A 535,000-nucleotide genomic window follows, 5' to 3' on the forward strand; every position below is an offset into this window, starting at 1 on the left:
CTTTGTATACTGCTCAGCAATGTACTTGAGTAGTGATTTGAGTCCGATTTATTTGGCAAAGCAGTTGGCTGCTCTTGTCCACAAGCTTTCTCTTGTATTTTATATATGACTACGATGGGTTTGTGACAGGAACCCGTCTCTTCCACTTGGTGTCACTTCAGAATTACATACTTTTATCAAAAGGGGTCAAGAGCATGAGGTATTGTAGCCCTAGAGTTATTTACAAACAAATAAACAAGGACCCAAAGCAAAGACATGGTAGAAAAGGTAACTTACATTAATCTTTGCATCATACTGCTGGTTGCAGAAGGACCCCGAGCACCAAGTTCGCGACCTCTTGGTTAGTGGTAGACAAGGAAAAGGTTAATCAAGAACAAAACAATACTGTACACAATACTTCATCGATTTTAAATGTATGATACCAACCCAAAAATGTGATTCCAGTTTCAAGCAGATTCATAGTATAGCTTTAATTTACTTTACATACAGGACAGACGATTCTCAGGTCTTACACGTATTAAAATAATTATACATATAACTATATATGTATATACAGTAATTGTCTGTATACACTTTATAATCTTTACAACCAAACCACACCTTTTGAAGACAGGAGAACCCTAAGATTAGAGATGACATTTGCAAACAGAACAATTTGCTACACACAGTAAGTACTTTAGCCAAACAAGTGTTTGTGCGTACAATTTTGTGTTAGTACAGCACATGGATAAACTTGTAGACTACTTCAAATGACAAATACCCAAGACGTCAAAAATGTCAATTATCCACTACTTTTTAAGCAAGGACTTCATTATTTGATACAATGATTATTTTTTTTACATATTAATTTAATGTCAAATACAACCTAGGAGGCTAAATTAGCAGTGAATACTGTTACAATCAAGTGATGTGTTAGTTAAGTAGTACTGCTTTCTGTGTTCTTCTGCTTTGTTGAGATTTATAACACAAGCATTTGCTCTGCTCAGTATTGGACAGATACAGTTTAAGACTTTTACCCAAGTCAGCATGTGAAATTCATTGTTGTAATTGGTGCATTTCACAGAGCCCCCTAAATTGCAGCTGATTACCATGCCTGCTTGACAGTGACTAAAACAGACATCAGCTGTTAATATAGTTGAAACAGCTATGCTTTTTCCACTATGGTAAGCACACATCTGGAAAGAAAAAAAAAGCTATAAAGACATTTTGACAATTTGGTAAATGATTTAAAAAAAAAAAAAAAAAAAAAAATCAAAAGGCATCCATTTGGCTTATCACCAAGCCAAAGCAGGCCTGCCTGGTAAAATTGAGAAATACAGTGACTCTTTGATTGCATGTGCTCCAATATGTTTTATACTTGTGTGAAAAATATTATTTTTGTCTAACTTGAACATATTCATCCACTTTGATGTTTGAGCTATTAGAAATCGTAAGAAAATATGAGTACGGCATTTGAAAAGATAAGGAAAAGAAAAAAAAAATAACACCACTGCTGTATAAAATACAATTTGAAATGGCAGGTGGTTATTTTTTTTTTTAAGAAGTAAACAACAGTTACAGTAATGTGGACTGCCAATTGAAAACAGTGCAATGAGGTGATCTCTTGCTCAGTTTATTCAAACATGTGAAACCCACAGATTATGTAAAAATGCACAAATAATTTTTTACATTTATAGACTATTTATCTTGCCTGCACTCTAATTCTTTAATGCATAAGTTTCCACTGCATTCAAATTACTTACTGCACAATTCAGCAACTCTTAGTTGCCATTAGACATTCAATACTAGCCAAATTCCGGTTGTTGTCATCCCCTGCTATCATTTCACACGGCTAATAAAGTTGCAAGATCACGCTAGAAGGGTTCGAACAATGTTTGTACACCTGCCTTATCCTCAAGTATGTGGAATGAAGTTTTAAATCAAGTTTTAAATCAGTGGCATTCCTTTATAAGGAAATAAACAACTGTCTCATAGTTGAGGTGAAAAGTGGAAATTAAAATTTTATTCTACATATGACTTATGTTTTTACATTTATAAGCAGGTTCACATAAAAAACATTAGGCAGCAGTACCACCCGTTCAATAAATGTGAGCGCTACTTTTCCACATCATTGTTCCCTTAAACTGTATATATAGATTGCAGTTATTCAGAGTTCGTATTTAATTGTACAATCTTGTGGATACTTGCACACTCCACACATGTCTTATGAAAATAAATAATTTGTGTGCATCAGTATTGATAAAAAAGGATCCCTTTGGGCACTCGTGATCTAAAAAAGGATGCCTCTAACTTCACATTAGTTTACCTGAGCAACTACACCAACTTTGTTCGCTGTACTGTACGTCCTCAAAACGTCCGCAAACATGTTCCATGCTTGGATGCAAAACTATGGCCTAACGAACGTAAACTGCAACTGAAGGTCACGCCTAACCAAGTTTCCAATTCACCTATGTTGATACTACTGAATAAATTAACTTAAAAGTATTGTTAGAATCATGACATGACGCAATGGCAGCCATACGCCAAGCCAAGAGCATTCAGACTGTAAAAGAATAGATCCGCACTCAAACTTTAACACGTTTCATCAGAAAAATCATTCAAAAACGTCATTTCATGTTGGCAAAATCATGCCAACATCCACAAAAAGAAGGGGCGTAAGGGAATAAAAGAACCACCTTCTGAATAAAATAACTGCTTTCTGAACACAAACCATTTCAAAATTTGAGAGCAAAAAGGCATTGAGACGCTCCCACAAAAAGCCCAACAACAGCACAATGCTGGAAGTAGTCCAGGCGCAGATGAGACAGGTTGAAGACCAGGCCTGATGCCATGTCTGTCTAACGATTCAATATTCCAAGGAGTGTGATATTGGGACAGCAGTCATTCAGTGACATCCCAGATTTCAGAGAGCAGCGGGGGAAGCTTCTTGTCTTGAAGGCGAAGGGCAAAAACCTGCTCAGAGTGCACGCTGCTCAGTGTACGAAGACTCACCAGCTTCATCAGCATGCGTGGAAACATCAAGTGATCCTGAAAAAATAAATCAAAAGATACATTTTTTTTTTTAAAAGTTAAAAAAGTCGTGACAACAAATGTTATGCATAGCCAAGAAGTCAGCTATTAATTACTTACCTCACCTGAACTTTTACACATGGTCATTAACAGCATACCTCAAAAACTATCAACATTTGTGGATGAGGTGTGTCTCAGGCCAATTAACAAACCATTCCAATTTGGTGTAGCTCCAAAGTGGATACAGAATTTTCAGACGTACCAATGAGTCATTCAATTGTCAAAAACATTAAGGCACTTTACCGCAATATAAAAGGCAAGGGTGGAAAAATAACCACTTTCTACTCTTGAAATGTCACAGCAGTGTGGGTTTTTCAGCTTATTTTGTTTTTGTCTGTTGTCTTGCATCACATGCAAACCGCATTTTTTGCATGGAGTAAACACACTTTTTAGAAACCATTCACCAACTTGAAAAGTTCTCAAAATGATATTCTTGGCAAAATATAGTTTCTGCTGACAAATAATGATCAGGTGGTATTGAGTGGAAAATCGTCAAATTATGTTTTTAAAAAACATGTGGGTGTAACAACTGTTACATTATGTTGCTGTCTAAGAGGAGGTTTTATAGATGAATCCGATGCATCAAAAAGTGACCCCAGTCATGACCCAATGTGCTTGTTGTGATGACAACAACAAGGTCATGTTGACACTGGGTAACAAGAGAAGAGGTTACATAAACTAGTAAGCACTTACATTTGGTCTTTTTATTGTGATGTAAGCGCGCAGAGCGTCAACATAAGGTTGTTGCAGCCTCTCCACAAGATCATGATCTTGTACATTTGGCCGATCTAAAAAACAAACATCTCTTTCAACAGGAAACAACATATCAGCTATTCTTGCAATGATTTAAGGTTCAAAATGTCTGCCAGATAGAACACATCAACTATTAGCATTGAATTAAAAATAAATTTTGCTTTGGCACTTCCCTGGATAGTTACAATCTTCAGTCAGGATGAAATCTGACCTGCGGAAAATATGTTGATGGCAATAAGTAGAGCGTATTCAGCCTCATCCAGCTGTAGGTCATTCATTCCTTTTGAAAATTCAAAGATGGGATTAATGAACTCAAACTGAAGACCTGGTGAGAACAGAGAGATATAAAGTAAAGAATTGAAGTAAGATTTCTGTTAAACTTTTTAACAGTTGCTTGTAAATAATCTTACACATGCATGTTAATATTTCTGTAGGAAAGTAACTTTCTAACTGAAAAGACGGTCTACTCATTTTGGATACTTTGCATTTAAGAGAGTAACAACCTAATTTACACAAGAATCAAATGCTATTTGAACTCTTCTTACATTTCGAACTGTATATGAGGGGTGAAAAAATTCCTAAGACAAGTAATAGAAAATCACATTGTCCATAGTCCACCACCAGCCATTAAAACGTACCTGCTTTTGCAAAATCTTCCTTGTTATAGCTAAAATCCTTCAGAAATGTAATGCTGTCGATGGCAGGGTTGTATCGACGTGAAGTCTCCAGGAGCATAATCTGATGAATACAAAACGTATTGTACTTTCATTTTGTAGATGAAACAAACACACAAAGTTGAGACATTTGTGAAAAACAATTTTGCAGCAACATTAAGATTGACAACTTTCCTATAAAAGGCTACAGATGTTATAAATTGTAATGTTTCTTTGTAACCCCTTATTTATGTTTGCCAAAGAAGCAAATGATTGTAATTTGGCATGAGACAAAAAAGATGATTAAAATGCTGCCTTGTAGCCAGAACAAAAGACACAATTCATATCGACAACAACATTTAAAAGAAAAACATGACGAACCTCTATGGTTGACGTCTTCAATAGAGCAATCTGGTCTTCTCTTGTTAGCTCTAAAAATCCGGGAAGCTGCTTGGCAAAATCCACGATCTCCTGTACTGACATAATCGCCAGCTCAGTGAAGTGGGCGAAACGTTGCTGACGCACTTCTCGATTTTGTAGATCCTGATTCTGCGGCCATGGCTGGTTTTTTTTCAAAACACACAAACACAGTCACCATGCTTAGTCATGTGCACACACATCACGCTTATACAGTGGATCCCTTATTCTAGTAGTTCGGGATCTATGGATGCTGTGACGACCTAATTAGTTTCCAGTTTCAGTGCTTTGAGCTACGCCACTACAGTGCAGTCTCAGCAAGACCTATGTCACAAATATATTGTAATACAGTCATCTGAAGCTATGTTAAGTATGTCGCAGAATTATTACCGCAAGCATGCAGAAATAATGCATTCTTTTGCAAGTCCCGTTTCCATGAATTTCCATGAGCAGGGATTTTCCACAGCCGATCTGCAACTTGTTACATCAACGCAAACAATTGTCGCACAAGTATCAACTATTGGTTTGCTCGAGTTTCCACCATAGATTACAAGTAGAAACGTGTACAGTGAGATTTAAGTGAAGCTTAAGGACACAGAGGACTTTAAAAAAAAAGTTACTTTACTTTTGTAAATGTTGAGATCTCAACTTACTGTCACTTTTGGTCGATCAAGAAAGGATCTTTTGTTGCATTGTTTCTGCATGGCCACCAGCTTCTCAATCATTTCCTGCTGTTGTGGATCCAGTGACGCTACTTCCTGTAAAGGAGTGGGCGTGACAACTGTGGATGAGCGGGCCGTTTCCTCATCCTGCTGCTTCTTCATCTTCTTCAGACGGATTTGCTCTTCAGAAAGCACACCTATGTAACAAAAGGGACAGAGTTCGCAACTAACGCACAGTAAATAAATTGATTAATGCTAGAGTGCTATTATACACAATGAAGTAAAATTTCAGATTGCTTTGGAATGCAAAAACTCACACTGCTCTAGCATGCCTGCCTCACGACACTTGCGTAGGCGGCATTGCTGACACTTGCGTCGCATGTACATATCCATTTCACATCGTCCGTTGTTCTTGCAGGAGTATTGAGCACTTTTAATGACACTGCGTCGAAAAAAGCCCTTGCAGCCCTCACAGCTTAGTACATTGTAGTGGAATCCAGAAGCCTTGTCGCCGCATACGCTGCACACCTCATTTCCTAGCATCTTCGGGGCAGGACCCTTCTTTCGCTTCACTGGCTGACCATCTATACAATATGTACATAAAAATATATGTAAAGAACTAAACTGTCATTTTAACTAACACAGCATCTAATTTGGGTGAAATTCAGCTGAAATTGAAAATGGACATATGGTAGAGTCAATAGTGTCTACATGGGCCAGATTAAAGTGGGTGTGAATGTGAAGGTTTGTCATTCAAAACCTGAATGCGTATTAGTATTTTCCTGAGTTGAGTGGACGCGAAGCACCATGAAGCGAGCGCACATTTGAATGAGACACAATTATACATCACTCAAAAATCCGTCTGCCTTTTTTTGGTTTTGCACCCAATCTGCCCAATGCGTATATGTCACATTTAAAACAGGTCATAACCTTATTTTAATATGTTATGTGTAAAACAGTGGTGATGGGGGTGTATAATATAAGAGCACCTTTAAAGAATCCCTATGGAACAAAGATAGGTCTTCTATTAATAAAGCAGAATGAATTCTACAGTGAGATGCAACTCCATTCCCATCTTACATTACTAATAACTGTGAGCTACTCCAGTTTAAAGTATACGATATAGTCTTTGAATTGATATCAATAGAAAATAATAAAACTTGACTGAACATCGACTAAACGAATAAAACCCATATAATGGAACGATTTGTCAAGAGTCATCTTTCACCTGTGCCAGTGGATGCGTCGCCCACATCGGGCTTGGTGTCACTCAGCTCAACCGGCAAAGGGCTGCTCATCCCAGTGGAAGCAGGCCCATTATGGGATGGGGCGGGGATATCATCTGACTGGGGGAGGCCACCAAGAGATAGCAAGCCTTCATGCTTCATTGTGGTGCTGCCATTGCTCTCCTCCACCATGCAATCAAGTTGCAGCTCTACAGCCCCGTCAAAACCTTTACTCTCATCTGAAGTAAAAACAAAAGTCTCAGTAAAAAACACGGAACTCGCTCTCTGACAAGGATGCCTACTTGCATTCATTTTACATTGTCTTTTAACCAACGCAACTGCGATTGTCACATGACCAAACACAGAAAAGAGGTGAGCCGTGATAGTTGTCACTTTACCACTGGTTAATCTTAATGTCATAACAGCAAGTGGCAAAATGGTCAACTCCTGAGATGGATAAAAATGAGTGCAAATATTTTGAAGCTTAATTCATTTTCCACAAAAACATTTATCACAATGCTGTATTAGAACTAATAGGAGTGCATGGAACATATTACAATAATCTAAATTTTTGGGTTAACTTCACTTTAATCAAATTCTTTCTTGAGATAGCTGGGATTAAGAAGAAAATGACATTAGTTCCTTGAAAGAGATGTGATACTATTGGTCAGTCCACACACACCAGATATTTTTTTGATATTCTATTGTATTTTTTTGTGTGTGTGTGTTTGTTTTTCCAAATTTTTGCCCAGTCTAAAGTGTTGAAAATAGCTTGTTCTCTTTGAAAACACAGTTAATGACTAAATAAACATAGTGAAAGTGGTCTTCTGAAAAGTGATTATTTTGGAGGTACAAAAACTTTGCCTGATGCCAGCAATAGGTAGTGTATAATGCAGTTGAATTATGTTTATTAATCTTCATAAAAGATCATTATGTTATTTTTAATCTTCGACAAATTAACGTCAAACATCTTACAGTACTTACCATGACCAACATCTGGGATATCAGTCACAGGCAGCGTTGACATCTTCTGTACAGCTGGTTGTCATAACGAAATCTATGTGCCTATGTGAAAACAAACATAGAAAAAGGGTGCACAATCAAGACTGACTGATGAGCTGAATGATGCCATGAATTATCATATTAAAAGATTTTGTCAATGATATGAAATTTCTTCAGTTTAAAAATTCTAATAGTGTTGTTAAGTTGTGTCGACCAACACTGGGTGACTTCCAGAATGAAACAAGATACTTTATTATTGACATTCCTTTTAAATATTATGTATTTCCTTTTATATATTATAGGACTCCAGGCTGATTTTAAATTATAGTATTTAGATCTTACAATTTGATACAGTGAAAGTAACTTTTTCATTTACTTGGACACATGATGTACCCAATGATCTGTGTTATCAAGTTGTTGGCAATAATGCACAAAATAAGTAAGTCAATTGATATTGACATACATAAAAAGAAAGGAAACAAACATAAGGTCAATTGAATCATCTTAAATCTCTTCATTGCAATATTCCTAGCCCCTCAGTCCTCAAAACACTGAAAGTAACTGAAGTTATTTTGCTACAACAAAAATACATTTTGAAAAAATATATATCAATAATCTACACATCTGAGCAGTCTATGGGTTCATGGTACTGGTGGTTGGGGACCACAGCCTTGGACCACAACCCAAATTGAAATACTCTTTGACCACAATCACAAAAAAAAAGGCATGTAGAAAAGCAGAAATGAAAGTTTGTCATGTGTCACAAATAGAAGCATTCAGCAAACCATCAGTAGACCCAGACATGATCTTTGCCTATCTCAACCAAGCGTAAAAGAAAAATGGTTAAATGTATTAAAAAAAATTGTGTTTCCTGGTAAATATTGCAGAAGAAACAAAGTATAAACTGTAGCTAACTCAGGTAGAAAACGAGATGGGAAAGCCCCATGAGAGCTTATATTATTTTCATTTCTGTCACTAATAATGATTACACTAACAAATCTCAAAATATTACAATATTAATGAAGTAGAATTAACAGCACAATAGGGAGCATTTAGAAAATATTAGTTGAAGGAATTAAAAACTTTTGATGAATGAAAATCTATATATAAAAGTGATCCCCACTCATTCATGGGCCTATCGTCTCCAATGTCAAAAAATAATTAGCCAAAAACAATAACAGTCTAAAATTACTACTGCAGGATTTCTCTTAAAAGACTTTACAAAGGTCCAAGACAAAAAACATTGAAGCACTAGACAAACTAGACAAACTTATAAAACTGTAAGACAAACTAGACAAACTTATAAAACTGTAGGTCATGTTTGAATTTGGGACAGGTCATTTCCGGGAGTAAAAACCTGACTTTGTTTTATTGTTTTTATATTTTTAAATTACATCCGCATTAATCGTGGCAATGCATTTGATGAGCAACACCAGCAGGCAATACTTCCAACTAACGATATACACTGCGCTGTGAAAGTCTCTGTTTATAAGGCTTTCAAGTGTTACCATTTGGACTAAACCGCTACACTATCAAGTCAAGACCTTGGCGAAACAACAAACGGCATGTGCATTATTTCATTTTGACAAATTGAGACACCTTTAACTGCCACAATGACTCTTACCTCTGATGCTGATGTCTTATTTACCGCCTCATGCACGCAAGTCCATTATGGTCTCAGTCTGTCGATATCATTGTGCCAGCGGAGGACTTGCTTGACTGATGACGCTTGAATCTGTGACTTAATAGGCCCAAGTTTGCTGACTTGATAAGAGAAGGGGAGAGGATGAGTTCCTTCCTACAAAGCTCTGTGGGAGACAAGAGGGAAAACAGGGTAAAAGAAGGGGGAGGGAACACAAGAGGTCACTATTGGTCACGCAAAAGGCTCTTCAATCCAAGCAGTGCTCCAGTCCTTTCCTGAATATATACCTTATTTTACAAAGACATACAACGTAGCAAACAACAAATGATGTGTGAACCCTCTCATCTCCAAATGTATTCCACCAATGCATCAAAACAAAGCTCACATGGCTGAAACCTGGTTTACTCATAAAATATCCGAAAATGGTAACTCTAATTACAGACCTCATTTGGATGTGATATATTTTAAAATGTATTAGTTTGCAAGCTAACCAACACAATAGGTTTATTGAGAAAAAAATAATAGTTTTAACTTATAAAACGTTTCTACTGCCTGTGACCTGATGTCATCCCCACCCTGATTTTCTGTTCAAGTCCAATGTCCGCTACAGCTTATCGGTCAGTCACCTTTTGTTTTCATAGAGTGCTGGGGATTAAAACATGGAAAACAAAAGAATTAGACAAAAGGCTGCATCAAATTTTGCAAAAAATAAATATTGCTCATTGTGAACTCGTTACTATCTGCTGGAGTGCTAGTCACTACAGCTATTAATAATTGAGTGTGTTTCAAACATTGGAGCAATTTTCGCAAATACAAGCATATACAAGCATTCATCAGAAGTTGGGTGCTAATTTGTTATGTAATTTAAGTAATTCCTTGTATCAACTGGAAATATTTGGAATCAACAGTTAAAATGCAGTAATATCAGCAATTTCTAAGATTATTCAAAGAATTATCGACATTGTTTGAACCCCAAAATAAACCATGTCAAAATATCAGAGCTATTTCCAACTGGTTGTTGTTTCAACTAGCTAATGTTTGCAAAAACACCATAGGCATTCAGTCCTTCAGAATTGCTAACTACAGCAGCTTTAAAATAACATACTTTTGAATCTCAAAAGTTAAAAGCCTGAAATATCGGTGAAATCAAAGTTTGACACCATAAGGGCCCAACACCAATTGGAAAGCAAACTGTCATAATCATGAAGAAATAGTCCATGAAGACCTAATTTTAGTTGTCATCAATGCTTTGCATGCATGCATTTGTCACTTTGCAACATTTTTTAGTTCTGAAATCTGGAAAAAAAAATAAAAACAAATGACATCAACCAGCAACAAAGATCAACCATTGTTATTATAATCCATCCATTTTCTATAGCCACTTATTGTCCAGTTTGATTCGAATTTCATGCATAGTCCAGAACTGCCAATGATTTTTTTTTATTTTTGTATGGTTTCATGTGTCACACCCTTCGTCGAAGCAAAAATGGACAATCATACTCAGCAACATCTTGGTGTGAAAAGAGAAAGTCAGGACTTTCACAAGGTAGGGTTATCTACAAAAAAAAATCCAAGTTCCCACAAGCATGCCTAGAAGAAGAAGTACATCATTACACACACCCTTCCACACACTCCTAAATGTTTTTTCACTTCTCTGACCAGGAGCCATGGCTTGAGTAACAAACAAAATAATTTCAAACATTGTTGGTTGATGACTCAGTATCTAAATGAATAAATATAGCAGTTTTAGGGAATCGTGACATTATGCCTCTTGATGACAAACTATTACAGCACACACATGGGTACAGTAAAGAATTTGGGACAATTAGAAGGACTGGAACCTGGCCGACAAACGAACGTTTTGATTTGTCGTAATAGTTTGCAGGAATTAATGCCTTATTCAGTTTTTTTTTTCCAAATTCCACAGAATCTGGTGTTTTGTTGTTGCCAAAATCTATCAACATATTACATTTCATTTTTGCGTGAGAAATAATAAGTTTTAGCAATAAAATAGTCGAGAAAATCTTTGCAGGGACTGGGAGATCCAGTATTGTGTACTTGCTGCCGAATCGTTCAACTCAGCAGGTGCATTTTTTAAAGGACCAAACGCATTCGAACTTTCAAACCAAAGCATTGTCGTTATAGCTGGACTGCTACCGGATTATAATGTAATTGTAAGTTCGACTTGTTTTAACAGATATAATGTAGCCTTTTATCCCTGCTTTGGTCGGAACATTGGCGTCATTTCGCAATAGCGCATAGGTAACCGTGCTGACTGACCGTATAGGCCTTGGTAAACATCAATAAGACTTCTAGTCAATTTTACGTATCGTTGGTGTTAGACAGTTCTCTAACTTGATTGTAGAACGTGTACATCTCAGTAGAACCACTTGTTGACAACTTTAACGAAGTTAGCTAGAAGTTAAGCATCATAACAAACAAATAAAACACAGCTAGGCGTTAGCTTTAAATTAGAGCTAATGGTTGCTGGCACATACAATGTTTGTCAAAGTAAACGCTCACGCGAATTTTGACAATGGTGCGAAATTGCTCATCATTGTGTCTGATTAGGATACAACGCGAGCGAGACTAGTTTGATGGGTAATCTGAACAAAGCCAGTATCTATCTGTACGACCCCAATTCGAAAATAACTCTCTTGTAACATCTTTAACTTGGCCAATACAGTGCGACATAGGTCGACGATTAGAGCGGAGATTTTTAAACTTGCCTGATAATTTGCGAGTCTGTTGCCTTTTTTTCTGAGGTTACACCGGGCGTTTGTGTCTACTGACAGCAGTTTTGACAACCCTCGCTAAGTAGTTAGCATGCTAGCTTACGTCGTACTTGCATCACATGATGCAAAGGCCCCGATTCGACACAGGAAGTACTGAAGACCATTCATATAAATGCATAGAACAAACAGCGCAGCGCTTGGCTGCATATTACTCAAAAGCTGTTCGTATGAAAATAAAAAATAAAATAGTTGTAATCTGACAACATATACTTATCGTGGAAATTGTAATACAAATACTGTAGTTCAATTCAACCACATAGATGAACTTCACACTGAGAAATAAATACAAATTTTGAATCTAACGTAAACCTTGCTCTAAAACGAAAATCCGCTGCCTTGACGAGTTATCATTTTAGGAAATTAGAATATCACATAAACAATCAAATTCGCTGTTCATTTGCAAATAACATTGTTTTTGTTTTGTTTTTACTTGACCGCAGTAAATTTCGCCGCAAGATGCCTGAAGTCGCTGCATAGGACTTTTTTTGCGGACAAACTATAGAACAGTACCTAACATACAGTAATTCATTTAATTATTTGTTTATGTTCACTGTCCTTTGTTATGGATTTTTCTAAAAATGAACGCAAACCAGCAGATAAACATTCTTAAAAGAAAAAGCAATACTTTGCTGTTGTTGTTGTTGTTTGCATGCTTGTAGGTTTGACTTAAAAATCACAGCTATCAAAATTTTCCTCTCAGTCTAGGGATGGCTACAGAGTGACAAAGCGTGGTGGCCCACACTAAGTGTGGGATAATGTGCACGTATATGAGTGGTTCTCAAAGCCTTAGTGTCATTTGTTGTTATTTTGTAGTTTGTTTTGGACCCTTCGTTGGCGGGTAAGGATAATTGATCTATTATACATACTTTGAGAAATGGACTATGAAACAGAAAATATTTTAAAAGCTTGTACAACATATTCATACGTTCACCAAATTCAAAAGTGCATTTCGCTGTGGTTAAAAACACGGTTCTCTGTGCGCCTCCACTTTCTAGTTTCACTGTTGAAAAATAGTGGCCCCCACTAGAGGCCACTGTTGCATAGGTGGCAAACGCTTCTTCGCAGGTGGAAAGCGGAAAAAGCCAACGTTGATTCATAGCTACGACTTCCGGAAACTCCATAAACACAAGTCTGCACATTGCACACGTATTTAGGGTGATTCCTGTGCACAGGCACAAAATACAGTCTCCTATACATCGTTTTAGGAACAACAAGACCATGCCAGTGACTTGTGCTTCATTGGGATGCAACAATAAGTTTGTGAAGGGGTCCGACATACGATTTTATCGGTAAGTTTTAACGAAACAACAACAAACGCACATGCTCTTTTTCTTTAGTGTGAATGCAATATAAAAACAAATACAGTGTCTGTCCAGTGTCTTCACATACTCACTATAGTCATACTTGTTTTGCCTAAGACGATACAGCTTACTCAGCCACACAGAACCTACATAGGTACATGTCATAACAACACCGTTCCATCATCACCTTATTATCACGACTACGGCACACACATGCATACGCACGCATAATACATGCAGCAGTACGTGTATGTGTGTGTTACTATAGATAACACTGAATACTACTGTATGTCTTGTTGGAGTTTGGTGATCATTTTCACTTCTCTTGAACTTTTTTGTACAAGTATAGTGGTCTATGATATATTTTCCCCGTGAAATTTCTTGGTGGAGTTGGATTTAATTTCATTGGAGTTTTAATTTTCCAAGTATCCTTGACGTATGAACAAGTAATATATGCCATAAGTTTTCTGATTCGAAAAAAAGAAGCAGCATTAAAAGCTTTAAAACAAATTCATGATGGCTCACTAAGATAAATCACTGCTTTATCAGTACAATAATGACTTGTGAAGTTGTGAAATTAAATTGTTAGACAACTGTTTCGTTTATACAGTCACCAAATAATCATATTTTCCCAAGATGACAGCTCTGCACATCTTGGTCTTGTGTTAATCAATTTTATTATGTGGAAGATACTTAATGACTTGGAATGTGTTTCAGTCCACAGCTGTGCATTTTCCACAGTTAATAGCTTGACCTTTTAACATGTATTAGTGCATGTGGAGCTTTATTTGTTTTCACACTTTTGACTGTTGTTTTGCAAATACAGTATATGTTTTGCATGAGAATGACCTTCCATTAAATGTCAGGCAAGCCCCATGCCTGTCCATCTTTAAAACTCACCTGGTCACATTTCTACTCTTTGGCAAATGACTCAATATGAGACTTGGCATGGTTGTATTGCACAATGTTTTGTTTTGTTTTTACTTTATATTAACTGTAATTTTTTCTTTTTTGTTTGTTGGTTTAATTTGTGTTAGCTTACTGTTTTTACAGTCTGTTATCGCATGACCTATTACACCACACGCACCACCCTTTATGTTGGGCACTATATGCTACAGCAAATAAATCAGGTTGATTTGAGAATTAAGTGAAATAGTTTTGAATTAAATTGGATTGATTGCACAATCCCAAGATGATGAAAAAACAGCTTTTCATTTCTTGAAAAAGAGTATTACTTAAAGATTTTGATTGAATATATTGAACATAAAAACACAGTTTTTATATACAGTGCGATCCTCACTTTAGATGTCTGTATGATCACAATCTCTGGTGTAATATTAAAATGACATAATAAATGTCCTTCTTTTCAGGTTCCCGCTGAGCAAACCTTCACTTTCCGCCAGATGGGTTCAGAGTCTGGGGTTGAGAAACTTCATCCCAACTGCCAACACCTGCCTGTGTTCAGAGCATTTTTCACCTGACTGCTTCAGGGATTACAATGGGAAACAGTTTCTGAGGGAGGATGCTGTGCCATCCTTGTTCCCTCACGGGCAAGACTCTTCAAAGGTTTTAGTCCAATGTTCTAACTCTAACAAGTTGTTTTTGCCATTACAGAGAAATAAACAACCCCTTTAAAATGTTTGATAGATTGAACTACGAAAACGAGCAGCGATGCCACTACCTAAAGATACCAGCGTCACAAATAACATGGGACCACAGGCAGAGAGGGACAAAATAAGAGAAATTGCCAATCTACGAAGAGAAAAAAGAGGCGGCGGAAGAGTAAGTATTTTGTTGGCTGATGCCTTCTTGTTTACTGTAATGGTGAGTTCCCTATCTGCTGGATTGTTGCCAGGGTCAGGATCAGAAATGTATCCTCTACAGACCCAGGCCTATAGCCAGAGTAGAGGATGGATTTTGAATCCACCCGGAACTCTTATGCTGCTGTCAATCCCCCCAAATAATAATAATAAATTTCTTGTCCAAAAGTCTTCGCTTGACATCAAGTCATCCTATTGAAATGTTGAAAACCTTTTTTTTTTTTTTTTTTTTTTTTGATAATGTAATTTTCTACTGTTTTTCGATTAGTACATGTGTAAATTAATCCAAAGCGTCTGTCTTGCTCAATAAATAATGTTCACAGTCTGTAATAATAAATTCTACGAATATCAGTATGTAGTATTTGCTGCCCGGGCAAAATTTAAATCTGCTATGTATTTTTTTTTTTTTTAAACAACTTTGGTGCATTTTCATTTATTACAATGCACTCCTTGGTGCAGCAGGAAGCTTTTGTAGAGGTTGGCTCACTTAAGCCTCCCCAGAAAATAAAGCCATTGTCACGTCGTGGCATGGCGGCGTGAGGCGGTGGAGGGAAAAGGACTCAAAAACGCAGGAGGACGGAGAGGGTGTGCTCAAACAAAAATGCTCTTTTAATAATAAAACAAGGCAGGAAAAGCAGTAGAGATTAACTGGACAAAGTAGCAAAATAAATGTGGAACGGAATATAACTCACGAGACTTAATTCGGATGACGGGGAAGAATGGAGGGTAGGAGTAGGAGGGGAAAAACACAGCGGCACAGGGAACACGAATTGAAGATATCGGTGGGATGAGAGGAGCAATAATCCGACGAAGGCAACAGCGGGACGGTGGTTTAAATACATGAAAACTAATTACAGAAAACACACTACAGCTGGACGGGGATGAGAGGCAGGGGAACCGGATTGGCTAACACGTGAGGAGCGGGGACACACGGACAACAGGTGGACGAGATAAAACTTACGAGATTGAGAAAAAGGCAGACGCAGGGAAACCAACACGAATTAGTCAGACCAAATGAACCAAAAACTACCTTAAACTAAATCCAAAAACCCGAAAAACCCAGACAGAACGTGACAGCCATGTTGTTGTGATTTATGAGCAGGAATGTTTGTGGCCAAATTCTCAAGTCTCATTCAAAACAACATTTTGTTGTTGTTGTTTTTATTGACATAAACTTGTTAGACTGTGTGTTGTGTCAAGCTCATCTGCTAGGGCCAAATGCCTGGCCTTTCTTGCATTTATATAATGATGCTTCTTCTACCAGGGTGGACGAGGTGGCCGAGGTGCAAAACATCTATCTGACAGGTGAGTCCCCTTAGATGTAAAGTGCATAATATTACTATTGCCCATACAGTTTTTTTTTTTTATGTGTTTCATTGTTTGTTTGTTTTAAACAAAATTACATTGAAAATTTAAATGTTGAGCAGAAGTCTTCTGTGATGCAATTTTTTTTCTCCCCACTGAAAGTAATTAAAATAAAACTAGTCTGGCCCATTGTTAAACCATCATAAAACAAGCGTTAACATTGTGTAACATTTCAAGTAACGTGTTAACCATTCCGTAACGGTCATGAAAATAAGTATAATAATCGTAAATAACTGTGAATGATTTCCTGTTTTCACATTAAAGGTAAACAATGATGCCATCGGCAATATCATGTTTTTTAAAATTGTATGCATCCTTTACTGCTCCCATAGCAAATGCTCATTACGTAGCTAAAGAAACAATAAAATGGAGCGCAGTGAGCGTAATCCTAATTAAAACAGTAGCATTTCAATTCAAAGTAGCAATGAATCAAGCATATCACAGTCCATTCCAGTTAGTATTGTGTCTTCTTCTGTTTTTCTCACACAGGCAGCTCTTTGGAGGCAAAAGCAGAGTTTACGACAGCAGGGGCCGACTGTTGTCCAATGGCAAAGACATGTGCGACTGTTTGGATGTGGACTGCATGGGTTGCTTTTATCCCTGCTCCGACTGTAGCTCACGCAAGTGTGGATTCGAGTGCCGCTGTGACAGGAAGTGGCTTTACGAGCAGATGGAGGTGGAGGGTGGAGAGATCATCCGAAACAAGTTTGCTTTTTAATATACCAAGATAAACTGTACAGGATATACACTAATTGGCCACAATCTAATGAGATCCAACGGAGCTTCATGAAGTATTATACATGTATTAAAGTCACCGTTTTTAAAACAATTTTCTAAGACCTGGAATGGACTTTGCAGTGCATTGCTGTCAGATTCTGTCATGTCATGACTCACACACGCACACCTTTCTTTCACAATTTCCATATCAATATTATCAGCAACCTCTAAGAGGTTAAACCTCTCTTTGATTAGCAGGTAGTTGGAAGTTTGCCTGTGAGCTAATCGCTCCCCTTAGTGACAATGCCAATGCGCATTGTCACAATGGTGAGTGGTTAGATTCCCACTGTCCATAGTGGGGTTTTGCAACAAGACAAGGCATGTGATGTGTCTTTCTTCCCTCTGCTGCATGTACAACCACAATGCAAGTGTGCATGCAGCCACGAGGCTTACACAATTCACAATTGATTGGCTCTGGCTTGGCACCAATCCGTAATTGGTAATCAATCAAATAGGGCCGTGGGTAGGACGATACAGGTGAGAGCTCCCAGTGCAGACTAGAGAGATTTGCTCACCTGATTCAGTGCCAACATCGGAGAGTTTTAAATTGATCGCTCATTGGCTGTCAGTTTAAAAAAAAAAAAAAAAACTGATGCAGATGAACACCGAAATGCAGAATATCATCCCTGACAGTCAGCTCGCCCATTGTCAATCAATCTATCATTATACAAAAGTAGTGCTTGCTTTTGATCTCATTAGATAGTGTGCAGTGTACTTAACATTGTTGTGTTTAAGTGATTCTGAAAGGCTACTTCAAAGGATGGTTGGAAACAAAATTTGTTCATTCAACTATCAAGTTGAGGGTATGACGGATTTTTTAAAATGTTCATAAAAGTTGACAACATGATTGCTCATGACAGAAGAGTGTTCAGTATAATGGGCCTCATTGACTAACCTTGCATACAAACAATTTGGCACCACATGAGATTCGTCAGTCGCTTTGTCCTGCGAGCAAATTTAGACTTGCCTCAGACCATGCATATACACAAATGTTGGACCATTTTCTAAAAAATAAGTCATAAGCCATCTTTTTTCCAAGATATGCAATATATTGATCAATAAAAGCACTAAAAATTTGAATTCTGTAAAGTAATAACAAAAATGGAAAATGTACTACCTGTTGAATAATGATCTAAATAAACATGAAAAGTATAGTCACTCTTACCCTGGTTTAGTTCAAATGCTTATGTGCTCCTTTACAGTATCTTGAGTGTATCCGCATCATCTGTCTGTTGGCGGGTATCACGCAAAAAGACCGCATATGCTTGACCCGGAAATCCATCGAGTCGCTCCCATGACTTCGGAGTAGTATCCATCTGTCAGTCTGTCAACTTCTGATAGCCTCATATTATTTTTATATTTTTATTTTTTCTACATGTGTTTTATGTAAAGCGTTCTTTAAGTCTGGGATTAATTAAAAGGACTGACATTATTATCATATCTTGTCTGGTTTTGTGTTTCAACAAGCTTTCTGATCATACAATTTTTTTTCATCCCAAAATTTTGAAAGGATAAAAGATTGAAGACAGGAGTGAGACAGTTATGTCTCGCAGCTATTTTTGGTTTATGTTCCATTGGCCGATACCAAACATTTGCCTTTTGGTCGGCAAATGGGAATCAGACGGTTGATGCAAATTGGTGTGACACTGTCATTTAGGATTTATTCTGATTCATCAACAAACATACTGTTGTGCCAACTGTTGGGCTGGTAAATCACATTGTAATCACATTGTAAATCCGACTGTGATTTTTGCATATGTGCTCAATGCTCTGAATGTGTTTTTTTAATTTTTTGCTGAGCAGTTGTGTGAATTATTGTCTATCAGCAATTATTGAAATTTGTGGAGATGTTTGTTGTTGTTGTTGTTGCAGGCTAATAAAGGGACATAAAGCAACTTTTTTAATCAAACAATAATATGATGACTTATTAATTTTATGAATATTATTATAGTTGTAGTCAGCGATCAATAATGATTCTTAAATGGTGACTTGTTGCTGTTGGTAGTGACTTGGTGTGACTGTAATCATTTGGTATAAATGAGTTGCAAAGATGAGTGCAGCCAATCAGAATGCAAGCACCTTTATGAGGAAACACTCCAAAATAAAAGCTTGCTGAGGCTACTGCTTTGCCCTTATGTAATATTTGGTATATTTATTTTGGATTTGATGAAGCGTGTTGACTGCGTGTTAGGTTATATCGTTGTTATAGCAGTGTAAATCAAATAAATAAACATAGGAATAAAAAAAAAAAGTGGGGGGGGGGCATCCTCGGATACTTTTTTAAGTACCCGCATTAATCAGGATTCATTTCACCCCATGTTGGCGAAATCTTCCCATAGATGCAACTTGAATGATCGCTTGACATTGATTAACTTCTCTTCTGACAGCAATTGTTCAACGTCAGTTGATCCTGCAGCATTCATGAGAATGCTCAAATTTTTTTCACTGAGCAATCCACAAACCATGTGCTGCCCGATCTATGGTGATTGTTACGTATGGGTCATGGAAACCTCCCACTCTTGAACGCAAACGAACTGTCCTTCAAAAACCATTTAGGAAAGTCTGCTCGCACCGATTCTCAGTCTATCAATTCAACATGAGGAATTCAGTCCCAATACATTATGACACTGACGGCAATGTGAAACCACTTATTCCAAGCTTTAATGCTCTACCTGTGCGCAAATACATTGCTAAACAGTTTTTAGTAAATGAGGCCCAGTATGGGAATTTTAATTTAAGGTTTCCACTTCCTTTTCTATTTAGCCAGTCACAATGTGGTTTTGTAGGATTCAGAAGCAATTTCCGGCAAGTAGTTTTTTTTTTTTTTTTTTTTTTAAATCAACAAAAACAAAACAGAATTTGAGCGCTAACATCCTAAACAGTCATGTCTAGGAATGTGCTTGTTTTAATCTGACAATAATCTTACAGAAGGATTTCAAGTTGTATACTAGACAAAATAAAGGGGTTCTTGACAAATTCTGACATGCCTTCCTTAAAAGCAAATACTGAGATCTGCGCGCTTTGTAACAAAGCCTGTTTTGTTATATGAAAACCTTGATTGTTGTACCATTTCATGTTAATAAACTTTATTTCTACTTTTTTAATTGGTTGGAAGTTCCACTGCCAGTTCTCTTTAGGTGTTAACGTGTTTTCTCAAACTTAAATTGATGAGGATTCTTTTTTTCCAAGTCCAATCTACATCCAAGCATCCTTGGCTTCCTTGAAAGGCATCATACAGTATATATATATATATATATATATATATATATATATATATATATATATATATATATATATATATATATATATATATATATATATATATATATATATATATATATAGTTAATAATATTGACGATAATGATCAGAGCTGAGTGAAATATTTCGAATGTTCATCTTTTAGTCGTTAGTGACCTTGACTTGAACACCTGCTTTTCTCAGTGCTTCGCCTGGATATAATAATCGTCTTTCACAGTGGATGAATGTGCATTTTAAAGTGGCATCAGTTTTTGATCATTGAGGCTTAAAATACTGTTTTTTGATCAACAATTACAAGATACTGACATTGAGCATTTACACAATACAGCAATCAAGAAATAGTTTTATTTTGGTGGCGTTTGAAAGCAGAAACTCACGCTGTTTTCATGGTTAAGATTAAATTGGCTTTAAAAACAGCTAGGCATGATCCTAGGAACACGTCCACAGTCTGTGTAGTCTTCATCACATGAAGTACACTGACAGCTTTTGGCTACAGGGTAGGAAACAGCCACTGAACAACCTCTGATGTGTTTCACTTCATAGGTCCAGTTTCCATTACAGATGGTCTGTTTGGCCCGGTGCACAGGTGACAGGTAGACTGGACTCTGCAAACATAACAGTGGCCAGGACTTTGTGATACAGTAAACCCCATACAAGACATGATATAAAGTTGAAATTACTGTAGAAGAAAGATAAATAATTCAACTGTCCGCCAATCCATTTCCTCTACCGCTTATCTACATCAGGACTCGTGGGGGAGCTGGAGCCTAAACCAACTAACTGGGCAAGCATTGGATGTAAATAATTAGACTGTAAAGTAAGCTGTAAATGTTAAATATGAATTGTAAACTGTATCTCTCATCTGAATCACTTGAACTACACAAAGGTTCTTATCAAGCATTGTCTTTAAATTGACAGTAATACATAAAAGATCCAATGGGCTGTAACACATTAAGACAGTCCATCTCAATTGTATTTGGTACAGTAAAGAAAGAACATGGAAAATTTTGACTCCAAACTTTTGACTAGTACTGTAGCTCACCTCTAATGGCCTGAGGAAATAAAAAAAAAAAAAATTGAATAAACACAATAAACTATTTAAGTAGATGGATAGCAATGTTGGCTCTTTCAAGGAAAGAGAAATGCACAGAGCACAAGTTCACACAAGCACAATGTGTCTGTTAGAATGGTGACCCTAAATAGCAGTGGCTACTTACTTTCTGGCAGCAGACTCCAAATTTGAAAATAATAATTGAGCAGTGAGCTCATACAAATATCATGTCCGGTACAGAGGCTTTTGCAAGGGTGCCTTCTAACCACCGGGCAATTGTTATGTTAAAAATCATTAAAAGGTCTGTAGTTAAGCGGCAATGCTCCAAAATGAACACTCGAGCTCAAGCTTAACAGTCAAGAACATTCAGAATTTTGCAGTACCTCATGGTAGCAATGTCCTTCACATATGGTAGTGTCGACGCATTCCATTTTGCCACAGCTCTCCACACGGATGCTCACGTTTCGCGGGGAGCAGCCCAAACTGCAACTCTTACTCGCACTTGCCAGCGCCAGTACTGTTGCCATGACAACTAGCTGCATCCTTTAATGAGTGCAGCACGGGCGTCTGCCACAAGAAGGGATTAGGCATAACATTAAATCGTGTCAGAGAATCCCGAGTACTGGCAAATGCATTGAAACAATGGAAACATATCGTATGGTTCTGTAAATACCTAGTCACATGATGTTGTCACTTTTGAAATCATTAAGCCAAAAAAAAAAAATAACAGTCCAAAAAAAAAAAATAACAGTGAATTGCATGGTCTTATTCACTGTAAATACAAAATCCCCTCGTTGATGGTTTCCTGACTTGTGAGCTCAACCACAATTCATGGGCGCAAATTGACTCACTACTGGTCCTTAGTTTCATAATTAACAAACAATAGATCTGAGATGATTTGAAGAAAACACGGCAGGCATGTAAAGAAGAAACGTTGACCCAATTTAAACTCAAACAAATTTTAAATGGCTGGATGCATAAAGTATTACAAACTCAAGATGTCCAAAAGCACAGTCAAATATTAGTGTTGTTAAAAAAAAAAAAAAGGACAATATCCATGTAGTATTAAGAGACTAGTTATCGCTCAATAAAATGTTTATGTGATAAATAAATTTCACCATTAGTTTCACATTTCCCCAAAGTCATACCTGTTTGAAGTAGCTTTTATTGCTTTGGATGTCCTGCTGATCTCAACAAAACACCTATGGTCCTTTGCCTCTCCCCACACACTTAAATAAGGCTGCTCCTGCATTAAATTCAGTTAATCTTGTCAGCTTTAGCTCTTTGTTGTTTTTCCACTTGTTTAGTCCAAGCATTGACACAGTAAATCCTCCTCTTTTTCCCTCACCGGATCAGGTAAGGCCTGTCCTCCCACGTGTACGTAGGAGGAATGGATCATATCTCTTAGAAGGTTTGGGCTAACCGCAGAAAAATAAACTGTCATATATTTCCATAGAAGACGGAAAAGCCTAAGGGACCCGCCATTGTTTTGGTAACGTCATCAATTTCGCAGGTGTAACGGCCACTAACTCCCTCATCCATTAGCCATCTTTCCTCATCTGAAATCAAACTTTAAATAAACACACTTTTCCACTACAAGTTGCTACAGGCTTCAGTTTTCATATTTTATTTTACAACAATGGGTTTTGGTGGATTTTGATTGGTAAACTTGGTTGCCTCATCGTGGTTCTGAGTTTCTGGATGCTCATATTCTTTCTGTGCTCGTGTGGGCGTTCCTTGTGCCAATACATGCATGTTATCCTAATTCAATAATCAGAATTGCCTATAAATGTAAACAGGTGTCTATTTGTGTCCTCTGATTGGTGGGGCATAGGTCACTCAAAAGATAGGTTTCAGCCCAATCAAAACCCACATGAGAATAAGTGTTAAAGAACATAGTTGTGTTTGGCTAGGTTTGTTTCTTTTCAGGGAGAAGTTAAGAAGCTTATGGTCATTTGTAGGGAGTAACATGGTTCTTTTTAAACACTTTGATTAAAGAGACAGACTTTAATAAAGCCATTTTAACTGCCCCAAAACCCTTTTCACATCTCATGTGAGAACACTGCCTATAAAAATAGTTAAAACATATATTTGAGAAATTAAAGCCCAACTTTAAATGAACCACTTACAGTCAGTCAAAAATGAAAACAAAAATGGCATCTTCAGTTATCTTTTTGCCACATGAGGATCGTGCAGTCAGCTGTCCCATTCAATTACGAACTATGTCACCTAATTTAAAATATACAGTACCTGGATACTTGAAAAATAACAACCATATAAAATCATGACAGTACCCTTCAAAACACCTTAAAAGCACAAAACATTCCTGAAAATGCAGGGCTGTAAGCTTGTAAACTGGATCATAAAGCCAACTCCACATCCAAAATTGACTGAGAAAATACCAAGATATGCAAAGCTTCATTCTTAGCAAAAGGTTATCCTACTTTAAACAATCAATATCAAAATTCATCAATATCTAAAACATATTTTGGTTGAATAAGGGTTTTTTTTTTTTTTTTTAATGTATGATTCCTTGCATGTTTATGCATTCCTTGCATGCATATTCTGGGTGGCTTCAGTATGAATGTACAATGTAGAGCAAAAACAACATTAAGTTTGAAGGTTTTTGCAAACTTTTACTCATACTAACATCTGAAAAATGTTTTTAATAATACAAGAGCACCGTGTTTGTATTTACAAATACATTTGGAAAAGCAAAGCTACTCAAAAACTGGAGTGATGGTGGACACTAATTGAGTGTCCAACAGAAATTGATGCTAAGATTATCGAGAAGAGTCATGCAAAACTCATCGCTACAGGAGCTGTCGCTAATAATGAAAGAAGCTGATACTCGAAATGAAAGTAAAAAATATAACGTACCAATTTAAGTATTTTAGAATTGGGGGTTACTTTTCTATCACACTGTATGCGCTTTATCAAAAAAAATTGCATCTAAACATATACATTTTGTTTTGATGGGTGTATTAAAGCAAAACACCTTTAAAAAATTATTTGTCAGCATGCACAGTTATGCTTGCTAGCAGCAGGTGGAGACGTGGACACGGCAGCATTGACAGTCGTCCACATTTCCATCTGACTCCGTCCCATTCAATGTGTCATTTTCTTCCTTGCATTGTGAAGAATCTGCGTCACCATTTTCCAGTGTCAATACTGACAGTATGTCCTTCAATCCACCTGATTTGACTTTAGAAGACTATGCGATTTACTCAGATTTGTCACAATCTCACCAAGAAGATGATACACATTGAACGAGACGTGAATGGAAGGAAAGACGGCTGTCAACGAAGCTGTGGCATGTCTTCACCCCATTCTGGCTAGAATAGCTGTTGCACATCTTGTGTTGACTAAAGAATATCTTGTTTTAAGATTGCTTTAATACAACCAACCAAACAAGACACTTTAACATGCAGTTTTTAATTGGTAAACCACACACACGCACATTGATATCACTGTAAAGCAGCGACATTTTAAAATATGCACACAAAAAAAGGCTAAAAGATGTGTAACAGTGAAAACATGATCTTTAGATAATCATACTTCTTCCTACTACTGCAATGACATTGTCTTTGACTAATGCTGGAAATGTGTAGTAAGCCTACCTGTTTTTGGACAAAGTTTGTATTTGTGTGCATTTGCTGAGAGAAAATACAATGAGCACAAACTGGCAAGTCTGCAGGTGCTGTAAAATATACAGGTGACATTATACAAGGGCTGTAGGCTTGGGATTGGCTCTGTCTACCCTTGCAGCCTCCAGGGACTTCATGCCTTGTGTTGAAATACCACCTAAACTACAAGGACCTTTATGAAGTGTCACCTCTGTCCCCCAAAGAACCGCTACCTTAAAAGACTCAAGCAGAATACGCCACTGCTTGAAAGCACTGGTGACAATTTGTGAGCATCTTATGCAAGAGATGGTAATAGTCCTTGAATTCAGTATTCTGTAAGTACAGTACTGTAGGGATGCACTCACAACAAAGCGTGTGTTATTTATTCACAATTTTATTTACTAATTGTGGAGTGATTGATGTTCTATCTTTTGTAGAAAGTATTGTGCACTGTCAAATATTCTTACCCGTTGGCTTGTGCAACTATAAGCTTGTTGACTAGCAAAGAACAATAACAATAAACTTATTGCACAATGATACAGCACTTCAGAACACAATGATATATATTTTTGAGCTGTGTTTCCTTTTATGGAATGGAGCAAAAGTACCTGCTGGGGGAAGAAAAAAAATGTATGCATGGAATATGCATGGAAAGAATACGCACTTCACACAGAAATGTTTGATCCAATAGGTCAGATTTAGTAACATTGCCCCACCCTGCTGCGCTTCAAAATCTCACTCCACGTTTAAATGTATTAGGTTATTTTTGCACTGCTTTGTCAATGTTACTAAACATCAACAATGTTAGATTCAAACCAGAAATGGAAAGAGTTATTATGGCTTTACAGTCATTCTATTTTATCATTTATGCCAATGGAATTGTGGCTGAAGCACAGCTGTCAATTTACCTGTAATTAAACTGCAATTGTCACATGCTAATTACACAGAAAAATGTGAGTACATTTAATGCTTTTGGCATCACATATGACAAATAATGGCTCCCCTAACAAAGGTCACATAACCAAACCCAGAAACCAGATGAGCTGTGATCGATCATCTGAGCCTTGAGCACATGTGATGTCATTTGTACAGTAGTTAAGTTGGGAAATGTGTTTTTCAAGCTATTAATTGTTCATGAAAAAAAGGTCACCAAATGAATGATAGACAAAACGTTAACTTTAACTAACTTTAAGTGACTAAGTCTACTGTCTGTTTAGCACACAAAAAACATCACTGCCGTTGGGCCAAAACCTCACACTGTAAATTGTAATTTGGTAAATTTAATATTTTACTCAAAATCTATATTATTGGTTTGTATGCAGACTCCACACAAGTGGATGCTATTGTTTACAAACCTTTGACTAATCTTAAGTGTTGAAAATGGTTGACTCACTTTAGTAACGCAACGATAATGATTGAACAAACGTGTGGTTTTCTAAAATGTGATTATTTCGGAGGTACATGGTTTTGGCCCAACACCAAATATATTGTATGGTAATAAACCTTTGATTTGGGTCTTGGGTCTGATATACAAATAGTTTCCATTAGATAATTCATCAGACATTGAACTATAAAGAATTAATACTTGCAAAAGATGTGTGGTTCCGCAGGAATTCAAATGATGAAAGACTAACATCTACAGGAAATCATTAAGAGGTGGTGTACAAAGAGGCTCCAGTCATCCAAATGATTTACTGGTTCATAATTTGTGAGTATAACTATCTCACACAAGGCTTGGTTGTGTGTAGTATTACACATGTTTAGGAAATTAATACTTTGAGGAAGAGGGTTGAATTTTTGAGAAATGCAAAGGACGACATAAAAGATATTGAGCGCGATTGCAACTCAGAGGAAAACACAGTAATTCCTGTCCTTGGTCACAGTTATTGTTTACAATACGATATGACGATCCTCCTCTTAGTATATTGATCTGACGTATGGTTATTCATTCTTACTAAGCCTTGACTAATATTTTTGCAGAGCAAAGATGAGGCCACAAATAATAAAAATGTACAGTCTATAAATACTCAATGAAAACTAAACTGCTAAAATCTAGGAAATCTTCATTAGTAATTCCCTCCCAATGCCAGATGTTCCTGCTAATCGCTTACCTACCATTTGAGTTGTGGTGTGCCCTATGCATTATGCAGACAAATTGTGTGAGCAGTTGCACCTGTTCAAGTGCACTCAAACACTCTCGGCACCTGTGCCATACTCACTTGGTTCCCTTCTATCACTAGTGGCCTTACATCCCCCCCTTGTGCTTAATCAGATGCATGATCAATGTGTGGTAGGTGGAGTACTGCAGATTAGAAAAGAACTCACTCCAAGCCTTTTTATCAGTCTGTGTTCCAATACCCTGGCCCCTGTTCGAAAAATCTCCCAACACACCACCAAACATATATGAGGCAAAATCAATGACTCCTGAAATGATGATGACCTTGTGTCAAATAACTCACACTTGTATAAAATCTGAGTACAAGTGTGATTGCTTGCAACAAGTCATGACATTTTGTCTTATATGAATGGCAACAAGCGGAAGCTTTTTGTGACCTCTGCCATTTAATGGATGAGGCATTTGATTAGTCGGCCTCTCCCTGTGCGTCATTGGTTTGGATAAAGGAACAAAGATATATTTGTAGTTTAAAAAAAAATCTGACAACCGGTAATTAAGTGGAATTGGATCATTTGTACCCCTGATGATCTCTCACAGCACAATATTGTGCCACAACTGTTTAGGAATCACCATGTCTGATAAACAATGACATATGATGCGAGAGACAGTGTTTGAACTCTGAAGTAGATTTGACATACTTTTGCATTTCAATATACTGTATCTGATACACAGTAATGAATACACCATGGAACGAGTTGAAGAGCGTACAGGAAACTAGATTATCACTTCAGGAAGATTACACCCAGATGTTCCCCTTGAGAATGGCTCCTTAGGGGAACAAAAGAATTTTCCGGTGACTTTACAGTCTGCATTGACAAGCTGTTCTCCTTCCAATTAGTGTTTCAGGCAGATTAATTGTACAATTCACAGGTAATAGGCATCATGGGCAACATACTGATTAAATATCACAGTGCTGCCTACACTCACAGATTATCCACACAACTGCATTCAACCTAAGAAAGTGCAATAATTTAAGGAATTTGCTGTCACAGTGCATTTGAGGAGATGTTTTTGTGGTAGTGTTGTAAAGAGATGGCTGTGCAAACTTCTGTTTACTTTGGTTTTGATTTCCTGACAGTATATTAATATACATTAATTGGGATTTTTATGGCACAGACCTTCAATGAGATTTACTGCTCATTGCCATGCTATTACCTCAAAGCAATAATCGTTTTGTTGTATGTTTTTTCATGGTTGCAGGGCAAGCATAAAGATAAACCATTACTCGAGCCATTACAATGACTCAACTCATCTATCTAAGTAGATAATGAATTCTTAGCTTGTTTTTGGCCATTTTCCCTACTAATGGACTAATATAATTCCATCTAGGATGTTATATTTTAATACTTAATTGAAGTTGCTTGTGCTACAAAGGTTTCTGCCTGAGCCAATATGTTTTATCAGTCAGCTCAAATTAAAAAAATACGTGTCAGTGAAATTGAACAGGTTTTGATGTCACTGTTTACTTTTAGAAATAGTCATGGGAACAACTAAATGCGCAGCTTGTTACTGTACAATACAATACAAATAATGACTTGTATATTTTCTATAAAGCTTGTCTTGTTTTAGGTGAGCTGGAACCTATCCCTGTTGATGAGAGCCGGGGTACACCCGGCCAATGTCGGAGCATATATAGTGTATAGCCTGAGGTCACCAAACATTTATTTTTTGAAGAGGGCCAGAATCTGTGGGGTAAAAATGTGTGGACTTTAGACATGCTTGGTATAGGACACATTCAAATCTATGAGCAATTTAGAGTCTTCATTAAATTAAACTGATATGTGTTGTATATGAAATTGTGTATGACCAGTATTGTCTACATTTCATCATTTCTTGGCGGCACTACTTTCAGTACACATATGTTGGAGTTAGCAATTGGGCTATTTTATATATATATATATATATATATATATATATATATATATATATATATATATATATATATATATATATATATATATATATATATATATATATATATATATATATATATATATAATTTTTTTTTTACAGCTTATTAATTCATTGCGAGCATGGTAGTAATTGTGCCAACATAACAAGGTAAAACGGAAATAGATGACATTTTTATGTTGTAGTGATATGATTAGAAAATCTTTAAAAATTTGCATAGGATTATGGTGGCATTACCAGGCAGTCGCAAAAGGATCAATGACTTCCCTGGCCCACCATTGACTAAACATCATATAATTCCTCAACTCATTTCTTTGGTGTTTCAGATTAGTGACATCATTATTAGATGGACAGACAAATAGATTGATAGATAGATACCAAGGGAAATTGAGCAATCGGTAGTTCGACTGCTACGCAGACTACACACTTGGGATCAAACATCATAACGTGACATATAAGGCTGACCTCTCGACTGTCCCCCTCCCAGCCACTTATCATCCCTAATGAAGTCGTACACGACTAATTGATGGATTTGTTAGGAAGCACAGAAGGTGCTCGAGGTGTGAGACAGCGGCAGTAACCGAGAGCATCCACTGGGGGAGGACCGAGCACCGCCCGCACGATCTGCAATAAGAGCGTCCCTACATCGCACTGAGAGAAGAGGCTCTCCACCACACACGCGCACTCGCGTGCACGCGGGAAGGATACAGGAGGATAGGTAGGGGTACAGCTGCAGACAAACAGATGTGCGGTGCTCACACTCCGCCATGCAGGGCCCGTTTGCATTCACCGGGGTGAAGGTAAACTTTTGCCCATCCTCGCATGCATTCGCTTCAGTCTCGCTGGGCTGTCATCGGTGTCATATCGGCGCTCGCACACCTTTTTAAACCTTTACCACCGCCTGCATTGAGGAGGGGTTGTGACGATGGAGCCGAGACAGCGGGCTGAAGTCGCAACAGATCCTGTTGAATTGAGACGTCGACGCGCAACCAAAAAGTGCCCTTCTCACGGTGCGTCACAGCTCGCATGGATGTAGTGGATGAGGTGGTCGCTGCCTGGATACGACAAGGGATTAGTCATTTTACATCCAAAATTGACACACGGATTCGGGAGTGCATTCTCACCTATAGCACACCCCATCGCCCTCGCCCGCCGGCTCAAACGTCTGGGAAGCGTTTGGTCCATTTTAACATGTAAGTAAATGTTATAGAGCTATAAATAAGCAGCGCGGAGAGTGAGAATACGCGTAGCATTGATTTATTAATATCCGAAACCCGATAATAATGCAATGAAGTTTGTGCACTGCACAATAGAGGGTTTTCACGGCGCGTCATCAGCCGCGTCATAAACAGACCCGATAATAATGCAATGAAGTTTCTGCACTGCATAATATGCGTAGTAAGCTCAACTGCTTTACTGACGATTCGTTTTGTGTTATTTTCCTGCAGCTCCAGACAACATCAGAGAATGCCAGTCACCAGAGCCATAATATAACAGCAAGGATCCCATGTTTTTGATGTCTCTCGTAAAATGGCAACCGGCAGTGACCAAAACAGGGAGGATCAAAAGACGCGATGGAACTAACCACCTGATGGAGACCACCAAAGAAACTGCGCGTGACTCACAATGTTGACCACATCAAGGCTGCTTCTTCTGCAAGTGTGTGCGTAACAGGCCGGCCCCCCACGGCCCTCACCTTAGCTGGGAAAATGATGTCATAAAATACGGGGGGCCTGTCTCAAAATTGGTTATCATTAGTGAGTGCGCGCACTCAAAATGATCCTGATTGTGTGGGCTCTTGTTTTGATCGGCAGGTGAGTGGTCCTTTCCATCTACAACTTCTATACTCTGGCCAGCTTCCATTTTTTTAAGCTCGCGGAGCAAACCTTCTGACTTAAAATGGAGTTTGCAATGGTGGGTGCGGACGGCGGGTGCAACAGCCACCTGCCTTACGGGTACGCCCAAGCCCGCGCCCGAGAAAGGGAGCGAGAGAGGGAGCGCCAGGCGGCCCAGTCCAGAGCGGCTGCAGCGGCGGCAGCCGAGAGTGGATCCGGAGCGGATGGAGGAGGCGTCGGCTCTGGAGGAGCCACCGCTTCGTCCACTGCCACCGGCACCTCCGCCTCGTCGGGCGCGCATCTCCTTAACAACCGCCAGCATCCGTCTCGCGCCGCCTCCTCCAGCGCCAGCAGTAGCGGCAGCGGTACCGCCTCGCGCCCCTCCTCCTCCTCCACCTCCTCCTCCTCTCAGGATCCCGAGAAGCAGAGACTCCTCAGAGAGCGCAAAAAGCAACGCGGCGTTGGACGGTGGAGACGCAGCCGGACCACTCTCGGCGGGGAACTGCGCCACTCCGAACTGGCGCTGCTCGGATCCGAGGAGGACATCATGATCGAGGAGGACGAGGCCGCCGAGGAAGAGGAGGACGATGAGGAGGAGGAGGAGCGGGGGACCAAGAGGTCCAGTTTTCTGTGCAACATGGATAATGCTAATGATGATGACGATGACGACGATGATGATGATGACGAAACAGTTTCAATTACTGACAGACGTCCTCAGCCCGGATATGCGAATGTTTACAGCGAGTTGGGCTGCTGCGAGAGAGTTGTTATCAACGTGTCGGGCCTCAAGTTTGAAACTCAGCTCAAAACTCTCACTCAGTTCCCGGACACTCTCCTTGGGGACCCCGACAAGCGCATCCGGTACTTTGACCCGCTAAGGAACGAGTACTTCTTCGATCGGAACCGACCGAGTTTTGACGCTATTCTCTACTATTACCAGTCCGGGGGCCGCTTGAAAAGACCCGCTAACGTCCCGTTTGACATCTTCTCGGAGGAAGTAAAGTTTTATGAACTTGGAGAGGAGGCGATCTTGAAGTTTCGCGAGGATGAGGGTTTTGTTAAAGAGGAGGAGAAACCGCTCCCGGAGGACGAGTTCAAGCGCCAAATTTGGTTGCTTTTCGAATATCCGGAGAGCTCCACTCCGGCCAGAGGCATCGCTGTGGTGTCCGTGCTGGTTATTGTCATCTCCATCGTCATTTTTTGCCTGGAGACGCTGCCCGAGTTCAGGGATGACAAAGAGTACTTGCAGCCCAGACACAACTCCACGCAGCCGGACCACGGCTTTACCCCCTTCAATGACCCCTTTTTCATCGTGGAGACAGTGTGCATTATTTGGTTTTCTTTTGAAATCATAGTCCGCTTTTTTGCGAGTCCCAGCAAAACGGCGTTCTTTAAAAACATCATGAACTCCATTGACATTGTTTCCATTTTGCCTTATTTCATCACCCTGGGCACGGACTTGGCGCAGCACCAAGGCAACGGGCAGCAAGCCATGAGCTTCGCCATCCTGAGAATAATCCGCTTGGTCAGGGTCTTCCGCATCTTCAAGCTGTCTAGACACTCCAAGGGGCTCCAGATCCTGGGCCACACTCTGCGCGCCAGCATGAGGGAGCTGGCCCTGCTAATCTTCTTCCTGGTTATCGGCGTCATCCTTTTCTCGAGCGCCGTTTACTTCGCCGAGGCGGACGAGCCCACCTCGCAGTTCACCAGCATCCCGGACGCCTTCTGGTGGGCCGTGGTGACTATGACCACGGTGGGTTACGGGGACATGAAGCCCATCACCGTGGGTGGCAAGATCGTGGGCTCTCTGTGCGCCATAGCGGGCGTGTTAACCATCGCGCTCCCGGTGCCGGTCATCGTGTCCAACTTCAACTATTTTTACCACCGGGAGACCGACAACAACGAAGACCAAGCGCAACCGGCGGTGGAGAGCATGCCGCCCGGATGCCCCTACTTCCCGGACTTTTTACGCAAATTTAAAGGCTCGCCGTCCGGCTCCTCGCTCGGGGACAAAGCGGAGTACATGGAGATGGAAGAAGGGGTGACGGAGTCTCTGTGCGGCCTGGACAAAAGCCCCAGTAAAGGGAACGGCACAGACATAAGCAGAAGGAACAGTACTAACTCCAAATCCATCCAGACTGACGTGTGATTACGACTATTTTGGTTTTGTTTTTCTTTTCCCGGAGAAATTGATTCGCCTAAACTTTAGCTGTATTTTGAGTCGCCCAAGCGAGATATAACCCCCACCCCCCCCTCTCTCTCCCTTACAAGCGTTTCGGGGTCGCCGTGGTTACCATGCAGGTCACACGATAGCGCACCTTCCCCACAACAATTAGAATCAACCGATCTAACTCTTGCTGGCTTCCAAATTGGACATATAATGACATTACAGAAAACAGGCTCTGCACTAGCACTTTATGAGTTTCATCTGTCAATGGCAGGGTAAGGTGGAGATGGTCAATTTGCTCTTAAGGCCGTCTTTTATTTGCACTCAATTATAAATTTAGTATAAATAATCCGTGCTCTAAATGACATATTTTTAGGAACAAAACATGTTTAATATGATAGGACATTCAGCTTTAAAATCGTACAAAATATTCCTAACACCTGCCAAAAAAATGAACCTGCATCCCAGTTGAAAGGTCATTAAAGTTCAACATGAAAGTTGAGAGCACCAATTTGTTTCAAGTGAAGCTCATTGAAAGGGCAGTGCATTTAGCAGCCATCACATAAACCAGGGCTAGAAATAATCATATTGTACTGTACATGTGCACCCATTAAGAGAGCTAAGCACAGGAATCCCCTCCATTTTTTGATAAACACATGACGTCAGTGTCCTCAAATACATTTAATGCAAGTCACCTTCAAATGATAATATCCCTTTACACGGACGCAAATGGAACATTGAAGCAAAAAAAGACTCCATTTAGGAAACTCCTTGTGAGGATGTTGTGAGCAACTTCCCCATGTCAGCTAGACTTGGTGCACATTTTTTTTTTTTTTTTTTTTTAACCAAGAGGACTATTACTACTGCATCTGGATGTGGACGTCTTCCAAGGTATGTAGCCTGATGTTTCCCCTAATCAACTGTTTTTCAAAGTTGTGTCATTTGCAACACACACACCACATACATTGTAAAATATTAAATAATTCAATAACATTTGAAACAAGTTACGTCCACCCCCCAAAAAAAAAAAAACCCAAAACAAAACAAAAAAAAACACCGATTCTTAATGTATCAACTTGGCAAATGATTCAAGGTGTTTTATTAGGCAGTTGGAACAGCTAATGTTTTTTCTTCTGCCGTCTGACTTGTCTTAAAAACATGATGGATCAGCAGTGGCCAATGTTTCCTGTCGGAAGCAGTAGAAAGTTGTTAAATTTGTTATTTACAGCACAAAATGTGACAAGTAAGCACATATCCATTATATTTCAGCCATCCATTTCATCCAGTGTTTTTAATACACAAATTGATGTTGCCCTCTGAATGATGCCTCACTTACAATTAAAAAGTTCAGGTGAAGAAAGTTCATGCTTGATTATCAAAACAACGATGCAAAAAGTGATGAAAAGCAAGTAATACAAAATTATCATTCATTAAAAAAATCGTGCTGTATAGTATTTAGTACGCTTACAAACTTAAAAATGAGTCTTATAAAAATGTATTCATTGTTTTAAAATGTGAGACTATGGAGAGGCTCTGTTAGATCAGTAACCCAGCCAATTAAATGTGAAGATGAGCAATGTGTAAAGCTACACCAGGCAAGGGTGGGGGCTTACACCTCATTAAAAATGTGAAGCTTTGGTTGACTGCCCTAAGGTGTTTCTTAAACTGCACGTTTGAGTGATGTTTCACTGTGAGCAACTCAAAACACCAATGAGCAATAATGAAGATTATTTTTCAACATTTTATGTCCCAGAAAGATACTTGGATGTTTTTTTATTACTTCAACTAGCTTTATATCTCAAGCTCATTTCAAATAACAGTGGGACATACAGAAATAGACACCAAATGGAAACATGTGTTTTCCAGTTTGAGAGTGCTTTTTATTTAAATGAATGGACAATGGGAGCAATAACAAAACTTTTGTATTTCTATTTTGTGTATTGGACAAGAAAGAGACCAGCCGTATGAATCTTAGTAGTAGTATTAATTTACATACAAAGGAAGAATAAGGAAGGGCTAGCCACTCTTGGGTAATATGTTGATGATGTTTCTTTGAACCAACATTTTAGAAAATATACCGTACTTCTCCATGCAGATGTCAACCTAGCGTACGAACCCCCTTTTTAACTTCAATTTAGTTGAATTTTAGAAAAACACGATTATAAGTCTACCCCTGACTTTAGTGGTTAAATAGATCATGGCTGTCCAATTCTAACACATGGTGTGTGTTATTAAAATGACAAAATGACGGTACTTTTTTAGACACATTTCTTCATTGTATGTCGAATAACGTACTGTTGCAGTTATTGGGGGGGTTGGAAACAAAACAAGTGTGAGGCAATGTACGTGTGCGTATACAGTAGAAGCAACAGCTGAACTTAATGTTGCAACAATAAAATGTTTTGAAGTTTCAATGCTTTATTTTTTTGACACAGCTGAATATTAATCAGTCAAAAAGCCCTAAAAGTCATCATCATTATCTCACATGCCAGATAGTGCCTCTCATTTCAGTCTTCTAGTGCCAAGCAAAACTTCTAGCGGGCCAGTATATTTAGCATTTTCAGTCATCTTTCAAGGCTAACTGATTATTGTGGGCTATGTCTATGTAAATATGAGTGGTATAAAATGAAAGATTGACTTCCATTTCTTACTTTGAATTGCTTGTGTGGAAACAATGCCATCCAATGGTCACATGTATCACTACAGTGCTCAACTGGCTTATATTAGGTCCATTAAAAAAACAAACACAAAAAAAAGAAAAAACAAAACTTATTTGACAAGAATTGTATTATTTACTATTGTTATTACTATTTTAAAAGTTGAGAATTCTAGTCCATGGCACTGAAAGAGTTAACGCACGGACTCTTTTCTGCTCGTCATTTGCTCAAACATCCTCGTTAGTCTTCCACGGGTAGCCATCTTCGGACCCATCCAGTTTGTTTGAAATGGAGGTCTTCGGAGATGATTTGCTGATCATCTTACTTGGGATGTTCTTTACCCAATGACGACTGTTGTGAGGTCAGAGCGTGGTAGGTTGCTCTTTGCTGTCTACCCCCCCCCCCCCCCCCCCCACATGTCAAGCACATATTCAAAGGCTGAAGGAGATAACTCAATCTGCCTTTTCCTTTTCATAATGCGTCAAAGTCCACTGGAAAAATTATCCACGCAGCCTAGTTTTTGACTACAAAGAGACAATCAGGCGGCGCTTGACGAAAGTGCATTTGAAAGCCCAAACACGCTATAATGGATGCATACTATATCGGGTTAGAGATATACTGTATATATATAATCATTTTAAGCCTTGTATATGATATGATCTTACCTATTTCACATTTGAATTAATGTTATCCAAAAACACATATGTTTGGAAAAAAAAATGTCTGGTTTGAAGTTATGCGGATATAAGTGGATCCCTCAATATGTGGGTTGAAAAGACGGAAAAAGAACCTTGACTTGTCCGCGGAGAAATACAGTAGTTTTTGAAGTAGCATGCACCCCATTCCAGCAGTCTTCATATTAGGTGGAAGGCTCCTTACAAATGAAGACACAAGCCAATACTATTTTTCAAAGTCACTTATGGTACTTTTGCATTGCAATGTTTGGAAGAAGCAAAAAAAAGGAGTTCAAATTAAAAAACCAAAGCAAAACCCAACGTGTGTCTTGACAGTTCCTTGCAGCACACTAGCATTTATAGCCGTAAAAGATTACGAGTTCAACTCAAGCACCCAAACAGTGCAACTTGTCACTCACTCTGCCAGCTCTTATCAACACATAATCACTGCGGCAGCATGTAATTACTTTTTGTACTGTGTGTTTATATTCTCACAGGAACTATTCATACACGATATGTTCGCTCAGAACCAAACGCAGGGACAGCCACAGCCTGGCACATGGCCATCTTCACTTTGCGCCTCACACTTAGTTCTTACATAATGTGGCTTATGGCAAGAGGCACAATCCAAAACATTTTTCAAGCAAAGTGTGTGGGTCAGGCATATTCTTAGTGCTGCGCTGCCGAGCCGAGTGAGAAAACAGCCTGTATCATCTCGAGCCACACAACAAAGCTGAACGGTTTTGATAGTGTCACATGCACGGACAGTGTTTATAGCGCAGATTCAGACCATATGCCACGGCCATGTGACAAACTGAGTTATTTATGCCTATTTCTCAGACATTTTCCCATGCCTGTGGAAACACATCAATGGTTGCCAAGGAGGTTTATGTCGTGCCATCCGAGGCAATGTTAAAAAGTGGGATGATCGTCACTGTCTCTGTTTATCATTTTTCCCATTCAAAATTATCGGTGATAAATGCTCTGCTTGTTCTTCACATGTTAAATGGTAAATAGGCTCATGGATATATTACATTATGTAGACGTAATACAACAAATGATGCCATTACAGCCAATTTTGCTTAAATTGACAAGTATCGTCCAATTACGATCAAGCGGATAAGATCGGTGTAAAGTCTAATATTTAATTGCGTCAGATCAGAAATGCAACATCTCACACTACCTCACACAACTGTTTTACCTTGTCAAACTGAAAAAGACCAGAACCCTCTCAGTTATACATTTGACAAAATTAGGGTCCTGATTTTCCCAAATCTGTTCGATAAACAAAAGTAAATCTTTAAGTGAGTTACAAACAAAGTATGTATGTTAATGAAAATAAAGCTTTTTTTTTATTCCACGAGAAGGCTGCTGTGCACATACAATATTTTGTGTTGTGGGCGGGGAAAATCTCTGCAAAGGTAACATCAACAAGTCAACAAGTTCTATTTGATCAAAAATGTAGAAACAGCTCCTTTATTTCACAGAAAAGTGTAAGGGAAATGTAGCAACTGATAAAGAGCTTCAGTCTAGAACAAAGTAAAAATGATTGGTGCTGTGGTTGGATCGTATTGAATCATAGTTATTGTGGATCATGAGCGTTTGTGGTGGTTTATTGTCCTGTAACCGTTAAATGTCATATCTGTGCCTCCTTAAAAATAACTCAGTTTCTCAGGTCTTCATTGACTTGAAAAACCTCAATGAAAGCGGTTTTCTTGACTGCATGATCATAAGCCGTTCAGTTGAAAAGCTCCTTTTCCAGAGCCATCAAAATAGTTTAATAACATTGTTAAACGTACACCAAAGGCACACTTTCAAATAAGAACCAGAAAAGAAAGAGGTTGATTTATGCCACTGCCAGCCACAGTCAGTTGATTGGATACGGGGCCCTTTTCATGTTCATGCCCCATGTGATGAAGTGGAATCAATAATTTTAACACGTCACTTTCTTTGTAGATAGTGCATCTGCACAGCTGTATCAATGATGAAACTGTGGTGTATCCTGATTTAAGTATTGGCTCAAGGCTCGCTCACATTTTCTGGGTTTGGTCACATGACATTCCACATGTAACAAATTTTAGAACAATATGTCACACTTGAAATCCTTTAATTGGAAAAAAATGCAAAAAACAAAAATGCACATCTGGTAATCTGCTGCACTCTATGTACCAGCCTTTGTTATCCTTAATTAATTAATTAATTAATTAATTAAAAATTACTATTTAATTGCAGGTATCAAATTGCTAGCAGGCGTACATGTTTTCCATGTAATTTCATATTCATTATATTAAGTGAATATCATTCTGTAAGAAATGCATACTAGTAAATATCAAACACTTTTTTTTTCAACATATTTACTGCAAACAGTCAATATCTATGAAAACAGTAAAGTATGTGAGCTCATTTAGTGTGTTGACTGTTTTGGTTCATGTTAGCATTTAATGAGCACATGATGTACCGTCACTACATGATTTATTTAGCAAGCTGACACTGTACTGTTAAAAAAATATTAGTGTTGTATTTCACTTTGACAGGGTGGACATGTGAGGCTTGACAAAATCCACGGACAGTACAAAAACCCAATTACAAAACTTAAATGTAAATATTTCTTCTGTGACCATCCTTATTCACCCTCCAATCTCTAATCAATTACTTCATTTGAGGAGCAACTTTGTAATTTGGAGGAGCATTTTGTTTACAGGTTGATTTCGGAGGCCTGAAGCACGTTTTTTTATGGAATAGTCAAATATATGTGACGCAATGTTAATTGTGACTCACAATTTTTCATGTGAACTCTCCTATTTGATATTGACCCCTATTGTATATTCTTCTACGAGTTGGGCTTTTTAGAGGAATTATACACAAAGTTTGTGGATTTTGAAGGTGTGTGCGGCTGTGCTCAAAATTGCCAGAACGCAGTGCTTACAACATTAGCATGCAAGTCACAGTTGTGCCATCCTTCACCTGCACAAATGTGACTTTTAATCGGATAACATGGCTGTATCGAGAGAACGGAGGAGGCTATTGGCCATGAGGGGAGTTGGGAGAAAATGAAGCAGGATGTAAATACACCTTCTGAGACTTGTTTGGAGAGACAGTTGTTCGATTCCCATTTTCTCTCGTTATCAGGGAAGTTACATTGGGAATCAAAAATCCATGTTTGTTGTTAATTGGTGACGATGTTGCTCAGATGTTTGTGCTGTTGTCGTATTAAGATTACTGATAGGTCCACTCAAAGTGAAATTATCGTTGGCGTTGAATCCTCATATGAACCTAATGTTAAAGGACCAGTATGTGAATAAAGCTATCACATTCTTCTTCATCAATTAATCAGGAATTGGACTGGAAGAGCGTTTCTCTTGAATTTCAATTTAGTGAAAGAGTTTAGACACAAACCTTTATTCTTCAAACATCCCCAAGTGCACAAAGCACATTGCAAACTTGACCCCTATTTGATCAAGCATTCCTATGGGATGAAGGGAAACTGTGATGGTGAGCAGATCATTGGCTTATACACACTTTTGGAAAAACAACAGAAAACTTGAACTGACAAGTGAAGGGGACTTGAAGTTAGTATATTTGGAACATTCTTGGCCTCTAAACATATTTGGATGTCATTCCTATAATCTTTTTTTTTCCATAGTGGTGTGCCTTCAATAATTCATAACATCACTGATTTTAATGGATTTTTACTTTTGGAGCAATGACAATGTTTTTAAAAAATACAATGCCTAGGGACCATAAATGTTTCCCATTAGGAACGTGTTTAAATAATTAATGGAATAATATATGTTGTTGCTTTCAACACATCTAATCCTTTCAATAATATCTACAATAGATATAACGTTATTTTTCTTATTTAGTCATAACAAGCACAGGAACCAAGCACAAAATATGCACCCCCGTTTCGAGTTTTAAATTGGAATAATTGGAATAATTGAGATAATTCTAGGGCATTTGGTAAGCCAATAATTCATAGCATCAAAGATTTTAATGTAATTTTACTTTTGGAGGAATGTAAGATTTAGTTTTTTTAAGGCACACTTTAATGGCACAATTTAATTTGCTCAAACTCACCTAAACATCCTGCAAGAGATTAATTGGGTTATTTTTGAGTTAGTATAATGTGGTTGTGGCAAACACTGACTGGTTTGTCATGTTGTGAATGTGGGGGACTTATTTTGCATGGTGATATATGTACTGTAAATGATACATACTAAATACCATACCATCAATACTACGTCCATATTTTTAAAGTGTCCATATTTTTTAGTCAAAAGTGCACAGCTAGAAACAAGATCATAGCATGAAATGTAAAGGGGAATCTGAAAGCTAGACACATGTACACACCCAAACACATACACCACAAAATAATCTCAGAAACAGCAAAAGATGCTGAGAATCTTTTAGGAACACTACTTCTGCAACTAAATATCTTTTTTTTTTGTTCCGACAACAATTTCATTTGTTGAATGTGCTGTCACTTTCTCATTTGTCCTAAATAGTCACCGAGGCTGAGAGCAAACAATAATCTCAGAAAACGATTGCTTTGGAGATGCATTTTCATTGCTTATGATTGAGACCATGTTAATAGGTGAGCATATCTCTCGTGAAAAAGACTCACTGACCCTCATATTTAGATTTTTTTTTTCCATTGCTACTTAGACTTAAAAATATGGTCATGATTTTATGGAAACATCTAATCAAACAATCAGGCATAGTCCTGAAAGCATCACAATGCCTCAGAAGATTGTATAATATTTTGCATAATTACTCATGAATGAGCTGTCATGCCTCACTGATCAAATCTTTTGCTTGGAGGTAACCAAAGCAACCCGAAAAAAAAATAGCAAAATAACAGAGTGAAATGTCACAAACCTGGAAAGTCTCATTAGAGTGTCTTGCTAATACATTAATCAGGCCTGATAAAGGTTTGCCAGTGGACATTCCCGGCTGTTATCCTCATGAAAGTATTTGTGATAAGTGTTGTTCAAAGCTTTCTTTTTTCGTTGTGGGATGAACTCAGTTTAACCCCGTGTAATCTTAATAAATTCAGTATAAAGCACATTAGAAGGAAAATCTAGATCATTGTAGATTTCAGATTAAAAAAGTTTGGAGAAAGCTATAACAAACATCCACCCAATTAGGGGTCGTGGGTATGCTCAAGCCTATCCCAGCTCTGCTCAGGCTTTGGGCCGGGTACACCCTAGACCAGTGGTTTTCAACGTTTATTCAGTGATGTACCCCCTGTGAAATATGTTCTCAGCCAAGTACCCCCTAATCAGGGCAAAACATTTTTGGATTTAAAAAAAAAAGTCTTTCAAACATGCCATCAATGTTTGATTTATCCCACTTTAGAACCCTTCAAACTTCCTTCATATTGGTCCACAAAATAATAATAGTAAAGGGATCTGTTCTCAAAAAGAAATAATTATGAATAAATATTATATAAATATAAAGTGTCTTCTTCTGAGCTCATAGTTCACAAAAATAAATCATTAACAGGTAACGTTAATGATTTTAACGTTAATGATTTTTCAGCCGCTTTTCCTCACAGGGGTCGCAGGCTTGCTGGCGCAGTAGGCGGGGGACACCCTGAACTGGCCATAAGGGGAATTTCCAAGTCTTAAATTACTGCCAAAATCGACGGGGCGTCTGATGATACGCTGCATCACGTGTGCATCTAGTTTCAAAGTCTTGCTGAGTGTCATCGATGAGCGCTCTGCTTGACTGACTGACTACAAACCTTTCCTGCCCACACACCGCTTATATAAATAAAAGAAGGATGTGATAGAGGACAAGATGCAGTTCATGATGAAAACTTAGCCGAAAAAAACTTCAATCAAGAAAGAAAGAGCGTCAATTAAAAAAAAAAAGGACATCACTCATCGCCTGATTGTTGTTTTTTTTATCATCCTGAAATGATAGCTTGAACTTAATTTCCAATTAGCACTGTGTGAACGTGATTCATATCAGAACAGCACAATGTTGTCACAACGGAGGCAGCTCACTCTGGGAGCAAAAGATTGTCAAGTTGTTTCAGCATTATTGAGACTAAGGTTCTAGAAAACAACTTCAAAAATAAAAGGGTAGCCTATGTGTCATATGCCATATGTCATATAGCATTTTGTCATATGTTACTTGTACCATAAGTACAGTTAGATTTAAAGCTGACCTCATGAAATCTGCCTTTGACTACGATATCGTGGCCTGACAGGCGACGCATTGTCTTGTATGTGTCAGAGAGTTTATTGAACTAAGGTCGCATGGCAGGCGTAGCATAAAAGTCCAACAATACAAAGTGCAAACAAAAATCACAAAGTACAACGGAAGGAGAAACAAAAAGTGTCTATATGCTGGATTCCAGGTAAAACCCAAAACATGAGGGAGCAGAGTCAGCAGGAGGACGACTGCAAAACAAAGTACAACAAAAAGAGACCACAAGGGCACAAACGGCACAAATGCAGAAAGACAAATGACAAAGTAAAAACCAAAATGCTCGAGGGAAGAAAACTTGGGAACTTGTACTCTCGGAATAACACTGGGCTTCTCAGAGAGTGGCACATGGAATAACCCGGCGTCATCCTCCTGCACCGGTCGTCTTAAAAAGGCCTTGATGACAATTGTCATGAGGTGTGTGACCCCTCCCCCTTGTGGTGGCAGGAGAACTCTGCCTGGAACAAAGGCACAATCAACGGGAAACGTGACACTAACCACTCTTCCATCGTGCCACTCCTATATCAAACAATAATAAAGTAATAATGCTCAAGTATGAACGATACTGTTAATTGAAGAATATACAGTATATACAGTGTACAATATCAAGTAACAATATCCAGTATACGTCTTGTTGTGGGTGTGGTTTGTAGTGGTGTACAACTGCTGTCTCATACTGTGTGCCATTTTAATTAGAAACAGCCCACCGTATGATGGATTGCAGTGTTTATACATCTTAGCGCCACTTGTTTTACATAGCGGCAAAATAGCATATTGCCTATTAAATCATCCTACAGTGAGACACGTCTTCAGCTTGCGCATTGATCACGTACAGAGAGACAGCGAGCAATTATCACACCACATACTGTCTAAGTAGCAATACCCAGTATGCTTCGGCTGTGGACACCACAACAACTCATAAACACTTTTAATTAAAACAGAACATTATAGAGACTATGAAGAGAAAATTTATTTGAGAAAATTTCACACCATTCCTTTGTTATATGTGCTGATAATGAAGTGGTTAGTGTGGTCATGAAGAGCTTTCTTGGTGAAATTGCTTTTCTGAGATAAGGAATATATATGGGGGGGGTAAACAGCAAGAGTAAATCTTTGTTTTATTCGGTCTCTCAAAATATCTTCTCATTGTAACCTGCAATGATACCACAAATAAAACAGTAAGAGGGTGTCCCTTAACTGCTCCAAGGATAACTTTTTAATTGTCTCTAGCCACAGTGAACTTAATAAACATTATTTGTCACCTCCCATTACCAACCTTAACTCAATGCTCAAAGCTCATTGTGACAAGAGCAGTTATTATAGTACGCTGGGGATTACAAGACCAGTGTAAATTTCAACCATCTTGCAGCTACTGGGCAGTGGTTACGCAATCTTACTCTATTGAAGGGGAGAAACCTGAGTCATTTCTCCTCTTCTGGTTTCCCTCAATCCAATTGGCTGCATTAATCTGACAATATCCTCGGCTTTATTATGTTACTTCACCCTAGACGTGTACATTGCACTGCTAATTAAACATATGCATGGGTGTCATGTTGCTCAGTACACACCCGCAGAGAAATCTTCTGCTTCTATCATGTCATGGATTCAGATCCAATTCCTGTAGTTTGAATTTTAAATGTTTTTTTTCAGGTACTACACATTTTTGTAATACCGGTATTTAAAAAAAAAAGAAGACAAACGCGCAGACGAAAAAGATCCTAAATTGAAATATACAGGTGTTCAATATTTCTCTCTCATTGTTTAGACGTTGGCATGTTCCTCAGCAGTACCCCGCAGTTGTTAAACAAAAACACAGTATCACTGATTCATAGCGCATTTCATACATAAAGTAACTCAGTATGCTTCACATAACTGTAATCAAAAGTTCAACGTTGATAATAAGGAGTTTTGTAAGTAAAGCAAAGAAACAAATAGCTTACTAAATTTACTAAAAGCAGATACAAGGGTGAGAATAAAGATTTTCAAACACATGATTTGAAAATATTTTGAAGCTGTAATTAAAGGTACAGGAAAAGAGGATAGATTTTAAGTTGGAATTGCCCAATCTTTGTATTTCAATTTTGTAAATAGCAACTCTCTTTTTCAGAATCAAGATTTCTTTTTTCTGAACAAAAGAATGATAACAGTTGGTAGAGGTTGGTAATTATATTGCAGCATATAGCAATTATAGTGCTTGCCTGTAATGTTTAGTGCGGTAGCATTAAAAGGTTTGTGGACTCCTTCAACGTGCAGATATGTAGTTCAGGGTCATCTTAGTTGTAAAGCTCTCAAAAAGAATGGAAACCAAATTTCTGTCAATTATTTCCCCCTTTACTATGGTTCAAAGAATTCTTAGTTTACTATGGTGGCTCAGGAGTGCAAAACAAATTAACATACTGTGAAACACTTTTACACTTGATGAAGCATATTTACATACCAGAAAACATTTAAACAAAAGACACTTTTACGTTCCAGAAAACTATTTACCAAAAGCCAAAATAAGTGTACATTTCACAGAACATTTTAACAAAAGACAAAGCAAATTTCATATAACATTTCACCAAAAGACGAAACGCGTTTACGTTTCACAAAACAACTTGATAAAAGACTTTTACATTTCAAAAAACAAATCACCAAAAGCTGAAAGAAAGTTACATTTCAGAAGACAAATGACTGAAAGGCCAAACACATTTACATTTCAGGAAACACATTCACAAAAGCCAAAAGAAATTACTCTTAAAACAACCTGGAAAATGATATGGACCATATTGTTGATCGACAGGAAGAGAAAAGAAGTCATGTGGAACAGAGTGAGCTTCTGTTTACATGCTCTTTAGTGTCACCGAAATTTCACTGTTCTGTCATGAGCTCATCTCACAGAATACAGTACTGCTCTTGGCCAGTTTGAGATCTTCATACTCTTTATTAAATTTGACTAAATTGACAGTACTGTACAATATCACCCAGCAGATGAAGATTATACCTGTGAGGTACATTTTGACCTCCAACCATTTTTCATGTCACTGTACAAAGTGGAATGCTGCCCATCCACAATTTGATCAATCATAATTTTACAACATATGTTAGAGGTGGATAACTCAGAAAAAAAATGAAATAGACAGTCATTTATTTCTGGACATTGTGACAACAATTCTGATAAGGTAATATGGAGTTATGTAAGAATCACGTGCGCAGTCAACATCTATTACAGTCAGATGGCCTCAGGTTTCAGCCCATGTTCTCGACTACGTCGGTATAGGCCCGGGAGACGCAAATCCAACATGAGCCTGGATCAGGGGCGTCTCCTCCTGTATCGATCACTTTTTTGCGAACTTGTGCTTGACTCGCTCACTTGAAGACTTCCTTGGTTTTCACGTTGGAAAATGGCCGCCACGACCGGACCTCCACAGACCTTGTCTCCCACTTGTTCTCTGCTCCTCTGCTTCGGAGTGACTGGATGCTTTTATGTGGAGTGACTAATGCTCGCTCTAAAGGGCCTCGGGTGCATCTCGCTGTGTGTGCATGTGCGCGCATTTATTTGTGCACGAGGACGCTGTGCCCGACCAATCGGCACGCCGAGGCTTGACTATCTTACATGAAGATGAGTCACATTCATGGTCAACCAAGACTGAGATCCCCCACACACACTCCATCTCCATCCATGCAAATGCTTTGGCTTGTAATTGTGCACAGGAGTTGCTGTGAATCTTAACGCCGTAGTGACGATTCCTACGTACGCGTGGACTGGACTCTTGTTTGAGCCTTCCAGCCAGAAGAGGAGGTCAGAGGTCAGACTGATGCAGAAGCATTGCCATAAACAATAACGTTTGCTATGACTGGTTTACACTCGAACGGTCAAGATGCATTACTGGGTCCTTGCCCACTTATGATGATGAGCAGGAGGAAGAACAGTGGACATGCTAGGAACTCTTAACTCTGTTGGGAAATGGATTGTTCGTAAGACGTTACACATTGACAGATGAGGTCTGATATCTGCTTGTTTGCTCCACTCATGTATCACCTTTATGGAGAGATTACTATGGTTTGCTTGACTGAACTATATTTTTCATCAACACCGGTGTGTCAGCGAATCTAAGCCCCTTCTGCTGTACAAATAGAAACATTTCTAAACGAATGAGCAAGTGAAATGGTGCTGGTAAAAGTGATTTCTCATGTGTTTCTTTCTATTGCTTGTTCCTTCCTGTTGTGTTTACGCAGTGAGGAAGGATGCAGTGGACAGCCTGCAAACCCTCATTTTGCTTTAAACCATGGATGAAATACTTAACACAATAGAAACAAAATAGGAATTAGCTGAGAATTATTTGTGTCATAAGAAAGAGCATTCCAGATGAAGACAGAACTGGCTGTCAGCTAATTCATGCAACAAAAGTAATAGCGTTCATTGAATTTTAATGCGAACAGTGTTCAAATGCAATTTGAAAGAAACAGTATTCAGACGGTAGCACAGAGGTTCATTGCTTCTCATGTTTGCCTCACAGGCAATGGGTTTGAATGTGAGTGGATTTTTCCTATTCCTCTGTGCTTATGGTACATGTTTTTTTTCTTTCTACTCCGTCAGAAAAAAAAAGATGAGATATTTTATTCTTTCAAGGGGAAGTCAAGTGAAAAAAAAAAAAATCTAATCTTTACGACAATGTTTTCTACCAATAATATAAACATGGCATTCTGGTTAATATTACATTTGTGTAATACGAATTAACCGAAAAAATAAATAAATAAAATACCGTGGGAGCCTTTTTTCCACTTGCTCTTACCTTAAAATGACATCAGAGTGCTGAAGGGCTCAGCTTGCAAATGTGCAGTTGGGAAAAAGGCTATTCCCTGAGGTGGACAAAATTGGTCGGATTTTTAATTTTTTTTTAACAAAAATTGTAATCGGAACAAACAGACACATAAACAAATAAACCCATTTGAGTATGGAATCGATGCATTTGGAGGTGTTAATCAAGTGAACTACGATTGGCTCCAGGTTCTTTACAAGCAGAGCAGTGATTATTTGTTACCTGAACCCTGACCGACCGTGAGGTCGAACCGCAATGTTTGATTCGCGAAGGATCATTCATACTCACAAACACAAAAACAGGCAATATGGAGTGTTGAATACCTACCATGTATGTTTTCGGCAATGTTGGAGGAAACCAGAGTACCCGGAGAAAACCCACTTTTAGCACCGCCTCTGGCGGTCTGGAGGGGCGAAATAGAACCCACACAGGCACAGGAAGAAAATGCAAACTCCACACAGTGCTATCAGTGCTATACAGCCAAAAATGAACTGTTGCCACTGGGAGAAGCAGAAAAATGTTATTCCACGTAAAGTCTGACGTTTTGAAGATCCACAAGTGGAGCAAGATAGGAGGAAGAGTAGCACTAGAGGCCTTCGGTCGAAGCTCACTTCAGCTTGCCAACTTTGGTTGCTCATCCTCCTATTCAGCAAATAAAGGGAATGTGCCGAACGTGCGTGACCGTGTCCCTCTGTGCCGCTGTGGCGCTCCCCGCTTGTACGCAGATCCTCCCACTGGCTCCCACAATTTACTTTATTTCTTTGACTGCAGCGGGAAGCTTTTAATTATTCATGCGCCAATAGCTCTCGTTCAGATCGTTTGTTATCTTGCCCTTCTGCCCCTTGTCTCTTTCTGCCAATTCTCCATTTCCATCCTATTAACATCTATTATTATGCTCCTTAGGTTATGTAAGTCAACAACCTCTTTATGTTACTACATGGGCCTGTGTGTGGGGCACGTTTCATCATGTGTGGGCCTACGATCCAGCTCATCAATAAAAAGCGTGTGGCTCAAAGTCTTATGTGTGAAAATATGAAAACAAGGCTTTTGAGTAAGCGGCAGCGAATGGCCTAGAAAGTAACTTTCACTGACATAATAACCTATGGAGGAATGACATTGTTTAGTTCATTTGCCGATAGAAACATGACATGAAAAAGTTCCTTTTCATGTTAGTGGTTGACCTTATAAATGCGGTGACAGCTTATTGAAAACAGCATGTGGAAATAAATCTGGGAAAAGCGTAGCTAGTTTCGCCTTTCCACATACTGTACCTTGGAGGGTGAAAAACATCTTTGTGTCCAAGTGACTTTGTAGTCTCCTTTTCTCTGGTCCACCCATGCTGCTATTTTGGAAAACTTTCACTGACGTCTGTTGGATTATGGAAAGAGAAACCACACCATCCTCTTTTAGGATTTTTGTTTTATTTCTCAGGCCACTAACAGTAAATCCCTTCTCCATCCAGCCAACTCCTGGCTTTATGCAATCATGGGTTTTTCGCTCCTTCGTTAGACAGACTTGGCAGGTTGAAGTCGCTGCCTCAGCACTGATGGAAAGTTCCATATAATTTTACACGGTTAACAAATGGCTGATTTGTTAACTTTTCCCTCAGCCACGGTTTCTCTTTGTGTGAAACTTCCACACTCACAAAAATGGCAGCAAACTGGATTAATGGAGAATAATTGGAAGACCAGAATAGTAAAATAACGTTTTTAATAGGAAGAATAAGAATTGTCAACGCTTCCATCTGTTTCATCATTTTTCAATGAAACATCTCATGATTCTTTTTATCTTTACACACACAATTCCTTTAATTCAGTTGGGGCTTGCACAACTTCGCTTGCTATAGGCTCCATGCTTACCCGTAGCCTTAAGCCGTTCAGAAAACAGCTGAATAGAAATACACAAGTATGACTCACCGATTCTAAATTTCTACCAAACATAGCCTAATTGAATTTACTAAAGTAATGTAGATAATGTCAAATCTCCTTTGTCTTTGTCATTCAATAATGGAATTTCCCCTTCCTGTTAGTGTGTGGAAATAAATGCATTACATCACTGTTTAAAGGAATGCTGCTGATTTGGCCGTGAAGGACAAAGCAGATTAGCTGTCATTCAAATTAAAACTCAGATCACTCACATTATAAACTGACCTCAGTATATGTAAGCACCAAATCGAAGGAACAATGATGTAAATCAGCGCAGGAACAGGCTCGCACCAAGCTGGAGCCTATTTTAAAAACAGGCTACACCCTGAATTGGTCGCCAGTCATCTCAGACACATACATTCACACCACTATTGGTTATAAACTGACCTCAATATAAGTAAGCACCAAATCAAAGGAACAATTATGTAAATCAGCGCAGGAACAGGCTCGCACCAAGCTGTAGCCTATTTTAAAAACAGACAACACCCTGAATTAGTCGCCAGTCAATCACATATACGTACTTTCACACTCACATTCACGCCACTACTGAGTGTAAAACTGCACCAACACTACCTGCATGAAAATCAGGCAAACCTCTACATGATCAGATTAAGCACACAGCAACATGAATATTTTGATGTTGTTTCGCATTGTTTTACATCCACGGATTTGTGATTGCATCATCAAACAAAAAGCGAAGACATCCACATTGTGTATATAATAAGTGTCTGATTAGGTGAAAAGGAGAAACATTTAATAACTTGGGAAATTTATCATTTAAAGAGAAAGTCAAAATAAAATTTTCCGTAATATTGATATGTTGTATGCACTCCTGGTAGTCCAAAGTGACAATCTGTTTCATATTAGATTTGAGGAATATGAATTAGGCAGCGAAGTCTTCTCACTTTTATCCATTTTAGTGGTTGTCATGTTTTGTGAGTTTGGCAATGTAATGGTAAGCCTCTCCTTGATTGGTCGCAACTGTGATGTCCTTTTCAGTCAACGACGAGTATCAAAAAGGCCACCCCCTGAGATGGAACAGCTGGATTATGTTGTTTCAAATTCCAAGAACACAATATCAATCAAATTACTGACTAGTGGGGCGCAAAGGATAAGTCAGGGACACACTCTTTAAGGAGTCATGCTTTATCATTTCTAAACGCAATCACCAATGCATTCTTACCATTACAAAGTACAAGTACCAAGCAGAACGGGGAAACACTGAGTACTGCGATCCAGCTACATGGGGGTTAACAACAACATTGACATGCAGTTAGTCACCCTGGGCCTGTGCAGACACAACAAGGAAGCCACAACCAGAGGTGGGCAGTCCATTGGCACTGACGGGGGCGCTGGGTTCTCAATGAATGACCACTGACGGCAACGTTTTTTTTTTTTTTAAATGGCCACCTTTGGCCACAAGCGCAGCACAGAGCTCAACAGAATAAAACCGTCACGTTCATGTCACGTTCAATACTTTCTCTCAATTGTGCCATGGTAAATTCTTGTTGCATCGTGATGTCTTTACTGGCATTTCCTTGTTGGACGACTTCACTAGCATAGAATAACTACATACATCCTAACTCCCAAACAGATCATGTGCCCAGTTGTTGTGAATGTTGCTTTTTAATCCTCGCTGTCCTCCATTTTAGCAGTGCTCACCATATAATATACTTCGTGATTACCAGAACTCAGATTATTTTCAAAATATGTTGATGTGACATTTATGAGCATGTTTTTAAATTCATAGTGGGATTTTAAAATGAATAACTTTTTTGTTCATCACTACATATTACTGAATGTCCCTTTAAGAAAGCCAATTCCACTTCAAATAGTACTGTAATGAAATGGAGCTTGGTACCCCCCTCCAGAAAAACCCTCATGTAATTTTCTTCATGAAATTCTGAATTTTTTTAATGCCAAACAGCCTGATTTGAAGCGTAAAGTAGCCTTGTCAAATGAAAATCATATAATTCTATGGACAGTAGTATATTTATGTGGCTTTTGTGCATCATTATAATGCATTATTATATATAAGATTTTATAAAAAATAATTATAAAAGAATTTGTCCACTGAAAATATTCAACATAATGCATCCTGTTTTGGGATTACAGTAGAGATCTGGTCACAAAAACAAATTATTGACATAATTAATAAATATTTTTCCCCTAAAAAATAATCAACACAAAGTGTCAGACCTGTTCTCAGAATGAAATAATTATGAATAAACATTCTTCACTGAAAAATCTTCAAATTAAAGTGTGCATTCGGGATAATGGTAGAGATGTTTTCACAAAAATAAATCATTAACTTGACAGGTAACGAGAGGTGGCACCTAACAAGTTGGGTCGAACCATTCTAGCATGGGGAAGAATCTGTCTTTTTACTAAAATTAAATCAAATAACCTACTGAACATAAAATTTGTTTTATGAACTTACATTTTCCTGAACCAATTAACTCTACCAATAATTATTTAAAAAATGTTTTTGCATGTTTGTTTGTTTTATTTAAAATCTTGAGTACACCCTGAAGTTCCTTCAAGTTCCCCCAGAGGTATGAGTAACCCATTTGAGAACCACTGGGATAGATGCAGGAGCAAGTTCAAGAAAATATTCAAGTTTTCTATTTAGTCAAAGATGAAAAATTTGTATAGAGATGAATTAAAATGAGTTAAAATGTTTTTGCATATTTGATTTTGAAAAATCCTCTAAAATGGTGCATGCACAAAATTCTTAAATGCAAGGGGTGAAGTGACCCATTTTCATAATTCTCTGCTTTACAGTACCACAGGACCATGTCTCACATTTCGTGAGACATGGGCCTCAAGTTTTCTCAATGAAAATAGCATTTCAGAAATTAAAAATCCTCCTTACCCACATTTGTAGGTTTAAAGGAAACTGAATTGGTGTGTTCGTCAGTCTCGATTTAATTTCTCATCAAACACAGTAGTCTAGAACCCAATGACTATTTCTAGGGTTTGCACGTGTAACATTCGAAAGCTAAAAAAAAGATGATTGCTATTTCTACTGATCTGATTAAAGATTCACAAAAAAGCCAAGAGAATTTAAGAATGTTTATCCCCTCTTCCTCCTGGTGCAGTGTGTCAGCATGTGAGGAAAGACTTACTATGAGCCGTCTCTCGCTCTTTTTGCCTGTGAGGGTTTCCTGTGAGCTAATTGGAACCCTCCCATGTGTCCCTGCCAAAAAAGTGCATGTTTGTGGTTAAAAATAGGTACAGCATTTCCTGCACTGACTCGATGGTTAGTGTATCTCAGAGCCACATCATTTATGGAACTGACAACACTGATCAGAACAATTTTGTATTTTTTTTAAACAAAACAAAATACAAAATATGTCCTATGTGAGCATGTGTTTATAGCAATGCTTTCAATCTTTCACTGTTGAATCATTGCAATGTCAAATTACATAATGCGGCGACTAACGCAATAAGCCAGTTGAAGCTACACGTGAGACGAAATACAAATGGCTAAGTACGTGTGTGCTTTCTCCTCTTGTCCTTGAACAGACAAATGATGAGAGTTCTGATGGCTGTGTGCATTGGCAATAAATTCAGAGGCATCGCATGCATGGTCAACAGAAACAATTAACATCCGGTCTTCTTGGTGAGGACTAAATTCCATCGAAAATGCCAAATAAACAGAGTTTATGTGCATGAAGAAAAGTATAACTATTATAAGAATTTCATATGAACATACATTCCCGGTTGATTCATTTTCTCTTTCCCCCATTATTGGTAATATTCTACAGCATTAAGCTTGGATGTAAATGACAACATTATTATCATTAAAACAACTTGTGCAAATCCATATGTGTGATATACACAAGGTCATATAAGTTTTGGGAGAAACTAAATCAATGACAGCTATGTTGTGTCCAGATTTCATTTTGCACAAGTTTTTTTTTTGTTAATTTATGGCTGTCAAACTGTGCTCCCTTCGCGCCCCACCCCCATCTTGCCTGTCAGACTTGATCAATTGCTTGCATTTAATGTTGTTTGAGGGTTACGTTCCCATCTATTATGGTGAAAACTCTCCTCTAGAAAAGATGAATATTTCATTTCCTTTAATGGGCAGAGCAATTTCAGACAGTATTTACTTATTGGCTGCATGCAGCACGCTGAAATGTAATACTTGAATAACATTGATATATTGTATGAAATATACTGATATGTATTGATGGAAATAAGTGTTTCTTTGGATGCTGATTTTTTTTAAATGTATACATTTTTACAGACATTCTGTTGTAAGGTAATGATTTTTAGTGTTCTATTCCACAAATCACAGCCAGGCTTTATGCATTGAACCAAGTTGAAGTCAAGCAGTTGCCTCCTAATAAAATCTGATGTGTGGCACATGATGCTAATAAGCAATGTCAAATTCGATACAACAAGCATCCACATACGAATAGCCGTGGTGCTACATCCTTTTAAAGGTATTTGAATACAAATGGTGGAGCAACACATGTAGATAGACAATAACGCAAAGGCATATACAGTATTGTTTATTCTTTTCGAGAAAACAAACAAAGGCTAATGTTGCGGCATTTTACTGTGTTGGTTATGAAACTCTGACATGCTTCTCTATGCCTGTATTATCATATCTAAGGTGGCCAGTCATACAAATTAGAATGAGCAGCACAATACCCATGGAACTAAGGCAGAACATTTATTTTATTTTATGTTTTTATTTCCATACTATTTAAAGTATGGGATATTCCTATTTCATGAACTACAATCTATTTGTGCAGTTGAAACACACGTTATGAAAAAAAAACATTAGGCAGCTGGACTGTATAATTATAATTTAATTAATTTCCGCTGGGGAAGGTGAATAGACACATGAGTGGTTTGAGTTATGAATGTGGTCACAGAACAAGTTTACCCGTTATCTTAAAGCACCACTGTAATTTATCCAAAGTAATATACATACATATCACAATTGACATTATTAGTGCAGAATTGTTTTGAATCTAAAATAAAACAACGATAAAGTACACCTTAATTTTTATTATTATTATTTTTTTAAATCACACGAACCTTCAATTTCTATCCGTATTATTACATTAGTATTTTTGAAGGCGGACTGGTATCATATTACCAAAGTCAGAGTGAAAAGGCAACATGTGTTTGAGGTAAACATTATCATCACCATATGAACGGATATCTACTAGGAGTAGTAACCGAGTGAGTAGATTCTTACAAAAAATATATATTTGGGACCTTAGTGGAAAAGGAACTGTTTTCCCCCCAATTGGCGAATGGGGTGACAGAGAGATACTAAATAATAAGAGTGTCTCCCTCGGTGGCTGAGTCTATTCAGCTATGCAGCAGCATAACATTATGCTTTGAGTATCCGAGCAGGAGCTTGGCTGTCGTACTACACAGTGTGACTATGTAACAGCTGGGGAGTAGCATTTAGCACAGTGGTGGTCTGAATTATGCATTGTGCTGTGAATGTTACACCATGTCTTTTTCATTTAAATGCAAACCCTGTGCATCTCCTCTCCTGTCCAACAGGAAACAGCAAGAGGGAACTCAATCCAGTTGTATACGCTGATTCCTTCCGGTACCTGGCACCGCTTTTATTGTGATTGTTTTTAAATGCAACATTGGCTATTGGTTGACATCAGTGTTTTAGTGTTTTGTTGGTTGTTGGTGTTTGAGTACTTGAAAACGTTACTTTTATTCAGATCGGTGTAAAGTTGAAACTTCATAAATGGGTTACGAAATCTTAACTATGGCTCATGGCCCTTTATGAGACCATCCATCATTGAAATATTTCAAAAACTATTTTCAGTGTTCTTTGTGAAACATGTTCAACTTTTCTGACATTTCTATCATTGAATATCTTTTTTAGTATCATCTATTTTTGCGCTTATTGTTTGGGATGAAAACAGAATGTGCTCTGCCAATACTATTGCTCAACACAATTTGAAATGAATACACATTTTCGGACAATACCTGAGAGTGTTTTTGAGTTTGTTTTGCGCCAAACTTTTTTGATAGTTGTGCATGCTGTCCTGAACCTCTTCTGAACTCAGCTCTTATGCTTTGAGTCATGCATATGAGTCTACACTTTGCTTTGTGATAATAATGTAGCTCTGAGCGGCTTATACCCTGTCAGTTATTATTAGCCAGTAAAGTTTATTTCTCACTGAGTGCTTCACAGCAAAAGTCAAACATGAGCTGGACGTTTGCAACGCCAGCAAGCACCTGAGTGTGATACCACAACGTGACACGGCTAGTCCTGATGCTTTGTTTTAGTGGTGATACGGATTACATTTGTACATGGAATTTTCAGTGCATTTGCTCTACTTCATACTTCAAACTAGTTTGTTTGGGTAGGTTATGCTGGTGACTAAGTCACATGGCTGTCAGATGTAACATTTCAGACTTCTATCTGGTTCCTGTCCTCGTATATTGAGATCTGAATCGGAGAATAGATATCAGACTTTATTTTTATTTTTGTACTCGCACTTTCGTATCATATAAAGCGAGTCTATACAACCATGTATTGTAAAGCCAGTTCAGACCAACTTTGTTTGTTGCCAGTTCTCAAATTAACATTAATGTGGTGTTACACCCAGTCTAGGGGAACTGGTATATAATGTGTGTGCTCCTCCCATCCTCTCACCACCAGAAAAGGCCCGTGAATGACCGGAGAGAGACAGAGTTCTGTCTGCGGGCTGTTTCAATAGGGCAGCAATCAGGAGAACCAGCCAATGAGAGGACACCACCTGCACATAATTGACTCAGTCCAACAAAAAGGTCTCTGTAAAACTTCTTTTTTCGAAAGAGGTCTCCACATGACCTCTTTTCATCTGTGAAGCCCTTTGAGACTTCGGTGATTTAGGGCTATACAATTAAAATTAGATTGATTTTGAAAAAAAATCGGTGTTAGAATATGAATGAACACTTACGAGCATTTGCAGGGTGCATCTTTGAGGAAATGTAGTTAATAAACCAAATTAAAATCGGGAGGCAGTGCACATAAGGTATATTTGTGAAGAAATCATTTATACAAACCATAACCGTGATTAAAGTGTTATCATTATAACATGTTCTAACTTTATATTCATCATCATTCCAAATGAAGGAAGAACACAATCTTACTTGTTTGCAGGATACATACTCGTGTTTTCAGCAATGTTTATACAGTCCTTTTATTTGCAATTTTTGCTGTGCATACTACAATAAATTATAGTCAATATTAAGAAATAAAAGTGGCGCAGCAAAACGATGTTTGGTATTCAACCTGGCCCTTGTTAGTCTCTCTTGTCCTTTCAACTTTGTAAGACAGTTATTGAGAACAATAAATCTTATCTAATTTGAAAAAAAAAAAAAATCACTTTTGAGACCAGAGTGAGGTTAAATGACAATCTGAGAATCTGGCCCATAATCAGCACTCCTACTCACATTTTACATTGTGATTAACCTCAGCTGTCCAATCAAGCAAGATCCAAGGACAAAGGAAAAGACTTTTTCAGTCACCCATTTGCTTTCTCCTTCAAAAAGACTTGATTCACCTGCCTTTTTATCTTATGTGATTTAGCTTATGTTAATGATGTCCAAATGTTTAACTGCATGTTCCAAATGTCAAAGGGTTTTTTTATTTTATATTCCATCTTTGATGAAGGGTTAAGAATCAGTCCCCTCAAGCATTGAAAGTGGCAATGTCAGAATTGTTTGGGTGGACTTTGGTGTGAAATCAAGAAAGGAATCATCTCAATGCTACATTTATACTGTATTATATTCTCAGTGGTCTGGGCAATCACGTTTTAGAATGTGTTGGTCTCGGGATGGCAGATTTTCAAAGGTGTCAAAAAACCGGCTATAGCATCACAGTGCAAACGGTGATAGTAAAATGGAGTGAATGCAGTGCAACATGACAGTACACAATTGAGCACAACATGAAGGTGGTCTGGTGTCAATTTGTGAGTGTTGCACGGTCTTTTCAAGTTTTGCCTACTTCTGTAGGGTTTGATAGGCGTTTTATCACTATTTTTCAGTCCTGGTGTTCAGTAGGTTCATTTTCAATACCAGTTTAGGTTCCCCTATACAATTATAAGATGAATTAGTTGGTTCATTAATATATATTTTTTTATTTAAACAAAGGTCATCTTTCCACTAATAAGATATAACGTAATTGTTTTCTCCTTATGAAAGTTTTCAAGGACACAGGCTTGAATAACATGATGTCGCTCAGTTGAGATAGTTTCAATCTTCTGGGGAATGAACAAGAGTGAGAAACATTTCATGTTCTGCTGTGTGTCTCTGTATGGGCGTGCGGCATTATTTTGTATACTGTAAGTTATATATTGCAATTCTATTTCCTGACTCTGAGTAAACTGCCTCCTACTTTGCTGTTCAAAGTTGGATATCCCATGCTTTAATGCTGTTCCAGTAGGATTAATGTGAAAAAGTTATTCAATCAAATAAGCACTATACTGTAATTCCGTTTGTTTAACGATAACACTTGCTAAGCTTAGCAGTTAGCGTGGCTTCATTATATTTCTTCCGATTTCTCTGTGATGTTCTCATAAAGTACTTAATATTGCCATATCGTTTGCTGAATCGGGGCTTGCACTGCTGAATGTTCAAATATGTCGCTTTGCTTTTTATGTTTACAAAAATCATGCATTACATTTCAATGATGTTTGGCGCCTGCAGGATTGCAAAATAATAGTCCTTTCTGCCTAATTAAGGCTTGTTTTTACTGTTTTTTCTCCTTGTAGTCAAACGAGAAAAGCTGGTACCCCTGAAAAAAAATAAACTGCCGTTCAAAAATTGTTAATCGGAACCACGTTCAGTTGACTTTCACCCAAAGTACGAACACGTTCAATGAACGAAGGTCCGTGAAGTCGATCAAGTACAACACTGGTCGCACAATGGCGGTTTTGCTTTCTTCTAAAACCCCGATTCTACTGAAGGGTGAGCGTTGGCAAATGGCAGCAAAGGTAGAGTCTCTTTTTATCTCATCAGGGTTTTTTCAGGGCCGATGGCATTTGCCGGGTCGTTGTCGAAGGGTCACCGGATGTTACCAGATGGTTATCAGATGTTGCCAGACATTTTCCTGTACTGTTCTTGTTGCAAGGAAGCTTTATACATTTTCAAGATTTTCTTGTAACAAAAGTGGTACAGGAAAATGTCTGGAGACCACCCAGTGAACACCGCCAGCCCTGAATGAACCCCGACAAGAAAAAAAAAAGAGCCATTAGCCTCGCTAACACTTGCCAACATTTGCCCCTCAGTGGAATGGGGGGCTTAAAGTTTGACGTGTCATGCATGGTCAGGGAGGGGTCATAAAGCAAGGCCATACATTCAAGTCTATCGTGACCATGAACGTGCCCAAAATCTGCCCGGCGTTTATAAATCATCTGTAGAAAGTCTTGACAGAATATACAAAATATGGGAAACATGACAGATCCATCAAGCTGAACCTATGGCCACCTTTGAGCTTCTGAGACTTAGAAGTTCTTTCCCCCTGTCGTGCAGACAGAAAACAAAACAAGCAAGTCTTGAATACGGAGAAAAAACATTGGCCAAAATCCGACAAACCATTTCTTTCAAGTGAATGTAGGTGCAGAATGCTTCGTGAAAACTTACAAGTCCACAATGCACATTCCTCATGTGCATTCTAATTACTTAATTTGAGAACCTTCTACCTTTAAATTGCTGAGCTTCATTCTGTTGGAGAGCCGTGTCTCTTCTAAACTGTGGTACCATATAATCATAGCCATGCCACTCACCCGCCACTTGTTTCCTGGTACCAGCATACCGAACAGTGGTCGCTCAGCAGTAGAGATTGCTAGGGCACCAAACTCCCACCCAAATGAGTCAATTTGAAAGGCACAAACATGAAACAATGATAATGAAACATTGTATTAAAAGTAACTAAAAACATGTGTATATCTATTTTTAGATGAGAATGACAAAGGCTGCCAATGACAATGTTCAGTTTCTGAAACATTCAAAATAACCTGTTTAGGGAAAGACATAGCTACTCTCGTGGTACTCTACATGGTAATTGTGTTAACCTAATGAATGCCACTACTCACGAATAACATCATGATGCAAATAGATGTAATTCCCGCTTCTTACTTTTTACCGCCAAAAAATACATTATATTCATGTCACCTCTCAACGTAATAAAGTAGTTGTTTTTTCCCTCACCGTAACAATGTGATTAAATGTTACATCTTGGTTTGTCTGCTTTGAGCTCCGTACGGTAATTCCCCAAATACAAAACACACCTTTTTTCCCCCAAAACCGAACTTAAGATTTCAATTTTTTTTTTGTACTCGTTTCGAGGAACGTTGAGAAAGTTCGTCAGCCACATAAGCCGAGTTTTGAGGCATAGATGTGCATGTTTGTATTGGCCGTATTCTTCCTTAGAATTCCACAACGGGACGAGCTAAAGGGCGGAAGTCAGTTGGCTGTTAGCAGCCAGTGCCTGTTGTAGCTAACAGCTGAGGTTGTTACGTCATTATTTTCAATGAAAGAAGTAAGCAGACTGAACCAACAGCCGATTACATTCTTGTTCTTCTACAGGAATAGTACTAAAACCGAGAAGATCATGTAAAGGTTCTAATTACTCCAGCTGATTCAATGTAGACTTGCTAGCTATGGAGCTGAGTCCTCTGGTTAGAGAACACGGAAAGGTATTCAATTTGACTCATTTATTAATCATGGTCCTTTGGCATATTCTGTACATACAATCATAAGCTTGGTTGAAAACAGATGGTGTGCCGCTTTAGGTATTTATGGCAAAATTAACTCGGGTTGGGTCGCGAGGAAAAGAAAGATAAAAAACTACTGCGAGCAGATTTACTGTATTGTTGCACTGATTTTGCATTCACTGACTGCTCACAATGTAGGAAATATGAAACACACTTAACTCACAACAAATATATATTTTACAGATATGAACACAAAAAAAATATGGCAAATTTCCAAAGATGACATTTGTTCTGTTTTGCTATGGTTTTTACATTGTCGAAAAAACCGGTGCATCCTATTCACAGTAACATAGAAAAATGTGACCTTAAAATTAAGTGTGCGTTTTATACGTAGGTGTGTCTTATATTAAGGAATTACGGTATTTCTGATGATTTGCAAGATGTAAGGACTAGACACGCTTTCATATTTGCCATAAAGGTAACAATTTGAAGATGCCATGGAAGGAAGTCAATTGCCTCTCTCGTTATGTTGTATTCAAACTGACTCATTTGAAAGCCAAAGTAAATATGGAATGTAGTTTTTCAGTACAAGACCTCTGCTGGGCATATGTAAAATCAAAATATGGATTAAAATGGCATTTACATATATTTTATTGTATGCATTTTTGTTATTTTGTTATTGTAATTCTATGCTAACTTTTAAAACATTTTTGAAACTTTCTTGATAACAAAACCTGACGCAGGCATATGGATGCTTTTTCTGAAGGGAGAAAAAGGAATCACAAAATGTATTAGTCAGCAGGATTACACACAAAAAATGTTTCTGAAATTTTGAGATAACTACTTATGCCTCTGAGTTCAAATGAAATAAACACAACAGTTAGTGCTTGGATAATTAAACACCGTACACACATATTGACACAAACACATTATTGCTTTTCCTTAGAAATGAACAGAAAACAATGGTCAAAACAAAATATTATATTTGGATTACACACATTTCAGACCCATCTGGGTAAATAAATACGCCCGGATCAAAGTTACCCAGGGACATTATTGCTGTTCCTTGCAAACAAACACAACAGGAGGGTTATTTGAAGTTAGTTCGTTTTGAACCTGGCAATGTAAAGCTGGTGGCTTAACTTCATGCGACAGCGAATAAGCATAAGTACTTCCTCTGTTCTCAAAAGATGAACACCGCTTGCAGATAGAGCATTCACGCAACATAAATCATTGCTCCTTTGAAAGGCGAAAGCCCGATTATGTTTACAAGATCAAACATTCAAGTTAGAAAAGGGGTAACCCAGAAGTCTTTTTCTGGTTTGTAAAATCCTGAGTTTTTTTTTTTTTTTGCGGGCGTTTACATGCCAATGTGAAAATGCTGTTTACATAAAAACATCAATATTTACATGAAAATGATGCTGTTGTACAAATCTACCATTTACGTCTGTTGCTATTTAAAAATAGTCTTGTGAAAGTTACCCCCTTGTAACACATTCAGTATTTACTACATTAGACAGACTTTACAGACATACACTAGTAAAGTGAACTGCTAGCATCCTGTTACTATTTTGGCAATTAGCTGAGGCACCATAAAAGCATGCTAATGTGCTTGCCAGATCTACTTTGGTCCCGTTTGAAGGGGCGGCCCTTCACAACGCCTTCTGGTGACACACTGTCGCCTCACGTTTCGCCTCATCTCTGTTCAGTGCTGTGCAACAATCTGGCCCCCTGCCAGCAACTGTCAATCAAACCCGACATCTACACGCCAACTGCTCAGACAAAGGGAAGAATTTGAGGAGATTTGTCTGAAGACACAAACCTCTTCCCAGAACAAATTTCTAACATTTCTATTCATAGATACATGATTAATTAATTTCCACAGGGCCTTGGAAACCTCATTGTTTTCTCCTAAACTGAATGGATCTGTGCCGTAAAATTTTTGTTAGACGAATAGGTGTCTTAGTGATTTTGAGGAGAAACCCTTACTGCAGAGAAAAAAAAACCAAGTGGTAGTGGAAAATCAAGTGTAATCTCGAAATAGAGTATGGGTTTTGTCTACATCCAAATAAAAAAATAGGGTTCTAGAAAGGAAACTCGTCTGAGAAATGTTTCCAAAAAAATGAAATAAAGAGTCATTAGGTCATGCGCTGTGGTTGGCAGAGGTTGGGTTTTGACCATGTTTTTTTTTTTTTCCATTTTTTTCTGTGTCCTTTGTCTCATAGGGTTATTCTGTCCACTTGTATTTGTCAGCACAGTCCTTGGTGTCTTCCAATCAGCTCCCTCAGCCCCATGTTTCTTTTCCAGGGTATTTCTCGTCATGTTTGTTTGAATTTGTTCTCTACTTTTGTTCGGTCCTTGTCATTTCCCATTGTCCAAGTCAGGTCCTGTTGCTGTTTGTTTTACCTTACTCTGACATGTAATCAAGCTAAAACCTTTTGAAATATAAAAAAATTGTGATATAAAAATATATTGAAAAATCTCTGGCGCTTGAAGGGTTAAACATATTTACATTAGAAGTTGACTTCAATTTTCTTGGCTCTTGATTCCATTTGCATGCACAGCTGAATGCTGCTTCACCATGTTTGCGTTGTACGCTAAACCAAGTCCGCAATCTGATGGATTTGCAATATATTCAACTCATTTTTTGTTTTTTTATGTATTGAAGGACTTAAACAATTCAGTCATATATAAATATGTAGTGAACCTTTAAACTATTCTACAGCTGAATGGGAACCTGTGTCAAGTATTTAGGACTGGAATAATATGTTCTGATCTCTTTGTTCTGGTGAAAACCTGAGCTGCAGCTGTTTGATGCTCTATTAAGGGAGTCCAGTCAAACCTGAAACAGACTGAACTGAAACTGAACCTAACTAGAACACTTTATAAGTGTGGGAGGAAGCTGGCCGGCCCAACGAGAGCACATTTAGAACACCCAAAACTCCAACACAGACAAACAGCAGTCCAGATTCAAACTCAGAACACTTGTGCTGTGAGGTAGCGCCAGGAACCGGTGTACAACTGTGCTGCCTGAGGACTAACAGTCAAATGAAAATATTTTGTGCGATAAAAGCTCTGCTTGATAGTTGTGTAGAGTGATCATCTCGATTTATTGTTATGCCAGGAGGCTGTCTCACACTAAGGAGCTTCAAAATCTCTCTCTCTCTCTCTCTCTCTCTCTCTCTCTCTCTCTCTCTCTCTCTCTCTCTCTCTCTCTCTCATATATACAGTATATATATATATATATATATATATATATATATATATATATATATATATATATATATATATAGATGATAAAATGTGTTTAAATTAAAAACATGTGTTTAAATTAATAACATGTACAAGCTTGATATATATAGATATATACATAACAATATAAATATATGAATAAATACACATTAAATAATTGGGAGCCCGCTTTTCTAGATATGACAAACACACAATTCTATAATGATCTTATTGTCACTTGGTGCCTATTTAGTGGCCTGATTTACCGTAGTGTAAAATGAGTTGTTGCTGAGCAGTGGGAGAGGAATTTTAACTTCGTACAGACATACTGTTGTTTTTTAACTCTGAAATTATTAGATGAATTTTGGCTTTTAGTGGTAAATATTTGTGGTACACTGATGTTACTCAGTCATCATATATGAGCCAAACAAATGGCTGTGGTAAAAAATAATGCAAGAGCCTGTTTGCCTTGATTGTCAGTGTCAATGTGCTGGTCATAACAAAACCCTGTTTTGAATTTAGTTTATGCTCATTTGCCTTTGTCGCCTTGCTTTTGCATTAATTGTTCGGAGGCCATTCTCAAGCTTTTGTTCAGTGCAACAGATGTACACAATACACACAAACAAAAGAAATAGCTCTGAATAAATGTTGTGGCTTTTGACTAACTCAAACATGGGTCTCTGGGCACAGGAGAACTTACCAATAATGCTTTAACATCTACAGTATTTTCTCCCCTGCTTATGCTCACTGGTGTTATGTGTGAGCTGGGACCTATTCCATCTGAATTCAGGAGTGGTACTTTCTGAAATGGTCACCGGCCAATCATTGGGCAACACATTAAAGCCGTTCATTTGCATGTTCTACTTCCACCATAAATTACTTGACCGGCTGAAAATTGATTTTACTGTGGGCTTTCTTTGTAATCCAATTAATTTGCTATGCAAAGATTTTCCACATCCTTGTAGTGTTAAATGGAATGAAACGGAATCATTTGGCGACAGCTGATGGTGGCTATAGTGTTGATGATATTTTACATTGATTTCATTTCTTAATACCAGCCTACCTGTAATACATCCTGCAATAAAATTGGTCATTATCAGAAACATACTTCAGTTGGGACCTGAAGGTTGAATTGATAAAAACTAAATCTGATTGCTTTTGAGAATTGAATTTGTGGTTTGTCTTGTCTTACATTTTCCATTAGCTGTGAATTCATGGAGAAAGTTGTTTACTCACAGCCTTTTTACTCATTATGAATTCTTTCTTTCTTGGTAAGCGGATTTAAATAAAGTGTGATTGAGCAGACAAGCGATGCTTCTGGGATTTTTGGGGACGAATTAATTCTGCTGTTTAACACGTCTTAGTGCAGTGCGAAGATGCCAAGTGTCCAATAAAAGCAATACTAATTCAGGTCATTTCCTTGCCACTTGCTCATGGTCCAATGGCACAATGATGTGATTGGCAAACTAATTGTACTCCATCCCAAACTTGGGAAATGCAAGGAGGCCACAAATGAATTACACTGTTGCTCATTATCAATAATGATACATTTTAATGCTGCCAAATGAATTACAGGTGAATTTCGAGTGGCCAATATCTATTTTCATTCGTTGTTTTGGGTAATGTGGGAGGAAACTGGAGCGCTCAGAGAAAACCCAAGCAGGCATGGGGAGAAGATGCAAACTCCACACAGGAAGGCCAGAGTCGAAACCATGACCGCCACATGAGAGACGGACATGCTAACCAGTCTGCAAACATGCTGCCCAAAACTAGAAACAAACAAAAGTATATAAATAAATAAACACAAATTAAAGAATTGAGAGCCCAATATGATCCACCTATCAGTTATTATTCACTTTCTCCTTATATATTGCAAAATTTGGGGTTTTGTTTTATCTTACTTTTTCTAATTTACGACAAACTCACAATCCTATAATGATCCTATTGTCACTTCCAGTGCCTCTTTAGTGGCCTGATTTACTGTAGTGTAAAAATGAGTTGTTGAGCAGTGGGAGAGGAATTTTGACTTCATACAGATATACTGTTATTTTTTAATTCTGAAATAATCTGTGGTTGATGATCATTTAAGAGCCTCTGGTTATATACACATATGATGGGCCTCCCCATCATTTTTTATTTATATTATTTGGGGCTGTGCATGACTGAAAAAAATAGAGGTTGAGTGGGCAATAACCGTATGTCCTGTCTCATAAAGTCACATCCCTGACACATGCCAAAACATATTGCTGAAAAGGGAGCAGTGCAGTCACATATGGCCTCTGTAACAAATAAAATCATGTTTTGGCAAAGTCAAGCAGTGCTCACCTTAAATGTGAGCATTGGGAATGCACATTTGCTCATCCCTTACAAATGTCATATGTTTCAGGGCAAAAATCTGATATAAAACCCATGAATCTGTAAAAGAAATTGCAGCATAAAGTTAGTGTTTTTAATTTTTTTCATTTTTGAATTTGAATGAGTTACTAGCTAACAGATTAACTGTGATAAATTATTTACAGTCATTGTTAATGCATTTTTTTCCATTTATATGCTTTTTAATCTCTAACTTTGCTTTCTGTATGTTGATTCTTGTGCTTGAGTTTTTGAGGGTTTGAAAACAAAGGTCAGTCACACCCTGAAGTGAACACTGATTGGCTGTCATTGTGTTTGGCATAAATTGATAGGCTCCTGTTGTGGGTGTGGCAAGGGCAAGTTGAGAAGCAGATGATCTTATTGTTAACCAACAGTTAACAATAAGCTCTTTGCCAAACTCGAGAAAACCCCACATTTGGGAAAATTGGCAATGGGTAGGATGGCCCGTGTTTAATTTTTTTTTTTCCTTTCACGGACAGATGCCAAAAACTTTGCCTGCAAAAGTAAAAGTAGAGCGTCCAAGTGCCAATGTTCATTCGTTTCTAGTATGTCAAGTAGGCCTCCTTTAAGGGTTCCTTATAAAAAAAACTACACTATTGCATTGAAATTTTATCTCTAAATCAATTCCAACTCTTTCCCTGCTATGTTATATTTGTGTTTGTATCTGCAAATCTGCTTTCCCAATAAATCAATGTGACTCCCAACAGAAGGTCTGGCAATGTTCAAAAAGTGGGGATTGTTCTACAGGTAAAGGGGAGACAATTTTGTTCTTGGAGTAGAGATATAGATATGTAGCTGCGTGAAAACAGCTTGGGTGTCGTTTATGACCGTTGTCATGACCTTTGCTTTGAACTCTGTTCTTTTAATATTCATAAGAACATGACTCAGTCCTTGACACAATGGAACTGTTTAATAGAGTTCATCTTGCATAAAACGACACAGGGAGCTTGCTAAGCCATACAAGATTAAAAAAAAAAACGCACAAGTGTGGTTACACTAAGAGTTGCTGTCAATCATGCGCCAACAATCAGCACTAGATATTAATAATCAGTTTAGTAATATTCAAGTAGAATAGTTGAGAAGAGAGAAAGGTTTTAATAGTTGCCACAGGATGATCCAAGAGTGTGGTTTTCCTTTTGTTGTTGTTTCTTTTCAGTGTCAGACAGGTGTGATTAATGAACCAAAAGTGAAAGCCAATAGACAAAAAATGAATGATCTGTATACTGTAAGTGATTCTATTGGAAAAAAAGAAGTAGGCCATATAGCAATCAATGTCAAGAAATAAAACTTCTGCACCTCCAAACCAAAAACATACCATTATAATAGACCAAAATCTCAGTCATAACATGTACATTTCCATATTGTACTACATTCTATATTCTGTAGACACATACTCTACAAAAGAGCAGTCTTAACTTTGACATTTTACTCCAGAAACACTTTGCTCGGTCAGCAAGTTACGAGCCTGAAAGATTAGATAAGAAACGCTGTCTGATTTGATCAATGTCATAGTAAAGAAAAAAATCTTATAGATTATTTGGGTGATGTCGCGGAAGTAATTGGACCTAACCTACTTTTCAGCTGCTTCGGCTGTCTGGTTTCATGCAACATACAATGCGCACCGCTTACGTAAGGCCCAGCAGTACCTTCGGAGAGCCATCAATGACAACGGATAGGTGGAAGGATGCATTTCGTTTTCCTGTGTACCAGGTTCTTTGCTCGCTCATAATACAGCATTTCTTTGGACCCATTTTACCCCTCCTGGATTTATCGACATCCAAACAACGTTCCCTCGTTTTGACACGGCCACTCATGCACACAACATGCGATTCTTAATGAGGACAGCTTACATGGATGCGACAACAGGACTAATTTGAGTATGGTGCCCAGTCATGCACTATTCTGACTAAAACAACAGTAAGGACAGAGCAGATGTGCAAGTTTTCCCCCTAAAATTGCTGAAACTGGCTTTGGTGGCACATTTTTTTGTGTCGCTGCGTCCACGCCGATGCGGGTCAGAGTATTTATAGTCTGAATGGTGTGTTCATCTAATTTGGCGTGTGTGCGAGTGACTGGGAAACACACTGTGGATCTGAGAGCCCTGCAGGAGTGTGAGGCAAGAAGCAGCAAGAGGCAGAAAATCCCTACCGCCTTTGGATTAGTGTCAGCAAGCGGAAGCCAGACACCATGTGCATGTGCACTCTCGAATCGGTCCCTGCTGTAATATTTGATTCATGTAGTGTGCTTTTCTGTCTTGGAAAGCCTATACTCGTGGCGAATTTTTTAGAAAAAAAATGCTTTAATCTCTGGTGATTACCCAGAAAACTTTGGGGTTTTTATTTCGACTCCATTAGTCATTCAATCAGATTAAAACCTGCTGTAGATTAAATTGACGTGCGCTTATTTCCTTCCTGCCGAAGATTTATGACACGCCTGTTCAAGGTTAGAATGTTACGGTGAGCGCATTTGGTAAAATCGGTTGACAGGATTATTGAACTTCCGGAAACATTCTGAAACGGCGGCATCTGCTTGCCACAGTTGACCACCGACAGACACCTAAGTCATCAAACACCATTTCAGGCCGGGACGATCACACTCGGATAATACATAGTCCTAATACCATCTGAGACTGGCACTAAGGCTTTCCGACAGGTGACCTGCCTGTGAAGCTCTTCCCGAAGCTTTGATGGAGGTTGTTTCAGCTGCTCCTGCCACCCAGATCACATGATTGTTGATGAGAGTATTAACGCGGGCGCTTACGTCTCAAAGGAGATTCTCCTGGAAGGTGAGCTCAAGTGCAATCTGTCAAAATCATAATCTGCCTTTCCTAGAAAATACAGTGTGAAAATAAGTACAAATATATCACAGTTGTCGGTCTAAAGCAAATAGAACCAAGTCCAAAACTAAACACCAGTTTATTATGCACCATTTATACATGCATTATTATGTAGGTAGTTTATATGCCAGAAACTAGCATTTTGCACATAAACGTGTTGTTGTGGTCCTTAATCTCACTTTATCAAAATCAGTTGAAAGCTACCATTTTCAACAGTAAAAATATAATGTTTTATCGTAGTGAATTTGACATCTAAAATATTTTCAAGTAGGCCTACAAATAAAACTTTTGATTTTTTTTCTCATGTGCTCAAAGCTCAGGAAACACTCAATTGCAACTCATCTGTTTTCTGCCTTTCATCATGTGACGTTTGCAAGCTGGGCTATGATTGGTTGCTACTCGAAACCTGAGCACATGGAATGTAATTTCCAGTAGAAAGCACATGCCAAATGTGTTTTTAAAGGTTTTTTAGACATGTAAATTAGACATCAAATCAACTACGAAGAGACAAAATATTAACTCCTTTGTGCTAAAAATGACAATACAGTATTAGTAAAGTACCTCTTTGAGAGCTTGGTAGAGAGTTCTGCACTATCATGGGAGAATGGGGACTTTCTACACTCTTGCAATCTGCATCATAAAGTATATAAATAAGATGAGAATCAGATGACAGACCGAAGCGTCTGATGGATATTTTACATTCATATCATTTTTATATTGTGTGTCGGTACAGTTATAAGCAATCAAAAAGTGTGTGTGAACATTAAAACATGTTTTACCAATAATGAGTAAGACACACGTGTACTGTCTGCAAAAATAGAGCCCATATTCTTCTAACAACAGGGTTTTTATTTACTCATTTCATCCATCTATAGCCGCGCCATGATATACAGTACAATATTTCACATTTTAAAATATAATGCAAAGACAAAGACAGAGTGATTGAAACAGATGAATGTTCAGCAATATTCAGCGATATCAATGACATGCTGCACGGAATTATGACTGCATTGCTACACAATGCCAGTCAGTACCCATGGAGATGTGTGCGGAGGAGGAGACATGGCCTTCATTAAGTGGGTGCATTCTTAAGAAAATTCATTGTGTTAGTCTGTGAAAGGAAGAGAAGGATGTAAAAGGAATAGTTATCAGCTGCACTGAAAATATAATAAAAACAAATACTAAGTTATGTAGACCTGTACAAAACGGGCATAATTACTGCTTAATTTCCAATGCCTAATGTGGAACCTTGAGATCCTGTAAAAACATGTTTTTCCTTTTTATAATTTCCAACACCACTAAAGTACACGTTTCATACCCATTTTTATGCACAGAGCATCTTGTGATTGATTTGTTGGGCGTTTTTGTTGAAAAGCAAAAGTCATTCACACCGTGAAGTGGACACTGATTGGCTGTCATTTTGTTTGTCACAACCTGTCATAACCAATTGGAGATGGTAGGGCAAGTTCACAAGCAAAAAGAAGACAAGAAAATGGAGGATGATGATGCGTTGTCAATCCAATGAATGGTAACTTTAATTCTAGAGCCCTGTCCCCTTTCTGTTATCCTCAATCCGTCGTTGTTTTCAAGCCAGAAAAAACTGACGGTCAGTCAGTCCGTCGGTGTATTTTTGCCCAAACTTCCACCACCACCACTAGAGAGCGACATTTAACTTTTTTTTCTGGTCAGTCATTCGTAAGGTGCTGGAATACTGTCTGCGCTCACACCAATCCTTTTTTCTGTTTCAGTACTTACACTTAAAGGTAATACCATGAATGACAAGTAGTGAATTGAAGCAACCCAGTTTATTCACTCAACTGAACATGTAACTCCACTGCTGGGTGATGCTGTAAAGTGACTATTGTCAAATTGCAGGATGATTGCAGCTTGTACTATAAAGATGCAGCAATATGCATATAAACATTCAAGCCAGTTTAATTATAATTCAGGAAGCAAAAAGGGGCGTGGCAGGCTGACGGACCTATGATGGACATCTGACGTAATGTCTCTCGATTACAATGACGGATGAAAATTGCAATACTGACATTTTTCATTCGCCATTTTTTTGTTTGTTTGTTTGTTTGTTTTTTTCGCACTCCGATCATTCATCAGTCCGTCGGCAAAACAGGCGCCCGTCGGTGACGTACCGACATAGTCCATCAGTGCTGACAAAGTGCCCACCTCTGTCTTCAATAAAAGAAGAATATGCCTTCTTTGGAAGAAGGTGCTTGCTTACCACTGAAGCAACTCGAGTTTAGCCCACCACATAAATGCTAAGCATTCAGCTGTGAATGCAGCTACAGTAACGATAGCAACAACAATGCTAATGTTGTGAGCTATAGAAAAGCTTCTTAACTAAACTTGTGAACTTGCGATGGACAGGGTGGATGATGCTTTACTTTAATGTTAATATTTTCTAATTATTTGACGGATGACAAAAGAGAATAGGACCATTACCCCTGAAAATTAATAGTTTCAGGCAGCACATGGGACTAGTTTCAAATACAGCATATAGTAAATGGTTACAACTTCATTTATTATTGTCAGTTAAAGAAAAATAATGATTAAAGTCACTCTTTTGTTGTTGTATATCAATCTTTTGATATGCCACAATAACAGTTATCCTAAAAAAAAAAGTTTAGTTTTTCTCTGAAATTTTGAGATTTTGAGGGGAGATTAAATAAATGTATCAAATGTCACTTTATTGTTTGTAAAGACTGACGATTTGGAGGGTACAGTATCTGAGATTGAGCTGGACTACATTACTGAGTCTTTGGGGAGAAGCCTCACATAGCGCGTGCATGCAAATCAGTGATAATCCAAAATTAACCTTCACAGACCGGGTACTACAACTCTGTGGGCTGCCCCTAATCCTGTTCAACATCTTGCTGAATGGCAAGAAGTGGAAGTGTAGTGAAACCTGACAACTTCCAGGAGGGAGCCAGAAATGAACAGCAAAGAATTCTAATGAGACAAACCTCACTGCTACAATCAGGAAACTATGTGAGATAATTGGCGGTTACATTAAAATATTTTATCTGTACGGAGGCAATTATTTCTGTAGTCCACATGCAAATGCTTGAGCTACAGCCAATCCCAGCTGACTTGGGTTTTGGGTACATCTTGGAGGGTTTACAGTTAATCGCATGTCAAATATAAACAGCCATTCACACTCAGATTATGTGTGAACATTTTTGACTTGTAACGCGTATTTGTATTTACTATTTCTTTTAAATGTATTTGCAAGTAAGTTTGAACTTTTAAATACGTTTAAATGTATTTTGAAGTACAGTCAAATATATTTCAATACATTTAAACATACAATATTTGCAAATTCCTTTAACCGGATTTTCATATCTGTTCAAATACATTTGCAAATGTGTTTGAATGTACTTGTGGGATGAATACTAAAAAATTTGCATTTTTTCCGTGATAATGCTGCAGGATATTGACTTGTGCCTTTGCATATTCAAACGTATTTATAAATACATCTTTATTTTGTTTGTTTGTTTTTGGTAATGATCTGTCCGCTTCTAATGTATCATTTATATCATTAATTTCATGTCTGTTCAAACATATTAGCAAATCTGTTTGAATGTACTTGTAGGATAAATACTAAAATAAATTGCATTTGTTTCCGATAATGCTGCAGGATATCGACTTGCGCCTGTGCATTCCCAAACGTATTTATAAATACATCTTTATTTTGTTTGTTTGTTTTTAGTAATGATCTGTCCACTTCTAATGTATCATTTATATCAAATGAATAGTCTACTTTCTATAGCTTACATTTGCAGTGAGTAGTGTTTTTAATGGTTTTCTTTGTGTTGTTTGGATAAAAATGGTTTTGTGTTCTATAGAGTGTGTTATTAATCTGTAAATTTAAATGAAATATCCAATCTGCCTGTTTACATTGCACTCACATTGGCATGCATGTATCAGATTTTCACAATTTGGAAGGGGCTGGATTCTGATCCGAAGATATTTGATGATGTGCAATTTTTCTCCTTACGCCACTTGGGAGCCAAAAAATTGAATTGTCCTTTAAACATTGCAAAGTAAATTCAGCCTTATATAACGTGAATAATGGATTTCTCCCGCTATTAATGAAATAATTCTCAGATCAGACTCACACTGCAATGAGAACTGACACTGAAAACAGTTCTGAAGAGCTAATGTGTTTCACCACAAAGAAAGCCATGAAAGACTGTGGACACACTACTAAAATAAGCAATAAATCTTCAATGAAAACATTTTGACTAGCAATCTGCCACGTTGATAAACATTTGAAATCTTCCCAACCTGGCCCTTTTCCATAAACTCTCTATCAATCCTTTCCTTGAACAACAAATGGCTCATTTTCATTTCAAAGGGGCACTCATTTGTGATACCAGATTGTAATCTCACATTTGTGGGGCTTTTGCTGTCAGAAAGTGAAATGAGAACTTTCAAAAAATAGAAGACTGTAGGTTAAAACGGTTTAACATGAAATGGGTCTCACTTAGTGCATGCGGTGGGAATGTATTTCCTGAGACAGATCTGTTATAGCAGGCACTACATTCTACGTAGACAGCAACCACAACAAACACTGGTTCTGCCAGTCCTAATATGGGAATTGGGTAAAAGGCTCAGTATGTAGTGCTAATTGTCTTGTTGTTACTGCAGCTATGATTGCATACAAAATGTTTCCAGTTCCTCTGAGACTATGTGGAAATCCTCAAATTACTGAGGTGGAGAATTGTACAGCTGCTCTGTTTGGAGAGGCTGTGTGAGCCTCTTTATTGTCTGTATTTTAATAGGCACGCATCTCTTTTAATGGAGCAATTCTTCTGTGATATGGTCGTCCTAAATGCAAGGCCAGGAAACAAACACTTGATAAGGAATCAAGTGGAACAAAATCAATAATATAAACACGGCTACAGAGATGCAAGTCTCTGTTGGTTACTCTTTTTTTTAACTGATGTGTCTGTTTTTAAGCAAACATCTTGTGCATTTAAAGCCTTGCCTGCTTGTTTTCTTCTTTTTCTTTTGAACTCAAGAAAGCACGACATCTTTGTATTTGTTCCTAAAGTACTCATTTGCTTGACATTGAATGGTACATGTCAGGATTTCAAACTAATACTTTTCTATACAACCATGCAACTGGCTTTTAATTTGAGATTATGAATGGTGAGCAATGGACTTATACTGTATGTGCAGTGGCATAAGAAAACATTGTCTTATGACATAACACTCAGTTACAATTATACTTGTTTTCCTTTTGATTGTTTTATAGTCATATCTCTTTTATACGCGTATTTACTATGATTATGGCTTTACAACTGCATTCACGTTGGTTGGTAATTGAAACAAGGACCTGCCTGAACTTTCTGCTTTTCAATGTACAAAATTGTTTAACCATATCAGTAATTGCCACACTTAATTTCAGCTCCTGTATCCCTCATTATACTACAGCTTTCTCATTCGCCATTGGAGCAAGATGTGAAAATGTATCAAGCTTCTACACAAGCAAAATTGAGATGTCAATCATATACTGTATAATCACGGAGATGGCCTTTAATGAAACACTTAACAGTTTGGAATATAACAATGTTAGCCCGACCTTTCCAGGAAAAATAATTTTCCATTCAGCATTAGTACAATATAAGCATGTTGTATTGAACAATGATGTTATGCAAACAACCTTGGATAGTTGGCAGTTTTTTTTTCTTAGAAGCCCATCAGCACTTGTAGTTTTGTGAACACCCTCACATACAAGCACACATATGAAAAAGAATACTGTATATACAAACACAAACAAAACAAGTAAAAGAAGTCTGCAATGAAAGACACCTTTTTGGTACAGCCCTCAAAAATCATCTGTAAATTCTAATGAGCCCCATTTCTTTAGTTTGTTTTGAATTGTAAGGAACACACCTATTTCCACAAAAAACAGCGTGTGGACCTCAACTGCTATGCTATTTTGATTCACTGACAAGGCGGTATAGAGTTGTGATGTAATGGCAATAAAAATGGAGTTGCGATGAGCCTTGTAGAAACCACCTCTGCAAAGGCCCATTTCAAAATAAAGGCACACTATGGCCATTTTAGCGGCCAGGAAGTATTTGATGTTTCTTTTGAAGTTGGCCGTGCAGAACGCTGTGTGAAGGGAATGTTTATGTAAATTGAGATTATTTGTTTTATTTTTAAATTCGTAAAAATATAAAATAAAACAGTTTATGTCAATTCTGAATCATAGGAATTAAGAATCTTGATTCTTTTGTGAATCTATTTTTAGGCACACATCTTCTGGTTAATACTTCACTTATTTTATGATAGCAACATACTGTATTTGTATTCTATGTGCCATGGTAAAGAGTTTAGGAAAAAGAAAAAAAAACCCTCAACCTACCTCATCCTCTTAGAAAGTCATCCACTCTGTTCTCTGCTTGTTTTCAAAGCTGTTTATTCTCAGCATTCAAACAATGATTTTAAGCTTCTCAGTGCTCATGTGTGAGCTGGCAGCTAATGAGCGTGTTGGTGACATGAAGCTGAGAGCGCAGGCATAACCTGCAGCATAATTGTCGCAAGAATGCTGGTACTTGCAATATATTTCAAAACCCATTTCCTGTTTGTCTCCTGTGTGTGTGTTTCAGCTCTTCCAGTTCCAGCATCTCTGGAAATGGCCGAGAACCAACACGACATTGTGTCCGCGACGGTGGCTATGAGTGGACGCTGAAGAACAACAGCTGGAGGGGACGCAAAAACTAGGAGGGACATGTGGGGGCGGAACTACTACTTTCTGAAATTGGTAAACAAACCCTGCAGGGCTGAATAAATGAATAAACTGTGGCCCAGAATGATTGCCTTAATTACCACACATATACAGATGTTTGAAGCGATGATATCATGAGACTTACACGATGATGTTATTTTGTTTTTTTCACATGGAAAAAATGTCTATAGGAAAGGCGTGAATATTTTAATGTGCTGAAGAATAATATTTGGTTTCAGTGTCAAAAGGGAGGTCTTGGGTAGGTGTTATTAAATGCCGTGTTGTCTCTCTGCCCAAGTGCGGTCATCTGTATGACTTACTATTAGAATCTTTCATATTGTCATCCAAACAAGGCTGACCCAAGTTGCTCGAAAGCCGGCAACCAAGTTTTTCCTCTTTCCAAGTTGCGTGCTAACATCTGAAATTCTCATTGATAAATAGTTTTTCGGGCTGGAAGATGAATTGGTATCACGTCGCTGAGCGCATTAACATCCACTCTCACTAAAACAAAGATGTCAGGCGCATAAAGTCAACCATAAATATCAGCCACACACCTTGTGTCCCCGATGATGGATGAAAGTCTACAGTACTATAGCCAAGATTCCCTGTCTTCAAGACAATACTCCTTAGGTTGTTCTCAGATGCAAACAACAAATGGACCAGCTGCTTTGTTGACTTGTTTCCACTTTTAAGTGTATGCAAAGTAACATGAACGCGTGTTCTCTATTTTTTTAAACCTAGCCTTGATGAATACGTAACCAAAGTTGAAACCCTGAATTTATTGTATGTTGTGCTCAGATGTTGTGTTATAGATGCACACCAAATAGGAGACAGTGTATATAGCCGACATTTATATCTGTGTGTCCCGAGATGTGGTTGCTGAGTCATTCGAGACTTTCAAACTTTATTTGACTGTTATACGACCGTTGATCATCACCTGCGTTTGTTTTGCCCTCGCCGATACGATCGCGTTGCTCATATTGTTGTGAATGCTGCTCTCACGCGTCTAATCTCTCTTTTTTTTTTTTAATTGTATTTATTTATTTGAGTTCAACATCGCCCATCAAAAAGACATTTGAAAACGAGATGACTAATGTTGTTTGGGCACCGAGGATTTGAATTGCCTCTTACCTCTCTGATGTTGTTCGTTCACATGCCTGTTTTGCATTATTAAGTGTATCTTCGCTTGTATTTGCTTTCATTTTACATACCACGCTAATTATACTGGCACTTAAGAAGCCTGGATTTAGAGCCCAATATTTTTTATAAGTATTATCCCCCCTTTATAGAAAATCCAAAGTACTGCTCTTTATTTGAACAATTTATATCTGTAATTACCTCACTTCTTCTATCTGTGGCAGAAAAAAGCTATTCGCTGAATGTTCCTGGTGTTTCCAGAGTGTCATAAAAACTTGTAACCGTACAGGATAGCCGCAGTAGTTTTACAATTGATGTGAGTGGTTGTTGTTGTAAATTACCCTGCAAGGAGGATGTTTTTAATGGAAAGTAGATTTACTGTGTATGTTGTCACTTCAGGAGGTTTAACAGCAGAGTTATTGGATTATAATTGACAGTCATTTCTTGTTAAAAAAAAAAAAGTAGCATAGGAAAAGTATTTAAAGGGTGAAGTGAACAAATTGTGTCATGCTACAAGGTAGGAGAATCTAAATCCTGTGAATCAAGCAGCTTAAATAATGAGATTTGATGCAGTCATTTCTTTGTCAATTCCTGAATAATGTGCACTGTAAGCTTTTTATTATATGAGAATATGAAGCAGACATAAATCTGATAATACGGAGGGGAAAGCTTGACAGTTTCTGCAAATACATGCAGTATTTAAACTGATTATCAATAAGCATTTTTTACTGTCGATTATTAGGGCACTTGTATGCATATGCTGCATTCTCGAGAACTCGGAAGTTGGAAATTTCTGACCTATGCAAAGTGAATTACAACGCTGCTTGAAGTGGTTCCTAGAGATGCAGTAATGCCCACAGACAGACAATAATGAACAATGATTAATCAGTTAGTATTATCTCTACTTGTCTATACTTTATAACATACTCCCTAACATTGAGGATGAACCATGTTTTTATTTTTGCTGGAGGGAAATTTCCAACACTCTTAACAGTCTTGAATGCACCATTTGCACATTTTTATGAAACCCTTCAGCATAGGGCCAATGTTTGCACCAAATAGTGAAGTCTTCCTTGTTGGACAGTGTTTCCTGATTATAAATACTTGTACCTTATTAACTGCTACATGCTTGATTGTGTCTTTCTGGCAAATGAGACGGGGCTTTGGCCGTGTTGAAGTCAACACCTCCAGTCAAAACAGCATCAAACAGCACCAGAGGAGAAGGAAAGGAATCCCTTTAACTTGACTGTCTCTGACCCACATCCTTAAGCAGGCTATTAATTAAAATAATGATCGTAGTTTGAGGCAGCAGTTATGTCAGATAGCCGTGACACAGTCCCTTAAATCTGCTTTTGTCGGCACATCAGAGTATTACAGCATTAATCAACATTTTAGAGCCGATTGAAAGGCTCACGTAACTAATTACAAAAGGTCTTACCCCTTCATTACAGCCCATTATGCATGTGGACATGACATTCATATTAAAAAAAAAAAAGTGAAAAAGCTATGATGAAAAATCATCATAGTTGGTATTAAGAGTAGATGTTTTAAGATGATCCTTGACAAACACAAAACAAAGTCATCACATGTAGTACATGTGGATGAATAATCGCCTTGATTTTGCTGCGTTAGATAAAGTTCATGAAACACACATCACAGACACACAAAAATTCAATAGCGATGCAGTGGTGTCCAAACTATGGCCTGGGGCCAATTGTGGCTGACTTTACATTTTCTTTAGCAGCCAGCTACAAATAAATGTACAAACATTAAAAATGTTGCTTAGTTATTATTATTATTTACTTCTACTAATAAACGTTTTTATATACAGTATGCCTTGACACATTAGTTTACAACTTAAGTGGTAACCGTTCATGCATCGATTAATTTTCTGTTACGGCCTATCTTCATTAGGGCCAAAGGCCTGCTGGTGCCTATCCTAGCTGTCTATGGGCAGTAGGCGGGGGACACCCTGAATTGGTTGCCAGCCAATCGCAGGGCACACAGAGACAAACAACCATTCACACATCCAATTACACCTAAGGACAATTTAGAGTGTCCAATACACCTACCATGCATGTTTTCAGAATATGGGACGAATCCTGAGTGTCCGGAGAGGACCAAAATTCTCATAACACTGTTGAGAATAAAGTAATTCAGTTTCATATACCAAAAAATGTTTTCCTCTACTTTCTACTTTTTTAGTGTCAATGTCCCGAATCATTAATTTCTTCAAGTATGGTCAACTTCTTACTGATTGGTGCTGTTTTGTGTCTGAATGGGGAGATGCGACGGATCAGTGGCTGGAGCAGACCTATTCAAGTGGTATGCGGGGCTGCAGTTACAGTCAAAGTAAAAAAAAAAAAAAAAAATTAAAAGTTCTTGCATCTTGATATTTGCGGCTCTCAAGTAAAGTTTGGACACCCCTGAATTACAGGAACATTGTGATAATGATCATACTCATAATGGTTCTTTTGAGCAGTAGGATACCCAAACTATTGAAAGTCATATTTTTTCCAGGGATGAATAGTGCAATGTATTATACATCTCAATATAGCATTTGTGGGGTGTTTTGTGGTTCTCCAGGGTTTCCTGGAAGGAAAGGTCACATGACCTGATCCTTAAGTTCAAACACTTCACACGTTCTGCCTAGCTCATTTCAAATACTTGGTAACATTGTACTGGTGTGTTGCCTATCGCAGTGGCCATATACGGTGCTGTTTTCAGAGGCTTTGCATTCGTACCATCTCATAAATGCAAATCCCTCATTATAATGCTTATTTCTAATGGAAATAATGGAGAATTTTGAGCTCCCCCTACAGATGCATGACTACCTCACACGGGCCCACGGGAGCCGCTGGCTCCCAAGTTAACACTAACGCTGGTGGGGCCATCAGACAACACTCGCATCAAGGTGAGATGAGAAAAGCGAAATTCAAATAAGGCCAGCCGCCAGCATGAAAACTCACAGAGGCTATGTTCACATATAACAGAGGTGTCATAGCCACTGGCCACTGGAGGTCAACGAGGCCATGCTCATCACACACAGTTTACAGTTTTTCTCCGACATGACTTCTGCAATTACTATACAGTGCAGCCGGTGGCAAGACCTGTGAAGTGCAATCATAATCTGCTGCTGGTATGTTGCTGCTGTGCATGAATCCATCTCACTTGAAAGATTCATGAGTACATTGCTTGACTCATATAACTCTCTGGCTGCACAAAAGTTCAGGAGATATCACGTATTCATGAGTACTCAAGTTGGTGTTGTTTTAACAAAATTAATACGTGAGCTGCTATTTTCAATCATGACCAACATACAGTCACGCCATTCTGTACATTTGTGTATTTCCAAGAATGAGTTCTATTATGTTTATTAACAAGGGCATCTCACTGAATTCGAATATCATGGAAAATAGCATTTGCTTTAGTCGTGAAAGTCAAACTCGTTTGAAAAAAAATTGAATATTACCTGCAAACCACGCAAGGACACGCACTGACAAATAACTATTCATACTCACTAGCACACCTAAGGACAATTTAGAGTGTCCAATATACATACCATGCATGTTTTGGGAAGTGTGGGAGCAGACCAGGGCGAAATAAATCAGTTTTTTCAATATTCTAATTTATTGAGATGCACCTGCATATAAATTCCAGTGCAAAGGTCTTGGTCTTCCACTTGGGATGTTTTTATATTGGCAGTCTCTCAGAGGATACATATCGGCTTTAATACACACTTATACACAAATCAGGATTACAAAAAAAAAAACAAAAAACAATATTGACAAAACATTTGATAAGCCTTTCGCACGAGATCAGCAAGACTATTTAATGGTGGCCTATATGTAATACAATGATGTAAACCCTTTTGAATTGGTTTAACTGAAAATACTATTTCCAACCATCCCAGCAGTCAACAAATGCAGCGCTTTCACAAATGTATATTAGCATAATCAATAAACAAACATAGAAATGTGAGGCTGTTTATTTTTCAGCAAACGCGCACGGGGTCAAATCATTAGTTCCAACACAGCAGCTGCATACTGAGCCGTAAATAGTAAAAAGAAAGTAAGATATAATACGGTAGGGAGTCTATGACTATGGCTGCCAAATTAACATGTTTAAGGTCCCAGAATATGAAATTAAAAGTCCCTTAAAAAGACGAATAGCGGATAGCCTAAGTTAGTCTTTCGTTTCAGGACATTGTTACGGAAATCAAAAAGGCGAAGTGTATGTTTTAAACATACCTCAGCATTAATATAGTATGGCGGTTGGAAAACACACACACACACACGCACACACACGCAATCACACGGCAAGTTGTCAGAGTGATTATGTTCATTCATGCAGCATCCTGTGTTGGATGAGAGCGGGGAGCAAACGAATGCACGGCTTTCAGAGTGCCCCTGAGCAAAGCAATGCAGGCGTCGCTCAATGCTGCTGTGTGCGAGCAAGCTTCGCACCAGCCATCACTCACCGAGCAGTGACACATTAGAGTCGAAGCTTAAGGTGAAATTAAAGACACGGGACGGGAATAGAATTTCCATGTCAACACCATTTTGACCACGTGAAAATTGCTTTTGTTAGCCCTGGTATATTTTGTCATGAGTCAGCAGATGAAGGATGGCCACCGTGCGAAAGATAAAATGAAACATGAAGACTTAAGGGCATTCATATACAATTTTGACAACTCTTGCTTGTCTCTGCAAGTTGGTCGAGTTTGGACATGCAAGGCTAATGTTGATGTTAGGTTATGACTCTCTTTGCTCTCCATCAGACAGTGTCAAATCATTTGCAGATGCAGTCAGCAAAGATTGCATGCATGCTGCAAAGCTTCCGTACTTTGCAGTCTCAGTGTGAAAAGCTGTCCAGTTATGGTGACAATGTCAGTCAGTGCTTTGTTTCGGTTCAAGGTGGTGTTTGGAGCTGTAGCCGCTACAGTGTGACCGCTTCACATACTCTATCGTCCGCTCCGTTGTCTTGTCACTCTCCACCAAGGAACGACTATTAATGAACATGTATAATATTTCTACGGTTGAGGTGTAAGAAATATCCATGTGAGTTTTGGCCAGCCTTGTTTTAATCTGCATGAAGAAAAATGCATCCTTAAACAAAGTATGTTTGAGTTAATCTTCTCTATCATGTTCTCGGTCTGTGTATCTTTGGAGTTAGTGTCTTTAATTATCCTTTGTTTTGTTAAGACTGCAGACTTCTGGATTTTCTACATTCACAACATTTTATAGGCAGCAATATGAGATGTGATGAAAATGGACTATGTGCAATGTTGAATAAATACAAATATAATATATTCAATAAAAAATATTAAAATCGATTTTGTGTATTATCTTTTTTTTCAACAAGGCAGCCTGGTGTCGGGTGATTCTAGGATCAGACGTTCAGGGTACTGACAGTTTAAGCGCCAGGGCACATCTGATACAGGGGCATTTAGTCCACGGGGAGGCTGCTTCAGGTTTTATGATGGGGATTTTTTTTCCTTGCCACTGACAAGTGGGTCAAGGAAGGGACAAGTGCCACCAGTCAAAGAGGAGCAGTTCCACACGGGTTAAACACACAAATGGAAAGGCAATATGATTAGAGGGCTAGAAAATACAGAATATCCGTATTTGAAAATAGAGCCTAACTGGCCAAATCCAAATTTTGCAAATCGATCAACTGTGTCTTCTCTGGATGAAAAGTTGATGCACCTCTATGTCTTGGTGACCGACGTTTTATTTTTTATTTTTATTTTTTTACTTCCATGACCTTTTACCGTGCTTGCTTTTGAAACCCGAGGCCTGAGTGTACACGTTGAACACCATTTAAATATTTTAAATGAGCCTTCGATGGTGCAATTACTTGACTCTTGGACCAACACCAGTTCTTCCATCATGCCAGTTGACAGACATCGTGGAGCTGTATTGTGAGGCTGCAACTTTCTTACCTTCACCCAGAGGCCATGGGAAAGACATTTTTGTATACTTAATGTAGTACGAGCTGTAGAAATCATCAATCATGTTCGACATGGGAATGATAACAGTAACTACCGGAGTGTATTTGTTTTGTCTTAGACAAATGTTTATTCTAAAGTCATTCATTCTCAGTTGGATATGAAATCATTCGGAAGTAGTTGAATATGATGTACAGATTAAAATGAAGTGATTGTGGTGCTATATTTATCAATGAATACTCTGAACATTTCATGTTCCCACGTCATAATTTTTATCCAGACGTTGAGCATTTAGTTGCTAATCTAACTGCATTCCTTCGTGTCGGGTATGCAGTGGAATTGAGGACGTCTTTGAAGTATTCTGCCCACAAGTTCACAACGTGTCGAGATGAGGTCAGCAGCTCCTGATTTCCTCTATACACAGTGTTAATGGCGGACTGCTTCCCCCTCTTGAGATGCCGGATGTTAGCCCAGAATTTCCTCAAAGATGTTCAGAAATCATTTTCCGTGGCCTCAGCAAACTCCCCACACCTGAGTTTTTGCGGCGGTGACTGCCGAAGCCGCACACCACTTAGCCAGTCTCGTACCTGTCCGCTGCCTCCGGAGTGCCACAGGCCAAAGAGACCTAATAGGACTCCTTCTTCAGCTTGACGGCATCCCTTACCACTGGTGACCACCAGCGGGTTTGGGGATTGCCACCACGACTGTGTGTGGAAGTAAGCCCGACTATATCGAGTCAGAACTTCTCAGCCTTGCACACCAGCTCAGGCTCCTTCCCCACCAGAGAGGTGACATTCCATGTCTCAAGAGCTAGCTTCTGTAGCTGGGGAATGGTGTGCCAAGGTCCCCGACCCTGGCCAATGCCCATCTCTCTCCGCGCCTGACCACTTTGGCCCCTCCCACAGGTGGTGAGCCCATGGGAAGGACAGCACAAGCCTCCAAGCATTATTGCTAGTCGCTATCCACGTGGTATATTGAAATTCGGCTAGACATTTTTAAACCAGACAAAAAAAAAAGGCTGATCTTATTCATCAAATCTAAATAACTGCTAATATAGGGTTAGGGATCTTTAACAGCTGACATAATGTATGTCAAGAAAAATGATGAGAGTGACTTTTCTTTAATTTTTTATTTAATTACAATAAATATTCCACCAAGTCACTTAGGTTTACAATACCTAATCAAATAACAAGGCTTCCATTTTCCATTCTGGAGGTTGCTATGTCAATGAATCAAAATAAAGAAAAAAAAGCAATTCTAGTCCACACACTGGTTTTGTGGAAAAGGTTTTTTTTTAGCCTCAATTGTAATTGAAAACACAATAGGATTAACTGTGTCAAAAAAGTATCATTCTTAGTTTTAGGATAAAAATGAATACCAGAGAAAACAAGTTAATGAGCTGTTATCTCCAGTTACTTCAGTCAGTCAGCGCTTGCAGCGACCTTCCAGAACAGGAGTGCATCACTCACAGGTGTAAAATGACACCTGACATGGAACAATATCTTGTCACATGGATGGAGCCATGCCAGTGAACTTGGTGTCCACCATTTTCCTTCGTGGAAACCCAATGCTGCATTACAGCACAATGCCAGCCACTGAAACCCAATCAGCCAAATCCCAAAAGGTGAACCTGCTCAAGTGCTCCCGTCGCCTTACGCTGAACAGAAGCATTGTCATAAACAACTCAGTTCTCTGCTCCACATACATAAAGTCTTCGTTTACATCTAGCGATATGTCAGTTGGCCTATGACCTCCCCCGGGGAAACACATACTGACATATACCGCCTTGGAATGGCCGACTGTTCACATTCAATTAACTCGCGGATCATCAGTGACACTGGATGGATATGACTTCACGCAAATACTTAGCAAAGGCTCAAAATAAGTGTTCCTCATCGTTCTTTGCAGTGTAAATTTTGGACTTTGCGCCTCAGGTAAACACAGGGACTCCCTAAACTGATAATCAAGCACCCGCCGACGGTCCCAAATGGTTTTTGAACAGTTCATTTGTGTTCAAAAATGCCAGGTTTCCTATGACTTAATCAGCGATCAGTATGGAACAATAGTCATGGTTTGGCCACCAATGTGCCATAGGCCATCTTCAAAATAAATACCCAAAATAATACATGGAGTCAATACAATTGCCTGGTAATTGCCTGGTAAGACTTTTATGTTGAAGTTTTTTGCATTCTGATTGGCTTGACACATTCAAGTCTCCAGTTGCTACTGATGTGAGCAACTATTCAAATGCAGTTGGATTGTTAAAATTCATACATTCATGCATCAAACACTAATGACTGTTATAACTGTAATGGCGATAGATAATGAATGGATGAATGGAATAACTGTAATATTATTATTAATAATAATAATGTGTAATAGTTATTAATATTGTCATATTGTTTATAAAAAAGGTTTGTCTATCTATCTATCTATCTATCTGTATATTTGTATTTGTATGTATAATTTGAGCCTTGCTCACCAGCCATGAATATAATACCACCGACTTTCTCTGCATTGCATCTCCAATGCCACCAGAACTACCCAGGAGCCCCTCCTCACCTCGCCTGTGATGCCGTGTTCTTAGCAACCATCAGAACAAAAACAATGGAGAGTACGAAGGGATTTTTCGACCTGGTGTTTGGAGTGTGGCTGTTTTGGAATTTTGTATCAACCAGAAGATGATATTCACTTCAAGTCCATCAAAGGAAGGTTGTGGAAATTAAAGTTTTTTCATTCATTTTCCTCTCTTTGTTAATTTTGTTAACGCTGGCTGTTTGGTGCTGCCACATATTTGAATCTGTATGAAACCAACCAACCAAAGTATTTACATCACATTTTGGAACTGAGCTTAGTTTGGAACCGCAAAGCAGTCAGTACCAGAAAAGTGAGTAGCTATACTATAGCCAGGTAGATTTCTCAATGGAAACGTTTTTTTTTTCTTTTTTTTAAGTGGACTAGATAACGACAATTGAAGCAGCGTGACATATTTATTGTTGTCTGAGACAGTTAGATACATACAGAATAATTCATTTACCGTAATTTCCGGACTATTGAGCGCACCTGATTATAAGCCGCAACCCACTACATTTTAGAGGAAAACCGATTTTGTACATACACAAGCCGCACCTGCATACAAGCCGCATGTGCCCACATTAAAACATGTAAACATATTTACAAAGAAAGATGGTACACAGAGAGAGTTTTCAAAGTTTTAATAATATAACTTAACAATAATAATATAACTTTCTTCCCAAACGGTGCCTGTGACAGGGCAGTAAAACGGTAGCAACATGGTAGCCACACGCTAGCAACATGGTAGCAACACGCTAGCGGCATGGTAGCAACACGCTAGTAACACAGTATAACAGGTCTGGTAAAACACGTCTGGTAAAAGAACATACTGGTAAAAAATCACGGCAAGCCGTCTTCATCTTCCACATTTGAACTGAAGCCTGTGACAGGGCAGTAAAACGGTAACAACATGGTAGCAACACGCTAGCAACATGGTAGCAACACGCTAGCAGCATGGTAGCAACACGCTAGCAGCATGGTAGCAACACGCTAGTAACACAGTATAACAGGTCTGGTAAAACAGGTCTGGTAAAAGAACATAGCCTACTGGTAAAAATCACGGTAAGCCGTCTTCATCTTCCTCCTTTGAACTGAAGCCATCAAAGTCATCTTCCTCAGTGTCGGAATGAAACTGTTATATAGACGTCGTCACACACTCCCTGGTCATCCAATTCTCCCATTCAACAGGGAGCGCCACTTTAAATGCACGATTCACACTAACGTCAAGCGGCTGCAAATACTTCGTTGTGCCCCCAGCAATCACAGCTGGAATGGAGTTTGTCCTGCGTCATATGCCTTTCTTTTTGCATTTTCCATGATGAGGGTATGTTCACGCTAATTTAATTTATACACAAGACAGGAAGTTGCAGTCTTCCTCGACGCACATATTCCACCGGTCTTAATCTTACCTTTTTTACTCGAGCGCCCCTAGTGGCCGTTAGAAAAATTACATAAATTGGCCGCATCACTGAATAAGCCGCAGGGTTGAAAGTTTTGGAAAAAAGTAGCCGCTTATAGTCCGGAATTTGCGGTAATTCAATCACAATACGATAAAACTGATTAGTCTTTTTCTCAAATTCAACTTGGTTGATTTTGTTGCTTTCTAAATTTAAGTTTGTCACTCACCAGCCACAATTGAGTGAATGACAAAAAGGAGTAACTTGAAAGCATTTTTTTTGATATTCTATTACTTTTGAACAGAAATGGTTCCTTTTAACGACACACTTGAAAGTACTGACTTGTTTAAGATGTGTTAGCATGAATTATCTGCCCAAACATGCAGCCCACCTAGCTTCCCCTTCTCTTGCGAATTAATTGTTGTTACAGTCCACCCCGGATGACGAAGCATGCGTAGAAGGGCAGCTTTGATCTTTGATCAATTTAAGTGTATAGGAATTCCGTATTTAATCAAATGTTTCAGTCTGGATGTGTTCAAGTCAAATTTTGAATGATCAAACAAGGTCAGATTAAAATGTCAACATGTGTTTATAGTCTGTCTTAATCGATTTAATGCAATTGTGTGGCTTTGTTAGAGCCCTTAAGTGTGCTGAGTGTTACAGCAGGCAATCAATAAAGCATCCTGACACACACATGACAGTGTTCAATCAATTTTGAGCTACAAGGAGACACAAGGAAGAGTAGAGGAATCACCAGTCAAAGTAACATTACATCAAACAACAAGCGGTTTCAAGTGGATTTAACTCAAAGCCCAACTGCAGCTAGGGACAAGTTTTGAGGCTTAAGAATCTTGTTAGCGTTCAAATCTTCCTGCACACATAGCAAGAAGAAATTACAGTTTGCTGATGGTTTTTTTTTTTTTTTTATATGATACTGAACTTTCGAGTATGTATTTCATATTGGATAAGGAAATTCATTTTGTATTTATGCAAAGCTCTTTGGTCTTATTCCTCACAGTCACTTAGTTATGCTGCACAGTTCTCACAAATGGAACATCTTTATATATGAATAAAGACTATATACAGTATTTGTGCCATAACCAGAGTAAGTATGTGTGTTGTGTGAATGAAAGCTTGGGTATTTATATATATATATATATATATATATATATATATATATATATATATATATATATATATATATATATATATATATATATATATATATATATATATATATATATATATATATATATGTATCCTCTGACAGAGTGACATTTCAAATAATGGGTAAAGTAAGTCAAAGGTCAAGGTGTCCAAAAGCAGGCCAAAAAAGCTTTTTCTGATGATGTACTGGACACAAACAGGCGACTGTGTCCTTTCCACCTAGCTCTCATCCCACTATGGCCAAAACTGTGCATTTGAGACCCGTTGATGAGATATGAGATAGGCTATGCCATCCTCTGGAATGACTACCTCGTTGGGCACACGTGCAGGAAAAGCACCCCGGTTCATTCTTCAGCTCCTTCACAAATGAAAAGCACTTGAAGGCGAGTCGAAAGCAGGCAGTGATCGGAGTGACATCTAAATTAGTCATGTGATTCATCTCGCTCCACTCGTCTGCAGCAGATCAATTGGAGCGTATTCCCCCGACTCTTGAGGATGCTGGGAACACAGAGACATGCGGTATCTTGACACAGTGAGGAGGGAAGAGAATGGATTCAGTGTTGAACAGCACGTGGGTTAAATCGTATAGAAGGGCAATTTCTGTTTGTTGTCATGGTAACAGGCAGTGTGGGCTGTGGCAAAAACACATCCCTTGCAAAGAGGCTTGATCAGGATCCAGTTGCTCAGTATGGTACTTCTCTCTTCCTCCATTTTGAACGTCGGAACACTGGTTGTGGTGCAAATGTGTAATGATGCGTTTACAATCACCACTACATAAAACACACGCAAATCAGCCGGAGGAGCTGAAAAACACAGATTTTGTGGAAGATGATTTTGTTTCGTCTTTTGGGGGTGTAAATCTCAGAGAAGAAACACATGGCAACAGAAGCAAGATTTGCTGTAAAGAACAACAAACAACAAACAAACAACTTTTTAAAAATATATGTATATGTTTATTTATACGGTTGCATTAGATCATAAGATAATAAAGAGCCTGGTGTGGTGATCCTGACATAACTAAACTGAACGGCAAATTGAATCATACCAATATGTACCAACATTTTAATCTAATTAATGTACTGTTGATTATATTAAGAATATACATAAACACTCCATGTACAACTGTAGCGCATGAAGGCGAATTACATTTGTTCTTCATTATCTTTGTTATTTTAGAGCAAAATGTTTTCATTTGTGTGCTGGTGTATGAAATTGATGTATTTTATATCCATTAATGCTGAGCCATATGGCAAAAAATTCCTAAGTAAATTTTGGACCGTTCACAAACTGCAATACCTACAAACAGGCAGTTCGTCGGTATTGAAAGACTGTCTGCTGGTCCATCATGACATGCCAACATTTTGTTGACGGACCGCTGAATGATGAAAACATTTTAAAAACATCAAACCAACGTTGACCGAATAGATGTCTGAAAAAAATCACCATATACTTATAAAGTGTTAACTAAACAACTTGCTGAGTTGCAAGAGCATTAGTATGCATCAGGTTCCTAGAGAGAATTATGAGTTATGAAGTATTTCAAGTGCAATAATGCTCCCTAGTGAACGTGCTTCCTAATTGTAGTCTTATCCTGATGGCGGACATTGAATTTACATGTTTTTTTTTTATGTATATATTCCTCGGTGGACATGATTGCTTATTACAGTTTAGTCCCGAAGAGGTTTGTGGATTTTGACTTTTAGGCTTGCCTAAGTAATTTCGATTATTGAAGTGAAGTGTAATGTAGATTTTGCTTTTAGCTTAAGGCCGAGAGAGTACTTTTTAATGGAATTTTTCAATGTATTCAAAGCAACTACAAAGACATACCATTTGTTCTGATCAACTTTTTTAATCCAGTTTTCACTCATTTTGAATTGGATGCTAATAACAGGATTCACAATACTGTTACATGAAGTGTCATTATGATAGCACAAAAAGCACGCTAATTGTTCAAGTTTTCTAGGTGGATACTTTTGGAATATGTATATTTTTATTTCTGAAAACAAATCTTTTTTTAATTTTCTTTGGAGAGGTATAGTGTTTCATAGATTGGTTTCCTCCTCTTCACTCTTGACTTATGATAAAATCAGTTGGGCGTCGTGATCTGGTAATCCCCCAGGGGACCTGCGTCTGGGGCTTCAAAGGACCAGTGAAGACCCCCTGTCCTTCTCTGGCTTCCTTCAATAAACATTGCAGACTCTGACACCTGAATGACTAAAACTGTTGGACTGTAGGCAGGGTATTATAATACCCATCCACTTTTTACCACAATGCCACATTGTCATAATATGTTCAGAATATGACAAGGCATTGTTTTGCTGAAATAAGCAGGTGCATTCGTAAAAAAGATATTGCTTTGATGTCAACATGTATTGCTCCAAATGTATATACCTTTCAGCATTAAAGGTGGTTTATGTTACCCTTACTATAAGCATTTACACACCCCCATAAAACGGCAGATGCTGATTTTTGAACTTCGTGCCGATAACAGTCTGGATGGTCTGGAGAACACCGCGTCCATGACTCCCAAAAATGGTTTCAAAATACGGACTCATCAGACCACAACACACTTTTCCATTACAGTATTCAGGTGAGTATAGGTTAAAAATGATTTCTGTTTTCATTCACATTTTACAAAACATCTCAACTTCATTTGAATGTTTATATTTTGTCGCAAATTTTTATCCATTCATTTCTTCCCCAAACCCCTTATCCTTACAAGGGTTGGTTAAGCCTCTCCGAGCAGTCTTTGGATGAGAGGTAAGGTACACACCGAACTGTTTGCCAGCCAATCACTGGGCTGATATAAGCTTCTGTGTAAAATTTGTCTTGTAAGTATTATTTGTTAGGTTACATAGAGTAGACTTTTGGTAAAGATAAAAATCATAAAAAAAAGTGCATTTATTGTGCAGACCTCATTCACAGTACGAAGAGGGGAAGGATATTTACTTGAAAAAAATAGGTATTTTTATTCAGAAATTGTAAGTAAATTTTACAAGAGTTTGTGACCCAGTTTTACAAGTTTATTAAAATGTTTTGCAAGAGGTTGAGGAATGAACTCATGACCTTCAATTTGGGGGCTGCCATTTTACCACCTAAGCCATGCCACCCATGCTGTCTGTGATATAACGCTGATATTTGCTAGAAGCCTTGTACTTCCAAGAGAAAAAAAAAAAAAAACATCATTTTTTGTTCTCCTACAGAAGGCACCAGTAATATACTGGTTTATAATACAGTTGGTGTGGCTCAGATGTTCAAATGGCTGAACATTTTTTGAGCGGCTCACTGCTGGTTTAAATACTCAAATACTATGAGGAAGTCTACAGAAAAATTTGAACTAGCAACCCACTCAACAAGCATCTGTCAACTGTCACTAAGAAAAAAACTAGCAATATTTTTTTCAATATAGAAAAATTAACCCACACTGTACTCCATTTTTTTAATGCCTGTACATCACACAAGTGGGAGCTGCAAAAGGATATCAACTTCAAGCCTTCAGTGGTTGGATTATTCCCTATCACGGCGTTGAAGGGCTTTTCCATAACAATGAGGCGCAATGCCAGTGTGATGCATATTTACTGCATATTTGCAGTATGTGATGTTGTTAAATGACCTGCAAGTACACCATTTTGGTAAATGTCAAACGTGTTTCCATATACCGAATATGACCACAAAATCTTCATGTTTGAAGTTGTTTGAACAAAAGTTTGCACGCTGGATAAATGATAACTGAACAGGTTCCACAGAAACACAGTTGATTAAAAAAATGCAACTGTTCATAAATGATGAATATTAAGTCTTGCGGTTTAGATTCTGCCAACTGACCGAATTAGGATTAAGTTTTGGGTGAGGATTACAGTGGGGAATTAGGAATTGACAGGAGCAGTAGGTGAGGTGTTTAGAAGTAAATTTTGTTTGTGGAGGTTGTCTGAAGTGCAGTGACAAACACATACATATAAGAGGCAGAAACCCTTATTATTAGGTTTTGGTTTTTTTTTTTTTTTCCGTAAATCCCCTTTGAGTCTACAGGGCTTCATTCACAAAAACAGTATATGAAGGAATGCACCATATTGCTGCTGTAGCATTTGTCTGCCAGTCCCATTTGACTCTAATCCCTTGTGTAAGTGCAGCTGTAAACTGACTGATGTTCACTTTGATTGTCTGTGCATGCTTGAGCGTAAACATCTGCCTTTTCTCCAGGAAAACGTTGCTAAAATTGAGACTCGGTTTTTGCACATTCTTACTACGTAAGAAAGGGTTTGTAGGGAAACAACAGCCTGACTCTTGCTCTGAACATTACACAGTCTGCGCCCAGGAGCTCCGGCTTTGCATAAAATGAGCATTGATAAATTTAGCAGCGCTTACATAACTCACGCTCAGTTTGAATCTTACTGATGAGGCAGAAAAAGACATTTATTTCCCTTCAGCCTCCCTCTTCTAATGATTTTTTTTGCAGTAAAGCGGCAACATGAACAGTGGGGGCCGCAGCCTTTGACAAGGCTGGTGGGCGGGCGCTGGGAGGCTGACAAATGTATAATATGTATAAGCATAGGAAATGCACACGCGCCACTAGACTTCAAATATTCTTCGATTTAAACCCCAAATAGAGAAGAGTGGATGTGTTTCTTAAGCCGTGACTGGGTCTTTGCCCTCTGCAACAACACTGTATATCCCCAAAAGTTGACAGAAACAACCACAAAATGGAGGCAATCAATTGCGCCCAAATGTTGAAGTTGATTAACTTAAAAATTTTGGAAAACTTAAAAGTTTTGATTATCTGCCACTTGTAACACCTAAATTTCTATAGTTAAAAATGGTCATTTATTCAATCCAAACATTTTAATTTACACAATTTTAGAATTTCAGTTGTAAAAACTCATTATGTTCATTTAATATGACTTGGTTTTCAACTAAATCAACTCATAATGTTTAGTTAGTATGACAGTTTTCAGCCATATCAAATAAACGTTTAGTTTTCATTCATCCATCTGTTATCCGTAGCTGCTTATCCTCACTCAGGTGTCTGTCTTGCTGTTGCCTACCCCAGCAGCCTTCGGGCAGTAGGCGGGGACTCCCTGGACTAACCAATCATAGGGCACACAGTGACAAACAATTATTTACACCCAAGGACAACCTTGCGTGTCCAATACCACTGCCATGCATTTCATGTTCTGAAATGTGGGAGGAAGAGTGAACACACACACACGCACACGCACGCACACACGCACACACACACACAATATATATATATATATATATATATATATATATATATATATATATATATATATATATATATATATATATATATATATATATATATATAAACATCCAATTTCTAGAGCCGCTTATCCTAAAAAAAAAACAAGACCAAAATATCATACAGCTTTAGGAGCTATGTATGCTGCTGTGTGTCTTCTTCAGAGTTTCATAGTAGAAGACTGGGCTCTAGAGTAACTTCATTCACTGGTTGCGATGACATGACCAACCCATTTTCTTTGTTTTCACAAGCACACAAGTAGGTGTACAAGAATTTTCCACTGTATTGAATTCATACTGCTTTTTTATGGGTTTACTTTTTTGCTGACTGTCTATTTAGGCAATGTTGGTGTGGTGCATTATGAACTAAACTGTGTCCATCATATAGGTCATCATTTTAATCACAATTTGACAAGACTGCTAACTTACTCAGAAGTATTTTTGCTTGAATCAAAGACGTTGACAAAATTGATCATGTCACTAGAATGCATTTGATTTTCAAATAGCACTATGCCATTAAAAACAAATGAAAGCTTTTCACTTTTGCAGGATATTCAATCATTTTGTCCCTGGCTACATCTGGAGGCAAGACATGCTCACTGAAGCATACTGTTTGAAATCCCTGTCAAAATGTGTGTTTGCAAGAAAAATAATACAAAATATCTTACCTTCTTATTCACCGCAGACATTTCATCGCCACAATCTACTTTTCTGAGTGATTACAAGCCGTAGGTGACGCACTTTTGAAGGACACAAGGAAAACCTATATTGAGTGTCTATTCATCTTATGAAGAGGAAGCGATGACCTTTGTGTGCCGCTGTTCAGTTCCTTCTGTGCTCAACACAAACATCCAGAGACGGGGGGATAATGTGCTGTGTTGGCTCAGGGGCTGCACACAATCACATCCCTTTCTCCCCAAGCTAAACAACCATCAAATCATACCAAATGTGGCATGCCTTGATGGGCATGGGCAAAATGAGGAGAAAAGCAATTCTGGTAATGTGACAATAGAAAGACGCTTACACATTAGGAGATGGTCTAAGATTTCATATACTGTACGTGTAAACATCTGTCGCATTAAGCGTGTATTAACCCATATTAATCACACTATTCATTTTGAGCGCACATGATACTTTAACCATGGATGGTTATGTTAAATGTGGTTGCTATGAGGTCTTCGAAGATGAGTGAGAAGATTCTAATAGGTGTGCTCTGCGGTGGATTTTGCTTCAAAAGTCAGTACGGACTCCATGGTGAAAATCCAATGCTTCCACATATCACATATCAAACACAACTCTTTACCAGTCATTTACAAGTACAAGGGAGCCACAGATGCTCTTTTTGGTCGTTCTTTCAAAGGTAAATTCTAGTTGTATTGCAATTTTTTTCTCTAGCGTATTCTTTTGTGTTTGGTCTGATCTCAAATGCGTAAAAAGAACTAGTCATCCTAACTCCCGAACTGGTCTTTGTACACCGTTGTAAAGCTTTCGCTTTTTAAGGCTGACCCCCAGTTGTTCACCTTTTCTTTTATTCGCGATTGGCATACAAGACTTTTATTTCCTCTTTTTGTTCCTGTTTTTATTTGCCATTGGCATACAAAAGAGAAATTCACTTGACTGCACACTAGGCATAAAATGACATCCAAAACATCATTTGAATTACATTGGCAAAGGATTTCCTCTTTAAATAGCTGAAAGGAGCATGACGGCCTCCCAGCAGCACCCCCCATGTAATATAAATAGTGATTACTAAAACTGTATTATATATATATATATATATATATATTTGATGGTACAAATTTATTTACACCTATTGAAATGTGAACTGGGTTTTGAAAGTGAATAACTGCCTAAATATTACACATTGTCTCTTCAGAATGTAAACAATAGTGTTGGGTGCTTGCTTGGAGCCTTATTTTTCTTCAAATATGGACATCTCTTTGATTCACTTCATTTTTTGTGCAGTAGATTTCCCTGATGCAATAGCAACAAAAGCCAAGTCCAAATATTTTTTTTAAATCTTTTTATTCAAACATTTCGAAAAAAATATGGTGTCTGAAATACAGCATGTAACAAAGCCTCATACACGCACATCCGATAAACGAGTAAACATACTTAAAGAGTGCAATATCAGGTATTGCATGAGAAAAAACCATTTGGTAAACAGACATCCAAATAAAATTTAAAAAAAATCTTGGTCATTGAACTAAGCTTTTGTGAGCATCTAATTACAAAGTGCGCACAAACACACAAATTTGGTAACATAAATGTGAGTAAAAGTGTCAGAAAATATCCCAGCACAATGACTGAAAGGATTTAATTAATCTTATTCTCTTCATTAGAGGATAATGGACTGTGTAGCAGGCATGATACCATATTGTTTCTGTAACATGCCGCTCATATTTATAAGATTACATGCTGGTTGAGTGATGCAAATAAATGCAATGACCGACCGTAATGCAAGGTACACCCACACAATATAATGGGATAGATTGTAAGAGCTTTATCTTCTCCTTTGAAAAACACTGTCAGTCAAATTTAATGCACTCCTATAGAAGGCTAGAAGGCAATGGATTGGCAGCGATGATTATTAAAACCATAAAAGACGTGACCCTAAAAAGAAGGCCTCAAAGAAATATGCTGAAGTGAAGACACGCAGGCAAGGCAGGTGAGCCTAGAGCGCAAGTTAAAAACAAGATCAACTTTATGTAAGCATTCAACAATATCCTAGAATTTTAGTGCGGCAAAGGCACAAGACAACAATCGGTTGATATGATCTTTGCTGGATAGGCTGAACGCGTAAAGCTTGATGGAAGGCAGGCGTGTGTTTATCTAGGATTAGCAACGACTTGATATCAGATGCGGTTGCATCAGCAGGTCAGAATAAGCCAAGTCGCGCAACAACACACACTTTTACCGTACGCAGCGGTGGAGCAAACCAGGACAAGAAGGAACAGTCGCTTTGCTGGAACTATACCCATACTTTCTTATTGCATTTTCAGTGCCTTCACACATTTCTACTGCACTTTGTCAAAGTCAGTGTAGTTCGGTGCCAACAGTCGAAAGTGGACTTCGGTATGACAGAATGGAGCAAGAAACTATTCATCCATCCATTTTCTATGGCCCCTTATCCTCACTCGAGTGTCAGGCATGCTTGTTCCTATCCCGGCCATCTTCAGGCAGTAGGTGGGGGACACCCCGAACCCACGCGGGCACGGGGGAGAACATGCGAACCCCACACAGGAAGGCCGGAGCCAGCTGGAGTTGAGAAACTATTAAACACATGCAATTTAGTTATGAATAAAAGCTAAGATTCTGGATTTTTTTTTTCCCTTTTTAACAGTTTCAAAGGTGAATATGGTCATGTAGAACTTAAATCTGTTGTAATGGCGCATTCCTGTCTGGAAAATATCCCCATGAAACAAATGATGGTGACTTTTTTTCAAGACCCGTATTCGCATATTTGTTGTGTAACATTATCTTCAGGTGATATCGCAGCACAGGCGACCACCCAAACTTCCTTCTGGATGAAATGTGAAGGACGAGATATGTCAAACTAAGGCAGATGGAAAGTGCTGTCCCTGAAGCCCACTTTACTAATTAAGCTCTAATGATATGTGATGTTAGAAACCAAGCCCGTGGCTGTTTTTCACCACATGCTTGGCTACATAAGACTTGTGACCTCTGGCTTTCACAGATGCTGTTTCCAAACAAAAAAGTGACCTTCTGCTTTTTTGCAGTCCCTATATGATAGTGGACTGATTAAAAATGATATTTGCCATTATGTTGCACTTGTGGATGCAGGCTAAACGCTTACAATAATGGAGAGTGGGTGGTGACTTTGAGATTGTGAGTACCAAAGATAAAAGTGACTTTCCTTGCTGCAGTGTACCATAACACTGCTTTCTGCTCTCTTTTCTCTCAGCTCACACTGTGGTCTCGACTGTAGAGGGATTCAAAGATTTTGAAAAACTGTTTTAATAAGTGTAAGTGTAAGTGTAAGTCATCTCACATTCTGGGCAGGAAAGAAAAAAAACAGTTAGTGTCCAAAACTCTTGTCCAGTGTTACCAAACATTTCAATATAATGTTAATAGAGGAAGATTACAAGACTTCTTTATCTTCTATAACTGATGCTTGACAAACTCGGAGTGAAAATGTAGACTGTTAGATTAGCATCACACACTAGCAAGCTGCTGACTATTTGACTGGTCTATATTTGCCACTTGTGAATAGAAGTGTGTGAGCTGTATCGTCAAGGCATTCTTATTCATCGTCAACATTAAAGGAAAACTCAACTTAATTAGGCATTTTTTCCAGTAAAATGTAATATTTAGTCTATAATCAAATTGTACTTTTCATGTACAATTAACACCTTTAAAAAAAATTCAACTAAAACTGTTGGCCGTAACGTGACGTGCCGTTCTCTCGGCTGAGGAAATGAAAAATTACAGCTCAGTTTGTGAACATCACAGCAAAGTAAAAAAACAGGTCAGTAGAACTTCATCGATACCTGAGCCTTCAGCACATACAATGTCATTTTTAGTCATCCGCAAATGGGAAAAAAAAAGTGTTTTTGAAGGTGTTGATTGTACATGGAAAAGAAATGAATTATCAAACTAATCATAGAGATATTACATTTTTATTGCCGAAAATGGTAAAATGATAAGTCCTCTTCGGATTCCCATAATTCACATAGGCGATCTCTGCTGTCCCTGATGCAATTCAGTGCTGGTAGATCGTTTATGAATATGAATATTTGAGTGTCTCCATCTTTTAGGAGCAAATATGTTCTTAAAAAATAGCTCATTATTCAATGAAATGCCAGGTGTATTTAATAGAATGAAATTCATAAAAGTAGCCATTTCATAGAAATAAACCCAGTTGATTGAATCACCTAACTCACAACTTCTTTTACATATGTTTTATTTTAAAATACACTGAACATAATCAAGAAAAGTACAGCAACAACATAAGAAAATAACATTTTGTCCACAGGACACCAATTGTCTACCAGTGCTCCTTCAGGAACATCTTTATATGAAATGATATGTGAATTGATAAAAACTTGTTGAGTTTGTGGTTTGATGATTTCTAACATCAGTATGATGTAAATTACATAACGGCGGTATTCGATTTCAGACCACCATCTCAAATAAGAGTCATCTGAACGAAAAGATCTGAAACAAAATTCATCTCTGCAAGATCCAGTATGAGATGAGTTCTGCAATGTCAAAACCAATAAAGTAGTCTTTTAATATCAATGTTCATTGGGACTTAAAAGATGTAAATGGGATTATAAAAGGTCTGCGCAGCAACATATTAACAGGTGGGCTGCAACCCACCCCAGATCATGCTGAGCCTTTATGTTTTATAATTTTACTATATCCGTACTCTTGTACTCTGTTTTTGTTTGTAGTCTTCTTTTTTATTTCACTGAAACCAATTTCTTTGCTGTGAGAGAACTTCCCCACGGGGATCAATAAAATTTCATATCATCTTTTATGAATCTGTGCACAAGGGCAAACCAATGAGTAACTTAAAGGGCACTTACTGTGCAGTGCGGAACAAAGAAATGGTGACAACCACTGCAAAGTCATCTCCTGGGTTCTGCATTTGTGCTCTAATGAGAGACTTTCTCTATTTGACTTTCACTATTATCACATCAGTTTCAACATTTAATGTGCCCCAGAGTTCCCTAATGATGTTGTCGTTAAGTAGCTTGATGCTCTGAGTACATGTTTTTATGAATGCATGTTACAAAATATGAAAGAGCACAACTATACGTGCATCCATGTTGTACAGTGTTTCTTTGCAGAACAGGTCCATTAGCGGAGCCCAGAGGTGCACAGCAAACAAATCATACATGGTGAAGCAGCATAAAGCCAGTATGCTGCACTCAAATGGCTCAAGCTGCCAACTTTAAGTCAATTCATATTTAACATGGGTTTCCCCCAGACCTTGAGCCTCATTAAATACTTTTGCAAGCACTTAAAAATCTTGTTTCTGTTCGGCAAGTTCATTTTGTAATGTTAGTGAGCTAAGGTAATGGGGGTGGGCGGTGGGGGTGTTTAGAGGATGTTAATATTTGTCAATTGTGGGCCCGCGAAATCCAAAAAATCTGTGACCCGTATTCAGTCTTCCAGAGCTTTTTTCAAACACAAAATCGACTGTCATTATGATTTCTTTCTGTCCTCATCATCTCAACTCTGGCCTCTGATTTTCATCCTGTGGACCAGAAGCCTTCAATCATTGTATGCCATTGTAGCTCAATCCTAATTTGCAGAACTGCCCAGCAGCATTTTGTATTTTTTTTTTTCATCAAGTCTGCTTTGAACTGCATTCTGTCTTAAATTTGTCTCACGGCCATTGTGAAGTAGACCAACAAGTAGATGGTGTTACTATTTCATTCCAATAAAATTGCATACTTGCTGTGTTGTCTTTCAGTTCGAGCTGCTTATTTTTTAACTATTCACGTTGCATAGCACTTTGAAGGTATAGGCAAGATACATTTATTTATTTTCATGATTTGTAAAAGGCAATGGGATTTTTCTTCTGCCTGTGTTATCAATAAAATGCAAATGGGATGGATGTGGAAGCTAAACGTGTATAAAACAGGTATAGATCCAATTATTGAAAACGTGAAGTTTTGTTGACTGTATATTTGTACGTTTATATTGTTCATTCCTTAATATGCAAGTCACATAAGTCAACATTCATATAATATTCAGGGTTTCTCACAATACACCTGTGTGCAAAAAGTCTTCAATTTTGTAGTTGCTGGCTCACGATTGTTAGCTGACACTTGGAGTAGTGACGAATGGGATTTAGTAAAGGCCAGAAGCACTGAAGACCAAAAGAGCTGGCTCAGTGCTGTAGTGGGAAGACGACAGTTTCCAGATGTCTTCTGTTTACAGCGATTGATTATTAGAAGAGACAGATTGGTAGGACGCTTCTTTGGGCACGCTGACTGGATTTGGACAGGAACGTCTGTCTCTTCTCTTATAAACATTGAAGCAACTAATGACTTCTAGAATATAGTTACAATGAATTAATTTCATGTTTTCAAAAATTATGTTTGGGCTTCAGACATTGCTGTATTCACACTAGTAACAAAGTGACGTTGTAGTCTTTCCGTGAAAACAGGAAATATAGCACGGCCTTACAAATTCAAAGCACACATTTTAAAGTAAGATATAACTGAACATTAAAAACTAAAGCGCTTGAAGCTAAATAAATGTCATCTTAATGCCCCTGAGTGAGAACAAGTATCGGGACAGTCTGTTAGTTCTTTTCTTGAATCCAAGAAGGTAACAACCTTGGCTAACAGCAGCTAAAATCTAAATGACGAACAGAGAACGTAAACAGAAAATACAGCACGGCAAAAGCAGATAGTTCAAAATAAGATAACACGGGTAAGTAAATGATATAAACGGGCTTAACACTGAATAAATCTCACCTTAATGCCCCTGTTTGGATGGATTCAGATGTTGGTTCAGTCTGCTTGTTTCTTTCAATGGAAATAATGAGGTACAACCTTGGTTGACAAAAGCAGCACAACGGATTCTACCGCTTCCACCCATTTATACTGTGTGTAAAAACATCTTTATTTCAGATCTAATAACGTGTTTGCGGCTTCCAGTGTTGTCTTATCCATGGAAACCGGGTCAAAATGGCTCTTTGAATCTTAAAGGTTGCTGACCCTTGTCCTAGATGGAGCTAAGTCTTGACGCACTGATGCCACAGTTGTGGATTGTATTGCCAAAAGTTGGGCAAGTTGAAAGTTGTCATTTAGATGCTTGCATTGAAATCTGTCATTTTTGCTTCCGTCGGTGTCGCTGGTTGTGGCGATGGAGTTGTTGGCTAAATGAGGAGACACAGGCAAGTCTAATCTCTTTTACCCACCACAAAAAACAGTCAGTCATAGTTCAGCTTTCAAACATCACATGACCAATTTGACCAGAAAACAGATGAGCCGTGATTGATCATTACCAGAGCCCCGAGCCTAATAGTTAATTATTATTTGCTCGATTATGGAATGTAGTCTGCACGGGAAGCGAACAGAATAAGTACTATACATTTGACAATAAAATCTCTTTGAATCTTTAAATCTTTGAATTTTCAATTAACAGCAGCATAAAATGGCCAGCCCCAGAAATGAATCAAAATGATTGTTGCTTTATTCATATGTCTCAAAATGCCATATTAATTGGAATGATTAGCGCAGGCACATTGAACATATTATTAGAAACAATATAGTAAACATAAATTAACAATATTTTCTCATTACTGTCTGACCTACCCTTCACTGATATCGTTTAGGAATCATGAATAATTCACCTGATTTAATCCATGGCATTGAACCAACTCCGGTAAAGGGATGTGGATGACTTGAATGCATCAACATTATAAGATTTATAAGAAGAGAATTGGCTTTTTGGGAGGTTGCAGGGGATGTAACTTGACATGAAAAACATCACACACAGATACTCCAAAAAAAAAAAAAATCTTTGGTTTTCCCTGACAAGAATACTTATGAAGGTTTTAAACTGTTGAGCTCGCCTTGCTTGGCTACAGACTGATTCAAATGTTGCATTTGGTGACCTAAAAACATTTGCAAGTGCACTTACTGGTTCGCTCCAAAGAGAACACAGCCTGAAGATAGAGTCATCACAAATCTCAAGTCAAATCAGCTTGATTCACTGATACATTCACATTTTGTTTGCCGCTTTCACTCTTGGTCTTGTTTTTTTCTTTTCCTCTAGAGAGAAGCATGCATCGCTAAAGAAAAGAGAAGATCAGACTAATAGTTGGCAAATCCACCATGTGCAAAATCCACTTTCCCTCGAGAATAGTTTCCTATAATTGTTAGATGTCAACATAATACACACATTCACTCCTAATGATTAAAGAGCCACAAAACAGCACATAACTACAACCAGAGTCAATGCAGACACACACCAAATAAAACACGTTCCTTAAATATTGTATTGAGTTATTCTCATTGTAGCCCATTAAGTGACAAATGCTTGGCAGCTGTTAATGTATCATCTGCGATGAACAGTCACTGATGAATGGAGCGGCCAATACAAAAGAAAACTTAGCTCATGGATTTCTTAAATAGTCATCACCAACCAGTCAGAAGTCCATGTATAGCTTTTTTGCAGCATTTTTTGTTTGTTTTAGGATGCTGAAATACGGGAAAGAATGGCAATTCCTGTCAATCCTTTTTTTTTTTTTTTTTAAACAATTAGTCTGATTTCTACATGATAGCATCACATTGTGAACCATGAAAGAAGAGATTGCACTCAAGTGTATAGTTACAATGGCACTGTGGATCACCTTTAGGTGGGTGTCCTTATGTATAATGTTTGTTTTTGTTTTTTGGCTCTGGGACACTGTGTGTGACACAGCGAGCTGATGCGCTTAAAATAACAATTGCCACAGACCCTGCTTGTAAACATCGCAAAGATGTGTGTTGACAGAACCTCTGTCACTCGGGGATTTGCTTTACAAATGGAAACACTGCTTTAATGCATTTCCTTTTTGTGTTGCATGTCTAATTTACTCACAAATAACACAAATAAACAACTAGAAATCTGAGTTCAGAAAATGATAACACAATTTCAGGTGTTTGTTAAATGGTCATAAATTTCATATATGTATAATACGTCGTTTCCAAATACACAATAAAAACATATACAATTGATAAACGCATTGTCTTAGCAAGTAATGAGACAAAAGTATGGTTTTTGTGTGATATTTGAGTGGCTGTTGCAAATGTATTCATGTCATTCTACAAAGCTCAGAAATGTTCTCTATTTTGGCACTCGTGTGCTGTCACACATTTTAATAAGCAATGCTTTTGTTTAAACATTTAAAACGAATGGTGAAAAATGAAATAACCATCAGGGAGTTGACAGCTAATCTCCACATGGTCCATTAACTGCAATGAATGAGGAAAAAACTTATGCGAGAGCCCAAAGTGCAACTCAATGTTTAATGACATCTAGATTAGCATAGTCCACTCTGAAGTCCTGATAAATATATGTGTAGGAATTCCAAAACACATACAATGCTAGGAAAAGAGAAACTAGTCCCATATTGAGGTCTTCATGGGTAAAGGGAGCAATATAGAAAATTTTGATAACTATGGTCTTCCAATATATGTCTTTTTTCTTTACTTGCCAAAAGTTTGATCGAAATCGCCCAAATTGGTTTTATCAGATGACGGCATTTTGGGAATGGATAGCCTCTTCCACACAGCTACAATTACAATAAACAGCTCAAAATCATAAGAAATTCTAAGAACGGTCTTTGCTACCAATCAGATGTGCAAGAATGACTGATGTCCTGTGAGATAAATGCTAAACCTATGTGCTTTACTTTATATTCCTGCAATATTACTTCCATCAAGTAAAGTGCAGTCACTCTTGCCCATTATTGTCCTTAGGCACATGTACATTACTTGAATTATTTAAACAATGTTTTTTGCCATGTCACTTATTTTACTTTGTCAATTTGCACGGAAAACCAAAAACCTCAAATATGTCAGTGTTTTTAAACTTTTGACTGGTAGACTAAGCAACACTATCATCTGCAATTTATAATGAAATTACAAAAGACAATATAACTTCAATAAACACGAGTGTGAAGCTGCCTCATTAATCTCTTCATCTGTTGTCAGAACCCATTGGATTCTCTGTGCAGCTGTTAAGCCAAATATCAATTGATATTTGGAATGTCAAATGGCCTGAACCGATGTTGTTATTTCATGGGCCACTGTTTCAGAGGGGGAATTATTCATTTGATATCTGTACCGGGAAAAAGCGGTCAATCAGGATGTAATATAGTTGTGGACAGGAGTGACATAATGATCAGACCCACGAAAATAGATGGGGAACCATGACAGTGCGATGACAGGAGGCAGGAAGCTATCGTAAACTCATGGGAGATAAGCATGCACACTATAGGTCACATAAAGTAGAACATACAAGCTGTCATCAGTTTGTAAAGATGGCTGCTTTGAAACAACCAGAGTTTGAGATATGTGGGAGCCAGTGGATGGATACTGGTATCCCATATACAGTATGCTCCATATAAGCAGTAGAAATCTCCATCTGGAATGCTATAAAGATCGACATCCATTACCTTAATAAGAAATACACAATTTTACAAACTTTGTCCTCTTTTAAAACATACAATATTGGCTGTATTTCACCACTAAAGCCTTAAGTCAGGGTCAGCTGTAATATGCACATTGGTTTTATAAGAATTTGTTAACAGTGCATGAAACAGAGGACTGTGGCTGTTGAGCAGTAAGATAATGACATTTATTTTATAAAATATGGTCTTTTATATATGTCATGATAATTTTAGGCATGGTCATCTTCCCTTTGGCTGATGTTCATTATTTGCCTATGTCTGTGAATGGCAGACAAATGCGAGATGAGAAGAACCAACAGGTGGGCAAATTGGTTGGCATTTTAAAAGTTATTTCAGCCTTTGTGGCTGATGTGCTCACATGCCTATTCAGCTTATTTGTGCATAAAGGGGAGTGTAATGGCACTAAATGTTAAAAAATACTAATGTATCCAAAACCTGTAATATTTTGTTTCCCCACAAAAACAATTATCAATCTATTGCAAACAATATGTGTGTGTGTGTGTTTTTTTTAAAGGATCCTTTCATTTGTGATCCCCCCTTTCTTATGCCCTGTAGCTACTGTTTGGTCTTTCCGTTCCCGCACAAACACATCCTAACAGTCAAGGCAGATGGTTGGCCCACAATGAATCTAAGTTAGAGGGTTCATCTAAAAATGTATGAGGAGTGTGTTTCCAAGCATGCTCCTACTGTAAAGTGCTTTGTCATGCTACAGTAAATGAATAACACCGACTTGATTACATCCATCCATTATCTTGACCGCTTACTGTATCCTCAAAAGGGCCGCAAGTGTGTTGGCGTCTGTCCCAGCTGTCCTAGGCCAGTAGGCGGATGCACACCCTGAATTGGGTGCCATCCAATTGCATGGCACGAAACAAAGAACAACCATTCACACTCACAAACAGACCTAAGGACAATTTTAGAGTGCCCAATATACCTACCAAGCATGTTTTTGGAATGTGGGAGGAAATTAACGTACTCAGGAAAAACCCACATAGGTACAGGGACAACATGCAAACTCCACACAGGAGGGCCTGCTTGATTATAGTAGAGTCAAATAGAAAATAAAAGAGGCAGCAAAAAGTGCTAATTTTACAGCAACATTTTATTTCAATGAAAGTCACATTTCTGTTGTGTGATAAGAAGAAGCATGTAGACAATTTTGATGTCTTAATTAATTGACCGACAATGAATTATTATGCAGAGATTTGGGTTTATAAAAGAAGATCCTCCCGTCACTTCAACATAGTTCATTGGCTTCAAGATGGCTATCTTCTGTTTTTTTTTTTTTTTTTTTTTTGTCTGTTTTGTTCAACATGTTGTAGGCTCTTACAGCATTGTGACTTTGTGTGAAGACGCGGGGGGTGGTAGCTGCCACTAGGAGTTAATGAGGTCAGCACCCAGTTACATCACTGCATGGCACTCAACCTGATAAATCTGCCCTGGGAGGAAATTGGTCCAGTTGACTGGGAATGTGCGTACATTGGCTATCATATGACGACACAATGAGAGAGACTAAGCGAGATTTTGCGCTTCAAAGCAGCCGATATTTTGGGACTTCTACATGAGCGTTCTCGCTTTACACCATCCACTTATGTGCTCAACAAATACCGGTTTGGCAAAGGTTTGACTGCCTCATATACTTTTGGAACCAACATAACACTGAATACTGACAGCGTAGCAGAACGGAAGCCAAAGTGTATAAAAAATAGCACCGCAAATGGTCCTCACTGTCACGTTGACTTGACATTAATGAGCCCGCCCGGGCAAATAGATAACCGTCTCCAAACTGATCGAAGCTAAATTCACATCAGCAATGACTGTAGAAGCCAGACGATACTAACATCCTCACATGCATCTCAATGGGTGCATTTCCCTTTTGCAGCCCTAACCCATTTCCAAATGAGCATCTGGCAAGATCCTCCTTGTCAAGGCGGGTAGGATGGCTGCACAGTCGAAGGGACAAATAGTGAGGGTGCTGAGCCGCAAACAGAATGAAAATGACCCAGAGAGACAGAGGGAGACGCACAAAGAGAGACGGAGATAGATGGAAGCATGGTACCACCTCGCCACCTTGTCATTTGTTTTTACAAAGATGATCGTGCCATGAATCACACAGTGACCTATATGTAAGTACCCTGGCATAACAAAATCAGACGGATATCTTTTATTACTTTGCCATCTCCTTCTATAATTTATTGCTTGGTGCTGGACCTGCATCCCTGAGGTTTATCTTTCCATCTATCTGTGCATCTTTCCATCTGCACGTATGCCCATCCTTCTAGTCTTGTGGGAGAAGAAATACTTTTCACATAGCAAACCTGAGATACATTTTTGAAGGCAAAGTAACTGATGCGCTCTATTTTTGCACAGAGGTCAGACAGTCAACACTGGGTCATTTTTTTATATTTGAAGCTTACAGAAATCTACCGATTCATTTTCGATTAAGCTTATCCTCATTAGTGTCGCATTTGAGCTGGAATTTATTCCAGCCGACTTTGCATGGGCCAGACACCCTGGACAGGTTGCCAGCCAATTGTTGGCGAAGGGGGATATTTGTACAACATCGTTGTTTTTATTGTTGGCCTGCCACAACAGTTGAAGCCAAATACCAAAACCATACCATACCATACCAAAAATGGAAAATAAAGCACAAGATATAATCACTGTTCAGCAGATTTGAAATCATTGCAAGAACTAATGAGCTGACAAAAAAAAAAGAAAGAAAATTTAACATCACTTGAGTCGTTGGGTGTCAGTTCTTATCGTTTTCTATCTTATTCCACTGAGGAAGGCACGCTAAGCTTCACCCGCAGGATCTAAGGAGCACATTCTTATTTCAGGACCAACGAATTATCATAATGTGCAGACTGTGGTTGTTGATGTGTATGTATGTCAAACACGCTGCAGCAAACTACCCCCGGGCGAGGTGTGCACACACAGTGCATGTCTTCGTGTGAGTCCAAGTTACCACTGACTGACCGATCCTCCATAATGTGCACTCCTAGAAAGTCGTTTGGTGGCTCAACGCAGAGGAGGAGGCTGTATTCAACAGTAGTATACTTTTGAAAATACAAAACAGAATTCCAGTTAAATCGTATGTAATAATAGTGCTGTCAAGATATTAAACAAAATTGAGCATAAGATCAGTAAATTATTAATCTAGTCAATCTCTTTTTGCAAACATTGTGTTAGTTTGGCAGATCAAAAGATTGATTTCCAACAATATAAGAATGGCTTCAGTCATTTTAATACATGAGGTTGTAATCATTTACCTTATGCTGTACTTGAGACAAGTCTGAAGCGCTGGCTTCAAATTTAAGTTTTGACCATCAGGAGGAATGATGCCATTACAAAGTCAAATTAAAATAAAACTTCATACGTTCTGTCCATCTCAGACTTGCTCAAGCGTGGGTGTTCCTAAAGTTTAGTTTGGCCAGTTTGGCTTTACAATGTCTTTCTACATTAGTGTCTTTGTTGCCATAGTTAGCCGGGGCTCCAGACACAGCTGGGTGCTTTGCATTTACTGTATGTGGTAGGTTAAACTTGAGCAGTACCTTTGACGCATTTCGGTTAAAGTAATGACTATCATCTCTTTATGGTATTAGAGATGAGTGATGTTCTCCTCCCCCCTCATTCAAAAAAAAAAAGTAGCGAGTCAATTCTTAAAATAAAAAAAGTCACAACTGTTTGAACTGTTTACTTGCACCATGACAGTACCAATGGAGAGAATTACATGGGGTTAAAAAGTCATATCAAAAGTAGATGCTGCTTGCTGCTCTAGATGCTTATTCAAATCTGTTCATCCAAATAGAAGATCCCCTCATCTAATTACATCTTTCCTTCAGATTCCTCGTCATGTGAAAGCATGCGTGCACATGGTATAGTGCGTTTGGGTGCATTTGGCTGACCCAAGTGGATGACTATAAAGCTTGTTGACCCTCCCAGTGTCGAATGCATGAGAAAACAAGCTCATACGCTGCACGCTATAGGACGGTAAGGCTTCCAGAGGCCATTGCTTCAACATGCATTTGCGGGTGCCATTGACAGCAACGTGAAGTCCATATGACTAACAGCAGTGGGCTTGCACGCTACTAACTTTTACCAGCCATTTTCCTGATGCACACAACCCCCTTACATCCAAATATCCTCCTAAGAATACTGTACATACATCTTTTACACAAGCACACACACACACACACATACACCAGTAAAGACAATAAGTACAGTCCCTTTGCTCTGGGCGTAAATAAATAAACTAAAATGAATAAATGAAAAACCCTAGCATTGCTTTATAAGATACTGACTAATCAAGGAGAAAGGAAAGCCGAAAGGCTTTACTAAAATAGTTTCAATCTATGACAGTCACTTCATTTGTAAATGTGAATGATTGGCAATTAGTGCAATTGAATCAGACAGTGTGAATGAGTGGGAATTAGACTTATATTATTGCCTTAGAGTCTTGCCCTGTATATTACAGATAAATGTCATATGCCTAAAGCAATTATACCCTTAAAAATAGAGAGCACAGACATTTTTATTATCGAGCCAATATTGTGGTACATTCAGACCCCCTGTGGGGCTTCTTTGTGTTATTGCTACTCAGTTAGGTAAGTAAGCATCTGTGCTCTCTCTGTATGTGTACAATCTGTACACAAAACAGCGGGCTGTTACTGGATGTCTTTATTAAACATAAATGGGCTTTGTGGTTGTAATAAATGTACATCCCAAAACAGTTTCCTCTAGTCTTGAAGTAAAAAATCAGCTGCTGCTCAAAGTTCCTTTAACAAATGTTACAGTATTGGCATCTGATTTTCAGGCATGTGATACTTCACTCTGTAAAAAAAATACCTCTTTGCCAAATAAAATCCCAGACGTAAACTTTTAATTGTTTGCATGATGTAATCTTTTAATGCAGAATTAATGACCATAGGGAGCGCTGATCAACTGTCTCAGAAATATTGACCTTCACAGCTTTTTTTCCATCAGCTAAATCACGTGTACGTGCTGTAATTAAGGCTTTAAAGCTATCGAGTAGGCACATTGAAGCAGTTTAACTAAAGCCTGCCACTATCATTATATATGATTTAAACAACCCACAGGTGTAATTAGACCGGCTGATGGAGAATGCAAATTTGTTGTTGTTTCCCACAAAGAAACATTTGTAACTGTGCATAGGCTATATGATGTTGCTGTTTACATTACGACGTGAAATAATAAACCAGTAAGGATACCAACTATCAGCATGTGATAAGGTAGGGAACAGGATGTAGGCAGCCTCAATAATTTCAAGAATACTAACCAAGCGGGGGGAACCTAGGGTTTCCACCCCACTATTTGAGAAACGCTGACATAAAGTAAGATGAGCAGATTAGACAAATACAGTATATGGGTTCAGTCATAACAGCCGTGGAGAAAAGAATAACTATTAAGTAACCCACAGTAAAGATTGGTTTGACACACCTGCGTTAGAATGAAGACCTGAATGAAGACCTGTAAAAATGACCTATAGCTTGTCAAATAGAGGGGAAACTTTGGTGTTGTAAAGTCTTTAACAAGGCCTTCCCTCTGCGAGTTATGGCGACTAGAGGAATAGACATTCACCATAATAAATAACTTTTTCACAGGTCTTGCTGTCCCTCCGTTCAGACAACAACTAAAATGTTTTAGACCGGTGCTTGACTTTATCAGACTGATTGGTATCATCAGACACCATGTGCGCTCATTTAACACCATGAATACTATTTACAAGTTACAAAATAAAGAAAAATTTCCAGTCTTTTTCATGAGTATAAAGTGACCATATACTGCTTGCCAAGGGTGATAATCCTAGATTCATTACCTTAGTTTGAATGAAAGATTGAAACAACGATAAGAATTATTATGTATTTTGGAAGCGCATGAGAGAGTTGTTGGTCCGATGAATGGTAAATTTAACTTGAAGAAAAAATTAAACTTGCCGTTGGAAGAGAGCTAGGCAATCAAGTCTGCTTGAGTTCAGTCTGCCACATAAATGCTAAGTATCCAGCCGCCAAAGCTAAAAATAGCAATAATAAGCATTAATATAGCACACTATAGCGAAGCTAATTGATCAACACAACTAAACAACATCCTGTGCTGGATAGGATGGGCAATGTCATTTGTTTTCTAATTGTTTGATTATCAAAAAAGGAAAGGCGCCTCGGAAGAGTGGTTCGGACGTCTGCCTGACAGTTGAGTGAAGTACACGAGTTCAATTCCAGCTGGTTCTAGAGTTTGCATGCTCCCCTCGAGCCTGCGTGGGTTCCTTCCGGGTACTCCGGCTTCCTCCCGCACTCCAAAAACATGCACGGCAGGTGTATCGGACACTATTAATTGTCTTGAGGTGAGAATGGGTGTGTGACTGGTTGTTTGTATCTGTGTGCCCTGCGATTGGCTGGCAGCCAGTTCAGGGTCCCCCGCCTACTGCCCAAAGCCAATTGGGACCCTTGTGATAAGCGGCTTTTGAAAATGGATGGATGGATGAAAAAGGAACATGACACCATTCCTCCCGATCCTTAAAGAGGTTGTAAACTATAGGTTTTTGTTCAATATCAATCTTTTAATCTGGCATGACACATATGATTACAAAAACAAGTAAAAAATAAAATAAACCTCTCTAGTTGACGGTTTTTCTCAAAAATCCTCAAGCGAAGTTAAAAAAAAAACATTAATTAGATTGATTTTTTACATATTTCAATTGCTTAATCTCCCATTTTTAAAATATTTAATGCCAGGAACGTATTTTTAAGTTTTTAAGAGTCAGGACATTCAGTCCCAGTTAATAAAGTGTTGATTTAATACTTAAACATCTGGAAATGAATGTTCTTAATGGACTTAAGCATCAATTTAATACTTAAGTATTTGAGATTTCATATTCGGACTCTTAAAAAACGTAAAAATATGTCGCTGGCATTGAATGAGTTCATCACTGTCGTGCACCACTAATGTCCTTTTCAAAAAAAAACATACTTGCCATTGCTTTTTTCTAAACTTGGGTTTACCAAATATGCTTCTACACCTTAGGCCTGGAGAAGGAGCAGCCGCTCAGTCCATCTTTAGAAAGTCCAAGACACCTCCGTACCCAGAGTCCCGTGCATCATCCCGAATTGAATATGACCCGAAAAGCGACAGAGGGCCAGATGTTGGGCGCTACGCTTCAGAGAGCTGGCGAGTGCTGAAGTCAGTCTGACAGGACAAGTGAGTGACAAACTGAGCCATGTGGTGTGGATCTGCATGCAGAAGGATAAGAGCCTCCTGTCAGCACACTGGAGCTGTATACAGCAATAAAGTTACTCCTCTTCAGCGCATGCATATCCACTGACAAGCGAGGCTTACGGCCAAGTGGCAGCTCAGGGACAAAAAGCTTGAACGTTTTCTTATTATGCTCACGCATCGGAGGAATGCACCTTCAAATATTAAGTCGCCTGTTCAAAAAGTCACATACAATATCGTCGATCAGAAATTCACTTTAGGTTATGCAACAGAGCAGATTTCAAAGCTTCTGCTGCCAAATGGAAGACAAGTCATGGAAGACGTGATTGAGGCTGCGTTAATCATGCTCTGTTAATTCATGTATGCACATCATGGCGCTTATCAAACCATCCCAGTATTTAAAGCACAAAATGCGCATTTATACATCAATTAAGCTTCAACATGTCGCACAGGTGTGCGGCCATGTTTCACAGATGGTGAGACACTTTGACAGCAAAGGCATTCATTTCATGGATTTTTTTTTTTCTTCACGCAGGATTATCATATTCATTTCAATTTTATCGGTGGCCCTTGACAGGCAAGACAGAGGAGCTCTCTCCCTCATCTTATTGAGACAGATAGAGCAGGAGTCTTGCTGCCATCTACAGATGCACAATTACATTTGCGGGACCTTTCTTCAGCTATACATGCAGTCACCGAGCCAGTGAATCAAAATGAGACGCCTGCACTTAAAGCAGAGATGATAGAGAGCAGAGAGCGGAGCATGCACAAGATTAGTTGTCATCATCTTCCTTTCAACCGTAATCTCGCAGAGTTGATGGGGGAAAAAAATCACACCAACCGAAGACCGTCAAATATTCTATAATATCTTTCTCTTTTAAATTTTGTCTCCCTCTTATGATGGGTTCACATATACTGATCCTTCATTATTTCATAAAACCTGAGCAACCCACACTTAAAAACAGCACATTTATCGCTCTCATTATGACTGTTGTATGTGAACTGTACAGAACAACACACACACATACTGTGTGTGTTGACTGTCGATCACGAGTCCTCCCTCTTAGACTTTAAAAGACGCAATGGTAACCCTTTACTTTCTGATGAATTTAAGACGCGTCTCATGTGCTGGCTGCAACCTTTAGTTTCGACCATCTGGCGTCGTTTATAGAATCATCAAAACTGTGAACAGCTTCCAAATATCCTGTGTGTTGCCTAACTCACAACAAATATGAACTGCTGTGAAGAAGATAAGAAACGATGATCTTGAGCCCATTCAGTCAGATTTAACCTTTTTACCCCCGTCGGGACAATGCGTCCCGCAGCTTTTCAAAAAATAGTAGTGGGTATAGGAACCGTAGCAATAAGATGAAATGGCCTCCCAGAGGTTCACTACACACCTATCTACAGATTCTTGTTGCTACTAGCAACTTTTTCATACACACAAGCCGGTGCTGGGTCCACTGTCAACAAGATAGATTGCGTTGTACAATTTCTCATCAATTAACCATCTAGTACTGCGGAAATAATAATATGTGCTATATATGTGTTACTGTAGATCAGAGGTCACCAATGGGGTGCCTGCGGGCAATGGGCAGCCCCCGAGGATCACAGGAGTAGCCCGCGGGCCTGTTCTGTAAATAGTTTTCAAATGATAGAACTTTGTGATTTTCTAGGAATTTTACTAATGACTATGCATATATGACATGTACATTACTATTAAACATGATTTACATATTTAGTACAGCTGTTTCTTAAATATTGTGAGAAATCCATAACATGATCAGGGTCTTCACATAACTGGTAACCCTTCGTATTACTCAGCACCAAGGAGGTAGCTCTCGGTTTCAAAAAGGTTGGTGACCCCTGCTATAGATTACACTTTTCATTTCTACGCATTGTAGGCGTTTGGTGATCATTTTCACTTCTCTGGCATTTTTTTTTGTACACGTATCGCGGTCTATGGGATATATGGTCCAGTGGTATTTCTTTTTGGAAATAGAAGTGGGAATTTTTGACTACTTTTCCATGTATCCTAGACTTATAAACAAGTAATATGCAATAAGTTGTATTTTTTATGTATATATATAAAAAAAAAAGAATCATAGCGGACAGGTTACAGCTCAATATCATGTTTTGGGTCTTTTGCCCATCGGTCAGATGAGGACCACTTAAAAACACATTGCATATCCTGTCACCAGCCATAGACGGAAAGCCATGCACAGATTCCTGCGCGCCAATCTTCGTAGAAATCCAATCAGTTTCCGGGAAAATTAAGTGTGGAGGGGAGGTGAAGGGTATAAAAGAGTCCCCCGATCTGAAAATAGCACAGCTCTTGTACAGTAGATGACGTGCAGCAAACAGACAACTGCTTAGGCACGACTGGAAAGATACTTTAGGAATGTCATAGGCCGGCATTAATCACATAGCTCTTGTGTAAGCTAGCGTGTTAGCTGTCACAGAAAACAAGGCACCCGGCAAACAGGCAGTGTCCTGCACGCTTGCCTAGTGAGGAAGCCCAGGGAGAGTTATGGCTTTCATCAGCGGGGAACATTACTTGGCCAACACTTGTTGTTTCAAAGGCTTACAGCATCTATTTGAAGTCGAATTCCACAACAAGTGAAGTCAAAGGGAGGGCAGACAACCTGGGCTCCACAGATGTCGCCTTGTAGGAAGCGCTCTGATAAAATTACCGTGTGTTGAAGTACTTTCGCTGCGATGAGCACATTAAAATGCTACCTCCTGCCACGAATAGAAAAACACCTGCTCGTTTTGTAAAGAGAAGACTCCGGTGTTTCATGCGGTGTTCTGAACGTAATCAGCAGAATTGGGATTTTTGCGTCCCCCATGTTTTCAGGGAGAAATGTATTCGGCGACTGAAATTGGACTTAATTTTCAGGTTGTAATTTTAAAGCATCGCAGCAGAAACGAATTATACCACCGCATGGGCACGGTTGTAATTTGAGTTCTGACAGGCTGGCAAAAAAGCACTCAAACAAACTCATTTTCAGACAACAAGAATTCAAATCAACAACAATCAATTTATCGTGACAGTCTTGACCACTTTAAACATAATTTTGCATGCATAAAGGTTTGTTCTGTTCCCACTTATAGTCGGAAATGGAGCTACTGGAAAGGAGTTAATCCTGAATAACCCCCGAGTGTTTTTGCACAGACTCACCAGCTGTTGAGTTGATGCAAGTGTGGAGCGTTCCGCCTCCCTGTGTTTGCACTCAAGCACTGCTGCAGCCGCAGTAGCATTGCTGACACATAGTAAGCAATACAAGAGGTCACAAAAAAAGAATGCGCTGAACATAAAGCCAGAGTGGCCGCCTTTGTATATAGGTAATAATAGTGGGGCCGCAGCCACCAGCGAAATGGCTCCCAATATGAACAGACAGATTTGCAGCACGGTGACATTAGGGAATTGAATAATACACTAATGTACCTGTAAGCCTGTGACAATCATGTAGGTGCAACTGCTTACAGGCAAGCAGGTCTAAAGATATTCTGGAGTTTTTTTGGGAAGGGGCTGGCCTGACGTGATGACGGACAGATCAAGGACAAAGTCGTGGTTGCACTGATGATTATCAACATGTGTTTCCGCTTTATTTATTTATTTTGGGGGGGATGTGCTGATGACATTGACCCTTCTGTCTAGATAAATTGCTGCTAGTTTCTGTTTGGACTTTAAAAAAGAATACAGGAGAGAAAAATGTAATTTTGATAGATTTTTATTACATGGGTATATTCTCGGCCAGTGGTTCTCAGGGAACTCCGGGAGGTATGAGGGGTTTTAAATAAAACAAACAAACACATATGCAAAACTCCTTTAAAAATAATTATTGAATTAATTTATCAGGAAAATATAAGTTCATAAAACAAATTTTATGTTCAGTAGGTTATTCAATGTCATTATTTTTACAAACCCAGATTGTCCCCCGTAGAAGAATGCTTCAACCCAACTTGTCACGTGCCACCTATGTTACCTGTCAAGTTAATGATTTATTTTTGTGAACACATCTCTACTGTGATGCCAAAAAAGGACACTTTAAGTTGAATATTTTTCTCTGGACAAATATTGATTTATCAAATGATTTATTTACTAAACAGGTCTGACACTTTATGTTGATTATTTTTTGTGGTTAAATATTTATTAATAATTTAGTTAATGACTTATTTTCTGAACAGATCTCTACTCTAATCCCAAATAAGGACGCTTTATGTTTAATATTTTTCTGTGGACAAATATTTATTTTTGAGAGCGGCACTGACACTTTATGTTGATTTTTTGGGGGACCAATATTTATTCATAATTACGTTTGGTTGTTTTTTATTACAAACGTTTTCTATAATCCAAAATGTTCTAAAGTTTAATAAATCAGACACTGATGACATGTTTTACCCAGAAATTCTTTGCACTTGTTAAGGGGTACTGAGCTGAAAACATATTTTCACATGGGGTACGTCACTGAAAAAAGTTGAGAACCACTGTCCTAGTCTCAGACAGATGACATTACAGTAATCAGTGTTTTTGCTGAACAAGGTTATTGATACAAAATGACAAAACCACATTCTGAATATTGAAAAACTATTCTATTGATCACACAAAAAAATAAACAAAATCTTCACTTAAAAGCCAACTTCTAAACTGATTTGTCAGGGTGTTTGATAAAGCCACAGTAGATACGCACAGAGGTCAGTCATTGTCTATTTTTGGCATCAGCGGTAGACAGAAAATACAGTCAAATATAAGACCGGTGCCTTTCCTTCAGCAATGCTGGCAGGCAACGCACATTGTTATATCACATCAGCCTTGCACATTAGGCTAAATCTGAAATGTAAAAATGCTGGCACTATGGTGTTATTGCAGTGATGGTGCAGTTACGCTGGTGTGGAAGGTGAAGTCATTGTACCGTCAGTCTAGCAGATAAAGTGTCCTTGCCAACACACCGGGGATAAGAGCCCGATCTAACAGTGGCACGTTGCTATGTGAAGACACATTAGGCAATCAAGGCTCAGCTACAGTAATAGCTCACATGTAAGAACCTCAAGCATTACAAAAAATAGACATGTACAAAGTATAAAAGCATTGGTGCAACTTAGTGTTGAAAATTCAAAAAGACACCACGTTTCAAATGCATGAGTGGTTAGTTAACATGGAAACGGCATGCAATAGCAGGTGAAGAGGGCTTGTTAAAACTTGTAGCTGGTGCAACTGGGGAAAGGAAATTATGACACCAGGTTTAAGCCAACAAATGGAGGCACCACCAAACATTCACGTGATATTGTACCTTGAATTTCCACAGAAGGAATCTCTGACTAAATTCAATTTTCAAACTCAATGATCCCAGCAATTTTATCCCTCATAGGTTTTTTTCTGTGTTGTAATTGTCAGACTCTAATTTGAATGCCTAATTACTCATCATAACCTTAATTATTTTTCCACCCAAGCACTTCTAGAAACTCAGATGTGTAATTTAATCTCCCACCTCCCTTCACAAGGAAAGAAGCAAGTATTGGAGTATGTCGATGAGGTGACTTCCTCCATCTCCGTTTTTTCCTTTAGTATGGCTCTGACTTCAGACGGTGGTATAGGCAGCAAGTGAACACCATCCCTATTATCTGCATGTTGCACAGAGAAAATAATAACTGTAACATGTATTCATTGTTTTAGTTTCATAAAACAAAGGTTTTGCTGACCTGTACACAAGCAATCCCAACCCCCACCGCTCCAATGATCTTGAGGTGGTCCTGAATAAATTGCTCCAATTTTGAGATACAGCCACCCTAAATGAAAAACTTAAGTCCTCACACTGCAAACAATGATTTGCAAATGCAGCATCACACTATTTTTTTTGATCATTTGGATTACTGATTGCACAGAGACCACCGGCACCTGGCACAGACTCACCTCCACCTTGTAGATGTTGGAGGGGTGCCCCCCACGTCCACACAGCTCGGATGGAGTCTTACAGCAGCTGTCAGGCACCACCCTGCCGTTTCCGTCATTGGAGCGGATCCAAACACTCCTCTCCCAGTCCGATGAATTGTTGCTCCCGCAGCACTTGAACTGATGGGGGAAACAGACACAGAATACATAATTGTACATTAGGAGAGGAAAAAGTCTTTGACTTCTGATAGCCATAGAGCACAAACCATGAGGCATAAACCACCTAAAAGAGTGAACTGCTGCAATCGAAACTTTCAAATGATGTATGACTGATTTGCCTCCAACTCTCCACTAAACCCCATGACCACTGGCCTATTAAACATAATCAATCAGTAATATGTTTGTCTGTCTGTCTTAGGGCTGTCATATTAAGCAAACATTTAAATTTTGATTAATCAGATGAATAAAAATGTTTGTATCAATATTGTCGTCATATATATATATATATATATAATTTATTTTTTTTTTTCCCCTCCTTTTTTGGGCAAGCCTAGTGTGAAATGAGCTTTATGCAAATGTTTACCTCCTGTTGCAGCTTATCTACAGCACTGGTAACATGCTCATGGGTCTTCTGTTCGTACTTCTGGATCATGGTCTCCCTCAGGTTCTGCTTCAGCTCCTCATTTAACTGGCCACAGACACAGATAAATGCACACACAACTCACAATATAGCCTTACAATTCATCACAGTCCACGGCTGGTAATAAATGAGTTGCAACTTTTAATTTTGGCGCAGCTGAGATTAATATGCTGTCTTTGTCATACACTTTGTGGATAAAGGTTCTAATATATGGGGAGGAAGAAAGTGTGTGTTGGGAGTCGGTGGGGGTGAGGTGGGGTGGCGTATGTATGTTTTGTTCTCAAGAATGCTCAGTGGCAGAGCAGGGAGGTCTGGAGGGGCTCAGTTTCTATGGCAACAAGCCAGTGGGGAAACCACTGTAAATCAAAGCATGACAGAAATATCAAGGGAATGAATGATGGGAGGAAATATAGAGGACAGAGTGAGATTAGAGAGTGGATGGAAGGAGAGAGAGAAGAGGAAAAAGAAGAGGCCGGGGGTTTGGCACCTGTTCACACTTGAGGAAGTGAAGTGAAAACAGCAATTAAAGAGTCGACACACCTCATTTGACTGGCCTTGAATGTTTAGCTCTGCCCTGTTAGCGTTTTACCAGGGAGCAATTCCAATTTATATAAATTGCAAAACAATAAATAACAAACCTGAAACAAGGAATAGATAAAAGTGGTAAACTGATAACTATTTGAGCTTTTTCTTAAGGTGCGATGACCAGACATCATGGGATAGTCCGGAATTAGGGCTTTGAGTCCCGGTGGATTTCGCAAGCTCACTGGTTTTGTTGCACTTTTACGCAGGTTGTGTCCTTGCCACTCTGGTTTTTTGGTTGGTTTTGTTTTCAACCCAGTCAGCAAGTCTAGTTTAGACCATGTGTAAGGCAACTCAGCTGTGATAGAGATTCATTCGACAAACCAATTTAAAAACTAATTTAACTGCAAATTACAGTGAGATTTACTATCAGATTCACGTTTGTGGCATACAGGAACTAAAACTACTTATTGCATCTATCTCCCAAATCTTGAGAAATAAAGTCTGACTGAATGCATTCTGAACATTCTTGGCAGTGCATTTCTATTGTGGGAAGTATGTTATGCCAATTGGTTTTCAGTTTTCTGAACAAGGTTTGTCAAAAAATGCATTCAACATTTGATAGCTTCATGGAGAAGCAAAAGAACGTGTGCAGAAAGTGTATTGTACTCAAGTTCGGCAGTTGACTTGAAATACATTTAATGACAACTCACACAGTTGGACATTGCAAAATTCGATGGAATTTCTCATTCAATGCAACAAACAACAATGAAGAGTCCATGGCCTTTTGCGGGAGGTACTTGGAACCATTTTATCATTTAATGGATCAGCCAAAATCAGAAGAGCCCCTTACTAGGTTGTCACAATATCAGTATGCAGCAAAAACAGTTGGATCATTTTAAGCAGAAGACTTGTTTAGTACTGTTGAACTGCTAACCAAGATAATATTTAACCATCCATTCATTATCTATCGGACCCTATCCTAACAAGGGTCGCAGGCTTGCTAGTGGCTATCCCAGCTGACTTGGGGCACGAGGTGGGGAACAACCTGATCTGGTTGCCAGGCAATTGCAGGGCACACAATAAACAACCATCTATGCACCCAATCACACCTAAGGACAAATGAGTACTGTATATCCAACATGCCTGTCAAGCATGTTTTTGGAGTGTGGGAGAAAGCCAGAGTGATCGGGGAGAACATGCAAACCCCACACAGGAAGACCGGAGCCAGATGGATTTGAACTTGTGTCCCTTAACTGTGAGGCATATGTGTTAACCAGTGTGCTGAGCAACGCAGATAGTAATTAGCATTAGTTAAATTCATGACACAAACAACCACCAGTCACCAGATTGAGCAGTGATTACATTATAAAAAGCATCTGGTGCGAATTTAATGAATAGTTAATTTTCAGCAAAGTTGTAGAGCCCCGCTTGATAATTTTAAATCTAGTCACCCTACTCAAGGACATGATTACAATTTTGATTGGAGTTGGCCTGAAAATAAGCTTATTTAGTCGTCATTCAAAGTGAGCATGTCGTGTGCAAAGTTCTCCTGCTCCATCACTATGCAACTGAAGGGACACTGAGATTATCTTTGTAAAAATGTGTCCACTTGTGAAATGGGGACATAGAGGAGTGTCAATGTGTTTAACTTTGCCTCACCTAACACCTGTGGCCCACTATTCACTCCATGAGTAAAAGGAGAAGGCGCGCTTGAATCTGCTCCCAAAGGCTTAACATGTTCCTCCTACGGATATCAGCTTTGTCCTTGGTAGATGGCAATGCCAGAATACCCTGAAATAACTATCTGCAGCATACGCCAGGTGCCATCATTTTCAAAACGTTGCTTCCAATAGTAGGTGCTGACCTCTTGTGTCAGATGCTGTGCATTGCAATAAAGAGCAACAAATGGCTTCTGTGGAAAAAAAAAAGCTTTGCAGATGTGAATATATACAGAATTTAGATACTTTGAATAAGATGTCACGGTGTGCATGACTTGTTTAATTTTTCATTAGGCTGTTTTTAAAGGATTGTGTTTGACGGCACATTTGTTTTGGGGGTGTATTTTTCAGACTTGTTCTTAATGATAGGCAAATAACGTAAGGAATTTTCACCAGTAGATATGCTCAAGTGCTATCAGCTACAAAAGACAAATAAAGCTGGAACCATCACCCCTATCCACCCACATTGTTTCATTTGCCTGTACAGCAGCACTAAGGTTGCAATATTACATATGACAATGATGGATGGTGGTGAGCAAATCAACGCCAGAGTGCAGGCATGTGTGGTTTATGCAAAGCGGCAATACTTCCAAAACGATGAAGCGCTAAAACACATTGCGTGTCTTCTAGACAGCACAATGACGAATGTCAAGCATGAGGAATCCTCTTCACCAAGCAGCGGTAAAAAAACAGATCTCATTTAAAATTTAATTTAAAAAGATTCAACACTATGAATAATAATTTTAGAGGAGTACTAAAGGTTATTTAGCTTCAGATCACAATGTAGTTACAGACAGCAAAGCAGTGTATTTGAAATATTAAATAGTGAGTAGAATTTATACCACACTACAGTACTTTTGTTGCTGTTGTTGGAAATAATATTACCTTTCTGGACTCAATAAAACTCTTTTATTATTTTCTACAAATAATAGTAAAAATAAAAGACTCATAAAAGAAGAAGGCAAAATGACTGAACAATGATCTGTATTGTGCCAAATGAGCCTTACCGACTCCGTGACGTGAATTTGAAAACGTTTTCATGAGACGTCTTTCTATCTTCACTAGTTTTCGCAGAAGAGGATTGACTATGCCAATGTAAAAGGAATAAAAAAAGAATAAAGCTCAAGTCAATGTGTGCAGACAACATGTGTATTATAAACAAGGAACTTATAACGGGCAGGACACAACAGTCGGGCCTTCAGACTCATCAGGCTGGGACACTGTTTGAAAATAACATTGTGTAACTTAATAAAACATGAATGCAATAGGAAGAGTGTGTAGTGAGCCTAATGTTAAACTGTGCTGAAGAAGGCTGTCAGATCTAGTTAAGGTTCACATTTTTTACAGCAAATAAGCACAGCAGTTTGGTCAAAATCCAATGGGAGCAGGAGTTCTGTATTTGGTACGGGTTTTTTGTGTTGTTTTATTTTCTTTGAAATATAGTGAAGTAAGTACTTCATCTCAACACCTTGACTTCAGTATCATCAATTTGACGCGATCTTTAGCCATTTTTTTATGCAAAGTGCTCATCTTTTCAAAAATAATGCAGCAGCTGTGCCGTGCCAGAATTACTAACTGCAAGGCAAGGAACCAGGGGAATTATTGCTCAAGCAAAGATGCTTTTTAATAAAATCTGAGAAACTATTCCAAACCCCAAAAGGTGAAAACTAAATACTTGTAATACGATGATAAGGTAATGTCCCCTTTGCTTACTTTAACCTCCGAGGTGCACTGTAAAATAATGAAACAAGATTTTGGATGAGTTAACAGTTTTCAATTACCTGCTGATAGTAGATGTAAGCCAGGACACCAGCAATGATCTCCAACAGGAAAATAAAAAGCAGCAGGACAAAATACTGCAGAGAGAAGGAAAAAAAATGCACGTAATGTAGCAATCGATATTCAGGAAATGTAATTATTTGCCCTCTTGTAAAAATTATTACTTTTTGAAATGTTTCCACACTTGAAAATCATCAAACCCATGAAAGCATCAGACAAATGTAACCCAAATAAACATAACATGTTATTTAGAAATGGCATTTATTGGGAGGAGGGGCATTGATGCGCCTAACGTTTAAAGAAACCCTCTGCGAGCCAATCAGATGGGACGCATCATCAATGTGTACAGTACTTGAAAGTGTAAAATATAATCAACAAATAAAGCTGGACAGAAATGTAGCATAATGCAAAGAAGCTACTCTAGCTATTTCAAACCAAAATACTGTAAATTTAAAATATAAAATAAGCACTGAAAAAAAATCCGAGCATATTGCTTGTATACTTTAAAACCAGCTCAACAAACACATCTAGTGAATACTGTAAGTGTTGTTGGCTGCAGAGGCGTCCCACTCAGGAGAAGTCGTCATGATCATCGAGCAGGCATCTTGAGGTTACGGTGTAATTACTGCCAACATGACTCAGCAGGCTGATTCACAAGGCTGCCTTTCAACTTCCTTGCCATCTGTGTCTGGCTTTACCTCCTCATCTTGATGAGGCAAAAGCCGATACATCTGGACACTTGGTTTGTTTTGTCTGTCCTTTTAAGCCTTGGATATTGCTCCTTTACGTCACAACAAACACAATTCTTAACCTGATGAAGGAATAGCTGCAACTATCGCGTGACGTACAAACCATGCAGGTCAAAAACAAGGCCCTACAACATTTCACACTTTAACATGAATAATTGTCATAGAGCATTCCAAATTCTTTGCCACTTTGAATGTTAAAAAAAGACTGCAGATTTTGAAGTGCATAAAATAATATGTCGCAGTTAGATGAAGTACAAAAACTAACGGTACACTGAGTAGGTGATTGAAGTCTAGTTGCATTTGTCATGGAAATTGAACATTTTCTATCTGACATGATTTTCCTGTGTATTTTCTTCCCATAGTGTATTTTAAAAACATGCATATTAAGTTTAAGAAAACAGTGCAGTGTGTATTCAGCCTCTGGCCCAGTGAGACAAGATAGGCTCACACTCACCCATGACATTAATGAAGACAAACACAAAAGAAAATGGAGAGATGTTTTCACCCTTTTGAGCCTAATCTGGAGAGGCCGTATTCTCACACTTCTTCCACGATGTGAGGCACAATGTGATTCACACACCTGAATTACATATACAGTCTTCATGACACGTACCTGTACCATTTTGGGAAATGTGATCAAATAAAGTATGAATCAAACCCTTCGAATGACATCTCTACAAAAACAAGTTGTGAAAGGCTGATGAGCCTGCTGTGCAAATAGGCTGTAAACTGAGTGACTTGACAAATTACTTGTCAACTACCAAGCTAAGCTCTCGTTTACCTTTTCGACAGTTCCGGCTCTGCCAATCTGAAGCCTCACTTTTTTGCTTATTTATTACACCGATTATTATCACTCAAGATAAAATTCAATTGATACAAAAAGACAAAAAGTTGGACTATGCAAACAGAGAAGCAGACCGCACACAGAGGCATCATGATTGGGATTCAGTCAAGCATCTCTCCAGCAAATAGTGGGACAACTGTTTTGCTCGTTCAGTTTCCAAAGGCCTACAAATCCTTACAGATGAGCTATTGCCTCCATCTCAAAATCTGTACCAAATCAGCAACAGCAATAATTATATGTAGAGGGTGCCTATTGAGTAACCTGAAAAAAGAAAAAATAATATTCTGTGTGTGTGTGTGTGTATATATATGTATATGTATATATATATATATATATATATATATATATATATATATATATATATATATATATATATATATATATATATATATATAAAATAAAAAAGCTTTTAATCTGTTCTTCTTTTCCCATAATCATTACAAAGATTTCTGAATCATTTGTCAATTTGCGAACATGCACGCACACCTTTTTCCTGGTGATGAATAAGTCTTTGTTCTTCTTTAATGAAACAGAATCTATAGCTAAGTTAAGCTAGTTAAGTGACACAGAGTCCACTTGTTACATTTCAAACCTGTGACATTTGGAAAACGGAACCATATATCAACAATCACTGCTTCACAGGTACTCCTAGGTAAGGCAGCTCATACACCGAGCACACATAGGAGCCCCGTGAATCAGACTCATTCGTCCCCTATGTTTGCCCTCTTTAACAATCTCAATGGCATCTCTCCTTGCAGACAAGTTCATTCCATCACTGTGACTCATTGGGCTAATCTTATCTCTTCAGGAAGCATGGGGAATTTGGAAATACACAAAAAAAAATATCAATGGGGCCTTTCCCGCCCAAATGGATATTGTATGTGCAGACATGAAGTGCATGAAATGTTTTGAATAAAACCTTGCCTACCTTTTTTTTCCATGCTCAGGTTTTGATGTACATTAGTTGAACATGTGTCTCTTTATGGGTACACACTTTATTTTCTTTTACAACTCAGAGTGCACTAGCGCATCCTGCACGGCAACGAACTCTTATCACAGCTCCAACCACTAACCCCTCCGCCTTTTTCCCACAATGCAATTCTTTTAAAGGGCCAAGCTCAGCCAGCGCTGTCATTCTATCCTCACCCCCCGCGTGGATGTCTCCGCACAACCCTCTCACTCACAGCCATAAGCGCACCACAGATGAAGAATAATGGGCAGAGGTTCAGTTTTAGGTAAAAGTTCCCTCATTTGCATTGAACAAGACCAAGTATTAACAGACTGTTAACCTGCTTCAGAGTCCACGTTAGGACCGCGTGTAGGAGTGCTATTGTACACTGCAGATATTGCTGTAAAGGGACAGTATTTTGAAGAAAATACAAATATATGCGAAGCACAGAACTACAAAAGTGAAGCACAAAGTGGCGAGGGAACACTGTAGTTTGATAATTAATCAGCTTAAACCTTTTTCAGGGAAACAGATGCCAATCATGTTTGCGCTATTGTTGTTCATAAATATTGCCAATTGTCTTATGATGAACAGTAACTGCGCAGCTATCTGTTGCTTTAAAAATTAAATCTTCATTGATATGCTGTATTTTATGTTTCATTCGGTTATCCTGGTTTATCTACATTTGTCTGACCATCTAAACATTAAGGTCGGTCAAAAAAGAATGCACCGAAACGATGATCTCAGCTGAACAAGGTTTCTCATAGGCAAGCCAATGTCATGTACTTCAATAATCGTTTCGTATTTCATCAATGTATTTGCTATGCAGAATTTTAAAGGACATTTGGATTTCTCATAACGAGTGTAGTAGAAGATTCCACAAAGATGGAAACCACCTGTCATGTTGCTATTTAGAAACATCTATTACTAACAAGGTAGGCAAAATAACAACCTTTGGGAGTTTTCTTTCTTATACACGGTTTCCTAATGGTGGTTCATTTGCAGGCTGCAGCGTTTTTTGATTATTGTGTGAATGTTGAACACAAGTGCACAGTGTGCAGCCTCCGACACAGTCTCTTACCACTCTCAGTAGCCTCCTCTGCTCCTTGAAGGTGGCACAGCATCCCAGAACGCCTGTTACCATGACGATGGCTCCAGCAAAGACCAGTATGTAGGCAGAGGCAGCATATGTCATGGAGGGGAGAAGGCTGATGTAGTCGCTCTTTTCAAGCAAAGTCCAAACACCCACAGCCATCACAACGCCCCCAGCAAGCTGAGAGAAGAACACAACATGAGTCAGATCTCGAGAGGAGGCGTCTGTCACTCCTGACAGTCAACAACTGAATGAGTGTGAACTGATACTCCAGATTTTTGTCAACATTCATCTTATGCTGTGGAATTACGGTTACAGAAGTGAGAGACAGACTCTGACACTGTGAGAGACTGCATCTTTTTTCCCAACATTAGCATACATATACATTATATTATACATTTTGATAAAACTGTTTGAAAACCACTGATATCATATGGTTCCAAAATGAGTAAACAATGACAAAAAAGGGGAAGGTAAAAATAACCAAACAGACAAATATAATGTATGATGCAACAGTCAAATTAGCACCCTCATGATCTGTGCTACTAGGGTAATGCAAGGGAAGGACTTTTTTTTATTTAAGATACACGAAATCCTGATTTTCTATATTAGTAACCACTGCTTCTCATGTCGCGAATCTATCTACTGCATGAGCACCAATTAACAATTAGCACCAATCAACACAGTTGACTTAAGATACTTTAAATGACAAATGCAGATTGTCAGTATGCAAAGCAATACCAAAAAAAGGTTAAATGCTGTTTTGTACTGCAACAGCAGCCAGAACATCCACATGAGGGTCAGGTGTATGTGCAGAACCATTTTAGATATTGGCAAGCTACACATAGTCAAAAATGCTCTACTATGTTACAAAACATTTCATTTTTGAACAGTGTTGGTTGTATGCATTTATTTGTGCAAATCTCAAAGTATTCCTTTTAGCCATACAGTAGTTGCTTTGTTAATAATAATAATACAGACCACAGAGATCACACATATTGAATATTCTAGTCAATGTACCATCCCAATAAAGGATTCAGTTGATTTTAGTACAAATGTGAAATGCTATTCCATTAGCAAAGAGTATAATGGACCCCCACACCGTCATTCTCATGTTGTGAATGAGATAACATCTTGATAGATACTGTACACTTTGAAATTAAGTGTACAGCACCCCCAAGTGGCCACATGAGATTGCTCAGACACTGGTGGTCTCCAAGGTTAACCAAGTGCTGTACAGTAGTGTATTCGTCACGTAAATGACAAAATTTGCCTCCTTTATTTGTTTAATCATTAAATGGCGTCTAGTGCACATAAACAAAAAATTATCAACGGTTTGTGATGACGTTCAGAAAAAGAAACGTTTTTTGTTTTTGTTTTTAGTTCTGGCATGCAAAATAAGACACTTCACAGTCTGATAGTGTAGGACAGTGCTTCTCTAATAGTGGGGACAGATGACCCTATAACCATAAACTTGGTTATTTTGTTTCTGTTTTAGACCTAGCTGTAACCCGTATAAACGCTGAAAAAAATAATTAAAAGTTGTTGATTTGTATTGCTTTTCATTTTGTTCATGTTAAAAAAGGATGCAGATTTAGACAGCGCATCGCATGGGGGGGGGGTGAAAATATTTCTTTCCAGGGGGCTTGGCAAAATATACTTGATAAGCACTGGTGTGGGACGATAAACTAAAGTTTACTTTTTTTTTTTTTTTTTTTTAACAAAGAACAGCTTGCAAACTGATACAACATTTTGATAAAGATGTGTTTTCAATATCTTTCCTGGCAAACCTCTGAGTTAGCACAGACAATGATTGTTTTAATACATATGCAATATTATGAAAAGCTCCTGGAAGGTATTATTAGTACTATTAGTATATGTTTTAATTAAGTAAACTCATGGAAAATGGGCTAAAAAGACGTAAAATAACTTCAAAATAAGATGATTGAACATCAAGGTAGTCACATCATATCAAGGTAGTGCCTAAACTTAACGAAGGGAACTATATAGAAATGAATGAAAATACTACAGAGACTCACCCAAAAGAGGACATTGAATGTGATCAGTAGGTATTTCAGGCAGATGGTTCCACATGTTTCTTTCTTCTCTTCATGTGCACCCATGCTGGACAATGAACAAAACAATAAATGAGAACGCCATGCAATGCAGATAGACATTTGGAGCGCTAAATTAGGGAATGAATACTTCTACAACTGAATCAACAGGCAAAGCTGAGCACATTTTTTTTTTTTTTTTGGTGGTCCATCATTTACAGTCCCATTTGTACATGATCCCCACCCGTCATCATCAGTCTGTCATTTTTAGAAATTTGTCAATCAGTCAGTCAAATATCGACAGCGTCCATCAACACTTCTGGCATTTCTGCCATCCCTTACTTTGGCAAAGTAAGATTTAACTGGGTGAGGTGATCAACTGTCACCAATGGTGACAGGTGACACGTGACGACCATTAACAACAAAGTTTTAAAATGACAGATGAAATATGCTGTTTCGTTGGGCTTAGTCCATCGTTTTTAAAATATTTTTGTCATTTAGCGGTCCATTGGCAAAACGTCGGTCCATCACAGACCGCCCAGCACCAGTAATTGTCGTTTAAATGGTATAAACATGATGCTTGATGTCTTTTAATATAATGTAACTTTTTCAAATGTAATGGTTTACAGTTGGAAGGTGGCATGGTCGTCTCTCAGTTCAGGGACCCGAGTTCAAATCCACCTTGCTCCTGCCTTCCTGTGTGGAGTTTACATGTTCTCCCCGAGCCCACGTGGGTTCTCTCCGGGCACTACAGCTTATTCCCACACTCCAAAAACATGTATGGCAGGTGACTTGGACATAGTAAATTGTCCTTAGGTGTGATTGGGTGCATGAATGGTTGTTTGTCTCTGTGTGCCCTGCAATTGGCTGGCAACGAGTTCAAAGTGTCCCCCACCTACTGCCCAAATTTAGCAGTGCTGACTTGCGAGAATAAGCTGCTCTAGAAAATGGATGGATGGTTTACAGTTGTGTTTACAAGATTAAGTAGTGTGTATTGATACAATTAGCATAATTAGATTATGCGCAAGTATTGCAATTTGCAGGGGAAGAAGCTCTGTTGTGACTCAGTTAGTTATTGCCTAATTCCATGTGTACACAGAGATCCATGAGTAAGCATTAGGCACAAGCTGAGAGTAACGGGGCTTTTCCATAGATTTTACAACCATAATTTGAATACTGTTTTAATACTGTCTCACAATTTATATCATAAGCATGTCATTTTTATACCACAAAATACAGGAGATCTTTTTTTTTTTTTTAATAGCAAGATCTCAATTATAAAGCCCGCCATTGACTAACTTTTCTCATATGCATTTTACTCGTATCCTGTTTAATTTCACTCCACCTTGTATTTGCTGATTTGTTAATCAAGTTTAGACTTGCCCTGCTCCAGCTGCCTCTTACAATCTTCAACACGTTTTCCTTACAAATGGTCCTTTCAATTCAGAGAAAGCACAGCAGCAAAATTGTCAACCATCTGCGGTGGATGGTTGACACTCTTAGCACGTGCCTGGAAATTAAATGCAAACAAGAGCTTGTGTCTGTGTGTGTGTTTTCAATTATTTTGGGCCAAAGAAGATTGTTGGGCAAATAAAGAAATGTTTTGTTTGTTTCAAAGCAGAGTTGTTCTAGCTCTTTAGAATAGTGGTGTATTGGTCATACAGTACGGTATTGTTTCCATTTAACTTATTAAGAGAAAAAAAAACACCCGTCTTGTTCTAAATCTAAAAGTAGCTCGAAGGCATTTAAAAAGTTTGAGTTTCAAAATCTTGACATAAATACTCTCCTTTTTTTAATTGTAAATAAACACCGGTTCCACATACTGGTTATCTGACTCCCTGACTACTAATAAACGTGTATTGGCGCTTAAAAAAAAATAAAATAAAATAATAATAATAATAATAATAATTTCACGAGTGAAACTCAAGGAACAGGTTCAAAAGAGCCAAATCACTGGTATATTTCTTGATGGACACGTGTACACCTCACGTCGTCCCTGTCTGGAGGATAATGAACATTCCCTGTCTTAATATTACTTACAATTTTTGTTAAAGAAAAAAAAAAAGTTATTTTCACGTGATTAAATACAATTGAAGTCGCTGATTCTCCATCAACTTTATATTTTTGAGTATAACGTCAACATTTGTTACGCGATGCATGCATGAACAATACAGGAGCCAAGATGTCCAAAAAAAATTACAAAACACTCTCATATTCATCGAAAAAAAAAGTTTATTAGTGTGGTTATGATTTGCGGTGATGTCAAACTGCAGGCTATCCCCCTGAGCATTCACACCTTTATAAAGGCAGAATGTTTTGATGCAGTTCGGTAGTATCAGTAGCATACATTAGATTGTGATGGCTGTAAATGCGTGTTATCTCTTAGAAATGGGGGTATCGAGGTTATTTCTTGTATCGGGGACTTATACTCGGTGGGTTGTTTTAGTTTATTTTGCTTTTCCAAATCACATCCTTCACGGATGAGCTTCACCTTAATGCCCCCCGTTCCATGGCACTGTCCTTATTTCACTTCACCATCACTAGTTGCTGCGTCTCCTCTGGACTTTAAAATCTTTAGAAATTACAATCCACGTATTTGTCTTCAAACTCAACACCGTCTGCAGCGGTGATTTTGAACAAGATTCAGAAAGGAATGTTAGCTAAACTGCTATGGGGGGGGCATCACTAAGCTAACACTAGTCGCCTTACATTAACGTCAAAACAGTTGATTTTATGCATTTATTTTTTTCAAGTATACTGCACCAAGGTGGCAAATGTTCATAAAGGGTTATAGATATTACATGTGCCTTTAGAGGGCGAAAAAAAGGTATCCCTGTAAAGATTAGCCCCTGCATGGTGAACCGAATAAATCCAGCGTTCACTTACCTGGAATCTGTGATTTGTCTTCCCTAAAAATAAATAAAAAAATAAATAATGAAATAAACACACGAATTGTTGTTGTTGTTGTTGTTGTTGTCTGTCTACTTCTCCTCACCTGACCTATTTGGTTCACAACCTTGTCGAGCGAACTAAAGTATCCCACGGTTTCGACCCACACAAGCTCCACCCGATAACACCTTCCGGGACATGGTGCGGCTTTTTCCTTTCCCCAGGCCACATTGTTCGCCTCACACTAGAACAGAGCTCGAGCGCGACATGCAGTTTAGTATAATGCTAATTAAAGATATAGTTTCAGCTACATTTTTTATTGTGCTTGACTGAAACCATATTTCTTCTGGAATCGGAAGGATCCTTGAAAGGTTGTATCAATAGGAGCGAACATGATGGTTGTTCGCTCGTTGACACCACTCAAAATTTTCTGTTTGGTTATGTTTCATTTTGTGATCGTAGTTCTGAGTGAGAAATCACAAGAGCCTTGTGAAACTTAAAATGTCCCGTCCCATGCAAAATTGTGTGTAGCCACTCTTGGTCGCCACTGGATGGCAATAGTTTTCTTTGAACTGTTCGCCCGTGTAACATAATTTGGCCACTAAAAAATAGGTCACGTTTACCGGGATCACGGGATTTCCTCGAAACTAAGAAATACGTATAAAACACTTTTGTACAGATTTGATCATTTCAAGTGCTGTATTTTTTTCCCATCGTTGCTTATTTTTGTGAAGCATAATGAACGCCAACGGTCTCTTTGCATAAACTCTTGATGAATGTCATTCATCAAACTGGTAGGCCTTCACATTAATCAGCAGCCTCAAAATAGCTCCCAAATTAATAAAGATTGGTGACCCCAAATGTCCACTTTATTGTGAGGGGTCATGAATCTGTCCTTGTCAAGCTCTTTAAATGTAGTACTGTAATATGCACTGTACCCACTTACAGTACAATATCGCACTGAGGGGGGAGGCTTTTTGCAATAAAAGTTAACATATAAAATAATTTCTACCTGGTAATCCCTAGTCTTTACTCATTACTGACGCGTATCAACATTCGAAGATGCAACTTACACAATCGTGTGCATTTTTGTTCAAGTGCAAAGGGGGGGAAAAAAAAATCATAAAACATTTACTGGAACATTACAAGATGTCCATCTGTTCTTTGCAATTACTATGCTCCTTGTATTGGAGAAGCGCAGGTTATTTCACCGGTACAAATGCATACAAATTTGTCCTTTGTGTTGCCGCTTGAATTAGAGACCAACAGAAAATGAATGATGTCAAGATAACTTTGAGTTTTAAAAGAAGAGTACAGTACTTTGGAAGGTACTAAGATGTTAGCTCACCAGATTCTGTATATGAATATTCCACCACATAGACCACACATCACTTAAAGGAGAAAACAACTCCAAAATGTTCTTTATGATATGTTTTATGTGGCCCCACTAATTTCAACATGTCATACTGATTAATACTGCATTTGTCAAAGACGAATTAATCTGAAAAAATTATCTTTTTTTGTATCCATCTCAGTGTCTTGTTTTCGACTGAAAATGACAGTCGCTCAGAGATCAAGTAAAAAAACAACTCAGCTCAGCTTGTGCCTCTTGCTATCAACTGAAAATGATATTATCATTGCTCTGAGCTCAGGTTAAAAGAAAAAAAAAACAATTACAGCTCACCTTGTGAACAACGCATGATCACTGTCAGAAAAACATGTGAGTCATGAGCAACTTTTCAGGCAACAGCCAGTCACAAAATGCCCTCTTTTTGAGAAGAAAAAAAAACAGATGGAACTTGCACATTAATAATAAGAATGATTTGTTTTGACTAGTCAGGGTGCATCGAACATAACTCCTTATTGCAGAGTAAAAGCTTTGGGGTGACTTCCCCATCAATAGTAATCACAAGAATACACACATATACACACATTTCTAAAATGATTTATTTTCACATTTAGGAAAGTGTATTCTAACACTTTTACCAGAGCCATTCCTCACGTCATATTGTCAAACATTTCATCATTTTACGGATAAGAGCACTGCTGACGTCTGCTAATCTCTATGTGTTAATAGTCAGTATAAAGGCTCTAAGTTGTTGCTCTCCTCTGAAGAGGACGCCTAATCTCCTGCACACCTGTTATGGCTGTGCCAAGCTATTAATACATCTCCTGGATGGGCCTTCTGGGTCGAAAAGAGGATCCACTGGGAGTCGATTGAGAGGCTGTCATACATTCATCCTGGTCCATGGGATGTATCACAGTCTTAGATAATTATTTACAAAGCCTCAACAAATGATCCCTGGGGCAGCAACTGGAGTGACAAGTAGACCGTTTTTTTTTTAGATGGCAGATGGTGATGAATTGGACTTTGCTATTCTTGTAGCGGAGGCAAGTAAGTGGAACTGGTACTCAGGCTTTATTTTTTCTTTGTGGAACATTTATAAATCATCACTCAAGGAACAGCTTGACAAATGTATACAGGTAAACTTTTATTCATTTCCGCAGTTCAATCGCAAGTAGGGCTTCTTTTTGGAACTAACGTGTAGCTGTGTGTAGTTGAGGTATTTTTCAGGAGGCACCTAGCTGCCTGTTTTTTATACATATTTATGACCTCCAAACATTTTAAGAGCATATTTGAGGTATTAAAGCAAATATCTAGAGATGTACTATGTTCTAAGTCTTTTGACATGTCTTCACAATGTAAAACTAACTCTTCTTTGAAACCCCTAATTTGATTTTTGTTTTTTTTTAACATTATTGTCTTGAAATTGTAGTGAATGATCAAGAAGATTAGGTGAAGATGTAAGGTCATTCAAGAACAAAACAAAAGTCCATGACAGAAAAAAAATCTTGTTTAATTTAGGCCTCGAGTTTAATCAAGACGTAGCATTTCATGTGTTTGGATTGTATTGACATGGGATGGGATTGAACTCACCGCACACACATTTTTCACCAAGTATCGGGCGCTTTCCTGATAACATAGCCTGACGTGGCTAGAAACATTCATCTATCCCCCTCCCCTGTGTGGCAGTTTGGAAGGACATAGACTCAATCTGTGGGTGAGTGTGTGTGTGTGCGCACGCATGGGCGTGCGTTAACTTTCCAATCAAATTCAAGACACCGCATGAATAAATGCATCCAAATCCGTAAGAGAATGACATTTGCACTATGCAGTAAATATGATTTGTAGCGTGATGCTCTCAACTGGAATACAAATGTGTCTCCCTTGTGTCATTTTCTAGTGTCTGGATTTCAATACAGATGTCTCTCCAGTTTCAAAATGAAGACTCAATTAAAAAACCAAAACAAGTAGAAATTTGCCATTACTGGAGGCTTCACAAGCACACTGCCCGAACTGATGCAAAACTACTCATTTCAGTCATGACGTGTTGAAAGCAGTCCATTCCAGACAGCTCATCCAACCAAGTGACTCAATCGAAAACCAACAGAGGGTCTCCGTGTGCCTCTCATAAGCCCAGGAATTCCTATTGCAGATTGATGTTTGTACATAGAGTTCAGCGCAGCCTTGGATCCATTGTGGAACCAGAATCCGCCCGGGCGCCCAGCCTATGGGACGGAGAAGCTCCAACCTAGCAACTACTCACTGGTGCTGCTTATTCAACTCAGCCTGCTCTCCTTCGACTTATTTGTCAACTCATTCGGCGAGCTGCTTAGACATGAACAAGCGGTGCAGCTAGTACTTTTCGTGTAAGTTCAACCATGCGGTGAAAACTTTTAAGATGATTTAAGATCATTCAAGAAAGGAAACGGTTCTACCATTGGTGACTAAACACTTCCGTGTTTGAAATATCCATTATCTTATTTTCTGTCTCTTACTTTTAGCATTCAGGACATTGGCATCTTGTTCAACCTCATCATCATTCTCTTGATGCTGTTCAACACCTACGTGTTCCAGGTCGGTCTGGTAGCCATATTGTTGGAGAGATTTAGAGCTTTGCTAATGCTCTCTGCACTCTATTTGACCTTCAGTGTAATACTCCATTCCTGGCTCATGGTGAGTGGGAGCATATGATATTGTCAAACCAAAAAGACCTGAAATAATGCATTTGCTCACTATCTAAAAGTGCAATGAAAAAGAATGTACCTAAGGGAAAAGCAAATTAATTGGATTTTTGTGACACAGGTTTTGGGTTTAAGTGAGTTCACTCTTTTGATGTATTGCATAATTTAACAATGGACACCAGAAAAGCAATAATGGAATGCGTGAACTAACCTAATAATTAAATTTTAAAAAATGCTTAACTGTAATGACCTCACCGGCAATCACATCACATGCCAACTCTTGAAAAGGCATTCAATTGGATCGGCATCTGACTAAGTCCTGGTTCCTACTACTTTCCCATATTCATCAAGCCTTTCAATCATCCTTGTGTTTGAATGCAAAAGAGCATTCACATTCACTGTCTGACTCTGAATATCTTTTCTTTCCACAGCTGTTCTTTGTATTGTGTGATGAAAAGCAAAGTCATATATGATGCTTTCTCTATATTTGCAGAATCTGCGATGGCTAAATACCAACCAATTTATTTGGACAGATGGCCTTCAGGTGTTATTTGTGTTTCAAAGAGCTGGTAAGAAAGACATTGTAACTATTATGTCAACCTAAGTGAAACAATTAAGTAATGAAGTCTTTCCTAGCTCTTTGTTCAGGACATATAGCTGATTTTGATCGTTAGTATGTAAGCGAGTAAGTTCACGTAAGTGAATTGAGTCGAGCTGTTACTCCAAGGTTACTTAAACCATTTTATTTCCAGGCGTTTGACTCATCAATTCAGACGAAGTATTTCTCTACATTATTCATCTCGTTTTCATTTTTGTTGAAGGCCAGATAAAGAAAATGAGTGCTTACCAATGTTTTCTAGTTTTTCAATGAACATGATCCTTGCAGCCTTCATGTAATGTAGTTTGGATTTACATGTACACCTAATCTGATAATTGGATCACTAAATGAACTAATATCTAGTCATATCTCTCAGTTGATCCGAGCCAGAAAATATTTGTATGTGCCCTTGCATTTGCAGTGGTCTAAGTTTACGTACCTTAGATTCATGTAAACACATGAATCTAAGTAATTGTACATCACCATTTAGTGATTGATAGACCAGTATCAAAATGTTCAAAAAATCTAATTTAAAGCTGACTGGAAGTGTAAAGTGTAAAGTGTAAAGTGTAAAGCCTTCAGTATTATGTTCTGATCCCTTCAGTCTGGATGTTTTAGGGATTGATTTGATTTGACTGCTGAAGGTCAGCACACCATGGTTTCGGATTTGGTCCGGGGGTCAGCAACCTTTAACACTCAGAGTCATCTTGACCCGGTTTCCACTGATAAGGCAACACTGGGAGAGGCAAACTCTTTAGTCACACACACACACACATGCACACACACACGCATGCGCACACATGCACACACACACACACACACACACACACATGCAGCAAGAGGAGTTCCTTGAGGAGTTCCTTTTACCAGCTTTTGTTAACCAAGATTGTACTACATTATTTTCATTAAAAGAAGCAAGCAGACTGAACCAACGTCTGTTCACAAACAGGCATCAAGATGAGATTTATTCTGTGTTAAGAATTCTTCAAGCCCTTCCGTTAGTATTGTTTACTTACCTGTGTTATCTTATTTTGAAGTATCTGCTTTTAATCTGGAAATGTACACTGTATTTCCTGTTTACGTTCATCATATGTCTTTTAGATTTTAGCGGTGTTCGTGTTAGCCAAGGTTGTTACTGTCTGTTTCAAGAAAGGAACTAGCAGACAGTAATCTGAATGTGTGACTTGTTATGCCGTCCACATAGTCGATCTGAACCAAGTATTATTTATTTTCCCAAACCATGGAGAGCTGCAACTTAAGGATGATCGGAGCTACAGGTTGAAGACCTCTGGTCTCTGGCTTTGATAGACCTTGGTTCTAAGGGTTCTACTTGCATAGACAGGTGACAGGTGTTTTAAGAATTTTATTTTCCCTATTTTTACGCTTTGAAATGTGTTAACAGTGTCTGTGTTGTACTACTACTTCTACAAGAGGACCTCAGAGTATTTGGGTGACCCTCGTCTCTATGAGGATTCACCGTGGCTGCAAGAGGTTTTTGCACAGGTCAGGCAGTGATCCTAAACCCCCGGGCTACCCAGAAGAATGTTTCTCAAAATACCAGGGAAGCTGTAAAATCCACAAGACCAGAAGTATGTGGTAAGCGGGGCTATAAAAAAAAGTGTAGAAATTGAAATTGCAGCTATGAGAATTATTTTCTTTCACACATTTCCGGTCATGTTGTATATATGGTACTCTCGAAAACGTTTGCATTTTATTTTTCAAGAATAATCAAAACAATTGAGGCAATATTTGTTGTACTTATCCATAGACTGAACTTGTTATGTCAATCACAAAGGAATTCTGGTTGTGAAACATGTTGTTTCCATGTGCCAAAATGTGTATATATGTTTTGTCTTGAGTTGTTTTAAAGTTTGAACCTCATGTTGGGTCTTCTGCACAAAAAATTACTTTAATATTTAGTGATGAGCCTTTGATGTTATATTGTTTATATTTTTAAATGTTGCATATATTTCTATTGTTTAATATTCAAATTCGACTAAGTATGTTAGGAAGTTTCTAAAATGACATTAAATTATTTTATGTTGGTAGTGTCATCTTATTGAACACTGATCTGTTTCAACTATTTTTATTTATTTTGCACAAGAAGGTGTGGTTTTAATATGGATTGTTTTTAAGTAACAAGCTCCACAGTGCTTTGTATTTTAGCTGTGTGTGAAGACTCTTTGTGATGCACTCCAATAAAAATACAGTGGACCCCCGTGTTACAGCGTCTCTGACTTTTCATGTTGCGATGTGGAATGCTGAGTTTTTTCATCCCCTCGCTATTGTATTTTCACGGATTTGTGACCAAAACAACTGTCATGACCCTAGGGGCCTGGCTGTGTTTGTGTTGTTTCGTCTCCATCCTCAGGCGTTTTTTGTAATTACACTTATTTTCAGTGGCCGTCACTACAATTCTGGTCTGCTATCGGTTGGCGCTGTCTCCCATCCAATCACAGGTCCCGTAGATGTCACGTTCAATGTGAGGCCTTCTAGCTGGTCCTAATGTCTCCAACTTGTGATCTGATTGCCTATCGTAATCATCTTTTACTTATGTTCCCAATCAGTTACAGTGCACAGACGCCTGCACAACACTGGAAGGAGCGTAAGCAAATGAACACAATATGAATCATATATATATATATATATATATATATATATATATATATATATATATATATATATATATATATATATATATATATATATATATATGAAAAATAAATTTTAAATAAAATGGACTTTTATTAACTGACATTATTTCTGATTTTATTAACTGACTTTTATTAATGATATTAACGATGTCAGGTTACGTTAGGCCAGCAGAGAAGGCGCTGATTGGCCACATTGTCCCTTTAAAAATAATAATTTACTAGATTAGAAAACCTTTTAAATCCCTAATCATAGACATTGGTTTGTTGTGTTTGCTCCAAAGATGTAAACCTCTCTGTTAAGAGTGTGGTTCAAAGCTTGATGCCAGAGGACGGGTTTGGGCTTGATCCTGCAGCTCTTTCACCTCCTCATGAAGTGCTGTGTTCTCCAGGTTGAACTGTGAACATAAAAAAAATATAAAGCGTAAGAAAAAAAAATGTCAGTTGAGCTGTAAAAAAAACAAAACAAATACACAAACATATCTTTGAAAAAAATATAACGCACTCTGATAGCATATTTGTAGAACAGCGTTGCTTCCTCTTGCCTGTCGAACTGAAATGACAAAAGGGAATTTCCTGAGTTCGGGGATTAATGGAAGTGCACAGGGATCCCTGATCTGAGGGTAAACCTAAAATCTTTGAACAAATCTGATCTCACATAAAAACAGCAGTCGTAACAGCATTTTGACCCACCCTGAGGCAAATCAGTGCCAAGTAGGCCCACACCTCAGCATTCTGATTGTTCAAATGGTTGGCCTCTGTCAAGGCTTCTTCAGCTATGCAAAGTTCGTCCATCTACACTCAGATAAATGAGGATACGTTTAAACAAGTCTCCATTTTCATCATAAAAAAAATCAGAGGAAACAATAAAACATATAATCTGAAATATATATTTACCATGAATATCTACAGTCATCAATTAACTGCATTTTGGAAATGATTTAAAAATGATGAAAATATGAAGTGTAATTGTACACCAAAGAAATCTTAACACATTATTTTTCCACACATATCTCATCTGTGAAGCAGGACTATTGAAGCAACAAGTTGACAAATAAGATGTATTGTTCATCCTTTAAAATCGATCTTACTGAGTTCACAGGGACTAAATAGTATTTTAGCAAAACCAATTTCTCTTCATTCTAAACCTTACCCAAACCACTGACTGGACTAATGATTGTATGCGAACTAAATATTTGATGTGGAAGAAGTGATTTGGGTGAAGTATTATTTATTTCGTGAATGTAAATGGCTTTTTATACATGTTGTTGTGTATATCTTTGTGTTGGAACTCAGGGAGAATAGTGACATCTTATTCTTCACAAATTGGAATCCCACCAATACAAATACCCAAACCAATTAAAATTTACAGCCCACTGTACGTCACATAAGATTGCATGTGTGTGGCAAAATGACTGCATAATGTTTGTGGAAAAATGGTAAAACACAAGTTTGTAAATTAATCGCAGTTTCGATAAAAAAATAACTTTTTCCTATATGTTTCACAGAATTTCAGGATCTACTTTCCCAGACCAATAATGTTAGTCAGAAGAGAATATATTTTGCAAAACCTAATTTTTAGCATCTACGATTATGAATAAGATGGTAGATGGCTTTTTACCCGGTAACAGGAGATACCCAGGCCCAACCAGGTAAGGCAGGATGGAGATTTTTCACATGCTTGCAGGTAAGTTATTTTTGCTTGCTCAAACTAAAAATAACACCAGAAATAGACAATGACGCTTTAAATTTTTGACATCAAACCAACTATCAAATTCCATACACTCATTCAGCAATAAGTAATTTAATACATACATAAATGTGTCTATCATGCCTAACCTTCTTCTGCTGTAGATAGATGGATCCCAGACGGAGAAGCACAAGGTGACTATCTGATGGGGGCTCCGGGAAGTCAAGGCTCCGCTCATAACACCCCTGAGCCTCTACAAATAGGCCACTCAAGTAGTGACAATGACCATCCAGAGCCCACATATCCGCAACCTGCTCAAAGTGTGAAACAAGCTTTAGTTAACACAAGGTCCTAAAAGCAATTGGGAAAATAAGGCAGTCTGGTGAAACTAAGGTACAGTATAATTCAACAATACTTAAGTGAATTATTTTTCTGTTGCCAGCAGAGTACCTACCTGTTCTACCTGAAGTAGCGCCTCCCTGAGAGTAGCAATAGCATTGCAATACTCAGCTCTGAGGAACTGTACACAAGCCAGATGAAAACGGTGATCGCTCTTTGAAAAAAGTTCCTTGGAAAGCGCGTGCTCTGCCATCTGAAAATATAAAGAAGGTGCCAGATTAACTGTGGAACCTCGGCTTTCCTCTTGTTTCGATGATTACTGTATATGTTAGAGAAAGGTTACTTTTTGTCCACAGGGTTACAACATTACAGCGGAAGTAGATTTTTCCATTTGGTTTTATCTATGTTTGATCAGTGTGAGTCTTAACAAGCAGGTTGCTGTGCGCTTCTTTACCTTCAGGGCGTAGTTGTGCAACAGAAACTCAAGAGTCTCGGTGAAAATGGATTTGATGATTCGTTTTTCTTTTGGCTCACTATGCACGGTCTCACAGTTCTCTGTGTCTGAAAAAGAGGGCGCCATAATAGTTACAAAATGTGGCTTACAAACAACTACATATCCTTTCAAATGAACAGAAAACTGTAAAAGATAAATGAACACTATTTCAGTGTTTTTATTGTTAATTCTTCTTCTTAATTCTTCACAATTGAATAGAATAAAACAAAATTTTATAATTAGAAACCTATCCCCAATTTATCAATTTTACATTGAAGCCTTATTCCGCCAAAAAAGTACCTTGACAGAAACAGGCTCTTTGCTTTTTTTTAACTGGTGGGTCTGAGATTCCATAATAGCATCCCTTTTTCCATTTGAAATTCAAAAAAGGGAGCGATTCCTACCACTATGCCTCGCATTAGGAGAGTTGCTTGGAGGTGGAATGATCTTGTCTTCTTCCTGGGCCTTCGGCTTGTCACTTTCCTCATCCACATCGGACTCTTCTCCTTTCTGGGTCTGATTGCTGGCTTCCTTTGCCTTCAGGAGGCTTTTGGCCTCCAGGAAAGCCATCTCAGCTAGGAAGGATTTGCTCTGGCTGTCTTGGACCAAACCTGGAAAAGCAAATGCAGAAAAAGAATGAAGCTTCTTTCTGCATGCATCTAGCAAGTTTTAGGACCTACCCAGCAAAGTCCAGGCCACCAAACTTGGAGGCTCTATGCTGGTTGCTCGTTCCAAGAAAGTCTCTGCCTGCTCAAAATCATCAAACATGGCTGCGACCACGCCACACATCATCAGACTAAAAAGTGAAAAAAAAAAAAAAATGGATACAAATAAACGGGTTCTTAGTAAGCATTCTACATAAAACATCTTTCAGTTTAAAATGAAAAGAGCCCCTCTGACCTAGGCTGATGGGACTGCTGGACGGCAACAGCATCATGGAAACACATTTTAGCCTTCATATATTCTCCAGTCTTCATGTAGAGGCTTCCCCACTCAAACTTGTGAGAGGGTTCACGGGGATACCTGACAACCAGCTGCAGGAAATTGCACAAAAGATTTGCAGGCTTTGATTTTTGGGCTGCTTCAGCCATCAGCATTACTGTTCACGCAGAAGGCCAAAATACTTTGGATTTGAAGTGACGATTTAAATGAGGAGCTCTGAATGGGAGTTTAGTTTGATTACCTCTTGGTAGTAGCGGACCGCCAGATCATAATCCCCAATGAGCTGAGCCTCTCGAGCAAAATGTCGAAGATGAGCGGTACTCAAATGGATCTCATCAGGAGAGTCCTCCTCAATTCCATTTGAATAAATCTAGTAGGGAAAGCATAAAATGGTGACCGAATGACATGTGATGTGTGCAAGTGTACGCATGATGGGTTTTTGCATGTACTTTGTTGAGCGCGACATGCATCTCATCAACCAGATCCACATAGAGCTTGCTGACGAATTCATGCAGATCCTGTTGCTCAGTAAATGTGTCTGTTTGCTGCATCTTGTCACGCACATATCTGACAACAGTGGGCTAAGCATACACACAGTAAATCACTACGTGAAACCTGTGCAATTTTCAGCACACCTGGCCGAAAAATCTATGTTTTGAAAGTAAAATGGTGGTGACACATGCAGTTTGCAGACCTTCATTTGCTCTTTGAAGTCAAAATATCTCCCAGACACATTGAGCGCTCCCATGAGCTGAGCCATCATTTGCTCTCGATTGCAGTCACTTGGCAGTTTGAGTCTAGCTCCAAACAACTCCTCATATTGCTCCAAAATATGCTTTACCACATTGCCCACCTGCTTGTGAAAGTTCAGTACAGCCTGTATGAAAGAAAAGTATCAATACTTTAGCAAAGGAGTGGGCAACGTATGGCTCTTGGGACACAATACGGCTCACTCCATTCTTTAATCTAGCCTACCGAACACATACAGTACATTATCAAGAGAGCTGCATTATTTATTGCGTTAATTTAGTGGCTTTCCCCAAACCGATTACTTAAATTATTAAGTCATCATTATCATTTTACTTTTTACATTTTACTGAAGAAATCAGGAGATTTATTCTTTAAAAAAAAGAAAAAAATCACTTAATAAAACAAAAAATACATATTAAAATTTGATTTTGATCAGTACTTGGTACTTTCAAGTACTCTTTATTGTACTCTGGCATTGCAAGCAAGACCTCATCAAAAATAGGAATATAGTGATCGATTATGCGTGTGTGTTGTTTTACTCTTTCAGCTTTGTTAGGTCCTCCTGAAGATGGAGGTCTTGGAGGGATGAGTGCTTTCACCCTACAGGAGATACAGAAATGTGTCAGAGTATTTTTACGCTAATTAGGCATTTGTAAGATGAAGTCTATTACAGTACCTCTTTGCCAACTCTTCTGAAGATGTTTTGGGTATAAGCGGTTTCGCCAGTGTAATTTCAATGATGATGTATGACCTGAAGTCCATATATGCCTTTCAATAATGAAGAAGACATTGATCATTTTCATTTCGAGTTCATTTCAAGGGTCATCTTTTAAAAAAAAAGACGAGCAAGCTTACTTTCCTGTCTGGAGGGATGTGATCGGACCCATCCGATTCAGCCGGGTTCATTCCACTTTGATTGACGGTCGCCTGACAATATCAACCACACCAAGTGAAACAAATTGCTGGGTAACAACATAAAATGTACTTGTTGCATCTACTTGACATTAGAACAACAGGCACAACTAGCAAGGAACTAACAACTAACAAAGAAACAGGGAAGACAACCTCTTTTCAATTTATTAAATATTGTGCTCCTGAAAGAATAACCTTGACATACTAACCTTAACATGCGCCTTGGTGTCCTTGGGCTTTCCCGGATTTGTCTTTGCAGAACTTGCACCCGTGAGTGTAACAGAACGATCTTTGCTGCCTCCGGGTTTTAACTGCTCTTTCAACAAACTGACATTTCGCCTGGCCTGAATAAAGCAGGGAATATATTAGAATATGCCATGCAAATGTGAGGTTTAGTTTGAATACTGCGTGTTTGTGGTAAAAGAATATCCTAATATACATTTGCAAAGGAAGGGGAAATGAAATCAAATTGGGTCATAATAGTGTTGAGAAACGTTTCAGTTGCCGGTTCATTGTTAAATGGTGGATGTTACCATCTGAATCATGAATGCTCTTCTAAGTGAGAGATATTTCTTTGCTTGGAATTTTATCAACATCATTTATAAACAACAATAAGAAATTAGGATCAAGAACCACATATTGACTGAAATATGTAAATAAAAGATTGTTATACTATAACCACTAACTAAAGAAATCTTGAATCATGAATAAGGGGCCTTATTTCCAAAAGTCAAACCAAAAAACTTTTTTTTTTAATTCAATTTACAGTACCTTGCTAAGTAACAAAGTGCTTGAGTAAGGTTGAATACTGTATGCTCCTCGCACATGGGTAACTCCTGGATACAGTAAGCGGCCCAAATCAATGAAGGCCACACCGTGAGAGGGGACATGGGGTTCCTCTTCTGTTTGCTACACACAAAAAAACTCATATGAGAGAAGTGCCACACCAGTGTACATTCTGCAATGCTAGACTAGCATAAGTTCTCACTGCACTACATGTGGTGTTTTTGTGCTGCTCTTAGAAGTGTCACCAGCTGCAAACAGGAACCAGTAGCAAAAGCTAATTAAAACAGAGAGGATTCAAACAGCCAATCTTACATTGACTGAACAACTCGCTCCACCAAGGCACAGCTGTCCAGCATGTTGCTAATGCTCTGTCAGTAGCTCTTGGTAGCTAATAACCAGCTGGTGACTTGCTGGTATCATGAGCTACCGGCAGGGGCAACAACAGCATGCTGGTCTTGCTCGTGAGCACCTATGCTGATCTATGTTCAGCAATGCTGCATTACGCGCTTCCACTGAGGGGCGAAGATTTGGCAAGAGCCGGCGAACGGAGCAGCTCTTCCTGGGACAAGGATACAGGTGAACATCTGGCGACATTTTGAACGCACTCTGGCAAGACCAAAAGAGCCGCTATCTTCGTGGGAACTCACCACACTCGCCTTCTCAGTTTAATAGGGGCTTTAGTTGGGGAACGCTATACATTGCACAATATAGAATGGTTCCGGCAGAGGGTGTCACTCCACCTTGGAAGCTGCTCCCTTTTCATTGCCACCCGTTGACTTCATGATCTCAAGTGGCCAGAATCTGCATTCTGTGATCTTTTGACGCAACCTGAAATCCAGTCAACAATCTCAACATTACAACACATGAACTCAAATCTTCATTCCAGGACAGATGTGTTTTATGGCATTGGCACACATGGAATTAGGTGATGGCTCTTTTCATCAAACTGGTCTTACATTCGTATTATGCTCTCTGTAGCTAAGAAGACAAGCAATAAACTAACTTCCCAAGCAGGATTCTACCCGCTGTAATACTTGGATGTGTTCTTTGATCTATCATACTTTTGAAGTCAGGTGAATCTCTTTTAAAAATAAAGTAAAATCATTTTATAAATTGACAATTAGCATCACCAATTCCCAGGGAGACAGGTTAGGTGAGAAATCAACCATTTTGGCAATATCGTGATGACAGCTTGCATCCATCAGATGGTGAAATAATTGTGTGTGTTTGTGAATCTGACCTGGTAATTCCTTCTGCATCCAGAAAACAGGGCATTTCTATGTCCCAGCTCACTCTGTTCAGCACAGTTTCTGCTTCATTACGAAACTCACGGTCCTGTCATGAACATTTAGACCAGATTTTGCATTATTTCCAGACTGCACACTGCTTACTTTCTGTTGTTTCTTTTTTTCATGTGTTGTCAAACTAAGCTCACTTTATGATAATATATCCCATGTTTACAATATGTTACAGTACAGCCTCCTTTTTTAAACACAATCACATTGTTCCAATTACAGTACTCATATTTTCTGGTATGATATACACCAATTTAAGTTCACATCTATAGGTTTAACAATTATCTGTAACCAATTAACTGGCTAATCGATTATCAGATTAAAAAAATATAAAAAGATAACCATTTAATCATTTAGAATTATTTAAGATTGTGTGGAAACTCGGAATTTCAGCTTCTCAACAGTCAATGCCTGATTTCTGCAGTCCAGGAAATCCAGGAAAGATTGATATTTGTGTCAAGACAAAATATGTCATTTGCTTTTACTTTGGAAAACAATGATGAACATTTTTGCCGTTTGTGAGATGTTATTGACCAAATCTGTAACACAATCAAAGTTTGAAATATTTGAAATATACTGTCTTTGGATAAAGAGAGAAAAATTAAATGAAGTTAACAAACTTTTAAAATTGTCATTTTAGAATACATCAGATTCATTGATCAGTCAACAATTTAAATGACGGATTAATCAATTATTAAAACAATCATTAGTTGCAGCTCTAATTCATAACCTTTTGAAACAGTTTCCATCATAAACTTTTATTAAAAACCAAAAGTGAATCTTAGTGACGTTTGTTTTTAAATACATATAGCATACCAATTTAAGGCAGCGCTTCGCAATAATTTTTGACAAAGCCCCCCAACAGATAACAGATAACTGCTTTTTTTTTTACTGTGTTTATACATGTTACAGGTAGGCTAAAACTGAAAATATATTACTTTAATCAACATTAAGTGCATCAAAGTGCCTGAAAAAGAAGATGCTAATCCTTAATTTATAGTAGATGACTTCACATGGCAAAAAATAACCTTTTCGCTGGGGTCATCCCCGCCACCCCTGGCATTGCCACACACTCCCCCAGGGGGCCCCACTATTTGAGAAGGACTGCTTTCAGTTTAAGTGATAAAACATTTATAACTTTAAGGGTACGTGCCCAAAACTTGCGCAAGAATTAAAAACTCTGGAGTGCTCAATTGTGGAGATACTGAGATAATTTGACTGTTTTTCATAAGTTCAACTTTGCTGACTTGTATTTTTTTTTTCGGGATGTTTCAAAAATAGTTGGTTTCGGTGGGGCTAACGTTAGCAGCTAGCCTACATAATCATTATTGTGTTTAACATACTGTTTAACATGAGTTTTTGTATATTTCATCTTGATACACATTGACCACACCTATTTATGGACTATAACAATTCTATCCATCCATTTTCAAGAGCCGCTTGTCCTCACAAGGGTCACAGTCTTGCTGGTGCCTATCCCAGCTGACATCGGGCAGTAAGCGGAGGACATCCTGAGCTGGTTGCCAGCCAATTGCAGGGTACACAGAGACGAACAACCATTCAAGCACCCAATCACACCTAAGGACAATTTAGCATGTCCAATACAATTTGTATGCATGGTTTCGGAGTGTGGGAGGAAGGCGGAGTGCCCGGAGAGAACCCACGCGGGCTCTGGGAGAACATGCAAACTCCACAACAGGCAGTAGTAAGGTGGATTTGAACTTGGGTCCCTGAACTATGAGGCTGACGAAATAACCACTGTGCCGCTAATTGATTTGATTTTTTTCATTTCTGGTTTTACATTCATATTTGGCAGGGTTATTAACAACACCCTTCTAGTATGTACTGTATTTTGAAACTAGGAATTGGTTGAATTTGCAGGTAAAATACCTCTAAACCAGTGAGCTCGCCATCTTCTTGATCCATAGGTTGAGTGTGGAAAAAGGTTTCTGGCAAAAATTGGTTTCCTGGAGCCAAGGCAGCATGATATGGTCTCTTTCTCAACCGGCCGTTGTCTTCTCTGTGCCCCCCTGGCTTTAGCTGTCCTTCACTAAACAACAATAGCTGGTCTTTCTGGTAGTCAGAGGAGAAATGAAACCATAATATATATATATATATATATATATATATATATATATATATATATATAGATAGATAGATAGATAGATAGATAGATAGATAGATAGATAGATAGATAGATAGATAGATAGATAGATAGATAGATAGATAGATAGATAGATAGATAGATAGATAGATAGATAGATAGATAGATAGATAGATAGATAGATAGATAGATACAGTAGGAGTTAGTCCATTTGAATTTCATAAATTCACACAACTCTGTGCAAAGGAGCAACCTAAGAAATATTGGCACAAATATATATGTTTTTCTAATTTAAATCACTATGTCATTAGGAAAATACAAAAACAGCATCCAGATTAAAATGTCCTCATTCATCCTCTTTGAACAGGAGGTAACCTGGAAACTACCAAATATTTTATCACGCAGAGTCAAGTCAACAGAGGCACAAGAGAACCTTGGTGAAGGTCTTCACATGGTCAAGTGTCGTTCTAGGTCATAACAGGTGGATCTGTAGTGCAAGAGCTTACATAAAAAGCAAAGTGTTACCACTCACCTCTGCAGTACATGGGACCTCCATTACAGCAGTGCATACGTATGTTGGGGCATTTGCCCCAAAATTGTGATTAAATGCGTCAGGGAGTGAGTAGGCTGTTTCCAAAGACACCTTCATCAGGTTGGAAGTTGCAAGTTGTTCTTCAGTCAGTAATGGAGCCGATGCACTGACACATACATCCAAAATAGGGGGCTACATGGGTTACATGTTCTGGATTATTGTCTGAATGTAAAAACAGGAGAATGTGATTTCCCTCCAAAACCCTGAGGATGTTATTTTATCTTTAGTCTTTACATAAAGATAATAATTATTGTCTGATGGAAAGTAATTTAAACAAAATGACTTGTTATGTATACTTTGCAGTAATTTGTTATGTATACTTTGCAGTTCTTCAAACAGGACGTAGTGTGGTATGATAAATGTCTCATCAGAATATGCAGCAGAAGGCAGCTTTGAATAAAAGGAATTTTACTCATGGAGCAGCAATTTATTTACCGTGTATAACAAGTCATACATGTGTTGATCCATGTACGCAAAGTAAGTAGCAGACAAATTGCAAAAACAATGGATGGATGGATGGCTGGATGGTCGGATGGATGAAACAATTTTCCTTTAACTGTACTGATATGCTCCATTACTTCGGCTACATTATTTAGCAACATGAGCCTGTCAAAATCAATGAAACCCTGTTTAGTATAAGTAAATAGAATTCTTAGCAAAGCTAACTGACCTTGGTAATGAGGGGCGAGATGGAGCCCTTTTCTGGGGCAGCGTTTGTTGCATGTAGTGCCACTGTGGTTGAGAAGCTGCTTTGACCTGTTGACAGAACATTAAAAATATTATTTGTACATAGTAAGATTCCCTAGCTATTAAAAGACTCTTACCTATTTTTGTATTTCTTGCTGTTAACACCTTGCTTAATTTAAACATTCTGCCGTATTTTAATAATTTTTTAGTCAATTTTTTTCACATCTTCTTGTAGTATTTTAGCCAAGGGATAGTACTGTGCTATCCCTTGGCTAAAATACTACAAGAATAGCTAAGTGGTTGTGCTGTGTTGCAATTTGACATAATTTCACCATCTGGGCAAAATTTCAGCTTCCATAGTGAGTTCTTTCAATGCTTTCTCTTTGATGAGAAATACTTTTGACGTCAAGAACAAAGGCTAGGACAAATACAGCACCATGGTTAAAGAAGCACAGAAAGCTGTACAATATCACTTACACTTAAATAGAAGGTAAAAATGTCATACATACATATCAGTCTTCATTGGTTGGCTATTTAATTTATAAATTGATTAAAAAAAATGTAATATGTCAATGTATAAAAAGCATGCATTTACCTTGCAGCAAAGGCAAAAGGTCAATCACTGCCTGGCCCAGGACTAATGACTTTGCCTCTACTTTTTTCTTCTCAGGAACAAGCTCTATCAACGTCACTGACAGCAACAAAAAAAAAATAAAAAAATTGAAATTTAATTAAAAAAAAAAAAAAATATATATATATATATATATATATATATATATATATATATATATATATATATATATATATATATATATATATATATATATATATATATATATATATATATATATTTTTTTTTTGGTCTGGACTATAAGCCGTGACTTTTTCATCATGAATTCAGCCCTGCAGTTTATACTGTAGTCCAATGAGGCTTATCTGCTGGTTTTTCCCACCGGTCAAGCAAATGTGAGTTCAAGGAGTCAGTTTATGGAACAACTATGAAATAGAACTGAAAAGATGTGTATCAGTGGCTGTGCTTGAAAATAGTTTTAAAATATACTATGACAAATATTTTTAAAAAAATGTCTAAATTAAATAAGAGCTTGTATAGAAGTTTGTGATGTGTAAATTTGATATACGGTATACACTATATATGATTGTATTTATAAATTTATGATTGAATATATTATTTACTTGCAGTGTGTGCAATGTTCACTGAAATAATCTATCAATTAAACAACGGGAGACAGAATGCTATCAAAGTATTGATTTCGAGTTTGAACTCAAATATAACTCTGCAGTATTCTGTTGGTAATATCCATCCATCCATTTTCTATAAATATAATATTGGAACTATATGCATGCATGATCAGTCTGTTAAATAGAGCAGCGGTCCCCAACCATCGGTCTGAGGCCGGTCCATGGATCAACTGGTACCAGGCCGCATGGGCTGCATCCTAAATAATGTTTTGGACATTATTTAGTTTAACAGTTTATACGTTTGTGCTTGATCTTTGTTTTGATATTTTATACATAGTGAGAAGGATGATGTGGTTTTTAGAGCAGCCAGCAGTAGCAGCAACAGACTTCACTGTTGAAATCCGTTCGAAGGGTAATATATATATATATATATATATATATATATATATATATATATATATATATATATATATATATATATATACGTTTAATATATAATATAATATACGTTTCCAGTAATAGTTTGACAGAACAGAGCAAACAAACAAACCAAACAAACATTGCAAGCAAACAAACAAGCAAGCATACAAAAATTCAGCAATTCATTTAACTCACAGTACCTATGACTGGTTTATGTGGTATCTCACTGAGAGGCAGAACCTCATTGCAGCAGGGAAAACTGTGTGTGAAGTCATATTCGATGTACTGGGCTGCAGGATCCACAGCACGCTTTTCAGACTCTCCCAACATCATGCCATTAAGCTCCATCTGAAGAAAACTCTGAACGTTTCCTGCCTTTTTTCCATGCTTACAAGAAAAAAAGTACAATTTGAATTAGGGATTGGAATGCCAAATGAATACAAAATAGTTCATACCAGTTCATATTATTGTCAGAAATGTGATCAATATTTTCCTGAACCTCAGTCTGTTGACACTAAGCATGCAACCACATTGTATTGTCAGTATTCTGTTCTTAAAATAGCATAACAGAAATCCAAGCTATTTTAACTCACCATATTAGTTGCACGATTGACTGTTATTTGGATTTGAAAATTGTTTTCTGGCTTCTCTTCAGAAGACTCCATCATTGAGTGCAAACTGTGAAATTACCTTGGAATGAAAGTTGTAGAAAATCGAGTCGTTTTCATTTAATGCGATGTTTTAATGGTTTAATGAAAAGTTTAAAATAAAAATGACGTTCATTATTTACCTTGCAGCTGAGGGAAAAATCTGAATTCCAAGTCCAAAAAAGAGAACGACTTGGCTCCGTTTTTCTCGTTTCTTCTACTTAAAACAATCACACAAGGCACCAAATGAGTTTACCCCCCTTTATTTTAGAAGGTCTTTTTTTCAGCGTTCGTATACAGGTCGTTGCCTTAGCAACCAACCATTGTTTTCAGCTTAGCTCAAACTGACAGTTCATTTGGTCAACAAAGCAAAGTCACGGCTTGCTTGTGTAAGGATAAAGAAAGAATTTTCTTCACGTTATCATAAAATCTCTCTTGCGTGTTTTGTACGTGTGTCCTCGACTGGCGTTAAACAATATTCACGCACCAAACACACGTTACATTATGTATTATGTATACTGTCAAATTGGCACACAGTTCACAAAGAATATCCAGGAAACAGGAAAATCGAGAAAAAGAAACATGCGTTTTTGACCTAAAAACAACCTTGTTTCCCCTGTACAATCGTGTGCACTTTTCCGTCGGTGACGACACGGTATACCGAACTCTGACGTCGCAAAGGTGATTGCAGTAACTTGGATCTCATCTTGACAGCTGTCCGCTGTAGGGTGTGGACTCCATCCTCCTTTTATATAGTTCATGTAATTTTCCCTAATAAAGGCAAGCACGTCAACCATCAAATCCCCCACTTTTTTCTTGTGGTCATGTGCATACTCTGTACTGATGTAGGCTTGGAAAATATATATGTATATATAGTGAAAAACAACAACCGGAAACGTAGAATTTAATAAATTAATTCATTTAGTCAAACTAAAGACCACATATTCTGAAATGGACGAACGAAAAGTAAAAATTAACTGTCAACACGTTATGTACAATTGATGAACCATTGTAAGGGCGTTACTGATTTTTTTTTCCACTTATATAGACAACTTGATAATATCACATTTTCCATCGAGCATTTCGCTATATCTGTGCAAAGTTTTGTGAGTTTTTGATCATGTTTAGGTCCTCAACATTATTCATTATGGATTAAAGTTTAAAAGGTGATTGCGGGTCGTAAAAATAATTATATATTATAGTTCCCCCCTTATCTTTCAGAAAATCCCCATTTTCTCAATGTAGCCTCCGCGACAAAGAGGACGCTCTAGGGCAGGCTAGTTGCTGTTAGCTCGCAGCTCGCAATGCATCATGGACACACTGCTTCGGTATCTACTTCCGGGAGTTGTAGTTCAATGATTTTGTCACCCGAGTGAGCGATATAACACTATTTTGGTGTTTATCTGCCACAATCGTAAAAATGTCGTACAACTACGTGGTTACAGCTCAAAAGCCCACGGCCGTCAATGCCTGCATCACAGGTAAATGCCCTATGTTGCTGTTTTTCGTAGCATTATGCTTGCATGCTAGTTCAACTCCCGCGCTGCACGTCCAAAGCTCCAAACGGGCCTGTGATAGCGGATAGCTAGTCCGGCTAGGATTTGTTTACTTAACGACTCTGTATTGACCTTATGTTTCACACTCCACGTGCATTGTATTTGCATTGTTTGACATGCGATCGGGAGAAGCAGTTTATTCAGGTGCTTGTATTTTAACGCCAATCTACCTGACTGTAAAACATCATCACTAGATTAAGTTCATAAATCTAGCCCCACCGAGTGACTTTTACGGCATGTTAACAATCCTGTCTTGAGATGTGCTTTTGCAACAACAAAACAACATTAAATTTAAAAAATATAATGTGGAATTTATAATATAACTTGCCTGATCTACAAATATCAACAATAGCAGACTAGCAGCAATGCTAGCGGCAACATGTGAGTCTGATTATAATTGAGTCCAGTGGCTGTTCCACGAGAAAAAATGCAAAATTGCTTACATTTTTCGCAATTCCCTTTTTTCATATTTAGCTTTGTTCTTAGACGCTAAGAACAAAGTGGTATTATCAATTTATTCAGTGTTGCTGTCACTGTTTCATTTTACAAAGACCAAATAAATAAGGCACCAACCATTTAATCCTGAACTCATTTTCATTTTAATAGTATTAAAATGATTGAGCGTGTCGGCACAATGACCCACTGTATTGATACTGAGTCACTGAATACTGACACCTGCTGGACTGTAAAAATCCCTGCCGGCAACCCACTTAACCAGACTGATCACAGTAAACAAGAATATAATTCAAGTCATTGCATTCATCATGTATTATTCCATATCTTTAAATAATGTGAAAATTTATCAATGTGAAAATCTCATTGCATATCACACACGAGTCCTCCTCTGCTGCAGCAGTTCACATGTTCTTGGTTTGTCTGCTTTAATATCACTATAAGTTGGGTACTACAGCTAAAGTGTATCAATTCGTAGTAAAATGTGGATTCTGTCACTTTGCATTGACTATTTCCCCCACATACGCATGCACATACACGCAAACAAGCTTCCTCTGTCACTCGAACTCTCTCGCACTATGGCAAGTTGATGAGATCAAACGATGCAAATTTGTTTTTGTTTTGAGTTACACCGTATGTGTTTAGAATGCTGTTTTTACCCATAGTAGTTGAATGATTGATCATTTTAAAAATATATTGTTATTTTATACTAACAAGTGCCCATATTTCAGTTAAAATTGGATGTGTTCAATCACAAGCAATTAATGTACAGTATTTTCCGGATTATAAGGCGCACTGGTATATCAGCCGCAGCAGCAAAAATTGAGCAAAAAAAAAAAAAAAAAATGTCATGGATAAGCCGCACAGGTCATAACATCAGTTACTTACGCATATTGATTGAATGAATGAATTATTTTCAACATAACACTAACAGAATACTGCAGAGTTAAATAGTGGTTCAAATTCAAAATCACTTCTTCTATAGCATATTCTTCTGTCTCCCAATGTGTAATTGCTAGATTATTTTAGTGACCATATAAACACATTAAAGATAATTCATACATACAATCATAAATATTTATATACAATCATATATACCTTACGTCAAATTTACACATCTTAAACGTTTATACACAATCTTTTTCAATGTGGACATATTTTTTAATGCTTTTAATGATTTATTTTTTAAACTTTTCGAGTTCAGCCATTGATTCACATCTTTTCAGTTCTATTTCAAGGTTGTTCCATAAATTGACACATGCAACAGGTACACACATTTGTTTGACCGGTGGATTGTCTCCTGGTGGCTTGCAAAAAAATAAATAAATAACAAGCAGATAAGCCGCACTGGACTATAAGCCACAGGGCTCAAATCACGAGGAAAAAGTTGCGGTTTATAGTCCGAAATTTACGGTATATATTTATTGGTGATCAAAACTTGTGTTGCTCACTAAAGGTTTTTTCGATTTTATGAACATACTCATTTTAATTTTGCAATGTAATGATGTGTTATATATTTTGTTTAAAAATTAAAACTGTTTTTACAATGTAGAAAAATGGCAATTTTCCCCCTAAAATTTTAAGATGTTATGTTTTGTGAGGTGTAATTTCAATACCGTGATACCGTGATATTTTTGCTCAAGGTTACTGTAACATCAGAATCGGATAACATCCCATGCCTAATAGGCAGTATACCGGCTCTTCCAATATACCAGACGATCTTGAGTCCAATCATTATTCCTCTTTGCTATGTATTGCTGCTCTTCAATACATCTGCAGTTGCACTTCTTCCAAGTCTCCCATCTTAATGATCCAAGTGCTGCCACAGATCATCATCTCAAAAAAAAAAATCTCAGAAAACAAACAAAACAAAACGAGGAATAACAAGCCAGATGTGGTTGTGGAGAGCAGTGATGATAGTCTGGGCTTGGCCTCATTTGTGCACCTGCAAAGAAATTTCACCTGCAGAAAAGTAAAGTGAGAGTTACTTTGAAATCAATTTGAATAGAACAAGACAAGAAGGTGAAACAAGAAGATTGAAATAAATACCCAAATCTCCGAAATTTGCTCAAATTGGACCCACACTGCAGACAACTAACTTTCTTTTCCCCTGGAGCTGCTCCATAATCCACAAAAAACATTCTCAAGCAACCATAAGATTTGGATCATTTCAGCGGGTGCATCATGTTGACATGCAATGCAAAATGCAAAATTATCCTTTTTTGAAATAAACATTTGCTTCTCTGTTTCTACTGAACTGGACATAAACAGTACTGTAAACAACATGTTATGTCTTGATGATTTTGCAGGCCACTTCACATCTGCAGAGGACCTTAATTTGCTAATTGCAAAAAATACAAGGTTGGAGATCTATGTTGTCACAGCTGAAGGACTCAGACCTGTCAAGGAAGTGGGCATGTATGGCAAAATTGCTGTCATGGAGCTCTTTAGGCCAAAGGTACAAATTTATTTAAGGTCTTTCTCCTTATATACTGCAGCAATCATGATTCACCTGTTTTCTGAGTTATGTCATCTTGATTTATACAACTGATCTGTTATTGGTCATTGCTAGACCAACAATAATGTCATAAATATGTTACAAATATTTTATATTTACCTAGATATTTTTAAAATGAGGACAGGACGCCCTAATCGGAACTTTTACTTTGTAACCTGTGATTGCAAAATCTCAGAGTGGTTTTGAGTTCATCCCCTTTCTATGCTCTGTAGGGTGAGAACAAAGATCTGCTCTTCATTCTCACATCAAAGTACAATGCCTGCATCCTTGAATACAAACAGAATGGCGAGAGCATTGACATCATCACCCGTGCCCATGGGAACGTCCAGGTGGGTGATCAATTAAAAAAAAAAAAAATTATATATATATATATATATATATATATATATATATATATATATATATATATATATATATCTTGATTAAATCACATGGTTTACAGTGTTTACTCTGATATTATTTTAATGGCATCAGTCTCTATAAAGTCAAACTTGACATATGCACAGGTTTAGAGGTTGACATTTCAAACCAAATTGAAATGGAGACCTGGGGTAATTGATGCTTTTCAGAGTACAATTGCCAGTGGTCTCTCAACAAGACTAGTATCTAACATCCAGTTCTAAATAAAATATAACACCTTATCCTCCTGACGACCAGCAGTTCAAATTTGTCCTCTGTAGAGGACATTTCTAAACCTAAATATCTCCCACCCAGTACATCCAATCGCATTGATTCCTTTTGTGCTATAGAGGACATTCAGAGCTTTCTAATGATACCAAATTTGTAGGGGTGGGGCTTTGTTACCTTGACTACACCGTAGAAGAAAATGGCTTCCCTCAATGCAAGCACTTTTTATGGGAAGAGGAAAAGTAAGTGTTCAATACTTTTTAACAAACACATTTTGTCTTGAAATGCTGTTGGCATTTTATTTATAAGACTCTTATGAACACGTTAAAGTGTCTTTTGAGTTATTTTAAGTGTATTTGAGCCTAGTATTCAAGTGTTTAAAACATGTCCTCAGTAATGGACATTTGAAGTTATTTCGTCCAGTTTGCTCTTTTTTTCCCAAATGAAAAGAAAGGGAATCATTCTCAGAAGCAGAGAGAATTTTACTGCGAATTGTTGATGGAAACTCAGACATTGAGTTATCTGATGAAGATGATCAAGATCCGCTGTTTGAGGTAGAACTAGAGGAAGATGATTCATGGAGCTCTGAGGAGGAAATTCAGGCAGGGCTAGCAGATGCAGAGGATTCAGATCAAGCAGCACTGTCCACATCTAAATCCAGTCGACGTCTACTATGGAGCAAGAATACAAAATTCAAATCCCAACTTGATGATCCTCCCATTATTCAGAGCAATGATGCTGCAAATGGTTCATTTTACTGGTCGATGTCCAGTGCGCCAGTATGTACCGGGCAAACCAAACCCAACTGGACTGGAGGTATTTGTCTTGGCTGCACCAACTGGTCTAGTTTTGGATTTTGTGGTCTACCAAGGCTAGACAACTTTCACAGCTCCAGGAGGAAAGGGCATCGAGGAACAAGCTGTTCTTCAATTGACAGAGTCAGTTCCCCAAGGCACCCACCTGTTCTTTGACAGGTACTTTACAACAATCAGCCTCATTGACACCCTGATGACAAAAGGACTGACAGCAACTGAAACCCTCACGAATAACAGGGTTCCAAAGGACTGCAAGATCATAGGTGATAAGCTCTTCAAAAAGAAAGAAAGAGGGTCATCAGAGATGGGTTCCCTTGGTTGACCACTGGCTTGTTGTCCAACCATTTTATGACAGCAAGTTCAGGTGTGAAACCACAGCCAAATGCAGCTCTGAGACACTATGGTGCTGTGCATCTTCCAGAGATGGTGGATGAAACACATGCATCAAGGTGTTGCCAAGCTGGCTGCAACAGTAAAACATATGTTCTGTGCTCCAAGTGCAAGATTTTTCTTTGTGTTTCCAAGAAAGGGAATTGCTTTTTGAAGTATAATACCAAATAAGCATAATAGAAGCAAAAGTGAAACAAAAGAAAAGAGATGATGGACAGTTGTTTATGTTTATGTTGAACACTTTTGTCAAGTTGACTTGTTGATATTTTTGTTGGACAAACTTTTTCGAAATAAAGTTCTGTTTCCCCTGTATTGGGTTCCGATGTCCACTGTAGAAGACACATCATAGCTTAAAAACAAAAATAAAAATTTCTTTTGCAATATTACAATTACATCACATAGGTTGGGTAATTTCAAAATAAATGTGATCGGACAACATTTTTTTTCCTGGTAGTCAGGAGGATATGTTAACCAACAAACACAAGTGCTTAAATGTGACTCAATTTATTTGTTGCAACTTCACGTATACTTGAACTACATACGTACATGTTGTTTTCTTTTCAAAATGGTCTTGACGGCTGGTCATTTTTTCTAATACGTATGGGAGGGACTAGCAGGCGGGAGTTCATATTTTGTTGCAATGACCTTCGATTTTTGTCTTTGTTTGTTTTTGTTTTTTGCATTGCTCACAGCAGTTCGAACATGGTTGTGTTTCCAGCTCGTTCAACTGGAACCGCAATCATGTTATATACACTGTACATCTGTGTTTTGGATGTAAAATCATTCCTTTTTTACTGCAAAAGCAAGGTATTGATTTGGCCAGTCTGCCTAAAAACAATGGAGCTAGCCCAAAATGATATACATTTATTAAATATTAAAGTGATTCACTATATTAACTACTTACTCTATCAAGACATTTTCTATGCAAACCTTTATTTGTGCACGGTGATGGGTCTGGCTGGCTTTACTCGTTACATAAACCATAAACTGCAAATGTACTTTTTTTGTTTCCAGGATCGCATTGGGCGCCCCTCAGAGACCGGTATAATTGGAATCGTTGATCCAGAATGCCGTATGATTGGCTTGCGGCTCTATGATGGGTTGTTTAAGGTGATCCCTTTGGATCGAGACAATCGTGAGCTTAAAGCCTTTAACATCAGACTGGAGGAGCTGCAAGTTATTGATGTTCACTTCCTCTATGGCTGCCAGGCCCCAACTGTGTGCCTCATCTATCAGGTATGTTTGGCAGGGGCCTTTTCTATACAGTACTGTATATGCCATTACAAAATATTGAAAACTAAATAATTCCTGGCGGATGTTTTACAGTAAACTTTATTTTTTCATTTTTACTTGATTGTTTGGTTCATAGATTATATAATATTGTGAATCAAATCATAAAAAAAAGAATCAAGTGAGACCAAATGATGTTTGTTCAGTATCTGTTACTATCTGCTACTTGCTTTATTCTTAATCTAAGTTCAATGGTAAAATTTGATTGACTGTTATGTTGCCTGAGGATGTTTTTTAACATCTGCCTTCTGGTGGCCTGTGATATACTGTAGGACCCCCAGGGGCGACATGTCAAGACCTACGAGGTCTCTTTAAGGGAAAAGGAGTTTAACAAGGGCCCTTGGAAACAGGAGAATGTTGAGGCTGAAGCATCTATGGTCATACCAGGTTCTTGAAAGTATTTTTTTTCCCCAATACGATCAGTAAAGGCATTTACACACTGCACCTGGCCTTCATGGGGTAAGACACAAGGATGTTGGTAACAGAGCACAATGTATTTGTCTGTGGCACTGGATGTCAAGTGACAGAACAAGAAGTAGTGTGGCGCCTTTTCTTGCTGGTATGAACTTAAGTAGGCTCACAGCTGCATGAATAATGAGCACCCGTTTATTATTTCAGCCAAAAACATGGACTTTCAAAAAGCAGTCTTTTTGCAGTATTCTAGTATTTGGGACCGGAGCCCCCCTGCGATAAGTGAAAAAAACACTACTGTGAATTATTAAAGAAATAATATTTAGTATTAAAAATGGTGTGAAACAATAAGTCGTTTACGTGCAGCTGAAAAAAAAGAACTGATAAAGAAACTCTGAGGTAAGATGAGCATTGTCACAGGTGTATATAGCACGAAGAATCCATACATACATCCATTTTCTTTAGCTGCTTATCCTCACTAGTTGCTGGCTAGCTGGAGCCTATCCCAGCCATCCTTAGGCAGTAGGCGGTGGACACATTGGATAGGTTGCCAGCAAATCAGCAGGGCACACAGAGGCAAACAACATTCACAGTCACAATCACACCTATTGGCAATCTGGAGTGTCCATTATACCAACCCTACATGTTTTTGGAATGTGGGAGGGGACCGGAGTGCCCGGAGAAGACCCACTCGAGCACGGGGCGAACATGCAAACTCCACATAGGAAGGCTGGATCCGGGATCAAACCCGGGACCTCTGAACTGTGAGGCAGACATGCTCACTAGTCTTCCACCTTGTCCCCTGACACAAAGCATTTTTTCATGTAATACTATGAGCACACTGGCAAAGAATTTACTGATGCCTCCTATGCATGATGCTGAAGTGTGATAAAAAAGGCTTGATTGTAAAAATGCATTTGTGATGAATAATTTCATGGGCAATTGAAATGAGAAGATACAAAATAAGCATATAGCCTAAATATGTGGAAAATTAATTGGAGTCATTTATCTAAGAATGTTAACAATGCTGTTAAGGGTGGAGCTTATATCAAGTTTTTTAAGAATTCACCCCTGGGACCAGTACTAACATTGGGGATCAGTACCCATCCATGGCCATTTGCAGTGTGAAAATCCACCTTCACATAATGTTTTGTGGGATACTTATTATATAATAACATTTCACAAAACAGTATTTTGAAAATTGCTTCAACGGTGTCTGTGTGGTTGGCTGCATGTACAATGTAACTTTGCTATCATTGCATTTTAGTGCCAGAGCCTTTTGGTGGTGCTATAATAATAGGACAGGAGTCCATTTCTTACCACAATGGAGACAAATATTTGGCCATTGCACCACCGACTATCAAGGTAATTTTGTGAACTGAAGAATGAACTGGCTGTGCTTCATGTCAAAGAGATTTTCTTAGTTTATTATTATTATTTTTTTAAACACCTAAATGAATGATGATACAGTATGTTTGCAGATAGATGGCATAGTTGTTGGAACTTAAAGTTGGGGCATAAAGAAAATCATTGCACCTTTGCCATTACTGTTTAATTATATTTGATATCCATCTTAACCATTGTCAACATTTGTCTCACAAGGTCATTATATATTATAAAAATGTGAGATTTCCCTTTTATTTAGGTAATTTATTTAAGATACACATCAGAAACAATTTACAACATTTTTGTTATCTTATTAGTTCATTTTAAGTATGAAAACAAATAGTAACTCAAATTCAGTCAAATTTTGTATAATGTCATCTTTAGCAACAAACTGATTTTAGAAACTCACTTTCAAAATATTTTACAATCTCTTCTTCATGTGGCTCGAACCACAAATGTTTTCTCACTTTTCTGTAGTATTACCTACCGTTGCTCGAGTTGAATTTTATTTCAAGACCATCAAAATGTGTTGCAAAGCAGTCACTAAAGTAGTTGCTGTGCAAGTCTGCTGGAGAAAGATGCACTATATAGTGTTATGGGCTTGTCCGTTCATTCATTCAGCAACCAAAAGTTTTGTTGGACATCTCTTTTCTCACTGGATTGAATTCTACCTCTTACCACTGCCTTCTACATTCTCCATGATTGAAGCTTTTTACACGTTTGACCTTTCTGTAATTTTCCATCCTTGTCTATAGCTTGATTGACATGACATCTTTATGTTTAACTTCAGCAAAGCACAATTGTCTGTCACAACCGAGTGGACCCTAATGGATCACGCTACCTGCTGGGAGACATGGAGGGGCGCCTTTTCATGTTGCTTCTGGAGAAAGAAGAGCTAATGGATGGAACGGTTGCCCTCAAAGACTTGCATGTGGAGTTATTAGGAGAGGTACTTTATATTATTACAATGAACTCCATACCGCTCCCAAACCTCACATATAAACTTATTAAATACCCTGTTAACCGCATTCCTTAACAGTTATTCTAATCCTTACTGTAAAGAAATGGGAGGTTATCGTTTAACATTGCATTGTACAAACACAATAAGAAGATTCACTCGCGTAATTTTACAAATACGAGACTATACGTGTTTGCTTCAACTTGTGTCACCACATTTTGAAATTGACACATAAGAACAATATGAACTGAGAGAATTAAATTGTTTTACTTAAATACACAATGATCAACAAAACCATTATTGTGTAACTAAATCCTGAGTTATGATATACAGATTTTTAAAGCAATTTGGGTGAATTTTGCAAAAACTCAAGAATAAGTCGATCCCTGACCTAAGCGATCACACATCATGGTGTGTGTTATTAAAATAACAAAATTATTTTTAGAGACATTTTTAGATCGTATATCGCGCAACATATGACTGATAGTGAATGCGCGAGCTACAGTCCTCCTCCTTGCTTCCTCTTTGCCTCCTTTGCCAGGTTCAAAAAGACTGGGAGACTCCCCAATGTGTGCACTTTCCAAAACAGGTGGCGGTGCCTGGTCTCAGCCAGATATCGTCGTTCATTGCCAGCGTAACATGCAAATTTGTCGATTGTTTAAAAAAAAGGGGGGGGGGGGTTATGTTGTGTGTTGCTTTGGTAGTGCAGTTTCTTTTCCTTTTCATGTGCAATGTGTCATCCAAAATATGACATATTACGACTTATTTCGTAATCAAATTAATGTTGTTCAACCACTGATGTGTTGGGGGAAAAATGGTCTGGCTTTGAGATATGCGGATATGAGTTGACCCTCCTAATATTGGGGTTGAAACTTAGGTGGAAAGAAATTGACGCACACTCGAAAAAATATGGTATAAACCTGCAAACAACTGCCATTTTATCACATGAAGCAGCAATATATTTAAACAGGATGTGGCTGTGGTGGGGCAATAAATGAAGTGAATGAATTAGATTATTTTGTGATTTTAAAACTCAGTGACTTGAAAATTAGCTAACTCATGAACTTGAGGTTTTGCACCAGATGCATGGTTCTTACAATCATTTCTATCCACATAATTGTGGCATATAAGGAAGCTGTTATCCACAAACCTTTTGAATAAGATATGAATGTTTACAAAATGTGGATGGTTACGTAAAGTGACCCACGAGATAGCGGTGGTTAACAGTGTCTCTTCTATTTTGTCTATGTCCCACTTATATTATGTTAGTCAACCCGCCTCTTTTTTGGAATTCCTCCCTTTCCTTTTAAGTTGGCCACAATTTCTCTGGCTTGTTGGTTTATTTCCAGATTTCCCATCCTTTCGGGCTACTATAGCATTCGTGTTTTATAGCCTTGACAGGACCTAATGGATCTTTCCACACTTGTACAGAGGATGCGACAAATCATTCTCTCTTTGTTGCTTGCCGGTTGTCACTTATCATTTTTAAAGGGATTTAGACAACGGCTGCTCATCAATACCAAACCTTAAAGCCAAATCTCATGAAAGGCAGACAGGCCTGGCTTGCAACATCTTTCGCTCATGATCTGCCCAAGGGTCGAGTCAATGCAGTTTTGCAAATCAACTGAGTGGTGCTGGAGCTGGAAGCCATCAAGGGGAGTGCTACTGCTGAGCTGGAGACAGATTGCTTTTTAAATTGTTGGCTTTATTGTTGGGACCAGTCTGCTCAGCCAACAGGCAGTAGCATCTCTGCATCGCCATGTAAGAAAAATAGCTCTCTCGATTGGACATTACCCGTATATAGCCGTTTCTGCACTTAAACAGCTCAGTTTCTAGCACTTTTCTTGTCAAACATCTTTTCATAATGGCATCACTTTAAACAATTTGATAACTCATTTACTTTTCACACAAATCCGGTTTATACTATTTATTTTATGAATTCCCTAATTTGGTTAACTGAAAGGAAATACATCTGCTGGATTTGTTCTCTTCAAACGGTAACTTTCTGCATTGTTTTGAATTGTACTGCTATTTAGAGTAAACATAAACATTGAAGTGTTGTTGTTCTTTGCATTGCCAGACATCCATTGCTGAGTGTTTGACATACTTGGATAATGGTGTGATCTTTGTGGGATCCAGACTAGGTGACTCACAGTTAGTAAAGGTAGGCAGACCCCCTCTAAGTCCTCTCAAGTAAGGCTTATTCCCTTCCATTCCATTAATTTTTTTCAAATACTCTGATTTTCATCAACAGCTCAATGTGGACAGCAATGACCAGGGCTCATATGTAGCCGTCATGGAGACCTTCACTAATCTGGGGCCTATTGTGGATATGTGTGTGGTAGACTTGGAGCGGCAAGGCCAAGGCCAGGTGAATACTCATTCCTTTATCACATTGTCATTTATCATTCATATTTTCTTACGGTGTGAAGCCTACTATGACCAATTTGATGATGCAGTAATGATGATGTGGGTAGTCTAGTTACAAACATCTGACTCACAAACATGATCTGACTGAATTCTAGCAATGTAAAATGTTCATAAAATGCCCCTCATGATATCTTACAGTTGTGTAGTTCCCTACTCTGCCACAACCCACACCAACCAAAACCACTTCAAATTTGCATTTCCAAAACTCATTGGCAATGATGAGCAAAAGACCCCGCTAGCCCCCATTTAACACCAAAAGAAAGACCACCAAGTACCCAAAGCGTGCCAAATGGCTTTTTTTGTATTTGATCTTTTTTTTTTATCTGTCAAAGATAAAAAAAATAAAATAGAAATGAAATATTGTTAGCGAGTGAGTGTTTTTAATGACAATTCATCTACGTTCTGTGATCATAAATGCAATTGGTCAAAATTTCGTGGTTACCCATTCCAATAAGTTGTCAGTGCACAACCACACTGCTGTAAATGGACAGTAGCTGTGATATTCAAGTAATTATTGCAAATTTGTTGAAGGTATTTAAAAAAAAATGTGATAACTGAATAAAATGCTGACGGATGCAGGGTGGTTTCGTAGATTAAAATAGCATCTTTAAACACGGGGTGAAAATTCTGGTTTTCAGGTTATATTTTACAAGCTAGTGTATATTTGCTCGATATTCAACGTTCTGATGCCCCAGTAAGAATGAAAAGAGAAATTGAGTTCTTTACGTCAGGGTCTTGGATCAAAACACAGTTGTCATTTGTGTTGAACGAAATTCTGCTCCAGTCACATAATGATAAGTCCAATCCAATCCAATCCAATCCAACTCTATTTGATAAGCACTTTAAAACAACAAAGCAGCACCAACTTGTCCTATCTCTTAGATTTTCTTTTTAATGCATTTATTTTATGTTTGCGTTTGCTGCTTTCAGCTGGTTACGTGTTCAGGCGCATTCAAGGAAGGCTCTCTTCGGATCATCCGCAACGGCATTGGGATTCATGAGCATGCCAGCATTGACCTACCAGGAATCAAAGGTCTGTGTGTTTCATCACCTCCTTCCAAGCCTCCACTTTATTGAGCCCATAATCTTGCCTTTACTTGACAGGCGAACCGATTGAACCTGCACAGCTGTTTGTGCCCCTTTGCCAAAACACCAGCTGGTGCCTAGCTAAGCTGTGTCTGAGTGTCAACAGATGGCTCTGTTGTCATGCATCTCAACTTCATATAATCAAAAAAACTAGAAAAAATCTCATTTGTAAATATTTCAATTGGACAAACCATCCAAATTTATCACTGCTTTAATAGTTAACTCCTGTGGAATGCTTGATGAAAGTTTGATGACTAATAAGGTGAGGGCTTTTGATCGATCATCTTAACGTCTTCATCAGCTTGGACAGATTGACAATACCACATCTTTACCCACTTGTGGGACTACTTCAGAATCCCGATGGAGGTAGGCGGGATAAATTAAATCTATTGACCATCATGATAACGAAGCTAAATTGGTGTCTAAAACAATGGAACTTTTTAGAGCAAATCTCAACACTCAATAGTGCAAAGCAATGCAAAAGAAACACAATATTGCTGATATAAAAATGTGCAATGTTTCAATAGATGAACGTACTTTTTCTCTTAAAGACTCCTTTCGGTTTACATATGACATCGCTTGCAGGACGCTTTTGCCATTTGGAAAAACAAAAAGTACAAATAATATATCAAGGAGTATTTGCTGTATCACCAGGTTTTGCTCTGCATATTTTTCCACACAGTGTCACTGTGGAGCAATTAGTAAGAGCATGAAAGTGTTCATAAAAGACAGAAAATGTCCAGTTAGCCTACTTTCAAACTGCAAGACATGATGCCCAATTTGTTAAATAAGATCTACTATTTTAAATAATGACCAGAGCTCAATGAATGTTATTTGTTTGCATACTGCTTTAGCTGTGCACTATAAATGAATATTTGCAAAAGATGCTACCACAAAGCAGTAACGGTTACATTAACCTTCATTCAATGTTCATCGATCGATTTGTTGATATCAATCACGTTTTTCGCAATTCATTTTGATATTGACCGTTGAAACTAGACCCAGGCATGTCTTGAACCAATGATCTTGAAGCCGTGATCTCGCACCATTTTAATTTTTTTGTTGAAGCACATTGAGTTGACGTTTGCCATATGAAATATGCTAATCAAATAAAACTGATATAAACATTCCTCTTAACTTTGGAGAACAATACGTAATAGCTTTCATTTGAGCTTGTCTTTCAGATGTGCCTTTTGCGCAATGTCTGCCTCTTCTGCCTTTATGATAATAGACCCATATATTGTTATGCCTATTAGGAAGCGGCGATGTAGGAGGTATTCAAATAGTTGCCTGGAAATAGATCATGGTAAAGCTGCACCTCTTCTCTTCAGTGTTGGTTATTCCCATTTGATTTATGGGGTGCTTTTATAGCTCTAAAATATAATCACTTTTCGCTGACGAGGGCAGTTGGCCTTTCATGCTTTTGCAGTTGTGTTGTTTCGAGTACAGCAAGCAAGCAATATAATTGCTGCCTTATCAAGTGTCAATTTGCCTGTAATGTGTTAATGACAGCAGATTTATGTTAGTTCCAGGAAATTAGGTTCTTTGTCAGGTCATTGCTGTTACGTATATGAGCCGCATAGACCAGTTAAATTCTGCTTGCAGTCGTAAGGTTTCAGATGTTTATTGATCCGTTTTGCCCTAAAAGTCTTCCTTTCTGCCTCCTGCCTCAGGATGAGACAGTTATTCACTTAACCAATCAATGGCACTCTGATTTGCAACACTTGTCTTAGAATGTGACCAATAGGGGTAAAAAAAAAAAAGAAACTTCTTGGGACACTTGTTGGATTTTGTACTTTTCTCATTAGTAAACTGATTGAGCTAGTAATTTTGTCTTAAATTGCCTTCTAGGTTTGTGGCCGCTCCGCTCCGAGGCAGGAAGAGAGACTGATGACATGCTGGTGCTGTCTTTTGTGGGCCAAACACGGTGAGCCATTGCAATAGAGCATGTCAGATACATATAGTGCCATATGAATGCCTTTTGTGACTTTAATTGTTCATTTCTCTTAGCGTGCTGATGCTGAGTGGTGAAGAAGTTGAAGAAACAGAACTTCCAGGCTTTGTAGACAATCAGCAGACATTTTACTGTGGCAATGTAGCACACCAGCAGCTAATTCAAGTTGGTATCCACACGGGGTCACACATTAACTGCATGCACCAAACATCTGCCTATAATGGATGGATATAGTTTGGGACTTGCCCCTTCTTAAAGAAAATGTCTGAGCATTTAAAAAGGTTTCTAGAAGGGATAAATACAAAACTTATCACATTTTATCTGTGCTTTTTTTTATGCAAAATGGTGAGATTGTGGAAAAAGCAATTAAGAGAAATACTTCAAGGCAGGCGCAATCATGGCATGAAACCAAATCTAAACAAGAGTTTTCTTTGAAGCGGTTTCATTTTCTATCACCCCAACTCCTTCTGTCGCTTGCCAGAGGTGCTGTGCAGAATAATATTTAAAAGGAAAAACCTTGTGTACTTTCAGATCACATCTGGCTCTGTTCGCTTGGTGCTTCAGGACAGCAAAGCATTAGTCAGCGAATGGAAGGAGCCCCAGGGCAGAAACATCAGCGTGGCTGCTTGCAACCACACTCAGGTGGTGCTTGCTGTAGGCCGTGCTCTTTACTATCTCCAGATCCTGGCTGGAGAGCTCAAACAGATTAGGTAGGAAAATTCGACATACTAGTTCATGATTCCCGATTATGATGTATGCCTGAAAAAAATTTATGAATCATGTAAATTAATAGTGGGGTGATATTTCAGAATTTTTTACAGAACAGTGGTTTCCTCATACAATTGAAACACTTTATTGTTAACAACACATTCAACTGATGTTAAGGTATTGAATTACCGTATTTTCTCGACCACAAGGCGCATTTAAAAGTCCTAAATTTTCTCCAAAGTTGGGGTGCCTTATAATTTGGCGCGCCTTATGTGTGCACCGAGTTGCAAATTCTGTCAATGTTGCTGAGGACAGAATGTGGACGTTACATTTGAAAAGCGGACGTGGTAGAGGACTGCATCCGGGCGATAAATGGGGAAGGTGGACATTATTGAGGACAGCATGAGGACTGACTCGGAAAATTGATCAATGATCAAAGATCTTGTACTGTTGTTCGAGCTTTTGCAAAAGCCGGAAATCATTTCTAAGAAGCCGTACCGCAACGAGACTGACTCGTACATTGACGAGAGCGAAGCTGACGTGTTAGATTGAGAACCAGTTGTTCATATCAGATAGAGAAGATGAGGATTTTGATGGATTTGTGGATGAGGAATGATCAAAAATAACATGAGCACATTGTAAATACTGAAGTACAATTGAACTCAGTTTTTCTCCCGTTGCCTTTTTGCCTTTTTAAAAGGTATGCTAGCGTGCATGCATGTTACTATGTGTAATAAGATAAGCACCTAATTATAGGCTGCACTTTGTCTATGTGTCAAATATAGAAATAGTACCCATTACTGAGACTTTTTTTTTAAACTACCGTACACATTTTGGTCGGGAAAACACGGTGAATGTCTTATAGTCGTTATCCGTTACCTTATACACTACTTAAAATTATTGTTATTATTTTATTTATTTTTTCGTAACACTTTGATAAGGTCGGGGGCTTTTTCACAGGTGCTCAGCTGTGCTTCTTGGTGGCACTGACAGACATATTTGCCAATCTGTGATATTTCACTTTGAATATTACATTTGACAACAACTTGGGCTTTGCATGTGAACATGAAGGTTGTTATGTTCACATTAAGGGTGTCAACCTCTTTGTGTCTTCTTTAGCAACACAGATATGGAACATGAGGTGGCTTGCCTTGACATTACCCCACTCGGGGAAGGTGGTGAATCACCGCTCTGCGCTGTGGGACTGTGGACTGACATCTCGGCTCGTGTGCTGAAACTGCCGTGCTTCACTCCCCTTCACAAGGAAATGCTGGGTGGAGGTGAGGCGAAACGGAAGGCTGGCTGAGCTGTCAAAAAAACAGAAAAGCTGTTTGTAGCTTCTCAGAGAGTTCTGTAAACTTTTAGGGTGCCAAGTGAAGTTTATTTCCATTGCCCAGTCAAAGTAGTATAATGCCTTAATGGACTTTACAAATCCACTAAAGTGAAAATTCCTTACAGCTCAGACACTCTCAAAGGCAAGACAAAAACGTCCCTAAAACCTTCACATAAGTAAAACCACAGAGGCGAGGGAAATTGCTTTGTGACAAACAGCACACTGAATATAGGCCAAGAGCAGTTTGGCACCTCATTTGGCATTTTATGTGATGGACCTTCTTTGGACATAAAAATTCAAGTACAAGTCAAAAGAATAATAATACCCTGCAATCCACATTTATGAACCATTGGAAGCTGCAGTGAATTTTCTTCACAGACGCCAAGGGTTAGATGAGCAAATCTACATTTTGTGCATGATTTGAGGAATTGAGAGATAATTAACTGTCATATTTTGAAGGAGACACCTTATTTATTTAAACTTATGAAAAAGTCAGACCTCTATGGAGATCGAATCTACGGATTGTGAACAGAACGCTTCTTTCCCGTTAATTTTTTATTCATCATGAATGTCTCATAAATTCACTGCAGTACACAATATTTTCAATGAGTGTGTGTTAATAGCTATGCAATTAAAATCATTCCTCAAAACTGATAAAACATGTTCTTATGTTTTCCAATTATTTTTAGGCGTCCCCGAAGCAGTGTAATGTTATATTTCCCCTGAGTTTCCATGTTAATTTTGTTCGTTTAAATTTCAGTTTCTTTAGGCGTATGTTTGCCTCCTGGCTGATAACTATCATTAATTTTCAAGTCTAAACAATTTTGTCACCATTTAACTGTGGTAGTGATGTATGAACCGGTTACATTTTTAAATATGTCATTTTGCTGTGACCATCCTTAGAGATCATCCCTCGCTCCATTCTAATGACCACTTTTGAAGGCAGCTATTACCTGCTGTGCGCCCTCGGAGACGGCGCACTCTTCTACTTTGGTTTGGATCTGCAGACAGGTATGTCCCTTTTCACTACCTCAGCCCATTGACAACAAACCAAAAGTCAATATACTGTAAGACAAAGAGATGTAGCCACAGCCTTACTATAGAAAATCTTGTTTTCTGTTTTTTTTTTTTTTGGTTTTTTTTTTGGAGAGCATTGGACTATTTTCAAGTCGCTTTCTATGAGCCCTACTTTTCCCTTATTGCTTGATTGCACTGCAGTATCTGTCTCAAAATACAGTTCAACTTAATAGTATCATTGTAGTCCTTTTTGAAGAGTTTTGTGTATTTTTTTTTATATTTGCAAGTATTTCTGTCTAACCACAATTCAAAAGCAATTTCTGATTTGCATTGGATCATTTTCATCTCCTTTTTTATGTCTTGTTAATTCTGTTATCAAAGTTCTGTGAACCCATTTTGATATTTAATCCTTTAGCAGTGCAGTACTAATCACTATTGTCCATGTGTTTAGATAAAACTACTATGGTTATTTATTTATTTATTTTAACCAGAATCATTTGTGGAGAGGTTGGTGTTTCCATCTACCATCACTGATAGGAGGCAATTTTATCCTCACACATCAATCTATGCAAACCGAAATATAAAGACAAATTCATTCTTTTATAGCCCTGACTGCACATTGACTGAAGGTGCACACTCATTTCCGTTCATACAGTGTTTAGGGTGTTTAAATGAATTCTGTTTAATTCATACACATTATTCATCCCCGAGGAGCAATTTGAAGGTGCGCACAGTAGCCGCAAGGACTGCGGAAGTTACAAACTCATAACACACAGTCACTCACAGATGAATCACATTTAAAAAAAAAAAAAAAAAAAACCCACATAGTTTGTTCCATGTGTGTGCATTGGTCTGCACCTCCCCTGCGTACATCAGTCATCCCAATCCCAGCTACTGTGTTTTTGTAATGCTTTTTGGGGTAGTTCATGACCAGTTTTATGCCATCTTTGTATTGCTTTTTTGAATTATAAAGATAGAAATCTTGGCACAGTGACGCCTGCTTCAAATAGTGCTTGGATGCGATGCATTGGTATTCCAATCCCAGCATAGCAAAAAATAAACTCACTTTTTTTTCGCGCTTTTTTCTCTCGCTTTTTTTCTCACTTTCACAGAGTTTGCAATTGGATTTTAAATGAGCATGCAACCGTGTGATCTTCGCACATGCGTGGATCGCGTCACATTTTGAATCCTAAAATCTTGGAAGCATAAGAAAAGAATGTGACTTTCAAACACAACATCTAATACAGTCTCTGAATTGGAGGAAGTGTTAAAATGTATGCTCTTGCACAAAGTCTTACCAAATGAAATGTCCACTTGCTTGCTGAAGAAAGGGGTCAGCGTCTCCAGCCCTGTGAAATGTATTGTACCATGTAGCTGAGATGTTGAAATGACTTTTTTACACGAGTCGCTACAGTATTTGCTGCAAATGATTCAACGATTCTCATGGATTAAACTCCACTTTTTGAAACTAAAGATGATTTTCACTGCATTTCATTTGCTGTAGGCGCCTTGAGTGAGCGCAAGAAGGTCACACTGGGCACACAGCCCACGGTGCTGAGGACCTTCCGATCACTATCCACCTCCAATGTCTTCGCCTGCTCCGACCGGCCCACTGTCATTTATTCTTCCAACCACAAGCTGGTGTTTTCTAATGTCAACCTCAAGGAGGTCAACTATATGTGCCCACTCAACTCAGAAGGCTATCCTGACAGGTCAGCGACAATCTAAAGCTTCCTGAACGTCCCAACCATGTGTAGTCTTGAGAAATGCAGACAGTGTAAAAGTTAAATTAAAATAATAAACTGTGAAACATTTCATGACCATTTTCATAATTACACGTTTGACCAAATCTTCCCCTGGTTACAGTCTGGCTCTGGCTAACAACAGCACTCTGACAATTGGTACCATTGATGAGATTCAGAAACTTCATATCCGTACCGTTCCTCTCTACGAATCCCCCAGGTCAGTCTTTATCTAAGATTTGAATGAGTCAGCATTTCATTCACTATCGACCTTTTTGTCCTTTTATTTTTATTCTTGTTCATTGTCGCAGGTTCTTCCATGATGACTGCCTTAGCTTGTTTGCTTTTTTTTTGCAATTCCCAGACTCTCTCCCAACAGGTTTACCGACTCCCACGACTCATAGTTTGTCCTCTCACCTCTTTCTTCTATTCCTCACACTCCAGGCGGATTTGTTACCAGGAGGTTTCACAGTGTTTTGGGGTTCTATCCAGCCGGGTGGAGATTCAGGATGTGAGCGGTACCACTTCTGTTGTACGACCCAGTGCAAGCACCCAGGTACTGTAGCTGGTGTTATGGTTGGGATAATTAGCACCTTGGGGCCTTCCAAACAGCCATGCTGACGATGAGCACTATTTACTGATGTAAGGGTTAGCAGAATGCTTTTCTCATACTATAGAAAGAAGTAGAAGGGAAAGAAAAAAAAAATATATATATATATAGATATATATATATATATTAAAAAAAAAAAAAAAAATATATATATATATATATATATAATATATATATATATATATATATATAGTTTTTTGTTTGCGTCTTTTGCACGATTTAAGTTGAAATAAATACGAATAGGTTCTAGAAATCAGTTAGTTTTAGCTGTTAGGATTAATTATTTCTTATTTAATGTTGTTGCTTTTGATATCTTCATTCGTATAAAAAAAAAAATCAATAGCACAGTTAAGGGTTTCATTAACACACATTTTACCTTCATGTAAAATTATCTAAATGTATATAGCATTCTTTCTTTTTTCCACTGAAGTCTCTTGAGCTCTTTGAGTTGGCAGCCATGATGTACAGTAGCTCTGAACATTTGTAATTATGGCCATCCAATTATTTTCAGGCTTGTTGTCTCTTTCTCTAATCTTTTCCAGCGCTGTAGTTTATTGCTTGGGGTAGCACTTTTTAATTTTTCTCAACTTGAAAATTGAAGAAGTTAACATTGTTATATTAAATAATTCACATCAAAAATTCAATTACATATTATGACTGTTTCAGTTCAAAATCATAGCTAAATAAGAATTCAAATGTCAAGGCTTTATTTTAATTATCATTATTTTAAGGGCCCATCCAAAAGTATTTGAACAGCAAAGTGAATTCCATTGTTATTGTTGTATACTGCAGATATTTGAGTTTCAAATCAAAAGATGAATGTGGAACAAAAGTTCAGAATTGCCACTTTCAATCATGGTATTTACATCTAGATATGTTATACAACTCAAAATTATTGTCATTTGGAACAAAGTTTTGGTCTGTGTAAACCACAAAAAAAAAGTGTAAAAAAAAATACGTTTGAAATAAAGGCTTGTGAGAGTAGTGTGCACACTCCAGTCTTTCCAGTGATAGGTACCGTCACAGGATATTGTGCTACTCAAGAATCCCCGTCACCCCAATGGGACTTGTCTACTCACTATATAAATTTACATATCCTACCCCTGGTGCACAACTTGTAGAGACAAATCATCGCCAAAGCCTTTTGCACAATGACCACAAAGAGGTTTAACTGATTTGAATGCTGCGCATCTGCTTCTCCATATGGTGCCAACTCTCCCATGGAGCTCTTGCAGACAGAGACGTAAATCGCTGTGTAGACCTTATTATAATTCTCTTTATTAATTTCAGTACCTGTCCCATCTCATCAATCTGCGTACTTCCAGGCCCTCTCCAGCAGTGTGAGCTCTAGTAAGCTCTTCCCCAGCAGCACTTCTCCCCATGAGACATCTTTTGGCGATGAGGTAGAAGTTCACAGTCTGCTAGTCGTGGATCAGCACACCTTTGAAGGTGAGACAGCCAGATGTACATGCCTTTTTTGATCTCAGCATTGGCACCTTCATATGGTGCCTTTGCCTTGAAATAATGCGCTCTGCCTAGAGAATAAATATGAAGTTTATCAGTTCGAACCGCTGTGCATTTTCCTCAGCCTTGACTTGACACTCATTCATCAAATATGTTTTGCTTATACATATTAAAACAGGTGCTTCAACAAATTTGCATGTACTTTCTACAAGATCAACATTATCCTTTACCTGAATGTGTTTGCTTATGTTATATATCAAACACACAATCAATACTGCATTATAGCCAAACAGTAGCGATGAGTAGCATAAATGGAAAACCGAGCATTTTGACTTGATCTGCTTGAACTTCATTATTTCCAATTTGGACCCAGTTAAAGGTTATTTGCTAAGTTTTGTTTTGTAATGCAGACTACCACCTAGCTCTTAAAGACCCAGAACTTCACGAGCTTGCATTAGTTAAAACCTATTATGTAAATGATTGTAAATAAGGGACCGACCGGGTCAGCTGGCTATGTCCAAACGTGTCCGAATTCATCAGTTTGCTTTTTTTTTTTAATGAGTAAAAATACCTAGTTGTGACACCCCCCCATCCCACTACACCTAAAATTTTAACAAGATTATTTTATTCAAGGTATTCTTCCTATGTATTTTTTTTATTAAACACAAATTGAGCCTCATTACAAAAATCAACATTATATATATATATATATATATATATATATATATATATATATATATATATATATATATATATATATACACACACACACACACATGCACACACAGTCATGCAAATGTACGTAATGTAATTATGTAATTGTAAATCAGATGTTGACAACTTTTCATGCTCCGTGAAACAATATTAAAACCTCTTGACCGCAACTTCTTAAGCAGACAACTTATCAAAGTATAAAATAAGTAAAGATATAATTTATACATACCGACAAAGAGATAAAACACAGGGGTTTTCCCATCTCCAAGTAGCATCATTTTAATTAAAAAAATTATATTGTACTACATTGATATCAAATTAATAAATTCTTCGGCCCTAGTTTTAATCCACTTTCATTCGTCATGGCCATAGTCATAGTGCTGGTTATTTGTACTGTTAGCCAAAAATCTGTCAGGTGTGAAAAGAGATACCAGCATGTCACCATTTTGTACAGTCATTTACCAATGTAATTGTATTAAATCCAGTTATGTTAAAGATCTGCTGTTAAACTTACACGCTTTAAAATGATTAAATTACTCAGCTGATGCATTATTGGGATTGATCATGTCCAACATGTTTTATTGGATAAATAATTATTGTGCTTCCAGCCCCCAGGGCCCTTTTCCCCGATGCAAAAATTACATTTAAAATGAAAGATGGTATCCTTACTCAGCAAAGAGTAAGGATATAGCAAAAGGGAAATTAACTTGCTTCCTCAATATAATAATGTTGTTTTCCATACGCTTGAACACACCAATGTCAAAATTGGCCAAAAGTATAATTGTTTAATTTTTTGTTTTTGTTTTAAACAATTATTGAACAAAACTCACACATTTTTGGAGCACAAAGTTGCTTTTCCAGAGTCATCCACACAAACTGCATCTTACGTTTGTGTTTAGCGTCAGTGTCCTAGTCCTGTCAGTGTTGTCACATATTGACTGTTGCATGCAATCGCATAACATTTTTACCTCCTTATTTTTGGCCATGATAGGGCAAGTCCTTGATTGCGCCAATGTATAGTGCTCATAATCATAGTACGTAGTCAACGAATCAGCTCTGTAACAGTGTAATTGTAGCAACAAAGCAGAATCGCAAGCCTTTTACACGGCTTCTCTGTCTGATTGCCTTGGACATTGAAGCGGTTTACTGCAAAAACACACACATGTCAAAGACTTAAGCACCGTGACGCTCTAAAATATTTTTTGTGGTGCATTTCTATCAGTGCTCCATGCCCATCAGTTCCTCCCAAGTGAATATGCCCTCAGCATGGTGTCATGCCGGCTTGGAAAAGACCCATCAGTCTACTTCATTGTTGGCACTGCCATGGTCTACCCAGAGGAGGCTGAGCCCAAGCAGGGACGTATTATCGTCTTCCACTACACCGACGGTCAGTATAGGCTTTTTCTGAAGTCCAAACAAATGCAAACTAAATGTAATGGGTTTTTTTGTGTTGTTTTTTTTTTTTTTTTCTCTCAGCCGTACGCTGCTTGTCTTCTCACCTGTCTCATTTTTCATTGCTTTTGTCACACTACAGACTGTTTCTTTTACTTACCCGCTCTGACCATTTTCTTCATTCAGGGATACTTTGTCCTTCAATGCTCTCGTTCCGCTTTTCACATAATCATCACTTATCACTTCTTATCAGATGTGTCCCTAACCCCTTCAGCTTCCTCTCATTTCCTTTCATACTGCGTTCTTTTAGAGGTGCATCGCCTCCTTTGCACACTAGTACCTATGCACAACATTTCATTGATTGTCTTTTTCTTTTTTCTTTTTAATACCATATCCATGTGACTATTCAGGCAGTTGAGCTGTGCCTAATCAAGATCTCATCTAGGTTGAAAATAATTGACACGTTAAATGTTGGCATCTTCTTTTCCCTTAGGAAAGCTACAAACGGTAGCAGAAAAGGAGGTGAAAGGAGCTGTCTACTCAATGGTTGAGTTCAATGGCAAACTCTTGGCCAGTATCAATAGCACGGTAATCGTTGCCTCATTATTTCAGACATAACACCTGACTATTTATCTGACGTGGTCGTTAAGACAGAACATCTTGCACAAAATATGTTTTGTCCGTTGCTTGAAAATCCATAGCACAGGGGATTGCCGTTCAGTTAGAACAAAACAAAAAAATCACGTCTTTTTTGTATTACATTTTTGAAACGTTCAGCAGGCAGATAGTCCACATTGTTTTTAACATATAATGCTGCATATCTGCAGAAATTGTTTTTGTTTTTCTTTTTTTTGACCTCTTAAAATATCTCATAATATTTAAGAAACACATGGACAAAATATTTGGTTGCCCTGTGTTAATAAAAGAAAGTTACACTGGTCACAGAAATACTGAACATGAATCTGACAAAGGTCATAATAAACGCCAAACAGAAGCAGCATTCTTCTGCTGGCGGGCTCATTAATGTTGTGTTAGCCGAAAGCTAACAACCTGAGGTTAACTCTGATCGCTGCTAACTCTTTCAAATTCATACTAGTGGTGAGGAACAAGGGCAGAAGCACAACGTGAAGCTTCGTCATAAAATTATTATGACCAGTAATGTGTCGGCAACAACTTTATTCATTGCAGAATAACAAATCCCATGACACTACGATGTGTCGGTACGGTCATAATTAATACTTGTTTGGATGCGCCAAACAGCCACAGCTCGTTGAAGCATAGCTTGTGGTGGGAAAAAAAATAACATGAAAACCATTGTTTTTTTTTTTTTTTATATTTTTTCATAAACAGTTGGCAAAAAGGGGTCATGCAACAGGAATGCTAATTAATAATTGTGCCGCACAGGAAATGATATAAAAGAATTATTATGTAATGTCAGGTATTTTTGCTACTTAATGAATGCATGTGAATTAAAGGCTGGATTCCCCAATTGGTATAGACCAAAAAGTAATTAAATAAATAAACTTGATTTATTAGAAACTAAATAACACATCTTAACCAGAGGTCCAAATAATCATGGTGTTCAGTGTATTATGAAACCAGGGTATTTCCTTTCTAAACCAATTAGGTATGCTTTTATATTCACACCGACTTAATGTTGTTCAAATATTTATTGGTTTGTCACACTTGGGTTACAAATTAGTGAGAATCTACAGTAATAATGAACATATCACACACATTTAGAATTAGATGCAATTATGAATGCAGTTTAAGTGACCATTTTTCCATTTGTTCATATGCAGTAGTAATTAAACTCTGACCAGAGCCAGTGTATGAAGCCCAAATTCTGAAAAATAGATGCCGCAACCACAAGGCTGTGACTGGTGCAAGTGCATGTCAGGTAGAGGGATGGCTTGGGGGAAGTGCCTCCTCAGTCATTTTGAAGTCTTGAGTTCCAAATAGATTTATCTGGTATTGATTGTTTGGTGAAATCACTGACACATTGTGATAGAAAACACTCCCACAGCGCTGGCTCGTAAAGCCACACTCATTCATCCCTGCTGAACTATAGATATACAAAAAGGATTCTAGCCATAAACAGAGCCTCTTAGCAGAAAAATCAAAAGCCCTAACTTGCTGATGTTTTTTTTTTTATTTTTTTTTTTTTTTATTTTATTTTTTTTCCAGAAGGCATATCACATATCAAACATGCAATTGCTTACCTGTAGGTACGTCTATATGAGTGGACTGCTGAGAAAGAGCTGCGGACCGAGTGCAACCACTACAACAACATCATGGCACTGTACCTGAAGACCAAAGGAGATTTTATCTTGGTTGGAGATCTGATGAGGTCCGTCTTGTTGCTGGCATACAAAGCCATGGAGGGCAACTTTGAGGAGGTACTACAACAGCACCGTGAATTTTAAAAGCATTGAAAACTCTTGTCTTCTGATTGGGGCGCAGTGGGGTTGTTTGTTGTGCTTGTTAATTTGGCCTGTGTCAATTGTGATGTATTATTTGTTCAGCAGGAACATTTCCAGAATACACATATCCCTCCTAGACTTTTGGCAAGCAACTCAAACTAAAATCAATTTGAGATGGAAAGATTAAAGAATGTACAATGAGGCACACACAAATCTCACACTGAAGGGCTCCTATGCTCAGAGTAGTATGCAAGATGCAAATACAAACTGTAATGTAAAATATAATACATTAAACATGAACCTAATTTCCTCCAAATGATGGACGTGTGGTTGTTATGCTTCTGATAATACCGTACTTAAGACACAATTCTTACACGAGTTCTCCATGCCAAATTACAGATCTGTTTTGGGAAGGATTGTTTTCATTTAAAACAAATAAAAGAGACAATATTTTCACATTTGCATTTTAGAGAAAGAAGGCATCCAAAGGCTGTTTTGTAAATGTTGAAACCGCAGAGCTCATACATCCAAACAATTCCACTTTTAAAAGCTACATCCCATACATCCCGTGGTGGCAGAAAACTCGCATAGTCTCCGCTCAGTCACTGTTGCCCATCATGCTACATTACTTCTTTCAAATTAGATGACAGCTGCTCAGTCTCTCAGGCGGAGTTTCCACAAACATTTATTGCCCAAGACTCAAATTAGAAATTAGTGGTTCAATATAGTTTGCCAGAGTATATTTCAGACCAAGTCAGTCCTTATCAGGCTTGCTAATGTTTCTTTTACATGATGGGATGGCAATGTGTTTCTCTGTAAAATGAATGGTGTGAGATATTATCAGCAAGATGTAAAATGTGCAACAGCACAAAAAAGAACAGCCTCTACATGGTATAAAGTAGTGCGCTTAGCATCGCTTTCCACTGCTACTGCTCCTCAATCATGGCTTACTTAGAAGTATGCATACTGTCAACGTTTAAATTGAACTACCTGGTGAAGCTAGGGCCTTTCTCTCAGGAGCTCATTCACACCTTGCTGTTGGAACAGAAACCTCATATGTCAACATATGGGCATTTTGTGTTTTATCACGAATTATACTATTGGTCCATGCCCACGTCATCTCTTTTTATTACGCATGAACAATTTTGGTAGCATGTATTTTACCTCTTTTTAAAGAATTAACTGTCTGGCAAATGCTGCCTCATCCATCATGGTGCAGAAATGTAGCATTAATTTATGTCACTTGGAGATTTTTTTCATTTTTTGAGGGAAAATAGTTAGGCTTAATACTTTTGAGTGATTTGGTAAACTTAAATAGCTGTAAATATTTGCCCCCAAACCTAAAAAAAAAAAAAATCAAAAAAATCTTCAGATTTTTTTTTCCACCTATTGCTCATTGGTGTGCTGAATATGTCACTTAGACCTTTGAGAAAGAGCTTGACAAGATGATGCAACAGCCGTTTGATTTTGTGAAGTATTAAAGACTTTCCAGCTCTTGGAGGTCAAAATGAGCATTGATTTTGCAATTGGATTATGTTGATTATATAACTAAAGTGAAATCTCTTACCTTGCTGGCTGCCAGTTCAGCGTTTCTCAGAACTTTCATTGTCCTTTTGTTGTGTGACGTTTCTAAAAGCAGCTGATTGTGTCGGGGAACCTTCATATTAAAGAGCTGCAGTGGAGTGTAACAGTAAAAGTGCAGTAGCATTGCAGGAATGTTAGGTAACTCAACTAAAATACTTTTTTTTTTCTTTTTTCTTTTTTGTTAAACCTGAAAAATAGTGACATTGGAGGTGCAGGGATTCCACCAGACGGCAACTATATAAAAAAGGAACATACAGCAACAGAAATTAAACAAAGCCCAAAAGTTGTGTGCCTTCAGAATGATCAATAATATACTGTCTTATGTAGCATGACAGTTATTTGTCTGATTTTTGTCTTCAAAAAAATGTGAAGGCACTCTTTCTTTTCAAAAGGTAAAAGCAGTGTAGGTGATTTGTGCTTGACAAACCTGATATCGAGCCGTTAAGGTTTTTCCATTAGCACATCACTTAATGGTATTACCTTAGATCATATCTCACATGTTTTATAGATCGCTCGGGACTTCAATCCCAACTGGATGAGTGCAGTGGAAATCCTGGACGATGACAACTTCCTTGGGGCGGAGAATGCTTTTAATCTGTTTGTTTGCCAGAAGGACAGGTGAGAAGCTGGATAAGGGAGAATAATCACATTTATTTTAATCTTTTATTTTTATCCGTCACATTTGTTTGTGCACGTTTTTCCACGGTTGTGTAACTTATATTTTTTTCATTACTGTGTTACTGTGAGGCATCCACGTGAGAAGATTCGCTGTCACACGTTTAAGATTACGCAACTGTTATTGCATGAAAAATGAACTGACTTGTGCCCCCGCTTGTTATCTACTTAATACATCAGGTTGAGCACTCAATCTTATTGACCTTTACTTTTGTATCATCTCTCTTGCTGAAACTCTCTACTACTTTTCACCTGGTTATCCATTTCTATTGCTATTTTCTGACCTTTACAAAAGCCTCTCATATCTCTGGCCCTCATGTTTTTCTTCAGATTAATCAATCTTCCAACATACCCAAGACAATGCTTTTTTTTTTTTGCTTTGGCTGTCTTTTTCTCTCTTCATTGGAATTGTCAGCGTTCCCTCTGCCCTCTTTTGAACGTGTCTTCCCTGTAACAAAAGCGATTATTACAGCTCATTCTTTCTTTCAGTGCGGCCACCACAGACGAGGAGCGTCAGCACCTCCAGGAAGTGGGGCTCTTCCACCTCGGAGAATTTGTTAACGTCTTCTGCCACGGCTCGCTGGTGTTGCAGAACTTGGGAGAAAGTTCCACACCCACCCAAGGGTCTGTTCTGTTTGGCACGGTCAATGGCATGATTGGTGAGCACGGCCATACAAATTCAACTCAACTTGCCATTTTTGTCTGTGGGCTTGTATTATATCCAAAGCAATAATGGCGGCCAAGTTGCAAACCGCGTGTTGTCGTTTCCTAGAGTAGAGGTGATGCTTGAGGTCATATTCAATACGATGTCTCGAAGGACCTCTAAATAAAGACAATTAGCGGTAATTAATTTGCTGCCAGCCCAGTAAAAATTGATTTTGACCGGCATACTGTACTTGACGTCTGTAGCGGTCATTGTTAGGGAATGAGTTAAATCTATGAAAAGGTAAATGTGTTTTGGACTGTTGACTAACAGATGTAAGATGAATCTTTAGGCTGCTCACAGACCGGTTTCTCCTCCACACCCTCCGTCTCTGAGGAAGGTTTAACCAGAAAGAAGAACCGGCTTTGTACACTTGAGTAAAAATGCTGCCATTAGGCGTTGTAAAGAAAAATCACCCTTTTAGCCTTATCGTCCCTGAAAACTCTTGGGACTGTGATGTATCTGATGCTTGTGGGAACGGGCTGAAGGCCAACACGCACACACAAAATCAAAGTAAACTTGCCTCGTTTACTTGTTTAAAGGAAGATATCGTGTGATCGTAATCTCAAATGTTGAGCCGTATTCAATTTAAAACTATAATGGAGTTAAAACACAAAAAAAAAAGAAACGTGCAGCACCCACAGATAAAACGATACAGAAATTAAATGCACAGGAACATAAATTATTTGGGTATCTATGTGTGAGACGTACACACATTTCAGCCTCTAAAATGATTGGGACAAATCCCACTATTGGAGTGAGTGTACAAATTGATAATAAGAATCTAAAATCCACGCTGAGTTTACTGTTCTTGTAAGTCTACAAGCACATATGCCAAGTCAGTATAGTATGTGATATCAGAGGCGTCACAAACTGTCAGGATTATCTTCCACCTCAGTCCCACTCTCATCATCTTTGAGTTGCTGTATATGTTACAATGCAGATTAAGCCCCCAGTGGAGCAGAATAATGTAGAAGTCTGACTTTGTGTGTTTTCTATCCTACCGAGAAGCACAGACTGCACACTCTCAAAGCCTGGCAACTGTAAAATTTAACAGAAAATCACAATGAATAATTGAATGTTATGAAATAATGTTACTTTTCACTCCATACAAAGTAGTTCTGGCATACAAGCATAAAAGTTGCATTATGGGGAATGCTGTCCATCTAATGATCATTTCATTTATTTATGATGGAAAACGTTTCGAGTTCCATTACATGACCAGTCGTGACTAGTTCTTTTTCTCCCTAAACGAAGCCTTTTTGTTGCTTGATGCTTGTTGTCAAGGTGATACCTTCACTGACACGTGACAGTCGAAGTCAGTCCTCTAAATACTGTTTGCTTGCTCTTTCCTTTTTCTTGTCTTTCTTAGGACTGGTGACCTCCCTATCTGAGGGATGGTACAGCCTTCTCCTTGATCTTCAGAACCGCCTCAACAAAGTCATCAAGAGTGTGGGCAAAATTGAACACAGCTTATATCCTTCATGTCCATGTTTTCCATCCGATAAAATATAGGGCTATTATACAACCTCCTATTTAAGAGCATAGCTAATGTTTCAATGTTCTTCTGAGAGCAAATATGTTGATAACAAATGAAAAGCTCCTCTGCTGCTTGCCGTGTTGTGTTGTTTAGGTCTAGGGTGGAGAAAAGTTGACCAAGTCCGGTGTGTCAAATTTAAAAATAAGTCAACTAAAAATATCCACTTTGAACTCCGCTGTAACCATGTTTACACCACGGACCTTCTTGCAGATGTATAAAGTGTTGTAATGGCAGCAAGGAATTTTCCTTTATGAATCATTGGTTGTTTGGATCAGCGATTTCAGTTAAACATTTCAGACAGCAGCAAATTGACCTCAAAACGGGCAGTTCCACTCTCAACTTTACTCATGGACTATTGTTGAAGCTTTAATGGCACCATTACTTGTGTGAACTAAACTCAACAAAGCTTTAAATGGTAATCGCTAGCACTAATGCTAACACAAGATTGCTTTGCTAAACATGTATAAAAGATGATAAACAAGAGGAGTTATACCTCCTCACTTCAATCTATGTTCAACTTTTGTAGATTATTAAGAATAAATTAATTGGTGGGCCAGTAATGGATAGGATCATTTATATGAAAAAGATTCGATAGTGACCATCCTTTTGGCGTTCCTGGTTCCGTCAATAGTTTGGGACCAAAAAAATCTGTAAATTTGTGAATCCTTAAATGCTGAACCATGAAGTCTTCATTGTAATTTATTAGAATGACTGTCCCTAATAGTGGTTGTCATTCATCCGCCACCTTCCTGATAATGTCCACTGTATTATTTGTCACATAACAGGATGATTTTAGTAAACCAGCTTTATTTATACCATCGGCACCATTTTCAGGCAGAGCACGCTGCCTTGTATTGATTAGCCTTGACTGTGACGCACCTGGAGGTCCTTCCACACCGAGCGAAAGACTGATCAGGCCACAGGATTTATTGACGGGGATCTGATTGAAAGTTTCCTGGATCTGGGAAGGGCCAAGATGCAGGAGGTTGTCAGCACGCTACAGGTAGGCAAGAATCATCATCGCCTTCAGAAGAAATTCATTCAAACTGATGGAATAATTAGATATATGTTAACATATGAAAAGGCATTGCCTGCACACCTATTGGCACACACACACGTAAAAAATTCCATTTATGGTATTATTGTGAAACAGCCTTCTTTGTAATCTTTATAATAAAATGAAGAGGAGAGCCTGAGATAACCGGAAGACCTTGACGCTCTCTCCCTCCCTCTTTTGCAAAAGATCGTTTTTGACTCAGTTTTGCCCTTTCTCCAGTTGATAACTCAACACAAACACTGACTCACCACAGTATTAATTTGAAATATCTCTTGGAAAGAGCCGGTGTGATTGCTTTTCCACTGCCAAGTAGTATATAATTGGTTTTAAAATATTGAAAGCAATAATGGGGCAGTGATGGTGAAGCTTATGAAAGTTATCGTCCTAAGTGTCCAATCAGATTGCTGTGCTGTCACCGCTGTACTGCTTACGCTTGAGGGGGAATAAAATGTTTCTTTGCATCCAAATGGGATGGGAATTGAAGTGTTGCTGATTGTACTGTTTTGCTAATGTTAATGATGTTTGAGTAATTAAAGGATAAACAATTATTTAGGGTACCTTTTCTCATATATATTAACTTAAGGCCCATCAAATGCTCATTGTGTAACATCTTTATATATAAAGTCCTGCCCAAGGAAATTTTTAACATGTTAAGTTTTATTAAGTTACTATTTATTACTTTTTGTCACTTTGGGGATATATCTTTGACCACTTGTTCTCATTTTGTCCCTGTGTGTGTATAGGCTGTGACGTATTATTATTGTGTTTGCATATGGTCCGCTCCCCCAGTCCAAATTCTTTTCTTGGCATTTTGTAATGGAATCTCTCAGCATTCACACACACTTGAAATTTCAACTTCCTATCCTGTTCACATTTAAAATATGAATGTCACTGAGCAGATACTGTGTACGTCCGCCCCGTCGCCCATGCGTGTGCCGGCCGTGGTTCTGATTTAGAACGCGGTTTTCGTCGAGTTGGAGCGGGAGACCGGACGCTTCCTCCCAATGAAAACATCTGTCACGCGTCTCATTTTGAAAGCAATATCGGATCATATTTTTTTTTTAGCTAAACGCAATGAAGCAAGGCCGTCTCCGCGTGCTTGTTTGTTTATGCCATAACCAGCATTGCGGAGCTTTGTCTCACGTATGACAAGCCGCTGTTTGATGTGAATCTATTCCAGATCGATGACGGCAGCGGCATGAAGCGTGAAGCCACTGTGGACGAGGTCATTAAGATTGTCGAGGAGCTGACAAGGATCCACTAGCATTTCACGCCCCACGGACACGGGGGAAGATGCTCCACTGGAGAATTGAATTGGAAAAGATGTTTGGTCCTTGCAGGATTGTAAATAATTATAAATAAGCAATGTGTGCATGTTTGTCAGGGTTGAGTCCTTGAAGGTGCACCGGCATTGAACTTCGTTAGAAAAGAATCTCCGGGCCGAGCATTGCATCCGATGAAGAGAAAAAAAAAAAAAAAACATGCTCAACTGAACGTGTGTGGCTGCGTCAGTGTGGAATAATGTGTGACCATAGTGGGGAAAACACATTTTCTCTCACCCCTAAAAAAGGCCGTTTTAGCACATTTGTGACTGTTTTAAGCAGGTTAGCAAGTCCTTTTCATGCCATCATTGAAACATAGCTGCTTTTCACATGTCTGGGGTAATTCAAGGCAAAAGAACAAAAGAGGAAAAGGATAGATTTATAGATATTTTGTCTTTGTGGTGTTTTCTTTGTTCTAATAAACATTGCTTTAGTACTGGTACCCCCGTGTGTTCAAATTTCTGTCCTACTTGTTGATAAGTTGATAAGTATACAGCATTTTGTGTGTGTGTGTGTGTGTGTGGGGGGGGGGGGGGGGGTGCAATCTAACCAATTTTAACTAAATGTATTTCCTAATCTAATTCCAAAAAAATTTTGTTTAAGAGATTTCTGCCTTTGTGGATTAGCCTCAGCAAGGGGCTCTCACCCTTACCAAATAATTCAGTGCATCTCAATTATAACGTCACGAGAAAACGCCACGCCGACCATAAAGAAGAATATATATAAAAATACATGTAAAACTCTACTTTTTAACATTAAGAAGGAAAAAGCAATATATAAGAAAATGTTTAACAATAGGTAACTACTTTTTTACAGCATTTAGAGAGGATAAAGGTTTGTCTAAGCCACTGGTGTCAAACATGTAGCCCACTAGCCGGTTCTGGCCCGCAAATGGATTTAATCCGGCCCGCAAGATGATTTTGTAAAGTATAAAAATGAGCTGATTTTTTTTTAATAAATGGCAAATTTGTAATGTTTTTGATTATTATTAATGTTACTGTTTTATGATTATTAGTGATGTGCTTTTACTATTTTGGACAGTAATAAAAAAATACTAATTTGAAGTTGTTTTTAACGTTATATAAATTTGCACCATGATTTTATTTGTCAAGCCCACTTGGGAATAGATTTTCCTCCATAAGGCTTGCAAGGTGAAATGAGTTTGGTAGCCCTGGTCTAAGCAGAAAAAAAATAAACAAGTGAATCAAAGTGCCTGGAAAAAAAAAAGATGGCAATCCTTATTTAATCACAATTCCACTTCACATGGCAAAAGCAAATAATTTTCCCTGGGGTCTACCGATGCCCTACTCAGGAGTGGGCCCCCCTATTTGAGAAATATTGATAGAGTTATTATTAACCCGTGAATGATCTAGGCTGAAATTAGTGTTTGTGATAGGGGTCATGTTTTATTGGAGACATCACCGGAAACAAATGCAATAACACTTTTTCCTATCTCCATCACTATCTTTGTAGTGCTGCTATATCCACATACTTTTCCAAATGTAGTTGATTTGGATGTTGTATAACGAAAATGGCCAGTCATGCAAATACGGTGCAAAAGATCGTATTTCCTCATTAATGTCAAATTTTCATGTTCTGGTTTTTCAGATACCAAAGCTATAAATAACCTTCCATCATTATTTCTCACTGCTGCATTTTACCATGATTGGTGAAAGCAGATGATGAGAGTGGAAGTTGCCTGCCAGTTCTGAGTTATTTTTGTCCTCAGAATGGTGTGCCTTTGTTTTGCTCTGGTGGATCTTCAACCAATTTCCTGTTCAGACTCTTTGAATCCCCATCTCTCGGTGAAAACTCTTCTGGGAATTTAGGGATAAACTTTTGTAAAGCCGCACTCCTTACCCGTTCGTAATGTGTCTATAAAAATAGGGTAAATACAAGTGGAGTTGTAACTGACAGCAAATGGGACTCGACAGCTAAATAAAATAGTTGAGTAAAAAACACGAATAAAGTGAATATCGGCTCCCGTGTATACATACAGCCATAGCGCAGTGTGGCAGTGCCGTATGTGTGTACAATGGAGGATGGTGAATAAATACTCAGCTGTAGTCAAATCGATAATATTGCGCGTGATAAATTATGACTACCAGCACAAATTCAAACTCTTCAATTACGAATATAAAATCATAAACCAGGACACACATCTCTCCTGTTTTATCACGTTTAATTTAGCTCGCCGTCGAACGTCTTCACCCTGACACGCGTACCTCTGTGAAGTTCAACTTTTCACCCACTCTTGCAATGAATGCATTTCCTCGGCTTCCTCCAAGTATGCGAAACGCGGAAGGTACCGTGTCTCCTGACTTCAAAGTGTGAAATGAGCGAATTCAAAGAAGAAATGCAAATTAATGAGAATGTCTGTGACAATGTGCACTCCCAGGAAAATAGGCTGCTGCCAGTGAAGCAAGTTGACCTCAGCTAAAGTTATACACTTTTGCGTCCAATTACATTACCATAAATCGGAAACGTTGAAAACTGACCTTAGAAAGTGGACAACAAACATGGAAGTGATTTGAAGCTAGCGAGGCCTTTGACCTCAGCGATGTCTGTTTGAAATTAAATCCAGCTCGACAATTGCCGCAATGATATGACCTTGGTTTACCCTTTCTTGGAGGTGTGACTCTTATCTCTCCAAATACTTTGTTTTGTTCCCAGAAAATGTGTGACGGTCAATCGGTTCACCCTATGAATGACAAACAAGCAATTACCCAAGTCTATTTATTTGATATCAAAAAGGAAGAAACATAAAAGAATTGCTAGCCCTTTTTCTGGAAATATTTGGAAATAACAAATTGAGATATGTGCCCTTTATTAGACAACGATAATAATATAAAATAAATGTCTTTCAATAACTTCAAGTATTTTAACCTTACATTTTTGCCACCACCCAAACACATGTTTATATAACAAAGATATTGTTGGGGTTCATTTGATTCAGTAGTCAAACTGGACCTTTTTTTGACTTTTTCACCCAAATCAACAACTTTACCATATTCAGTAGACACCCAACAGGGGAATGATAGCATAAAAGATTCTCTGTGGGAGTTCTATCAATATTTCACTCAGTCAGGCAGACCTTTACAAACTCAGAAGCAAAATGGTAACAGTCCAAGAGGCTTAGGAATTTACGGTATTATTGATCCTGACACTGAAATAGAGGAGAATGCGTCTGAGGATGAAGACTATCTTGAGCTAAATTCTGATTCTCAACATTCTTTTGAACCAGGTGAGCTAATTGTTTTACCATTCCACCAAACAAAACTATCATGTCAACAAATGGGCAATTACAGCGGTCTTCATCCCCATATATGTGTCCGGCAAAATTGTCTGAAGAAGACGATATAGACAGTTCCAGCGGTCATCGGGATGGCAGTGACAAAGGCAAACCGTCCTTAGTCATTTCCAAATGATTTTATGTATTAAATCTGGCATGACCAGCTGAATAGCTGACTTGATGTCAGTTACACGCATCATTACCATCCTACTGGACCTTGGCACCGCCTTTTTATTTTTCTGTAGACGGTTTTGTCGCATATTTGGGGATGAAGACTACTGTGTTTCAGCTGTTTGGAGGATTTGGATGAACCACTCCATCTTCTGGTTCAGAAGTGATAAAATATGAAATAAGATCAGATGCAGTCTTTTCTTTTTTTTTGTCAAATTTCCTTATTGAACCCGTCAGCTGTTAGAAGTAAGGAAACACCATTACACTTAAAATTGATGGAATTGTTAGTAAAGGAGTTAGTAATGAAATATTAACCCCTGGGGGAAATTTCAACCCAACTCCGGAGTTGACGTTTTTGATCTGTGTTATCAAAGGAAAAGCATCCAACACTAGGAAGTTAAAATATTACATAGACCGTCAAAACGTGACGACTTAGCGAGACTAAATATGCAGAAGCAATGTGTAACACTATCAATCATTTCCTTTTATACCATATCGTGTTAAAGTTGACAATCCCAGGTGAGAGATTACACCCGAGCATGTCCCCAGCAGCACGTATATACACATATAACAACAAAGTTGCAATATTAAATGCAAAGAGCAGCTTTCTCTTGCTTTTGTATTGAGATGCAGTGCAATTGTTTTCACGGCACATACTTGGACAAAAAGAAAATAAGAAGTGACATTCTGGTTCAGCTTCATCGCGTGCTCTGAGCCCAATACAAATGATTCATTACGCTGCTCATGGCAACGCGAGTTGAAAACAACTCCAATTAATGTTATTTATTACAACGGCCTTTTGTGCCGATGGCACGTCCAATCCCTGATGTTCCGTAAAACATCAATATTTTGAGATTAGGGGAAATACAAAGGCTCCTGTTCATCGCTGTTGTGGTTTTGGCGCCATTAGTAGAGAGGATTCCTTCAGTGCTGAGGGTGCTAGTGTGAATCCTGGATTTACAGAATATCTGCTTGTTGTGAATACTGTAATCTTGTCTATAAGTGCACATGGCAGCCAATATCAAATGGTCCAAAATACCACAGCTGTGGAACCGACTAAAGCAAGGAGCAGATTGTATTATTTGTTGTTTGTTCAGTGGCGCCCTCGAAGAGATTTTATTAGGCTACCTTCTCCATCGACAATTTGCATGTGCCAGGGCCTAGCAAAGTTGTTCAGAACGTCAAACCTTGGATTCAGTAGGAGAAGTGTGGTTTTCATCCCGTGGAACAGTGTATCAACTCTCAGTGTATCAACGGGAGTTTACATGTGCTTTGTGGATTTGGAAAAGGCGTTTGACCGTGTCTCTCGGGAGTTCTGTGCAGGTTGCTTCAGGAGTACAGGGTCACAAACCCCCCGATACGGGCTGTTCCGTCCCTGCTCCACTGATGTCAGAGTTTGGTCCGCATTGCCACACGGCAGTAAGTTGAATCCGTTATAGTCTCCCTTTGTTATAGATTCTGTTCATTGCCTCGATGGCCAGACTCCCTTGGCACAGCCAAAGCGTTAAGGGGGTCCATTTTGGAAGTCTCAGTATTGCATCTCTGCTATTTGCGGTTGATGTGGTGCTTCTTCAGGCAGTGACCTTCAAGACCTTCACTGGAGCAGTTTGCAAGCGAGTGTGAAGCGGCTGGGATGAAGATCGACACCTCCAAAACCATGGTCCTCAGTTGGAAAAGTGCCCTCTCCGGGTCGGGGATGAGGTCCTGCCCCGAGTGGAGGAGTTCAAGTATCTTGGGTTCATGTTCACGATTGACCAAGAGCAGCGGTTCACAAACCTTATTGAGCCAGGCCATTTGTTTACATTAAAACAAATGTCATGGCACATCATCACCCCAATAACAACATTAGGGTGCTCTGGCCTCCCTTCACAAACAAATGGACTTTGTGTGAAATCTACATGAGCCTGTCTAATTGAACACAACTTGCATGTTAATGGCAACAGGTGGTTACATGGACTAATTATCCCATTTATCATCTAATGGTAGGCATTTAATTGTTCTGCTTGCCACTATAGCTATTCTGTATGTTTGGCACAGATAGATAAGCAATTATGTATTTCTAATGTTTTCAAAGTCATCAAATTCATTTTCCTCTGCCTCCATGATGATCATTGACTGCTCACTGGATATCATCCTGGTTGGAAATCACTGCTACAGTATAAAACATATAACACATCAAAATTGATTTTCAAGGCTCAAACTACAGTACTTAAATTCTGGGTTATGTGGTAACTTTGACCAGTGTATTGATTTTGACGTGTAGGTGGATTATTTTACTTGCAGTGTGGAAATGAGAGAAAAATGCCTTGAAGTCCTTTGGTTCAGATTCTTCTCTGGCAAGTGGAAATTCACTCTTTACAGAGCACAGGGCTTAAATGTCATGTTCGTGGTTCTATCTTGAATCATTTGCTTTGCAGTAAAGTGTGTTGAATATCGTACTTGTGTTTTATGTTATTGCTGATGAACAATGGACATTGTAAGCGGTTATGTAACAACTTGTATTGTAAAGTAAGATTAAAGATTGAAAACAGGGTTTAGCTTTCAAAGAGTGGTAGGTGGTGAGTGTGGGCACGTTTCTATATGCGACAGAGCAAACGAGACAGCTCCTGTGTGTCCTCTTATTGTTGTGTGCCTTTTTCACAGGCGCCATGATGCCTACGTGGCGTTATTGTGGTCGTACAGTCAAACATAATATTTTGTATTCCTGTTATTGTTTTTCGTTCTGGGTTTGTTCTCCTATCACAATCCAATCCCAGAGTATTTCAAACTCCTCGGTTGCAAAAAAAAAAACCATGCACCCCAACATAAAATAAAGCATAATGAGCCGCCGTTCTGTGAACAGTGAAACAAAAACAACAACAAACAACAGCCAGTAAAATGGAGGCTCTTAACCTGGGTTATGTCGAAATCTGGGGATTTGTGGGGTCAGTTTCAGGATTTCAGTGGCACTCAGAACTACTCTCTACTTGGCCATCGTTGGCTACAATTGATCTCTCTGAAATTGAAGACATTTCTGTAACTCGGAAAACTGAAGCAAGTAATTGCCATGCACTTAGATAAGCTCACCTCTTGAGATAGCCAATGTTTTGTTGCAGAAAGAGAATTTAGTATTTTGCGAAAATTACTTTAGTGGCACGGGAGATTCCTGGATAAGATGCTGGTGCTGATCTTGTGTCCAGGCAAGAGAAATGTCATGGTATTATACAATTGAACACAATTTCATTTCCAGATTTATGAAAGAGAAGCATAACATTTTTTGGGTTTTGGCCATCCAAGCAGTTAGCACCTTGGCTTTGATATTAACATACGCCCAGGGCATAAGGCCATTCCAATTCTAACAGAGGACAGCGGTGCTGTCTCTTACCGCCTGAGTTGTTTCCTAGCTATGTGAAAATCAGCTCACACCTACCTTAACAAAATAAAAATAAGCCAAACAGAATGTTCGGTAACTTACTGGTATCAGGAAACCAAATAAAGCTCAGTTTATTCAACTGTGAAAATAGGGTGTGAGATTGGGCGGAACAAACCATGAAGGGGACGGTTGGAAATGTTCTTGTTAAAATATTAAAATCCAACAAATTGTGTTAACACACTTCTCTAGCATGCTTAAAAAGGACATACATTTAAAAATAATAACCAAGCTAATTGGTAGGATTCCATATAGGGATGCTTGGGCATTTCCTAAAATGAACTTGAAACTCCTATGGAGTGCAACTTGCCATGTCTTGCATCTCACGTCTGCACTTGTCTGTGACGCAAAAACAAGTTTTATTGATTTGCAGAGTAATTTATTGATTTATGGTTTTGTTTTGTGTGAAGTTCATATTTGTTTATGCACCTGATGCATGGTGTACTAGTTTCTCATCCAGCGGGGAAAATATATATATCTTTTTCCTTTGATGTGAAATTGAACAAAGAAATAAACTGGACAAATTAAAAGCTATGTGACATTGCAGTTTTATAGTTTTGACACTGTGTTGCTAAAAGTGCCAAATGTGAGCTAGATAAACATGCATGATTTAAAAAATAAATAAACAACCCACTTTTTTTTTCAAGTCATGGTCGATATTATTTATTCCTCCTGTGAGCTGCTGAGAAGTTCTGACCTCCCTGTGAGAAACCACTGATCCAAGTCCATTCCACCTGTAGATTGTCAAAAATCATTTGCATACATTTGTATATTTTCGCCAACTGACTACACCTTGCCTCAGCAGAGCTCCTGTTATTGTCACAGATTCGCAGAATCATGTCCTCAAATGAACTATGTATTTTCCCCCAGGAACAAAAATGTGTATAAGCGGCATGCTTAATGCATTTGGCAACAGCGCAGGTGCCACTTTCAGTCACATGATTTATTATTGTACAGGGATTCACTTTCTGAAGCATTTGAGTTTTGACTCATTTTACAGCACATCTCTGCGCCAGGCACAGCTGTGGTCAGAAGTTTACTTGCCCTCATCATGAACCTGAAATGTCGTGATAAATTTGGAGCTTTTATTTAAGTGTGAATGTGCAATGATTGTACATCTTCAATCAATCATTTTGGATTTTATCCAAACCAAACTGGGTCAAAATTATACTTATACGGCACTATTACAGGACAATCCGTCACAAGTGTCAAAAGGGGAAGACGCTTGATTGTATTGTCTGTCTTTTAAACTTCAGAGAGATGTTTTCCTGTGAAATTCATTCTCACCAAAGATACCACGACACATGCAGTCTTTTCCATGATATGGTGTTGATAGCGTTACGCCTCTTATCACGTAATCTCACTGTAGTTTTGATGCTTGGCATAAAATATTCAAATTCATAATGTGCCCTACATTGGTAGATGAATATTTAAAAAAAAAAAAATACACACTTGGAGGGATGTGTCTGATAAGGCAGGCTTACTCTTATAGCCATGTCCAGCCATGCTAATCTCATCCAAAAGCTATCATGCATAAATAACTTACATATTTTCCACCATTTTACATCAAAATGTAGATGGGGAAATGTTATGGTCACAGCGGTTTGCTCTCCCGATTTCCATTCAGGGTAGCTTCAGCTCCCATCGAAGCAACCTTGTTAATTTGAGTGCGAATAGTTGTCTATCTCTGTATGTGCTGTCTGCCTGACCGACTGGCGGCGGCCAATCCGAGGTGCGTTTTGCCGTTCGCTTTACCAGTCAGCTGGGATGGGGTCCAAATCCCTGTCACCCATAACAGGGTTAGCAGGATGGAAAATGGAGGGATGGGAAATTAGGACTACTTATTGGGCAGTAACCAATTTGCATCTCGAGCAATGTCGATATGCCCTTGAGCAAAGCGCTGCTCAGGGCGCTCGCTCATGTGTAGCATGCTCACATTACTCCATTACTGCATGGATCCTGTACAAGTAGATGAGATTATATGCTTTGTGTGTGTGTGAGGGTGTGAGAGTAGCATGTTCATGTTCTTTAAGAGAGCAATAAATGCAATTTGCCCTTCTGGAACTAACAAAGGGGATGCTTATTATTCTTAGCTGCAAAGGCGGTGAAACTGAGCAGCTTCAGCACTATGTTAATATCAATAAGCTATTGCAGGAAAATGCTACCATAAGTTCTTGCCAAGTCAACACGCCTCTTTAGAACTTTTAGTGCTTGGTGTTTTCAGAAATGATGCAGATTTAAAGCCGCACTCGCCAGCATGTTTCGGTATTTTTATTTGACTGTGTCATTTCAATAGCGACCTATTACCATTGCAAAATGTCAAATATATTGATGTGTACCTACCAACATGAATTATTAAACTACGTTATATATGGTACAGATGGGTTTCTAATAAGAAAACAATGGTAGCAAAAGCAGGCATAGAATTTATTTCAGATCATTACGTTGCATGCATTGCACATAGAAAATATCTGAAGGGAGAAAGTATTTACATGTAGCGATATGTTAGTGATACAAGCCATAATAATATGATAGCAAATGCATAGCCAGTGTTCCGATGTGCTGGTTCTACTGCATTTGCAGGCCAATGCTGTCCTTTTTGAGGCAGCTGCAAACTGGGCTATGACAGATGAGTCCAGCAGAGAGTCAATAGCTGTCATGTAGAACTGGAGGGACAGCTCCTGTGGCAGGCATGCTGCTTGTCTCACCACTGAAACAATATACTCAGCTGGGCCTTCTGGATTTTGTTGGTCTTATGGTTCCCACAGACACAATTTCACATTGAGCAGGTTGCGTCTACCGACAACTTGGGTTGCCCAAACTTCGTTGCCTTAAGATCTACGTTTCCAGCAGCCAACCACCAATGACAAACTAGTAACCTCTGGGTAGCAGCCAAATTAACTGAAGAATATAGCTTCTTTTTTTTAAAGTGATATCAATAAATAAAGAGTTATATTATAAAGATTTTTTCAAGTATAGTATAGCAGCCAAACGTTGAGAGAAGGCCAGTCCTTGCTTCTAAATAAACTGTACCATAACGAGTAATTTATGACACAACTGGTCTTGGTATGCTTTTATTTTGAAGTTCCCCCCTGAAGCATGGTCATTACAACTTGCTAATCTTTACCTCGAAGAGCAGCCTCTGATGTAAAACAACACAGTGTTTGTTTTTTTGTATTTTTTTCGATTGACGTTCTTTTTTTTTGTCTGACTTCTTTTTTACCATGTCAGTTGACGCGTTGACATTTAACTTTAATGCAATCCATCCGTCCATACAAAAATTTACATTTAACATCCATCTTCCTTTGATCTAGGGCTCTCCTCTCCCCATCCACTCTTTGAGGGGAATCCCAGGATGTCTACAAGTCAGCTGGGAGACCAGGGGCTAAATTTTCATGCCTAACACAATTTTAGCCCAATGTGCTGTCTGACTCTGTACATAGGCAGACTAAACCAAGTTTTACATGGAAGAATGACACATTAAAAAAAAAAAAAGATGTTTTGATTTGACTTGTGCCATCAAATGAAGCGGCGCCTCTCATTCACTTCAAATGTCATGCGTGAGAGGTGAGCTGATGGTCCTTAACATGGCGGAAAAACTAATTTGCTCAAGCTGCAAGGCATGCAAAGTAACAGTACCAGTCAAAAGTTTAGAAACAACTTCAAATTCGATCGAGAAATTCAAGATATTAACTTTTAAAAATGCACAGCTGTAAAATGAAAGTCACTCAAGGTCAGAGAGCACCGTCCACATTGTAAAGCTGACTGAGAAAAAAACCCAGTGTGAAGTTCTTACCACCTGGACAAAAGGTGCCTACTTAAAAGAATCTGAATTATGAAATACTTTTCTCCATGATGATTGTCCGGAAATTATTAAATGAGGATAAAAGGAAACCCTTTAGAAACAAAGTGTTTCCAAACTTTTGACTGGAACTGTACCTTCATAGAGAAATGTTATCACATCTCCACACAGTCAGCGACGGAGATCACTGATCTATGAAGCGGACACCATCCATCTCAAGCTTACGTGTCCATATATGGTTTCTATGTTGTCTCACAAATACAAAAAGGCACATTCACACATTCCTGATTTTGTCTCAGTTACCATGGTTATGTGATGTAAACAGTGTAAAAACGTGAGAAAATGTGTAAAAATGAGACTGAATCCATGAGAATGAGATCAGTCGAGATTTTTGTAGAATTTGCAATATGAAATAATGCCTACCAAATCTTTCATTCATTAAAACGTTTTCCTCTTACAGATCAGGCTGCAACAAAATCGATCTCGTGTGCATATGTAAATATGTCAGCTACACTCGAGATCTTTCCTCATACTGAATAGTTGCCTGACCAAATGCGTGCAGTTTTTGTCTTATCTTATAATTATGAACGACCGACTTCTTGATCAACATTTTTTTTTTTAGATAACTTTAGAGTGAGATTTTAGATTGAAGTCTCTCCCTATGCATTTTTGGTTGCGATGAAGTGATGTCAACACCACAGCATAAATATTTGAGTCTGCCTAGTTTGTACGAACTGCAACTGTCGGGCTGTCAGCATCAAGGTGAATAATTCGTGTCTATTAATCTGTCGTTGAAAGGTAATCAAAGTGCTCTCGCCAGCTAGCGGTTAATTTACGCTAGAGGTTGCGCTAAAAACTGGGAACAGGCAACATACAATAAAACGCTGGCGCAATGAAGTTGTTGTTTTTTTTTTTTTTAGCGCTCTGAATTGGTGATTAATTGTGAGTTCCGGTCAAGGTTGTGTTGTTTTTATTGAGTCGTGACTCTCTTGTAGCAACAGGTTGTGCGGTATAAAATCAGCTTGCGTCACGAGATTCTTCAAAATAAAAGCCTTTGTGTACATACATCATTCCGTATGGTAACGTTTATTTTCACGTTCGTCTGACATCTTAATGTTGATTCTGTCTCATCACAGTTGGCGGCATGTTTTACTTTCATAGCCTTAACAAGCAGTGTTGTCTCCTTTGTACTCCATTGCCAAGAAACAGCCAAAAGAAAAAGGATGCTGTGCAGGAACAAAAACTCTTGTGGAGTCCTGATCTCATTGCACGAGATTCCATCCCATCCCTAGTAATTATCAGTGGTGATTCAATAAATATTGACCTTAAACCGTTACAGATGATGTAGGTGGCACATTTGTGAGTTTTTGTATATATTGATGGGTTCTACTGTATATTTACAATGTGAATGTGCTTCTTTTGAATGTAGATTAGTCAGGTATAGTGAAGGCCCAGGTACCAATTGCACCTGCTGCCACTCTACAGTATCAAATCTTCCTGATGCTTGGTTGCTCATGTGAGATTCCACGTCTCACAGAAGTTTACTTAACAGCGCAAAAGAAGTCTGCACATTTTAGAAGAATAACCCCGTTTGTCCTTTACTTTCGATGGCCCCAGTGATGCCCCAATGTGCTTTTTTTCTGCTAGATTCTCAGATACCTGTGGGCGCTTCAGTGCCCTCAAATGAACTTTATTTTCTCAAACGAGAGCATAAAACGGAGAAGTGCAGGGTGTGTTTGAGGCTCTCTGGACTGCACACAGAAGATGAAACCTTCAGTGGATTTGTTTTAAAACGACTGGCAATACGCACCCAAATTCAAGACCCAGTTCATGTAAGGGCGAGCTGACCTAAAAACGTAGTCAATTTCTCCCACGCTGAAAGGACCATCAATGCTGTTTTATCTGCAATACATGGCCCACTGTTTGGCTTTAGGAAGAAGGCAAGAAGATGGAAAGGTGATGGAACAAGCACACAGGTATGTTTTATTGATCAAGCACAAGATGGGAGAAAGCCAGTGAACATGGGAATGAATAATGTATTAGGTGAGAGGAAAGGATACAGAGATTTGGTGAAGCGATGAGGTGAATTGGAGAGGCAACAGGGGGATGAGAGGAGACTCTGGGGTTTGGAGGAACTTTTCTGTGTTATAAGTGTACTAACCACATGTCCCGACTAATGGAGTCAACGGGAACTCTTGTGCCACAGTTGGAATCGGTGCACACATGCGGACAAACGTCTGCAGTCTGTGTAAAAGCAGCGCCGTCATTCCGGGAACTCCATCCATTTTTGATAGTGCGTATGGAAAACCGCAGGACAAAAAAGGGTGTCCCAAAAGTCTCTATACGCTCGCTTTTTCAATTTCCTTTCAGGTACCATTTTGACAAATATGAAGCGATCGGCATTTGACGGCTCAAGCTTTGCAGGTTTTGTAAGCATATCGTTTTGTTGCCCAACTGACTTTAGGTTGTCGTGACCAATAATGTCCCGTTTGAAGCCTTTGTTCAACCTGATTTCAGTATGGGTAAAGCTGAATACTTTTGTCGATGCTGTGCTCTAGTGTAGCTCCCCAGATTTGTATTGTATGAACACCTGCTATTGGACTTCTGTTTTCACATCAGAGATGATACTATCACATTTTCTACCATGTGGTTTTTCAAAAACGGTTCCTGTAGGAGCAATTTGATGACCAAAGAGCCTCACAAACAGGCACTAACCTTTAGACGGGAACGGAAAACTTTCAATGTGGCAATTTGGCAATGCTGCGTCGATGGGACAATAATTAGCGAGACATGGGCCATGCCAACAAATACTCCGACTGGCAATGCTGATGACCTCACATTTACTCAAATTTTGAGAGAAAATCGAAAGAAGAAATGCATAATTTGGCACATTCTATTTATGTGGACGCAGTGTTTCCAAACCTTACGGTGCCCTGACATGTATTACATTTGAAGAATTCCATGGCACATCAAGAACGCTGTAGAACGTGCTGACTATGTTTTTTTTTGTTTTTTTTTTTCAGCTCTTACCAAAATTCTAGCATATTGTAAGCATGATGCTTGGGATGTACTGATCGGCATTCCAAGATTTGAATGGGGACCTGGAATTTTGGCCGCAGACTGCATTTGTGCAAATCAACTGTATATTGACGGTCTGTACCAATAGAGTTGGCTAATTCTAGACAGGAGAAATATTCTAACTTCAAACTGTTTTTGTACCTATCCTATTGTTCATGTCGCATCATGTCGACTAATAATTATGATTTGAAATGTTATGTTTATTGAAGCAAATGTTCCCACTTGTTTGCGATTAAATATATATATATATATATATATATATATATATATATATATATATATATATATATATATATATATATATATATATATATATATATATATATACACATATACACATATACACAAGTATATTTACTCGGAAAATGCATGTTTTAGTACTTTGTGTATTATTTAAAAGATTCTCAGGACAAGTACATTTACTCAGAATCTGCATGTTTTAGTATTTTGTATGCGGATTATTTAAAATTTGATGGGTGGGATGTAAACCGTCTCCAATTCTGGAAGGACCCATGGAGAGATATCTTGTGAGTGCTAGCCAGTGACATCAGGTAGCGTACCAGCAACCTTTGTGGAGGGATATTATTCCTGAATGGTTGTTGGACTCTTTATCTATGTGATATACTGACGAGCATTAGATTCCAGTTTCCCTCGTATTTTGGCCGAGACAACATCTCTGAGCATTCACACACATTTAGCACATGCGCTTTGTAAAGTCTTTGCACTATTTATAAGGTCAACAATGAAGTCAAACTCATTTGCAGTCCTTCCTACTTACCCTCAAAGGTATTCTGTTTATTCCTCTTTATAGCTGACAGACCAAATGCCTGGCTCCTTTGTTCTGGAGTGGAGATTCACAAGCTGGAGGGTGCGAGGTGTCCTTTTCATTATCGTTTTCATTTCTTCTTTCATAAGGTACAGTAGGTGCTATGAGACTTTGGGACGGGAATCTTTTAAAGGCTGGTCACATAAAGTGAATTTCCTTATTGGAGCATCTCCACCGTTCATCAAACCCACAGAGGTTCGTTGTTTACATTCACACAATATGAGAGTTAGTGAGCTGAGACTGCCCAAGAAAAAAAAAAGGCAAGTTCCAGCATCTGTTTGATTCATGCTTCGTGAGCTTTGCTTCTCTATTAAGCAGTTGTTTTGGGATTGTTCACACTTGTTGAGTGTTAAGCTCCTGAAAGATACCTGTTGACTGCAAAATATGTTTGCCATTTAAACTCTTTATATTGGTGAAACTATATGGACACTTTGTGCGCAGTTCCACCTTTACCAACGGGCTTGCTTGGGCTGGGCCTCACACACAAACAAAGCAATTTAAACAAACACACACACAAAATCCCAATTTGTTGATTTTTCTATCAATGACTTAACATTCTTGGCATGACTTGACCAGCATATTCATCACTATGCCTTTAATTGGGGTGTGTGTCAAGAGAGGGCCTATCAGAAGTCTTAATACTTTCACACTATTCTGTCACTTTAAGCCAATCAGTTTGCCGCTGCACCAGCTCATAATGAACACCCAGGGGGCCTATCCATACTGCGATTGCCTGATGCTAAGCAGACAGCTATCTATTTCAGTCAGAGTTGGGCATAAAGGGAATGAACTGGACTTGTGAATATCATTCTAGTTCTTCGGAATTGTTTAGGATTTAGAATATCTCTGCTGTGTTTTGATTGCTCTTTAGCTGTACGGAAGAAGTGTGAACAACCGTGCGAGCCAAAAATAAGTGGCCTGTATTGCCCCGTGAGGTTAGGTTACGCTAGGTCCATCCATCCATTTTCTTTTGCCGCTTATCCGGGATTTATGGGTTCATCAAAATACTTAACTTGAACACACCCTTCTACTGTCTCATTGGGATAGAATGCTTTGGTATTGCTTCTGAATACATGTAGCTCACAGCAAATGTGAATAATTCAATTAAGGGAAGGCTTTATAATGGTACACAGAGGCCTTGTGACTGTGATTTTTGCTCAAGGGAGCTTCCAAAACAGCAAAAACTGCAGTAACTAACTGTTAGTTGAGTATGAACACAAAGCTTTTGGAAAAATTCCTTTGGTGTGTCTCAAGTGTGTTTTAAGTATGCATTAGAATCGACAGCCCATGATAAAAAGTAAGAATTCGAGGTTACGCAAAAGACCTGAAGTAGGCTTCCAAGACTCCAGAATACTCTTTGTCATTGGAGCTCTTATCGGAGCTGGAGGGAAAATAGCCTGGGGCCATTTGAATGCATCCCGCTTCAGAATTTAAATACCTGTGAGAATGTTTGTAGTGGGGATGGTGCGATTCTCCCATCTCACGTAAATCCACCACACAATGCTCTGTTTCAATCAGTACAGCCGAGGAGTTATTTTAGGTGCTAAATGGACTACATTGTTATATTTTCCTGTTTACACCAGCACTAGTCTTTGCCTCATAAAGGATTTTCGACATGAATACAACCAGCTTACACTTGAGAAGCCTCAAGCATTTTGTGATGCACAATGACACACTGACTGCTCAATAGATCAAAACATTTAATACACACCATCGCAGGGGACATGCACTTGCAGCAACACTTCACCAGTGCACTTTCCTAAGTGAGCCTCTCATTTTGAAAACACATAAACAGAAAATAATTTAAAACAAATACGTACATTTAAAAAAAAAAAGGTTACACTGCTTACCATGTGTTCGTTATACAGCAAGGTAAAAGGGATCACAGAAATTAGTATTTGACACAGCAAATCATAGGAAATGCATTAACACTGAGACTGTGCTTGTTTGAAAGTGAGCGGATAAGATGCGGAGCGGCAACTTTCCTGACGAAATGTCACCAGATGGGAAAGGTCAGAATGAAGAGCATATGTCGGTAGGAGGAAAATTGCTTCTATCCCTCTTTAGAGTAGGGACGTTGCAGATGTGCTCAGGGACGGCGGGATTGAGTGTTAGGCGTAGAAGGTTTCCACTTTGACGGCTTGACAGAACATGGTCATGGAAAACACCAGGCCCAGGATCTGGAAAACACCAAACAAGGTTCTTTTTGCTAATTCATATTTAATTCATATTGCGATTAACACACACTCAATGACCAGCTCATTCAAGACCGTAACTGATTTATCTTCAACTTTGGTGTTTCATGACTCAGACCGCCTCACTTTTCATGATAAACATATACTATTTTAAAAATAGATTCCCATTGCCATTTGGTCAAATTGAATGCCCTCATGATCATCGTTTGTGTTTCTTTGAACAAGTCTCAGAAAATAGATAATTAAAATAGGCAATAATACATAAAAGGGCAGATAGGAAACATGGTAAAAGATATTTCATACTTAACAAAATTCATCAATTGCTTGTATTTTGAAACTCACGCAAACCACTTCCACTGGACGACTTTTATAGAATAGAGTTGTTCCTTCTAGCAATGCATTAAATGTTGATACAATTGTACGACATGATTCATATGTCAAATAGTGACTGTATCTGATGATTTCATGAAAGATACACAGGTTGGAGTTGCATCTCAGTAGGAATTAGCCAGGAGATCCATATTACTAACTCCGGCCCAGCGCACGACCTCCACCCATTTCAGTACCTCATATTCAGTAGTGTCAAAAATTCTGCCTTTATTAAAAATGTACAATTTTGAGTTTACCGTCAAATTTATATTACCGTCATCATTTTCATTAAGGGCCAAAATGATGGACGGCAGCTGCATTGTATTATACCAATTGGTGTTTCCGATGTTTTGCTAACCTCATTCAATTTCATAGCTAACAACTCTCACGATGTTGTACTGAAGTTCGACCTTTCAACAAGTTGCACATGTGCACTAAGCATTATCTGTGTAAAGGTAGAATTTGTGTACCCGATGCTGTGATCAATGAGTCATGCTTGACAATGCCAGGAAGAGAATGATGTCAAGTGCGTCATTCTTTACATAAAAATTGAGTTCAGATGAGCTCATACTAAGGACCAATGGTTTTATTGGTTTGGTCTCTATGTTTAAGAGAGTGACAACATGAAATATCCCTAAGGTACACAAGATCATCACCATCATTTAACACTGGGGGAAGTAAAGGGAACACAAGCGTGTCCTAATAAATGCCATTTCCCATGATTTATGACTCGGGGGTCCAGCAGGTTGCCGGTTAAACTGCAGCTTCAGCAATTCAATTCATTCACCGTGTTCAGGTGGCAAAGTGTCCTTGAGCAATGCATTTACATACATAAATACATACAGACCCAGCATTCTCCCACTGCTTAGGTCAATGTTGTGCAGACAATAAAAGCAGCCAAGCGATGGCTTGTTGGGGGAAAAAAAAAAAAAAAAAAAACTCATAAGTGGGCCATAAAGTAAAAGTCAAGGTACCACTATTAGGTTATACATTATTCTGGATAGACAGACACTAACTGATTTTTTTAACAACCCAGTAGATAATAAAACCACAAAAAAAAAAAAAACCTCTTCTCACCCTCCGAGGGTGGTCTCAACCTTTCTAAGCTCGGATCCTCTAAGAGAGGCCTGGGAGCTTCAGAGTTCTGCACAGTATTGTTGCTGTTCCAGCAGGAGTTGTCGGAATTAACAGAGTGATCTGTTAAACGGAAATGGGCGGGGGAAGTGTTAAGCACTGAAAGAACTCTGCTATGTGCTGAAAAAGAAAAATCAAGTTTGTGCCCAAAAAGAGACCTCCGTACTACTTAGGAGATCGCTGGGCGTGGGAAAGAAAGGTACAGAATGTTTTACTAAACATATTTCACTTTATTTATGCACGTCCATTGTATGCGAAGGGAACACTGTATATCACTTTAAAATGTCTTGATTAATTTTAAAATGTCTTAAGATTAAGCAATGAATGTTCAGTGTTCCTGCGAAGATTGCAGTTGAGGTCAGTGGCATAAAATAAAAGGCAGAAGCGATGCTTACTCAGCATTGAAATTTACAGAGATTTATTAAAATTATACAGATGTATTAATCATAGCCAATGAATGTATTACTCTAATTAATGTGCTTTTTGACATAGTTTTCATTTAAGATCATCATTATGGAGATGTGTGTTTGCATTTAAGCTCACTGAGCAGCGGCCAAGTCTGCGGACTTCCCACATACTGTACGCAGTTACACTAGGGGGAAAAAAAAGGTGATGCATCACTTTGCTTGAGCCATAATTACACGTACACTCAAACACTGTTAAGTTGATTACATCTCCTTTCTGGTTCATTTGGCGGTATTAGAAGATTCAAAACACCACCGAGAGTCTAACGACTGACTACAAATGAGCCTGCAGCTGCGGCAAAAGAAGAGCCACGTGACAGATGCCTTCAAAGAACAGAGTATTTCACGCTTTGTGTTGCGTAGGCATGTCACGTAGCAATCGGCCGCATAGCAGATAAAAGAGTTTTATGGAATGTCAACCCCCTATGTGGTCTTCAGTACGTACACACAAAAATGTCTGCTCTTCCGCCGTCCACAGAAATCCTGCAGCAGCACTTAATTCAAAGGACACTGGAAATGTTAGGTTTCTCTAACCAAAAGTCAGTGTCGGCATGCGAGTGGGAATATCAAAATGTGACTTACAAACCACAGAACACTCTCTAATTACCTGTGTAAGTGCTGTGCATAGAGCAAAGATCCAAAGGGCCACCAGGTTCTCATTAAGCCAGTCCTTCACCCGCTCGTAGCATGGCTGTTTACACACACACACACACACACACACACACACACACACACACACACACACACACACACACACAAAGAGAAAATGCTTATATTCAGTGAGAACAACAACAGCCTCAAACACATCTGTCACATGATGATTCAGTATTGCCTTTCCATGCCAATCTTGATTCTTTATCCATTCTAAGACATTTTGAATTTCAATGGCATCACTTTGGAGCAAGGCACGTAATGTGCCAGCATAACTGTGCCCCATCGCATAAACGTTTGATATCTGGGAGGAACGCGAAAAGAGATTTTGAGGTAGACCCCTCTCTCAAGTTTAACATCAGTGACCTCTGACGTACATGCACATCCGGGTGAATGGGGAAATATTCCCCTAGAGACCCTCGAATGTTGCATGAAAATCAAAATTATTTCAAGGACAATGATTTCTGCCTCAATCTATTGATGTCCATAGAATCATCACGATCTACTCGTCTGCTTTGCAATACAGAATGACAAATGGAGACATCAAAGTGTCATTTGTTTGCTACATTTATAAAGCTTTGAATTGTAAGGAAAGTGCCTTTTTACACAAAAAAAGCATGTAGAACTCAACTGATACTCTATCCCCTATTTTAATTCATTGGCATAGCAACCACTCGCAGAGAAGACAAAAGCTGCTCTCTGCTCTCTGTGCTTTGCCTTTCAGGCGGCTTTCTCCTTCCGCAACGAGGGGGCGAAGTCACCGGCCGCACCCCTGACGGCAATTTGTCATCAAGAGCTTTTCAAGTGCGGTCGGAGCAGGAGAACGACGCTGGGTTATTCCTTCGCCACTCTCTGTGAAGTCCACGTCTCGTTCGAGTGAATTTCGGTTTGTACTTTGTCTTTTTACCTTTTCTTCACGTTTGAACATTTTTGTTGTTACTTTGTTTTCTAGTCGTTCTGCTGACTCCGCCTCCTAGTTGCCTTGCATTTATTGGACTCGAGATAGACACTTTTTTTCTCACTTTGATTTGCCCTTTGTGATTTTGGTTGTAGTTTGGCATATTTTGATTTTTTTTTTGTTCCACGCTTGTCGTGCGCTTTTTGTTTGATAAACCCTTTGCTACTGAACTCGAGTCGAGTGTCTGGTTGGGGTCCGTTCATGTCCCATGGTAATTCGTGAAAAACAGCCTTGTTACATGATTTGGTATTAAAAACAAAAGTCATTTGCTCTGCCATTTATTGTAATTAAGCAAAATATCAAAGTAATTTCATCATCATCATCTTGACATATGTGAACTTCATTAGTGAGCAGTTATTAACATTTAATGCAGGGATGGACTTTTTTTTTTGTCTGAGGGAAAAGTTCAACTAAGATTTGAGTGCATAACAGAACGGCGAGTGCTAACACGGGAGACTTGAGCCATATCATATAATGACAGCATAATTGTTTCTTAGCGTCCCTATTCAGCGATTGGATATAATTTTTGATGGCACAGTGTTGATGTTCGTGGTGATGTGATGTGATGGCAATTAAAACGACGCCGTGAGGAGGACTAAAGTCAGCTGGGTGTAACCACTGCCGTGAAGACCGACTTTAAAATAAAAGGATGCTACAGCCATTGCATTCACGTCCATGTAATATTTGCTGTCTTTATTTTGATGTTGGCCTTAGTAGCACATCATTGGCGCACAATGTAAAGTTGTTGTCCCTTCCTTGGCAGTGTGCAGTGTGCAGTTAAGTTTTTTTTGACGATTGATTTGTGGACCTCTTCTGTTTATTTTGAATTGTAGAAAATAAGAAGCTTGATTTTTTTTAAATCTATTTTTAGGCACACCTATCAGCTTAACCTCTAAAAAGAATGAATGTACGATGTTTAAATAAACTATCAATTAATTATTAGCAATTTACTTGCTCAAAAAAATAAAAAATAAAACTGAGATTGGTCTCCATACATATAAGATGCCTCTAATTACTAAATGTTAATGAATGAAATAATTCTGTGGGATATGTATTTGGAATGTAAGGCAATGCACATTTAAATATCTTGGTTGTTTTGTTTCAAATACGTTTTTTTTAAAAAAGAAAAACAATTAAAAAATCACTGTCAAATTATTGTACTACAGGTCTTGTCTGAATACAGTATGTATGATTTAATCATTCAGATTTAGATAGTTGGGAGATAGAGCTCAGGAAGAAAACTCTCAAGACAGCATTTCTGTCATTTTCTACTTTTGTACATCAATATCTCTTGGAACTCCATACCGTACATTAACTTTCTTTGAAACCGCCTCTCTTTTTTTTTTTTTTCTGTCTCCGACATTTTCATCATCTCAATTACATTTGAAAATCCTTTTTTAAACTCTGAGTGTCCCCGAAACAGACGGCTAGTTAGTACGTCAATACAGAAGAGTGAGGCAGTGCACTCTAGGGTCAGAAATTGAAGGGCGTGACAAAAAGGAGGAGAGGTGTCAAAGACAAGGTGATAGCTGGATTACAAGTGATGGTGGAGGGATTTGCAAGAAGGGCCGGGTGGCAAATGTTTGCCCCAGGGAACTTGGTCTTTTTGACATTGAGTTCTGCGTCAGCTTCTGATCAGTGAAAATACCTTGTGACATTGTGAAGAATGAGCAATGGGGCTTCCGCCGTACGGTGTGGTGACGGTGTTCTTACTCAATAATTAATTTCTACAGACCCAGGTTGGTGACTGTGCTATTTATATAATCTGAATAATCAATTAGCTGAGTCAGAGCCACGTAAACCAACGACACAATTTATTTAGCGGCTGCCCGTAACACCAGGGAACCAAAAAACATTTTTTTTTTTTTTCTCAGCACTAGGTAAAGTAATTCTCAGTCGAATCAATATGGAAAGTAATGCAGTGAGCCTGCTTCAGTGTTATTCATCAAACAGAACCCCGGTGGACCTCAGCGGTGCATCTGAAAATGTATAAATCATGCTAGAAAAGTCCGAGCTGATCTATGAGTTCGGGATATGTAACATTTTATTCCAGCCAAATTACACAATCGATATGCGAAACAATTTGCAAAGAAGAAGCGGCGCATTGAGAGATCACAAGGGGATGAGTCGCGAGACAAAGTTTAGGTGCCAAAGGTCCAATACGTTGCATAGCGAGACATGTGAAAGAGAAAAAGATGTATTGGCTTGGCAAAGAATGGACAGGAATAGTGTGCGGCAAGTAACGGTAATTAAGGATAAAGTTGGAAATGTGTCGAGGGTAATTAAGGATGAAAAATGGAAATGTGTTGACTGGTGCCAGCACAGCTTGATGTAAAGAAATAGAATACTTTGAGGAGTTGATACAGTAAATGAGGAAAATAGGAACGAAGAAACTCAAAGAGGCAAGTGAGGTGAACCAGGAAAAGGCAGTGATTAGCAAAGGAGGAACTTAGAAAGGCACTAAAAGGATGAAAAATGGCTGGAAATTGTGGCTTGACGACCTGTCTGTGGAGGTCTGAAAGCATCTAGGAGGGATAAATTGTCTTTCACTTATATAACGCTTTTCTACCTCAGGTACTCAAAGTGCTTTAGACTGACTGCTTATTTGCCTAATGACGATGCAGCATCAAGAGCAAATGGGCCTTCGGTGTCTTGGCAAAGGGCACTTGGTCACAAGGGTCGGGGATCAAACCCGCAACCTCTCGTTTAGCAGACGACCGCTCTGACACTGAGCCATGGCGTCCCGAGGGGACGTAGGATTTTGGATTTTTAGTCAAATAAAAACACCCACTGCAGGTTCTTTTCAGCATTTTTTCCCCTCTCTAGCTTCAAGTATCAATGATTGTAGTGGCGTCTAATTGCAACCTGCAACTTTGGGCCACAATCATAAAATGATAATATAGCATCCGAGCAGTCATTGTTCTTGGCAACTTTCCTATGCGGAGCAGTAAAGATGGCGAGCGACTTGGCTTTATGTGTGATTTGAAATATTAATGCGTCACATTTTCAGCAATAGCACATTGAATGGTAAAAATAAGTGTTTAACATTTAAAGTGTTTGTGATATTGTGGGATTGAGGGTTTGAGTCCTTGAGAGTTTATCAAGAGGACATTTTGTTTTTATATCTGTTTTCAATTAGTGCATACATTTTCTTTGATGATTGTATTTATTACTATGTTCGCAGCTCATATCCTTCTGTTTGCTTACCCCGTGTTCTTAACATGCAAGTAACATGAAACATATCCAGTCAATCTGCATAATATGTTGAAAAATGGAACTTTGGCCAGTATTACACAAGCCATTTGGTAGTTGAATTCAACCAAGGCAAGGCTTGATAGAATGTTACAAGGATAGAGCAATTTTTCACACAAGCGGGTGCCAAAAATCCAAAATGTCATATACGTGGAACACTGTTTTCACAAACCCCTTCAAAAATTAAATGAGGTAATGATACATTCAAATGATATACGGTATAATAGATGGTGGTAGGTCAAATATTTCCAAAGTTACAGCAGTTTGAATATTGCTAAGTTGAAATCCCTAGTTTTGAGAAAAATACATTCAAGGTTTTGCCACATTCATCTTTCAAATGTCTACAGCAACCAGTATCACTGGAAAAAAAAGATATTGAGCTTTGAAACTTTCAGGAAGTGTTAAATGACCGCTGGGGAGTAAATTCCTACAGCAGGTAAGGACGTCATTTGAGATTTGAACACTTGAAAAGTGTTGTGAAGCAGTTTATCATTTCAACAGATGAAACTGGGCAAATATGGTTCTTGGCCTCAACTCCAAAAAAAAATCAACCTTTCCATTAGACGTACAATTAATTCTTGAGGCACCATCTGCCAAAGTTTTCTTGTTTTAACGTTGCTGCGTGTGTGTGTGTGTGTGTTTATCGTGTTTTATCATGGATTTTATATCTAAAATGCATTCAGCCATATGGTCTAATTTGATGACATTTTAATGGTTCATTTTCATATCCATCGATTATAATCTCAAATTTTGGCAGCTGGGAAATGAAAGTGGAAACCTCAAGGATATTCAATACACTTTTCAACTGGCCAGTTCTTCGGTGCTTTTCTTTGGTCACATAAAATGCCATTTTTTAAAACTAAAATAATTCAAATTGGAAGAAATTTAACCTTGAAAGATTTCACTTTGTGTGATGTGGACTACATCAAATACCAGCTAAACCTGTGAAACAAATCCACAATCAATGTTTCGATACAGAATCCATAACCTACTTGGAGAACACAATATTCAATCTGGTGAATTTGGGCTGCTAAAACCGCAATGCAAAATTGAGGTCTAACTGTGAATTTGAACAACGAGGGAAGTAACTGGACATATTGAAGATGTGGCATGCTTGTTCAGGGTTCCTTTTTTTTTCATCTTCGTTGATGAAGATAGAGAGCAGCCACCGGCTTTCCCTCTCTGCTCATGACTGAAAGAATGGTGCTAATGTTACTAAGTGAAAAGTTAACAGGAAGCGCAAGCAACCGGGGGACTTTATAAATGCGGCGCGGAAGAGTTTGCAGGGGTGAAGAACAGGTCGCAAGGATGCTGTGCAGTTTCTGAATGAATATTTGATGTTTGCTGTTCTTACATATTGTTCTACAGCATTAATAGCCTCGAGTAAAAACTGGCCGCATCATCAAACATAGACTATAGATAATAATCATATTATACGGCGTTCTAGCAATTAACTACAAGCACGCAGCAGCATTTAGTCATGAACAACCTGTTTGAAGAGTCACATGTATTTTTTCTAGCTGCTTCAACACCCCTAAGTACCTTCATGTTACATAAATTCAATTCACCATCACCATAATAAAAATAATGACAGAACCAATCCGTTTTCATTCATGATATTCATGATCATTGTGGAAAAGCTTTTGCAGCATGTTTGCAGCAACCAAATACAGCTAGATCAAGCTGCAAAACAAAGAAACAAACAAAATCAAGCAATACATGGAAAACTGACTTTGACTTTTAAAGCAGTCTCTTTTTTGACTCAATTTAAGTTATTTTTGACCCAACCGTTTTTTGTGGAGGTATTATACAGTAAATTAATTATTATAATTTGGTTATGCCTTGTAACATAACATAAATGAGCAGACCACAAAAAAAAAAAAAAGTTTGTGTTGAGGAATCATTTGACATAACATTTGAGGTTAAATCAGTGTTTTTCAAATAGGATGGGCCCTAACCCTAACCCTTTATTTACACAATTTTGGTGGATAATAACCTTTTTTATTGTCGGCATGGCAAGTAGGGCGGGGGGACTTTGCAAAATATAAATGAGAAGCACCGGGTTAATTGAATATTCCCCAAAAGCTGTGCTTTCAGACTGTCGGTCATAGCCCTTAATCATAACATCCTTTTGTCCAACTGAAAAAGAAAAACAGTTTTCAGGCCAGTCATGCTGTTTGTGATGACAAACCAGGAGCTGACTGCAACATGCCCAGGGGCGCTGAACAAACAGTCAAACGGTCGGTCACACAGCAACACAATGACTACATTATATGACCTTTTTTCTTTTCTTCTGGGGCAAAAGTCACTGGAGCGTCTTCCAGCTGACTTAAGGAGCAGATTAAGGAGCAGAGCGGACTGGACTGGTCACCAGTCAATCGCAGGATACATGTAGAGACATTGAAGTATCCACGCCCACTTTCACACCAGCGCTCACCGCTGTCCACCATGTTCCCGGGTTGTCCAGGCCGCAGTTGTCGCTGTACTCCAGGCAGCAGGAGTCAGGCACACGAGAAGTATTGTAGACTTCAAACCAGTCCGTGTGGTTGGTCACTCCGCAGCAACGGAACTGCAGTCAAGAGAGTATTTGTTGTTATCACAAAGAGAACTCAGCCAATTTACTGGCCATGAAAATGATGTGTACACTTGTCAACCGACAGTTGAATTGAGCCACTTGTTGGGCGCACATCTCATTTGCTTCATAGAGCACTTTGCAACACACTTAATTCATCACTACTTTATCTTCTCCCTTTGCGCTCTGTGCATGATCTGACAAGGATTCGCATTTGCAATACAAAACAAATCAGTGCATTTTATGATAAGAATAGGATAACATGCCCTGATGTTGAAGTCTGCGGATTGGAATCCAAACAAAGAATAATGCTAGACACTCTACAGTATGGCTCAATCATAAAACAATGAGTGAAGCTTGGATTTTTAGGAATAATATTCCAAATAATCATTCAAATAAAGAGAGAGAAAACAAGCGGCATACACCCGCTTTTTGTTGCAGTCCGCATTATAGTTAGTTTCCTTCAGAGGGCCATTACTGTGCAAATATGTTTAATCAACTGCTCGTGCTATTACCCAACAGTACACAGCAAATATCTGGCTAAATGGTTTTGATCTCAGAAGTTAAGATTAATAGTTTGTTCAACTATTGCTCAATGTTATAGGGTAGCAAGAATATGCTAAAAAAATAGCCCCATGTAATTATTTATTACATGTGGCAATTTTCAGTTTTATTTTTGATGTATTTTAGCAAGCATCGCAACATTTGACTAAAGCAATTTCACTCAAAAGCAAGGGAGTACTTGTCAACATTTTTTAAACTGAAGACTCATCTATACTCTTTGGATAGAGCTTCAAGGGACAATGTGTAAGTTGTATTTTCAGTAAAAATGAATCAATTAAATGATTACACATTTCAAAAATTTGCAGATAAATGTGCTCTAACGACTAACAGCATGTGTCAAATATAATCGCAGGTCTAGTTATCATAAAATTATATTACATGGGGGGTGGCCCTCCTCAGAGGCTGTCATGTCTGTTATGGCTACGGGCAATGGTAAATGCTGTCCTCCTGCTGTCCGTACTGAAAAACAATCTAAATCTTACACATTGTCCCTTGAAGTCCCAGAATTTAAGTCCCAGTTTGTTAGGAAAAAAACATAGAAAAGACATAAAATAAGCGTAAATGTGGTAAATATGACAACCGATCAACCACCAGTAAGACAAACTCACATGACAAGATTTAATGGCCTTTTAACTTCATTAATTGCACAATGCAATTTATTTCGTAAAGCAAAAAGCAAAGTTTTTGTTATTGTTTTTTAACAATATATTTACAGTTGGCCTCTGCTATTTCCAGGCCAGCCTGGAAATTGTGAAAATACACAAGTCACAATTTAATATTTGCTTGAAAAAGACATGACAAATATTTTTCCAAATCAGAGGATGTTGACAATGGCTCTAAACAATCAATGACCAAAAAAGTTGTCAATTTACCCGATGATGGATTAATCTTGGATTATCCGATGATGTTTGGCTTCCCTTGCCCTTGTAGTTATGCGGTCAATTGTTTCTCATCTGGTGTACGGAGATGTTTAACTACTCAGCAAGTTAATACTATTCAGGGTGAACTCAGCTCCAGGGACATCTTCCTTATTATCTATTCATTGACTCAGCATGTATGAAGGAGGCTTGGTGGAGAGAGTTGCGGCAGAACATGAGCTGTCGTTTTAATGGCCTTTTACTCAGCTCGACTCACTTTGTGTGGAGCGTCTTTACATACGTGCGCACGCATACCCAAACAAACATGTGTGGCGCGGGAGCGATCCAACAAGGGGTGCGGTCGCGCTTGAACTGGTACGGCATCATACTACGACCGTGAAGGGAGACTTGCCCTGTGCCGTCAGCCCGCATGCAGCTTGAAATGCACATTAACGCCCACACGGGCTCACACACATTATTGCATATTTTATTTACTGCCGTCATGGTGCATGCCTTTGATCATACGCAAACACGCTAATGCTTTGTCGCTGAGCACAGACACGTACACAGGCCTGACCTGTCATCGCGTACTAACGGAACAAAACTGCTCTCCGTAACGCTCTCGCGGATGTGAAAATCTGTGAAAGTCTCTGATATGTCGTTTGAGGTGTCCTGAAGGCATTCACCAGCCGCAGTATCAGCTACAGCCCGCCCCATCCCACCACGTTATTCAAAATCACAAATGGCTTCCTTCTTCTGTTTAAATTTAAAACAAATACTCAGGTAAAGCACATCAAAGTGAAAGCTGGGAACAAAGATTACCTCTCCGAGAGGATGATCCATTTATCTGTCAGCTTTTTCGGCGCAGCCTTTTAAAGTTGGGAAACTCCGGAATGTGGCAGATATATTTGAGCTCATTTTCTTTGCTGATTTTTTTTTTTTTTTTTGAACGATGGTAAGCCATATCAACAGGACTGTAAAACGACACATCCCGCAAACTTCAAAAATGATTGCTGAGAGACCTCCAAGTGCCCGAGAAAAAAAGACATCTGAAAAAGCGATTCACTGTATACATTTGCTCACTGGTCATCGTGTCTTACATCGGTTTGAACGATCATCCAGGCGTTGGTCAGACCCACGTTGCCCTCTGTGCCAAAGAGCTGGAGGCCCTTCTTCAAATCCCTCTGGGCGTAGTGATCAATCTGAAAAAAAGCAAAGGGGAATAAGCGTTCTCCAACTTGGCTTTCAAATGACTCAACAATATAGTCAAATAGGGTCACTGGTTCATCAGGCAAGATGACAGCACTGAGACATTTAGACAATCTAATACACAAACAAAATATTTTATTATCATTAACATTTGAAATCCTACTTTTGGGTCTTGTACTCTACATCTGTTAAGATTGCACAATAATTATTTTCCTCAGAGGTTGCTTGACATTTTAAAAGCTGCTGCTGCATATAAAACTGTACTCATCTACTTGAACCCTGCTATTGGTGGGTTGCAATTTTTCATTGTCAATGACATAATTAACGCCCCAAAATCAGTATACATTATAACACTGAGTAGCCATGCTAATTTAACCCCTGTGCAGAATGATCAAAATACTGGACCAGGGTTAAATATGCAAACGACCTAAGCAATAGACGCATTTTAAAAGTGACCTTCGAAAAAAGTGCGCGGCAATAATTGAATATTAATTGTTTATCAGACAGTTTTGACCCAGAGGAAAAGTTTGCCAGCTGAATGTTCTTGTTACCATAGTAACCAGCTGAGCCCGAGGCCACTGATTTACATGGCAATGTGATTTGTACATGGTAGAGAGGTGAGGTGAGCCACTGTTAATAACAGCCCCACTGGGGACTTGAGAATAGATGATGGATGACGGGAAAAAAAATGCATGTGGGTGGTGTTGCCCTTTGACAGGTTCTACAAGAAACTACTGGAAAAAATCCTTCAAAATCATATATATTCCATCGGTTTCAGAAGGCAGTCAAGCATATTGATCCAAAATTTGTCACTAGCATTAAACTACACGCAGAAGAGGTGAATGCCATCCGAGACATTCATATTGTGTTCGTGACCATCAAGTTTTAGTAAAAAGACATTTCATCATTCAAGCATTTGGCAGGATAAGGCGGAATACATTTGTTGCACGAACAGATAAAGAAAAGATATTACATTCCTGTAATAAGTAAACTTCTGACCATGGTGATGTTCCCGCTTGCTAATATTGCAGTTATAAAAACTCATTTGTTTGGGGCTGTCTGTTGTCATTCGAAACTTGCATTGACGGTTTTGCAGGCTTTAGTGAGTTAGAAAAGTGATTTTAGCCTCAGTTGCTTTGGCACGCCTCAGTCTATTTAAAAAAATAAATAAATAAGTACTTATTTCTCCAACACAGCACTCCCTGGACTACAGAAGAAAAAACAGAACAATGCAAGATGCCCAAGATTTTGCTAAATCTTAGCCACCCATCCGTTTTTTGTTTGTTTGTTTGTTTGTTTTCTTTTTATTGTGCTTCTCCTCATACGCACCATTGGTGAGCCGGAGCCTATCCCGGCTGACTTACAGCAAGACGTCAAATATACGCTGGACAAGTCGCCGGCCAATCACAGGGCACAGATTGATAAACAATGATTCACACACATACGGTATACAACTGCAGCTGTATAAATAAAGATGAATTGCATTGTTTTGTATTGTATATTCACATCTAAGGGCAATTCAGAATATTCAATGAATGTAGGAGGCAGCCAGAGTACCTGGGGAAAACCCACGCAAGCACAAAATGAAATTAACGTTAAAATATGCACACTGGTACATTTTAATGATTAAAAAAGAAGTACTGGAAATATAATTTGAGCATGTTGCTATGATACAGAAAAAGATTTTGTTAAATCGAGATACAGTAAGTCGTATTCGTACAAAATTCCAACGATTATTCCAGGCCGACAAAAATGCCAATGGAAACAACGGGGGAATACAAGGCGTCACCCACTAAAGTGCAATCAACAACTCACAACAATTTTGATCAGAGCTCTCCTTTATTTATTTATTTTTTATTTCTATGCTGCAAACATCTACTGCTTTAACATTTTTACACATAGATATGCCTTGCATTTGGCTGTTTGTTTACCAGTCTTCACAGCCAGCGGACGTGAATCAATACAAGCGGACGTGATGAAAACGATTCTGACATACACCCGCGGATACAAATATCTGGGTCATCCTGTTTTTTACACTTCCCACCTGGCGGCACGACTTCAGAAAGAGAGGTTGGATTTTCAAGTATTTCGTCAGACTAGTCAATAAGGCCCGGAGTATTTGATGTGCTGCCGCAGGTGTGGCGCACCTTGCCCCGATCGCCACAAATCATGTTCTGCCATGAACGATTCCAAATTAAAAAACGAGATTGAAACTATCAAGTTTCAATCCATGTCAGACTGCCAGGGAAAAGAAGTGAGCGGGCACTCAACACAATACACTAGAAGAAATTCATGACAAACACACAAAATTAGCTATTGTGCAAAACATTAATAAAACATCATTTGGCTGAAAGGCTCGCAAAGATGGAGTTGAAAGAGAATCCCGAATGAAAGGATGACGTAAAATCTAATTTCTTGCAACTTAAAGAGCAGTTGTTCTGGTTTCTAAATAGAGCCCGGCTAAATGCTGCTTCCTCACATCACAACAGCCAGAAAGAACGTGGCAGGCTGCATGCCAACTCTCTTTTGCAATGATGCAAGAATCGAGCCCGAGCAGCTGTTACATGAGATTCAAATAGACTGGAAAAGCCTCAAGTTGTGCATGCGACAAAAGAAAGATGCTTCTAAAATGGGTCATTAGTAAAGTGACTCCTGTGAAAGTCAGGCAGGCGAGCAACAGCCACAGTATTACTTTTAGCTTTGTATTGACGCTGTCCCGGGGACTTCATTCGCCTTTTAACTACACCAGACGAGTCCAAGACGCTGCATCAATTATTCAAGTGGCAAGACTACAAGTCGAGATGTGAGATGAGATGTATATGGCGACGCGAGGACAGAAACAAAGACGTGATTTTAAAGAAGATAGAGAGGCTGGAAAGAAGGCGCAGTGAACCACAAACGGTATAACGGGAAGAGGCAAAAAGAGAGCGTCTTATTTTGCGGGGCAGATGAAATGGGAACAGAGGTAAAGAAGTTCACGTCGACAAATGTTATGGGACACAGCTACAAATTGAAAGCATTTGAAAGCATTTAAACACTTAAAAGACTCAATATTCACACCCATTCAGGAGAAATATAAAAAGCAGGCTCTTAGCAAATTTTGCCCAAGTTTCATCCCGTCTCGTTCTCATAGACTCAATTTCGTGAGACAATTCGCGAGACTTGTCTAGTGGGATTTGTGTCTCGCCCCATTTTATCGGGGATGGTATAGCAGCGATGAAAACAGCCAAGGTAAAAAAAGATATACTCCCACACGTTACATGAGGGTACATAATGACAAAAAAGGCCTCAATTTACGCTCTTTGTAAAGACCAAAGATGCATTACCTGCCATGGATTCAGCGGGTTGACGGTAGAGTAGCAGATAAGGGCATTCACAAGGACGCCCCGAAACAAGCGAAAATGACACATTATGGTACAATATACCAGACTGCATAAAAACAAATAAATAAATAAATAGCACAACGTTCCTTCTTCTTAAAAGCATTGAGAAAAATCCAAACATGATTGATTCATGCCTTGAGTTGCTATCTTGATGTTTGTCAGTCATTAATAATTAACAGTTGCTTGAAGTGAAGTACGTAAAGCAAGTGATGCGCTCCCTCTAGTCCACTTGCCCGCTCGTCCCCCGCCCTCTGCTGGGTGTCCATACTTATTGGTAAGGCCTGAGTCCTGTGAATACTTTAATTACCTCATTGCCCCAAAGGAACCACAGTGCAGATTACCTTCCCTTGACTGCAAGCCCATTTGCAGTCAAAGTCAAACTTTTCAAGGGCATTTCATTTGACTGCATTGCACTTTTTCCCCCCGGCTTGGGATGTGGGTTTAAATCACTGGAAGTGTTGCTGTACATTTCAAATAGGAGGAAGCCACTCCAGTAGACAATCCACATATAGTCTTCTTCTGCCTCAGGACAGATCAGTCAATACTTGTGAACTTCTACAGCTTTACTAAACTCAAGTACCCAGCTTTTTAATGCGGGATTTCAAGACCGCAGAGCTCCTCAGATAATGGCCAGAGTATAAAAGAAAAGGCTCAGCTTCTAATTCGGTCCTGGAGCATGGCAATAACACACATAAAGGTCTACTAGGGTCTGCATTCACCTTTAGCAGCTCGTTTCAGTCATTAGCTTCGCAAAATGAATTACAATGCGTGCCCATTTCCATTCTCTGTTTCTAATGAGTCATGCCGGCCATGAGAAGACAATCGATGGCGAAACAAGGAGGAGGGAGGTGGAAGAGCCGAATCAGGGTTACGTTGCTTGAACTGCATTCGTCAGTGATGGGGTCAAATGTGCCATAATAGTCATGTCTTTGTCACCTTTGGTCATTTTTATGTATTTATCTTACTTATAGCCTTCATCGTATAGGGTCCTGAATTTACACAAGTACTGCTCGGTTTACTTGGTGGCTGTTTTGTTCCTTGATTTACCAGTTGCCTTGCAGTTGCTATGGTTCTTTCGTTTGCTTTTTGTCATATGATAATGGTGACTGACAGTATTTAAGCTCTTTGTTCCAGTGACTCGTTGTCATAACATCAAGTCAAGCTCCCATGGTGTCATGTTGAGCCGTCTTCCTCGTATGGTTTCCAAATTTAGATTTCCGAGTCACGCTGTGGTTGTGTTAGATTGTTGTGTATAAAGACTCTGCTCCTCATGGGACAAAATGTCTCCCAAGTTTACTTAATGATGTTCATAACCTCATGGGGCAGCACAAAAATGGTATCGTTGCACGGCAGTCACGCTGATCTCAGTTGATTGAGGGTGAAGAGTGCTTATACTTTGGGCCGATCTTCAGACGGAGCTATTCTAAATCCAAACTGATTATGCACGGACAGTAACATTTAAGAACATTTTGGTTTTGGTTTTCTCTGTCAAGGCTTTTGCACAAGTTGTGCTTTGTGCCTGTTCAGATCTCTGATATCAAGTTAAAATAGGTTCCATAGTTTCCCACCTTAGTCTAATTACACAGAATCAAAGGAGGTTGTTCCATATCATCAAACAAGTCACAGTTTTCATGCACTATGGGTAAAATAAATGCTCTTTTTGATCATGAAAACATGAAAATTCAATGCCTTATGAAAGGTATGCAAAAGCTGCACTGAATAATGAAAGGGTACAGCAATACAAGCATCATTTTTAATCTTTATACCTACAAAAACATTTCCATTCACACGATTCAGTGTCCTCGAATAAACCAATATGCATGTTTTTGGATTGCTAGAATAAGAGGGGAGAGTACCTCTCAATTATGAGATACATTTAAGTTTTGTCCTTACTTCATTCATTTTCTCTAGAAAACCAAACAAATAAGTTCTATAACCACAGCAGCAAAATGTGCACTATAATGATTTTACAACAGCATACTGTATAGTCCAAATGAGAATAAGTGGAGTAAAAATCTCAGACAGAATCAAAGTCTGGATTAGTCGCCTGCTGTTATTGTTGTAGCAGCACAGACAATCCTTGAAGGATCTTGTAATATCACGGATGTTGACCTGGGGCTAATATTTGACAGCACAAGGTTGGAAAAATGTTCTTCCTCCTTTGCCTCAAAACCTTGTTGGATTTAAAGTGCACGCCTTTTACTCCTCAACTGCTTAATTAAATCCATGTATCAGGAACAGACAGAAAAAAAACAGAATCAGCATCATTGCCAGTTTACCCCAATCTGTTACTTTATCAGTTTTTCCACCGTTCCCCCGAAGGTGCTTGTGAAGAAATTAACTAATCTGTGTACATTCAACCAAGCTCTTCCTGGAATCCCTGAACAGACTTCATATTTTGAAGCCAGAAGCACAAACAGACATGAAAATCCAGGTTTTTGTTTTTACAAATTCTTCTCAGAAAATGTTTGGAAAAACAGAGGCAATTGATTCACCGATATTCAGTTGGTGACATTAAGAGCCGGGCCTATCAACAAGTAGCTTAACTACATTACTGCTCAGTTTAGAAAAACACAGCAGACATTTTTTTTTAAACTTAGTGTGTCATTATAATAATATCAACAACAACAACAACAACAACAACAACAACAACAACAACAATAATAATAATAATAATAATAATAATAATAATAATAATAATAATAATAATAATAATAATGATACAATTCTTATTTTTATTGTTACAACAACTACTACCGCTGGAATTATTCTGCCCCACTACTAATAATAATCATAGTAATCGGGGTGGAAATTTGATTCAATTCAGATTTTTGGGGTCTTCAATTGACTCTAGCTTTTTTAGCATAAAATAAGATTAAACAAAAGTAAAGTGCATCCTTACATTTCACAGGAAAATGCAGTTCCAACATTTTTTGCAAGAAAGTGTTGCCCAAATGAAATATATTAAATATTTAAAAGTACATTTATGATAAACAAGCTATGAAAATAAACTTTTCACGTGAGCTGCTAAATTGAGAAAATGGGCAGATCATGAAACGTGTACCAGTCATATTGCAAACACTGTCAGTCACAATTGTAACACCTTACTTACTATAGACAATATTTTGTGTAGTTTTTAATATGTGAATGTATTTGCTTATTATTTTCATTCATATACATGCATGTGAGTGATATGTGTTAATTAATTTGGAGTTTGCATTCATTGTTTTGTATTTTATTTTGTGGACATTCCAAAGTTTTGTGTATTGTTAATTACAGAGTTTTTGTTTTCTGTTCCCTATATCTATTCCTGGTTAGTGCATTTAATATGCATGCGTGACAGAGAGAAAAGGTGCTTAAGAGGAAGGAGACTTACGGTGGAAGGAGAGGAAAAGTTGTTCCTGTCGTTGTTGATCCATTTAGCGTAAAGAATTAACTTTATATTTATTCATTTCTATCAATATTATCGATTTGGGGACAATTTAACTTGATTTAAATGGTAGTAAATGAGATTGTTATATAATTTTTATGTCAATCGATCTTTTTGGCACACCCCTAACAAATTATAGTATTTTTTTTAACTACTAATGGCAAGTTCAGCCCACTATTGACTCTAAAGTACCTCTTCAAGCTCATCCAGAGGGTGGCTATTTTGAAGAAACGAGAATGTAGAACATGTTTTTCAGTTACTTCACATTTTTGTCAAGTACTGGCTTGCGTGTTCACTCATATGTTTAATGTCTTCGATGAAAATCTACACCAAAAGATAATGAAAACACAATGAATGCAAATTAATTGTGTGTCAAAATTTATGACCTGTTCGTATTTGGGGTGCATTTTTTAATGTGTTAAACTGAAATAAGAAAATACCTCTTTGTAAAAGAAGAGAACCTAAATTGACTACAATGGCTGCATTTTAATTTGCGTGCAACTCAAAACATTGCAATAAAATGTGCGACATTAACTAAGGGATTTTTACAGTATCTCTTTTTGCCTTCACAACTACGGAAACACTGTTTGCAAATTCCCAACATTGTTATCTGCAGCTGTCAAACTGTCACCGCACACTTGTCACATTTACCCGTGTCCCCGCAAATAAATACCTTTTTATCACAATTGTCTCACATGACCGTTTGCTTGATTTGTTTAAACTTTACAGACAAAATTAGCCATCGATGTTTGTATAATTGTATTTGGCATTCGATGAGAAATGAAAATTACTCAAGCTGGAAATTATTCAGAAAGAGTTGCTGCTGCGTGATATCTTTACAAGCCCCAGTGGTCTGACGTCTTTTGCTGCAACAGTAATGATGTGGAAAGATGGAGCTATCACGCTTGAAATGGAACTTAGCTAGTCTCACGGGTGGGCTGTTTGAAGCTTTACAGATATGGGCCGCACAGTATGAGCATACTGCCCACTAATGAATGTGTGTCGTTTTCCCTCTTGTCACCAAATTATTCTCAATGTTTAGCCTGGAATAGAGGCCTAGTTGTTAACATGAGACTGAGGCGGACTCTCAAACTGCTACTCAGGAGGAGCTACGCTTGTCAACAAATTCCACCAGGAGACATCTTCTCTGTGGGTATGACACATTTCAATCCAATTGTACTGAAGAGAATGAAACAAACGCATTGATTTGCCAATCTTATGTTACATTTAAAAGGTATAACGCACTGGAGATAAATAGAATACAGGAAAGTGTTAGTATTATTTGGTAAGCTGATTTACACAAATGATTACATGAAAAAATGTATATGTGTGCATACATCATGTGTCACATAGACCACAAGTAGAGCAAGGTTTTGCTGAGCTTTATATACAAGGTAATGCCTTTTTTCGGAATTTTAAAACATCTTGTATTTTCATTTACATATTGTATTTCCTGGCTAACACCCAATCCAAGTGAGATTGTCATTAAATGTGTTCACTGGGTACTTGAATGCCATCACCTCCTTGCCTAGCTGAAAGGTAATCTAGAATGCTTAGCTCAACTCGTGATGAATGCCTCCAATTCATACTTAAAAAGCAAAATAACACAACAATCTCAATACTTAATTCTAGGTGTGTGCCCCCCCAAAAATACATAACAATTGGAATTCTCATTTACTGCAATTTCAATCAATAGAAAACATCATTAAATAGATATTGATAGTAAAACGGTTTTAATAAGCTTCCTGTCAGCTTCTGTACTACACGCTGTGCCATGACTTTACCACGCAGCCCGTTCCGGAAAGAGGAGCCTGCATGGCAAAAGGCACAAAATTAAACAATGGAGGAAATTCAAGATGGCTTGCAGGTAGGACAATCTCCGACAAAACAGCGCAAAAGTATCAAATAAAATTCACGGAGCAACGGCAGGGAGACAGCAAACGGGAGGCGGCGGCTCTCGCGGATCGACAAACAAAGACATTAAACAATGACCTGACAGCTGACTGAAAGCAACTGGGAACTAAAATACACTCACACTAATTAGGACACGCAAAACAGCTGGACAGGAACAAAAGGCAGTGGAGGATTATTGGACGACACATGGGGGGCGGGTGCGCACAGACGACAGGTAGAACAGATCCTGCTAAGAAAGACAGACTCGTGGAAAACAAAACAGGAACATAGCACAAGAACTCAAAACAGAAATGAACAGGATAACCAATGTAAACACCAATAAAACCAACAAAGCTCCAACAGAACACGACATCGATATACTCCGAGATGAATAAACTATCACACAGTTAACCATATTCTCAATTTGGCTGTTTACTGGAAAAATGTATTTTCATATCTTGTTTGCCATAAATGTACTAAGAAATAATAATAATTTTCATTAGGCCAACATTTTTTCACACAATATTTTGGTATGTCAAAATCCTATGAAATGACAAATAAAAACCTAATAAATGGGAAAAAAACAAACAAAAAAAACACATCCCTTTGTTTTTGTGTCTTGCAAAGCAGAATCAAGTCGCATGATGGGTTTTTTTTTTCAATTCCATAGATTGAAGCAGAAATAATTTTTAATTAATTGGCTCAATTTGAATCGTTGCAAATCTAAAATTGAATCGTATCGGATACCTCAAAATCTGAATCGAATTACGAGACAGCCAAAGAGTCCCACCTCATACTTAATTCTAAACATTACTTTAGGCCTGTACAATGAATGTGTTGAGCAATATTGTGTACAGTATTCACTCAAGTTCATGCAACCATGACTCTTGTGAAACTGGTGACTTTGACATGACTCTCAAACAGAGACCTCCCAGCCATGCTCATCGATCTCAATGAGGAGAAAGTAATGCTCATAGCATACAGCATCATTGTGGCATTACAGAGCGGTTTCTGTTTTTAAATAAAGATTAAACAATTTCCCATTTTTAATAAAGGAGGTTACATTAATGTTTCAGCTCTGGTACAGTGGGTAATTGCTGCGTTTTACATTTAGAAGAGATTACATCAATGGGAGGGATCAAGTCGCAGATCTAATTGACCCCTGACACTTACAACAACATGTGCAGTGTTTTTAAATGGAGTCTGCATCATTGTTGCAGTCTGTATTGCCTCTGTGTAGTGTGGTGTCCAGAGTGAGTGATTTGTTCAAAAGAACAAATCTTTTGATGCACTTTATTCTTCCCTCAGTCACAACTTATCAGTAGACAGCGCCGGGCAGGGGAGGGACTTTGCTGAAGGTGCAGTCATTCCAGTCGCGTTCATGAACAGGTCAGTGGGTGAACGTGTCATTTCCCATTCAAGACAAATCAGTGAGTGAGACATGCGCAATTTCCTGTTCAGAACAGATCAATGAATAAACACACTGCTATTAGGTTATCTGAGTGAGTGAATGTACCAACATTACCAGTTCAGTAGTGGACGTGCGTGATTTCAGAAGGAAAGAATGTTACCACCCAGTGAACCACCACTCCTTTTTTTCATCGGGACAGGCGTTCATTGACATCCATTTATGGAAGCTAACAGCTGATGCAAACCACATTATAAGAAGTACATAAATGTCTGTTAAGATTTATTCTAATTTTTAAAAACTAATGAATGTATGGATGTACGCATATAATACATTATAGCTGTGATGAATTTCTTAATACCATTACAACTACTACTGATAAAATAAATGAAAAGCACTTATTTTAATAACACTAAGATGGTGAGCACTACTACTGGTGACGCCTGTGTCCAGTCCCCACCAAGGCAGACGTGTCTCCATCTGAGACCCCCACCACTGTAAGTTGGAGTCGGTGAATGAATCTTTTGGACAGCTGTTTTGAAAGAATTGATTGTAATGATTTAGTATACATCACTATACCTGTGACATGACTTTATCTTACCCTGAAGCTAAAATGCGCTTTGGTTCTCTTAAATCAAAAATGTCTACTTTATTATTTCTCTTTTACAGCATGTTTTAGTCTATTCAATTTGATATCAATGGAAAGTATGGTCATTTTCATTTTAAATGACAAGCCGTTTGACAAGATCATATCTAGTATTTGTGGAATGAGCAGCAGAGCTTTTTAAAAATGTGTCACCTCCACTGATTATTCCCAACAACTTTACTGAAAGTCAATATAATAATAAGGCAGCTTCTATATATATATATCAACACACTGTAAAATATTTATTATTGTCAGCACCCAGGCATAACAGAGGCCCAGAACAAATAAAGGGAAAACAATAAACTGTTTCTTATTTGGTGCATTTTGCACGGCTGTTATTGATGTGTTGTTATTATTGTGTTATTTTTATTGTTGTTGTTATTATTATTATTATTATTATTATTGTTATTATTATTATTATTATTGTTGTTGTTATTATTATTATTATTTTTGTGCATGTCATCTATTGATAAAATGCAATGTTATAAAAGACACATATTCCACGTTATACACATTTCCAAACATATGTTGCGCTCGGCGCGACCGAGAGGTCCTGTCAATTCAAGTCATTGACTTGAATAGGTACAAAAAGGATCCCTGGAGCATTAAACTAAGGTTGAATTCATTGTAAGCTACATGGGCATAACTCCTGACCACTTGCTTTTTACTGCAGCATTAGCTCACCTTGACTTGTCCCAAAGCACACAGACTGCATATCAAAGCCTACAGCCTGACTATGACACATCCTGGTAAAGGCGTGTTGGGAGGAAACAGCTCATGCAGCACTGACCTCATGGCTAATGTCATGCAGAGGTGAGGACACAAACTGCGCCAGCAGCAGGACGACAGAGACACGCTAATATCAGCTTTGCAACATTACCTTCTCCAGTGTATCACTGGCATATTGAAAGAAGATTAGTGGAAATATTCTGGCCATGCGTTTGCAATATATTTGAAGCTTTGCACCATTTGGGGCTGAATTGAAATGTATCAATATTGTTATGTAATGATGTGATGGGCGCCTCGGGGTAACTTCTCCGAGCTATGACGCAGGTTCATGCGGTGAGTGCGATTTCGTATTGATCTGTTCGCGGTCAGCGCTTTCAATTGCTTTCCATCCGCATTCGTGCTTTGTGAGGGACCTTTACAATCTCTGCGGGCACTTTCAGGAGTGAATAAACTCAAATGTGAAATGGCCGTCACGACAATGCCTATCACTGTCAGCAATAAAAATGCTTTATTGTCATAGAATCACGTAAAATGTTTTAAAGGTATTTTGGGAAAATGGTTTTTGCATTGGAGGGGCTTTTTTTTCTTTTTTTTCTTTTTTTTTCTTTTTTTTGGTGCTATTTTTCGTATTGCGCTTGTGTGGGTTCTCGGTGGGTGACAGCTTCCTCCCACAGACCAAAAGCGTGAAGGTAAGGTTAATTGGAGACTCTAAATAGCTTGTCGGCGAGTGTGTGTGTGTGTGAATGGTTGCCTGTGTCAGCCCTGTTAATGGCTGCTGACCTCTCACCCTTTATCAGTTAGGATAGACTGCTGGGTAACCAGTAGAGCTAATTTCAGGAATGCTTAGCTTTTTAGCCTCAAATTGGTTCACGATTAGACCAAATTTGTGCATGATTAGTGTTTTTTTTTCAGTATTGATAAGGCAGTGAACTTGTATACACAGAAGATATAAACAAACAAAAACAGAAGATATACACAAAACATCAGCTGAATGAATTTGCACTATGATTTGAAATCCAAGAAATTTGATTAATTCTTCGAAAATGTGATTTATTCACAAATAATGTTATGTTCCGAGTTGGGCGGGGGGCTGAAATTTAAATATCTCGTGCCATAAATGGACTTACAAGACATTTGGTGGGTAGTATAGATCATTGAAGTCTTGTGGTTATGGCACACTCTCGCAGTCAGAAGTGAATAAAGGGGACACAAGAAAAAAATATCCACTGCAGTAATATGATCTATGTGGTCCCACTAGTTTCCACATGTGCAACAGGATTTAAACAGTAAAATGCTACTGTTTTTACCCATCTTAGGAGGTGACAATTTTACCACTTGCTGTTAACAGTTCCAACATGTCTGCCCCATAAGATGGATAAAGATGGGTGCTATTTCTTGCATAATTCAGTATCCACAAATGCAATATTAATCAAAATGTTGTGTTTTGTGAGGGTGCAGAGAAGATATTATACGACAAAAAAAAATGACTTGACTTCCCCTTGAAATAACAAGGTTCAGTAAAACCACAGATATTGAATAAAACACATATCCATCAACCTTCAAAAGCACACCACTGAGTCAGCTTTCTTCAATTCACTTTGACACTACTAAGTCACACTGCTTCCACTGATGTTAACCTCACAAGACTTTCCATCACCCTCAGGAGCTAGCGGAGTGAAACAAATGCTTGTGAGTAAGATCTCGGAGCCGTTTGATGCCGCTTCCAGCTGCGTCATGGAGCCTTTTATCAGGCCTAAAGCAGACATAATAAAGCGGGTCGTTGAGTGTGACCATTTCCAATTCCTCAAATGGACTTCAACAACATGCACCTATTGCAGCACATTCTTTTTTTAGGTAATGGCATCTGTAAGGCTAAGCAAATGGCTTTAAATGCGTTTCAATGGCCGGGCTGCTAATCAGGAGTTGCTGTGGCAATGGAGCGGAAATATCTGGATTGAAGATCACATATAACATGATCAAGTCCTATTTAAGAAAAAAAAGTTATGCTTGTTTGTAATGCATGAGGCAATGTGTATCCTTGGATTAGTATTTCGGGATATTCAGGGTAATACATTTGAATTTCAGAGATCTCTGGCATGCGCTCATTTAAAAAAAAAAGAATCCATTGAGCTGGATTATATAATGCAAGAAAAATGTATTTTTAGTTGAAATATTCTGCAAATCAGCAAACACATTGATACAGTGAGGTGGTAACTGCACTCCGCTTTTGAGTTGTTCTCCACAGGTTAAAGACAGCTTTTGGACAAGTCAAGAAAATAACACACAGTAGGGTTGGTTAAAAATATTGATTTATCAACGCATGCCAATACTTCCCCTTGGAAATCAATATCGACTCAGCAACTTCCCCCCACAGTTCAATATAGATTCAGCAAATCCTGGGAATCAACTGCATGAATTCCCCAATCCAGAGGGGGATGCTTTGCATCATGTTGTATGGACAGAAGCTGTGTCTCGGAAGGTATAGACGCTCAAACCACGGACGCAGAATCAACAAGGAAACATGTCAGAGTTGGCCATCCTGAAGCTGTATCCAGAGTTGGAAACTGCTAAAGTCATAATCAGCAAAGCTGAGTGCCTTTGACATGTGCCAGTCGGACATTCCATTAAGAGTAAAGAAATATTAAGTTTACGTGGACGTTATTATTATTAAAAGCTGTCATTTACTTTTTTATGCCTTTGGCACAACAAAGTTAGTTTAGATGTTTATTTTTAGATGTTTTTTTTTCTAAAAAGAAATGAGACATGATATAGCATATTTGGCAGAGTTACATATTTTAAAACGGTCAAAATCGACTGCTGGTGTATTTTTACCTATTGTATCAATGTCTGAGTATTTAATTGGACATCAGATCGAAAGGAATCACAACTTGAGGAATCTCAAAACCCAGTAGCAAAGCTGAAGAAACTCACGAATGGCCTCAAGGTTAACTTGTACCTATATTATATTGAAGAAACTACAAAGAAGGGATATTTACCGTTCCAACTGAACCCCTATTTCCCCAAATATTATCACTTTGAATTCACTGCACGGCACAATGTGTTCAATATCACGTTGCAGGAGTGTGTTACTAAAACCATTTTAAAAGCGCACAGTAGCTTTCTGAACAATGTGTACATGTAATAAGGAACTAGGAGCTGCGAACAGAGTATGAGGGAAAACAAAGGCGAAACAAGTCAACGGCTGCGCTACACTTGAAGGTTAAAGTTGTTGAAATAAATCTTTGTGGCACAAGCCGTTTACTCATTAGATAGGAATCTGTGTCTAGACTGAAGACCCTGTCCGCCAGCGGCCCTGATTACCATTTATTGAATATGTTGTTTACTTACGCCCTATGTATTCGTTGGAAGAAAATGATGGCGTTTACATGTGATGCGTTTTTCCAAAATCAGGCCTAGGTTGCCCAAAATGAAAATTGAGCATTGAAGTAGCTCAGAAAAAGTAGAATGTTCACCATTTGGACCTAGCAAAAAAATGCTCAGTTTCCAACTAAAGGGTTTATTTTTCGGGAGAGTATGAAGTCAGCCTCTAGTGTGAATGCGTTCAAGCCCAGGTTAAAACAATAAAAAGCAAAACAAAAAAACTGTGCTTGTTCCCCTTGCCTATGACATCTCTCTTGAAGCATTTTTTTTAAATAAATGAAAAAAAAAATCTGTATTATCGCACTGAAAATATTTCAAGTAATATCAGGAAAGCTTTCTTATCGTTCCTTGCCTTGTTTATTGTTTCAAATGTATTTAAATATTTTTTCAGCAATATTATTCCGACATGTTTAAATGTTTAAATATATTTTTTTAAAATTTGGTTTACATAAAAATGTTCAGCTTAAAGAATTGTTTGTACAGTATGATGCAATTAAGCCAATTTAATGATTTAAAAAATAACTGACAAAAATAACAGGTTTGTTTCACATTAATGGATAAAATGACTTTCAGTACCAAAAGAACATTTTCAATTGAAGAATGTAATAGTTTTTTTGTTGTTGTTTTTTTAACTAAATGTAAATCATTGGATCCCCTCCACATTGCAGTGATCTTTTTAAAAGTGAAGCTCATTAAGTTTTACCTGCGCTCATCATCGGCACAAGAGCACTTAAGTGTCTTGGCACTCAGAAGCAGCGATCATGACATTTCACAGCAATTGTCATAAAACGACCTAATTGATCACTTTGCATCCAGAAAATTCAGACCTTTTTCTCTGTAAAAGGCACACCAACATTAGATTTATCTATTCATTTTTGTTTCAATTTATTTTGGATTTACTGTGTGTTTATTTACTTTATTCATTAAAACTCATATTGACTTTAGTTTATTAGTGATATTTACTGTTTACGTTTGATAAAGGTTGCCAAAGGCATGCGGTCGTATAGTCATTTCAGGGATGGAGGGGTGGGGTGGAGGGTGTACAAGTAGAATTTCGCTTAGCCGTTTATGGGAATGATAAGGGTAGATTGACGGCCTTTGATGTTCAAAACATTATTACTTAGTTGAAAAATAAATAAATAAAAGTATGCATAAGAAACTCCAGGCTTCTTTGAACATTTTTAAATGTTCTACTTCTGTGGGATGACAGATGTTAAGCAAAAGTCTATTTGGAACATATTCAAAATTCATTAAATGCTTATCACCACATTTATGAGAGGAATAGGAAGCGTGTCTTCATTGTCACAGTTACTGCTACTCTTAAACAGAAAACAATGACATTGTAGAGAAACTTATTTGCCAACTCACAACTGGTCATTGGGAATCATCAATGTGATAATAAAATAAAAATAATAAGAACAACCTGGGAGCGACCTCTCCTTTATCGTGGCGGATAGCATAACAATCAAGGTCCAGCAGTATATTGTTATCTATCTAAATAGTACATTAAGGCATCTCACACGGGCTTGGCCTTGACTACTGTCTTTGGAGACAACATGTTTTGCCTCAACACATAAATAATGCAACACCGGTGGTTTAGAACCGCTGGTGATTTATGAACAGCCCCCATAATTCAAAAGCAGTGCTGCAGATGTGGTCATTATACGCCTCAAGAGGACAACCACTATTCCACATTCGCTGTAACTACTGCTGCTTTCAGGTGATTACAACGCCAGGAGACTATAAGTGAGTTTCAGCCTTTTCTTCAATAATTATCTGCTAAATTACGATTGCTGTTGTTGTGGTTGTCAAACAGCGTTTCTGAGTTTGACTGAACAGGTTGAGCCATGCTAGAAATGTACAAGTAACTTAATAATTCATTAGAATATCATCAGAGTAAAAATAGTCGCTGGTGGTCTAGTTGGTCTATCATGAAACCTTACCAGCACTCCCACACACAGCTCATTTGTATTTCATTGCTCATTATCGTACTGAAAAAGTAGAAGAATAAACAAACAAAAAATACATTATGCGTATTATCTGGGATTCAAAGATGCTACCATACTGCTTTTATTATTTCTAAAATTATTTATGTTTGTCTAGATTGCGGTGCTTTTTGATGTGATGTGTCTGTGGCTCCATGAATTCGACTTCCCGCTATCACATAAATATGTTTTGGCATTGGACCTCCTGGCATTATTCACCAGTGACATAAGTGACTTGGAAACGTCAAGGTAGACGTATTACATGGATTGGCGTTCCCCCAGCATCCAGTAATCTCACCCAGTCAATTGGATAGCCAAGATGGCGCATAATAGACAGAACAAATGACACAATTCCTGTCAGGTGTGACAGTGACAATGCCTCGTGCAGGCTTGCTGAAATTTTGCATCAGCGGCACATTTTGGCCTCCAGTGTCTCAATTACAAATTACACTTCATCTTATGAGTACACTTCATTTACTCAAGGTGAATCAAGCAGTCCATATTATTCCAAATTAGCAAGTAGTAGTGATGCGAACATTTATTTTTCTATCGCATCACAGTTAAACTACCCAAAATAACATGAACTACACACTAAAATTATCCAGCTGTGTTAATTGACAAGCATGTTGTAAAATATGTACAATGTTTTTCTGTAATGTCCAGCGTGTCATTTTTTTTAACAATTATTACAATTTAATAAATATGGAAGGGATGTGTGTAAAAATAAATAAAAATTGAGCACACTTTCATCATTCCTAAGTCACAGTAAAAAAACAAAATATTCTTACCAGCTACTTTGACTGAGATACAAAATTCATGGAAAATGTTATTACCTTGTCTTGGTAGATGAAGAACAGCATGATGGACAGGATCTCGAGGAAGAAGATGAGCAGAAGAAGGACGAAAAACTGTGGACATGCGAAAAGAAGAGTGAGGACCTGGCTGTCATTGCGGAGGAGAAAACACTTCACGAGTAAGCATTGCAGGCAGATGTTTGAAGTGTGAACAAAGATTAAATTTATGAGGAAGAAAAGCAGCAGCGCGATGGAGTCCTGAAGCGCACAAAACGAGAAGGCTAACTGGTGTCAAGTAGTCAGCAAAGAAAGAGCGATTGAAGAATAAACAAATAGTCCGGCCTTGAAAATCAAATGTTTTACTCTTTTTCTTTCCTCCTTTGAGTATGTTAAAAGAGTTCCAAATCTATTCTCCACCAGTCCCTGCCTATAGCGTTCATTCAATCAACAGCAAAGATGAGTTGCTTGATGGGTGATACATCTTCTTGCTGCGAGTGCATGTGACTTCCTGAAACATCTCTGAGCTCATCCATCAACCACTTACTCAAAATGGGCTTCTGAGCGACGCCGGGAGGGGTTAAACATTTCCGAAACGATAAAAAGTTCTAGACGGTCACAGAAAGATGAGATTATCAGATTATAGATGTGAAGGATGGGTTGCTCTTTCTCATGAGGTATCTGTCGGAGCAGAGCGCTTTATTTATTTAAGTCTACTGCCAGCAGACAGATAAGGTTACAGATAATATTTTATCATAATGTAAAAGTTTGGCCCACAATGTACCAAAGGCATTTGTGGCTGAAAATATGCAAAACAATGAGATCACAAGACTAGCGAGTCCTCACAGAACAAAATAGACTTTCCGTTGTTCAAAAGCTTGGTCTCAGCCAATGGGTCATTGGTCCTTCGACAGGATAATAACCCAAAACGCACACCCCAAAACACCACGGAATGGCTCTGGACAAAACATTGGACTGGTCTGAAGTGGTTTTTTCGATGATAATGATCCGAATCCCATTAAGAAAGCAGTGACGGGCACCGAAACACGCAGTTTGGAAAAGGCGCATTTCAAATATGAGCTGGACGGAGCAGTCTGCTCCTAAGAAGAGTGACTGACTAGATGGATGGATGGATAGATAGATAGATAGATAGATAGATAGATAGATAGATAGATAGATAGATAGATAGATAGATAGATAGATAGATAGATAGATAGATAGATAGATAGGTAGGTAGGTAGGTAGGTAGGTAGGTAGGTAGGTAGGTAGGTAGGTAGGTAGGTAGGTAGGTAGGTAGGTAGGTAGGTAGGTAGGTAGATAGATAGATAGATAGATAGATAGATAGATAGATAGATAGATAGATAGATAGATAGATAGATAGATAGATAGATAGATAGATAGATAGATAGATAGATAGATAGATGGATATAGGCAAGTGGTCATGAGTGTGATGAGAATCTCCTCCATGTACACTCGACACAAACATCAGGTCAAACATTGTCATAAGCGTAAAAATAAAACCCCCTGAGTCAAGACACTGAACTGCCATTTACATCTGATGCTATGTTATCATTATGTGAATTTGTTTACCTGGCAAAGTACTCCATCTCTGCGTGCGAATGCATACAAATCTTCCCGTTCATTCTTTTTCCCTCAACGCTCGTTTAAGACCACAAGATGACACGCTTTGTTTGAAGGAAATGTCTAAAGATTGTACTTTGTTCCTCATCCATTCTGTTATTGTTATTACACTGAAAAGATCAATTTCAACTCACTATTATGGATACTGTATTGTTTTTAGCAATGCTAATAATAGAGGAACAGCATAGAGATATGATTTTAGAACAATGGAAAGCATTCTGTAGTATATAAAGTGGTGGAGCTTGGTGGAAAAAGGGTTGTCGTGTGCAAATGCCAAAGATGTCAGTGGCAACAAAACTGACGGATGAGAAACTGACCGGGCGCCACACTGATTGCGGCCCCCGTTGAGCACAATGCAAGGTCCTTATGAATAAAATATGTGATTTTTGCAAGGCTTTATTTACCTAAATTGATGTACTTGGCAAGGGAAAAAAAACATTTCTAGATTTATGGCCAGGTGTTTACTTAAGAATGAGTTTTGTTCCCTTGTGACTTGGGAAAAATACGTCTTTGGCATAAATGGAATCTTGCAAAATATTTGCTGAGATGAAATTTGATCGATCCCTGCGGAGAACATTTCTTTTTTTGATAAACAGTAAATTATGAGAGCTCACACTAATGTTTTACTTTTCTGTCTGAACAGGGAACATAAACTCTTACTCCTTCACATCTTTTGATGGTTGCAGATAGATCCAATTGCAACAATTACACAGAAAGAAATCATTTCACCATGTCTGTCTCTATGTACCCTTAAGAAAAACAAACATCTCCTTCCCCTGTGGCTCCCTGAATATTTCACCCATTAATTTGGTCTTTATAAGAAACGTAACTCATCTTCTTTAGAACACAGGCCCTTGCCACAGTAAGTGGGATCATTTAATAGCAGACTAAATGCGTCCTGCTGTTATTGCTGTATATATCACAAGATAGCTCCTGAATTACTGGTTGCACCTCAAGGAATTGTAAACTGCCGGTTACTCTTATCAAACTGGATTGTAGAGCTGAAATGAACTTAAAATGACCAAAATCCATTTTAGATCACGGTAGATAGGGCAATAATAATAAAGTGAAAAACAGTGTGCTAATCTAGCCGACTGCGTGGGGATTTCATTGAATAGTTATTTCCATTTAGGAATAGCAATGAATATCAAAAGAAAAATGCAACTTTCTACTCAGTAATGTGTAGGATAAAACTAATTACAGTAAAAGCTTGTTGACCAACCAATTTGAACTGATTAACACAAGGTAAAGATCAGTAACCCAATCAATACAAACAATTAGAAAAAAGGGTAGCTCATGAAATAGAGATGTGGTGCAAATGTAGTTCATTTTTGTTGTCAGTCACAACAAAAGCCACCCAGAATGCAACTGTCAGTCTTGTCTTTACTCTCATGTCTTTAGAGGGTGACATTATGAAACTAGTAAGTAGCCTGCTAACCATCGTTATTTTCTCCTCCTGCGTTTTTAACAATGGCAAAATAATTTTCCCCACTTCACAATCAAAAATGATAGGACCCTGTCATCATCATCTGTCGATTCTTTTTGCGGAGTAAATCTTGTTGGTGATGTTGGGCTTCAACATATTATGTCTCGTTTTATTGTCTCGTACACAAATAGTTGTGTTTTCAGAGTGCCTGCCCACAGGGTAAATGTGAAAGTAAGCAACCAAGTAAATCTTCAATTATCTTGCCCATTTCTGAGAAACTGTTTCTACGAGCAGGCCATTCTTGACTTCTACCTCAATGCAACACTCAGGCAAACTAATGTAATAACCACGCTGACTTTATCTGCCATTGACTTGGCGGTTTGGCTGACTGGAAAATCATGTCTTAGACAAAAGAGCCATAGCAGGAACTGATTAGCATGAGCAAACCTAATACAATGATTAACTTCCAAAATTGACATTATATTAAGGTCTAGCTAAATTATGGATGTGGAAATGGGCAGTGTTTATGTTTGACGACATGAGGCCCACCATTACATGAATTGACAAATGCATTTCTGTGGCTTGCTGACGCAACGGTGCAAGTGATTAAAAATAATGACTAAAAATGCATATGCCCCTTCCTTGTTATTTATTGCCTCATTTTTGACAAACTGGAAACCGTGGAGAAAAACACAAGAAACACAGTGCTTTGCTTTCTATCATTTTACACTGACTAATTGCTCAACCTTGAAGTCTGCCCTTTATTGTCTATTTGACACTCTAATGGGTTTTTGATTTGTGTTGGCATTCCTAAAAATGGCTACAATAAAATGCACACACTATATATGCCTCAGAGGTACAGTGGACAAGTTTTCCTGTGTCCGGATTATGTAGGCTCCACAGAACTACGATCCAGAAGAACCCTGCAGTTTGCAAGTGTTGTTTCTATGTTTACAGTTGTTTTAATGTAGGGCCAAACTATCAAATCAGTGCCTCAAAGGAACAAAAGCAGCAGTGTTGCCGTAAACCGGGTTGATGTGGAGACTATGTCATTCCGATTGAACTCGGTCTACCTGCAGATCTCTGGTCTACTGTTTACATGTCACGTAATCTAGTCCGATCTGCCTCCTTGTTTCCACAGCAATCCAATACAGTCTGCTTTCCTGTAGATTAATGTGTGACCACATGACCATACCTCCACACCATTTTTAAGTTTCTTTCATATTGACAGTTTGAACTTAGTGCTGTGAAATCATTCTATCATTATACAGATATGAAATTGAATGCCTGGTGGATTACAATACCCCACAGGGAAATAAATACACCAACCACAGCCAGCATTATATCTGGGGTGAAACAACATCAAACATGAAAGCCGCATCAAAAATTCTGCCTTTGCAAAAATAACACCCCTAAGTTTTGAGTGACACTGTCACAAAGGCACTCATTTAACAATGTGTGTCTCATTGTGATTATAGTTTGCAGTAGTGACAAAAACCATTTCATCATGAAAATTGTGTCAAAATGACACACGGCACAATGCGCACACGAACCTTATAATACTTACAAATGTTTAATACATACAGTACTTCTGACGATTCAAACTGATGATCACTATCTTCACATGGAATTGGCTTTGTTTTGCTTGACTTCTATGAGTTCAGTTCCTACTCACTGAAGTCAGGTCATGTGAATAATGTTTCTTTTTCTTTCTCTGGTGACCAGTCCAATGTGGAATCTGCCTTTTCCTCATGACAATAAAGGGCTTCTAGTCTATTCTATATGCAGCTTATAAAGAATGGAGAAATCGATAAATATGGCCGTGTATGTGGAGATTGGGTGACAAAGTCTGTGTATCTGGCCCCATGCAAAACATTATTTAAATAGAACAACATGTTGAAAACATTTCCTGTGACTTTTGTATGACTCAAGGAAAGTATGATTCATTTCAGTCATGTTTTTGCGACAAGGTCACAGCTCAAAAGAATCGTCAATGGAATTCCATTAAATTGGGTGTGTTGGTTTTGTGTGACCCAAAGGACAAATCTGATTAACTTTTTGACAAAAAATGTCACTACAATGTTCCCCCTAAACTGTGCGCGTGTGCAATTGTGCTCTGCTCTGACCCTCCGAGTCCACAGCAATTGCATGCAGTATATAAAAAGAAAAATTCTAATATGACCTGTACTGGCAGTTTGCATTTTTACATTCACATCTTACAAAGGAATGAAAATGTTTTATTTGCCATGTGTTGGGCAAAGGAAGAAAAAAGAGAAAGGTGACAGTGTGGGAGTTTCAGACTGAAATGTGGACCGTGTCATCTAATCAGTGTCACACAAATCATGTGCTTTGCTGAAGACGCCCACTAACGAACATTTCATCACCTAGTCGTGGGTCTTTATATACACCGACAGCTTTAAATAGTCCTCCATGTTTATATATCCTATTCATTTATGGCAGCACGGTGGATGACCGGTTGGCACGTCACAGGTCGCAGGTCGTGGGCTCAATTCTTGCTCTGTTGTTCTATCTGTGCCCGCGTGGGTTTTCTCCAGCTTCCTACTGTCTTCCCTATAACAGGGGTTCTCACACCTTTTGGAGTCAGGGACCCCTTTCACGAAAACAAACTTTCAAGGACCCCCATAGCCAAAGTTAGCGGAAACAAAACAAACAAACAAACAAACAAACAAAAATACTTGAAGCCGAACATAAGTGCACTTTGATTCACCAACAGATTCACTTTGACAACAACTAAATTTGTTACTTTTCAGCCATACTAAAATTTACACACACAAATATATATATTTTTTAATATTAATAACCCAAATGATTTCACGGAGCCCCTGGAGTCAGGCCATGGACCCCTGGCCCACATTGAGAACCACTGCCCTAAAACATGCATGGTAGGTACTGTATATTGGAATCTCCAAATTTCCCTTAGGTGTGCTTTAAGTGTAAATGGACGCCCAGGGTGTTCCCCGCCTGCTACCCAAAGACGACTGGGATAGGCACCAGTAATTTTCCCCCTTGTGAGGACGAGGTTAAAAAATGTGGACCATTATGCCTGCAAAGTGCTTGGTCTTTGTTAATTATTTTTGGCTCGTATAGTAACATGTTTGTTGCTCAAACTAATTTAACCAATCTAGGTTTAAGCTGGGTCAGGGGTGTCAAACTCAGCGGGCCGGACTGGTAAAATAATGGTATATAACTAAAAAATAATGATTTCTGAATGTATATAGATTTATAGTCTGGAAAACAGGTCATGAAAAACCCTGATGGAAAATATTGCTCTGGAAATGAAAGAAAAGAATATTATGGGTGTGTGAGGACATTTTTTTTAAATCAACGACAAAAATATGCACATACAATTACAACCATCTCTGATACAAATTTGCTGTTTAGTGTTACATAAACTAGAACAGAAACATTGTATGAGTGATTCATTAAAACATTCATTAAAAGGGGAAAAACCTTGTACACAATTTAAAAATGATACATCAACAATGAACCTATTCCAGTGTTTTGTTTTGATTTATATTGTATAAATGCTAAAAATAAGTGTGACTGAAACATTTCATATTCATCAAAGATTTGCGACTGGACACAATCACTACATGAGACGTTTCTTACATCATTGACCATTTCCTGTTAAATCGACACAGTGACCTTAAGCAGATGAAGTTTCACTATAAAAAAGCTGCTTCGGTAAAGTGTGGCGCAACAATGTTCATGTTGAAAGCTTTAGTAAATTTAGTACCACCAAAGCCAACAAGCATTTGTCGCATTGACACCTGGTGTCCCTCATTAACTATCTGTGCTAATTACCCTACCATGGGAAAGGAGAAGGGGAAAAAGAGCCTTACCCTAGAAGTGCTCTGCCACTCATTAAAGCCAACTCATAACTTTCTTACTCTCATTATATTGACAGCACAGGAATTGGTCTGGCCACCAGTGGAGCAAATGTCATGGATCATGCTCAAACTTAATCCCACACAGTTTATAATTGCTCATTCCTGCTGTGTAGTCTCCTTCTTCTTCTTCTTTTTTTTTTTTTTAAGGATCAATCTTCCGCCTGTTCACACCTCCTAGGCCTCACAGAAGAACAACACATTGAAATAGAGTTTAATTTGGTTCTCCTTTGCACAAGATGTTTTCCTTTTTTCCCCGCACAATTACAGAGAGGTGACTACTATTGTTTGCACAAGCAAGCGTATGACAAGAAATAGGGAAACTCAAGGTGACACATTCTATTAAGGTGCCAGAACAACCGAAAACATGATCATAACATAACAGTGAAGTAAGAGCCATTCAGACCACAGGAACCAATTCTTGATCTAGTGTGCTATTCACTGCGGGATTCTTACTTCCTACGATTAGCTGAAGACCACAATAAATTACATACAACACAAAAGAGCACGGAGAGGTCACGACTTGACGGCACAGAAAGGTATTGCCACTGCCTGCAGCAACTGAGATGTAGCCTAACTCATTATTGTATGAATAAGAAAGAAAACATCCAATGATGGTAAAGCATTTTTACAATGACAGGCATACCTCGGAAGGCATCGAAACAAAATATACCGAAGGTTCAAGATACAGCTGCCTACGTACATGCATCTCAGTGAGAAACATCTTTCTTGCAAGGCCAATCATGTAAACACTGTCTTCTGACAGAACGGACAGATTGTTTAAAAGAGGAGTGTGGGAGCTTTGTTCTACCAGAAACCACTTATGTCTCAAAGTGCTGTCCTTTCATCCCTTTCAAAGAGAGTCAATAATTTAGCATCTGGCAAATAACAAACACACATCCAATATTGGCCTTCAGGTGGCTCCATGGCCATTCTTAAAAGTGAATGTTTCGTTAATGAGGGCAATTTAACCCAAACAATGTTGTTGCCTTGCAGAAGTCTCTCTCTCGCTCTCTCAGTGGGTCTTAATGACGGATCAGATGTTTTGCATCCACAAAGAGTGAGACTCTTCTTGATTGGGTTGAAGCTTTCCACACATATATGCAGTGCTGGGCGAGTTACTTCAAAACTGTGATGTGTATTTTTTTTTTTTTTTTTTTTTTTTTTGGGGGGGGTCGTAAAGACTTCACAGTAACGAGCTCATTGTGCATATCTGAAGTCTTAAACTCACCTTTCATCAGTTGTGTAATGTGTGCACATCAAAACTGTTTGCCGATGAACTGAGTTGGTAGAATTAAATGAATTTGCAGGTTTTACTGAAATGGAGGGGAGCCACTGACTTCAATTGAAATGGTACATTCAGACTTCTGATGTAAATTTAAATCCTTGAGCAGCCTTTAAATCTGTCCTGTGTGGGTCTGTTCTTGTACTTACTCTAAACTGTGTCATTCTGTGTTTGTGATGCAATTCAAATTAGTATGCCATAATACGCATTGGAACCACCTGTCAATATGATGGACGAGTAACCGGATTTAGACGTACTGGTACGTTTTTTTCCATCTAGGAATTGTGCAAATGCAACTTGAGGTGATAGTTGGGGATGAATGCCACAACGATTGGCCGCAGGATTTCATAACGATTTCATTGGGCTTTCAAAATGTCATCACTAAAATGTCCAATGCACACCTGCCCATACTATCACCTCACCACCACCCACGTGATGACATGTCCGCCATCTGCTGTTCGCCCTAGACAGTGACAACCCAGATTCGTAGAAGAGAACATTTCTACCAAGTGTCAGACCATATCAAATGTAAGCCAATTGCTCATACAGGTCGGTTACCACAAAATGGATTTATGTGTCAAAGAAGGACAAGGATGCAGATGAGACAATTTGGGCAGAATTTTGTTGGTTCAGCCCTTATCCAAAGGATTTGTCAAGTTTATTAAGATGTAATCTGAAATAGTTTCACATGTTTGGTTAAAGTGTTTTATTTAAAGTGAGTTATTTTATTCATTGGCACTGCATTAATATATATATATATATATATATATATATATATATATATATATATATATATATATATATATATATATATATATATATATATATATATATATATATATATATATATATAATTTTTTTTTTTTTCCTTCAGCCGTCAATGGCTGTAAGCATACATTTAATGTAGAAGCACTCCTGCTGGAAGCTACAGATGACAGTAAGCTCCAAGTCCTGACAAAGAGTGACTAGCCAGCACGTCTGCACTTGGAGTTAAAATGGATTGCTGTTGTCTTATTGTTGTCACATTTGACAAGGTTCTGATGGTCGCCGCTGACACGAGTACTTTATTAATTGTGAGGAAACATTTTTTGTGATATCAGTCGGTACTGCGTGTGTCCACGTCTTGTCATTTTTATTAATTTATCACCTTTGTCATATATGGTCCTCCTTTTGCTGTTGTGACAGGTTTGTTTCTTTGCCATGCAGTTGTTATGGCTCTTGAGTTTGTTTACCGCGGCATATAGGATTGATATCTTGCAGTTTTACGCTCTAAATTATCAGTGGCACATTGTCACAACGGAAACACATAGTCAGAATTTAAAGGCAAGCATTCAAGCTGTCATGTCAAGCTGTTTTCATAATTTCTAGTTAACAGGTTTTGATTCGAAGTCCCTGTCAGCTTTCTTTTGACGGGTTTCGTTTGCAAGTTGCGTGTGATTGTGTTGGATTTTTGTGTAGACAGACGTTCTACTTTCTACCATTTGCATGTCCTCTCCGCTGAAGAGCTCCAAAGTTTACTTCTCATGTGACAACGCTGCTGCTTTAGTTAAATTTGCTGGCTGTTGGCCAGTGAGTTAAGATAGATTACTTGAAAGAGATGCATTTCAATTTTACAAAGAAGTACGCTTCCATTTCAACTATGCCCCTTGCCCAAAATTAGATGCCGAAGGACTGTTGCTCAATTTGATCATGGATATGATAACATCTTCTTTGATGAATTTGTAATGTTGTTTGCTTCATCTATTGGCTTTCTAGCCACATTTGCTGTATATAGACTATGAAAGGCAAGCGCGTTGTCTTTTTTCATTGTCGCGAGCCTCTCCGGAGTTTTTGAAATTCACGCCGCAGTGTAGTGTAAAATAGAAATCGTGACATAAAAGGCATCGTATTGCTCTGATTAGATTATATAGCTGACACTCTAAAAATAGAATGTTTACATTCATCCAAGCATAAGGTCATTTTTCTGGCAAGCATGCCACCATCCAGAGAGCAGCGACTCGGGGAAAAAAAAGTGAAACCTTTCGAAACGCAACCTAAGTGTTATGATCAGTCATCTTTTTGCAAAGCTTATCAATGTGTGAGATGTGCAGCAGGTGCCGTGACGGCAAATAACTCACTGCAAGCAGGAGAGGACGGCTTTCTTTGACAGCCCCCACACAGCCAAGGCAGCCGATCACCATGATGATGGTTCCCAGGGCGATGAGCAGGTTGGCTGCCGACAAGGACGGAAGGGATGCCGACAGGGTGGCAAAGTTGCCCTGGGTCACTGAGAGCCAAATGCCCACCCCCAGTATACCACATCCTCCCAGCTGCAAAGGGAACACAAGAGACATGACTGTCAGGAGAGAAACAAACAGGACGCTTTACAAGCGGTGGCTGTTAAAACCTTTAACAGTGACTGGTTAACAAGGCCCATCATCTGCGATGACCGTGATTAAAATGAAAAGTCAGAACGAATCTTCTTTGAGGCTGACACCGATATTAGATTGCTACGTCTGCTTAAAGTGTGGTGCACGCATTCCGACAGTGAGGCAAATTTTCAGCATTCCCCCCACCCTTCAAAGTCGGCAAAGACTTGACTGATGTCGAAAAGAGGATTCCGAGCAATTATCCTCTGTATTGGGTTGTGCTAACGAGGGTTCATTCTTCTGGATGTTTATCGAAACAGTCAGGGAAAACAAATGTAAATAATAAACCTGTGGTACCCCGAAATATAAGGTGCAATTTTCCATTGAAACATTATTGACAAGCCCTTTTCATCCACGACACACAGAGAATAGCTGGAAGGATGTTGAAAGTGTGGCGGTCAGGAAAAGATCTCTTTTTGAATTATCTTCTAACGTTCACAGCGATGTCTGTATGTTTCCTAGAATGTCAGATTTGTGGGGCAACAATCTTGGTGAAGAGTTGTTAGTAAACAAGATTAACCTTAATCGGAGATACTTTCTGGCTGCCCCACCAATTTGCAGGTAGAAATAGCTCAGCGCATGACCCATTCATCAATCCCATTTCTCTAGTGCTTGTCCTCATTAAGGTCAGGGCTCGCAGGGGGGCCGGTGAATATCCCAGCGGACTTTTGTGTGCGAGTTAAGGTACACTGTGCATTGATTGCCGTCCAAATGCCAGAGATGACCCATTAAAAGCCAAAGTATGGACACTGCAACATAGCTGCGCTACTGCATGGGGCAGGACCCCGTTTTGAAATCCCTGATTTGACACGTCTTCTTGTGCATGCATTTTTGTTGTGAATGAATGTAAAAGTGCAGAAAATGATCATAGTTTTTCTTTTGTTGTAACAAACCACAACAGATACCCTACTGTGGTTGCCATGGCAATGACAGGGACAAAGATTATTGAAAGTTATTACAAACTTGTTATACTAAAATCTTGTGAAAGAATATTTGTAGTGTGCAGTGTGTTAACTCAACATTTTCCTGAAGTTCCACAGCAGGAATTAAAGTGGGAACATAATAGTGATGTTTGTTTGTTTGGATTTTCCTGTGGTCCTCTGTGTTTGTCTCACTTTAATATTAGAAAATTCTTTTGTCTCTCCTCATTTTGCTTTTGATTTGGGATTTTAGACGAAAGATGAGTTCATCGGAAATATGAACACCGCAGTTTGCGGACTATAAATTGCACTGGGTTATTATGCACATGACTCCACATTAAAGGGACAATGTGTAAGATTTTGGCAGTGTTTCATTACGTACAGGGGGAGACGCTGCATTTACCATTGTCCGTAAATATAAAAAACATGGCGGCCACCCCCTCATGTAATATAATTATTGATAACTAGACCGATGATTATACCCTATTTAAAACATACTGTTGGTCATTAAGAACACATTTATTTGCAAGTTTTTGAAATGTATAATGATTTAATTGATTCCTTAATGAAAAACGGTCTCAATCTTACACACTGTCCCTTTAAGAAAAACAAACCAGTTCAGCAAATCTACTTTGTACAAGTTCAAAAGGCACACTATCAGCTGGGGAAAATTAAAAATTTTAAGTCTGCGTTATACAGTACTACGAAAAATACAACACTATAAGATCAGCCAGCATTTTCAGCAAAACTGATGACTATTTTTCTATACTATACTATCTTACTATACTATCTTCTGTTGGTAGTTGTTTATGGGTTGGTATCTGTTTTTTTGTTTGTTTGTTTTTTTCTGTTTTAGGCTTTTGTTGTTTTTTTTTTGTGTTTTTGAGTTGCAGGGTTTTTTGTTCATGTGTTTAAGTTCAACTCCCTGCTCCTTTTGTGTTATATCCGGGTGTTCCTTGTTTGTTCATCAGTTTTGAGTGTTTTTAGTTTCCAGTTCCCTTTCAGTTCTTGTCGGGCACTGTCCAATTGTCGTTGTCGAGGTTTGTCACTGTCAGTTCCTTGTTATCCTCCTGATTTCGATTCCTAAGTTGTCCTGAGTCTTTAGTTGTCTTTTGTACAAAGTTTATTTCAGTTTTTTTTTTTTAAGTTACTTTTCTCGCAGTTTTTGACCTGGTTTATTGTTTTTTGTTTTTTTTGTCATCGTCATGTTAATATTCCAAGCAGATCCCACTTCCCACCTCCCATGCATTCGGAGTCCCCACCCTCTTCCATCATGTCCACACCTTACACTCTTAAATTTTACAAAATATATTCCATACCCTAAATTTCGGAATATAAGCCATTACTTTTCTCATCCTGTGGCTTCTAGTCCAGTGTGGCTTATCTGCAGTTTTTTTACTGCCCACCAGGGGGCAATTTCCCTACCACACAAAGGGAAATAGAAGATGACGCAATTGAAGTATTAATGTTGAGTTTGAACTGCTAGTTTATCCACCACCAGGCAGCACTCTAAACTAGTAAATGCCAACAGGCATGTTCCTCCTGTGTTAGTGCAATGTTCTAACCATCTGGATGTGTCGGCGTTATGTTGAAAGTATTTTGGTGCTTCCCATTTTCAAACAGGTATGTTCAATCTTCGTTGAAGGCATTGATGTTGCTGTAACCAGGCAGTTTGATTAAAGTTTTATCTTAAAAAAAAATGTAGTAAACTACCATGTGCCATCTTTCTATGTAAGTATCTAATGTTACAACGTGTGGTTTATAGTACAGTGCAGCGAATACATGACAAAAATATATTTTCGAATACATTTTTGTTCGTGCGTTTTATAATCCGATGCAGCAAATACAGTATATTTTATATTTTAAAGCCGTTGTACGCTACAGGGGCTAGTGCTTGGACACTTCAGCTGCTCAGAGAGCAAATCACTTCTTGGAATCTACAGCGGCTCATTTTTTTAACCTCTGTGTGCTTATTAGGCACACCATTTGGGCCTTTAGAGAAACACAAAAGATTGTGGGGGTAGCTGTGTGTTTATGATGCACATAAGTCATAAGTTCAGATACATCTACAGGAAGCACACAAATACCCACACTATTACCATTTGCTCAAAATCCCAAAGGCTCTAAGATTTACATAACTAAATACAAGATTACAGTTTCCTCCTGATTTGTTTTTTCCCCATTTCTCGCTTTAATACAACATGTAATTTAATGAGTTCTTTCACTGGAAGTGGGGCAAAGTGAAAATTAAAGGAGGCGGTATGGTTGATTCCAGTTTTGCAAACGATCTGCCACAGATGGGGGATTTCAGCAGATAGCAAATTAAGGGTCTTGGGGTTAGTGCGACTCACAACAAAGGGTTTTTACGCCACCAAGTATGTTCTTTAATGAAGATTGGCTACCGAGTGATGTGTAAAGAATGAAAGAGAATTCTGGGAATAGATGATCGAACATTTCGAGGTCATCAGACAAGATATAATACCTTGTTACTTTTATTCTGCAAACGTGCAGTGTATGTTCCCTTAAGTCGAACACGTCTCCATATCAAATGTACAACCGCACTTAAGGAACGGGATGTGTGAAGGTATATGTATTCTTAATATATAAAGATATACTGTATGTTCACTGGCAGAGAGAGCTACACTCGTCAGCTCACTGACTGACACAGAATAGGGGAGTTGTTTTTATCACCTGTTTGACTGACAGGCTGTACTTAAAATACATAAATGTTAAAGTGAGGGATTTCATGATTCATATTTGATAGGACAATGATGAAAATAGCATTGATACTTGGAAGAATTTCCACAGTAAGGAAGAGAGACTATCCCCAGTCCATCAGACCATGATGGGGAAGGAAAACAATATCTCCCATAGAGTTCCCATCACTTTCACTTTTATTCATTTCTATTAAGTCCAACCCACATGCAGAGAAAAAGAAAATAAGCAAAATGACTCACATTTAACTTTTGTTTGTGTACTAGCTTGTTGAAAATATTTCTTCTTTTGTTGGGGTGTTTGATTTCCTCTCTATGTATCAACAGGCATTTAAGTGTGGAATATGTAGGCAAGGTGGATCACAAAGGTCAAAAATTAGCATCGATGTTACAGGAAACAAAAGAATTGTCAGTTCTAAAAGTCGATACCACACATTTTGCATGGTAACGACGATTAGTCACTTTCATTTCAATCAATCTAAATAAGCACCTAAACAGCCATTTGAATACAGTATCTGCAGCTCACTGGTTTGCAGCAAACCACTGGAAGCAGTCTTTTGAGCTGCTTCCAAATATTTAAATGGTGTGCTGATTAGTGCTTGTAGTATAAAATGTGCTTAAATGAGCTTCCTAACATCTTAATAAACAAAGACAACATTTTGAAGATTTACACTTCAAGGTTGCATTGACTGAATTCTAGTGGGCAAATAAGTGATGCATGTAATTTAGTATTTTGAGATGATTTTGAGGTCCCGCCGTAAGTGGAGCAGTTCAAGTATCTTGGGGTCTTGTTCATGAATGAGGGTAGGATGGAAGGGGAGATTGACAGACGGATCGGTGCAACATCTCCTATGATGCGGACTCTGTACCATCTGTCGTGGTAAAGAAAGAACTGAGCCAAAAGACGAAGCTCTCTTTTTGCCGGTTGGTCTACGTTCCTGCCCTAACGAGCTGGTCACGAGCTGTGGGTGGTGAGATCCCAAATACAAGCACCCAAAATGAGTTTCGTCCGCTGGGGTTTCTGAGTTCTCCCTTAAAGGTCTTCCAGGAGGGACTCAGTGTCAAGCCGCTGCTCCTCCGCATTGAGAGGAGCCAATTGTGGTTAAGGCATCATTAGGATGCCTCCTGGACGCCTTGATTATGAAGTGCACATAAAATATGAGCTCACTAATCATGACAAAATCATAGGAGCCCTCAGCTTGTTTCTCTCATCACATACAGTATATGTGATGCGATTGAATATACTTTTGAGGCTGCCACCATTTGCGAGTTTATCTGGTTCGGTAACAAAAAAGCACAAAGTCCATTCCTTGTCATTTTGTGGGTCCTTTTCGGCTATGAAGTAGCGCTTGAAGTCCTTACTGGGAAGATGTCGTCATTTCAAGTAGGGCTGCTAGTATTGCCTGTAAGAAGCTTTCTTTTTTATCAAAGTTGTAGGCTCGTCACCTGTCTCTTGACAGTACATCTGTTTCTTACAGCGAACAACAAATGAGTGTAAGTCTCCTTCATGCAGTTGAGTCAATGGCACAGCTCTCTCACTTGTTTATATTGTAAAACCGCAAAGAAAAGAAAATACACCGAACAAAGGGTGCCAATGTCTCTCTCCTCAATATCAAACATCACTATATCGAAGTTACACAGGTAAGTCACATTTGCAAGAATTATAACAGCCTGAACCATTCACGCACCCAATCACACCTAAGGACAATTTAGCATGTCCAATTCACCTACCGTGCATGTTTTTGGAGTGTGGGAGAAAGCCGGAGTACCCGGAGAGAATCCATGCATGCTCGGGGAGAACAAGCAAACTCCACACAGGAAGGCCAGAGCCAGGTGGATTTGAACTCAGGTACCTTGAACTGTAAGGTAGATGAACTATTCACTGCAGCACCGAGTCACTCGCATATTATCATGTGACAAAATTCTTACAAAGAAAGCGCAGCTTCCAGACACTTGTGGGCTTGATTTCACAGAGAGATGGAACAACACGTGTGTCACCGACAGTGACCGCTCTCACTGAAGCCACACCCTCCTTCCTCACTACAAAATGTAATGTCAACACTGGCCAGAGGCAGTGCCAAAAAACAAAGATCCAGCCAAACAAAGCACAAATAAAGCACAGCTCTCTAACTGTTAAAGGGTACACTAAATCAGTTCCAAAACCTCATGATTTTGGGTGTATCTGTTGATCCACTGACTGGCACTGGGCCACGGACCGGTGGTTGGGAACTCCTGCCTACTTAAACATTAAGATTTCAAACAGCTTCTGGATACTGCTACAAAATTGGTTACTGTTTGCTTTGTACTTGGTGGTATTTCAGATTAGAGTGGATGGCTCTGTTTTTGGCCCACATTGCCAGACAGCGGCTCCACTTGTTTCATGTTTTAAGGTTGCCTTCCCCAGTCAGCATACTTCAGCGCCTTTGTCAGAAGTTCAATATATTGGTGTTTATTTGTTGTTGTTACAATCTTTACATTAAGGAAAGAAAGACCCACAGTGGTCACTCTAAAAGACAGGTTGAACTTTTCTGGGATAAATTCATTCGGACAGATGAGTCAAAACTGCAGCTTTTGGTCAAGTTACATCGGCTGTGTGTTTACAGATGAGAAAGAAATGGTCAAAACTGTGCGAGATTTTTATCTGTGATCTACAGACAAGAGAACCAATGTTTTTTTTTTTCAACATTGATCTTACATGGATAATAATTTGGAAGCCAGCAAACTATTAGAAAAAAAAAACATTTTGTGAAAGTAGCAAAGGAGTATATACGAGCATATACGAACATCATTTTTCTATCCAAAGACAAAGTATATCTGCAACTTAATGCCGCTCATTATAAGCAAATGACTCAAGTGTTGACTCACACAAAATATACAGTAGCAAGGCTTCAGTCACACAACTTTGAAATGAAATGTGTAAGCAGCCACTCACAATCAAAGTAATTATGTTACTGTGTGGTGTCAGCCAGCAATGACATACCACAACCATTATTCAAATCTGTTCAGTTAAGCGGCTTTATATGACACAAAAATAACAATTTTCCTTCAAAACGTTCTCATTGAACTGTGTACACAAAAACTCCTGTCAAAAACACAAAACATTTACCCAAATAAACGTGAGTTATGCCATTAAAAGATTTATACATTAATTTTTCATTGTTTCTGAAATAATGCGTAAATATTTGAAGCGAGGAAAAAAAAGCTAATCATTCTGTCGGAAGGCAGGCTGGTCATGGGGTTACTATAGTGCATGCAATTTAATTTACATTGCCTATTGGTGTGATTTTCAATGTGGGTGGTTGCCCATATGGCATATATGTGCCTTGTGATTGATGGGGACCAGTCCACGGTGCGCCCCGCCTCTTGTCAAAAGTCTGAATAGACTCCAGCTGACCTGAGGCCAAAAGTGATGGGTGAGTGACGGAACCATTCAAACCCCCTTAAGTGTGTGGGATGAAGAGAGTAGACAGGTGCTTATTTTCAGTCAAGAACATGCAAAACGTCACTGTGCCCATAAAGGCACTGTCTTTTCCTTTCATTTCCATTTTAATGTAACACATAATGTTGTAAACTGATGCATCTTCGGATGCAAACTCATTCTCTAACAACATGGGATAATGTGACTTGATGAGTACATGGACGAGTTAGCCAACCATCCTCTTTGTTTAAATTATGGGGGGTCATTTATGCTCTAAGCCTTTACTGAAACGGATCCAAGTGACTGAAGTGTTAATATTATTTCACACACAATTTAGATAAAGCTCATCCTCTAAAGTGTTGGACTAAAATAATTTCCCCGCTTTTCCTGCTGGGTCTGTCTGTCTGGGTTTTAGATGTTTTCTATTTTGCATAAATATGTGGTCCAAGAAATACATCAGTCCAAGAGGTTACCGACTTCAAAAGAACCCAATCATATTAATTTTGTAAAACAAATACACAGGTTATATTGCATTAGCTCACAATTTCAATGATTAATTAGACAATATTAGGGAACAAATATTTGCCAGTAACATCTTTCTCAACTGTGCCCTTGATTTTAATTTTACATAACCTTTTTGGTGAATATCCAGGTTGCTAAATAGGGTTTTCATTTTTAAAGGGCCTTGACAATATATACATGTTTTCCCTTTCGTGTTCTTTTGACTACTGTTTCTTTTGAGAAATGTGCAGGTTTTATTCAAAGAAAAGCACCCAAAATGAAAAAAAAATCTTACAATCTTACAATTTGTTGTATGCAGAGGTGTGCACATCAGAAAATTTTGCAGGTCCAACATTTGTCAGTGGCTGGGTCACTCTCTCTCTCTCTCTCTCTCTCTCTCTCTCTCTCTCTCTCTCTCTCTATCTATCTATCTATCTATCTATCTATCTATCTATCTATCTATATATATATATATATATATATATATATATATATATATATATATATATATATATATATATATATATATATGTATGTATATATATGTATGTACAGTAGGCCCCCGTGTTACGAACTTAATCCGTTCAGCGGCTATGCTCGTAACTCGAACTGCTTGTATGACGGGCAATCCAAACCTATGTTAATTAGTGAATGCGTGCAACGCGTGCAAAAACCTTAGGTAAAAACATCACGACTTTATACACATATTAAAAATGAGTAACATAATCTAATTTACAGTTAAATTAAATAACATATACAAAGGAAAAATGACATTTACCTTTGGGGTGACGTGACTTGAGCTGGGTGGAGGCGGAGGGGAGCAGAGACCAACCCGCAGAATTTATTGATTTATTTTCTTAAACGGGAACTTTTCTCAAACTAGAACATATCACCGGCGATTTCCTTCTCTTTAATCCATAATAGAAGAAGCCTCTCCATTTTGTTGTCGATCGAGGTCCGTCCCCCGGCAAGGAAAGTCTTGCCCTTAGAAGATTGCCGAGCGGTTACGGCCATACTCACGAGCAAGGTTAACCATGCGTGCGCCTCCTTCATATTTTTTTTTTTTATTATCTCCTGCTTCGTTTCTATTGTCATCATCCTCTTACTTCTTCCTTTATCGCCACTAGCAATTTTAGAAGCCATGTCTAACAGATAAAGTTTGCAAAGTCTTCACAACATTCCTTCCTTCCGTTTTTGACTGGTTTTCTCTCCTTCCTTCTGTCCCGACCAGCTGTGCCATCAAGCTAGATGAAGGCGTTCGACCAATAGCATATCGGCATCTCCGTGACTGACACCGTGACTGAAACAGTGACTATGACATTGTAAGAGCAATAGCATATCAGCGTTACCGTGTTGTGCGTGAGCAGATGATTTCATTGATGTAGCAAAGCGAGTTCAATTGTACGTACACATTGACCAGCAAAGCGTGGTGAAATCATAGTTAGAACCATCACGAATATTCACACACGTTTAAAATTAATACCATAATCTACTTTGCAGTTAATTAACTTAATATGGATACACAAAGGATAAATGACATTTTCCTCTGGGGCGACGTGACTTGAGCCGAGTGGAGACGGAGGTGAGCAGAGACCAACCCGCAGAATTTATTGATTTATTTTCTTAAACAAGAACTTTTCTCAAACTAAAACATATCACCGGCGATTTCCTTCTCTTTAATCCATAATAGAAGAAGCCTCTCCATTTTGTTGTCGAGCGAGGTCCGTCCCCCGGCAAGGAAAGTCTTGCCCTTAGAAGATTGCCGAGCGGTTACGTCCATACTCACGAGCAAGGTTAACTATGCGTGTGCCTCCTTCGTATTTTTTTAATATCTCCTGCTTGGTTTCTATTGTCATCATCCTCTTACTTCTTCCTTTACCGCCACTTGCAATTTCAGAAGCCATGTCTAACAGATAAAGTTTGCAAAGTCTTCATAACATTCCTTCCTTCCGTTTTTCACTCATTTTCTCTCCCTCCATCCTTCCGTCCCGACCAGCTGTGCCATCAGGCTAGATAAAGGCGTTCGGCCAATAGCATATCGGCATTTCTGTGATTGACGTGACGCCGGCCAATAGCATCTCCGTGACTGACACCGTGACTGAGACAGTGACTGTGACATTGTGAGAGCAATAATGTTCGACGTGGCCGTGATGAGCGCCAACTTCTAAATTAGTTGACGTAGCAAAGCGAAAATAATTGTACGAACACAATGGCCGGCATCTCATATTGTTCGTAAGACGGAAGGTTTGTGCGTAAGCGGGGGACAAAAAACTCCGCGGTCCACGCTCGTAAGTCGAAATGTTCGTAAAAGAGGGTGTTCGTAAACCGGGGGCCGACTGTATATATATATATATATACAGTGGTACCTCGGTACTCGACCATAATCCGTTCCGAGGTGGTGGTTGAGCACCGATTTGTTCGAACACCGAAACAATTTTTCCCATAAGAAATAATGGAAACTATTTTAATCCGTTTTTACCATTAAGAAAAATACCTAAAATATTATAAGAACATGTATCTAAACAACAATGAGGACGTAAATGTGCACAAGCGGTACATGATAAAGATATATAAAGCATTATTAAGCATTTTGTATAATTTACTTACGTTTTGGAGAGTGGCTGATGGCATACGGGAATGGATGCGGCGAGGACGGGAGGGAGGGTTAATCCTTGGAAGGGGAATCCCCTTTCATTGCCTTTGCTTACTAATTGCTGTCACTCCCATTGCAACATCAGCTTTCTTTAACACTTCCTTATGCTTCAAGATAGTGGAAATGGTTGACTTTGCCATTTCGTACTTCGATGCGAGGTCGGACACCCGTAGACCACTTTCATATTCTGCTATTATTTCTTTCTTCCGTTCGATAGTGGTCCTCACTGTTTTTCTCTTTGCCTTCCCCTTATCACTATCTCTCTTAGGACCCATCACTAAGGGCTAGCGCAACAGAAAAAAGTTGAAAATTGGGAAGAAATACGTACTCAAACAAACTGCGTAAGCCTTACTCCGTTGGCGGTCTGAGTTGAACTGGCGCTTGAACTGGCCGAAAAGAGCCGAGGAGCGCGTTCGGGTCGGCCGAAAAGAGCCGAGGAGCGCGTTCGGCTCGGCTCGGCTCGGCTCGGCTAGGCTAGGCTCGGCTAGGCTCGGCTAGTCGAGCACCGAAAATCTGATCGACGTCCGATGCATTACCTACTTGATTTTTTTGGTCGAGCACCGATTTGGTCGAGTAAAGAGGCGTTCAAAGACCGAGGTACCACTGTATATATATATATATATATATATATATATATATATATATATATATATATATATATATATATATATATATATATATATATATATATATATATATATACACATTTTCTATAGCCGCTTATCCTCACAAGGGTCGCAGACTTGCTGGTGCCGATCCAAGCAGACTCGTAGGCAGGGTGCACCCTGGACTGGTTGTCAGCCAATCACAGGGCACACAGAGATGAACAACCAATCACAGATAAGGGCAGTTTTGAGTGTCCAATACACCTGCCATGTTTTTTTTTTAATTTGGGAGGAAGCCGGAGTGACCGGAGACAATTGATGCAGGCTCGGGGAGAACAAATTCCACGCAGAAAGGCCAGAGCCAGCAGGATTCAAACTCAGGTCTGCGCCTCTGTGAGGCGGGTGTGCTTATCACTGCGCTGCACAGAAAACAAGCAGACCAACTATTGCTTATGGATGTTCACCCGTACAAACACCTTTATGATTCAGCTGAAAAGGACTAACGTGACCTAAATACCGTAAGCAACTCCTGGGGAGCACGCACATTGGGGAGAAAGCGTGGTCGTTCATGTGTCGAGCATAAACCAAGCTTAATAAGACACATTAAAAAGAGTAAAACAGATTTAAAAATAGCTAAAGCCAAAGGTGTTCAGTTTGAAATGCTATTGTGACACTGTTCAAGAGGTATTGAGATATTATAATAATATGAGATATAATCATCATCATCACATATTGCTGTCTGTCCATACATTTTTGGGCTGCCCTTGTCTCATCGAATACTGTGTGGTTCTTCTGTTAAGAATAATTTAAGATGAGTGGAGGTATGACTAAAGCTGGTAAGGCTAACTGCTATTTTTAAAATAATTAATAAAAATAAAAACCAACAAATTACCGTATAGAAACTTTGACCCTTGTGTTTGAGTCTGTGGAAAGTGTTTTAATTTTTCATCATCTGTTTTAACAGAAGATTATATGATTATTATAGCTTTTGAAAAACAAGAAATCTACTGGGTCCACCAGAACAAATAAAACCACCGCACAAGGGTTGATACAATACTTTGTGATTACCTGCGTGGAAAAATCTCATGTTTTTCTACTTTGTTGCCTTGTGTAATAAAGCAAATTCACCATTTGCTTCAATAAGCAGTTAAGAGATGTCAAAGGGCCAGACAAATCAAGGCTACCACTTAAGGGCTTTGAAAGCCATCCTTATAATTTATCTGCCATTCGAACAACAACCCAAACTAGCAAGAAGGTTTTCTGGTCTAGATCCCAATAAAAAAAAAAGAGCGTTATCGAATAGAGACTTCCTTGCTGTAAAACATCAAAGTGCCATCATTGTCTCCTCGCAAGTTTGAATATTAGCAGATTTTTCAATCATACTTGAAATGTAGATCCATAGTGGCAGTCACTTTGACTGCTGGAATATGAAAGACAACTTTGAGGTATTATGCCACTGAATATAATACAGCGCTTTGGAAAAACTATTTGCCCCCTTCCTGATTTCTGTGTGGATATATATATATATATATATATATATATATATATATATATATATATATATATATATATATATATATATATATATAAATGTTTCTAAATTATGATTGTACTTACCAAGTGGGGAGAAATATACAAACCTATCTGGGCATGTGAGGAAATGTAAGTTATGGTCAGTATTCACAACTTCGCAATAAGGAAAACACAGTCCAAAATAGTCCATGCATAGAAGGCTTCCCAGGAAATAAAACAAGTAAAAATGGCACAGCATTTGATCCAAAGAACATGATGCCAACAGTAAAGCAGGGTGGTGGCAGCATGATGGTCTGGGGGTGCTTTGCTTCCTCGGGACCAGGACAACTTGCTATTATTGACTGAAAAATCAATTCTGATGTTTACCACAAGATCCTGAAGGAGTGCGTATGAACTAAATAGTAGTTAGTGTTTTTGACCTTAAATGGTAATCACTAGCAAGCTAATGCTTATCGTGATAGCATAGGAACTGTAAATTTTCGATACTGTAATTTACGATAATAAATGAGTTATATCCACTCAGAGAAGGAAGCAAATATGGGTAGTTGTATCCACTAACCTTCAACCTCAGTAGATTGATAAAAAAAGAAAACCAAAATTTAAAAAAATCAATTTTAATGTTCTTTTATGGAGCACTGAAGTCTTTGATTACTTGGTGGAATAATCAATCGAATAATTAATGTTAAAATGATCTGGCAGTAAGAACCCTGTTTGCAGTTGAATAATTTCAAAGTCTGGTTTGTTGAGAGTGAGCAGCTCAACGGCGATAACAAGGCGCTCCACAAACTTTTGGCTTGTAAGCTATCAATTGGTTTACCACAGAACTTGCCCTTGGAACATTGTCATTGTGTGGTCTAATAAAAGCTGACTATTGGACACCCACACTCAGACAAAGAGTGCTACTTTAACCGGTTCATGTTTGTCTCAACATCCCATCCACTTCATTGTGTTGCAAGCCGTAATGAGATTTTAGATTGGACTTTTTCATCATTGCAGCTGCCTTGGCACAAGGAGGCCTCATAGACTATTCTTTTACATATGTAGACAAACACATATTTGGGTATTCATTTATCCGGTGAACAACTGAATTTTGCATTCGTTCTTTTCTTGGTGACATGACAAGACGTTTAGTCTCTCTTCAAACTGCAGGCTTTAATGCACGCATCTTCTTGTGTTTTGTGGGGTCAGGTGAAATGCCCGCATTGCAAAATATCTTTTTTTTTTTCATCTTGGACCACATAGGATAGGGGTCATCTACCTGTGGGTGCAGAGCCACATGTGGCTCATTCATCCTTATGTTGCGGCTCTCCGTGGAAATATACAGAAATAAAGTGCAGCCTTCCAAATTAAGATGACACATTTTTAAAGTAAGCTATAACTGAACATTAAAAACTAAAGCGCTTGAAGAATTCTCAATGCCCCTGCGTGTGAACGAGAAAGGATTCAAACGTTGGGTAGATAGTCTGCTTGTTCTTTTCTTTAAACCAAGAAGTTAACAGCCTTGGCTAACACAAACGCCGCTAAAAGCTAAATGGCAAACAGAAAATGTAAACAGGAAATACGAGGTGGCCTTCCAGATTAAAAGCAGTATTTCAAAATAAGATAACACGGGTAAGTAAACAATACAAACTGGAGCTCTTGATGAATTCTTGACACAGAATAAATCTCATCGGATTTCCCCTGTTTGTGAACACAGATGGATTCAGACGTTAGTTCAGGCTGCTTGCTTCCTTTAATGAAAATAAGTTGGTACAAAAGCTGCTACCACACAACTGATACCACCGCTCCCATTTCAGATATAATCAGTATGAAACCGGTCCAGATGGCTTTTTGAATGTTAAAAGTTACCGACCCCTGGCATAGGAGAATAGCCTTAGTCTGATATGTGCCGTTCAGGCTGTCATGAAAAATTCAAATGTGTGTAACATCTTGAGAACAAAACTGGAATTGGGCCATTTTTGCAGCACGAACATACTGGAGCTTTATTCTACTCACGCTATATGCATATGTGTTGTGCTCACTAAACCTTGGCCCGCAGGCTAAAGCCTCCCCATCTCAGACAGCAATGCTGAACTCTAACTGGAGTGACCATTCATTCCTCAAGCCTGTAGACGGTCAAGTGCATCGCCACTTATTGTTCATCTGTTTGCCACACCTCACCTGGTGAAAATGGCTCACTTGACCTACTTTCAGCAATAAAATTCTAACAGTGTCTGGTTCATTGTGGAAATCATCATTCTCCTACTTATTGGAGAGAAATACACTGAAAGTCTCACATTCTAGTTGCAAGACCGATTTCATGAGTTGGAAGATGAGAGGCGAAAGTGCCAACGAGCACTGTTTCAATTTTAAACGGCAATCAGACTTTCCTCATGAAACTCTGACCTCCAATACGCAACACCTTTTACATCTCAGTCACTTGACATTGTTCTGTGAATGCAGGGGGAGCTTTAATTCCATCTGACTTCATAGGTGACCAAGATTTTTCACTAAAGTCTCTTGAGGTTAAGCCTTGTGGAATTTAAAAAAGAAAGAAAAAGAAAAACGACCCAAGATTATTTAATGACCCCTTAATTCCCCACACTATTTAAATCAAGCTGCAAGCAAGTGAGTCTAACTGTGATGGTAGCAGTTGACTCTCAAGGTGTTCGCTCTTGACTACAGGATTACATTTTGTTTATCAATCCAATTTAATCTCCGACTGAAACAACATTAATGCACAGGGGGATGTAGTTCTGATAACGATGCAGATGTGCACTGTAGCTTTGACATGTATAAAGGAGAATACATACAAAATAGGATGTACATGAATGCTTTCTTAAATTATGCACACAGAAATTTTTCCGTGACCTCTATGATGGGATTTATGCACATATATAATTCATGAATGTAATTGATCTATGTGTTCTGCTCAGATGTGCAAACAAACTCAGATATGCTCAATAGTCCTAAATATCTTTTCATCTAGCAAGGCTATAAGTGGATTAATACATACTCAGTAGAACCTCAAAATGCAAACTTAATTAGTGCATGAGCCCCTTTGTAACACGGAAAATGCATAAATCAAGGGAATATTTCTAACTGAAATCAATAGTAAAGCAAGTAATCTATTCCAGCCACCAAATTAAGTTATACTTAACTACTTTTTCTTGTTTTACCCAGTCTAAGGTTCAAATTTGATATACAGTGATCCCTTCGTTTATCGTGGGGCTTACGTTCCAAAAGTAACACGCGCAAGTGAAATCCGTGAAGTAGAGTAGTTAGCTTTATTTTTTTTAAATTATTTTACAATGCAATACTAAACTATAGAATCAAACCAAAAATCGAAACCTGTTTTAAAGCCCAAAATTTGTTTAAAACAATACTTTTAATATAGTAATACAAGGTTGGAAACATTGTCACTCGTGTATTTCAGAGTCCCAGCTGTGCCTCTTCGTTCTAAGAATGCTACGCTTTAGTGTCTGTTTCTACTGAAGGCGCGGGAGCCTTTCTCTGAGAGAAGAACATTGTTATGGGTAGTACTTGGCGCTCTTTCTTTTTCTGAGCAAGAAGGTTTTTATTAATGGATATGCCCGGACATTGAATTAAAGTGAAGCCTCTTATATCATTAAAACACACTTGAAATTTCAATTTCTTTCAAAAGAAATCCAAGGAAAAGTCAGAAGCTGTAGGGAAATAGTCAGAAGCTGTGCATTTTTCCGTTGCCTCTATGTAGGCACACAGACGTGTACGTTTCTTTTCTGCACGCCTACAAGTCACGTGATTGGCTCCCAGAGACCAAGCTGTCAATCAATGTGCTTACTAGCACGTTCGTAACGTGTGTACTGTATGTGTGCGCTGAGCTGAGTGCACATGGGCGGTTACAGGAGAGACGAAAGAGAGCTTTTGGATCCTCTTGCCTTTTGTAATAAATTGACAAGTGTAAACCAATACAGCACAGCGTCAATATTTTATTTCTAGACAACAGTAAAGCCTCTGAGCCAATCAGGATTCAGAGCACAATACACTGTAAAAAATATCCACACTGTAAAAAATCCATGAAGCAGCGAAGCCGTGAAACATGAACCGCGATATAGCGAGGGATCACTGTAATGCGAAATAGAAATATGAATATAATGCAGAACAGAAATAAGTGAAAACACTATTATCAAGAACTAAAGTGCTTAAAACAACACGGATTACTCCTTTTATCCATAAAGCAAGAAAAGTGCTTTATAAAGTCTTGATTGTTGTCAAAGGAAAGTGTTATTTGTAAAAGACAAAGTAAAACTTAATGAAAATATTTGATATTCATTGTTACAGTACATTATTTGAGTTATTTAATTACCGGTAATTAATAGAATACAAATAAACTGTATCCAAGAATTCCTAGTAAAACTGACTCCATTTCAGAAGTAAATAGTAAAGGTACTAAAAACAAATTATTTATTCCTAGGCATATGACTTTAAAAGTGTAAGATACAAGGCAGAAACTCTTGTTAACGCTTGTTTATACTGATTCAATCATAAAACTAATGTGCATGTAGTGTGCATTCTTAACAATGCAATGCAAGAACATCAAAGTGTAATAATGCCAATTGGCAAATGTGTGTAAATTGTGCCTCAAAATCACAATTTAAAAACACATGATCAGCTAGTACCAGTGATCTGGCGAATAACAGAAAATTTGGGTCAGGGAGTAGGGGGACGTGGGGGGCAGTAGCATCACTGAACAAAAAATGAAGATAATATTTGGCGATGTAGTAGATTTTGGAAGAAGTTGGTGCTCTAATGAGCGCCATTTTTGTCTTTTGTCTGATACGGATATGGGTGCCAGTCTGTTGGAAAGTTGGCTGTTGTACAGACTTCCTGCTCATCACAACAGCCAGAAGCCATAATACACTGTAGGTTTACCTCGGTGGGAAATCACCAGAGTAACACATGGCGTTAAAAAAAAACAAAAAAAAACAGCAGCCTGGAGCAGACTTGAGGAGAAACTGTCAAGCCAATACCTGCCTGCCCATTCCTGCTTTCCCCATGCATTCATATTCACTGTGCTGGCACAATCTGCTTAATCATCTATATGTCTACCCGTTGCTTTTTTTAGGGCTGTCAGAATATAATTACTGGAACAGCAGCATCCAGTGGTGAAGCGCCGTTTACATTATAATGGTGTGCAAACAGCCGCGTGTCATGGAGCATTTAAACTGAAGGAGAAAACTCGAATACCACCTCACTTGGCTTAAGTGGTTGTTGACTTCATACTCACATTGTAAGCACTCAATAAGCCTCTGAAAGTATGTCTAAAAAGAAGACGGGTCACTCAGAGTAAGATCCTGCAGAGCCCAAAACACAGCCTTCTACATCCCACTATAAATAAACTAAAGAATAGAAGGCCCATGGAAGATGGAAAGGGGAAAAAAAGGGAGGCAAAGAGGGGGGTAGGACGCTGCAAAGGGTAATCAATAAATCTCTAATCTCACGACTATTCCCTCCTCCAGCTCTCCGTGCAGCTGGAATCACACACGTACATAAAGCCCGAAACGGGCGTGTGTGCGTGCACGCACACAGACATCCGTGCCTCCAGCTGCCTACAGGTCAGGTCTCATTATATCGACTGGGATTGGGTGGAGACTGATTTGTTGCAGCGGCGCCTGGTTTGTCAGACACGGTGACAACGGTCCTCCACTTCCACTGCAAAGTCAGAGTAGAGGGACCAGCTTACAAACACATAATATGCTTTAGCTTATTTCCCTTATGTCAAATGTGGGAAAATGTCCATAAATCACACACTAAGCAACCTAAAGGTAGATGTATTGTACCTTGGCTTCAAGCGACTACAGGAGCATATCATTGATTTTATTCTCTCAATACTGACAGACTGGCGTTCACAATATTCCAGTGTGCTCTTATTCCGGTGTCCTCTTATGTATGAACAAACACCCCGATACACACGCACGCACGCATATATATATATATATATATATATATATATATATATATATATATATGTATATATATATATATATATATATATATATATATATATATATATGTATATATATATATATATATATATATATATATATATATATATATATATATATATATATATATATATATATATATATATATATATATATATAGTCTAAGTCTACAAAATCTACAATCTACAAAAACAGCCCCCTTACGGTCTTGACATTCATTTCTCATCAGACAAAATTTTCGTATTGTAATCCAAGTGTATGAAGATAAAAGGATAAGTAAACAATGCGCATCATTAAAAGATGAATGTGTCAAATCTTCAAACGTGTTTTTCTCAAAACTAGGGTTTTCAATTAGGCAATATTCAAATTGTTGTAACCTTGTCAATTCTTAAACCATTTATTAAATATCATTTGAAAGAGAATCAACTGTAGAATTCGAAACATCAACATCTCCATTTTCGTTTTCAGAGACATAAGCATGATTTCGGAAAAACACACCAGAGAGAGAGAGAGAGAGAGAGAGAGAGAGAGAGAGAGAGAGAGAGAGAGAGATAGATAGATAGATAGATAGATAGATAGATAGATAGATAGATAGATAGATAGATAGATAGATAGATAGATAGATAGATAGATAGATAGATAGAAAACAGTATGTCACCAACAAAAAAAAAATCTATGTAGGGTGCGACCTGCATGAAAGGAGGTTGCCAGCAGTCAGCACTATATTGCAAGATTGATTTAGCAATCAGAGCAATTAAGATTTTTGTTGTTGTTCTTATCCTCATTCAAAGCCTGTCTGTTTGATCTGCAATGCAACGATGGTGTCGGCAATTAAAGGAACTCCGGATCGGCATTTTAAAAGAGCGCATGGGAATAACTGCAAGAATGTTCCTTGTGTTGCATGCTATATAATTGCCTCTGCCTCCTAGTGTCAGGTCTTTCAATAAGGTAAGCAGTGATTTCCTTCTTTCAAAATCACTTGTTTTGCATCGGGTTTATCTTTTCATTCATTCATGTTAAGGTCAATTATGTCTATTACTATGCAGATTCCCTCGTGTGCGTGCGTGTGCATGTGTGTTCACGCTTATGAGAGAGGAGCAGAGAGAGTGCTGTGTTGTCCAGTGATTGAATACGAAAAGATAAAAGTGCGGTGAGGTCAGTTGCTGCAGGCTGGAAAAGACGTGTGGGTTTGCGATGTTGACACTTAACCTGTCGATCTCTGAAGCTTGGCTACTTGAAAAGTAGATCTTGGGTCAAAAGTGGTTTGGCACTCATGTAGAGTAAATTGATATTATTAAAACTCAGAAAAGTCATGGGCAGAAGTCATGGGCTACGAAATGTTTTGAGTTGGTGTTTTGCAATGCCATTGGATCATGCAAAACAAGAGTGCAAAAGTCCCTTAGGGCTGAATTTTTAGAAAAGGGAAAACTTCTTAGAGTGCCTTGGTGATGTTTCTTTGTCCATCTGTTTGCTAGTTAGCTGGCTACTTCCTGGTTCATGGAGGATGACAAACAGATGGGGGGTGCCATTATGATTCGGGGGGTGGGGGGGGGGGGGGGGGGGTCCAATGATACCATTGAGACTCATAGTAAAAAAAAAAAAAAAAAAAGCATTCCGCTAGCTTCATATAGGAGCACCTTAAGGAGGGTAAAAGTTATGGCAATAAGGCCCATGGCTGACGTTGACCTTAGAAATGTCTACTCAATTTGCAGCACTGGAAGAGGCAAACAAATATTATTGAGTTACAGAAAATAAATTGGTTGTTTTGCCTTTCATTTTTTCCACCGATTTGCTGGCAGTGCTTTGTGTGCTGGTTTGCGTCTGCCTCTCAGACTTGCTTTTTAAGATGCAGAAGCAACCATCATTCTTCACATAAACTTTCTTAAATTACATTTAGAGCATATTGCATGCTTTAAATGAATATACTTGTATATACACCTCTCAAAATGCACAAAATTAATAGCGCGGCAAATATGCGTGTTTAGCAGATGCAATCCTGGCTACACCCAGTTAGAAGATCAGCTTCTACAACAATTTACATGAGCAATCAAGTTTGCACCAGTTTTTTGCATACACAAGCCTTTAGTAAATCTTCCCCTAAGTGTTCAGGAAAGTGCCCTTGAATTTCAGTGTGAAATAATTAAATTGTAATCCAAGTCGTCTACAGCGCACCAATGGGGAGCACTTAAAGATGCATCTGGTGCTATAAACTGCCCTCATACAACCATGTTTTTATTTGACTGTGTGGAGTAATCATCACACTAAATGACAATAGACGCTCACTCCAGCACATCCCTTGGTTAACAATGTCCGCAAACATCGACGGAAATAATGTTGTGACACTCATAATGAATCAAGTCACAAAAACAACACATTATTGGCCCTCCCCAAAAAGGTGAGGCCATCACAACTAATGGGTTATTGGCAATTAGGGAGGATCATCGTCAAGGGTAAAGTCAAGAATACACATAGAAGATGATAGCCTGAAATGTAGCTCCACTTCATGCCATAGTTTAGAAAAATGTCAGATTTAAACACCTTCATTTTACTGGACTCGCAAGGTTCAGTGGAAAGGCAGATTTTTTTTCCACACACTTTATCTATAGCAGTCAAAGACAACCTGAACTTGTTGCTAGCCAATTGCAAGACACAAAAAGACAAAGAACAATACATGCTCCCATTCATATCTAAGGACAATTCAGAGTGTCCAATGCTGCCATGCATGTTTTTGGAATGTGGGAAGAAGCCTGAGTGCCTAGACAGAACCCACACAGACACAGGCACAGGGAGAACATGCAAACTCCACACAACATACAATTTAACATGAGTTTTTGTATGCTTCATCTTGATACACATTCATCAGAACCATAGACTATTATTAATAGCAAATGTACAGTGCAAATTTGTGTTAGCTTACCTTGTCATTATTGCCAGTTGCGACAAGGTTTATAAATAGTGGCCAATCCACTGTGAAAAGCGGCAGCATATCTTTTACGTATGACATACTCTGGAGCGAGACTCCTAAACTCTTTAGGTGGAAGTGGCATCCCTGAGCGAGAGAGCGATATTTTTGCCTGCTTTGTTTTATCCCCAATCTCAATCCACTGTATGTTTTTTTTTTTCGCGAACTTGACGTTACTATGGCACTGCTCTAAATGTTTTGTGTTATTACTGGTGCTATTTGGCAAAGTGGACAGCTCTTTATGTGTCCTGCACAAAGTGCACGTAACTACTATACTCTTCTTGTCTTTATATATGACAAACTAAAAGTAATGGGCGTATATCCATCTTGTGTATGTATTATCCATATTCAACCTGTCGTCTGCTGCTGCCGCAATCATCCAGAAAGGCAACATTTCGCCCCGGACTTTTCTCTTCCGATCTCACGGTGGTTTTGGCAAATTTGAGGGAAAAAAAACAGCAGTGCTGATTTGCTGTTGGTCACATGTGGAGTTGAGGAGCATGAAGCATTGCCTTGAAAGCTTGGAGTTTAATTACCACTGTGTTCTAAAATAGAAAAGGTAAGCAAGCACTAAGGCACTATCTGTGAGCAACAGGCAAGGTTGCATGGTTCAACACTGCAGGTACTTTTAAGATGAGAATACATCATTTTTCCACTAGCAGACGGTTTATTTCGTACCTATCCCTCCAATTATTCATCTCTTAATATGGCCGTTATCCAGTCACAAATGTACTGTATGCAACTGTGCCAAGGCTCAGAGAGGTTCAGGTTCAGAATAAATGGAGAAGTTTAAAAATCAATATTTGTCTATATCTATATAATTGTCTCTGTATCATAACAAAACAAACACATAATAAATGAAAATTATGTCATATTTATCTAAGATGATTAACTTTACTCAAATATGCTTTACAGGATCAATGTATTGCAGCTGGCACTGATTAGCAATTTTAAAAAAAGGTGCGATCACCCATCCATTTAACTTCTAATAGAGTATGAGCCACCCAAGAAGTCATTTTTGGCCCTAGCCATGACCACTGCTTTTCACCAACAGCATTGTTACTTTTGCAACACAACACTTCTTTCACATTGGCTTATCAGTTTTGTACCAAAAGAGTTTTCCTCAATGTCATTAAGTCTGTAGCATCATAAGAACCGAAAAAGCTTTTTTTTTTTTTTTTAATTTAATGCAGGTTACTAAAGATAAGACCACACACATGTGCCATATAAGTACATCACGACATGTACAAGCAAAAAATAATATTATAGACTATGTGCTGGAACAAGGTAATTGTTGCAATTTGCTGACAAAAACATGCAATTTGTCTGTCTTGATCTGCCAGTTCTTCTGTTTTATCTCTTCACTGTGCTGTGTAAACAACAAAACAAACACACACAGTTGCCTTTGGCAAGGAACACGAGTATTGCAAAAAGCAAGAATGCGTTTGTGTTTTCGACTAATAACCTAATATTGCATTCAGCTTAATGCTCCATGGAACCAATGAAAGGCACATCCACAAAACTGGAATTCCTATGAATTAAAATCTGGACAAAGCTGTGAGCCGTATATGAAGCTCCTCGATAATGTGCACTCTTTGTGTTCTCTGCTGATAAAGATGTTGCAGTGAGGGGTACACCTCAGCAGCATGCTGTCGGGAAAACAAATTTCTGACTGCATGAGATCAAACACATGGAGAGGGAAGCGAACAGGAGGGCTTAGTGAGCGAGGGTAATAGAAAACTCAGCGGACAGTGACCAATGAGACGTCGACGGGGGAATGTCGTCGGCATTACAAATCAGAAGTGGAGGAGACAGAGACGGAGACCAAGAAGAACCATTGTGGCATGACAAATTATGAATGTCAAGAGAGAATGTGGGCTACAAGGAGGACAGAGTTGTAAGTGTCCCCAAGTCTTGCGAGGAAAAAGGCAGCGACGGGTCAATGCGAGAGACCGAGTGCAAGAAGCGTGACAAAAAAATAATCTGCCAGTGTCAAAAAAGTAAGGATATGGACGTAGTAGTGACAAATGGGGACTGTTCTTGTACTTTACATTTCTGGTACGCTTCCAAGTCTTAGTTTTTATTCAGTGATGTGTTTCCAAAAACCCAAATTGAGATATTGATAGATAGATTGATTTAATTTCCTGTAAAATGATACCAATTATATGGGAGTAGCTCAAAAATTACAGCAATTTGAATGTTGCCAAGTAAATAGAAACGTTTAAAATTTTGACACGTTCATCTTTAAACACTGCACATTCGCTACTAAAACCTTATTTTCATACAACTCGATTGCAATTTACTATTGGCTAATGGGAAATGGCAAGTCTTTTAAGGAGGATGTTTATGTAAAAATCCCCAAATCAATATGTGTCAAAAATTCAAAATTTTGTCAGTAACCCAATCTAATCCCCAAGACATAATCCTGGTTTCGGGAAAATTCATCACATTGTGTTTATTTGGTGGTTTGTTTACTTGTTTTTGCTGTTGCAGCAGACCCTAAGGGCGGGCAGGTCTTGGCCTCTGGTGCTTGTGGCACACTGCAAAAAGTCCATTTTAAAAAGGGAAAAAAAGGCTTATAGTATGCATAGAGTTAGCAGTCAGTGACACACACACACACACACACGCACAGACACACACACGCACACACACACAATCCATAGCATTTCACAACTCTACAAAGTCTTTACTGGCAAAAAAAAAAAATATATATATATATATATATATATATATATATATATATATATATATATATATATATATATGTATATATATATATATGAAATATATATATATATATATTTCATATTTATTTTATATTTATATATATATATGAAATATATATATATATATATATATATATATGAAATATATATATATTTCATATTTATTTTATATTTATATATATATATATATATATATATATATATATATATATATATATATATTTTTTTTTAGAATCAAAATACTGAATGAAATATAGTGGGGTAAGACGAAGAAAAACACACAGACTGTAGCTATTCGCTATTCAAGTATACATCTTTACAATTTGCATGACAACATTGTGAAAGTCAAAGTCACACATTTCAAAGGTTCGTTTGTGGGTGAGAGGTATGGTTCCCCCAACAATAGTAAATTTAATAATAAAGAAGCTACCCGAAAAAAAATACAAAAGTATGCTGTAGAAGTGCAATGATTTAGTTATTAATCAACATCTGATCACTTACTAAATTAATTACGTTTTCTGGTAGTTGATTAATGATTTAGACCGCTAAAATTTTCCTAATACAAAAAAATTCTGCCTCTTGGTTGGAAATATTCTCAGATTATTTTAGACCTCAACAAAAGCAGACAGATTATTAATGTGTTGCTCATAATTTTTTAGGACACCCAAGACTGGTTGCCATACAAAGACAAACAACCATACACACATACAAAGACACAGAAGAACAATCTAGTGTCCTTTATACCTCCCAATCATGCTTTGAGAACGTGAGAGGAATCTAGTGTATCCAGAGAAAAACCACGCAAGCACGGAAAGAACATGCAAACTCCACACAGGAAGTCGGAAGCCAGAGCGAATCGACTGCCTCTGCGCTGTGAGGCGACGTGCTAACCAGTCTGCTACCGTGACACCATTAACCGAATCATAAAACAAAAACTGTTTTTGCAGTCATTTTGAACAATTGTCATATTTTCCATAAGACAATTGAAATGTAACTTCTTTTTTTTTATCAGATTTGTTGATTAATCAAAAACTGTCAACAATGCATTGCAAATGACACTATGTCAGTAACGAGTGAATGTGCAAGCAGAAGCTGTATGCTATGTGAGTTCCATGGCTTGTGGTGTCTCTGAGTCTGTTCATTCTGCTCCTGATAATCTGCTAGTATGGGCCAGAGGGCAACACGTCAAAGAGGTGGTTGTTGGGATGGATGTTGTCAAGTGTGATTGCTCCAGCTCTTCTGAGGCAGCTGGATGTAATGATTTACTTCATGGAGAGGAAGGGACAGCCAATGATCTTCGGCGCTGTCTTGACCACTCTATGGATACTCTTTCCTTCTGCCTCAGTGCGGTGGCGTACTCGCACTGTAATGCATGAAATACCCTTGAGGCTGTGCAGTAGAAGGTCAAGAACAGCTTCTGTCAAATATTGTTTTTGTTGAGCGCCTACAAAAAGCTTAAAGCCGCAGCGCCTTCTTGAAGGTGTTCTCAGACCAGTAGAGGTCAGCGTCATGGAGTCCAGGATGGGAAAGGTGTGCTTCATGTAAACGCAGTAAACACGAATGTATTGTAGTTGTTGCCGGTTGTCTTGGATGAGCTCTTCAGTCTTTGTGATCGTCAGAGCCAGGCTGTGAGCTGAGCAACATTCAGTCAGTTGTAGGGCCTGTACTTATCCCTGTAGTCCAGTGCTTCTCAATTATTTTTTTCAAAGCCAGCGAAGGAAAGAAAAAAACATTTCACACACCCCACTCGATGAATATAAATGAGAAAAAATATATTGTTTACAGTGACTGAAAAAACTCCCACACAGACTTTGACAATGAGAAGACCACTGCACCACCTGGTGATGTACTGTACACACTACACAGCGCAATAGTACCCCCTCCAACCCTGCTTTAGAAACATTAGTGACTTTTAAATAAATTAGAGAAATCTATGCGATGAAGTGATGTCAGAAGCACAGACGCGATGTTGCCAGCTGAAATAGCGAATTTGAGTCTGACTGTTTTGTTTAAAAGTGATAAGATGGAACACGGATTTGTCAGAATGTCAATCATTTACGTCTATTAAACTACCTTTGAGAAGTAATGTGATTGCTCCAGGCAGTCTATGTGGGGTCGTGAGCGCTGCTACTTAGTGGCTAATTTATGCTGGACACTGCGCTAAATGCTGGCAACGGGCGCCATACAAGACAATGTCAGCATAATTGAGTAGTTTTTTTGTGCCTTGATTTGGTGGTTGAACGTGATCCCAGATCAACATTGTTCTGTTTGTATTCAGAGTATGATGCAACCGTTTATGGGGTAGAAAGATGAGTCAAGCTGTTATGTCGTGACATGCTGCCAATACAAAAGCATAGCAAGAGATTGTCCAAATATTATTTGGTATGCTATGGTAAGGTTTACTTTGAAGCGCTGGCGAGGTGTTTTACTATCAATGCTGGGCACCAACAAGTGGTGCATTCTCTTGTGTACGATATTGGATCAACAAGTCAAAAGAAAACGCCAAACGAAAATAGATCTGGTGCGATGCAGGGATGAGAACTCTTGTGGCTTTCTAATCTCTCGAGTTCTCATAATACAGGATCTCATTTCATCAGGGTTAGTGTTAGGACTTATCACGTATCAGTTCAGCACACTTTCAACCAAAACCTTGGAAGCAATAGTGTGTTGGTAGGCACCATGACATGAAGAAAGGGCCAATTAGACTAATCGCATAGACAGGACACCGAGCTAATGACAATGATGCTGTCCTTATTACAAGGCATGTTAGCATCACATAACACCGGCGTTATTCTGAGTTTAACTCACATTTTTAAAAATTCCTTTCAACCTAGTCTCCTGGGAGATAACAGAGAGCAATAATGGCGCCTTCACAGAGCTGCTGTGCTAACATCATTTTGAGCCATTACAATCCCAGCTAATTAGAAGCAAGTGTATTTCCACTCCAAGTGAGAAAAACTTCATAAAGGGAAGCTTTTGTTCAATGAGTTTGGCATAGTCACTGTGCGTAAGCTAAAAAAGTCACTGTTGGGAAACAAAAGAGGCTTTTTGAGGTTTCAACAAACGATCAGTAAGATGTGGCCAAACATGTCTCCAGTCTTTCCCAACAAATGTGCTGGTCCCAAACTCCCTCACGCGTTTATTTGTTTCATGTAACCACTACAAGGGCCAATAACAGTCCCTCAGTTTGCTTTTCTCATTCTCTAAGCTGACGTCTCTGACATTTTAATTCCTTACTTGTTAATTGTGTTGGTGTATTTCTTTCATGACCACATTACTTCTCAATCTCAGCCATTCTCCCTTCCGTATTCTCTCTTCAATGACTTCTCTCAAGAGTCGCAATCACATGCTTACTGCATCACCTACAGTCCCCCCACTATCCTTACATCTCAGTCACGTTCCTCAAGAAACAATAACAACCACATCTTGTTCACATCACCAGCATGTCAAAATGCTTCCTCGTGGGAAATCCATTCAGTCGCTGTGTGGGTAAGGGGGCGGACGAAGACATAAAGTAGGCTCAACCAAACCAATTCTGCCCTTAAAAGAGGGCATTGACGTCCAAAATAAAAAGAGGATTCCGCACTTCTCACCCACCACCTTGGCTAAAGCAGCAATGCAAAGAAAAGGTTGCACACTGAATATTTCAAAAGGACTGGGCAGGGGAGTGATCCAGAAAAAGGGGCTAAAACAAGGTAGTGATGTGCAGTACTTTACAGAATTAGATGGCTTTGGAGTCATCGTGATACACAGGAAGAGAGAGCGCATTGATCAAACATAGCCCAGTCAAGCCAGGGGGAGCATGTGTGTTTATGCTACAACGATCTGTACCGTTACTCCCTAGAAGTTAGGTGCAGCTAATGTTTATTTAATGTTGACTATAGGCATGAAAGCTGGCACTACTTTTACACTGTGTTACTACAGTCGACCCGGCAGAACAGCCTGTCGCAATGACAGTCTAATTTTACTCTGAGATTTCCTTGAAACCGCGAGATGGGTTATAGATCTGTAAGCAGATGCCTATGGAAAAAGATCCTTCCAATAACAACTCATCACAGAAAAAGACGAAGGAAAAGGAACGTCTGAGCTCTGAGTATCTTAAACATCAAGCTCAACTAACAATCAGTTTGATAACTGCTCTGATAAGAAGTTCTTTGACTTAGCACACCGTTCTCATGCTACACTTTCCTAATAGCAACACTCCCAGTTCATCTGGTACTGATGCTCTCTCAGTTTTAATTGGACTAGTCTGGACTTGTGTCAACCCCAAGTCTGACAAACGCTTTCTTCTAACCAGGCGTACTCAAATATGAATTTCAAAAGGCTGCAAGGATGTTTTTTCAACTTTTGCAATTTCAACTTATTGCTATATGTCAGGGGCAGCTCGGTGGAGCAGTGGTTAGCATGTCCGCCTTACAGTTAAAGGGACCCGAGTTCAAATCCAGCTTGCATGTTCCCCTTGAGTCCGCGAGGTTTCCCTCTGGACACTCCGGCTTCCTCAATCAATCCAAAAAGCTACATGACAGGTGTATTGAACATTCTAAATTGTCCTTAGGTGTGATTGGGTGCATGAATGGTTGTTCGTCTGTGTGCCCAGCAATTGGCTGACAACCAGTCCAGGCTGTCCCCCACCTAATCGCCCAAAGTCAGCAGGGATAGGCACCAGCAAGCCTGCGTCCCTTGTGAGGATAAGCGGCTATAGAAAATGGATGCTGCCTGTGTTGTATTCTCTGTTCAAAACAACAAAAATATGAACCAAAATACAATATCTTTTTTTAATTTGACAAACCAAAAAAAGGCTGAAAAACCGGGTGAAGGATTTGCCCTATTATAGCTGTCCTTTGCTATTTTTGTGCCTTCAAACCTTAATGTCCATGTACCCTGCAGTCATGCATGCCTTTATTTCTTCATCTGCACACTTAAATGTTGCTTCTTACAACTTGACACGATGATTAGGGTGTGTTCATTTTTCTTGCTTTTATCTCTTTATTTTGAGAAAAAGTATCTCCAAAATGAGTTTTCATTACCTCGTAATGTAATGGGAAACTGTCATTTCTGCATTCAGCATTTTACGCACCAAAGTCATGTGCTGGCAGAAGGGAGAATGAATGCATTATTTTAATTCTACTTGGAATTGCCAACTTTCACTGTCCACTTTATATTCGGCAGTAAACTTGGAACATGGCATTTTCATTTCACACGAGCTTCCCCGGCTGTATCAAGGGCCACTGCTTTGGTTTATACCACCTCAGTGTCATGAATTCCGGCTCTGTGTAATTCCAAAGATAATATAACGATAATATACATTATATAATACTGTATATATAAATAGATAATATATAATATAATGGTTTCATGACTGGTTTGGATAAAAGTCAGTCATACACATCTGAAAATACTAACTTGTTAGAATAGAAGAATGCCACCCCCAAAAAACGGAATGACTTTATTAAGCTTCATTTTTGTATTCTGGTCCATCCATCACGGCATTTTTCAAACTACAGAGCTGTCAACACTTTAGAATTGAGCGTGGCACTCACGCATTTCTGTCTCGTGTCATGGTCTCACGCAGAGCTTTGAAGTTCTCACGCTAAGAAAAAGTAGCAGTGGGAATAATAATGTTTCGACACACAATGAAACAAAATAATTGTGGGACTGGCTTGCCTTCAATGGACTGCAGTACCTCCTCCCAAACCTCCCCTAGTCTCTGACTGGGTGCACCCGCCCACGCACAGCAGAGCTATTACCCGCCTGGTGCGTTCGCATGCAGTGCTTGCGCCTGGTGAAAAGTGGCCGACCGAGATAGGTGGCAAGCAGTGCCGGGCTAGGGTTTTGTTAGACTTAATCCGTGACCTGTAAGAAAAAAAAAAAATATCGCCATGGTTCATGGATTCCTTTGTGGTGCGTTCTGGTGAATGCTGCTTGTTCAATTGGCGTTGCACGTTGGCTGTCGAAGGAAGCGTAGTTGTGTCAAGCGATCTTGTAAATTGCATGTATGGGAGGATTTTGGCAACCTGGGGTGAAACGTGTTCTTGAGTAATGTGGGTACTTATAAAGTTTGTAGGGTTTCTTTTTACCATTACTTTTCCTATTTTTTTTTTGAGAGGTTAACATTTATACTCTTTCTTTCTGGTGCAAAACAAAGCAGAAAACCGCACATACATATAGTTTGTAACACATGCAAGATTTGAGTCTGCTTCTCAGATTTATATGGGTTTAACCCAGATGCTTCTCATCCATATGCCAAAGGTCGTCTGTACATTAGGTTTATATGTTGAAAGTGAACACATCAGAAGAACTAACACGAGGGCCTAATTACATAGTCCCATCTGAATTCCCATTGCTCTTGTAATTACCTAGATGAAACAAAAAGCTGAATGTATTCAGAAATGAGATGTATCAGATGCAAATATCACACAACCTAAAGTCCATACCACTCATCTGACATTTTGTTTCAAGCAATAATCCATTCATATTTGATGCATTTATTGCAATTCAACTCAAGCAAGAAAATTGCTCAGATCTTACTTTTGTAAAAATCATGGCGAGGCTTTTTTTTCATCATGAGTCGCAATCTTGACACGTTGGAAATTCAGTTATGAGGATAGTGTCTAATAATTGCTGGTCAGAGAAAGATTGATGACAGATTAGCATGCGTCAGTAAGTAGCAGAGAACAAGGATAATGACCGCCTAATGGGTTTCTGAAACTATTGCGGCATTTAAACAAAATTCCTCTGTATCCTGCAGTACTTGTATGACATCAACATTGAAGAATGCATGCTTTTTGTTCCTTTGTTCCTATTTCAGCATCAAGAATTTGTAGGAAACGCACAGAAAGAACATTGAAGAATGCATGCTTTTTGTTCCTTTGTTCCTATTTCAGCATCAAGTATTTGTAGGAAATGCACAGAAAGAAGACTGATATCTGTACTGAACAGAGGCTCTAAAAAAGCATCAAATCAAAATGTTGGGACAATCAGCATCAAACCCGCTGACCCCGCTTGCACTAGACACGGACTTAAAATCAGGCCATGTTTTGGTTCCTGCTGCACATGAGGACTTCTAACTAAGGCCTACATCCTTTTACAGAGATGCAAATTTCATGAAGAGATTCATGTTTAAACTGCATGTTTTATCTTGTTAACAATTGATGAAGTGGCCTCAAAGGCTACTGACTTCTCATTTGTGTGGCCTTGCTATGCTTGGCCCAAGGCTCCGACACGATAGTCACCATAGCAGAGGTTGCCTATTACAAAAGAGTTAGATCAGCACAAAGCCCGGTTGACAAATTCACTCCGGCCCCGACAAGAGAAGACCTCGAGAAATATCTCTTGTGGATATTTCGCCAGAAAACGTTTTTGTTTTGAGATGAATTAGCCGTGTATTGGGCTAGCTTGCAAAAACTCACTGTTGCTCCCTGCTATGTTTAAAACGTTATACAAAATGTTTTTTTCCAATGGGAAACATGCTCATCTTATGCTATCTGTATTCATGCAAAGAAGACATGCGGATGGTTTTGAAAACAACAATCCTTGGAGACTGAGTAAGATCTTCTAGAAAAGTTTGTTACATGTGAAAAATAAAAAATACTATATGTGTATATACTGTATGTGTTTGTATCTGTGTGTCTATGTATGAAAACAGTACTAGATGTATATATGTATATATGTATGTATATTTATATAGAAATAAGACTATATAAGACTTTATTTATATTAATGCTGACATCTAATAAGAGGAGTGTCACTCGTTCTGTCTTTGCGATGTGAAACAATATCTATATTAATATCTGAGTAAATAAAATAGGAGTAGGGCTAGAAAGGTTTTCTACTTCTTCCCACTTCCGTTTGAACATATAAACTTCACTGAACTGAATATATACTGACAGTTTCTATCTTAATTTTTCTTAGTTATATTTTGTTATGATTATATTATTTATTTTTCTTTATTTGCTTATTTTTTTGTTTTTTCCTCACAAACCAAAGGTATTGCCAATCATGATTGGACCAAGTAAACACCAAGCCCGAAAACTTGGGCACGTTTTCATTTAATCAGCAAAACTGTTTTGGAGCCAGAAGTCCCCAAAATTCACCAGGAATGTGATGGGTTTTTGAAAAATGTTATTGGTGTGAAGATGTAAACAGCCATCCATACCACCAACAGCCTTTCTCATTTCCACACTGATGACAGTAATCAAAGGCAACACGTGGGTTTAAAATACAGCAACCGGCGACATCACAACGACTGAATTGTTTCATATCAAAATTAGAATTATTTGGCTACAAATAGATTCTCACAGCACGATTAAGAATGCCTGGGCTGAAGCCATGCCATATTTTTTCTTAGCCCTTCATCACCTGCTGTTTCCCCACCTGTTCATGCAACCTCCGCATCTCCCCTCCACCGCCAGCTCTTCTGGCTCTGCACCACTCGACGTGCATTCAGCACAGGTCCCAAGATACACAGGCTTCCGCTGCTCTGCTTTGTGCACCTATCCTGTTTGGACTCTCTGCTGCACCGCTACGCAGGCCGTACTGCTGCAATTGGACCTCAATTACATGAACAAGGGCAATAAAGACAACGCTACCCACAACCCTTCATCTTCTTTCATTCTCCCCATCTGTCTGTTCTCTCAGCCTCCCAAATCCTCTCTGGTAGTTAGAGTCCGCTCCCCATTCCCCATCACTCTATGCCCGAGCTTTTTTTCCCAAGCCATCTGGATGTCTTTTTTTTTTCCTCAGCTTCATTTAAACACCCCCCTACATGGATTCATTGCTTTCTGTGCTCTACTGTATTCCATTAGGTTCTCAAGGAAAATCCTCCCACCCATTTTCTTTTCACTCTCAATAAACAGATGGAATTTTTATCTTGTTGGGTTAGGAAAAAAAAAAAAAAATCTATTTTTGCAGCCTACTAAAATAGCAAGGTATCATTTTGCATCTTACACTGTCGTGGTGTAACAAATACCCGATTTGAATTTGGAAATCGGTTTTGAATTTAAAAGACGCAAGTGCACCACTACCCAGACTTATGAAGCTATCTCTATATAGCACGAACTGGCCAATGGCAAAATCAAAACATTAAAAAATCACCATTGAATTGTTTCATATTAAAATGTTCCGTCCTTGCATCGAGATAGATATCAATTTTTTTTTTTTTTTATGCACACCACCAGTATCTCGTCAAATGCGTGTTTTTCCACTCATCCATCCATCCATCCATCCATCCATCCATCCATCCATCCATCCATCCATCCATCCATCTATCCATCACGGTGGATCCTATGTCCACCTAACCAAAGAAAACATGCCTTTGGGACGTACAAGGAAGCTGCAGTGCCTGGAGAAAAACACACACACTCACACACACACGCACACACACCACACACACGCGCAAAAGGAGAACATGCAAACTACCCACAAAAAAGCCAGAGCTGTGGTTTGAACTCTGAAGGTCTGAACTTTGAAGCAGATATACAATAAGTGTTATGTAGGCTGACCAGACCTAGAATATTATAAGCCACCGGTGATGGGCAAGGTACTTCAAAACTGTAATGCATAATATATTACTTATTAATGTAATTTACAAGTAATTAGTTACATTACAAAATTACTGTATTTGAAATGTAATGCATTCCATTAATATTGCATTACTTTTATATTACTCTCGCCACCATAACTGCAAATATGGATTTGCTTACTTGCTTATTATTAGCTGATCAGTAAGTAACATTTTGCTCAGAACTTTTCTCCTCTGACCTTGCGAATCCTGGCAAATTTTGAGGGGGGAGGAGGAGGGACACACACACACACACACACACACACACACACACACACACACACACACACACACACACACACACACACACACACACACACACACACACTACTTTCAGGCTAAAAATGTATTGTAATGCATTACTTTCCCCTCATTTGTAATGAGCAAAATATTACAATTTTTTGTGTGTAGTATATTACATTACCTCGTTAAAGTAAAAAGGAATGCATTACAGTAATGACATTACTCTTGTAATTGCTTACTTTTAAAACTGTAAGCCACTATACTTTTATTTTGATTTTATTTTGATGGGTTTTTTTTTCTGTTTTTTTTTTTTTTGGGGGGGGGGCTACCTAAGGTGAAGTCTAACCATTTTGGAGTAGTTTGATCAACAGACTTTGGCTGAAACACTGTAATGAACATCATGAGCACAGTCGAAAAGATACGGTAAAACTTGATAAAACACCTGAGTCGCTCATCCTTTACTATTGCAGATGAAGTTAGAGAGGCAAAACGTTGTTTCTCCTTTTTATAATGACGAAATATCTTCTCAAAGTTGGTATGCGCGATTTTTTTTTCTCAATTTTTGTGGTATGTGATGTGTCTGAGCCACACTTATATTGCATATGAGGAAAGGATTGGACTGGTTGCTGGTATTTAAACACTCTTTAAAAGTGAATCTCTCAAATACTTTTTGCGGTAAGCGCAATGGGGCTCAGAGCAGCATGCATGATTTTTTTTCTCACTTTTTGTGGTATGTGCTGTGTCTGAGCCACACTTAGATTGCATATGAGGAAAGGGCTGGTCTACTTTGACTCATTGCAGGTATTTAAACACTCTTTAAAAGGGAATATCGGAGAGAAAAAAAAAAGTGTCCCAATACAGAGATTTCTATGAATATCATAGTGAGATATCATCTTTATTATTATTATTTTTTTTTTTTTTTTACATATTGTAACTACAATTTTAACATGCTAGTTCTATTGATTATATAATTTTTGGTTCTGGCGATGTGTGAAGCACATCAAAATAATCCAATCTCATCTGGTTATTTCGGGCATATCGCTAACCAGGGATGCATTGATATGTGCAGCCCTAAAATATTTGTATTATATTTGTATATTTTTTTAATCCATTTTATAAAATAAGTATTTGTTTATCAATACCAAAACTGTGAAGTGTCACTGTGTCCACTAACTGTTTTTGGAATTTGACGCACATTTATTTAGCTCATTTCCATATAAATCAGAGTGGCTGTTGATTCACTCTGTTGCTCATTTTTCAGACACGGTAGCAAAGAAATACAGCTATTAGTTGGGTGGAAAAAAAATGTTTGGTTGCAAACATTAGGCAGAAAGAGAAATAGCAGAATGGTCTAATTATCTAAACTGTGGGGTGGCAAAATAATAAATAAGAAAGGCAAATTATTGACTCTTGACAAAGAAGAGAAAGGATTTACGTAATTCAGAAAGTTAAAAGAGTTATGTCACTTTTGAATAAGAAAAAAATGGATATGCATGGAGCTATGTCAAATCAACTCACGGTTTATGTTGATGTCTCCCAATTAGATTGAGAAAACTTGGATGAAGCAGTCCTTTGCAATATCTCCTTTTTCAGCTCAAAACTTTTTGTAAAAAAACATTGTGACCTGCCCTGAACTCCATTAGCTAAACTAAAAGAAATATCATTGTCGATAAGAAAGGGCAGCGCTCACCCTCACCCCATGAGATGGCAACTTGAAAGTGAAACCAAACATTTTGAAAGAGCAAGGCTATGAGTAAATAAAACTATCACAGCTTTGTATCACATTCAAAACCACCTGTCGAAAGTGAATGCGAATTTAAATGACTTAAGAATAGTTCTTAAGAAGAAAACTAGATTATTTTGTACCTCACGTTACCCATTTCTTTAGAATAAATACCTTGATTTTGACTTAAAAAAAAAAAGAAAAGAATTTCCAAATTAAGATATTTGTGTGGACAGCAAAGTAAGAATTTCATTGTATTTAGAAACTTGTTTCCACACCGTGCACGTGACAGTAAACACTTTGAAGCTTGAAATACCGAAGGACCTATATGTGTGCCTTCATAACCCTAACCCTGAACAGATTTTCTCTTTTAATCCCCCAAACAAAAAGTTCCCAATGTTACGTCTCGGTGTAGTGGGAAGAGGTGTGGAAGGTGTGGAACTAAAGGCAGGGAGGCAGACAGGAGTGGTGTGCTCAAAAAAAGAAAATAAACACGCTCAAAAGGTGGACACCGAGGAACTGACAGCAACTATGATGCAACATCGACAACAGCACTTTGACAATTATCGGACAATTACTGAAAGGAAACAGGAAAATAAATACACTCAAAACTGGGGAGACAACAAGGAGCACCTGGACAATACACAATTGGAACAGGGAATTGGATTGACACAAGGAAAGCAGTTTAATGCAGACCTGGTGAACGCAATCCCACTAACAAGGGAAACAGAAACATGAACTAACTTGAACAAAAGACCAACAACGCAGAATGTGAAAAACAGAAAACCCAGACATCAACCAGAACATAAGAAGTCCTCCATCCATTCATGCATTCATTTTTTATAGCCGCTCTATATTTTTGCTAATTGATGATAACACTAATGGTCACTTCTTTTTTTGTCGGGTACAATAAATAGCATACATACCACAAAAGACAAAAACTATCCGGCGGATGAAGTATTAAGAAGGTAAAAATGATCTTTTGGCTGTACTCATTTGTTGTACAATGCATGTTTAATCTCTTGAAATGTTTAAAGACACATGTCTGATTTGAATTTTGTTGAACACATCAACACTCAATCAAAATGGTGCAGCACCCCTCTTTCCAAGGCAGCAAGATTACTCTGGGTTTCTTTTTGGTTTCCAACCAAGCTTGAATCAAATCAGCTTAATTTTGTTTTCCATCTTTAAATTTTGGATACAACTCGGAATTGTTTAGACTCATGGAGGAGCTCTAATCTCGGTGCAGTCGATTTCATATGAGACGTGGCGTGCACTCTGGTCCGATCCCTTGTCAATCACTATTCACGTATCGACAAATTACCATTTACACCCATAATCACACCTGTGGGTATTTTGAGTTCTAATTGAGCTATTACACGTGTTGCGCAATGTGGGCGGAAGCGGGAGCACAAGCAACAGGGAGAACATGCAAAATCCATAGTTTAATCTCACTCTGGGTGCATTCCAGCAGGGAGTGCACCGCAGTGTAAACTTAGGCAAGCGTCTGGCATGAAACCACTCTGTCAATTAGAAGTGTCAAGAAGCGGTTTTTCCTTCCTATTAAAACAGAGTTGGTGTGGTGATGGAGCTCATTGGTTCCATCTGGTCTCCATCTGTAATGAGACAGGTTGCCATGAGGTTCACTCTTGAACATATGCATGTATCTTGAGCAAATCACAGCTGTCTTTTGGATTTGATTCCTGTCTCAAGTGGTTCACTGACTTAAACAAAGTGGAGCTTTTTCACGCTGATTTTACAACCGTATGACTCAGTAGATGGATTTCCATTCAACCAATTGGTTCAATTGCTGAAGTGGGCTGTGGTTTACGGTGTGCGGAATGCGACTCAATGATCCGTCCATTGACAGTGACCAAATTGAGAGGGATGTCTGTAGTCAAGTGCTGATTTCAACACCCGCATGCTGTTTTTCCACTGCACTGCACATTGCTTTGACACATTCAGCCCTCAAGTGTCCTGTATGAATATTTTAACATTTTCACAATTCAGGTCTGTCAGCATGGATTACTCAATGACCATTAATTTTAATCTCACCTTTCTAGTATGTAAGAGAGTGTTTTGTAATGTGAGGTCTTAGATCTGTGAGCCATGTGATTCTACCGTTTAGAAGCTTGTTTCTTGCAAGGTTTGACAAACGTGGACACCGATGAAAGCCAACCCCCACACGGACTAACCCCATGATCCTTCCCATGAAGACAGTAACACAAGTATCTCACAAACTTCATTCAAATGTTTTTGGTAGCAAGCTTTGCCATTTCCCTTGGCTTGCCAAGAATCCAATAGCACACACTTGGTAAAACTGATCACCGATCCAGTATTTTCGTGCAATTGATGTAATAGGTGAGCCGCCTCCTCTCAAGATCATTTTCACTGGGCTGACCAAACACTGGGACGTTAGCCCATAACAATGGCAGCAGCAGAATGTCACACCAGTAGAAGGCAAAAAGAAATCGAAAAAGAGAGGTGATTGTTTCACAACATGAGTCACAAGTGTGTGGGTCTGATCTGTGTTGCGAGTCTGGCAGCTTCACTTAGGTCCACAGAAACCTTTCCCAAGTCTTTCTCACACGAAGCATATTCACGCAAAAAAAAGGCATTCCGGCAATTCATCAGTCCGGTACAACACAGAGTTGATCCCCACCCCTTTTGTCGACATATAAACTTGAGCACCTGTACAACAAAATGTCCAGGCTGAATTTTGGTCACTCTACCTCCTAGAGGTACACTGCTTATTAAATGACAAAAAAGGCGAACAACACAAGTATAGAAAGTTATGCACATCCTGACCATGCAGAAAAATCTTTCTAAAGATGGTGGGGTCATTGTTGAAGAACGGAATAGCCTTTTGTCAATGACAGAACTGAAAAGCCTGTGGATAATGTTGAACAGCTTTCAAAAAAGAACATGACCGTCATCCGGAGAGCTTTACAACACTGTTGTGTTTTTTTTTTTATTTCTCCCCACAAAGTACAAGGAGTACTTCATGGGGAAAAATAAAAAGGAACAACTATTTTTTTGGTGACCACCGTCACACCTGAGACGACAAAGCGACATTCAGAATTCAGTTGGGATGAGACCATGTCAAACAACTGGTTTTAAAATCATCAACTCCATTAAGAGCTTTCTATGAGGAATTTTCAGTGAACTAAAAATAGCACATAATGAACACTCATATCAGATGGCTAAGCAGACGTAAGATCCTTTTGCGTTTTTTTTTCCTTGCTTGGTGGATCAAGGCGTTCATTGAAACATGAAAGGAGGACACAGTATTACTTAGTGATGCTGAGTGGCTGGTGGACCTGGCTTTACTGAAATATGCAAGTGGAAAGAATGAACCAGCATAACCAACACCCCCGTACCCCCCCCCCCCCCAGCCCCAGCCCCTGCCCCCGATATTTAAAAAAAAAAAAGTACAAAATATATTCAGTGCTATTGAGGTATTTAGTGCTGGGTATTGCGGCTTTAAAGGGTAATGCAATATATTGCGATACAGTAAAGGTGTATTGCGATATCTTGGGCAACTGGGCAAAAGGCAAAAAAAAAAAAAAAAGGGAAGTCTTCTGTGGCATATATATTAACAATGACTGAAGAAAAGCAGAAAACATGTTAAAAGAAATTATATTTATGAAATTCTTTTTCAGAAGCAACACATCATTGGCATCTTTGAGCACACATTTAAAACTCTTTTTGAAAAATAGCAGCATGTCCATGGTGACTGCCTGAAAGAAAATAGTACCACTGAATAAATATAGAAATTATGGGATGGAGGATTTTGTTTACCTTGTTGGTCAGCTCCCGGGCTTTAGCTGACTTGCTATCATACTTCTTGGTTAAATTGTTTGACAGGAGTACCGGTACTCCTTTTAATTTCCATATTATGGTCTGCCGAGAAGAAAAGGTGTTGAAATCCACCCATCCATTTTCTTTAGCAGCTTATCTTCACTAGGGTCGCTAGTCCATCCCAGCTGACTTTGAGCACTAGGCGGAGGACGCCCGAACTGGTTCCCAGCCAATTGCAGGGTGTTTAAATCCTTGTGCGGTATTTTATCCAGTCCTTTGATCTTAACGTCAAAGGAAAAGTATTGAAAGAAGACACTGGGGAGCTGAATTTTCACCCAGTTTTTATGCAATATTTGTTCTTTATGAGCAATTTCATTATATAAAAGTAGGTGACAGAAGACAAGAGTTTAAAAACCTCTGCGGTAAAGCAGTAAAGAGGAGGATTCTAAAATTCCCAAAGCATTAGTAAGTAATGATTACCACCCCACATATTAATACATATAATAATGAATTACATTACATTACATGAGTGACTAAGAAAAGCTTCAAAAAGAAAAAAAAAATCATTTGTTTATGAGTTCCTGGACCTCAGTGGCATATTGATGTATTCTGTCTGCAGATGAAGATTTTAACAATTGAAGTCCTATTTAAAAATGTATATAAATGTCCTTGTGTGACATGGGCTGTCTTGTTAAGTTGCACAGTGAAAGACTTGTGCGCGTGGCCCGTGGATACATATGCACGTACGAACACGCATGGACTTTCACATACATACATACTTCTGCAGAGTCCCACGTAGCTCAAAGTAAAAGCTTGAACACCGTTTAAATAGCCCATTCACATTAAGGGTTTCAGTCCTATAGTTCTTGGTTCCAATCCACTGAATATACTAACAAGTCACACACATTTTCTAAGAAGCACTGAGAAAGCAAAGTTTCATAAATCGCAAAGTTCTGCCCCCACTAAACTTTGGTGTTTGAATTTGATCCCTGACCTTTATAGAAGCAGCACTAATGACTTCCAGATCAACATCTTCTTCTGTGTGGAGGATATATGATGTGATTTTGATTAACCTTTTTGGAATACCCCAGTGTGTCAAGGAGAGACATATTTTATCAAGTCGGAAATGATATTCAACCAGGAGCATTTTTAAGACCTGTCTCGCTTATAATTTATAGCACTGTAAGAGGCTCCTCTCTAAAAGACTGTAGTGGCAGTCTTTACTCAGATGACATTATTCTGAGCTGTTTGGCTGACTCTGTGCAATATGCGGCTGGGAACCTACAATTTTTTTTCAGGCTCCTGGAAAACCCACTTGTCAAGTATTATTCAATAATGTGGACAAGAAAAGTATATATGATAAAAATTCCCTTTTATTGTTTGAATTTATTGGATTTCATTGGATTAAGATATAGGCATTGAGATTTCAACCTAATTTTAAACAATGTTTTAAATATAAGAACAAATAAGGACTTCTTTTCTTCATCTATGAATGTTGATATTTCATATGCCCCAATTAAGGCAGCACGTCTGCCTCACAGTTCAAAGGTGCCAGGTTCCAATCCCAGCTTGTCCTGTGGAGTTTGCATGTTCTCCTCGTGCAAGGGTTGGTCTTCTCCGGGCACTCTGGTTTCCTCCCACATGAACAAAACATGCATGGTAGGTGCATTGGTTACTCCAAATTGTCCTAAAGTGTGATTGTGAGTGAGGTTGGGTATTCATCTCTGTGTGCCCTGTGATTGGCTGCCAACCAGTCCAAGGTGTCCCGCGCCTACGGCACCAAGATGGCTGGGATAGGCACCAGCAAGCCTATTCCGACAGACTTTAAAATCCTTTTAATTGCATGTTGATAAAAACTATAAAAGAACAACACCTAGAACAAAATGTGGGTGAATAGAAGATGAAAATGTTGAAACATGGTTCAACTAGAAATTATACAAAAAGATCAAGGTTGCGAAAATGTTGAGTCCATGTTTGCTTTTCAACTATAAAGTCAAAAACAACAATCCTGCTTGAAACAAAAGGAGTCACAATCATGTAAAGTACTAGATGATTAGGTAACAATGATGATAGATAGGCCTGTCCCACACAGAATACCATTCCCACCCACCTTCGCACCTTTTCCCTTCGCTGAAGAAGAAAAAAAGAGGGCAAACATAGATTCAACAGTCATTAAACATTGACCTTTCCAACATTTTAATTTGACCAAAACACAAACTAGATTCATTAGCACCTACTAAACGCAGCTTCAACGTTGACAGAATAACGACGAATTAATGTTGCCTGACCATCAATTTTCAACCGAAACCAAAATTCAACTTTCTTATCCCTGAGTTAACGTTGATTGAACTTCTTTTGCTATCTGAGAAGACCTGTGGCGAGCGGCTTGTGTGCCGATAGGCTGATGCGGTGAAAGCAATACTCTTTCCTGTCACTCACATTGACAAAAGAGTCAGCACATTCCTCCCCGAATATTTCTATTCCATCCACTCAGGCCCCAGGCTACTTTGGAAAGCTGTGGAGTATACTGTGGAAGAGCACACAGTCGTGGAGTGTTCCGACATTTGAACATATTTACAGATAGAGGAAGGTGGATAAGATAATGGTATGTGACATTTATAGTGCAATTTATGATCACCAATTTTTTTTTGGCATGGGAACTTTGATTGTAGAACATTTCCAGAAAGCATTTCTAAAGAAATATATACAGTAAGTATACTTTTTTCCCAGAATTTGTCCAGCAAAGATTTCTAAGAAGAAAACTTTGTTATACCGAACTCACTGACTTTTCATCACCGCCGAGAAAAGTGTAACTGTGAGTCACCTTGGAGGTGTTTTTGACCTTTCTCACTGTGGAGGCAACGGCAACACGTACAGTATACAACCTTGGCACCGAGCTGAACTGGTGTGAGCAGCAACTGTAATTGCAATTCATCTGCTAAAATGACTGAATTTGAACGTTGCCAGTGTTGTCAAAAGAAAAAGGAAAAAAAAAAAAAACGCTTTAACCTAGTATCTTTTTGCTATTTTTTTCCAAGGTGCTTTTTTTACATCCATAGAATCGAATCCTTCAGCTTGACACCGCCTATTTGAATCTATCTATATTTGATGAAGGTACCCAAAGACCAGTAATGTTTCTCCAACCGGCTTATTAGTGTCTAATGTATGTACAGTAAATTCTTACACATTTAGTGGTGTTCGGTTTTACGTGAGTGCGTAGATCCCTTCAGACAAACTTCAATCGTTCGAAGCCTCTGAGGCTCTGTATTTATGAAAGTGTGATTAAAGGTGACAGGCACACTGAGTTTCATTGTAATTAAATCCTATGAGGGTTAGTTTAATTTGTGTTGTCTCAGTCCAATGAAAGTGAAGTTAAAAACTTGAGAGCAATTAGTCCTTTGGCAGCTCAATTTATTTTTAGTGGCACTTTAAATAGATTGTTGTTTTCACCTTGGTTCAGTGTTAAGACAGTTCAAACCCCAATTCCAACAGACTGGGAGTATAATGGTTCAGAGAAGTCAAGTTTGGGTACATACCTTGGTTTTGGGATCATCATTTGGTATGAGCTTGTCAAAACGGGAAAAAAAAAATTAAAAAGTACAAATCTTGGATTCTTTTCGTTCAACACAGTGTCGTTAAAAACTTTTACAACTACATGACATAACTTGGTATAAGATGCAGACCACCACTTAAATGTATTGAGCTTCCTTCAAATCAACAGAACAAACAAAATAGCTGCAATAGAAACAAAATAGCTTGCCTGCATTGTCAAAGATAGATTTCAGTAGCATGGGACATTAGTTACAAATTGCAAAAACTTTTCGCTCATGTAGTGTAATGTGCTTGTGGGAATCCATTAGTTAGTTGAGCTCAAAGGACTTCATACAACTAACATAACATAATTTGAATCATCAGCACTTCACATGTTTGAGTGGAGGGATAATCACTTCATCAGTGTCATCAGGTAGGCGCCTCAAGTATTTCGTGTCATGCGGAGGAAAGATCTCTTGTATCGGAACCAAATTTATTTCTTAACTGCCTGGAATGCAGTCTGCTCGGAATTAGGCAGGCTTTTCCAACTTCTGCATTGCCTCGCAAAAGTCATATTTAGCGGATAGGCTTCATGAAAATATCGTTCCAAGTAAAAGTGTTGCTGCGATAGGGTAGACAGTAATAATTAAAGGATCGTCAAGAATTTGGTGGATTAAATGAAATGACCTGTATATATCAATATTTTCTGGGCCAAAAAATGAATGCTGCACATAGTCACAACCAGCAGGGACGATGTTTATTCTGTCTCGACGCGTTTGTGGTCAGCCATTGAAACGTGTTGTGGAAACTCCTCTCGGGATGCATTGTGTGCTCAATACGGCTTGTGCCGAAGTGTATCAGGATCCCCTGCCTTGATATTTCACACGGTATTCTCAGCGTGGTGCATTCCCAATGATGCCTTGCATGCGTTGAGAATGTGCCAACGGTCAAACTAATGAAGCAAAAGAAAAGGTTTCAGCCATGCTATATGCTTTTCTTATCATTTGTGCACTTTGTGCACTGAGGCACAGTCATGATGGACCAGGCACTTGCCTCCTCCAAACTGTTCCCACCAAGTTGGAAAAATGGGGAGGCTGAAAAATTAAGATTGAAAGAGCATCTAGTCTTACCCATGATTGATTAATACATTGATTAAAAGAGGTGCATGCGAAGGCTCTATCTGTATTTCATAGTCCAGTGGTCAGCCTTAATGATCTCTCTGAATCCAGGGAAAACCTGAGGTGAATATTCAAGTGGGAATATTGGTGTATTGTGCTTGTGCAAATATTCTGATTTATTTAGGCCCAAACATTCATCTGAGCATCCAACTGTGGCCCATGAGGTTGATTTGATTTGATTAGAGATCATGAAGAGAAATACAAACACAGTCACTGCAATCATCTCAAAGCATCAATAATAACATAAGGGGAAAGGAGTGTGGAGACATCCCTTGCGTCCCGGCTCTATTTCCAGGTTTCACCAAAAGCCAGAGCCAGCGTGATATTGTTGCCTTTTGCATCGATATGCACAAACATGCCACACTCAGCAAATGCAAACCGCGGCCCGGTTAAGTGCGCTTCTCATGCTGCACACGTCCCCGTGTCCTGCCGTGAATCGATGGATTGTGTGGCAGTGAGGGCTGAACGGGGCAGGTCAGACACATCTCAGATCAGTAGAAGGGCAATTTCTATCGATCAGGTAAAATCATTGGCAAGGGATGCAATCCATTCACAACTCTGGCAATCTTTGGATTTTCCACTGGGCTCTGACCTACATTATGATGACAAGTAAACACAACTTCAGAGAACATGTCTTCAGGCTCTTCCTACAGCCTGCAATCCTATCTCTTGCATCTCTGTCCCAGAATCAGCCACTGTTGAAAGGGGTATCACCCACCTACCCACAAATACTTTTCCGAATGAGGAGGAAAAAAAAAAAAAAAAAAAAAGCTTCTGTGCTGTCCAAACTAATTAAAACTTGTTTTGGTCTTTCTTTTTCGCTCTGGGCCCTTTATCCGGAATGCGGTGATTTCCAGCTATTAGGGCTTGCATGTTTTTTAATATCTTACCCTTGCAATTTTATGCAAGAGTCATCACCGCTACATTCAGAGGATAATCAGCGTTTGTGTTGGGTAGCATGTGCTGTATTTTAGCTATTTTGTTTGTTTGGGAAGAAGCAATATTTCCTAGTGCAAACACACTTGGCCAAGGTTTAAGCTTATTTAACACTTCACACATTAGTACTCCCATTTTAGCGGGAAGTGTTGTCTCCCTTTGACTTTCTTTTCAAGGGTATGATGTACGCACACAGCAACACAAAGCAGTTTGAATGAATGTGTTTCTATGGCAATTTATTTTTGTTGCCAAGAAATAAAACACAGCCCAAAGTTTGTATCAACACCTGAGTATTAAAAACGTAACACCAAAATTCTCAGCATATTTTTCAATTCACTTTTATTTATATTGACTTAAAAAGGATAATGATGTTGTCATTTTTGTTTTTGGAACTCAGGCGAAGGATAAAAGCTCCTTCGGGGTGCATGGCAGCAGGACACAAGTGTAACCATATTAGAAACTGGTTGCCAAGCAATAATACAGGTTTTAGCCTTGTGCATTATCCCCTTAGTTTGCATGTGAAGTAGCTATAATGGACATCTCTGGCTTTGCTTGAAAAAGATGTGATATCAGGACAGAATATTATATTTTGAGGTAACATTGCTGAAAATGTGAAAATTACAACGTTCTAGCACTTTGAACCAACCTGTTATAGTGGTGCATTGATATAAGAGAGACACATCTTACTAAGTTTTCGAGATTTTCGAGTTTTTCTTTTTGAGGAGCAGTTTTATTCATCAAAATTTTGATTTGAAGAGCAATTTTCTGATTTAGAGGAGCAATTTGGGGACAGGTCAATCCCAGGGTCCTAAAACGTGGGTTTTATAATGAACAACGACTTCATTTTTTCTTCAGTTGAATTAAGAGTACCAATGCACCAATGGCGAGCTGTGGTTTTCTGACATTAGACCTCAACTAGCCTAACCCAATAGGCCCAATAGACTTGAGGAAGATGCCCCGGCTGATTTGCACGCTGCTCAACACTTCCCTTAAAAGCACTAAAAGAAAGCTTTTCGGTGAAGTGAATGCAAAAGCCTGGGTCACAAGGTGTTTTTTCGTGGAGTGGGTTAACATCATTTTCGGCCATTCGCATCCACAGTTGCATTAGTCAAATCTGACGACAATTATAGTTTTGATGTTTCAAGTATATATATTTTTTTAAAGTTCAAGTGGAATTAAAGCTACTTTTTACTGTCATTTTTCCAAAGAAAAAATTAAAAAAAAAAAATAAAAGTTTCAACGTCGTTATCTTTCAAATAAAGTTCAAGTGGAATTAAAATGATTGTTTACAGACATTTTTTTTCCATCATTCGGCTGACATCCACCGAAATTGCGTTTTTTGAAAGATTATAAAATTTACTTTATTTGTAGCAATTACGCAATTTAAATGTAAAATCTACATGTAAAATTCACTATAAGAATGATTCAGGATACAAACTGCACTCGGAACACATTAAATTTGTATCTAGAGGTTCCACTGTAATTGGTCCAAAAAGTACTTCTTGATTACAACTATATCTTTGTTCATGTATCTATGTCTGCAAAATAGAGTATAGTGGCAAGTCTAACTATTAAATGCTCTTCCGTTAGATGCCAGCAGGTACAATTAACCTGTGTATTCACTAGTCGCCATTTCTACAACACAAAAAGTCATGGCGTTTTTATGAGTGTGTCAGGTTTGTGTTCAATAAAAAATAAACACCTAAAGTGCATTTCTCACGGAGTAAAGTTCATTTGTGAGTAAACTGAGACAAGCACATCATTATTTCAGCCTTCATACATCATGTGAATTATGTTTGGTGTGCTGTGAGATTTTCTAAGGTTAAATGGGTGTCTTGGCTCAATTAAATGTAGGGAAACAGGGTTTGCTAGAAGTCAGTTGTCTACGAAAGGAATTCTCTAGTGCATGTAAGCACATCATTATTTTGTCTTCCTCCAGTGTTTCTTTTTTTATCAGAACCACACTGAGCAGCAAAAAATCACTTTAGTTTTAATGTTAACAACGCTGACAGATGCAGCTGTTAACTAAGGTTCAAACTCAACTAGTCTTATACCAATACCGCAGTCATATCCACGCCAGTGTTGTTTTTAACAGCAAATTTAGTCTTATTCTACATGCAGATTACACACTGCACGAAGGCCCACAATATTTGCGGAGGGCCTCATTTTAAGCAAGGGGACGCATTGTAACATTCATCCATCAATCGGTTCACTCATCAATTTCCTATAGCCGCTTATCCTCACAAAAGTCGCAGGCTTGCTGGTGCCTATCCCAGCTGACTTCAGGCAGTGGGCGGGAGACACCCTGAACTGCTTGCCAGTCAATTGCAGGGCACAAAGCTAACACAATATCGTGCCATGAACAATGGCACAGGCATCCGATGCACATCATGCGTGAACGCTCTGATATGATGCTGGACTTGTCATCAAAAATTGTATTCTATAAAAATCGGACGTTTCATTTTTCACGGACTATGACATGTTTTTCAACTAAAGTCCATTTAACCGATAACGTCTCCACCAACGGCTTCTACACTAGATTACTTTGCCCTGCGCTGCACCTCTCTACACCAGAGTACATTGCGTCTTTGCCATCACCTACTAACTTTGACGAGCAAGTTTGACAGATAAAATTAATACATGAATCGCCGCCAGTGGGCCCCATGTTTCATGAATTAATTTTATCTGTCAAACTCGCTTCTCAAAGTTAGTAGGCGGTGCCAAAGCCTGTTTAGCTCAAATCTTATCCAATCCAATACTTTGGCATCAAGTGTTTGGAAACATGGCAGCTATGATGACTGAGGACATTCGTGAGCTTTCAAGTGCGTTTGGTAAATATATTTTAGACTTTGCTGAATATGTGGAAGCAGGGCTTGCAAAAAAAAAAAAAAAATATATATATATATATATATATATATATATATATATATATATATATATATATATATATATATATATATATATATATATATATATATATATATTCTTTTTCTTTTCTTCATCACTCATCGTTAATGGTGGTTATTTTCCCTAGTTTTCTGTGTTACATACTCGTATCTGTCTCGGACCAATCAAGGGATTAAAAAAGCATTTACGTCACATTTTGGAGCTGGGCTACTTTTTTGGCACCACAACGCAACTCATAGCAGAAAAAGCGAGAAGGGTTAGATTAGAGCCTTGTAGTTATCTTGGTGGAAACTGTGATTTTGTTGAGTAGAATAGGGCAGATAACGCCTGTGGAGAATGGGCTTTAGTCACCCATTCGAACTGATTCACAATTTGGTAATTATGAAGTAAATGAGCACCGAATGAGCTTTGTGTTCAGGTTATACGAAACAGAGTCATAGTGGTCACTGCAAGCTATCGAAAAAATCTAAAATTAGTGACAGTACTGGTGAACACCAGGGTGCAACTAGGAGATGATGCAACGGCGTCAATATTTGAATACCACCAAATCCTACCATACAGTTAAAACATTCAAATGAATAGTTTGGGACTACTGGTTTTGTGCCTAAAACCCACCATTGCTGATTCAAACGCAGAACTTGATTTGAGGCTGCAGTGTCAACCATTCATCCCCTGAGCCGCTTCAAAGTAGTGATGCAGTGCATCTTCCTGTCAGTCATATATTTCTACTGCAGCAAAACCTGACCAAAGTTGCAGCTCTTGTGAAGGTGCAGAAGAGCTGTCAGCCTTCTCCGGTCAACGTAATCATGCCAACGTTCTTATCGTATTTTTTGCCTTAAGCTTAGCGAGTCTAACCCACGTCATGAAAACATCCCATTGTAGTTTGACACGCTTGTCTTGTGAGCAGTTAACATTAACACCAATGTTATATGAGAGAAGATAGCCCTACCTCATATCGCAAGCACTAGTGAGCAGAAGACTAACGCATGGCTATAGAAAATTATTGGGTCTGACTTTGTGCAAGGCTTTCTCTGTCGTCTTCTGATCTTCCCACTTCCCTCTGTCAGTGCTGTTTATCAACTCTGCTCTTTGTGTTCATATACTGAATAAGTGTTGTCAAAGCTTAAGCCTCCAAGCCTTCTGCAAAGACACCTGTTGTGAATTTAATTTGATACCATACATTTAAACATCACATTTTAGGCTTCACTGGACAGTGAACAGCTATTATTAGGCAGCCAATAAAAACTGCAGATAATGCTTGAAGGACAAACTTTATTAACGTTCGTTCTTGAACTGAGACTGAAACCAGAAAGCATGATGTTGTGGTTCAACTTAGGAATTGTATTTGAGTCGGTTGTGTATGATTTACGCCTGCATTATTGATGGTGAGTTGCCAGTATTCATTTTTTGAACGCTAATTATAGACCATCTAAACATTTCCGTGCTTGAATTGAATTTTAAACTATGAAAGCATAAAACAGAAAACATTTACATATTTATACACTCCAGTTGGGGAGTTGTGAGCCATTTTTCTTTAAAATAAATGCACTAATGATGTGATTTCTTTTTGTGAAATGATAAACTATTAATCAAATATCAATTAAAAATGTATCTTTGATTGATGTGCTTGTTCCCTCCCTCCCGCTATATATTTCCCTTCACGCATCTACATTTCTGTGATCTAGGGAAAACCGTCTGTCTCGTCTGCTGCCTCTGTCTCTTATGGAGTACACATGCCTCGTATTGTATTGTTAAAATTTTAGAAATACAATTTCAAACACAATCAGCAGGTTCTGACATTTCAATGTGTAATTGAACACGGGCGTTCTGAAAACCATTGTAACAATATGAAGATGGTTTAATTTAGCCACATTACCTTTCACTCATGAAATGCATTTAAGTGGAGATTGTAACTTTTTGTGAGTTTGAAATTATATATATTTGAATGAGCGTTAACGTCACATACACTAACGGATTAGAAATCATATTTTCTAATATGCATGAAGGTTGAACCAAATTTCACATGTATTGATTTCTGAATGAGTTGAATGAGGACTGATTTGGGCGAATCTGGCGCTGGGCATCAGCAACCTTTGTGTCTCAGATAAGATATGCTCCAAATTGAATGACTTTACCCGTTCTTACCTGGAGGTTTGTAAGATGATTGGCTTCTCTGCAGAGGAGAGGCTTAGTGTGGTCAAGTGGTCAATATTTTCCTCACGGCGCCAACACACACAGTCGCACAGACACACTATTGCGCACAGCTGCGCCAATAACAAATTGTGACCTCTCTTCTTTGAGTTTTATAGCAGACGGAAGAGATGGGAGTGAAGAGGGTTTTCAATGCCTAAGGGAGATTGCGTCTGGGCCACTCGATTGTATTTCAGGATTCAGCTCGTTCCATTACCACTAAGAACAGAACAATACAGCAAATCAAAAAGAAAAGTGCCAGCAAGGCAGCCATGGGGACCAAAATCCTTTACAAACTATGTGACAAGTTAGAAGAGCTTTCACGAAGGAGGCCAAAACACACAATAGCATCTTCATATCTGATCCGCTCGGGGGGAACATGACAGGTTTAACAGTGTGAGTGAAAGTGATCCGTTGTAGGGTTATCAGAGTGCCAGTGACACAGGCAAACAAAACAGCTCCATAGCAAACTGATATCATCAGCGAGCAACCGCAAACTGACACTCACTTAGATCTTTTGCGCAGGCAGGCGTAGCACAGCCAGGTAAGGATTTACTGTGAAATAACACTATGATGAAGAGCATATAAAACACGCTCTAAGTCAAAGCTTAATACAGCAAACAAGTCAACAAACACCCACACCTTCAGTATCTTATAGTAAGAAAATGCTTGAATCACCCACACAGTGAGCTTTGCGCTCATCGAAATTCATGATCTCCATCACCTTCACTCACGCTCTCCTCTCACCACCTCGTTATAAACAAGCTAAATGCTAAATGAAAACAAATGCAAAAACGAGGACTCCAAAGCAGTGTAAGATCAAGCAAGCTCTAAGAGTATGTACAGCATGTCAGTCACAGGAAACAAAATGTTGCCTTACCCAGAACAGGAGGTTGAAGAAGACCATCCCGTAGCGCAGGGCCATCATACACCCCTCGGCCATCCTGCAGCGTCGTAGTTCTAGGAGGAATATGAAGGAGAGGTCCAGGTAAAACACCACATACTTCTTTCCTTGAGCGCAGCGGCCCTTGGTTGTCTGCGGCCCCTTTGTGGTGGTGAAGCCAAACGCAAACGGTGGCCGCTTGTACTCAAACTCTCCACTGAAGCGATGGAAACCAGAAGTGAACGGCGGCGTGTCGGGTTTGCTGTCCAGAGACGGACTTCGCCGGTACGGCGTCTCATCCGTGCTTGAGCGTCTCATATTACAAGTTTTGAGAAATGACTATGCAAGAAAGTTCACAAGGAGGGAGTCAAAGTCATTGAGGGGTGCAGTTAAATGCTGGAAATATTTTCACCTGTCCTCTGGTTACCTCAAAGGTCCATCTAACCACTTTCAAATCCTGGAGCAGATGATTAAATTATATCCCAAGAGTCATTGTTTGATAAGAATTAATCTGTTGGAGATTATATGCTGTCATTCACCTGATTCCTAAAGCCTATAATGGCATTGCATGCAGCAGGAGAGTTAGCATAATCCGGCCCCAACACCTGTGTAATTCTTGTGTGTTTAGGACCTAATCCAAGCACACACATCTGACCATCCCTGTTTCCCTCCGTCTAATCCCTCGAACACAGGTGTCTCGCCCTGTCAGATAAGATTGTTAGCAGGTTCATCTCGGCTCACTTTAATCAGCCAGATGATTGGAGGGCTTTGACATCCCCCATCCGGAGAAGACCAACCGCTGTGGGCTGTCAAGATACAGAAATGTCCTACCGCGTTTCATGAGAAGTTGCTGATCGGGTTCCCGCTCCAACTTCTCAAACATGCACTCACGCTGCGCCTCAGAGCTCAGCAGCGTGCATGTGCGAGATGTGATTTTGCTGACATGCAGTGGGAAGAGAAAGATGCGGCTGCGAGTGCGGATGGAACCTTAAGACGCATGAAAGGATAGATCAATGTGCATGAGCGAATGAATCAATGGGGATTGAAATCCCTAATCTTCTTCTCCTTGTTTTATCTCTGTCCTAACTTGCCAATTCTAAAAGAACAGTGTCTGAACATATACTCCTTACAGATACTTTGGATACTTCTCTGCCCACACAAACGACGCGTCAAGTCGACTTCTTCAACTCCCTCATCTTCTTTCCTCAAAACGTGTCCCTCAGTGCTGACAATGCTTAATTAATTTCCAGACTCTCATCAGTAAAGCAAAGTGTCCCGTCTTCTGATCCCTCCCTCCTGCGTTTGTCTCTCCTCTTTAGGTGGGCACGGGCATCGAAACGTCCAGCGGGGTCACGGCTGAGCAGCGAGACAGGCAGTGCAAAGAGGGATAGTTTCTTCACAGAAGCAAAAGAAAGACCGCAGTGTTTGCACGCTGGTCCAGTCTCCCTGCCTGAAGCTCCCTCCCTTTCTCTTCACCAGCTTCTGTTCTCTTTCGCTCTTGCTCCCCCTCTCTCTCCCTTTTTCTCTTGTCCCTTCTCTCACAAGCTCCGCGCTCAGCATGCACAATCTCTCCAATACCTCGTCTCCTCGATAGCTGTCCCAAAAACCTGCCCAAGCAAACGACAGGAGCAGACGTTCATATTGTAGCCACTCCCTACTATCAAGCGCGGCCAATCGGTTTCTTGCAGCCCCAACCTCCCTGGAGCACACGCCAATCATACCTGACAATCTATCAGATTATACACGAGCATTCTAAGCGCGTGTTCATACACAAAACCCGGCGCATGTGTTGTTGACATAGCACCACTGAGAAGGATGCTCCTCTTGCATCGGCGATTCATCTTTTCCTGCTTTCCCTGCTACTTCCTGTCTAAAACTCATTCCACATGCAGACGCTGTTGTTGCACACAAGCCCAACCACTCAGTGCAGGTTTGGCTTCAGTCATGTTGCCTTCACCGGCTCGCCGGCCAGAGCTCATGCACAAACCCACACAGATTTGCACCTTAAAGAGCGATTATGTGGACATAAATATAAAGTGGCCACTGCAGCTTGCATTCAAACTAAAATAAACACTTACTCTCCACAACTGTATCAGATGCTTTATGGGTCTAAAGGGATGTTTCAAAGCTTCTGGATTGACTCATGGCTTCATTAAATATGAAATGGCTTTCTGTCGTGCCTCATCTGTAGATTGAATGCGACTTGCACGCCTGACATTTGAACTAATGGTGTTATCTCATGAAACATTCCTGGGCCCGGCACAGACAAAGTCAGTGATAAAAAGGTAATTAGCAATTAGACTGACTGGCCTTTTTACTTCACGTGGAATATTGATGGAAAGACCTGGTATTTAATTGCAAAGTAGAGGGCATAATTGTATAGCTGAAGCAGATAAATTTTTGTTGACATTTATTTTCTATGAGCATTAGTTAGCATTTCAATGAAAGCTATGTTAACAAGCATTGTTGAATGAGGAGCACCTTTGAGTTATGGCCTTAGGGAGGCTTATGTCACATGGTGCAGAGCAGTCCAGTATAATGTTTTTTGTGGCACAGGCAATTACCTGATATACATGAACTCTTTCAGTGCCAAGGTTATCCAAAAATGTAACCCCTAGGGTGCCAGCATTTCAAGCATTTTCACTACATCTCGAGGCCTACAGAATATTGTGTTCTATGTCTATGTAAATATGGGTGGCACCATATGAAAATTGGAATTCCATTCTTCAGTTAGAAAAAGAAAGTATGTGTCTACCTTATTCTGTTCAATAGTAATCTATTTGAAATTCCTGTAGGTCATTTGAGTGACACAAAGCTATTATGGACAAAATAATGGCAAAATCAGCTTTTTTTGTGAAAAGGTGTGTTTTATGCACAAAAAGTGACTTTGACACTCATGTTTTTTGGTTTAGTGTCGGGCAGCATGATTATGGCCAAAAAACTAATTATTTTGGTCAATATTTAAATCACGATTATTCATCATGTTTGGTCAAATCTATCTATTTATTGCCCCTTTTTTAAACAAACAGTTCATAAACAAGTCTTCAAGGCTTGATGTTGACAAGTAATAATAATGATAAGTTAAAATAAAGTAAATAATATTTCAAACATTCACCCAAGACATAGCAAAAACTTGGCACACAGGACTACACAACTAACTAACTTGCTGAGTGCAAACCAATGAAAAAAACAAAGCCTATTTAGAACCAAGCACATTATTTACTTTTAAGCAAACTGTAATCAACTGGCAGTCAAAATGTCATTTTCGGTCACTTCATTCCACTTTATTCTCAACTTACCCAGAATACACTACGTTTTCGTTTTATATACCATAAGACATACTTTGCCTGATTGTGAGCTGATTTAAACTGATTTCCTTTAGCCCATCTCTCTTGTTCTTTCTCACCTAGCTGCACGGCTACAGGTTATTTTTCTTGGCCTCGCTGATCACATCTTTGTTAGCCATCGAGAGCAACTCTGCTATCAAACGGTCACAGTTAATTACTACAGCGCTCCATTTGCTTAATATTAAGAGGAGCACTGGCCACAAGTCTCATCCATTCATTCGAAGAAAGAAAAACAGTTGACAAGAAATCTAGTCGCTGGCAAACAACATAAGCATTTTATATGACAAGAATTCTTGTCCATGGCAAGGAAAGAGTCAACATACCGTATTTTTTGGACTAAAGGTCGCTTGGTTTTTTTGTTTGTTTGTTTTTGTCCCATAGTTTGACTGGTCTTGTGACTCATATTCAAGTGCAATATATGTTTTTATTTCTTCTTCATGATGCATTGCTTTGACTTATTTCTTACCTATATATTATAATTACATTTATTAAAGTGACACTGTGTAAGATTAAGACCATTTTTCATTAAAAATGAATACATGAAATTAGTATACATTTAAAAAATGTGCAAAGAAATGTGTTTTTAATGGCCAACAGTGTGTTTTAAATATAATCTAGTTATCATTCACTTATATTACATGGGGGTGGCACTCCTCCAGAGGTCGCCATGTCTGTTATAGCTTCGGACAGCAGGAAGTGCTGCATTTACCATAATGCCCCTAGAGGTCCCACAGGTGCATGGAAAAAATTACACAGCATACCTTTAAACAAGACGACAGAAGTACCTATTTAACCTGTGCATCAATGTTTTATGTTTTTATGGCCAATTCTTACCTTAATTCAAGTCACCACCAACATTTTGTCTTCAAATGCATTATAGCAGGTGGCCAAGAATGAGGCCTTAATGTGCCAAAAGGATTTGGCAATCGCCAAAATTGAAGGAGAAAAACAAAGACGCAGCACAAGTTCCATTACGGTGCACAATGATTGGTTTAGGAGTTAAAATGTCTAATTGTTCTACACAATTTGAGTCCACCGACCAAACACAAAAGAAAATGTCAGCAAAGACGTTGCGATACAACAAAAATGTACCTTTGAAAGAACGGCCAAAAGGAGCAGCTGTGGCTTCCTTTTATTTTAAGAGTTGTTTGCGTTTACAAAAGAGTGGAAGAGACTGGATTTTAGCCAAGGAGTCCGTACTGTGCAGCGCTTTTGTAAGTCATCATGTGTCAATGCCGATGGACTTCCCGCTTCCAGCTATGGCCTTCTTGATTATGTCCACAGAAGCCCCGTTTACCTAACCTCAAAGCGGCCTTGAAGGTATTTATTCATAATGTACAGGGCAATTGAAAAGTAGTAACTCCTTGTTTTAAAATTCTTATTTATTTGTATGTTTTGTCAATAAAATTTTAAAGGTTACATAAGTGGCAGGATGTCTGACCGTACAGGACCATGTACAGCTAGCGGCATGTTATGATGTTTGGTGATCCGTAGTTCAAGTGCAAATGGTGAAGGACCATTAAAGAAAGAATTAACATGCAAACTGCATAGCTACACACACACACACACACACACACACACACACACACACACACACACTTGTGATGGTAATTATAAATGATTATCAATAAAAAGAATACCTAAAATTGTATCATTTCGTATCATTCAGCCACTTTTGTAGGTTTCAAATTTCAAACGAAAAAAAAAGAACACACAGTAGATTTAACTTCCAAACACCTTGGAGCAGAAAATAAAATGTGGGGAAAAAAAAGTATAACATATGGATAAATTATAGGTACAGAGTTACTTTTCAGTTGCCCTGTATATTTGTATTTGAGACTGCATGAAAGGAATCGGTGTCCCACTTATATGTTGATTAAGCCAATAATTGCGTCAGGAAACAGCAGGAAACTCATTAAGATTGAAACTGGATCATCATTTTCTATGTTGTCATTCATGTTAGTGCCAAAACGAGCACACCTCCTTCAAATCAACATTCTTTATCTCTCCAGCTCTACAGCTATTTTTCTGTGTGTGTGTGTGTGTGTGTGTGTGTGTGTGTGTGTCTCTCTCTCTCTCTCTCTCTCTCTCTCTCTCTCTCTCTCTCTCTCTCTCTCTCGCTCTCTCGCTCTCTCACTTGCTCGTTCTCTCGCTCACTTGTGAGCTTCCTCTTTATCTCTTTCTCTCTCTCTTCCTCACTTTGCAGCAGATGCCATGGCTAAACACATGTTTGATAGCGACACATTGCAAAGTATTATTTATCTCCATAGTTAACAGTGGAATTTTCCTGATAAAGACACCTATTAAAATACGTACTTGTATTGACTAGTATTTTAATTGTGTTAAAGGAGAAGGTACGTGTACAGCCATACTGAGTGCTAAACGATAAGTTCCGTGTTGCTCTGTGATCACTGTGCTGTCCTAAAGGTCTCTGAGACTAGCTTCCCCTTGTTTAAAGACAGACTATGAGGCTCTTGAGAATATCCCATTTAAATGACAAAACAGGCCACACAGAATATAGTTTATGCAGTACATGTGTACAAAATGAGCGTTCCACAAGCCAACTTGAAACATACACAGCTGTTTGTCTGAGCCAATGCTAGCACCACAATAATTACAGTTTAAACCCACCGTGATGCTATTTGAGCAAAATCTGTAAATGTGTGTTGACAGTTCCATTTAGGGGTGTGTGAGAATGTGAGCGTATTGTAAGTCATGCATACTTTAATTGATTGACTGGCATTGACAAGCTCCTAACAAGCCTGAACTGGATAAGTGGTCGAGAAAACGGATGGATGGCTGAGTTCTGAAACTGACCTTTCTGGTTTAATTGTGTTGTTTTACTTGAGGCTCCACCGACAAAAAAAAATTCCATCTTCCATTTTAGCACCTGATTAAATCATATTGAAAGATGGAAACTGTGATCATCAAGGTTGGAACATTTACATAATAGAAGGCGTGACCAAGACTAGATACTTAATATACTAGATACTTAATGACTGATTCGAGTCATGTAATAATTGTTTCATTTTTCAGCTTTTAATAGAGGATTATTTTTGTTATTCTGAGGTAATATTGTTCTTCGCAAGGTTCACGCTTGTTTTCTAGACGTGAAAGGCAACAATCAGAATATGACAGAGCATGACAATTTGTTTGGCTCAGCTTTTGCTTTTTTGAAATTGCAGACGTTTGAGACAGATAGCTGAAAAGACATAAAACAATACTAACGGCATCACAATTAAAACGAGTCAGACTCACAGAGATTGCAGTTTTTCTCCCATTCCTTTGACTGAATTTTGTAATCTTTCAAATAATATTTCTTTTAGAATCGCCACCACCCCACACTGAAACTGGCATGACCCTCAAAATATCCTTTGACGGCATTAGCCACCGCATAGAGAATGATACATTCAATTATCAAATATGCCAAACGTTTTTCTTGTCTATCATTCGTTGACATCTGTTAAATTGACCAATTAACATCTTGTGACAAGTTGAAATGAAAATGATTCCTCTATTGAAACAATTTGTTGGACAAATTGTTAAGTAAAGAGTAGAGTAAGTGGTCTACCCAACTGGACCAGTTTTTTCAAATACCTCACCAGATCGGTAGCATGGACCATAGTTATCTATCACTTTTATTAAGTTGGGTGAATTTGTACAGATTGCTGACATCAACTAAAAGTGGTGGTGATGGTACCATTAAGGTGTTTGAACATTCTGTATGATTCATAATTTATTCACCTATCAATTATTCAGTTTCCATATTTAATGCAACACTATTTGGAGGAAGATTTTGGTGTGCCTTTCAAGATTTCCCCCAGACAGTTTTGTTCATCACGCTGCAACTACTTTGTGACATGCACCTGACTTTGTGTCTTTTTATCATTGTCAACATACGCTATAACAATAGCTGCAATGAAACGCCAGAAGGTTGAAAGTTGAAATATAAATTGGAATTGGTCCCCCTTAAAAGAAGACTTTATACAAGATGTTAGATGAGAGGGTCAGTTTCACTAAAGTGTTTAATGGACTCTCGGGTTTTTCAACACCAAACTCATCCAGCCGTGCCTCGAATGGCTTAGTGCACTGGGCTGTTTACCTTTGTGCTTTCCACCTATAGATCATTTGAATTGAACCCATGCAATATGGTGAAATATGGTTGCATCAAGATATACAAGCTGTTCCCAAGATAAAACAATAACTTCCACTCTTGTTCCTTCCTCATTAGTCCTCCAACGAGAGCTAATTGCGAAACGCAGACGATCACGCAGATGCAAGGAAATTAACAATCCAACCTTATCATGTGGTATTTTTATCCTCCTAAACTGATAAGAATATTAGAAGCGTGTCAGAGGAAGTCTGTTCCAGTGATCTACAGCTATGAATATCATTTATCAGTTCGTCTTCCTCCTCACATTTCCTGTCTTTGAGGTGGAGGTATCTTGATGACAGACTGATGTGTGCTCCATATCCGTACCATGAGTACCTCCAAACACCTGCAGATGCATTTGTGTTATATCTGCTATTTGCATTCTGCTGCTAATCCCTGCTAGAAGGGGCGGGTTGCATGCCAGTCAAACTCTGCCCAACAAAAGACAAATATGCTGTCTGTGTATGTATGTATGTATGTATGTATTTTTAGATATGAGGGGACTAATACTCCCCCAAGGAAAAAAAAGCAGGCTAATCCTTTAAACTGATCTATATGCATTTACAGACCAAAAATGCATTGCCCACATGTAAAGACAGTGACAGGGACACATATGCATGATGGACTTCTCCAACTGGCTAATATTATATCAGCAACTACATATTTGACAGGCCATACACACATCTTTCTCATTGCAGATGTCTTGAACTAAATCCTCTTTTACTCAAGTGATCCAACCAATACATTTTTCCAGATGAAACTGACTCTGGTGTGCTGCGACAGAATACAAGTGTTTGTGTAGAAGATATATCCAGTAGTGTTCAGTGAAAGAGCAAATTGGATTGCCACATTGAAATTCATGCTCTGACACCCAAAACAGTTGGAAATCTCATTTACACAGCCAAAGTCAGACACATATCAAATTGAATGACTTAAATCTGATTTGTGAAAATCAATTTCAGTGTTCCCAGACTGAAAAGTATGAATGTCTGCATCAGAACTTGAGCAAACATGGACTACCAATTAATTAAGTAACAGTGTGTCCCATTGGAATATGTAGTTTCTACTGTTACAAATTACCATGCATATATTTTCTTGGGGAAGTTCAAATGCCTTTCAAAAGGACCTAGATCACCAGATATTTAAATAAAATATCACAGTTAATTGATTTATTTGTGATTGATGGAGAAATGCACGTTCTCGTTTAAGCACAAAAACCCATGCATTGAATATTAGGTATTTGGTCAGTAAAATGGTGTCACGTCCTGCCCGCCTAGCTAGCTCATCCTCCCTCACCAACCAGTTCCACATCCCAATCAATCAGTATTCGTTAGATCTTCTTGCCATCATCATCTCATCACCTGCCTGTCGGGCGGCTTAGCCCGCCTTTCCCCGATTATCTATCTGCCTGTCGTCCTGCTTTACCTGCCCAATGCCTCTACTATCCGCACACCTGTTGTCTTGCTTTGCGTGGTCATGCCTCAACTCTGCCGGTCCTCACCATCCTAATACCAGCTGCTCCGGTATGGAGACCTGTCCTCCCTGCCTGCCCACGCTTCCGCCTTCCACCGAATGGACAATCAGCCCTGGCTCGATTCTGTCTGCCTGCCTCCTCTCTCGCAAACCTCCAACTGCAAGCCAGCCATTTACGATTTCCCTTTGTATAAATAAAGAACATGTTCCAACTCTTACCTGTCTACACATACTCCTAGGTCCACCCTCCGAATGTGATATGAAGGTATTGGAATGTTGACTGTATGTTAATGGAGAAACAGCTGAATGCAAGAGGAATCGAGCTGGTTGAATCAGTTATGTTTAGATAAAGAACTGAGCCAGTGGAACCACTACTGTATGATAGTGGAAGATCCCCAACCAGTTGGGAGAGAGGAAAATCCCCAGCTTGCTGGGAGAGTTTAATTACTTCCTTTTTCTAAGTTTGTAAACCACACACCATCTGCTTGAGAAAGAAATAAACGTGATTGTAGAGAGATTCTATTCAGAATCGTTTGATTTTGAAAGGAAAAATCATTCTCCTTTTGTAGAAGACAAGTTTTGACTTAGGTTATTTTCTTTGTCTTCAGTATCTCTTATAGATAGCCTTGACTGGACTGCAATATAAATTCAGGAACGAAGAGCAGCTGTGAAAAGTCACTAATGAGCAGCATGAGGGAGCCTCTAAAGGCTTTCATGCATAAGGTGTATGCCGAAATTGCAAGGAGGCAGGACTGATGAATGTTGAGTACAATGAAGTGCCCAGATGGATGGCGTCCTGGATGCTTGGTGGCTAGCCACCATTTCACAAGAAGGCTACAAGTCAGCAATGATATGCTAGAGCATAGGTCTTAAACTCCAATCCTAGAGGAACGGAAACCTGCATGTTTTCAATTTTGCTCTCTAAAACACACTTGATTCAAATTATAAGGATCATTTTCATGCTCCTGCAGAGCTTGCTAATGAGCTTATCATTTGAATCACGTGTGTTTTAGAGAGCAGGACCAAAAACATGCAGGATTGCAGCCCTCGGGGACTGGAGTTTGAGACCCACAGTATGTGGTAGGTGACAATTTTAGGCTGTAATAATGGGGAGCGAGAGGATAGGCAGTATGTGAAACTTGGAGCTGACAATTTCCTGGAATGGTATAAAAGGTCAAACTGAGTTTTAAAAAGAGAATTTCACCTTTGGGCTCAGCTCTCTCTTTATCATGACAGACCGGTACAGAGTTTGCATTATAGTAGACGCTGCACCGATCCGCCGGGACGATCACCTGTTCCATTCTAACCTCACATGTGAACAAGACCCCAAGATAATCCTCCACTTGGGGCAGGACCTCATCCCCGACACAGAGAGGGCACTCCACCCTTTTCCGACCGAGGACCATGTTCTCAGATTTGGAGGTTCTGATCTTCATCCCAGCTGCTTCACACTCGGCTGCGAACCGCTCCAATGAGAGTTGGAGATCACGGTCTGAAGAAGCCAACAGCACCACATCATCTGCAAATAGCAGCGATGCAATGCTGAGACTCCCAAACCCAACCCCCTCAACGCTTGGGCAGCACTTAGAAATTCTGTTCATAAAGGTAATGAACAGAATCAGTGACAAAGGGAAACCTTGGCTGAGTACAACCCCCACTGGAAACGCATTGGACTTACTGCCGGCAATGCAGACCAAACTCTGACATCGGTGGTACAGGGACCGAACAGTCCCTATCTAGACGTTCTGTACCCAGTACTTCCGAAGCACTCGCCACAGAAGTCTCCGAGGAACAAGGTCGAATGCCTTCTCCAAGTCTATAAAACACACAAACTGTAGATTGGATGGGCAAACTCCCATGCACCGTCAAGGAGGCCTTCTAACCCTTGAGGGTTAGAGCTGGTCCACTGTTCCACGACTGGGACGAAAACCACACTGCTCCTCCTGAATCCGAGGTTCGACTTCCCGACGACTTCCCGACGGACCCTCCTCTCCAGCACCCCTGAATAGACTTTACCAGGGAGGTTGAGGAGTGTGATCGCTCTATCGTTAGAACACACCCTCTGGTCCCCTTTTTTAAAAAGGTGGACCACCACCCCAGTCTGCCAAAACAGAGGTGCTGTTCCTGATGTCTGTGCGATGTTGCAGACACGTGTCAGCGAGGACATCCCTACAACATCCAGAGCCTTTAGAAACTCCGGGCGGTCTAATCCACCCCTGGGGGCTTGCCACCAAGAAGTTTTTTGTTTTTTGACCACCTAAGTGACTTCAGCCCCAGAGTTGGGAGAGCCCATCCCAGCTTCTAGACTCTGCTCTCTTAGAGGAAGACGCGTTGGTGGGATTGAGGAGGTCTTCATAGTACTCTGATCATGCACTTCTCTGACTGTCTCTAAAGCAGCCTCGGTCCAGCATTGTCCCCCCAATGCAGCATCTGGCTGGTGAACAGTGCAAAAGCCGGAGTCCATCAGTAGTGAAAGCCATGCAGTATATGGCAGTGGTCTCACATACAAATGCAGGCACAGGGTACACAAGGAGAGGTAATGTATTTCGGAGTTAAGTAAGGTTAAAGAGACTCTACTTTCAACCATGAAAAGCGCATATAATTACCTTGCATGTTAAATGCACTATATAAATAAAATTGCATTGCCTTGTCTTGAATCCCTGCTAGCCTTCTAGGCTAAACTATGCTAGCAAACAGTACTGATCAAGACGGCATGAGGGCTAACATTAATTTGCGACATGATTTTCACCTCAAACAAGATTATTTCTTTTGACACTTGATCACTCTGACAGAGGTTGAGTAAAATTAAGTTAGTGGTTTTGCTGGGAAGCCCATTGAAGGGATGGTGAGAGGATAATGCCTCCTCAGAGGCTTCATGCCAAATATTCTGCTTTTGAAATCAGGCACTGATTTATACCATGAAGACAGTCATCATGTTGGCTCTTGCGGTGAGTTGAAACTATGATGGGCTTTACTGCAGAAGAAGGCATGCAGACTGCGTGAAGTACACTAAATACAGTGGCTCTAACTTCAAGTTATTTATCGTAACTGCCGGAGGAAACGTGCATCTGGCAGGTATCAAAAGTCACATACTGGACTATTAGGATGACAATGTTTTGCAAAAGTGTCGTGAGAGTATTGTCTGCATTTTTGGATAGCTTCACTTCACCAATTCAGTTGCTTACATTAGGCAGTTTCACATCATGTGTTCATTACGGTATGTTTCACTTGTGTTTGGCTAAATATGCTGCTCTCACTTATTATATGCTTGAGAGCTATCAAGTCTGTATTACAATGAAATGTAAGGATTTTACACACTTTGTGCATCTTTTTCGTGTTAATGCACAACACTGTATTTTAAAAGGTACTCATCATTGTTTAACTACCAAAATACATGCTATTTAGCTGGTATGCAGTAGAATTCATCTATCCATTTTCATAGCCACTTATTCTCACAAGGGTCACAGATTTCCTGGTGCCTATCCCAGCTGGTTTTGGGCTATAGCTTTAGGGGACACCCTGAACTGGTTGCCAGCCAATTAAGTATGTAAAAAGGCAACCAAAAGAAAGTCTGATATACCGGTAATTGTCCTACAGCATACCAATAGATGAGACAAGGCATAACAGATACCAGAGATGAAAAAAAATATTGGTTACAGCAGCAAGGCATAGACAGTGAAATATTTAAAAGGCAGACAACATAATGAAAAAAAAAAGCATTATCAAAGCACCAGCTGAGATGGGGGGGAAAAGTCTCTAGTGCATTATTTGTAATGACAACAAAGATACATTGCACCTTGTGTTTTATTGGACGAGAATACTGCACAATGCACATATATGACTTTGAAAGTGTTAGGGCCACTGCAATAAAATGAACTTATTCAATTTCAAAGACATATTTTCATGTTTTGTTAAGTGTCCAAACATTCAGTCCCAGGCACATATAGTACAGTACTTCTGTTTACTTTTCATCCCCAAATGTTCGGCTAAGCCAGTGTATAAAAATGGTTGGTACTAAATGCATGAACTAAGGTAATCAATTATTTTAGGTAAATAAATAGTCAATTACTCTCATATGCAGTATTAACGTAATCATTACTTTAGTACTTCATTACCTAAATTAGTTGATTCGTATTTTAATACTTAAATGCGTATAGATTAGTACAGTTTCTATAGTAATCCATTAATTTAGTTCTAATTCATCAATTCTTAATTCACTAGCCATTTTTAAGCCCTCCTGTAAGGTAAAGTAAAAATAAATGTGGAAAAGCTATTACTGTAATAATAACAAATGATCCTTGTGGCCCTTGATAAATTTTGTTCTTATAGTTAAAACAAGCACACTCATGCAATTTTCTTAATCAAATAGACAGAGAGTTTTCAACACAGTCAACTTTTTAGGCTTCTAGATTACTTAATTTCACAATTGAGCATCTGCAAACCAATTGGCTTCAAAGCCTCACTGCTTCATGAAGCTTCATTTGGCCATCGGTACCTGGCAATCTTACACAGAATGGAAAAATATTTCTTTGGGAATTAATGTCTTAAATGCACAGCTTTTGTCTGTCTTATTATCCACAACAATGTCAGCAGCACATTTGTTTCGTGTTGATAAAATAAAAATAAAAATGTATTTTGATTGTGAAGTCTGGAGAAGAAGTTTGGTTCCTTTTGACAAAAAAAAAAAAAAAAAAGCAGAGGGTACATTTTAGTAACTGGCAGCAGACAGCTAACAAGCAATTATTGCTTACTTATGCTGTCAAGAACAAATGAGCTGTTTTTATCAAACACCCCAGATGATAAAAAAAAATTATAGAGATCGGATTTGCACCTCATATTGAGAAGATTGTGGCATTAGACAAGCATTTAACTGAACATCTATAGTATATGTACACAATTAGGTTTGTCAGGGTTCATTTTAGGATGATTTGGCAAACGCTTCACCTAAACTTCAATGGGGATTTATCTGACATAATTGTTACTTGGAAAGAAACCATATCAAACAAAATATGAAACAAATATGTGATGCAAAAGCACACTACTTTGACAAAGAAACTGGGGCAGTTCAGAATCAGTTTGGACCTAATAATGTTGCAAAAACTATTTGAGAAATTAAAGGAATTAATTCATACCACAAACATTCATTATTGCATGTATTAAGTACTGTATTAGTAAATATAAAAAAATAGAAATTTCACATTCCATCCCTGAATAAGAGCCTTTCCCTTCCAGCCACAACAATTTCCACATGTTCTATGCTCATATGTGACTGGATTCTCCTGATTAACCCCCCGCCACCCTCCAAATAGGTATTGGTGCTGGATTATGTCTTCATTGTAATAACACTTCTTGCCAAGAAACATCACACAGTAGAAATGCTTGTTTATGTCTGTTAAATGGTGGCACATTTGTAAACAAGATCCATTTGTGGAATGAGCAGCAGAGCGGAGTATGTGGGTTGGCTCATGAAAAAAATAAAAAATAAAAAAAAAGCAAAATCTTTTTGCTAGTGGCGAATGGCATATTTTGCTGTTGCCATTGACTGCTGTTGAGCTTCTGGTGTCTGAAAATGTGGAGGAATGTTATTTTCAGCAATGAGTCCAGATTCTGCCTACAGCAGTTGGATCTTAGGGCCAAACTGTGGAGAAGATGCTGTGAACACTACTGTATGTTGATAGCTGAACTGATAGAGCCAAATCTTTTGGAGGAGGCATCGGGGTGGCACCTCCCTGACTGGATAAATGGGGTTTGTCATCTGTGAAAGCAATCTCAATGCAGAGATAGCGAGATGAGATTCTGCAACCGTGGAAATCCCGCCACTTCACAATCACGGATTGAACTCCATCCTCCAAGATGAAAATGTTCGCCCCCACAGAGCGACATATAAACAACTTCAAGAATATGGAAGTGGAGAGGATGGAATGTCCTGCCGGCAGTCCTGACCTCAACACCATTAAGCACTTTTGGGATTGGCTTGGGTGTGCTTTTCACCACACAACTACCGGGACATTGTTTGACTTGTGACAAGTACTGGTTGACAAAAATGACCAAACTGGTGACCAGAATGAGATGAAGGTGAATTATTAAATTAATATAATTTACTATAATTAATTTTTTAAATTACTATAATTATGTGTCAACATTCAACCTTAAATCATCCAATCCATCAAAGCATGCAGGGTCGGTATCTTGGACTATCCAAATTGCACTTAGTTGTGTTTGTGAGTGAGAATGGTTGTCTATGTGTGCCCTGTGATTGGCTGGCAAACGTTTACTACTGCTCGAAGAGAGCTGGAACGGGCTCCAGCCATTTCTGTGATTCAAATTGGTATTTGCACCGATTGTTACATGTGTGTTCCAGCACGTGTGAAGTTCAGAGGACTTTTCCTCATCTAATTGTCAGGTGCACTCGACGCATGTCAAAGGAAAACACCCTCGACAGAATGCCCACCACAGATCAGAGGCAAAATGAAGCTTACATTGGTGTGAAAATATAGATGTCCTTTTTCTGCTCAACCGCAGCAATGGATATATAAAGTGATACATTTTTTTCCAGCAATTTCTTTTGCTTTGTAAACTGCTCATAAGGACCTTTTGTGCTAAAAACTGGCATATATGGAGATACTGTAGGTCAGTGTGTCCCCGTTCTTTTTATTTGTTCTTTTTTTTTTTTTAGTGATATCACTAAACAAAGAATAAAATGATCCAGCTGGGATTTACAGTCACATTTACCTGGCAGGAAGTAAAAGGGATGGGCCAAAAGTGCAATGAAATACACAGGGAGAATGTGGCAGCCTGTCAATTTCTTCCGGCATAGTAAAGCAGCCAAACTATGTAAGAAAGCCAGTAATTGCTTCAAAATAATCTGTACCTAAAAAAGTTATTTATAGTAAGCTTTTATTTTGAAGCATGGTCATGACAATGGTCAACAACACAGTTTTGGCTTTTTTTGGATTGAGTGTCCCCACTGTAGTTGGATATATACTGTAGCTAGAATGTGAAATTGATAACATATCAACTACTTAAAAGTTTTATGCAAAGCTTCCTATTTGGCAAAAAAATCATAGTATAAAGCATGAGGAGGTCTAATGAGCAAAAATGAAATAGCCTAATAATTCCACAAATGAAACACATGTCATTATCAATTTAGCCTTCTCGAAATCCCACAGGGATCAAACCCACCCTTTGATTTGCAGCGTGCTGACTGTGGAGCAAAGTGTTATTCACCCTAGTTAAAGCGACTTGCACCCTGTGGAAGACAAAAGACGTAAAACAAAGAAAATAGCTTATTTACTGATATGAGATCAAAATGGTTCCACAAGGTGGAATTCTTTCTTCTTCCATCAAGAGCCCTATCACCCTGACTTGAGGGAAGAATTGAACTTCAGAAGATGTGTGATTCATTACGCAGAGCTGGATCTCGCTGACAGATGCGCTATCTTATGAAGTTCATCGCCTCAGTAACAAGTAGTGATTGATTAATGCAAAGGCCATATGGGTCATGTGACTTTTTCTTCAAGCGATATGTGCACCGACTCAGAGACTTCGCTCTGATTAACTTGACATATGTGTGTGCTGTGGGGGGATTCTGTATATTTACATTCAATAGGATATGGCTGGGATCTAATAAGTTGAAAAATTTGTCAGTAATATAAACGTGGCATTTTGTTCAAAGATCCCTCCAATAAAAGATGATTCCATAGGGATCTTGATATATTTCAAAGTGGAACAATCTGAATCCATTCTATTTAATGCATTTGCATGTTTTTTTTGTGAAATTTCAATGAAATACTGTATATCTAAAAGACAATTCATGGAACATGACTGTTTATCAAATCTCACAAAGACTTAAAACAAATGTACAGAAGATGCTTGCTGAAGCCAGTTCATATACCCATAGCAAAGCTAAATTAAAGGTTATGTATACGTAGATTAGACAGCTCTTGCACCCCCCCCCCAAGAGAACTGAAATAAAAAGCAGTGCAAAATCATGGTTGCTATTTTTATCCCATGCAGAGAAAACACTGTAAACAATGATTTAAATAGAACATGTAATAGAGGACCTCATTAAGGAAAGTGTTTTGATGGCTGTGATGATATGAAAATATATAAGGACGTGAGGAGAGTAGTAAACATCAAGCAATGAACGGGAATAACTTATTTTTGTACGTCTGTCTTAAACTGGGTGTGAGACTGGGTGTCAGCAGCCTTGCATGTTTGGGGTTGCAGTCTGTGGTTTTCATTCTAGGCTGACTACTCATCGAGGATATAAAATAGACCTTTTTGAACATACAAGGCCAAGCTGGTGCCTTACAACCTGAAAAGTCTGCTTAAACAATAAAACATAAAACAATAGCAATTCAAACTCTTTTGTGATTGTTTATTTGTGAGGGTAGCTCAGAAAAAAAGTCTTTTGCTAAAGCTATTTAGTTGAATCAGGATAATGTATCACGTTTTGCATGTGTGTGTTGAAACTGTTTGTCTGGATAAAGGCTGACTACAGAATTCTATTTATTGTGGTGAAGCACAGTCCAATATAAGTTGCAGAAACATTTTCTGGGATGTAGCTGAAAATAATTTGGGGTCATTTCATGCAAAATCATCAAGTGGGTTTAGCCAATTTTGATTTAATGAAACTAGGTTTACTTGTTGGTAGTGATGCCTCAACACTAAATCAAAAAAGTTTAGGTCAATTGGGGCTTTGGGGGCTACAGACGATCGAATGTTGACATTTTTGGCAAAAGAGGGCAAGGCTGGACAATTTAGTGTGACCAAGACACATGCCATGCATGTTTTTGGAATGTGGGAGGAAACTGCAGTGCCAGGAGAGAAGCCATGCGGGCTGAGGGAGAACATGCAAACGCCACACAGGAAGGCTGGAGCCAGCTAGAATGGAACTCAAGTCCCTTAACTGTGAAGCGGGCGTGCTAACCAAGCAGCCATGTATCATGTAAAAATTGGCTTGGTTCAAATTTTCTTTTTTTCATATTTCTTTTTGTGCGTGTGATTTGGCATGGAATGGCCCACAACCAGTTATTTGGTTTTTGCATTTATCACTGTGGGAATAATATGTATCACGTGCTGCGTTGCAGTTTACTGGTGTTACTCGATTGCAGCGTGCTCACTATGGTGTCACAGAGAGACCATAATTTGGAACCATGCGCTAAGCGAGCCAAAGCATGAACAAATACAAATAAAATTCGCCATTGGTTTCAATCCATGATAGTGCGGAAGCTACAAAGCTTGGGCAAATATTTATAGTGGGTTTTCAAAACGAATAATGGTCTAAATATTACATATTGTCACTTTACTATGAACTCTTAGTTTTCTCTGTTCACTTCTTGTCTCTTGCTTAATTCTATAGCAATAAAAAAAGGAGCAAAACCCCTTGCATATGTTACTTAAATTCAAAACAACACATGTACCAGTTCTCAGCACTTTCTTTCTTGCCATGACTGCAGGAAAGTGGGCATAAACTGCATTTTTAAAATGTAAAACTATTAAATCATGGTATTGAAAAGAAAGTGAGGGTGAAAACTAAGGCTTGAGGGAAATATATAATGTTGAATTTAGAACCAATGACCAGTGCACATTCACCACAAATACACCTTAAGACAGCAATATACTTCAGCCCCGTTTCAGCCAGCTACAGTAACTCCAGTGTTCAAGGCACATTTGCAGAGTGGTGCCACACCCAGAGAAGCCCACAAGTGAAACCACAGAAGTGCACTTGGACAAACACACCAACTAGCTGTGACTAGGAAAAAATAACACTCCACATTTCTCTACTGAACTGAATTTTCTAGTGTCCTTGTAAATACCATAAGGCCTTATGGAATGCCATCCACTGAAAACACACGTAAAGAATGTATAAGATCTGTGAGCAGCATTGATCTTGACTTCAGTGCAGACTGACTGGAAACAACAAAAGGCTAATATAGCCAACTGTTACAGTGTCATCACTTCACCCACACTAGAGATAATATGGGAGGACACAGGAAAAGGAAGCTGCCTCTTTTTTCTTAACTGTCTCCATGCACATCCTGGAAAGAGTCAACACAATCTGTCAAAGAGCAAGAGATTTTTTTGTGTGTAGTCATTTGGTTACATAAAGAACAAGAGCAGGGTGGCTCTCACGGGAAATAAATTAGTTTTCCGTCATTAGGTCCAAGCTAACGGCTAACTGTTCTGCTGTGTCCAAAATAGAAATTATAATTATTGTCAGCTGGCATAGTCCAAATAACACCTTCCGAGGAAGTTCTCACATAGCATTTGTTGCTCTGGACAAAATTATTGGGCCTTAATGCAAACCCCATACGCTTTGTATATGCAATAACATTCATCCAATGCCGTAATAGTTTATTGCAGACACCGGTCCATACAAAACAAGAGCACATAAAATAATACAAAACTATACATATTAAAAATTCATGCAAACTATTTTATCAATGCTATCTAACCTTATGTGTAACTCTAGAACAGTTCCGCTCAATTATTTAGGGTTTCTATGACATTCACTGCCATTCTGACAATGCAATTAAATCATTAGATACTGGACATTCTGCTACTGTAATGGTTTGTTAAAAAAAATAAAGAACAAAGCTTTTTGTCAGTTTAAGTGCGATGACTTCAATTATTCAGCATATTTCACTGCAGAGTGGATTATACATAGGATGGGTTGAGCTTCGAAGCACCATGCAGAGAAGAAGAAATTGCTCGACTGAACTTTAGTGACCATGTTTTTGGCACAATCATTGAATCATTGTGAGGTTGTCTATGCAGCATTTAGTTAATGTTCAATCACAAAGACAACCAAATGTGGTCTATCACAAAGTAATTGCTGAGGGTTAGGGTTGTGAATGTTTTAGATTTTAAAGTATAGTGACCCACAACCCACAAAAAGCATTATTAAAGACATTTTACCATACCTCAATTATCTATATTTGCAACATGCGTATCGACTTTTAACAGCTCTTTTGAAATCAACTAGTTTAAGGGCTTATGCAAATGAGCTATCGCTCACCCCACCCTCAGAAGAGCAGCTTTGCATTACCATGACAACCAGAGTCAGAGCTGTTCTGAGCCCAAAATGAGGATTTTACTTTTGAAAGAATAAGCAAGTGCAAAAGTGCACCTGAGCTAAGATAAACCAAGTAGAAATGGTGATCCTATTTTCTGTCACAAACACATCACTTCATCGACTTGGCACCATACACACACCCTTAATTTTGTCATTTATTACTTGTACGCAGGCACTCCAAAGACAAATACACACCCATTTTGGGACAAAATACCCCTACATCCACCTCGCATTTTGGAAGTTAGGGAGCCTGCTTGTTTTCCTTGTGTTTTTTCAAAAGGTATCCCAGATTCTTTCACATTCCAAGAACATGCATGTCATAATTAGGGCAACCATTAGCCACAGACTTTTGCATTATTACGGTAGAGATAGAAAATATGATGAATGCGTCGAAAATAATAATAATAATCCCATCACATAAATCCAAAGTGTGTGTGTATATGCACGTGTGGGCACCACATTGTGGTCTGAAATATAAATTTTGTTTCATTCGTTTGGACACACAGATGATTGAGGTCCACAAGTGTTAATGGGAAAAAAAAGCCAAGCAATTTAGTTCAAATACTTATTGAGTTCATGTTAATTGTTAGAAATATAGCACAAATAAATAATAAAATTAATGAAAAACTAAAAGGACAATCTCTGGCTGAGAACTTACATTTGAACATGGATCAATATTTATTCTCCACATGTAAAATTCATCATATTTTGGGACCTCTACAAAGCAACATATGGACATGATTGTGAGGTGATTAATCCAACTGAAAACATATTTTGGAGATTCAAACTTCCTGTCAGCCCTTCAAAAAAAAAGACAGTAAAAAGGGAGGGGATACTCTCCGGAATGGTTGGTATTTTGAAATGTTGTTCTGATCCACAAGTTTATTTCTGTCTTACATCGTGGTCTAACGAGACATCCTTCGGCCTATTACAGTGTCCACCATCAAAACATGTTTACAAAAGGACATTTTAAACGTGGCCCATTAGTGAGCAGTGAACTTGCTTTTAAAACCCAGAGCAACTGTGAACATTATTTAAAGTTAAGTATGATTTGTGTAGGTAAAGCAAGAGCAACATCCATTGTGAAATTCACCCAAAGATAAGCAGTGAAAAGTAACAGGCACTGTTAATTCTACACATTAAGCCCACCACTGCTTACATTCATCAAACTTAAACCTTTTAAACAACTTCTCCGACACCAGCAAATCCACATGGTAAAAGTTGGCCAAAAGAGAAATAAAACACACAGTGAGTCTGAATTAGAAGAATGTGTTGCCAATAACCATGACTTCTAATGAATAAAGACAAATATGAAAACAACTTACCCTTATTTATGTCTCTCTCTTTCTATATACCGGCTGTCCTTTCTTCCCTGCAGTGTGGCAAAACTTCCCAAGCTTTTTCCTCTCCAGTCTCTCTCTCCCTCCTGCCACATGGGGGCACATGTGACTGATTTTCGACCTATAAAAACAAATGCTGACATCTAGTGGCAGCTAAAACAATAACACGTTAAAGCGCTTTTAGAACTCGACAGTTTTTTTTTAATGTGCAGTCATCTTAACATCATTGTCACTTGTGGACATCAAAAAAGCAGTTTTCCATTTTTTTGAGCAAGTTGCAAATGCTTGGGCACACTAATGCAAATAATAAGGTGCAAGTCTCTGCTGTTTGTGACCAGATTCTTTTGTATGGATGCACAATGCTGTCACTGAAGTAAACGTTTTTAACTTGTAAACTAATGTCAACATAGTTAACAATGCGTTCAAACGCATTTAAATACGTATTCACTAGTAAGTTATGTAAGTACTCATAAATACATTTTGTCCCATAATGCCTCGATGTATTGCCAAACCTTGTGGCATGATGAAAAAAAAAGCAGAGGAAATGTAACACTAAAACCACAAAAGTACTAATAAACAATGTGTACTTACTTAATTTTGGTTTAAAATTGGCCAAAATGCTAAATAAATGCATTTTTTTGTTGTTGTGGTTGTTGTGTACTTATGCAGGAATGTAACAATTCCCTGTGGCATGAGGGGGAAAATGCCCAAAAAAAAAAGTTAAACATAGAGTCCACCTATATGTTTGGCCATATTTTCAATTACATGTGCGCATATTTACATTTGAACTTATTTATAAGTATGTTTGTATGTACTGGAAATACATTTGAAAAATACACTGCACTTTTTTAGGCATTTTGAAGGGCTTTGCATTCATTTTGTTGTTGACTGTTCTGACGTGATTCAGACGAATCTTTGAGCAATATTCACAAACATCTAATCAGAGAAAATTAATAATTATTTTCTTAGCGACTAAATGTAAAAAAAAAATGGCCCAGCTCTATGGTCCAGTCTTACACCACACACTATGGCATTTTCACTGTAAAGAAATCAATGTATTCTAGTTAGACGAGCTTCTCAAGTGGCAATGTCAAGTGGCCAATGGTTTCTTTACTTCCATATTTCATTTTCAGCCATTTTTTAGCATTATTACTCTTGAAAATGTTGTCTCCCCAATATTGTCTTGCATTGTTTCTTTTTTTCTAAACCGGTTACCAAAGTGGACAGGCAGGCATCGTATTTTTGAATTGCTCATCCAGTTTGGGGTTATTTTAAGGTCACCTCAATCTCACAAACACAATATAGTGGCAGCAGAAATGCCTAGAGGGAATCATTACATCTGGCACAAACACCCACTTGGACTGTGGATTTATAGATTACATTTTTGGTGGTCATGGTTGAGGTTACATTCAGCCTCACAAAACATATTTTTGTCCATGTCTAAAAAAATCGCATTATTGTGCTATCACAAATGTGATGACGTTATTACATTTGACATCTTTAGTTACAATTGAATCATCAAGGTTCCCGGAACACAATGGTGAACCTTTAATCTTTGAATGAGTAAGGAACATAATAATCTCAGAATTTTGATTCCAGTGAGAAAGGTCTGGGCTATATCTTATTTTTGTTTTACTGATTGAAAACATTCACATGAATAGCATTAGAATTCATACAATTTTGCAAATAGTAACCCGATTCTCCGCAAGTGTGTTTGCAATATACCCAACGTATTCATTGCTCTTGAGACTCAACTACCGGAAATAATACTACTATATCATTTTAACAATTGCTTTTCTAGCTGCATTTCCCCGCTGTGGAGCAAATAAAACACATTCTTCATGTCTGAAAGGTCAAGGAACATATTGACTGTGACATAGTAATGTGGTGCAAAAACACCTATTATTAGCTCTTATATCCAAGCATCTACACTACAGTATTTATACCGTTCTGGATGAAGGATATAGTTCTGTTTCACCGTCAGTCAGAGGGCTGACAGACACAGACAACCATTCACTCTCTCATTCACACTAAAGGGTGATTTTCAGTCTTAAGTTGACGTGCTTTTGGACTGTGAACTGAAAGGAAGTCAAATATCTCTTACATGGAAAACAGAAAAGACCTGAACCAATATTTGAACCTGAACCTTTTTCACAAGTCACTACTCAGCTAAATTTGCAGACTCTTTAGCAATCAGCAAACTACACTCCATCAATTTTACTTTGGTGGGTACAAGCCATGCTAGGGTCAAAAAAAGCCTAATGGAGGAAAGCGGCAAGGTGAAAGAAACACTGCAGCTTCATCTGAAAGGAGACATCAATAATATGTACATTCGGTCAATGAGTAGATTGTTGCAATTTTATGCAACTTAAACTCGCAGGTTGATTTTTCTTTTTAAGTAAGAAGCATTAAGGAAAGTGTTATGCATATCATAAGTAGTGGCTGTTGAAAAAAATATTCCAATTGTATTAAAATGATGATGAGGAAGAATAAATCGCAAACATACAGTGTGACGGGAAAGTATTCACAGTGCAACACGTTTTCCACTTTTTGTCGTCTCATGCCAAATTGTATTAATTGAATCTCAAATTTCCACACACAACACCCCAATGCGACAATGTGAATAAAATGACAAGTTTTGTATTTATTAAAAATAAACTAAGAAATCACATTTACATATGTATTCACACCTTTGCCATGAATCTCAAATTTGGTGCATCATTTTCCACAGATCTTCCTTGATGTTATCTACAGCTAAATTGGAGAACGCCTACGGTGAATCCCCTTGATTGGACATGATTTGGAAAGGCACAAACCTGTTTACATAAGGTCCCACAGTTGACTGTGCACGCTCGAACACAAACACCAAGGATGAAGTCAAAGGGATTGTTTGTAGACCTGTGAGGTAGGGTTGTCTTGAGGCACAAATCTAGGGAAGGGTACATAAATAGTTCTGCGGCTTTGACGGTCCCAAGGAGCACAGTGGCCTCCGTTATTTGTAAATGGAAGATGTATGGAACCACCATACCTCTCCCTAGAGTTGACGAGCTGTCCAACTTGAGCGATCGGGGAATATGAGCCTTAATCAGTAAGGTGACCAAAAGTCCAATGGTTTCTCTGTCAGAGCTCCAGCATTCCTCTGTGGATGGAGGGATGCCCTCCAGAAGGACAACCGTCTCTACAGCAATCCACCAATCAGAAAGGTATGGTAGATAAAAGCCACTCCTTATTAAAAGGAACAAGGCAGACCATCTGGAATTTGCCGAAAGGTACCTACTGTAAATGACTGTCAGACCACAAGAAACCAAATTCTCTGGTCTGATGAGGTAAAGATTGAACTCTTTCTTTTGTCAGGCGTCATGTTTTTGAGGAACCCAGGCACCGCTCATCATGGCTGTGCACAGACGTCTCCCTTCCAGTCTGATGGAGCTTGAGAATTATTGCAAAGAAGAATGGGCAGAAATGTAGGCAGACTGTAATTGCGGCCAAAGGTGGAGCCGCAAAATATGAAACAAAGGCTGTGAATATGTATGTAACCCTTTTCTACATTAATAAATCCTGAAAAAGGAAGAAAAAAAAAAGTTTATCGTTTTGTCATAAATGAAGTATTGTGTGTAGAATTTTGAGGTAAGAAAGTTTGGAATGAAGCTGTAACATGAAAAAATGTTGAAAAAGCAAGGCACTGTGAATATTTTCCAGATTAACTGTATGTATCAGTAAAGATAGTTATAAAATCAGGCAAATAAAATGGCATAATCATGTATGGATGGATGGAATTTCTCATTGGAAAGGTATTCAAACTAAGGAAATGGTTTTCTGGTTTGTATTTAATTAAACTATTTTATAATAGCCACAACCCATAGGTAGATTTTTATATAAAGGCTCCAACCAAAATAAAAACAAACAAAAAAAACTGCAAAAGCAGAGGCAACAGTTTTTTCACCAGAAAATATATCTGGGGTTTTAGAAAATTAGAAAAGAATTGAGAACTGTTTGTCCAGCTCTAGAAGAAATTGCAGACTCAAAGAAGTTGAGAAATTAATTCACATGTAATTGACACGTTCGAATATGCTCTTTCATCTATATATGCAATGTGGAACTAAGTCAAACGTGCCCTGTAATTTACAGAATAATTTGAATTTAGGAATTCATGCCAGCGGGAAGTTGCAGTTTCCACAACTGACTAATTGCCGGCCAAAACAAATTGGAGCCAGTTCACCAAATGGAAAAATAAAAAAGAATCCAGCCAATCACTAATTTCAGTTTTCATATTTTGTATAAGTTTTATTTTTGTGTCATGATGATCAAATCAGGTTTTTTTTTCTTTCATCTTTACTTAACCAGTCTAGTTTGCCTTTGAATTTAATGTATCCATGCAGTGAAACAAATTAGGACATAATACAATCTAAAGTGAGTTAAATGATCATTCGTTTACATGTGAAAACCTTCCATCAGGGGAGAGTGAGGAGATGAGTCGGGCTGAACTAGAGAAGTGTTCTGTAAAGAATAATATGTTGCCCTACAGCGGCAGCAGTCATGTTGTAAGCATCTGGTTTAAAACAGGATATGTGGAACATTTCTTAACTTCTTAGTATTTCTTAACTTCTACCATTCAATGATATGCATTGTTTTCTAGGGTTGCAACTTAAAATAATTTTATCAATAAATCTGTCCATCGTTTTGTCGATTGACTGGATTATAAAAAAACATGTTTGTATGTTTATCCATTTGTTAAAACCACAAGATATATACGTTTTTTATTGATAGTGCAAAAAAATATTTGATTTGGTTTCATATTGGGTCCATAATGTCAGAAAAATCTACAAAAACTGTTAATCATTGTTTTCCAAAGAGACAGATGATTGAACATCTTTTTTTGGTTCAACAATGATAATAAAGACTAAAGAACTCTGAGAATTTGTCGAGGGGAGAGGCTGAAATCTGCACAGTTTTAGGTCATCGAACGATATAATTGATGATCAAGAATTGATCAATTTGGTAATCGATCAGCCATTCAAAAAATTATTGCACTGCTACCGTTATCGTTACCATGCTGCATTTTTTGCTACATTCAATTGTTAGTTCACCGTTCATTTAGAAGGTAGTGGTTAGATGATGTTATTTAAGTTTACCTGTCATTTGCATATTCATTTTCAGGCCAAGGTTTCTACAAACAAGGAGCAAAGAGAGAATTTTATATATTAGTAGTCAAAGTATTGTAGTCACGGCAACGCTGCGAAACTTCTAGCATTGATTTGCAGCGCTCTTTGAAAATAGTTGTAGTGAACCAAGCTAAAAGTTGCTTTTTATTTGCTTTGCTCTAAATGTGGCTGCGATTTCTTTCAAGGTAAAGTCAAAGATACAAAAGAACAATTCAGATGAAAGAACGAAAGAGACAAGAGGCATGTGTGGCGGGACGAGGTATGAAATAAATGGCTCTCGAATGAAGTGCTCATCCTGTTATTGCTCTGTGAATACAGTCATTGAAGACCATTTGCAACTGTGTCATCCAAGGTGGTACCACATTCAAAATTTCTTGGTGACAAGAAATGTATGAGACTAGTAATGCTTTTTGTGAATGTCTTTGCAACCATTAATGAACGCAAAGAAAAATCCAACAGTTTCTATGTTCGCAAGCATTCACAAAGCATTTGCCAATCAGAGTGAAACTATAACTTTAAACACACGTGAAGAGGGATTTGCTAGAGTAGTCCGGAATTGCCAGGTTATGTTGTTCAGTCGTGCTGCAAAACTGTTCGAACATAATGCAAAGTCACTAGGCAATACATTAAACTTACATGTCCTGAAAATTGATCTGAAATTAAGCTAAATCATGAGATCGAGGTTTTAAGTGACAGAATGCTGGATTGGTGTTTTACCTGTTTACAATGGTTACTAACACAATCTATGAATAGCTATGTTTTTGAACAAGCTATGAATGTTAAGTTTCCATTAAAACATTTAATATCAGTGCTGTATACGTTATTTTTGTCCTAACTTTTTGTCCAGAATTTATTGTGGAATAGACGGAACCTTCTGTTAAAAAAATGTTTGCTTGGCTGCTTCCAGCAGGAAGTGCTGCGCGCTCCCGCACCACCCCAATTCCGTTTGCGCTCACGTGTTGCTTGTGTATAAAAAGCTCGAGGTCCCAGCTCATCATGCTCAGTGTGTCTCCAGACAAACGGCGAAAGATGGAGTCGGCGCTCAACCAGTTGAAGAAGTACACCGTGGTGGTGGCCGACACGGGGGACTTCAACGGTAAAATGCTCGCTGGCACCAGCGGCTAATGCTAGCCGGTTAGCGTGCTAGATTAACCTTCCTCCTTGATTAATGTGAATGACCGGCGTGTAAATAATAAACCCGAGCGAGGCAGCTACGCGTGCTAGCGTCGCAAGGCCCGTGTAGTTACCTCAGCAAATTCTAATTGTTAGTGCAAGTTTAACTATCAATATCTTCGTGCTTGTCCAAATTATAATAATCCGATTAACCTGCTAAACCTGCCAACTAAATTGCACGCTTCACTTTAGAGACAGTTTGGAAGTTTTAACGCGGCTTGTTAAAAGTCGTATTTTCACAACTTTCTGTTGATATCGTGTATATTTTAACTTTACCGCATGTATATGAACGGCAAAAAGTGACAAAGTTGTTACACACGAAAAAAAAAAAAAAAAAACTTCCTGGTTTGCTTTTCTGTCCCTATGCAAGCCATGCGTGCTAGTTTCCGCTTGAGGAAATAAATGGAGTAATTCAGTTAGCCTGTGATGCAAACGCCGAAAGGTTTGCAGGAAGGATGACATGACAGTTTGCCTACAAGTCTGCATTTGGAGCTAAAAACAATCATCTTTTTATGTAATACATTTTCCTTTTCGAGGGCCTTATTAAATTATTTTTGTTTGTATGAGTGGCAACCGGTTTGTTGTTCTTTCTGCCATTTAGTGGAAGAGCGTTTAATTGTTCTACTTGTTAATCATGTATGAAGATATAGCATTTTTAGTACATGAATGAATAGTTTTCACTTTTAGATGAATCAAATGATAGTCAAGCTTTGGCACCTATGAGAGCTCATATTTGGGAATTACAGGTCAAGTGAGTAAGTTGCAGCTCCCAACTAAAACCGAAGACCTTGAGAAACTTCGTTACATGGAAATGTCAGGATCATTTTGACTAAAATTGCTGTCATTAGCTGGATGAAGTTGTCAGGAATCAAGCCAATTTTTATCAAAATTTTCATCTTGACAGTTTATACTGGATATTTCGTGGATGCAAAACAAATAGGCTTCTACCTGTTTTCTTACATCAACAATCTGTCATATTTGTTACAGTGGACTTCTTTTGGATGACAAAATGTAGATGGCTAGTTATGAGGCAAGTCTAGCTGCTTTCTTAACTCCTGTTTGTGTTGTAAGTCAGGCTTGTGGGAAATGTTGCAGTCCTCAAAGTATAAGTTTGTTTTTTTTGTTTTTAAATAACGATGATCAAATATCTGATTGGGCAATAAATATTGCAATATATTGGCAGTTTAAAAAATTAATTACGTTATGGCATATATATTAACGACTGAAAAACAAAGCATTTTAATAGAGTATAGAAATGTAATTTTATTTTTCGGAAGCAGCATTAAACACACTTTTTCAAAAATAGCATGTCCGCTTTCTTTTATTTAAACATACCCTTGACTGCATGAAATGTGTTAGTAAAGAAATATTGAAATTATGGAAAGGAGATGATGGGAAATCAAACCCAGTCACATCATTTTTGGCTTATTAAAAGATTGTCTTCTTTACATATCCTTTTTATGTTTAGAGTATTTGAAATAAAATATGGGTCAAATATCCACACACAAATTGAAATCTGCAAGGGTCTTGTGAGACTCATGTAGTTGCAGTTGAAATATTCTGTTTGCACTTTTTAATTATTGGTAGAGTACACACAGATGAATACTTGGGAAAAGTTGGCATCTCTGCCTGGTGCTACTCAAGCTGACACAGTTTGAAGCTGACATGCAACCAATTTGAATTGAGAGGCAAACCCAGCATTTAAAAATGCTGTTTTGTTCCTTTCGTTGTTGGAGACCTCACTGGCATTTTTTTTTTCATAAATCTTTGTAGGTATTAAAATGATCTTACATTTAAATTATACATGGCTTGTGTACATCAGATGCACTTTTTATTTTTTGTAATGATGCTTGCTACTAAAAACACCAATGAAGTGGTATTCGCCTGTTGGATTAAAACAGGATGATAGAGTGCATTTGTTCCTTTTGATTCACTAAAGCAGGAGTTATTCACCCACAGTATGTATTACACAGTAGTGCTCCTTATGTCAAACAAGTTTGTCAGCCTGCCTCATCCTTACACCGCAGGTGTTGAAAAACTGCGGTCACAAATCTATGCTCAAGATGGCGCCAATCTTTACTTTAACTCATTCTATGGAGAAACACTTTTTTTTTCTATTGTTTTACCTTTGTTGTGAGCCATGAAGTGCTCACCATAAATTGAGTCCATCCACAGAGATTTCTCTGAAAACTAGAAACTCAAAATGTGCTAATATATGCCATGCTTTCCCCATTGTCCTTAATTTGTTTCAATTTGTTGTTTTCCAGCCATTGATGAATACAAGCCTCAGGATTCCACCACCAACCCTTCTTTGATCCTAGCTGCTGCCAAAATGCCAGCTTATCAGAACCTTGTGGATCAGGCCATCAAATACGGCATTGCCAAGGGCGGGTAAGAGCTTAAGCTCAAAATTTGCTGATCTGATTTGTATGCTCATTCCGTATGAATTTCAGTTGTAAACCAGGTGCAAACTAATTTTATATTCAATATCAAAAGTGACTTAACTGAAAGTGTCTTTCCTTCCCGTTCAGAACTGAGGATGAGCAGATTGCCAACACCATGGACAAGTTGTATGTGAGTTTTGGTCTGGAGATCCTCAAGAAGGTCCCAGGCAGGGTCTCAACTGAGGTGGATGCCAGGTACATGCACATATTGACAAACGATGCCTATTGATGCCTTTAATAAATTAATGTGGACAAACATTTGTTTCAACTATGGGTTGGTGACAATAAAAAGAATACTTTTATAATATAATCAAGACTTTTTTATGGTACTTTACCACACACAAAGTCAAACTAATATAACTAAGTGTGTGTGTGTGTGTGTGTGTCTTACAATTGATCGATAAATCCACATTTTATGGCGCCCACCTGTATTTAACTAATTGTGCAAACCCTTAAGTGTGTGGTTTTGCTTTGAAATGAAAGTTAGGTGCTGTATAATTACCCCCAATTAGTATCAATAATACTTAAAATATTAAATGCAATTATCTTCCACAGACTGTCTTTTGACAAAAAGGAAATGGTGGCCAAGGCTTTGAGGCTGATTGCACTTTACGAAGAAGCTGGGATCAGTAAGGAGCGGGTGCTCATCAAGCTGTCGTCCACATGGGAAGGCATTCAAGCTGGCAAGTGAGTGTGACATGACTTTTTTTTTTTTTTAATCGCTCAGTGGGATAAACCAGCTGATTTTATCGCATGTATTTATTTTAGAGTTCAACTTTGGGTGCAACGTAAGTGTAATGTAAATGTGTTCTATTTCAGGGAGCTTGAGGAAAAGCATGGCATTCACTGCAACATGACCCTGCTTTTCTCCTTTGCACAAGCAGTAGCCTGCGCGGAAGCAAAAGTAACGCTCATCTCACCCTTCGTTGGCCGCATCCTCGACTGGTACAAGGAGAACACAGACCGCAAAACGTTCGAGCCCCACGAAGACCCAGGTACAGATCCCACCCCCGTTTTATATGAAACAATGAATCAAATATTGCCATCTGCCAATTCGACCCAGGATGTTGTGTTCTACCAGTTTTGCCTTTACTGCTACCATCTGAAATATAATGCTTGCAGCAGTATTCTGTGATCATTTATGATTCAAATCTGGATACTCTACTTATTAGCAGTTTAGCATGCCCCAACAGGGATTTACAATTTACAGCATGGAACGTGGCTGAGTCTTCCAGCCTGACAAAGACCCCCAAACAGACCAGGCAACCAAGGAGTGGCTCCATACAAAGCATTTATTGGAGTGATCTAGCAAGAAAAACCAGGAAATGTTTAACAGCTGTAATTGCCTTCCAAACCTACGCTCCTGAATTCAACTTTTTGACTGTCCAATTATTTGGTTTTCACAATAATATACTAACAAATAGTATAAAGAAATCATAAAATGTGATTTGTGTGTTTTTTATTCTTAGTCCAAAAACTTTGTTACCGCATTATTTTTCCATGTTTTTCCAAGCTATTGCTTTTAACTTGTAGCGGCAAGTCTGGTCTGGTTGCTTCTCTGAAGGAATTTTGTAACTGTGGTATTGTAGCCAAACAATGTAATTTGTAGTTGTGTTCCCCCCTATAACATCCTTGTTACCCTGTAAATTTATACTTTCTTCACCAGGTGTCCTGAGTGTGACGAAGATATACAACTACTACAAGAAGTTTGGTTACAGCACTGTGGTAATGGGTGCTTCTTTCCGAAATACGGGCCAAATCAAAGCCCTGGCTGGATGCGACCTGCTCACCATCTCTCCCGGGCTGCTTGCTGAGCTCAGCCAGGACCACAGCAGTGTCACACAGACGCTTACTGTGCAAAGAGGTACTGCTGCGCTAAGACACTTGAGACAATAACTTTTTTTTTTTTTTTTCCCAAGCATCTCGCCAAAATTTGGGATTATGAATCCTTGGCATCTTGTGATCTCTTCGCCCCAATATGAGTACATAATTTCCACTTTGAATTATATATTTTTTTAATCTATAGCAAAGGATAGTCCTCTACAAAAGATCCACCTAGATGAGAAAGACTTCCGCTGGCAGCATAACGAGGACCGCATGGCAGTTGAAAAACTTTCTGATGGCATCCGCAAGTTCGCCGCGGATGCGATCAAGCTGGAGACCATGATCAAAGTAAGACATGACTTGAATATAAATTTTGTTTATTGCACAGTTTCCTCACAAATCTTCACAATTTTTCATTGCAGGAGAAAATGCTCCATGTTAAGAATGGTCAGTAAGGGACGTGAGGTGTATCCTGCTGTTGCATTCACGCAAAGTTTAGCGTCAGGACGCTGCCTTGTTTGCTAGCTTCCAGTTGGGAGGCATTTGAAAACATTCTCTATCCCTTTGACTCCCTAATCAAAGGTCATCCCCTATCCACTGTTTGGATGGAGCGATTCTTTTGTGACCAAATAATTATTGAGTGATGCTTTTGTTGACGCATTTTATAACATTTAATCCGAGGGGAAGAAATCATTCCAGAGTATGAGACTTTATACTTAAGAGGATCACATGCATATTGAACCAGAAGAGCTAATGTTTGAGTAGATTATCAGTCTAGCTGGAAGGAAGCAATTGTCTACTGCTTGTCCCCAAATTTTACATGTTTTTCTTGCCAAGAAATATAATAAATTGAAATTCTAAGCAGTTAAGTTGTTTCTTTCTTGTGTTCCAATTCTGTTCACATGGATAAAATTGGGGCCCATTCGTTCAAGAAAAACTCATAAAGGTCAAAAAATAACTTGCAACTGACTTAACTTCATTCCTTTATTTGTGTGGTCCAACTGAATTACATCACTACATTAAAAATGAAAACTGTTTTGAACAAAAAAATGTGTACCCCGGATATTTTGTTACACAACCTTATGAGGAAATCGCTGCAACAAAATTGATGTGACCTATGTCCACCGGTTAACTTGCAGCTCGAGCAATCTGCAAAAGTTGTCTAGGCTGTCCCTTCTTGACTGACCATCCAACCATTTTCTTTAGTAGCTTATCCTCAGTTGGGTCGCTGGCTCGTCAATACCTATCCCACCAGCTCCGGGCAGTAGACTAGGGACACACTGATCTGGTTGCTTGCCAATTGCAGGGCACACTGAGACAAACAACATCCACGCACTTGATCACACCTATGGACAATTTAGTATGTCCAATTCACTTGCCATGCATGTGAATTTGGAATATCAGAGGAAGCCAGACTGTCTGGAGAGAGCCCACGTAGGCATGGGGAGGACATGCAAACCACTCAGGAAGGCCAGGGCGAGCTAAAATTGAACAATGCGGAAGTGCTTCCAAGTCTGCCACCCTCTTGATTTGTTTTTGGGTTTTTTTTCCCGTTGAGGATGGCACTATCAATTGTGTCTGTCGTCTACACCTTGCATCAGACAAACACTGCATTGACATCAGTTGAGGGTAAACAAGACATTTTGCAAGCCCTCCTCCTGTCATGCAGCCTTTGTTAATTCTCTCGTCTTGCCTATGGTCCAGCCAGTTTAACTTCATTCTCTATCAGCCCAAATTTGTTGCTTAACTCCACCTTTTGTTAAGACCTGTATCGTATGGGAAGTTTTGTACTTCTTCACTGAGCCCAAGTGAGACTTCGTTACTGTAGGTACAGCGCTGGAGCTTATAGAAGGTAATACGTATATTTCGTTTGTGAGACAGTTTGACCTGTTCAATTTTCCTGATTTTTGTGATTTCAGTTGGTGCTTTTAGAAAGCAATTAAAATGTTGCAAGTACAGCCTGTACCGATTTGTATAGAGAATTGCTGACAGTTTTAAAAAGTTTGAACCTGAGATTTTCACAGTACATAAAGAACAAATACGGCGGGATGTATCGCGCATCTCTAGAAAATGAAAGGCTCCATCCTGTAACAAGCAAGTGATGCAATGGAGGGCAAATACTTTTGTGAATATGAAAGGGGTAACACAAAACCAACCGGTCAATAGTCACCATCTGACCCATTTCTGAAATTGAAATAGTCAAGGGCTGTTGGTTATTTAAATAAATATCAAACTAAACAAGGAACCTTAAGTCAAGGATGATGTAAAACAATCTATTTGCACTGTTTTTAATTTAATTAACATGCTGTAATAAAATAGAACTGTTTAATTTCAAACAATTTTCATTGTGTAATAAGGAAACTACAAATACTTTTTCCACGCACTCCTTAACTCCCTGCATAACTGCTATTGGCTCAATATGTAGTTTGAAGGGCTTGACCAATTTCACACATACCAACTTGCCACATGTCTGCAAGATCTGTAATTGGGTTTGGCAGTTCTTCTCTTTGGTATTCCCTAAGACCCCACGACGATCACAAACTGATTAAAAGTAATTAGCTTAAACACGTGTATTGTAAAGACTCACCACAAGACACTTATATTGTTCGGCTCACCTTTATGCCTTGATACCATCCCTTCATCTGCTATCTTTATGTTGCCAGGGCAATAAACCGATTGAAACCTTACCTTGTGCATGAACAGATTAAGCCTGCTTGGATGTGAGGCGAAACGTCTCCTAATACAACCAGAACATAGTCCACTTTGATTGAGTTAATTCCCTGAGAATGAAGTTACCCGGATGAATGAGAATGCCCATAGATGTTTTCTCAATGGGGGATCATTCATCATAGGGCAATCATAAGTGGTTCAACATGAATCAATACTCTGATAGCAAAGACTGTATAGAAAAGCAAAATGTCAGTGTTCCTTTTGTTTTCTTTGATTTTTTTTTTTTTTTAAACTCAAAATATGATGGGCTGTGACCCTAATATGCTGTGCAGGAACTTCCAACACAATGTATACCTGCACTCTCGGGGAACCAAACTCAGTCTGCTACATTTTTATGTTAACTTGGTTTCATTCGACAACAGTGACAATTTGAGAAAAAAAAAAAGTAATCTTAAATGGGAACTGGCCTTACAAAGGGACCTCTTGGTGAAAAAGCAAAGCGAGAAAAGGTCTTGATCACAAGGACCTACAAATGTTCTACTTAATCCACTGTTTTGAAGCATGAAATACAGAATGAAACTGAATTAAAAAAAAAAATTGAGCAAGATTTCATCTCTGGTTTTGTCAGCAAAATGTCATCATGTGGTTGAATTCTATTGGCCTGATTAGATTTTTTTTTCCATCATTTTGAACTTGCATTGTGGTCATTAATAGAATGTCAATCTGCATTCAAATGTGCTTACATTTCAGAAGTACCTGTTTCCAACTTCCCATTGCCTACATTCTTGTCATTCATCAATAGTCATTTCTCGTGCGTTTTTTAGAAGAATCATCGCATCCTGGGAACTTTTAAATGACCAGTCAAGTCAAACATTTTCTTCGCATTATTATGTTCTATTTGCGCCCACTAAACATGGTATTTTGATTTTTATAATTGTTTTTATCCACCTCAATGGGCAGCCATTTTGCCACTGAAAATAACAAATAACCTCTCAGTGTCTCCGGCCTCAGGTTGTGTCCAAAAAAAAAGGACTTTTTTTTTTATTTAATTTGACTTGTCTTTTTTCACCCCCCTCAAATGATAGTTTGAGTTAGAGCATGACTCCATACAATGCACATTGCAATGCAGCACTTACATCATGCTGTAATGAACTGTGATTGCTAAACCATATGCTTTATCTGTTTTCCAGAGGTGTTAATATGTTAAATGAATAAGAAGCTGAGATGACTGACAAACTGACATTGCTAATGGTGGTACAGAGGCTGGCTTTTCTGTGGATAGGGCCAGCCTGTGAGGCCTCGTCTCTGGGACTCACACTTCATGTTGTGCCCATGCAAAGTAGTGGAGGGCAATCGGTGGGTAACTATTGTTCTACTCTTGCACCACACCCCTCTCCTATCTGGATCCACATGAAAATGTATGGTATTTTTTTAGGGAATCATTTATGCATATTTGTGTGTTTTATAAGCGCTCTCCATTTACCATTTCAAGCTGCATTGACATGAAACGGTTGTGAGAGTTTACGTTATTTCTCCGCTTCAATTTTTGCAGGTGAGAGCTCATTTCACGGCAATTGCGGCCAATCCATGCCCCCCATTAACCGAACTGTGTAGTGAAGGGGTCAACTGCACCCTTCACAAAGCCTACTCACCTTTTGGTGGCACAAAACCCGGTTCAGGCTGGTGTGTTCGCCAGTGGGAGCAAGTGGTCCCCAGTAACTACAATCGCACAATCAGATTGAAGTATGAGAGTTTTTATTTTTTGAATGAATTGGGATATCCCTGCCTTTTTATTTGTAATATAAAAATAATAGACTGAATAAGACTTTCAGCTTGTATTTTACCTATCTTTTAACATTTACATTTTTAGCTCTGAGTCTGCTTTCTTCTTTCTAGCTCCAGAACCACCTTTTATGTATCAATGAAGGCAAAGCCACATGTACGTGCAAACTCTGGAAAACTCAATCATCCTGCTTATGTTGCACTCCTTCCTCCAATAAGGTAATTTAAACCTAACACAATCACACAGACACGCACAGATTAAAATTACTGATTTCATATGGTCATCTTAATAGAATAGGATAGAATGCTTTTTTTGTCATTCTATACTTGACATATAATAATATTGGGAGCGCTGCTCTGATTGGTGCATATTAAATATGAACAATTAATAGAATAATAATAGTGTATAATAATAATAATAATAATAATAATAATAATAGTGTATTCTGTGTTATTCAGAGTAATAGCTGTCACTATTGAGTCATTCTGAATTTACTTGCTATATTTGAGATTAGATTGAGTTTTTGACTTGTGGGACCAGGGCCCGTGAGAACTGCCCTCAACGCATCCAACTGTCAGTGAAAGATCTGGACGGTGACAAGGTGCGATGCCGTTATGCAAGAGAAGAACAACGGGAGTGTCTCAATTGTACTCCACACCCTTTTATTGAGCTGGACAAGGTCAGTTAAAACTCAGTGTATGTTTTCCTGGGTGAGAAAAACAATTAGGCTGGGTCTCAGGAGCATATTAAAGGGCAGTAAGAATGTGTAAATACATTAACTGTTGGACATCAAAGTAAAGGATTAAACATTAACGGCAGTCTTGTTTTTCGTGGAGAAAAATGAAGCATGATCTAATCTAAGGGCTTACATATTTTTATACAGTATGTATCTATCTCTATCTATCTATCTATCTATCTATCTATCTATCTATCTATCTATCTATCTATCTATCTATCTATCTATTTTTTAATACTTCTTTTTATACGTATACATTTTTAAAGTAACGCTTGTTTTATTTTTGAAGATTTGTCTCAAAGTCCTACTTCAAATACAAATGCAATGCACTTTCAAACTTCTGAGTAGTGAAATTAAAAAGACAAAGAAATAATGTTGCTTAATCACTGAATAAAATCCTGATAAAACCTTATATGGAGGAATAAATCCCTTTCAAGTGCAAAAGCTGTGGCATATTTATAATAACTTGAAAATGCACCCTGAACTTAGAGCAGTCAACATAGATAACATTTTTTTTAAATGGCCAAAACTTTTACGACAAATGATAATAAACTGCAAAAAAGTCTGTTGTATTTACTTTGAAATTTTATGGAATGACGCGTGCAGTAAATTACTATGGTTGGTGAATATAATTATATGTTGCAGTAGCTAATTACTTGCATTATTGGTGTGACAGTTAGGAAGCAGTCTTGAAATTAAGATAAGGTTCCAATTTTGTAATGCTACATCTGATTAATTAATGTGATTGGAAAATTCCACTTATTTTGTACCCTTATGTAAAGTCATTCTCATGGAGTGATAATGATTAAATATTAAACATTACCCTGTTAAAAAGAGTATAAACAACATTTCGTGTGTTGTATAAGATAGGCTTGTGCATAGTGGGACTCACTTATTATATTCAGTAAAATGGTTAAGCATGGCATTTTGGAATGCACATTTAAAAGGTAATGTGAAATTACATTTCCTCCTTGGTCTTTTTCACTCTTTATATCTCCACTTTGCAAGGATGCATGTTTTTTGACGTTTACTGGAAATGCACCAGTTGGTCGATATTCCATCTACATGATGGCAGAGGACTTCATTCCGACCCCAAAAGTGAGCCAAGATAGGGAGAGCCAGCCCCTCAGTTCTATTCCGGTGCACCTGTCCATCACTGGTGTGTCATTGTACTCCGTTTTGATTTCAATTTCACACAACGTCTCAACTTGTTCATATCATGTACTTAATTGGTGGTGGTTCTATTCATCTGCAGTGGAGCAGTCATCCACCAGCTGTACAGATGAGCCTGTGGCAACAGGAAAGACCCCAAGAAAGCATGCGACAATTAATGTCCTGCCATTCGAGGAAGTGAAATTTGTGGTTGACTTCATGTCCCAAAAAGAGAGGTGCGTCTAGCTATCCATTTTTTTTTTTATTAACTGTACTGTATTTGTGCATTCTATTGTTGTATCAGTGGGCCGCAGCGGTGCAACACGCATTAATCCTCCTGAAAAAAAAAAAAAAAAAAAACAACATTCCAGGAACCACCGGGAAGTCACAAAGAACATGCTTAGAGGACTCAGTCAACGAGGACTGAAACAACCAAAGCAGTAGGTGTGACCGCACCATGTACTGTATGTGTGACCGCACATCGTGCACCCATGGTCCCTAGCCATAAGGGCAAATGCTTGCAGGCATGCATTAGCAAAAAAAAAAAAAAAAAAAACGATAGACTCCATATTGCCTTTAACGACCAAAGCCCTGACAGCAAACAAAAGGTGAGACATGGATTTTCCAATACAAGCTGACCGTGCACAAGCGTTATGCCCTATTAAGGAGGTCATCCGGCATTCGACATTGGGCATTAGGACAATGCATTCTGCCCAGCAAGCTTGTCTGGAGACAAAAGCAAGGGGGCCACATCCTCCTCCACTACAGGCATTCGATCCAACTCGACTGTGGCAGCATCCGGCAATACCTCAACCGTCCGACCCTCTGACATGAGACGGTAAAAAGCAGGAGTATTGCCTCAACAGGACTGGCAGAATGACCACATAATGCCAAGATTGTGGAACAGTGAAGGCAGCAGAAGGACACATGTGATTTAAAAAGACAGTCCCTGGAGGGGACTGAGGTCAAGTGATGTCCACCGAAAGCTCTTCCAATGCAATCCTTAAAATTGCCATCACCGTGTCAGTGGCATCCTCTGACAAGTCCCTTTCGGAAGGAGTTAAATGAATCCCTGGAAGGAGAGTCCAATCCGGAATCACGGAAGCATGTTGAGGAGGCAGTCATAGAAAAAGCTTCAACATCCTAATACACATCCGGTACAAAAGGAGACGGCTCACCAGAAGACACCAAGCCATCCGTCATGAGCTGCTCCAGTAACAGTGCAGGCATCCCATCCAATTGAGAACGTAAAAGAACAACCTCCGCCTCCATCTTCAAGGCCCACTGCTGGTGCCCATAGGAGAAGCAACAAGGGCCGAAAGGCGTTTAGCACTCCGCCGGCAAACAGGGACAGTGACTCCAAATTAAGGTGCATTCAGTTTTTAGCATGCCAGCTCTTCAACAGACATTGTCAGAATTCCTCAGTCAAAAGAAGTACCTAAATGTGACACTGTTCTTAAATATCAATGGTTTCAGCTAAGGTCTGCACAAAACAACTGTGGAATGTGAAAAAGTAATAACAATGGTATGTTAGCAATGCACTTATCTGTTTTGTGTCATTGATGACACCTGTGAGCGGTAATGCAATTACAAAGGTCCTCACTGTATTTGCAGTGTTTCCGAAATAGCAGTTGTCGGCCAACCTGGGCTCATCGTGTATGGTTTCACTTCCATTGGCACTATGTCACAGCTTTCCATGTCCTGGGTCCGTGGGGAAAACACTCTCTCTCCTGTTCTTCCCATTTGCTTTGTTGCAAATTCTGTGAGGTATGTAAACTGAACTGATGCACTGATGCCACATGTGTATGAGTGAAAATTCACCAGGAAAAAAAGAGAAGACAATGCTTCATTCCTTAACCCTCTACTCTGATTGTGTCCCATACTAGATAATGTATGCACGTTGCGGCTTATGTTTAAAGTCTGGATCTAAAATCATTTATCACGATATACAGTACAATATAATGTATGTACTATACCGTTTTAAGGTTTCTCAGACAATAATGCAAGACAACTTACAAAGCATAGAGTTACCCTGCCATTTAGGTGAGACAGAGACTAGAATGGCCTCCAAATGGCAATACTATAATTTGCAATTAATTGACAAACATTTAATTGCATGGATTTTGTTTTCTCGTTATTTGTTTTTACCCCCCAAATTCTTGAATAACCAGAGGTATACAGTACCACCCACAAGAAATTTACTAGCAAAACAGGATTGGCTCCCAAGCCAATCAATATATAAATAAATTAATGTATTTATTTATTTATTTGTTAATTAATTATTTGGGGGATCTGGGGGATCTGGTATAGGTGAATCCACTAGTCCAAATTGCGAGTTCGTGGAGGTCTTCTTAATTTCAAAAACTAAGTCTGGAAAACAGTGGAATTTGCGCAATTAACTTTTGTCACTCAGATATTTTAGATCAGGGGTCACCAACCTTTTTGAAACAGAGAGCTACTTCTTTGGTACCGAATAATACAAAGGGCTACCGGTATATGTGAAGACCCTGATCATGTTATTGTTTTCTCACAATACTTAAGAAACAGCTGTAGTAAATATGTAAATTATGTGTAATATCTAATGTACATATCATATACGCATATTCGTGAGTAAATTTCCGAGAAAATCACAAAGTTCTAGCACTTTTATACTATTTGCAGAAGAGGTCTGCGGGCTACTCAAGTGATCCTCGGGGGCAACCCAGTCCCCGTGGGCACCACGCTGGTGACCCCTGTTTTACATAAACCTTCGCAGAAGTTTAAAAAAGTATTGTAATATGCACACAAACATGAGTGAAAACACAACAAATGAAATGTTCAACAGCCAGCCAGTCAATTCCACATGTTAAAAGGTCTCATCTGCACTTTCTTGTCTTTCCAGTTTGCAGTCAGATCCTCAATGTGTGTGGCTCAACCAAAGTAAGCCTGATATCATTTTTTTAGATTAAAAAAAAAAGAAGATTAAATGTACCGTATATTTAAAGCTCCTTTACTTTCTCATTTCAGGAGAAATGAAGAGCCTTCCTAATGGAACAGGTTATGAGAATTTTTGTCCTCCTTTTTTTCTGGTTGAATTGTTCCAACACTATTTTGTTGTTGTTGATGAGCCTGAGATTTTGAGAATGTGGTGTGTTCTGTCTCCAGAGCTGATTTGTAGACAGACAGAGATGACGCTGGTCCTTCCTGTTGGATCACTGAACAACATCAACCTGGCTGAGCTGCAGCTCAACAGCCCCTCTTGCCCCATCATCTTCAACGACACTCATCTTACGGCACACATTGCATTAGATGGCTGTGGGACCAAAACTGTGGTAAAAGGCTTTTGTTTTGTTTTTTTTTACTTTATATTCTAGCCCTCACTCTATATTTTGTGGAATTCCAAGCCAGAAATATCTTTATTTTCTCATATTCCAGCATGCTGGCACAGAGCTGGTCTACACCAACACCTTGAAAAGCATACGTCCTTCCTCCATGATCAGGCGTCAGCCCTCACTCATCTTCCCACTGGCCTGCCGCATCCCAGCACTCCAAGCCACAGGCCCAAATTTCAACATTACCGTGCCCACAACAGTTTTTGATAGTGCTGTTGTCAGGCTAGAATTTCACTTGCCAGGAGAGGGACCATTGGCAATATACACATCCCATCCTCAATTCAAATCGCTTTTACTTTTGCCTGGAGGAGTGGGGAGAAATTCAGCACCAGTGAGTCATATGCGTGCTTTCCCGGGTGAGCTGGGGTCCAGGATCAAAGTGCTGGACCTCCATTTGCTTTCCAACACGTCTCTGGAGCGAGCTGAGATCAGTGTCAAACGATGTGTGCGGTCTATGACAGACGACTTTGCTGAAAGCTACACCATTTTAGAGAATGGGTCAGTAACATGACTTAAGTGAACTATAGTATAAATCCTGAATCACATATGGTACGTCTGTGATTTATGTAGGCTTCAAATCTAAAGCATTTCCTCTCAACTGTCACAAATTCTCTTTCCAGATGCAAATCTTACAACACAACAAAAGAGATTAGAGCAACAAACAATGCAAGGATCTTTCGTCTTGATGTGTCTGACCTGTTTACAGTAGAAAATACGGTCTGTACCTTTGTTTTTCAATTGCACTTTCCTGTTTACACAAACAGTCCATTGCACAGTACATGTACAGTCCATTACAAATGCTCCGATTCTCGCAATGGCTTCATAGATCATTTGAACAGATATTCCTGCCTAGTGTCATGTCTCTTTGCCGCTTGGAAGGATGTTTATGCCGCGCTGACTATAAATAGAAGATAGTCAACAAGTTGGATTGCGTTGGCCTGACCATGTCCGATGTGCCCCGAGGAGAAGCGAACATGCATCTGGTTGACATTGTCGTACAGTCAACCGGAATACCACATGACTAGACGACGAGGAAACACGACGAGGAATCAAAAATCCTAACCATGATAGCCCATCGCGTTCTCGTGCTGTCTCCACTTCTTTGACCAACGCCGTTTCTTTTTATCACAGGTGTTCTGCTTGAAACAAACCACAAAAGTATTGTCACCGTCGCCTCTTCATTGGCCATATTTGTTTACCATGAAGTCACGTTTAATCTCAAGAGGTTTTGCGAGATTTCTCATTTGATGGGAATATTCATGGAGGAAATCCGCTCATATGTGATGTGTGGATTTTGCAATTTGGCTACACACCACACACTGTACAATGCATTCAAAACTGGTACACCCACGATGTTTTCTTGTCATGTGCAAGGTCTAAAAGTTTGGAAGTCTACCAAAAATCTGAAAATTGTGCTGCTAGAATCAAGATTTACAAGTTTTTAAGATCTGCCATTTTCCCTCCCACCTTTGGGATTTGATCATGTGACATTTAGAAGCTGTCTCCAGAGCCCTTGAGCATGTGCAATGTAATTTTTCTGTTCAGCAAGAGGGAAAATGTGGTTTTAAAAGTATTAATAAAACATGAAAATAATTTAGTTATCAAATTAATCATGGACAAAATCTTAAATTTTGACTGCTGATAATAGCAAAATAAATTTAGGAAACCTTTAAGTAAATTGTTATAGTTATCTTTCCTGTTAAAAAACAACTTGTGAGGTTAGAATGGATTAATGTGGTTTAGATGAATTTCTGTTGGTAAGATCAGTTATGGGTTACGCACGTAAAACCAGGTTTAATGGATAGTTTTTTTTCCCCTCAATACACCACTAAATATTTTGATCCACATCTTTTATAAATGTCTTCTAAAACAGGATAACTGGTTCTTTTTATTTTGTTTGGAACAACAACAACAAAAAAAGTCATGAGTTCTTCCCTCCCGCTGACCCATATACTTCTCTGTTGTGTCACACAGATATATGTCAGGTGTGATTTGGATTTGTGCATCAGCCTCCTTCCCTCTCAGACATGTATGAGACAGTGCAACCAGGTTCCTATCGATAGAGTTGCTGCCAATATGCTGAGCAAGCCCATCACCGTCAGGTCAGGACCTGTGAGCCTTGTGGTAACTACACCGGGTCCATCTACAAGTGTTGTCACTGATGAAGCTGGACAGACTCAACAGACTGAGCAGACTGAACAGACTGAAGTCCTGACAACTGCTGTTGAAGAACTCACCTGCATCTCAAGTGGTAAAATGCGCCTAGAGGATGCACCTAATTTCCATATTTTCAGAATGACAGGACATTTGGAACCTTATGACAGTGACCCTAGTGAGGATAAGTAACTGTAGAGGATGGATGGATGGATGGATGGATGGATGGATGGATGGATGGATGGATGGATGGATGGATGGATGGATGGATGGATGGATGGATGGATGGATGGATGGATGGATGGATGGATGGATGGATGGTCGGTCTTATGATACAAAAGGATGTACAGTATATGATGTTTTTTGAGGAAAAACAACTTTAGATTTTTATTTTGTAGAAAGAAAAATGACAAGCTAAGCAGCACAGTGAAATAGCATTTAACAATCTGCCTCAAAGTCAAAAGGTCTAGAGCAGATGTATCAAAGAAGGTGGTTAAATCTAGCCCACAAGATGATTCAGTGAAGCATAAAAAATAAAATAAAATCATATGACAGAATCTATTAGTCTGCTGTCCATAATAATGTAATGGTGTTAAAGGATTCACTTAGTCATGGTTCTGTCTGATCACATATTTTATTTAAAGAAAGGAAATTAAAAAAAAAAACTAACAAAGGTGTCATCCCGAGCTGCTGTCAGCTGCAATTCACACTCATGCTCGAAACAGTAACATCTGACTTTCTCAGTCCTTTTACGCAGTCTTCCTCATACCTGACACCTTACAATAGACAAATACTCTTACAAGTAATGCCCAGAGGAGCATTGCAAAGTACAAGCTGCCACACTTGTGCCAAATAGCAACAGATTTTAATTAGGGTGTTTTCCTTACCCCGGGTTAATATGTGTCATTGCATTATTATTTTTTTATATATAGTTCATCTGATTATGTGTTATATACACAAAATATGTATTTCATTAAAAAAAAAAAACAGTATAACATTTCCATTCATTTCAGAAAAAAATGCCATATTGTGATACATAGGGGGCTCGAAAATGTTTTTTTGTTTTGTTTTTTTATTGTCTTCTCACCAATATATTTATAGTTGACCCCCACTATTCGAAAGAAATTGGGAACAGGCAACATGGCAAAAATCTACATATCGACATGATATTTAAGATATACTGTATAGTATGATTTTACCTGTCTGGCCCCCATGAAAATTGATTTTTCTTCATGGGGTGCCTGAGCTAAAATAAGTATGACACCCCTGGTCTATAGTTTGAAGCTGGAGAGAGCATGTTTTCCTCATGTTAAGGTGTTAAGTTTTCAAAAACATACATGTTAGGGCCATTGAATTCTAAATTGTTCATTTGTGTGAATGACTCAAAGTTCTACATGTACAATACAATACAACTGGTTGAGCAATATGAGGTATATGTACACTGACTGCCTCCTGTCTCTAGTCAGCTCCCACAGGCACCAGCTCACCTAAGATCATGATAAGAACAAAGTGCTTTAGGAAATGGATGGATGAAAATGTTCTTGAAATATGACCTTCAAGGTGTTTGCCCCTGCCCAGTGTCTGACACCAAGCTTTCCTCTCTTATCTTGCAGCTCCAGAACAGGTTTCGTTCATGGCAGTGGGATTCATCATGAACATTATCTGCGTATATCTTCATCATGTCTTTATTCAGTAAAGGTTTTTTTTAACATTTTGCTGAAAAATTAATGTTCTAGTGCTTGCCTTCTGACCTTTTGTTCCAAAAGATTGTTTTTCAGTGTTTTACCCTTACACTCAAGATGTGACCTTAACAGGATGTAATCACAGAATCAAACATTGACAATAGATTCAAATTTGAAATCTATTTCCATGACTATTAATCTGTTATCTGTATTACCTAGCTTTTTCCAGCAAGACACCAAAACTGTATCGTGGACCTGTCGGATAAAAAACATTAAATTTTAGTACCTGAACTCTTCACTGCAGACTTTAAAATTGTTAAAGAAAGAACTTTTAAGTGGCAATAGTTTCAAAAAAATAATTAAAAGTTCATAAAATATTCATCTTTGAGTCTGAAGTTAAAGTCACTGTCCAGAATGACAGACCTTTATGGTGTTGTGTTATTGCATCTTATTGGGGGATTGGCTAAAGCAGTTTTTAGAGAAGAGCCAAATTCAATTAAAGCAAAACTGATGAACTACTGTAGCCATTTTATTAACATTTAATAGAAAAATATATCTCTACAATTACACATTACTAATAATACAAGTAATATAAAAAATGATGCAAGAAGCATGGAGGGCCATGTTTCACATCCTTCACTGAAATTGACTTTACATACAGTAATTTTAAGTGATATCCACAGCAGTTAATACAATTAGTTAAATTAGTATTTTGAAAGAAATAAACAGGCTTTTGACTACAAAAGTTGACCTTTTTGACATCTCACTATTTGAAGCATTATTGTATTACCTTTTAAGAATAAGAAACGTAAAGACTTGCTTTCCATCCATGCGGTTGAAACTGGAAAATATCTCTTGTAGCAAAACTATGGGAGACAGGAATATCATTATTTTAATAAGTACATAATGAGCCGGGATGTTTGTTTGCTACAGTGTATTTGGTCTGTGATTTACTGGCAGAGAGAATAAGGGTGTGCCCTAATGAGGATGCCTTCACCTGAGGTCTCCTCTTCGGCATAGTACCACCAGAGGCCGTACCGACTGAGGAAGCCAAACACTTTTGTTAGCAACAAGATAAGCGGATTTTTTTTTCACTTTATTGAGCATGCAATTTTGAGCTTGATATTCTCCTGGTACCATGATTCCAATCACCAGTCGGAGACGGCTTGCCTTCACTGTATACTCCGGGATCACTGGATTCCCCACTCATTCCCCGACTTTCGTTCATAAACAGTAAGTTTGCACTATGACTGCCTGGATCCCGAATACGGTCACACCTTCTTGCGAGCATTCCAAATGCTGCTATCCAGATTTCACGGGCTACAGAAATGAGCCTGATGGTTCACAGGAGGAAATATCCCGAATTCATCCGCAGAGTATGTTCTAAAGGTTGTGTAAAAAAAACGGCGATGAACAATTCTGTCACAGTTTAGTCAATGTTTAAAAGTTGTTTGTCGTGAAGCAGAGCTTGCTCTGGATCATACTGTGAGCGGTCGAAACGAAGGGGCTCAATAACAAAAATAATCATAATCTTCAAATGAATGTATTAATTCCACGCTATATTACAGATGTAAGGATTTGTATCGCCGCCCTATTCGGTTGACCAGACTGGCTGATGCTCGAGTGTATTTGTTTTCATCTTTTCAAGTAACCAATCACAGTAAAGACAAGGAGGGCACTTCCTCCATGACAGACACGCCCCTTATGTTCAACGAACGCCGCTCCATACATACCCTGTTGTTAGCGGCGCGGACAAATACATTTTTGGCTACTGTCGTGGTCAAAGCTGTCACAAGCGCACGTCGGTTCACGGCCGCCCGAATGCGCCCGTAAGGTTTGTCGGAGGGAATCTTTCTCCGTGGTGTGGCAACGTTGTTGCTGGAGGCAGCCCAACGAGGTAAGCTAAAGTAGCTTGTTAGCTGACCGTAGCTTGCACTGGTGGGGGTGGTTGTTGTGCTAACGTAGCACATTAGCGGCTACATAACCTTGTCAAACAGGCAGAGTTTGGGTACTCGGTGATTTTTTGAGGGCAGTGTTTTCACGTATCGGTGTCTTCCGGTTGTTTGAAATGTGGACTTTGTGTTAAGGCGGCATCGGCTTTTAAGCGACAGTAAGTTACTTTGAGCAAGGCTAATAGGCAGGACTGCTCTTCTGAGCATGATTTAGCTGTCAGGCTAACACCGAGAGGTGGACATGGTAAGACGCTGCTCCTTTTGCTTTCAGTCTAGTTCATAGCGTGTCCTGCAGTTTTCTGAGACAAGCGACTGTATTAGCGTGAAGCATTTTACTTGACAACCCCGTTGAACTGTGAATTCCTGAGCAAAGTTAAAACGTTGTACTCGTCGTAACGTGGATGCTAGCGCAAGGGGTAACGTTGGTTAGCCAACACATTTGCCTCGTCCGTTTTACTTTCCCATTTACGGAGGCGAGAACTTGCCATAAGACACACCGACATCTGCCCTTCCCGTCGAGTGTTTCGCCTAAACTGTCAGCGCTTAAGAGTAGCCGAGCCTCGTTTGGTCGCCACATAACTTCATATCGGCGAATGCCAACGTCAGCCATCGCACTCGCGAAAGCGGCCAGCTCGACGACAACGGATGAGTTAAAGTCGGCGTTTAGCTGGGAGGGGGAGGGGAAGACGAACGGCCTCAGACGCAGCAACTGCGAGACACCGCAGCATATCGGAGCGTTTTGTGTTGTCAGACGGCCACCTTCGTCGGATTTAACCCTCCGGAGAATTCGTTCAGCCTTTCGGCGACGATACGAGCCACTAAACACGAATCTGACACGATCCCTCCTCCTTAACGCCGCGCGCTCCGCTAGCGTCTTGTCCCAATTTGGTGTAGGGCGGCGAATAAACTGCGAGGCGCTGGAGGCAGGCGGCACTAGTGTGCTTGCCACTCGCCCTCTTTCCCCCTCCCTGCCCAAGTTTGTGACGTCACGTTTTTTGCCCAGGGAGCGTCAACAAATGCCACTTTTGAGGTTCTATCGAGGCACAGTCTGAAATGTGAGCGACAAGAAACTTGGCGTCTGCATATTGCATGCAGCATTTTGACCATTTTTGGGTCGTTTTCTTGCACATCATTTTCGCAATGTTTTAGCCAAGGGATGGCACACTCCTGGTAGTGAAAAAACTTTGACATTTAGTCACCGTCTGGGTGAAAATTCAACTCCCCAGTATTTTTTTTCAATGCTTTCCTGTTAATGTAAAATGCCTATGATGATCAAATTCAAAGGATTGTATAAAATGTATGGTACTGTAAGAGACAGCCTTTTGCCCAGAGCTATTGATAATCGGAACCACAGTTTTCTCAGTTACTCACATGTTCAACTACTCTTTTCTTTTTTGGAGGGGGAATTTTTAGTCTTTAATCCATGGAAAATTTGCTTAATTTTTGTTTTTGTATTTTTTTAAGTCTAATGTACAATGAGTTTGAAATGACATGGATCCTAATTTCTGATCTTTTTAAACAATAAAGCTAGGCAATCATAAATTGTTTCGCGGTGGTCTGCCTTGGCTTAACATTTTGGAAACACTGCGCTAGATTAAATTCTACAAATCGGTGTTGAAAAAATTGCACGCGTTTGGTTGTACAGCAAGTGTAAAATATTAAAAATGCCTGTCAGTGTGATGCTCTGTATTTCTACACCACTCGAACCAATGATGGTTGCTAACAGATTGATTTAATACCGTAAAGTGCAAATCAGAAGCCACCGTGCAGTTGTTGCTCATTCCCAAAAAGCAAGTAAAGCACCTCATCTGTTTTCTTTTCCTCTAGCCCCGTTGATTATGTGTGAAGAATGAAGAGGCATGTGGAGGATCAGGGACCAATATTGGCGCAACAGCAACCACTTCGCACCCCAGGCCAGGGCATTGCAGAAAGCTTCCAGCACAGGGCTATAGCCCCAACTACTACTGTGATAGAGACACCCACAGAAAATATGCAACCATCATCTGGAATCCAGTATTCTCTTCCCCAGGGTTACCAGGTATGTTGCAACATCAGGCTTCATTTGGGGCATTTTCCACAATCTGTGCATGTTGGCATAAGTCTCTTCTTTTGAACTGATGGACAACAGGACCACTGTCCACATTATTAAAAGTTATTCTTTGTTGCTTTAGAATCCCGTGAAGCAATCCAATCCATGTCAAATTATCGTATAAACTTTTTGTACCACTGTCACCTTCATTCTAATGAGCATTGTTATGGAAGGGGTTTGCCATATTGACGAATCTTTTTATTGTCACTCATTCACATACTGGAACAGTACCACCAGTGGAGATAAGTAGCAATCTTTTCTTCTAATCTTTGTTCGTTGGAGACAATTCTGTGTCAAGGGAACTTTCAATTATACTAGCTTGACTTGAAACCATAATCATTCTTGCTGGTTGGATTTAAAGACAAACTCTTCATCTCAGGCAAACTAGCAATTCCCGCACAATATTGGACTATTCTATATGACAAAGCTAGTACTTATGCAAGCCCAGGGAGAGCTTGCAAAAACCATAAAGAAAGAAAAACTTAAGACAACATATTCAAACCAGGCACCTTCTTGCAGTGTCACCCATCAGCCCCATTGCCTCTGGGTCAATGACGTATTTCAACTGAACTTTTTGATGACAGAGCTCAGACAAACAAGCACTTAACTGTCTTTCTCAAAAGGTGCAGACAATGCCTCAGAGCACAAGTGGACATGGACTAAACAGTTCTGCACAACATGTTGGAGCGCATGCACACAGCATAGCAGTCCAATCCCAAACTCCTACAGTGGTCCAAGGTCACGTGCATCCAACTGCACCCATGACTTCAGCACAAGGACAACAGCAGTTTCAGCGCCTGAAGGTAAGAAAAGATCAAACTGGAAAAGGACTGAATCCTAAAACAGCAAATATGTACCTAAGATATGGTAACACTGATTTGTCAATAACGTGCGTTTTAGGTTGAAGATGCCTTGTCATATCTTGATCAAGTAAAGCTTCAGTTTGGAAATCAGCCTCAAGTGTATAATGATTTCTTGGATATTATGAAAGAGTTCAAGTCACAGAGGTAAGGGCTAGTACGACACAAAGTGTTTAAAAACTGCGTAAATGTATTTCTATTAAAGGAAGATACCCCATTATTCCCCCATTGCAGCATAGACACTCCTGGTGTTATCAGTCGTGTGTCCCAACTCTTCAAGGGCCACCCAGACCTCATTATGGGCTTCAATACTTTCTTGCCACCCGGATATAAAATCGAGGTTCAAACAAATGATCTGGTTAACGTCACTACTCCAGGCCAGATTCACTACATCACGCCTCATGGTATATCTGTTCAAAACATCCCTGTAAGTGGAACACCCAGCCAGGCTGCAAACGTGCATCAGCACCAGACAGTGCCACAGGCCAGCCCGCACACAGCTACTGCCACTCCACCTGTCCCCACTCAGCCTGCAGCAAATAAAGTTAACAAGGTACGCTGGTTCAGTTTGTTTCCTATTATGTTGATATTTTAGACAAGAGTGCTTTTTAATTTATCAAATGGCAAATGTCTCTTCAACATGTGTGTTTGTTCCAAAAGGCCATGCAGTCTCCAGCCCACACGCCTACCAGCCAGACAAACCCATCCATCCCATCTTACGCCTCACCGCGCTCACCTTCAGTTCAGTCCCACACGCCAGTGAGCGGCACACCGTCTGGGGGGCCGCCTCCACAGAACAATCAGCCTGTGGAATTCAACCACGCGATAAACTATGTGAATAAGATCAAGAATCGCTTCCAGGGTCAACCAGACATCTACAAAGCCTTCTTGGAAATCCTCCATACATACCAGGTCAGGAAACAATCATTTTTATTCATTATCTTTTATATGTTGTCATGTTTAATTAATAAATGTCATGTCACTGCAGAAAGAGCAGCGGAATGCCAAAGAGGCAGGAGGCAATTACACTCCAGCTCTGACTGAGCAGGAAGTCTACACTCAAGTGGCACGACTATTTAAAAATCAAGAAGACCTGCTATCAGAATTTGGACAGTTTCTGCCTGACGCAAACAGCTCAATGGTGAGTATTCTATCATCTCCTAATATCAGCAATCAGATTGTTTAGAACATTTTAGCTAGTGTTTGAGGTGGGTGTGGGTACTACTTTGGGAACATCATAGACACATCAGAGATGCTTATACATTTTTCCTCCATGGATATAAAATTTTTGTCTTTGTTCGCTAAGCAAGATTTGTTCTCTGTTTATAAAAAAAAAAAAAGGTCTATTTAATGAAATATTCATGTTCCTTCAGCTGCTTGGGAAAACTGCACCTGATAGGGCAGAGTCTGTGCGTAATGATCATGGTGGGACCGTAAAAAGACCCTTGCCAAATAAACAGAAATTAAGCCACAATGGGCTGACTGTCAAAAGACCCGGAGCCGTGGGAGTTTCACCTCTTCTCAAGGTACACAGTGTCTTCATGTTGCTCCTCCTGTGGAAGATGGCCTAGCTTTATTCTGTGTGCCGTCAACAAAATAGAAATATTTTGCTTTAATAATTTGCAGAAGAAACCCAAGCTCGTCGGGAAGGACCATGGCTTAAGTGAAGTTGGAAAGCATAGCAACAGCACGGAAACCATGTTCTTTGAAAAGGTGATCATTGTCAAAAATAGTATTGTGACCGTCATTAAGTATTCTTTTCACGTGTGCATGAGGTGAAAAAGTATTTTTGATTGTCTTTGCTAAAACAGGTAAAGAAGGCTCTAAGGAGCTCTGAAGCATATGAAAGTTTTCTGCGTTGTTTGCAAATCTTTAACCAGGAGGTGATTTCACGTTCTGAACTGGTTCAGTTAGTCATCCCATTTCTTGGGTGAGTTCATGTTATTACCCTTCTGATTGAATTTCGTAAAAAAGTTATGGTCTGTCCTGTTTAACACAGTTTAGATTGAATTATGCCATACACTTAAATAGTGAATAACTCATAAGTTTGTATTATTTTTATTAACACCGTATACCACATAAATTCTACCACAATTAACAGAAAATTCCCAGAACTCTTTACATGGTTTAAAAACTTCCTGGGCTACCGAGAGTCCAGCCATGGCGAGTCGAGCCATGCGGAGAGTTTACCCAAAGAGCGGGCAACAGAGGGCATTGCCATGGAGATTGACTATGCATCCTGCAAGAGGCTGGGCTCGAGCTACCGAGCGCTTCCAAAGAGCTACCAGCAGCCCAAATGCACAGGAAGGACGCCACTATGTAGAGAAGTTAGTCACAAGTTGTTTCGGACTTTCTGGTCCTTCTGCGTTTAGATGGTTTTCCGTAAAGTTTAAAAAAAGTCAATAAATGTTTTGTTTCAGGTTTTGAATGACACTTGGGTGTCTTTTCCATCGTGGTCTGAGGATTCAACATTTGTTAGCTCCAAGAAGACTCAGTATGAAGAGCACATTTACAGATGTGAGGATGAGCGTTTTGAGGTAACAGGACCATTTTTTTTTTTTTCAACTCTGCAAGATGGACCTATTTCCAAATATTTGTTATTTTGGAAGCTTTCGAGCCATCATACACATTAATGTGTTTTGCTTTTTCCTTCAACTAGACAGTTTTGCCTGTCTGTCACACATTTCTTGATTCCTGAAGATTGTACAAGTTGATGTACTGCAGCCAGGAATAAGGATTTTTTTCTGTTTTAATTAGCAGAGCGCTATACCAGTGCATCTCAAACAAGGATCTCTGGATGCTGTGTGTCTGTGCTACAATTAAGTAGTTACTAACTGTTGTAAACACGAATTGAAACCACCCATCCAGCAATCTGTTACTTGTGCAAAACATCAATTTCACAGTTTAGCTTCTTTTTTTGTCGTAATTTTTTTAATTCACAAATTAATTGAATTCGATTTATACCCCAGCCACATCATCACATGAAACTGATATCCCAGCTCTACATTAACAGCTTTGATGCATTTTCTAACATCCACCCTTTTTCTCACCATTCGCAGTCTTTATTCACTTTTGTAACTCCATCCCCTCAGCTTGATGTTGTGTTGGAGACCAATCTTGCCACAATTCGAGTTCTCGAGTCGGTTCAACAGAGGCTTTCGCGAATGTCTGCGGAGGAGCAGCTGCGCTTCAAGTTGGACAATACTTTAGGGGGTTCCTCAGAGGTGATTCACCGCAAAGCTATTCAGAGGATATACGGGGACCGAGCCAACGACATCATTGACGGTCTTAAGAAAAACCCGACTGTGTGTGTCCCCATCGTGCTAAAAAGGTTCATGATGTGCATTCTTTTCAAGTATTATTTCAAAGTAATGCATTTGTTTTGAATTGCAAATGAAACCTTGTATTTTCATTCATGGATGCAGGTTAAAGATCAAAGAGGAAGAGTGGCGAGAGGCTCAGAGAAGTTTCAACAAAATTTGGCGGGAGCAAAACGAAAAGTATTATTTGAAGTCACTTGACCACCAAGGCATCAACTTCAAACAAAATGACACCAAAGTGTTTCGCTCCAAGACGCTGCTCACTGAAATTGAAATGCTGTATGATGAGGTGAGAGTGGTTTTAATGCAAAATGACTCTCATACTTAACATCATGGCTACATACTCCTAATACAATCAACTTGTGGCTGTGTCCTGTAGCGACAGGAGCGTGCCTCAGATGACCCCGCCGTCCCCCCTGCGAGCGGACCACACATGAACCTGGCCTATGAAGATAGTCAGATCCTAGAAGATGCTGCGGCCCTCATTATTCACCACGTCAAGAGACAAGTGGGCATCCAGAAGGACGACAAGTACAAGATCAAGCAGATCATACACCACTTTATCCCCGATCTCCTTTTCGCCCGGCGAGGTGAACTCTCTGATGTGGAGGAGGAAGAGGAGGAGGAAGTGGAGGATATGGATGCGGATCCAGACGCCGCCAAAAAACACAATGGCCTGCAAGGCGGCAGCATGCCGCCAAAGTCCAAACTCCTCTTTAGCAACACGGCAGCTCAGAAGTTGCGCACCGCAGATGAGGCGTATAACTTGTTCTTTGTGAACAACTACTGGTACATATTCCTGCGCCTTCATCACATCCTCTGCTCCCGCTTACTGCGAATATATGGGCAGGCTGAGAAGCAGATTGAGGAGGATGCTCGCGAGAGAGAATGGGAAAAAGAAATGTTTGGGCTCCAAAAAGAAAAGAATGAAAATACAGCCTTCCAGCTTAAAATGAGGGAGCCAAGTAAGTGTATTATACTAGAATTGCTCTCCCTTTAAGAGTAAAATTATCAAAGAAAAAGCAAATATCCACCGCTTACTTATCTTTCTTGCTCCAGTGGATGTCGAAGTAGAAGATTACTATTCCGTCTTTCTGGAAATGGTGCGGAACCTTTTGGATGGTAACATGGAGCCGGCTCAGTATGAGGATTCCTTGAGAGAAATGTTTACTATCCATGCCTACATTGCCTTCACCATGGACAAGCTCATCCAGAGCATTGTCCGGCAGGTTAGCATACTTTTTTTTCCAATTGCCATTTAGCTCAAGAATTACTAGTAAATTAGTTAATAATTCAAAGTAATGATAATTTTAGAGGTATGATAGGAACGGTGGCCCAACTGCACCAGTAAATCATCAAACATCTTTGATCTGCAAAACCTTTGTCACAGAGGGAAAATACAAAAACATTTAAGTTGTATAGGTTAGTACACAGTCATAGCCATGAATGCAGTTGCACAATATAAAGAGGCTAAGCATGAATATGATGTACGTGCACTAGGAGTGCACATAAATTTTTTTGGAGGGTTACTTACGAGTACCAGTACGTAATGTTCAGTACGCACCCTTCCTTTCATTAAAAAGTCGTCTTCTATGTCATTCTCAGTGTCCCTCCCACATTAAGCGCACAGCCTGCATTCACAAAGTTCCGTAAGTCCATCAGTTATTGTTTGAGCAGTTTGCCCGGGACCCAGTTTAATTAGTCCAAATAAGTCAGAGGTAATTCAACATCACTGTAGAGTGGTAACATAACTGGTCTCCTTCATACCGTCACGATAATAATACGTAGCCCGTAACAACCAGCGATGTCAACGATCTCCCTCACACCTTCACAATAATGATGCGTGGCCCCAATAGCCAGTTCAAACGGCTTCAGTAAAGGAAAAATAAATATCTCCAGAATAGGAAGACATGGGACTCGCATGCTTTGCTTTATGAACAGTGAGGAGAAAACGATAACACAGAGCCTGTGTTGTTTCCTGCAGTTTTTCTTGTCACAGACAAGAGAGTAATTGGCTATTAGCTATTGTTTCTCAACTAGGTTGTTTGTCAGTCTAAGTTGTGCTACATTCACGTGCTCTTTTCATACTTGTCAAATAAAGCAATAACTGAAAATTTTCAACCCCTTCTCAAATGCACCTGCTTTTTGTGCTAGCTGAGGACGTGAGCAGTAAACCTCGCACCGTCAAGCCACGGCACATCTTGGAGACACTTTTCAGAAGGAAAAAAAAAAAAAACAATTTTTCTTCAGCTCAGGCTCCGTTGTCATGGATGCTTAATTGCGCAAAGCAAAGCACACGACGTTTCGCATCAGTGATTTTTGTCTCACATGCGTACCTGTGCACCAGTTAAGTGCATCCCTGTGTATTACATTATGACTCCAGTATATTTAGCCGGTACTGACTTAACCACCACAAAAATGCTTAATGTCCGGAGCCTGAGTTGACACCTGCCATGGCACCGATAGATTGTTCATTAACTGGTACAGAAGCCTTTAAGGCAGGATTGGTTTGCAACCGACGGGTGTTCTTGATTCAGTCTCATTTAGTCTTGGGTCTGAGGAACAGCATGGTCAACTAAATTGAGCTACACCCATGAAGGTCTTCTCTCCAGCCGCACAGTTGATTTTTATTCGTGAATAGAGTTGTCAAAATTAATCGATTAATCAGTAACTAGTCAATTATCAAAAAATTGACAACTATTTTTAGAGCCATTGTTTAATTTTAACTTGTTCAAATCCTCTGGTTTCAGCCTCTTATCAGTAACTAATATTGATTGTTTTTTTTTTTTGTCCTTCATGAAAACAGACCAATTCTCTTTTATGTTTAAAAAAATTAAAATGAATTGCAAATATCGACTTTTTCCTTAAACAATTACCAAACCAGTAAACGAATCAAGAAGGTTGGACAGTATTTATTTAATTGTTGTTCAGCTGTATTTTTTTAAAATCAGTAACCAATCTCAAATAAACACAATAATTTGCAAATAAACAGTAGTTGAGGAAAACGTTTTTAATACACTTTGACTTAAAATAAATGTGTATCCGATCAATCGATAGAATAATTCATTATAAATGTATTCGAGAGTGACCGGCTTATTCGTCAAGTCAGTTTTGTGAGGTGCCCCATTTATCGTGACTCTGCTACTTGACTACTTGATGTCTTTTCCAGCTCCAACACCTCGTCACTGATGATGCATGTGCACGTGTGATGGACTTGTACCTGAGCGAAGTTGCCAATAAAGCCACAGGCGGTGCCCTGCTCACTCAGGCTTCCCGTTCCACAGCGGAGGGCTCCTACCAGCGCAAATCAGAGCAGCTCATGTCTGAAGAGAATTGCTTCAAGGTACTCTAAACCCAAGTTAGTCCATACACTTTGATGCAAACAGAACACTCATCTTTGACAATTTTGTCCAGTTGATGTTCATGAAGAACCAAGACTCTGTTTGCGTGGCCATGGAGCTTCTGGACACAGAAGAGGAGAACTCTGATGAGCCTGCCGAAGCAAGTAGTCAAATAATCAAAGCAAAGGCTTCATGCAGACTTGTAGTTTTAGTACAGCATACGGGAACTCAAAGGCCACACATAGTTCGTCATAGTCGAGTTTTGAAAATCCGTTGGCCTTCGAATTGAACTTGTGACTAATTATATTCCTCTGCCATGTACTTACAGAGGTGGTCGGACTATGTTGGCAGATACCTGAACTCAGATTCGACTTCTGCTGAGCTGCGTGAGCATTTGGCCCAGAAACCGGTGTTCCTGCCCAGGTGAGGCCCCAGCAATGTCTCCCTCTTGTCTGCTCTCTTTCAAGTTCCGTCCCGATCCTCTGCTGTTGATGTACCAAACAACTCCTGACAAACAAGAGCGGTAGCCCCCACCCCCCACCCCCCCAAAAAAAAGTCTGTCTTCCGGTTTTAGTGTGCAGTCATGGACAGACAAGACAGTCAATCGGTCAGACAAAGTGTGAGCTGTTGTGACCGTAATCACGCTGTTGAGTTTCAAACCTCTGCCCCACACGGAAGATTGCACTTTACATGTTATTCTTTTAACAAAAGGGAATTAATGTATTCAACCGTTCAGTTCCTTTTTAATGAGTTTTATTTATAAGTTAAAAAGATTTTTTAGAAAAAAAAAAAAGGGGGGTTGAGTGTCCGGATTTGGTGTTCCGACATTAGCGGACTATGGGTTCGATTATGAGTTTCATTGTGTTGAACTGAAATGATGCTTTTCAGTGTATGGCGTCCCGACGTAGTGAAGAGGCAAACTAAGTTAAAAAAAAAAAATGGGTCAGACTTAATGTCATGTTTCATTTTTCTAGAATTTATTTGGCCTCAGTTTGCCTAATGAACAACGAAAGCTCTTGTATCAGGACTTTGTGAAAAATATCTTGAATTATCATTCTCTCTTTGCAATTGTATTCAAAGCAAGAGTCTTGTACGTGACTTCATATCTGTTTACAAATGTAAATGTCACACGTCCCTTTGTTTCAATTCAGTGTTACATTTGTTAAGATTGGGAACGTGCACTCCCCGTTGTTGTTGTGGGTGAAGTTTTGCCACCATTTGAGAGATGTGCTCTAGATTTTTTTTTTCCTCTTAAGAACTCTGATCAAGCACATTTTCTGCCTCACTTGTAAAGAGGAATAGGCTTTGTCAATAAAAATGATAATGTAAAGTATATGCTCATATGTTGGTCTATTTCTTTCTTGACACTTGGGAGCTGTGCACGAGGGCGTGTCTGTGTCTGGTTTGTCTTTGTGTTGCACATGTGACGCCTGTCTTGTAATTTGTCTTTTGAGATGGCTGTCCATAACCATATACATTTCAAAAGGCGTTGAAAAAAAAACATTAGTTTGTGTGCTTTGCCTTTCCTTGTTTCAACCCATTGCACTTTTTTTTTTCTCTCTGACTTATGATTTATCATTGGGCTCACCTACATCTTATCCCCGCCTCCCCACTAAATCTATGAGAGGTCAGCAGGACAGGAGTTCAAAACTCTGCCCGTCTTCACACACACAAAAAAAAACGGCAGCACCTATCCAGTTGATTTTTTTTTTTTTTTTTTTTTTTTTTGGGTTGGTTCTCATCTCATAATCATAACACTGCATTGTTGGTGACAGTATGTGAACATTTTAAGTATTCTTCGTCCATACTTTGGATTGGTATCCAACAAGGCAGCAATTTTGTAGTGTTTGTATCTAACAGTTTTACTTGAAATTGGCCTGGAAAAAGTGTGTCTTGTCTTTTTTAAGTAGAGCCCCGAATGCAAAAATATGCCTCATGCACTCAGTCCTCGCTCACCCACACCCTCTGTGGTAAGTACACATTTCAAACTTTCATTCCGGTGGGGTGATTATTTTCTTATCTGCACAGTATTGGGCTCAATGAACACTAAAATGATTTTTTTTTTTTTTTTTTTAACTGTGACTGTGCTTACAGTCAGTTTCACTGTGTCGGAAATATTACGACTGCTGCCTCTGCTGCTCTTATAGATCCCCCATATCCCGAATGATTTGACCTCCTATCTAATTCTGTTTCTCGGTGAGTTGCAATGCATGGGTGTACACATTCTTCTTGAAAGGGACAGTCTTCTCAAATTTGACCAGACGGCTCTATTCAATATGTATAAGGCTGTGGAAATAGCATGTGACATGCTGAACTCAATAAAATTACTTTTGGAACCTAACCTGTAAACTTGATGCACTTTTTTTCGTATGTTGAAATGTCAAATGGTGTTTTAGTGTGTTACGCCTTTCAAGTCTCCTTCCTGACAACTGCCGTTTTGACTTTCAGGAACCTGAGAAGAATTAGGAAGTGCCAGAGAGGATGGGAACAGCTTCAACAGGAGAGGATGAGCACGACCCCGCCGGACGAGCTGCAAGGTGACAAGAATAAACTGAAGGTGGAATGCATGTTCAAGCTCAACTCCTACAAGATGGTGTATGTCTGCAAGTCGGAGGACTTCATGTACAGGCACACGGCACTTAAACGCGCTCATCAGGTAATTTTCACACACACACACCCGTGGCGCTGCGGTTAGAATAGAGACTTCACCATGCGAATTTATCCACCCATCCCTTTTCTATCTCACTTGTCCGCATTTGGATCGCGGCACTGTTTGGCAATTACAGTACCTTGCAAAGCTATTAAAATCACTTGAACTTTTGGATCTTTTACCGTATTTGAGGCTTCAAACAAAGATCATTCACATTTTGGGACACCAATCAACATCAAGTAGGACAAAATCTATAATAGTTTTTAAACCTTTTAGGATATCTAAAGTTATTAGATGTTTCCTCATAATTGAATTAGCGATGCCCTGAGTTTTCACTGACAATTTTGGGCCAAAAATGTAAATAATAATTTTTTAACATCACAAATACATAAGGGCCTCCCATGAAGTATTGTGCTATATATTAAGCAGTAAGTAAGTATCCAGTGCTGCCAGGAGATGCCATCGGGTAAGATCCTCCTCCTCACAATCCGGCCCGCACCCGAAATAATGTTTTGGAACTGATTTAATTTACTTCATTCATTTGTGCTTCGTTGGGCTTGATCTTTGTTGTTCATTTTTTGGCGCCTCTTCTGGCAGCTTATAAGATTACACGGTGACAAGGATGATGTGGTTTTGAGAGCAGTCAGTCGGCGACTATGTATGTGGTGCATTCAAGCATTGTTGGAAATTTCAAACACTGACCAAAAGAAAAAAAGTAAAAACATCTGTCAAGGCATTTATGTTAACCCCAAACGGCTAAACAACACGGGCTTCCAATCAATCTATACAAGTTTGACGTATATAAAGAATAATGGTGAAATGACTTTTATTTTATTAAATGAAATGGTCCATCTAGCCATTTGTTGCTTATGTCATCCATTCTTGTGGTTGTTCATTTATTGAATAAAAATTTACAAAAAGAATCCTGCTTTGTTATATGTAATTATAACATTTATAACAAGCAAACATCAAAAAGACTGGAGCACATTTAGATTTGTCCCCTTTAAACAAGTGTTAAAACACTAAACAATAGTATACTTTTTTTTTCTTTTTATTATACACATGCAGTTTTATTTTTTGTGATCCAACATGGGACCCAAATGACCGGTGATGATAATCATCTCTTTGTGTGTATTCTTGTCTGTGTAAATGCATCTATCGTATGAATTTTGTTCCACTTCTCGATTGTATCCTACTTGGTGTTATTCTCACCAAAAAATATCGATTTTATATATTTGTTATAAACATGACATTTGGCAAAGGGTCAATCCTACTTTGTGATATTTTTGTTAATAATCTGAAAATTTGCATAGGGTCAAAAAGATCACGTTTTCGCAAGGCATGTTACGCAAATGTAACAGAACTTCTCAGATCTGCCATTTTCTTTGTAACTTTTGTGTGTAAAGTTATTTTTTTCTCTTTATTTATTTATTGACTTTTTCATGGATATTTTTGCAGTCTCTCAAGCGGGTCCACAGGCGTCTGCACACACGCTTTCAGGCCCGTTTGGACACCTGGGCCAAGGAGCACGTGACAAGCGATATGGCTGCCGACAGCCGGAGGTGGCTGATGGGAGACGGACAAGGAGGCCTGGTGCCCTGCACGACAACGTGCAACCCAGAGCTCCTGCATTATCTCACTGTTAACAAGTACCGCGTCCAGTACAGAACATAGTGCCAATGATCCTGTCTGCGGGCGCGCAGTGGGACTTTCTGTGGACATTGTATGGAACTCCCACTTCGAACCCTGCCTATTCTTTTGCCAGCTTGGGCTCGTTTGTTTCGTCGCATAACGCAGGTAAATTTCATACTTTTCCATATTATGAAATGTGGTCAAATGTTTTTCAGGTCACTTTTGAGCTTTTCTTGGGAAAAGCGCTCATTACTTGTTGTAAATGAATTTTGATGAGCTTGGCATCACTACATGAAATACAGAAGCCTGGGCTTTTGTCTTTGGACGGTGACAACAAGATGGCCACCAGCTGTAAAAGCGGACAGCTTGTGAGCGTGTCCCTCGCTGGTAAAGGTGCACTCTTGGAGTCCACATCTCAAAGTCCATGAAGTAAGGACGAGCCAACCACTTTTTGCAAATGGTGTCTGTTCAATGTTATTCTTGATGTGTAGTGCACTGTATGACACAGTGGCAGTTTTTAGCTAGATGTAGCTGAATGCAAAATTAAACGTTTTAAGTGATTTTATTACTACAGTGTATGGGGGTGGGGGCAGCGGGTTAAGGACCTATGGGTGGGTGGTCTGGTGAAGGTCAAGCCGTGATTTCCTGGATATGAATTTTATATACGCCCTTCAAGACCGAACCGTCTCCGCTTTTAAACCGTCTTTGGGATGGTTACGACTCGTGGTTCTAAAACGTTTAAGCAGCATTTTGTGCTTGTGTGCACAGTGTGCGGCTGTTTTGGAAAGTACACCTTTCAAGACTGAAGCCAACAGTTCACTCTCAACGTCTCTTTGCATTTACATTTGTCAAAACAATCGGAATCTGTGTGACAGATTGGTTGTGTGAAACCTGCTTACGAATGTGCATATTGTCTTCTTGTCGCGTGTCAATGCCTGCTGTATATAGTAGTTCTCTATGTGAATGTCAGCCATGTACAGTATTTGGATCAGCTGAACCAGTCAGCAATACTTATACCCCACTGTGAATGTTAATGGTTTTAAAACATTGTCCTTCCCCCCCCTGTAATGCTTATCCCGAATTGCAAATTTTAATGTTGAGAATGTAGCTTATGTCGGATCAAATGAGCTGTAGCTTTTTATGAATCTTTTTTTAAGGCTGTCAAACAGTAGAAATCCGTAAGCCATTTGACTTCAATTTCCATGTGCCACTTTTAGATGAAGAAACAGTATAAGTGAAACCACATATGTACACTACTATATAAAACTATTATGTGCGCCATATAAAAATAGCCCCCCAATCTGACATGAAAACCTTTCTTGTTCTTGGTCACTTAGGTTCCCCAAACCTGTTAAATACAAGTGTCATGAGAGAAGGATCGTTTTCCACATGTTTTCATTACGTTCCTTGAGTCAGAAGTAACATACATTCCGATTTGATGCCATTGCCTTTAACCTGTATGACTTGGCTCAAACGTTTTGGATATGCTTCCACAGCCTTCTCACATAAGTTGGTAGGAATTTTGGCCCACCCCTCCTGACAGGACTGGTGGGAGCCAAGTTTGTAGGCCGCTTTGCCCGCACATACCTTTTCAGGTATTCCCATAAATTTTTCACAGGACTGAGATGAGGTTTCTGTGAGGAAACATTGTCAAAATGAGTTCCGCGCAGGTTTCTCTGCAGTTTGCCATTTACATGCAATAAAGTAGCCTTTGAAGTTAAAAACGCTCAGAGAGTAATTCAGGGCCGTTAACTCAACAATGTACCTACTTTGTGGTTGCTAATACCCCTTAACTCAGGGAAAAAGTCTGGTGATGACAACGCACAGCATCTAAAACTTTGCCTCAGCTCCGAGGCATTTAAGAATGAACCGCTTTGCTTTTTGGAGAAACGTCTAAGGCAAGCATTTCACAACCAGAATCAATGTAAGCTTTCCTATACGCTCGTTTTTAAGCAGCGCTCAACCCAGTACTTTGATCATTCCCTTCTGGTTGGCGCAATGCCGTGTAGCACCGTGGAGATGTACAAGTATTAAAAAATCAGGTAATATTTTGTAGTCGCTGGACAACCGTATGAAGGTTGGCATGAGGGTAGGGTACTGGTGCATCACCTTGCCGTGGTCGCCTCAGATGAACTGTCTCCTAAATTTCAAAAAGTCAACAAGAGACATGGTGGCCACAATCCAGAAGTAAATATTCAGTGGAAAGCTTAAAAACTCAAACTGAACCGTCTTTAAGATGGGGTGCAGAGAGGCCTCTGGTAACAATTTGTTGGCTGGAAAATCCCTCATTAATACTGTGTGAAAAGGAGACGTACATCCAAAAAGGAAAAGGCACAAAAGTCTTGTCATTCCAGGGGTCTGATATTCAACTAATCAACCAACATAGTCTACTTGTACACATCAAAATTGGTAACCGCCCTTCACACAATGCCGTCCTTTCAAGCATTCCCAAGAAAGTCGGTGATTTTGCGTCCAAGGCATCTTAACGGCGGTCACTTGCATCCCGAAAGAATGCGGCCGCTTCCGCTGGTGGGGCGCGGCGCGCATCCAACGTTTCCGCATAAATAGTTGACTCTCTCGTGCTGGTCTGTCCCAGCCAAGCCTTCTTGCGCGAACTGACGAAGCCCTCCTGGATGAGAGGCAAAGCGTCTTCTCAGAGAAACACAATTGCTGGGAATGAAATGATCTGGAGGAATGAAAATATTCACATGCTTTAGCAGCTTTCGTATGGTAATTTGACAATACGTAATCCTGATTTTTAAAGGATACGTTAGATTGAAATATATCTTTTAAAAAAAAGTCTTCCCTCTTTATTCTTTCATTTAGCAAATCTAAATAATTTTGGCAATCCCGATTGACCTGGAACTGGAAACGTTTGGTCTGATATGTCAGAAAGTGAGAATCTTGCAAAAAACGTCCACAAATGTTGAATTATAAGACAAGCAAATTCACCAAAGGTTTACACTGATTGGCAACATTGACAACGGGGTCACCTGCCCACATTTTTTTAAGTGATGATTGCCGAACCAGCTACACAGACAATCTTGCAGTTTGGATTTTATCTTTGTATTCACTGTGTTTATTGTGGCTGGAATCCCACATGGTCCAGAGGAGCTGATTGTACACAAATGCATTGTTTGTAACTTTGACCGCGTCTGTTCTCTTCTCTTGTTGTACACGTGTTAGTCAGGTGTTTGCTATTAAACTATCCTTTATAGACTAATGAGTTTTCGGCCTCTCGTCTCATGTTCATCCCATCCTACACTTCCTCTTGAACAAGTATCTGCGCATGAAGTCATTCTTAGAACAATAGAAGCCTTGTTTTATGATTTCACTAATGACTCATTTACTAGAAAAGAAATATACCATGAGGTTCAATGCAGAGTGCTACAAAAAGACAACGGCATCATAGTGATACATCTGTTTTTTCTGAAGATATGAAAGCAGTATGATGAGATGGTTGACAGCCTGACAAGTGCTGTATATTTTTGATGTTTGCAGAAACTGTCATTTTGCTGCTACGCCCGCACGTAGATCCTTGTGCACACCACATCGTCGGCTCCAAATGTCTAAAAGAGACAAATACCCGGACACATGATCATTAGTGTGTAATTTTTGAAATGCTAGCTAGATCAAAAAGTATTTGGCAGTACGATGGCAGTCATCATTTTGAATGCATATGAAATACCCGAGATGCTGTGCAAAAAAGCACTTTTTAGGAATTCCAGTGATGAAGAAAGTAACACTAACGTAAGCAGTCAAAAAAGCAGTTTGGAGAAAGTATAATGGAAAAATCTAGACGTAATATATTCTTTCATGAATGTAAACACGTGCAAAGTACTGCTAGCCAGCATGATTCCGTGAAACAAAAACCAAAAAAGACCGATCGTGCCAGAAAACATTTGTGGAATTCTGATGAAGGTAACCAAGGTTGACTTGGCATCGAAATGATGAACAGTGAGTATGGAGAAGCATACAAAGAAATACAAAGCGTTCCGTTTAGTGTCAAATATGATGGTTGCAATTTTAGAGCATGGACTTGTCCAGCCATTCAGTTTCGACTGAATTTAAGTCCTAAAGTGTCACGGCTGACTTGCAAAACCTTTATTAATCGAAGAGCAGTATTGTGTTTGTGCCACGCATATTATCTTTTGAAGTTACGAGCAACAATTTCAATCTTGGTTCACCACACTATAAAATATTTTCCCCACATGTGTTTAGGAGATTTCTAGGAGCTTCTGCCAATTTTATGCAGCCTTAGGTATTTTTTTTTTTGTTCGATAAAGCTTCTGACTTGCCAGCTTAGCCTAATAGCAAGACACATGAAGAAGACAGTAGACTACAGTTGCATGTACAAAACAGCCCGTACTTGCCAGAAATTCCAGCAGCTCTTTCAGTGTTATTGTTGTTGTCTTTGTTGCTATCGTTAGCCGTGGCTTGAGGCGTAGCTCGGTGCTTTGCATTTATGTGGTTGGCTTCACTTGGGGTGTTTTTGTGGTAAGCAAAGAAACGCCTTACTAATAATGCATCAAAGGTGCCATCTGGGTTTTTTTTTTTTTTTTTTTTTTACGTTAAATTTAGCGTCATCGGACCGACGACTCTCACGTGCTCTTCCATTTTCATGTCTTCTTTCTGGCCTCCCACCCACAACAGCAGCCTATCAGATTATGCTCAGCATAATGACAGCCAATCACTGACAATTTTAAGCACAAGAAGTCTGACGCATGAAACGGATCTAATGAGCATACAGAAAGCATGAATTCAGAGATTCAAAATTTGATGGTGAGTCATAAAACTAGTGCTTTACCTATGACTACGAATTATTATCACAATCTGTTGATATGACAACCCTACCTGAAATTGCTCAACTTTATTTGGGATTAATCTGAGGCACTTTAAAAGTTTACGATGTTTCTTTAATAGTGTTTTTTTGTGAAGACTAAAAGATTTTTTTCTTGGAAAGGACATTTCTCATGTAGCATCATGGCTTTAAATTTATTCCGATATGCATGCTATTTATGGGTACATGTGCTAGTTATGTTGAATTTGGCATTAGGATTATGGGAGGATTCTTGGAAAAATGTCTCCCCTTTTATGGGCTCCCTAGAATAGACCCTACGAGTTTGAGAAGCCCTTGGCCTAAACTAAATAATCCTGATAGCTGTTGTCGTGGAAGGAATGTTAGTATGGTGCTCAAAGGTACTTCAACAGGTTGGAGGATGAAATATGCCACCTCACCGAGCCAAAATAAAGTCGTTTATCCTCCGCCTCACTTCCCAATTTCCACTTCGGATCCCATGAGCGCTTCCCCACGTGAATGCAGGACTAGCGGTGCAGCCGCCTGTGTTTAGTTCCCCAAGATTTATGCAAGTCCCAGAGGAAAAGCTTTATGGCCGGCTGCAGCGCCACACATCATTATCTCAGGCCACGCTGCGGTGCGGAGCGCGCAAGCGGGTGCCCGGGCCGCTGACAAATGGAGCCCACAAAAGTCCATCTGGCCCCCGGCCAGTCGCCCGGGGAGGCATTAGGCGGAGGTAACACCGGGGTTCATTTGCATTTCTCCACACCGTGATCAATGAGGCCAATTACAGGCCAAAGCAGAGCGAAGGATTATCAAAGGCGCACGTTTTCCCCCGACTCCTTTCTCCACTCTCAGGGCCCATTAGAGACGTGCGCTCGTCCTCGCGGCGTTCTCATCAAATGCTCTCAAATTTCAAGGAAGAATGAGTTTCCTGTCATGGACAATAATGATATTTTTTCTACACTGCCACTTATCATTTTAAGGGTTGACTCAAAGTGGTCATTAAAGTCTGGCCGTCCTCAATCACATTGAGGGCGCCTGTAATCCGCCATGTCAGCTGCCGAACTGGAAGCGGAGCGAGCAGCCTGGCGCGACAAAAAGATGGCCCCGTTTTCAGTTTGCGTTCCGAGGAACTATCACTTCAACTGAGGCTGGACTAGCTCTCTTTAGTGTGCGGTGTTGGGAACGTATATACGCGTTGTTCTAGATTTCCTTCATCCAAAAGCGGCTATCCTCATTTTATTGCGTTATCCAGGGGTGTCAAAGTGGTTTTCCTCATTAGCCACGAGGTACTTATGGTAAATGGGAATGGGAACCCGGTTGTCAGTTTTTATAGTATGACTTGCTCTTGGTGGGTCGCAACCAATTCAGGATGTAGCCCATCTTGAACCCAAAGTCTCCAAGGACCGGCCCCACCTAGCCACCCACACTAATGACCTCATGTAGTATTGAAACGGGATCATGATAAGTTGCTCATAAAGAATGGAGGAATATTACTGACATCGGGGCCTTCAACTTTTTTTTTTTTTTCAAATTTCAACAGTAGATAGTATTTGGCAACTTCAAGCTCCAGCCACGGTTTTTAGGCATATTGCAGTGCATCCGGAAAGTATTCACAGTGCTTTATGTTTTCCACAATGGCTTACCTCCAAACTCTACACACAATGACCAATGGTGACAACGGGACATGTTTTTAATTGAAAATAGAAAACTAAGAAATCGTGTTTAGCTTTACAGCCTTTGCTTTTTTTTTCTTCGCCGATCTGCCTTTGCGGCTCGGTGGAGCTGTGGTGAGCACGCCCGCCTCACAGTTCAGGGACCCGAGTTCAAATTCACCTCGCGTCCGGCCTTCCTGTGTGGGGTTTGCATGTTCTCCCCGAGCCTGCGTGGGTTCTCTCCGGGCACTCCGGCTTACTCCTCCCCTCCCACATCCTAAACTGTGCTTAGGTATGATTGTGTGCATGAAGGATTGTTTGTCTCTGTGTGTCCTGCAATTGGCAGGCAACCAGTTTAGGGTGTCCCACACCTACTGCCCAAAGTCAGCTGGGATAGGCACCAGCAAGCCTGCTGTTTTAATTTTAATTAATTAAAACATGCATCCATTTCACTGGCCGCTTATCCTCACTCGGGTCGCTGGCTTACTGGAGCCTATCCCAGCCATCTTTGGGCAGTAGGTGGGGGACACAGGGACAAGCAACCATTCACACTCACAGTTACACCAACGGGCAATTTGGAGTGTTCGATACACCAACCATGCATGCTGCTAACTTGAAATACATCAAAACATTTTTTAGTATTGTCATAATGCGGTATTGTGGGGATTAATCCCTTACCTAAAAATTCTCAATTTGGAATGGGGCTCAAAAATGACAAAATGTGGCAAAACCGAAGCGCTGTGAATACTTTTCTGCTGCGCTGTGTATAGAATCTGAAACCACTAGTAATCGCTTTTTGCTGCTCACAGTCCCCAGTGGAAATTCTGCCATGCCACTTGGGTGTTCTAGGGTTTTAAAGGAGAAGTCAACACAAAAAATTCTGTTAGCCAGTTATTGCAGGGCCTCACAAGCACAGACGGATCATGCACACCCCACATCAGAAACCCTGAGCAGATATTCTGACCCAGTATCTCAGACCAGTGAGACAGATATGCTAACCGCTATATGGCTATGTGCTCCAAAATATTATTAGTAATATTAGTCCGGGTATTAGTGTTGTTGTTTTACATTATGATCCTATACTTCCATCATCTATCTCCCGCGCAGTAGAACTCACACTGTTAACTTAAAACAAACGTGTTGTTTTTTTTTGTTTTTTTTCCAATGATCCATCCCCATGTGCCTATCGTTTTACGGTCCAACACGCCACATGGACACGCACACCCTTATCTTGATTAAAAACAGATTTTATCCAGCCGAAAACATACCATCAATCCAAATTACATCCCCTCACAAATATTTATGTGATTGGTTAGTCACAGTCGGCTTGTCATCACACCCTTCTGGACTTTGTTGTCCATCTGCTCCATCTTGTCCAGTGGGGCCTGATGTTGACAAGGAAAGCACATGATTTTTCCTTCTCCTAAACGGCAACAACTTGGCGGACAGGATTGTTTCTGCTGATTGCCAGTTGTTATTCTTAACTTCCTTTTTTCGTAATGCAATAACATAAGGTGACAGCTGTCATGATATATTTTGTTGTTGTTGTTTGGATCAAAAGTTAAGTCTTGTTTTTCTTGTGTCTTCTGCTTGTCTTGCTGGGTTTTCCTTCCCATCCATTTTCAGTTTGTCGGTTGCTTCTTTTTGTCTCGCTGTCAGTCATAATTGTTTGCTTCGTGTCTTGTTCCCTTTTGTAATTTATACGCAGATTTGGTTTGTTACGTCTCATTTTTGGGCTTAGTTTAGTTTTTCGCATCCTCCAATGAAATATTTTTTGTTTGTTTGTTAGTTTGTTAGTTTGTTGTTTTGAGCGCACTCAGGCCATGCCTTCCCTGCATTTGGGTTGATTTTTTTCCGCCACCCCGACCACAACAACCTGAAACCCTTAACAACCACACTTGTCTCGAAACCGATACTATGTCGAAGTTTTAGGAAGGAGCATCTCTCTTAAATTTCTGAAATTAACATTGCCAGTTTTGGTTCTGGCTTTCCTGCCGGGTGTTGAGTGTGCTCTCATATTCTCCTGAAATTTGTTTTTCTACCACATGTTCAATCCATGTATGTTAGGCTCATTTAGACTTAACGGTCCATCGCTGTCTTATGTGAGCCTATATGGTTTATGTTTCCTGTATGTGTCTTGTAATTGGCCATTGACTAGACTGGTATGTACGCCGCGTCTTGGCCAGTATGCCGTGGTCCGGAGTTACCAGCACCACTCAATTTTAGCTTCTTGCCACCCGGACTTTTTGCGACATATTGGAACATTTTACAATGTGCAGAGACTTCACATGCGCCCGCATGATAGCTTCTCTTGTTACATCTCTTTCTTGAACTTTGTGATACTCATACAACTCCTTCAGTAATGTCGGAATAGTCCTCCCCCAAAAAAGATGATTTTAAAATAATGAAAGTTAAATACGCCATCTTTGTAATATATGGCAGAAGTCTCCGGCGTTGGTGGCTAACTGCAACAGGAGTGTTCACATCTAACAATACAATTCCCTATTCATCTCCGTGCACAATAGTGCGTAATCTACAAAAACACTGGTTAGTTACCCCGGGCTTCTGCAGGCATAAACAAGATGGCCACAGCCGAAGGTGGGAAGTCCATCAGCATCGGCACATGACGACACAGCACGTGCTGCAGACCATCCGCGATACAAGGAAGCCACGGTTTGCTCACTTTGGTCGTTCTTTCAAAGGTAAATTCTTCTTGTATCCCAAACCCATCGTTGTGCACCGTTTTGAAACTTTTGTTGCGTGCAACAGACTCCGCCCTTCTCTTCCTTCTGCTTCTTTTATCTACGATTGGCACACAAACCTTCTATTTCCTCTTTTTTTCCGTTTTTATGTGCGATTGCCTGCTTATATCGTGTGCATTCATTTTAAAAAGACTACTCTCGCGTTTTTGTACCAATGTGGTGCCTGCTTTTGAGGGCGGGATAATCAACATTTTTATTGATTTTTTTTTTTTTCTTTAAACCTCTCAATGTTCAGTTGCATGAGCTTTATCCATACATATGTAGTTTTTATGAACTACAAGGCAAATACACAAAAGTGAGTCAAGCTCACCACTTTTCCCCCACTCATACAGAGTAACTACATGTGCATTCGCACTGGTTTGAAGCAAGTTGCTGTTTTCGTGTAGACAAACATCGTGTTGACGCGAGAACAAAAAAAATAACCATTAATTGGTCTTTGGCACCACCTACTGTCTTAAAGTGTTACACACAAGTCATTTGCGAAATTTCTATCTGTTGGCCTATCTCAACCATCGCTAAAGAGCTTGGTTCAAAAATCGCAGGAAATGCAATATTACACGTCGGTTTAACATCCATCGAAAAAAGGTGGATTATAATGAGTGTGGGTATGTCCAACCTGGTACCCATGAACATATGCGTCGTAATTATTTAGCATGCCAAGCTGCAACAGTTGAGAATATGCATCCTGGTTGTATTTTGACAAGATTATATACATAGCGTGAAATTTCAACTCCCTAGTGTCTTTTCTTTCAATGTTTTCTCCTTTGATTTCACAAAAATATCGATATCATGGAAAAGGTCCCACATTGGTACCATGTATACATAAGGGTTATTGAAATTTATAGTGAGTTTTTAAAATGAATAACTCTCTAAACATTACATTGTCCCTTTAAATCACAGCTCTCGTCCAATCAGCTCACTATTCACAATTCTAAAGTTATTGCAAAATGAATAACTTTTTTGACACACTTTGGATGGTCTTTTTTCATTGTTTTTACAGGAAGACTTGGGCTGTACTTCTTTTGTGTGCTTGCACATGAACAAAATAGTGCATTGAAAAGAAAGAAAAAATGAGAATACCAACCAGAATGAGTTCATCCCCTCTGAGCTCTCTGGTCCAGAAGGTTTTAGGCCCATTCCCACTCAGTAGAGTCTGTTTGCAGTACATTTTGTTTTCCGTCTCCCAAGTGGCCAGACTCTGTAACGGTATGTATGCATCATGACTCAGATATATCTTTTTGTCCACCGTTCAACTCCGTCCTCAAGTGAACTATTGATAGAGCGCACTAGTTTGATTTCGGTGCACTTTGGGTTGACTCGTAGATTTCAGCAAAGGGGGAAAAAAAATCAGATGTTATCATTTACTGTCAGTAGAGCAGAAGGTGTGGAGGTATTTTTCTTTCCGTCCACGATAGCTTGTTTTTCTTTCGTATTCATGCGACGGGTCACAAAATTACCTTACACTTTCTCCCATCCACGGTCTCCTCGTTGAACTCCTCGCCAACGATGAAGTTAATCTCTGTGGTGCGCACCGTGGTGGAAGTCTTGATGTAGAATTGCTCGCCGTTCTGCCGGATCTCCACGTGAGGCTTGGAGGCGGCCGCCACGGCGACCTTCCTCAGCATTGCGTTCACACCTGATGATACGGACAGGTCTTTGTGTCAAGAGTGGCGAAGCAATTTGCGAATTGCTTTGCGTCAATTTGGCCTTAATGAATCCAAGGAGGCAATCCCATGTAAATGGTGCTTCTTTTTTTTGTTGCCTGTTTTGAGTGCAGGCTTGTGAGCTCAGTTCCCACTCACTGATGGTGTGAAGGTGAATGGCTGTGAATGTTTGAATGGCCAGGGTGTAATTTGTCTGTCTCCCACAATCAGATGAGATATGCATCAACACTCCAAAAGCCTGAACTAAAACAAGCAATATGGAAAACGGATCCGAGTTGGGAGCCGAATCCATGATGCCTGCATTCAATTCAGGCAAATATAATACCCAGTTTCCAGTTTGGATTGAGTAAAACGCAAATAAAAACCCATTACCGATTTCGTTTCAACCTATATCCAAACCATACACTAAAGCATACATATACATTAAGCCAGAGTGGGAAAAACTTCAACAATCTGACGCTAATTGACTGTTGTTGGTACTGTATTGTGTGTCTTTTTGACTTTATATATCACTCTTTCTTAAATAGTGATGCGGGCCCTCGTGCAAGGGAGCGGGGGGGAGGGGATGAGTCTGGGGAACACGCTTTGCTTTTGCCGTGTGATGTGTAATTGCACCTCCATGGCACTAGGTAGTGCACTCATTGTCAAAGTCTGTGCAGGAGTTCCGGACATTTTAAATTCCTTTTTTTAATTTAATTTTTTTCTAAAATATTGGTACTTGTGTGTTAATGTTTCAGATAAATTGACATATTTATTGATTTCATTTCAGTTCGGTTGCTCTTCAGTGTTTCTAAATACTGATTAAATACTTTTTTTTTCCTTCATTTTTTTTCTTTTCCGGCACTTTGATGCACTTGGTTGTTGTTTTTTTGTTTGTTTGTTTTTGTTTTTAAAGACTAACATGTTATCTGTTTAATCCGTGATTTTTCATTCTTAATTCATTCAATGCAAGGGATGTATTTTCACATACTTTTTAAGAGTCCAGACATTCCCAGATACTCAAGTATCGATGTAATACTTAAGTATCTGGAAATGAGTGTCCTTAATGTACTCAAGTAGCGATTTAATACTTAAGTATTAAATAGTATCTGGGATTTAATGTCCGGACTCTTAAAAAACGTGAACATAAAATCCCTGGCATTGAACGAGTTAATGTTTAAAAGAATACAATTTAAATATACTTAAATGATCTCTAATTTTTTTGTAGATAATGATTTAACTTATATTGATCGCTGCAAGTGGGAGGCAAAAAGTTGTCTCTTTCCTGGAGGGGCTTTTTGTCTTATAGAAAATAGTCTCAAACCAGACAACTATAGCGCAAAAGTGTTCCTCCTTTTTTTTTTTTTAAAGCACAAGTCTTACTCATACAAGTCTGTTATCCAAGTCGTCATTTTGTTTTTGGAGAAAATATGTTGTTAAAAAGCATCGAGCTTACGCTTGGGAATTGTTCAAACATGGGATGCAGTGAGAAGAAAACCGACTAGGAATGTTGGCTCACTTTGCCCTTGCTTGGCTCTCCTGTCCATAATGATAGACAGTCCTGCAAATGAGCGGTAAAACTCTTAACCCTCTCTGGGACTCGCTTAAAGCGCAAACGATTGGACGAGACAGCTATCGATTGTTTCCCACACTGCACTTCCTCATCTCAGTAAATCAATCAAATTGGTTATTGTATCATAGAAGCTTAATTGTGATACTTCTACATCCTGTAACAAATTCAACGCCGTCACAATATCATGATTGATACAGAACTATGAAATGTAGATCGCGGCCATTCTAATGACAGCAATCCAGGTTATCCTCATCCGGATCAGACTGAAAAGATCTCTTTTTCGAACTAACAAAGGTCCCACCTGAGTCCACTCAGAGGTCCAAAGAAAAGAAAAGAAATTCTCACCCAGCGCCTTCAGTAACTCGTCAAAATTCTCACTGCTTTTCATTTTCCAGGTGCCTGCAAAATTTGGCATTTTTCCTCCTCAGTGTGTGCGTGTCCCACTTGATCGTCTCAACTGCTTCTTCTTCCTTCGAAGCTTCCTCCCTGTGTCTCTCCTCTTGTGCGCTTAATGATCGCAGGCGGAGAGCCAAACCCCCTCCACCTCCTTTGGATAACACACGGACACACCCACACACATACTTCACTGTTAATTGTGTCATTAAAGTATCATTTTTTTGGTTCCCAGAAATAAGCTTCCTGTTCAAACGTTTCATCACAATGAAGTCAGTACATTGCTCATAGAACGAGACAAGGAATGTCCATTTTTTTTTTAACCCCATCACTACACTCCCATCAACTCCCAACCTTCAGTGATGTGGCCCTCCTCCTGTCCTGCACAGGCACGCGCACACACAACACGACCCCCCTCGAGAATAGCTCGCTTGGTTTCTCCTCTCGGCTGCGGCCACATCACACATGTTCCTTCCCTCCGCATCCATCTTTTTCCACAAAGTGCTCCTCCAGACAGGCTTTGATAAATAACACGTGGAGTAGAGCGTTGAGCACTCTGTCTTCCCAGCAGGAAGTGTCAGCTGGAAGATCCCCCTATGTCCTGCCCTCCACGCCGGCCTTATTTTTCGTAGCAAAATCCTTTCGGCAGTGAAGATAGTCATCAGTAGACAGGATACTGAACATTTCAGGATATTGGGCATGGGTTTTGTGGGTGTTCCCAGATTTGTCCACAATCCTGACTGCTGTCCACTTTTCGTCTTCTTATCCAACGTAATGAGCTATGAGCTTAGGTATGGTGAAGGTCACCGCCGTGAGATGAATGGGCGGCTCAGGACTTGGAGGGCATTGAGGAGAAACACATTAATTATTATTATTTATTTATTTTTTGTCACGGTAGAGAGTTGATTGATTTTAGTGGCAGCACAGTGAAGTAGTGCAGTTAGGGAGAGACATCTCTCTCTCTCTCTCTCTCTCTCTCTCTCTCTCTCTCTCTCTCTCTCTCTCTCTCTCTGTCTGTGTAAGGAGCCATTCGTCCCCTTTCCAGCCCTCCCACCCCCCCATTTGACCGCCCCACCCCCGCCCCGAGGCGTGTCACCTTCGCACAGTGCTTCTCAATTCTATTTTGCCAAGCCCCCCTAGGAAAGATAAAACTTTTCTACATCCCCTCCCCCCAAGGCAGTTACTATGAATACGATTATTTTCGATAAAAGTTGTATCAATAGACCCAAACTTGTATCCTTTTTAACATTGGCAAAAGAAATGAACTTTCAACAACTGTTAATTATTTTTTACAGCATTTATATGGGTTACAGCTTAGTCTAAAATAGAAAAAAAAATAACCAAGTGCATCAAAGAGCCCGAAACAAAAAAAATGATGAAAGTTCTTATTTTATTGGAATTACACTTCACATGGCAAAACTTGTTCCTCCCACTATTTGAGAAGCACTGCTTTAGCATATTAGCGGCGTACAGTTTTAAGTGGGTGTTTTAGCTCTGGAGCGAGCACAAAAAAAAAAAAAAAAGAAAGGTTACACAAGGACCGAGTGGCGTGAGAAGGAAGGAAGGGAGGGGAAGTGGTGGAGCAGAGGAGCTTTCAAAGACGTCACGTAGGCGTGATTGACTGGAGACAAGATTTGATAGATAAGATTGGGACAGGCCTGTCATGATCATTACACAAATAATATCACAAACTCCTGCTGCTCTAGCGGCGTGGAATGTCACCTGTGGCAGGTTGGTGTGAGAAGCTCGGTCATCCAGGAGGGACTCTGGAGTTGAGCCGCTGCTCTCCGAACCAGATGAGGCGGTTTGGCCTCGCGGACACTTTCTTGGTAAGGTGTTCCAATCACATCCGACCGGGAGAAGACCTTTTGGGGAGACTATGGCTTGGACTATGGCAAACATCTAGAGAAGGTTTGAAACATTGAACAAACCCTGACATGATCAAAACAGCCACTACCTTTGACATTAACCAGAGCAGTACGTACAATTTGAGCGAATAATCAAATACAGTACATTTCAATCAGCATGATTCTAAAAGCCTTTTTTTTTAAACACAAATGTTTTCCCAATTTTTCAATAAAATAGGTTGGTTTTTAGATTTAGTACCGCAATAAAAACGGACCCCAAGTCTAGCAATGGGTGCCTTTTACAACGTGGCAGTAATGCAGACACGCTCATAAGCAGGATGTCATAGAAAACGAATGACTTCTGATGTAGGATTTAACGTGTCTTATTGCGTAATTTTCAGTAGTACTTTAAAGTCAATTTTAATGGAAGTGAAATCATTTGGAGAAAAAAAAACATACATCAGACCGCTTGTTTTCAAAAATGAGAAATGCATCATTCAGAATTTGAACATCTTTATACACAGGTTATTACTTATTTTAATAGTTACATTTTCAATTTTAGAATTTAATTCCGATAATGACACTGTGCAACATGAATACGTCATCAAGAGTGGTTGCCAGTTCCAAAAATAATAGACAACTGTGCACATAAAATGAGATTGAGTTGTGAATTGCATTTTCAAAAAAAAAAGCGGCAACTAAAAACAATTTTAAAAAATAATAATACATTCTTTTCATACGTCAACAGTAAATGCACCATTTTTTGTGCTTAAAACAAATGACAAATATATTATCTATTTAAGTGGCATGGCATTTGCCATTTATTCAAGAGAATACACTTAATTCTGTTCCACAGGAGAAAAATCACATTGATTAGATTAAAATAGAGGACAACTCTAAACAGCACTGAAGAATTCAGTTCATGCTCAGAATCAGGAATAAAATTATGGTGCAATCATTTCCTAACTGTTCTTCGCTTTAAGAAATAAAAGTGAGGTATTCTTGTTTTTGTGTCACATCTTTTTTTTTTTTTAACTTTCCTCTTCAGCAGGTAGGAGTGTGTGTGTCCCACAAAAAAAAAAAAAAAAAAAAACAGTAGTTATGACAGTGCTGAATCAGTCCACGTGACAAAGTGCTTTCTACCAGTGTCTGGAATCGACCAACTCTGGCCGCAAACTCAGTTTTTTGAGGCTCTCGTAGCCCACCACCATAACGATGGCGGTGGGGGTGGATGAAATAATGCGGGCCGACAGCCCTTTGGTCATTCCCCAGAAGCCCTCCTCCTTGATCAGCTGCCTGAAGGTCTCAGTAATTGAGCTGCGACCTTCAACCTGAATGCAACACGAAAGGCACTCAGCTGAATTTAACACTGCGAACAAGAAATATTTTAATGACGCCCGGGGGCTTACCTGCACTCTAGCTCTGATGACATCCATGGGGTTGGTGACGGTGGACGCCGTGGCCGCAGCGAGCGGGCCGGCCATGGCCTGCAGGACCAGATGAGGGCAGTCGGAGGGTGCCAACTTTGATAACTGCTCTGTATGACACACAAGGAAAGAAAATCATTTCATTGAGTTCAGCACAAAATATACACTACTCACAACAAGTTGGGGATATTTGGCTTTTGGGTCAAATTTCAGGATGAACCTGAATTGCACTGTGACTCTTTATAGGTCAACTACACTTGTCTGATACAGTGGAATCTAGTTCTTAGCCATTCTGTGACCCTTCAATACTAATGCGACAAGTGCTCACCATCTTTATATCATTGAAAGAAAAGCTTCAAATGCACCCATAACAAATACACCCCCCCCCCCCCAAAAAAAAAAAAAAAAAAAACCAACAACAACAAATGACTGCTTACACACATGATTTAATTATTCCATGCATGCTAGTGGCATTTGGAAAAAAAACAGAAAAAATAAGAAATCAATACACAATAAGAATGCACCCATTTTGCTTGCCTGGGCCCCCTAATTTCACAATTATGGAATTGAAAAAAATAAATCTGAGGTTATACCAATGCAACCAAACAATATTTGTCTTGAAGATGTTCTAAATTCCAAATTCAGTTGAAGTGAAGCACTTTCACCACCCTCTTTTCAGTAATTCAACCCTAAAATACATTGTTTTTGTGCGTTTGTGTAGTGTAAAACTAAAATGGTGCAAGTTTTGGTGCACCTAACGTCTGTGCTGGGCACCCAAGAAAAACATTTGGTTGAAAAAAAGCAACCAGTGCAAAATATTAGTCTAGAGCCCCTCTTTGACTCGTTGCTCCTGGAATGTTGGTCTGTAATAGTAATTGGTGGAATTGTTTCTTTTTTAAAAACTGAAACTTTTTGGCCAAACTTTAGTCAGACCCCTTTAAATTTCATTTCTCATTAATAAACATTTGGGCGGCTCGGTGGATAAGTGGTAAGCATGTCTGCAGTTCAGAGTCCCAAGTTCAATTCCGGCTCGCTCTGGCCTTCCTGTGTGGCATTTGCATGTTCTCCACGAGCCCGCGTGAGTTCTTTCTGGGGACTCCGGCGTCCCAAAGACATGCATGGAAGGTATATTGGACACACAAAACAGTCCTTAGGTGTGATTGGGTGCCTGAATGATTGTTTATCTCTGTGTGCCCTGCAAGTGGCCAGCAACCAGCTCAGGGTGTCCCCTGCCTACTGTCCATAGACAGCTGGGATAGGCACCAGCAAGCCTCCGACCCTTGTGAGGATAAGCAGATACAGAAAATGGATGTATGTTTTAATGTGCAATCAGCATCCCACCTAAACGAAAAAAATGTACGTAGCCAAATAAAGCATATCGTTGAGAAAAGTTTTGATTTGACTTCCCCTTTAAGAGAGTGGTAAATTGTGCAAAGAGTTCTGAAACGTTTGAACATGCGCATCAAAAGTTTAGCAAAGGTCAAATCAAGTTCATCTGTAAAGGTTATACTGCAGTTCTCTTAATCCCCAACTTTCCGAGAATGAGAAGTGTAATGTTGAACGTGTGAATTTAGCCTTACCTGCATAAAAATGATAAAAAGGCCACCAGACTGCACTGTTAGGGATATATGTGAGTAAAGAAGCGAGGGCTCCCCTGTAGAAACCCCGTAATCCATCAGCAGCAAATATTTGTGCTACTATACTCCTGGTTTGGCCAAACACTCGTTTGGGCTTGCCATTCTCCGAGCAGGCGTGAGGGCGGAAGCGGCTGAGGTGCTGCCCTTGGCCTTGCATCATCAGCTGCTGGGACACCACATCGATGGGTACAGTGATGCTCTGAGCCACCATGGAAGCCAGGCCGCCCGCCACCACCGACTTGACCGTGTTGTCATCGCTATACTTGGAGACGTACTTCCTCACCAGTTCATACGTGGTTATGTAAGCCTGGCCAGAGATGAGGGTGAAGGTGTTCACCATAAAGCCGCGGTACAGTCCCCGGACACCCTCTGCCCGCAGGATTTTGACAAAGGCATCCAAGGTACCGCCGTAAAGCGATTTGCCGCGCTGCACCTGCAGCCGAGTCCGAATGAGGGTGGCGGGGTAGACTGTGGCCCTGATGCTCAAGGTGATGAACACACCAAAGGAGTAGAACTTCTTTTTGTCCAAGTCCTCCCACTCGATGATCTGGATGTTCCGCTTTTGCTGTAAGGAGCCGGCTGCGGGAGTATCTCCATTGGAATGACTCATGTCTGACATCTAGAGGAAGAACATTCAGAGCAAAGGAAGATCTCTCACGGCGCAATGGCCGGGAAGCTGTTTGCGATTGACCGGCGACCAGTCCAGGGTATACCCCGTTTGTCACCCAAAGTCAGCTGGGATGGGCTGCAGGTCAGACACAACCCAGAAGGAAAAAAAGAGACAGAAATAAAGACAGTGTATCAATTCATACATATGGTAGTCTATTTGCTCAAATATTGGCCGATTTCCGTAAATGGCAGCATTTCGGCGAGCCAACTCTAATCGAGCAACATTAATAATACGTCCAGACAACGTTAACAAAGCCTTTTGTGTGTGTTTGTTTTAAGCAATGGTTTTAGTTGACGATAATGCGGCTGTTCAACCAGGAGCCTTGTTGTAAACCGTCAAGGCCGAACCGCTCATAAGAACACCGTGTGCCGAGGGTGACACCAGCGCGGGGTTAACCATATTCTAAACAGTTCGAAATACCACAACTGTACTTCTGGAAAGCAATTCAATGGTGTTAGCACCACGGTTAGCATCGCCGTCAGGAATCTCTTGGAAAACACTTACCCCATTTGAACAGATGTCTACGTTAAATCCATATCCTGAAAGCGTTTAAACAACGCGTTAACATGAGATTAAATTGTGCTTTTGTGAGTTACAACAACGAAATGTTTAAAAGGCCTGTTGACCAACGATCTGGTCTCAACTTCCCGTCTGCCGTAAACACGATGTTGATGTAGCAACCAACCGGGACACAGCTTCTTCTTTTTCGTCTTTTCATTATTCTCTGCTAGTGCGGCGGAAAATTCAAGGGCGCTATCTAGAGGGATTTAAACGTCCTTCAGTCATTTTATACTCAGAAAAACAGACTTGTAAGTCGTACTTGTGCTCTAACACATATAGCAATTGTATAGATTAGTTTGTGGCGGTCAATATTTGTTTTTTTTTTTTTCAACCCCCACCCTCTCTTTGTTATTATGCTATTAACTACACGCTATTACATATCAAACAGACGAGAGCCTAAAAAAACAAGTGTAGGTCTTGGGAGGGAAATTAAAAATCAATCATTGTATTTTAGAAAACCATCATGATAGCTGAGATTTCCACATAGTGTGCTGTCATTTACTTTGTATAGATTTCATTTTTAGGAAGTGACATTAATCTGTGTGTTTAACTGGGATGTGATCTTAGCGCTGGTGTATCTTGAAAGACGTCCGTGAAAGACTCCGTACAAATTCTTTGCACCTTAGAAACGTAATTCAGTCGTAAAAAATAAAGGCATTTATTATGTGTTGTATACTATACCGTACCTGTACATTTGAACATGCGCTTTTCCTCCCACGCGCAGGTGGCGCTCTTTGGGCCACTTTTTTGTTTTAGCGGAAACCGCCTCACTGCTGTGTGAAGCGAAGAAGCGTTAAATAGAAAGTACAAGAAGTGTTCTTGGTGGATGATATAGCGATTTGCGCTTTTTCGTTGAAGGTAATGCAAACATACGTTATCCGTAGCGCTTGTAACGTTGTTTTCGGGTACGCGTTTAAAGTCTGAACAGCTTGTATGCCTCGGTCGAACTCATTTATTATGAAGTAGCATGCTAGCTAGCTTAGCTTCGATAGTGCAGATTCATTCTGTCGAATTCGCTTGCTGTCATACCCAGACACCGACAATTCACGGTTATTCCATATAAATCTGTGGTAGTGCGTGTTGTAACGTACGATCGGTGAAGTCAACTGCATTCGGCATGTACCAAAAGTGGAATGTTTTCATTTTTTTAAGTTATTCATAATGTTTAAGCTATAAACGAAAACATATTTAAATGTTATTACTAATCATCTTTTGTAATGTGAGTAATTCCAACCGTTTAAATGTTTTCTGCAGAGTAGTCACTTGCTGACGAAAAGATGGTAAGTTACATCATTACTTATTTATTCATTGTTGTTCTTTATGTCTTTGTCTACTAATCGCCGCTTCTGCTTGATGTTTAGTCTCGCAGATATGATTCCCGGACAACCATATTTTCTCCTGAAGGCAAGTGTATTTCTTGGTGTATGATAATAGTTGGTAATCGATTAATCGTGATTGATTGCATGTATGTCTATTGGTTATTTGGTATTTTGGACTGGTGAACTAGTTTTCTCTGCGAGTACTCTGCACTAGTTGAGATATTAAGTCTGCTTGACTCTAAGATTAAAAAAAAGAAGTAATTGTATTAAATCTCTGCACTTTAGGCCGCTTGTATCAGGTGGAATATGCAATGGAAGCGATCGGCCACGCTGGAACATGTCTTGGGATTCTGGCAAACGATGGTGTGCTGCTAGCAGCAGAGAGACGCAACATTCACAAACTGTTGGATGAGGTCTTTTTCTCTGAGAAGATCTACAAGCTCAACGAGTGAGTACTTGAGCTTCCATTCCTCACTACTGTATTATAAGTTCAATGACAAAGCATAGTTATTGTATTTTTTTTTCCAGAGATATGGCTTGCAGTGTTGCAGGTATCACCTCAGATGCTAATGTACTGACAAATGAACTGCGCCTAATTGCACAGAGGTAAGGCTTTGAGTAAATTTGACTTGCGTTTGACCTTTTATAGTAACAAATATTCCATCACTTTAGTTTGGAACATTGTTTTGAGCCAAGCATAATTCTTCCTCTTCAGATATTTGTTGCAGTATCAGGAGCCAATCCCCTGTGAGCAGTTGGTGACAGCTCTTTGTGACATCAAGCAGGCCTACACACAGTTTGGAGGTAGGAAGCTGGGCTAGATCTTCGTTTAACTGAAGGGGTTCACCCAGGCTCTGTCAATGCAAAGTCTCTATCCCCAAATTTTGTTATATTCAATATTACGTCTAAATCTTAGCAAGTTTGGTCCTTACCTAACAAAAAAGTGGGAGATTAATGTACATTGTTAATGTTTTTTTTTCAAACGTGAAATACCTCACACATGAGTAATAAAATCAGCAAGTCCCAACATTGCACCTGTATCTAGCTGTAAATGTCAGTTAAAATGCTCTAAACCATATTCAATTATTTATACAATGTAAACGTCCCCTCACCTGTCCTGCTGGAAAAAAAAGATTAATTTTGATCATGTTGTCATTCTTGGGTGTTTGCGTAGATTTTTGAAGGGAATAATGAATTCATTTTGGAATAATATTCAAACGTCAGAAAACCTGTCTTGCAAACTCCAGATAAATTCTGTCTACATTTAAAAGAGGTCTTAATCTGACTCAAGAATATCTGGGTCCATGTTTTTTTTTTTTTTCCTCTTTATATCAGTAATGGTTATCTTGAGTTGTGCCACTTAATACAAATTCAAGCTTAACTTGACGGTCTTTACTACATCAAAATATATACCATAACATCTCTCCAGGCACTTCTCAACACATATAATCTGCAAGATGGAAGGGAAGGAAATGGGGGACATGAGACCCAAATTGCACAAGTGTCTTGAAAAATAAATGCATATTTATTTATTTATTTATTTATTTATTTATTGTTATCTATGGTTTCCGTTCACAGGGAAAAGGCCATTTGGTGTGTCCCTCTTGTATATGGGCTGGGACAAACACTACGGCTTCCAATTGTACCAAAGTGACCCCAGTGGGAACTATGGAGGCTGGAAGGCAACATGTATTGGCAACAACAGCGCAGTAAGATCTAATGACCCAAAATGTTCAACTGACATCCATCCCAGAGCAGAAAAGTCCATTTTTGTTTTTGTTTTTGACCAAACTCAGGCTGCAGTTTCCATGTTGAAGCAAGACTACAAAGAGGGAGAGATGACTCTTGCATCAGCTTTGGCCTTGGCCATCAAAGTTCTTAACAAAACTATGGATGTCAGCAAGCTTTCTGCAGAGAAAGGTGAGTGAAAATGCCCACGCCTGAAACGTGCATTGTATTAGGTGTCCCTTCATCCGCAATGCTTTCAAATGTGTTGTCATTGCCGTCCTATTTCAGTGGAGATTGCAACCTTGACACGGGAAGATGGCAAAACAAAGATCAAGGTCCTAAAACAGAAAGAGGTGGAAGAGCTGATCAAGAGACACGAGGCTGAGGAAGCTAAGGCTGAGAAAGACAAAAAAGAGAAGGAGCAGAAAGAAAAGGACAAATGAACATCATTATATTGTTCTTGTCACATAACATTGTATTGTTTTGTCTTTTACATTAAAAGTTTGGAAATTGTTTTATTGTGTTCGTGATTTAATAAATACTTAATAATTGTGGGGTGAATACGTAGCTATGTATTAGCAATGCTGTATCTCAGTTTTCCAGTTCTATATTGCCAACTCTTCTTGACAAGAGACCATTCATCCATTATCTTAAGTGTGGGAGGAAACCGGACTATCTGGGGAAACCCCACGCAGAACTGGGGAGAACGTGCAAATTCCACACAAGAAGGCTGGAGCTGGAAGCAAACCCACGACCTTTGTCTTGTGAGATTGGTGTGCGGGGCAGTCTGCCACTGTGCCGCTACAAGAAACTCAACTTTATTTTATATAGCAGTTCAAAACTCATTGCCTCGTACAAAGTGCTCTACATGTGGTGAAATTGGTCATGAAATAACATGCACAGTGAAAAAAACACGTAAGTTAACAAATGATTTTTTTTATTTTTTGCCATGGAATCATAATGGTGTACAGTACTTAGACTGTCTGTCATGGAAGGGAGCGTTTATAAAACGTGTAAAGATTTGCTGGTTATTACAACCCACGTAATGTGCCGTTTTTACCACAAGATGGCAATAGTGTTGAGGCAGAGATAAATGTCGAAATGAATCAGGCCCATGTTTTCACGTACTGTATACAACTTTCAATTTAAAGCATCCATCCATCCATTTTCTTCAGCCGCTTCTCCTCTCTGCGGTTGCTGGCTTGCTGGTGCCTATCCCAGCCGTCATCGTCAACCTCCACCGGGGGGAAGGCGGAATTGAACCCAGCCCTATCCAAAAATAAGGAAGGTTATGAAAAATACTTTGGAAGAAATATCGTAATATTGACATGTCTCTTTCAAAGTCCAAAAATGTCATTTGTAATCAAAATGAGGGCGGGTATTTTCCAACGCTCGAGCCTCAACAAATTTTGATTGAAGATGAAAACAATGGACTGGATGTTTGACTTTTACATCTGAGAATGAAGTCAAAACATCCAGTCAAACTAAATCAAAAGTTGTGTTATCATTGTTGTTTAATTCGACGCTAAATTCAAACTCACATGAGTCTTTGATGTAACTGAATCAACGCGTGTGTGGGTAAAGAACTCCAAACTGATGTAGTGAAGCAATAATGCCTGAGGTGATGACTTAAATTGAAAACTTGCTTTCATTTGACGCCGGTCTTTACTTTTAAGGGCCTGTGAATCAACATCGCTAATTCATTGAAAGGCCCGAGGCAGTGAGGTCATGGTGTTCACATGAGCTTGAGTGGGAGGATCTTGGCATGCTGCGAGTGACCGGAGGCCCCCCACGCCCCCCTTGGGCACCGACCACCCTGTCCTTTGCTATTTCCGACCGATTGTGCAAAAACCTAACGCTCATTCGGACTTTCGTTTTGAGAAGACTCTCTGACTGGCTCCTGGTGTTCACGAAAGGCCGTCACTGTACGCTGCGATGGAGCTGCCTGTTGTATTGTAAACACAGAGCCCCCCCAAAAAGTATAGGAATGTATGCGGGGGCGGTGGAGAGCGAGGTCAGCTGGAGGCCAAGACAGGTGGTATACATCAGAATCAAGGCTGACATCTCAGCATTAACTTATCCAAACAAGCGGCCGGCAGTATGTAGTCTCGCTGGCACTGGGAGGACGAGCCAAATGAAAGAGAAGTGGGAGGAGTGGGGACGAGGCAGACAGGAACGAGTGGGAGTTCCCCCACAATGAAATTTCTTTTCAGACGTGACTCATTTTCACCCAGGACTACCACGTAGCTCTAATCTATTGGAAATATATTAATGGGCTGCCTCATCTTTTGGGGAAAACGGAGGAAAATAGTATTTAAATAGGACCGCAGTGGCACCGACACATGCCAGGCTACCGGGCATCCGCCCACTATACCAGATGGCCACTCCAACTCTATGTATTATATATATATATATATATATATATATATATATATATATATATATATATATATATATATATATATATATATATATATATATATATATATATATATATATATGCGACATCTTAGAATCTTTCATTAATCTGTCGCGCATGATTTCGAACCATGGAAGGAGCACCCAGACAAAAAAGCCCACCCAACCAAAGAAAGGAATGTAATGTCACATAGGGAAGGCCCCAAGTGAGATCTTTTCTAATCACTTGATGCATGGTCACCTTATGGAGCCCATGGGATATACACACACAAGGGTTGCATTAATGTGCTGAAACACAATAACTTAGCGCGCCACTAGGATTGATAATAAAAGCAAGGGCAAAGCATTCGAAGCATAGTTTGTTTCCTAATAGCTGCATTTAACAATGGGTGATGAGGGGACATGGGTTTATGAGCGTTTCTTTTTTAATGTTGTAATTGATATTTGTATTGTGATTTCCCCTGTGGGCCTTGAACCTGTAATAATGTTTATATATATATACTGTATGTATATGAAAAAGGAGTTTGAAATTTTTGTTATAATTTCCATCCATCCGTCCGTCTATCCGTCCATCCATCATCCATTCATCCATCCATCCAGCCAGCCAGCCAGCCATCAAGTCATAAAACCATCCATTTTCTGTTTGTGGTGCTTCTTACCTGTGCGTCACATGTACTCATTTTTCATTTTCCTCCATTCACAAACACTAAAGGTCAACTTGCAAAACAAGTAAAAAAAAATCACGCCATCACAGTAAAATTAACGGTAAATAAGACACTACGATCAAATACTTCAGAAGTAAACACAACTATTTATTCATCCATCCATTTTCTAGAGCCGCTTGTTTTTGAGAGATCCCACACAGGCCCTGGGAGAACATGCAAACTCCGCACAGAAAGGCCGGAACAAGGTGGATTTGAGCTCGTGTCGGTGAGCTGTGAGGTGGGCGTGCTAAGTTGCTAACGTCTGCGCGAGTTGTAAATTTAAAGTTCTCAAAGCATCACCCTTCAGACAATAACTAACTAAGTGTCTTTGGGGAAAATGCGGTTTACTACGCAATGTGAATATCAAGCTGGATCGAAATTAGGTGCTTTTGTTAAAGTGCTGCTTGGCTTCTGCTGTGAGTCACTCAGAGACATCCGACTCATAGAACATTTTTAAGGTCAACAAGCAAACTTGACTCCTAAACTTTGGAGGGCCGGCCACTCAATGCCTTTGGTCTGCAGTGACTGTTTTTTCAACCTGGAACTGCAGAGTCCGTAAACATGCAGATAGTCACCAATTGCGAATACATTCATACTTTGTATAAGTTGTACTTGTGAAGTCAGATTTATCTTCTCAACATGCACTTTTCTGCACTCCCCACTATTTGACAATCAAATTCACTTACTCGATTGTAAAGCACGGCTCTTACAGAGAACAAGCCATTATAGGGTCTTCTCATCCATGACATCCATTTTGTGAGCAGCCTGCAAATACCTGCAAGACATCACTGGCTGACTTCACCATAAATGGAGCTGAGTTTTTAGTAAACAGTACTTACAAGCCGTGCTCTTATGGCCAGTTAAGCCTTATAAGTTAAGTTAAGCCTGTCTTTTTGTTGGCATGGTCCTGTGGTACTTACTTCATGTTGGTGTAATTTATTTTTCATTTAGGTTCAATGATCCTTTAGTTACAAAACAAAAAATGATGCTGAGTCATTCATTCTTCAAACAGTGGGAGCGTTTCTGTGCATAATAATTAAACTCAATTCAAAAGTAATAGTCCCAAACAACAACTTCGACTCAAATCTATACAACACACGAGACACTGTTAATGTCTGTACCTATTGCGCTAATCAGGGCCTTGCTGAGGTACCATAGGGGAGAAAAGTGATAACCATTCAAAAGGCCCATGTCTGTCAGAACAGTTCCTGACATTGAAAAGAAACCAAGGGGAAGGGTTTGTTTCCGCTATGTTTTTTTTGTTGGTTTTTGTTTTGTTTTCAAATAACATTGGCCCATAACACTGGTGACACATCTGGAGTCACCTCTACGGATTCACTGGTGCCCCTCAGAACTCCAAATAGTCTCTCTCGCACCCAACAACCTGGTTTACCTCTAAATTACTTGAGGAACCTCAATAAATTGTCTACCTGAAGGTCTGTCATGACCAAGTCAGAATAAAATGAAGCTGTTTCACTCACAAAAAAATTGTGACTGGCAACCCAAGGAACATCTCCATCATCAAACGCCTACCCTGCCCAATGACCCCCACCTCACTCCTTAACTCAGCCTGACCTCTGCACCACATTCCTGGACTTCTTCCAAGAATACAGTGAGCTCAATCTACCAAGAGTTCCTGGCAACTTCCCCATGAACACAGTATCTACCTAATCAATGCTGATTTCCATTCCATCCTCCTCACTCATTGCATTCTGTAGTCTGGTCTAAGAACTCAAAAAAGTCAAAAGACAATACTTTATTAAAAAAATGATTTAACAGGAATTGGCATGGCGCTCTTCTCCAGCGCTCTTTTCATCTAAAGCAGTCTAACAGCCTGTTAATACTCAGTCTTGTTCAGCCGCAAATCAAGGCACTTTTGCTATAAAAACTAAACCACACGCTGTCATTCTACAGAGTCATGGCGTCACAGAAGGGCGGTGCACTTATGGCTGTGAGTGAGAGAGCTGTGCGGAGACATACGGGTGGGGGAGGGGAAATTGGTCAAATTATGTATCTGTTAGCAAACGACTGCCCATCTCCCTTCTCTGGCCAACATTGTAACTTTAATAGCATCAAACTTACAGACTAAAAAAAATGGTGATTTGTTTTCCTAAGCCACTTGCTGGGTAGACGTGTAGTTTGAGCAGATTGGCCTGGTCTCCGATCCAAACACCAAATTTTGAATGTTTGCTGACAGAGCCTTGAGTGTTGGAGAAAAATATGTCATGCTGCTTCCTTGGTCATCAACAAAAACATTTCTCAAACACTATCTGTTCACCAAAGTATATGATGATGATGATCTGATATTGTGGATTTGAACAACCCTCTTATGTGGAGTTCACATGTCCTTGCATGCATTTGTCCCAGGTCTCTGGCTTCGTCCTATACACCCAAAAAAAAACAAAAAACACATTAGGTTATTTGAAGACTTTTCAGCGGGAATGTGAATGTTATTGATTTTCTCAGTGAGCCCTGAGATCAGCAGGTAATCAGCATCTCAATTCTTGCTCAAAGTCAGTCAGGATAGTCAATGGCTTACCTACCACCCTAATAAGGGCACGTTCTACAGAAAATAGATGGATGGATGCACCTCTGTTAAATCATCCAACCTCAAAGACGCATTTTTACATATCTATCAAGTTTCTTAGACATTCATTTTCAGGCACATTATATGTTAACCCTTTTTTAGAAGACTATTTTGAGACCCTACTGCCCTAATATTTAAACAAACAAAAAAATCTGTAAATTAGAACCTGGATTTGAATGTCTGGTTTCTGCAAGAACGTATAAATACATCTTTGGGATTGAAGTACCCAAACATGTTTTCCCTTGATAAAATGCATGAGATCATTGAAATACTTGCGCAGTAAAACTAATATGTGAACTGAAGCAAGGCTGGTTGTTTCACCATTTTCCCGACAAATCGTAATAGAGAAAGAATATGTGACGTTTTTTGTTACATGGCCGCAGCATGCCTGCACAACTCACTGATAGCAAAGACAAAGGCAAAGATTGCAAGCTTATTTCTTTTTTTTTTCAGTGAAGATTCCAAATGATCATATGAAAGGCTGCAGTGTAGAAGATATACTGTAACACAGACTATTCTTGATAATACTGTAGATTGTGTACAGTGAGGGCAAACAAAAGGAGCATTGACTGAAGTTGATAGGAATACTTAAAGCAGCCAACGCAGACAGCTGCATTTGGGCAGGTCAGGGTGACTGAGGTCACAAGTTGCACCAAAACACCTGGGATAATCTTGACATAAACTCGTTCAGTATTTGACAGTTGGCACATATGACTCACAGTTGAGAGGTTTTAGCTTCAATTTTTTCAGGCCATTCGGTGTAGAGGTTGCACGTTGTGCTCCAAAATCATCCATGTCAGGTTGATTGCATTCTCCAAAATTGTCACTATATGGGAATTATATGTGAGTGTGACTGGACTGACAACCAGTTATCAACTATGTACAAGGCCTCTTGTCCAAATTCAGTTGCAATAAGCTCCAACTCAGCGATGACCCACCGCTATCATTCTAAACACAAATGCGTTCAACAGTAAGGCAGTACAATGGAACATAACTGTTTTCTCAAGGTGTTTTATTGGTTGGGGTTAGCTTACCTGCACACCTTTAGTGTTGTTGTTGGCCATCAACACCAGAAGGCAAAGATTCAATGCAAGACTAGAGGGACACATGCAGATTGATGACACAAAGTGGTGTCAAAATGCTTTGACTTTTGAGAAACGATTAAACCTTTACAGGTGCAGAAGAGGAACAGGCCTGAAGAAATGATGCAGCGGTTATCGGTAATTGGAGCAGTCACTCAAATGGATGAGTTAGCCTCACAAACTAAGACATTTTCACTGGCAAGTAGGAGACAAAAATAGCATAGTGAATAAAAAACACTTATTCTAACTGAGGCAACAGCACCACAGAAGGTTAATGGTATACATCATCCAATAGTACACTATTGTACTCAAAAATGGGAAGCGTGTATAAAATACTTGTATCAAAATGAAAGTTCACTCAGACACAAGTTTGGAATTTGTTCTGACAATTCAACAATATGTTTGTTATCATCTGCTGTGATGTAGAAGAGCATTGCTTACTGAGCTATGTCTCCAATGCTTTTATTAAACAAAACTACAAAGTAAAAATGTTTGAAAAAACTGTTAATTTATTAACTGTGCCAAGAAAATCTAAAATTAAACAACTCAACTCTGTCCCATCAAGATCAAAAGAATAATGTGTTAAGCAAACCATAACTGTTATGAGTCAGCATCTGGAAATGAGTTCACTTGACACTGCATCATATATACACAAGAATGAATACTTACCCTGCAGTCAATGTGCATGTTTTATCCAGAAGATCCATTTTTTTTCAAGAATAATAAATGTCAGTGTGTATTGAACAGTTTTGTTGTAATGCGTTTGTGTACATGCGCACGCATGTTTGTGCACGTGTGCGTGTGTTCTTGGTTTTTGCTACATGGTGGGGACCAGACTTTGTGTTTTACAATCTTTGTGGAGGCCTCTTGCACTTGTGGGAACTATTTTGGTGGACCTCAAGTTCGGACCTCTTTTTGTATGAGTATAGGTTTGAATTAGATTTTGGTTGAGGTTAAGTGTGTGAGTGTGCGTGTGTGAAACATTCAGATCGCAGAGAGCGCGTACTCGTACTCCATTTTTGGTGCGCACTGAATTTCCCAACAGAACAGTTGAGCAAAGCAATGACTTTCCAAACAATTGGAGTGAACTGGTGCGCGTTCTGAGCGTATTCCTTAAGATGCCCTTTATTTGGTTTTGTTTCACGTTAAGTCTTGTTTCTTCATGTACTTTGATGTTTTCCTTATTAGGTTTTTGTTTTCACGTGTTCTCGTCATGCTGGTCCCTTTTGTTAACCTTTCAGCTCCCCCCAAACCTTTTGTGTTCCACTCAGTTCCGGTCGTCAGTCCATTCCTGTTTGTTTGGTTTGCCACTTTGTGTCCAGTATTTTTGCACACTTGTTTTTTGTTTTACGGGACAGCACAGTGGAAGAGTGATTAGTACGGCGCCTTACAATTCAAAGGTCACTGGTTCAATTCTGGCTCCAGCCTCGTTGTGGAGTTTGCATATTCTCCCCATACCTGGTTGGTATATTGACGCTACAAATTGCACTTTGGAGTGGTTGTGAGTGTGAATGATTATTTGTCTCTGCGGTTGCGACACCAAAAAATAAAAGTAACAGTTGGACCCAAACATAAACAACAAATTCAAAGTAACAAAGGAATGTGAATTTAACAAAAGGAGCAAGTAACACGCAAATGGAACAGAGATACAGAGAGACAAAACCAAACGCACTCGGGGTCTAAGTGGAAAACAAAAGGCGACAGACAAAAATGTCCAACGTGAAAGTAACTAGTAATAATAATTAAAAGTAGCACAAGAAAGCGCTCAGAACAAACGAGAAGAAAAAACAAAGTGACAACAGAAACAACAGACAAAAGAAACAGACTTCTAAATTCAGATTCAACAAACACAAGACTAATCAGAATGACATGTTTAAAGAGGTGGGGGGGGCTTAGAGCATTTGTAATGAACTGTAAAGAACATTTTTGACATGACTCACCATTTAACTTAGGGACATTTTAGAATGAATCCCATATTTGTGCTAACTGTGCAATTCTCTTTGCCTTTGAAAAAGAAGTGACTTTTTAAATCCACATCTAACATTGCTATACACCCATCCATCCATCCATCCATCCATCCATCCATTCATACATTCATACATTTTTTATAGCCACTTATCCTCACAAGGGTCATAGGCTTGCTGGTGCCTATCACAGCTGGCTTTGGGCAGGATAGCTATAAAAGCTAGCAGTCTTCTTTATGACAGCTCTTTCTTCCTCAGGTAACTGTAATTACTTCCCTCCATGATATAATGGATGGATTTCAACTCTGCCATCCCTAAGACAAGCATCTTGTTCTATATTTGTGCAGGGTGATTTCAAAAGGCTCTCTCAAATATATACAGGATGAAAAGAAATGTTTCATGTGCGGGGCAAAGCCTACCCAAATTGATATGCGAAAGTGCAGTCTTTTACAATCCTTTACTCATCCTTGGCACTCTTCTTGGTCGTGAAGAAACTACATAGGTTTTTTTTCTCAGCTAGTGGATGTTTTAGAGTGGCGACAGGTGCCATGGTGAGAGATGAGGCCAGTAATGGGGGAAGCGTATAGGGAGCAAAAGTATATATTTAGGGGGGGAGTAAAGTGCATTACCTGCAGGCAGCCAATCGGCTGGCACTACCGCATCGCCCTCCATCACCTCCACTCAGCTGCTGCATCTCAGGCCAACTTAACGCCATTCATAATGCATGCACAGCACTCCGCCCCCACCCCCTCGCTCAGGCCTGTCATGGCCCGTTCCTTCTGACAAGTCAGTCCAACTCTACTTTAGCTCCTAAGAGGACGTGAACGGTTGCATAATTTAAACGCCACCCGCTGTTTTCAGGGTTCATGTCTTATCAAAAATGCAGCAGACTGACTTTGAGGGGGAGTTTTATCCAAATGGGTTTAGGAGAGGATGCTCCAGTTGAGACAATGGATGTGGGTGGCAACCAAAAGTTTCTTCTTCTTCTAGAAACTTTTCGGAGTGATGTGAGTACTTGATCTGCCAATTCTTTTGCAGAACTGCAACATATTGAAAGCCATAATTGGTCTCATGACCAGCAGAACAGCACAGTAGCCTGCATCTCCAGCTGTCACATGTGGGGGGTTGTTTCCCCAGCCGGGAGTTCCAATATGGAGGGCGGCAGTATCTCAAGCTTTTAAGACTTGGCTCCAGGGACTTGGATTGTGGACTGGAGGTTTGTGGATTTGAGAGACAAGCTGTGAATCAAAAACCTTGGGATCCAAAGTACAAAAAAATAGTTACAAATGGTTAAAAAGACTTCTCTTTCTCAGCGCAGTTGCAATAGCCGTGAGAAAAGTACCTAAATCCCAACTGTTCAGGAGTCTGACAAAGTTTGCACAAACCCCTCACTCTTGCATTTGTCCCTTGATCCATGATCTTAGCATTAATTAGCAGGTCACTTTCTGACTGATAGTGATGTATGAATTGATTTTTTCGTATTTATTCAGATTTGCTCTAAAATTGAAAACTGCCTATCATTGTACTTGTTTATAAACAGGGGTACTTTGAGGTCAACTGCCAGTCCTGTCATGCTGCTCGTCAAAACTCAGTTGTTTGTTTTAATATTTCCCCAAATGATCAATAATATCTTCAATAATCCACAATTGTTTTACTCTAAAGAAAACTAACATTTTAAGTTAACATTATCATTCAAGAAGAGGAGACAGTCAAAAGCAATCTGTGTTCATCTGTTAAAATAGAACACTCTTATTTTTACTTATTTTTAATGACGCATCTTATTTTTTGAAAATCAACTGTCATGCAAGAGTTAATTTAACTTATTACAAGTGACAAACAAATACCAGTGCATGCTAGCGCAATAAGCTAATATAGCCGTCGCTATTGTTCTTGTTAAATGCAGATAAACTTAAATGCTCAAAATAGTCACGAAAAATTCAAATTGATGATATTTGTTTAAAAAAAAAATGGCTTTATACTGCTTGGTGCTACAAAAATACAAAACACACACACACACAAAGAGTGAATCTTAGATGCTGATTGGATGGAGTAAAATCAACAGAGGTACACTAATCTGTCCAAAATATTGACCATCCGAACAAACTATACATCTGGCCCTTGTGTCTTTGCACTTACTGGAGGTAAATATTTTGAAATCCCTTCTTCAAAAGAAAGTGACTGTATTACCCTGGTCAAATAACTGCATATCTGTTGGGACGATGACTCTATGTGGTGAATAATAATAATAAAAAAATAAAACAACTCATCAATCGTTAATTGCCTCTTTACATTTGAAAATGTCGTCACCGTGGAGCTTACTGAGTGAAATCTCACTGCAGGGAAATCCCAATGGACCTTTACAATTCTCAACCCTGTCTCGAAACAAGTTTAATATTTGATGAAATTAGTTCCGCTCACTGCCTCTGCTCTCCTACCTCTGTCTCGAGAATCAAACCAGATTTTTTTTTAACCTTTTTTATAAATTATTGTTTTGTTTTTTGCATTGGATGACAGGTTCAAGCTTTGAAATCGGAATACAGTTGTGATGAACATTTTGTCGGTTAAAAAATTGCTCTGGGGTCTAATATCATCATTCATTGGTATCTTTTGGAGCGGTTTTCAACTAGAACTGTCTTGTGAAAATGTCAGTAAGATGTAAACTTTAAACATTAGGACGCAAAGTGGATGCTCAAAAGGGGGCCTTACATGTCTGTAATTTAGATTAAAGATAAACAAAACGGTATTTATTTTTTTTTTTAAAGGTATTTCACTTCACTTGAGACAAAATCCCTTATTAATCCAGGTAGATCACTCTCCGTGCTCCTCACTAGATTGTAATCACTTACAATTGCCACACTCCAAAGTCTGGATGAGCGAGCGGAGTAAAAGCCCGATGTTTACGTGGCGCGGACTTGATTTAGTGTCTTTGAGTGGCGGACCTCCGTCCTGCTGCTATTAAGTGTCTTGTTATTGTTCATTGGATGAGAACCATGCCTTGGTTCTGGGCAGCTGAAAAGGGAACAGGAGAATGTGCGATTAACATGTTTAGTTTGGAGGCCTGTGATTGATACTCTGTGGCATTTAGGAGATATACCTTGCAAAGATTTACTGAGCCGCAATCTTAATACAAGTCTGGACTCCGTCTGCCTGTCTATCTACAGTATATTGCATCAACGTATTAGCTCCAAAAGTATCGGAACTGCTCAGCGATGTATTTTTTTTTTTTTTTTTTTGCCTGTGACTAAAAATACTTGTTTGACATCAAGAATACACTAGTTCTATCCAGGGCTGTAGAGGCACAAAAAATTGGCACTTGCATGTTGACACAAAGCAATGCTTCAGTTATATTTTGTCCCCCCCAAGAAAAGACAAAACCTTTCGCCCCCCCCACTCGATGAGCTGACTATAAATAAATTATTATCTATAAAAATTGTATAAGTATACCTAAACCTGTATCCTTTTTCACATTAACAACAGAAGAAAACAATATAAATCAACTGTTAATTATTTTTTACAGTGTTTATATGGGTTACAGCTTACTCTAAACTAGAAAAAAAATTACCCAGTGCATCAAAGTGCCTGAAACAAACAAACAAACAACAACAACAACAACAATAATAATAATAATAATAATAATAATAATAATAATAATAATAATAATAATAATAACAATAAAAGATCAAAATTCTTATTTTATTGCAATTACAATTCACTTGACAAACAAAAAGTCTTTCTCCTGGGGTCATCCGCGCCCCCCTTCGCACCTCGCATCACCTCGCACCCCCTCGCATCCCCTCGCACCCCCTCAGATCGGCCCGCCCCACTATTTGAGAAGCACTGATTTAAACACACTCACATGCATATGCATCAATGAGTCAACAGTTATTTTTTAAAGACAAATTCTTATAAAATATAAATTCAGAGATGACCTTTGAGCTCTCCTGGTATTGAAACTGCTTAACCATTGATGTATATTGGCTCCTTTTGCTGTCTGTATTGTACATGGACTGATGGGTTGCTCCCTCTAAATTGTGGGCCGCTCCCTTGCATTAAATTGAGAAAAATAACAATTAAATTGCACCTCATTGGCCCTGTTGCTGTCCTACATCTACTCTGAGTGCCAGATGGCCAGTCCAGGCCTGGTTAAAACCTTGTCTTCTCTTTACCTGGTGTGGCATAAGGAAGTTTGATGATCCTGTCCCTAAAAAAAACCCAAAAAAACTTGCAAGCCAAATCCATGATATTACGTTTATTTCAGTGAGTGTATTTAAGTCCCAATTTCTGTTTCACAGATGATTTGATCGTCATAATCAGATCCCTTCTTTCTACAACCGTGGCATTTGGTAAAGGCAAAATCACTGACTTGTATCTAGGCATGGGCTAATATTAGATAGGATGAAGGTGTGATAACTAAGGAAAACTATCATGGTATCATGGTTCCAAAATCACAATTCTAAAGATCAATTCACAATCCTTAAAACATTTTGTTGAACACGATACATATTGGACAAAATATAGGACAGCCCTATTTGCTCCATTGTAGAAAAAATAAATATCTATCCAGCCATTATACGTGGCCGTTTAAATAAATAAATAAATGCCAATACTCTTCTTATGTTTCGATTCTACTTTTAGAATTAGAATTAGACCACTGCCTAGCAGTTTGCTTTCTCGGACCTGTTGTACCAGTAGTGCAGAATTATTCTTATAATCTTAACATTTGTACACCCCCTGGCGCATTGGACTTCTTATCTTAACATTTTCTGTAATAAGATCAAAGGTCAGATGAAATAATGCTGTAATGTCCATACTACCCTCTCACTGCACTTTCAAAGCCTTCACATGACACATTAAACTGATATCATTGAGTATGCTACTACATTTATAGTGCATTTCTTTTTTTGGTATATGTTTTGATAAAAGAATTGATTAATATGTCTCTGACTTTTCACATAATTTCCTAAGGGAATTGTGATTCATATTTGAACAATGCAAGCAACTTATGTTTATTATTGTATTTGTCGGACGGAGTAAAAAATATAAACATACTGTTAAAATTAATAATGCTCTGTTGGGGTCAGTCAAATATCACTGCCGAGAAGGCATTTTGGTTCTGTCAGTGTATGTACGTCATCATCATATTTTGCTAACACAACAAGAAGCCACATTTTGTGTTGACAAAACTCAAGTAAGTTTCATCTAATAAATCATTTGGAAAAAAAAACATCAAGCAGCAGCGGGAGGATGATGTTATTGTTGATTTGGATCCAAGTCATTACATCAAACTTGGCCATGTGAAGATGTGGAATTTAACACTAGCATTTCACAGTATTCATCTGATGTTGATTAGGCAGCAAAACTATTCCACTGTTGTTATGAAGCTCCGTGTTTACAAGATGCTGGCGGGTGGTTTACATTCCACAGCTTCTGCCCAAACAACGAAGCTCGTGCACATCTGTCCACTGAGCCAAAGTGTCCAAACATCACAGAACATTGCTGGTGTCTTATGCGGCTGCGGGCCAAGTCCATCGCCAGTGGCACCACACTTCCTGTCCCTGAGATGGCATGGTTGGTCATCGACCATCCAGATCTCTATCTGGATGCAAACACAAAATAAATATCCTTACAACTCTAAGTTGCAAACGTATCAGATACTTTACTGTGACATCTAATCTGGCCTGCTGTTAAATGACCATTTCCCAGGTCAATTATGCTCCTTTCCTCCTCCTTTGCATCATTATGTTGTTTTCTCTCATTTGGACTTTTCCCACCCACTGAACGTCCCCTAGAGAAACTTACACCAGTCTCACATCCCTCCAGTGTCTGCTAGCTGGGAATCTGCTGCCCTTTGCTTGAAACGGGACAACCCTTCGTGTCCTATATTACATACATAAACAGGAAGTGGGGGCTGTTTTGCCTCGGAAGGATGTACTGAGTGAGTTTGTTTTCACCAACTTTGCAATAACTTTATAAGACGAACACAGATGATACGTACATCTCACAAGAACATCTTTGTCATTGTTTGAAGTCGCTTAAAGCAGGTAATACATACCGTACATATGTATATATATGTATATATATGTATATATATATATATATATATATATATATATATATATATATATATATATATATATATATATATATATATATATATATATATATATATATATATATATACATATATACATACATACATACATACATACATACATACATACATACATACATACATACATACATACATACATACGTTTTTTTTCCCATGTTGCTATAAATCTCAGTGGATCTACAAGTTTCCAGGCATGAGAAAATTGTATCTATTTAGATGGTCCCAGTGGATCTTTTCTGCAGCATTTCCTCCTAAATAGCTCTGAGTGGTGGGAGTGTTTCCAAGCAAAGGAAATACTTGAATGTTTATTATGTTCCACAACTTACAAGATCAAGGACAAGAGCATCTGTCACATTATTTTATCCAAAACTCAGAAAAAAAGTTTTCAGAAAAGTGCTTTCAAATCTAGTTTGAGAAACAGTTTGAAACAAGCAGTCGAATTGAGGGTGAGCAACTTTTTACTGTCTGTGTTTTGTCGTAATGAAAAGTCACTTTTAACACTGTATGTGCATGTCTACAAGGTTTCACTAGTAAATGATAAACTATATGTTTAAGGTGAGTCTTGTCTCTACGAATAATTCATGCAGACGTGCCGAATACAAACACAGCTTGCTTGCTGGTTTACGTCATCAGTGATGTGCAACCTCACCCCGTGTAAAGCAGTTGAGTATTTCTTTTAACTCTTTTCTGACAGTCAACAATTCACATTCTAGTCTGCTGTCAAGCTTCAGTGTGCACATATGGCCGGAAGGAAGTGGCCCAGTCCAATCGGACTTAATTGGAATCATAAAGCTGACTGACCAACTACTTATGTACAGAGCTGTTATCCAAACCAAAAGGTCATACATTTAAGAATCTGAAGTATAAAATATTCTGTTTTGATAACAATTTTGTTTATTCACCAATTAATTCCATTACTATTTCTTCATAATGTTGACGACTTCAAAATTGACAGTTAAATTAGGACTGCATAACCGTTTTTACCGTTCATACAGTATCCATCCATTTGTCTGTCCTTCTGTCCATCCATTTTCTTTAGCTGCTAATTCTCACAAGGGTTGCTGGCTCGCTGGTGCCTCTCCCAGTCATCTTCGGGCAGTGGGCGGGGAAGGTGGCTGGCGCCCAGGACTGGTTGCCAGCCAATCGCATGGCACACAAAGACAAACAACCATTCATAATCACACCTAAGGACGATTTTGTATGCCCAATACACCTACCATACATGTTTTTTGCAATGTGTGAGGAGACCGGAGTACCCAGAGAAGGCCCACGCGAGCATGGGGTGAACATGCAAACTCACACACAAGAAGGCCGGGCCAAGCTGGAATTGATACAAAAATATGCCTATAATATTCATAAATTAAAGAATTTATGGTAAGATTTAATGATCTTTGCCATATCCAAAACTGACAGAGAGGCACAAGTTAAAAACATCAATTAGCTCTAGAAGGCATTCACAAATTTGCCAGACATAAAATGAAAGTTCATTCCGGCAAAAAAACAAAAAATAAAAAAACAACTCGAACCAGAAATAATGAATGCATCAACTTACCATGATTAAATGACTATTTTGTAATTCAATTAATTTACAGCACAAACTAAATACTGCAAATGAGAAACTGATGCCACAGCAAACATTCTTATAACTCTATAAAAAAAAGTCACCACAGTGTAGATAAAAGGTGTTATTTTGCCCCTTTAAACATTGAAACATAAAATTTTAGGAACCGACCAGTGATGTAATTCATTGATCTGCAATTCATGACATTTCAGTCAGTCACCAACTTTGCATAAAATGTTCAATATCGATGTTGATTAAACCAATCAGATCAGCATAAAATATACTAAATAATGAAAAAAAGACACTGAATTGGGTTTTTCCAAACTTTTGAGATTTGTTTTACATTAACCAATGCTGTACTTTGCCAAATTTTGTCATACTTTTACTCATTGTACTCAGAAAAGATGAGTCTCTTCATATTGTGCTACATATTTAAAAGACAGCTAATGTTGCAGTCTACGTCCTTCAATTTTGTGATGTTGATTTATTGTCACTTTAGTCATAATGTACACACCTACACTACAGTTAGTTAATGTCTTAGCTCTTTACCTTTATATTTTTAATCAGATATACATAAACAATTATTTGCGTTCTTTTAATGAAATATTGCCAAATTTATCACATTGCATATGATGACTGTTGAATATTAATGATGACTTCTGTCCATTTTCTAAAGCGCTTGTCCTCAGTTGGGTCACAGGTGACAATGAGTGATAGGCACACTGAGAAACCCTCAACAGTTCACTAAGCAAGCAAACAATACAACCAACTATTCTACCTTGCCTTGCATTGCTCACACAAAGAGAACTACTGTACCTCCAGGAGGAATATTTTGTGCGAATATCATCAGTATAGTGTGAAGTCCATTGATTTGGAGCAAAAGTCACCCCTGTCACAAGAGGTGTGAGAGCGTCTGAAAAGTGGTAGCTGAACGAGCGCCCGATAAAATGTGGCCACCAAATGGATAGACCCATTTATAACGAAACACCTTCCGATGAATCAGCAGTCAGATTTACAAATCTGATGGTGAGGATTGTCCAGTCTCAGAGCCTAACACGTTTCTTCTGATCAGCTTTAATGTATTCGCGAGGAAGGCGACTCATCGGGCCAGCCATTGGCCCAACGTCACTAATGTGTCCCAAGACTCCCTCGCTCCATGTTTGGGTGAAAAGCTCCAAAGTTTCCCAGGACCTCCAAATGGATGTTTGGCCATATCACAGAGGACGTGGGGAACACAGGCTAAGTGCTTTAGCAGCGTGTGACGCTAACTCGGTGGGACAAGCTCAGTGTGGCGTGAAGAGGAAGAGTGCTGTGTGAGGTGACTTATGGGACAATAGGCCCGCTTCTCACAAATAAAACATGAGCCTTATCCACAGCTTCTCAAAGTGTACACTGTTGGTTTCTGTCAGGTGTTTGGCTGGAAAAATGGGGCGGGGGGGGGGGGGGGGGGTGATTTAATGACCCTGCATCCATTTGATAAGACAGTGGATACAATGAAAGGCATACATTGCAAGCGTAGGGCCGAAACCTTCTGTTAGAATAACTGGAAAAAAAATTACAAAAAATGCTACACTTATATAATGAAAAATTTTTGCTTTTTTCAAAATTGGATACTAGTGGCAAAACCACACTTGTATTAATATTTACAAATTAGAGACTAATCTAGGGATATCGACAGTTTGCTCTTTGAAGATGCAATTTGAATGGTTGCTTGCTTTTTGCAGTCATTGTGCTTGCTAAATGCTAAGTGGAAACTGTAGATTAATGAAATATATAGCAGACTTTCACTGTTACGCTTTTTACAGCTTAAAACTGAACGTTTTGAGGAACATCTACAAGTAGACGCCTAAATAATTCTGCTCACTTAAACAAACACCTAAGAATTGTATGATACAAGTTAATATATTATGAATTGTTCATCCAAAATGTTTATCAGATCATATTTCAAAAGTAATATATCCAGGATGTATTGTTTACCAGTCAAGATATTCTTGTAGCCTATGGGAAAATAATCAACAATATTGTTAAATGAATACCACTCTAGTGTCATGCAAAACGGAGATTTATTATCTTTGTAAATATATAGTTTTTGATATTTTCCTTATATTAGAGATACTGAAGGCAGACCTCATGCTGTACCACCATTCATACACTCAATCACATGAATGGACAATTTATTATGTCCTATTATGTCCAATTTATTATATACCTGCCACACATGTTTTTGGAGTGTGGGAGGAAGCCTGAGTGGCCGGGGAGAACCCACGTGGGCTCGGGGAGAACATGCAAACTGCACACAGGAAGCACAGACCCAGGTGGGTTTGAACTGGGGGTCCCTGAACTGTGAGGCGGACGTGCTAACCACTGCGTCACAGAGCTGCCTTCTCATGCTGTTATAAACTTACAAAAAACAAATTTACAGGACTCTGATGATTGCATGCACATCAGAATAACAATCAAGATCACCCACTCTACTCATTACAATATGAAGGACTATTTTTTTTTTAATTCCAATTATGCCAATTATTCTTATTTGGTTTTAGAATTTTTTGTGAGTGATATTTTTCTTCAATAAAAAAAAAAAAAAATTCTGCTGTTTTTTTTTTTTTGTTTTTTTTTTTTTTTTTTAGTGGGGGGCACATCAATCTCATTCCCATCAATGTCAATGGTGGAAGATAAGTGTACAGCTTCATCTCTGAAAATCACTACTTCCATGTTATTTACAGTATTTGTAAAACTATATACAAACATCGATGTTCGCAACTCAATCATGAGTGATTTTATTTATAGATTTGTAAAATCTTTCTGCATTACAGTAAAATGCACAAGCTTGAACTTTTTACCAGTCCTACTTGCAGAGAGGCTTCCTTGACATTAAAACTTCAAACTTCCACCGTGTACACGGTGCAAGTTGTACTTGCTGAATAAATGCATGATCGTGCCGCAGCATATTGAATTTTTTATAGGCTGCGAGTGTTGCTAAAATGACAAACAGAACATAATAAATGTTGCTCCCTCCCATTCTCAAAGAACACTGCTGCCAGCTGCAAACAATCTCTTTGGGTTTTCTCATGTACACATACCTTATGGATTTTGATTTGCTATTCCGCGTCAGAGATGAAAACAAAGAATATGAGGTCTGAATTATAATTTGGGTGAATTGTTATCAGAAAGCTCATGGAAGTGAACTTCTACATGCAATTACTGGAAATGAAGCAAGGAGAAATGCTCAAATAAAATAATAGGAACAGTCCATGTTTCCTTAAAGCAGGTGTTGAGAGGAGACTCGCCTTGGTCTGGGCACCACATTTTGAAGATCTTGAGATCTGTCTCAGACTCCAAATTTGAGTAAATTTTGTCAAGACCGGATTACAACAGCATTGATCTAATCTTTAACTTCATCATTCGGATAGTGGGGAAAAGCACTTGGAAAACAACAAAGACCTTTGATTCATGTGTTACTAACTCTGATAGCAACATCCGCAGGGTTGTGACAGAGGCTTTTTGGGAGAGGACTTAATATGAAACCCCACCCCGCATTGTTTAGGTTACAAAATGCAAATACAAGTGGCAAGTTCTTAATTCTTTAAATCATTTTCATTTAGTTGACATTAATTGTTACATTTTTGACTCATATTGACTGTGAAGATTCTAACCATGTTAAGGATGTTTTACTAGATTGTAATTAGCAACAAGGGAAAAGATAAATATCGATATGCAATATTTTGTTTCTGTAGTATATGCAAATGTTTACATTCTCAAATGATCCCTTCTACAACATTCTGAGGAAATTACTGTTGTTGAAATTATTTTGTGACACTGTCCTTTAGTCTAACACTCCACTCCTCTTATATTATGTGTGTGTGTTTTAAGTATGTTGAAACTCCACGTGGTATTGGCTGGATAACTTGCACATATTTTTATATAGGCCTATGTGTTGTATTTATGACTTTACTACTAGTACTTTACTATATCCTCATGAGACCTGCATGGCCTATTCATTTATATCTACTGGAAGGGGCATTTGTTTTTGTCTTTTGTCTGGCTTTTAGAATCATTCTGAACGACCCTATGATTGATTGTTTGATTGAGTGATTAGGTATTTAGTGAACATATAAATTCATAAAGATGGAGAAACAAAATCAGAAGAAAATAACATGTAATTCATTAAAATCTATATCTTCTAACAAGAGTATGAATCAATAAAAAAAAACTCCTCTAGTCCTCTGTAAATTATTCAAAATCATGGTGTCCTTTTGATGCACAAGTGGTTGATTGTTCAGACAAATATCCTACATAAAAAACGGACACAACACCCTACACAAATATACAGGCTCGGTCTCAGAAACGAAACATTCTAGGCCATATAAGACTATAGGAAAAATGCAGTAAATAGCCTATACATATAGCCCAAATTACACATTTGCAGTTGCGTTCAAAAATTGTTCTCTACAGCATTTTCCTGTGAAAGATTGTCGGAAAGAGTGTCCTGACACAGCACATGTCTTCTTATTCGAGACGGTGCTGTTTGAAGCGCACTCGTCCACACGGACAACATTAAATCCTCGACGTGCCTATTTTTAGACGGTATGGTTGCAGAAGGCCAGCAACACCATGCATGTGCGTCCCTTCTACAGCCCCTCCTCGTCCTGCAGGTCTGATTGTGCTTCCACACAAAGTCCGGAAGCTGCCTGGCCTTTAAGGTCTGCAAGTTGGGAGGAAACAACACTGCGTGGCTGCTGGGCGCACGGCCAGGTCCAAGTCCATGGCTGCGTCACTTCAAGTACAGGCCTTTTTCTCCATGTAAAACATTCCAGCATTTTTGTTATCCTACACAGGAACTAAATTGATGGCAACTCAAATCCGAGTGTTTATTTTTACGAGCCATTAGGAAAACAAAACGTGTTGAAGTACGCGCGCGTGTTTGAGAACGAGGACGCACAAAACATACTACAGAAGTATTTAGTGTTTTATTAATTATTATTATTATTATTATTATTATTATTATTATTATATGCAGCAAGAAACCCACGATACGCTGGCCTCTTGTGAGACACACAAACATTTATGTATACAATTACGCACGTCCTGTATTTTGAAACATGGTAATAATGAAAATTGGACAGTAAACATTTTGTGTATTCTATTTTATATTTGTGTGCCTAAATATTAATGTCACTATGCAGTTCTATTTTTAGATGCATTTCTGCTATTAAATTGTATCCTGTTATCGTTGGCATTTGTTGACATTGATATTTCTCTTGCTCAAATATTACAATAGTTTAATAAAAAATAATAAATAGCTAATGATATTATGAATATCATTGAATATTGAATGAATATGATATTATGAACTAATGATATTAATTGGGGCACATTAGGGACGAATTAACGGCCATATACAGTAAATGTATAACACTATATATATATATATAATGCCACGTAGTAGTTTTAAACATTAAAGCGTTAACTTATCCAACCATTTTACTGAAACGGCTTGCGAAAATCACATGACTAAACATAAAAAACGGGTAAATCGGGATTGGCTGTGAGCCTTGACCAAATGCATGTGATGTCATTTTTAAGTATAGCAAGTGGATTTTTTAATGTATCGCTGTGTGCATGAAAAAACTACTGAATTAATTAATTGGACGACGTCTTTACTTTTTACTGATGCATATAGTTTACTTCGAAATCGTGTGCAATCTGACAATTAAGTATTGCAGTTAAAACAGCCTCCGACGCTGATTTTTATTCAGTCTCGGGGACTATATTGAGTTTTTTTGTTTATTTGTTTGTTTTTTGCTGTTGAAGAAGAAACTCCTCAAGAGCAAATCCCCCAAATATTGACAACTGGTCAGGTGTCCCTAATAAAGTGGCGATAGGTGCCAGCAAGGGCGGGGCGAGTCGGTAGAGGGGGGGTGGGCGTTCTCCTCCTGGCACAGCTGAAGCGAATCCGCAGCCTGATTACGTCCAAGCACACACACATAATTGATGACCTAATTGAGGAGCGGGAGGAGGAGAAAAGTTGACTCGTTCCTCCTGCTCGCATGTAGTCCTACGGCTGAGGGCATTGATGTGACCGGAGAGGAGTTCAGCTTTTTACTCGCACTTCTTCCCCCCGTCTTTTCACCCTCACACACGGAGCACAAATCCACCTTCTCACCTTTAGTTTAGCGCGCCTACGTTTCCTTTTTCACTCCCTCTTCCCTCCGTACCTCGACTTTTTTTCCGGAGGTGAGCATTCAGTCCTCTGGAAACACCAATTGCAACTTCCCTGAAAAACAAAAAAAAAGTTTCGACGTCTTCACCGCCTCACTACGCAACATCGAGTTGAACGATCTTCACCGGACTGTCACAGCAGCCGCAACCCACCTTGGGCGACCCTCACCCGGCCAGCACGCACACGGCGCCGCGGCGACATCTTCAACATGAGTATCAAGACGGAAACGGAGCCCAACAACAACGTCTCCATGGAGGAGGAGGTCAGGTTCACATTTTGTCCTCACTCTGCCTATCTAATAACAAAGCCAGTTAGAAGAAAAAATCCCCGGAAATGGAAGATTTCCTTTTCGTGACCGCAGCGCTGCTTTTCACCACGGTTGTATTAAATTCGTAACTGGTAATGAGTTGTCGCTAAAATGTCGAATAATGCGGAGGAAAACATGTGCATTATTATTATAGATATCAAACCATGTAAAATAAAAAGCGAAACCTCACCTACAAGGCGGCAATATGCCTCCCTCTCCCCGTTTTTGGGATTTAAAAAAAAAAATCTTCCCATTCCAAAATTCCTTCTGATTTATGTGAACAGGATGCCTTATTCCAGCTGCCATAATTAGTTTTTGTATCCAGCTACGTTTGTAGACAAATGACTCAGAGAGGGAGCGCCACATGGGCCCTCTCTTGCTTCCCTTTATTCTTTATCAGACCTGGTGCAATTAATAATACGCTTGACGCCTGACCTAAAACGGTTTTGAAAGTATTGAATGCTGATTAGTCTGCATGCGTTCTTTGCTCATAAATTGAGACCGCATCCTGTTTTGCTTGAATATTCTGATAATGTTTATCCTCAGTTGTACCCACACTAGGAGGAACAAAATTGCAGTCAACAATCTGATCAAATTTGAATTTGACCAATTCAACAAATTATTTAGTGTAGCTATTGTGGGTTTGATTTTTTTTTTCCCCCAACAGAGAAGTTACTTCATATGTAATTGTGCTGCATTAAAAAAAAAAAAAAAATTGTGCAAACATTTTTGCCATATGTCAACTTATTTTGTTCCGGCTTTAATTACATTTTCATCCCAAAACGCTACCAGCTGTGTGTTTTTACGATAAAGCTGCTCGGTCATGTCAGTTTCTGTATTTGAGTCTCAAAGAATGATATTGGTGCTGGAACACCTGAAAAATGGCATTGGCGGCAGGGCAGGGGCCACGGGTCAGAGGAAGGAAATGGTGTCATGCTGTGAACTGTTGTCCAGCGCTGTTCCTCTGGCAGCCCCATTGTAGCCAAGGCCTCCCCACCAGCTGAGAACTAATGGGCCCCGTGCACTGTTTGTTTCCACAGCCACTCTGGGCTTCTCTCTGTATCGGCTCTCAATGAGCTGTGCACGCCCAGCAGGATGAGAGCCTTGTTTGCTTTTTGCTCATTTAGGAAGATCACAATGAGTGTTCTTTCACCAAGGTTTGATTCACGGGTGACCTGCTTGTGGAACTAAAGCATTTTGTACTTCAGACAGCATCCATTCTTCAGGTCGGGAGGGAGGGAATCATAAAGTGACATGCAATATCAAGCTATTTTGCAGAGACGTTATGAAAAAAATCCAATATAGGCCTCTTTGAAACTGTAAACCTATACGATAATATTTTATGTTTTATTTTGAGTGTTCAGGTCTGGACTATCATGTTTGTTTTTTCCTTCATCTACCCAACACTGCCAAAACGTCACATGACAAAGTGTTTTGATAAATCCAATTAATAGTGGAACCAAAGCAATTCACGAAAACATGGAGTCTGTAAAATCTCATTGCCTATTAACTTGACTGTTTAATTTCAGGTACGAACACTGTTTGTCAGTGGCCTCCCTGTGGATATCAAGCCAAGGGAACTGTATCTTCTCTTCAGGCCTTTTAAGGTAAGTTGCCTGTGTGTAGGAGAGAGGAGGAAAATGTTGCGTGAAATGGGGTTTATTCTCATTGAAAATTAAGAAAACCCGTATGTATGGACATGTTTAACTGACTGTTTTGTCTTTAATTTCAGCAATGTTTCAATCGGTGATTCCCAACCAAGCTACTGCAGGGAGAGCTCAGAAATGTCATTGTTCATTCATACAATAGATTTCAGCATTCATAATTTTTGCGACTGTTAAATGTGCTGTGATATTTTGCGATTATTAAATGGTGCCTTATCTCAAAGGTTGGGAAACAGCGATCTAGATGGCCGGTCCAACACAAATTTAATCACGCCGGTTTGTACATTGGAGCTGAAATTAAACAATCGCCCTTTTAATGAGTCCAAATATTTGCATATACGGAAATGAGGCCACATCATTGTTCCTCCACGGCTGCGTTTTCAACAGAGCACTCCGGTTGATAAACACCCCTCCCGTTTGTGTCCTAACCAAATTGGAAGTGGTATCCCTCGCACATGGATGATCCTGTGGAATGTGTAAATGAGTAACCCCTTGCCACTGACCAACCAACCCTGAGTGTGTGAGACCCATCTTGCCTACTGGAGGGCTCCTTTTTTTCTTTTTCCCGCTCTCCTTATAGTGCTAAAGCATTGTGAAATGGCTGAAGTGTTTGGTTTTGTTACACTAGCTGCTTAGACATTGTTTCTATGTGTCTGCTGACTGGCTGCTGAAAGCTTATGTGCGAGGAGCTCGTATTTATTTTCTTATGAAATGTCAGCCAAGCATTTTTCTTTAAAAAAAATAGTCAACATTTTTCTGAATTTCAGCTAGTAATGCCAGTAAAGGCTCAAGTCACTTTTTACATCCATTTTATATATATATATATATATATATATATATATATATAATATATAAAAATTTTTTTTTATTGTTTTCTCATGGTGTTTATAAATTTGAAGTTGTGTGTTAATAAAAAAAAAGCTTGTAATTTGGGAAAACTAACAGGAGGCATCCTGGCTGCCAACTAATCTCCAGCTGATGGCTGGCAGAAGCAGGTTTCTTTTCCTTGGTTGAGCAGTGTTAATGCCTGAATTCCTTGCTTGTGACTACGGTGGATAATTGGCTGCCGTTCTTCTCCACAGGGTTATGAAGGGTCACTAATTAAGTTAACATCAAAACAGGTGAGTTTTTTTTCTGATGCTTAAACTTGTGCTCAGACTGTCTTTTGGTCATGTCAGTGGGGAATCCCATCATTACTTTAAACAAAATATTGACTGTCTCAAATTCCTTTTCCCCACTTTAATTTGTTCTGCAAAAATAATCTAGTCCAAAAACCTTTTGATTTGTGCTTGATACCTGATTTTAAAATAATATATATTTACATGTTTGTATTCCAGCCTGTTGGGTTTGTAACCTTTGACAGTCGATCTGGAGCTGAAGCTGCAAAAAATGCTCTAAATGCAAGTATTCCCATTTTTATTTCACTATTCCTTTTCAATTTAATTTTTTTTGGTTCTAACTAAAATCTCTCAAGATAAGAGAGTGTTTTAATTGAAGATCCTTTCCCAATAATTTTCCTCCAAGTCAATTCTTTCTGTCTTTTCATAATTCAATGGCAGGGACTTTTTTTGGAAAGATGGGAGAATCCTGTAGCCTTACGGTAGTTTACTTTGAACTTGATACACATCCATTTTTAGTCTGGTGTAGCTTTCCTAATTTTGCATATCACTGCTTTTAATTATACTTGTACTATATCCACGTTTTTAGTGTTATTTGAACACATCTTCAGTAGTGTACGCTTTTTTTGTCACCAGTAGGCCACAATGGCAGTGTCTAACACACATACACTCATAACATAGCCTTCCTTATGAGCATCACCTATTAGACACACCAGATGGCGCACACACAAATACACTCAAATATTTCTCACTTGCATGTGGGCACAGCGCTTAGGGCACAAACACAAGCAAGGTAAAACCACCCTAAAAATACCACAGTCTCATCATCTGCGCTTTCCTCATCTCCTCCTCCTTGCCTGATGTGGCTGAATGTCTGTCCTTCAGTCACACAAGTTGATAGTTTCATCATGAGGGGGAAGAGATGTCAACATTTGACAATACTATCAGGTCGTACCCTTAAGCAAGTCCCTTGTTTTCAACTGTTCTGCCTGAGTGGGAGAAATTTGCTATACTCCCCAGTCAGAGCAAAACGGTATTGGGCATATTTGAAGGCTACATCCTGAGTATTGAAATTTGGCTGAAGGAAAGGAGGTGTCGCGAGACTACAAACTGAAGCCCATCGGTTTCAAGCCCACCTCCCTTACGATCCAATGTCCCCCTCCGTCTCTCCTTCAGGGTATCCGTTTTGACCCCGAAAGCCCTCAGACCCTGCGCTTAGAGTTTGCTAAAGCCAACACGAAGATGGCCAAGAGTAAGCTGATGGCCACACCGAACCCCACAAATATCCACCCTGCTCTAGGAGCACACTTCATTGCACGGGACCCATGTAAGTTGTACGGCTGCACCCTGCTAAGCTTGAATTCCCTCTCACTTGGCCATGATCGGTCCTTGTTATGGAACATACTGACATCAAATTGACAAAGGTTAAAGTATTTAACAAATCTAACACACCCTGCACATGCATGCATCTCAATGCTTTAGCTGCTTTGCTTACTTCCGGGTGGTATATAAACTCATTTAAAAGGTTTCCTACATGCCAGTAATGGAGGATGACCTGTAAATGTTGGTTATGCGTTTGGTGAATTGGGTTATTACCAGGGGTGCACTTTTTTTGGAGGGGGGGGGCTACTCTGATGTATACTCGGACATAGTATTTCGTTCATTAAACTGTCTTCCTCAGTTGCTTAAACAGTAGCAGTGCACCATTCGTGTACACAAAGGCAGCCTGTGTCCTCAGTTTCATAATATTTTGTACAAACTGTTTAATTTGCCTTTTCTAATCGGAAAGGATTTTTTGCTGGTTGGCGCATTTGATGTGCATGCAGGAGGGAGAGGTGCGGGAGAACAAGAGTTGCGGAGTGAAGGAAAACACTTGATTACGCATTGTACCGTTTGTATTTGTGCTATTTAGCAGGAAGCATTGTATATTCACGAGCTCAAAGGGAATGGGACTCCTTCGAAAACCAAGAATCCCTTTTTAAGGGTTGTCACACTATCAATATGGATTACGCAGTTTGTTTAGGACCCAGTTTGATTAGTCCAAGAAAGTCTGAGGTAAATTCTGTGAACTGTAAAGTGATGAAGTAAACTCTCCTTCACGAGAATGATACAGTCCCGACAGCCAGTCCAAGCCACTCCACTAAACAAATATCCTCATAATAGGAAGACATGGGATGCATGTGTGTAGTTTTTGAAAGGTGTGGAGATAACTCTTACATAGTGGTTTTGTTGTTCCCAGCAGTTTGTTTCGCCACCGAGCGAGAGGGCGATTAGCTATTGCTTCTTGATTACCTTGTTAGCCATAAGTTGCGCTACGTCCACATTTCAAATTTTCAAGCCACAGCACATCTTGGAACCACTTTTCAGATAAAAAAAATGTTCAGCTCAGGCTCTGTCATGAGTAAAAGGGTTAGGCAGGGTACACAAATGGGTGACGCAAAGGCTGCGACGTTACTCATCAGTCATTTCTGTCATGCATGTGCACCAGTAATATGCATTCTTGGTTATTGCGGTTCATAGATATTTCATTTAAGCTGACTGGTTGAAAGTCGTTGACATTGATTATGGAATAGTAGCTTCTGCAAGAGAGTCAACATTCTACGATTTGATGATTCTGGGTCATTTCAATGTGACTTATATCCTCAGATGACCTGACAGGGGCAGCACTGATCCCAGCCTCCCCAGATGCGTGGACCCCTTACCCACTGTACACAACAGAGCTAACCCCTGGCCTCCCTCATGCAGCCTTCACATACCCTGCAGCCGCCGCCGCTGCTGCAGCCCTCCACGCCCAGGTGAGGGACCAACCGGTGTGTGTCTTTCTCTTATCTTGCACGTATTCTCATGAAATGCAGTATATCTCGGATGTTTAAATATTGTCAAACATTGTGATGGCTATTACGCAACCTCACTCTGCTCTTTGACAAAAGTACAGTGTAGTAGGCCTGCTTGTCTGGCTGTGTGCTCCCAAACGCACATTTTTGCCACTTTGACATGTTCTACAGTTTAAAAACAAACGCATAAATAAAAAAGTTGAACTTTGTAGTTTACTCGGCCAACTGTACAAACTCTTATCCCCAATTTTTGTGTATAACCAAATCTATAATTGGCACAGCTGCTTGGATAATTTGGACATGTTTTTATGCTGCACAGACTGAATGGGGGCCTTCCTAAGAGCTCAAACTTCATTGTACCCCTTGAACCATTTTTCTCATTGGATGGGGAGAGGGCAGGTGCTGAGTGTAAAATAAGCAAAGGATTATTACAAAGGCACCAATAAAAGAAAATGGCACTTGATGTTTCTGGTGAAAAATCAATACTAACATGGTTAAAAGCTCCAAAAAGTGGATTTTCCATTGTAAGGGCTCTTAAAGGAAAACAGTCAAATGTTTTCTCATGTTCTAACAGGGCAAACAATGACATTCTTTTTTTAATTTAATTTGTTTAATTTAATTGTTTAATTTAATTGTTTGTGGAATATGATTTAAGCAGCAAAATACATCCTTTTATTCCAAGCCTGTCTTGCCTTTTTTTAAATTTTATTTAAAAAAAAAACTTTAAAACTAGATTTTAAAGCATAAATAAAGCACAGGGCTGACTTCACTTCTGTTGGCAACTCATTTGTGTGCTGCATATTGGTTAAGGGCAGCTCTCCTGGCATGTGTTAATCTGGGTTCTGTTTTTTTTTTTTTCCCTTTTTTTGTGTGTAGTAGTAGGAGTTTAGGATGAGGTAGGAGTAGCACAATTCAGAACAATCACAGCTGAAAGGCTAAAATCGGGATTTCAGGATCTGAATTACCATATTTTCCGGACTATAAAGCCGCACTGGTATATAAGCCGCAACAGTAAGTATTGAGCAAAAAAAAAAAAAAAAACTTTTGCCACGGATAGGCCGCACTGGACTGTAAGCCACAGGTATATCGTGGCATATGAAACATTTAAATTTTCATCATATATATATATATATATATATATATATATATATATATATATATATATATATATATTTTTTTTTTTTTTTTAATTGCCTACCAACTGCAACATCCTCTTTAACAGACTGCACATGCCTGCATATTTAGTCCCAACATTATATTTATATAAAATGGATATTACCAACAGAATACTGCAGAGTTAAATAACAGTTCAAACACAATCAATACTTCGATAGCATTCTGTCTCCCGTTGTTTAATTGATAGATTATTTTAGTGAACACCGCAAATAATATAAACAATCATAAATTTAATAATTCAATCATACTGAATACCGTATCAAATTTACATGTCACAAACTTTTATGCAAGATCGTATTCAATTTCAACATTTCATTTTATATCTGTATTTTAAAACTTTTTGAGCACAGCCATTGATTCACATCTTTTCAGTTCTATTTCATAGTTGTTCCATAAACTGACTCCTTGAACACACATTTGCTTGACCGGTGGGAAAAACCAGCAGATAAGCCGCACTGGACTATAAACCGCAGGGCTCAAATCATGATGAATAAGTCACGCCATAAACTGAAAAATACGATACTTTTTAAAATTGATTTTGATCATTGCCCTCTAGATTTAATTGGTACCTACTCACCTGACAGAACTTTTATTAAATTAAAGTTGTAGTACTTTTCTTGCACAGTTCTGTCAAGGATAGTCAGGTGGTTAAGTCTACCATTTTACTAAAATGAATCTAATTCCTGTTGTTTGGCAGGTGTCAGAAAATCAAACTGTATTCAGTTTATACCTTAATTGGCAAGAACGCTGTCGTTCTCCCAACTATAGTTGTAAAATGAGGATTATCTATTTGGGCCTTTTAAAGTTGTGTGCGCCAATTCCTCTTGACTGTAAGAGCATGAGGGAGGGCGTGTTGCATCACAAAGCACTGACATGGGCCCTTTTGCCGGCCGTCTGAAGCTGAGGAATGCTTCGTATTTGCTTGGAGAAATTCTCCTGACCTAATGTAGGAAAACCGCAGGGGCAAAGGTGACCTTTCTATTTGCAATCTGAGATTTCTCAAATCACCTGGGCTCTCGCTTGTATCGACTCAAATTTGCTGATAACCACTGTCTATGATGTCGTAGCTTCACATTGACATTTTTTTTAAGGTTCAGATTGAATTGTTTGAATTGACATTACTTTCACGATTGCGTTTATTGCAGTGGAATTGCTCTTGATGAGCAGCTACAGTACATGAAAGGCTTTTACTTTATAGGAAAAAAAAGTTAACGCCTAATTTTGGTTATGACTGTTTCATTAGATGCGCTGGTACCCTACTCCTTCTGACACTTCCCAGCCTGGATGGAAGTCCCGCCAGTTTTGCTAGAGGGTTAGTGAGTAACTTTTGCTCTAACAGTGTTTCGATTACTCTCAACATTCCTGCGACTGTCATGCAAAATTGTAGGTTAATGAAACAATTAACTGTAAAATATCCATCCATTGCCTTGATTGCTTGTCCTCACGAGCGTTGCAGCGATGTTGGGCCTATCTCTGCTGTCTTTCTATCAATCCAAATTACAATGAATTAAGACTGATATTTAAGAGAACCTTGTTTGAAAAGATCACAAGTTTGGGCTTTAACGTGACCTTTTGAGCTAACTTTTTTTTTTTTTAATAAACAAGCTCTTGCATTGGAAAAGATTCCCATGGAGTCTTTTTTTATTTTATTTTATTTATTTTTATTTTTTTTTAATTAAACAAATGAATCCTTTAGGACAGCTTTTGCGGGCTCAGCTGTAGACAGAAATTAGTTATGCACTCACTCCTCCCCCCATGCACACATGCATATAACGTGATTGTCTTTCTAACGTGTTTGTTTCTCTGCAGGAACCTGGAAACCCCACCTTTGTCCAGTTGGAGTGTGGTTTGCCAAGGGTATTAATTTAATAAGGTTTATTTAATGGACAAATTGTGCATTAGAAACAGTATTTATATCCCCGCCAATTGTTGTCTCTGGGGGGGGAAATCTTGGGTAGAAAACTCCTTGCTGTTGACAATCTTCATGTGCCCCTTTTTGTGGTGCATCCTAGCACTTGTTAGAACCCTTCGCAAGCTTGTCCAAGCTCCACGGCTCATCGTTTTGAGGAAAAATACCACCTTGAAGTTGTTGAGTTCCTCTGTGGCTTGCCTCTGAAGAAGTGTGAAGTCATTGCATGTTTGTCTTTTTGGCATGAATTTAGAACCGTTCTGTAAATCCTAATTTTCTTCGTGTTTGTGTCACCCGCTTGAGCTTGGTCCAGGTAGCGAAATGTTTTCCTTTCGTGTAGCTCCTTGGTCTGACCTCTGTCAAAGCTCAGCTGTTGTTTAATGGCTTCTCGCATGGACCTCGTGAAGGCATCCCCACATTCTGACTATCCCAGACCATATCTGTCATTTGACCAGAATAAAGTACAAGTATTTTTGTACTTTGTGTAGCGTGTGTGTGTCTGTCATATATATATATATATATATATATATATATATATATATATATTAGTGCTACTAAATGAACATGTATAATTTGAATGTTTAGATTTCTGTTATTGGTGTTAATTTCTGTTTCTATAATCGTGTTAAAATAGTTTTTAGAGGAAAAAGTGCAATTTGTTTAAATGGGAAGTGGATATATTAAAAAAAAAAAAATATCTGATGCAAAAATGAGATTGCTGTGAAACGATCTTTCAGAATGTGAAACCGGACTATGAACTTTTTTTGGGGGTGGAGGGCTTTTTTGAAATGGGGACGCAGGACTGAAGAAGAGGAATTTAGTTTGTGGTTTAGAAACTTGTTTGTCTCTGTAACTGCTGTGCATAAGATGTAAACAAAAATACCCATCTTATGAATAAAAGTGAATGCATTTCATTACTGATCAATTATTTCTGACAAAAGCAAATTGGAAGTTTTCGGTCACAGTGTAAATCTCCACACAATCAAATTGACTACTGTGTGGTCAGCAGATGTTCATATCAATAATGGAGCCCAACTATTCATTTGTAATGCACCAATGCATTAGTGTCTCAACGCATCATGTGCAGAGTTGACCTCCTAAGCTTGTAAGACGCTCTGCTCAGCCGACCATAATGGCTCCTCCGGGAAGTCCAAGGACTGCTCAGTGTGGCAGCTGCCCAATTGGACTGCCTAACTATAAACGTTTGCTTACGATGCCCTTCCAACTTATAGGCGCGAACCTTGAATGTTACGCTGAAAACCAACAGTGAATGTGTAAGTTTAACAAAAAAATCTGAAATTTACTGTATACATTAACTAGAAACACTGGCTATTTTTTATGAATTAAGTAAAACTAATCAAATTTAGTCATTTTATTAATGTTCCAGACAATCCTTATCACCACCTTGAAGTTTGTTCTGTTGGGTTCTATGCGTCCTTATCACCACCTTGAAGTTTGTTCTGTTGGGTTCTATGCGGACTGATTGACAGGTGATCAAGAGTTGACACAATCGTTCACACTTGCACTAATGAACCAGTTCTTTATTTTAAGTAAATCTGCCATCTGCAAGGAAGATAGAATAGTTTCACAGAAGCATTACAAATTGGCGACACACAAAGTCACTCGGTCACACCAAAAACATTACCTGTACTGTGAGATTTATTCTGAATTAAAAGGCTTGAAGAAAAAAAATTCCAGGCAGTGCTAAGGCAGCATACAATATTTACCCAAGAAATGCCCTTTCCTCCATGGAATTAAAGGATGCGGTTCATTGAATTTGCCTTTGGCATGGATTGGAATCGACATGAAATCAATACTGACTGAAGATGTGTGCGACCAGAAAGACCTTTTTTTTTTTTTTTTTAAATTTCTAGTAACAGGCTACAGCAGTAATAGGCTGCATAAATCCTCATGATTCAAGATCAACTCATGTTGAGAATCTACTAGGAGAAACAGCTGATGCAAACCTCCATTTATTCTACTATAGCCTACAGCAAATTATAAGAACTGAAAATGCAGATAGAGTTGTTTTTGGTAGTCAGAATAAATACCGTGTGTATTTAAAATGTCAAAATTTGACAGTAAATGAGCTAAGCACTAATTGAATCACATATTGGCAGAATGATTGTTTTACTTTTTGAATTTTTCTCCCCGTTCACTCCCGTTTTTTTTTTTTTTTTGGGGGGGGGGGCTCTACACTGAGTTTTAATCGTATTTTTTTTATTTTAATTCAGTTGTCCATCCCTGACCTAAAGATTCAGATTTTTTTTTTAATATCACACAATTAAGGAATAGCTAGAATGTAGATATGTGAACAGCATCCACAACACATTGACCTGTTTATTTTGCACCCACAGAAATATAAGGGGAACCTCAAGGTATTTGTAAAATCATTTATTACAAACTACAATTATGTTAAATTTCCAAGACATTTTGCACACACAAAAACATTCACGCACAGTTTAACACGAATAAGGTTAGTTTTCATATAATGAAGCTATCAAGGTCAGTAAAGCCATAACGTTTTAATGGAGGACGTTGCTGCCACCTCCTGGTTAGCAAAAGAAAGAAAGTGACTTTCATAAGTACAATTTCCTAAAACTTCTATTTACTGTTACTTTCCTCACGTCCAAGTCACATTTTTGACTGCTGCAATTTTAGGAAGGGTACCAACAACTTTGTCGCCGTGCTTGTTTGCTTTCAAACTTAGCTTGTAGCAGACGTGTCTTGACGCCATGCATGCTGTGATCTTGACATCTCTGATCCACTTGAGAAAGACTTTGAATCATTCCTCTTTCATCTGTTACAGCTAACCAACATGGCATATATGGGAATGTTTTATTACGTGTTCTATTGTATTATTAAATGGTTTTATGCTAAATGTTTGCTTTGTTGTAGTTATATATTGCATGCAGAGCTATAAACGGCAGTGGCACTTAACTTCAAATTCACAATTTAGTTGTACACCTGGCGTACTTTTTTTACAACTACTTAGTGTCCAATGAGAATCAAAACATCCTGAATTCTGACAGATGAAAGAGATGCGGTTCAAAGTCTTCTTTCTTTCACAAGAGGGTCAGAGATGTCAAGCTCACGGTGCATGACGTCATTCGTTTGCTCCAAGCTAAATTTGAAAGTAAACCAGGCGCAGTAGCGAGCGTCAATGAGTGACAAACATAAACTTTCAAAAGAAAAGTCATTAGTTGCTTGGTGTTTAGGGCCGAAGAGAGTCAACGGGGTTCGGTGCGGCCGTGTGAGGATGCTACATGTTGAGCGGTACCTCAGGCTTGTCGTTGCGCCCAGCCGAGTTGGCCGCTTTCGCCGCTTCTCGGTTTATTCTCATGTCCGCTACCTGGATCGGATCGACCCGTACTCAGTCCCGGTCCTGCTTGCCGCGCTCTCGCAGATACGCTTCGCTGGGACAAACGAGAGCGTGGTATAGTCCGCCGGTTTACCGCACCGAGTGAAATAGCCTACAGTTTTTCACGCCGGACATCACCTTGGACGGGCCCAAGGAAAGGTATCCGAGCCGCCCGTGACCAATGCTTGGCTACGGGCCTCGTCTTCGACGTGGACCGGGAAGGGGACGTGCATTAAAGCGTGATCTCCTGGAACATGGACTTCCTGGCCGGCCTCGGCAAGAAGCCTGCAAGTATGGAAAGAAAAGTTTTTTTCCAGGATATTCAAGTAGACTATTAACAGAATATTTGTGCACAGCACGATGACCTCCAGAGTCTTCAGGGCAGTGCGTCTGTTTATATCCCCCCACCCCCCTCCACACACACACACACACACACACACACACACACACACACACACACACACACACCCTCTCCAGGAAAGAGAAAACCATGAGCCCCTCCACTTGCACGCCGATTATAAATGCGAGTATTATTTGTGAAAATTGCATTTTCGTTCCCAGTGTTGGGAGCAATGCATTACAAATGTAATGTAATTATTCTAACGCATTACAAAAGTAAGGTAATTACTGTAAAGCATTACAATTTAATGAAAAGCGGGAATGTGATATATTACACAAAAATAGTAATTTTGTACTTACAGCAAATGAAGGTAAAGTAATGCATTTTTAGCCTGAAATCGGTGTTTTTAATTCGCCAAAACACTGTGAGATCGGAGGAAAAAAAGTCCGGGGCAAAATGTTTACTTGCTGATCTACTACAGCTGAGATGAAACGGCAGGTTGAATATGGACAATATGTACACAAGCTGGACATACGATCATTACTGTCAGTTCGTCAGAGATAAAGACAAGAAAAATATCGTTAGGTGCACTTTGTGCACAACACCTAAAAAGCTGTCCACTTCGCGAAAAGGACCCGTATTTTTACAAACCATTTAGAGCAGGGGTGTCAAACTCATTTTTATTGAGGGCCACATTGCAGTTACAGTTTCTGTCAGCGGGCCGGTATGACTTTGATAAAATAAATCTTAGGTGTGTTTGGCAAACTGCTAACTAGTTTTGAAATCAGAGAGCGACAGAGGGCAAACAAATGCTTGTTTTTTTCCCGTAGTAATTTTAAAAGCTAAAGTCAACTGATAAATGTGGTATTTTAACCAGAAACTTGAATTCGAATCAGCATTTCGCGGGCCGCATCAAATGATATGGCGTGCCGGATCTGGCCCCCGGGCCTTGAGTTTGACACCTGTGATTTAGAGTATGGCCATAGTAACGTCACGTTAGCCAAAAGAAAACACATGCAGGATTATGTTCTCTTGCTGTGGGATGACACTTGGACACCAAGCGGTTAGAAGATTCATTAGAGGAGATATGCTGCCATTTTCCACAGTGGATTCACCAGCATTTAGACAATTTGTCAGCAAGATCCCTGTCGCAGCTAGCAATAATGAAAAAGGTAAACTAATGCTAATTTTTGCTGTACAATTGCTATTAATAATAGTTTATAAATAGTTCTGGTAAATAATATGTGTCAAGATTATTCAAAACTCATGTTAGCTAGTACGTTAAACACCTTAACAATGATGTAGGCTAGCTGCTAACGTTAGTGCCACCGACACCGACTATTTTTGAAACATATGCCTAGCCAGCTGATCTTAAATTTGGATATTAATATTGAAATTGTGAAACGCACTGTTTTTACGTACACCATAAACAATGCATCACTATGATGTGAAACTAAGTTATAAAGGGATTAGAATAATAATTTAAAAAAAGGTATCTTGTGTTTAAAAGTTTACAATACAATACTGATGAAATGATTTGTACTGGTTTTAAGCTCAAGCCAACCTTTCACTGCATGTATAATGAGCTCATTATACATGAGCATACATTTAGGATGGCAAATCCATATTTCCAGTTATGGTGCTGAAAGTAATATAAAAGTAATGCAATAAAAGTGTAATGCATTACATTTCAAATGAAGGAATATATTGTAATGTAACTAATTACTTTGAAATAACACTAAAAGGTAATAAATAATGCATTACAGTTTGAAGTAACTTGCCCAACACTGGCCATTCCCTCTTCTCTAATACTAAGTCAGGTTCTTAACTGCAACTGAACCTGACTTAGTATTAAAAAATGTTCACAAATGAAAATGAAGGATGAATCAGTGTACTAACCCAAATGTTTAAAAAAGTACGGCGACATTTTGTGGTGCAAATTTTAAGGTTTAAATTTTCCCAGGTCTGATGGCATTTTTCAATGCTGGGTTTGTATAACCAATTGTATTATGTTAAATAGTCTTTATAAAAGGTCATTAGGCTGAAAGGGAAAGAGTAAAGATCAACAACTACAGCTGGTGGTTCAACAGCTGGCTGACAACTTCGACCGAACAGCGTCTAATGTCGAGGCTGGAGGAAGAACAACTGTAGAAGCCAAGTATCCAACTGAAGTTGAGCAGCTTTGGCTTAATTTTGCACTGTGCAACTAAAGGTACTCACTCGGCAAAAGGCATCGTATCTGATCCCCTGGATTGAAATAATAGCATGATGACAAATGCATGACCTGTGTTGGCGTCAGCCCACTGCATTTTGTATTTAGCCAGACCAGCACTAATGTTAGCTTGTCACTTAACAGTGAGTCATTTGCAACCGAGATAGAAATCTAGGTAACTAAAGACATGGAATTAAAACACAAAATTGAAATATATACTGTACTGTAATAATTTTCTTTTCTTTTGTAAAGCGCAACTTTTCCAAGTGCACGTGAAGGCATCGTTTCACTCAGCCAAACAGCTTTGAAGTTCACGTCCAAACTATGGACTAAGAAGTTGAGTTTTAGGCCTTGTCTAAATGTAACCGGCTAATTTAAATCCGCATGGACTCCCGCTAGTCGTCGTTGTTTATTTATTTAAAACAGTCGCGTCTGTATGAAACCGCATTGTGCGGTTTCAAATTTGTGTACAAGCTAACTAATAACGGAATATTTTTGTAAATTGTTGTTTTCCTTGCTGTTGTTTTGAAATCTGAGTGTTGTTAAAAAAATGTTAAAATAACCAAAAAAATAGGGAGAAATCTTGTAAACACTCCAGATAATAACTTTATTTTAATAATGGGAAAACATGTATTTTACGAGAAAGTAGTTTTCTGTTACTTCACAGTGTTTATTGTTGCCCCATCGACCAGAAGATTACTGTTTTTTCTGACCTTTTTTATGGTGCAGGTACATATTTCTATCAAAAACAAACAGTCTCTGAGTACTAGTCAAAGATTAATCTGAATCATGTTGTGAAAACCATCAACTTTCAAATGTAAGAAAAGCCCATCAGGACAACATTTGTTATGAAATGTAAACTTAACCCGTCAGCCATAATTCACAATACAATAATAATGTACAGTAATTCTCCAAATATAAGACATACTTTTTTTTTCCCCCAAAATGAAGGCCAAACACTATATGAGGAAGATTGATCCGTCAGCCACATAAGCCGAGTTTTGTCGCACAGATGTTCATTTTTATATTGGCCGTATTCTTATTAACAATAAATACGGTAACGGAATGAGCAAGTGGGCAGAGCTCTGTTGGCTGTTAGCAGCCAGTGCCTGTTGCAGCTAACAGCAGCTCATGTTAACTGATGTTGCTACGGCATTATTATCAATAAAACAAATGCGCAGATCGAACCATCGTCCGAGTCCATCCTTGTTCACGCACAGGAATATTACTAAAACATAGAGGATGTCTCCAGCTGATTTAAGTAAGGGTGACAATGTATACTATTGCTGTGTGCACAGATTAACGCACACAAAGTATTCCATTAGACTCGTTTATTAATTGTGTTTTTTTGGCATATATGAACAATCACAAACATGGATGCTGCTTAACTTTGTTTTGTTTTTTTTGGGGTAAAATGAACTCGACCTGCATAGCGAGGAAAAGGAAATACAACTGCTTCGAGTGCATTCCAAGTTACTCTGGTGAGGTTTTCACTGACCGTTCACAATGTGGTAAATCTAAAACACACTTAACTTGCAATAAAATATATAACTTACAGATATGAACAAAAGGAATTTTAAGAATTTAGGAAAATTACATTTATTCTGTTTTGCCATAGTTTTTACACTGTTGCCCAAATGTTGTACCGTCTAATACACTGTAATGTAGAAAATACCCGAATTTGACCCTAAAATTAAGGGTGCATCCTATACACAGATGTGTCTTATATTTGGGAAATTACTGTACTCTGAACTGTCCATGCAAATAGAAATCTTCTTCTTTGAGAGGCTCCCATTTCTCCACACAGCACCATAGTGTAAAACACACACCGATAAGTGTTTCCAGCAAAAGGCCGGATGCATGGACGGACGGACGGAGAAATTGTCGGTAACAATGGAAACATCAGATGGCATGCCGTCTGGCTTCAGGCGCAAGGAGCCTATTGACAGTCCATTTATAAACAGGGCCACCAAAAGAAGCCTATTGATAGTCCATTTATAAAAAAAAAAAGACCACTTACATCATTGTGGTGTTATGCGTAAATGTCAAAAGGTGAACACTGCAACTCATTTTTTTAGCAAATCCAGCAGCAGAACACAAAGAGTTGCCCATTTTATTTGGCACTTTTATTAATTTACTACATGTTAATTCTAAATTTGGAGTAGATTGGTCATTAGTTTGAATTTGAATCCTTTATTGTAGATTTACTGTTCATATCAAAAGTATGAGCGGTATAGGTTATTTGGTGTCAGTGGTCTTGGTATCTGCGAAAATAGGTGGCATTGTACATTCGTGTAATTTACGATGAAAAAAAAAACAAGAATAGGAAGTTGAGTCTACTCGCCCTTTTCTAAAACGGTAAGATGATTCAGATGGTTGTGATATACAAACACGATGTGATTAGCGCGATCTTTGAAGGCGATCATGTGACCAGAAGGCGGCCCCTGTAGCTGGAAGCAGTCATTAGCTGAGTTGCACACGTTCACCCGATTGACATTAATTAGCTGGCAGCCCCTTATAAAAGTATGACCTTTGACTGCACTCTATCGTTCTTTGTGATTCTTTTAGCGTAGCTCCGTCTACAAAATGGCCTTTTCTCTGGTGAGTGTCGAAATACATGACAAATGTCAATTCGACGTATCTCCGTAATGTTACGGTGGCAGCTTTGGTGTCACCAAAACCTTATGTTTTCTTTCAGTCTGGAAGACATTATTAAGTGTTTAATTATTTTTTGAAGGGTACACGTTTGACTGCCTAGCGTGTACTCTTCTTGAAATGTGACGTAAAAAACAAAAACAAAAAAAGAAATGGCTATGTGTTGGGCACAGAGAAACGACCCCCGCAGGCCCACCAGCCCTGACTCGGACTCCCCGGCCTTGTCGACGTGTAGCAACGCAGACGTCTTCCGCAGAATGAACAACATGCTGGGTAACGCTCTGGACCTGACCGGCGTGTGCACCACTCCGAACAACACCAAGGGCAAGGCCGACTTGCTGTGTGGTAACGTCTACTCTCACATGTCGAGCCGCATTAGCCGGCTCCTTCAGGCACCAGGGCTCACAAAACGGCGCCCTTTTCGTTGTCAAACGAAGCGGTTTACCCAAGGCTCAAACGCTTCCTTAATAAATATTTTATACTTTGTGAAGTGGTTCCAACTCGGGTGGATTTTATTTTACACTCATAGTCTACTTTTAACTATCGCTGAGCTTAAATGTTACTTACCTGCTTTTAACTATCGCTAACGGAGCTTAAATTGTTCAGTATTTAGTGGTTTTGCCGATGCAAATTACATGTCAACACGTTTAGAATTGTGATGGTTTTTGTCAATGCTTGACGTCCGAACAAAATGGAAATGTTTCATCCTCTAGCAGAGATGCTTGGAGCAACACTCAATTATGAGTCCTGCTTGTTCGTAATGATGGCAACTTCAGTAAGATTATTAAATGAAGTAAACTACTCACATAACTGCATCACAGGTAACTTCTGATTTTTAGTGTCTCCTCCCCTTCACAGCATGCAAATTCAGCTAATGTCCAACAACGACTTCAATAAAATTCTAAAATCTAAAATACAATGTGAAACAATGGATTTTATGTGCTTTCTTTATTAGCATACATCAAAGACATTATTTTGCATTCTATTGGATTCTTTAAAAAGTCTACAGGTCTTCTCAGCTTTTTTTTTTAAATTTGGAACATAATTATAAAATTTTAGGGGCTCACATGGAACGACTTGTGTAAATCTTCACATTTCCACTAATTCACTACATTAATGTACTGAAGAAGTGTGGGGAATGATTGTCTCTCAGAAAACTATTAAAGAAATAAAAAAATAGCTAAAAGACTGGTTGTACATGGAAAAAAATACTTTCACTGTAACAAGTATTAGGGACAAAACTCCACCATGCAGTGACAGTCTCCTTCAGCACTAGTTATGACCAGAAATTCCACCTCAAGTAATCATGTGGCATGCATCTTTTGTCTCGTTATGTGCACGTACATCACGCCTTTAAGTCAACCCTATTATATGTGATGGCACATCATGCTGACATTTGTTTGGCCCAAGAGTACAGCATGAACGCCACCAGATGCACATTTGACACTTTGGCTGCATATGACCAGAAAATTTGCATATGCAACTAAAACAAGCAATAGACTTTCATAAATCAAAGCTTCCAATTCAAAATCCTGGCTGCTGCTGCTGCTTGAGCTGAGTGACACATTCTTTAGGGACCAAAATCATGTCTCAAGCAATGTGGTTTTAGGAGCATCAAATGGTCTTATCTTCTGAGCTCACCACTGAGCAATATGCTACATGTCACACAAACCTGCTTCCAACTGGTTACAAAATTATTTAAAAAAAGACACCTGTTAGCTGTACTCCCTGCAGCCAATTTTTCAACACTCAGTGCTAAACTACCCTGCTCTGCAGCAGCATAGGCTTCATATATGTATGTCTGTGCACAACACCAAATGAGGTGTTGTATAGCTCCTCCCACCGAGAAGGTCCTCCTGCAAAAGGCAAATGAGGGGCAGCTATGCATGTTAATCACCATGTGAAATGCCGTCTGGGAAAGAAGTACTTGGGTGTACAGATTTTTTTTTTTTTTTAATCCCACAGAAGTCTGCCTAGAAATGCCTTACATGAAAATAATTAGTCTTGAAATATGATTGCTCATGACCAATTTAGCACACATGAACAGCAAACATGTTAGCAATCTCAAATATTTTACTTAAAGTACAGTTTGATATTTATCCAATAACCTCAATCCCAATTTATTTCCCATTTTATTTGAATACATAAATTCAGTTTTGCTCAGTGACTGTTCTTTAGAAGTTTTTCATGGCAAAAAATGGCATATTTACATACAAATGCAAAGAAGCAGAACAATATGATGCTTTGTCTTTTTTTTTTTTTTTAACAAAGGGCCTGTGTAATGATGTTAATTTACAGTTGATCTGGATAACTTTTGGCACATTGGCAGTTTAATTTTTAATGTAGTTTTATTTTCGTAGTAACATTTTGAACTACACTGAAAAGTATACATGAGCATAACTTAAAAATATTTAATCCAATTACAATCAGTATTCTGGATTTGATCAATTTAATTACGTTTGTATAACCTGAAAGATGTTCACAATGATTGATGGAAAAGCAAGAGTTTTTTTTTTTTTGAATCATGCTTGTTTATTCACCCATTTTTATCTTTCAAAAAAAATTCTTAACCTTTCTTTAATTTGGACTCATTCAAACTATTTCAGCTTTTAAACTTTTCAGACTCCCACTACCCCAAATATTAATAAGTATATCTTGCCCAACTTTAGAACTTGAAATTGAATGAGCTTCACCAAAAATGTGATTTCAATGTTAAAGATTTGCTTCATATCACGTGTGCGCGCGCACATGCAAGCCCACACACATGAAATTGTACATTGCTACATTACTCTCTAGCGTTCATGTCTAAAACAGATGTTAAATTGAACTTTGACAGATTATTTATGTGAGTGAATAATGGAACTGAATATTGGAGACAACAGGGTTGAGCTAATGATAGTGTTACCCATGACATCGGGTTTCCATTGTTAGTCATTACCTCTCGCTAGCGTTCCTAGAAGTTTCATTTACGCACAACAGCGAGCGTCAGTGTATATATATATATATATATATATATATATATATATACACTTTTATACACTCCTACAAGCTTCACGCAAGGCAGTCTTTTACTGTGTCCATGTAACGTTTAGAAGCATATTGATAGTATACTAATAAGGGGAGCACATAACTCTAAACGTCAGTTCCTTTTGACTTCACTGCGGTATTGTCAAGACTTCTTTGGGAAAAGTCGTATTCGAGGGCTAAAAATCATGTTCAGGCCAATACGGGGACAGCAGTTTTGCTGAACATAGAGGAGGTTTAGTCCGACCCACAAGATGATTCCGTGAAGAATTGGGGGGAAAAATGAATTGGACCAAACCGATTAGTCTGCTGTCTTTAATTCTGTAATGCCCTTGCGTGTGTTAAATTATTTCGGCGTGGTTCTGTCCGATCACTTTTTATTGAAAGGGGAAACACTGGGGGGAAGAAACAAAACGGTGAACAAGCACGTAGTCCCAAGCTGCTGTCAGCTGCAACTAACGTTAGTGTACTAACTGACTCGTCCTCCTCTGCTGGTTTCCTTGTGCCTAACGGTGAACGTTACGCAAAAATGTGTACTTTTACAAGCAATGCAAAGCTCAGCACTGCAACCTAAATAGAAAAACGGTCAATGCGTGAATTTTCCCAAGTTGCTGTCAGCCGTAACTCAGTGCTTGATAACAAATGACTCAATCCTGCATTGCAGGCTTCCTTGTGCCTAACGTACAATACATACAAATTCATAGTTTTACTACTTAAGTCGAAGTGACCACTTGCCATGCTTGTACCAAATAGCTTGCTGATCGATTTTGTGACAAAGTGAACATTCATGATAGTGTCAGCATCTAGCTTTGTCGTACTACTGCTCAGCGCAGGTAGAATTGCCCTGAAGAGATTCCCAATGGGCAAGTGTCACCATCTGAGCCATTAGCAAACATTTAGCATTGGTACTTGTATTATAAACAATCCGTTTTTGTATTACTTTTAAAATGTACTTTATTTAAAGCTCAGGGTGTTAGCACATAGTGTCAGGAGGCATAGGACAATATCAGATTATTGGAGTTACAGCCCTAAAATACGATTTTAAAATCCTTGCTGAATAGACATTTTTCTATATTATAAAAGTTTTAAACAAAATATATAATACGGCATGTTACAAAAAATCATTTACCATACTAAATTAAATGTAAATAAAATCAAAACAAACCTTCAGTGAGCATAATGGTTTTTCAAAATGGCTAAACGTTTCCATGAATTCTTTCTACATCCAATTTAAACTGAAATATGGGCACTTAGTATAAAGCACCTATAAATCTACTGCACAATATTTTAAATTATTGATTTGAAATAAACTTCCATCAGTAATGTCAACTTTTGGAGCTTTTAACCATGTTCCAATATTGACTACTCACTCTAAACGCTCAGTGTTATTTTTATTATCTTCATTGATGCGTTTCTAAGCATTCCTTACTTCTTGCGCTCTCACACTGGCCCCACCTGAGGGGCCAAACTGCTTGGAGTGCGCTTATGACGACAGGAGCGAATTGCAACTCCCCTATACTTCTTCGCACCCCCTGTTCTAGAGAAAATACTCTCTGATCTTATCCACGTCTTTTAGTTTTGTTTTCGTTCTGAAGCTGAGCAGGAGAGATACTGCAGTCTGCGTTTTAGTATATAAAATGCCAAAGTGGAGAAATGTGAAAAATTAGACTAGTATATCTAGGCAACGCTTGGTGGCGCCATAGAATCTTTGAATCCTAACCAAGTGTTGGCACAGATGGCTGATAGCTCATGGGGTTTCATCACACTATCACTTGTACTTTGTCAGTGACAATGATGGGGAAGTTTGACTTTATGTAAATATAGGCTACGGAGTTTAAACAAGTTTTCAACAGGTGTTCTTTCAAAAAAAGTGTGCCTTAGCTCAAAAAAGATCACTGCTGTAAATGATCAGTTATTATAGATTAGGGTTGTTGCACCTCTTGTGTACAGTTTGTCTTGCATACAATGCATTTTCATTGTTTTCTGAGAAATTGAATGAAAAATACTATGAGGCAAAATGGGGAGACATTTGTTTGTATAAAATGTATTTGTATCATTTATTACAATTGATTGCCCATTCCTTAGAGGTGAGTTGCAGTAATCTTAGTCACATTAAACTTTTTAATTGAAATCGTATCACATCTTGGCTACTGGTTCAGCTTCTGATCATGAGTGAGAGTAGCTGATTCATACTGCATCACTTGTTTACAGCACTGCAGCACTTACTTGGAGGGTACCAAATGTAGGTTTTGCAAAGTTTTTACATGACACACTTTCTGGCTCTTGGAGTATAACATTTTCAGTGCTTAATTTGAGACTTGTTAAATTTTGCTTCATGTGATATTTGCATCTTAAACTAATGTCAGATGAAAAAGTATAGTGACTGGCTCTAAAGCCAAGCTTGACACTTGCTGAATCAGGGCTGTAGCTGGATTCTCTCCGGGGGGAGAGAGAGAGAGAGAAAAAAGGGAGGAGCCGGAGCAATTGCTCTGTATTAACATCTTATCAGTCAGCTGCTTGCTTGCATCGAGGCTCTGCCACACACTCTGCTCCCACCTTTTTTCACTAAAAAGACAAAATGGGAAAATACAACATTTGTCTTAACTGTCTTAATTCTTAAAGTCTGAATAGTGACTACTTTTGAGCTTGCTGAGTCATGATGCCTCTCCCCCTCTCTTGCTGCCTTGGTCAGCTGGCTCAGGAAACAGGCTAAAGAGTAAGCAGTAGCTGCCGCAACGTCTGTGGTTCTCTCTGCCACATGATATCGCATATACCACCAGAGAAGACTGTACAGATCAGCTGGGAGCTTTTTTTTTTGTTTTTTTGTTTTTTTTTTGTTTTTTCTTTAATACACGGAAGCACGGATGTAGGGTAAGCCCATGTTATTGTTAGGGGGGTGTGAGTGCATCAGCAGCCATGTCACATGCTGCTAGGTGGGTCAGCCATACAGATGGAGATGCATGTCATACGCACAGGGTGCAGAGGCAGCAGGTTAGCTCCCCCGTCATCCAGGGTAGGGCTGAAAACGGACGCTGCTGTGACTGAGGGTATTTACGTACCTGTCTTAATGCTATCCGGTCTCTTCGCAACCCTTAGAGTCTGATCTGGCTGCGGTGGGCAGCAGGAGGATGCTCTTCACTAACTGTGATGGTATGCCTGAGATGCAGTCATCCCGGGTCTCACAGAGTGTGGCAGACCTGGGCCTGGGCCTCCAGTCTCTCCGTTTGTCTGGCTGGGACAGACCTTGGAGCAGCCAGGAGACTGAGTCACTCTCGTCTCCCTCACAGGTTCAGACAAGCTCTCCCTCAAGTAAGTACTGCATTTTATTCTATTTTATTTTTTCTCAATACAAGCTGGTGTACACCCAGCAAAAAGTTACGTAAATGCCACCAGACTTGGTGTTATAATAGTGTCATCACAAACATTAGCATCACAGGATGATGTGGCACTTTTGCTTTGCTATATCTTTGTCCACAAACAACCCCGCAAAGCCTCATTCACAAAACTTACTGTACATATTAGGCTTACAGGCAAATTTCATGTGTCTGAGTGAGGCGATGACTCATGTCTCCCAGTGACTTGTCACTACAATTGACCCATTTGTTCCAACCTGCTTGTAGTGCTGAAATCGCTTAGCTGCTCGTTTTGCATAACTACAGTAAGTATAAAGGTTAATACTGGGCCTACAACAAATATAGTTGATAGCAGCTGACTAAGCACTCCTTGCCTCAGAACCTGAGGCAAGTGCTGTTTAGCAACATGGCTGCAATATGAGGAAATAAGCAATTCGTTAGACTAAAGAGGGGTTCCCATGGGACTATTTCTTGAAGGTGCTTCACCTTTTAAAAAGATTTGAATTAAGTGTTGGTACTGTATACAATCATTAGCTACCCCTTTATCCGGGGTTGGGTCGTGGGAGCTGCAGCCTGAGCTGGAAACCCCAGATTTCCTTTTCCCTGACCCTTTCGTCCAGCTCCTCCAGGAGGACCCCCAGGTGTTCCCAGGCCAGCTGAAAGACATAGTCTCTCCAGCGTGTCCTGAGTCGACCCTGCGGTCTCTTCCCCGTGGCACATGTCCAGCCTGTTGATGTCCTGCTCCATCCTACCCTCCGTAATGAACAAGAAGCCAAGATACGTTTAACTCCTCCACTTGGGGCAGGACCTCATCCTCAACCCGGAGAGGGCATTCCACCTTTTTACGACTGAGGACCATGGTCTCAGATTGAGGTGCTGAGCTTCATCCCAGCCGCGTCACACTGCTGTGACTTGCTCCAGTAAGAATTGGAGGTCATGACCTGAAAAAGCCATCAGCACCACGTCATCCGCAAATAGCAGAGATGCAATGCTCAGACTCCCGAACCAGACCCCCTCGACATTTCGGCTGTGCCTAGAAAATTTTGTCCATAAAAGTAATGAACAGAATCGGTGACAAAGGACACCCTTGGCCGTATCCAACCCTTACTGGAAACTGATTCGACTTACTGCCGGCAATGCAGACCAAACTCTGACATGGGTGGAACGAGGACTTGAACAGCCCCCACAACTCCCCGAGGGACACGGTGGAATACCATTTTCATGTCCACAAAGCACATGTAGACCCGTGGGGCAAATAAACCATACTTGAGGGTGTGGAGTTGGTCCATTGTTCCATGGCTGGGAAGAAACCCACACTGCTGCTCCTGAATCCATGGCTCAACTTTCTGACAGACCCTCCTCACAAACATCCCTGAATAGACCCTACCGGGGAGGCTGGGGTGTGTGATCCCTCTGTACTTGGTACACACCCTCCAGTCCTCCTTAAAAAGGGGGACCACCACCCCAGTCTGCCAATCCAGGGGCACTGGACTGTAGTACAGCAATACCCGGTACTGTAGTAATTTGTAATGGTAAAACCTAGGAATGTTAATCATCCTTTTTGTTTGAATACGGTTTGCGTTGACACAAGAGAATAGAATGCAAATTGTATGCTCTGTATTTCCAAAGAGTTGCAGCTTGCAACGCTTGAGGGTTATACCTTTAACTTTTATTTTTTGCTGGAGTCTGTTACAAATCAGTATCAAATTTCAATAACGTGATTAGTCTGATACTGCACATATGTTAATTTCAGTAACCTCCATGCCTGGTCAAAATGGTTCTGCTTCTCTGGATGTACTTTTCAAGTGCTGGGCATGCTGAACAGTCCCTTTGGCAGCATCTTTGGAAAGCCACCAGCCTACCTTCCCTCAGAGTCGATGAGTATGACTGCTGACTTCCTGGAGAGGTTCCCTGGCATGGCTCGCATGGCCAATCGCTTGGACTCCAGCTGCTTTTTGGACTCTCGCTCTAGCAGCCCTGAAGACTCTGAGACAAGTGGCGTCAGCTCTGGTTCCGACCACTTCTGTGATGTGCTGGTATGTGTAGCTGCACTTGCACAGTAAACAAGTCAGGTCTGGTGCGCATTAGGGGTTTTTGCTTTCCTGTCTTAATGATCTCTTAGACATGACTTATGAAGATATATTTTTAGCAGTGGTGTTATCCAATAATCCTGCCTGTTGACTGCCTAACTATTGTCGGCCCCCACATGACATCACACCCCCCCCAAAAAAATCTCAGCTAAGTAAAAGAACATCAATTGACAACAAAGGTCAATTGGAGAAAAGTCAGTTCAATTTTTTTTTTTTTTTTATTTAAATGCAAAGTGCCCTGAATTGACATTTCAGAATAGCATTATGTGGGGGCGGCATGGCTTGGTGGTAGAGCGGTCGTCTCCCAGCCGAGAGGCTGTGGGTTCGATCCCCCGACCGTCAAGACCACGTAGAAGTGTCCTTGAGCAAGACACTGAACCCCCAGTTGCTCCTGATGCTGCGTCATCCGTAGGTAAATGACGAGTTCGTGTAAAGCGCTTTGAGTACCCAAGGTAGAAAAGCGCTATATCAGTGAAAGTCCATTTCCCATTTATGTGAACATTTCAGAACTCTGTATTCAAACTAAACAGCATTGAAGAGCATATTTTATATTAGACCCACATTTCTTGCAGTTAGACCATGCACAGACCACAAACCAATGATCTGTTCAAAGGAGGGAACCCAAATGTTAACCTGACTACATATTTGGGTTAGAAAAGGATTACTCAGATGTCTTGAGTTTTTAAAAACCCAAATATGAGATCATACCAGTGTTTGCCCTTTCACCTGGTATTTTAAAAACCTGGTGTGTGTGTATATGTGTGTGTGTGTGTGTGTGTGTGTATATATATGTGTGTTATTGACTGCATATAAACAGCCATTTTAGAATTAGCCATTTATACACTTGGCTGCTGTTTAAACAGTTTTTCCATAAGATGAACTTTCCTACTAATTAACTAATCTAATTAGCAGCATTACACAGCTTGAACTAAAATACAGCAAATTGTAGCCCTGGTATAAATGAAAGAATGGCACATCTCCCTTTTTTTTTTCCCTAAACCCCCAGTCCTCTCTGCGGATTTCGCCTCCCCTGCCTTATGCATCAAACATTCAAAAGGATCTGCTCCGGCTGGGCTCACGTCTGGACCCCCAGGACACTAGCTCACCCCTCACCCCACCATCCAGCACCAACTTGGCTTCCTCTGCTCTTTCTCGCCGCTGGCGCACTGGCTCTTCTTGGCCTGGTGTGGACATGCTAGACCAGTCAGGGGAAGCGTTTAGCATTGAGAGGGAGGCACGCCTGCATCGACAGGCTGCAGGTAAGTGCACCCACAATAGCTTGTGAAAACTATGAACTGGAGCAACGTCTAAATGCAGGCACCTGCAACATGCAGGCCACATTCCAAAATTGACCTGCTACCAAATTTATCAGGCCCACCGTCTGACTGTAAAGATAGGGATGTCGCAATATTCATTGATAAGTAAATGCCTTGCTATCAGAGGTCTTGTCCTGTGCAAATTGAACCATTCTGCTTAAATTTTTTTCAGTGTTGCTTGAAGCACTTGGCTTCTCTTACACAGCCAGTTGGATGCCTGTATACTGAATGCTTTGTTTGGCTACATAGCGCCAATGCTGTTGCTTCTGAGGGAAGCAAGATTTTACTCCAGGAGCTTTGAACAAAGCCAGCTTGTATGTTAATTGATTTGACCAAATGATATGGATAAAGGTTCTGTTGACATGACTGGTTTATGTCATTTGGGGAGAAAATGAAAAGAAAAAAGACACCTAATACCATGTCTTTATTACATTTAAGGAGCATGCATTAATCTTTGACTTAGAAACGTACAACACAAATGTGAATTGAAGGACAATTAGACACTTTAAATTGACTTTGGGTCCTCTGCTTCCCTCCCGCGTTACCCCGTCCATAGCATAGCTTCACATTCTACTCTCATGGTGGAAGACGTAGCAATGACACGGTTGTTTGCCTGGAGCAGTGGCTGTTAGATTTCATTTTTGCAACTTCACCTCGTTACTTTGGGCGGTCCTCAGACACCTGAGACAAGCCTTCATAAACTTTTTTAAAATTTTTTTTTATGGTAAGGCAAGTTGAAAACCTACCAATTTTGGGATCAGTTTCTTTTACTAATTTGAATTTTCACTTTTGTGCAAAGGAATCAATTTAATGTGACATTCGTAGGTTGTGCATGTTTTTGCTGCAGTAATAGTTTTATAGGTAAACAATGGTAAAGCTTGGCCATAGATGTGCATGCTAATATTAGATGTCTTTTTGACAAAGCTCTGGGAAAACATGTACTGTGAACCTTCCTCCAAGAGTGACGCTGCAACAGAATGTAATCTCAGCCCACAATAGAATTTAAGAAAACATTTTAGCCCACATAACTAAGTTACAGACCCCTGGTCTTTGTTTGCTTCAAGCTGTGAATGAAGCAACCTTCACCTGGAGTGGTCAGCTGCCTCCCAGAAACAACAAGGATCCTCTCTATTCTTGCAAGGTCTTTCTTGGTGGTGTTCCCTGGGACATCACAGAAGGTAATTTGCTCTCAATAGTATGCATGGATTGCTGTTAAATTGTTGAGTAAGAGGAGGCTTTTTTTTTTTTTTTTTAAGGCCAGGTTTCAAAGATTGTATTGGGTCTGTAAAAATAAATATTTTCCTTGTTCAAACTTTGTCACTTCTAGAAAGTTCTCAAATCATAGTTCAATTTTAAACAAAGTTTTAACTACGCAATCAGTGTTTTAGAAGCGTGGGGCATTGCATGTTTAGTTGGCTCTATCTCAGGAGTAGGGAACTCCAGTTCATCAAGAGTTCCTCATAGCCTGCCTTTTCCCCAATGTTTCATACACTGATTCAAATGATCAACTCATCAGCAAGCTCTGGTCGTTCTGGTGTCGGTCAGGTCTCAACTAAAACTTGTATTTGCAACCTGACCTTTAATCCATCAGGTGCGTTTTTTTTCTCACAAATATACTGTATATTTATATTACCACAGTACAGTATTTGAAAATGTAGCTTGATCATGGTTAGAGGTATAGTGTAAAAATGTTGCTTGGTGCAATTTTTTGATACTTTGCTGCTTAAAGGGTTACTTATGTTCACTAGTGATTCTGCTCTAGAGAATCTTAGGTTCACCCCAGGAATTGGATCAGATTTCTCTGTCTTTATGTCTTTCAAGAAAAAGGACTCAAGGTTTGCCGTTGCTTAAAATAAATTGATCTATTTACTTCTGGTATCTTTATCGTTGTACAACAGATTTTCTCAGCACATTCAAATTTGTATTCACACCTTAATGGTTGAGCAACACCCCCCCCTCCCTTTTCTTAAATACAGTACTTTCTCCCAGACAGCTCTTGTCTTCTTACACTAAATGTATTTTTCACAGGTGAAAGCTTAACTGGAGCACAATCAAATATGAGGAATCTGTCTCTTTACAAATAATGCTTACATAACCTTGGGAGTGCAAATTTATTTTCAAAGTACAGCTCATGTTGAGCTTATTTTTTTATTTTTATTTATTTTTTAATTGGGGTTAGTAAACTCTGAGCCTTAGGTTTTCTCTGGACACTCTGGTCTCCTCTAAATTTCCCCCAAACAATCATGGTCGGTCAATCGGACACTCCAAATTGTGGATAGGTGTGAATGTTTATCTGTGTGCCATGCAATTGCCTAGCAACCAGTCCGGGATGTCTCCCTCCTCCTGCACAAAGCCTACTGAAATGGGTACCGGTGTGCCAGCAAACCTAATGAGGATAAGTGGTTATAGAAAGTTGTTAGGGATTACATCCTACGGTCAGAAGCTTCAAGTGCTGATCTTAATTTGCCACAAGTGTATCCCTCTTCTCTGCCTGCCTTTTTGTTTCAGCTGGACTCATAAACACCTTCAGCGGCTATGGCCCGCTGAATGTGGAATGGCCTGGTAAGGATGGAAAGCACCCTCGCTGTCCTCCCAAAGGTAATGTGGCCAAAGGTAATGCCAAGTGGGTAGGCCATTTTTTTCCCCCTTTCCTTTTTATTGGTTTTTGGGTGGCACTTTGGTGGACACAGACATGCAAGTGAGTTGCGGAGTAAGTGTAGCCAGTCGAGAAAGCGTGTAACTCAAAAACAAACTCTCCTTTGAAGTTTTCCTGGGATTTAGAGTAGTTAAAAAAATAATTTCTGTAATTGACCCAAGTAATCACTTGGGGGGAGGGAGGGGTGCACTCATTTAAATTACCCAAGTAAGGGTAGGAACATGCATCAGTGAAATCAGCTACTGTATTTCCTTTAACCACCAGTATTATAATGGTTGAACTGAACTACAGAAGTGATATAGCTGTGCATTCCTTAACCATTAACAGCTGTTTAAATACTATAAGATCTGCCATAGCCATGCTATCTGCTCATTACAAATTCTATTTAGGTATGTTCTCAAATCGTGGTGACACTGTCCAGCATAAGTTCCTATGTGTAGTGTCTTGTATTTAGAGGTGATTAAGCTAGTTTCCGTGCTGATTTGCTTCTGTGCTAATAATCAAGAGCGGTTTCTTTGCGGTTATAGTGCAGATCTGTTATTAAAAAAATGAAGATCTGTCATAAGGTCTGAAAACAGTGACATTATCAAGAGCAACTATTCAACACTGGACATTGCATTTTGGACAGAACTGAGTCATTTTGCATTCAGTGAAATTTTAGTGAGACAATTGGGTTTGTTCTTCATTGAAGAATGGCAAGGAGTTTATTGCTGTGATCACCCCCCCCCCCCCTCCCCCCCACACACACACTAGTCTAATTTAATAATCAGTCATGCATTAAACTGAAGCAACAGCCCCAAGTCTGGACAATGCTGCTCAATTACAGCAATAAAGCGTTTTAATTCCCATGTTATACAGTACACTGGTGGTAAAACTAATATTGCTTCTTGCTGGTTGAATGTGGTTTAAGGTGTCACTAGATGTACTTTGTCCCACATGGCATGTAACACTGTAGCAAAAAATAATGCATCACAGTAATTTGCTTTTGTAACTCATTATTTTTTGCTTTAATCCTGTACCGTAAGACATTACACACTAAAAACTAGTAATATTTTACTCTGTACGAATGACAAAAGCAGAATCTCCCTCAGTACCTTTTTACTTGACATGCAGCCCCATATCAGTGACTGTGGAAATTTGCATGTTTCATAAATCCTGTTTTTTTAACAGTCACTGCTATGGGGCTGCATGTCAGGTAAAAGGTACTGCGGGAAATGGTTGTCATTAAATTTTCAGTAAAGTGTGTGTGTGTGTGTGTGTGTGTGTGTGTGTGTGTGTGTGTTCGTTCTGCTTGATCTAAAAAGGTAAATTACTGACTACTACTTTTCATAATTTCTTTTAGTCTTAAGCCAGAAAATTGCCATTTGAAATGACTAGTGTTCAAACTAACAATCAAAACAACTGCATGAACATCCTCAAATGATGTTTCTATGTTTGCATGGGTTTGTAAGTGGTCATTTGCATCAACTCAGACTAAAGGTTTGCTGTCCTTGTAGGCTATGTCTACCTGGTTTTTGAGAATGAGAAATCTGTGCGGGCTTTACTTCATGCCTGCTCTCAGGACCCGTTTCACCCAGAAGACAACAGAGAATACTACTTCAAAATGTCCAGTCGGCGAATGCGTTGCAAGGATGTGAGTAAAAACTTGACACATTGTCCTTGACCCGTGGTACTGTTGAAGATAGGGGCTGTGTATTTTTATGTTTGTGTGGGCAGTCAGGGCCAGCAAGGCCTTATGTAATCTGGCTGCTAACAGACCCATTTGAGGGCTTTCCAATTGAGTTAAGGGCCTTTTGTGTTGTCTGCAAAGATGTGTGAAAGGGCTCATACAGTATAGTTAGTAGACAGTTGCAATAGCAATACCATCTTGAAGCCTCACGTTGAACATGACATGATTGGATACTCACTGCAGAGAGGCTATGCTATGTTGATCAACCGTGTTTAATGTTGGAAGTCTTTAAAGTTTAAAAATACTAATAATAATGTTGCTCAACCAAGCTAACGGTGTTGCTTGGCAGATCTCTGCTAAAGGCATAGCATACAGCGACGCCAGACCCAAGCACATTTAGCAGAAAAATCAAATGTACTCTTTTTAAACCCACAACGGGTGAAAAGTAGCAAAACAGAATTTGGACAGATGCGACTTTCAGCATTGCCGTCCATGTCAATAGAAAAGGATTTGTTATTGGAAATGAAATGTACAGCCAAACTCTACAAGCAAGTCATTGAAGTGTTTCTGGGGAAAAGAATGGATTTTGGAGCTTACCTGCACTTGGTAGACTTCATAAAACTTTGGATAAATAATTTTAAATTAAGTTTTACAAGTACCACATTTTAATAGCTGATGCTGGTTTATTTGTTTAAATGCTCTGGAAAATAGCCTGTATAGTCCAGTAATGTGTACATGTGCTGCTGAGTGGTCGAATCCCTGAAGGTCTAACTGTGAAACGCACGGACCGCCACTGCGTGTGAGTGTCCTTCAGCTGCCAGTCCATAAGGACTGAGAGCATCTAGCAGAATTCCTCCGTCGAGGTAAAGCGTTTATAAATTATTTTGATAACAGGGTGATAAACAATGACGTTACAGATCTCGTGTGTTTCGCTTATGGTTTAAGTTGCAAAATAGCTGACGAGACGATAAGAGTCTGAAGTTCTCGATAAGAGCAAAATCGTCTATCCAGACAATATTTCGGCCTTAAAAGAGACTGTCAACAGCATCGTGGATAAAGTAGCCATGTGTTTTAATTGCAAACAAATTATGTTCGAGCGGTTGAACAACGAATTTGACAACGCACATACTGTATGACGTCACAATCCAGCCACAACAAGCATGTCCCAAGTAGGGTCCAACAAGGCAGACCATAAGGAAAATAAGTGCTACTGGCAGCAGTCAAACATCCATAGCAGACTTGTTTCCAAACAATTCACCAACGAGTGAAAGCAAGTCAGCATAAGACCAGGAGTTGACCAACAAGGTAAACAGTTAACAATCCATAATTTCTAATTACCACATTTTATGTAGTCAAGGGCATGCTTAATCTAAAAATGAGTGCATGCTTTTTTTGAAATTATTTATGCACAGATATCAAAAAGCTATTTCTTTTTTTTTTTTTTTTTTTTTCCCCTCCAGTCCAGATATTTGCCATAGATTTTTTTTTTTTTTTTTTTTTTTTTTTTTTTTTTTTTCCCCTTCAAAAAAATACCCAAAATCATCTTCCGCTGTATTCCGGACTCGAGTCGCAGGGGCATCAGCTTGTCCATTGTCCAACCCTCACCGGAAACTAATTTGACTTAATGTGGACTAAACTCTGACATTGGTCGTTCTATAAACAGCTCGTATCAGGGCGTCCAGTACCCCATACTCCCATAGCACCCCCACAGTTCCCCGAGGGACACGATCGAACGCTTTCTCCAAGTCCACAGAGCGCATGTAGACTGATTAGGCTAACTCCCATGCACACTCGAGAGTCCAATATCAAAATGTGTTTTGTAATACATCTTTGCAGGGTGGAAGCGTATTTCAGTACGCTTTCAAGCCTCTGATCAGAACCAATTGCCTTACCCTCTTTACTGTGCAGGATATAAGTGTCGCTAGCATTTAGGACCAGTCTTTTTCACTGGCCTCTTTAGAAATAGTGAAAGCTAATTTAGCAAAAGTGCCAGCAAATAGTAGCTCTTGCATGCTACAACCTCGGTCACACTTCGGGTTCCTCGTGTGTGTGTGTGTGTGTGTGTGTGTGTGTGTGTGTGTGTGTGCGTGTGTGTGTGTGCGTGTGTGTGTGTGCGTGTGTGTGTGTGTGTGTGTGTGTGTGTGTGTCAAAAGCACGAATTTATGTGAAGTAAAATAAAATAGGCTACTCATGTTTTACCTCTTAATTTTGACTGGGCTAGAGGAGTGTTTTGGATCCCAAATGTTTACTGTACCCAGGTTTCACCTAAACTGTCTTCAGTTATATCAGTTTTTTGTGATTTTATCTATGTGCTCATTAGTCTGATAAGCAGAAAGGTGTTCCAGTTGCGGGACTGGCAGGTTGTGGCCTGCCATGTCCTGGGCTCGCTCTGTCAAAATGGAAATTTCCTGTTGGTGGCGAGCCTGTCTTCTCGCTATTGGTTCTCCTATAAAATCGACCATCCAAATTTCCAGTCTTTTTTTTTTTTTTTTTTTTTCCCCCAAATCCAATGCCAAACCAAAGGTCTTTAATGCTCATAATGATGTGACAAAAGAACTGCATTGAAACATACTGAAAGGTGTTTATGTAGTGATGACAATAAATAACTTTTCAAACGTGTCAGTTTGAGTACAACAAATCTATTGCTAAAATGATGCGTGAATGTGGTTGTTTGAAACTGGGGAATTGAGTATTGGTTTCTCTAGTTTATCAGGCTTAAAAACTAACTGTCAAGTGTTTCTGTGCTATTGACAGGTGCAGGTTATTCCCTGGGTCATTTCAGACAGCAACTACGTGCGCTCTCCTGCTCAGCGTCTGGACCCCAGCAAGACTGTGTTTGTGGGCGCGTTGCATGGCATGCTTAATGCAGAAGCGCTGGCCAGCATCATGAATGATCTGTTTGGAGGAGTCATGTATGCAGGCATTGACACAGATAAACACAAATATCCCATAGGTAAGACCACACATCAGGATTTCATTCTATCCCACCTCATAGGGAGTTTTCATTTGGACATTCAACAAGTTTAATTTAGTATCTATTGAGTTTTCATGTACAGTGTAAAGAAGTATGTAAGCACTCTGGAATGTCTTATTTACATAATTAGAATTCTGTGGCAGTCTCAATCTGCCTAAGCGGCCGAATGGTGAGTTACTTGAATTGGCAAAAAATAGTGCAGCCATCTTCTTCTGGATCCTCCTCCTCTGTTCTTGATATACTGCTGCTGTCGTGTGCCTCCACATTTTCACAACTCGTTTAATTTTTTTTTTCCCTTATTAAAGCCCCTTTGTTTGGTAGTCAGTGAAATCATATATGGACCCATCTTTTGTTGGTTTAATTCAAAGCAACAAATTGACGGTCAAACTGTTTTATAGGTTCTGGACGTGTGACTTTTAACAATCAGCGAAGTTACCTTAAAGCGGTTTGTGCAGCCTTCGTGGAGATCAAAAGCCCCAAGTTTACAAAGAAGGTACCACAAACTGTCTGCATGTAACTTAGTGCAAGTAAAAAGGAAACATTGCCCCCCAGGTCCAGATTGATCCTTACCTGGAGGACTCAATGTGTCAGGTTTGCCTCCGCCAAGCTGGGCCTTTCTTCTGCAGAGACCAGGTCAGCCATTTGGCAAAGTAAAAGTTTAGTGATCTTTGATTATATTTAATTGACAGACCAATATGTTGCTTTAAGGCATGCTTCAAGTACTACTGCCGCTCGTGCTGGCACTGGCAGCATTCCATGGACATCCTGAGCAACCATCGACCTCTCATGCGCAACCAGAAAAACAGAGAGTCCAGCTAGGAGGGGCTTTGAGTTCGCCCCTACCCCCCCTGGGGTTCAGGCTGCAGAGCGCGAGCTGGCTGGGCGGCTATCGGCGTGTTGGGCGGGGCACTCCACCAGGCACTGGGGATCTCACTGTAGGAAATGTTCACTTTTTGCACTTGCTGTTTTTTGCTGTTCACAGTTAGCACTATGCACCGTGACCTTGTTGGGAGAGACAAGGGACCGTTCACTTTTCCAGCATTTTCTCAAAACGAGTCAGACGAAGGCTAGGAGGTAGAGGAAAATGCCCCCCCCCCCCTTTTTTTTTTTCCCCTTTTGGTTTACATGTTGCATAGTGAAGAGCAGTCACGCAAGTCTCATTGCCATCCATTGGCAAATGCCATACAGTGCCTTTAAATTTTTAGTTTTCCCCCTTCCCCCAGTTGGCATGTTTGTTCCAGTGCGAGCCAACTGGTGTTTCTTACTTTGGGAGATGAATGTTGGGCTTCATTTAACCAGTCGCATTTCAGACTTTTACGCAGTTTTTTACTAATTTGTACACACTACGGTTTTAAGTCATGACATGAAAAATTTGAACAGAATTCTACCTGGTGGCTGTTTTTGGAGAAAACCATTTTTATTTTTTTTCTCCCCCCCCCTCCTCATTTTGTGAAAGCTTTTTAATTTGTCCTGCCAGAGTTCAGCATGGGCACAGAGGAATTTCCACTTAACTTGCTTTGTTGCAGTTGCATAAAATGTGGGTTCCAGTAGTGGATACCGCTTCAACTGGTCATCCATTGTTTCAATCGACTGGATGTTGAGTGAAGTTTTTTGTTGTCGCACTTTTTTTTTTTTTTTTTTTTTTTAATTTGCACTTGTGGAGAGGTGGCATTGGTTTTATTCACATTAGTACATTGGTAGGTGGATGTGGCTATGGGAGAGCCACTTGCCTCCTGTTGAATGTAAGAACTTCCACTTGGATCAAATAGTCCACCCAGACTTTGAGTAGACTCAACGCACACTAAGCCTAGTCTGCCTTCCTGTTGCGGTTGGATATGATTGCCTAAGCTGTGTGCCAAAGACTGTTCTTGCTATTCAGTTCACTTCACTCAGCTGCTTTTTACAGTTTGCAAAGTCTACCTCATTGTGGTCTGCCAAGTTTGCTGCTTACAGTTGTGGAGTATGTTCAGGTTGAGCACAATAAAGGTGTTGAAGCATTAAATCTGTTGTCTGGAGTATTAATGGAAGACTGTTTCAGATATTCCTGTAGAAATTGCATCCGATTTGGCATTTAAAGATGATGTATTAGGACGTTACAAAAACTGCTGTAGAGTAATTTAACAATGACAGTAAATAGTTTGAATAGAAAATGTTTATCTAAATTTAACAATGACAGTAAATAGTTTGAATAGAAAATGTTTTTCTAAAAATGTAGATGGTGTTTCTAAAATTCCTGTTCATTTACTCTATTCAAAAAGATTGTATTCTCTCATTGTAAAGGGTTTTAATTTTAAAAAGAACTGCATTAATCTACACCTGTGATGTTGACACCGGGTGTCAAACTATACAGTCCTTAATGGCCATTCTACTCCGAGCTGTAGATCTGGGTGTCCAAGTTGGGTCTTCAAAAGTTTTTATTTATTTTTCTTATTAAATGTTAGCATCCTAGAATACCACTTGCTTCAAATTATTAGGATAGTAATCAGCCTTCTAGAATGATTGCGTATGACTCATCAGGTGTGTTTATGCAGAGAAACATTAAAAACAGACTGGATAGGGACTCTTGACCAGACTTGGGCACCCTTTTTATTTTCAGTCAGGATGGGTATGGTCATGCAGAACTTGCTGATGAGCTGACTATTTGAGTCAGATGTTGAAAACATAGAGGATAAGCGGCCTTTGCGGAATACTGTGTGCTTCGCAACCCAAGCTGTCACTTTACACCTGTTGTACAAAATCAACAAATTCATGTTCAGACTGTTCAACACCATTTCAATGCCGGGATTGTAAGTACAGTATGTTCAATGTGGATGAGGTTAGTGACTGATGGCCTCCTATTCATACAAAAGCAATGCGTTTCCTATCTGACTCCGACCACCCCCCCCCGCCTTTTTTTTAATGTAAAATTGCTTTTTTTCCAGTGTTTAGCCTGAAGACTGCACCACGCAGATGATTTTAGTCCCCAATTCAATCTTTGAACCAACATGCAGTATGTGAAGAAAAAAAACAAAAAACTGATCGACAGCATTCTTCGATCTTAATACACTTTATCTTGAAAAACTAAAGTAGATACTGTAATTTGTGTGGCGTACCCCTTTATGGGCTCTCATATGGGGTATTTTTAATTTGCGGTATCTGAGGCTGGTAACTGATGAACTCAACCCTAAGGTTTTCTTAGGGTGGTCCTGAAGAGAGAGCTTCTTCAAACTATTCTTTGGTTGGTTGAGTAGTTTTATGTATCTAAATAGTACTCACAGGGCCATTCACTTCCCAACTTAGCACATCAAGTGGTCAATTCTCAAATCAAGGCAAAGCCACGGATGTGAAATGAGACATTTTTGGTCTTAAAGCATCATCTACATCATCGTTGTCGGATTTCAGTCCTTGAGGGCCGGTGTTCTGTGTTTTACGGTTTTCTCTAAACAGACTTGATGATTAGCTCACTAGTAAGCACCGCAGGAGCTTGAAAATGGTCCTAATCATTTGAATCAGCAGTGTTTGAGAGAGGTTACAATACATGGACACCGGCCCTCAAGGACTGGAGTTCGACACCCATTCATAGGTGTCAAACTCCAGTCCTCGAGGGCCACTATCCTGCATTTTTACGATGCTCTTCTCTTAAACACACCTGATTCAAATGGTTAGGATCATTTTCAAGCTCCTGCAAAGCTTTCTGATGAGCTAATCATTTGAATCAGGTGTGTTTAAGAGAGAAGCATGGAAAACATGCAGGACAGCGCCCTTGAGGACTGGAGTTTGACATGAATCATAAAACAGTGAGGGAACAATATGTGCGAAACTTATCTTGACACAAAGATGCTTCTTTTAAAGAATTGTAAATTGAGCGCACTTGTATAGCATTTAACGTAATCTGAATTATAGAACGCTCTGGTTTGATAGAGTAATTAAGATTAATTTATAATATGGATGTAGACTGAAATCAGAGGGCGTGGTAATCCTAGTTGAAGTTTAGTAATGTGCCATGATAACCGGCAGAGGTCCCTCCAACCACGTGTCACTTTACTCTTGTCTTCCTCCTATGTGACGTCATCAAGCGATCCTAACAGTAGGGAAAATGGCGTCCGACTTGTCTCGTAATCCTCCTCCTTTCCCCGCAAACGATGCGCCAGCCGAGGGATTGTCTGACTTGGCAGATGGAGACAGTGACGAAGGAGAAGATATTTTCGTGAGCAATGTAAGCTTGAATGTGTTTTTCCACATACGTACCCCCCAGTCATTGATAACTGGATGTAGCTGTCTTAGCTAGCTGGAAGTCAGCCTCTTTTACTGACCTGCCTTGTCGCATACTTGTTATCAAAGATGATGTATCTGCTAGCTTGCCAGGTACAATAAAGGACAAATTTGAATTCTGTAAGTGTAATCGTATATCGGAGCGAGTCGTCCCCCGTCTGAGTAACTGATTTCCTTCTGCGAGAACCTCAGATGAACTTACGTGGCTCGAACTCTAACTTTGACTTTGTTGTTTTCAGTTGTTTTTCTGTTCTATCCGACCCAACCTTCTCACTTTACCTTCTCAGCTTCGGTTCCCAATGTTATTCTTTCATTGACAGAAGTCACCTGTGTGTGTGTGTGTGTGTGTGTGTGTGTGTGTGTGTGTGTGTGTGTGTGTGTGTGTGTGTGTGTGTGGGTGTGCGCGTGTGTGTATGTGTGTGTTTGTGCAGAGCAAATCTGTAAATCGTGGAGGGTCTAAGCCCAACCGAGGAGGCGAGTTCTCCGCCGGCGACGCGAGCAGCCGCACCAGCGCCCAGTCCAATGGCGTTCACTCGGACGAGGACAACGATCTGTTTGCCGGTTAGCCCTCCATATCCAAAGCGGGTGGCATTTGAGGCCAAAATTTGGTGTTGTCTTGTATAAAGGTCACAGGGGGGAAATTAAAGGGTAAGTTAACCCCCCAAATCTCTACGTGCCCTTATTAGTCTTAACATGGGACTCTGATTAATATTGCAGCTGCAGAGTATGAATTAAGCAGCAAAATCTACACTTTTTTTTTAATTCACAGGGACAGTCATTTTCCACTTGTCGACTGAATATGACATCACAGATGTGCATTATTCAGGTGACAACCAGTCACTAGTTTCTGAGTTTGGTCATGTGACATTTGCAAGCTGAACTGGCATCGGCCATTACCTGAGCCCTAAGAAACTGGTGCAATTTTGAGGTAGCAGTAAGTAGCAAAATGGCTGCCCCCGAGAACAATAAAAATGGGTACATTTTGCTGCTTGATTCATTTTCCACTAACACAATATTAATCATACTGTGTTTAGACTAGAGGGGTTTATAAAACATTCTGGTAAAATAAAAACATTGGGGTTGACATCCCCTTTAGTTAAGAGCGAGTACACAAATGTAACCATTTTCAGCTGTAATAGGGTAAAATTATGCCCAGGTAACCAACAGCTCACCTGCATTCTGGGTGTGTTGAGACATTCGCAGCCTGAGCCGCAAATAGTTGTTACCTTAACCTTGCGGACATCTGATGTCATTTTCAGTGGTCAGCAAATGGCAAAATTTGTTTTACCAAGACCGATTGGTACAAAATCTATATCACAGTAGACACTGCACCAATCAACCAGTCGATCTCCCACTCCCATCCTAACCTCACTTGTGAGCAAGACCCAAAGATACTTGATCTACTCTACTCGGTGCAAGATCTCAGTGGTCCCAGATTTGGATCTGTTGCATTTCATCAGTGTTTAATACACTATAGCAGGAGTGTTCAAACTCGATCCTCAAGGGTTGTTTCGGCATGTTTCTGTCTTCCAACTTGCCTGATTCAAATGATCAGCTCATCATCAAGCTCAGGCTAATAACGATCCTGATCATTTGATTCAATTGTCTTGGAGGACAGAAATATCGATAACATGCAGGTTAGCGGCCCTCGAGGACCGGGTCTGGACACCCCTGCTCTACAGTGAACCGCTTCAGCGAGTGTTGAAGATGACAGTTTTCAGAAGCCAACAATACCTCATCATCTGCAACAAACAGAGGTGCATAAAGCCACCAAACTGGACTCAATGAGCGCAATGACATTTTTCTACTTGACGTCCCCTACACCAGCAGTCACATTTCCAACATTTTTTTCACTTTTAGGTAACAGAGAAGTCAAATGATAGTGGTAATATCAAAAACTCTTAATGTGGCCCTTTAAACACAACAAAACATAAAAAATATTTCCTTTGATTGCAGGTCGCACAAGCTTGAGATGTTGAAAAATTTACTTGAGTTCTGACATATTTTGGGGGTAATATGTGAGCATTTAGGTGGGCGATCTGGAGCCTTTGATAATACCAATGTATGTACTGTATAATAAAGAAGATATTTTCTCCATTTTTTCAAAATTGCGTCCTTTGCGATTGACGATTGCATTTTTCCTATGTTGATTTGCGAGTAATTGCTCAGCCCTACCTAATATTGATTTCAGATGTCGTGAAATTTACACCTCAGCATTTTTTTTTAAATTGCAAGCAGATCTATAGCTTGATAGTTAAGATAAATGCATACTCGGACAAAAAATCATATTTCAAATTCAAAAGGCGCCTCACCTGAGGTGCTAAACAAGAATTTGCATTCAAAGGCACAAGTCAGTTGAATGGCAATAATTTAACTGCACCCTTCTTGTTGAGTAATTGAAACATGTCACCACATGGAAAGAGCCTGCTGGAATGCAGGTACAACATTTGGCATTTTTCTAGAAAACTCAAATTACTGTTTAGTGTCTACTAGTCTTGTGCTGCACATGGAGTAGTATCATATTCTCTACAAACCTTTCTATGTTCATTCCTCATCGCCTTTTTTTTTTTTTTTGGTCAACCTGCTTAGCAAGCGGAGTGAATGAAGTAGCCAAAAACAGGCCGTTTACTGACATCAAAACGGAGTCTTATCATATAATTCGTCAATCTAATTGGTCCCCACGGGAAAACCACTAACTAGAACAGTGCTTCTCAATTATATTTTTCCAATCCAACTCTAAAACACCACTGAAATTTGCTGACACTTCTCCTCTGTGTCTGTTGTCTTGGTGCACTGCCACTCAGATTGAACTGTTTCCAATTAAGTCATGTTTGAACTGTTAACAACAGAACATATTTAGCACTATGCTTAGACACAATGCATAGTGAAAAAAGTCCTTAAAGCAGGGGTGTCCAACCCTGGTCCTCAAGGGCCAATATCCTGCATATTTTCCCGGTTTTTCTTCGCGGAACACCTGTTTCAAATGATCATCTCATCAGAAAGCTCAGCAGAAGCCTGGTAACGATCCTGATCATTTGAATCAGGTGGAAAACATGCAGAACAGCGCCTCTCGAGGACCCAGTTTGGACATCCCTGCCTTAAAGGGAAGTCTAGGCAAATGTTTTCTTGACAATAATATGGCAAACAGGCAAATTATTCTACTGAATTCATCTTCAACAAATGCAATCTAGAAATCAGAAATGCTGTGTGATGACTAGTGGCTCTGACTATATGGAACATATTGTAAAATAAACTGGACTTGACACTCTTAAAGGTGTGTACACATCAGAAGGGGCAGCACAGTTTTGGATTATGTGCAGGGGAAAAATAAGTTCACATTTTGTGGAAGAGTTTGCTTTATGTGCACTCAACAGACCAGATTTTTCTGGTGTTTTTTCCATAACCGGTTATTTGGTCAGTGTTTTGTGTTCAAAATATTGAATCAAGTGCTGTGTACTTAAGGAACACCTTCTGTAGTAAGACTCAATTTCTTTTCACAGATGCCCAACTAAGCACTGACAAATCTGGCAGCACTTCTCAAAAAGATCTGTCCGGCGCCTCTGGCTCACGTCCCATCTCCTCGTATTCGCAGAGTCCTGCCACCGTGCCAGCCAGCCCTTTGGAACAGGTACAGGCATCAGCCCTACAGGATAATTGCCTATAAGCTTTACCAGTACCCCTCCGCAGTTACAGTATGGACTCGAACTGACATGTATTTTGAGGGCTCGAAACTGACATGCTGTTATCAATTACAGTTGGAGGAAGAAGAGGACAAGGATACGTTTGATGTGGACGTTGCGGTCACCAACCCAGAGAAAGTCGGTCAGTATCTTTTAAGTCTTTCTATATGCCTATTTCTGCATGTGAAATGATGAGATTTCAGCAAATCTTATTTCTGGATCGTTTTTGTTTTCATTCTCCCAGGTGATGGCATGAATGCATATGTGGCCTACAGAGTATCCACAAGGGTTCGTAGTCCCTTAAGAGTATGTTGATGATTTCATGTCATGTATTTTAAATGTCTTCATTAACGTTTTGTCATGTGCCTATTTCCCTCCTCCCTTAGACTTCCTTGCCTATTTTTAAAAATAAGACATTTTCTGTGAGGAGGCGCTTTAGTGACTTCCTGGGGCTCTATGAGAAGCTGTCTGTCAAACAGTGTCTTCATGGATGCATCATTCCACTGCCACCAGAGAAAAGTGTAGTAGGTGGGTCCGACACGTTTATTATTAGTTGCTGACGATATTGAAATCTAGCTTCATCACAGTCCCGCTACAAGTTTCTTTTCTTGTGCTCTTCACGCGCCGTGTTGAGGCACAATCTATCAGCAGTATTTGCTGGCTCCTTCAGGTTGGCGACACATTATCCTCCTCCCTACAGATTTACATGGAACTAATCATCTCTTTTGTGGCGACAGAAAAGCTACCCTTGTAATAAGCAGTGTTAATTAACAAGGTGCAAGAGTAGCAACCTAAATATGTACATCACACCAATCAAGAGAGAACAGGAGGCGTCTATGCGAACCCTATGTTAGCATCATTTGTTAGCAATGCTTTTAAAAAAACACATTGTCCAGTACACTTTTCAAAGAATTCTGCAAATTGCAATTTGGCAAACATTGAAACAGTACCTTATATGGTCCAAGTATATCATAAAATCTCATCCCAATTGTGGGGCGGGGAGGGGGGGGGGGGGGGGGGGGGGCTTTGAACTGTGAAGCGGACATGCTAACCATCAAAATGTTATTTAATTATTAAATATTATTATTAAATATTTATATCAGCTGTAAAAGACCACTTGTTATTTACATATTTGTTAAAATTTATATAATTACATAAAATAAAATAAAAAACATTTATGAGAGCTTTTCTGAAATCATTCAGGCCCTGCTACATACAAGAACTGTACATACATTTGACCAAATGCAGAAATTGTGAACAAAATGAGTAGTGTGCCAGGTTTTCCTTGTACCATCAATTGACTGAGATCTCCATTGACAGGAATGACCAAAGTGAAAGTGGGGATGGATGATCCATCATCAGTGGAATTTGTAGAGAGACGACGAGCCGCTCTGGAAAGGCAAGCCGAGGCCCTTGCACGTTATATACATTGTATAACAAAGAGGTCTTAACAAATATACACTAGGGCAGCAGCTATGCAATATCTTGATATACATATATCCTACTGAAAATTGTATCATAATTGAATATTCAGGGGAATAAATATATAATACACACAGGGAAAATTATTCAGACCCCTACAAATGATTCACTTTATTATTACAGCCATTTTCCCCCCAAATATTTTATTTCTCATTGATGTATACCATCTGGACAGAAAAAAAAAAAGCGAATTTATTTTAAAAATACTGAAATATCACCTGGTCATAGATGGTATGACCCTTTGCAGTGATTCTCATATGTCAATCACATACTATTCATTTCTTCTGCTCTTTCATTGGGTTTTATCTATCTATCTATCTATCTATCTATCTATCTGTCTGTCTGTCTGTCTGTCTGTCTGTCTGTCTGTCTGTCTGTCTGTCTGTCTGTGTCAGTCAGTCAGAAGAGTTGGCGCCATATTACTGTCATGCATAGCATTGCTATGGTTGGCTTAACTGTATTCTCAATCAGTTGACCCAAATAAACTGGTACGTGGTAAGTATAAAAAAAAAATCTTCCAGCATTTTTGTAATGAAGGTACTCTAATTACTGAAGGACTGCGTTCATCTTTAGTATACAGTATTCATTGTTGTGTAAGTGCTCTGGGTGTCACTTGTTTCACACCAAAGTATTTATTTATTTATTTATTTATTTTTTGCAGGTATCTGCAGAGAGTTGTTTCTCACCCTTTGCTGATACAAGATCCTGATGTGCGAGAATTTTTAGAAAGAGAAGATGTGAGGAGTATTTGACGTAGTTGTTTTCATTTCTTTTGGAGTATTCACTGATTCAAAATGGTGAATTTGTGTGTTTGTCTTTCAGTTACCCAGAGCATCAAGCACACAGGCACTGAGTGGAGCTGGCTTTCTTAAAATGATCAATAAGGCGTCGGAAGCTGTCAACAAGATGACCATCAAGATGAATGAATCTGACACTGTAAGGGGATGTGGATTGTAGATGTGTATAGCTTCATTTAGAGGTGAAAGCACCACACCACTTCATTCGCAAGCTTAGGATGATGTTAGTACATAACTCAATTATTTGAACTTAGTGAATGATTTTTTTTTTCATACGGCTCTGAATTTCAATAGATTTTGCAAATATCCAATTGAGGGGTTAATGAATATTTACATTATCGCAACATTTCCTTCAGCAGTAAACAAGAACTACACTATGCTAAGAAATATACTCCTACATTTCTGACAAGGCCAGTGCATATTTTAGTGTTAATATCACTACCCATTTAACATAGTAAAATAACCGACCATGTGGAGTACGTCATTGACAATTGTAAGTTGTCCTTGTATGTGCTCTGCAAATGGCTACTGACAAATTAGGGCTATTTCCCACCTCTCTACCAACGTCAGCTAGGCTTATGGAGGAGACCCATCAATTTTGAATAAAATTGACCTGCAATGTAAAGAGATAATATTTAACAGTTTTGCATCAACAATCCATGTTTATACCTGCTGCTGGTTATTAAAATGTTACATTGATTTATGTCAGTTGTTTTTGAGACTTGTATGCCGTCTTCCTTTTTGCAGTGGTTTGAAGATAAGTTGCAGGAGGTGGAGAATGAGGAGCAACAGTTAAGGAAGCTCCATGCTGTGGTGGACTCGTTGGTCAATCACAGGAAGGGTGAGACACATCTGCTTTTCTTATCTGGAAGTCAAAAAAGGGTTGACAGGGTTTTAAAACTGGGTGCCCAGATGTTATACATAAGTCATCTAAGAATGAAATAATGTCACCCACCAACACCAGAGCTATGCGGGAACACGGCAATGTTTGCCAAAAGTATGGCCATGCTAGGGAACTCTGAAGACAACACGGCTCTGTCCCGGGCTCTGTCCCAGCTGGCAGAAGTCGAAGACAAGATGGAGCAGCTGCACCAGGAGCAGGCTTCCTGTGACTTCTTCATCTTTGCCGAGGTGCTGGCTGACTACATCCGCTTGCTGGGTGCTGTGCGGGTAAGACAACGTCGCTGCCCATGAATACTTTACATTTGCCGCAGGAAGTATGTCCAAGTCAGCATTATTACGTTTTGAACTACATTTAAAAAAAAAAAGAAAAAAAAAAAGCAGGGTTGGTTTTTTTTTTATTCACAACCTTTGACACTGAATTGTGTTCTCCTTTGCTTACAAGGACAAATTTGTTGTTTAAAACCTTGCAAGGTATCAGGTTGCCTTTTGTCAACCACTCGCTGGATGTCCACAGGGCTGTTTTGACCAGCGCATGCGGGCGTGGCAGCGATGGCAGGAGGCTCAGAGTGCACTCCAAAAGAAGAGAGAGTTGGAGGCCAAGCTGCTGTGGGCCAACAAACCGGACAAACTGCAGCAGGCCAAAGAAGAGATTACTGAGGTACGCATGCACACATAAAGACACAAATAATGCCTTGCAATAACCTGACACCTCTACTGGATTGTGTTCCACCTTTCAAAAGTGAATCGCAAAATATAGATTCTTACTGTACATGTCATCCTTGACTATTGCCTTCATAACACGTTCACCAAATTAATAGTATGTTTTTGTGTGTTCAGTGGGAGGCTAAAGTTACTCAGTACGAGAGAGATTTTGACAGAATTGGCATGACCGTGCGCAAGGAAGTTCTCAGGTTTGAGGTGAATCTTTTCTGTACCTTGTTTAACTGCCGGCCAGACAGTCAAAATTGAGATCACTTTATTCTAAATTAGAAAGCAACAAAAAAATGACATTCATATCATTTGTATTTTAGAAAGAAAAAACCAAGGACTTGAAGGGCCAAACCATCAAATATTTGGAGTCAATGCTTCAGTCTCAGCAAAGGGTATTTACATCAGTAATTACTTTTCAATGTCGGCATGAGAATGACTGCACTTGGCTTTCATGTAGTTGACACTTGTATTTTCCCCTCGATTGTTTACAGTCTTGTCTTTTTTCTCATCCGATTTCTATTCCAGCTCATCAAGTTTTGGGAAGCTTTCCTTCCTGAAGCCAAGGCAATAGCGTAGCGAAAGAGGATGGACGCTTTTTACTACCCATCTGCCTTTTCTGAACACTTTACCTCTACCATGAGCTGAGAGGACCATTTTGAAACACAAAAGACTTCCTTCCATCCTTTTGCTCTTGTCTTCTGTTTCCTCAAATCTTGTACAGCTATTTGATATTGTCCTTGTTAATATTCCTTACTTTGAAATGCAATGAAAGAGATTCAGGAAAGGTTAGCCAGACCATAGTATTTGTAGAAAAAAATTATAATTAAAAAAAAAAAAAAGGTATTTTGCAAAGAGTTGGAGGCAGATACAGAATAATGTTTTGTCTTCTTGGATGAATCCATGAAAACATTTACGCTGAGACACCAACTTAGTAACACTGTTCATAGTTTACATTTTAGGTCAAATGTTTGACAGACATTCCAGCGTATTCATGGACTGATGTCAGATAATTTGATGCAATTTACTACTGTACATTGCACGGACAGAAAAGAATTTGTTTTTAATCACTGTGCAACTGCTATTGACATTGGTCAACTAAAAATAGTCAAAATCAGCAAATTGTTACTGCTTATTAAGTACATTTAAGAACATTTCAATGTTACACTAACAGAAAAGCTTGTAAGGGTACAGTAGATAAGAAATTGACAATTTTCGAATAATAAAAAGTCAACTTTGTTTTTATTATACTGTATTGAGGGATTCAAAGTATTATATGACTCACCACTTTAACAACATATGCAATCTAAAGAAATGAATCATCCAACCACCAGTGATTGGTATGAACCAGAAAACATATTTTGGTCAAAACATGGTATTAGGACATTGAAGTTTGACTGTGTATTTCTGCAACTTTTGTGAGTTCACCTTTTCATATTTCCATAAGAATGTGCTTTACTTTTGTAACCACTTTGCATTTGCGCACGTTTTCTTGAAAATTCTAAACAGGTGGTTGATTTAAAAATAAAACTTCTGGAAACTCTTTGTGCACTGTTGTTGCTTTTTTATTTTTACTAAATCATAATGAGCTGGTGGTTAGCATGTCCGCCTCACAGTTTAGGGACCTGAGTTCAAATCCACCTCACTCCGGCCTTGCTGTGTGGAATTTTCACATTCTCCCTAAGCCCGCTTGGGTTCTCTCCGGGCACTCCGGCTTCTTCAAACGCTCCAAAAACATGCGTGGCCGATATATTGGACATACTAAATTATGCTTGGGTAAGACTGAGTGCTTGAATGGCCGTTTGTCTCTGTGTGCCCTGCAATTGGCTGACAACCAGTTCAGGGTGTCCCACGCCTAAAGGCCAAAGTCAGCAGGGATAAGCACCAGCAAGCTTGCGACCCTAGCTAATGATACCTCGTAAGGGAACATATGAAGCAACCACCACGAAAATCGACAAGACTCTCGAAAAGTTGGCATCTCAGGGGCACATTTGCAAAAGAAACATGGGTACATTTTTGTGGCTTGCCCTATAGATGTCATCTGGCCTGCTGCCAGAAGGCAAACGTGCAGATCTCATGATCAGAATGTATTTGATGTCGGAAGCTAAAGTTAATACTAAACTCAATTCAGTGGTCAGATTTCTCTTTCCATACTGGTACTTTGCGTTTTGCACAAATACTGAAAGTTAAGTTAATTTGTAATGACAATTTCCTAAACTATCTTAGACCAGCCATCTTCCTTTTTTGGGGGGCGGGGTTATTGCCTGATCAAAGATGTCTCGATAACGTTCCTGTTAAATGATAGTTTAAAGTCGTTCAGGAAATGTGGCATCTCTTGATGCCCAGTGCACACCTTTGGTAAACAATGTATGTGTACACAGTACTGTTTCGCCAATTTAAAGTCACGCAGCATATTCTGGGATTTTACTCTATAACGCGGAGTAAAATCAATGTCTCAAAACAAGTTATGTTGCGCTGACAATGATTCATTTGCGATTTAGCGACGTTGGTCACGTGACATTGCACAAAAAGGGGGAAAGAGTGGAGGAGTTCTGTTTTGGGGCAAAATAAGACTTGCATGTTCCCTTGCATCTTAACATAGTGGCGACGCGTCGTCACGCTTCCGCTCACTTGATAAATAGAAACATGTAATTAATTAAACTTAACTTTTTATGAAGGAGGAGTACTGTATATCCCACGTAGGGGTTCTACTAGTTAAAGAACCCGTCTCCTTGTGACCTGGAAGTGTGCGTGAGGAAGCGGGCGGTGCCGTTGTTCTACATCCGGTGTGTTCGAACCTCGCACACCATCCAGCAGCGAGCGTTGCGAAGGCGGACCACTGAGGAATAATGGAGAGGGCTGCCACTCCGCTGCTAACATGAATTATCGCCACCAACAAGTAACACCGAGAGCCTTGAGTCAGGAAGACTCGCTCTAACATTGCGAGTCCAGCGGCGACACATCTCCGGCGCGTGTCCTTTTCATCCGGATACGATCGCAACCAAGGTGAGCCTGTTGTGTTTGTTCACGGCCAGACACTAATCGGGAATTTGCGGGGGGGCTTTGCGTGTTTTTCGAAGATTTTCATAGCTGACGGGGCTAATTTCCTTGTTGTGCTCGGTCCAGCTGTCACTCAGCCATCAGTACATGTTAGCGTTTACGACGAGCGTCGACTGAGGTTTATCCAATCGTTCATTAATCGCGTCTAGAACACGCAGGGGAAACGCGTTTTAGAAACGGGAGTAAGTCCGCGTTTCCCATATTTGGAATTTGGAATTAAATTGGCCCAGACAATGAGGCTGGCTAATGTGGCTAACGTTAGCTTTGCGGCAGGTTTGTCAGGTTTTCTGCTGGCGGGCTAACTTGGCTAACGGTGTGTTCGTCCACTAATCGATGTGATGAGACAGAAGCTCGTTAGACAGAGCTTGGACGCCCATGGACGGCGTCTTGCTTTGTTCACCAAATCTTGATTTCTTTCCTCGTTTTGAACCCCTTCAAGACCGAGTCTTCTTTACCGCTCCGTTTAACGCCAATCCTTGCAGCTTCAACAAAGCGCTACACCTCTTCAAGTATTGTTCACATTGTTTCATTCTTTCGTTTTCAAGGCCTCCCCTCAATATGGTTTTGAATTGTTTTGTTGCTAATGTCAATCAGCAAATCACCTTCCAGTCTCACTTTACAAAACGACGCCCCCATGCAAAATGATTTCAAGACGACATGGTTTACAACTAGACTCGCGGCATTTACACATAGAATTTGAGCTCACTTTGGGCAAAACTTCCTTTCAATGTCTACCCAGTTCCACTGGAAATGATAGCTGGCGCGGTCACAGCAGGAGTGTGGACTATTGGCAGGCCCCCCTCTCAGGCTGCTCTTTCCACTGAAGGTTAAATCACTCCTCTCCCAGCCTTTAGTTCTCCGTGACAATGAAAAAATGCCAACAGATTAGTTAGTTGATATCTTAAGCGTTTTACTACCTCGTCACTGTCATTGGAGGCGATCAATTCTTAGGTGCATTTTAGTGCCGTATATTTTAATGGAGGGCATGGAGGATTTCAGGCTCAAAGTGTAACATCTTAAAACATAAAAAGAGAACACACTGTAAATAACAACTGGACTGTCACACTATGATTTTTAGCCTATAATATTAACTCCGTTTACGGTTCATTTTTATTTTGTATGCATCAGAGAGCGACTATTCTATTATATGCTAATATTACTTATATACAGTATTGTCGAAAGTTTGGAAACACATCAAACTTTCATTTTCTAAGTCAAGACATAAAACATGACAGTATTAACTCTTGATTGTGCACAGCTGTAAAATGAAATTCATTCTAGGTCATAAAGTATCCTCCAAATCATTAAGATGACTAACAAGAGATTACGATGTCCAAAACCTTTATCTGTGAAAGGTTCCAACTTTGAATATTCTAATTAGTAAAACGTTCTGTTTTGATTAGGATTTTCTGTTGACCACATACTTCTGTCAATATTTACTCATAGTGCCGATGCCTTAGGTATTAATCTACAATTCAGGACTATTTTAAATGATCAAAAATACTCTCCAATCTTTTACTGTATATGCTGTAAATCACATGTGTCAAACTCAAGGCCCGGGGGCCAGAACCGGCCCGCCACATCATTTTATGTGGCCCGCCAAATGCTGATTTGATTTCAAGTTTCTAGCGGTTCAAGTTTCTAGTTTAAACTTGCAGGTTGTCTTAAAAATAAATAAATAAATAAATAAATAAATACGTTCCAGATCTATCTTTTGAACAGTTTTTACCAGCCTCTGATGTCAAAACTAGGTAAGGATGTAAATAAGCGAAAATTGCGTTTATTAGACACGTTTTTCTATTTTTAAGTCCTAAATTTTCAGGATTTTACAGAAATTCAGGGGTACGTTAAAATGTAAGCAATTACTGACTTTTTTAGACTATTTTTAGATGTATTCCGGCCCTCTGACAGAAACTATACCTACAATGTGGCCCACGATAAAAATTAGTTTGACACCCCTGCTGTAAATAAACCAAATGTACACACGTTAGTTGGTTCACTGTCAAATGGTCTTGTAATAATTTGAATATGTGTTGTGTATAAAAGGTAACATTATACTGAGGGTTATCCCCCCCTGCCCGTTGAAGCAACTTGTTTGGTACGAATGCATGCAAGGTAGAGTGATGAGAATCTCTAGCACTATAACAAATTTCCCATGTATCTTTATGCTACAGTGTGACACGGGGCAAATATTTGGATTGATTTTTTCTTTTTAAACAAACAAATACTAGCAAATACTTAACAAATAAATACTAGTGAAATCTTTTGCAGTCCCTTCTACCCTGGCTGATATTTTCAATTTTTGTATACTTTTTAATATTAAATTCTTTGTAGATTTTTCATGTAATTTTAAATAGTTTATCTTTATTATTTTACTTAATAATAATAAATACAATCCATGCCTTTCAAAAGTTTAAACATTTTTTGTCAATTTTTGCTAATGTTGGACTTTAAATGAGAATTTTATTGAGTAATAAGTTCAAATTCAGCCAAATACATTGTTATGTACATATTTGTAGGAATAATGTTTGCTACTGTTTTATTGTAATTGGAAAGTGCTTTCTGACCAAACTTGTAATTATGCAAATTATCACTAAACCTTCACACAATTGAAATGTTGTCACATTGCTAAATTAAGATGTGTGAAGAAGACTCCTAATGTGCTTATGATTTGATTTATTTGTAAAGCCAGACGTTAATATTAAGCCATGAAAAACAATTGATCGCCATTTTAGTGAATTTCAAAGTGTTGTTGAACATTTTTATCTAATTAGAACAACCAACGATTTACTGAATTACTTTTATAACACATACAATGCATCCTGGGAATACAGTATTTGCAGCACATCACTTTTCCAAATGTTCTTCAACACCTCCCAATGACAACATTAAAACAATTTGTTCACATTATTGTATATCTATAAAGAAAAAAAACAAATAAGTGCATATTTCATTCCTTGGCTTCTGCATCTTGCGCAATTGTTGTTCTGAAAGATGAACCGACGCCCCAGACTCAGGTCAAAAGTTCTCTGGAGCAGGATGATCTCTGTTCAACAAGTTTTCGAGTTCCTTTTTCTGAAAACATACGGTACTTACATACTTACAGTATGATGCTTGCACCAGCATGCTTCAATATAGGGATGGTAGAGAAAATGGATGATATTATTTCAAAAACTATGTTTATATATTTAGCCATTTTCATGTGTTTTTTAGTGCATTGTTAAAAACAGACTTATAGTCAAACATGTGCGTGCTGTGACATGTTTTTATTCAGCAGTACATATTTGCTTGATTATTTCTGTTCTGGCATTGTGATAATATGGCCACAGGTTGTGTTTATGTTTGACTGATCTTTCAGTCATCAAATTTACATTAGCTACAAATTTCTCTCAAATTACAGCTTGCTTTCTTCCTCTAACAATTGCATGTACATACAATTCACATACGTTTCTTGTGATCGTAAGACGACTAAGTGATGGATTAACTCTATCTGTTTATGAGTGAGTTCTGTTCCTATGATGCAGACACAGTAATCCAATTTTGTATGTCAGAACCCACTATAACCTAATCTGGGTCATTCCATGTCAAATCACACACACTCCCCACAGCGACCTCTTCAATTTGCCTGATTTTCATTCTATTAGTCCCTTATACATGTCAAATGAAAAATAATTTATTTGCGCCGTTTTTGTTGATGTTCTGGGTATATGGGAGCAATAACATAAAATGACCGATGTGTAAAGTCAGAATTGTTGCTTTCATTGGCGTCGAGTCATAATCTTAAAGTCATGATTTATGTCATTTTTATATTAAAAGGAGTACTATGGTTCAATGTCAAGAGTTGAAAACGGATTTTTCTCTGATGTAGCAATGCTAACATTTTAATAAATATGCCATTTGTTAGGTGTCCTCAAACTGATGGTTTTGGTGGTACATTAGTTTGGACTCAATTCCAGCGATATATTTTTGCAAACAAAAAAACACTAAGAGGGCATGTAGAGGCCTTAAATAATAAATGTAACAAACCCAAATGAACAATGTCTTACCTTTAGTGCTTTGGGTAGCTTACAAAAAGGAAGGTGTGAACATGCTTCACTGTATACTGTACTGTATAAGCATGAACACTGTAACGTCAAAATCACTGTAACAGGACCTCCTGTAGTAAACACTTATGAATTGCTTTCAAAGTCCTGTTTCAGTTGCCTCTCAGATATTAAATATTCAGGTATTCCTCCAATACAACCTTGTCCGTAGTTCTTTTAGACAAAACAATGCTGGTGATTTCCTACGTAAAAACCAAAATAAATGATCCCACAAAACATATATTTATTTTGAAGAACACCAACATAGGAATAGAAAAGGTTGAGAAAAATAAGAACATTGGTGGAACAATATAAGGTCACACAGCACATTTGTATTAATTGTACCAGGAAGCTATTTCGATGAGGCCTACTAAAATGGAACAGAGCTACAGTATCATTAATATTAAATCCACAACCATTTTTCATGCTTTGACTTGTCAAAGTGTTAGATATGAAAAGGCTTGTGACCAGAAATACACCTTCTTGTTTATCTATGATCATATCTATCTAGGATATCCATTATCCTGCTCAGTTTGCTCCATGTGGCCTGTACGCTATGCTCCAATCTTATCCATCTGGGAGTGGCCTGTTTAGGCAATGTGCCCAGTGCCTTCTGGTCAATGAAGGCTTTCTATCTTTTGAGCAAGACAATTGTTGTAAGCTGTTAATTGCTGCAGTTAATGCTCATGTGCCCCATTTGTATGTGTTATAAACATTTTCCAGAGTCTGGACATGTCTAAACATGTTCAAATGTTGAGGTGATGCAATATGACTGGTCGCACAAAAGATTTTTTTTTTTTCCCTCCTCTCCTTAAAGCCATAAAAACCTTAACTTTCTCACCGGTGTATTTTGCACAAATAAAACCTGCAATCATTTCTGCAGCACTGTGAAGCTATAATCCAGCACGGTTGCACCTTTTAAATGTTTAGTGCAATTTTGGCAATTATAAAACGACATTCAAACTCGATAGACTGTTTTTTAAAGCTTTTCTCAGTTGTTGCGTTCTTGCAATGTCCTTACACTTTTCAATCCACTTTAGCACCTTCACAGCCATTAATCATTAATTACTTGCTATCTTTTGTGCTAGTCTTAGGGGGTTTATTGTTCACTGAAGCCAATAGGTAAACGAGGAAAGCTACACCTAAGCAAATACTACTACTACTAGAATGCAAAGTGAATATTCTTGACTGAACTAAAATTTTAATACTTTAAACAATTGTGTGCGTGTGTGTGTTTTGTATTAATATTACACTAGTAGTAGTACAACACAACTACAGTGATCCCTCACTTTTCAGGATTAATTGTGACCGGAACCCCCACCCCAATATAATATTAATATGGCTGCTCATTGAGGATGAGTGGATATTATTGCGAATTTACTACAGATTACTTGAACACTATGAGAGTGAGGAGAATGAAGCCCAAGATATGACAACTGCGGCAGAAACAAATGATTTTTTTTTTCGTATCATAAAGTTTTCCTTTTTTGCTGCTGCCTAATGAGTGGATGTGTGTTTAGCCTGTACTGTGTATATTCGGTTTATGTACAGTATATACAACACGTACTATATTTGGAAGTCTGTATTAAACATGCAGTGTATATTTTGCTTGGAAATGTTTTTTTGAAAGAAACATAGCATGTAATATTACGTAGATATTTTCAGCTATTTGAAGTCTCCAACATACAGTATAACACTATTGTAGTCTGACTGGCTGTGTGCGCTTTAAGGTTTATTGTTGTTAGTGCAGTTGCAATCCTCTTTTAGGATTAAGGTAGTTTACTAATGATTGTTTACACAACAGGAATGGTTCTAGTATGCCAATGGTCTTTACTGTAAACCTATTTTATAGCCATGCCATTCGGTTCCTGGTTTTATGTAATAGCAATAGTGCATGGTTGCCCTTGAGAGCAACTGAGCTGTCTTTGATGCTGAGAACTGTGCAGGCAATGCTGAGTATGAGTCATCCGGAAGCCCACACACACATATACAGTACAGTACTTCTCTGTTGCCGCCTCTCTATGCACAGGAATTACAACATTGTCATCAGCCTTTTAGTCAGATTGACATGTTGGTTTTTTTTGGCCTTGAACAATTAATACTTGTGGTAATCTGTCAGATTGACACTAACAATTGTTGCAAACAAACACTGCATGTAGATGACCTGTAGATGACACTGCAGCTAATGATTGCTTAGTCTTTATTTGATGCTCATTGGCATAAATTAATATGTGATGTTTGTGTTATATCTGTGCATTTGATGTGAACGCACTAGCCTTCATCAGTGTCCCTGGGAGTGGACAGCTTTTATGTAATTGTTTACATAATATTCTCCACAAACATGGCCCGTTTGGCCAAGGTTGTGGGCGGAAGATAATCTTGATAGTCACTGTTGGCTGAGATTCTTGCACTCAACAACACCATGATGGTAAACTACCCTGTCTTTATCAGGCATTGTGCTCTTGTAAACAGTGATTATTCTAGTGCATAAAATTGACAACAATACTCTCTTCACGCTTAATTTAATATGAAGTGCTCAGGGTTTTAGGACCTCCAAAGGAAAGAAAGAAACACAACTAAACTAAATGCTACAAATATGTTCCAAAAATCAAAATAAATGAAATGACACCATATGTTTCTCAAGAAATTGTAATTGAAATTGTGGTTTCACACATTATTCCCACCATTTACCATCCCTTATCATACATAAATGATTTAGTTCTCCATGGTACTTCCAAGAATGATTGTTATTCATCATTATTCTCAAACTTTTTGCAATGATGAACTCGTTGTAAAATATATTTTCAGCCAAGTATCCCCAATGCATAGCAAAATGTTTTTGCGTGAGAAAAGCCACTGACTTAAAACAGACAACTATGGCGTCCATGTCTGATTTAAGGAGGCACCTACACAATATAGCATTATGATGCTTTTTGTTTCCATTAATTTGCTTTTAATTTGAGAAGAAAATGCTCATGTCATGGCATTCAACCACATCACTAAATCAGATCAACAGAAACCCTGTTAAAATGTCACGTACCCCCTGAAGTGCCTTCACGTACCACAATGATACTTGTACACACATTTGAGAAATGCTGCTCAGTAAATGAGAGCAGCAAATGGTTGTCTTTGTTTAATGGTGATATGCCAACCTTATGGACCAAACCGACTGCTGCTGTTAGCAGGAACTGTACCAGCGGACAAAAACGCATCAAAAACATTTCAAATACCAGACATAACAAGTCATGCATGCAGCTAATTAGGCTAGTAGGCACCGCCATTTTCATCATTTTCCTATATGGAGTAGTAACTCTGCATTGGGAATGGTAAATGCTGGAAACTTGGTAGCCACCCATGCCGGTCTCTATTAAATGTTGATGCCATTTGAAGTGTGTCGTGAGCAAACAAATCACTTGTTTGTTCCTTTCTATAATCTAGCAAGCATTATTATTTGGTATTTACTTACTTATTTACTTTTTGGGGTTTCTGGGTAATTTTGAAACTTGAAATCACTCTGTTCTCAGTAATAGTTTTCCATTGAAAGGTCAAGTGAGAAATCTGGTCATTCTACTGTATGTCAGTGCCGTCTTTTTATTTGTCATCACCATTTTAATCTTTTGTCCTTCTTCTTTCATCTCAAGGTTTTGAGCTTCTTCCCCTCCTATAACCAATGTTGAGCCCAGAGTGAGGACAAAAGAGTGTCCAAACCAGGTTTTGTCTCATGAGTGTGTGTGCACCATCTGGGCAGTGCCAGTGACCAGGGCTGTGGCTGTGGTGGGCCCAGCCCAGGGGGCCTTTGTACACATCACTCCAGGCCCCCATTGAACTGTGCTGAACACACCATGGATCCACAGAGGGACAAATATGGCGAGCGGCCGGCCAGGAGTACTAAAGTGTCCCAGGGAAGTCGCAGTGGACACTCGTCCCGGCCGTCGGGCTCCTCAAGCTCCTCTGGAGTTCTCATGGTCGGCCCAAATTTCCGTGTTGGGAAGAAGATTGGCTGTGGAAACTTTGGTGAATTGAAGCTAGGTAAGTAAAGGGAAAGGGGTCGTGGCAGTCTACATCATCATCTTTAGTTGAGTCTTTATAGAAACACAGGATAAAGACCCAGTTATTCTTTTCTGATGATGATATGTATAGTACATGCATGAAGACGTACTATACTCATTCGGGGTGTCAGATTAACAGAACGATTGCGACAGATTTAATTACAGACAGTTATTATTTAAATCACGTTTTAGACACTTTAATTTCTAACTTTATGCTTTCTGAAGGATGATTAGATCTGTTTTCATACATCGGGCTTCTTGTGCTTAAGTTGTTGGGGATTGGAAAAGAAAGGTCAATCACACCCTATAGTAGACACCGATTGGTTGTCATTGTGTTTGACATAACCTGATGAAGGTAGAAAAAAAAGTAGTTTGCTTACCACTGGAGGAGCAATTTAGCCTACCACATAAATACTACGCACCCAGGTGCGACTGCAGCCACAGCTAATGGTAGGAACAAAAATGCTAATCTAGCAAGCCATACCAAAGCTCTTTGCCTATCGACAAAACACCTGTGTTTGCCAAAATCTGTGATGGACAGGATTGCCGATGCTTTATTTTAATGTTAATTTCTAATTATTTGATGTTTCACAAAAGAAAACGGCCATTCCTCCTGAAATGAAATTATGCCAATTTTTTTGTTTTGTATCAGTTTTTTGATCCGTCACATTAACACAACGTATCTAAATGAAAATAAACTCTGGTTCAGTTTTTTTTTCTCCAAAGGTTTTTAATATTATATATAATTTAGATTAATTAGATCTTTTTTTTTTGTTTGTTTTTTTTGTTTTTTTTACCTAATCTCTTTTTTTTACTATCTTGACAGCACTACTATTGACAAATTTGACAGATTTGTTCTTTCTTGGTCAAACCACAACAAAGCAGAAGAACATAAAACTGGCTTACATGAGGGAACTTGTATCAATTCTCTTCTTTTTTTTTCCTTGCAAGCATAAACACACATGAGCATGGTGAAAACATGATTGACTCCTAGTTGTCATTGTTCTCTTAAAATAATATAATTTTTGCTCCACAGGTAAAAATCTCTACACCAATGAGTATGTAGCTATTAAATTGGTAAGTTGTCATTTTCCCTTTTCTCTTGAAACCTAACCTTTGGTATAAACCTTTGGTATCGTAAATGCCTCACCACCAGTAGTGACATGTACTGTAACAAGTCATAATCCTGGAACAGTTCATGAGTAGAAAATGTACTGGTCGACATAAAGAGCATAAAGTTTATGCTCTACCTTATACACTTGATTACAGAATGTGCCATTGTTGTAAGACAGGAAACATGGTTCATCAGACAAAGCGATTGGTTAATGTAGACACACTTTACCAGACTGCATGTTTGCTCATCACTATTATCATATGCAGTAAATAAACTAATGAAGTGTTATGGTACTAGTTAAACTACTATGATGGCAAAGTGACTCATGTTTGTTATTTTATGCTGGCTGAAGAAATAGTAGTGTTTAACTCATTTAGCGAAATAGTTGGAGCTACATACCTGTACATGGCAGTGTGTCTTTTCAAAACAACAATGGGCAGTGAAATCCGTTTTAGGTATACACAATTTGGAGCCCTATTGCTCAATTTTCAGATTAAATCAATAACCTTGAATTGTCCCCAAATACATTTGTATTTCAGTGAAGAAAAAAATGTTTCCGTATTAATAGTTGTTGTAGTGTCTGAGTTTTTAGGCTGTCAGCATTTGGCAAATTATCTTTGAAGTCAACGACAGTGTTGATAGTTTGCTTTTGTACTTCCCTCTCTGTCACATTAGACAGTAGACACATGTAATTTCGTAAGGCTACACTCACTGAGCCGATTGTACCGAGCGCATAGTCCCCGAACTCCCTACCATGATTCTTCGAGCCCGCATTTACAGTGTTTATGTTTAAAATACAAATACAGTAGTACATCAAATATTGTACTATAGTTCACTTTCACCACCCTCTCTCATTCTCTCTCTCTCTCTCTCTCTCTCTCTCTCTCTTTAGAACATTTTATATGATTACAATTAAAAATACTTTTCTCACAAAATGAAAGTATTCTGTTTTGTTCTTATTCATGTGCAATACTTTTTATGAAGTGTGGCTAAAATATTACTTTTAAGATGCATGCAAGGTGTTGGTTATAATTTATCATTGATGTGCCAAACTATTTGATTGATGACACTACAATACACTTTCACAGTGTTCTTGTGCATGAGCAACAGACATGCTTGAGCAAGATTCATGAAGCACTCTGTCCAAAAGTGCTTTAATACTAAATGGTTTGCAGAGTGTGAACTGGCTCAATGCTTATTTCCAAATAGTTGTAGTACATGTATTTCCTTGCTTTTGCTGAGTTTATCTATAAATCTGTCTATTTTAACAGACCTAGAGTGACTTTACCTTTTGCCTTTGTACAGGAACCAGTAAAGTCAAGGGCACCACAGTTGCATTTGGAGTACCGGTTCTACAAAACGCTGGGAACTACAGGTAGGTGACATACTTGACTGGTGTTTTGGTGTCACTGGTTTATTTGTTGTCATTTGTCGAGCAGATTGTATCATTTACATAACAGGTGATTACCCACAACTCAGTGTTGGCATGTGACATTAAACAGGTTCACCAACATACTTTTTTCTTCAGGAATGTGTGTATCTATACTGTATAGCCTTGTGTGCTGAAAGAATCACCTTGGGAGCAATACGAAAATAGAAGAAAGTTGTGGAATTAATCAAATACAGCACTAAATCCTTATATTGATTGAAATAAAGAATCTCCTGGTTATTATGAGTAAAAATTGTCAGAGCCATATTGGAGGATTTTGTTTGTCAGTATGTAGTGAATTGGAAGTAACTCGCCACTATTTCACTGTTGGGAGGATGACATAAAATGTTCAGATTGTTAATTGTGATCCGTTTAAAAAAAAAAAAAAAAAAAAAGGACGGTTAGTAATGCAATAAAAATACCACACTATTAAAGTAATGTAACTCTGATTACCTGTCTTTTTTTGCAAATGGTGACAATTTGTATAATTGACACCCATTGAAATTCGGTAGCTAGATATATAGTTAGGTAGATTGAACTACATTCATTTAAATACATTTGTTTTAGTAATTAAAACAAAATCTGATAGCACAGTGTTTCAACTCAGATTTGTATTCATCATGGCCTAAAAGCCCACAAACACACTTTAATGGCTCAGGACATCTCATCTGATTTGACTTAAGTCAGACTGATTACTGGTGCCATGTTTTAAAGGCTAGAAAGGAAAAATACAAATATATTTGAATTTATTACATTGCTTTAGAGCTCCCCTGCCCTCGGTCCATGCTTTAAGTACCGGTACTCAAATGCACACATCAGTGGCAAACTGGCAATGTGACAGGCAAGATAATATACATGAAGACAAATAGACTTTTTTTTTTCTCTCTCTCTCTCTCTCTCTCAGTGAAACGTTTGTCGATCTGTTGACGCATCTCGGTTTCTATGACATTTTTCAAGAAATTTGTAAGATAGCTCTGCTGTTAAAGGGAATGCTTGAGATGACCATTTAAAGTGTTGCTGTAAATTGGTTTTTTAAATAAAATTTTTCTTTGGAAGTACACCCATTTCACAGACCCTATGTACTGGTCGACACAGTGTGACCACTTTTGAAATGCTGTTGCATTTACTTGTGTACAATTTGATCAAGTTTATTTTATATTTGATTTTTTTTTCCAATAATAAAAACAAGTGTTATTCCCCTTTTTTTTTTTTTATTTCTGTACAAATATGTGTTGAAGCAGGAAATAAGGGAATTTGTGATACAGGGTCTTTACATTTTGGAACTCGTACCATCTCGCAGTTCTTTTGCAAAGAAGAGGGATGGAAAAGGGCAACTGTGTGGAAATTCATTAAATATTTAGAGAGTGGGTCTGTCTTTCTTAGTTCTAATCTGACTCGTCTCCTCCAGATGGGATAATGTGACATCATTGCAGATCCTCATTCCACACGGCCAATGCTGTTGTCATAGTGCCTGTGGATCGTTCAGAATTGATGTGCATTGACTCATGTCTCGTCAGGTGTTGTTTTCTATCTGTGACCAACTGGCATTGGATACTAATGAGGATAATTATCAGTCAGGCGTTGTTCCTGTTTTGTTTTGTTTTTTAAATCAAAATGTGCTGACTATTTTGCTGTAGAATCTACAAATAAAAATTGCCTCCACAAAAACTGCTGAATTTGAGGCAATGGCTGAGAGTATTGTTCAAGGTCAGGTGCACTGTGAAAAGGGTATTAGCAAGCATGTAACATTATAGCAGGAGCTTTTTCACGACAAGCACTCTTTGTAACACTACTGGACTCACACATTTCATATTGACCAAAGTCAATATGATACTTGGAAAAGATCTTGAAGAATAATTTGATTGACTCAGCTATTTTTTTAATGTATTTATTTGTTTGTATTCATTTATTCATTTTTTTTTAAAAAATCATGTGTAATTGCTACACTATTGAGCCTGTCATGTTATTGAGGCACCTTGAAAAAAGTTTGTCCCTTTTGCTTTGTTCAACCCATTTTGCTACACAATCCTAATGGCGCTCTGATAATACCCAAAATGAAAATGAGTTTGACTCTGACTCTAATGGTGTAAGAAAATACTCGCACGAGAACTTTGAATTTTTTCTTTTTCAAAATAGACATTAGAGCGCTGCGATCCTTGAGATTTTGATATATATCGACACCAAGTAAATACTTGTGCTAGCATCGTCTCTATACAGGCATCAAGTACTTTTAGGTCATAAAATATTGTTGTTGTTTTTTAAATCCTTTGTCCTATCAATAACATACGTAATTCTTTTTTTGTTGCATTCTTACAATATGATAATATTATTGAAATTTTACAGTTCGCATGAATTAACAACAGAACAAATAAGGAAAGATGAAGAGGCAGACATGGAGATTAGAATCAAAGCAGGACTAGACTCTGGTAAATGTAAATCTGTAATTATAAGAATACGTAAAAAGCAATATACTGTGCTCCAAAATAGTACAAGAAATAAATAAAACGATACTGAAAATACAAATGGAGGCAAGTGTGTCCCATGTGCATGCACTTAAAAGCGATTGAGTGTGGGACCCTTTAGAAACTATAATAAATAAATACATCGATTTAAAGGATCAATGCCAACTCGTTGGTATTAATACAATACCAATATCAACTTTAGAATTGATACTATTGATACTTGGGTTGATCTGCCCAGCCCTAATAGCCATAACGACATTGTTTTTCGTTTATCACCATTTATCATTATAGACCATCTTTTAAAATAGAAGTTGTGAGCTCTCTGTTCATAATGATGAGTCTACTTTATTTTACTTTCATTCTTTAGAAAGTCCAATGTTTTCTGTTGAATAACTAGTCATCCACTTATTTATACCATCTCCAAACAGACACGTTTGAAGCCTCCCACAGGCATGAGGTGCCTGTAGTACAATTAGCAACCCACAACACTGGATAATGGTGTCCAGAAACACACGATTGAACGTGGCATGACTCCTACTTGTCCATATGCTGCCATCTTCATATAATAGGCTGCCATTAATTCTGTACAAGTCAATTTGTGCGGTTTATTGCTGTGGGCCACAGTGACTACTACTGACTTTGAAAAGGTAAATTACCGAAGATGTTTGTTCTAAAGGGCAATTTTATCTTCAACTAAGTTGCGGCAAGTGTCAAACACACAATTTTATCACACCAAACAGTTAAATAAGTTAAGTAGACTAGTGTAGTTCTGGAATCCTGGAATTGCCCCCCCCCAAACAAAACCCATGGTGCAATTGAACATACACATTATCATGCCATTTGGACTGAGCGTATGTTATTACGTTTTAGCTGAAGGTGTGCCCCAAGTGTTTTACTTTGGACCCTGTGGGAAATACAATGCCATGGTTCTGGAGCTCTTGGGCCCAAGTCTGGAAGACCTATTTGATCTCTGTGACAGGACCTTTTCATTAAAGACTGTCCTAATGATTGCAATCCAGTTGGTGAGTTGTTCACAATTTCTTGAAATCATTAGTCTTTTAATAAATTAAAATGAATTAAATTAATTGAGTTTACAGTATGTATTCTGCCAACTAAACCTGATGGTTCTCTGTATTGAACTCTGTATTGTTTTTATTGTTACATTTACTTCCTCTACAGATATCTCGAATGGAGTATGTGCATTCTAAAAACCTCATCTACAGAGATGTAAAACCTGAAAATTTTCTCATTGGACGGCAAGGGAATAAAAAGGAGCACATTATCCATATTATTGACTTCGGCTTGGCCAAAGAATACATCGACCCTGAGACCAAAAAACACATTCCATACCGAGAGCATAAGAGCTTGACTGGCACTGCTCGCTACATGTCCATCAACACACATTTAGGAAAAGGTGGGTTTTTATAACGCTTGGGATTTTGTCCGTTGGTTTGGCTCTTGAAAAGTGTTCATCAGTCTAAGGTATTAAATGTTTTGATGTAGAGCAAAGCCGGCGAGATGACCTGGAAGCCTTAGGTCACATGTTCATGTATTTCCTTCGTGGGAGTTTGCCTTGGCAAGGGCTCAAGGTAATGTATAAAATGAGTTTAGTTTTGTATTAATTAGAATGGGTTTAAATGTGTTTATCCACAGTGCAGAAAGCAGACTATTAAGAGATTTTGTTGCACCACAGGTATGAGTCACTGTTTTAAAAACCATATCAACACCCTAAATTGGCCCAAATTCCACCAATGAAATAATTAGGAATTGGGGTACACCAGTTCCTCTGGAACCTGATATTTCAATGTACTGTACCTTAACATTTCGAGCAATTCTATGCTTCTTCTTGCATTAATCACTCGTGGAAGGCCCTGGTGCATGAACACAGTTAGGTTCATAACTGCTTGAATGCTTAGAGGGGAATGATATGAAATGAAATGTGCCCTGACCTCAATCTCATCTAACCTCTGCTGTACTTGTGTTGGCTGTCCTACAGGCTGACACACTGAAAGAGCGATACCAAAAGATTGGAGACACTAAACGAAACACTCCCATCGAGGTCCTGTGTGAGAACTTTCCAGGTATCATACTATATTTACCAGTTTAATGCTGATAGACGCAGCTGTAATCTTTCAAATATTCCGCAAAATTGTCAGTTTTGGAATTATGTACAAAACCTTATGTAATTTATAGGTCGTTATAAGCATTGCTGTAAGTTGTGTCACCTATCTTGAATTCGTACCCTGTGTTATTGTTTTCATCAGAGGAGATGGCCACCTACCTACGATATGTACGGCGGCTAGACTTTTTTGAAAAGCCCGACTATGAATATTTAAGGACGTTATTCACAGAATTGTTTGAACGCAAAGGATACACCTTCGACTATACATATGACTGGGTCGGCAGGCAGATAGTAAGTAACATGTCAAACATGCAAGAAGAAATATAAAGACTACCACATGTTCATGAGTTGTGCGTTCTTTCTAGCCCACGCCGGTAGGATCTGTCCATATAGACTCTGGTACATCTGCGGTCACAAGAGAAAGCCACGCCCACAGAGACCGGACCTCAGCACACCCGCCAATAAGAAACCAGGTATGAAAGCATTTGTATATGGGATATGTGGATTCAATGTGTACACATGGCTACAGGAATCTCCATTCAAAAAATACAATGCTGTAATGGAAGGTTTGACTAGAACTCTGTAGAGTTAAGATTGATGGCATTCAAAGCTTATAAATTGACAAAGCTACCTACTGATACAATATACACAATATGACAAGCGCTCAATACAGGGGGTCCATCCATCCCTTTTCTGTAGCCACTTATGCTTATCTTTTATTTTAAAAGGTTAAAGGTAAATGAAATGTGTGCTTTGGGTGCTAAAGCAAAGCGTTACTGTCTCAATTGTATGTGTGGTACACTTTTTTAGTTTTTTGAAGAAAAAGACTATTGAAGAATTGTCTTTTTCCCATTATGAAATGTTCTTGTCTTCATTTTTGGTTCTACGAACATAGAAAGATACGAGCTTTTTATAGTATGTCTTAAGTAGTTAACTTCAAAGCAGTTTATATGTGTTTGTTTTTACGCATTTTATATATGATGTGTCTTTCGTTTAATTTAAAGGCATACTTTAGATAACATTAGATTGCTTGAAATGGATTGAAACCAGTAATAGCGTTGAGCACTCTTGCCATTGTGTGTATTTTTGTTTACAAGATACCAATTAAGTAAACTAAACAGGTTTGTTTAGGTCTGAAACACCGACAGTTTAGTAAACTCTTTACTTTTTTGTGGTACATACAAGACCTATTTAGACACTTCTTTTGGTCTTGGGCACGTTTGTGTTTTTTTATCTGGCTATAAGCCTTTCTTGGTTTGTTTTGGCTACTGTTTTGTTGAGTTATTTGTTCCTCCAATTGTCATTGTGCTTTGCATGAACCTGGCCTTGCACACTCAATTACCCATCTTTCCTAATTCAACTATTCCATCACTCCTCCCTCTCTCGTTGCTCTCCCAAACCCACTTCTCCTCCCGTCACTTGACTTCCTCGACTCCTGAGCAGACAGCAGCCTCTGATCGACGAGGAGCATGGGAGGTACAGCCCACTCGCCAAGCAAACTCCTCTTACCTGACCTCCCACCTAGCAGCGGACAGGCACGGGGGCTCAGTGCAGGTATACACCCCTTCACCTGATCAGCTCGTCTTCACCGTCCTGATCTGAGGCTTTAGTCCTGTCTTGTAGCACCTCAGTGGCACTGTCAAGTGCTTTGGTGGCCTGTACATAAGATTGTGAGCATCCAATACTTTCTTATGTCGTCACACAGTTTCTGTGTACATTTAGCATTCTGATCATTGTAAAATTCTTATTTTCAGACAAACTGGGATAAATGCTTTTTGCTGAGGAATATGTAGTTGGTGTCATAGGTGATACCAACTTATTTTAGGAAAATTGCTCATGTTTCCGTTCCAGCTGAAAATCTGTCTGGTCTCTACTTTGTTTGTAATTCTAAATTTTGTCTGATGCAATTCAAGAGATGAGGTGTATGAGACAGAACTATGGTTGTTGTTCGCTCACATTTCTCTACCTCTGGTTTGTGGATGTCTTTTTAAAATGTTTTCACCCCCTACCCCCACCACCACCATATGCATGTCATCATGCCCCACCCCACAGATGGTGATGATGCCATGTAGCAGCAGACTTTGAGCTTAGATCTAACCTGTTACGGCATCTTTGTGTGCCTCATGAAATCACTTCTTGCATGTTGAATTACCACATTTACTTTTTGAAGCTCTGAAATGGTTTTAAGGAGAGCAGCCTCCTCCCAATACAGTTGGAGACCTTAAGTGCTGATTACAATCTATTCCAGGATGCTTGATGACCTCTGATTATGCAGACTTCAAAGCGCTGCCAAAACCAGTGAAACGCTAATTTGATAACAATGTTTAACCATATTTTAATGATTAACAAGGAAAGAATAATGAGTGCATCTCACAGATTCAAGTCAATTTTTAAAAGTAAAAATACAAAATAAAGACAACTAAACATTCAAAAAGCAAAAACTGACTAGGTTTATTGGATGATAGATGCTAAGAACTAAGCTCTATTAAGATGTAATGTTTCACAATGTCACAAATGAGTACTGTTTGAATTTAATTTTTCGCACGCTTTGGTCATTTAAAGTACTAATAATAAATACTAATACATGTTTTCATTAATACAAAATGTACTGTAATATGCTATTATACAGATAACAGAATGTGTGATTAGAAGAGCTCCCACTGCGAAACAATTGTTTTTATGGATCACACTTTTTTTCCAGACAGATAAAAGTACAGATGCTCAACTCTTGAATAGTCACTGATACCATGTACCAATATCAACAGTACTTTCAGACCAATACTGGTATCGATTGCCACGGCTAGTACTAATACCTTGAAATAAGGCCGGGTATCGGCCTTATACCATATTAGTACTCAACCCATCCCTTATAATTTTTTTTTTTTTAATCTGAATCATCTCACCTTTGAATTTTATTAAGCACTCAATTAAAAAGGCATTTTGAAAAGATTTTTTGCCTGATGAGCAGTTACGTTTTTTATTACATATTTCTATATTTACTCTTGATTACCATGATTAATATGAATTAATACATGAGTAATGCAACATTTTTTTTCCCCATGAATCAAGTTCATTAACATTTTAACTTTGACATCCCTTGTGATTAGGTAAATTCACAATAATATACAATTCAAACCAGTATGCAGGTGTGTTTGTAATTAAAAGGATACCTTTGTAAAAAAAAAAAAAAAAAAGTAAAATGCTGTCATCGTGTAAAAATTATTCATCCACATAGGGAGGCACATCATACTGATGTGTTTCTAAATCATGATAGCAAATAACATCTGAAACGATGCAACTTTCAGTTACGTCACCCCAGGCACTCCACATAATACTGCCCATTAACGTAGTCTGCTTTCTGAGTTATTGATGTGCGGCTTGCTCTTTGCCATTACGAGACTGACACACATCCATACAGTTAAAGTGGTGCGGTCACAACGTTATATTTTCTTCACCCGCTGAAATCCCTGCTGTGTTTACACCGATGCCAGCAAACATGTTAACTTGTAGTTGTGTGGCTGCAAGGCCTAGCCGACAGATCCGATATGAGGATGCGTTTGTCTGTGCCACAGGTGGTAAGCTCAACCAACGGCGAGCTGAATGCTGACGATCCACTGGCAGCTCATTCCAATGCGCCCATCACCGCCCAGGCAGAGGTGGAAGTGGTGGACGAGGCCAAGTATGTGTCATGGAGCCGCACCTCTTTAAGTCTTACTGCTGCCTCCTCTCTTTCCTGCTCTTCCTTTCTGCCTCGTTTTGCTTCGCTTGCCAATCGCTGCCTTTTGCCGTGCTGTGGAATTGTGACACCCTTCAACTTGGTCCTTCCGCTTGTATCTCGTTTAACTATGTGGGTTGCTCCTCTTGGATTATTCATGTTTGGCCATCAGATTCTACTTTTCAGACATAGCCCACCAAACATGTGAACAGTAAGGTTTTCATTTAAATCGTCCACCACTCCCCCTAATGTTTTGCGCTTCATGCCCGAATGGGCTACTGGGCATGGCTCACTTCCTTATGTGGGAAAACTGTTCTGCTTGTATGTGTCACAGCTGACTAAGAGGCAATGACGAAGATTTCAAATCAACAACCCTTGCTTATTTTTGACGTCAACATACATATACATATAAGTAGAACCCTGTCTCAGTTAAGTTGTGAATAACAAGGTTTGATACTTTACAGTGTCAGTCGATTTTTGGGAACCCCTGTTCTCGAACACGTTGGGAAATGAAAAAATTTAAGCAATTAACACGTAATAGAAGTGAACTAAAATTCATTCTACTTCACAAAACGTCATCCACATCATAAAGCTGACTGAGAAAATTGAGAGCAAAGCTGTAATCTAGCCAAAAGCTGCATGGATGTCAGTGCAAGTACCTCAGTGGGCTTTTTGTTTTGAAGTTTTTCCCCTGAAAGGTGGTTATGTTCCAATAAGCTTGACTCGTCCTTCTGACTCCTTTTTCCCAAATTATTGCCATCACACTACATACGCTTTCATAGTTTGCTACGGCACAAGTTTCTGCAAACTGTGAACTTCAGGATGAGACTTATGGTGCATTCAAATGTGGTAGGACATTTCAAACTGAGAGAAAAAGACCCATTAATGCAATAAACATTAATAACATCAATAATAATGTTTGTTAATAGTGTAATTTTAACATTGTTTGATTAAAGACATTGCCTCAGGTCCCTTGGATTAACCTACAAAAAAAATGCTCCACAAAATTATAAAATTACTACTCAAATTAGGCAAATAATTCACAAAACTTCTCTTGGGGGGAAAAAAAAAAAACCTTCGAGACCCGTTTTGGTGGCGGTAAAGTAGTGAGTACACATCATCCTGTAACACTTGCACAGAAGAGTTAAATCTAAAAAAAAAATAATAAAGTACGAGACACATCTTCCTGTAACAATTGCATAAAATCGGTCATGGGAATTAGAAGATGAGATCTCAATAAGATTTTCCCGTTTTGAGATTCCATTCTTGACTCTAACAATTTGATTATCAATTCTCTTAATCTTTTAAGAAAAATTAACTACCCTTCCTCTAGAAACCTAGTTAATAGCGACAAGACACAACATTCCACAAGTCAAGATGCCTCACAAGAACGAGTCCACAAGAATGAGACAAAATTTGTAAAACTAAGTTTTATTAATTGGGCAGATGGCAAGAAAATTAGCAGTCGAGCTTGCAAATATAAACATACAGTGACTTTTCATACAGGCATTTTTTTTTTCAGCTGCAGCTGAGATAGCTTAACTAAATGTTTGTGTTAGCTGCAGTGGTTGGCGTGATTGTTTTCCTTTTCCAAGACATTGTAATCTTGCCGTGCTGAAGAGATTAAGAAAAGAAAAAAAACTGACAGCATAAAGGCAAAAACATGCTCTGTGTGTGCATGTATAAATACTTTGTAGGTTGCCACCTTTTGCAAAGTGTGACCAAACCTTTGGAGGTTTGTCCTACAACAGCTATGCCGTGCTTACTACAGTGTCACTACGCATGTTGTGATCCCCTCTGACCTGACCTGACCTGAAATGAAACTTTGGGAACCGTTTCTTAACAAAAAAGTTTTTTTTTTTTTTTTTTATCCCCTTCCCTACACAAAATAGTTAACTTAAATCCTCGAAACTAAAAACTTAAAAAATCTACATAAGTACTGCTCTATGTGTACAAATATTGCACAAAATAGTACAATCAAATTAATATCAGTCGAAGAAAAACAAACTTGATGACCTCCATTTTAGTAACTGATGTTACAGCCCTTTCTGACAGGACATCAAAGGTTCCATCAAAGATGATTCTGTTCATAAAAACACCATTAATTTGCACTTGTTTCTATTTCCGTCTAATGATGAGCCATCCTCCAGTGATGTCCGTTCACACACTCGTTTGATATGATGATTGGCATCGTTGATGGTAGCTACTTTGATGGCTCTGCGAGCAAGTCGAAGCCAATAGAACTCATGCTGCTGCCAGTTAATTAAATGAATCATTACGAAATGTTGCCAAGACAGTATTTTTCTACAGTCGTGGCTCACATTGTCAAATAGATATACACGTAACGCAGTTGAACAGTCCTCGATACAATGTCCGTACCGATACATTGAAGAACATTTTTCCTTTTCTTTTTGACTGGGTTTTACTGTTAACTTACATCCAGAAATCCCACACAGTATTGGAGGGCCAGTACTTTCCGTATGTGATGCTGTGAGTCACACGTCATGGTCAATATAGACCCGTTCGGATCCTTGGCATTCCACCAAAATGTACCAAATTGGGGGAGTGGAAGTGCTTTGTAAGGTTAGAAAGGACAATAAAAAGAAGATTATGTCAACACAAGAGTGGTCCAAAAGCATTTTCAGGAAATGTTCTCTGCTTTCATGATTTATTGAAGACTCGATAGTGGGAACGGAACTGATGCGGAAGCAGTGCAAACACAGCCACTTTTCTATTTACTGTGTGTTAGACCTAGCTCGTCTTTCCAACATGAGATGTGTAAATGACATGGCGATAGCGGCGCCACCTACATAATCAGTGACATCATTGCAGCAAGACATAGTTTTACTTGCCAGTAAATTTTAACTGACAAGAAGCTGGGTGTGTGTGGGTGAAGGTGTTTGCTGTTTCTTTTTTTATTTGTTTTGCATCTTATATCGACCGATCTGTGGATTGCAATGTCTCTCTTTCTCTCTCTCCACCATTTAAGTACAGGATCACATAACACCTGCGAGTGGTCAATATAATACAATAAATTACTGAAACTTTGCAACCTATCCAGTGCTAGCAACCGGTCTAGTTCTTTGTACAGCGGGCCCCCGGTTTACGAGATTAAATTGTTCTGCGTTTGGGATCGTAACACGAATTCGCCATACGGCGGGCAATCCAAACCTATGTTAATTCGCTAATGCATGTAAAACCCCATGTAAAAATATCAAAATTTTATATACATATTAAAAAATTGTATCAAAATAGTATAGTAATTGCTACATATATATAATATGCATGTATACAATTAAATAACATCATAAATGAAAAATATAGAAAGGATTTATTTACCTTTTACGTGATGAGTTTGTTTTGGCCATATTCCATTATGAGGTTAGCCTACCCTAGCTTAGCTTTCTTCAAATTTCTTGATTATCTCCAGCTTCGTTTCCATATAAATCATCTTCTTATGTCTCTCTTTAACAAAGCTGGCCAGCTTGGGACCCATGGCTAACCCATTCACGTTTGAATTAAGCAGTAAAATAGACAATAAATAGTTATTATAAACACTCAAGACGAGATCCAGTCCATAGCATGCCGCCATTTTGAACGTGATGCCGACCAATCGCAGACCAGTATCTTAGGGAATCGTGACACAGACCAATGGGAGACCAGTATCTGAGTGACGTGATGCAGCGTTGGCAGTTTGATGTGACCAGAAAATAAGAGCAATTAACTAAAAACGCCTGAAGATGGAGACGAAACAACACAAATACAGCCAACCCCTAGGGTCATGACTTGTTTTTGCCGTGATGCGGGAAAGTGGGTGAAGTGCTATTTAACATAGGTTTGTATTGCGCCCCATACGGCAAATTCACGTTACGACCCCGGCCGTGGAACGGATTAATCTCGTAACCACACAGGCCCACTGAATTATTATACTATTATTATCTCGTTCCTTGTCTAGTCACACACACACACACACACCCCCCCCCCCCCCCCCCATGCTTGTCTGTTAATGTGTCCATAAGTGCATGTGTGCGTGTTTGTGTGTCGCACGCACTCTTTCCTCATCATCTTGTTCTTGCTGTATTAATCTATCTTTCTTTTGTCTTTACACTTTTTGTGTTCTCTCTTCTGTAGCTGCGTGAAAATGCTCAACTTGTGGTGAGTCCCTCTCTGCTCGTCCACCTCAGACTCATGGGACAAGGAGTGGATTAGCCTAGGCTGGCGCAACCCACTCGTTGGGTTTTTAATCTTAAATGATATCATTCGAACATATCAAGGCAAGGAGGGACAAATTTAAGAGCATCAGATAGATATGGTCCTGTTTGGAAGGTTTGGCTCCAGATAAAAGGAGTTTAAATTTTTGTTCCCGAGTTTAATGCTGTAGGAGGACCAGGCCATGCCTTAATCAACAGCTTCCTTTGTCTTTGTGTGTATTTATTGAACCACTGGCTCATCGTGTCTTGGCTCTCTGTGTGCCCCCCTTCACATTCTTTTCAGACAAATTTTGCCAGCTTTTTTTTCCCCCCACACCTGTTCACATTTGGTTTCTGAGAGAATTTGAGACAAAATAACCAAAGAAAATGCTATGATTTACATCACACAGTATGGACAAAGTTAAAAGGGAAAGTCAAATCAACAATTTTGATTATAATATGTTCTATGCAATTAAACATTTAATAAATACTGTTTTGGGATGAGCAATCAATCAAATAAATTAATTTGATTGATGATTTCATCACATTAGATGAAATTGTCATTTAATCGAATTGCCAGTGAAAACTTGCTAAGTCAAGAAATTTAAGTTTTGCGCAAGAGACAGAAATCTTAATGGACGGTTTACAGCATGTGTTTACAATAGTTGCCAACTGCTTGATTGTGAATTTAAGCAAGATACTTTTTTTTTTATACACAAGCTATAAATGTTAAGTTTACAATTTAAAACCAGTACTTTTTGTTTAAACACTTTGTAATGGATTTTTTTTTTTTTAATAGCTCAACCTTTGAACAAGTTTCTTTTTGGCTTACAGTATTGCTTAGATTAAGTTACTTAAAATCGGCCAAAGTGATTGAAAAATTGAGATTTTATTTCTATGGCCATGTTGTCCAGCCTTAATATTGAGTTTGTGGAATATGAATTAAGTAGCACGATCCAACCGTTTTCATGGATGCTGTCACCTGATAATGACATCACAGTTGCTTAAGGCTCATATAACAACCAATCAGAGCTAATATGTTGTCTTAATTCGGTCATGTGACTTTTATTCATTACATTATCAGAATTCCTTTTGAACTGGTGCCTCCTTGGCACACTGTCGTAGTCCGTTTTTTAGGTCATCCGAGAAGGAAATAATCATGTGAGAACAGATAAGGGACTTCCCTCTAAAATTTTGCAACAAATTTGGGAAAGATGGGAAGTGAGATTCAGGGTAAACGGAAGGTTCTTACTCAAATTAAAAGTTTATGTCCATTTTTTTTTTTTTAGCAATATAAGTCTTCAGCTTGTGCTTAATCATTTAGATAAATTTCAGTTGCATGTGTGTGTCTGTTTGCAGGTGCTGCTGTTTCTTTAAGCGAAAACGGAAGAAGAATACACCGCGACACAAATGATGGCCTCCGCTCAGCCTGAAAGGTGCTGGCTCACTTGGTAGTGCTGACAGAAACCAGTGAGGTTCCGTTCAGAAGACAAGTGGAGGAAATGGAGAGCTTTTGATGGCACTGTTTTCTGAAAGGACCAGTGAAATGTTTTTTGACACATTTGACTGCACCTTTGCTGGTATTTTTTTTTCTCATCCCGGCTGTGCAGGATAACGTTTTGTTGGAACTTTTGCAAAGCATAATTTTGTTCAAGATGCTTTTTTTCCTCCTTGCAGCATCTTCCTTCCACCTGTTATTGATTGTTTGACTGGCTAATATTGAAATTTCACCCCCCTGTCACAAACTCTTTGGTGAAAAATCCCTTTTTGGGTGTTCCTGACGTGGGACTGAATGTAAAGCATGACACATGAGGAGTCAAGAGCCTCAACCGCTTGCATTAGCTCCTGCACTTTCTGCCTCCAAAGAGGTGAGCCGTGGGGACCAGAGAACACATACATACACACACACACACACATGCGCGTGCCTCCTGCACTGTGTTCTCAGAGGCTCTGCGCCCTGCCTCGGCGGCCAGCGTCCACCTCTCGACACACTACATTTCTCTCGACTCCTGTCCTGTTTTGTGAACGCTTGGAGTTGGGCTGGAAGAAAAAACTATTTATGATATTTATCTTGATTGCCATCAGTTTTCTTACTAATTCTCCCAACATACACGCTGAATGTATGAACCGAAATGTTAAAGACTTAGGAGCATTTATGTAATTTGTCCTGTGCATGGGAAGGGAAGAGATCATCGTTAAGAGGTGAGACCAAAACAAATATGGCGAGGCCGCGTGATGTTCTTGAGATGGCGAACATCGGATTCTGCACCAGTAATCGCTTTGGAGCTTCTCGACACAACTGTTCTCTGCCTTAATCCCAAACAAGCACCTCACTTGACTGGTGTAAAGAAGGCGTTTGGATCTGATGCGTGTTAGATTTGCGGCAGTAGGGGTTACGTGATTTGCGTTAAGACTGAAGTTTTGGACTGTGAGGGACTGATGGAATCCAGCCTGCCGCCCGCCCCTCGCACTGCAAAGCAATGCTCGATGATCCTGACGTGTCAACACGGATAGAGATTGTATCCACATCATGTGTTTTGACATGGTCTCACAGAGGGCTGCCTTGAAACAATTTCCTCAGTAAGTCACCTGTCCTATCATCCAAGCAGTTTTTTTTTTAATTTCTTCTTGTGCTAATGTGAACATTTTAAAATGCAATTGTTTGTTCAATCCAAATAGCCATGGCTTTATGAGGAAGGAAAGGGTAGCAACGTGAAAAAAAAAAAGCTTGAGACCATGACTGCACTACTACGTTTGTTGACCCCAGCTTTCCTCTTTTGTTCTTTGTTGAATCACGTGTTTTGCGTTCCGTGTGTCTTCTTCATGTCGTGTGCCAGGCTTCCCCAGACGTGCGGGGAACAACGTGTTCATTTGTCGCCCTTCGTTTGTTTTTGTGTGCCATGTCTCGCTCCTCCCCACATCTGCATGCATCCACATCAATCCACTCTCACTGGAGGCCTGGGTGCGGTCTTAACATGGACCAGTGCCCACATCTTTTTGAATACAATGTTGTAGATGTCGCTAACTATCTCACTGAATCAATGCTTGTCGCGTGTATTTACACTGTATAGCTTTTGGTTTGTTCTTGGCCCTCACCACATGTGAGGCCTAAGTTGTGTTCTTGAAAGTACTTGAATATGAGCATCTACGGGACCTTTTATGAGAGTTGAAGTCATCGTTGTGTTAGAAACTGCAGGGAATGGTGGGAAATAGGCTATATTGAGTGGCGGCTTTTCCTCGCTATTGGGGCCTGAGATGTTCAGTTGGAAACCCTTTTGACCTCTGGCTCCAAATAATGCCACGGTGGCACCAGGCAGGGCCTCGTCATTTGGGCTTCTTGTGAAATCTTAATAGTGAGGTGGATATCCAGACGAAATAGCCTTTTATGTTGTTTTGTTTCATGTTTCCCTTAAATTTGGAATTCCCCTAGTGCCATTCCTGAGACTACTACAAGTCCATGCCTTTGACCTGTGCCAGGAAACTAGAATGTTTTTTCTTTTTTTTTTCTTTTGTGTTTCAGCATCTCACTCCACCTTGTGTCCTTGATTAGTACAATCTGGGCATCTTCATTTTTAAAGAAAAAAGACGGCAGTGCAAGGTGGCTGATTTCAGTTTCCGGCAAGTGTTTAAAAAGAGCCAGGGGAAGTGTTGTCACATCTCCAGAAGTGAGCTTTCTTTTCTCCCGCCGCTGTTTTTAAGGGTGTGCTGACAGCCTTTCATTTCATTCGCGACTGTGGGTCTCCTGCAGCGCAACGGTATGGTTAGTATGTGCATGGCTTCAGCCATAGAAGAAAGCACTCTGCCTTTTGTGAACTCGTCCGTTGTCAGCTCCTTGAGACGTTGAGATCTATATGAACATGTGAGGGGAAGACCTTCCGTTTACTTTCCATGCAATTGTTGAGTTCATTCTGGGTTTTGATACGTTGGTCTTCAGGTTGTTTGTGACATCCATAGCTGTGGCGTAAAAGAAAGCTAAGGGCAGTTGATGTAGGTATGAATGGCTTTGTACTTTTTGGGTTCTCTGGCACTTGTCCTCATTTGCTGTACTGTAGATTGGTCTTGGACTTACTGTATTTTTCTTTAAGAAAAGGGTGACATTTATTGCAATGTTGTGATGCTTATTTCAGAATTGTAAATTGTACAGACTTCACAATTGTCGTCTTGGATTTTTTCTTTTGGGATTCCATACAAAAGCTGTATTTGATCATTTTTCCCCCCCTCCCACCTATCAAACTGTGGAAAATCTAGTTGTACAGCTTCAAGAATTTATTTTCTCCTCAACACAATTGTTCCCCCCAGAGCTATGATTAAGAGAAATCTTAAAACTGTAAATAAGTATTATTGTGTTGAAATATGAATGTCACTTCAAAAATGTACTTTGATTTAGTCAAGGGCTTCAGGAGTGAAGGACCCAAATTTCCTATTTTTATTATTTCTGAATTTTAATTTGCTGAAAAAGCTGAAGATCTTCTTTTATTTTCTAATGAGTTGCCCGTTCTTCCTCTTTGGATTCATGTTATACAGTTTGTCCCACATGAAAAATCACTTTTTATTCCCTCCATGCCTAAAGGGAGGTCCAGTTTGCACCCCTTTTTTATGTAAAATAAAAGATTTCTCCACCTTTTCTTTGTGTTTGTATTTGTACATTATGCAACTGTTTTTTTAATTGCGTAAGAATGCATGCACTTCTGTTTGTCAACATTTCGAAAAGGATTGCCTGTTTTAGATTAATATGTTAGTGAATGAATTGTTTAGGGTGACTCCCCCTTTCCTCCCAATCATTTTGGAATTAAAACGTGGTCCCTTTGGTTTAAAGTTGGAGGAAAGTGGTTGGTACCTAATTGTGGGGGAGAATTTAACAATTAAGTAGAATAACATCACTTGCTTTCATAATACATTTTTAAATTATTGTTGTAAGGAGGCTTTTTTTAATACACCTGTTGAATCGTAAGGAAAATAGTGTACTACTATATTTTCCACGAGGAGACCATGTTACATTTCTGAAGTTTCCTTATCGTTAGCTGTATTTCTTTTTACATTTACAATTGTCATAAAAAAACGACGCCAATAATAATAATGACCCAAATAACAGGAGCATCAACCATATTAGTTTAAACGAAAAAAAACAAACATTAAAAAACAGAACTCTGGCCTCCATGCAGTATTTTCAAGAGATACTTGATTTTTTTTGAAATATCAATACCTTTACATTATAACTTAAAATTGTTAAAAGACTGAACACACTGCACAAGTAGAATGAAAATATAAAAACAAAGAAATATACAAATGCATCTTTTCAGTAGTTTTCAGCGTACCAGAATGCACATCAGTCTCTGCCAACCCCCCCCAAAAAACAGTCAATTTACCATTTAGTTTTCTGTTTTTTTTTTTTTTTTAATTTTTTTTAAACCGTGGAGACGTCGCTGCGAGTATCACCTCTGGCCGCAAGAGAGCAGTGTATTACAGTTTATCGTGTGATGTACACTATAAACTTCCGGTTGAAATTCAAACGCTTCCTCTTTACCGGCCTAAAACGAAATGGTAGGTGTATTCTACAGTAGAAAAAGATTATCTGGTACAATCCTTTTTAATCATCATCTTTTGTGAGATTACGTAGCCGTAAAAAGCAGATTTTATCAACCAAGTGACATAAATAATTGTACTTTCTGTTATATTTTTGCTGTGGTGCGGACTGTCACGGAGGATTAAAATACAAACCGAATCGACTCCCAGGAAAGCAGTATCGTTGCTACTACAAATGAATATTACCGTGCGGTTTAGTTCCAGCGCCGAGTTGGGTACAGTCGAGCTTCTGTTTGCTAGGCAGACAATATTTGGTGTTGGCTGAAGGACTCGGATGTTGGCGAGCTTAGTTAGTGACAAGGTTTTGTGCTTTGGCTCTTATCAGGGACGAGTCAGGACGAAGACGGTCAAGAAGGCCGCCAGGGTCATCATCGAGAAGTACTACACCCGTCTGGGCAATGACTTCCACACCAACAAGAGGTTGTGTGAGGAGATCGCCATCATCCCCAGCAAACCTCTGCGCAACAAAATCGCAGGGTGAGTTTGAGTTCTGCATGAATCAATTTGGCGTTTTCGTGTTCTTTTAGGGCTAGTGCCACAAGATTTGAGGTCTCACAAGCTTGAGGCAGGACATGGTGTGATTTTTGCAAAATTTGTAGTATAAAACCAGTCTTTAAAATAGTTTCATTTTCTTTACTGAGCTGACTGCAACAAAATTAACTAGTGTGCAATATAAATAGAAATAGATATTTTTTATTTATAAAAATAAATATTTTTCAGCTGCAGCTGAGATTTTTTCAACTACTGAATAGTTCAACAAGGTGTTGCATTTGCCATTGTCCGTAGCTTTAACAAACATGGAGGAGTGCCACCCACCATTTAATATAATTTAATGATAACTAGACCCACGTTTATAGTTAAAACATACTGTCGGCCATTAAGAACACATTTATTTGTACGTTGATTTATATTATTTTAATTTGACCCGTTTTAATGAAAAACGGTCTAAATCTTACACATTGTCCCTTTAAGGCATTATTTTCAACTAAAGAAGCGAGTCCATCCTTGTTCACACTCAGGAATATTACTGAAACCGAGAGGATCTTGTAAAGGTTATGAAGTCTCCAGCTGATTAAATTAAGAGTGCACCAGTTAGAGAACACGTAAAGGTATTTCATTTTACTTTTAAGTGTGATCTTTTGGCATATACACACATTCATAAACTTGGTGGAACATGGATGGTGCGCAACTTTGGATATTTATGGCAAATGTAACTAGAACTGTGTCGAGAAGAAAAGGAAAACCAAATGCTTGGCTAACGGTTCTCCACCTAGAGTGGAGCGTGCAGCTGCACGGAGCAGCAGAGTGTACCTTGTGTCAGCTTGCGACATTCTGATCTCGTGAGATCTTGTGGCACAAGATCTTGGCCCATCCCTAGTGGTTTTGTATTGCAGTTATGTGACACACTTGATGAAGCGCATCCAGCGCGGTCCAGTGAGGGGCATCTCCATCAAGCTGCAAGAGGAGGAGCGGGAGAGGAGGGACAACTATGTGCCCGAGGTCTCACTTTATTCCGTTCGCTCATTCTATGCTATTGCCTACTTTAATGCTAAATAGCAGAGCTCCTAACTTGTCTTGTGAACTTGTGTTCAGATCTCAGCCTTGGACCAGGAGGTCATCGAGGTGGACCCAGAGACCAAAGACATGCTCAAGATGCTTGTAAGCACTTGCCTTTGCTGTCCAAAGTTTAATTGGAAGTGACATTGTGGTCCTCATGTGTCCTTTTTTTTTTTTTTTTTTTGTATTTGTTTTTCTTTGCAGGACTTTGGTAACATCTCCAAGCTTCAGGTGACTCAGCCCATTGTTGGCATGAACTTCAAAACTCCCCGAGGACTGTAGAGCCTTATCGCTTACTCCCTTCGTTAATAAAGACATGTCATTCTTTGTTGACATTCATGTTCTTATTTTCAACGCTTTTACATGTTTAATTTAAAAGGAGTACAGTAAGGATTTTTTTCTGTAATGCGGTGAGAAAAAACATCAGGCATCTTTTTTTTAAAAGACTTACTTTTTCAAACAGGATTGTGTGATCATGTAAGTGCAAAAAGAAAATGTGTTTGAAGGCTTTTTTGCTCAGGAAAATTGTATTGGTGGAAATAAGGTCAACAATACGGCTTGTTTGCAAAGACCGCACCTTACCTTGTAGCTGCCACGCCCCCATCCCATCATGATGTAACTGGCCGAAACGTGCACCCCGCCATCATCTTGACCGCTTATCCCCAGGATCCTTGTGGATGATCCATACTATTCCAATAAAGGAGCCAAAAACGGGTGCTCCTCTGAGGTGTTTTTTTTTTTAATGGCGATATTGACGAATAGTAAAAGCAGACTTAAATGTTCCTGTTCTCTTGCAAGGATAAAGAAAATGGATGGATGGTATGTCTAAATAGGTATAAATAGTCTCAAACTATTTACTCGGTGCAGGTATCCCGCCTTGACGTCCATTCTGTTTGTACAGAAGTGCGTTTATTTTAGGAACCAAGTTTTTTAACGTCCATGCCGTGACAATGAAAAACACTTTTTTTTTTTTTTAATCAATTACAGTAAGACATACGGCCATGTATATAGCAAGGCATTGAAAAAGACCAATTTTGCTTTTTAAATATCCCTTTTTTTAATAATAAAAACCAAGTATGGTTATACCATGTATGAGGTGGTAGTTATGGAGTATTTAAAGCATTTTTTTTTTTTTAAATGACCGTGTATACTAGTGCCTCATTTTTTCTTGGAAAATTAATTAGGTATAAAAATGAAAAAAAGAGGCCATGACTAGCATGCATAAAAAAAACGTTATTTTTAAAACGCCATGTTTAAAAAGGCTTTTTTTTTTTTTTTTAAATAATCAGTGTTATGCATTTTAAAATAAAACTACAATGTATATAGTAAGGTGTTAAAAAGCCTACATGTAGTAAAGCATGTTTATTAAAAGGCATTTAAATAAGAGTGCGTATATGTACGTATAGCATCGGTATATATTTGTGACGTTAAATTGGGGCATGTATGTCGTCTCTCCATAAAATTTAAATGATGGAAATTGTGATGAAATGCTTATGCTTTAATGGCAGGGATGCTAAATGCGTTGCCCGCGGTCGGCCGCCTAGCTATTTTGCTCGCCAGCATGAAAAAAAGCACACTGATTGAAAAACAATATAGAACGTACCAAGGCCGTTCGAGTCATGTGTTACTTGAACCATAAGTACAGTTTATTTTGGAGGATTGACTGGCTTCCTCACAACGTTTGGATTTGACTATGATACAGTTCTAAAATTAAATAAAACAGATCACGTCCTCTTGCGAAAAGTTGGCAAAAAAGTAGATTTGGTGTCAAAAACGTTTGGGTACCCCTGTTGTAATCAAATAGTTCAATCACACACAAAAAAAAGTATAGAAGTTAATGAAAAAATAAGTGCCAGTTATCCAAGTAATGGCAGAGTGAACAAAAAGGCCATTAAATAAATGAGCTGGTGTCGTTTTACAGGGCTGTGTAAACTTCTGTAGTTGGCTTGGTATAAAGTTGCTGCAGGACAGTTTGGCAAAGCACGGCGGCAGACGCGCCATGCCGCAACACGGCACTTATCCGCTTTGCGACAGGAGCGAGGCCGGATCCCAAACATGCGGACGATCGGGCTCGACAAAATCGTTTTACTTTTAGGTTCGTTCAACTATATTTCCGCATTAGTTATCGTTCCTAACATTTGTAGAGGCATGAGAAGTGAAATGTATTGACCTTTAGGTCACCATGTACCAACTTGACTCGAAGAACGGATGTTGGTCGATACAGTCCATTTTGGCATTGTAAAAAGAATCATCGCACAAAAGGGAGTCTTGTCGGAAAATGATGAAATCTGAAAACAAAAATGATGATAACATCTAACACTGCGGTTGATTTTTGTCAAACTCGGGTGCAAAGGAGACCGCAGAAAATGGGCCATTGCCTGAAGCATGATACAAATAAAAGCAAGAGATCTTAACTTCAATTTTGAGCGATTCTAAATCATTACATAACTATTTTCACATCTACACCTAGATGACAATAATGTCCCACTTCAGATATGAAACAGAAAATGTCAGGAAGCGGAGTCTATGCTTTCACTTGGTAGATCCGGTGTATAAATGTGATGCGTTTTCACCAAATCAGGCTTATAACTGAAAATGAAACATTTTGTTGCCAATTTGAAATCCCTCGTTTTGAGAAACGCACATTTTTGCCACATCGGTCTTTCAACATGTTGGTCGCTGGGAAATGAAAGTTGAGACCTTAAAGGGATCGTGTGTACGAGTTAAGACTGTTTTTCATTATGGACAGCAGGAGGTGCTGCAGGCCTGTAGCTATAACAAACATGGCCGCCTCCGGAGGAGTGTAATATAATTTAATAATTTAATGATAATTTAATAAATGATCATTCAAATTTAACTAACCTATGATTTTATTTAAAACATCCTGTTTGTCATTTAGAACACATTTATTTGCAGGTTTTTTTTTAAATTTACATTTAATTCATTCCTTTTTAAAGAAAAACGGTCTAAATCTTACACGTGTCCCTTTAAGAAGGTTGTTTTTGTAGAAATCCCCAAACTGACATCTGTCGAAATTTAGTATTTTCATCAATAGCTCAAAATCTTCCCCGCGGCATATACTTGCTTTTGTCAAAACGAATCACATATAATCACGGAAGACAATATCGTGTGGCCATTGATGTCAAAATGATCTAAAATGTCTGGCAGGGAACGAGTTTGACGACGGAACACATCAATTGCATTGAAAGTACATCGTTATTTAACGATACGTAGTTTTTAAATCGGTATTGCTATTTTTTCATTGTCGGTTATGGGCCCTCAAAATGATATATTTTTTCATCTTACCGCTGTTAGTCTGTGCCTTTTATTGCACGCGTGTCTCTTATATGTAATGAGTGCTACAACTATTGCAGACAAGCTGTTGCCTGCTCGCCCTTCTTGGATACTTGTGATGGAATAAAACAACGTGAAGCGTTTATTTTGTTAGTATTCATAATAGTTTGTACTGTATACACCAATTAAAAACCAAAAACAAAACACCTTTTTCCGCAGACACGTTTTCAAGGTTTTCTTAAAAAGCCACTGATTTTGGGTTTTCCTACAGAAAGCAAAGAAATGTCTGTACACCAACAAGCAACGCGAGCTGCGGAGTCGACGCTCGCCAGCTCAAATTCATATCGCCTTTTGAACAGGAAAAACAAACAACAATCCCCCCCGAAAAGAAAAGAAACAAACAAAACAAATCAACAGAATACGAGACCAGCTGCCTGCTGCTTTACCTATAGGACACTACATTACACAAACGGCATTTGATAATCAAAACACAAGATATGTAAGAAATTCACTTTCCAAAAACAGTGAAAAAGTGCAATATAGGTTCAGCTGTTAACAACTCAATAGACTATTTCCAAAATGGAGTCCGACCCTTTTTTTTCATCTTTCATCGCTCCTTTTTTGAATGTTTTTTTGTACTTTTCAATCATACATCCCCCTTCGAAAAAGCGAAAAAAGAAAAAAAACCCAACAAAACAAACGCGTTGTTAAAATTTCATACATTAATAAAGACATTCATGATGATGGGTATTTGTAAGAAACGTCACCAAAGCGGAGATTGCAAAATGACTACCATAAATCTCTTTGGGTAACAGGATCACGGGAAAGTAGACTTGACATCAGGCTTGTGAATAGATTTTTTTTTTCTTCATACAAAAGTGACGACGCACACCAACTCAGCGGGAGTCCCGTTCTAAAGGCCGCCATGTCGAGGACACGTACTAGAACCACAATGGAGGGGCGCCGGGAAGTAGCGTAAACTCCACACAAACGCGCGCGCGTTTTGTAAAAAAGACAACTGGTCTGTTGTAGGTGATTGTTTGACTGCAATGTGAGGGTGTGTGCCAGAGAGGGATGGGGCAGCGCCCTGAGTCACCTTTAGCTCCCAACTTGCAAACGCGGCGCTCCGGCTTTTAGAAGGCAGACCCCGTTAGGACGCCTTTGTGACGCTTTCGTCCCAAATAAAAGAAGGAGGCGGTTTAAAAATAAAGACAACATATGTACACGTTTATAAGGATGCGTACGTAAAAAAAAAAAAACGAAGAATACAATAAGGTAAAAAGCAATACAAAATCACGGTACAATGGGATAAAAGCATAACGTGACTATAGGTTGGAATAGGGTCGGCTCGTACGGAGGGCGGATGGATGTCCCACGTCCACGTTACAGAACCGCCCGACAGATATACAAAATGCACAAAAGAAAGACGGACACGGCGCGGACCAACATCAATACCGGCGCCCGGTCGCACTTTCCACATAGACGTGCATGGTCGCGCGGCACCCGACAAACAAACAAACCGCCTTTGTATTTTGGCGATAAGATCGCAATCTTTTGACCCGGTCCGTCGTCTCCTAGAACGGTTCTTTTAGAAAAACACCAAGCGTCTCTCACTTTGCTTCCCAGCGATGGCCATCTCCTTCCTGAGACTGAGAAAGGCGAGCCGGAAAAAAGTTGTTGTTTTTTTTTCTTTTCTGGGCGGGTGGGGCAGGGCACAGAAGTCATTTTGCGTCCACGGGCCGTTTGCTTTTCGTTGCTTGTCGTTTTCACTTATTTTCCTGTACCCACGGTTTATTATTTGTATGGAGTGTAATGCGCGCGCATCTGTGCGAGGACGCTCATGGCGCCGTGGTGATGGCGTTGAGGTCCTTCATGAGGCCCTCCAAGTGGGCCATCTCCTCGGTCAGCTCGTCTGGTTCGTAGCTCTGAGGGAGAGGAACAGGGTTACTGCGAGGGGCTGGGGAGGGGCAGGGGGGCAGGGAGGCAAGCACCTGGAGGAGGGGAGGAGGGGGAGAAGAGGAGAGGGTCAGTCAGGGACCTTTCACAAGAGGACATGGGGGGGGCGGGGGTCAAATGGGTGGGGTGAGGCGAGCCGGGGGGAGGGATGACGGCTCAATGGGACTGAAGCGCGGGACGTGACGTGACGTGACGTGACGTGACGTGACGTGACGTGACGTGACGTGACGTGACGTGACGTGACGTGACGTGAGAAGAAAGGGGCGGCAGATGAGAGCAACGCAAACCAGCGGAAGCAAAGAAGCGGGAAAAAAAAATCCAGTTGTGGGGTTTGGATTCATCAGCCATAAAAATAAAAAGAACAGCGAGTAAATGGAGTCGTAAAACACAGCCAACAGAGGGTGACAATGACGTTAAAGAAGAGAGAAAGAGGAAACAGAAAACGTGGTTAAAATCAAAGTACGTCGAGAACCAGCTGTGCAAGCCAGCGCCCAAAGAAAACCTGACATGGATTTGGAAGGAAGGTGCCAAATTTACGTCTCTAGCACCTTTGAGACAATTTGAGCGGTGTGAAATCCGCCGGAGGTGTTCTCGGCTGCCATACTCACGCTATCGACGTCCTCCAGCATCTTGCTGGTCTCTGGGACGTCGGGGGCGTTGGGCACGTTGACCATCATTGGCGGTCGGGTCCTTCCTAAAGTCCCGATGGAGGCCGTTTTAACCACGTGGGGGTGCGTGGGAGGCCCTGGATCAGATGACAATTCGTCGGCTCAAACCGCTGGCAAACAGCCATGTATGCGGTGACTTTTTGAAAATTCACCTAGAGTAATTAATCCCCATCAACCGGCCTACGGCGTAGCTAGATCGCATAACAGTGCCCAAAATTTAAAAAGGAATAAAAGAACAACAGACGCATACAACGGGGAACTGCCTCTGCCTCTAATGCGGGCATAGCAGTTTGTGCTACATTTCCGATGTCACCGATTGCTACTTTTGCTATTGCAAAATTGGTTCCGTATTTTGCGCAGTATAAGGCGCACCTAAAAGCCTGCAATTTTCTCAAAGGCTGACAGTGCGCCATAGAATCCGGTGCGCCTTATACGTTGCATAAACCGTGAGTTTTCATTTTTGGGGGATGAAAACATTTCGTAGCTTATTGGCCCTGTCAATTTTTCACATTTTACCTCTGCATTTCTTTTCTAAATGTACTTTTTACAATTAAAATGCATAATACCCTGTCTGAAATTTTGCTACGTTGCTCCATCTAGTGGATGCATAACGCAAACGCAGCTACCGTGGTAGCTTCTATTCCATGCGCCATATATAATTTTAAAATAGGCCATTCATTGAAGGTGTGCCTTAAAAGCCGCTGCACCTTACAGCGCGGAAAATACGGTCGTTAAATATGCCAAGGAAGACAACACCCCCTTGGGGCAAAAAAATGTTGGGCACCCCTGCCCTAGGTGTACGTGAAAGGACTTTAAGGGCGCGCTTGCAATTTCAACAGGTTTTACGCAAGTATCAGCAAATCAAATGTAATGTTTTTCAATGCAGCGAAGTAGACTGTGCAGTGATTTTCAAATTGAGAGCAAATGAATTGGAACACGAAGTAAGTTTGGCCAAATTGTATTGGAGGGACTCCTTTGCAACACGTCGCATGCAATTTTTGTGTTAAGTGTTATACGGATGCATGGCAAAAGACACCGCCAGAAGGCGGGAAAGTTGTCGCTCACCAGTCTGAGCTAGCAGGGGAGTGCTCGGCAACGCGGGAGACTCAAAGCAAGGGTGAGCGGCGACCGGAACGGCAGGCACGGCGAAGCTCTTCAGAGGGTGAGCGTGGGCGTGCGGGTGGACCGAGCGCAGGGGCGGCAGGTTGCCGGTGTAGCACGATTCCTCCTCGGTGGTGCTGGAGCCGTGGTAGCTGCCCTCGGGGTCCGCCAGGATCTCCGAAGGGCACGACGAGGCGGCTGGAGGAAGGGGCTCCGAGCAAGGCGTGTTCCTCACGGACTCTGGGGGGGTCGACAGACGGGCGCAAGGAGAGCGATGAGGAAGCGTTTTTTTCTTTTCTTTTTTTTTTTCTCCTCACATCATCGCCCATGCTCAGAACCCAAACGTGTTCATGGGTGTCCAAAGTCCATGCCTGGGAGCCATATGCTGCTCTCTGCGCATTTTCAATTGGCTCCTCGCCTGATCTAATCGCAAGTTAAAACCACATCAGGTTGGAAGAAAAAGTTAGGTTGATAAAACTTAAAGTTGAACGTTACGAGACTCTGGTGACAATTTGCCCAACAGCTGTTTAATTTCAAACATAAAGGGATATTGAACTTTTTCAGCAGTAAAAAGGTAATATTAAATAAAGTTGATATATTATGGCTCAGCTTGTAAACATCACGTGACCAAATTCGGAAAACGGGGGAGTAATTTAGTCATTCAATAAACTATGAAGAAAAAAATGTTATCCCTTTAAAAGAATTGGTCAAGGACATATACTGTTACAAACTAATAATCAATAATAATCAATAATATTTCATTTGTCTCCAGAAAGACCAAGCATGGTTGTATCAGAATTGCATTTATGCTGTTTACATATTGAAACCAGGGCACCAAGTTGACACCTAGTAATTAACTTCATCTCACTGTTGGAAAGCTTTTAACAGGAAGTGGCGATCAAACTATCAAGTGTCAAAGAACGTCATCAGCAGGTTGAAAGGAAACGACGCGGAGATGGCAATTTACACAAAGGCTTCAAACTCGATACTCTTTGTAGCAATCGTGTCTACTTCACGTTACCAAAATGTCATAGGTCTGAAAAAAAAGAGATGTTCCTTAACCCATTCGCTGCCACTGACAACTATAGTCATCAAAGATACATTTTAGCGGGGCCATTTTAATTTACTTGGTCAAATGGAACTTTGACGTCTATATCCGTCAATGGTAGCGCATGAGTAAACGACCAAATCAACATTAAGACTTGGCGCACTCAAGTTAAAGAAGCAGCTCTGCATAGAACATCTCACTACACAGATTTTGTGCATTATATTTTCCAAGGCTGGGCACAACTAACTTCTAAACGGATCTTTGAAACAATTTGAAGCAAAAAAAGCTCAAGTAAAAAAAAAAAAAAAAAAAGCGCAGCGGCAAGAAAAATGCACATCTGGCTGCTCAAATGTGGCCATATGTTGTTCCTCGCTGCTGTCACCTCCCTCGGTCCAAATCATCTCGACTCTAAAAAGCGCTCATGTCGGGCAGCAACAGCTGCCGTTACAAGTCCACGCACATTTAATTGCAACTTTGATGGCAGACTTCATTGAAGTATGTCTGTGGTAGAAAGCAGTAAAGCAGGTGAAGCGGACGACAAATGTAACAGTGAAAAGGGAATACACGAAAGTGGAAACATGCTTTTCCAGTAAAATGAGTGAATGAGCGCGAGTGTTTTTTTTTTCCCCCTTCTTGCAATTCCCCAAACGGCCAGCACGGGGCAGTGTCTCACCTGTGGAGTCCACCCTGTCTAGCTGGGAGATGGGGCTGCAGGCATGCGGGCGGGGGTGCCCGCCGCCTTGGTGGTAGAGGTAGCCGCGCGTGGGCGACGCCAGGCTGCCCATGTGATAATGGTGCTGATGGTTATCGAGGGAATGGATGGGATGAGCGCTAATTACAGCTGCGGATTCAAATGGACATGGAGGTTGATGATGAAGGATGCGGATGTACTGCTGCTCGCGCACATACACCAACGCACACAAAGGCACTCTCTTTCACACTCTGTCAAAAAGAAAATCATCAACAATAAATTAAGCGCCGCGTAAGATGTCAGACTTGGTGGCGCTCCCAGTTGAGCGTTTTCTCAAGAGAGGTTTGAAAGAAACGGCTCGCTGGCTGGAAACAAGGACAAGCTCACTTAGCAAACATTCGCACGCACGCACGCACCTCTGGTCGCACACACACTTACGCTGAGGTGGCTGCGCATCAAAAGGCATCATCATTTTAGGCCTCATCCCCCGCCGGCCTGCAAGGGTCGACATGCTGTCCTCTGATTCATGGCCTAAAAAGTACGGTGGAAACCACCCCATCAGAAAGAGCTGCTACCCTGCCCTTTTGGCGACCGATCCATGTCAGAACTTCCGTTTTTATATACATTTTGTCCTGATTTTGTCCTGAAAAAAGATCGGTCAAATGATTACCTGGGCGCTTTTGATGCAGATGGGCCCGAGGAAAAATTGATGTGTATGAAAAGCATGCAGATGAAAAGACAATAAGTGAAAACACCAAGCTGATCTAAATTGGAACCTCCAGAAGATTCACGTCAACCTATAAAGCGGGCCCTAATCGAAGCGTTGGAACTAGACGCGCCAACAAACGAAACCGACGCAAACAGAAGAGGCGCGGCTGCATGTATTTCTCCAAAGTATGCGGCTCAACAGTAATGAGACATATTTTAGTTGAGACGAAATTACGCCAAGCGCCGGTGCAACAAGGTAAGCTCACGTTAGCGTGTGTGGTTATTTTTTGTCCCGATGACAATTATCAATCTATTTCACAACCGACTGGCGAGCAGTGGTGCACAAGCCCTTGTGGTGTACAAATATACAGCTGAAGCACCGGCTGTGCAGGTGAAGGAAATAACTACCCGCTTTCGACAATGGGGAAATGTTGACCCAACTCTGGCTTTTTGATGCGTGATATCAGAGAAAAAGCATACAAAAAAACACTAGGAGGCCAAAATATTGCATAGCTTGTCAAAACATGACGACTTTTAACATGCCACGCCGCCGTCCCTTCTAAATGCTTGGGAGGTGGAGAAGTACACCCTTTAGGTGTCAAATTGAGTCCGTGTCGGGCTCATTTATTGCCATTATAAATTGGAAATGTTGTCAATTTTGGACATATTGAAAACCCGAATTTTGCATTAATCCTTTCACCTGCAACTTGCAAACGCAGCGCAATTGACATTTTTATGTTGACACCCCAAAACCACCGGGTGGCGCTAGCGACTACCTTATGACATTTGCAAGCCTTTCAATGACTTTGATGATTGATGGGCTCATGCCACTCAACATTTTGAGGGGTTTTAAGTAAATATATATTTATATTTGACGACGTTATGGGTTCAAAATCAGCCCAAGTCGGCCAGGGTTAAAACGGATGACAGTTTCTTCTCTTCTTCCTCGCTCAAAGACTTACACAAGTATTTCGAGACAAAAATCAGTCAAAACATATGGTAAAATACTTTTGAACGTGTGTGAAAGGGGCAAAACTATAAGAAAAAAAAAAAGGCCCTCCCGGCAACTACCACGGTTGGGTCTGGAACGTAGCGCATCTCCAGCCCTACAGAGGTTCACACGACGCTAGTAAAAGAGAAACAACTGAAAAATCTTCCAAAAAGTCGAAAGCCCTCCCTAGCGGCGGTGACGCAGCAACCGCTGTCGGACTCTAAAGCCCGAGTCACAGCGCGTGCCCGCAACATTCGACAAAGTGGCGTTCTGGCCACAGACTGACCACGGTAGGAGTTTCGCCTCTGCTGCAGGTGGGGGTTGGCGTCCATGCCGCCGTCAGCCGGAGTGATGTCTTGGGAGCTGCGGGGGATGGGCGTTTCCGTCATGACCGGGTTGGGCTCCGGCGACTTGTCCATGGGTTTGAGCTCCAGCCGCTCGTGGTGGATCCAAAGATCAGGCGGCTTCAGGTCTTTGGAGTTGCCCTTATATTTGTGAGAGCCGTTGGAGGACTTGGAGGCGGCCCGCTTCCTGTGTGACATAAAGGCAGAGGAACGGCGTGAAGCGCCTCGCGCCGAACCGGCCCGTCGGACGATAGATCCGTCTGGGGGCCGTGTCATTTGATCGCTCCAATGTAACAAACTGCAGAGAACAGACAAACGTGTGCGCCGATATGATCGTAAACAACCGCGACATTGGCTCCATCGGACATGTTTTTTCAACGACTGGTTGCGAATAACGACTGACTGGAAACCTTGATGGAAGTAACAGACCTTCTGTAAATCCAATCTTTGTTGCCTCAGGGGGCAACGATTGGTATGAGAGTGAGCCAGACATCAGCAGAAAGATGTAGCAAACTCATAATTCAAAGAATTAAGCAGTTCTGCCCCCCCCTCCCAAAAAAAAAATGGTCATGGCCTTTCGCTTACTTTTTCTGATGTGAGGTGGTGCGCCGCGTGCACAGGAAGGCCCCCACGACCACCACGATGATGGTAAACGCTCCCACTGAGATGATGATGACGATGACCAGGATGTGATTTTCACTGGTTCCCATCCCGGATTTGCCTTGGGGAGAGAAAAAAAAAAAAACCACATTGACCTTAACATGGTAACTAAACGCAGTTTGTGTTGTGTCCAGCACAGTGGTTCTCAAAGTGGGAACCCCCGGAGGTCCTTGGCCTGACTGCAGGGGGTGCATTAAATAATTTGGGTGCATTTTGTGGCGGGGAAGGACGGCGCAGCTTCAGTCGGGAGCGGTTGCTGTCGATGCGCATTGTTCCGTCCCTTTGTGAGATTTGGCCCAAGAGTGTATGGGAGTTGTGTTTTCTTTATTGGAATGTTGTCCTTTATGCCAATATTCCCAAAATTAGTCATCTGCTGGTCCAACTTGTGACTGTAGCTAATGTTGTCAGCATGTTGTAGAGCGTTGCCTTGTATGTGTTTAGCTCGTTAGCATTTTCGTTTGTGCTAGGTATTTCCTTTCGGTGAATGTTAGCATATGCAAATGTTTTGCATCGGTAACCGTACTCGTTTGCATTTAATTAATGTTTTGTTTTGAAAGGAACATCATTTGTAATTCAGTTATATGATTAATTTCATCCACCCGTACATTTAATAAGCTATATAATTTTTGCACATGGGACTTACCTGAGGTATGTTTGGTGTATGTTCTTTTCTTTACAGTTTTACAATATAAATGAGTGAGAGCTGTACTAGTGACACAACTAAATTAAAAAAGAGATACAGTCATATGGTATTTTATTTTATAATGCTGCTTTTGACTAATTAATTGGCAGCAGCTTGCTTGGGGGAAATGGACCGAAACTGGTATTAGGAGGCGCGCAATTATAATTTTTTATTTCTAAACTTCAGTTTAGCTGAAACGCAGCACATATACTGGCTGTCAAATTGAATATGTTGCTGACTAAAAAGGGCCCTTATGTTTGGTTCAAATGATTTTTTTTGGTTTTGTTTTGCATTGGGGGTCCTTGGAAAATTTGCCTTCTAAAAGGGGCCCCTGACTTCCAAAAGTTTGAGGACCCCTGGCCTAGCATAATCATAGATGGCCATTTGACTAAATTTCTGATTATTTTTGAAATGATATGCTGTGAACTCCTGTTCACACAATTGAAGTTGTCAGAGCATGGGGCCTAATTAGGGGCCTCTAAGATAAGAAAATACGTATTTTCTTTGTGTTGCTTTGAAGTGGTAGGGCCCAAAGCGATTAGTTTCCAGGCTCCCAAAATGAATTAACAGTCCGTCTCGTACAATTGACCAAATTGTGAGTGATCGACAAATCAATTATAAATCCATTATTGCCATCACGCACATCGAATAGCTTCAGTAGTGACTCGCTGAAAAGGTCAAACATCTTACCGACTGCTGATCCAGGATCAAGGGGAAGTTGGTTGCCTGGAGGTCCAGGCTTCGATGGTAGATTTGAGGCTGTCAGTGGACACAAAGAGCGGCTTCATGAGGGAAAATGCGTTCTACAGAAAGTCTTTAAATTGATGAATGGCTTCTGCTCCATGTCATATCATGCTGCCTCTTCTATGTGAATGGGTACTGTGATCAAAATCTTGGTATGAGCATAAGCCAAAGCTTTTAACCAGCCCAGCTGGAAATCTTTGGTAAGAGGAGCAGAGTCAGCAGTGTGCGCACAAAGATGAAGTGTGAAGGGAGTTTACCTTGGTCATTAGCCATTTTGTCAGAGGACTCAGCTTAAGAAGCGCAGAAAGGGAGAAAAGAAAATAACAAAAAACAAAACAGGTTAGCTCAAAAGGGTGGCAAGTGAGACGGAAACAGAGCAAGAGATGAAGTCTGTGAGGAAGCAAAGACAGTAACGCTTGAAAGAAGTACACTAGAGTAAAGTCATGCCGAAAAAGAAAACAAAGTTTCCAACAAACAGCGCAAACCTCTTTGATTTCAAGCCCAGTTCTATTTGACAAAGCGTTCACTCAAAATGTGCACAGCCTAGGAAGTGTACGTGAGATCCTATTAGTTGGACTAGACAGAAATCCCTTATCACATATCAAGACTTTCAGGGTAGTGTTTACTCAACTGCAACTAAGGCAGTGTTTCCCAAACGCTGGGGCATGAGGCGATGCCGGGGGGGCGCGGATGACCCCAGGGAAAGGATTTGGTTTTGCCATGTGAAGTGTGATTGTGATAAAATAAGGATTGACATCTTATTTGCAGTCACTTTGTCGCACTTGGTTTTTTTTTTTTCTGTTTAGACCAGGGATGTCAAACGTGTGGACCGGACCAATAAAATCATGGTATATATTTGTATAACTTTAAAACAACTTCAAATTTATTCATCTTTTTTTTTTTTTTTTTTTTTTTACTCTTCAAAATAGTAAAAACACAACATCACTATTAGCTCATTCAGTGCCATGGATGAGAATCCTCATCTTTTAAAATTGTAATAACAATAATAAATTGAAAAAAAAACAACTAAAAAATCTCATCAAATACGTTTTATGGAAGGTAACTGACACCTTTGACTAACGCTGACCTGATATAAGCCAATTAAGCACTGTAGTAATAACTATGAACACTGGATAGCAGTGTTTCCACACTTATAACACAGATAGTACCGACATGCAATTCAAAGTAAGGAATGGAAACATTTCATATGATACTGCCCATATTTACATGGACATAGCGTGCAATATTCTGTCGGCCTTGAAAGATGAGAGAAAATGCTAAATATACTGGCCCTCTAGAGGTTTCCTTTTCTGATAACGCTTGGCACTAAAAGAGTTAAACACAAAACATTAACTTTACAAACAATCACAAAACATTTCATGTTTTGCATTTATTAAAAAAATTCAGCTCATTTCCATACTTTATAAAATCATCTCTCGGGACGAATTACACCAATTTGCTGGCCAGAACCGGCCCGCGGACCGTATGTTTGACACCACTGGCTTAGCCAAACATTTAACCTGTATATATGCTGTAAAAAAGTAGTGAAGAGTTGCCGAAAGTTTTTTGATATTGCGTTTTCCATGAGTCATTGTTAAGAAGGATACAGTACTTATAACATTTTTATCGTTAAAAATCTTATTTATGGTCGATATGGCAAAGTGGGGGGGCAAAATGTTTTCTTTTTCCCAGGGGGGAGGGGGGGTTGCAAAATATTATTGAAAAGCGCTGAATTAGGGGAAGCATTAACATTTATCGTGATAGTATAACTGATGTTATACAATGTAAAACCGGTGTTATGACACTAAATCAAAAGGGGCAGTCAGGGAGAAATGGGGCAACGTTGCACCATGGTAAAAAGTTAACTTGTCATTAAGGCTCTAGGCCGACGTCTGTTTGAAGCTTTCATCACACGGCTGCAGTTGGTATTTGGTTACCCTCCAGAAAATGTTAATTTAATGTGACCATTTCTCTATGAAATAAGACTTCATCTACACGAGCAGCCCCCCAAAAACATGCGCCCAATAGCATCTTCTTTCTTAGTGGTCACGGTATTTAAGAGAAACTCACTTTTTGGGGTCCTAAACTGTACAGCCTCAGAGGTTGGGCCCATGCCCTTGGAGTTTCGAGCCTCGATCTTGAAGTAGTACGTTGTGTCTAGCGTAAGGTCCTGGATTTGGTGAGTCAGGCGGTTGCCCACCACGGGTTCAACAACCCAGTCGTGGTCCTCGGCATCCACATCCGTGCTGTAATAGATGATGTATCCTATAAAAGGGGGCGCAGTGATTAATTCGGGAATGTAAATGTAATATTTCAGACAAAGGGGGAGCGCGTGTGCCTGTCGGGGGTATTTGGAGCCGTACCTGTGATCTTTCCGTTGGCTTCAGAGGGAGGCTGCCAGTTGATGATGATGGTGCGAGGCTTGTTCTCTTTGCTCACCACTGTCACATCTTTGGGGGAGGAGCTTGGAACTAAAGAGGAAAAACAGATTGCAAAGAGTGTTCCGCCACCTATTGTCCAACTTACGTCTTTGCCCTTTGTAATATTGTAGTATTGCTTCGATGACGTCTTGGCATATTGGCAACGGAGCTATGTTGAAGTGAGGGGCGGAGATTCAATGACGTGAAATATTTTTTTCAGCCGTATACTCCAAACCAGCGCAAAGCATTTTGGGGAAAAAAAAAAGCGACATCCATGTCTGGTTCTGCGTCATTAATATAAGTGGACATTTCTGATAAACCACGTATAGATATGCAATGTTTTGCAAAGAGTCACAATAACACAATTTAGCTATAAGTTCCCAGATTTTCCAAGTAATTTGCTCTTTATTTGAAATGAAAAAATTACTGTTCATGGCATAACTGTTTAAATCTTTTGTACGGCCTGACTGCCTTCAAGTACCACCAGGGTACACTTGGCCTCATTTGAGAACCACTGATTTAATCGACTTCCTTGTCGTAGTAAGTAGTGAAGACTTGCTTTGGAGGCTATAGACAATAATAAACCTCTACCTGTACACGAATTTGACAATCATTCACATATTATCGCTATTTGCGGCAGGGCTAGCATGATCCCTATCCCAAGTGAGGAACAATGTAGTGCGATAAACGAATAAACATGTTCATTTAGCTTCAATGAGCAGCTGTGTGTTTTGTCATATTTTGATGCTTTTTTGCATACTGGTTTCAAAAGTGGTTCCCTGGGCCGTCATGCTCCACGTGCTGGTGCGTCGGCCTTTTGTCACCATAACGGAGAACTCGTACAACGTGTTGGGCTTCAGTCCGGTCACCATGTGGTTCAGGCTGGTGGTGTTTGCAATCTGCGGACAAAAGATCGGGGCTCATTAGTGTGGACTTTTTCAGAACAATCCATCTCTCTTAGGTCGCCGTGTTTAATCTATGTTTTATTTGAAAACTTTGGTTACATTATACATCGGGTACAATATGGTTTAATGGCTATTTCTGTCATTTCATGTTTTTCCTTCAACACTTAAAGTTTGTTACTTTATAAAATTGTATTAGAAGCTTGAACGTAGATCAAAGAAAAAAAAACACGGGCCTATGGGGAAGGTCACATGACCAAACCAAAAAACTGGCTGCCGCACTTCCTATTCTTTATGCTCTGCAATAACGACAACCACGGACTGGTGACATATTGTTAGAAGCAGAACTTGCGAGAATATTGCTCGCTTTATGCTTGGTGTCTTCAGAGAAATGTTAAATACCTGTATATCATTTATCTATTCAGAGTGGACCTCCACTATTTTCGGCAGATAGGTTCTGGGTCAGCCTGTGAAAATCGCTGAAAAATTGATGGCCACCAGAAAACCACTTGAATAAAACAGAATATTTATAAAACCCCAAACAAAATTTGTATAACTGGGGATATACCACAAAGAAGCATTTGCAATGGAAAACAAGGAGCACTCTCCCGCTATTTAAAAATGTCTGTTTAGAGAAAAAAAAAATCTGCAAACACTGCTTGCTTTTTTAACATACTGCATGTAAATATGAAAGAAGACAAAATATTTATATGGTCATAGCATTTTAAAACATTGTGTGTGAAAAAATATTTCTTACAAAATACATTTACAGGCACACTACAGGTCTCCTTCCATAGGGCTCCGCCAATGGCCCAATCTTGAGGAGAAAAAAATATTTGGTGGCTCCCTGTATGTACGGAAGTGCTATTCTAAGGCAACTAAAGCACGTGTGTCTATCCACGGGGGTGTGATTCAATTTATGTTAAGAACAACCACTGATTTAAGTTCCTTTAACAGCCCCAATGAACTGGATAGCCAGTTTGAAATAGTTTGCATACATTTATTGAAAAAAGAAAAGCAGTTGTGCAGTTTCACACCAAACAAACTCACAAGTAATCTGTCTAAAAAAAAAAAAAACACTTAACTTGTTTTAAGTTTTACAATCAAGATTAGTACAAATCACAAAGGATGTCAACTATGTTTTTTTCAACCATACATCTAATCCAATCCAGAATTTTTTTGTAAGACTAATGTAATGTCCCAAGTGGGGGCTGTACAAAAGCAGATGGTAAAAGACAGAAGGTAGAAGCAGACATAGCAGCGTCTCACACGTGAGGTGTTTGACTAATATTTTAAAAAAGGGCTGTAAGACGTGTAAATATATTGGATTCAGTTAATTGAATAGAAACATAATGAAGCCCGTGGAGCTCTTTAATCACTGTCGCAGTCTGCAACTCACACAAATACAACCATCACGCAGTGTTGTTTAATTGCACACTAGAAGTATGACCGCAGTGTTGGTAATCATGTGTACTCTGACTTCATTCTTTGTCTTTTAGCTTTAAATCAGATCATTTTTGGCGATATAGCTTCTGGACGCTAAGGTCAAGCTAAAATGAAGATCTGATGCTTCAGAATGCCGGTGCAGTTATTTAGGTGATAACCTGATAGCGATCGTTCACATCTTTATCTCATATAGGTGCAAGCTAACAAGAATATGAACAATATCAGCCAAAAACATGTTTTTCATTATCAAAAAAACCTGCATTGTAGATTAAAACTTGAGTCATCAACATTATGAAGATAAATTGATGGAATTATGTGTAAAACGAAAAATAGTCAAAACAACATCTTCTGCATGTGGGTGATGCCTTATGACAGGTGTTGAAAACGCTGCTTATTAAAAGTAATAATTGCTAATTACTTGTGCTAAAAAGCAAGTGAGTTAGTAATAACTTCACTTTATAACACAAGAAACATGCAAAGTAACTATTTTCATCACTCTACAAAAAAATTAATTGTTCATTTCCCCGAGCGGTTTTCTATAAGACATTTTGAAATGAGTAAAATGGCTAGATTAAAAAAAAAAAAGTTGAACATATCGTTCAGTATTTTAGCACTAAAACTGACAATGGGAGGTTTATCCTTCATTTAGTATTTTCCTTCAACCCTTTCACTCCCGTTGTACAATGAGTCGGAGCCATAAGATGAAATGGCATCCAAGCAGTTCATTACACACCTATCTACAAATTCTAGAGCATTTAGCAACTTTTCCATACACAACAAGCAGGTGCTGGGCCCACTGTCAACAAGGTAGCTTGCGTTGTACAATTTCTCCTCAATTAACCATCTAGTACTGCGGAACTATATTCATAATATGTGATACATATGTGTGTTACTATAGATTACACTGATTACTATGTATTGTAGGCATTTGGTAGTCATTTTTACTTCTCTGGCACATTTATTATATTATTATTATTATTATTATTATTATATTATTATTAATATTATTATCAAATACCGATGGGACAAAAAAATAATGTAACTTAATCTATGGAAGTGGGAATTTTTAAATTATTTTCAAAGTATTCTAGACTTATAAACAAGTAATATGTGCCAAAAGTTTTGTTTGAAAAAAAAAAAATCAGTACAAACAACAGTGTAAACAAACGTAGAAATTTAATAATAGTAGTAGTATATAAATATATTTATTGTACTTTTCGGACTACAGGTTGTTTCTGTGTTTTCCCTACGCTTTGAACCCGACAGCTTTTAATAAGATGTGAAAACGAATCAATTCTATGGGGGAAAAACCAAAACGCTGTGAGTTTAAACTGTGCTATTACCAGCACCAAGCTTGATTTATGCTTGACGCATGAGCACTCTGCGCAGAAAAGAGATCCCAGGTATCTCGCCGGCACGCGTTTCGCAGCACTTTATACTGGGTACGGCTTTCCCCGGCAGTCAGCCAATATTCTTCCATACTACAGGTGGCAGTATATGGAGTCAACAGCATACAGACACTACTCTAGGTAGTGAACCCTAGAGGTAGATTCAAAGGATCTGAATTCTTCCAAGCTTTTTTAACAGACTCCTCATCTCTCCCCAGTGTGTGTATGCGCCAGGAGTCGTTTACGGTATTTAGGTCACGGTAGTCCTTTTCAGCCGAATCCTAATCTTGTTCGTACCGGCGAACTTCCATAAGCAATAGTTCGTCCGCCATGTTTTCCATCAAAGTCTCTTACCTTCATTTTAGTGTTGGCGGGGATGTTAGTCTTCCAGCGCACTGTGTAGTAGCGGTTATCTGTGATCTTTTGGTTCTTGGGCAACGAGTTGTCCGCCCAGGTGACTTTGATGGTGTCGTGACTCAGCACGGAGGCCTGAACACCCACAGGTGGCATCATGGGAGTGGGATCTGGTACTGGGGTGTATGGAGCATGGAAGAGTTCGTACAGGTCAACATCAGGGTCTATGGGGTCTGCGCATCAGGCAGTAAACCCGCATGCAAGCGCACAAATTAAAATGAGCAAATTAAAACAGAAAGAAATGCATGGCGTGGTCATGGCAACATCAGGCGCAAGTCCAGACGGGATGCAGGGTGGGACGGACAGCCAGGATAATAAAGTTATTGAGTTAAAAGGAGGAATGGTGGAAGGATGGAAGGTGAAACCAAACATAAGCACAACAAACATTGGATTGGGAAGGGTGAAGAGAAAGAGAAAACATTCTATTAGAAAAACAGACACTGACCTCCAAAATCAGACAAATCTACACATTTTGAAAGTTGCTGTGCGGTATCGATAATAGTACTACGGTGAGGGGAAGGAAGACATTTTACAGAGAATGATTTTTTTCATATTTACTGTGCATACAAATGTTTTGTTTTGTGTTTGAACATAAGTATTGCTCCATGTTTCATCTCCTAAAGCATACTGGCCATTCAAACTTATGAGGCATAAGTCCCCCTCCCTAATCAAACATGTGCTTGACTTCTTCGGCATCTTCACTCCATTAAGTGATAAAAGAATACGCTGCGGTCAGTCATCCGCGATGACTCTCGTCAACCACTTGCGGCTTCTCGCCCTGCGTGACTCCATTCTCTGTTCCAAGCTCTTTGTGCTGTGTGCACGATGAAGACCCAAGCATTCACGCGGTTATGGAGAAGAGTGTGGCTTTCAGAGGTGTTTCACGCCTATTTCAGGGCTTCTCAAGCACTTAAGCCCAGCCCCCGCTACGTTTAGATATGATTTTTTTAATGTCCTCTTTAAACAAAATACAGAACTAAGTGTATGAAACAAAACGTTAATAAAATCACAGAATTGCCAAGTTTGAGCTCACTCGTTCAGGTTGTAGGTAAGGAGTCAGCTGTCATTTTTCTAGATAGGAGAAGTTTCACATGGTCACAGAGAGCACCATTGTTTGGATAGTAGTGGGAAAAGCTTGATGTGAAATATTAATCGGAATGTACAAAATGGTTTCATTTATCTTGCCTGGTTGTGAGGTCGGATCTCCTAAAGCTTTGACAATCGAATGGCCCCCGGTGGCTTTTGACTGAATTGCATGTTTGTTTGTTTGTTTTCATACCCAATGAAGTCATATGGTTCCAAAGCGTGCTCCAGCCGAAACATTCTCAACCCAAGTTCACCAAGTTTTTCCACAGTTTGTATATGTTTCCAAAGTATAAGTACTATGTAGGTCAGCGAGTCTTTTTAATCCCGACTTGAACAAACTGGCAGGAAAAGAACGCACCCCCGAGGAGGCAGCGGCAGACGATGGTGGGAGGTTTCGGGTTCTGCTTTGAGAGGAAACGTTTGGATCTGACGAACGGTTGCCAAAGTCACCACAGGGGGTCCGGGTGTGTGCAGGGCTGCGTGTGTGTGTCTGCGCGGATGTGAGGAGGAGCACTGTATCTCATAGAGAGGCTTGCGCGCGTGTGCACTTTGGTGCCCGCCGCCCGCACCCCCAAAAGCAGGCTGACGTGATTCATGCCGCCGAGCATCCCGCCCTCACAGTATTGCAACAGAGCTACGGAGGAGACAAAGTGGCGCCATCGAGGCTGAGCGAGGATCTGCGAGTCTAGATTTGAAAGTGGGGTGGGGGGGTGCAGACCCCCTTCTGGGGGCGCCCCGGGGATCCCGTGCAACTTATCGTCATACACTGACACAAAGAGTCTGTGATGTCTTATTTCATAGAAGCACACTTGGAATGTGTTGGAAGAACATTTGTAGTGAACACTGGATTGGGACTTGCGCTTTGTTCTTTAATTGAGATGTACATTCTAAATTGTTAGCTTGTCTAATGTCATGGCAGAGGGCAGCGGAGCCTTTGAACATAAAGGGACAGCTAACACGACTCCTACAACCCATCGTTGACGCAAGTGGAGCGCCGTGTGGATGGCTGTGTTATTTCTGGCCATACACGCATATCAACATTGACAATTTCGCCTCTGTTTTCCAAGGTTATTCTTCACTTAGAACTTAATGTTGTAAACAAGACCACATCAACCAAGCCCAAAACGTTATCAACATTGAGAGCGTCGAGACAGAGACAGGACCTAGACTGTTAATATTCCCTCCCACGCCAAAAACTACCCGTTTTATTTTTTTTCCTCATTGTTTGAAGAAAAACAATTGAAATCCGCCGTGTTGTTTTTGAAGTAGTACGATGAAAAAAAAACTTAAATCTAAGCTGCTTAGGCTGCTGTAAAATTGTACTTTTAATTATGAGGCGTACATTACCTTTAGTATGAAATATGCAATATAAATAAAGCTGTCTTGCCTTTTTAGGCAGAAACTTCATCAAAGACAAGTCCTCCACAACATGGATATGGAGCCCTAACATATTTCATCATAATATGGTTTTAAAGTTTCCGTACAGTCATTATCCACAACATGAGGTGCACTTTCATAGTCCAATTCAAGTGATGGAACAATTTTGAACAATGTTTTTCTTTGACACTGTGTTTGTTGCGTTTGAAGTTGACAGTGGTGTCAAACTACACTGCAGCAAAGTAAAACAACAAACTAATACTTGCAATGTTAGTGCGCTGAACAAATCGATTCAAGCTACAAAGGTGCACCTAATGCCTAGTTCACATATTTCATAAGTACAGTAAGTAATCATCATCTGATTTTGCTAGAGAAAACATTACTTTAAATGCAAAGCTGCGAATATAAACATGTCAGTAAGTTTAAAGCGGGCATTTTGGTGGTAGATTAGCGCATTCTACCTGATTGTGGCCTTGTGATGGCGCTCTCATATACAGGAATCCCCTCACCCACGTTGTTGAAGGCCTTGAGCGTGATCACATAGTGGGAGCTGGGGTCTGAAGAAGAGAGATGCAAATAGAATGTGCAGCAATATAAATGGAAGCAGCCATCTAATCAAGCTGAAACTCTAGAGATACTCAACTCATAATGGCGATATTAGCTAGAGAGAGCATTTGAATAAAATCATTCATCTTGCTGCGACTGTAATGAAGACTGCAAATATGCATGCATAGGCATCATGCCATCATGAATATCTCAAGTCTACCTTTATAAACACAGACATTTCTCTATGACTGAGACCAGTGGTTCTCAAAGTGGGGTCCGTGGCCTGACTGCAGGGTCTGTGAAAAAATGTGGGTGTTTTGGAACTAATTTAGTTTATCTTTTAACAGCTACAGATTTGTGCCTTGTTTGGCTTCGTCTTTGTTTTTGGCGCCACCCTTGGCCGCTGTTGATAATGCATCTAACTAGATGGATGCCATTGTAGCATCTAGGAAGGACAGAACATTGGGTTATTAATCAAAAAAAAAAAAAAAAAAACATGCGTTTTGTGTCTACAATTGCTTGCTAACAAGGCAACGAAGTCAGCAAAGCTAATGCTGTTTTTGACTAAAAATTTGGCAACAACCTTTTCGGGGGAAATTGACCGGTTTGTTATGAGGAGGCGTGCAATTTTTATTTTCTAAACTTCAGTACAGCTGAAAAGTAACAAATATACTTGTTGTCAAATTGAATATGTTGCTGAATGAAAATAGCACTTAGGTTTGGCTTAAATGTTTTTTTTTTAGTTCCTTTTGTTTCCACAAACATTTGCAGTGAGGGTCCTTGGAAAATTTGCTTTCTAAAAGGGGTCCCTGACTCCAAAACATTTGAGAACTCCTGACCTAGACAAAATTATTGACACTAGTACAAACTAAACCATTTCAAATACTGTTGTCTTACATTGAAAACAGTATCAGAATTCATTATAATTGTGCTCTCCGAGGGCAAGTAAAAAATAAAAGACATGTTCGACTCCGGTCGAACGTTTTAATAACTTTGCAACAAGTACCAAAATGACCAAATTGTCTTTAAATCTTTTTTAGTCCACGGTTGACGTGATGAGCAATTTGTGGAAGAGGTTCCGTGCTCATTAATCCTCTAAATTGCCACGATGAATAAAACCGGTGATGCAGTTTAATCATCTTTGTGTGAGAACATCTAACCAATTTGCATCCTTTAAAAGGAGCAGCAGATTTGGTGGCTTCACAAGCACCGTCTTCCCACAGGCCCTTATTACTGTCTGACTTGGGCTGTCAGACACAAACACACATCACTGTAGTAAGTGACAAATCAGGTCATCATCGAGAGAGAAAAGAAACCCATAGACCTCACAATTTAATTAAATATTTTAGGATCTTCTCATTTCTAAATCCTCAAAATTGGCTTTTTCTTACCGAGGTTTTCAATAGTGTAGTAGCGCTGCTTGTAATCTACTTTGATGGTTTGAGCATGAGGGCTGCCGATGCCGTAGCCGATGCTGTAGCCACGAACGACAATGTCCTGGTTCTCTGGTGGCGTCCAGCTCACCACAATGCTGTTGACCAAGGGACGGACATGAAGCGAACTGGGCTGGTCCGGGACCCGCGATTCTGCCAAGGAAAGTTCCAAATAAAATGTTTATTAAAGGCAAGAGCGGATGAAATATTAAAGCGGCAAATTTTACCGTCCAGGTCGCTCTCAAACGTCTCTGCTACAGTCCAGTCGGTGGCTGGGCCCGTGCCGTTCACTGTTATGGCAGACACCCGGAAAGAATACTCTGTCCCTCGCTCAAGACCTGCACCGAGGGCGAAGAGACTCCTCGTTTTATTGACTTGCATTTTAGTGCACATATTATTCAAACGGCGAAAAAACCTTTCTGCGGGATCTAAAGAGAAAATGTGTAAGTCTGCCTCACAGTGGTACTATTCCCTCTCAGAAACATCAAGGCAATGAAAATTGACGTCTCCACATGGGTTTGACTTTTCTGACAGATACAAATATTCAGCACTTGAGCACGATGTGTCTTAAAAGAAACAGCATGATAGAAAACTGAGAAAAAAAAACTAACAGGATTTGGAAAAGTCTAGATCCACTTTCACTATTGGGTGCCGGCATTGATATTCATGAGCTACTGGCAAATGATCTGATGCTCTATTCATCTGCAATATATATATATATATATATATATATATATATATATATATATATATATATATATATATATATATATATATATGTGTGTGTGTGTGTGTGTGTGTGTGTATAAAATTGATAGAATAATTCATCAATCATATTTGTGATGCAATCGGTATGTTTGTTATGTGATGAGTATGTTGGTGGATTAGGATGATTTTTTTTCTGTTACTGTTGTTTGTGAAGAAGAAGAATTGATGCATCTCAAAATCAGAACGGGGTCGCGCTTCATGTTACAGAGAAAGACGATTGCAGCATGGACTTTGGACTGCATTCATCATCAACCAATTGTTTACATTGTAGCCAAATGTCTTCCACAGTCCTTAGGGCAACAATTACTAAGTACCGAGGGACCTCTTGAGCAAATAGAAATAGAGGGTGCAGAATTGCATTCGTGCAGTCCTCCTCTGTTATCCTCATGCATGAGATAGAAAGAGTGCCTTTTCTCCTTCGTTGTGTATAGTTTCTCACAATTGTCTAAAAGATGAACTTGACATTTAGGGGTTCCACTGTGTGAGTGTGTATACAGTGATCCCCCCTACTTCGCGGTTAATGGGGGCTGTCAACCCCCCGCGAAGTCTGAAACCTGCGAAGTAGGGTATTAGTTCCTAGATTTCTATGTACGCCCCAATATAGCCACACTAACCATAAACAATCCTTTTTTTTTGTATTTTTGTACGTTTTCTATTTTATTTCCTTTGTCCTATTATTTAACATGACATTATCCTAATTAACATTATAAAGATGTGAAAGAGTAAGCAAGTCATCACGTTGAACTTCACATTTATTTTGGCTCATGTATGGTGTATCATGTAGTATCTGTTGAATAATAAATCAACAACAATCTTAAAGTCAGTAAATTAACATATAAACACTAAATCTATGAATTTACTGTATTTTTAGCCGACATTAGCGGGTTGGCAACAACTAACAACTACTGTACTAACTATAAAGTGCAACCTCTACACAAACGAACACATAAACAGAATAAACACTCATCGCTTACATAGGCAGTAGCGTGCGTTATCAACATAAATGATAAGAAACTATAAATATGAGCTTACGTTGTCATTCACTACGTCACCGTAACGAGCCGAATGACGCACAGAGAACGTAAAACAGGAAACGGAAATGCAACGCGACCCGACAAATTAAAAGCATATATTTCAAAATAAGATAAAAAAACGTCACGAACTCTAATGCTTGAAGAATTTTTAACATAGTTATTAACTAATATTACTTCGTTATTTGATTAATACAGTACTGTATAATGTACTTTTTTGCTTTTTTCAATTTTTGTACATTTTTGCAAATTTTGAAATGATTTTTTTAATTGGAAATATTTTTTATTTTTCCTGGAAAAAAACGCAAAGTACTGAGACTGCGATATCTGAGACCGCGAAGTAGGAGGGATCACTGTATATCTATGTCTATCTACTGTATCTATCTATCTATCTATCTATCTACTGTATCTATCTATCTATCTATCTATCTATATATATATATGAATTTTTACCCCCCGTTTTATTAAGTTGTGAAATTGTTTAATTGCTTTCAACATGCTCATCTTGTAGTTGGTACTTGCTTCATTTACCGACTATTCTGGGCCATCCTTGGGGTATCTTCTTAAGTCTGCCAAACCCTGTGCCTCCGAGGCTACATCTCCCCCTAAATGCATTTGAACCAACAAACATCCTTCTGTTTCATGCCTCCAGAATGTTTGAAAAGGGATAGAATCAACATTTAAGTGCAGATTCTCTTTGATGCAGTGCACAGTGGGAGGTCAAGGCACTTGAAAGTTGCTGAGCCAACATCTAATATTAATCACCGATTGATTTTGGTGATAGCCGCGGGGGATGTAACATTATCATGCAAACCCACTGAGACAAGTTAAGATCATATTCAGGCACTAATAAATTAAAAAGGCCCTGGGCCACTGAGTCCCCATTCTGAAGACTAAGAAGCTCTAAGCACCATTTTAGTCGTATCGGTCCGAAAGTACCAAAACAAATAAACCAAGTGAATGATAAGCGAAATACATGATCGTATGCATAAGTCCTTTGTTTCAGTAGGGCCGGGTCAATTAATAAGCTGCATAATCAAATGGGATGATTACAGCCCTTCAATAGTAGTCGAATATATTAACTCTTTTTTTAATCCTTATAAGCAATGATTGGGTGCGCAGTGCAAAGGAAGATGTGCAAAAAAAATGACCAGATGTCACTATTTTACACACAATCAAAAATCACAGATTGTTTCAAATCATAAAAAAATCTTAATAAATTGCAAAGCGTAACATAAATTAAGCAAACACGTGTCAAATATGGCACCAGTTATGGCACAGCATATCCCAGATTAAAAAGCAATAGTAAAAAAAAAAAAAAAAAAAACGACCACAAGCAGTCATTCAGTGTTTGTTACCATCAATGAGCTTGGAAAGCTGGGTGCCCCCAGTGGTCTCTGCCGTCTCACTTCTCCGTGATCCTTTACGGTATCGGATCTTGTATCCAGTGATTTCTCCATTCTGGGAATTGGGAGGCGGCGGCTGCCATCTAAGCATGATGCTCTGTGGAGGGCAATTGAGAATCAATCCAACTAAAAAGGCCATGTAAATGGCTACATTATACAGGAAACTGAAGTATGATACTACAGCTGGCATTGTTTTTATTCTGTCCTGATGCGTACGTGCTCAAAATGTTCCCCAATAGGCAATAGGGAAGACGGGGTATTTTGGGTTTGGCACTCTGAACCTGGCATTTCTGTCCTCGGTTCCCAAATACGTATTGAGTGATGTAACGCAGTGATAAACAGGCACGCACTTTTCACAATATTTTTGCAACATGTTGCAGGCACCAAAAACAACATCAGTTTGAATGTGAAATATACTATCTGTATTTAAAACATGTAGTTTCTCTCTCCCTCTCTCTGATTTTTTTACTCTTTTTTTCATTAAGATTTTACACAATGCCCCAACCGGTGGAATTACAGTTTGGTTTGTGGCTGAAAACCTCAGTGTGTAATCTTGGAACACGCCAATGCGTGCCTTGCGAACACCGATGCTTGGGTGCCAGGGTTTCTAAAGAAAAGCCACGGCCAGCCAAGACGGTGCCATGTTGAGGCTTAAAAGGTGACTCCATTTGTATGATCTTGACAGTGATGTGAATGCCTCAGGAAAGAAAAAAACAGGCAAGATGGCTCAATGTGGGAATTTTGCTTGCAGGCCCACACATCACGCTGGGATTCATGCATTCGGAATTTTGTGTGTGTTTAAAGAGACGTGTGGGGGGTAGCTCAGCATGAGCAAGGAGTTAATTAATGCTTCCCTACTGTCACACTGATGCACAAAAGGCTGAATGCATGCACAGGTCACACACACTCTCCAACCAGGCCCCTTTTGGGGGAAAGGCACAAATCAAATTGCGTGACGTATTATTCATACAACATGGTCCGCTACTTTTCATTCTGGGTGCATTTGTCTCTTTCTCTCCTTTGAAAAAAAGTTGAGCCGACTTCAAGCTGAGGAGGAAATGTGACGGAACAAAGAACATGATTTGTCCAGTAATACCGTTTGCAAATCATATGAGCCATAAGTGCAAAGTATAATGCGACTTGTTGAAAATCAATTGGTCTGAAAGCAAAGAAATAAAACAGAAGGAAGAATTTAAACAATGCATAGAAACAGAAGGCCTGTTGTTTGTTTCAGTTCAATTGGGCTTGTTTCTGCCTCAGACCGAAACAGAAAAGTGACCATTTTCTCGCAAATGACTGCTTTTAACATTTGCAGCAACACCCATTGTTTTGGAGCACTCAAATCTCAGCTGATTCTCCCTCAACATGGGTGGCCAGCTCCCGCGCAAGCTGCTCGTGTGTGATAGGATTATTGAACAGCTTCTTTTCCCGCATTGCTTTGACAGCTCTCTCTCACTCAGTCTGCGAGCGCCACTGACCAGCAAAGTCCTCCAACATTTGCAGTCAGCGCATGCACCTTTTCTATCTTCGCCTTGGCTTCAGGCTCTCCATTTACACATAATGTCTCACATGTCATTAGTAAGAAACATCTTTAGAAAAGGGCATCCATCACTTGGTGGAAGCGTACAATAAATAGGCCTGCAGCCTTCTGTTTGAAGATGTACAGTCATGGATAAAGCAAGTGGCCATCTAAGGCAGCTTCCCATTTTCATCAGGAGCCTGTTGTGAAGCCTGCAGCCGTCTCAGCCGCCTATCGAATCAGCGGTGTCACACAAGAGCTACAGTGTTCTCAACTGTAATAAATCGGATTCAACAATTAGACTTAAAAGACACACAGACTTGCTGTCAAACTTATAGCTGGAGGCCTGAAGGCAAAACAAAAAAAAAAAGAGGTGGCCAATATTTAGAGTAAATCTTTGTATACTTATATATAATGTATTGCATATATTATTTCCGTTATGGGTAAAGTTACTTTACCAAACATGCCAGCATCACTAAGGAACCCATCTTAAGTCAATACTGCATTACAGTGAACCCTCACTGTATTGCTGCCTTTTAAGGAAATGTTGTTAAGGTTTTTACAGTTAATAGGCAAGTCCGGATTTATAGTTTGTAGTCCGTTAGTGTAGTACCATGTTGTGCAACAACATACTGACATTTAGTTTGGATTCTCTTCAATGTCAGTTTTAAATTTAATCTTAAAGAGTGACTAACAGTTTGAAGTAAGCATAATTTGCCTTCAATCTGGAGAATTGTGCAAAAGTCTTCTTTCTTTTTCTCAAAGTAATGTATTCTTTCTTGACAGTCAGAAAAAATGAGAACCGATACTAAAGAACAATTTAAAAATTGCCTTTTAATGTTTAAATATCTTCAAAGCGATTGGAAGGAGTGAAATCCGGGTTAATTTCTTTATAAGTTTGGGGTCTCTTTCTGTACTGCATATACAGTGTATATATATATACACACACACACACACACCGCATAACATCACACTTAAATGGGGGGGAGCCAGCTGAAAAGAATAATGTCAATAAAAACAACAAGAACACTGTGTTGTTTCCATGAGGAGTTGCTCACACTGGAAGGGAAACATGATCAATTTCTCCAATCATGCTTCAGGCAGGATTTTAAAATAACAGTATAGCAACACCAATCGTATCATATATTATTCGTTATGCTACAGTTTATTTTGAAGCATTGTCCGGCCTTCTCACAATGTTTGGCTGTTTTACAATAATGGAGTAGACTGACATGCAGAACATTCTTCCCATGTATTTCATTGCACATCTGGCACAACAAACTAGAAAAAAAAAAAAAATCTTGTCCGATCCCTATTAGTTACTGCCTGGCAAATGTGTCTATCCTGCCTGGATCATGTTACTCTTTATTGAGTGATATCACTGCAAAAGAGGAGCTATTAGTTTCTTCTATTGGTTCTGAGTGGTACTGGCCGCCGATTATAGGTTTTCATAGGTTCCGACGGATCGCGGGACGGGATTATATGTAACAGTGTCGTATATTAGCATTTCAATGCATCCTTTTGAATCCTCCTGTATTGTTTGTCCACAATATGTGAGACTTGCATACCCCTTCAGCAGCATTCCTTTATCTGAAAGAGTACTGATCAAATGTGGTACAAAAAAAAAAAAACATCTGACAGCCAAGTCCGCTACTGATGAGGCGATCGATAAGGGTTCACGCATTCTCTTAACCCGTCGAGTCTGCAAGTCTATGTCATGCATCTCGTCGCACAAGCACATACTCACACACACACACAGAGCACTGGCGTGTTGGCAGGGAATCTATTTTTCAGAAAAAGAGCAGCTCGCTCTAAGAGAAAATAAAGATAAAAACCCTTAAAAGGATGGCTTACCTTTGAATTTTGCACCTCAAGGGTGAAATTTTGAGGAGGAGCACTTGGCACTGCAAGGGAGAAGACAACTATATTAGCATCGAGGAAAACTGTCACTCACTCCAAAAAAAAAAAATCAATACACTGACTGCATGGCAATGGCTGCTTTTACAACTTTAACAATTCTTAGTTTTGACCGACTGTCAGTGAAGTACAACAGCACCATATTGAGAGTTGTCTCTAACATGTTACTTGTTTGAAGGTAACCAAATATGTTCCCGGTACAAATTGGCATTGACTGACCATCAGACAGCGTGCGGACCATAATGTCGTCAGTGGAGACACCTGGACCGTGCTTATTGTTGGCCACCACACGAAAACTGTACTGCGTGTTCTTCTTCAACCCGGTCATGGTGTACGACTGACCATCAACGTCAACATCCTGGAAGACGGATAGAAAAGCGTGTGAGGGGCGTCTTGAAAAGCACGAGAGACACATTTAGAACATTGTACTGAAAGTAAATCAATGCATATGAGCAAACGCACTGTGGGTTTAGCGATTTCATTTGCACAACGTAATTTGTTTTCTTCACAAATTCGAGCCTAGGGGACTTTTTATCTTTACCATTACACTGTCACGGCTGTAACATTCAGGTTTTCCAAAAGTGACGGAACTAAAGCATTATCTTATCTATCTAAGATCAAACCATAAAAGTGCAGCATAAATTTCGCTTCACTAACTAGGCCAATCAGCATGTCCTAAATTACTTGAAACTCATTTGCATATGCTTCTTAGTTTGTTAAACCTAACAATGCATCCAAAGAAGTCTAATTATAACTTCATCATTTGGGTGTGATTATTATCTATAAATAGGAACTGAATAGATGCAGATGCATTATAGAATACAGTATGCCGGCCTTTACTTTTGTAGATACAGTACTACTGTTAGAGGTCATTTTTCTGCAGCTTTCTCCGCTTCTCCGTTTTTACCAGCTCTTCTCAAGCTCTCTCCTCCAGGGAGCTGAGGCATCATTACTCAATGCACTGGATGACGTATCATTCATTATCATATTAAAGGCTTTTTAACGCCTCACTGGCTTGCAGGCGGCAGCTGCTGGGGCTGAATAAATATCTAACCTTCCGAATTATACTCTTGTGAAACAGTTACCTGCAAAAAAAAAAGATGCCAAACTTAACTGAACAGGACCTTTGGCATTATGACAGTAACCCTGGGCTTTAACGGTGTAATTAGTAAACCGGTCAGTACAATTAATATATAGAATATATTATATACAAGATATGTAAATATAAGAAGTTTATCAACAGGTGCTTTGTACATTAGCAAACATATAGAATACTTAGCAGTTGTGTTGGTTAATGAGTCTTTCATTTTTTTTTAAATATTGATTTATTTACCCAGTCTTTCATTTTTTTAAAAATATTGATTTATTTACTTATTTTTAAGTAGAACATAGCACATTCAACACTATTTTTAAAGAGGAGCTCAAAACCCCAAATTCTATTTGACAATAATAGCTTCTATGCAACACTAGAGATCCAAGCACAGTTAAGATGAATATTGTATTTGTGAAATATGAATTGAGCAGCAGAATCCCTCTGTTATTATCCATCTCTGGGGGCGGCCATTTTGCCACTTGATATCAACTGGCATCCCAATTGCTCGGCACTCAGTTAAGTACCGTTCACAGCTCAGCTTGTGGATGTGACATGACCAGCACGCAAACACCACATGACCTAATCTGGAAAACATTTGAGCTGTGATTGTTTATTACCTCAACCCTGAGGAAATGTGATGTTAACATTGAGTGACATCCTTATCTTATCCTTAGCTTATGACAATCCAGACAGCAGCGCAAACCTAACTCATTTGCACACCGTACTACCATTACCTCAATTAGTGAGTAAACTCATTTTCATTTGATTGCTTTATGTTCATGGCCAAGGTGTATTTTTCATACATTTGTTTTCATAATTAAGGTTGGTGAAAAATTACGGCTAATTTCATCACAAATTTAGGCTACCTCAGTGCCATAGGAACAAACCCGTGTTGTAAATTGAGGCAGGCCAGTAGTTTGCCATCTTTCACAGAAACGTAACTCCGCCAGTGTGACCAACCTGTTCATTTCCAATGCTTTTGTCTATGTAGTACAGCTTGTAGGTCAGGATCTCTCCATTGCCCGTGAGGGGTTTGTCCCAACTCAGAGTGACGGAGGTCGGTGTATTCGATGACGCCTGCAGATTCGGGGCCGGACCGGGAACTTGGACTGAGGGGCAAATGACAGATGACATCAGGATTTGGAATGCTCGCGATTGAGAAATAAATGCCCACTTACAAGAACCGGTCTAGGTTTCTATTCCCATAACAACCTACTTCAGGAATTAGAGTACACTACTTCAAGTTAAGCTGCAGGGCAAAGTAACATAATGAGCATCCATCCACTAATCCTATTCAGGGTCACAGAAACAAAAAATGGAGTTTATCTCAACTAACTTAGACTGACAGGCAGGGCACATGCTTGACTAATTAGTCAAGCACACGGGATTCAACACCTACACGTGACTGACTATATGTATCATCTGCATTATTAAAAAACAGGAAAAATGGTGATTGATGCATGCTTGTTTGGTCTGCTGAGCACCCGTGCAGTCTTAAGGAAAGGGGGAGTGGATGCTCCAGACACAAAGTATGAGATGCATGAAATGCATTGATGAGGCAAGAAAATCTCATGATTGGTGGCCGATTGATCAGTGCTGGACTCATCGGGACCAGGCTATTCACGTGCACATATGTGTGGTTGAGTCTGTTTGGGCGGTATGGGGGCACTACTCAATTAGTGACGATACCAACTTGAGAAGTCTGAGTACGCTGTCGTTTTCCCTGATCAGTACTGGGAGCGCGGCAATGAGCAGGAATGCTCAGAGATGCATGAATTAAAAGCTGCAAAAAGTGCAGTTTGCTTGTTACAGACACTTAATGACTGAGTTCTGGTGACAGGTCTGGCACCTGCTATTTGTGCTTAGAAGTACTTTGGATTTGAAGTCTAAGGGCTTGTAAGCTTTGTGTGCCAACACACGCCTTCATACTTTATGGAAAGCTTTGCTGGATATATTCTTGACAGGAAAGACAGGCTGCCATTTATCAGTGTGCATATAGTCTGAAAACGTCTGCATCATGTTAAGCCGGTCTCTGAAAAGCTACAGTATGCTGTAGGCAACCAGATAAAAGGTTTAAGCTCCAATTTGAACCCAAGGCCTCACAAGAGACAGAAATATAGTGTTCAGGTAAAGCTGGAAAAGCAAGACGGTATCCTCCCCCCCAATGGACAAGTATGATCCCACTGGCACTAAAAGTCTGTTGATACATCTGCCTGCCCTCTAAACAAGGACACGAGTAGAAAGAGAGTGACTGAAGGAGAAAGTGGCAGTGAGTGAAAGGCTGCCAGGAGCAAAGGGACATCAGTCCAGGCAGTTGTAGGGAAATTCCATTCACACCTCTTTTATACATGGAGATAAGAGTGTGCGCACGAGTGCTGAAGGTGAGAAGCTGACACTTTCGCACACAAATAGAGAAGAAAGCCCCACTAAGTCCCATCTTCTTTCCTTTATGATTCATAAGTCTCTTTGAGTCAAAACATTTTAATGAAAAACTCCGAAGCAAGAGGACATTTTTTTGGTTGTACTTCTGAACATAAAATGTTACTTGCGTGAAGCGCACGGCGCGCACGCACACAAAAAGACTTGAGAAATGCTCCAGGGTAAACAAGGGCAAGCTCATAAGTAGAAAATTCGACAATTCTCTGGTGCGTTGTTGGGTGGTCGAGCTTAAGAAGACTTGGCTTTGTGTGAGCGTGTTCAGCGGTGGGAGCCCGTTTGAAGCCTGTGTTTATGTACGGCAGTGAATATTTGCATGGGTGAGGGTTTATTTGCACATTTGTGTGCTTCTTTTGAGTGCATCCTGTTTTCCTCTGTGAGCTTATACGTGCAGGTTTCCAACAAACTAGCTGGTGTTTCCTTTTTGTTTACGCATCCTGTTTACTGAGCACATAGATGAACCGCACAGGAGTGCGGTGTGTGCACATGTAGGTGGACATGTGTTTTCCTCACCTTCAGCCTGGGTGGCCACCTTCAGCCCGGCAGAGCTTTCACCTTGGCCGTTGACGTTGTGGGCCACAACCCTAAAGCGATATTTGGTGTCTGGCATCAGATTCTGGATGGTGACCTGCAACTCCCCCGGTCGACTTGTATTTACAACTCGCTCCCTGATGTGGACACAAATAAACAGACACACACATCAGCCGTAACACTGTTGCATTTGCAGAAATTAGTTTCTAGTTTCAAATGATAAACATGAGTAACTGCACATTCACACAAGGATCGGTTCGAAATTCAAAATTACTGCAATTCGTTCATTTACTCTGGCAGAAGGCAACCGGATGGCTTTTGTCATTAATACATTTAACCAGCCTAGGAGTCTGATAAAAGGGCAATTTACTGGTAGCTCGTCATTTAAAAAAAAAAAAAAAAAACCTCTTCTGTTTTGTTTTGAAGAATTAGGACTAAAGAACTAGGATGAGTTATAATATGCATAGAATGCCTTAAATATTGACTATGAAATATAAATAAATGAATACTGAACTAAGATAAAATAGGGTTGAGTGTTCATACATTGAAGTATTGGGATATTTGGCCATCGCATCCCGAGGCGTGAAAAAAGGAGAAAGAAAAGGATGCTAAATCCCCCTTTTCAACGGTAACAGCTTCTACTCTTGCCTTGGAAGAATTTTTATATGATTTTGGAGGGCAACACTGCGACTTTCTGGCATACAGTCACTTGAGGGGGTTTGAACTTAAGACTCTCAAGTGCTTTCCTAACAGAATGATCCAAGCAAGACTTTATGGAACTTCATTTGAAAGCTGAAGCTCAGTCATGGTGGAGCAGAGAACATCCTTCTCCACGCTGTTGCTACAAAACCTAAATTGTCTAAAAATGTCTTGTTGAGCTTTGCATTAACATTCAGGGAAAATAACAGGCAAAAGCCCAAATCTTTAGAGGTTAGTATATCTAGTATGAAGAAATGATTGAACTTGTCTAGCGAAAGAGTCAAACTCCACATCGGAATGTAAAAGTTGCTTTTAGCTCCTTGAATTCGCCTTTGAATGTTCTGGATAATATGCATAAGAAGTCTGCATTGTGTCAGAAATGGGCTTTTCGATGCTCGGTGTTTGTTAATCTCAATGAAAACCCTTTAGAGGAAATAATTAGCTTTAATTAATAAACACATAGCGCTTTCAAAAGCGCTTTAACTACTTTAATGAGATCCTTTCGGAATGGCCCGAAGCTGAGGAATGCACTCGGCGGTCCCCCACAGAGGAGCACGCCCATGGCACAATCACAATGTAGACAGTGTATTACCTGCTCGTGCCTTCCTGGCTGTAGAAAACAGAGTAGGTTAGCTCGTCTCCATGCGGTTCAGCCGGCGGGCGCCAGGTGAGCTTGATGAAACGGGTGGAAACCAGAGAAGCCACGACGTCGCGGGGGGCGGAGGGAGTGGGTCCTGTTGGACCAGCTACACCCCCGGATCCTGGCGTTACATGGTCAGTAGTGTTAGGAGTCAGTGAGGGGGGAGGGAGAGGGGGGAGAGCTACATCTTGGGGTGGGGAAGAGGAGGTGGGCGGGGAAAGGGTGAGGGAATACAGGGGAAACGGAGACAGCATGGGGTGTGGAAATGGCAGAAATATTGCCCAGAAAAAGAGAACAGTTTGGAGGGGAGCGGAAAAGGAGGTGGAATGCAAATGACGGTGAAACGAAAGAAAGAAAGAAAGGAAACAAAAACAGAAGAAAAAACAAAATAACAACAACGTAACAAAAAAGACGTCTGGTGTCACAAGAAAACAACTAAAACAGCTCTACTACACTGACAAAGCACAATACAAGGGGGATACTACACATGCTTTCTATAACACAACTCTAAATTGCACATGACATCCAACGCCAATTAGTCAGGAAGTCTTCATCATTTAGAACAGAACCTTAATGGCTTTTTTAGAGCTAAGGTTGAGATAAGCCCCATTTGCATGTTGAGACGGAAGTTCATTTTGAAGGCAAAGTGCTCTCTCAAGACATGCTAAATGATGCTTTCAAACACTTTTCCATCTTATTCCACCGCCTGGCCGCAGACATTCAAGTGATTTATTTAATTTGATCAGGGTTTGGGAGGGAAAAGGGGGCGGGGAGAACAATCTGTGGCACGACACGGCAAGATCTTCTTTCCATTTGCTTGGCGAGTGGCCCGGACCAAACCTTATGGAAAGGAATGTCAGTGCACACAACATATTTCCATTTGCGTGCAGGTCAGGGGAAGCGATGGGAACAAAATTCAAATACACCGAAGTAACATTTCGAGTGTACCTTGCGTTATTGACAGACATTGAAATGCGTGTTGAAATGCGAGTGAGCGCTGGCTTATTCATCTGTCGCTCCATCGGGGCAAAACCACTCGTTTGCCTTTCGATGGTTTGTTTACCACTTGGATTTATTTAAACCACAAGTGTGAAAGATGTGCAGCTTTTTTCCTTCAAAGTAAATGCTCATCTACACATGCGCACACACAGTGATTAACCCTCTTTACCAGCACATCTACAGTGGACCCCCACAATTCATGGGGCATAGGGACCAAGCTAGCCTACAAATAATAAAAATCCCGATGCAATTGACGCCCACTGAAAAGGTGGTAGTGGAACTTAATTCGAACTATAATTTCTGTGAAAGTGGTACGGCCCCCCCTTAGAAAAAATATTAACAGATACTGGAAAAAATAATGCGAATATGCAAATTTCAAAGTTCTAATGGCAGCTATGCCGGGTCAACTGTATACTCAAACTACAAAGATAACATGGAGCAATAATGTCACAAGTAAAGGACATTGCGGTATAGTTCTTCACCAGTGAAAAGTTTATGGAGGATATATTGACATTTGATATCATTTTGAATGATATTGAAAGATATGAGATATGAATGATATTTTTTCAAATATATATACATACATATATATTGAGAATTTGGGGGAAAAAACGAATATTTTCAATGAAGAAGAATACTAGCATTTATGCTGTGATTTTTTTTACGTTTAAAATGGAGTGATCCATTCAAGTGTTATCACCAAAAAATGGGTCTTCGCACCACGAATAAGCCCAAAAGGGTGCATAGAGCATCACAGGCTAAGTCAAGACACTAATGACGCTTCAATTTTCACGTCATCTGCAAATAACAGACATGCAGCAGAGTAACCAGTGTTTGTCTGTCCAATCTGTCTTGAACATGTAGGCTCGAGGTTGTTACAGTCAGGAAATGTCAGCGTCCTACCGCAATTGCCAAGCTCCATTCATAGCTGATTAATTGTATCATTAGTCATTGTGCTGAAGGTAATGAATAGGCGGCATTAGGGCTTTAATGAGGAAGGTTACTTCAGACCTGCATAATATATCTGGGCCACCAACACATAAGACAAGTGGGACAAAGACCAGTACAGTGAAGCATTTGTCTTAATATGAATAGAATGTGGAACTGGAGCTCAAGTTAAAAAAAAAGAACACTATTAGAGTCAACGACATATTGGAGCAGTGGTAGGGAGCAAGGTGAACTGTGAGTAATATTCTGGACTTCCAGCCCTTTGGTCACAGGTGTCATTCTTAAACACTAGTTCACAGCTGCTCCTGTAGGCTGTTTGCCAAAGGTTTGTGTTAAATATCTTGTAATAAATTTGAGGGCTGCGAGGGACACTAGACCATAGTAAAAATAATGTGATAAAAATAAAGCCAACTTCTGATAGAATCCATTTAAAAGCTTTACAAGTTCAACTTTTAACAATTTCGGACTTGTCTAATAGCCTTCTGGTATTTTCCGGAGATGTGACACGGGGCATCGTAAAACGGAGAAAAGTGATGAAGATTCCAAGGGCTCATGACTGACATTGGACTTAGAAAATAGTTATTTTAGGGGCAGCAGTAAGGCCCAAAGTAATATATATATATATATATATATATATATATATATATATATATATATATATATATATATATATATATATATATATATATATATATATATTATACACACACGCACAATCCTTTCGTCTTACGAACAATCTGACATGCCGGTCAATGTATTTGTACAATTATTTTCGCTTTGCTGCATCAACAAAATCAAATGTTCACGCTGGTCGCGGTAACGCTGAACGCTATTGCTCTTATAATGTCACAGTCACTGTCTCAGTCACGGTGTCACATCAATCACAGAAATGCCGATATGCTATTGACCGAACGCCTTTATTTAGCTTGATGGCACAGCTGGTCGGGATGGAAGGAAGGAGAGAAAATCAGTCAAAAACGGAAGGAAGGAATGTTGTGAAGACTTTGTAAACTTTATCCGTTAGACATGGCTTCTAAAATTGCGAGTGGCGGTAAAGGAAGAAGTAAGAGGATGATGACAATAGAAACCAAACAGGAGATAATAAAAAAATACGAAGGAGGCGCACGCATGGTTAAACTTGCTCGTGAGTATGGCCGTAACCGCTCGGCAATCTTCTAAGGGCAAGACTTTCCTTGCCGGGAGACGGACCTCGATCGACAAAATGGAGAGGCTTCTTCTATTATGGATTAAAGAGAAGGAAATCACCGGTGATATGTTCTAGTTTGAGAAAAGTTCTTGTTTAAGAAAATAAATCAATAAATTCTGCGGGTTGGTCTCAGCTCCCCTTCGCCTCCACCCAGCTCAAGTCACGTCGCCCCAAAGGTAAATGCCATTTTTCCTTTGTATATTTATGTTAATTTAACCGTACAGTAGATTGTTACTAATTTTTAATATGTGTATAAAGTTGTGATGTTTTTACCTAAGGTTTTTGCACGCGTTGCACGCATTCACTAATTAACATAGTTTGGATTGCCCGTCATACGAGCAATTCGAGTTACGAGCGTAGCCGCTGAATGGATATATATATATATATTTATTTATTTATTTATTTATCAAGCCCCGAATAACTGGCAGCATCCCTGTGTGGGACTCTTAAAATAAGCCAAGCACTTCATCAAACGGTCTGAGTGCACAGATAAGAGAATCACTCAGGCTCCAACGAAAAGTAGGCATTCATATCTGCCAGAGCCACACACAGGACTGGGGCCAATAAGGGCAAATGCAGCAAAACATGCCAGGTTCTTGCAAAAGATAAAACAAATCTTAGGATAAGCTGCCATTTTTAATTATCTTTGATAATGGTTACTATATAACTTAGTAGAAGCAACTCCTGCATGACTATGATGGTCGATTCCAGTCATGGACTTAGATCTGACAAAAGGAATGCACAATGTCGTCAAAAAGCAGTGCGGCTTATACTGAAGCAGCGCATAGCTTTACGGTGCCTTGTGAAAGTTTTGATTGACTCACTTGGCTTTTACCCGTTTTGTTACTTTTGAAGGTAACGGGTGGCATCAGAGTGATGTCGAGGCTTCATAACAAAGGGGGTGCCTAGATGTGCACGTAATTATTTTTTCCAGTTTATTTTTTTCCTTTTTTATAATTTATTATGATTGTTACTAAAAATATGTTTTATTTTATTATTAAAATAATAATAAAAATAATAATATTGATAGCATCATCATCATAATTTGAAAACTTAAGTCCAAGTATTATTGCAGTAAATAAAATTCTAAATAAAAAAAATGTTTGGAATTACATGTTGTAATGTAATTATAAAACATTTCAAGTTTTTTCATTTATATAGACATGTCATGGAATGTGTTATGAAAAAATGAACAGAGCAACACTTTATTTGTGCTTTTCCATCTTTTTGCAACAAGAATCCCATCTCTGATAAAAAATAATAAATAAAAATCGCAATCTCAACATTTGCAATTTCTGGAGGAATTACATTGGAAAGTTGAAATGCTGGCAAAGAAAATCTTGAAACTTGAAATAATTTTGAATGATTCAGAGAAATAGAAAAACATGGAATAATATTGAATGACATATAGTAGAATGAGGTATTGAAAGTGGGAATGAATGTAGAATCCTCTGTGAGGTGTGATAATTTGGTATGTTGATATTAATTTCCTAGGGAAACTGAACAAGCTGAACATTCAGAATTTAAAATGGGAGCAATGTGAATCTGTTTTGTTGTTCGTGTCATTGAAAATGAAGAGGGACTTTGCATGGGAATTTATTTGGGAAAATGCTGAAATGTCAGCATTTTAAAAAGAAAACATTTAGAATTTTAAATAGGGACAATGTGAATCTGTTAAGCAGAAAGTGTTATTGGAAACAGTGCCTGCACTTCAATCAGGTACAAGAATGGTTCCTTTTGTGCTGAGAGTTCAATTCAATTTAAGGGTACAATAAAGTGGCCAGGCAAAAACAATACCCCGTTAATTGCTTTAATGGTTCTGAGGTAAATGTTGTGGAAAATTATTGGTGGCTGGGAGCAACGTCTGACGACCGCGGCTCTTTTCCGCAACGGCTCATTTTCACAACTGCCTAAATCTGATCTGGCTATTCATGACAACCGAGCCGCAGAATAAAAATTCAGCAAATGAGTGGACCACAAAGAGAGGCAATTGCAGATGGTTGTGTCCAAGAATAAATGGCTAACCAAGTGTGTTTTGTTCAGTTCCTTTCAAGAAGTACAAATCCCCACAGAATTGCAACATGTTTTTCTTCCAGTTCCCATTTTTTTCTAGGGTTCTTTGACAGCGTTAGACCAGTATTGGATGGAAGGTGGAGCAAGTAAATATGCAAACAAGTAGTCTCCTTATCAAGCTGTGAGAAATCCATCTATCATCTAAACAACTAATCCATTCATCGATTATCTTAACCCCTTATCTTCACAATGGCCGCAGACGTTCTGGAGCCTATCCCAGCTGTCTTTGGGCAGTAGGTAGGAGACACCCTCAATAGGCTCCCAGTCAAATTTAGGGCACACAAAAACACTCACAAACACACCTAAGGCCATTTAAGAGTCATAAGAAAACTGGAATACGTGGAGATAACCCACGCAGGCATGGGGAAAACATGCAAACTCCACACATGGAAGAGCAGAGTGGGAAGCAAACTCTCAACCTCCGCATGTGAGATGTACTTGCTCACCGGTCTTTAATCTTTTCAAAGATTATTTGTTATCAAACGTCATCATCCAATGAAATCAGGCGTGTCCAAATCCGAGCTTCGAGGACCGGTATCCTGTATATTTTCCAGGTTTCTTTCCCAGACACACCAGATTGAAATGATCAGCTAACCAGCAAACTCAGCAGAACCCTGATGATGAACCTTATCATTGGAATCAGTTGTGGAGGGGAAACATGCAGGATACCGGCCCTCGAGGACCAAGTTCAGACACCCACCCTTAACTTAAAATTCTCATCTGTTTGCTGTGCTTGTACAATCCATATTCCTGTCTAATAAAAACACATTGCTCTGTATGGCTTCATTTAGTTTTGTTTAGCTCTATCCGAGTCAAAGAACTATGTTGAGATGAGGCGAAACATTCATTTAGACAGGCTATTCTTCTGTCCATTAGAAGAGACAAAGTACCCCGTCTTGTGGCATCTATGAGCTACTCTAAACTTGTAATAACTATAGTCTATAGCCGTATAACAATTACTTGTAAAGTTGTGTTTCAGTCCCCATCACCACAAGACGTGAGGAACACTGTCAATCTTTTTTAGGATTATGATCATACGGCACTATAGGAATGTGACTACCTCGATATAGTCACGAAGAAAGAGTTGAAAATATGCCAACCTCAAGTACAGTATTTGGTGTGGGTCACAGAAGGACGTTTTGTCAGTAAGCTTTCCTTTTAAGGTGAGTACAAAATGTGATCTGATGTGATAAATCAACACATGCATAAAGAGGTTACATTTACTTGCAAATAAATATATTTTGCCATGCAGCAATCAAAACAGTTTTTTTTCCTCAGAAATCCAGCTGCCGTCCTTTTATTTGAAGCCTCTTTTTCAATGCCACAGCAGTGAGGATTCAAGGAAAGCATGACCATGAATCTGTTTGTATTAGACCCCCTGGATCTAACTCGAGGGTAATATGGTTTCTATAAACAGTGACAACTTATATCCCACAGAGCTAAACAGATCGGGATGTGTACACTTGCATGTTGTATGTTCAGAGATTGACAACATCCCAATAGGTACCAAAGACGGGGGGGAGGTGCGGGTGAATCAGATACACATCACAGTACACCTTCCCATGCACACAGTCATGGTCCATGCACTACTCGTGAGTCAATGTGTTTTTTCTTCTTCTTTGTCTCACTTCAACAAAAGCTGTCACACAAATACACATCACCTCCAGAAACATGTATGCAATATCACGCTGGCCCTCTTTGGGGCATGTAAATGAAGATGTACAGATATGGTAAACAATGTAAATGCCAAAGGCTGGCTGCGAAAGGAAAGCAAGGCCCCTTGGGCTTGCCTGCCTTTCGAGCGCATCAAAACATCCAATGATGCTGCTCATCTCCAGAGCCTCCTACCCGAGCTTGAGCTGCTAGGAGACACACTTCGCCGTTTGCATTGGTCTTTCTACCTTGGAGCAACAGACTTTTACATGGAGGGAGCACAAGATGAATGAATGAGACAACTTTTTGCCTACCAGTACAACCAAGAACCGTGTGGTATGCTTAAATCTTTATGGATTTGTCATGTTTGTTTTTGTACAACACTGCAATTTTTATGGTAGGTAGGGAGGTATTTTTTGGGTTGTTCTAATTATATGATGACCAACTAAAATATAACATTGTTTCACAAGCTATTAAATTACTGAGCCAACACAAAAACAACATGCCTGATGTGTGTTTACTAGTGGATAGTGCCCCCTGGTGGTGAGTAAAAGTTCAAACACTATTATCATAGTGTCTTGTTCCATCTTCCTTCATTTACCGGGAGATTACCCCCTGGCGGCAAGCAAAAATACAGCAAATTTGTCACACTGAACTAAACTCCAGGGTTCAAATGTCAAGAACAAAACTAGTGGCTAATATTCCGAAATGTACAGTAATCCGTCCATTCATTATCTAAATCACTAATCCTTACGAGGGTCACGGGCATGATGGAGCCAACCCTGGTTATCCTCAGGCAACTTATCACAGGTACTACTCCATTAGTCAGAAGACTTCCATTTCCAGAATGTTGTGTTTAGACTAGCGGGAAAGTATGGACAATATTGTACTGCATTTTCTTTTTTTTTAACCTGTCAATCATTTTAATTACACTGGCTCATGGTTACTTTGCCTAACTAACCACCTGTTTCTAAACTTTGCAGTAAAAACGTTAAAAGTTAATACATAAGCAAAACGTCAAGACTCACTTGATGTACAGGTACATATATATGAGTTATTCCAAATAAGGTGTCCGCAAGTGTCTGGGGACAGAGGGAGATGGACTTAGGACGAACCACACACAATTGTATTTGCATCTGCAAATTGATGACGCGTAACAGCGTTACCACTTTAATTTAATTTCCAGTTGAAACATAAAGCATAGGGTGTGTTGAATACACAGGTGTGAATGAGAACTACTGAGAAGTGTCAATACCACTCCACCACCAGACAGTATGGTGTCCTACAATGATGTTTCTCCCTGATCTATTTTTAGCTTCTGGAAACTGGGAGGTACAACGGAGACCGAGCGGATGGGTGCTAACAGGAAACATAAAAGCTTTGGTGGCGCCGCTCGCAGGGGTCATCCGCCTGCCGCTAAGGAAAGGGCGTGAAAGGAAAGTGGTTAGCTACCTTAATTAGCGTGCCCGGAGGACTTAGCACATCCAAAATTGTTAGCTTGGCATCCTGGATGACTGCATGTTGGAGGACAGCGTAAGTGAGCAATAAGGGCAAATGTTGAAAGGAGTACAAAACAAAAACAAAAGTCCCATGCAGGTGCAAGCTGTCAGGCATAAACCGGTATTTATAACAAGACTGACCTTCAAAAAACAGCACTGACGCAGGCACCCAAGGCTATTTGAGTTGTTGTTTTTTTTCTCATTCCGGGGCAAAATAACAGCAAAATTGGCACCCGTAACATTTCAGTTAGCACTTAGATGACAGGCCGTTTATGAATAAAGCAAAGCTATTCTCCACGCTTGAATGAATACAACGCATTGAAAAGTTCACCAAGGAAACAGATGCTTTAAATGCACAAATATACACTCAGCGTGAGCGGCATCTGTGAAGGACAAGCCACTACAGGCTCAACAGTTTGGTAGCAGATGATTTCTTCCTCTCCACAATCAATTTAGAGTTAAAGGTCTACGATGAACACACACGGCAACGCCCACACGCACGCGCACACTAATCACGCCACATGATGAGCATATATAACGGGATGACATTTTCACTTCAACTGAATGTATTATAAGACTTTCTTTTAAAATGTCTACTCATAACTAGAAATAAAATAATAATAAAAAGCAGCACTGTCCTAAGTAAACTATTAGTTTGAAGCAATGCTTATTGGTTGAGCTAGATTCAGGTGCATTTTTGAAGCAGTTTAGACCATCAGGTGCACCTTATTAGTCTTTGCTAAGTGCTAACAGTGGTCTCATCTTTTGACTCGTTAAAATCATGATTTGAGTTTGACTGACCTTTGGAGCTTGTGAATTAGTGAATGAAGGCCAGTAAGCACATACAGAATTCCCACCAAAGGTATAATAATGCCTTCTTCACTAAATAGTTGACGAGATTAAGGTTGTAGTGAAAAGCCTTGCATTTTAATGGTTAAGTATACCTAAAAAACACATATTTGCTGCTTTATGAGGCAGCATGAGTTTTAGCATTAGTTAACACGTACGCACAGTCAATATTTGGGTTAAAGTCGGATTATGTCCAAACGTGGGCTTCTGAAACATTCTGAGTGCTTCCGTTTACGTGCCTTAGCAAAACGGGTTATGCTACTTGCGTTAGCCTCGATTGAGACTGTGATGTACAGATGTGATGTTGCAAATAGGCATCATATCCGTTTCATACTTTCTACCATCAATAAAACACATTGTACTCATGTCATCCACGACAGTTAAACTAGGAAAACTATAACCAAAACTGAAGCTCTTTGTTGCATCTGAGTTTCTTCTGTTTTATGTAGTCCATGGAACATCTGTATTCAAGTTAGGGTCATGTAACATGGGTGACATTTACTCATACTTCTCCCCATGACGCCTTGCTAAAACATGGAGTGTTGAGAGCTTAATTCGAATATGAGCTTTGCTTTGGCTCTCCACATTTTTGTTTTGTTGCCATTTTTAACTATGGCTGCAGTGACGGCAGGACGCTTTGCGTTTATGGGGTAGACTAAACTTGAACGGCTTCTGTGGCAAGCAACATCCTTCTTACAAAGAATGCATATCAGTATACTTTTGTTAAAATTTCCGTCGGGCGTTTAAATTTAATCGAACGGACAACTCTCAGACGCTCTTCCATGTTTATGTCTTCCTTCTACCCGTCCACCTGCAACAGGGCCCTATCAGGCTATGCCAAACACAATGACAGGCAATCAGTGTGTGACTGACCTTTTTTTTTCAAATCTCCAAGAAGCTTGAGGCATAAAAGCGGATCTTATGACCATACAAAATCATAGAGATTAAAATCGAGAGTAACGCAAGAATGTATTATTCAACGATGGATTTACTCTGGCTGTAATCGACTGATCGCCATTAATCTGATAGCGGTGCTCACCTAAATTTTAATATGTCCAATTGCTATCTTACATGTGTGTTTTGAAGGTGCTCTATAAACAAAGTTGATTTGAGTTAAATAGACAGTATGCCAGTCAGAGTATGAAGCCCTTGATATTCCCAGCTGTACCCGCTGTGACTTGTGTGCATATTGCAGTGTCCCAGCAGAATTTGACATGTTTCTAACCATCTCATATTGACACTAGCGTCTAGTGCTGAAGTTGCACATTTGATGGCATCTGACCGGTGTACGCTGCGCCGGCATGTTCACACGTTGGCAGCACTAAGCGTTAGCCTCCTGCTGGCCCAGCAGTGACCCTGCTGGCAGATGATGGAGTGCACAGTATTCCCAGGGGAGGCTTGAGCTTTTATTCAGTGATAGTCAAGCTGGAGGAAAGGATCTCTGAGCCTCCCATTATAAAGTCCTGATTTGAACAGGGAATAAGGGTGATGAGCAAAGGCAGTGGAGTGCTCGACCCATCTGCTTCCTGTCTTAGTGCTTTTTAAAAATAGTTTGACTGCTTTGTTTCATGAAATCTGCACAGCTTTGCTTATCATTACATTTTATGTTGCGTGAGTTTCCAATATATCCTTCCGCCCCCTCTTTTGCAGTCCATCACCGTGACAAAAGAGCAGTGAGCTCCTTCTAACCATTTCTTTTTAAGGCGTGTGTTTACACTGCAGTCGACCGCCATTGATTGTTAGGGCCCCCGTTGTGCCCCTTGCACGATATTAAGATAACATTTTGATAGGTTTCAAAACCAAATTTAGAGTTTGTGCCTTTGTATAGCACCGGCAAAGTCTGCTCTAAGATTTGCAACATAATACAAGTGGTAGCAGAGAAGGTCCGCAATTAAACTTGAGTGATAGCTGTTATAATAGTCGTTACCTTAGAGCTGACAAATACATGCCTGTGAGTAAAGTCATTGGCTACTTTTTTACTGCTCAATGTGTAATCGTAGTCAGTAATAGTTTTCTTGAAGGTTAGCTATATGACGTTTGGGTAACATTTACGCTAACGCTGATGCTAATTTCTGTTTGCCCATCCGTGGCATTTTGTCTGCGTTGTTAGCATTAATGGAACTGATTTTTATAATACATGGATTTGTTGAACTATTTTTAAATGTCCCATTTTCAAATGTCTTCTGTTCTTTTGCTTTTTAGCACCGACTGTGCAAGCAAATCTTCATTGTCTCAAAGTTACATTATGTAATGGTTTAAGAAATCCTTGAGTGTGGAACCGTAAGACCGTGCTGAGGAATAGCTTGAAAAGATTTTTTTGTTTTATTTTTTATAATGTGCTTAAAGCAGGTAGGCAGGGGAAAACTAGTTAATCACCGATTTCCTTCTGATCACCTCGTTAATGGGAGGCATTTCTCTTATTTCTAGGGGAAAACTGATCAAAATTTGAGAGCCAAGTTTGAGTTAAATGTCAATGTAAACACTGTAAATGTTCTATGCTTGTTTGTGTATGCGTAAGTATGTTATTGTGCAATCAACACAACACTGGTGGAAACAGAGTTTGTGGTTGCACTTATATCTGATGCTTTCCTAGCAAAGTCTACTTTTTCTACACCACACATGTCATGTTGACTATACAGTAATGAATATTTACAAAACAGAGTTGGATTAAACCCAAGAGGTCAAGCAGTTGTCGACTATACATTCGCATAATACTTCCTCTCACATCATGAATATCCAAAGATAAAGAAGGCAACCTTTAAAGTGGCAACTGTTTTCTCATGGGAGTGTCTGACTTGTTGCCCACAAAAAAATTACAGGTATGAGACTTTGACGGGAATCCACAGGATCCCCCTAAAATGCACTTCAACTCTGACGTAATTGACATTTCAGTCATTATTTTACATCCAATCAAGAGTTTTTCTGTTATTTTCTCTTTACGGAAAAAATAACATTGAAAAGTATTCGAAAAAAGTACTTAAAATGGAAGAAAACTAAATTCTAAATGACTGTTCATACAAACACACTTGGTGGTGTGTTTGTTCAGAAACACAGCAGTAAATATGCAGTACTGTAGACTGTTCGATACAAAGCCCCTTCAAGGAGAAGTGGTCCATGTGGAATTAATTACTGTTTGCACTACGACAGCCAGTTTTAATATTTAATTCTATTTTTAACAATAGCATAGATTTATCTCCCAAAAAGTCAGCGAACCAAAAAACAAAGATGTCACATTTTCAAACTTACAGTATCTATTGGTTATTTTTTAGTATACTTTGTCAAAAGAGTAATGGAGGAAATTACAAGGAGTGGCAGTAATGGCACATTTCCATTTCACTGTAGGAGAATCATACATCTGATGGGATGGGAGCACTACATTTTTCTGTTTGTCGTCTTAACAGCGGGAGAATTAAATAATGCTACCATTAAGACAAGGCAAGATTAAGAGACTTGGTATCAAACATATTGAGCCATCTATTTCAAAGATCTTCAACCTGTTGTTGCACAAAAGCGGCAACAGAATGTTGTTCAATCATTTTTCATGGATGGTTACGCATTTACAGTAGGTTCACCATTTGAATGTATTATGCTTGTAATAGATGCAGCTCAAAGAGCTTGAGTGCTCTATCCAAACTGAATTTTGTGCTAGCTTGTGTCATAGCGATTGTACAATTTATGGTAGATGTTTGATTGAGGGCACAGAACGTTCCATATATGAAAGGATATTTCAAAATAACTGGGGGCAAAGAGCAAACTATAGGTCTAGATACACCAATTTGACAAGGTTCAAATGCGACCCACCAGAAGATGCTTGAACTTCATTTGCAAGCAACACCGTGTGAACCTGATTGATTGTACCCTAAGTACCCTAAGTACAGATCCCATCCCACGATGCGTCTTGTGTGTGTGTTAAATACTGAAATACCACCCGCAACTAAGAGTATGCCTCTCTCTGCGTCTTATGGCTGCGAAAATCTGGTAATTGAATACCTTCTGCGCAAGCGTGAGAAGTAATACCTCTCCATACCACCTGTGGCAGGAGTCACTTCTCTTCATTCTTAGATAAAGACAACTCGCAAGCTCTTCACAGGGGCTGGATATAAAATAAAGTTATCTGCATTGCACTTTCTTTTTTGCTCCTGACGAACTCCCACGTGAAGCGAACACTTCTGCCCTTGACAGACTAACTAACTAACTTATACCCTAGTGATTAGGTCATCTTCTCGAGCTTCCATCCAGAGAGGCATTGTACATTGAAATGCGGAAGGGGACAATGTATAAACTAAGTGACATTATCAAGGCTTTTTTTTTTCTTACTTTATCGTCATTCGTCACTTTCTGTACATGCCCGTGCACTGATTTGTTAGCTAAGCACCAAACAGTGTGATACCAAACAGTGTGATCAAATATCATGACAGTCCAATGCCAAATCAACATGCTGAATCCACCAAAAACATCCCCAAATGCACCCCCAACAGCTATGTCATAAAAACAGTGTTTAACTAATTGGACGCTGCATACAGACATTCAGACTCTTCGTGACTTATTTCGTCTGATTGGTGAATGTACAGTGGGGCCCTAAGAGGCTCCACTCATTTTGTTTTTGGGTAAATGCAGACATTCAAACGTTCATCTTTTGTGATAAAACGTAAATAATTTATCAACTGTATTAGGGTCTTTCTTTTTTAAATTCTGACTGCAGTACGTTTAAGACTACACATGCAACTAACCACTATAATTATCTATTAATAGCTTAGACTGCACAAATGCTGAAAGTGTGTCTCTGCTTTAGATTTCCACAACTAAGCAAAAAGAAACTGCACAGTAAACCACGGGTATCAAATTCAACACTGTGTCATTTGATCAGACTTCGACTTTATACCATCTGCGGAAATCATTTCAACGACTGCTTTGTCTAACCTCAAAGTTGAAAAACATGACCAGTTTCCTCGCCAAGCTATAATTGGCAACTGCCAGAATATCATGCACACACACTTGACAAAATTATGTGGCCAGAATTGTTTGTGAAAGACTGCAGGACACTATTGAAATAAGATGTAACAAGAAGTGCTTAAATAGCAGCAGCTGATGAAATTCCTTCCCCATCATTTTGAGGACGATACCGCTTATACAGCAATAATGGCTGAGGAAAGGATTGGCAAATCTTCACAGAATTGAAGTTAGATCTTTTCCAACTGCTCTGAACCAAGGCTGGATTTGAATAAATTATATTACTATAATTAGCTGCTAATATATTCTAAAATACATATACTGAGGGTCCAGGCAGTTCCTAACCTACAGCTGCACCCTAACATGAGTTTACATTGATGCGGAAATTTGTCACGAGTACAGTAAATGACATTAGAGAATCTTCTACGGCATGAATATGAAACAATCAAATGAAAAAAAAAAAACAACAGCGGTAACAGAGATTGGCATTCTGTCCAATTTGATGTCATAATCTTTTGCTGACACTTCTCACGACCTTCCATTCATAACAGACTGTACGTTGGAAACCTCCACAGATTGCAGCCCAATTTATGAAAACACGTCAGTGATGTGCATTGCACCGAAGGGCTACCTAAAGTGCTTGCTTCCTTTGTATCCCAATTAGAAAAAAAACCACACACACACGCACATCATATGATAAGCATGTTCACCAGACGACCAGTCTGAATATGACTACTTCAAAAGAAGCATTACAGAAAACCTCATGGGCCTCTGTGAAACAACATAATTAGGTACCTTTAATGTCCACTTTTGGCATTTGGTTTCTAATTGACTCACATCTGTTTGCAACTACTGACCGATAATGCACATGTGGAATGTTGAGGATCATTTAGAATACTATTTTAGAAAACCTGGGCCACAAATGTACCTTTAAACGTTGCATATTTGCTGAAGTGAGAAGAATTCAATTGTTTTTTCGGCAAAGTCTACGCGTGCCGGATTCCTTGCAAATGGCTGGTAAATGTCTCCGGCTTGCCCTATCTGGCATATATCGCAGATAGGGCAAGCCGGAGACAACCGAACGTCTTAAAAATTCCGGTCAAAGTGGAGATTTGCCGAATCCTCCGAATCCGCCCTTGCATCTAGCGAAGATTTACAACTTCCCTCTATTTCTCGACTCTCTATTTCCTGACACCAGTGAGTTAGGAGACACCCCTTCTTTCTAATTGGACAGAATTCTGCGACTCTAATGCCGCCTAGTGGCATTGTAAATGAATAAAACCGAACCATGCGGATTCGTGTAGTAGTGTTTTTTTTTGTTTTGGTTTGGTTTTTTAATTAACAAAGCCATGTGAACAAAAGTTTAATATGTGGGTTTAAATACGCCTGGTTACAAGGCCTCAAGTTCTTAGAATTCTATGCACTTTACTTTGTGCTGAACTCTCATGTTTCATGTCATGAATGGTGCAAAAAGGCATATGTTTTCATTAACGCCAGCTACCAAGCTGAATCTACAGCTGAAAACTGACCTTTGTCTATTCCAAACAGCCACTTGTGAGGATAATCAGATGAACAACAAAGAGAGAAGCCGCAAAGATAAAGATCACTAACGAGTATCGGCCAAGTTTTTTGCCGCCGGCTGCTCTTTATTTCCCTCTTAAGCCACAATTCCACTAAGCAGTACAACTCACTTTGCTTCTTATAGAATAATAAATACATGAAATAACCTCTGATGAGATTTATGCTTCTACTGCAGACTGGGCAAGCTGAATAGTAATAGCTGGGTGTGATACGTGAGCCACGTCTAAGGACTGCAACAGTGTAACTCACTAGAAAATTCAAGTACAGCAATGCAATCTGAGCAGTGCAGTGTAATGAGACTATCTATAAACAAGAACACTGTCAATATGCATGGAAAAAGGAACTTTTGATTTCTTCTTCTTTCCTACTTGGGTTCATTCGTAAGAGCATGTCACAAAACTGTGTTGACCAATCAGTATCAACAAGGGCGTCCTTCAACAACAGACACACAAACGAAAGCTTCAATATGGGGTGGATATTTTGGGATCCGTAACATTAGAAAGACCCGACTGCAAACAAATAAATTCAAGAACCTTATTGCTTGCTGTGATTGGGGCTGACTTCAAACTTCCTTGCTTTCTTGTACGGAACATTCATGTTCCAAAAAACAAAAACGTGTCTTATTCCTCCTCATTGCACACAAGAGCTTTATTGTGCTTTTTGCAGTTTTAGCACTGATAGGATGCCCTGTTCTATTTGTTTTCCTTTTAGCAGGGAGATTGCAACTGGCCCCGCGGCTTAGAATTGGAACGTCATCAACTTGCAAATGAGGTTGAATTTATGTTCTATTACATTTCTGATAATGTTCAGAGGTAATGGCACAAGAACTAACAGTCATACATTTTCCACAAGTCTCTTTTACTGAATGACTGATGTTATGTGCCGCTGTGCCTGGTTACCCTGTATGTGAGCAAGAAGCATAGCATACTTTAGCTGCAAAAAAATGGCTAAACTGTAGCCCCGCAGAGGCTATCATCTTTCCAGCAAAGAGTTTATGTTAAAGCCAATATTCAGATAAATGACGACTATAATGTGTGCAAGTGGCAGCAGCCAGAAGCTTGTTTCCACAGTTTCCACATTTCTGCAATACGCCCTTTAGTGCTGCTTTTCATGTATTATTTGTCAAGTCAAGTTCAACCAAAATGTAACGCTTTCATTCTCTTTTAGCATGTTTTAGTACAAGAGATGTGCAATACTACCAACCCTAAATGCACTGTTAAGTAAGATTAAAAAAACGTCAGAATTTTGGTCTACCTGTCTGTTCCATAAATAAAACACTACTATTCTTTGTCATAAGAGCAAAATGATCAGATACTAGGCCTATCGGGCATGAAAATTGAGTTAACTAATGCGCTTAATCAATTTTTGATTATCATCCATCTTAATAGGTTTATTCTGCCCTGAGCATGAGTGGGTGTTTGTGGAGCGTACCGTGATCCAAAATGATGAGCTGGGCGCTGGATTGAATGTTTCCTGCATCGTTTTCTGCCAGACACTGGTAGAAACCTTCGTCAGATTTGACCAGGCCAAGAACCTGTAGATCGTGTTGCTTCTACACAACGCATCAACATGGAGAAAAGAAGAGAGGAGGTTAGAAGGTTATAAAGAGAGATATAATAGCAGGTGCAATTATTTAAAAAAAAAAGTTGAAAAAAAAGTCACAACAGTTTTAAATAAACGACATTGGTGTTTGCCAAAATAATATTTCTCTAATAATTGCTGTACAAGTCGGAACTATTTAATTTAGAGCTGCAATGATTGACAACTAAGCATTTTTCAAATTAATCAATAATCATTTTGTGTGATCAATTTATCGCTTCAAGATCTAATTTAAAATTTGTCTCAATTCTTGGAATTTCAGCCTCTTACCATTAAATATATGGTTTCTGTAGTCATCAACATAAGCAGAATTATTATCTTTGTGTTGAATCAAAATAAGACATTTGCGGAATTTGTTTTATATTTTCAGCACTGTCAATTTGAAATGTCCTTTTTTATTGAATGAATGGAAGCTAAAATTTGTTTTTACCAATTTGTCGATAAAACAACAAAATATTTAATAGATGATTTAATTATTTTGAAAGCATTAGCTGCAGCTCTGTTCCTGAACAGATAAAAATAGTTTAAAATGCGCCTTTCAGTTCAAAATGGACAAAGGTACTTCTGCATTCATTCCCTTTATGATGTTATGAAATATCTTATTTTTATGACTATGCTATTTTGCAAATATTTCAAAATCTAGATGTGCAAAGCTGGTAGATAATTATGCCCCCCCAAAAATGGGACTACAGACAACGAGTAGAATGTTAGCACCAAAGAGGGAAAACAATCTTACAATAATTTTGAAGTAGTCGCTCGGTATGACCGCATCGCCGTTCTTGACCCATTTCACAGTGGGGGCTGGCGTACCCGTGACTTCGCACTCAAACACGATGTCCATGGACTCATGGGCGTAAATGTTGGCCGGCCTCTTTGCATATTGGGGAGGAACTGTGGAAAACAGACCGTGTTAAGCGAAAAGACCAAAAACAATAAGCGTTTGATTTGGAAGCATTTGCAACAGTGGCCCAATAAACCACGTCAATTCTACCCAGCAGTGTGTTATGATCTTTGGGCAGGAAATGAACAAAGCTGAATCATGTTATGCCGCCCCACCATATGCCAAAATTATCCGTGAAAGGATGGCAGAAGACACAACCATCTGATCTAATGGAGCACATTAGGCACCTCTGACTTTTTCAGGCAGATGCTACAAATGAAAACCTGATTCGAACAATCAATATTTTTGCCTTTTCGTTCATAACGCAATGATTTAAAAAAAAACAGCAAGCTTTAAATGGGTGCCATGGTTCTGCATGTAAAACAAGCTGAGATGAACACTTGCATGTGTCTCCTGCTTCTGGTATCAAGGAGCAGAAAGGAGTTATTTGATCTTCTGCAGCCAAGCAGCACCTCATCAATCAGTCGTGAAACAAGGTCAGAGGGAGCACGTCCTCTGTATATAATTGGACCACGCTGTACATGCGAGACGAGACCGTGAGATTCACTGTGCATGGATGGGCTCTGTATTTGATTGCGCCGACTGATAAGGCAGCAGCAACCTCACCGTGAACCGTTTCCCGGCATAGACCACGGCTCTTTCCCCGTCAGCTTTTTCGGTGTTGTGATTGCTATTAACGTCTAATTTGTTTTTATAAAGACAATTTAGTATTTGTGGATAAAGATTGATTGTGGCTTTATTAATCATACTAGCAGGTTGTGAGGTCAAGTTGCCCTCATCTTGTTGACACAGCTGTGGCTAATTCCACTATGTTGGAAAAAACATTCATACACCTTGTGAAGGGGAATGGAAATGATCCATAGTTTTCACATTCAAGCATGTACACGTCTGAAAAATATGATGCGAAACTGTATTCGGTCCACCTGATTGAATACTTTTTAGAAGGGTATTCAAAAAAATTCAAGTACCTTGAAAAACATATGTCAAGCCAATCGCAATAACAATTGTTAATGCTCTGCGAGATGTGGTAAGAAGGCCAACTTCAAAATAAATCTTTATCAAATAAAGTATGGACATGAATGCTCTGCAACGTTTTATCTTGGAGTTGTTCCCGTCCCGATGTGTTGCACTCGAGAGTCCCGACATGAAAGGCACACTGTCATTCTGAGATGACGTTCGATCGACATTTATGGGTGCCAAAAAACAACTCTATTATGCTTACTTTGTATGCCACCTGTTGCTAGCATTTACCCATGGATTCAGCGTTGATAGCAGCAACGGGCAAACATTAGCTGCAAATTAGCTAGCAGTGCCTGTGTGCTCAACATCTGCTGGGGAGAGCAGTAGGCTTACTTTTCAGTTTCATAGACGACACAAATATTGTTCCTACTGATCTCTTTTTTTGTTTTTTACAAAAGAGGCTTACTTAGATGTGCTGTTTCAGCAATGGGGATAGATTTGTCTAAAGAGGAAAAACCGGCTGCTATGTTTAGTTTCAATTTAAAAACTAATACAAAATTACACCAAGACACACGTTTACTAAATAGGTTACCACATCTCATTGGGACTTGAATTTTCGTCGACAGTGTGTTATAACGATAGCAGAACAGACATGTTTGATGGCGGTGAAACGAGGAGCAACCTAGCAAGCAAACGTTAGTGGTGATACCTGATAAAAAAAAATGTAAAAAAAAGAAGCTCAAAACATCACAGTCAAAAAATGCACCATCCTGCTCCTTAAACATCCGTGTGTGTTTGAGAGAGCGTACCGGGCTTCCTTAGGGCAATGTATGTGACCTGCAAATAAGGTCTTTTCACAGTGTGGTGTGCCTTGGGTGTTTCTTTCTCCACGAAGCCATTGAG

General features: G+C 39.1%; 21 protein-coding genes and 3 long non-coding RNA genes across 51 annotated transcripts in view; 13 read left to right on the forward strand and 11 right to left on the reverse strand.

The window, feature by feature from the left end:
* Window positions 1-444: 444 nt before the first annotated feature.
* Window positions 445-12,292, reverse strand: nr1h3 (nuclear receptor subfamily 1, group H, member 3). Its single transcript, XM_088413166.1, has 11 exons — window positions 12,154-12,292; window positions 9,407-9,590; window positions 7,765-7,845; window positions 6,783-7,019; window positions 5,872-6,138; window positions 5,546-5,751; window positions 4,857-5,036; window positions 4,461-4,560; window positions 4,034-4,147; window positions 3,763-3,857; window positions 445-3,027 (listed from the first exon to the last, which is right to left on the reverse strand). The coding sequence occupies exons 3-11, from the start codon at window positions 7,805-7,807 to the stop codon at window positions 2,881-2,883; spliced, it is 1,389 nt and encodes a 462-aa protein (XP_088269292.1). The 5' UTR covers window positions 7,808-7,845; window positions 9,407-9,590; window positions 12,154-12,292; the 3' UTR covers window positions 445-2,880.
* arl14ep (ARF like GTPase 14 effector protein) lies at window positions 11,480-19,377 on the forward strand. 2 transcript variants are annotated; one of them, XM_088413167.1, is made up of 6 exons: window positions 11,480-11,598; window positions 13,425-13,508; window positions 14,891-15,086; window positions 15,168-15,302; window positions 16,605-16,645; window positions 17,195-19,377. In XM_088413167.1, exons 2-6 carry the CDS (start codon window positions 13,438-13,440, stop codon window positions 17,421-17,423), a joined length of 672 nt encoding a protein of 223 aa, XP_088269293.1. In that variant the 5' UTR covers window positions 11,480-11,598; window positions 13,425-13,437; the 3' UTR covers window positions 17,424-19,377. The 2 variants fall into 2 exon arrangements, with proteins under 2 accessions (XP_088269293.1, XP_088269294.1); XM_088413168.1 differs by lacking the exon at window positions 11,480-11,598 and adding an exon at window positions 13,330-13,348.
* A 1,689-nt stretch (window positions 19,378-21,066) lies between these two features.
* Window positions 21,067-23,484, reverse strand: fshb (follicle stimulating hormone subunit beta). Its single transcript, XM_088412293.1, has 3 exons — window positions 22,941-23,484; window positions 22,176-22,359; window positions 21,067-21,346 (listed from the first exon to the last, which is right to left on the reverse strand). The coding sequence occupies exons 2-3, from the start codon at window positions 22,332-22,334 to the stop codon at window positions 21,149-21,151; spliced, it is 357 nt and encodes a 118-aa protein (XP_088268419.1). The 5' UTR covers window positions 22,335-22,359; window positions 22,941-23,484; the 3' UTR covers window positions 21,067-21,148.
* Window positions 23,485-30,268: 6,784 nt separating this feature from the next.
* On the forward strand, window positions 30,269-82,147 carry kcna4 (potassium voltage-gated channel, shaker-related subfamily, member 4). 2 transcript variants are annotated; one of them, XM_088412291.1, is made up of 3 exons: window positions 30,269-30,698; window positions 30,954-34,398; window positions 75,557-82,147. In XM_088412291.1, the coding sequence occupies exon 2, from the start codon at window positions 31,405-31,407 to the stop codon at window positions 33,487-33,489; it is 2,085 nt and encodes a 694-aa protein (XP_088268417.1). In that variant the 5' UTR covers window positions 30,269-30,698; window positions 30,954-31,404; the 3' UTR covers window positions 33,490-34,398; window positions 75,557-82,147. The 2 variants fall into 2 exon arrangements, with proteins under 2 accessions (XP_088268417.1, XP_088268418.1); XM_088412292.1 differs by lacking the exon at window positions 30,269-30,698 and having other exon boundaries at window positions 30,903-34,398.
* A 33,124-nt stretch (window positions 82,148-115,271) lies between these two features.
* LOC148424935 (CD151 antigen-like) lies at window positions 115,272-130,850 on the reverse strand. The gene is made up of 9 exons (XM_088414000.1): window positions 130,793-130,850; window positions 130,684-130,706; window positions 127,783-127,867; window positions 125,732-125,923; window positions 122,111-122,185; window positions 118,030-118,134; window positions 117,468-117,626; window positions 117,257-117,343; window positions 115,272-117,178 (listed from the first exon to the last, which is right to left on the reverse strand). Exons 3-9 carry the CDS (start codon window positions 127,864-127,866, stop codon window positions 117,119-117,121), a joined length of 762 nt encoding a protein of 253 aa, XP_088270126.1. The 5' UTR covers window position 127,867; window positions 130,684-130,706; window positions 130,793-130,850; the 3' UTR covers window positions 115,272-117,118.
* A 1,939-nt stretch (window positions 130,851-132,789) lies between these two features.
* LOC148424936 (transmembrane protein 138-like) lies at window positions 132,790-137,535 on the forward strand. Its single transcript, XM_088413749.1, has 5 exons — window positions 132,790-133,170; window positions 133,932-134,397; window positions 134,533-134,704; window positions 135,206-135,281; window positions 136,713-137,535. The coding sequence occupies exons 3-5, from the start codon at window positions 134,579-134,581 to the stop codon at window positions 136,823-136,825; spliced, it is 315 nt and encodes a 104-aa protein (XP_088269875.1). The 5' UTR covers window positions 132,790-133,170; window positions 133,932-134,397; window positions 134,533-134,578; the 3' UTR covers window positions 136,826-137,535.
* A 542-nt stretch (window positions 137,536-138,077) lies between these two features.
* Window positions 138,078-151,072, reverse strand: cfap70 (cilia and flagella associated protein 70). Of its 3 annotated transcripts, XM_088413500.1 has the most exons (27): window positions 150,962-151,072; window positions 150,765-150,861; window positions 150,372-150,558; window positions 149,147-149,242; window positions 148,535-148,620; window positions 147,805-147,996; window positions 147,059-147,241; window positions 145,114-145,208; window positions 144,614-144,701; window positions 143,859-143,996; window positions 143,297-143,431; window positions 143,031-143,102; window positions 142,852-142,943; window positions 142,715-142,775; window positions 142,120-142,302; window positions 141,875-142,006; window positions 141,667-141,795; window positions 141,384-141,517; window positions 141,164-141,279; window positions 140,888-141,094; window positions 140,445-140,551; window positions 140,106-140,243; window positions 139,801-139,962; window positions 139,583-139,672; window positions 138,655-138,756; window positions 138,467-138,514; window positions 138,078-138,359 (listed from the first exon to the last, which is right to left on the reverse strand). In XM_088413500.1, exons 2-27 carry the CDS (start codon window positions 150,837-150,839, stop codon window positions 138,261-138,263), a joined length of 3,147 nt encoding a protein of 1,048 aa, XP_088269626.1. In that variant the 5' UTR covers window positions 150,840-150,861; window positions 150,962-151,072; the 3' UTR covers window positions 138,078-138,260. The 3 variants fall into 3 exon arrangements, with proteins under 3 accessions (XP_088269626.1, XP_088269624.1, XP_088269625.1); XM_088413498.1 differs by lacking the exons at window positions 149,147-149,242; window positions 150,372-150,558; window positions 150,765-150,861; window positions 150,962-151,072 and having other exon boundaries at window positions 147,805-148,026; window positions 148,535-148,683; XM_088413499.1 differs by lacking the exons at window positions 139,583-139,672; window positions 149,147-149,242; window positions 150,372-150,558; window positions 150,765-150,861; window positions 150,962-151,072 and having other exon boundaries at window positions 148,535-148,683.
* A 1,076-nt stretch (window positions 151,073-152,148) lies between these two features.
* On the forward strand, window positions 152,149-185,418 carry ddb1 (damage-specific DNA binding protein 1). Its single transcript, XM_088413558.1, has 27 exons — window positions 152,149-152,299; window positions 155,137-155,285; window positions 155,558-155,674; window positions 158,192-158,413; window positions 158,740-158,854; window positions 160,146-160,243; window positions 161,055-161,213; window positions 163,303-163,386; window positions 163,477-163,593; window positions 164,583-164,685; window positions 166,590-166,665; window positions 166,749-166,857; window positions 167,224-167,402; window positions 168,520-168,680; window positions 169,637-169,744; window positions 171,255-171,462; window positions 171,617-171,712; window positions 171,937-172,048; window positions 173,428-173,551; window positions 175,503-175,667; window positions 176,166-176,260; window positions 177,901-178,071; window positions 180,188-180,297; window positions 180,844-181,013; window positions 182,430-182,532; window positions 183,477-183,600; window positions 184,835-185,418. The coding sequence occupies exons 1-27, from the start codon at window positions 152,239-152,241 to the stop codon at window positions 184,916-184,918; spliced, it is 3,420 nt and encodes a 1,139-aa protein (XP_088269684.1). The 5' UTR covers window positions 152,149-152,238; the 3' UTR covers window positions 184,919-185,418.
* A 15,819-nt stretch (window positions 185,419-201,237) lies between these two features.
* tspan4a (tetraspanin 4a) lies at window positions 201,238-314,493 on the reverse strand. Of its 4 annotated transcripts, none has more exons than XM_088413806.1 (8): window positions 314,421-314,493; window positions 293,040-293,119; window positions 241,803-241,994; window positions 231,468-231,542; window positions 213,671-213,772; window positions 211,015-211,146; window positions 204,324-204,407; window positions 201,238-201,734 (listed from the first exon to the last, which is right to left on the reverse strand). In XM_088413806.1, the coding sequence occupies exons 2-8, from the start codon at window positions 293,100-293,102 to the stop codon at window positions 201,666-201,668; spliced, it is 717 nt and encodes a 238-aa protein (XP_088269932.1). In that variant the 5' UTR covers window positions 293,103-293,119; window positions 314,421-314,493; the 3' UTR covers window positions 201,238-201,665. The 4 variants fall into 4 exon arrangements, with proteins under 4 accessions (XP_088269932.1, XP_088269930.1, XP_088269929.1 ...); XM_088413804.1 differs by lacking the exon at window positions 314,421-314,493 and adding an exon at window positions 293,470-294,643 and having other exon boundaries at window positions 293,040-293,381; XM_088413803.1 differs by lacking the exon at window positions 314,421-314,493 and having other exon boundaries at window positions 293,040-294,643.
* Window positions 314,494-320,504: 6,011 nt separating this feature from the next.
* taldo1 (transaldolase 1) lies at window positions 320,505-325,902 on the forward strand. Its single transcript, XM_088414130.1, has 8 exons — window positions 320,505-320,693; window positions 323,038-323,161; window positions 323,302-323,409; window positions 323,770-323,901; window positions 324,034-324,209; window positions 324,881-325,078; window positions 325,241-325,386; window positions 325,461-325,902. The coding sequence occupies exons 1-8, from the start codon at window positions 320,594-320,596 to the stop codon at window positions 325,491-325,493; spliced, it is 1,017 nt and encodes a 338-aa protein (XP_088270256.1). The 5' UTR covers window positions 320,505-320,593; the 3' UTR covers window positions 325,494-325,902.
* Window positions 325,903-328,926: 3,024 nt separating this feature from the next.
* LOC148424941 (uncharacterized) lies at window positions 328,927-338,768 on the forward strand. The gene is made up of 14 exons (XM_088412249.1): window positions 328,927-329,064; window positions 329,261-329,451; window positions 329,605-329,709; window positions 330,032-330,170; window positions 331,236-331,386; window positions 331,483-331,615; window positions 332,994-333,146; window positions 334,261-334,298; window positions 334,386-334,415; window positions 334,524-334,690; window positions 334,794-335,248; window positions 335,371-335,467; window positions 336,725-337,001; window positions 338,518-338,768. Exons 1-14 carry the CDS (start codon window positions 328,933-328,935, stop codon window positions 338,598-338,600), a joined length of 2,151 nt encoding a protein of 716 aa, XP_088268375.1. The 5' UTR covers window positions 328,927-328,932; the 3' UTR covers window positions 338,601-338,768.
* Window positions 337,534-341,440, reverse strand: LOC148424942 (uncharacterized). 2 transcript variants are annotated; one of them, XR_015865279.1, is made up of 4 exons: window positions 339,724-341,440; window positions 339,377-339,627; window positions 338,802-338,841; window positions 337,534-338,391 (listed from the first exon to the last, which is right to left on the reverse strand). It is a non-coding gene; the product is annotated as an uncharacterized LOC148424942 (long non-coding RNA). The 2 variants fall into 2 exon arrangements; XR_015865278.1 differs by having other exon boundaries at window positions 339,377-341,440.
* Window positions 340,290-357,653, forward strand: LOC148424943 (paired amphipathic helix protein Sin3a-like). The gene is made up of 21 exons (XM_088412248.1): window positions 340,290-340,483; window positions 342,366-342,576; window positions 343,251-343,430; window positions 343,528-343,634; window positions 343,722-344,040; window positions 344,148-344,399; window positions 344,476-344,628; window positions 344,861-345,013; window positions 345,114-345,200; window positions 345,299-345,417; window positions 345,589-345,814; window positions 345,908-346,024; window positions 346,580-346,818; window positions 346,913-347,096; window positions 347,187-347,772; window positions 347,867-348,036; window positions 349,977-350,150; window positions 350,222-350,308; window positions 350,477-350,571; window positions 352,597-352,804; window positions 354,257-357,653. Exons 2-21 carry the CDS (start codon window positions 342,388-342,390, stop codon window positions 354,470-354,472), a joined length of 3,861 nt encoding a protein of 1,286 aa, XP_088268374.1. The 5' UTR covers window positions 340,290-340,483; window positions 342,366-342,387; the 3' UTR covers window positions 354,473-357,653.
* LOC148424944 (cellular retinoic acid-binding protein 1) lies at window positions 357,472-367,420 on the reverse strand. The gene is made up of 4 exons (XM_088412251.1): window positions 367,210-367,420; window positions 365,106-365,284; window positions 364,733-364,846; window positions 357,472-357,999 (listed from the first exon to the last, which is right to left on the reverse strand). Exons 1-4 carry the CDS (start codon window positions 367,277-367,279, stop codon window positions 357,949-357,951), a joined length of 414 nt encoding a protein of 137 aa, XP_088268377.1. The 5' UTR covers window positions 367,280-367,420; the 3' UTR covers window positions 357,472-357,948.
* Window positions 367,421-369,600: 2,180 nt separating this feature from the next.
* On the reverse strand, window positions 369,601-373,538 carry slc25a44b (solute carrier family 25 member 44b). Its single transcript, XM_088412250.1, has 4 exons — window positions 373,343-373,538; window positions 372,112-372,913; window positions 370,514-370,641; window positions 369,601-370,435 (listed from the first exon to the last, which is right to left on the reverse strand). Exons 2-4 carry the CDS (start codon window positions 372,785-372,787, stop codon window positions 370,244-370,246), a joined length of 996 nt encoding a protein of 331 aa, XP_088268376.1. The 5' UTR covers window positions 372,788-372,913; window positions 373,343-373,538; the 3' UTR covers window positions 369,601-370,243.
* A 604-nt stretch (window positions 373,539-374,142) lies between these two features.
* psma4 (proteasome 20S subunit alpha 4) lies at window positions 374,143-376,959 on the forward strand. 2 transcript variants are annotated; one of them, XM_088412991.1, is made up of 9 exons: window positions 374,143-374,257; window positions 374,654-374,679; window positions 374,761-374,803; window positions 375,004-375,166; window positions 375,247-375,324; window positions 375,434-375,522; window positions 376,297-376,427; window positions 376,515-376,638; window positions 376,735-376,959. In XM_088412991.1, exons 2-9 carry the CDS (start codon window positions 374,677-374,679, stop codon window positions 376,887-376,889), a joined length of 786 nt encoding a protein of 261 aa, XP_088269117.1. In that variant the 5' UTR covers window positions 374,143-374,257; window positions 374,654-374,676; the 3' UTR covers window positions 376,890-376,959. The 2 variants fall into 2 exon arrangements, with proteins under 2 accessions (XP_088269117.1, XP_088269118.1); XM_088412992.1 differs by having other exon boundaries at window positions 374,164-374,257; window positions 374,659-374,679.
* A 12,135-nt stretch (window positions 376,960-389,094) lies between these two features.
* On the reverse strand, window positions 389,095-393,907 carry LOC148424947 (uncharacterized). 2 transcript variants are annotated; one of them, XR_015865442.1, is made up of 4 exons: window positions 393,691-393,907; window positions 392,536-392,634; window positions 392,298-392,441; window positions 389,095-390,797 (listed from the first exon to the last, which is right to left on the reverse strand). It is a non-coding gene; the product is annotated as an uncharacterized LOC148424947 (long non-coding RNA). The 2 variants fall into 2 exon arrangements; XR_015865441.1 differs by having other exon boundaries at window positions 392,531-392,634.
* A 4,971-nt stretch (window positions 393,908-398,878) lies between these two features.
* Window positions 398,879-409,019, forward strand: rbpms2a (RNA binding protein, mRNA processing factor 2a). 2 transcript variants are annotated; one of them, XM_088413109.1, is made up of 8 exons: window positions 398,879-399,359; window positions 400,934-401,011; window positions 402,151-402,189; window positions 402,406-402,468; window positions 403,363-403,513; window positions 404,833-404,996; window positions 407,440-407,508; window positions 408,006-409,019. In XM_088413109.1, exons 1-7 carry the CDS (start codon window positions 399,306-399,308, stop codon window positions 407,503-407,505), a joined length of 615 nt encoding a protein of 204 aa, XP_088269235.1. In that variant the 5' UTR covers window positions 398,879-399,305; the 3' UTR covers window positions 407,506-407,508; window positions 408,006-409,019. The 2 variants fall into 2 exon arrangements, with proteins under 2 accessions (XP_088269235.1, XP_088269236.1); XM_088413110.1 differs by having other exon boundaries at window positions 398,880-399,359; window positions 404,833-404,981.
* Window positions 409,020-416,431: 7,412 nt separating this feature from the next.
* On the forward strand, window positions 416,432-435,757 carry LOC148424949 (cytoplasmic polyadenylation element-binding protein 1-like). Of its 5 annotated transcripts, none has more exons than XM_088413595.1 (12): window positions 416,432-416,619; window positions 416,847-417,018; window positions 422,794-423,006; window positions 424,857-425,086; window positions 426,147-426,399; window positions 427,521-427,634; window positions 428,965-429,069; window positions 430,609-430,745; window positions 433,536-433,734; window positions 434,154-434,248; window positions 434,308-434,388; window positions 434,464-435,757. In XM_088413595.1, the coding sequence occupies exons 1-12, from the start codon at window positions 416,605-416,607 to the stop codon at window positions 434,572-434,574; spliced, it is 1,725 nt and encodes a 574-aa protein (XP_088269721.1). In that variant the 5' UTR covers window positions 416,432-416,604; the 3' UTR covers window positions 434,575-435,757. The 5 variants fall into 5 exon arrangements, with proteins under 5 accessions (XP_088269721.1, XP_088269722.1, XP_088269723.1 ...); XM_088413596.1 differs by having other exon boundaries at window positions 428,965-429,054; XM_088413597.1 differs by having other exon boundaries at window positions 416,847-416,946.
* A 2,024-nt stretch (window positions 435,758-437,781) lies between these two features.
* Window positions 437,782-447,119, forward strand: LOC148424950 (sorting nexin-1-like). The gene is made up of 15 exons (XM_088412234.1): window positions 437,782-437,950; window positions 438,438-438,567; window positions 441,507-441,634; window positions 441,762-441,828; window positions 441,931-441,974; window positions 442,073-442,214; window positions 443,007-443,085; window positions 443,830-443,905; window positions 443,991-444,104; window positions 444,713-444,806; window positions 444,930-445,135; window positions 445,383-445,526; window positions 445,706-445,786; window positions 445,900-445,971; window positions 446,105-447,119. Exons 1-15 carry the CDS (start codon window positions 437,831-437,833, stop codon window positions 446,153-446,155), a joined length of 1,548 nt encoding a protein of 515 aa, XP_088268360.1. The 5' UTR covers window positions 437,782-437,830; the 3' UTR covers window positions 446,156-447,119.
* On the reverse strand, window positions 442,732-448,444 carry LOC148424951 (uncharacterized). Of its 2 annotated transcripts, none has more exons than XR_015865274.1 (3): window positions 448,244-448,444; window positions 444,921-445,127; window positions 442,732-444,830 (listed from the first exon to the last, which is right to left on the reverse strand). It is a non-coding gene; the product is annotated as an uncharacterized LOC148424951 (long non-coding RNA). The 2 variants fall into 2 exon arrangements; XR_015865275.1 differs by lacking the exon at window positions 448,244-448,444 and adding an exon at window positions 445,308-448,215 and having other exon boundaries at window positions 444,921-445,214.
* On the forward strand, window positions 448,338-476,424 carry csnk1g1 (casein kinase 1, gamma 1). 2 transcript variants are annotated; one of them, XM_088412236.1, is made up of 14 exons: window positions 448,338-448,582; window positions 456,360-456,747; window positions 457,804-457,844; window positions 459,187-459,256; window positions 462,643-462,794; window positions 462,952-463,186; window positions 463,276-463,361; window positions 463,769-463,853; window positions 464,037-464,185; window positions 464,260-464,367; window positions 465,338-465,448; window positions 467,467-467,573; window positions 471,741-471,764; window positions 473,159-476,424. In XM_088412236.1, exons 2-14 carry the CDS (start codon window positions 456,561-456,563, stop codon window positions 473,211-473,213), a joined length of 1,410 nt encoding a protein of 469 aa, XP_088268362.1. In that variant the 5' UTR covers window positions 448,338-448,582; window positions 456,360-456,560; the 3' UTR covers window positions 473,214-476,424. The 2 variants fall into 2 exon arrangements, with proteins under 2 accessions (XP_088268362.1, XP_088268363.1); XM_088412237.1 differs by lacking the exon at window positions 471,741-471,764 and having other exon boundaries at window positions 448,339-448,582.
* Window positions 476,425-477,284: 860 nt separating this feature from the next.
* rps17 (ribosomal protein S17) lies at window positions 477,285-479,272 on the forward strand. Its single transcript, XM_088414053.1, has 5 exons — window positions 477,285-477,340; window positions 477,708-477,859; window positions 478,777-478,882; window positions 478,976-479,041; window positions 479,144-479,272. Exons 1-5 carry the CDS (start codon window positions 477,338-477,340, stop codon window positions 479,219-479,221), a joined length of 405 nt encoding a protein of 134 aa, XP_088270179.1. The 5' UTR covers window positions 477,285-477,337; the 3' UTR covers window positions 479,222-479,272.
* Window positions 479,273-482,352: 3,080 nt separating this feature from the next.
* neo1a (neogenin 1a) overlaps window positions 482,353-535,000 on the reverse strand; it is a 163,516-nt gene continuing 110,868 nt past the window's right edge. Inside the window, exons 6-29 of one of the 11 annotated variants that reach the window (XM_088413299.1) lie at window positions 532,973-533,127; window positions 532,069-532,189; window positions 514,831-514,999; window positions 513,522-513,676; window positions 511,533-511,681; window positions 509,699-509,837; window positions 509,417-509,466; window positions 505,996-506,140; window positions 503,066-503,176; window positions 502,797-502,991; window positions 501,321-501,416; window positions 498,337-498,512; window positions 495,007-495,145; window positions 494,190-494,297; window positions 493,897-494,091; window positions 492,084-492,116; window positions 491,773-491,841; window positions 490,326-490,461; window positions 489,683-489,927; window positions 488,136-488,228; window positions 487,680-487,847; window positions 485,923-486,198; window positions 484,798-484,934; window positions 482,353-484,158 (exon numbers count right to left, since the gene is read on the reverse strand). In XM_088413299.1, coding sequence (XP_088269425.1) covers window positions 484,072-484,158; window positions 484,798-484,934; window positions 485,923-486,198; window positions 487,680-487,847; window positions 488,136-488,228; window positions 489,683-489,927; window positions 490,326-490,461; window positions 491,773-491,841; window positions 492,084-492,116; window positions 493,897-494,091; window positions 494,190-494,297; window positions 495,007-495,145; window positions 498,337-498,512; window positions 501,321-501,416; window positions 502,797-502,991; window positions 503,066-503,176; window positions 505,996-506,140; window positions 509,417-509,466; window positions 509,699-509,837; window positions 511,533-511,681; window positions 513,522-513,676; window positions 514,831-514,999; window positions 532,069-532,189; window positions 532,973-533,127 — 3,347 coding nt within the window. In that variant the 3' untranslated portion in view covers window positions 482,353-484,071. Of the gene's footprint in view, window positions 484,225-484,281; window positions 484,355-484,797; window positions 484,935-485,922; window positions 486,199-487,679; window positions 487,848-488,135; window positions 488,229-489,682; window positions 489,928-490,325; window positions 490,462-491,772; window positions 491,842-492,083; window positions 492,117-493,896; window positions 494,092-494,189; window positions 494,298-495,006; window positions 495,146-498,336; window positions 498,570-501,320; window positions 501,417-502,796; window positions 502,992-503,065; window positions 503,177-505,995; window positions 506,141-509,416; window positions 509,467-509,698; window positions 509,838-511,532; window positions 511,682-513,521; window positions 513,677-514,830; window positions 515,066-532,068; window positions 532,190-532,972; window positions 533,128-535,000 lie in introns of those variants that run through there. The other 10 variants (XM_088413294.1, XM_088413298.1, XM_088413293.1 and 7 more) reach the window with 10 other exon arrangements.

Source organism: Hippichthys cyanospilos, chromosome 4 (assembly GCF_059441005.1).
Source record: "Hippichthys cyanospilos isolate Australia breed blue-spotted pipefish chromosome 4, RoL_Hcya_1.0, whole genome shotgun sequence".
Lineage (NCBI taxonomy): Eukaryota > Metazoa > Chordata > Actinopteri > Syngnathiformes > Syngnathidae > Hippichthys > Hippichthys cyanospilos.

What these genes read in the sequence shown, in the direction of transcription:
- nr1h3 (XM_088413166.1), bottom strand. Translation starts at nt 7,807, where the DNA reads ATGTCAACGCTGCCTGTGACTGATATCCCAGATGTTGGTCATG. An exon ending in TATCCCAGATGTTGGTCATG is followed by an intron (nt 7,020 to 7,764) that starts GTAAGTACTGTA and finishes TTTTTACTTCAG; the next exon opens with ATGAGAGTAAAGGTTTTGAC. An exon ending in GGCAGGCATGCTAGAGCAGT is followed by an intron (nt 5,752 to 5,871) that starts GTGAGTTTTTGC and finishes TTTGTTACATAG; the next exon opens with GTGTGCTTTCTGAAGAGCAA.
- arl14ep (XM_088413167.1), top strand. Translation starts at nt 13,438, where the DNA reads ATGCCAGTGACTTGTGCTTCATTGGGATGCAACAATAAGTTTGTGAAG. An exon ending in AAAAAAGAGGCGGCGGAAGA is followed by an intron (nt 15,303 to 16,604) that starts GTAAGTATTTTG and finishes TTCTTCTACCAG; the next exon opens with GGTGGACGAGGTGGCCGAGG. An exon ending in GCAAAACATCTATCTGACAG is followed by an intron (nt 16,646 to 17,194) that starts GTGAGTCCCCTT and finishes TTTCTCACACAG; the next exon opens with GCAGCTCTTTGGAGGCAAAA.
- fshb (XM_088412293.1), bottom strand. Translation starts at nt 22,334, where the DNA reads ATGCAGCTAGTTGTCATGGCAACAGTACTGGCGCTGGCAAGTGCGAGT. An exon ending in AAGGACATTGCTACCATGAG is followed by an intron (nt 21,347 to 22,175) that starts GTACTGCAAAAT and finishes TTATGTTTGCAG; the next exon opens with AGTCCAGTCTACCTGTCACC.
- kcna4 (XM_088412291.1), top strand. Translation starts at nt 31,405, where the DNA reads ATGGAGTTTGCAATGGTGGGTGCGGACGGCGGGTGCAACAGCCACCTG.
- LOC148424935 (XM_088414000.1), bottom strand. Translation starts at nt 127,866, where the DNA reads ATGGGTGCACATGAAGAGAAGAAAGAAACATGTGGAACCATCTGCCTG. An exon ending in CTTACATCTACTATCAGCAG is followed by an intron (nt 118,135 to 122,110) that starts GTAATTGAAAAC and finishes GTCTGTGGCCAG; the next exon opens with TTAAATGAGGAGCTGAAGCA. An exon ending in TTGGGATTGCTTGTGTACAG is followed by an intron (nt 117,179 to 117,256) that starts GTCAGCAAAACC and finishes TGCAACATGCAG; the next exon opens with ATAATAGGGATGGTGTTCAC.
- LOC148424936 (XM_088413749.1), top strand. Translation starts at nt 134,579, where the DNA reads ATGCTGTTCAACACCTACGTGTTCCAGGTCGGTCTGGTAGCCATATTG. An exon ending in TACTCCATTCCTGGCTCATG is followed by an intron (nt 134,705 to 135,205) that starts GTGAGTGGGAGC and finishes CTATATTTGCAG; the next exon opens with AATCTGCGATGGCTAAATAC. An exon ending in ATTTGTGTTTCAAAGAGCTG is followed by an intron (nt 135,282 to 136,712) that starts GTAAGAAAGACA and finishes ATGTGTTAACAG; the next exon opens with TGTCTGTGTTGTACTACTAC.
- cfap70 (XM_088413500.1), bottom strand. Translation starts at nt 150,839, where the DNA reads ATGATGGAGTCTTCTGAAGAGAAGCCAGAAAACAATTTTCAAATCCAA. An exon ending in TCTCGCCCCTCATTACCAAG is followed by an intron (nt 147,997 to 148,534) that starts GTCAGTTAGCTT and finishes TAACCCATGTAG; the next exon opens with CCCCCTATTTTGGATGTATG. An exon ending in GGTGGCCTGGACTTTGCTGG is followed by an intron (nt 141,095 to 141,163) that starts GTAGGTCCTAAA and finishes TTGCTTTTCCAG; the next exon opens with GTTTGGTCCAAGACAGCCAG.
- ddb1 (XM_088413558.1), top strand. Translation starts at nt 152,239, where the DNA reads ATGTCGTACAACTACGTGGTTACAGCTCAAAAGCCCACGGCCGTCAAT. An exon ending in CTGTGTGCCTCATCTATCAG is followed by an intron (nt 158,414 to 158,739) that starts GTATGTTTGGCA and finishes GATATACTGTAG; the next exon opens with GACCCCCAGGGGCGACATGT. An exon ending in GGAGAGCTCAAACAGATTAG is followed by an intron (nt 167,403 to 168,519) that starts GTAGGAAAATTC and finishes TGTCTTCTTTAG; the next exon opens with CAACACAGATATGGAACATG.
- tspan4a (XM_088413804.1), bottom strand. Translation starts at nt 293,360, where the DNA reads ATGAGACGCTCAAGCACGGATGAGACGCCGTACCGGCGAAGTCCGTCT. An exon ending in TCTTCAACCTCCTGTTCTGG is followed by an intron (nt 241,995 to 293,039) that starts GTAAGGCAACAT and finishes TTCCCTTTGCAG; the next exon opens with CTGGGAGGATGTGGTATACT. An exon ending in TATGCACAGCACTTACACAG is followed by an intron (nt 201,735 to 204,323) that starts GTAATTAGAGAG and finishes GGTGTTTTCCAG; the next exon opens with ATCCTGGGCCTGGTGTTTTC.
- taldo1 (XM_088414130.1), top strand. Translation starts at nt 320,594, where the DNA reads ATGCTCAGTGTGTCTCCAGACAAACGGCGAAAGATGGAGTCGGCGCTC. An exon ending in TCAACTGAGGTGGATGCCAG is followed by an intron (nt 323,410 to 323,769) that starts GTACATGCACAT and finishes TATCTTCCACAG; the next exon opens with ACTGTCTTTTGACAAAAAGG. An exon ending in AGCTGGAGACCATGATCAAA is followed by an intron (nt 325,387 to 325,460) that starts GTAAGACATGAC and finishes TTTTCATTGCAG; the next exon opens with GAGAAAATGCTCCATGTTAA.
- LOC148424941 (XM_088412249.1), top strand. Translation starts at nt 328,933, where the DNA reads ATGACTGACAAACTGACATTGCTAATGGTGGTACAGAGGCTGGCTTTT. An exon ending in TTTGTTGCAAATTCTGTGAG is followed by an intron (nt 333,147 to 334,260) that starts GTATGTAAACTG and finishes TTGTCTTTCCAG; the next exon opens with TTTGCAGTCAGATCCTCAAT. An exon ending in GAGCCTTCCTAATGGAACAG is followed by an intron (nt 334,416 to 334,523) that starts GTTATGAGAATT and finishes TTCTGTCTCCAG; the next exon opens with AGCTGATTTGTAGACAGACA.
- LOC148424943 (XM_088412248.1), top strand. Translation starts at nt 342,388, where the DNA reads ATGAAGAGGCATGTGGAGGATCAGGGACCAATATTGGCGCAACAGCAA. An exon ending in GTGAGGATGAGCGTTTTGAG is followed by an intron (nt 346,025 to 346,579) that starts GTAACAGGACCA and finishes CCATCCCCTCAG; the next exon opens with CTTGATGTTGTGTTGGAGAC. An exon ending in CACTTAAACGCGCTCATCAG is followed by an intron (nt 352,805 to 354,256) that starts GTAATTTTCACA and finishes ATATTTTTGCAG; the next exon opens with TCTCTCAAGCGGGTCCACAG.
- LOC148424944 (XM_088412251.1), bottom strand. Translation starts at nt 367,279, where the DNA reads ATGCCAAATTTTGCAGGCACCTGGAAAATGAAAAGCAGTGAGAATTTT. An exon ending in TGGATGGGAGAAAGTGTAAG is followed by an intron (nt 364,847 to 365,105) that starts GTAATTTTGTGA and finishes ATACCGTTACAG; the next exon opens with AGTCTGGCCACTTGGGAGAC. An exon ending in GAGGGGATGAACTCATTCTG is followed by an intron (nt 358,000 to 364,732) that starts GTTGGTATTCTC and finishes TGTCTCTTTTAG; the next exon opens with ACATTTGGAGCCGACGATGT.
- slc25a44b (XM_088412250.1), bottom strand. Translation starts at nt 372,787, where the DNA reads ATGTCAGACATGAGTCATTCCAATGGAGATACTCCCGCAGCCGGCTCC. An exon ending in TTTTTATCATTTTTATGCAG is followed by an intron (nt 370,642 to 372,111) that starts GTAAGGCTAAAT and finishes TGTGTCATACAG; the next exon opens with AGCAGTTATCAAAGTTGGCA. An exon ending in TCATCAGAGCTAGAGTGCAG is followed by an intron (nt 370,436 to 370,513) that starts GTAAGCCCCCGG and finishes TGTTGCATTCAG; the next exon opens with GTTGAAGGTCGCAGCTCAAT.
- psma4 (XM_088412991.1), top strand. An exon ending in GGCCTACACACAGTTTGGAG is followed by an intron (nt 375,523 to 376,296) that starts GTAGGAAGCTGG and finishes TTCCGTTCACAG; the next exon opens with GGAAAAGGCCATTTGGTGTG. An exon ending in GTATTGGCAACAACAGCGCA is followed by an intron (nt 376,428 to 376,514) that starts GTAAGATCTAAT and finishes GACCAAACTCAG; the next exon opens with GCTGCAGTTTCCATGTTGAA.
- rbpms2a (XM_088413109.1), top strand. Translation starts at nt 399,306, where the DNA reads ATGAGTATCAAGACGGAAACGGAGCCCAACAACAACGTCTCCATGGAG. An exon ending in CTTCATTGCACGGGACCCAT is followed by an intron (nt 403,514 to 404,832) that starts GTAAGTTGTACG and finishes TTATATCCTCAG; the next exon opens with ATGACCTGACAGGGGCAGCA. An exon ending in CCCAGGTGAGGGACCAACCG is followed by an intron (nt 404,997 to 407,439) that starts GTGTGTGTCTTT and finishes CTGTTTCATTAG; the next exon opens with ATGCGCTGGTACCCTACTCC.
- LOC148424949 (XM_088413595.1), top strand. An exon ending in CAAGGCCGACTTGCTGTGTG is followed by an intron (nt 417,019 to 422,793) that starts GTAACGTCTACT and finishes CGCAACCCTTAG; the next exon opens with AGTCTGATCTGGCTGCGGTG. An exon ending in TCAGACAAGCTCTCCCTCAA is followed by an intron (nt 423,007 to 424,856) that starts GTAAGTACTGCA and finishes GTACTTTTCAAG; the next exon opens with TGCTGGGCATGCTGAACAGT.
- LOC148424950 (XM_088412234.1), top strand. Translation starts at nt 437,831, where the DNA reads ATGGCGTCCGACTTGTCTCGTAATCCTCCTCCTTTCCCCGCAAACGAT. An exon ending in CGACGAGCCGCTCTGGAAAG is followed by an intron (nt 443,086 to 443,829) that starts GCAAGCCGAGGC and finishes TATTTTTTGCAG; the next exon opens with GTATCTGCAGAGAGTTGTTT. An exon ending in AGATGAATGAATCTGACACT is followed by an intron (nt 444,105 to 444,712) that starts GTAAGGGGATGT and finishes TCCTTTTTGCAG; the next exon opens with TGGTTTGAAGATAAGTTGCA.
- csnk1g1 (XM_088412236.1), top strand. Translation starts at nt 456,561, where the DNA reads ATGGATCCACAGAGGGACAAATATGGCGAGCGGCCGGCCAGGAGTACT. An exon ending in CTTTGGTGAATTGAAGCTAG is followed by an intron (nt 456,748 to 457,803) that starts GTAAGTAAAGGG and finishes TTTGCTCCACAG; the next exon opens with GTAAAAATCTCTACACCAAT. An exon ending in GTGAAAATGCTCAACTTGTG is followed by an intron (nt 471,765 to 473,158) that starts GTGAGTCCCTCT and finishes GTCTGTTTGCAG; the next exon opens with GTGCTGCTGTTTCTTTAAGC.
- rps17 (XM_088414053.1), top strand. An exon ending in CTGCGCAACAAAATCGCAGG is followed by an intron (nt 477,860 to 478,776) that starts GTGAGTTTGAGT and finishes TTTGTATTGCAG; the next exon opens with TTATGTGACACACTTGATGA. An exon ending in AAGACATGCTCAAGATGCTT is followed by an intron (nt 479,042 to 479,143) that starts GTAAGCACTTGC and finishes TTTTCTTTGCAG; the next exon opens with GACTTTGGTAACATCTCCAA.